The 504756-nt window shown below is 35.5% G+C and overlaps 1 protein-coding gene, 5 long non-coding RNA genes and 1 pseudogene across 7 annotated transcripts; 5 read left to right on the top strand and 2 right to left on the bottom strand.

Moving 5' to 3' along the window:
* The first annotated feature begins 1604 nt into the window (after positions 1-1604).
* On the top strand, positions 1605-71189 carry LOC103672223. The gene is made up of 4 exons (XR_571133.2): positions 1605-1842; positions 24604-24791; positions 45108-45189; positions 68627-71189. It is a non-coding gene; the product is annotated as an uncharacterized LOC103672223 (long non-coding RNA).
* Positions 59009-74799, bottom strand: LOC121100687. The gene is made up of 3 exons (XR_005832388.1): positions 74678-74799; positions 65389-65441; positions 59009-59759 (listed from the first exon to the last, which is right to left on the bottom strand). It is a non-coding gene; the product is annotated as an uncharacterized LOC121100687 (long non-coding RNA).
* An 896-nt stretch (positions 74800-75695) lies between these two features.
* On the top strand, positions 75696-78156 carry LOC121100643 (annotated as a pseudogene).
* A 7243-nt stretch (positions 78157-85399) lies between these two features.
* ST8SIA4 (ST8 alpha-N-acetyl-neuraminide alpha-2,8-sialyltransferase 4) lies at positions 85400-175387 on the bottom strand. Its single transcript, XM_008700900.2, is given in 7 exon segments — positions 85400-86945; positions 133644-133937; positions 158486-158743; positions 168497-168628; positions 174921-175111; positions 175113-175199; positions 175201-175387. Coding segments are annotated over 7 exon segments (1365 nt in total). The 5' UTR covers positions 175321-175387; the 3' UTR covers positions 85400-86662.
* Positions 87309-104328, top strand: LOC103672225. Its single transcript, XR_571135.2, has 3 exons — positions 87309-89196; positions 103069-103192; positions 103907-104328. It is a non-coding gene; the product is annotated as an uncharacterized LOC103672225 (long non-coding RNA).
* On the top strand, positions 118763-168590 carry LOC103672224. Its single transcript, XR_571134.2, has 6 exons — positions 118763-120893; positions 129739-129952; positions 137134-137220; positions 157697-157759; positions 167355-167453; positions 168508-168590. It is a non-coding gene; the product is annotated as an uncharacterized LOC103672224 (long non-coding RNA).
* LOC103672227 lies at positions 172678-363939 on the top strand. 2 transcript variants are annotated; one of them, XR_005832387.1, is made up of 5 exons: positions 172678-173188; positions 197436-197536; positions 198462-198549; positions 309205-309262; positions 363494-363939. It is a non-coding gene; the product is annotated as an uncharacterized LOC103672227 (long non-coding RNA). The 2 variants fall into 2 exon arrangements; XR_005832386.1 differs by lacking the exons at positions 309205-309262; positions 363494-363939 and adding exons at positions 207465-207579; positions 256838-257407.
* Positions 363940-504756: the final 140817 nt, after the last annotated feature.

Genomic DNA, 504756 nt, shown 5'->3' with positions numbered 1-504756 from the left:
CTAGTTCTTATGTTCCATAGATGAGAGAAATCATATGATAGTTGTCTTTCTCTGCTTGACTTATTTCACTTAGCATTATCTCCTCCAGTGCCATCCATGTTGTAGCAAATGTTGAGAACTCGTTCTTTCTGATAGCTGAGTAATATTCCATTGTATATATGGACCACAACTTCTTAATCCAGTCATCTGTTGAAGGGCATCTCGGCTCCTTCCACGATTTAGCTATTGTGGACAATGCTGCTATGAACATTGGGGTGCATATGGCCCTTCTCTTCACTACGTCTGTATCTTTGGGGTAAATACCCAGTAGTGCAATGGCTGGATCATAGGGTAGCTCAATTTTTAACTTTTTAAGAGACCTCCACACTGTTTTCCAGAGTGGCTGTACCAACTTGCATTCCCACCAACAATGTAGGAGGGATCCCCTTTCTCCACATCCTCTCCAACAATTGTTGTTTCTTGCCTTGTCTATTTTTGCCATTCTAACTGGCGTAAGGTGGTATCTCAGTGTGGTTTTGATTTGAATTTCCTTGATGGCTAATGATTTTGAACATTTTTTCATGTGTCTGTTAGCCATTTGTATGTCTTCATTGGAAAAGTGTCTGTTCATATCTTCTGCCCATTTTTTGATTTGTTTATTTGTTTCTCGTGTATTGAGTTTGAGAAGTTCTTTGTAGATCTTGGATACCAGTCCTTTATCTGTAGTGTCATTTGCAAATATATTCTCCCATTCCGTGGGCTGCCTCTTAGTTTTTCTGACTGTTTCCTTGGCTGTGCAGAAACTTTTAATCTTGATGAAGTCCCACAAGTTCATTTTATCTTTTGTTTCTCTTGCCTTTGGGGATGTATCATGAAAAAGGTTGCTTTGGCCGATGTCGTAGAGGTTGCTGCCTATGTTCTTCTCTAGAATTTTGATGGATTCCTGTCTCACATCGAGGTCTTTCATCCATTTGGAGTTTATTTTTGTGTATGGTGTGAGAGAGTGGTCAAGTTTCATTCTTTTGCATGTAGCTGTCCAATTTTCCCAGCACCATTTATTGAAGAGACTGTCTTTTTCCCACCAGATGTTTTTTCCTGCTTTATCAAATATTAGTTGCCCAAAGAGCTGAGGGTCCATTTCTGGGCTCTCTATTCTGTTCCATTGGTCTCTGTGTCTGTTTTTGTGCCAGTACCACGCTGTCTTTGTGACCACAGCTTTGTAGTACAGCTCGAAATCCGGCATTGTGATGCCCCCAGCTTTGTTTTTCCTTTTCAACGTTTCCTTGGAGATTCAGGGCCTTTTCTGGTTCCATACAAATTTAAGGACTGTTTGTTCCAGTTCTTTGAAAAATGTCCTCGGTATTTTGATCGGGATAGCATTGAAAGCGTAGATTGCTCTGGGTAGCATGGACATTTTAACTATGTTAATTCTTCCGATCCATGAGCATGGAATATCTTTCCATCTTTTTATGTCTTCCTCAATGTCTTTCAAGAGTGATTTATAGTTTCTAGAATATAGGTCCTTTACGTCTCTGGTTAAGTTAATTCCAAGGTAACGTATGGTTATTGGTGCTATTGTAAATGGGATGGATTCCCTAATTTCTCTTTCTTCGATCTCGTTATTCGTGTACAGAAATGCAACTGATTTCTGAGCATTGATTTTGTATCCCGCCACGTTACTGAATACAAACAGGTCTCTTAATTCTTACTACAGATAATGCTTTATTCCACCTGTGAAAATAGTACTATAGGTCACAGACTAATTCACAAGACTTTATTTTCTTTTAATTTTAACAGAGCAGCATCTGGTCTTCTGGCAGAAAATTCAAACCATTTTGTTGGCAGCTACAGAATTATCCCTTGGTGAGTCTGTTAATGGGATGTTTGAGTTTACATGCACTCTTAACCACCATTACCCTGTGGTATATATTCTTCTTTCCAGGTATTTTCTATGTTGACTACACATATTGGATTTTTTAAAATTAGTTTTACTACTGAAAAAAAAAACCCTAAGGAATTATATTTTATTGGTAGCTCATCTAAGTTATTTTATTCCAGTTGTATATACTCTTTTATCTTAACATTGACTTTTTTGATTTGCAATTTTTCTTCTACGACTTTACACCTCCATTTCTTCTCATACTATTTAGCTTTTCCCTGTTGGTTATATTTCTTAAGTTTTCCTTCTATAATATTTGTAATTTGACTGTATAGTGCAATTCTCCATGAAATTTTCAGAAAAAAAATAGTAAGAAAAAGTGTTAAACAGAGATAATGTGGGCTCTTAATGGAAGATTGTTTTCTGGATTATTATTGTTATTATCATACACATTAATTTTTTCCATATCTATTAAAGACATGAAATTATTTCATTAATGAAAGATCTTATGTGGAAGTACAATAAGCCAGCATAGAGAAAATAAATGAAAACGGGGAAGTTCCTAAACCTGAGTTGGGGCCTTGTAAGAAAAGGATATGTAAATAAAATGATGACTTTTCAGAGTCTTGTTGTGTGACCCAATTCCACTTTTGGATGTTTTGGGGCCTTCCATTACAATTGTTGCTTGTCTCATTCACACTAATTGGACTGGACAGATATGATTATGACTCATACATGAGAGCTAAATAGAAGGAATAAAATATATAACTATAGCAATACTTTAAAAAAGTATTTAACAACAATAATAATAGTACATTCATTAATTCACAACAAGCTATGAGGAGATAATCCTTTTGTGTTTCTTGCATTTCTTTGCTTCTTGAGAGAAGAGGTTATAATTGTCTTTTTGTTCTTAATTACCTTCTAAAAAAAGTCTGTGTATGGTGTTCCATACACAAACTTGGAAAATAGATATTATGTCTCCCTCTTGAGCAAAGGGCTGGCTTGTGTTTTGTCCAGATCATGTCTTCCTATAGGACAAAGTTTGGGTTTGCTTGGATTGGGTTAAAAAATATTGGAGTTTCTTATACCTGTAACACAAATCCACGATATGTGCAGCATCCACCAGGCTTCTCCATGTCACCTGATGAGACTTTAGTGGAAAATAAAAATGGCATGTGCCATGGATAATTAAGTTCTTTGTCTCTGACCCAGGAGTTTCTTCTCTTACACCAACATCCATAAAACAGACAGGATAATTTGTTGCAAGTACATTTATTTTCAGAACTTTCAAGTTTTTGACACATCCTGTAAAATAAAGTAGGTTCTATTACTACATACATTTTTAAATGAGTAAACTAAGGCACAGTGAGCTGAAGTAGCTTTTCCAAGGTCATACATGGAGCAAAGAGGAGAGCTAGGATTCAGATTGAGACAGGGAGCTCCAGAACCCATGCTTTCGAACATGTCACTACATTGCTGGTCATATTTACTTCTAGTTTCTCTCGTGGTATGTGATTCTAGGTAACCTGACTGTAGATATACTTAACAGATGGTAGTGACTGTGAGATGAATTTTGACCTGAAACCTCATTATACAGAAGTCTTAAAATATTCTTCCCAAGGAATGACAAAGTTCAATTTTCAACTGTTTTCTTTAAAAATCAATTCTACTCTTCAAGCCTCTTCTTGAGCATCTTACAAGTAACTCATATCTACTCTGCAATGATCCAATATCCAATATTATTAATTCTAAGGAACATTTGATGTCCTCCTCTAAGTAATAACACTTTCTCATTATTCCTTATTTTTATGAACCCCTTCTCTGAAAAACTTCCTTCCTTCTTAGAAATTTCTCTTACTGGTGTACCACTTTCTACAGGGACATTTATGGATTTTGCCTTCCCCACCTTGGTTACACCTTCTTTGTATAACTGTTCATTACCTTGACTTTCTGGTCATGTAATTTGAATAAATCTTACCTTCCTCTCCCCCTTCAGGAAGGGGCATATATCATCCACAACTCGCCAGTTAGACTCCCGTATTGCCTTCCCCACAGTTACTGGTTCAGAAGTACAAGAGTGAACCAAGCTTCATCAGTCAAAGATAGTGGGCATCAATCTTGAGGTTTTGCTTGAACTACTGGCAGAAAAGCCAAACTCTGGTTGAGTTTTCTAGATTTTGAAAGTAAGCCTATGTCTGCCAGTGGCCATTTTGGTGTTGAGGAAATTTCCTTCCTGAGAATAAAGACAACACAGATCAAAGCAGGGCCAAGATATAGGAGGCGAAATTTTTCTGACAATAGTGTTTGAGTGCCTGGATCCAGCTATGCTATGCTTTAACCTAGAAATATAACTGGACATTTTAGTTTTGTCATGCAAAAATGCTCTCTCCACACATTTTTCCCCGTTAACACACTTTGATTTGGAACGTGGCTACTTACAACATTCTTCAAATTTTTGTGCAATTCTAGTTTCCTTTTTTTCTAAAATTACATATTTTCACTTGATTTATAATTTATCTCACTTTAGAAGGTTACAGATATGTGATTTTTTTTGACTTTTTGATTTTAAAATATCTCTAAAGATTGTATCTCCTTGGAACAAGAAAACCAACATAATTTTTTTATGCATAACTATTTAATATCCAATCATACATGGGTTACAATAATATAAAATGTATCACAAATAAATAAATGATACAACAATAATTATTCAGGACAGTAAACTGATTGAAGAATAATCCCTGCCTGAAATATGAATGAATGTAATAAAATCCCATATTTACTCAGCATTTAACACTGCTTTAAATAATACAGTCCTGATGTTACCGTTTTGAAAACAATATATTAGGTAAATTTATGGTATACTCAGTTTTGCATTAACAAATATGCTGCATGAACATATCAATATATTGCTTATAGGCTTGTTTCTCTTATTCAATCCCACATGGAAGATAAAAATCATAATACTTTTCTGCTTATCAATCCATATTTTCCCCCCCCCCCCCTGGTAACCGGAAGTACTCATGAAGGTGATGTGCTTCTCATTTATCTTGAAAAATTACCTCTCACATTTGGATAGCATAGCATCCTTGGATCCTTCAAAAAGTAACAAAGAGTTTCAAAAAAACCATATACATTCTCTCTTTTAGCTCATATGACTCTTCAGCAAGATAAATGGGAAAGACACTAAGACCTCCATTTTGCATACAAGATAAATGAGACAAGTATTTCAATGAAGTCTAGAATACAGATCTTTAGTTGCTTAGTCCAGCATACCTGTAACTGCAACACAAATGAAAAATAGTTTGAAGTTGGTAGATCAAGTAGAAATATCCTCACCTAAGCATTAAATCTAATGCATTTCATGTATATTACCATATCTTTAAGGTATACAGCCTAGGAGAGGGTCAGAGCTGTCATAGTCCATTACAGGGTAGAAAATAAAAATGCAGAAGACTCATTGATTCATTGAATCTTCAAATATAGGGAATATATTGCAATATGCCAGGCACTGTTTGGGGATAAAGTCTCAGTGGTAAATAAGTCTGACTCTGTTTTGAAAGATGATCTTCTTTTTTATTTTTCTACCTTTATTATATCAACTGGAAAAGGATCTCTTCTCATATTTGATTATTCCTGGTATACCTGGTATATAAACCTAACTCGAAGGCCTAGTTCACTAGGAAATCAAAGGGACCCTATAGGGCCTTGGATGTGAACATTAATACGTTCTTGAGTAAAGTAAAACTATAAAAAAAAGAGTGTATGATCTTGTCTGAGTACAAAATCATATCAGAAACAACCAAACATACATACAAACACACAAAACAGCATTTTCAACTCTGGCAGCTGCCCAGGTGAGCACACAGTTAATCTCTCCCATGAAAGAATATTCACCCTAACCTTTGAAGATGTGCTGCTTTTTGAAGAGGCTGCTTTTTGAAGGTGGGGTAGGCACAATCTTTCTGCTTACTACATGAATAGGAACAGAGTATACATACACATAGCAACATAGTCAACCCAAATGTCAGTGTTCAAGTACAAAGAGTTGCTGCAACCTCAGGCACCCCACCTTCCAAGTGTGCCAGTTATGTTCACCCTCCCTGCTCTGCTCTGAGAAGGAGAGGCACCACGGGGATCAAAATTAAAACACTTAATTACTTTATGCTTTAAATGCAAACTATCTGTGGAAAACAGCAGGCCAATCTTTTTTCCTATCCACTCAACAGAAGGCTCTTTGGTCCCTGGACAACTCCACTAATCATTTGTATTTAAATACTTTTCAGCCGTCTTGCATTCTCCCTACAAACATCTTTACCCTCTTTTGGAAAGGCCTATGCACTTGCTTACTATTTAACCACTTATCTCTTGAAGTAAATGCCTGAGAATTAAAGCTCCCTAGAGCTGGCTGATGAGCGTTCACATAGAGTAAATGTTGTAACACATCTGGAAATAAAGGCTAAGGGGAAAAGGAGGCTAGAACGAGTTTCCAAAGGTACTTCTTGGAATTTGCAGAATTGCCATTATAAAATGAAGTGTTTTCAGTGGAATCAAATTTATATTTCATTAATAACATTAAAATCCTCAGGAAATCTTGTTCATCTATCCCAATGTCATTAGCAGAGAATGGCATTAGGATAGATGTCTTAAAATAGACCATGATAACTGTAGAAAAACAACTGAGAAAATCCTCCAAATATATTATAGATATTAAATTTGCAAGTTTCAATTGCTCCTTATTCTTTTATCTTTTTTTTTTTGTTTAAAGTTAGCACACTGTTTGTTTTCTGAGCATTTCAACATTTATTTTGTAAGTTCTTTTATACTTACAGCAATGATTTGAGTCAGGAAATAGCAATTATCTCAGTTTTGCAAATAAGGAAAATGCACAGACGTTATCTTGGCCCTCATTTGAGGTCACACAATTAATTAGTGCAGAACTTAAACTAGAATACAGATTTTTAAATGCCCTAGCCTAATACTTTTTCATTAGAGTGAGTGGCTTCTTGAATATTTATTTATATAGTCATTATAAAAATATATATTAAGTGCAAATATGTAAAATTGACTTCCTGGGCTTGGGGAAAGACTGTTAGGTAATTTGAAAAGAGTCCTATGGGGAAGGAAATTTGTTCAGATTATAAAAAGTATATATGTAAAAATTGAGACACATTAACTACATATCATAATCACTAGTCGCAGTATGTACGTGGGAGAAGTCCAGGGTAGTTGGAAAGGCAAGACAAAAATGGAATGGTGAGGAAATGGGGGAGTCAATGTGCTCCTTCAGAACTCCTGAACTTAACTTTCTTTTCCAAATTGTCTCTGATCACTGTAATTTGTGATGACAAGGGTCAGCAAAAAAGCATCAAAGATCACAGTACAAAGGTGAAGTGATTCACCCTGCTTTTAAAATCTTAGTATAGAACTCTGAAATCTTCTAATTAAAGCACCAAGATAGGCATCTACTCGACCTTTACTTTGACATCTTTAAATTTAAAGCAATTCAACTCACTCCCACACTCAGGTTAATTTTCACTAGAAGAAATGATTTTGACAGTTTCAGAAAGTCAGATTAAGCTCATATAAGGAAAAAAAGAGTAAAATTTTCTTCTTTTACTAATAGATGTATCCTCCAAGATAAGAGTTCCTGAAAGTTCTAGGACTTGCCAGGATGTGCCAGAGAATAACATGCAGCCAGGAGTTCAGAATTAGGCATGGAGTCCGAAGTATGCGTGTAGCCCATCTCCACCAAAGCCTAGCCACTCTGTGAACTGTCCATAGGATCTTGAGAGAAATACTTGAACATCTCTGAAAGGTGGTTCCTTTTATAAAGTTAGGGATTTATGATGTTGGTAGTGGGCTGAATGGCGGCCTCCTAAAAGATATGTCCTTGGGCTAATCCCCAGAATCGGTGAATGATACCTTATTTAGGAAAAGGGTCTTTTCAAATGTAATTTACCTAAGGATCTTGAGATGAGATCTCCCAGGTCTATCTGGGTCAACTCTAAAGCTAATGACAAGTACCCTTATAAGAGACATGAAGAGGAGAGGCACACAATATAGGGGCAGATTGTGTGACAATGAAAAGAAAGACCGGAGTGATAAGTTTACAAGCCAAGGGACACCATAAGCTGGAAGAGGCAAGGAGTAGATTGTCCCCTAGACCCTTTGGAGGGAGTAAGACCCTGCTGTCATCTTGATGTTGGACCTCTGGCCTCTAGAAGTGTAAGAAAATAAATTTCTGTTTTTAGTCAATGAGTTTATGGTAATTTGCTATAATAACCACAGGGAACTAATATAACATTAAATGAAATACTTGCAAAGAATGTATTTAGCATATGACGTAGAACATAAAATGTTTTTTGGTAAATGGAAGTTGTTATGCAAAGCCTGAGAAGTATATAAAGCCTAGAACCACTGCCAAAGAATGTGTGCACTTGGAGGTTTCCTCCTATTGAGCACTTTACCTTTGTCAAGAATACATCATATAGTTTCTCCAGCTAGCTATAACAAAAGTAGATATTACAATTTCTTTTGGCAGACAAGAAATCTAAGACTCAGAAAAGTGAAATGGCTTGCCCAAGTTCTTATAAAAAGGAGGAGCATCAAGATTAACTCAGGCCTATCTATGGGAAAAGCGTTTACTATCTTTTTTCCATGCCGGTTTTGCAAGATACATTGTGCTGGAGTGGTGAAGGGATTTGGGGGAGATATTGAGCTAAGGACAACAGTTCTGGGTAATGAGTTTGTCAGCCTTACTGGTGATGGCAAGGTGGAAAAATCAAGGAATGAAACAATGGAATAGGTAATGGGAGGCGTAGATAAAAGTGAGAGAGTTAGAAAGAGACCAAATGTGAAATTTGCAAACATTTCCTAGACTAACTGTAATGTTGTTCATTGGAGGCAGGAAATGGGTGCAAGTAAATTGTATAGGATGTTAAATGTTTCAACACTGCCCCAGGCAGAATTCTAAGATGGCCTTCGAGATTCCTGTCCCTTGGTGTACATGCCTGTTATAAGCCCACCCTGGAATATGGGTGGGAACTGTGAATATCACAGGATGTCATTCCTGTGATTACTGTACTTTATGTGGCAAAGATAAACGGATTTTGCAGAAGGTCCCAAATCAGTTGATTTGTAGTTTATCAAAAGAGAGATTATCCTTGGTACACCCAATTAATTAGATAAAAGACCTTAAATGAGCAACCAGGTCCTTGCTGAGGTTAGAAAGAGATTTTGTTGCTGCTCTTGAAGAAGCAAACAGCCATGGTGTGAATTGCCTTTGGAGAAGGCCACATGGCATGGGATTGCGAGTGGCTTCTATGAGCTGAAGTCTCCCCAGCCAACAGTCAGCTATAAAACATGTACCCCAATCCTACAATGATAAAGGGGTAAATTTTGCCAACAATGCGAATAAGCCTAGAAGTAAATCCCTTCCTAATCAAGCTTACTGATATGGATGTACTTTATGAGAACTTGAGTGGGGAGGACTCAGTTTAGCTGTGCCTCGACTTCTGACATATAGCAACTGTGAGAGAGTAAACGTGTGTGATTTCAAGGCAGTAAATGTGTGGTAATTTATAACACAGCAGTAAAAAACTGATACATCTCTCAAAAATAATTTTTTTGGTTTAAATACATAATTTATATGAAAATAAATCAGCACTATGCTACAAACTAGTCTAAACCTTGCAGGGTTTACTGATAGTGCTGGACACGGGTTTTGCCACTCTCTGTTTTGTTCTCAGAAAATGTTCATCCCCTGATTTCACACCCTCACTATACATCCTTTCACCCACTGAACATATTATTAACACCATCAACTATGAGCCATGAAATCTGAATGCCACCTTTATACACACATATGCATATATATACACACAAACATATACAGGCACATACATGAATACACATACCTATCTGCGCACACACAGAGAGACATACGTGAACTCAACCCATTGCACTACATCTACACACACACAAACATGCTGTCATTGCAGCCTGACAACATGTGTTATGCCTTTTTTACCTGCATGAAAGCCATGTCAGTCCTTATTTTATTCCTGTTTCTCTTCAGTACTTAAAACACACTTATGGCCAAATGTACTCCTGCAGTTGTATAGTAATGTACTTTTAACATTTTTATCACATCATAAAATATCATGGTGATGGTACTTTAATGTTCAACTGCTGCATTATTAATAGGAGAGGTTTTGCCTTTCCAGAAGCATCCTGAATTTGTTGTGATCCACAGTCATTATAGCCCAATAAATATGATGTGGGTCAGATTGGAAATGCAAAGAATTTGGTAAACTCTGAATATAATAGGTGCACTTTGAACCATTTACTGCCACAATTGCAATGATGTTATTTCAAAAGAAGCATCTTAGATCTTGAAAGCAAATCTTTTTAACACCATAAATGGTTACCCTATCTTGCAATAAAAATAACAGATTTATTGGCAAAGGTTATAACTTGATAATTTCATATTTTAATTTTCCAAACTCTGGTGGCTGAATGCAGAATGACATAGTTTGAGCATAGAGTAATGATTTAAAGTTCAGCATGTTAATGTGATCCAGATAGTTTTTTATGGCTCAGATAGATTAATTTGTCAAGGTGGGATCAAAAATCTTTGTTTCTCTGGATGAAATTAATATTTTGATATATTTTTATAAAATGGGCTAAAGTATCACTGAATAAAGATGATAAATTAGTTTTGATTTACAAATTTTTTTTTTATTTTTTTATGGTTTTTTTTTTTTAAGATTTTATTTATTTATTTGACAGAGATAGAGACAGCCAGCGAGAGAGGGAACACAAGCAGGGGGAGTGGGAGAGGAAGAAGCAGGCTCATAGCGGAGGAGCCTGATGTGGGGCTCGATCCTGTAACACCGGGATCACGCCCTGAGCCGAAGGCAGGCGCTTAACCACTGTGCCACCCAGGCGCCCCTACAAATATATTTTAAACAAGAAATTCACAAAGTAATGAAACACAAATACATACATGATGCAAATAAAAGCAATGCAAATAGACTAATAGTAGAAAAATTTTCCTAATCAATACATAAAATAATATTTGGAAATGTTATTAACCCAAGTGTGAATAACTAAAAGCAATCAATCATTTATTATCAACTTAGCAAATATTTTCAAGGATTATAATAATAAGTTTTGTCATGGAAATAATGAAATGGGCAAGCTATCTGAAAGTGTGTATCAGTATAATTAAAAAACCTGGAAAATACATATACCTTTGATCTAGTTATTCCAATTTTTCACCTGTAATTATAATCCCCAGGAGACAGTGCAGCAAAGTTACAAAATCTTAAAAGAAAAAAAAAAAAAAAAAAAAACAATGGGACAATTCAAGCCAATTTATTAAAAAAATTAATGATGATAATCTATTTTAAATAGGGCATAGTTCAATGCATACTATGTCATTCTTGACAAAGATAATTAATTGGTAATATATATGCATATGTATATTTAAATGTAAACACTCATGATGACATTTTGCTACATGATATTATGTTCAGTTCAGTTCTATGTTATTCCATTTTAAAAATTCATCTTCATTTTTTCTAAGTATAAATATAATACATGTTCCCTGTAGAAAACTGAATATACAGCTCCAAAGAGAAAAAGTACAAAATGAAAAGATAAAACTTGTTCTTTTAATTTTAAATGACCTTTGCACTATGAAATTCATAAATATTTTTCTACGGATTTGGAAATATATTTTTTTTAATTCTAACATTGGGTATATTATATAAAAATGACTCTTGGATGTTTTTATTTGATTTTTTAATTTATTTTTTTTATTTTAATGTTTTTTTATTATATTATGTTAATCACCATACAGTACATCTCCGGTTTCCAATGTAAAGTTCGATGATTCATTAGTTGCGTATAACACCCAGTGCACCATGCAATACGTGCCCTCCTTACTACCCATCACCAGTCTGTCCCATTCCCCCACCCCCCTCCCCTCCGAGGCCCTCAGTTTGTTTCTCATAGTCCATAGTCTCTCATGTTTCATTCCCCCTTCTGATTACCCCCCCTTTCTTTATCCCTTTCTTCCCCTACCGATCTTCCTAGTTCTTATATTCCATAGATGAGAGAAATCATATGATAGTTGTCTTTCTCTGCTTGACTTATTTCACTTAGCATTATCTCCTCCAGTGCCGTCCATGTTGCAGCAAATGTTGAGAACTCGTTCTTTCTGATAGATGAGTAATATTCCATTGTATAGATAGACCACAACTTCTTAATCCAGTCATCTGTTGAAGGGCATCTCGGCTCCTTCCACGATTTAGCTATTGTGGACATCGCTGCTATGAACATTAGGGTGCATATGGCCCTTCTCTTTACTACGTCTGTATCTTTGGGGTAAACACCCAGTAGTGCAATGGCTGGATCATAGGGTAGCTCAATTTTTAACTTTTTAAGGGACCTCCACACTGTTTTCCAGAGTGGCTGTACCAACTTGCATTCCCACCAACAATGTAGGAGGGATCCCCTTTCTCCACATCCTCTCCAACAATTGTTGTTTCTTGCCTTGTCTATTTTTGCCATTCTAACTGGCGTAAGGTGGTATCTCAGTGTGGTTTTGATTTGAATTTCCCTGATGGCTAATGATTTTGAACATTTTTTCATGTGTCTGTTAGCCATTTGTATGTCTTCATTGGAAAAGTGTCTGTTCATATCTTCTGCCCATTTTTTGATTTGTTTATTTGTTTCTCGTGTATTGAGTTTGAGAAGTTCTTTGTAGATCTTGGATACCAGTCCTTTATCTGTAGTGTCCTTTGCAAATATCTTCTCCCATTCCGTGGGCTGCCTCTTAGTTTTTCTGACTGTTTCCTTGGCTGTGCAGAAACTTTTAATCTTGATGAAGTCCCATAAATTCATTTTATCTTTTGTTTCTCTTGCCTTTGGGGATGTGTCATGAAAAAGGTTGCTTTGGCCGATGTCGTAGAGGTTGCTGCCTATGTTCTCCTCTAGAATTTTGATGGATTCCTGTCTCACATCGAGGTCTTTCATCCATTTGGAGTTTATCTTTGTGTATGGTGTGAGAGAGTGGTCAAGTTTCATTCTTTTGCATGTAGCTGTCCAATTTTCCCAGCACCATTTATTGAAGAGACTGTCTTTTTCCCACCGGATGTTTTTTCCTGCTTTATCAAATATTAGTTGCCCAAAGAGCCGAGGGTCCATTTCTGGGCTCTCTATTCTGTTCCATTGGTCTATGTGTCTGTTTTTGTGCCAGTACCATGCTGTCTTTGTGATCACAGCTTTGTAGTACAGCTCGAAATCCGGCATTGTGATGCCCCCAGCTTTGTTTTTCCTTTTCAACAGTTCCTTGGAGATTCGGGGCCTTTTCTGTTTCCATACAAATTTAAGGACTGTTTGTTCCAGTTCTTTGAAAAATGTCCTTGGTATTTTGATCGGGATAGCATTGAAAGTGTAGATTGCTCTGGGTAGCATGGACATTTTAACTATGTTAATTCTTCCGATCCATGAGCATGGAATATCTTTCCATCTTTTTATGTCTTCCTCAATGTCTTTCAAGAGTGATTTATAGTTTCTAGAATATAGGTCCTTTACGTCTCTGGTTAAGTTAATTCCAAGGTAACGTATGGTTTTTGGTGCTATTGTAAATGGGATGGATTCCCTAATTTCTCTTTCTTCGGTCTCGTTATTCGTGTATAGAAATGCAACTGATTTCTGAGCATTTATTTTGTATCCTGCCACGTTACTGAATTGCTCTATAACTTCTAATAGTTTGGGAGTGGATTCTTTTGGGTTTTCCATATAGAGTATCATGTCATCTGCAAAGAGAGACATTTTGACTTCTTCTTTGCCAATTTGGATACCTTTTATCCCTTTTTGTTGTCTGATTGCTGTTGCAAGGACTTCTAGTACTATGTTGAATAATAGTGGCGAGAGTGGGCATCCTTGTCGTGTTCCTGATCTTAAGGGAAAGGCTTCCAGCTTTTCCCCATTGAGAATGATATTTGCTGTAGGCTTTTCATAGATGGCTTTTAAGAGATTGAGAAATGTGCCTTCTATTCCTACACTCTGAAGGGTTTTAATCAGGAAAGGATGCTGTATTTTGTCAAATGCCTTTTCTGCATCAATTGAGAGGATCATATGGTTCCTGAGTCTTTTCTTGTTGATATGATGTATCACGCTAATCAATTTGTGAATGTTGAACCATGCTTGCATCCGAGGTATGAATCCCACTTGGTCATGACGGATAATCCTTTTAATGTACTGTTGGATTCTATTAGCCAGGATCTTGTTGAGGATTTTGGTGTCTATATTCATTAGGGAAATTCGTCTGTAATTCTCCTTTTTGATGAGGTCTTTGCCTGGTTTGGGGATCAAGGTAATATTGGCCTCATAGAACGAGTTTGGTAGCTTTCCTTCTGTTTCTATTTTTTGAAATAGCTTTAGGAGAATAGGTATTATTTCTTCTTTGAATGTTTGGTAGAATTCCCCAGGAAAACCATCCGGGCCTGGAGTTTTGTTATTTGGAAGGTTGTTTATCACTGACTCAATTTCTTCATAATTAATTGGCCTGTTTAAGAAATCAATTTCTTCCTGTTTCAATCTTGGTAGTTTATAGGTTTCCAGGAAGGATTCCATCTCTTCCAGATTGCTTAGTTTATTGGCATATAGCTGTTGATAAAAATTTCTAATAATCCTTCCAATTTCAATGGTGTTCGTCGTGACCTCTCCTTTTTCATTCATAATTTTAATAATCTGGGTCCTTTCTCTTTTCTTTTGGATAAGTCTTGCCAGTGGTCTGTCAATTTTATTGATTCTCTCAAAGAACCAGCTTCTAGTCCTGTTGATCTGCTCTACTGTACTTCTGGTTTCTGCTTGATTGATTTCAGCTCTAATTTTGGTCAACTGCTTCCTCGTGCGTGGATTAGGCCTGTCCCTCTGTTGCTGTTCCAGCTTCTTGAGGTGAGAATATAAAAACTGCATTTTAGATTTTTCTATTCTTTTGAGTGAGGCTTGGATGGCTATGTATTTCCCCCTTAGGACTGCCTTTGCAGTATCCCATAGGTTTTGGACTGTTGTATTTTCATTCTCATTGGTCTCCATAAATTGTTTAATTTGATTTTTGATTTCCTGGTTTATCGAGTCATTCCTGAGCAGGATGGTTCTTAGTCTCCAAGTGTTTGAGTTTCTTCCAAATTTTTCCTTGTGGTTGAGTTCCAATTTCAGAGCGTTGTGGTCTGAGAATATGCAGGGGATAATTTCAATCTTTTGGTATCGGTTGAGACCTGTTTTGTGTCCCAGAACATGGTCTATTCTTGAGAATGTTCCATGGGCATTAGAATAGAATGAGTATTCTTTGGTTCTGGGGTGTAGTGTTCTATATATATCTATGAGGTCCAACTCGTCGAGTATGGCATTCAAAGCCTTTGATTCTTTGCTTAGTTTTTGCCAGGGTGTTCTGTCTATTTCTGATAGTGGAGTGTTGAGGTCCCCTACTATTAATGTATTTTTATTTATATGTCTCTTTATTCTGGTTAAGAGTTGGCTTGTGTATCTTGCTGCTCCCCTGTTGGGGGCATATATATTTATAATTGTCATATCCACTTGTTGAATACTTCCCTTAAGAATAATATAGTGCCCTTCTGCATCTCTAACTATAGTCTGTAGTTTAAAATCCAATTTATCTGATATGAGAATTGCTACCCCAGCTTTCTTTTGAGGTCCATTTGCGTGAAAGATGGTACTCCATCCCCTTACTCTCAGTCTGAATGCATCTTTGGGTTCGAAATGAGTCTCTTGTAGACAGCAAATGGATGGGTCATTTCTTTTTATCCAATCTGCAACCCTGTGGCGTTTTATGGGAAGGTTCAAACCATTCACATTAAGACTGAGTACTGAGAGATACGATTTTAATGATGCCATGTTGCCAGTAAAGTCTTTGTTTGTATTGGCTGTGACTTTCTGTTCTGTATCACTCTTGGGGCCTTTTTACTTTTATAGAACCCCCCGTAATATCTCCTGTAGGGCTGGTTTCGTGGTTACAAAATTGGTTAGTGACTGGCGATTCTGAAATGTCTTTATTTCTCCATCAATTCTGAATGACAGCCTTGCTGGATAAAGGATCCTTGGCTGCATGTTTTTCTCTGAAAGAGCTTTAAATATGCTCCCCCAACCCTTTCTCTCATTCCAGGTCTGTGTAGACAGGTCTGACGTAATTCTGATGCTTTTGCCTTGGTACGTGAGAAATTTCTAATTCTGATAACTTTGCCTTGGTACGTGAGAAATTTCTTTGCCCTGGCCGCTTTCAATACTGTATCCTTGGATCTAATATTTGCGAATTGCACTATGACGTGACATGGCGTAGGTTTGTCGTGGTTGAGCTTGGGAGGGGTCCTCTCTGCCTCTTGGACACGAATGTTTGTTTCCCTTGCTAGATTAGGGAAGTTTTCAGCTGCAATTTGTTCAAATATCTCTTCTAGACCCACTCGGGGATGCCGATGATTCTGACATTGGAATGTTTCATTGAGTCAGTAATCTCCTGTAACCTACATTCTTGAGCGTGGATTCTTTTGAACCAAGTTTCTATTTTAGCTTTCTCTTCTACTATCCCATCCTCCAATTCGCTGATACGTCTTCTGCCTCATTCACCCTGGCCGTCAGAGCCTCTAGTTTTGACTGCATTTGGCTCATAGAATTTTTAATTTCTGCCAGATTCGCTCTCATTTCCACCCTTAGAGATTCTATATTCTCATTAACATTTTCGTTAATACTTTTTTGAAGTCTACACATCATCTTGACCATTGTTACTCTGAATTCCATTTCTGATAATTTGGTTATATCCATATCCATTAGTTCTCTGCCACAGAAGTGGCATTGTCTTTTCTTTGCTGGGGGGGATTTCTCCTTCTCGTCATTCTGATGAGGAGAGGTTGCGGGGTTGTCCAGAGCCCAGATTATTGACCAGGACCCAGGCCATGCGCCCTTGTTTTATAGGGACCTTAGGGATGTGGGCTTCTTGATTTTTCAGCCTGCCTTCTTGGGGGGAGGGCTGCCGCGCCGATACTCAGACTACCCTGTTTGGGTAGAGTCTCTGTGTCCCCTGCGAGAAAGGATGGGGATGGGCACACTGTGAGCTGGTATTTCCAGGCTTTTGTTCTCTGGTGGCTTTCCCTGGCGGTTTGCTGTGCCTCTTCTGAGAGTCAGAGCAGCAGTGGCCGAATCTCAGCCTCTGTCTCAGAACAGAGGGATCGTGGACCATTCTCCACTGATGTTCTGGCCACTTTAACTCTGTTACTGTTGGTGCTGCTCAACCCAACCCTGCAGTGTCCCGGGATGTCTGCCCCACACCCGGCATCCCAGCCCTCGCTTCCAGGGCCGGCACGTCTCTGTCCTTTGTGTTTCTAGTACCTCCAGCCACCAGCTGCCCCCGCTCACTCTGAAGCTCAGGCCCTCAGTCTGGTGGTGCGCACTCCCAGCTCATGTTCTCAGTCTGCTGTCTCGCGGGTGCCGGTCCGTGAGTCCGCCCGCTCCCCTGTGCAGGTGGCTACCGCTTCCCAGCGCCCGATCGCGGCGTCTCCCTCCCCCTTCCGTTTATCTTCCGATATCTGTGCGCGGTTTCACGGCTCCCCGCTTCAAACCTCAATCCTCAGCCCTGGAGAAGTTCATTTGTAGAGATCCAGATGTATCTTCTTGCGTCTCAGCCTGATTCCGTGGATGTTCAGGCTGGTCTGGTACCTATCCAGCTTGCCTCAGGGGACCGGCTGAAAAAGGGGTCCCCTACTCCTCCGCCATCTTAACTCCTCCTGGATGTTTTTAAATAATATCCCATAGTCTCTGTAGATAGAAAACATTTTGAAATCCTGTTTCTTTGCCTCCTCAGGTAAATATTTGACTAGTGAATAAATATAGGCATTTTTAGCTATGATTTAGTGACTCCTTTTCAAACTTTTCAAAGGATTATAGCTGTGGCTAGTATTTAATGATAGATTGAAAGTAGAATTAAATATCATGTTTCTATATATCTCCAGCACCCTCATCACATATTAAATTTGAGGTGAGAGTTATTTTTTTCTGAATTTTAGCTTTTTCTGATCTCTCAGCTGTCGTTATCATTATACTTATAGGAAGAGAATTTGAGAATTCCATTCAAAATTGACCTTGATCAATTAATCTTTCACAAAAGAGGCAAGAATATGCAATGGAAAGGGTCTCTTTAGCAAATGGTATTGGGAAAAATGGACACCAACATGCAAAAGAATGAAACTGTACCACTTTCTTAGACCATACACAAAAATAAACCCAAAATGGATTAGGGACCTAAATGTGAGACCTGAGACCATAAAAATTCTAGAAGAAAGCACAGGCAGTAATTTCCCTGACATCAGCTGTAGCAACATTTTTCTAGACATGTCTCCCGAGGCAAGGGAAATAAAAGTAACAATAAACTATTGGGACTACATCAAAATAACAAGTTTCTACACTGCAAAGGAAAACAATCAACAAAAAACAACCTACTGAATATTATTAGCAAATGACATATCCAATAAAGGGTTAGTATGCAAAATATATAAAAAATTTATAAAACTCAATACTCAAAAAAACAAATAACCCATTTTAAAAATGGGCAGAAGACATAAACAGACATTTCTCCAAAGAAGACATACAGGTGGCCAATGTGTACATGAAAAGATGCTCAAATCACTGATCATCAGGGAAATGCAAATCAAAACTGCAATGAGATATCACCTCACACCTGTCAGAATGGCTAAAGTCGCAAACACAAAAACAAGTGTTGGCAAGGATGTGGAGAAAAGGAACACTCATGCATTGTTGGTGGGAATACAAACTGGTGCAGCCACTCTGGAAAACAGTGTGGAAGTGCCTCAAAACATTAAAAAGTGGAACTACTATGACTTAGTAATTGCACTACTGGATATTTACCCAAAGAATATGAAAACACCAATTCAAAAGGATATATGCACCCCTATGTTTATTGCTGCATTATTTACAATAGCCAAATTATGGAAGCAGCCCAAGTATCCATTGATAGATGAATGGATAAAGAGATGTGGTATGTGTATATAAACATATACACATATTTACATATTTATATACACATATACATACAATGAAATATTAGCCATAAAAAAGAATGAAATCTTGCCATTTGCAGTAACATGGATGGAGCTAGAGAGTATAATGCAAAGAGAAATAAGTCAGTGACAGACAAATACCATATGATTTCACTCATATGTGGAATTTAAGAAACAAAATAAATGAACAAAGGAAAAACAGAGAGAGAAAATTCAAAAAAAGAAAAAAAAAACACTCTTAACTATATAAAAGTAACTGTGGTTACCAGACTGATGCATGAGGGAATGGGTGAAATGGTGATGGGGATTTAGAGTATGCTTATCATGATGAGCAGTGAGTAATGTATAGAATTGTTGAATCACTATATTGTACACCTGAAACTAATACAACACTGTATTTAATTATATTGGAATTAAAATAAAAACTTAATAAAAAATTGACCTTGAGAGGTTTCCAGCATAAAATTAGTTCTCCTTCCTCCCTTCTTCCCTCCTTTCTCCTTTCCCCGAGCAATATTCCTTGCCCACTATTGTGTTAGAGGCTGCTGCTGGTCATTTCCCTAAACCTGTGTTCTTTCTTTATTTATTGTTCCCTAAACCTGTGTTCTTTCTTTGTCGTATCACTTACTATAATTTATTGTAATACTTGTTTGGAGTATTTTAACTCCTTGATTCTAAGCTTTGGGGGAACAGATACAAAGCTATCTTGCTCACAATTATATCCCTTATGTCTATCACAGTGTTTGGTACATTGTATATGTCGAATACATACTGGTTGAATACATAAAAAAAGGAAGAGGAAGGGAAGGAAAGAGAAAAAGGGAACCAAGAAAGGAAACAGAAGAGAATTATTATTATCCATTCATCTATCAGTGGACACTTGGGCTGCTTCCATAATTTGGCTATTGTAATAATGCAGCAATAAACATAAAAAAGCATATATACTGAATTTTTTTTTCTTTTTTTATACTTTGTAATGTTTCTCCTCTTTTTATTCATTTTTAATGTTTTGGCCCTATTAGTCAACTCAAATCAGTATACATTTGATTTTAACCTTCTGCCAATGTACTTTATCAAAGGGCCAATACTTATTCAAAGTTTAATGACTTATTTTTGGTTATAATCTTATGGAACGATATGAATTTATAAACTTTTGGAGTTAGTATTTGCCCTTTACTTTGGCTTGTAGGGAAATCAATCCAATAAAAGTCAGCAAAAAGATACAAAGAAACTGCCAAAATGTTTGGAGTATTATATAATTACTTTGGGTATTGTTTTTAAAAACCTGAATATTAAGTTCTGCATGCATATGGAACATACACAAATTTATGCTACTTTCAGTAGAGACCATTTAATTAAAGAAGAATGAAAACAATTTAAAAACTTATTCTAAATTCATTTGGTAATGTGAGGATATAATACACATGAAGTCACTAGACTCATAAATTCATAAATAAAGGAAGTAAATTAGAAAATAGCACGGCTAATTTGATATAAAACACCAAGTCAATGGGGCATCTAAAAGTGTCATTCAAAGTTGGAATATAGTTAAGAAAATGAGCTTTAAGATCTCATTAGGAGCTGAGCCCAATAAAATCTCATAAGTTTTTCAGTGCTTAGGATGAGTATTGGAAATTTGTTTATATTAGTTCAAATTGGTCCTGAGTATCTCATTTTCTTGTTATTACGTATTCTCAATTATCTGAGAATTTAAATGCAGGAAAAGAAATAGTAAAGAATGCTAAAGGTGGAAGTGGGTCGTAATTTCATAAATACTATCATACATTGTTTCTGAAAACCAAATAATTTTTGAGCATCTCAAAGGCAAAAATCTACAGTTTATATCAAAATTTGAAGAAGAGGAAACTCAATTTAGTTTGCTCCAAAAATCAAGCCTGATTTTTCAAGAGAAGCAAATTTATTTTTCAAAATACCAAATATACCACACACACACACAAACACAACACCCCCCTACACAAAAAATATGGGACATCATATTTTAGAAAATCAGAATATGTCCTAAATTATGTTTTTCTTTTAACAAATTGTTTGATCATAGTAGGAATTTTCAGGAAGGGATTTATCTTGGATTTATGAAGTTTACCAGTTCTAATTTTTGTGCTATTATAATGTACATGGGATACTGAACTGTAATAGCTCAATTTAGAGAACATGAGTTAATACCTTACCTAGAAATAGTGTACTAAATACAAGGTGGAAATAGTCAAATTAATCGGTGTTCCTAATACTCCTATCTCATTTGTATCCTTTGGTAAAATTCACAGAACCTGGTAACTTGATTAAAAATGCAAAAGGGATGGAAAGGTACATAGAGGCATGTTACAATCTATAATTTTTTTTACCCCAAAATTGCACAACGTTAGGTATCATTTCCACATGTGGAAAAGAATGTATAGCGTAGAGAAAACAAATCAGAAAAGGAGGTAAAGAAAATAGGAATTGGGAGGTTATATTGGGATAATACCCCATATTATTTGCTATCAAATATATTTCCAGAGCTTCCCTCCAAAGGCAGTCACAAATGGGTTTCTATGCTCTAAGTGAATTGATATTTCCAGTATAGTAATTTGGAGTCTGAGCGCAGCCATCATAGAACAAGGGATAATTAAATAATCCGATGGCTTAGAATCTGTGCACTGATGGGAGAAGGAAGGGACAGGAGGAAGAAAGATTAGAAACTCAAATTGATGTGATGCCATGTGGTCCAATTACCCCTACATGGGAAGTGCAAGGGAAATAGAGCTTTTGGGTTTTATTTGGATGGAGGAGTAGCAAACTAAGGCAATTTCAGTTTATAATTTTGCTCAATTAAAAGAAAAAATACAGTGTGTTATTTTACTAATTTGTTATTTAAATGATGGTGTATCCATTTCATTTAATAATATTAAAAATCTACTTTGTCTACATGGATTATAACCTTAAACTTGAGGATTGAGGAAGTTTGATCTACTGCCATCAGAGCTGGTACAACCGTGGCCAAGCACTGGTTAAAGGTTAAAGACTGAAAAATGGAAAGTGAAGTTTCATTTTCCAATCTCTTTCCAAACTCCAGTTTCTACCTAATAAGATATATCCCTAAGGCATGATAGGAAAAGCAGCAACTTATTCTTTAGATAAAAAGAGAAGACTTGCTATTTGGAGATTTCAGTGTATCTCCTTTCATAATAATTTAGTGCACTTACAACAAATTGAAGTAATTAGATTTTAAGACTTTAATTTGTCAGCCATAGCAATTTATAATTCTTAGTAGCAAGGTTCCAGTCATTGATATATATCAAAAGTATCCTTTTAGTATCAGGGGAAGGGGCTGATGTTCTTGGTAAGAGTAATTTTGCCATAATGGAGAGATCAAATTACAAAGATAACCTTGAGTTAAAGGTGATTCAGCAGGACAGTGGAACTGATGTCCCTATAAAAGGACATGTTAGGCAGTTACACTGGTTATACTTTTGTTGAACAATTGGTTAGCTTTATAGTTTGGAAAAAGAGATAGTTATCAATTTTATTTTGGTGAACAAGATTTGGTCCTGAATTCACTACTTCACTTTGTAGTTGTAGACTTGACCCAAAGTTGAGTAAGCCTTTTATCTGATAAACATAAAATGTTAGGTGTATCTTTGTGGCTAATGAACCAATCATCTCACAAATTGTTGAAGGTTAAATTTCACTGTAATTTAGCTTTTGATAGTTTTGAGCAATTATAAACTTCCCCCCATTTTTCTGACACACAGTAGATCCATCAGTGAAATATGGCCATTGTCTTATACTGAACTATGACAATACAATGTATCTTCCAACCCAGACAAGTTTGAAAGTAAACAAGATACTATTAACAATTTATACTAGGATATAAGACATAAGCCCAAACCATGTTAGACCCATAATTAGGGCATCAAAATTATGAACTGTTTTCCATGAAAATATTTTATGGTGGGGTAGGAATAATCAAATTTTCGGTGACGGTGAGGTTAGTTTTACTTTGGTTTTCAAATGAAACTCAATTTATGAAACAAATAGCATCTTGAAAAATGTTCCTAGGTTTTAATTTATAAGCATCATATTTGTTTTCTGTGGATTTCAATTCTTCAAATTCATTCCAGTTTTTTATTTAAAAACCTTACACATTTAATTAGTGACTGTATATTGAGATTTTATGTGATACTAATATATATTTTATATTTAATATCCAATAAAGAATAGAAAAATTGCCAACAAATCCATCATTTGGAATATCAGTTGATGATGTTGAGGGCATTAAGTTGAGTAGATACTGAATGTTAACATTTAGCTATGTGGGTTAAATTGTGTAGAATTTTTTTGGAAGGGACATAAGTTTATAATAAACCAAGTTTTAAATTCTTCTTTAATATAACAATTTATGTCAAATCACTCAAAAATTTTAATGGAGTTATGCTTTAAAAGAAACAGTGTCTTGCTGTCTAGTCAGTTTTTCTCCAGGAAGGATGATAAAGTTACTAGATTACAGAAATAGAGCTACGCCATTTAGACTGATTAGACAATATTAGGGAGTTAACTTGACTTTTCAGACCTACCTACACAAAGTTCTCTGTTGGTGGTTCTGTGATATTATTCTCCTAAACAAGATGGAGTTTTAACTTACATTTCTATTTCTTATGGTGTCTTGTGCATACAAAACCCTTTTAAATATATGTGGACTGGAAAGTGATTATTTTTTTATGTCTTACCTCTTGAACCAAATTCCAAATTCTAACAGAAATCACTTGACTAGAAATGAAAGGGAATTCTTCAGTAGCTGTTGGCCATTTTATAGTTATTTTTTCTCATTCATATTAGATTCAAGCTCTTTTATGTAATTATCCAATCAATTTTAATGCAGAGAGATTTCTAGATAGACATTCATGGATGAAATCTAGAGCTCCAAAATCATGCTTTATCAAAATGTACTGATTAAAAGTTCCCCTATGTCTTTTTTTTTCTCTCCAGAAGAAGATGCCAATCACCTGGTAAGATCAAAGAGCAGGAACAGAAATAATTTTTTTAAGAAAGAGGAGATTCTGATAATCATGAAATATTGGATAGTTTATGATTAAACATTATATTTTAAAATCTAAAAGAAGGCTATATCTGAAACTAATATTACATTGTTTTGGGTTGTTTTTTTTTTTAAGATTTTATATATTTGAGAGAGAGAGAGAGAGAGCAAGTGAGAGAGAGCATGAGCAGGGGGCAGGGTAGAGGGAAAGGAAGAAGCAGACTCCCTGCTGAACAGGGAGCCAGATGTGGGACTTGATTCCAGGACCCTGAGATCATGACCTGAGCCGAAGTCAGACACTTAACTGACTGAGCCACCCAGGTGCCCTACACTGGAACTTAAATAAAAACTTTAAAAAATAAATTTATAATGCGAAAAAATCTTAAAGAAGGCAAAAGTCAAATTCTCAAAACTAGTACTTAAGATCTAATGAGTATCAGAACCAAGAAAGTTATATACAATGAGAATGTACAGAAATGGCCCAGATCACAGTTGAAAATGCAATCGTTCGTATTTATTAAATGTGTGCCATGTGTATTATCTTAAAACTTATTTTAATAGGAATGCTTCAGGATATTTTTATCCTTATTTTACCCATGTAGAAACGGAGGTTCAAAAAGTCAAAGGATTTTCCCAGTAACTCAACTATTAGATGACAGAGAGGAGGTTCCAGCCAAGACCATGCAGATTTCTGCCCAACTCAGCAGCCTTGGAGACCTAGGAACTAGCTTCCTCATCTACTGACTCTACTGCCCCATTGTAGAGATGAAGAAATTGAGCAACACTAAAGGTGAGGCCAGGATTCTCATTTCTGTATAACTCCAAACTCTGTTTCCTACCATGTCATATTACATGATAAAAGCACACCTGGTTTTTTTTTTTAATTAAAAGTATTCAAGGGTAGATAATAATGTTTCAGTTTTGACAGTGGAAGAAAACACTTTTTGGAAATTTGAGGGGTATAAATTATCCAATGAAGCTAGTGGTTTCTCTAGCGGTTTCTCTAGTGGTTTCTCTTCAAATTCTAATGGGAACGGTGACATATGAAACATTATTTAAAACTTAGTAAGGAATACAAAAGGTTAACATGCAATTGTGTGCATCCCTCTGCCTGTGGCTTTTTTTGTTGTTGTGTCAAAGGACCATCGTCAAGTGTTCTGACACAAATCTTCTGAGTAAAATGATTCCTAACAGTTTTTTATATTTAGAAAAAAATGTGGGGAACCTGGGTGGCTCAGTCAGTTAAGCATCTGACTCTTGATTCTGGTTCAGGTCCTGATCTCAAGCCCCCTGTGGGCTCCACACCCAGTGTGGACTCTGCTTGAGATTCTCTCTCTCCCTCTACCCCTCCCCCTGCTTGTGTGTGCACATGCTCTCTCTCTCTTTCTCTCTCTCGATAAATAAATAAATAAAATCTTTAAAAAAAAAGACTTAAAGTGAACAAACTATTAAACTAATGAAAATTGTAATGTTGAGAAAAATTTCAAAGGGGATAATGATGGTAAAATTTAACATCAGCTGTTCTGTGTGAAATCTAGACATCAGACTTGAGGTCCTCAAAATTTCCAGGCCATGTTTTTTTGGAGAAGGCTATGAATCTCCTAATACTGTGTCCTAGGTTTTCCTTCTTACTTTTTTCTTTTTTTCATACTTGAGTAGAATATGGAGGTAATATTAGTAGTGGCTTACATGTTCAATTTTTTTTTTTTTTTTTGGTGGTGGTGGTTTGTTTTTATTTTTATTTTACTTTTTAATTAAAACTTTATTTATTTTAGAGAAATTTAAGTTTCATAGCAGAATGGACGGGAGGGTACTGAGGTTTCTCCTGCTCATTTTTAAAGTATAGTGTGTAACTGCCTCATCCTCTGGGCCTCTCAACAGAAAACCATGGTTTACATAGGTTGTTACCTGCCTAAATTCACAGAGCTCTTCAGTGGGTCCGATATTGCTTACTGCAGTAGTGTTTGGTAAATGCTTAACAACTGGTTCTCAGGTAAAAAAAAGGGGGGGAAGGCCCTAATCTGTACCTGTTAATTTTTTGGTGTAAATACTCCCCTCATGGCCAATTTCAGTCTACCACTCTGATGTCATTGAATATGGACTGGGGAGGAAAGGCTCATAATGTGCTCTTGTGAGCCAGCATTGTGATCCACTCAGAGAAACCTAAACCAAGGATCAACAACTTTTTTCTCTAAAGTACCAAATAGTAAATATTTTAAGCTTTGCTGGCCATGCGATGTCTGTTACAACTACTTAAATCCACCAATATAGTACAAAAGTAGTCATAGGCTAAATGTAAGTGAATACATGTAACTGTAAGTGTGTTTAGTGATACTGAATTTCAAATTTTAGATGATTTGCAGATGTCACAAAAACTTATTCTTCTTTTGATTTTTTTTCAGCCATTTAAAAATGTAAAAAGCATTTTTAGCTTGCAAGATATGGAAATATAAAAACAGTGCAGTCTCCAGATTCCTGGTCTAGACTGTAGATAATTGGTTAAATTGAAGGAAACTAAGCAGAGTGGCATTCCTAACTAGTCCAGACATACACGTGCCTATAGTCTCCTATGTCCTACTTGAATCTTTTCAACTTTGGGTCATCAGTTCCATGGGCCTTTTGGCTCTCAGAAGTCACCAGCTCCAAGACACCTGCTTCTTCGTATGCTTTCTTTTTCTTCTTCGTCTCCATGGACATTTCTTGTGCTGAGCTCTGTGGCTGTCAACATGAAGTTTACTGCATACATTGGTTTTAAAAATTTTAGAAACCAGAAAAAATGCACTTTATATACTAAATATAAACACATAAAGACACACATGAAATAACTGAAACAGGCATTTCATGAATCAGATTTTACCCATATCATTTGCAATTACTGTTATCTTTTCTATTCTGTTCATTTCCACTCCATTCCATTCTATTTTTAAAACTTGCTTCCAGAGACTCATTAGTGGGTCAACATCTACAATTTGTAAAACCCTGATTTAATTAAAATGATGGACACAAAGTTGTGAATATTCTATAAACTAGCTTACCCCTACGGTCCCCTACACACACACACACACACACACACACACACACACACAAACTGTGCTATTTTCAGTTGCTAAGAGGAGCCATTAGCCAAATGAATCCTAAGTTGTGGAAAGTGTGTGAAAGGTTTTTCCAAGCAGGGATTTCTAAGACTCTGTTGCTGCTCAAGGAATTGTTTGTTGGGTCACTTCTTTCTCTTGTCAGTGACCCAGCACTCCCTCTCCACAAACAAATGTGCATCCTATGGACTTATAATGACACTTCTTTTGGCAATGCAGCTATGATATGCAATACTCTATCCTGATTTGTAGGGGAATCCAGCCCAATATTTCTAAATTTGCATATGTTTTATATTTATTACTTAGGTTTTTGTGATTTTTTTTCCTGTTTCTATACTCTTGTCCAATAGAATTATATATTTAGTTATAGAAAAGGCAGTGTATGGATTAATCAGTCTACCAACATTGTATTATTATTTTATGTTTTATTGAAAGCATACATTTTTATCCTTCTACTGATTACTGAGCATACCCATAAAGCAAAACCAAATCAACATAAATCCAGCCTGAAAACGTTATGTCAAACCATACATTGTACCAAAACATTCTATGACTCCATAAGACACCCCCTTTCCAGTATGTTATATCTTTCCCTGATGGCAGGCATTAGGGAAATGTAACTTCTGACTCAACCTGGGAGCTAACTTGAGGAAGCTGTTTATAGTCTGATGAAAGTTTTAAATCACCTTAGAGAAAATGATTCTGACTCGGAACTAGGAAGTTCCTGTTCAAATCACACCTTAGCGTAAGAACTATGTGGCCATTGGCATATTTATGAAAATAGGTCGAGTTTCTTACTCTGTAAAGTCAAAATATTACTACTCTACTTAGCTCATAGGCAGTCACTTGTGAGGCAGTGATTAGCTAATACATGTAAGTTTCCTTGTAAATTTGAAAGCATCCCAAAACAGAATAAATCCTCTATTCATGAAGAACTGTTAAATCATTTTTGTTACTTCTAATTTCACTGTGATGGGGAAGCCACATCTAGCCTTTCCTCCTTCCTCTGCAGTTCTGTGATATGACAGAGGCTCTGTGTACTTCTCCATAAGGAGCTGCATTTGGTTGCAGCAGACAGCGTGTGCACGTGTCTGTATTCCGAAGGCATCATTTAGTACTTGCGGTGGCTCAGAGCACAGGACTTTGACAGTTGGTGGAGACAGAAATTTCAGCAATAGTAATAAGTCGAATATATAGGCAAAATTTTTAACATTATCATGACTTACTGCTAGAAGACGCTGAATAAATGCATTAGACACACATCAGCTCTTTTAATTACCATTTTAAAGCTTCACTAGTTCTTTTATCCTTTATGTTTAATAAGCTATTATAACTGTTTCATATTATCTTCAAATTAAACTTTTCTTCCATTAAAAAATGAAACCTTTAAAAATGATTGAAATATTTTAGTGCATAGTTGAAAACTGTTTCAAAGTGAAAAAGTCACAGATAATTCTCCTTCGCTTTTCTTTTATATATGTATGTACATAATAATAGAAGAAACTCTTCAACAAAACCTGTATTTTATAAGGCAAAAACTTGAGACCTGCCATGGGGAGGGGAAAATGAAGTCCTATACCTTCCTAGGAGATCTGGGTAAAGGCTATGAGTTAATAACAGCTGTAATGTATTTTATGACACACACAGTAGTATCAGCCTCCAGATCCCTTGAATATAAAATATGAATTTATTGCCTTGTTTTATTATTTTATTTTCTGATACTCAGATGACTGTGTTAAGTAAATTATGCTAACTCAATTTATGGCACATTATCCACAGTGATTCATGCAGTATCTCTCTTGTTTTACTCATTTATTCATTCCCCTTTTCCCCCCATGCTCCACTTCTATTCCCATTTATCTAATACTCGTTGTACTAATACCACTAAATGTTTAATGTGTATTTGACGTTACATATTTTGGCAAATGTGTATCACTTTTTGTATATGTATTTTTAATGTACTTAAGTGGTATTGTGCTCTATATGATAATCTCTATCATTTCTTCACTTTTATCTTTAAATACTATGCTTTAAGAACATTCATGTTTCTTTGTGTGCTTCTAATCCATCATTTCAACACTCAGTATTTCATGCGCAATATTCTGTGTTGTGCACCAACTTGTTTTCTTTTCTACCCTTCTAGTAGAATGCCACAAGCTCTCTATTACCACAAATATTGCTAATGTCAATGCACACATCTCTCTGATGACTTCTGTGAGAATTTCTTAGAATTATACACCAAGGAGTAGAATTCCTGGACTCTACCAAACTCATTTGTTTTATTAGGAAATGGCAGAATCTCTCCAGAATGACTGTAACGATCTTCATTCTCAGCAACAACAGAAGGAAACTCATATAGCTCTTATCTATGCCAGTGGTTTGTATTATCTAGCTTTTTAATTTCTTGGCCATTTAATAGGTATAATATAGTAGCTCATTGCTTTACATATATAATTCTCTGTTCACTATTAATAATTATAAACTCTTCCTTATGTTTCTTAGGTTTTTTTTTTTTTAATTTCCTCCTCTGTTTTTACTTATTCTTACTTGTTCTTTTTTATGTGTCAATTTCAATTCCTTTGTCAATTTTTCTATGAGGGATGACTTGTTGGTTTGGGGGGAATTCTAGTGTTTGTTTCTCTGTCACAGTAGACTTCAAATATCTTTTCCTATTCTATTTTACATGCACTAATTTTATTCAGAATCCATTTTGAACACATATTCTTAATTTTATGTAATGTAAACAAATGTGGTTTATTGCCTTAAGGTTTATGTCTTTGAAATTTTAAGAAATCCTTCTTTTTTATGAAGACACTTTCCAACATTTCCTACTAAGGTTTTATAGTGTTCCATTTAACACTTAGTGTTTAATTTTTTTGGAATCCTCTTTTGATGTAGTAAGCTCTCTCTTCTGTTCCACTGCACTATTTTCTGTTTCAGTCTGAGATCATACCATATTTATTATTGTGGCTTTGTAATCCATCTAATTATCTGGTTGGTCAATTTTATGGATGGTAGGGGATCATAAGGTCATTTGGTCCACATTTCCATCAGATGCCCGGATCTTCTACAGCATCCCTGATGGATCATCCTCAGCCTCTGTTTAGCAACTCTGTTGATACTTCTCCAAGTACTTCCTCCTACTGTTGAGTAGGTGCCTTTACACATGGTCTTTATACTTTGAAATGAAACCTATTCTACTGTAACTCCTACGCTTCCACCATAGCTAGTTCCTCTGGGGAAAACAAAAGATTTACTTCATCTAGTACATGACAATTCTGTAGCTATCATTGTCATCTTCAAAGACATTTTTTTCCCTCTAGGTTTAATGTCCTCAACTACTTTGTCCTCATGAGCTTTGATATTCAGAAACATCTCAATTCTAGCTATCCTCCTCAGTGCACAATCCATTTGATCTTTGATCCTTTTAAAACACTGTATATGTAACTAGAAAATAATTCAGATGTGGTCTGGGAAACATACAGTATAATGAAATTATTGTCTGTCTTCATGTGTACTCTTTCTGGGTGCCCCTTCCACGGCTAATATAACTCTTAAAAAATTAGCACATCTTAAGGAACAAATAAAAAGAACACTCAAGTCTACTAACTACTACCACTGGTATGAATCTCAATCTCTTTAAACAGAGAAAAAAATAAATCAGTATTTTTTGTGCACTTAAATTTATGATTTTCAAAATCTTCCTCCCAAGAGCAAATTCTCAGAGACCTTTGACTTGCTATTTGTCAAGATAAGCACCAAGACTGGTCATTTCTATGGTTACACTTCACAAAACTGCCATTAAGTACAGTACATCTGCTATTTTAACTTATTTCACAGGAGATCTAGTTTCCTTGGACCACTCCAAGTTAAATTGGCCATAATAATGCTCTGACATGTCTCTTTCCTATTTTTAGGCAATATTTCCTCACACATCATTCGTCTCTCAGTATGGAAATATCTAGGAAAATATTAGAAGGATGATTTGCCCCCCTCTAGGCAAGAAGGGAGAAAAACTTAAGAACCAATGACAAGTTCCATGTGAGGAGAACCCAAAATGTGACAAATCCTGTCAACTCTATGACACAGTACTGCAGGCCTGTCAGCTCACTTTCAGTGTCCTTTTAAAGGATTAGTTGCATAGCATCCTCATGCAAATTCCAGCTGTGTGTCCTGAAATCCAGGGAAAAGGCCCGGTGACATCATGGTAGGTGGTGTTCATTGAAGTTCATTGCAATGAATTCTCTTAGTTCTTTTTCCCATACATTCTTGCCTACATTCTGAAAAATAAATGCTTTTGCTGCTTTGAGCTTCAACATATTTCCCTAAGCATTTCTAGCCTATTTTGACAGGCTGTCTTTAGGTTGTGTTGGACACTCTAAGCAACTTGGCTGAACGCATTTAGAATCAGCTTACAAATCTGTGGAGCTTTGTCTGATTATATACTAGCATAATTTATCTCATCCTTCAAAATCTAAGTCGAAGGTTATTTCTTCAGTGACATTTTCCTCTACTAGAATTAATGCTTTGCCTTTTTATGCTTTCTTCAAAGACAGTTCACAACATGATTATAGTATTTATTCATTTATTGAGAAAATATTTGAGTGTCTATTAGAAATCAAACTCTGTGTTGGGTTCTAAGGGTACATAGTTGAACAAAAGTTAACTCCTTGCTTTAAAGAAAATTACAACCCAGGTGTGGAGATAAACACGTACACATGCTTGCATAGCAGGAAAATGTATGACCATAGCAAATAAATTTAACAAAAACTTTGTTTCCAAATAATAATAATAATAAAATACAAAATAAAAGATAAACATATGATTTCAACACAGTGTGGTACCTATAAGGATAAAGATATGTGCAAGAGATGGAGTTTTTATAGAAAAGTGACCAAATTGCCTTGGAATTGAGTCAGTTAAGGTTAGCTAAATGAGACGTTTGACTTGGGTCTTAAAGAAAAAGGAATTCACTTGCAGTTCCGTTTGTTTGGTATGTGTTAGCTTTCTCCACCAAAATGTTGTGCTCCTTGGACTAGAAAACATGAGTTCTTTATTTCTGAATTACTACAGCCTGGCAAGGAAACAGATATATAGCAAGTGGTCAAAATTATTGGATATAGGTGTGTGTTCTTGAGCTAGGGACTATATCTATTCTAACCATAAATGCTGAATAGCTTACCTTCAGTAAAACATCCCTCCTAGTTAACCATATAAATAAATTAAAACAGCTGGGGGAAAAAAAAACATTAAACTGCAAAAAGGGGAAAGTAAGGAAAATGCTGGGGGGGACTTATTAATTAGAATCAAGACCTATAGTAGGGCCCTTTTCCTACTTGTCTGTCCCTGCTCTCCCTGATTATTGTTCCTCGGGAGGACCCAAATCACACAGAATTCATGCAAGCTTTCCATGAAGGCTTTGCTTTCCTGGGCAGTGAGAATTAAACATGCAAACTTGCTTTTTCCTTCATCACAGCCTGCCCTTTTTTTTCCCACAGAAGCTTTCCCATGTGTTCTGTAATAGCTAATCCATCTGAGAGACTAACACCATTAATTTATTACCCACACAAAGTATCTGGGTTTAAAGCAGGCATCTACCACATGTACTCCAAATAGTGGCCTCACTATTTTCAGATGTCATGGCAGTTCAGTGGGGACAAAATTGTGGAACAGGAGGACTTCTTGATGCAACTGAAATTTCTTTAAAGCTTAGTGTGACATTTATTCATTCAAAGAAACATTATTTCTAGTGTTCAAGGGAAAAGGAGGGAGAAATATGGCAATAAATGTGTTTCTAATGCGAAAACAACCAGTTTTGTCCTCTCTACTTCATCTTTAAATACACTCCAACATAACCATGCATTCTTCTAAGAGTTTGGTCTTTTTCATTATTAGTTTTCAAAAACAGTTACTTTCATACTGACTCACAAGTCACTCTAATAATTATTGACCTCAAAAATAATGGCCATATTCTAGATGCTGTGCTAATAATTTCAGTCATCTCCTTTCCTAAATATAAAACTCCTAAGGTGTATATGGATTCTCCCTGTATTACAGATAAGTAAACTGAAGTTCATTAAGTTGATCATATTAGAAGCAGAAGGCTGAAACTAAGTCTACCTAAGTCTGAACTCTTGGCTTATTTTATTAAATCACTCTACCCCCCCAATATATATTTATAAAGGTGTGGCATAGATTAAAGAGATTCTATACAATCATGAACCAGACATAGGAAAAGTGTAATTTTCATGCTATTTAGAGGCAGGAGAAAGAAAGCCAATAGTTAAGGAGAACTTTAGACTCTTGCCAGTCTTAGTGTGTGGGGAGGAAGTTTGTGAAGAAGAAGGCACTATTCATAAAGACAAGTTGTTGTAGCAATCAGGAACGATTTTGGATACAGTTTGAAGATGACCCTAGATAGAGGAGAGCAGTCCCTGAGATCAGAGAGGAGGTTAGGGAAATGTATGTACAGAAGTAAATTAGGAGGGGTCAGTTGGTAGGATATCCAGCTAAAGCTGTGTTCTTTTGACCATATTAGGCATGTTAGATGAGCCAAGCTGTTTTGGTTTTTGAGCAGTGATGGGTGACCAGTTGAGAGCAATGAATAAAACATATTACAGTGATGATTTGAGTTAGATCTTCTTCTCTAAACACCAGTATAGCTCTTAGACCATAACAAACAGGGTCCTTCCTATGACTTTGGATTATATTTCTGGAAATTTCTAAATCTTCCAGTGCTGGAACATGGTAGGGGAGGGGGAAGAGGTTGGAGGATAAAAGTAGGCAGTGCAATTCTGTTATTTGTGCAGATACCCAGAGCCTGATCTGAAATACACGTGGACTCTGAATCTATTTCTTCCCTTTAAGGTGCTTTCCAACTCTCCACAACCATATCATGTCAGTAGGGTTCAACACATGCCTCAAGAGTTTAAGATTTGTGCATATGAGGTCATATAACTCCTTTTTTTTTTCATTCTCATATACAATTTTATTTTTAATATATTCTAATGACTACCATTCTCAGAAAAATGTCTCTCTCTCTCTCTCTCTCTTTTTTTTTTTTTTGATATAAAGTTCGAACCAGATAAGGGCCCCTGGAAAGTGGATCACTCTTCTCTAGTACATTTTTTTTTCACCAAATTACTTGAGATAAGAGACCAGAATGGTGCTAAAATGCTGATTTAGGATGAATCCCATTTACCTTACACCAAGGATAAAGACACTTTACATGAGCAATTGAACAGAAGACAAACGTCTAAGTACCACTTCTCTGTCCATCATTCTAAATCTTCATTATTTACTAAATCATTATTTTTCCTATGGGCTGTTAATTTTGTAATACATTTTAAAGTCAAATTGCTGGTAAATTCCTAGATTCTGGGAGAAAAAAAAAGATTTACCTGGCTAAGACTCTGTCGAGGACTAAAATGAAATGCTGGTGCAGTGAGTACAGCTGCAGAACTCAGAAGGTGGGGGCTGGGGACCATCCTTCTGGGCCAGCAACTGTTCATTAACACACTGTAATGGAGCAGGAGTGAAACTTGGCTGTACCACAATAAGAGAAGCACTACTGTGGCATCTCAAAGGTTTTTTCCCTTAAAAAGATGGTTTAATTGAAATTTGAGTTGAGCAAAACACTTTTGATGTTGCCCTGAAATATATTTCAACCCATGACTACTTGTTTTTATGTATTTTTAATGTTATTAGTATAATTTATTTATTTATTTATTTTTAAAGATTTTATTTATTTATTCGACAGAGATAGAGACAGCCAGCGAGAGAGGGAACACAAGCAGGGGGAGTGGGAGAGGAAGAAGCAGGCTCATAGTGGAAGAGCCTGACGTGGGGCTCGATCCCATAACACCGGGATCACGCCCTGAGCCGAAGGCAGACGCTTAACCACTGTGCCACCCAGGCGCCCCTAGTATAATTTATTATACGTGTCTAGAATGTATGCTAACAAGATTTAGAGTGCTTTGATTTTTTTCTCCTGACCGGGGTGGGGGTAGTGTGGGAAAGGCTTGAATAGAAGATTGAAGCAGAAAAAATAAATCTGCGAAGGCAAGGGTGATGCAGTGTGCAATGACCAGCATCAGAAACCTCAAAGGTGCTTCAGCAAGGCTGCCTCCAGCCCAAAGTGGTGGTGTGCATCTTAGGGACTTTCCATGAGTTCTGTGCTTTAAGCTCATTCATGTGACCCAAATATAAAGGCCACAGTGTGTTCTGTAAGACTATCTCAAGGACATGGAGTTTGAATCATTAATACAGATCCACCCAAACCACAGACTCTTTCAGCCTGAAAAGTACATAGAGCCCATTTCTGCTAACATTGTTCTAGTTTATTATTAGTTACTTCTGTTAATCTCTTACTGTGCCTAAATTAAATTAAACTTTATCATAGATATGTATGTATAGGGAAAAAGCCTAGTATATATAGGCTTCAGTCCTATCCACAGTTTCATGTACCCAGTAGGTGTCTTGGGATGTATCCCCTGTGGATAATGGTGGGGGAGACTACTGTACATTGAAAGGATTACACACCATGACCAAGAAGGATTTGTTCCAGGGATTCAAGAATGGTTTGATACTGCAATTGTGGTGCCGCACATTAACAAAATGAAGGAGAAAATCGTATGATCATCTCAATATATGCAAAAAAGAAGCATTTGACAAAATTCAACATCCATTTATGATAAAAACCATCAACAAAGTGAGTATAGAGGAAACATAACTCAGTATAATAAAGGCCATATACACCAGACACAGAGCGGCCATCATACTCAATGGTGAAAGGTGAAATGGTGAAAGTCTCCTCTAAAATGAGGAAAAAGATAAGGATGCCCACTCTCACTGCTTTTATTTAACATAGTATTAGAAATCCCAGCCAGAGAAATTAGGCAAGAAAAAGAAATGCAAATCATCTGAATTGGAAAGGAAGAAGTAAAATTGTTACTACTTGCTGATGACGTGGTATGATATATAGAAAACCCTGAAGACTTCATCAAAAACCTGTTAGAACTAATGAATGAATGCAAAGTTACAGGATACAGAATCAATACACAAAAATCTGTTGCATTTCTATATACTAATAATGAACTATCAGAAAGAGAAATAAAGAAAGTATTTCCATTTACAATTGAGTCAAAAAGAAAAAATAAATACCTGGAATGAATTCAGCTAAGAAAGTGAAAGACCTTAGATACTGCAAAGACATTAATGAAATAAATTGAAGAAGACACAAATAAATATATAACAAATAAATAGATATTTCATCTCACGAACTGGAAGAATTGATATTGTCAAAGTATCCAAACTATCCCAAGCAACCTACAAATTCAATGCAATCCCTATCAAAATTGCTATGGCAGAATGCCTAGGTGGCTCAGTTGGTTAAACATCTGCCTTCAGCTCAGGTCATGATCCCGGGGTCCTAGGATCAGGATCAAGTCCCGCATTGGGCTCCTTGCTCAGTGGGGAGCCTGCTTCTCCCTCTGCCTGTTTCTCCATCTGCCAGACACTCACCCTACTTGTGCATGCTCTCTCTCTCTGACAAATAAATACATAAAATCTTTTTAAAAAATGCTATGGCATTTTTCACATAAATAGAACAAACAATCCTAAAATTTGTATGGAACCACAAAACACCCTGCATAGTCAAAGCCATCTTGAGAAAGAAGAACAAAACTGGAGGCATCACACTACCTGATTTAAATCTACATAGCAAAGCTCTAATAATTGAAACATGGTATTGGCACAAAAACAGACACATAGATCAATGGAATAGAATAGAGAATCTAGAAATAAACCCATGCATATATGGTCAATTAATTTATGACAGAGGAGCCAAAAATATACAATGGGGAAAGGACAGTGTCTTTAATACAAGGTGTTGGGAAAACAGGACAGCCATACGCAAAGGAATGAAAATGGACCACTATCTTATAGCACACATAAAAATTAACTCAGAATGTATTAAAAACTTGAATGTATGACCTGAAACCATTAAATTTCTAGAGAAGAAAATGGGCAATAAGTTCCTTGACATAGGTCTTAATGATTTTTTTTTAATCTGAAAGCAAAAGCAACAAAAGCAAAAATATGTAATGGGACTACATCATATTGAAAACCTTCTACACAGCAAAGGAAATCACCAACCAAATTAAAAGGCAACATACTGAATGGTAGAAAATATTTGAAAAATCATGTATCTGATAAGGAGTTAACACCTAAAAGATATGAAGAACTCATATAACTCAATGGGGAAAAAAAAGATTAAAAAAATGGACAGAAGATGTGAATAGACATTTTTCCAAAGAGGACATACAGATGGCCAACAGGTAATTGAAACCTTTAAGCATCTGGGAAACGCAAATCAAAACTACAATGAGATATGACTTCATCCTGTTAGAATGACTTTTACAAAAAAGAGGAGATACAACAAGTGTTTTTGAGGCTGTGAAGAGAAAAGAACCTTCATGCACTGTTGATGGGAATGTAAATTGGTGCAGTGAAAAAGTGTGGAGATTCCTTAAAAAATTAAAAATAGAAATACCATGTAATCCAGCAATTCCACTTCTGGGTATTTATTGAAAGAAAACCAAAACAATAACTAGAAAAGATATATGCACCCCCATGTTCATTGTAGCATTATTTACAATAGCCAAGATATGGAAACAACTTGAGTGTCCACTGATAAGTGAAAACTGAATGGATAAAGAAATACATATATACATGCATATAATTCATATAATAGTATATAGTAATACATGCAATATGTAATTACATGTATATAAAATAAATACATAAGAATACATATAATATGTAATAATATATGTGTATAATGGAACATTATTCAGCCATAAAAAAGTATGAAATCTTGCCATTTGCAACAACATGCTGGAACTTAAGGGCATTATGTTAAGTGAAGTAAGTCAGACAGAGAGAGGCAATACCATATGATCTCTTTCATATGTGGGATCTAAAGTAAAGCAAAACAAAACAAAAACCAAGCTCATAGATACGGAGAACAGACAGGTCATTGTCAAAAGGAGAGGGGGTTGGAGACTGATTTTTTTTTAAATTTTTATTTTAAATTGTTTAAATAATAATAATAAAGAATAACACGAAAGTCTTTATAAGTGGTTATAGAATTACTGAGTGTATATATATATATATATATATATATATATATATATAACCAGCTTTAGGCATTAGTTTTATTTGCCTAGCTCCTGTAAGCACTTAAATTTGTACCGACTAGGTCAAAAAAAAGGTCATCTAGGTAAAGAAGTCAAAGTGATGTGAAGTACAAGTAAAGTAGTTGAGGGAGAATACTTAGTGCTCTAATACATGGAGAGCTACATGTTGAATCACTAAGGTGCAGTGGAGAGTTGAATTTATGGGTAATTTAGTTGTACTGATACAAAATTCTAAGAAATGTTGAATTTCTAAGAAAGGGAATTGATGGGTTGAACTATTAATGATATCAAGCTTTACATATGTTGCCTGGTCTTAATGATCTTAACCAAAGAGGTATTTTTTCTAATGCATCAGGAGTTATCATTGTCATCTAGCAACATGATCAAAAAATGATTTCAGATGCACAGGTAAACAAAATTGTGTTGTAACTAGAATTGTATACTAGAAGGAATTGGACATGTATTGGCCTGTGGGAGAGGGGTAAAGGCTCCATAATTTTTTAGGTAAATTAGTCGATTCAATTAAATATCACTTCAAGGCCTTTCTTTTGAGACCAACTTCTTTATCTTTAACCTGACCTTCTCCTTGAGTGTTTGTGTTTAAATTGTTTATTGATACCATGCTTGATAAAGGTCATAGTCAGTAATATGCCCTATTTCATATTTTATATTATGCAGGCCTTAAGTTTCTGACCAAACCCCAAAGGAATGAATGTTAGTCACAGAGTTTGGCATTAGGAAAATAATTGAATTTGTTTGGCTCTACAGTATAAAATGATTTCAAGGACAAAGAGGACTAATAGTCTGAAAGGCCAAGTCAGAAAGAGGAAGAGTGTTTTGAGAATATTTGTTATTTTCCCCCACAGAAAGCCATACTTCTATAGATGGTTATGGGAAATACATAGGCAAAAGATCTTAAGCCAAACAAAGAAAACTCTTCATAGTTTTCTCTTAATTTTCTGGGTATTTTAGAGAAATTCGTTTCAACAGGGTGGGAAAGAACAAGGAAAATTGGAATGACTGGAATGGACTGGATGTACCATTTTTTCATTTTCATTTTGCAAGTAGTGTAGCATTACTTCAGGATAAAGTCAAGTTGGGACTGTGTGGCTTTATGGGAAAATAGTTATGGTTACAAACTTAAACCAGGTTAAAATCAAAGAATCATTTGATTTTTCAGAATATCACAAACTTGAGCAATTTTTACCAGCTTCTAAAATGTTTTGAGCATGTACTATGCTCCAAGCACTATTCTAAGCACCTTAGATGTGCTGTCTTAATCTGTTCAATGACCCAGTGACGGAGGTACAATTATATCTTTTTTATGGAGAACCTGAGGTCTGGAGTCTAAATAGCTTGCCCAAGACTGCACAGCTAGCGGAGGGCATAGGATTTGAACCCAGGATTTGAATCTCAGACCCAGGTGCCTTCCTCACTGGGTTTCTGACCGCTAAGCCTGGAACTTAACCTTTTGCCTTTGCCGCATCTAGAATGCCCGAGAAACACTTCCCTTCTCAAAAGTCTATAATTAATATTGCAAGAGTCTTAAAGGTACGTCTAAAGTGGGGAATGAAATCTGCTCCTCACTTTTTGTTTTACCATTGGAGAAATAGGGCCCACACGCACAGTCTCATGCTGAGGTCAGTGTCACGGAAGGAGCGAGGGCTCAGGACCTACGTCATGTTTCAGGAATCCTAGGGCTCTCTGTACTAGATCAACTGATATTTCTTGATTGTTTATTGTTTTCTGGGCACCGTGCCAATTTTATTTGCTTCATCTCATTGCATTTCCTCTCAAAATATTTTGCAACTCCTCAAACCTTCTGCACTTTAATGCTTCTTTGGAAATCTTCTCTTCATCAAACAGTAAGAGCCACATTTTTAGACCTATCTTTTTCAGAGCAGTCATCAGAGTGGGTGCATCGCAAACGTAGGTGGACTGAGTGAGAAGTCACCGGGAGGAGACAGACAAGTCACCGGGAGGAGACAGGCACGTTGACATACACATCTTTTCTCTTCCTTTGCTCTGAGCAGCTGACAGTAATTTACCTGAGATTCAACGTGATCCTCCCTGTTTCAGTCCACTTTCTTGCCTTTTTCCCACTACACCCTCATTTTTCCCCAAATGATAAAATTTGTCCAGGGTAACTTTTCCTTGCTTTAAACATGTCTCAATATACCCTTAATAAAACAGTCAACACAGAGCCCTAATGGTCTTAATTTGGCTGTGCTGTTTCTATTCTTACAATAAGTGTTCCACTCCCCATATAGAATAGAAACTCTCTAAAAAATTATGATAGCTTTATATATTTTATAAATATGTTATAAAATTGAAAAGCCTAGATAGACTCATAGGTATTCTTTGCTAGCAAGGTATCTATTTGTACTATTGACTTTTCCTTGACTTGCTTGTACCTTGAGGAATAATAGTCTGGAGGCTAGGACTGAAATGCCTTTATTATTATTAACTGAAAAGCAGAATGAATGCACTTTGACCTTAAAATATAAAGCAATAACAGCAATGTGAAGAAGGCATATTGTCATTGTTAGTGGAAAATTATATTGATGTAGGTATTAAAAGGTAATATACGTTTTTTTCCACGAGATTTTATTAAAGATCAACCTTTTGAAAACAATCCTAAAAGCACCCTTTGGACTTTCTTTGTTATTCTCTTTGTTACCTTTACAAGGTTCTTTCAGAAAGTACCAATTTTATTTTAAAGTTTTAATCAATATTTCACACAGTGAAATCTTTTTCTTTGACACAATGAGTTATCAAAGCATTTTTTCTTCCCGAGGCAGCGGCTTTGAGCTGTAACTGACAATAGATCTTGTGGATACTGTCTGTGTCAAGATTAGATCAGACGCCATGGGGATTCCTTTTCATGTTTGTAACTCTTAAATCAGCATAAGCAATACACAAATTCCTCCATTCTAAAGGAATTTTTCCTCAGTGGAATGACTATTGCTGATCGTATTTGATTTTCATTACTTCAAAAACAAAATAGAACTGTATAGCTGGAAATCCTACCTGAATATATACTTATCTGGCACGTTCATTTTCTCCAAAAACTATAGTAAAATTTTCTCCTTAATATATTATCTACAGTTTAAATGGCATATGCAATTAGATCTTTCAAGTAAAATATTAGTCCTCTTTCAATACAAACTCCTTTCTTATACTGAAAAAAAGAAAAAGAAGATGAATTGCCATCTATTCCTGACCCTCTCTCTCTCTCTCTCTCTCTCTCTCTATATATATATATATATGTTTTCTAGTTATGTTTAATTATAGTTATAGTTTCTAAGTATATTTGTGCCAAGAGACGGGTCATTCTCCATTAAGACTCTGAGAAAGGTTATGGTATACTGGTTGAGTGGAGTCTGACATCAGACTTCCGTGCGCTTGAATCCTGCCTCCGCCACTTACTAGCTGTGTGACAGCAAGTTACTTAAATTCTCTGAGTCTCATTTTCCTTACTTGTAACAGTGCCTGGCTCACTGGCCAGGTAGAAGGATTTAATGATATAATCCACCTAAGAACTTCACCCTGTTCTTGATACATAATGGATATTTCATACATATTAGTATCATTATTATTTATGTAGTAAAAGAAAGGAAGAATTTATTTTCACTACATTGCCCCCCCCCCATTTTTTTATGCCTTTGAGTATTTTATTAGGCTTTTTTTTTTTTTTTTTTTGCAATAAAGTCTAAGAGGTAAAATAATGTCATTTCCTGAGAGTAGAAAGCAATCGGGGTGTAACTAATATGGCCTTCTGGGGGTAACATTTTAAACATGGATTTTCTTAAGCAGTCAATATTCTTTTAATATTAGATAGCTTCAGATTTTTATGATTTCAGTGTTCTGTGACCAGCCAACCAGAAGGATTCTTAAAGAAAAATGCCAAACCTGGTAGGTTCCAAGAAAAACGTACAGTTGGGCTATGAGGGAAATTTGCTTCCGATTCAGCTAATACAGCATTAGGCTCTGTTAGGGAGGTAATGGCTGTCTTGATTATTGATGACCATCTGGATGCTTCCCTGCTTCAGAAGAATTGGATAAGTAGAAGATGAAGTCATTTTCTAAAGCTTGGCCCACTGCCCTGCACTCTCTTCACTCTGACCGTTCAGACAGTGGGCGCATAATAGCAAGAAAGGAATTGTGATACTGACATGAAAAATGGGGTTAATGAACCACGAAGATGAATAATACAAACAAAACCATTTTAGCAAAGTAGAGTTTGAATCTTTTGCTCCATAAACAATGAGTGTACACTCCAGAAATTAGCCGGCTTTTAAAATTTTAATTAATTTGAAATGTTAAGTGGATCATAGGTATCTACTTACTTCCCTGTTGAAGGCTGCAGGGAAGTTAATCATCAACAGAACTTCTGGGAAAGGGAATGTTTCTGCATCCAGGAAATCTCACAGGTGGGAAATTTTCATATATGATGTTCGTACTTTTAAGTAACATCTAAAACATTCCTTCACATAATCCTTTAATTAAGACATTCTATGCCATAATTTTCTGCACAAACAATTCTTCAGAAAACATTCAGGAGAACTACTGATATTCTAACTACATGAATGATAAAAAAATATTTTTAAAAGTATATGATATAATTATTTGGAGAATTAAATGTTTATGGAGAAGGACTGAAAGGGTATTTCGAGTAAGACCCTTCTTCCCCTTGGCTAGAGTTATTCTCAGAATTTCTGTTCTATGGGAATTATCATATCCAAATCACACTTTTGTCTTCTGAATGAAGGTATTTCTTTAAGGATGTGCAAGTGTATTCGAGTAACTCTCTTTGCCGAGCAAAGGCCCTTACAACAATGGCTTATGCATTGCCTCCCCCAGGCAAAAACAGTCAGGTAGGTTATTCCAGATCAGCTCCTCTCACAGAGAAATTTCCTATTTGATCCTAAACAAATTATCTAAAAAGAAGCTTCCAAGCCAGTGGTAATCAGAAATTAATTAAAACAAAAAGAGAACGTTTAGTAATGCCATTAAAAACCTGAAAGTGGACAAAACAAAACAAAACAAAAAAGTGGACGAAACCAAAGAAACAGCTGTCTTACCTTTTGCCCTCATGTCTAGCTGGAGAGGGTGTTTGTGTGTTTCTAGTTTATACAGCCTTGGGTGAGCGAGGTGATACACTTTCATGGGGACCGCAGGCTAGTTCACGCCACAAGGGCAGGTACCCACAAAGGTGAAGAGTTGCCCTCGCTCTGTGATGCTAAAATGTGACTGCCGTTCTCCATCTGCACATCCTCTGTCTCCCCATGGTGCCTGTTCTCAGAGAAATATTTCGAAAGCTTGGAGGTAACCGCTTATTATAGAGCTGTCCTGGAATAAACGGAGAAGCTTTTTATCCGCCTCACTGACAAGCATATCACATTCTCTTAGTCTAGGAATAACTATCTTTCAACCACAGTCCATCAGCTCCTAAAAATGAAAAAAAAAAAAAAAAAAGAAAGAAAAAAGAAAAACCTATCTATGGATCTAGCTCATGTTATGAATCATGTTGGTAAAAGAATCTCTATCTTTGGTCCAAAAGGCTATTTTTTAAATATTTAGAATAAACTAAGCGAGACCATAAATGTGTAAAATTATCGAATATTCTTTTTTGAGAGAGTATTATAATTTTATCTTTAAAAGAAGGGAAACCTTTGGAAATCAGGCTGAATCAGATATAGAGAAATTCTCTGTGGATGGTTTGTAGGGCTTTCTGTCCTAGAACACATGTATTGAAGCACATGAACTACTTCTCTGTGTATACGTACAGGGATATTTCTGTTGGTGTCGGGTATGATGGATTGCTATATTTTGCAAAGTCATGCTTTGTTTTTTTATAAAATAAATCACATTTCAAAAAGCCAGTGACTCTTCTTTTTTCACATATGCCGACATTATGTGGAAACGTTACATTAAAGGAATTTTATATATTAAATACTATTTAGTAATATTAGAAGATTCAAGTGTACAATATGTGTAACTTGGTATCTTCCTTTTCTCAATATTTTTGAAGATATGTGTACCCCTGTGTGTTTATGCTAATTCCCTGATGATAAAATATTTGAGAAGCTATAAAAAATGCTAATGTCTATGTAAACAGTGACTTTCAATTGGTTTGGAGATTTGGAATTTTAATTCGTCTATGTGAAAACTGTGGTTGGAGTGCATTGCGCCTTCTCTGGGTTCCTGCTTCACTGGACAGCTGTCCTAATAATAGTCTAGCAGGGAACAGACCGCTTCGTGCTTGTCCACTTTCAGGCTTTTAATGGCATTTATAAACATATGCTATGTTGCCATTCTGTTCTCTCTGAGGGGACCAGACTCTGACTTTCTTGTTCATCAGTTTATACCCTAGAGACCCACATGGTTCCTGGCACATAGTGGGTGCTCAAAGCCTAATTTTGAGTGAATGAGAGAAAGAATGAGTGTCCTCCCATCAGCTGATCCCTGAGAGGCTTATGTGTCCCCCAGCGTGTGAAGAGATCACTAAAATGAATTTCTTGCTGGCCTTGCAGGAGTTACATCTCCCGGCCTCAGTTCCTTGACTGGCATCCAACATGGCCCTGATCATCTGTCTCCTCTCATCTTCTCAGCTGACACATTTTTGTACCTCCTTTAGCATGGCCCATCTTTTTTCAGCCTTCCTGCTTCCAAATACTCTATGATTTCTGAAGTCTACATTCTATGATTAACACTCATATAATCAACAATCGCTGTCTAATCAAAGAAAGTTATCTTCACTTGTTTCCCTTAACTGACAATGGGTCTACCCTTAAACCATCATTTCCCTTCCAGATGGAGGACAACAACATCTCACACCACACCTTCCTCAGTGTTGGAGCAAGGATTTGACATTCTCCTCATTTTCTACTTTCAGGTAAGAATTCCTCCATTCTCATGGAAAAACCTTGCTTCTGTGGTTATAGACATCCTGGAAAAGATTATGTAAGCATAGTAATGGTGCAAATCTCAGCACGATTGTTTTTTTCTTTTCTTTGGTAATTTTCTTCATTGTTTGAATTTTTACTAATATGCATGTATTATTTTACCCCCCAAAGCTATTTTTTCCTCTTATTTTTACCAGCTTATTGAGATGGAAATATACATATGACATTGTGTAAGTTTAAGGTGCACATGTTGAATCAATACGCATACATCGAAAAATGATTTATACCATAGTGTTAAGTGACACCTTCATCATGCCATAAAGTTACCATTTCTTTTTTGTGGTGAGAACAGTTAAGATGCACTCTTTTACCAACTTTCAAGTATATAATATAGTAACTATAATCACCGTATTGTACATTAGATCTTCAGACCTTATTCATCTTATAACCAGAAATTTGTACTCTTTGACCAATATCTCATTTCCCTAACCGCCAGCTGCTAGTAACCACTACTCTACTCTGTGTTTGTGTGAGTTCAGCTTCTTTAGATTCTACATAGAAGTGAAAACATTCAATATTTACCTATTTTTGTCTGACTTACTTCACTTAGCATAATGTCCTCAAGTTTCATACATGTTGTCACAAGTGGCAGGATTTCCTTCTTTCTCATGGCTGAATAATATTCCACTGTATATATACATATCATATCTTTTGTATCCATTTGTTTCTTGGTGGACACTTCAGTTGTTTCCATATCTTGGCTATCGTGAATAATGCTTTAGTGAACATTAGAATGCAGATATCTCTTTGAGATCCTGTAGTCATTTTTTTTTTGCAGAGATACACCCAGAAGTGGGATTGTTGGATCATATGGTAGTTTTATTTTTAGTTTCCTGAGGAACTTCTGTTCTGTTTTCCACAGTGGCTGCATCAATTTACATTCCCACCACCAGTGCGCAAGTGTTGCCTTTTCTCTAAATCCTCACCAACACTTATATCTTGTCTTTTTTTATGGCAGCCATTTTACCAGGTGTGAGGTGATAATCTCATTGTGGTTTTGATTTGCATTTCCCTGATTAGTGATATGGAGCACCTTTTCATGTATCTGTCGACCATTTGTATCTTTTTTTTGGAATGATGTCTGTTCTGTTCCTCTCTTCATTATTTAATTGAATGGTTTGGCCTCTCTCTTTTTCTGTTGAGTTATGTGAGTTCTTTATACATGTTAGATATTAACCCCTTATCGGATATGATTTGCAAACATTTTTTTCCCATTCCGTAGGTTGCCTTTTAATCTTGTTGATGGAGGGGCACCTGGGTGGCTCAGTCGGTTAAGCATCTGCCTTTGGCTCGAGCCAAGCATTGAGCTTCCTGCACAGTGGGGAGTCTGCTTCTCCCTCTGCCCTTCCTTGTGCTCTCTTTGTCTCTCTGTCTGTCTCAAATAAAAAAATAAAATCTTTTTTAAAAAAATCACAATTTTGTTGATGGTTTCTTTTGCTGTGCAGAAACTTTTTAGTTTGATGTAGTCCCACATACTAATTTTTGTTTTTGTTGCTTATGCTTTTGGTAACGTATCCCAAAAAATTGCTGCCAAGACCAATGTCAGGGAGCTTTTTCCCTATGTTTTCTTCTGGGAGTATTACAGTTTCAGATTTTATGTTTAAGTCTTTAATTTCTTCTGAGTTAATTTTTGTGAGTGTTTTAAGATTGGGGTCCAGTTTCATTCTTTTTCATGTTGTTATCCAGTTTTCCCACCACCATTTATTGAAGAGACTGTCCTTTCCCTATTGAGTATTTTTGGCTCCTTGTCAAATATTAGTTGGCCATATATGAGCAGGTTTACTTTTGGGCTCTCTGTTCCACTCGTCTGTGGGTCTGTTTTTATGGCAGTATTATAATGTTTTGATTACTATAGTTCTGTAGTATAGTTTGAAGTCAGGAAGTATGATGACTTCAGCTTAGTTGTTTTCTCTTGGAGCTGCTTTGCTGTGGCTTTCTTATGGCTGGACAATCCCCCTACCCTCCAGGTGTGGACACTTCAGTGGAGGCCAGTGACAGATTAGGGCTGGGGGTGTGCAGGTGCACAGCTGGGGGTGGGTAGCTACAGGGTAGTGTGGTGGTGTAGACCAGTGACAGAAGATAGGGCCTGATCTGAGCCCACAAGCAGCTGAGAACTGCCTCTTCTCCTGTGGCTGCATGTAACTGCACAGCTGGAGTGCACTTCGGCAAGTGGGGGGAAACCACGGTGTTCTAGACTGGCTTCTTGCGTCCTTGCAGTCACAGAGGTCTGAGCTAGCTTCCGGTGTGGTTCTTGGGCTTCAGTGGGAACAAATAAGAGGAAGTAGGGGACTGGTGTCAACAAATGTAAATATCTGTGGAGCAGAAGCTGATGAAATCATTAGGGTACCTTCAGCAGCTATGCTGGCCTTTGGTTTCTTCCTCAGTGGCAAAAGTTTCTGGGTTTATCTATAGAACAAGTCACTGTGAACCTCACCCACTCACACTGCATAGCTGCTGTTGGTAGCCCTGCTTTTCTTTCTTATTTCTAGCTGTTTTTATAGGTCTCAGCTTAGCTGATCTGGGTGGAATGAAACCAAACTGGGATCTTTGTATGGTGCTTCAAAAGGCTGGAGAAGATGGTAGCTCACCCGTTGTTTCTTTCTTGGCAAGGAGAACTCATTCTATCTTGGAAGTGCCCTCTTGGCACTGAGCAATGCCAGCTTGGGGAATAAGATGATGCTGCAAGATGAGGCTGTCTTTCTTCTCTTCTTATGCGTTTATTCTCAGATTTTTGTTTCACTGGATTTCTGAGATTTCTTAAGTGGACTCCAGAGCTTCCCCAAAGCTGATTTTGTTCATAGATAGCTGTCTAGTTGTTGGTCTTTGTTGGAAGATGGAGGATAGGGTCTCCTACATCTGTCAATTTGGTAATATGACTCTCAAAAAAGCGATTTTTAGGGGCGCCTGGGTGGCTCAGTCGTTAAGCGTCTGCCTTCGGCTCAGGGCGTGATCCTGGCATTCTGGGATCGAGCCCCACGTCAGGGTCTTCTGCTGGGAGCCTGCTTCTTCCTCTCCCACTCCCCCTGCTTGTGTTCCCTCTCTCGCTGGCTGTCTCTCTCTGTCAAATGAATAAATAAAATCTTAAAAAAAAAAAAAGCTATTTTTAAATAAAAGAGCTTCCAGTTCATGTCTAGCTTAAGCTATTTTATTATACCATCTTCTACAATGTCACTACCTTGCCTTGCCACCAGCAACCACAATTCTTGAAGACTCTAGAATCTGGATTTCCATCTTCCTTCCTACTTCTATTTCTAACATTATAGCAGATGACTTAAGTAGCCACATGGCAGATCCAATCAATATTCTAGCTTTACAAACCCTTAATCTCACCCTCAGTGATATTCATCTCCCTTTTACTCCAGTCGAACATTTTCTAAGGCCAAAGATCTCACGTCAACTTCATCTGAAATTGTAAATTCAACTATAGCATGACTTCGTACAATCTTCTATCTTCCTCACTCAGTATTCATTGTTAGACCTGATATTTGATACCATCAGAACATCCTAATCTTTTATCTTTCTCCTCTGACTAGCTCTTCCTACTGCAAGAAATCTGGAGGCAGATCACCTAAATTAGGGTCCCAGATCTTCAGATAGTCTTCTATCATCATAATTATTAGTAGAATTATGTTTCTATAGCTACATTCAACTTGTAGTTTCCCAACATTTTCAATTATTTTACCCTATTTTCTCCATCATAGTACCTGGGAACCCTTAATCCTGGATCAGCCCCAACTAAGCTATTTAAAGGTGCTAAAGGAATTGCACTGGATCAGTCGTAGATGAGTGTCAGTAGGAATTATCATCTCTACATTACCTAGGACCCAGCAATGGCAAGAAACCCTACTCTGCTTTCTCTGACATTGCTTTCAGCAATTATTTCAAAACTCCTCTCCTTTTTATAAACCATAATCCTGCAATATCTGAATCATGTCAAATATGTTTTGTATATGTTTATGCACCTGTTTGTGTGTGGATTTCTATGTGTGTGGTTCAGTATGTACACTTGTAAGCTTATCCTTGTGTGTGTTGCTATGAAATTACCTTGAACTTTAGACAGAAATAGAAGCTATCAACTTACTGTCATCAAGCTTTCTAAACCTGGCAGTATCCATAGTTTTTCTTTCATTCTGTCACACTAGGAGAGTTTATCCTACTGCTAAGATGAATCCCTCCATTTGAGCACAGAATCTTATCACTTTCTTTCCCTCGGGAGCCCTATCTTAACACAAAGTTCCTAAGGAATTCTATTTCTTTAGGCAATTAACAGGTATTGTATAGAAAACATGCTCCTTGATCAAATTGGTTTGGGGAAATACCAGAAATCACAAAATCAAACAGATCTGACACAAAATTCATTACAGGCTCTATTAAAAGGCCATCATATATAATGAATGTCCCAAAGGGCATGTAATGTAGCATTACCCAGACTTAGGATGTGAATCAAGGAACATTATCACAAGAATATTACCATTCCACCCTTGCTCTTTAGCTTTTCCACTTCTGTTGCCAGGTGGTATGTCCTAGTTTTCTTATCCAAAAGAACAAATGGGTGTGCCAACTCTTCTGCTCTCTTGGCAATCTTCTCTCTTTCCACTTACAGTCAAATTCCACAAAAGAGGTGGGACTCTCACTGTTACCAAACCTTCCCTAATTCGCCTTTATCTCCACTGCTCAGGTCCCCACAGACACTGCCACACCATGGTTAGGAGCTTCTGATGTTTCTTTCCCAACTTTTTAAAAATATTCCTTCCTCTAGAATTTTTTGCCTGCCTTCCACTCCTCAATAACGTTTGGCAATTCTTCTTTCTGTTTTTAAACTTGTATGAGAATGTTCCTTGAGGTTTTGTTGCAAGTGATCTTCTCTCCTCCAATTAGATGCTTCCTATTTATTTGGATCCCTCATTATTTCCCAAGGCTTCATACAGCATCATATGTACAGATTTCCTAATTTGTATCTTTAACACAGGTCTTTCTCCTGAGCTCTAGATCCTTATATATAGCTACCTACTAAATACTCCCACTTGAATGACACCCTACTGTTCAATAACTTCAAAATTTAAATCATTGTTTCTTGCTCCATCCAAATCAGTTTTCTTCTAGTTTTCCTATGAAAAACTTATTAGGGCTCAATATGGAGGGTATTAATTCCTCCACCTGCCTTAATCGATTTCAAATTCCTGTTGAATCTATCTCTAATTTATTTTTCACATCCATTACTCCTCTCAACTCTTACTACCAATCCCCTAGTTCAAACCACTGTCACCATGAGGTAGATTTCTAAATGCTCTAAACTTGACTCATCCTCCCTGGGTTTGGCTCTCTTTGATTTATTCTTAACTTCACTATCCTGATTAAAATCCTAAATGACTTCCCATTGTTATTGCAAAATAGTGGCCACAAGATCCTGGAAATTAATCTTCTGTTCCTTATTATTAAAATGTATATGGTCTATTAGACACTAACAATTGTCTGAATAGAGAAAATTTCACAGAGACTAATTATTTTCATCATAAAGAACAAAGAAATCCAAGACATACTTTTGTTCTTTTAAATGTTTTTAAATTAAATACGTGTTTAGCCAAGATGCGGTACTAGAGCAAAGATGGTAATATAATAATACTCTCTTGTAAGATAATGGGAGTTATATGAGTTCTAGTTGTTGTGGAGAATCATTTCATAAAGGAGAGGACCTCTTTCCTCTTTCCCTTGCACAAGTGAATAGCATTCATAGGTGTCACTGTTTTTCTAAGGATACATAGGAGACAAATGGAGAAAACAGAATCTCTGGAGTGTCTGGCTACCCAATTGCATATAATGACAGCCATGGTCACAGTCTGGACCAAATGCAGAAAGATATATGGGCTTTAATTGGTTGAAAACCTAGCCAGTTATTTATTGAGTAGATGGCAGCTTGAACTCTTGGTCATTATATATTAGCAATAATTCTATTGATTAACATCCTCCGTTTCAGCTTGATCACAAGTTTTAAAACTTTCAATGACTAAGTGGTAGTCATATAGAAATATACTTAATATTGTGGTATTTATCAGAATTACAATGTTTCTCTCTGGATGGACTCATTAGTTTTATTTTATTTTTTTATAATAATATTTTTTATTATATTATGTTAGTCACCATACAGGACATCCCTGGTTTTTGATGTAAAGTTCCATGATTCATTAGACTCATTAGTTTTAAGTGAAGGTTTTTAAATCCCTGGATGAACTCTTAGTGGAGGCAAGACTCACTTCCAGCTTCCTTGGTTTCATTCATTAACTTGCAAAATTTTTATTCTTTTTTTTTTTTAGTTTATTTTATATTTCTCATCAGAAAGAGATCCAGAAGTAGAAAAGGAAATTATACTTTAAGTTCTACCTCCACCTCACCTGCTCTGTTATGGTTCCCTGGTGACGTCCTCAAAACAGGCAGTCAGACCTCCTGCTCTACCACCATACGTTATAGTTCTCTTGTTTTTGTTTTATTTTTCTTTAGTCGCAGGGCTGAAATTATTTACTGATCTGATTTCTTCATTAGAATATGATTTTCATGAGGAGATATTTTCTTCACAGTTGTATCTCCAGAACCTAGTACAGAAAATGATCAGCATAGACACCAAGTAAAGCTTCTGAATTAAATAATTATGCAGAAGTGTTGCCATCTCTAATATTAAAATGTCACTTATTTATTAATGTTTTCTTGGACTACTGCCATTTTCTTTTTGGAGGTTGAAACTTTATAAATTTACCAAGTTAGGTGAACTTGTGGCTGTTTTTTTCTAGTGTTAAAAATAATCCATAGTGTTCATTCATCCAAATCCCCACATATACTCAAAGAGCACCTATGCTGTAGCAAGCACTGTGCTAGGTACAGGGGATCGGTGGTGAAAATGACTGATAAAAGTCCTCCTCCTGTGTAACTTACCTCTTGGTGGAGAATAAATAATAAACAAATAAATTTAAAAGCATACAGTCTCAGCCAATGGTAAGGTAGGAAGAAAAATCAAGCCAGGCAATATAATACAGAAAGTACTGTTTCATATTAGGATGACCATGAAAAGTGTTCTTTGATGGGGTAGAGAGGCTATTAATGAAGTTGTTCAGAAATAGGTGAATACATAGGGAAAACAGATGCATGAGCCAACTTTGAACAGATTGGGAGAAATGCCCTTGATACAACTTTCATTTTGTAATTTCTTAGCACATTAGTGGATAAGCATACAGAATGCCCCTTTCCACCAAAAAAAAAAAAAAAATACAGACACAAACGATGGATGTTACATTATTTTCTTTAATATAAAAACATAGACTTTTATAAGAATAGGTCTATGGGCTAGTGTAATTATTTATGCAGCCTTTCAATAGTCTCTGCACATTTAGTACAGAAAATATAATGCCCTCCCTGGCAAAATGTTATTACATTTCAAGAATCCTCTCCTACCACCACTAACAAAAACCTTGCATGATTTGCTATGATCAGTTATAATTCTCATTAAAAAACATATCTCCATGTTCTAAAATGACAGGGTATGTTTGAATGTTTGATTCACCAAAAATGGTACATATTAATTCACAGGTAGTAACTCTAAGCTACTTTTTAGCTTTTGTATTCAAACAGCATAAGTGTCCTTGGACGAAATAACGGAGAAACCAGAAAAACAAATAAGAAACTCTAATACGCAGAGAAAAATAACATTGTTTGATTTTTTTCCTTGACGTAGATTATAATTCGGCTTTAGAGAGCCCCATTAATAAGGTATTTTTGCAGACATTTAGAAAGGTGGTTTCCTGTAAATCGTTGGGGAAAAAATAAGTTCTGTAACTAGAGCTTCTATCCAGGCATTTTGTCACCTATATGCCTAGGGAAGCAAGAACTGATTAGGGTTCCTTGAAATGGGTCATTAGTTAGGCAGAAGGCATATGTCTAGGAAAGTCATTTACTATTTTTTTCTGGTAGAATGTTTTCTTAATGCATGGAACAACCTAGGCAACACAATGAGAACAATTTTGACTTTCATTTTATAAAAAGGGGGGAAAAAAGACTTTAAGAGCTGTCATTTAAAAAAAAAAATTAAGCCCATGGTTATTCAGAAATAGTCCCTACCTTAATTATTAAATACAAAGAGAAATCCATTAGCTAACAAAGAGATGGGATAAATCCAAACTGATTACTTCACAAACACAATTTACCTTAAATCCCGAAAGAACAAAGGCAATTTTGTTAGATGAGCTACCTTTCTCTCAGGATTATTTTTTTAATTGCCTCTGGTTTGACAGATAAATAGGGTCAAATAACAAAAAAAAAAAAAAAAAACTGATGGATTTGTTTATTAGACCTTCTCAAAACCATTAAAACAATAATAAATATTTAAAATAGAAACTGAATCATCTTAGTTATATTAAAGTTCATTGCATGTCTCTTGTGGGAAAGTGTTTACTAGGTTCCCAGGACATATTTATTTAATTTTTTAAACTTTTATGTGAAAATACTTTCAGCATAGTTCCAGTCAACTCAGTTCAAGCCAGAGCAATAAGCCTATATTAAGTACTTACTCTTTACAAAGCACCGCGCTAGATAAAAAGCGAGGTATGAAGATGCTAAGGCTTGACAGCTGGCCTCGGAGGGATCACAATGTAGTGTGGGAGAAAGAAGTTGAAAGCAATTAACCATAAAGTAAGACATAATGTATTAAGTGCTGTAATACAGATACTACGTGACAGGAGAGAAGAGCAAAAGGAAGAATTAATTCTGGCTAGGGAAGGAAAAAGATTCCTGAAGGGGGTTTTGTGCTAATGCTTTTTGAAAAAAAAAATTCTGATTTTGGTGGGTGAAGGAAACATGAAGACATAACAGTTAGTTAGTGGGTGCAGGGAGGCCTGAGCACAGACCGTTCTGGAGGTTAGAACGCCAGGAGAGAGCGAGGAAGCACAGGGGTGGAGTCTGGAAGGGGAGGTTGAAGTTAGCTCCTGTAGGACATGGGATGCAAGCCGAAGGAGTCTGGACTCTACCTTCTCAGCAGTGGAAATCCATAAAGCCTCCTTGGCCAGGTAGTGCGGCAATCTGATGTTTGATTGAGAAGTTATGTTTGGTGACAAAGAAAGTAATAGATGGCAGAGGCAGGAAATCCAGGTTAAAGAGATCATGTAACAAAATCATGAGGTAGCAAGAGAAAGCGTAGAGGTGAACCACAGCCGTGGCATAGAAAATGTAAAGGAAGGAATAAATTGTGGGAAAGAATCAGTGGGATGTGATCTGGTGGCATGCAGGGGGTGAGGGAGAAACAAGGGTCAGAAATGACTTTGGGTCTGGAAGGATAATGATGCATTGAAGCAAGAGGCAGACTGAGAAGGTTTGGGAAAATCAAGCAAAAATAGGTATTTTTTAACTATAGGAAGCACTTAACATTTTTCTGAAAGTTGTAATGTTCGTGATTTAAGAGATCATGCAGCTAGCTCATCAATCCAGTGCTTCTTGATTGTGGCTGAACCTTAGAATCAGATGGGGGCAGCATCTTTACAATCCTGCTATCTGCACCCCACCGTGAGAGGTTTGGATTTAAGTGGTCTGACCATTCTTTTATTACTTTTTAAAATCCCCGCAAGTGATATGAATATAGAGCCAGGTTTAAAACCTCTGAAATAATCTGTACCCTTCAATTTAAAGTTTATCCTGATATTCAAAGAGATTTCAGCCCTTTCACTTTTTGGCAGGTTACGCTCCTGGTTCTTCTCCCCTCTTATCTGGCAATTTTTTAATACATTTGTCCAATGAGTCCAACCAGTAATGTACTAGGTATTACTTAAGAAATTGGGAGTATAAAAATGACTGGAACATGACAGCTGCTTATGTTAAATGCCTTGGCAACGATCGTATTTCACAGCTTCACTGTCCCATCTTCATGCTTTTTTTTTTTTTAAGATTTTATTTATTTATTTGACAGAGATAGAGACAGCCAGCGAGAGAGGGAACACAAGCAGGGGGAGTGGGAGAGGAAGAAGCAGGCTCATAGCGGAGGAGCCTGATGTGGGGCCCGATCCCATAACGCCGGAATCACGCCCTGAGCCGAAGGCAGACGCTTTAACCGCTGTGCCGCCCAGGCGCCCCCCATCTTCATGCTTAACTCTGAAGTCAGGCCCCTAGTTCAGATCTCTCCCCATTCTCTGTACTGTGTTTCCGATTGGCTTTCTAGATGTCTCATGCTGAATGCCCTGCTGTTGCCACAAACTCAGTGTTGCCGGGTTGAAATTTACTCTCCCTCTAAATCATCATTACTAGTTCTAGAACTACATAATGAGCATCGAGTACTCATCTTGGTCATGCAAACCCATTCTTTACTTCCAGAGTCCTCTTTTCCTGGCACCTGTGATGTGGGAATCTTACGTAGGCTATCCATGGTTCCACGTAGGGCACAGATTGTTAACAATTAACATTTCCTGAGGTTGCTCACCGGAAGCAAGATGCTTCATCCAGGACCACTTTCATCATTTTTTTTTTCTTTATTTCTCGTTCCACCACACATACGAAGACACCTAACCCAGCAGGATTTTTCTCTCGTCTGGAGGGTAAGGTATCCTCCTCTTCCCTAATTTGGTATATCTCCTTCAAAGGGACAGTTTCTAACATGATTTTTTTCCTCAAACACTAGCAATACTAAACTTCCGTTTGGGGGTACACAAAAGCCAGAGACTGGCAATTTCTCTCTCTCAAACCACATCCTATGATGATGAACTCACTGCTTTGTATGGGACATGAAGGTGGAAATAATAGCAAGGAAAAAATTCTGCCAAGAATATTGCACTCCTCCCAGTTGTATCTGCACTTCTTGTGCTTTACTTTCTCATTAATAAAACAAGGGTAGTTGTACCTATATGTCATAGAGATTATAAAGATTAAAGAAGAAAAATGAATAAACAGCACCTATTAGCTATTATCATTGCTACTCTAATGCCAAAGACTTCACCTTTAATATCTAGTTAATGGATGGCTGTTTGTCACAAAAAGAATCAGGCACAGAATACGAATGTTAAGGAAGACACAACGGTTCCGCGTAGAGTCCCCGCAAGGATCGTCATCGTAACCCATCTCCCGCAATATTGTGAATGGTTGCAGGGGCACAGGTGGTTCTTGGCAACTAGATGTCATAAAGCAATCCTGGAGGACTTGTCCGATGTCTTGATTAATTGCCGTTTTTGAAGCAGAAGCAAGAGCATCACAAAACCGTGAACAAACACCAGACTTCCAAATAAGCTCGCATCCAGCACGGCTCCATGCCAGCCAAGGTACTCAGCTGTGAACTGGCGGTACTTAACTTGCCTTCTAAAGTCATCGAAGAGCTTAGCGGACCAGCAAATGATAACAATAAACAGCTACCCATGCATGAAACAAGAAATCAGAATTTTCTACTTGTATGCATGCTTAAGCCAGGAGAGATGCCAGTCAGTGAGTTTAAAAAAAGGGGGGGGGTTGCTGAAGCAACTGCAAGATGGCATTTAGAATCTCCTTCAAGACATAGGGAAATATGCCCAGTGCTTTACATAGTGGAGAGAGCTATGGCTCTGAGAGACTCCAGGAAATGAGCTTCCTGCAATAAGCAGGGCAATTAACCTAAAGCAGATTCTGGCTGCTAAGTGGGGTAGAAATGCCTTTGTTTGGTCAGGCAGAGACTTCCCCGGTGTGCTCCTATTGGGATATTTCACACAAACTTGAGTTGCGTGGTTCAACAGCTCCCCTTGGCAGAAAGGATTCTAAAGGCCTCCCTGATGTTGTTCTGAGTGCAGAGCTAGGTTGAGAGAACCTAGAGGATGTATAAGGAGTAGCTTTGGAAGAGAGGAACATGTCTCACCTGGGGAGAGTAGGGTGTGGCTCTTAGCGTCTCCAGATGTTCACAGAGGGCTCACAGTTCAATTGTTCACTGAAAGTGAAAAATGAAATCATGTAGTTTTAGCCCTTGATTAAAGAGAAGATAATGTTTTGTTAGAAAAGTCAGCTGCCGAGATTCGTTCTGAACGTGGCTGTGGCTGCTGCTGGAAGGTTTTGATTTGGCTAATCACAGAGGTCTTTCCTGAATACTAACGAAGGATTCCAAGCAGAACAAATTCATTCCTGATGAAGTCTTGCAGCTGACAACGTGGAATAATTTGAATCACAGACCTGTAAAATTTGATCAGGATGAAATTAAATGACTCTCCTGAAGCGATTTGGCAAGTCTATTTTCACCAAGGCATTGCAGTGAAAGTGGGTAGCCGATGAAGGGCCATTTTCATCTGCCAACAGGGATTCTGAGGGTCAAACCATGGAGAATATGCTTGCTTGCCTTAGGCAAACGTAAAAATAAGGTATAACACTCATGCTTTCTCCCTATTGCCATGTATGGCTCCATCATTTACAAGTATCCAGAACTTTTTAGATCCATTTATGCTAAGACCACTTCTTGGGTGATGATACTTTTACATTTATTGCCATTCGTGTGAAATATAATTTCTCCTTATTTCTCTTACACTTTATATCTCATGCAGTTTAAAGAGTACAAAGTACATGGAGAGAAAATTGGAAGCTAGTATAAAAACATCAGCCCCAACCTTGAACTTCAGTGACACCAAGACAGAATTTTTTTAATGGCCTTGACAAAATATGCACTTCTGTTGTCATAGCTTACGAGACAGACAATAATATCAGCGTGGCGTTCAGAGATCAGGCCGAGGTAAGGGGATGGAGCCAGACAGGGAACAGAGACTCCACAAGTTCCAGTCTAGTGGCTGTGAATTCTACCATAGAAAAGCAGTAATTTGTACCATGATGATAAAAGAGTTTCTTTTGTGTTTGCAAGAATATGTTAGAAATCAATAGTAGAACATTTCACCACAAAAAGGTGAACATATGAAAAGTTTTTTTTTTCTAGTGTTATGGCCTGTGTCTTAGACAAAAGACATGATGAAGGAAGTTTCAGAGAATTATTGTTTGCAAAGGAAAGGAAGATGAAAAAAAAAAAAAAAGGAGTATCCAAGAGGGATAATATAACAAAAAATTACAGAGTTTCAGAGAAATTAGGTGAATAGAAGATGTAACAGGGCTGTAATATGAAAGTGATCCAAGAAAGTTCAACATAAAAATTACCTGACAGGGGCGCCTGGGCGGTTCAGTCAGTGAAACCTCCGATTCTTGGTTTTCAGCTCAGGTCATGGGCTCATGCGTCGTGGTATCAAGCCCCACCTCAGGCTCCATGCTTAGCAGGGAGTCAGCTTGAAGATTCTCTCCCACTGCCCCTCCCCTCACTCATGCGTGCTGTCTCTCTCTCTCTCTCTAAAATAAATAAATCTTTTAAAAAAATTACCAGTCAGAATGGTTAAAATTCTGTTTATAGCAGCATTATCATCAATAGCCAAATTATGGAAAGAGCCCAATGTCTATCAACTGATGAATGGATAAAGAAGCTGTGAGATATATATATATATATATATATATATATATATATATAGAATATTCTATAAATAGAATATTACTCAGCCATCAAAAGAATGAAATCTTGACATTTGCAACGACGTGGATGGAGCTAGAGAGTATTACGTTAAGCAAAACAAGTCAGTCAGAGAAAGACAAATACTACAAGATTTCACTCATATGTGGAATTTAAGAAACAAAACAGATGAACATAGGGCAAGGGGGAAAGAAAAGAGAGGGAAGCAAACCATAAGAGACTCTTCACCATAGAGAACAAACTGAGGGTTGCTGGAGGGGAGGTGGGAGGGAGATGGGCTAAATGTGTGATGTGTGTTGAACACTGGGTGTTACATGTAAATGATGAATCACTAAATTCTACACCTGAAATCCATATTACCCTATATGTTAACTCACTAGAATTTAAATAAAGATTTGAAAAAGGAAAAAGTACTGCTTTTTTACAACAACTATATTTTTTGATTAATCTCAAAATTTGCAAAGTTCTTTTTAACAAACGAAATATTATTGCAGAGCCAGGAGTCAAATGCTTGGCTTCTCACAGCAATGAACAGGCTCTCACTTCAAGTCACTCCTGCAGTAGCATCTCTTCTGTATGTTCCCTGAGGCGCGCAGAGTGACAATGTGGGCTAAGGTAGACGCCAAAGGGTGATGAAGCCTGAGGAGTTGATAGAGTAGTCCCCCTTATTTGCGGGATTTACATTCCAAGACCCCCAGTGAATGCCTGAACCTTCTTACACAATGTTTTTTTTCCTATATATACATACCTATGATAAAGTTTAATTTATAAATTAGGCATAGTAAGAGATTAACAGCAATAACTAGTAATAAAACAATTACAACAATATACTATAATAAAGGTTATGTGAACGTGTTGTCTCACACAAAATATTGTACCGTGCTCACCCTTCTTCTTGTGGTGATATGAGACTACAAGTGATGAGGTGAAGCAAGGTGAATGACGTAGTTACTGTGACGTAGCTTGGGGCTACTATTTGATCTGATGATCTGCTTTCACACGGTGGTTGACCCAGGGTCAGAGAGACTGCAGAAAGAGAAACCACAGATAAAGGGGGACTGCGGTAGTTACTTACAAATGTGTGTGAGGATGGGCATGCTTAATGTTTGAAACATTCCCTAAATGCAAAGATAATTCTTTTGAAGCTGAGCTTTGCTCTTCTAAAATACGTAATCCATTCATCTGTTGAAGGGCATCTCGTACAATGGAATATTACTCAGCCATCAGAAAGAACGATTACCCAGCATTTGCAGCCACATGGACAGGACTGGAGGAGATAATGCCAAGTGAAATAAGTCAAGCAGAGAAAGACAATTATCATATGGTTTCACTCATTTATGGAACATAAGAAATAGCAGGAAGATCGGTAGGAAAAGGAAGGGAAGAATGAAGCGGGGGGTAAACAGAAGGGGGAATGAACCATGAGAGACTATGGACTCTGGGAAACAAACTGAGGGCTTCAGAGGGGAGGGGGGTGGGGGAATGGGATAGGCTGGTGATGGGTAGTAAGGAGGGCACGTATTGCATGGTGCACTGGGTGTTATACACAAACAATGAATCATGGAACACTCCATCAAAAACTAAGGATGTACTGTATGGTGACTAACACAACATAATAAAAATTATTAATAAATTAATTTAAAAAATAAAATACTGCAAAAATTCCCAGGGTGGAACAAAATCCACTTTTTTGTTTTTGTTTTTAATTAGGCAAAATTTATTCAGAGATAAGCATGGAAATGAGGAAATTAGGTCAACTCATATGACATATTTTCTTTTTGCATTCTTACCTTTGTTATTATTATTATTTTTTTTTTAGATGTAGTGGCCTGGGTAATGGAGTACAGGCTTTTCCCTGCCACAACTCTACCCTATGGCTTAAATTATTTTTTTTAAAAACCTCTGCTTGCATGTAATTATATATATATATATATATAATATTATATTATATACACACACACACATAAACACACCTATATAAACATGTATACATATTTATACATATATGCATGTATATATAAAAAACCATGTATATATATACATCTTTATATATATATATATGTATGTTTATGTATGTACATGGTTGTAAATATAATACTCATATAGGAGAGCTGAATGAGAAAGAGTTTTTTTTTGAGCTGCATAGTACCAGAATACAAAAAGGGAACTTTGTCTCTGAATCTTATGTCAGCATTGATTTAAGGGAGAGAAGAATGCTTTTTGTAACTTGGGAAGCAACTTTTTACATGTGGTTACACTTAACAAATCACAGTTTTTCTTTGCTATAAATTATTTAAAAATAAATTGTGGAAAAATGCTCTGAAAATGAAACTCTTCTTTTAGGCAAACTGGAAAACATTCCAAGTGCTATTCATGTAAAATGATAGACCCGTTTTGTCTCTGATTTACTGGAACAAATAGGACGAGTCACTTGATGTCCCTTTAGCCTTAGAATATTCAGCTGGAAATGGAGATACTAATCTTGATGTAATTCAGAGAATTGTTAACGTCAATTACGGACATCATATAGATTTATAACACATTTACATATGTACATTGTAGTGGCAAAAATAAAAAGAAAATATTTTGTCTGATATTCTCATGTTGAATCTAGAAACAAAGAAATATTGATTTTTAGAAAAATTTTGGATTCTTCAGTAAACAACCAGTGAATATTTTGAGAAATATCTAAGGATTTTACGGATTCCTGGCAAATTGACTGTAGCCTCCATCACTACCTTCAATTGTGGTAAAATTGCCAGTCTCCTGGGGGCATGTCTCTTCTCCTTGGTGTCTCTTAGAACTGTTCACAGGCCCTTTCTTCAAACTTTCTTCCTTCAATTCCTGTGAAGTTGTACTTAGTGTTTTCTCCCACTGACTCATGCTTTCTTCATTTCCTGTTTCAGCTCCTCTTCTCCCTTCTGCTACATAAATGAGGCCCTCTGCCAAGTTTCCATTGTCTTTCTATATAATTTCTCCCCCATTGTTTTCATATGCTCCTAGGGCTTCAAATATTACAACCAAGTTGAAAAAGTTTTAACCCATTTCTTCAGCGGCAGACCTCTCTTATGGTTCTAGTTCCAAGGTCAGCTCCCCATCCATGAACTCCTGTATGCATCCTGTGTAGTATTTCTGGCATCCAGAACTTTCTGATTATGCAGGGCTTGTGGAATATCCCTTTCTTGGTGCATTTCCTTCCATATTCTCCTCTTGAATACCAATCACCTCTTAGCTCCAGATCAATGCATTCAATATACTCAACAGATTCCTTAATAGCTTCATGTTAATGTCAAAAAGCTATAGCAATTCAACTTATCATGCACAGAACTCTTGATTTACTACTCTTCCAATCTGATCCTTTTCTCATTTTCTTTGCCTTGATGAATTGGATTATCCTTCATCTTGTTTCCAAACCAGAAACAGGGCACTTATCCTTGACTCACCCCCATATGCAATATAGTCAAATCCTCACTGTTGATTTATTCAAAGGTGCGATTGTCTTTTCCTATGCTACTCTCCTTGTTTCCTCCACGTAAGCACTTTTCGTCTCTACTGTTTTCTTCACTACAGCTAGAATCAAGAGTCATTTCCTTTTTCTTCATTTATCTGAAATTGTAACCGTTCTTAAAATCTCACCTTAAAGCCCAGTTTTTCTTCAAACTCTTTCATAATTCCCCCCTAGCCCTCCAATCTTATTTTAGTTGTTAATGTAGCAATGTGAATGGCAAGTCATGGGCTTCGATTATACCCATCTCACATACGTGAAATCTAAGGCTCAAAGAGAGAAAGGCCCAAAGTCACCTAATTAGTTGGTAACAGAGCAGGGTTTTGAAATCAGGTTATGTGACTTAAAATTCATTCTTATCTGCAATAAGACTTCTGTCAGTATTGTCGTTTCTCTAACATATTAGTGTCACTACTATGGCACTTATCTTGTATTTCCATTCTTTCCTATTCCTACTTGGTGTAGAAACTTCTTGAGATTAGAACTGTTGCTTGATTCATTCACTTAACAAATGTTTTTGTCTATTTTTTACCTGACAAAACATGAAGACCTAGGCATACAGTGTGACTTGCCAGCTTTAGCAAATAAATACCTGTTTCCAGCGTAAATTATACTGTTTCAGCAAATCCTAATAATTATTAACAAACTATGAATACACGCTATTTTAATTTTAACACTATTAATAATCTTCAGGAGGTATAAGACTTTATGAGTCTGGTTATTTAAAACATAACATATCCATTCATGATATTTGGGTTTTGGAAGATATAAGCATTTGCTTTCAAAGGAATATCCTTGTATATCCAGAGGGGCAGCCAACTTTTATACACCCTTTAAATATTAGATAAAGTTCAAAATGGGTGGTGTGTTTAACAGTATAGAAATTCACAGACTGAGTTCAGAAGTGATTATGTACATACGTGCTTATATTTGAGAGGTAATAGGCATAGGTTTCCTGAGATTAATAAAAGGTAGTGGAGTCAGTGGCTCAAATGTTCAATAAAAACCACAACTGTTTAACTTGGGGAAAATGAAGGTATGCCATTGCCTCCTAGATATTCTAAATGACCTAAGCTCCTCCTGAACTTTGTCCATGGACAGCTGGGGCACAGCAGATGGTGTCAATCTAGGCACCAGGCTCAAGCAGGCAGTATATATTAGTCCCAAGTAGTTGGTAGATCTGAAACTGTGAATCTATCTATGAAGTTCAGCATATCCTTGATGGCTAAACATTTTATGCCTCAAGAGCAGATATTATGAGGGAAAAAAAAAAGTCAGTATGTCCAAAGCAGTTGGTATGCTTATGTTGTCAGTCTGTCATTAGTGGTCAATCTGTCCAGAGTGAGCTACATGCCTGGGCCATATATATGCATCATTAATGTATCTAAATTGGTCAGTGCCTTTGGGAGATATGTTTGCCTGGAATTGTCAGTAATTCTGGCTTGGCCAGCTGTTATTGATGCCTTTATGTTTCTTTCATACTTTATTTTGTTTTTTGGGGGGAGAGGTGGTTCAAAGAAGTCCATCTTCTGATTGAAAGTGAGTGTCAAGATGGAGGTTAGGGTGAGTGGACCCACTGGTGTCTGTGGGGAGTCTGGCTCTAGCCACATAAGCAATGTCCCTCAGATGTGGACAGTCCCCCTAAGAAATTGCTCAAGTCCCATGGCAAAAGGAATCTGTACCATTATAACCAGTCTCAGTCCCAGGACATCTAAAGGTTGGAATGGAAAGCCAGGGCCACCACAGGGATCAGGACCCAGGCTGAGTTCCTCATAACCTGGTTAGCAGTGTTCCTTCTTTATCATCATCATCTCCGATTTTTTGCTGACTCTCAACCTCATACAATCCTTTGTCTCTCTGAGTGACGTGTGCCTTTTGCAGCCCCAGCTACTGTCCTTCCTTTGGGCTATTTTGTAATAAGGCCTGTCTGAGTAAGCACAGCTAGCTCGTGAGCTCATGTAAGCTCAGAAGTGAGGTTTCCTGTCTTTGAGTTCCAGCTTCACTCGTCACTAATGTAGCCTAAGAGTCCTCATCAGTAAAATGAGATGATATTAACACTAAAGACAACTAATGGCTAAATAAAGTTGTTTATGTAAGCACTTGGCAGTATACGTGGCACAGAGTAAGCTTTCTGTAAATGGAAGAAATTATATTCTTCCTATTATCTTCAAAAATAACTTAGGGATGATTTAAAAGTTTTATTTGGGTATGGTTTTCACAGAAAAAAGGGGAGGGGTTGTGTTAATTGCCTATCATTAGCTCAAAAAAAAAAAAAAAAACCCACCAAAAAACCCCTACAGGTTTATTATGTATTATAGAAGATGGAAAGTGAGAGTGATATTTAAACAGAGTTTTAAGTATTATAGGAGATGGAAATGAGAGTCATATTTAAACTGAGTGTTAAGTGATGAACAAGAGTATGTCAAATCGAACGGACGGGGGTTGATGTGTAGAAAGAGAATAAACAGTATGAGGAATTGAGAGTCAGTTTGGCTCTGTTTAGGAATAAATCTTAGAGATTGGTGCATGGATTTCTAAGGGAGATGGGAAAGTTACTCTGGGTTTGGTAATGTAGGGTTTTGCAAAGGAAGTTAAGGAGTCTTGAATTTGTCAGAAGGTTGATGGCATTACGATGTCATTACGAAGAAGGGGTGTATAATTGGCTCTGCCTTTGAATCATCTTCTGTGTGCAGATGGAGCAAGTAGCGGCAGGGAGACCAGTGCAAAGGAACTTTTAGTGGTATTGTAGTACCTCAGACTATTACAGTGGCAAAGGAATTGGAGAGAAATCTCTGTATTCAAGAGATATTCAGCATTATGACTAATGACATTTGATTATTTGTAGGGACTGAGGAAAATAGATGAATACATTTTGGCCTCTAGTAACTGGGTGGATGATGACACCATTTGTTAAGATAGAAAACATCAGAAGAGGAAAATGGGTAGAAATGGGTGAAAATGTTTAGCTTTAAGTATGTTAAACTCACCAATAAGCAGCTGTCTATCTGAATCTGGAGGCAGGGGCTAAGTCTGGGCTGAAAGCTCAGCTGAATGATGCTGGTGTAAAGAGGCCACTGCAGCGGTTGGGGTAGAGGAGGTGACTGCAGAGGGGAGAGCAATGGAGGGAGGAGAGCTGGGCCTGTAGCTCACCTGCATTCAGTGCCTTGCACAGTGCATCTCCATGTGGGTGATATTCAGCAAGTCTAAAATCGATTAAGATTTGGAAAAAAAAAATGAGTAATATCCTCTCATTTCAAGCATCTTCATCATGCAGAGGTAGATTTCTGCAAATTAATTTTTTAAGTTTTTATTTAAATTCCAGTTATTTAACATGCAGTGTAATATTAATTTCAGGTGTACAATATAGTGATTCAACACGTCCATACAACACCTGGTGCTCATAACAAGTGCCGTCCTTAATCCCATCACCTTTCTCTTTCTCCCACCCACCTCCCCTCTAGTAACCATCAGTTTGTTCTCCATAGTTAGGAGTTTGTTTCTTTTGCCTTCCTCTCTTGTTTTCCCTTTGCTTGTTTGGTTTTTTTTTCTTAAATTCCACATATGAAAGAAACCATATGTTATTTGTCTTTCTCTGACTGACTTATTTCACTTAGCATAACCCATCTTTGTTGTTGCATCTATGTTGTTGCAATATAGATCCATCTATGTTGTTGCAAATGATAAGATTCCATTCTTTTTTATGGCTGAGTAGTATTCCATTGTGTATATACACCACAACTTCTGTATCTATTCATCAGTCAATGGACATTTGGGCTGTTTCCATAATTTGGCTATTGTAGATAATACTACTATGTCTATTGGGATGCATGTATCCCTTTGAATTAGTGTTTTTGAATTCTTTGGGTAGATACCTAGTAGTGCAATTGCTAGATTATAGGATAGTTCTATTTTTAACTTTTTGAGGAACCTCCATACTGTTTTCCATAGCGACTGCAGCAGTTTGCATTCCCACCCACAATGCAAGAGGGTTCCCCTTTCTCCATAGCCTCACCAACAAGTTTTGTTTCTCATGTTGTTGTTTTAAGCCATTCTGAAAGGTGCAAGGTGATATCTCATTGTAGTTTGATTTATATATCCCTGATGATGTGTGGGGTTGAGCCACTCTTTATGTGTCTGTTGGCCACCTGTATGTCTTCTTTGGGAAAATGTCTATTCATATCTTCTGTTCAATTTTAATTAGATTATTCATTTTTGGGGTGTTGAGTTTTATAAGTTCTTTATATATGTTGGATACTAACCCTTTATCCAGTATGTCATTTGCAAATATCCTCTCCCATTCTGTAGGTTTCCTTTTAGTTTTATTGATTGTTTCCTTCACTGAACAGAAGTTTTTTTTATTTTGGTGAAGTCCCAGTAGTTTATTTTTGCCTCAGGAGACACATCTAGAAAGAAATTGCTACCGCTAATGTCAAAGAGGTTACTGTCTGTGTTCATGTATAGGATATTGTGGTTTCGGGTCTCACATTTAGGTCTTTAATCCATTTTGAATTTTTTTTGTGTATGTTTTAAGAAAGTGGTCTAGTTTCATATTCCCATGTTGCTGTCCAGTTTTCCAAACACCATTTGTTGAAGATACTGTCTTTTTCCCATTGGATATTCTTTCCTGCTTTGTCAAAGATTAGTTGACCATATAATTGTGGGTCCATGTCTGGGTTTTCTATTCTGTTCTATTGATCTATGTGTCCACTTTTGTGCCAGTAGGATACTGTCTTGATCACTACAGCTTTGTGATATAACTTAAAGTCTGGAACTGTGATGCCTCCAGCTTTGCTTTTCTTTTTCAAGTTTGCTTTGACTATTCGAGGTCTTTTGGGGTCTCCATACAAATGTTAGGAGTGTTTGTTCTAGCTCTGTGAAAAATGCTGGTGGTATTTTGATACGATTGCATTAAATGTGTAGGTTGCTTTGGGTAGTATAGATATTTTTTTTTTTTTTGAGATTTTATTTATTTATGTGACAGAGAGACAGCCAGCGAGAGAGGGAACACAGCAGGGGAGTGGGAGAGGAAGAAGCAGGCTCCCAGCAGAGGAGCCCGATGTGGGACTCGATCCTGGAATACCGGGATCATGCCCTGAGCCGAAGGCAGACGCTTAATGACTGCGCTACCCAGGCACCCCAGTATAGATATTTTTAACAAAATTTGTTCTTCAAATCCCTGAGCATAGAATGTCTTTCCATTTCTTTGTGTCATCTTCAATTTCTTTTTTCAGTATTTTATGTTCAGAGTACAGCTCTTTCACCTCTTTGGTTAGGTTTATTTACATGTATCTTATTATTTCTGGTGCAAGTATAAATGGAATTGATTCCTTATTTTCTCTTGCCGTTGCTTCATTATTGGCATATAGAAATGCAACAGATTTCTGTACATTGATATAGTGTCCTCTGACTTTACTGAATTCATTCATCAGTTCTAGCAGGTTTTTTTTGGTATATCTTTAGGGTTTTCTATATAGAGCCTCATGTCATCTGCAAATAGTGAAAATTTGAGTTCTTCCTTGCTGATTTTTCATGCTGTCTGATTGTTATGGCTAAGACTTCCAGTACTGTGTTGAGTAGCAGTGGTGAGAGCAGACATCACTGCCTTCTTCCTGACCACAGAGGAAAAGCTCTGTTTTTCCCCATTGAAGATGGTATTAGCTCTGGGTTTTCCATATATAGCCTTTATTATATTGAGATACATTCCCTCTAAACCTACTTTGCTGACATGTTGTATAAGTGAATGTTGTACTTTGTGAAGTGATTTTTCTGCATCCATTGAAATGATCAAAGGTTCTTTTCTTTTATTAATATGGTGTATGATGCTGATTGATTTGCAAATATTGAACAACACTTGGCACCCAGGAACAAATCCCACTTGATTGTGGTGAATGATTCTTTTAATGTATTGTTGGATTCAGTTTGCTAATATTTTATTGAGAATTTTTGCATCCATGTTCATCAGGGATCTTGGCCTGTAGTTCTCTTTTTTAGTGGAGTCATCCAGTTTTGGTATCAGGGTAATGCTGGCCTCATAGAATGAATATGACTTTTTCCTTCCTTTTCTATTTTTTGGAATAATTTGAGAAGAATAGCTATTAACTCTTCTTTAAATGTTTGGTAGAATTCGCCTATGAAACCACTCAGCCCTGGACTTTCTTGGGAGATTTTTGATTACTGATTCAATTTCTTTGTTGGTTATCAATCTGTTCAAATTTTCTATTTTTCCTTGTTTCAGGTTCAGTAGCTTATATGTTTGTAAGAGTATATCCATTTCTTCCAGAGTGTCCAATTTGTTGGTATATAGTTTTTCATAATATTCTCTTATCTATGTGGCCCATTGATTATCCCTTCAGAATCACACCCTTCCCCTGTGATTATCTCCTTTCAGACCTAACTCAAGGTAGAGGAAGGACCTCCTTCGAGAACTCATCCATCCCTAGAGCATTACTGAACAGTGTGCTCAGGGACACTCTGCGTCCGGAAGGCGGCTTCTCCTCACTGAATCACCGACTCGCGATCTCTCCGCTTCTCCGGGACACTGAAGCATAGCTGTGAAACAGTAGGTGACATTCTGCGGCTTACTGTGTTTCCACACAAGGCTGCTCTTGATCTCGTTGTCACTTCACATGAAGAGACTCAGACGGAGAATAAGGTGACTTTTGCCGTCTTCTCAGAAATGAGCAAAGACGCTCTCTGGGAGAGTCTGATCTTGAATTTTCTAACTTGACTGAGCAATATTTCATCTGGTTGCAAAGCTACCCCATGCTACACACTTCCAGTTGCCTTTAGACTTGCTAAATGCATTTAGAGGCTGAGAACGAGCAGTAGGAAAAATGTGGTAGATGAAATAAAGTCTTTTTCACACTGCCCCTTTTATTACTGTGTTATAAAAACCCAGGCTCAAAATAGATTGAGGTAGATTTATCTTTTAATGAAAATCGCCGGGAGGCTGGAAGTCAAATATTCTTATCTTTTTCTCCGGTCTCCAGAGCAGGACTTGTTTGCAGGGGCTGACCTTGCGGTACAGTCCTAGAGGGAGCTACAATCATATTGCGGACTGACTTCCTTCAGAGGGGACTTTTAAAAGAGACAATGGAGCTAGCATGCCTCCTTTCTGGCTCCGCGGTCCGGGGTTGTGCGGGTCAGCTTTTCCGGAGAGCAAAGGGCGGAAGAGTTCAGGAGCAATTGTGTCCAGCAGCCAGGAGCAAGTTCTTAGGACACTGTTAGGGAGCTGGCCCCAGCCGCGCCGGAGGCCTCCTGAGCCAGTGAGAGGCTCCGCGGGCTCCTGAACTGCAGGTCTGAGGCTGGCCGGGTCCCTCCCACTGAGTTCTTTTCACGCGTTCCCGCTGCGGGGGCGCCTCGCAGAGCAGCTGCGGACTAACCGCTGGCCTCCGGCCTCCGGCCTCCGCAGCGGGCCGCGGTGCAGGGCCCCCTGACTCCGGGGCGGGGCGGGGCTCTCACAAACCCGGGTAGTCTGAGGATGAGTTTACCAACAGGTTTTTGGTCTTAGCTTTTCATCTTCCATATACCAGTAGGGAGATACGGTGTGTGTGCTTCTTTTTGTTTTCACTTCCTTCTTGCATGAATTTCAAAGTTCATCACAGAGAAGAGGTTGCGTGTTGGTGTTGGGAGAAATGAAAGCAGAGGTAATAAGAAAAAGTAGGCAAAAGAATGGCATTTAGAGGAAGAGTGTGATCAGTCAGCATTTCAACAAATATCTGTTAAAAAAATCACTCTGGGGAAATACAGTAATGAGAATTTAATGTCAAAATGATTGTAATTTTATGCCTAAATACACTCAACATGACAAAGAATTCTCTTAATCTTAATTAGGACTAGGTGGGTGCATTTTAATTTTTTTCAATAAACTACATAGCTCCTGGAACTAATTGCCTTCTAAGAGCAATAGATAATAGAAAAACACGACTGTATGGTATGTTCTGGAGAACATAAATAGCTTCCCACCGACTTCTCAACTCCCTGAACTGAAACAGCATCTCGATCTAGCTGGAAGTAATTAAAATTCCATCTATCTATCTATCTAAATGGAAGGTTTTACATTTTATGTAATCACTGTACAGTCGCCTTACTATGAATGAGTTCTATGTGCAAATGGCAAAGCAAGCTTGAAGAACTGATTTGGTTAAGTACCTTTAAATGTATTACTCCCGAGTAAAAGTCTCAATGAAATTGTATGCTGCTTAACATTTTAAGGAGTTTTGTAAATTGGTGAAACAAATATATCTTCTATATAGATACGCTTGCCTAAGACTTATCTAGTGTAGTAAAATCCACTCCTACCCTACTGTGATTTTTAATGAGTCACAGAACTACCTGGCATCGAGCCAGGGATGGCTAAACAAGCTTGATTAAATTTATTTTTATTTTTCACTTTTTAAAAATAGTTATTTAATTGAGAGGGGGGTGGAGGTGCACACAGGGGGAGGGACAGAGGGAGAGGGACTTTCCAGCAGTCTCCCTGCTGAGTTCAGAGCCACACATGGGGCTTGATCACAGGACCCTGAGATCATGACCTGAGCTGAAACCAAGAGTCAGATGCTCAACTGACTGAGGCACCCAGGCGCCCTGTTTAAATTTAAACTCTTCTCCACTCACCTGAAATTGGCAGAGCCTCCCTCAAAACCTACTGGAACCTCCCTGAAACTAACCGTTGTGTTAAGAAAGGAGGTTTCTTGGTGGGAAAAAGAAATGAAAAAAAAAAAAAAGTTTTCATGTCTTCCTCTTATTTTAGTTTTCCCTAAGATACACACCAACTTAAACTCAATTGGACCATGAAAATTATGTTCATAACTGGATCTGATATTTGCTGAAAACATATGAAGATCTTTTCCTAGTGAAACTTAAAATTCAGAATAACAAAATTGAAATTAGAAAAGAAACATAACCAAAACCATCAGTGTGGGCCCAGGTTTTTATACATCTACAAGGGGGTGTGAAATGCACACTGTTCCCCAATCTGAGAAGCACAGAAGGCCTACTTATGTATGTACTTATTTATTTTTATTCTTTTTTAATTTTGTTAGATTTTATTTATTTGAGAGAGAGAGAAAGTAAGATAGAGTGCACGAGTCGGGGAGGGCAGAGGGAGAGGGAGAAGCAGATTCCCTGCTGAGCTGGGAGCCTGACGTGGGGCTCCATCCCAGGACCCCGAGATCATGACCTGAGCTGAAGGCAGACGCTTAACCGACTGAGCCACCCAGGAGCCCCTAGAAGGCCCATTTAAAAAAGTTAGAAGACTCCTATGTGTTAGAGACCCTGAGAAGTGCGTATCTGATATTATGAATGAAGAAATTGCTGCTAAGGTGAGTAACTTTATTTTGTCTTATTTGCATAGCGAAGTTCTACATCTGAGAAGGTCTCTATCTACTGTTTGTTGTTGTTTCGTTTGATGAAGTGTCCTATGATGAGCCAAATTTACTAGTGTGCTATGAGGCTGTTGAAAATGTTTGGCCGAGAGGAGGCACTTGACAACCCCATACTAAGAGTGAACAAGTGAATGAATGATAACTTGGATTAATTTATCATTATGAGAAATTTAGGAAAATATGAAGGGTGAGCTCAACATTTTAAAATTTGCAGCTTTAGATGCTTTTTAAAAATTAATATCCAATGTTACACTGAATTCCTATATATGAAGTCATGAATTTTAGTCACAAATAATGGGTTTGTTGAATTAGACATAGGATATTTTCCCACTTCAGTCTCTTGTTCAGCAATCAAAATTATGGACCTGAATATCACGATAACTCTAAATCTTCAAATATTTTAAAAATGTTTCTTTCCCTCAAAAACTATTTTTCGAGCACCTGCTATGTGGCAGTTTTAAATGCTGAGAATAGAGACGTGAATAACAGAAGCAAGACTCCCTGCCTTTTCAAAGCTAATATTCTACTAAAGGCAAGTAGACAGTAAAAAGTAAGTAACATATAGATATCAGATAGTGATGAGTGTTGGGGGTCAAAACTAAAGATAGAAAGGGAGATAGGTATACATTTAATATAATGTAGTTAAGGAAAGGCTCACTGAGAATGTGGCTTTGGGGAAGAGAATAGAAGATGAAGAGGAAGTGAGCCATGGAGGTATCCAGGGGTGGAGGGAACACTAGGAAGAGGGTTCAGTAGGACAAAGGCTCTGAGGCAGAAACATAAATGATATGTCAGGAAAATAGCGAGGAAGCCACTGTGGCTGGAGTGCGTGAAGGGGGGCAGTAGTAGCATGTGAGTGGCTCAGTGCTGCGGGTCACGCAGGGCCACTGTTGGGACCGGCTCTATGTCTGAGTGAGACGGGAAGGGGTGGGAATTTCCACTACGTGGATGCATAAAGTTTATTTTAGCGTCAAAATTCATTTGAATGTCCATCCTTTGGAGCAGGATTTCAAAACAAGGCTAATCCTCATGACTTCCACTTTCTCCCTGAGTCAGAAATGAGTATTTTATTGTTTTTGTCACATTACTGCCCCTACTGTCAAGCGTCTAGGAGTGTGAACATTTGATACAGGGCACTGGGATTCAAGCAGCATAGATCCGGTCTAAACTGGACCCAGAGACCGAGATATATCCCGCATCCTGACGATCATCCTGAAAATCCCAAGGAAGCCTCCTCAGGGAGGTGTGCTCATTGCAGGGGCAGAGGACAGAAGAGAGTGGGAGTCAATGTCCCCGGGGCCAGACTCTCTTCTTAGAGCCAGAGGTAGGGCTCAACACCTGGTGTGTGAGTGTTCAGGAAGGTCTGGAGGCCAGCGGAAGGGAGCCCTTGCCTGGCAGCCACAGCTCAGAACAGGAAGATCGGCACTTCCTGCCCACTGAGCCCTGGAGGGCTGGGCATAGAACAAGGCATTGCCAGGGGCGCCTGTGTCCTGGCACAGCTACAAGGTCAGTGTGGCCTGACCGGTTTTGTGCCTCCAAAGGAGTCCACAACACCGCCCCTTCCGATGAAAAGATAGGCATTCTGTGTCACTTGCAGGTGGTTGCTAAGGGTTTTTGTTTTGTTTTGGTTTGGTTTGGTTTACTCATAATTGCAAATAAAGGGGTTTAGATTTAAATAAATGGCGGAGCATCTTCTGTCCTTTCAGACGCAAAGGGCAGGTGTTTGTGGCCTGAGGGCTTTGGCCAATGCTAGATTACTCAACAGGAAGATAGCCACCCTGATGGGACACAGTTGCTTTTTTTAAGAATTTGATAATTGATTTTAAAAATGTATAAATCCATCTTAGAGACTTATTTTACTTTCTTACAATTATTTTACTACACAGTAGGGTTTCTATTTTTGATTATATATGGAAGCACATTTTACCTTTTTAGGGTTAAGTTCTCTAAAGAATGTACTTCTTGCCTGGCTAGAGCTAACTTATGTTTCTTTCTCAAGCTGGAGAGCTGTTCTTTGTGGACAACCTGGTGATATTAATCCGTTATGCTTATCACCAAGATATTTTGAGATCCTGCTGATGAGCATTTGGGGTTGTAGCAATTTGTGGAATAGGGACAAGCTAATGCAGCATGAAGGAAATAGTTAAGCAGCTTCTCTTGAGAATACGAATGAGTCAGAGAGGATCTGGTCAACACTAACTGATGGCTAATAAGTAACTCATTTGCACATCACTGGTACACTTATCATTTATTAAATGTCAGACACTATATTGAGAAGATAATTTCAAACTCCAAAAATTTTCATCATTAAGTACCATCTTTTTGTAAAATCAAATACCTCAATTGTAAGACTCTGTTATTTTATGTGAAATTAAAACAAAACAAATCTTCCAATTGATCTATAAACACAAAAAACGACTTTAGACTTGTTAGAATATTAAAATATGTGTGCCTTAGAATCAACTGCATATAGTCGTTAAATAATTCATCCCACTAAAGGCATCACAGACCTGCTAGGTGTTGGGTACTATGAATGCGCTCTAGACCCAACAGAACTGATACAATGCAACCTCTGTCCCCAAGCTGTCGAGGGTTTTGCAAAGTAGAGAGAATATTAAATAAGTAATAATAATAAAGTTTGGACAATGCTTTGATATGGGAAATATGAATTGATGTTTGAGCTGGGACCCAAATGATCAATTGATGCGAGCCAGCTAATATGTAGTGGGTGTCTAGAAGGGTGTTCTAGCTGAAAGGAGGTGGCCAGAGGAAATAGGAAAAGGATGGTGCTAAAAAAAAATTTAGTGTCGCTAGAACATATGGTTTGGTTCATAAAATTTGAGTGTCAAGAAACGTGATTCAAGAAACAAAAAGATGCAAGTTCCTGAAGGGTTGATAAGCCAAGAGTAATGGAAAACTGCACTGAGATCTGTAATAGCTATCATTTAATACAGTCAGGGTCCTAGTCACCCTGAGTGCATTTTCTCTTTGAAATACCCTGTTTCCTCTGGAGTGAAATGGAATTAAATGTTGGTTGTAAGGAAAATGCTTACCTGGAGGATCAGCCTGTAATTAACAGAACTTTTTGAGTTGAGACATACAGGTGCGCACGTGGAGTACATCTTGACACATGCAGAGAAGCCTCGGCTTTGCATCTGGAAAGCTGGAGGCAGGACGCTGTCTGAAAATGATTCTTTCAACAGACAGAATTTTAAAATTTACATTCACACAACAGAATACCAAATAGTGGTGAAAATGAATCAGAGTGCTATATGCATCGACATCAGTACAGGCCCTACATGTACTAAGAAGAAAAATCCAGTGGTAAGATGATACATCAAGTATGATTCTACTTTTATTTAGTTTAAACCATGCATTATAAACTATATATTATTTAATGATATGAACACATGGTAAAATTATCATGGAAAATCAAGGGTTCTATATTTTGTCATAAACATATGTTAATATATATGTTAAGGTTTGTGTAATTTATTTGTTATAAGAAAATAGTTTTTTATAGTATTTCCAATATCAAGTACCTTCAGTGTATAGTATATCACAAATCCTCACCACTTGAATTATTTCTTATCAGTCATAATCTTAGCATATCTAAGTGTCAAACTCCATGAGGATAGTATTACTCTTTCCAGTTAACAGATAATTTGAAAATTAGAGATTTCAGAGCAAATAAATAAGAGAGTCAGGGTTAAACCGGGCCTTTTGGTCTGTAGCCCGGAGCTCCTTCCTCCATAGACATAACCTGATTATTGACTGTGAAAATTCTCCCACAAACTATTAAAGTAGGGTGGCCTTGAACCGTGCTGTCCAAGTCAATAGTCATTTGCCTATGTTGCTATTGAACACTTTAAAAGCTACAAATGCAATATTTGGGGAGGTCCCTGATTTTTTTTCCCAAACAAGCCCCTGCTTTTGATAAAACAAGCTTCCTTAGTTGAGGGTTTTAGCTTCTTTGAGGCTGAATTGCTCAGATGATTAAGTTTTGGACCTAGTCCTCAGCTTTTTCTTTTCTCCATCCTCAGAGGAAGAATAGATCCGTATGAACTCCTGGGAGTCCCTTTCTCTGTCTTTCCAATTGCCTATTAATTAGCTGTAGCCATTTATTATATTTGTCTAGAGCATCAGTTATGGTGCTTAACAATAGTCATTCCATCCTATTGTCCTTAAAATTGCTATTTCCCTTCCACCTGTTATAAGGCACCGGGATACTATCTGAACTCCCTGAATGACCCAGGAGAGGGCCTGCGTCAGTCTAGGGTACACACATGAGTTATACAAGTAGGTAGTGCAGAATTCTATATCAATTACTTCTGTTGAACTATCGTTTATCCCTCAGCTCACATCTACGGCCTCTAAGGAGGTTCCCTAGGACCAAGTGACAGAGGAAAAATTCATGTCTAAGTCTCAGATAAGTCAGCTTCAGTAGATTCTGAAAATGTACATCTGACTGTACTTTAGCCCAAGCTAAGTGTGGTCCTACAGGACAGTGGTAAGAGGAAACCCTCCCAATGAGTATAGTCTGATTAGTATTTTAGAAAAAAAGAATAATTAATATAAACATTAATATAGAAAGTTTAAAGAATAAATACCTCAATTTAAGATACTGTTCATATTTGAAAATATTATTAATATTTTGTTCTATGGGGAAAAACACTGAATAAATGAAGTATCACCCTTTGGTTATGGATTGGAATTAATGAAGGGTACTAGCCTATGCAAGCAGTATGCTAGAAGGACCATATTAAATACCTTGTGCACTACCTCATTTCTTCTCTGCCTCACGACTCATTCTAGTCATTGATTTAGCAAACAATGTTGTACAGACTGTGCCTAGTATCACACATGACTTGCTTCTTGCATATTACTTGAGTGTTTTTCTGGCACATGCTTTGGGACATCTCTGGGAGCTAGCTGAGAGTTCACATGTGCAACCCACAAGTTTATCACTCATGGCGAAACTCTCAATGAGGGGAGGGTCTGATGGGTAATTGCTTCTTCTTTATGTTCCTTGAATCTGGAGATCCTTCTGATAAATTTCCTCAGATAGTCCAGGTGGGACTGAGCACTCAGTCTCCACAGAAATTGTCAATTTGAAAACATTTCCTTTAAATAGGCTTTCTCTTCTTTCCTGTTACACTTTCCCTATGTCTTTGTCCATTCAATCCACTGTAACAAAATATAATAGACTAGGTGGCTGATGAACAGCAAACGGCTATTTCTCACAGTTCGGGAGGGTGTGATGTCCAAGAATAAAGCACCAGCAGATTTGGTGTCTGCTGAGGACCTGCTTCCTGGGTCAAAGACAGCCATCTTCTTGCCATGTCTTCACATGGTGTAGAAGGTCAGGGAGCATTCTGGGGCTCTTCTTCTATAACTACACTAATCCCGTTCATGATGACTCCACCCTCATGAACGAATCACTTCCCAAATTCCCCACCTCCAAATACTGTCACACTGAGGATTAGGTTTCAACATACGAATTTTAGAGGGACACAGACATTCAGTTTATGGCACCCTGGTTCCTCAATTTCTACTCTCTAGGAACATTTGTCCAATACGCTGTTTGCATTAAAACCCTTTTGATCTGGTTTTCAAGGGAACCTATACTATGAATATGACATGAATATGCATATTTTTTCTATGAATAGATTCCTTAAACTTATTATTCCCATGTATCCATACACCTGTCAGTTTACAAAGCATCAGAGTAGGTAAAATCTCTAGAGGTGTAGAGAGAGACAGAAGACTGAAGAGAGCTCCGCCACCGCCACCGCCAGCCCTGTGGGCACTGCAACCATGGCGCCTTACAGTGCCGTCTCCTTGCCTGTTCGAGGGCGACGAGACGCCATGCGCATGCTGCTGGCTGACCAGGGCCAGAGCTGGAAGGAAGACAAGGTGACCAAGGAGACCTGGCTGCAGGGCACACTCAAGGCCTCCTGTCCACCCAGGAAGCTTCCTGAGTTCCAGGACGGAGACCTTACCCTGTACCAGTTCAGTGCCATCCTGCAATACCTGGGCCACTCCCTTGGGCTCTATGGGAAGGACCAGTGGGAGTCCACCCTGGTGGATGTGGTGAATGACCACGTGGAGAATCTCTGCTGCAAATACCTCATCCTTACCTACGTCAACCACAAGGCAGGCAAGGAGGGGTATATGAAAGCACGACCGGGGCACCTGAAGCCTTTTGAGATCCTGCTGTCCTAGACCGGGAGGGGCAGGTCTTAATCGTAGGCAGCTCGGTCTCCTTCTTGGACTACACCTTGCTGAACTGGCTGCTGATTCACCAGGTCATGGCCCCCGGCTGCCTGGACTCCTTCCCCCTGCTCTCTGCCTGTGTGGCGTGCCTCAGCCCCGGGCCCAAGCTCAAGTCCTTCCTGGCCTTCCCCTAGCGTATGAAGCTCCCCACCAACTACAACAGGAAGCAGTGAGGGCATTGTCATTTTCTGCAGGAGGCGGGACCTGCGGGCCTTGCTTTCTCGAGGACAAATAAAATTTCAAGCACGGAAATAAAGAAGAAGGAGAAGGAGAAAAAGAAGATTGAAGAAAAATCCTCAGAAACACATTTTAGATAAGGACACAAAAGCAGAGGCCCACAGGGGAGAGTGAGGGTATGGTCATTGAATGAGAAGTAATATTAGAAAGCTTACATTCTATGTTTTGGGAAGTTTGGGCAGGTGGATTTTCAAATTCTGGGACCAACACCAAATCAAACTTTAAAGTCATGATAATTTGGAGCCATGTATCAAAGTGATAGAAGTAAGTCATTGTTAGAAGTCATTACTTGGAGGCAAGTACAAGACTTTTCTTATGGTGTATTCCATCAAGCTGGAAACAAAGTAAATATTAACACAGAGATATTTGGAAGTGGAGGGTGATTTCAATAGGTCTGCAGTTACTTTGCCTTGGTAGGTGTTTGGTTTAGGGTGGACTTCAGTTTTGTTTAAACTTGTAATTCAACAATGATACTATACTGGTCAGGAGTCATGGGTGGAAATTATCTAATTTGCATAAGCAGGAATTGAGTATTTCAGTTTTTTAGATAATGGTTTTTCAGACCCTACTGTTCGGGTTATTAAAATATATATATAATGAGAAGGGCAGCTGGTTTCTGTTCTTTAGTTCTTTGTTGGTGGACTATTGCTTGTCTTGATTTTACCGCCTGAGTATAAACCATGCTTGAAGTGGCCTGTGTCCTTTGTGTTGCCCCTTTATGCTCCCTGAGCTCTCTGGGCACTCTAGAAATAGAATACTTGTTACCAAAGGATGTGATTACTTATTTTCTTGTATGTCTCTTCCAGGTAAACCTCATGTTTAGTAGAATGCCTTGTAAGTAGTATTACTTTATAAAAGTACTTTTTAAAGTATTTTTCATTTTACATACCATCAGGATTTGCAAATATATACATATTAAATGAGTTTATAAACTCACATAAGAAAAACATACCATCAGTGTCTACAAAATTAAATAAAATTACCCCATAAATGAATGCCTAGTATATTGATAAAAAGCAGGACTAAGAACTATGAATATAGACAATTATTATAAACCCACAAGATTACAGCAATGACCATAGAAAAACTGAGACTACTTATTTTTCTTTCACTAAGTCTATGTTTTACCTTTGAAGAGCTCAGCAAATAAGGACATAAAGTAAAATAAAGGCCTATATATATTTTTTTTTAAATTTGACTTACTAACAGAGGCTTCAGAAACATTTCTATATGTATGTACACGGTAAATACCAAACAGTTGAGCTTGCATCTACCCTGTTATTGTTCTGTATCTGAAAAACAAATGATCTATTTGAACACAATGACCTTACACCCAATCATGGAGATCAACTCACACAGACTCCACAGCACAACAACTCCAGTACAGCGATCTTTCCTGGAAAACATCTGCTACCAGCTGAGTGTGTTTACGTTTCGGCAGCCCTGGCAGATGTGCTCATAGACAGCCCATCTGTGTGGTGTTGGGAGGCTAGAGGTAAGGAACCTGCTCTGGACGAACAGCAGAGAGAGAGCTTACACTGAGTTGTTCTAGAAAATGCAAACTAGCACCTCATTGTACTTTTTTTTTCTTCCTGTGCTGTTGATGCCTAATAGCAAACTAATTAGTTTGCATTGCCCAGAATGAGCAATAAAGTTATGTTTGGGACTGCTCTTAAACATGTAGCTGTGGTCTGATTAGTATTTTAGAAAAAAAGAATAATTAATATAATATAGAAAGTTTAAAGAATAAATAAGTACGTCAATTTAAAATATTTTTCTTATTTGAAAATATTATTAATATTTTGGTCTATGGGGAAAAACACTGAATAAATGAAGTATCACCCTTTCTACCTGAAGCTCATACGTGTTCTCTTCTCTGCATTGTTATATTCTGAAGTAGTGTTCAAAGTGTGTTGTTAGAACATATTCCACACTTAATAGAAGTTACATACAAAATCATCTATGTCTTTTGTCTTTTTTTTTAAGATTTTATTTATTTGTCAGAGAGAGAGAGAGGGAGAGAGCACAAGCAGGGGGAGTGGCAGGCAGAGGGAGAAGCAGGCTCCCCGCTGAGCAAGGACCTGATGCGGGACTTGATCCCAGGACTCTGGGATCGTGACCTGAGCAGAAGGCAAATATTTAACCAACTAAACCACCCAGGTGCCCCTATTTATGTCTTTTTAAATAGAAATTTCTTTCTTGTAAGATTTCTCAGCTCTTTTAATGTGTTGATGTACTTTCAGAATCTCCAAGGTAGAGATATACAGAATTCTCATTCAATGAGCATATTTTTGTGGAACATATCCTGGACTCATATCCTCTTGTGTTTACTTGAGAAATTCCACTTTGGTGATTGAGTCAGAAATCAGCAATCTGGAAGGAAAAAAGTTAAAAAACAAAAAGAGAAAAAGAGAGATTTATATTGGCATTCAATTATGTCACATAATTTGTTTATTGAGATTCCAGAAATTAAGGAACTAAGTGAGATATATCTCTTAAGAATGGATCAAACAATAATTTTATTCTTATATCCAAGATTTTTTCTTTCTTTCATGGGCTCATGCATGATGAAACTGGTTTATAGGGGAGATCATTAAGCTGCCCCCTTAATTTGGAGATTAGGTTATTTCCATTCTCATAAAGAGAAGGAAACTAGTAAAAAAATGTTTTAAAAACATATAAAATGCATGAACTTTTCTATCTGCAGAAATTCAACCTTAAGATATTGAAGTAGTTGCTAAAAGAGATGAATGAAACACCCAAATTCAATCACATGTTTGTATAGGAATCGCATAATTAAGAGTTTTAAATAACCGGAATGTAAGAGATTTTGTGATACATAAAGTCGGATTCTAACAAGAGTGTAATTGAAACTTTCATGAAAAAAAATGTAGGAAGAGTTTGAGCAAGAAATGGTAAACATGTGCAGCACAGCTAGGAGAGAGCTGCTGACCTGGAAGGCACAGATCTTGTCATTAGAGATGATTGCTCTGTTTGGAGACAGGGATGGTCCCAAAGTCTAAGTTATCTACCCCTCCTATATACTGACATATACTTATGATCTGTACTCATTAAATAATTTTTTTTTGTTTCAAGTTTTTATTTAAATTCTAGCTAGTTAACGTATAGGGTAATACTGGTTTTAGGACTAGAATTCAGTGATTCATCACTGAAGTATAACACCCAGTGCTCAACAGAAGTGCCCTCCTTAATACCCACCACCCATCTAGCCCATCCCCCACCCAGACTCCCCTCCAGTAACCCTCAGTTCGTTCTCTATCGTTCAATTTCTTAAGGTTTGTTTCTCTCTCTCCTTTTTCCCCCTTCCCATATGTTCATGTTTTGTTTCTTAAATTCCACATATGAGTGAAATCATATGGTATTTGTCTTTCTCTGACTTGTCTCACTTAGGGTTGTGCTCATTAAATAATAATTTATTTGCAAATTTAGTTTCACCGGGAACCTCCTGTCAGTTAAAAAGAGGCAGCATCAGAGTGTGACAGTTGGGAAGGTAGACACTGAAGTCGTCCTAGTTGGTTTCAAATCCTGGTTCTTTCACTTCTGAGCTACGTCACCCTTAGCAAGTCACCTAACCTTTCAGTCTCATCTGTAAAACTGAGATGTTGCCATATTCATTTCACAGGCTCATTTTGAGGTCTGATTTTATCCCAAGAATCAACAGGGATTGCCCATTGTATACGGATCCTTGAAAAGAAAAGGGAATTATGTAAATACAAATAGGACCTACATTCATTAGACATTGTTAATGGTTCACTCTTGGTCTCTAGCAAATAGTTTAAAATTGCAGAATGCTAAGTGACCTCATGAAAACAGACATATTAGTTTCCGGAGAAAATAGTGGAGAGTCTGAAAATATAGATGTGGCAGTTAGAGAAAGCCATGGAAGAAGATGTAAATATGCAGGTTTTCAGAATCATCTCCTGGAATGTGAACTGCAAACAGTAGTAAGTAAACATAACAGCAGCTGAAATCACAAGTCAAGGGCAGCCACAAGAATGCGCAGTGTGTAAGGAGCCATCGACCTCTCCAACCAGGAAACTGGATCGACCCGCCGGCAGCAGTCAGTGGGAATATAAATTGGATACAAATGTAACTGGTGTAACACTCCATTCCCTCAACCACAAACAGAATGTACCACACCGAAAATTGTTAAAGATTTCCTGAGGTTCGTGGGGCTTTGGATATTGTTCATGTTTCTGTGCATATGCTGTAAAAATGAACGATTTGCCAAATTGCCATTGTCTGGGCTGAGGGACAGGGAAGACAAAAGCACTAGCTAAAGCTTCTTTAAAACCGTCCTCTTACATACGAAGTGAAAGTGAGGGCTTGGATGTAAGAGGTAAGAGAAAACTTGAAAAAAAAGGGGAGATTTAATTTATTTTACAATTTTACAAATGATAAAACAATAACACCCAATTGCTATACATAAACAATAGGAAACAGTGTTGAACAGAATGAACTTGACACAATAAGTCCCATCTTTCAGCTCCACAAATAATATAAGAAATACTCAGTAGCAATTATCCTGTGCAGCAGTGCTAGCTCTGTAAACTCTTTTTTCTTTTTCCTGCTATATACATTTATTTGAAACACTTGTGCTTTTGCCTACACAAAGAAACAGTATTTATTAAAAGGTGCTACTTAAATGAGAGACACAGGGCCTGGGAGCCACTGAAAACCATAATTCAAATACATTGCCAGCTTGAAAACTTTTTTTAATTTTTATTTTTTCTCTCTTTTTTCTTTTTTTTTTTTACTTTTTTTTTTTTAAGAGTTGGCCATACTAGACCGTTATTGAAACTCTAAGTATGAACAATAGAATTCAGTTATAAAGTAGATCCCTCTTAAAGCAGGTTAGTAACTGAAGTCTCAAAAGAACTTCTTTATTCTAAAGTGTTCTTATCTCCAGAGTGCTTAACAGTACAGCCTCTGAAGATGTTAGCATGACACAAATCTAGTGTGTGTATATTACAGACTCTGTGTGGGAAACACAGACACACATATATAACATTGTATATATGCATCACACATGTCTATTTGTACTATATAGAGATATCTATAGCACATATATAATAAAATATCTATTTCTAGGTGGGCTTTATTTGGATTTTCTTTCATCAAATATGAACAATAACCCTCTTTCACTCAATTTTTAAAACATTGGTATATTGATAAGGTCTAATGGGGAAACTTTCAAACTTGTAGAGGTAACAACTAACTATACATAACTCTTCCTATACCTCTTCCACAATTATAGATACTCCCAACAATAAGCACATGAAAACAACTCTTATGAACCAAATATCACGTTGTGTGCATTATGACTAACTGGCTCAATTAGAAATAAATTACTTTGTTCACCCTTTTCCTGTGCAGAAGCTTAATAACTAGTTGGTATGTACACTACCCATAGCATTACTTAAATAAATTGCTTATGTAAGCATAAATGTAGAAATTCCCATTAGCAATTGATATACATTTTATATGATATACAATACATAAAGACATTTGAATGCCCAGCACCTTCTTTCAGACAGAAAAACTTCCACAGTAATTTCATCAGTCCTGGGGGCTGAATCACTAGATTTGCCCAGAAAATCTGTTACTGATTCTTTTTTTTTTTTTTTTATTCCAGCAACTTAGTATTAAATATAGAACAGGCTGGGTAATAATGATGAAAATGTTTCCATGGCCTATTCATGTCAACAGCACAGTAACAACCACATTCTCTAAAGGACAAGAATATTTCACAATCAGCTGCCTGAGCATTGCCAGGTCCAGGGGTAAATCGTGAAACAGAAACAAAAAATTAAAGCTGCGAACATATGATAGTCTCAAAAGAAAAAAATGCAGATGTTTCAAGTATGCAGTCATAATTTGATTTGATCATGATCCCTTTTGGCCCCTTATTGGTTAAACGGAATTCTTATTATTCTTGCTATTAGCCTTCAGTGATCTCCTTGCCTCACCCCTGTAAGAAGGCCACAGTAGCTTGTGAAGGTGGTAGGGTGGATGGAAAGGTATACAATAGGGAGTGAAATGGTCTTGTACAGTTTGTTTTCTTTGAACACTAAATGCCTTTAATTGAATTCATTCTTGAGTATTGAAAGTTCCCTGAGATGAACAAAAGTAGTCTCAGTCGATACTGAAGCCCTTTTTATATGCTGAACATTTTCAGAACTGGGCAATTTATTTAGAGAACACAAAAGTGTAGGGTAACTAAGCAATGTGAAGCTAAAAGGCACTACTCAATGCATCTAGGAGATAAACATTAATGCGCGAAACAGTGAGTGGCTGCGATGCTTTTGCTGTGGCCTTAACATTGTTTAAACACATTTGTTGATAATGCAGTAAAAATGGCAAGGTTCCTTGCTGCTGCTTTTTAAGACATACTTTGAATGAGTTCTGAGATGGATTTTACCTATCAGGATTACTTGCAACTTCGAATTGTCTATTGAATTAAAATTAAAGGCTAGTCAAACAACTTACCCACAAATGGTAAAAATTAAGGTTCTATGAATCACCTACTTTGGATTTGTTACACAAATCAGACTTTTCAACTTTACATTCAAAATATGTGACTAATTCTTTTAAGATTTCCGATAAGAGGTTAATAATAAAAGTGCATCATGTTCTGTCCATTTTTAGCTCTGCATCTCCTTTATGCATTCTATTTTGTTTTCTTAGAGACACATGAATTCTAAAAATTAATATTCTGAAACCCAAGGTTCTCTTATATTTTTAAAAATAATACCACATATTATTAATATAATAAGAACTGTCCTCCTGTGAACATCCTTTGATAACATATATATGTATGTATATATATGTGTGTGTGTATAGATATATAGATATATACATAAATTATATATATATACATATATATGTATATATATATAATCTCCATGCTGTTTCTTTTTTTTTTTTCAGACTGTCTTCCCTAAGAAACAAAACATACATATTCCCCACGCTATTTCTTCTTTCCTCAAACTCTCTTCCCTAAGAAACAAGAAGTCATCTAAGTGTTTCAGGCCAAGAGTAGAAGTGGGAACATAGTACTTCTGCTTTCTAAACAATTTAGCATTAGGATTACCTACCAGTGTAGTATAAATTAACAGAAAACTGGCCTATTGGCCAATTCTATCACATGTTAAAACTTTTTGAATCATTTTCTTAATAATTTCATGTGCTTCTTTGAAAACACATTAATGTGATAATGTGAATAAATTTAACCACAGAAAAAATATTGGTCAATTTAATTCACTTGAAGTGCAAAATACTGACACACAGTTTCATTATTAAACCTCTTAAAATTAATCATCTGTTATGGAGACAACATTCTATTAATCATGTTATTTCTGCACTAAGAAAATTTAACAGTGACATAAAGAGAATGCCAATCTTTCCATTTGAAGAATAAGGGGAATATCAAAGAACTGGAAGTCTTATTTCAGCCCTATTAGTCTAACATTTTTCTAACGGGCAAAATGCTTCCAGGAAATTATTGTGAAATGTAAAAGCTATGGAAGTCTTCCTTCAAATAAAAATAAAGTTTGAGTTTGAAAACTTTAATATCTCTAAAGATGACTTTCATATTAGTAGCATAATAATATATTAATATATTATTTTCATGAAAGGAGAATGGTTTGTTGTGTAGAAACATCAGCACAATCTTTGGTACCAAAGTACTTGCTTTTCTGCTAATTTTACCATCTCAGATGACATAGAACATCTTTCCTTTAGAATGGCTCAAGATCACTGAGTGGTACAGTTTAGCTGGTACCTTCTACACCACTGGAAAAAAATCTGGAGGTTAAGAGTTGTGCAAAATAAAACTCTTTTACAAAGTCATCATGTGATTGCTCTTTAAAAATATAAGAACTTTAAAAATGATTCCTTGAAGGCTATTTATCTCATTCATATTTATCTCAGAAAGGATTTCTAAGCACCCAATACCCAAACCAAAAGAGATTCCAGAAGACAAAAACAAAAACATAATGTTCATGATCAGACTCAGAGTCCTGACTGAAGGCATTTACTTGAGTTGTTTCATCTTATGGATTTCACTGCTCAAACTATTTCCATCTCGATTTCTGCTGACAAGGATGGTTTAATCCCCAGGGCTGAGTTGTGTTCCTGGGTGACTCTTTTAATGTGCTTGGCATTGCCGTGGCAGCCCAACAGTGATGAACATATTTGCCTCATTAACTAATGACAAGTGCATTGTTGGATCTTGTAAACACTACTGATTATACATTCAAACTGTGTTCTTAGTGGAAGTGGCACTTACTAGGACCCTTGAAGTCAAAATATGTGTTTTTTTAGAGCACTTTGCAGGTATTTCATCAGCTGGTAGCGGATTTCTCATAATTGTCCTTTATCACCTTGCAGATACTTGGTGGATGCTGAAACTCAGTCTTGTTTTGGATCCCATGTTCAATCTTAGGAAGCATCTTCAGAAAAGAAGTGCGTATTCAGTTTGTTGGTATGTTTTCAAATGTGCTTTATTGCTTTACACACTTTCCTGTTGTTAGTTTCAGAGCTCCTCTATTATGTAGCACATTCAATGTTTTGAATTCTAATGGCATTCTGTGAGGACTGGCATTGGAAAAGTACCTATATTTTAAGTCATCATAGTAATGATATTTGACGGCTTTTCCATTCAAATCCTTAGGGAATGGCCAGAATCCATACAGGTGAATTTCATCACAGAATCTTGTGGCAAGTGTATACATGAGGAGACCCGTGCTGGGTCTTTTGATGGGAACTTTGTTTGTCAGCCAGTAACTGGAAAAGAAAAAGACACAGAAGAGAAGAATTTAGAAAAACATACAACATACCCTACAGCAAAGTATATACTATGTGGAATCAAAGTAAATTAAAATTGAAAAGTATCTTTATGAATAACATTCGAAAGATTGCTGAAGAAATAACTTCTTTCTCAAGCACTTAGGAAATTTAATATATTTTATTTTCCCTTATCCTTTATTTCCTTGCTTATTTCTGAGGTCATATAAATAGCCAGGGGACCTAGAAAGTGTAAATATTAGTGTGGACTATCATATTCAAAATGAATTAGCAGCAAACATTTATAATAATATACAGAATAGAATCTTATCAGAAAGTGTTAAATATGACTGTAAAGGACACAGTAATTGGGCAGAGATTAGCTAATTCTCCTTGAAAAAGAGAATTTAAAACTTTGCCCATAGGTTTTTCAAAATCTCTGATATTTCAATTAAAAATCTAAACAAATATTTTGCTTGCCTTATACTAACTGACTTATTTAATTTCAATTGTCCAAAACCCATTTTACAAAAGCTAATTAAAAATATTGCCTCAACCCACAGAAAAGCAGCATAAAAGAAATAACATAAAAACATAAACAATTCACCACTTATTCATTTTGTCGAACAGGTAAAATAAATTTAATGGTGATAAGTATTTTATACTCTTCATTTTCAAAGCCAATAAAATATTCCAAAATGTTCAGATCCATCATTGTTGCCAAATTTTGTTCACCTGAAAAGCATGCAAACTCACAAGTCAATCATCACCCCTGGCGAGGAAGGGGGTTTCCAAGACTTCATGGCATACTCATTATCTTATGTGGAAACAGCTAAAAGAGGAAGGGTGTAGATTTTCTTTAACTTTCAAAGTTGTCCAATTACAAATAGAATAAAGTTAATATTTAAAAAAAAAACTTTTGTTTTTACTCTTGTCTCTTATTTGGGGAAATATATACCATGTCTGCCACTCAGATGTAAGGTGGCATATTCTATTAGATTCTGGTCATTGCTGTATTTATATATTTGCCTTAGATTTTATACAACATTCTCTTCTTTGTCTTTTTTTTTTTTTTTTTTTTTTTGGTAATTTATGAAGCTTTCCAGGGGACACCAAATGCACCTAGACTATTGAATGTTGACCAAGAAATACTGGACTTTGAAACATTCCTACATCCAAATAGGGAAAATACACTTATCCACGATCATTCCTCTTTTTCTCCTGCATCATTTTTTCTCCCTCCTTTGAACTGGGATTGACCTTTCACATTTTTAAATTTTCTAGTTGGGTGAAGGCCTTGTGGTGAATGTTTTGAACAATATGAAATGCCCTGTAGATCTTTTGTTATCAAAAGTGTTTAAAGGAAGCCTATTTTCAGTAAAGAAGATTCATAAGGAATTTTCAGAGATTATTATTTAAGAATTTTTTCACAACACAAAGGTAGTTAATGAACAAAAACCAGAGCGCATGCATTGTTCGCATCATGAAGAAACCATAGATATTTGTTCTGTGCAAGGAGCTTACACTACAGTCTGAAGATTTTGAAGAAACTGTGATACAGCCGAAAGCTCTCTCAGCTTTGAGGAAGCAGATGTTCTAACACAAAATGATTATTATTGGAAAATTTTGTGAATGTGATCTGTATGTGATTACAAATGACAGTTGATGAAGTTGGTTTTAAAAAATACACGTATCTATAAATTTTTAAAGCGGCTGAGGCTAATTCAGACTCAACAAATGATTGTTTCTATCGGGAAATGTCAATGATTGGGAATAGTCTGGCAATACGAAGGTCGTGCTCAATTACCTTATTTCTAAAGTGAGAAAAAAAACTGTCAGGAAATAATATAATGCTATATTATTTGTAGGGGACTCCAATGTCATATGTAACTTCAAGAACACATTATAAATAAACTGTTTCCATTTTCCGGAGGGATTTCCTGGATAGCCACTCAACTATGATCAATCATAGACAAAATACCAAAGCAACTTTTGTAAGTCATACAAATAAGCAGTTATAATATTAGAAAAAAAATGCCAAAGGCAAAATTATTGGCCTAAATATTTTAAAATAGTGTCAGAGATATACATTCACTCAATATTTTTTGATCCAGGGCACCATATGCGATACCATAAGCAGAAAATCAGTGACGGCGTCTTCTCACCCTCAAGTACCTGACATCTGAAAGCAGAGCAGGCAAATGAGCATAATGGAGACATCAGCACATCCGGAAGAAAACAAGAGAAAAAGGTAATTCTTGGGACAATTCTCAAGCATGTGATGTGACTTCAGTGAGGATTTTTCAGAGGAAATAAATTGGTGACTTTTGGAATAGGAAAGATATACCTAGGATATTAATTGATATTAATAAAAATTGTGTTTTGAAAACTAAACTCAGATCGTGAAGCCTCCTATTTGAAAATAATGGGTAGAGAGGCTTTAGAAACTTGTTATTTTAATCTATGCAGTTCAAACACTGGTGCTAATAAATGTTGCTTTAGAAATCCTAAAGCTTTCTGATGTTTGGCTTGTTAACAATTTGAATAATTTCAAAGAAAAAATGAACTACCCATTTTCAGGACATTTTTGGAGAAAAAGCACAAAATAAATGCCGTTTATCAAACAGATCTTTTTTTTTTTTTAAGATTTTTTATTTATTTATTTATTGGATAGAGATAGAGACAGCCAGTGAGAGAGGGAACACAAGCAGGGGGAGTGGGAGAGGAAGAAGCAGGCTCATAGCAGAAGAGCCTGATATGGGGCTCGATCCCATAACGCCGGGATCACGCCCTGAGCCGAAGGCAGACGCTTAACCACTGTGCCACCCAGGCGCCCCTATCAAACAGATCTTAATAAATGGTATCAACACGTAACAGATAAATTGAAACAAAACCTTAAAGCAGGTTGAGAACTAAGGCCACAGCTAATAACATTCCGTAAAATTAAAAAGACACAGGAACTGATCCGAATATAGTCAGTAAGAATTTCCTATGTGCTTATTATAAATCTAATGTTGGGCTTGAAATTGTATAGGCCAACATAAATTACCGATACTCAGTATTTGCCCAGGAACATGTTTCATGTGTGAAAAGGACAAAAATGGATATTCCTTTTAAATTCTATTAGCACAGTCAGATAGTATCTGCCAACTTTACAAGCCAAAACCCAGAGAACAATTTTAAAATCCATATCTGGAAATACCTACTTATGTACAAGCTGACATTTAAAAACCACAAATTTCTTATGTAGAGTTAATCAAAACAGAATGTTAACTTAAGTTTTTAATCCTAATTAGGAAAAAAGAGAATTGAAAATAATACATATATAAAATAATGAACTATTTATATTCTCATTAAGTATAAGCTGTTCTAATTTTCATCTCAAAATCGTTTCTGTTGTAGTTTAAAATTGGCAGTTTTCAATTCAGCAAATAATCTAGTTTCCATATATGTATTTCTTTTTATAGAAATTGATTTTTTAAATCATAAAATCAATGTGGGCTCCCTGTAGAAAATTTGAAGAAAAAAGAAATGAATGAGGAAGAAAAATATTACTTATAATCCAACCACATAGAGCTAATTACTGTTACAATGGGCTACATCCTCTTGTTTCCCTGGCTGTTTTGGATCTCAGTATACATTATAATCATTCATACATAGAATGTTTTTCACCAGCTAGTCTAAGTTTTATTTCAAATATTATTAATTTCCTCCCTCCCTTTCTCTCTGCTTCAGTGTTGTAATACTCTGTCTTATTGTGTGAAACAAACTCACCCCGAGTTTTATGTGTAAACTGAACATTTCTAACTTTTTATAGATGCAGTAGCCTCCATAGGTCTACTTCCCAGCAGGGAAGCTCTGTTCTTGCCAAGCAAGTCATCTTACCTCCCCTTCCTCCAACGTATCTGTCCCATTTCTTATTTCAAACCTACTCAACATTTGCAGTGTTTACCCACCAAATCAGTGTTGCAAGATAGGAGTGTGAATCTGTGATACGATGCTCGAGTCCTTGGAAACGCTGCTTCACTTCCTTGGACCTTGGTTAGTATTATTTAACACATAAGGTTGTTATGATAATGCAAAAGAGACAGTAAGTGTGAAGGTCATTGCACGAGCTTGACACCCGGTAAGTAATATTAATCGAATTTTAACATATCCCACAACAACCCGTTCCTCAGTCCCACTCACACATCCCACTTCTCTCCTGGTGCCTTGTATAACTACATATTGCCCAGAGAACTGTGGTCATGCCATTTAACCTCAATGGGCATGTTTCTTGAGAAACAAAACATCTGATTGTATGGCTTTGGGGGGTTTCCTCTATCTATAAGATTCTGTGGCTGTTTCAAATCATCTCTCTCCATGGAACTACACACTGCTTGAAACTGCATGAAACACTCTTGGTTCTTCTCCGCTACCCCTTCCTCATTCTGTTCTCGTCAACTTTTTTCAGGTTTTAATATACTAAAAGGCAAAGAAAGTACTTAATATCGTAGTTTTGATATTAAAGCCCGCAGTAGGTAGATTTTATCTCATAATAAAATTAGGTAATAATCACCTGATAAGCCAAAATATATTATTTCAAGCAACCAACATTTTCAAAATACAAGAAAAAAACTTATCTTCAACAGCATTCGGCATTTGATATACTTACGACAGTTCACACCCAACATTTTGGCAAGCAAGGAACATTAATTTGCATTTATATTTAAGCAAAGAAGTCTACAAATTTAGAAGTAGTATTTTTTTCTCCTCAAGATACTATTCTTCTAAAAATCGAACATGAAAATTTCTAGAATAATATAAAATATAAAATATTCTAGAATATGGAATCCCATTGTGCCAGTTTTAATATTATATTACATGCAAAGTTTCCACTTACGAACCCAGCGATTCTTTTATCTGGAATGGGATGTGGAGTACATAGCCTACGGTGCTTGTGCATACTACTTCTCGTCTCCTATTTATCTTCCCACAACTGAGTTGTGCTTGTCCTGCAGGAAGATTCTCATAAGGATAAATAATATGGCTTCTGGGTCTGAAATGTCTACAGAAGTTTGAGATATTATAAAAGAATTAGCTTTCCATAATTCATCTTTGCAGAAGATGGGTTCATCTCCCCAGTTCTATACTCCATGCTGCAAAATTAATTTTTTATGATACCTGAGTATTATACACAAGCTTTCGGATATTCTGTCCTTCATATTTGTTAACATGTTGGTTCATTCTTAGAAAAAGGACATGTGGCACAGGCTGTATAATATAAAACTTAAACAGTCATCCCATTGCGTATTGAAATGGAATATCTCTGCTGTTTTGTTTTCAACTGTTCACACAATCCTTCCACTGTATTCTGCAGTATGCTCCATCACATGAATTTACTTTTTAAAGTGCAGAAAACTTAATTTTGTTTTAAAACTGTTTTGGTAACTAATGATGTACTATATGTTGGCTAAATGTTGAATTTAAATTAAAAAAATAAAAATGAATGAAAATATAGAAAGAAAACAATAAAATGTGGCCAAATGGAAAAAAAATGAAAAATAAATAAAACTGTTTTGGTAAAGTTCATAACACTTCTAATTAAGATTATGAAATAGCTTATCTTTCTATAACAGTAGGGTTGGTGATAATTTCTTTAAAAAAAAAAAAAAAAGAACTTCCAGCACTGTACTCACAGAGAATAATTCAGTCCACCATGAATTAATCCTTATAGTGTCCCATTAAAGCAAAAAGCGATGGATCTTAGATCTCCCTCTCATGTATTGAAACAAAAGGGTAGAGAGGCATATTTCATGTTCTTTGGCAAGCTAGGAGTAAACCCAGGAGTAAAAACATAAGCAATGTCATACAAGGTGGCAATGATAATACTAATTTGAGTGTTTATAAAGGACCAGAGACCATGTTAAAAGCTCTACCTATGTTGTTTTTCTCGTTTAATCCTCATCACACCCCTGTGAATGGATGCTAGTTCAGGGAGGGGGACATTGAGGCTTGGGCAGGTTAAATAACCAGTTTAAGGTCATGGAAGACTGTAGGTGACAGGACCAGGTTTTAAGCCCACACCTAGCTGGCTATGGTGATTTCAATTTCAACTGAAAAGGAACGGGATTGTTTAGCTTCTCAAGAGAATACAGCCTAGAATAGTAATTTCCTGGGTACATTTTCAACATAGGGTTCATATGGGAAAAAACATAGTTCTGTACAGTTTTTTGGCAATTAACAATCTGGTGTCAATGGTGATGTGTTTTAGACATGGATCTTTTTTGGCTTTTTTGTTTCTTTCAAAGGTAAATAAGAGCTGACCCACTTTTCCCATTAATACTCTCAAAAGTATTCCAAGTCAGATGATTTTGTAGTTTCAATATATAACTTACTTAACCACATTGCAAATGTCAAAGGCAGTGAGATTGTATCAAAGGGTAGGGATTTCCATGCAGATATGAATAAGTTTCTTAAAGTACTTGGAAGTGTTATTAAAATGAAAGCAGGAGTTTGTAACCTCAAGGGGTCAATTTGTCAATATTTTTTCTAGGTGTCCTTTGCATGCAGAGCTCTATATGATTATATTGACCTTCAAAAGTCTGATTCATCAGAGGCATAGAGTTCTTATGGAATGGAGACGAGAGTAGGAATACTAAGTTAGGTCCCAAAATCTCTATATTCTATTTGTGTTATGTCTATGACAGGAACCAGGCTCTGACCTTAACTCTGAATTTCAGCCTTCTCTTTATCTCGCTGCATGCATAGCCTGGTTGAGCACAGATAGTATTACCAAACTCAAGATCTATCTATACCATGTTGGTTTTGCCAAGTGTCTTGTATTTTATTAGTGAACATATAACTCTTGTTATTGTTGTGTTAGTAATTCTATTTCATATTTACAAAGTATTTTCACATGCTCCTCATAAAATCCTGTTATAGATGATGCTGTAGGATGTATTATCATTTCTACTTCACAGTAAATCCAGTGGAAAGTTCAAGAAGTAAATGATGTGTCTGAGTTTGCTCAGCCACTGTGCTGCACACTGGTGTGCTGGTAACTGTTTAATAGCAGACACTAACTAGAGGAGAAGGGATTGCTGATCTGTAGCCTTTGCCAATTTCTGTGATGTAAATACTCCCATCAGGGCTGAGTTCAAGCTACGGACCTGACATCAGTGAACAGTGAATAGGGAAGAGATGGTACAGTCCACTCTTGGCTGCCAGCACCAGCTCGCTCCCGTACTCCACAAGCTGTAGAACACACCGAAAATATTCTTCCTGACCTGTAGCCCTGTAATGTTTGCACGAGGAAATTCAACATTAAAGAAACTTGCCTTAGAAAAATTTCCAGGTAATTGTTTATATACACCTCATTTGTAAACAAAGAAGATGGGGGTATAATTTGCTTCTTACAATATAACAGAGAAGGTTAACATTATTATACAATGAAAACAGAAAGAGATGAATGAGTCTTCTATTTTTATCTCTCAAATAAGATATTTAAGCACAGTGTTGGATACACAGCAGATACTTAATGAGTGCGTATTTTATTTATTCTTGCTGGAGTTTTAGAGATTTTTAGTGTTAATAAAATGGAACATACTCATGGTTTGGCATTCTCTGAGTGACAGTATTTAATAGGACAAGCACTGGAAAAGCTGGAGTTTTGACTCTGCTTTACCTTAAGCTAAATATATGATCTTGGGCAAACCACTTAAACTTATTCAGCTTTAGTTTACTCAACAATAAAATGAGATTTTGAATATGGTTCCTACTACATCTAAAACTCTCATTTTTAAAAGGTCGCAAGTAATCTGAATTAAGATTGAGGAGCATGAGAGTTCCTCCATTTGCAGCTGGAGTCTTATGTTTTGCTGTGGTAATTAACTACTCCTACTTTTATAATGTGTGATCTGACATCACAAGCAGCATATCCCTTCAATAATGTTATAGAGCTGTTGGATAAAATCATCCCTGCTAATAAATTTAACATCATGTCCAGTTTCCTATAATACTTGTATCTAGAAGTCAGAAAATTTTCTCTACTTACAAATTCATAATATAAAATGATTTTTGATTATTTAAAAATTATAAAATTATCCATCATAATTTCAAAGATAAAACTAATGGAAGGAAATAAAGTCAAAGAAAATGGAATCTTGCTGAGATGTGAGAAAAATTAAAAACAGAGGGGATCCTTTAGACTTTACTTACCATGAATGGAATTTAAATGGATCACTCCAAAAGTATATTACATGTTGGTTAGATTTTGGTGAAAGAGAATTAAAAAAATAATTATAGATGAATTCTATATTGTATCTGTTAAAGATGGGGGTGCCTAACTAGCTCAGTTGGAGGAGCGTGCAACTCTTGATTTCAGGGTTTTGAGTTTGAGCCCCACATTGGGTGTAAAGATTACTTAAAAATAAAATCTTAAAAAAAAGATATTAAATATAATATCTTTGGGGACTTCTCAAAGATTATACTTAAAAACTTGAACGGATGCATGGGGGCTAGGGCAAAAAAAAAAAAAAAAGTAGATGTAAAGCCACAGGTTTTAATGGCCTTTTTTTTTTCACCCAATTGAACTCTGAAAGACAACTGAAATTTACAACCTGAACTGCCAGAATGAGGAAGTGGTGACGTCCAAAAGGTGAAATACTGGAAACAAAAGGGAGATGGTCTTTTGAAACATGATGATGGAATTAAATAAGGTTAATGCTAACGTGCCTTGTGTCTGATCCCCCTGATGAGATCAGATTGCTTTCAAAAGGTCAAAAATTATGGAAACCTTGCATTTTTCCTATTAAGATTAAAAGAAAACAATTAAACCATTTATCAGAAGATGTGGAGTCCTACAAGAAAAGAAGTAATTAAAAGCAAGTGGGGGTAGGTAATCCTAAAGCTTAGCAAAAATGGGTTAGATACTGAAAGATGAAAATGAGAGCAGTATTTTATCCATGCAAATTTTTTCATTCATAAACATTATTCCAAGAAGGCACTTAGAGATTCTATTTCCACATTCCCAGACAACATAAAGACAGCTTCCCAATAAAAGTCCCTTTTACTATGATAAAATCTTAAACAACTCTTCTAATGGTCTGATGACCTTATTTTAGCTTGATGTGGACAATTTACAAATGGGTATGCCCAGTTTCCATCAATAAGTCAGGTTACATTAACCTTCCAAATAGGAATTGTGCTAAAATCTATTTCAAGAGGAGTAAAGACCAACAAATGTGATCTATAATCCATTCAATAATGTAAAATGCTTGCTAGCAAAGTATACAAACTAAACATAAGCCAAAGATCAGACTTCTTCTCAAAGCCCAGGAAGGAACAGAATCAAGATAGCTAAAAGCAAGTTCAAAGTAGTTCTTTGTAGCCTTCCCAGCAAGTATCAAAATAATAGCATTTGGGGAGGTTAGTCAAACTTAGATCATTATTTTCTATATTTATTCCTGTCATAAAGTGTGCAATACTGAAGGGACTGCCCATTTAGACAATTGCCTTGTCCTTGGCATAAACTTATCACTCAATAAACGGCTTTCTTTGAGTGTATACGTTGATAAAGGGGCTTCCAGCCGAGGGAAAAGCCCCCATGAAGAAATATTGCCAGGACAATGCCACTGATGCAGGCTTTGGGATTTAAATTATACTCCAAAGCTACTTGTCATTAGAAACACTACTGCTATAATTCTGCCCCCAAGATTAATTAGGGGAAATTTTATATTTTTATCCCTGAAACTTTGAAGGACTATGTGTTACATAATATTTTCATTAAGTCAAATATTAATAAATACTGGGGTATTTTTCCCTCCAGATGTCAGTCTCTATTTGATGAAACTCCAATCTAATGCAATCAATGGTAATTTTCCTCCTTTTCCTCTCCTTCAGCCTCACTTAATGCCAGTCCCTTCAATGTATTTTTAGGTAGAATCATTTAATTTATAAATCACATTTATAAAATAGTTGCTAAACGGAAGCCCATTATTCTTCTGAAGAAATGAAGCAATGAAATACAGCTATAAAGACAGCTACATTAGGTAATATGCTATTCTTTGCAATAGAAAAGAATAAAAGTGAAAACTGTACTATAAAATCAGGCTATCATGTAACAAACTGCACCTTGATTGAGATGTGCCCCTATTATGATGTTTGTCATAATATTCAGTTAAAATGCAATGTTGAAAGAATGAGTTGACCCCTTCGTCATACCATATAAAAAAGAAAAAAAAAAAAGAGCTCAAAATGGATCACAGACCTCAACCTAAGAGTTAAAACTCGAAATCTCTCAGAAGGAAATACAGGAGTAAAGTACCCTCACCTTAGGCAAAGTTTTTACTAGACAGCAACAAAAGAAAAATTTAATTGGCCATAATCAAAATTAAAAATTTTTGTGTTCCAAAAGATGCCATTAAAAGTGAATAAACTCACAGAAAGGAAGAGAATATCTGCGAACCGCATATCTGATAAGGGACCCGCATCAAAATACATTAAAAAACTCCTACAACTCAATAATAAAAATATTTTTAAAAACCCAATTTTAAAAATGAGCAAAGGCATAGGCATTTTTCCAAAGTGGATATACAAATTACCAATATGCACATGAAAAGATGGTCAACATAATTGGCTATCAGGGAAATGTGAGTCAAAACCACAATGAGACACTTTTTCACACCAACTAGAATGGTTATAATAAAAAAGACAAATAATAAGTGTTGTTGAGGCTATTATGGAATTGGACATTCATATATTATTGCTGGTACCTATGCATGAGAGTAAAGTGCTACACACCCGTTGGAAAACAGTCTGCCAAGTTCCTCAAAAGGTAAAACATGAAGTTACTATATTTGTAGCAATCACACTCCTAGGTAGAAGATTCTCTCCTCAACCAAATTTAGTTAGGCTCCTCTGAGCTCTCATCTCAACTAGGCATCTACTTTGGCCTTCTGTGTCCATCCTCGTTGAGTCTAGTTTTTAGCAAGAATCCTGCCTAGTTTAAGTTTTAGTGAGAATTCCTCCACCCTTGGTATCTAACTGTATCTCAGTTTCCTCATATCTGTTTATCTGTGTTTCAGTTTCCTGATCTGTACATTTGAGGCAAAACATCTTACCTTCTGGAATATTGGAGGAATTGAATGATCTGATACAGATAACAGTTCACTGTAAATTATGAATTTTATATACAAGTTCAATTTAATACACCATGCTGCTGGAATCATATTAGGAAGGTCAGTCACATTACCTATGCACATGCCTATAGAACATTCACTCAACTAGTGAATATGAGTTTAGTTTAGTTCTTGTTTTTGTTTGAAGAACTCAATGGATTATATTGCCTACATTATACAACTAGGGCCAAATCATCTAGCAAAACAAAACAAAGCAAACAAACAAAAAACCCAACAGTTCCTTCTTTTAAACTTGATAAATTTTAAAAAGCAAGGAGAAATGATCATAAGGTTTCATCCAGAATGTGAACTATGCAATTCACATAAGTTTAGAGGTACTGCCTAAGACAACCATTTATTTTATATGATTTGTTTTCTTTTAGTTATACTGATATAATAGAAATTCAGGAATGAGAGTCACAAAACTTTTTTCCTGACTCTCTGAATGAGAATATAAGTTGATAGAGATAGTTAGTTCAGACTTCATAACAATAAACTTATCAAGAGGGTGAAACATAACTTTCTTTAAAATGGAAATGTAATCGAAATGGCTCTTTGTTTTTGTTGTTGTTCAAGAGGAATATTTCCATAATAAAGAATCCCAAATCACTTATCTGATGATTGATTCTACTTGAGGAAAAAAAAAATTGAAGACAGGCAGCCTGTGGGAGTTGTGCACAAAGCGTGTGTACAGTATTCTTGACCATCTGTTTCTCTTTGTGTTAGTACATTCATGTAATATTGTTTTGAATGCTGACTCAAATTTCATTTATAAACTTCCTTGATGCACAAAACATGATAGAATACAGAAAGCAAGGGATGAAATCTGGGGAATATACAGGTTCAGAAAAGGAGTATACACCACTGGAAAGTGAATTACATTTTTTAAATAATAATTTCTTATTATGTTATGTTAGTCGCCATACCGTACATCCTTAGTTTTTGATGTAGTGTTCCATGATTCAGTATTTGCGTAAAACACCCAGTGCTCCATGCAATATGTGCCCTCCTTAATACCCATCACCGGCCTATCCCAATCCCCCTCCCCCCTCCCCTCTGAAGCCCTCAGTTTGTTTCCCAGAGTCCATAGTTGGAGAGTAAATTACATTTAAATTTTGGAATAAAAGTGATTAAGTTTAAAATATTAAAAAGTTCACACCGAATCTCTAATGCTCTTGCGTCTCAGTTGCTATCTTAATATTCATACTTTCAAATAAAGGGGATAAATGAAATGCAACACCAAAAAGCTGTAAATCATTAAAATTCGTGCACTCTGTAAGAGCTGTCTAGAGGGTGCTTCATTTTGTACTGGCGTGAAAATAAGCCTTTTCGTCTTTGGCTTATCATTGTGTATAAAAGCAAACTCAGGAACTTAAGGACTAAGCTATAAATCCTAAGAACATTAAGTTATAGAATCTAAGAGAAAAAAAAAAGGAGCCAACAAAGTCCATCCTGTAGAGTTCCTTAATTAAGTAAGAAAATATACCTAATGAGTTCCTTGAAATGGCTGTCTACATTAGAGACCAGATAAGATCCTTAACTAGCTTATTAAAACCAGAGATTATTCACTGAAGAAGGAGGAACAGGTGGATTTCTGGAGTGGTGTGGAAGTAAAAGAAGCATAATAAATATTATAACTGTTTTGATTGGGTTTAACTCATACTATTTATTTTGAAATTCCAAATATAAAGAAAGGCATAAGATTTCTGGTTTTCAAAAGGGGGCAAGGTTTGAAAAAGCTTTGAGAATGGTCTATGAATTCTACCTAAAAATATTTTATAATATTAACATTAAACTTTACAAGTCAATAATGTTGAAATGTAGTAATAAGCACAGAAATAAAAAGTACATTGATGGCTGTCTTTAACAATTCACATTTTGGTTATCATATTCTGTCTGTAGCATATGGAGTTTCCAAAATCTTTTTTATCTTTTTTTCTTTTATTTGAGTTTCCAAATTCTTAAGTGTTTAAGAATTCAGAGTTAGCTAATCCAGACCAATTGCCAGTTACTTTGGTCTCACAGACTTTAATTTAAGAAAGCCAAAAATACTATGACAGTTTTTCCCACGGCAAGAATTATCAGGTCAGAGACAGGCTCTGAATGTGCAGGACAGTGATTGAACTCTAGACATTGAGTGGTCTTTCAGGTCTGGCAACTGGTTAGGGTAAGGAAAATAATTCATATTGTTTACAAGTAGAATATCCCTATATAAATAAAGGTGCATCATATGGGTATAAAGATGGACCTGTCTTAGGTAGATATTTTATCATCTTTTTTTTTTTAAACAAAAGGGGTTATTTAATTTATATCTTGTAGAGTGTTTTCCTTAAAACTGAATTGCCAGTAAGGTTCATTTTATGTTGACTATATGAAGGTCAAAGATATAATTGTAATCTGTATAATTTATGTAAAATATAATTTGGCAGAGTAAACAAATCCTTGCCAGAGAGTAGTTTATTTTCTTCTCTCAACATTTAATCAGCACTTCTACATTTCTCAAACTAGTTTTCGGAAGAGTTTTTGACCGTAGATAAACACAGGCAACCTGATATTTCTGCCATCTTTTCACAAGTTGATGGAAATTGGGTTGGTTTGGAATGACCTAAACTATTTTTTATATGTGGTGCTCTAGAGGAAAGAAATGGGAAGTGCACAGCAGTGCTACGTGATGATCTTCCAGTTTTTATCGTCACACATTTTGGCCAGTTTCCCTGTTCCCTGTCTCTTGTCCATACTTAAGAGCTGACTGCATAGTCCGCTGTGGGAAAACATTGCTCCTTTTCAAAGAGAAGTTCCACATAAGTTTCAATTTCCAGTTGATTCATCAAAACAAAGCTGGTTCAGAAAGGGGAAAAATTACAAATTGCTTACATCTGTTCAACCTAAAACATTATTCATAATCTGCCAGGGATGATGGCTGAGCCATCTGGGGAATATGATAGGTGTTTGGGGAAAAACATATCTGTCACAGTGCAATGGAGAAATGACATGTGGGAGAGTCTCAAGGTTACCTCATGGTTCAGTGATGACTTTCAGGTACTCTGCAATAGACAAGTTCTGAATTTCTATACATACAAACTAGAAACATTAATCTACTCAACAATTTTACCCAGTAAGCATGAACATACTTGTTAAATAAATGGATGAGTTATTGGAATCAAGAGTTTCTGGGATAAACATGTGAAACAAATTATTACAGGTTATGATTAGGAAATAGGATATTTCATTCCAATTACAAAAGTGAATCTTGGGCTACCTGGCTGGCTCAGTTGGAAAAGCATGTGACTCGATCTCAGGATCATGAGTTTGAGCCCCACACTGGGTGTAGAGATTACTTAAATACATTTTTAAAAAGTGATTCTCTATATATTATATACTAAATATGGCCGTATCATACATTATAGTTATATGTTACATATATTTACATGTATAATTATATATGATACACTAATATGTAGAAATACACATGTAAATAATCTTATACAATACATACGTACATATATCTCTAGTTTGCTATGCAAATGTATATACACGTAAACATCCCATAGGTATGTTACAATTACCTAAATGTCAGAATACATAGTTGACAGTATTGCCTTAAAATAAAAATAGTTTGAGATAGCAAGACTTTTATGACTGTAGTGTTAGTTGAATCAAATATTTCTCACATTTCCTTTCGCTTTTAGAAGTCTGTTGGCTGACAATGAAGATCTGTGTGATCCCTAATAAAACTCGGCCTAAGATGAGGCAATTTTGTAATGAGACTTATTTCAGCCAGTTTTATCAAGATATACCAAATTCAATCAATCATGAATTTGTTACTTGACCCTGTTTCCTACTTTTCAGAAACTTTTAATAGGAAATTACAAGAAAAGAAATTCGATCTAGAATTGATTTACTCCCACCTATTTGGGCACACCTGGGGGACCATGTACATTAATTCCTTATTAGGAAAACACTTATATAATCACTAATCTTACTCACTGCGCTTCTCTCGACATTAATGGAACAAATTTGAAGTTTTTAAATTTTATTATAAATTTTGGTGTTAATGCTATAAATTTATAAAAATGTTGAAAACGGTAAGTTCAAGGAATAAATACGAAATAATTCTTTAAAATCTGGGTTACAGAACTGTCTCTTTTGCAAACATTTCATTGAAATATCTTGGGGGATCTATAGCAATTTTTATCCTTATTGATGAAAGAGAAGGACAACAATGCATAATTTAAATGTGTATAATTCGCAAATATTCCCTGCCTCTCTCAAATACAGACCAATAGAAATACTGAAACAGTTTGCCCCCAGAAAATGCTTAGCAATCAAAGAGGAGAAGAGGTACGGGGGTCATTTCCACTCCTCTGCTTATTAAGTGTGGATGATCCCGTTGAAAAAGTCACATTCAGTGTGAGTGGAGCTTTCCATTTGTATTCATTCCACCTTGGAAACAGTTTGAATGTTTTTCTCTGGAGACTTACGCATTTCAGTGACAGCTGCATTGCCACAATATGCCGAAGTAGCTCATCTTGACAGGTCATATCCTGGATTTCACATTCTGAATGGCAGCTGGGATGCCAGAGAGTTTCTCACAGTGGGTGGGCCCTGTATTTAATCAGGCCCTCCCTGGCTTCGGAGACAAGCTGCACGTGTGGTTACAAGCCACTCTAACATGTCCGGGATGTACCTTTGTGGCTCTGGTTGCTCCCTAAATAGCAGTGACATTCGTGGGGGCGATCTCTGTGACTCTAGGAAACAGTGTGAAGTGCCTTTTAAGATCCCAGATGTCCTGTGTCCCGTTGTAGCACTTTCCCTGATGCCATGGGCGGCATCAGTGCCATGCACACCGTTATAAACACCGGGTAAATGGTTCAAATCTCAAACTGAATCTCTATCTACGTCCATTTATCTATGTATATACAGATCTATAAACTGATGTAAAAATCAAACACCTTAACTTACAGTTGTGGGACATCTCACCATTCAGAGCAAAGCTGTGATCGTAACAACAAGACATGAGTCCGTCCACTCCCATTCACCGGAAAGTGAATTGCCTGTCCTGCGTAAGCCCTTCATTTCCTTCCCCAGGTGAGTTTACACTTGGTGAGTTCATTACCCACTGGGGCCTGCATAAACCAGCCACTGTGCAACCCTAATGAGCTGATCGGTGATAGATTAATAAGTCCTGACGTGAGGAGTATTTCCCTCAGTTTTTCAGAGTCTCTTGTTTGTGCAAGGCAAGCAGATTTCAGGGCATTCACCCAGAGCACCCGAGAAAGCAATCCTCTGCTACTCCTTCTGTAAGCTTGAAGCTCCACTTTTCACTCCCTGAGATCTCAAAAAGTAGGACTTCTTTGAAAACCTCTCTGAAAGCGGCTTATAATAGAATTTTAAAAAAATGTGTTAGATGGGAATATAGGTCGAGCTTAAGATTTCTAAGCACATCTTTGCAAAAAGATGTCTCTCAAGCCAAAAGCCTAGACCATGCTTGTACATTTTCTCACTTGCAAGACTCTGGAGACATCTAAGGCCATGTTTCAGGATTAAATCTGCAGTTTGCCTGTCAAAAATCGAGATAGAAAGCTCTAGAATTCTAATACAGGAGGATCAGCAGTTTGCATGGGGTGTGGGAGATCCTTAGTCCATAGATGTTGATTCAAGTCAAAAAAGGGAAGGCCTTCAGTTAATAATCCTCCCTAATCAAACAAAGGAGTTCAGCTTTTTCAAAGACCCAGATTCCTGGGAAATGTCTTAGAAAGTCTGAGACTGAGAATTTTCATTTGCTTAATTTACTACATTCAGGAAAAGGACAAAGCCCTGTCAAGTGGCCTACTATGAAATGCCGACGAATCCTGACACAGACAATATTTGAGCCCAAACACAAGGCAGTGATCCTCCAATGGACGATGTGGGAATAGGGATTTGTAGGTACAGGACTATTCCCATGTCACAGTACTTTCTCCATGAAATGTGACTGACTCCTATACATAGAAATACCAGTGGACGCTCGCCACAGCCCTGCCATGCTCCATCTTCGTGGGATAATTACCAAAAGGATCCCAGTGAGCAAAAGAACCAGGTGAGCCCCTGAGAGCTTTGCGACCAAGGACTCTTTCCCAGCACTGTCTTTCTCTCTTCAAAGCAATTATCTTTAGGCCTGATGCCTTCTCCTTTGTCTTTTTTCCTCTCACGGATTAAAAATTCAACCTTAATCCTTTTTCAAACATGAGCACACGTATATCTCTTATATCCATTTTCCCCGACTCCTTCCAACGATTGCCCAAATGCTTTAGTTAATCTTTTCATTTACTTGACAGTTTTTTCTTTGCCTTAATTCTATTTTAGAGTAATAAAGGAAAGGTTGGAAAACAAAGGATATTGACAGTGATAGATCTATAACAGGGAAAGGAAAGTCATAAGTAAAACAGAAAGTGGACATAATAAATTACTTGCATCCTTAACCTTTAAGATGCTTGAACATATCCTTCAGAGTTACCACAATATTTCTACCTAGCAACATGTAGTCCTCCGATTTTTCTAAAGTACAATGGAACAAAATAAAGAGATATAAAGTTGTCTATTATGTATGCTGTACTATTAAGAGTGCGATGGTGACACTTTTGTAATCTTATTGACCATGAATGTGGAACAATGAAGATAAAGCCCCTTATCTTGTGCAGCCTAGTCAAGAGTTTAGCCCTTTATAAAAATTATTAAAATGTTGTATAACATTTCCAAGGGACAAACAAGTGAAAGACAACAGAGTTTAACAAGATGCATCACTGGGATGCATCCCACTACTATGCAGTAGTTATGGGCACACTGGAGCCAGGTGTGGTTCGAGGCCCAGGGCTATCACTTACTGGGTGAGCTGTACAAGATGTTGAACCTGGTTGTGTCTCACTTCATCATCAGTTAAATGGGGATAATATTTACCTTACAGGATTGTTATGGAGATTACATAAATTAACATTTGTAGAGCGATGCAAATAACACCTGGCACCTATCACTACACTATTTATTATTGAATAAAAAGTCAATAAAAGTATTAGCTTATTATCATTTGCTCAGGGAGGTCTTCCCTATTCTTCACCCATTTTTCCTTTGTACTACTTAGCCAATTCTAATACAAATAATTTGTCTAATTATTCAGTGTTTCCCCTGCTACAGTGCAAACTCTGTGTCAGTCAAGGTGGTATTTACCAACCTATCCCTACCAACTAACACTAGGTCTGACACATAGAAATTGATCAACATATATTTATTACAAAAGTCCCCAGTTAATAAAATCTACAAATACAACAGCCAATAAGAAACTAAATTTTTTATAGCTCGATCCATTTCTAAGTTGAAAACTATGCATATGCAGCAAGTATCTATATAAAACAAAGATTTTATTTTTCTGAATTCAGGATATCCTTTCAAACTCAGTAGACCTATTTTATGTCTTGTACTATCTCTGGATGATAATATATTGTAATAATGCTTGTGAGTTTAGGCAAGCAGTTGAGGACACTTTGTCCAGAATAACATGGCAAATCATTGTTGTGTTATTTAAACAAAGATATCCTTTTGAATGTTTGCATTACATTTGTCCGTGTGTGTGCGTGTGTTTGTACAGACATGCAAAAAGTGTGTGCAAATGCAACCAATATTAATTTCAAAAAAGTAGACAAATGATTTCTTTTGTTTTCAGACCAATGATTCCTACAGATGATTAAGTGGTCATATCTATTTATATAGCCATACTTGCATATGACTTCTAATATAAATATTTTGTTATGTTTACTTAAGTTGTTACTTTATTATATTACTTAGGTTAACTCTAAGTACAATGTTTTTTTTTTTAAAGATTTTATTTATTTGAGATAGAGTGAGAGAGAGAGAGTACACAAGTGGGGCAGGGAGAGTGCACAAGTGGGGCAGGTCAGAGGGAGAGGGAGAAGCAGGCTCCCCGCTGAGTAGGGAGCCCAATGGGATGCTGGGCTTGATCCCAGGACCCTGGGATCTCGACCTGAGCAGAAGGCAGACGCTAACCGACTGAGCCACCCAGGCGCCCCTAAGTACAGTGTTTTAATAACAAATTGCTAATATACAGTAAGACCAACACATTAGTTCTTAAAATTTAGATCCATAGTTTCTCAAAATAAATCCTACTGTGAATACGTATAGGACTTGCTTTAAGTTTCCATGGACCATAATATGAGTTGAAACTGCAGTTGCTGGGTTTTACCAGCGGATCGCTATTTACAGTATACAGTTATATTCGTCTATATAAATTAACTTTGAAAAGACTTCTCTCTCTTGTTCATTTAATGCTCCAGTCCTCCAGCAACCACTGGGTTTTGAGGGTTTACTATTCACCAAGTACATTGCTGAGAAACAAGTACAGAACAGGACGGACACAGTTTACCATCCCGGAGAAGGTGAAATCTCCACCTTATAACTGAACACCCAGTGAACTGTTTATAAGCCAAGTAAGGGGATGTGTACTATGTCCTGGCGGTGCCAGATTAGGAAAAGTTCCAAAATGTGGCCATAACAATACATGGGTTCTATCTTATGACATAAAGTACTTCCCAATTCTACAACTTCCTACCTGGATTTTTTAACTAGTTCTTACTTTCTGAGCCTCAACTGTTTTAATCTTTAAGGAGATCTATTGACTTTTTATGACGATTAAATGAGAAGATAAATGTTCAATCAATGGAGCTATCGGTATTGTCATTTCATTTTCCCCACTCAGAGACACACAGATCTCCAGCGTATCTGCTCATCTCCATCCTGCTGCATCACGTTGACTCTTCCTCGTTCTCCATTATTTCTGCTCTATCACTTAAGCTTCCACTGGAGTGGGAATCCAGTTCTTAGCTAGAGCAAGTGCTCTGAGATGAGTGAGTTCTGGTCATCTCGGGGGGGAGGGGGCAAAACAAATCATTTTATTTTTTGAAATTCTTCTCATCTGACTCTTGATTTAACCTTCCTACAATTTTTTTTTTCCTCTTAGAGTGGCGGATGCATGAGTGACCTAGAAATTGAGACATGACAGGAATCTATATATGCAAGTGAAAAATATTCGAGTCTCTCAGAATCTGGAACCATAACTTTGTTTAAAATACTGATTCTGGCAAAGACTTAGAATTTATCTATGAATTCTAAACAGAATCTGTTTTCATTTAAACACTATTTTTGTCTAAGTAGATACTGAGTATCAATGACAAAGACTTCATATTTGGATAAATTAAATGTGCTGTGTTCATTTATACTTAAAGGAAGAGCTCTGATATGAATCAGTCCATGCTTCAGGTTTTATCTTTTTTTTCTCCCCCCCCTTTTTTTTCTTAACTCTATGGCAGCTAGTTTTTACTTTCGGGGCTCTGTCGGGGACCACAGGTTTTGCAATTACACCTAAAATGTGGTACTGCGTATCTGGGACATATGCCTGAGGGAAGCCTTCCCAATTCTTAAAAAATATTGAGGATATTTCAGTATCACAGATGTTTCCTTATTGAAGATATTTCAGTATCACAGATGTTTCATTTTCAAACATGCTTTGGACCACAGCAACTGTAATAATAAGACGAAAGATCTGCTATTCTCATCAATGAAGTGAAAGAAAGTGCTCTTATTTTCGAACTGTGACTCTCAGTTAATATAGGTTAGTGCACTAACATGCATTGCAGCATCCTGAAAATTACATATACTTTTGGCTAACTCCCACATCTTTCTGTTTCCTTCTCTTCTTGCTTTCATCAGCCTGCTTTACATCATCATTAATTTGCACACAGTTGAACGAATTAGCATCTAAAATATTCTTAAAGTTTCCAGTTACCCAATATGACACTAATTTTAAGTACAGCTCCGATCTTGTCATTTCTTGCTTACAAGCTTCTGATTGTCCACTTTCAAAAGAATAAAGCTCCTTCCTACGTCATTGAAGACTTTCTAGAATCTTATACAGTCAACTCTTTAGATAATCCTCTCACTGTATTTACTCAGTTCTCTATTTTCTACTCTAATGATTTTGTTTATTCTCTCCTCCTTGGGTCAAACAAGTTTCATTTACCCTGCTACTCTACCACCTTCCATTAGGGAAATCTAATCCACTATTCAGGACCCCAAATGTCTCCTTTTAATGAAATATCTCATGATTTACCCTGATGAAAATAATTTTCCCTTTATAGCACATTGTTGTATTCATTCACCCTGTATTTAGTTAGGTGTTGCTACCATGCCGTGAATCTAAAGGTTACAAGGTAAATTCTTTGCTCTCATATCATTCAGATGTCTGCTCAGTTGTATTTGTCTTAGGTTTTATGTACACTTACTGGTTAACATATCATCTTGTAGGCAAAAGTGAGAACCCATGGAGGGAGAGATTAAATTAATTGATCTTTATGTCCCTGGGTCCTAGCAGAGAACTTTGCATGTAGAGAAAGACAACGAATCTTTGTCAAAGTGAAGTGAATTCCTAGTCTGTCATGGAATTCTGATTCATGATAAATGACACAGGCTGATTTATATTTTTTTGACTATTTTAAGTCTGGTTTTCCTGGGCTCCAAAAGGAATGCCTAGTATAATAAATTAAAATTTTACTTTAATATATGTCCATTGTCAAATGCAGTATGGAATTGAGAGGAAGAGTACAGATTATGGAATCAAGTTCCTTGGCTTTGATTCTGGCTTCCCTTTTTACTACTTGTGTAGACTTGAGCATGTTACTTAACTAGTTACTTCCTCGGTTTCTTCACATGGAAAATGGAAGTAATAATGGAACTAAGCCACAGTGCTGTTTACCTAGAGAAAATCACTTGTAACAATGATTGGCACATAGTGAGTGTTACATGAGTGTCAGCTAATATTATATAGTGAAAAGACTGCAAAAAGGCATCTGTCTTTATATACGCCATTTTCTCTACCTGAGACACTCTCTCCCTATTCCCGGCATGAACTAAAACATCAGTTTCTCCAGTAGGTCTTTTTCTTTTAATCAACTTCCCATTGTCACTTCTGGAAGTTACCCCCCGCCCCACACACACAGTGTTGCTTTCCCCCCATCCGCGCACTTGTTTTATCATACTGCAATTTCTGGTACGGATGTAAACATCCAAGTAAAGGTGAGGAATTGTGTCTATTTAATCCAGGTTTGCACCCTGGACCTAGCAAAGTACCTGGCACCTAGCATATGTTCAATACAAACTGAATGAGTAAATGAAAGAATTATAGAAAACTGAAGTTTAGGAAATCATATTAATGATGTGAACACAATATAATAAAGGAGATGACTATGAAACAATCTAAATATACATACATAATGTATCTGAGTATATACTATTGAGGTCTATTTTTAATAGAATTAGAAAAATAAAAATGAAAGAAGAATAAAAGGAAATAAAACATGAAATCCTATCGTGACAAAAGGAGCAATTGTTAGTTTGTGGGGCATGGAAAGAGTAGAACAGCTTAGGACTTAGCACTTATTAAAACTTTACTTGGATATTAAATACAGTAACTTCATGGTTATCTATCTCACATTTAAAAAAAAAAGGTCCTTATTTGTGACAATCTTGTAATGGTATCTAATGGGGACATAGTCACTGGAAAAAAATATTGTGTTACTTATTTTAATTTGACGGTTTTGAATTTCTGAATGCTTAAAAATATTTTTTTCTGCCTTTTTTATTTTGTTCTCATCTCAAGTTGTCACTCTTAATGAAATTGACTCATCCTCCTTACATCAATTTTTTTTTCAAAGCCATAAAACAAGAGAGAAATGGGAAGAAGTCTTCCAATTTATATTCTTGCATTTATAGCTGTAGCGCTTTTACATCCCAGACATGACACTAATTTGGTCTTTTCAATTCGTACACGAAGTTCTCAATCCAAATTCTAAAGAGAACCGTAGGTTCAGCTTTTTTTGCAACCGGTCATTTCATTAACTCAACAAAGTGACCTTTCTCTCTTAGTTATGTGGTATAATAAGAAATATATTTAGTCTTTGTCTCCAGTTCCTGGCACAGAACTCCTAAAACCCTGGAGTCTCCTGAGTGATAGGAGTGTCTTTTGTTATTCATAAAGAGTCCCTTTCAAAGAGTTCCTTTCACTTACACCTGAGTTCATACTAATATGGTAACTTTATGTGGGGCCACTGAGGCTGGCGGGTAAAAAGGCCAATAATTAGAGGATGGAAACTTTCAGCCCCACCTCTGGCCTCCAGAAAGGTGGTTAGGACTGAAGATTAATTATAGAAACTCTTGAACAAGGAAAGTCAGAGAGCTTTCTGGTTGGTGTACACACCATGATGCTGGAAGCACCTAGCCATGCCCTTTTTCTCACTCTCCCACCTCAATCATACCTTGCCATATGTATCTCTTCCATTTGGCATTTCCTGAGTTGTATCCCTTATGATAAGCTGGTAATAGTAAGCAAAGTACTTTCCTAAGTTGTGTGAGTTCTAGTAAATTATCAAAGCTGAGGAAGAGGTTGTGGGAACCCTCGATTGATAGCCAGTTTGTCAGAAATGCAGGTGGCTGGGAACCTGGGATTGTGTCTGAAGTGGAGGTAGGCATATGGGACTAGACCTTTAACTTGTGGGATCTAATGCTAACTCCAGGTAGATTGTGTCAAAATAGAATTGAACCGTTGAACAACCAGTTGATGTTCACAGAATTGGAGAATTGGTTGTTGGTATCAGAAAACACTCCAGAGATTACCATGTGGGGAGTTAGTTATTCCTGGAAATGTTGGATATCCTGACAGCCAAGCACGGTGTGCTATTCTGAAAGAGAATCGATATTTGTTTTTCAAACATAACTAAATTATGTGGGAAAATGCATAGGAAAATACATGGGGAAAAGCTTTAATTTTCTTAAATCCCTTTTTTCCCCATCCCAACAAATGTAGCCACCTGAAATTGGAACACGTACAGAGTTATAGAAAGTAAACACTGGCTGATTTGCTTTCTGTAGTATTGGTATTACTGGTAGTTGAAATAAGTTTCATATTCATTCATACCAAATTTGTCATCACAATTATACTTGTCACTTGTGAAAAGTTTAAAATGAAGTTTAACATGGAAAAAGTTGTGTTGGATACTATATCCGCCAATTAGTATTTAAGAAATAGTAAAAGACAATAGAAATTTACCAACAACTGATACAGAGCTGATAAATCTTCAGGTTTGGAATGGAGGTATTTCTCCTTTTGGGGATTCATTAGACATATTCATCCATTATTACTATTCACCAGAATGGAAAGATAAACATCAGTGGAATGTAGGTATTTAATACTATTAATTTGGTTATGCCCTTTTTAGCTGGCATTACATTAATTTCAAATCTTAAAATTAAATTACTAAAAAGTAAAATATGACTGAAGATCCACTACTCCATTTTATAATTTTCTAGAGTATTTTTCTGAGATTAGCTGTGTTACATTAACTAATTTTAAAAAACCCAGAGAAGTAGAAATATTCTAAAATGTAATAAAGAAGGTTAACATGCTTTTCTCAGTTAAATATATAGTACATCTTACTGAATGTCACCTGGGATTAAACAACTTCTAGTTTTCTATGGCAAGTGTGAAACCCCATGTTGACTTTCACTTGTCAAACCAAAGTGATCGTTCCATATATTTGAGGGGGTCAAATAATTTTTAGAAATAAAAACTAATTTAGCCAATCAACTTGAACTACTCATAATTAGAAGAAAACACCCTAGAAAAGTAATTTATCATCTCCAGATTCTATTTTTACCTAGATTTGGCAGAAATAATGCTGATGCTTAGAAAATAATAAAATCCATCAGAGAAAACTGCTCTGTGCTAACATTTAAATGAAATACTTTGGAGACTTTCTTTCCAATTCCAGGTAAAAATACTCCCATGCCAGTTATTATCACTATTGACTTTACTCATAGACGCTCTAAAGAAGTCTAGGGAATTTTCTCGTTAGTGCCGAAACACACACAGACACACACACACAGACACACACACACACACACAAACCATAAAGCTGAGGGAAATATGAAACTATTCTGATTATTAGCTCTACTTTCCACTTGTAAAATCTGAGTCATCATAAACATCAGAGGTGCCTTGGAGAGTCAGCGTTGAATCGGCTTACAAAGAAAGAAAAAAAGACAAATGACAGATGATGGATAGATAGCTCGGTCAATAGGTCGCTAGCAAGCTGGCTAGCTAGATTCCTGCAGCTTTATTTTCCCTACCACCCTTTTTCTCTTTAAATTTTGTGAAAACACATTAAATAATTAGCCAATAAATATCTTAGTCTTATGCATCCATTTCCTCTCTTACATTCTTGAGGACAGTTTTAGAGTCCTAAAACACAGACTATTTTACTTTCTCTTACTGTATTTTTCGTACACTCACCCCAAACTCAAAGTCCTAACCTTCTCCAGACAATTGAGTAAAAGAGATAATTTATTATATATTATGGGTGAAAAACTGTAAATAATAATAGAGGACAGAATTCAACAACTGTTCCAAGTGATTTTCCCAGTGCAACGCGCGCACACACACACACACACACACACACGTTCTTCCATTTTGCCAGTCTTTTCTCAGTCAATAAATAAAGTAAGTAAGGGTCCCAGGTCCTGTGAGTAGCAGCAACCTTTCACTAGTATTTGAATGTTTATACCCAAATCTTATCTTTCCTCACTTTCCCTAAATTAAATGTTACATTCGCCTGTTTCCTTATTCCTTCTTTCAACCGGAGAAGAAAATTAATGGACACAAATGGCACAGATTCACCATCTGTAACAGTTAATAATTCTGTGGCTCTGGGCAAGCCATCTTCTTGCAAGACGGGTAAAATATTTCAGATGTGATGGTTGCAGTAGAACCATGTTCAACTATGGGAAGGAGTTTAAGAGATTTAAGATGAAACATCCACTATTTTATTTTGCCAAAACAGCTCTATAAAATCAGTTTTTTTGACAAAATCATTGTCTTCAATTATAAGATTAAAACTGCTAGAAAATAGAGTAATGTGAACAATGTACGATCTCAAGTATTGTAAAAGGTTCTGATTCTCTTGCTGCTGAGAAACTTATTTTTTATGGAATGAAGCCAAAACAGTATTTCAGTTTTTTTAACTTAAAACATGTCTGAAATTGATCCCTGAGAGTTATAATAACATATCACAAGTGAAATGAATATTTTTTCTAAAAACCTGAACTGCTACTTTGCACACATATTTTTTTTTCTATTTAGAAATGAATCTTACTCTGTATTGATAATTACTTCAACAAAATACTGCACTAGGGTACTGGAATTAGATGTAGAATTGGATGCACGTTAACTGGGACACACATGCACATATACAAATATATATATATTTGTTATAATATTTTGTATACATACATATATATTTATTATAATGTTTTAATCATGTATTATCAAGTATTGAAACTTGTTTTCTGTATAAAACTTTTACCAAAAATTATTTTTTCTTCCTATATATTTAGTTATTACTATAGGAAACAACTTAATATATTTTACTTTCTCAGATAAGTAAGTTACTATCACTTTTCCTAACAACATTTGGTTTTTTGGTTAAATAGTTGGGAGATCAAAATTTTCCATAATGTTTCTTACCTACAAGAATCAATAGCAAACTACCAAGTTTCTAGAATAACATGGAAACATTTTTCCTGAAAAAAAGGTTTTAGGCATTTATAATAGAGAAATCAGAATATAAGACATTTGCCATAAGTATTCTTAATAAGATAAGGAGTTCTTATATTTTGGAAAAATGATGAATGTATAGGTCAATAATAATATATTTAAAGTAAATATTTATTTCTGACAGACGTCATAAAATCCAAAAGCTATTCAAAAGCGTTTAGCCAGGCCAAACTCAATAGCAGGGCAAAGAATTTGAGTGATTTTTCTGTAGTCAGTAACATTCAGAGACTCCACTTTAGGGATTATTATATAAAATATCCATAGTGTATGCTTATTTTGATTAGTACAGTAAATGAAAAATATGAATTATATAAAAGTTATTGATTTTGCTTTTATATATGTCACTGATGTCAGTGCATTTTCATTAGCCAATCCAAACTGTGAAAAGATGTAATAAAAAGAAAATATTCTAATAAATGAGATAGACATTTCTGATAGAGTTACCAGTGTAATAGAAAAGATCTTATTTAATAATCCTCTATGTTAATGGCTTGCATTTCTCTGTAAGATACCTAAGAATCTCCTTGAATCACACATTTAGTCTGGTGGGCTGGAACTGGCTCTTATTGATTCACAAAGGCCATTGATTCACAAAGATTATGTTAAATCTTCTTGAATTTTATAAGGTGGTTGACATCTCCTCAGTAGCTTGAAATTGGACATGGTGTCAGTATTTACATTATGGAAATCAGCAACTGCTATAATCGAGGTTTGTTTGTTTTCCCTGAGAGCCGATTCTTAAACAGTTATTAGCCACACTGCTTGAAATGAATCTGTCGGTGAAATACTGTGTAATTTTCTACAACTATTTCACAATCAATTTCTTAAACTACTGAAAAGAGCAGGACATTTGGTGTCAAACGATGTATGGTTGAGGCCAAGTTGCTTAGAGTCTGCGGACATCACTTAAACCTGCCCAAATATGCTTTAGTGTCATTATGTTTAATGAGATTTTTTTATTCAAAGACATGCAAAGTCTTCTCCAGTTCTAAGACTGTCTGAATCAATTACCATCCATGTTTATACCTCATTCTCCTCCCAAAATGTAGAATAATGAAACTAATGGTCAAGAGCTGGAAAAAGCAGAACCAGGATGAGTGAATCAGGCTGACTGTCAGAACAGACAAGACCAAGGGTTATGTAGCTTCTGAAGAACTGGCTAACAATGCCCAGACTATTGCACACAGAACAACTGAGCTGTGGCTCATAGCTAGCATGAATAAAGGCTGTCAGATCTTCTTATTTTTTAAAGAACCAAAAAAAAAAAAAATGAAATTTTTGTGTGAAAGCTAATGGTTATTAAATGTTGGCAACAAATTTCATTTTTAAGTGTCTGTGTTGTTACACACAGGTCAGTAGACTGGAAATCAAAATTTATTTTGTTAGTCATCAAATTGTTAGTCATCAGTTTGCTACCCGCATTCTATAATCAGGAAGAGGAACAGAAATAACAATAGGGTGTTTCTACAAGAGAAGTGAAAGAAATTAGGGATTTTAATAAAGACCAAGGTTATATTACAGATACTGCTGCTAACAAATAAGTGCCAAATGAACACTACAAAACATTATTTTAAAAATCTGTGTTGTCCTGAAGTGATATCTAAGTTAGACTTTTCTCACTCCAGTCCAAACATTAGTGACTGAGGGAGTTAGTAACAGGGAGCACCAGAGAAAAAGAATCCATTAAATTAAACATTGAATTAAAGTCAAAGTACTACAAGTCACTGGTTATGTATCTAGAAGGCAATTTGTTTAATGTAAACTTAAAATAAAGGCTTAATATGAAAAATTTGAGTCCAGAGACTCAAGTATAAATCGTCAACATTGTAGTTACTTAGAATATATTCTCTGGCACTTTTCTCAGGTATATCTTTATGCATATTTACTTTGTATAGGATAATAAATATGCACAATAGAAAAGATTATCACTAGGTAATTTCAGCAAATCGTGAAACAGCAACGCTCTGATCCTAACACGGTGTTGTCCACACTGAACTTCCCAGAAAAATTATTTAAACCATCTTGACAAAGCTTTCTCTAAAAACATATTATATAGTCCTCTAAACTTTCACCAACTTAAAATTTGCAAGAATTGATACTTAGTTTTGATACAGATTTCACTTGTTCTCTAGCCAAATACATATTTTAAAGTTCTTTAATGTGTTTCAAATTTTATTTAAAATAAGATAATTCAAATTTAGATGGCATGAGCTTCACAAATAATATGGCACACGATCAATCAATTTTCTAGAAGAGATTTGATTTTGCTCTGCAGATGTCAGCTGAAAGCCTAAGCAGATAAATGAACTTAAATATAATGAAATGCTCAGAGCTCAGCTATAGGATTCATGTTATCTCTTTTTGAGTTGAAAAAAAAAAATGGGATTCTATTTTAGAATTACTTAAAACTTGTGTTTGAAGTTGCAATATAAATCCTTAGCTAGATAGACAGTTTATTTAGGTGTTTCCTCTTCTTGTTTATGAAAAATAATCTTTTTATCTCTGGCCAGGAAACACAAGCCAGAAACAGCTCAAGATCTGTGATAAGTTATATAAATAGGAATGCATTCACTTTCTGAATATAACTTTGGCAAAGAGTACAAGGCTATATAAATTAATAGGTATTATTATATTGGAAATAATACATCAAAAAGGAATTACAAAATGGCACAAAAACGGTCATAATCATATAAAGCTACACTCTTTTATGGAGATATTGGTGGAAAGTGAGCTGCTCCTAGAATCAGTGATTCCGTCTCTGCCACTGAGTATCTCATTAGATGGGACTCTGGGTGTTAATACCTGCTCTGTAAAAGGAAAGGTTTAACTAGTTTATATCAAAGGATCACTAAATCAATACATATTAATTAGCTATGGATAATATATTTACATACTTTTTTTTCTCCAAGCTTTTATTTAAATTCCAGCTAGTTAACATATAGTGTAATATTAGTTTCAGGTGTACAACTTAGTGATTCAACACTTCCATGCAACACCTGGTGCTCATCGCAAGCACCCTCTCTTAATCCCCATTACCTATTTGCCCCTCCCCCACTCACCTCCCTGTCCATGAACTAATGAATGGATAAAGAAGATGTGGTATATATCTATATATACACAATGGAATATATTTATATATTTTTTATGATAATCATACCATTTAAATATTTTCACTACACCTAAAATTTGTTTTTAAATATTCCTAGTCCTTTACTTTTATGTTATTATGGTTTTATTAGTGACACACAGAAAAATTGTCTGATGCATGAAATAAGAATTTTCAATGATTTTCAAATGGCTTTAGGTTTTTCTAAGCAGTTATGAATTTCCTCATACTTTTTCCCAACATTTTCAAATATTTTCTACTTATTTTAGGGAGGATCATAGTGTTATTTCTAAAGAAATCCAAAGCAGAAGGTACAACTGTTTGGTGAAAATATATAAATATATGGCAAATACAGAGTTTCCTTTAGGGTAAAAGACAGGGGATTTTCAAAGAAACTACAAAACATGTTTCAGTGTGTTACTGTAATGGAATAAAGCACACGTTATGGAGATGTTTCGTAACATCATCATCAAATCAGTTTGGTTAGAAAGTCCCCAATCAAACCTAAGTGTTAAAAGGTCCAGAACATTGAGGAGGGATGTCAAATTCCCCAAGCAGTTCATTTCATCATGAGTCACAATGCTTGGGCAATGCAAAGTTATTTCATAACACTGTAACTACCACAGAGGAAACGTCATGCTTCCATCAGCTCCTGACCAGTCAGGGCACTATCCTATTGAATAGTTTATCTGTCTTTGGGTCTCTTTGCGGTGGATCAGCCTCATTTGCTCTTGTAACATTCTTCTGCTGGGTTACTTAAGGATATAAGAAAACCAATCTCCAAAGTTTTCCTATTACATAGATCCAAAAAATAAAACAAAATGAAGATCGATTCTCCAGTGCGTCACCTTTTTCTTTCACAATTGCTGCTTCTTGTTCTATTCTCCAGTAAATCCCTGCCCTCCACATAATCTATTTGCCATCACAATATGCCTCTTCATTGTCATATTCAGTGTCTCACACACTGTGAGAAATCCAAGGACCTACTTCCTGTGCACACCAAGTTAAATGAGAAAAATGGATTAAGGGAAACGTCAAATCCACCATATACATGGTGGAGAAAGAAGAGAGATTCATAAATCTATTTGAACATAATTTTGTTCTGTCACTCTGAATTATTTCTAAACAGGTTACTCATTTCAGTAGCTGTATAACTGTTTCCTTTTATCAACTTCCATCCTTTTCTAGAATAAATTTTGGCATGTAGAAGCATTGTTCTGATCCTGAAGCTTTTTGTAAACCAGACTCTGATTAACATTTTTTTTTCTTAATCAAGTCATAGGTATTGGAGTCATTATATTTAGGTCTTTCAAAAAAGGACTGTTTTTTGGTAGATAATGCTGATACACCTTAAAAATAGGCAGTACTGTGAATTCTTGATTTATACTCTCAGTCGACCTTTAATCCTGCTTGGAAACTCTTTTGTGTATCTCTACTCACTGACCTCACTCACATATCCCATTGCAGGTATTCCAAGCATTTGCCAAATTCCCTGGGCTAACATCCCCAATTACCTTGCCCTTCCTTACATAAAGGTGGACCTCTGGACTACAGAGGTGGCATTTCCACCCCTTAAGGAAGCCCCTGCTTTGTTGTCTTCTTCACAGCCCCAGACCTAGCCCAGCCCCTGGCACAGGATGAACTCTATAAATGTTGCCAGAGAAGTGAATGTGCAGAAACACACTTATTCATTTTTGCCAAATGTGGAATTATGTGATTTAAAGTACTTTGCTGCTTCAATAAAAACTTTTTTAATGAAAAATTCTGTATTTGGTTTTTATTCTGTCTAATAGGAGTGCCATGTGTATTACTACAATATTTGTATGAAACATATTCTGTGTTAATTATTTTCTGTAAAATAATCAGCTTACTAATTTTGAAACTGACAGCAATTTTGTTGTAGGCATCTGGTCTAGAGAAAAAAGAAACAGAGAAAATTTTGCCAGCTGAAGAAACTACAAAATGTGTTTAGCAGCACTGATTCTTTCTAGTAGTGACTTTTATTAATGGGAATCTGCTGATGGATTGATTACAACACATACGGATTCTACAAAGTATCAAGTTCTTTTATTTTTTTTTTTAATGATGACTATTAAGCAAAAACAAAGAGTTTTAGGAAGATGCCTACAACCTACCCCAACATTGTTTCTTTAATTTTTATTGTTTTAAAATGATACTAACATTTAGAAGACTGTACAATTTTCTCAAGCACTACTGAAAAAAATATATTTTAATGTAAGATCAGCTTGTCACATTGTAAAAATTTATACATGGCTATAAAATAATTTCTGCAGGAAGTTTACAGAGTTCTATTGAGAAGAATAAGATAAATGGGATAAAACGTAAAGTCATAACTTTAGCTGCAGGTAATAATTTTACTTTAAGTAAGAGCCACTGGGCGAAAGGAAAAGAAAAAAAGGAGTTGCTATTAAACCGAGTTATCAAAAACAGTGTAATATAGAATCCCTTGTATTTTAGATTATGGAAAGAATATCTGGATATCACATGATTGTTTTAGCTATTTAATTTTGTCCAAGTTTTTAACTGGCACAAATATCATTGGATATCTGAAACAAGGAAGTTCTAAATCTGAACTCAGTTATTTGGTACTGCAGCTTAATTAATTTTGGCAAATTTCTCTGAAATGTTACAAAGGCCAAGGAAACTCAATCTATGTAATTCATTCAACAGAATCTATATCATCCAAGCACCCAAGAATTCCTAATTCCTTTATTATACTATCACTTTATGATGTTATTTTATACAGAAGGACAATTGGATGCTTCTACTGCTTTTACTATCCCTAGAGTGACATCAAAGGGCAATATTTCCTTCATGAGTGTGTTTCAAATGAGGGATGAGAGAATGGGACAAGCAACATGAACCATACTTTTATTATGACAACAATTTGGTGTTGACAATGAAAATGTATACTGCCTGAAAGAAAACCAATTTATTCTTGGAAAGAAATTAATGATGAGGTAGCAACCGCCAGCCCATTCTCTCTCTGTAACGCATTCTGTTTGACAACCAACATGGTCATTGGATGACGGTTTGGGGGACAAAAGAGGAGGCAGGATAGAATCAAGTGACTGTAAATGAGTTCTTCATAAAAAGCATTTGACTGATATTCTGTCCAGAAAAACTTAATCAGTAAATAGAGCTAAGTAATCCCATTGCTGAGGTAATGAGGTCTGGTACAAACTCACGTGAAAACAAGAAAGCAGCAGGCATTTACCCACTAACAGAGCAGTGACTTGTCACTGGCAAGTTTTTGGTGCTGACCTTAATTGCAATGCCCAACTTCATGATCCAGCTGGATAAAGATGCAGAGTAAGGAGCAACAGGAGGACAGAAATCACCAGGACTGCTGCACCCACATCTTTTCCACTTCTTATTCCCCCAATTTCCCAAGTCTATTCATTGGGCCTTTATGATTAATTACTTCCTTTATTCCCAACAAATTATTTGCCATTCGGTAAGAATTAGCTCTCAGTTTTATATACCTTACTGTTTCAGTTACTTTATCCTCTCTCCTGAAATTTAGGTGGTTATGTCTTATCAAAACTAAAATTGTTCAAACTATATAGAAGTAAGGTCTTTTAAGGAATGAGAAAGCCTTCATGGCACATTTAAAAATTCTACTATCTAGGCGGGACTCTAAGGTACTGACAAGGAGTAACAATGGTGCATTAGAACACTAAAGTTTTCTTATTGTTGTTGTTGTTTGACTTCTTTTTTTTTTTTAGTAAGTTTTTAATTTTAATTTCAGTATAGTTAATATACAATACTATATTTGTTTTAGGTGTACAACATACAGAAGGCTGAAGTTCTTAAGATATGGTAGAAATGATCTTCTCTCAAGAACTGAGAAAATACTTCAGGATTTTACTTTCATTTAGACCCCTGAAGTGACAGCACCAGTCTCCCCCAATTGGAGGAAATAAGTGTGACAATGAACACTGAAAAGAAGCGTAAGAATTTACAACTTATATAATGTGATTTGATTGGTTCTCAAACTATTGAACACTATTTCCCACATATGTCAACAAATATATTGTGTTGAAATATAGTCTTCAGAAAATCATATTGAACCACAAGCCCTATCTTGAAGGTAGAGCACATTCATTTATTAATGCATAAAAGGAACATCATTCAGCATATTAGTGGGGGACAGAGAATAGCCCTTGGCTGTTTGGGATGTGCGTTGGTGAGGGCAAGCTGGTAGAATTATCAGACTGACAGCTGCAGTGTGGTTTCCCTTCCTACCACTGAATACTGGTTTTTACTAGGGGTCTATAATTTTGCTCTTTCTCTTGTCTCTCTGAATGTTTTCCTTGGCTTATTTCATCTATGGATTGTGAAAATGTAAATGTCTTATTTACGAGAAGTCAATCCCAGGTATATGGCTCCAACTGTGAACCTGTAGAAAATAGAATTTCTAGCCTGCTCCAACATGCTTTCCAACTTTTGGTTTTTATATAACCCATAACTAAAAGGAATTGTTAAAAGGACTTTTAAAATATTTTATATAGTCAAAGCCCTTATTCTGGTACAGTATGCTTACTCACTCCCCAGATTTTTAAATGATTTGGGGTAAGGCTGTTGAGAAGAGAGAAAAAGGAGAGATGACCTTCTCCTTGATCTCTTGCCAGAAGGGATCACGGTATGCTGTCACATGGGCCTTTGAAATATGTGACAGACTCTGTCAATAACTTATTTCCTACATGAAAATTCTAGTATCCAAGTCCCAAGTCTTTTGCCTTATGCTCTTCTCATATATTACTGGTATCTTGGTACCAGCTGGCATTTCAGATATCTAAGCCATAATTTGGAAATTGTAGCCTGAGACTGCGATCATCTAAGCAACCATATTAGGAGACAGAGTTAGTTGATTGACTATGATCAATCCTATGGAAACACCCAATCGAAAGTATTCTCTTCAAGCTAAACCACATCTAAGTTATTCTATGGAAGTAAGAAACGACAAAATTTTTTTAAAGCTTTATGGAGTAGTTGATTCAATAACCTTTCTTGGCAAACTCAGTATCTAGTCATGCTTACTGCTTAAAATTTCATTATTATATATTTGCTTTTTATTTTAAATTCAGAATTATTTTAGTGTATATAAAAAATCTCCAAATGTAATAAATTCCCAGTCACCTGAACTTATATTAGAATAGCTTTATGCAGATTAATTCAATACATAGTTTGCATATTGATCAGTGTTCCTCTTTTTTTTTTTTTTTTTTCCTGAGAGGTCAGAGAAACAAGGGAATTTCTAAGGTTATTTATATACTTTCTACCACTTGTTACAGGATTGGGTCTTGAAAGTAGAAAGGCAATAAACAGCCAAAAGCATGTAATGAATATAACTTGTGAAATTTATGAATTTTTCCCGTAGCTCTTAAATATAGCAGTATAAACATTTGTTCTGAATACTAAATTTCAGTCTTGGAATCAAAAAAATGATGAAAATCAATTTATTTCCTTGGCTAAAGCATTTAAAATAGCCATTTTTCCTCTAGGAAACACTATAATAAATTAACATTTTAAAAAATCATATACATGTATTTATACAGATTTTGAAAGATAATGCTCAAGATAGGAAATAACTGTAAGTTACTAAGTTACCAAATTATGGAACTAAGGCAACTTTCTCAGGTGGCCAGGATGAATTTATAGATGTTCATTCTGGATGTTCCCAAGTGTCTCACTTCATTATTATGGTTCATTTATTTTTAAATCAGAACTTAGTCTTACATTTTCATTCTAACAATACCTTAGGCAGGTACAATCTAGTAAGCATTGATTTACAATTCTGTGGGTACTGGGTGCAAGTTGGTTCTTGATCTATACCAGCTGATTAATTAAGTTGCTGGGAAGGTAAGATATCTCTATTGAGATTCAAGCCTTCCTTATTGGCATGGTTATCCTCTGTTTCCACATAAGCTAAATGGTAAAAAGGATTTCCAGTGGTACCCAGACTGATAAAAAAAATTGTTTCCTCTGTCCAGCTTGCTGCCCTGCTTCTTTGATTGCTCTAAAGAACTAACCCTGAATCAGACTTCGAAGTCTTTCTTCAATACAACTTTGCCCTTTTTCATGACTCCATTCTCTATATCTTTGCACCTGTGCCCCAGCCTCCACCATAATGAATACAGGCCTTTCATCCTTTTCCTTAGTTTTACAAAGAGATAGATAAATCAGTCTTTGCACTTATGAGATTGACAACATAGAGAACCAAATGAACAGTAATAATACTTTCTGATTACTGTTCTATTAGAGACCTAAATCCTTTATAAAGAGAATAGAGAAAAGATACCCATGTCAATCTCTGAGAAAGGGACAGGAGTGAGGAATTGTGTCCAACTGGAACTTACCTTTAAACTGAGACTTGAAAAACGAATAAAATTGATTCAGAAGGAGAAAAGAACAAAATGCATACCAACAGAAAAAAAAATTAGGATATGTCACTGTCACTGATTGCCATGAAGGCTTCCCCACTGGTCAAAAGCCATTCTAGATACTTTGCAGAACTTATTAGTCTCAGTGAGAAAGAACCAAGAATTGGGAAGTAGGTTGACCAAGGGCAGCCGCCTATCAGCTGTGCTTCCAATAGCTTCTTTTTTGAGCCATACACCTGTGAATGATTTCTCAGATATTTGCCCTTTATATGTTCACATTCCACAATGAAATATAAATGACAGGAGCTGCTAGGAAATAATACTGTGACACAAGGGTAACTGGATTATGATTTCAGGAAACACTGCAGCACCAGAAGGTAAATATCAGCATCCCCAGCAAGGGAAGAAATACTCCATCATGGAAATATCATGAAGTTTAAAATACCTAAATGCAGTAGTCTAGCTACCCAAAAACATTAAAGAAAGATGCGTGTTTTTTTAAAGAAATATTACAGCTGTGTTGCTCATTGGTCAAAACAGAAACAATTTGGAAATGTTTTTGGCATAAGACTAAATTTAAAACAAGTAAGCCGTTTGTAGAAAGAATTTGGAGTGAATGTCATGATCTTCAAAGTTGTATTTTTTAATTACTTTTCCTTGTGTGACTTTGACTTGGTCCAATATTCCAAAACAATCCATTTGAATAACAATGATGAACCAAAGGTCTATTTTAGTCTCTACTTTTATTGAAGGCTCTATTGGGAGCCTGGTCTAATTCAAATTCTGCAAGCTCATGCAATTCACAAGAATTTAACCTGCAGAGGGTTACCTTAATTTTATATAGCCTTTTATCCTCACACTCATTTAAAATTGAAAGATTTTCATATCTGAAAGATGAGTGCAGTAACTAACATCCAAGAAATGGTAATTTTGTGTTAGTCTTAAAACTGGAAAAAAAAAGTTGATGCTCAAAGATGTGTGAAGACACAATCTGTTTATTTGTTAAGAACCATATTAAAAATCATACATTGTTATATATACAATGGAATACTACGCAGACATGAAAAGGATGAGATTGTGCCGTTTGCAACAACATGGATGGACCTGGAGAGTATTATGCTAAATGAAATAAGCCAGACTAGCAAAGATAAACATCATATGATTTCACTTATATGCAACATCTAAGAAAAACATCTAAGAAAAACAATGAATGAACAAACAAAAAGTAGAATCAGACCTATAAACAGAAAGAACAAACTCATGGCTGCCAGAGAGGAAGGGAGTGGGTGGATGGACAGAATGGGTGAAGGGGAGTGGCAAATACAGGCATCCCATTATGGAATGAATAAGCCACAGGAACAAATGGCACAGCATAGTGAATGATACTGTAATAGTGTTGTGTGGTGACAGGTGGGAGCTACATTTCTGGTGAGCATTGCATAACTACAGAGAAGTAGAATTGCTATGTTGTACATGGAAACTAATGTAACTGTGTATCAACTATATTCAAATAAAAAAAATCAAGGCAAAAAAATCATACATTTAACAAAGCAACTAATGTGTGCTTTTGTTTTAATAGAAAGATATACTTTGAGATGCCTGGCCTGCTCAGTTGGTTAGCATCTGACTCTTGATTTCAGCTCACATCAAGATTTCAGGGTCCTGGGATCCAGCCCCCAGGTTGGGATCCACACACTGTGAGCACAGAGCCTGCCTGTCTCTCTCTGTCCCCCTCTGCCCCTCCCCATCTAGCCCTCCCTGCATTAGCACTCTTTCTCTCTCTAAAATAAATAAAAATAAGTAAATAAAAAGATAGATATACTCGACTAATGAAATATTTAGAACAGAATGACAACCACACAGATAAGAGGTGAACTAGAGATGTCACTTGATTTGATTTCTGCAAGGCTTGTTATTCCTTCCTACATTTAAATCTACAAGCTAGAAATTATAGCCTTGATTATTAAATTGTGAATGAAGTACTCACAACCTGCTAGTTTAAGGGGTTGCGTGCCAAAAGAAAAGCCTATCCCAAAAGAAAAGCCTCACTGATCCAGCAAAAGCCTGCGAAACTTAAGAGGGTATATTAAGTGATATTCCATTGTTAAACATAATTTTATTTAATGACAAAAATGAAGAAATAAGTATATTGTTCATGAAATATGCAAATTAATTAGAATATCATCTTATATTCTGAGTAAGAGGAAATAATTCAAAAGTTTTTTAGTCACTTACAGTAACAATGGAAAAGAATACTTATCCTCCCAACACAAGATGAAATTACTAAGAATAAATTGAAGATAACACAATAAATACCAACAAAATAAATAGAAAGTGGGAAACTCCTGCTATATATTAAACAATGGCAAAACCAAATGAATTTTCGAAAATCTAAGTGATGACAAGTTGAACATGAATCAACACGAATCATCATCATAAGCAAAGCCAGTGTATTATCGGTACTGTGTTTGACAGGCAAAACGTCTAGCAAAGCAATTTGCATGGTATACTATTAGTGTATCATATGTTATATGCTTACTTATAATAGTGTATTATATTGTATATTACATACTTTGTAAGTGTATATAAAATATTAATACTATATTTAATGTTGTTATATGTTGTGTGTATGTACAGCATTTGTGTATTACTTTAATTTTTCCTGTATACAACATACAAACACCACTCCAGAAATAATTGTACATTATTTGCATTTATAGAAAGAGCTATGCTTTCTTAAAAGTTTAGTAATTTTAGAAATTTAAAGAAAGAATAAACTCAATAGGCTAAATGGCTCCCTAACAAACATATATACCTTTACCTTCCCTATCATCTACCTACCTACCTACCTACCTACCTACCTACCTACCTATGTGTATATGTGTGTATACGTGTTTGTGTGTGTGTGCATGTGTGTGTATCTTTTACCAGCAAAAGGAAACTTTCAGATGAGGGTGTGTTAGCTTAATTATGGTCTTGAAAAATATAAAGAATATTTAAATTCCAAAAGAAGTGACTTTGAAGCAGGAGTACTTTAGTAAGCTACCTCAATGATCACGATGATCAAAGTTTAAATGAAGCTTTTTGTTTAAGTTAAGACATCCTGAGGATGTTTGTAAAAATTAAGTACAAATCTGTATCATGGTGCTTTGAATATTCACTTGAGTAAGAACAATTAAAGTACAAAAACCAATGAACCTCCAGCACCAAAAAGAGTCTAAATGATTATTTATGTTAATACCCACTTTTTAAAGGATACAAATTTGAGCCTGAAGGATGTAAATAGTCTATCCATAGACAGAACTGAAATTTTATTTTGACCTACCTTGTATATCAAATTCCTAAAAAATTCTTAAAAATTCTCTAAGCCAGTGTTCTCAGTTTGGATCAATGTAGAGACAAGTTTTAAAGAGATTAAGAACATTTTCTCAGAACCTGCAAAATAGATCTGTGAACTCCAATTTGAGAAACACTGTTATAGACCATTTCCAATGAAAATTCTTAATTCCAAGCAAATTTAAAGCAGTCATGTAGTCATTTTACCTCACACTTGTACATTTCTTTTGTAGTTGTTAAATTATCCTTTAAGTAAGAAACATTCGGAAGATTTGTCAAATATAAGGATAGCATATGTATTCCCCACTAAAAGATAAAGAACAAAAGTCATAAGTAGAACTCATAAAAAAATTTAAAAAATCTACATGAACTGAATGTATCTTTCTCTTAAAAATCATTTTGGTGAAGATGTTGTTTTACAGAATTGTTGGATAACTTTAGAATTGCTAACACATAGAGCATTACGTACTTTTATTAATCTCAATAATGACCAGCGAATCCTTAATCTAAGTGTTAATCTTGATTAATACAAAGTGTTTATCAATTTAACGAGAGTATAGTTCCTATTGTATGAATATTGATATTAAAACAATTAGGGTGCAATGACAAAATAGGACAGATACATTACTTTAATTATAGTAGAATTAAAATAATAAAACTAATGGATCATATAAATTTATAAAATAATTAAGACTTGAATATTTAATTTTTGGCTTAAATATTTTAATGCTTCATAATAATCATCAGGGGGCAAAGGATTCAAATGTCAAGTGTTTGAATGTATTTTCTAGAATAATTGCAAGCAAATCTAAAGTTTAAATCAATTATGCTCTTAAATATAAACATCTGAATACAGGTAAAAGAATTAAGATATAATAGAGATGAGAACTAAAAGAGCAAACTTCCTAAAGTACCAACATAAAAAAAAAAAACCACCAAGAGGCAGAAGACTACATATGATTCTAATGAAGAAACAGCAATTTATGTATAACATGTTTATGCATATAAAACGTCATTTTAAAATACATTTATTTATCTATCTAATCACTTCCCTTGAAGAATTCTTAAGAAATTATCTATCACTTAGTAGTGGAACTGAGGATCTACTTTTTGCATGTTGATTTTTTTCTCACCATGTTAAAAAATAAGAAAATCAAGTATAACCATTCCAGTCAATAAAACAACACTTGGCTATTATGAATCAAATCATAGTAATTATAAAAATGGGGTTTTTTCAGCTAAGACTAAAGATTTTATAAAACTATATTTTGAGGGGCGCCTGGGTGGCTCAGTTGGTTAAGCATCCAACTCTTGGTTTCGGCTCAGGTCATGATCTCAGGGTTGTGAGATTGGGCACCATATCGGGCTCAATGCTCAGCGCAGAATCCACTTGAGATTCTCTCTCTCCTTCTGCCTCTGTTCACCCCCCCCACGTGCATTCACCTTCTCTCTCTCTCTAAAATAATAAATAAATAAAATTCTAAAAAAATATTTTGATATGTCTTATAATTTAAAATTGTATCTTAAACTATGCCATTGGGTTAGATGTTTGCTTCAGGATATTGTAGGTTGTCCGTTGATAATTTTATTATAAGTGTAAAAAGAACTTTGATTTTTTTTATATCTTGTAGTCAGTTTTAAAGTTTAAACAGTCAGTGTAAAGTTTCAAACTCCCCTCTTCATTCTTAAAGTCTTATGAAAATTACAAAATAATTAAAATATGTAATCATGTGTAGCTTCTGAAGAAATACCAATGAAAAGTTTGCAACCCCAAACCACATTAATACATTCACGTAGTCTCTTAAGTTTGTAAATATATCTTTTATTTGTCCCCATTAGGTTACCCTTTCACTATTTTGTAATACTGTTTTAAAATTAGAATCTACCTATATTTTTTCCTCCTATTTTATTTAATATGGCTTGGGAAGAATGACCATTCATTAAAACATAATCTAAGACTTTTTAATTTTGCTACTGATGGCTATATTTTTAGAGCTTTAAAAAAAATCCTACACTTAAATAGATGTTTAAAGTTAGTAAGCCATCACAATTTTCAGAAAGGAAAAAAGTTTAAATCATGAAGCTTGGCAATATGAAAACTATCTAAATGATTCTCACTGTGTTCAAGAACCTTTTGCTTTGCAAATCACTTAAACTTTCTACCTGTAATTGCAGTACTTGGAAGGCCCTTCACATTTTAACACAGTGATTATATGCACACTAAACTATGTGTACTAGGTGCTCAAACCTTTTATTAGAGACAACAACCTCCAATAATCAACAGAGGCTATGAAAATCTCTAAACTATTTTCCTGAATTTTATTAACCACAGTGTTTCAGAGAGATGTAAAACAGATACTTAAAGAACAGATCTTTGGGGAGTTTGCTCTTGTTTTCATATCATGTGAATCTCTGTCTCATCAGCATTCATACTTCCTTATTTTCTTTCAGAGTTTCAGTAGCTTTGCAGAGTGCAAACATTACGTGGAAATGCTACATTACATGCATTAATGTGTTCGTTTCATTAATTCCATAAACGAAATTACTTTTCACATATACCACATGTACAAATTTCCAATGTATTTGGAAGTGAAAGGCAACTAACTCTAGAGCTACTTTTTATATCCTAGGTCACGGTTTTTAGAATTCAATCACTTGTCACTTGAGGGGGAGAGTGTAGATATGTAAGCAGTAAAGTAGCAAGGTAAATTCCTCCTGGAGAATTCAAAATAAGTCTTGTTAAAAATAGCTAAAGCACAGTAATCGAAAGAAAGTATACCATTAACTTTATCAGTGGTCAGAAGTTTGTTTCACCTTGTTACTCTTTGGAATAAAATGCTTAAGAATTTGTGAAGCAGTTTATAATGATTATGGAAGGAAAGTGGATAAGGCGAAACATAAAAGGAGAGTATTGATGAACTAGTTATTAAAAGGCTCTGCACTTTCTCTATTTAGGAAAGTCTATAAAAAGCGTGTATGAATTCACAGTTGTTAATCATGTACAACTCTATCTGGATTCTAATTTATTGGGCTCCATTTGAACCATACCGTTTATTTTGTGTTTTGGTATTGATAGTGAATGAAGAAACATAAAATACAACTTAGGGAACAAAAGTACCAATTCCAACGCTTATATGAAGAGGCAAAAGACCAGAAAGTCAACACAATATTGATGGAGAAGAAGAAAGTCAGAGGACTGATACCACCTGACTTCAAGACTTGCTATAAAGCTAGCATTAGCAAGACAACATGATGTTGGTGAAGAATAGACAAATAGATCAACAGAACAGGTAAAGAGCCCAGAAATAGATACACATAAATATAGTCAACTGATGTTTGAGAAAGAAGCAAATGTAATATAATGGAGCAAAGATAGTCTCTCTCTCTCTCTCTCTTTTTTAAGAGTCTCCCAGTGCCATCTTATGCCAGAGGTTGCTAGGAGAACCCGACTATGCATGTGCCGAAACCTTGCTTCTGTTCTCTGATGTGGTCCCTCACAGGTGCCCCAGAGACATTCTTTTCAACAGATGGTGCCAGAACAACTAGACAATCATATAAAGAAAAGAAACTAGACAGAGATCTTGTATCTGTCACAGAAATTAACTCAAAATAGATGATAGATCGAAATGTGAAATGCAAATCTATACAACTCTTAGAAGATAGGGCGCCTGGGTGGCTCAGTGAGTTAGGTGTCTTCCTTTGGCTCGGGTCCTGGGATTGAGTCCTGCATTGGGTTCCTTGCTCAGTGGGGAGCCTGCTTCTTCCTCTCCTCCCTGCTTGTGCACTCTGTCACTATCTCTGTCTCTCTCGAATAAATAAATAAAATCCTAAAAAAAAAAAAAATAACATAGAAGAACATCTAGATAACTTTGGGTTTGGCATTGACTTTTTAGATATATCACCAAAGGCATGACCCATGAAAGAAATAATAGATAAGCTGGACTTCATTAAAAATAAAAAGTTATGCTCTGGAAAAAAGACACTTTCAAGAGAATGAGAACGCAAGCCACAGACGGGGAGAAAATATTTGCAAAAGACATATATGACAAAGGAGTGTTATCCAAGATATACAAAAACCTCTTAAAGCTCAGCATCAAGAAAACCTACAACCTGACTAAAAAATGCGCCGAACACCTCAACACACATCTCACTGAAGAAGAGATGAAGATGGCGAATATGCAAACTACAAGATGCCCTACATCCTATGTCATCAGAGAAGGGCAAACTAAAACAGCAATGAAATATCACTACATAACTATTAGAATGGCCCCAATCCAGAACACTGACAGCACCAGCTGCTGAGGATGTGGAGCAACAGGAACTCTTGTCCCGCTATAAAATGGTACAACCACCTTGGGAAGCAGTTTGGCAATTTCTTACAAAACTAAACATACTCCTATCATAAATCCAGCAATCATACTCCATAGTACTAACCCAGATGAGCTGAAAACTATGTCTACCCCAAAATCCACACACAGATGTGTATAACAGCTGTATTCATAATTGCCAAAATTTGGAGGCAACGAGTGACTGAATAAATAAACTGGTACATCCAGACAATGGGATAGTATTCAGTACTAAAGAGAATGAGTATCAAGCCATGAAAAGACATGGAGGAATTTAAGTGCTTATTGCTAAGTGCAAGAAGCCAATCTGAAAAGGCCACATGCCGTATGCTTCCTCCTACATGACATTCGAGAAAAGGCAAAACAATAGAGACAGTAAAAAAACAAACAGTTCTTGCCATGAGTTAGTGGGGAGGTACGGATGAATAGGCTGAACACAGAGGACTTTTAGGAACGCGAAACTACTCTGTACCATACTCTCGTGGTGCATACATGTTGTTATACATCTGTCAAAGCCCACAGAATGTACAAACTAAGAGTGAGCTGTAAACTACGGACTTTGGGTGATAATGTGTCAATGCAGGTCCATCAGTTGTAACCAAGGTATAGCTGTGGTGCAAGATGTTGATAACGGGGCTCTGCATGTGTGGAGGGGCAGGGAGTATATGGCAAGTCTCTGTCCCTCACTCTCAATTTTGCTGTGAACCTAAAACTGCTCTAAAAATAGTTTATTAAAAATAGTACTAAATCAGAGTAATCTTAAATTTTAGTAGTTTCCTATAATCGATGAGCACTTACTATAAAATACTCGTTTTTGAATCTTAACAAGCTATCACTGACGTGTGTAGGTATATGTTCAGAGTGTGTCTGTGTGTAAGGTAAGACAACAAGACAGAGCGTTATCTTTAAAATTTTCTCACACTCAAACGATACTCAACATTAACATGTGGAGTCAATAATAAGATGTGTTCTTAGCACAATGCTTTATAAAGTTATCCTGTTAAAAACACATTTTTTTCCCTTTGGAGTCAGATTGTAATTACCAGGAATCTTTGCAATTAAAAAAAAATTACTTATCCTCCAAATGAATGTATTTTATCTTACTTTGTTGAAGCTTCATGTCAAACATCAAAAGAATGACTGTTGAATAACCATGATCTAATTATAAGAATGCAATTTAATTGTGTGCAGAATAACACAATCCAAGACACTGTCCTGAGTCTTAACCAAGGAAATGGTAAATCCCAGAAGGAAAGTATCATGATAACAAAACAAAACAAAACGAAAACACCTTAGGCCAGTCCTAATTACAGTATATGAAGCAAACTATTTTTAACTCTGAGTGTGGAAACCCTTTTTTCTTTTAGAACTTCCAGTCATTCTACTTTATTGGTCCCTTGAACTTGCCCTTCCTTCCCATGGCCACTGATTCTGCCCTACATTTTTATCATCTTATGAGCAATGAATCAAAAAGTCTAATTGGTCTTCACACCTCTAGCACCTCTTCTTGCCATGCAGAGTCAGCTGTTATAAGATTTACTTTCCTAAATTCACACATACAACTGTGCTTTATGCAAACTAAAATTGATACTTTTCCTAACCACATCACAAGTTATTTTTCCAACTTCGTATTCCAATGCTCCACAAGGGACTCCCTCATTTCATAAGTTTATCATGTGCTTAATTATTTCCTTGTCTCAGTTCAATCTAATAATGCAATAATATTCCCTTCTGTTTGGTTTTTTCTGTCGCCATCACTACTTCAAGTCTAGTTTAAATGTTAGATTTTTAAGTCTTCTTTGCTAACCCGAGGAACAAATTCTACACTCCTGAAAATATACCCCTTTACCAGGCATTTATGTCCTAGGTAGTTGTGTATGGATCTGTTTCCACTGTAAAACCTATGTATTCCTTTAAAGTAGTGATCAGCCTTCTTCATTTTTCTGTCCAATATCTGACAGTAGATATTCAATAAAATACATTATTGCTTATCTTGGTATTACATATTTCACACATTTATACATATGCATGACTGAATTTGGCCTTTTGGTCACTTGCCACTTTTAAATAAAAGTCTATCTCTTAGGTTTTACAGCTAAGCTCGTATTAATAAAAGGTAATTGTTGACTTAATTCATAAAAATGGCATCTGTGAACTTGTGGGGGGAGCATGAAGGCATATCATCTCGGTCAGCCTTCTCTATCTCTGGTAGGCCTCTTAACTACAGATGGGACCTAATTGCTCCTTAAATACATCTAACATTTATGCTTACACAATATTACCCAATAGTCATTTAGCACTTCTGCTGGTAGTTTTCTTATCCCAAATTCATCAACTTTACTATGAATCCTTACTACTCTTTAACACAGGAAAACATAAAAACCAGTAGTTTGTTCATGAGCAGACATAAATAAGTACCAAGTTTAAATATTTGCTTTTTCAAGAAAGAGAGTGAGCTAAAATAATATGGTACATAAACAAAATTCAAGTTGGTGAACAGAGTAGCTATTATAGAGAAAGTGGAAACATATATCCATTGGGAGATTTTACTGAGGCTCCCCCTCCTGTCTAGGGAAAATGTGTAGTTATATGTTCCATTGTGCCAAGGACAGACTGGTCCTTTGCAGACACTTACCCTCTGACAGCATGAATAAGTCTCAATGATGGATAGGCAGTTCGCACTTTCAGTCTATTCTTAAGGATTAATGCATTAACCCACTCCACGTGCTTCTCTCCTCCTTTGACCATGAAAGCAGGGATCCAAAGGACACTGTCATTCAGCATGGAAAGTCTATGCACAAATTTTTCTCTGTCACTCTCATTCCGAAAGCCTCCAAATGCTCTTTGTACAACTGATGGATTCATGGTAATAAAATCTGATTTAGTTCCCACATCTGCAGCAAACTCCACCACAGGGGCTAGATTACACCTGAAGAGGAAAAAAATTAATGGACAAATGAAAAATAAATATGAAACATTCACTCCTAAAATGGGGTGCATAAAAAAGAGAATGGGGAACAAGCATTTTCTTCTCACCAGGTTGGGGGAAAAAAAATAATCTGCCTGGTAAAATTATATTTCAGTAAGTTACGACATACTCAGGAATATTGTCTTCAATAATGATGTGCTCTCCTGGTATAGGGCTCAAACTGTCATTTACATTAATTCAATCTGTTGTCTAAGAATACTCTTTGCTGTTTGTTATCTTCATAAAACCACATGATATGAATTCCTAATAGGCGAATATATGATGGTAAATTCACAAAAGCTCAGTTGCCATGCAGTAGGCAATCGAAACCACATACTCTTCTATACGTAAGTAAAACATATTAGACTTGATGTTCCAATCTGCATTACTTGTCAAGCTTAAGTCATTTTAACAATTTTATAAACATAACCAAGTGAAGGTGGCTTTTCTGTATCCAGAGGTCAAGTGAAAGTATAATTCCTTATAGTATTTTCCACAAACATATTTGCAATTGCCCTCTACCACCCTAAACAGGAACGAAAAGTTAGAAAAGTGGAATTGTCACATTTAATATGTCTTTTTGAGATATTAAATAATTCAGAAAAGCCCTTACTACCAAATCTCTTTCTGTTCTTTTTGAGCACATCTTCAAAATGCCTATTTTCCCTGATAACACGCCACATATGCTTTGTGCTTTGTGGAGGAGGGACAGAATCTGATGTCCTGTTCTTTCCACTGAAGCTCCAGGGCCTCAAGTGCTTGCACCTGATTTCATTCTTATACTGAAAGGGAGCTTTGAAAAGCACCTTGCATTTTTTCTTCAACAAATTTGTGATGCTTCTTTGATTCTATCACACAGACCTTTGGATACTCAATTTAAAAGATAGCTTAAAAATATTTTAATTTCCTTAAAGAAAAGGCAAGTTTTAATTAGTTAATAAGTGAAAATTCTGATTTGTAACAAACGAGTTTGCTACTTTAGAAAAAATCATTTAAATCTATTGAATCTACCCCTTAATGAAAACACACATATATACACACACACGATTTATTTTTCTTTCCTTATATCAGCCTCTAAAGAAAAGGGGAAATAAACTGATTTCTTCTTTTTGTATTTTTGCAGGTTTGACTGCGTTACGAAAGTTTCTCGCAATATTCTTCCTTGTGTTCTTTGCCACTTTAATTAAATTCTCGAACAAGTTAGATTTAATTAGAAAGTGAAATGTGTGCTCTGCTGTTAAAAATACTGGCTTGTATATCTTTCCTTATCTCTCTTAATTAATAGATCTTATTACTTTGTAGATCTCTGACAACACTTAGCCACCACAACAAACATCTCATACAATTAAGCAAAGTCTATGTTATTTAGGACGAGCTCCTCAGAGAAAACAAAACAAAACAAGTAACACATCATATTATTTAGAAACAATTTTTTCAAGTTATATATATTTAATTATACCCACTATGTCATATGATATAGTATTTGTCTCTACACATGATCTGTGTACTATATGAGATTAGATATTATTCATTCCCATCACAGTAAGAGTACTATGAATGGGACTGCTTTGGAAAATAGCTACATGTGAACAGAAGCCAAAATGAACATCTTACTGGGGAATTCATGGAAGATTGAGGACATGATAATTTTTCAAGTCCAAAACTGTGCTCCATGCCAACTTTAAAAATAATCTAAAATTCTAACCAAGTTAATTATAAGATGAATTTGGATACTGTGGGGAAAACGAATTCTGAACATCACTATTACAGACACTTCTCCTTCCTCAGGTAAAAATAGCAACACTTGTTAATGTTACAGTTAACATGATATATCTTTCCACTAAAACAATTTCTCAGCAATTCTTTTCAGAGAATTTCTACAATAGAAAAATAACATCTATACTTCATTTTCTCTGTAACTGTAAAAATAATCACAGCCAACCTAGTTAAACCAACAAAAATAACATTCTACTACATTATCTTTTCAGGAGGAAAAAAAAATCACTTACATTACGCTTTTCATTACTTTTTCTTATTACTTATTTAAAAACGCCTCTACCCCATGTTGGCTAACACTTTTTAGGATTTTAGGATTGACTTTTAGGATTGACTCAGCATGCTCCTTTAGCATAACTGTCTGGCCACGTGTCTTTTAAGAACTAACAAGAGATTCATCAGTGGAATTGGGTGTTGAAAGACAGGTACTTTCCACTAGGAAGCAAAAGTAAACTAAGAGCATAAGAATATTTCTGGAGAACAGTATTGATCTAAGAGACAAACCAACGTATATGATGCAAAGAATCGTAAATGATTGTAGTGCTATCTAAAAGAACACCACGAGATCAAAGAGTAATTGACTCACATGAGCTTTACTGTAGAGTTTTTATGACCTAAGCATAGCCCAAACAAGCTTTGTGAGGGTTGGAAATAGAGGTACTGAAAATAGCATGACAGAGGGACACATCATAAAATATAATGTGTGCTAGCTGTAGGAGTCTAGTATATTCATTTTCCTTGGCATAATTATGTCTAATTTTTCACTGGAAGGAAAGATTAACATTGTGTCCACATGTGGTCAGTGAATTAACTACTCTGTAGTTGAGTCAGATATTTGTCATATAATTAGCTGAATGCCACATAATCAGGGCAAGCATTAAGAAACCCAAAATAACCAACCAGCTGTGTCACACTCCAGCAATTCAGTAGACTTTTTGTGATCTTCGTAGCGTTTCTAGTAGCAATACTGCTGATTGAGCAAGATTATGAATAGATTTGCAATCAAACATTCTTCATCTTTCTCTCTAAAAATCTTCTTAGGGATTATAATACTCGAAAGTACCCCGAATGTGTAGCAAGCATTTATGAATTAACATATTATTTCACGTGTTATTCTTAATCCTATAAAATTGATGAGTGGCCAATTTTTAAATGATGGATTTCTGTGAGTGAAAACTACAGAGTACATAAGAATATTTAATATACTCAACCTCTATTTCTTTAGCCAAATTAAATTTTTGTACAGTCCAACTATTTCTGACTTATCAAAAACATGAAAACATATATTCAGAATTAGGTATGTAGGCCAAACCCCTGTTTACTCTAAGCTGTCCAATTTTAAATTTATTTGTGTTTATTTTCCATCATTAAAACCCTGCAGGAATGTACTCCAAACCTCTGAAATTTCTTCTGTGATTGCACACCAGATGGGATCGCCTCTCAACATTCCTTTTACGCAGAACTGAAGGTACTTTCATTTCTTTCAAGGCTATATAAAATGTTTTAAATTAATTATAATTCATTTAATTTTTTAAGGAAAATTTCATGTATAACACTTACTTCATGTATAACACCTGAGGATCACAGAATTCCCTAGGAAGATGTCTCTCTTAGGTGTGTCAATATACTCTGCCTTTCCCTTAAGGATTAGCTCAATAGTCTAAAGCAACTAGGAGGTCCCCCTTTCAACAACTCAGCAGATATGTCTTGAGAGTTCATTGTGCAAATACTATATACTATATACTACGCTCCGAACTCTTTTTCCAACCATTTACTATTTGTGCTATTTTACAATGATATAATCTGGCCAAAAAATAATCTTGACCATTATTTGTCTGTAATATCAATAAGATAATGCTCATTCATTTAGCCATTCATTTATTCATCCCATGATGTGTGTTATACACTTATGCTAGCTATAGAACTAGTCAGCTGAGATACTAAGGTAAGACAGTGTGCACTGTGACATAGGAGGTTGTTAATTACTTCTTTACACATATAACATAGATTAAATGAAAAGAAAACAATAATGAGTGGATTACAGACCAAACTCTATTCTTTTTCACCATTTAATGTTTAAACAAGTTCCAAACACCTGATTAACACCTTTTTCTCTTTTGGCCAATCCCATTGTACGTGTATTTCTCTGTACTAACACTGAAATCTCTCAATGCAAGCCATCATTACCAAGAGAACCACATACATCAACAGACCATGAAATGGGAGATAGCCTCTTTTCCCCGCCACGGGGGAAGTGGTTCCTATCTGCTCCCTTCCTGCTTTTGAGCTTGAAGAGCCAAGAGAACAAAGAATCTCTGATACCTGCTTTTTTTTTTTTTTTATTCAGGTTTTGTGGTTAACCTCTCCAAATGGCTAGGGGAAGCTAAAACATGCACCCTATTAGTCTTTCTGACTTTCTCGAGTGAGGGTAGTAGGCCCTAAATAGACCTGAAACCAATACTTTTTGCAATACTTGGAGGTAAGGAGTCATATTATCTCCACTTCGGAGATAAGAAACCAAGGTCAAAGTGGTTAAGAAACATGTCCAAGGACATAATGCATATTAAAGAAAAGCACAGCTGTTTTAGAATGACTGTAGGACAGGGGTTTTAATCGACACTATTTATACATGTGATTTCTTTCAGAACCAGAAGAAATATCAATAGGCTCATCCTTCACCCCAACATTCCTGTAGGAGAAAGAGTGCAGTTTACCAGGACTTAAGCATATTATACAAGTCCACTCCGCCATGATGTTCCCCAAATCCTGAGCAGTTATGAAATAAAGGGTTTTAAGTATCTAAACCACAAAAATAATACTTTTACATCAGATCTCTTGAAGGAGAGGATTTCAAAATGCCAGTAAAAGGATTAAATACAGAATTGATGTGACTTTTTGAAATACCTAGCATAGGATTAACAGTTAATTTGTATGTGGCATACCATTATGCAGTAAACAAAGTGTAAGAAATAGAGATGAAGTATCATGTTGAAGGTCTGCATTGCAGTGTGGTGGATGACCGCAGAAATACACAAACGCACGTACACATATCACAGTTTATGTTTGCTGATCAGGTAACAATTAATGAAATCCTCAACTTGGCAGAAATAAAAACAAATGACACTTATGTCATGAAAATAACTAAGTGACAAAACAGAAGAGGAAATTTTTTCACAAACCCAGATTTATTTACATTACTGGCAAAGGTGGGAAGAACAGTGCCATATTGTTTCTAGGGAAATCACAGAATAAAAAAAAAAATTTCAAACTCATTCTAAAAGACAAAGATGAATACTGAGAATTATGTTAGGCTATGTCATTCCCACACTTCTGCCAAAACCGAAATGGAGTCATTGGACAAAGTGGCTACAACTACACAGATATTATCTAATAAGTTAGTTTTTTGGGGTGAGGGGTGGGGAAGATATGCTAATGAATGGATATGCTGTGCTTACATCAAATAAAATACATACGCATCTAATATGTATCCAATTTTAGTTTAAAATTTAAGAATAAAAGGTATTCAGCTTAGTTTCTGCCCTCGGCCATTGTTTATATGTGGTATCGTAGCTATGTGGAAATTGGTGCTCACATCCCAATCTGTGTGACCTAAGGCAAGTGACTGAAACTCTCTGAGATTCAACTTTTCTATAAATGAGGCTATTAACACTGCCTGAAATGCTATTGAGGAAATTAAATGAAACACAGTATTCGAATTTCCTCTCAGAATTGCTTGCTTAGAGTTGGTAATAAATACTAGCTAAAGGTAATCATTTTGTATACACCCTTTCCTTTTGCAACCTGTTGTGAGAGACAAAAGGAAAGCATGCAGACAAATTAAAGAGCATGTCAGAAAAAACTTATTGAGCAACAGTGTGGGGGAGGGGGAAAATTTACTTATAGCACACCTAACAAATCATTTTGTCAGGAATTTAGCCATTGCCACCCCCCCTCAAAAAAAACTAACTGGGATTTGAATGGTTGATTCAATGATTGATTAAGAACATCTTGAATATTAGACAAAACAAGTCTAATTTCATAGGCAATATGAAAAATATAGAAGCTCATAGACATGGCCAAGTGTAGGCCAAGTCCTACAATTAGGACTTTGACACAATTCTTATATAAGGTAATAAAGTTCTTTTATTATGACAGTAAGAATATTAGCTAAGTTTTATTGAGTACTCCTCATGTGCCAGAAATTGTTATATTTGCTTTGCATATCATATGCAATTCTCAAGGTAATCCCATGAAACAGGCACTATCACTATGTTTCTCCATTGATGAAGAAACTGAGTTGGGGTAAGCTATATACATTTACAAAGCTTGTAAGGAGTAAAGGCAGGTTTTAAGCTCTTGATATTGTGCATCAATTAATTCCTGTGAATGAAAAGGAAGAACTAGACAGACAAATTTAGTTAGATATCTTGGTCACAAGTTCAGTTGCATTTAAATGTGATACACTTGTGTCTATCATCTCAGTGACTTCATTGATTCCTATGTCTGTTCTGAAGGTCTGGTTGGCTAAAGAAGTGAGGAGGTTACCTCCTTCCTCACTCTCCTGTAGACACTCTTCCCCAAAGGTGGGGGTTGGATGGGAGAAGACAATAGTCCCAGCATGTGGAGGTTACTCCTTGGCAGCGAGGATATACAAGGAGCTGTGCTGCTCTGAAAAACCTCCAAAGCAAGTAAACATGAAAAGGAATTTGAAGGGGGTAAAAAAAAAAAAAAAAAGAAAGAAAAAGGTTAATTCTGAGATTTCCTACCAGCAGAGTATGGAAGAAATGTGAGGTAATTCAAAGTAGATGAACATAGACTAAAGAAAGAAAGGGAGGGAGGGAGGGAGGGAGGAAGAAATGAAGGAAGAAAGAAAAAAGGAAGGAAGAAAAGAAGGCAGCAGACAGATGGTACCATTTAAAAGCACAAGACTAAAATTCAAAATGAGACCCTATAGTAAAATTCGCGGACTACATCTTTTCTCTAAAATAAGGAAATTGTCCTAGGTGAGAATGAGAAGTAAAGTCTACAGATTGAGTTTAATTTTGAAATAAATACACTGAACTGTTGAGGTGTTCCTTTTCTTTCTCCACTGAAGCCTTATTTCTCATAAAAAAGTGTTCTCATTATGAAAAACTACATATGAACAAGTGGTATTGCTGAAAGGACAAATCTCCTCAATCCTTCTTAAAATAATGAGAGGATACTGTTATGATCTCAAAGTAATATAGAGAGTACTGGAGGCGATTAGTAACTTTAACAAATTTAAATGTAATATAAAATACAAATATCTCAGGGCACCTGGGTGACTCAGTGGGGTAAGCATTTGCCTTCAGTTCAGGTCATGATCTCAGTGTCCTGGGATGAGCCCCTCCTTGGTATTCCCTGCTTAGCAGGGAGTCTGCTTCTCCCTCTTTCCCTGCCCCTTCTTCCCCCACCCTGCTCATGCTCTCTCTGCCTCAAATAAACAAATAAAATCTTAAAAACAAACAAACAAATATCTCCTCTTATATTAAGCACTGGTTTAAAAATAAGGCCTAAAAATGCAGGCTTATTCCAAGACTTCAGCTCTGGACAATATTTTGACTTGCTAGGCCTCAACCTAGACTGCCACAGTTAACTCTAGCATATGAATAGACAAGAGTCTGGGAAACCAGGAAGGGTGGTGAGAGTCAGAGCTTTTCCCTCTGACATTTTTAATCAATCTCAAACTTGACATTTATCATTCTTCTTCTTGGAGCCTTCTTAATTTTGAGTAGTATGAATACTTACAAGTAAGTCATCACCTATTTTTCAAGAAAGGATAAAAAATAGAAGGAAGGATAAACAATAGGAGAAGTAAAAGGGAAAAGTAAGACATTGGAAGGGCAATGACTAAAAAACATTTTTCTCAATTAAGAATAAACTCTCACAGCCTCTGGTTGTCAATGCATGGTTTGTGTGCACTACACAATACAGAAGGAGAGGGTTTTGATAGCTGTTCTCTATCTCAGGCTTGACAGATACTTATTTTTATTTTATTGTTCTCTTTTTCACAAAAGTAAATATGGACTATATATAGGGTAGCAAGACTAATAGTTACTTGAATTATTGTAAATGTTGTTTCTTGAAATTGCATACAGAATGAATATACTAAGCATCCTGTCTAAATGTTTCCTTTGTAATTAAAAAAAAATAATCATTTTTATTTCTCTGAAGAGGGTATAAGGAGAAAATGATGGCAGTTGTTGAGAAATTTCCTGTTCATTGTCTTGGGTAAGAAAAAAAAAATCATGACTGGGATATTTAAGACAAGGGGGTGGGAAACCAAGCAAGAATTCTTAGAGTATATTCTCAGATACTCTTGTCATAATCAAGGGAACTGGACCACTCCACTGATCAGTGTTTGCTGAGCAGTCACTACTGTTTTGAGGAAAGAACTGATTCAGCATGAAATTTATGTCCTTAAAAATTATGTTGTGCATTAAAAAGAGGGAAACAGGATTCATGAAATATTATGGCTGATATTTTAATCTCTGATGCCAGAAAACCAAGGCAGAAAAACCATTAACTTTTTCTCTTTGCCATTCATAGTATTAATAAACAATATATATTCTGGTCATTACAGTGGCTTGGGAAACACATCTGAGTTTTTGAACTTTTAGTGATTACACTATCAAACATGTCACAGCACCATAGCTTTGACATTTAATTTTCTCATTTAAGAAAATAAAAAATAAAAATATTTTGATTTATCATTATAAATTATGAATATATTTTTTCTTTTCATTTTTTTGAAAGTATGACCAAAGGTTAAAAAATGATTTCTAACTTAGCATATATGATTTTTTCAACACTTGGTCCTGGAAAGACAATGGGTATAATGCTCAGAGTATTTAGGCATTCTGGTACCAACTGTATTCAGAAATGTTGTCAAATTATTAGTGAATAAAAATGATGTTTTATTTTCTGATATAACAGTAGGCCAAGGCAACTTCATGTTCACTAAGTCATATTTATTCTAAGTGGAATTTTCTCATACTCTATTTTAGTAGAAAGTCACATTTTTGACTTGGCTGAAAGGCCTTGATCTCCATAATTCTTTTATTCTCTGTATCTGCTTCAGAAAGTTCCTCTCAGAAAATCTCTCCTGAATATTTTCTCTCTTTTCTATTCCTAACTGATATTGTCTCAACTTAGCTTAGGTATCACCATGTTTCTCTGAACTACTGTTGCAACAACTTATTAATTAATTATTTTTCAAACTATTAGCTAGACCCACTGGTGGATCATGAATCATATTTGGGGTCATGGATCAGCAATTTTTAAAGAATGTGAAAGAACAAAATGGATTATAATCGAAAACAACAGTGTTTCTGGCACATAATTTTATGAAAGTTTGTTGAAGTTGTGTGTGTGTGTGTGTGTGTGTGTGGTGTACATAGTAATAGCAATGGAAGCAGTAAGAGTATATGTGACATTAAGTTGTACTTCTTACTATGCATCTTTATTATAAACAGAATTGGAAAACATTGCTCTAACCAGTTCTTTAACACAAAGACTTCAAATTTATTATTCTGCTTCAAGGATGTTATCACTTTGTTAAATTGCACATTGGATCACATTGCTATCCCAATCAAAAAGTCTTTACTGGTATCAGTCCAGAGTTTTCATAACTTGTCCCTATCCTTATTTTCAGAATTTTCTTTCTACAAGCCCACTGTCTATCTTAGATCTGAGTGGCTTCAGTCAACTCCATGTAGTCTATGTCTTCTCTGTCTATGTCCCTTTATTTATGATGGGGTCTCTGCCTGAAATAACCTCCCTCTCCAAGACACTCTAGCCTCTAATCCAAAAGTCCTATTTGTTCTTAAAACTCAAAGGTTCATATCTATTGCAATGTTTTACATGATTTCTTTGGCAGAACTAATCGCTTCCACTGCACTGTTCTAAAATATTTACTAGTATCTTTATTCTACCACATATAAAAGCTATCATATTTACTTGCTTGTATAGGGTTGATATCTTTACTGAAATTAGGAGAGCCACCATAATAATAATGAGAGTTACTCTGTTTATTTCATGTATGTGAACTGAGAACGTGTGTACAGGTATTTGATCTCTCAGTCTTCTAAGAACACTGCTTATGCTCTAAACCAGGTCCTGAACACACACAGTGCAGAGTCAGAGGTTAACGCGACTCTGGAAAATGGACAATTTTGCTTGGACATTTCCCCCTTTAATGGGGACAGGCTCTTCTGGGCTTGTGATGATACATACCAAAGAATCTAGACTGGGCTCTCAGGGTGTCAGTTTGTGAGCTCTGTGCCAAATCTTCTGATACCTGTACAAATACCTCAATTTTCATTTTTAACGTGTTAGTTGTGTTAAACATGTTAAAGTTGTCTCGGTAGAAATATGATATAGTGTGTGTTTTGAAAGTTGAGCTAAGGAAAACAAAAGGTGCCGTACTAATAAATATGTGTTAAGCTGAAAACTGGGTTTTAACTCAAAAGGTTTCACTGTCAGAAGCTGTGCTAATTAAAAGAGACGAATATTGAAAAAAGATCATTTTAAGTTGGAATTATTTAACCTAAAACAAGAAATGTGATCTGTTCCACTGACGTACCTATTTTAGGTGACTGGTGTTTCCTGTAAGCACAGCCATTGTCATTCAAAACAAGTTAGGAAGACTGGAGAAGTTCTAAAGGCATAATATTTTTTTCATTCTGATTTTTTAAAATAACTCTAAGTCAGAATTTACTCCAGAGTTAGTACATAGGGATAAGTGGAAACAAGAAACTACAGTATTTAGCATTCTTCCAATTGTTAGGATTCCTCCCCCTTTATTTTATTAAAGTATAACAAGTTTCAGTTTGTGGTTTGTAAAAATGAAACTCCCAGTTCTCCCTTAACCAAATAGTGTTCTGCTTTTTAACGAACACTATGTAAAATACTGAGACAAGCTTAAAAGTCTATTATGCATTAAAATTGCCGAAGACTTAGAAATAGCTTCATCAGGTAACTAAAGAATAGATCAGAAATACCGTAAATATAAAAGTTACCAAATTAAGCATTCCAATTATTAATAGTTTTCTTAAGTTACATATAGAAGGTCATTCCTGGGAATTTGAAAAATTGAAGTGAAAGGCAAAGCATACTTATATACATGCTAAAAAAACTAAAGATTATTATTAATGATCTTGATCATTGAAACTAAAAAGCACAAAAAGCACATCCACACAATACTTTGATAAGAAGATATGCACAAAGAATAAGGACAAGGATACCCATAAAGGGAATTATTGTTCCTGTTCCAAACAGAACTGTCTTAAAACTTAGTTTCATTCATTTTTATAATTAATTCCCTCTGTCTCACTGGCTGCAATGCTTTGTTCTTAGCGCTATGATTACAGCAACTGTAGCTATTTTCTTACTCCCCTCTAGGTCTATCTCCTCCATCAGACTGCAAATTCCAAACAGAATAGACCATGTAATGTATCTTTATTTCCCTAATATCTACTGCAGTCCCTCAGGATTTGGCATCTAGTGGCTGCGTGGTAATTATTTGTTGAATAAAACAATACTTGTTGAAATCATGTGACAACAAATTAATGGAACTACTGTTTTTAACTTTTAAACTTCAAATAACTGCTTTTATTTTTTTAATAATCATATTTAAGAGTCATACATTTACGCCAAAGATGACACTAGTACTCAAAAAATAATTATGGGACTCTAATTTTGAACTTCTTTCCTGAACACATTATGAGTCATGGTAAAAAAATCATTCTCAGTCTTTATTAGGTCACCATGCTTTTGACTCAAGACCATGTTGTTCAGTCTGATCATCCATATAATTCATTAAATATAATAAGAGCTATCAGTTACTACTTTTCATCACATACCATTGATATCTAAGTTATTAGAATTTTAAAGAACATTCATATAAGTGAGTTATCTGTAAACATGTTTTACAAATAAGGGGGAAAAAACCTTCAGTTTACACCTCTTCAAGTTGGGATTTAAACCCAACTTTGAATCTAAAACACTGCATTCAACAGACGGTAGCCACACTTGTAGTGAATATAGCATAATGTATAAACTTGTTGAATCACTATGTCGAACACCTGAAATTAATGTAGCATTATGTGTCAACTATACACCAAATAAATAAATAAATAAAATAATAGGTAGGTCCAATATAAAATGAAGTAAATAAAACAAAACAACATGAATCCAAAATTTACTGCACAATACCAAAGTTTCAAATGATTTTGATATCCAAAATACATATTCTCTCTCTCTCAAACACACACACATACACACACACATTATGCTTGTCACTAATGAGAAAATACTCAAATCTACAGACTACAAAACTCTATTAACTTGAGATTTTATGTATTGTTTAAAAAATACATATACATATATATGTATTTCATGCTCAAATTCACTCAGGTAGTATTACTAAAACATGAGTCCAACTCTTCAAATTCCCAGTATATCACCTTTCCCATCTATATTCCAGATTCTTAACATATTTCTTTTATTTTTTTAAAGTAAAATCAGTTTTGTTCCCAATTTAAAAACAGTATTTGTGTTCACTGAGTGGGGAAATGCATACACATACAAACACACACACTATCATTACCAAAAACAGAAGTTAAGGTAATTCGAACATAAAACACTTTTAAGTCTCCCTCTAAAAGATAATCACTGTTAACATTTGGTACCATATTGACTGCGAATATTCTAAAAAAATATTTCCAGTAACGGCATAAGTCAATATACTGAAAAGATTGTATTCTGTGGTTCCAAGAATTTCGGTGGATGCCAGTAAAGTAGATATGGGAAGTGGAAGGTCTTATCTCTTAGAAAAATGTCAGGGTCCTTTCCCCAAAACTATACTAAATGATGTTGATGTAAAACAACTTCTCTCCCTTTTGATAATTCTTGTATTTACAGGTTCTTCTTTATTTACTCTCTATGTACCATGCCTTCCCAAGGCCCTGACCTCATCACATTTACAAAAATCCACATGAATCATTAAAACTTAGTTTTGTTTTTCCTTTGCTAAGAAATGATACTCTTCTCCTGATTTTGAGGCTTAACATTTGCTTGCATACATCAAGAGGAGAGGCAACACTCCTCGACCAAAGGAAACAAAAGCCAGATTAAGGATGCAATATTAAGTAGAAAATGTTATTTCTACAAATTGACTGATGAGAAGGAAATTTATTCACAAAACATGGCAACCAGAAGGAAAAAAATTGAAACGACAGTGCAAGTTGACAGGACCTATTCCAAAGGTGTCTACTGAATCATAAGAAAATAGAGTCATAGAGTTTCAGAGCCAGAAAGAAATTTATGAGACCATCTACTTCAACTGCCTCGTTTGGCATATTGGGAACCTGAAACCCCAAGTGATTTACATTACTTGTTCAAAGTCACACAGCTATATTTAGTGCCAATGTCAGCAGGAGGATCCAGGTTTCGGAACTCTCAAATAAGTATTATTTCAATTATACTTCATGGGAGAAAACATAACTGCTTAGCAACAATGACCATTTAACTGCAAATATTTACATCTTCTGTGTACCTAGGTCACAGATATAATTTTCACGCCATGAATATACTACAAATATATTAATCCTAAGCCATCAGAAGGAAGAAGGATTTACACTTATTGAATAAATAATTTGTACTTGGGTTTATACTAGTCAGTTTAACACATCTCATTTTATTTCTATACCCACAAAAAAATAGAAGGTAAGGATTATTTTCTTCATATTAAATGTGAAGAAACTATGGCTTGGAGAAGTAAATAAATCACTTAAGATTGAATATATATATTAAATGGAAAAGCTGGAACTTGAAATCAGAGCTACCTAATTTAAAGATTTATCTCACTTCAGGTGTTGAAAGAAAGGGTCTCAGTCTCCCCCTCGCTTATCTGGCCTTAGAATATTTCGGCATTGTTTTGGCACACAATAAGTAGATATTTTTCTAAAGATTTTATTCATTTATTTGAGAGAGGAGGAGAGTGGGAGGAGAGGCAGAAGGAGAGGGAGAATCTCAAGTAGACTCCACCCTCAGCGGCACAGGGCTTAATCCCAGGACCCCAAGATCATGACTTGAGCCAAAATCAAGAGTCGGACACTTAACTGACTGAGCCACTTGGGTCCCCCAATAAGTAAATGTTAAAGGAAGAGAATTTCCCACAAGATGATCTGTAAATCACAACTGGAGAAACTGCTCAACACTATAAAGTCAGTGTTTATTTTATTTTGTATTTCTTGACTTTTAATTGTTTTTTCCGATTTTATTAAGATATAGTTGACACATAATATCGTGTAGGTTGAAGGTATACAACACGATGATTTGGTATATATAGATATAGATAGATACAGATATAGATATACAGATACATAATATATGTATATATTATTTTACAAGGATTGTTAACAAGGATTATTAACATATCCATCACCTCACATAGTTACTATTATCTGTGTGTGTGTTTTTATTAGTTGTTTTTTTATCCTACTTTGAAGAATGGCTGGTGCCGTGTGGAAATATCAGACATTATAATGGTATTCCTATTCTGTTTTACATGCTAAGTCATCAGAATTTGAAATGTACCCTAATAAATACAATCTCTCACTGGTCTTCATATTTCAGAGTAAACATACAACTAAAAACCTCTTGATCTAATACAGCACAAACTATTATTTCTAATTGAAAAATACAAGTGTTTCTGATCTTTATTTAAAAATAAAATATTAAACTTTGAGAAGGAGAGGAAAAAGCTCTATTGTTGCTTCCTTCCCTAACTTACTGTGTATACTCGGAAAGTCACTCCAACTCTCCGTTCTATGAAAAAATAGTTTGTTAACCTAAGCCTAACTCACTCAGAGGAACCAGTGGGAATCAGGTTTCTTCAAGATTCATTTTCTGTCATCCAAAAAATGTCACATTTTAAAATGTAGCACATTCGTGTTTATTATCATTTGCCTTTTCCATCTATTATACAATTCATATAATTCCTTTATTTTCTTAATTTGTCTTTTACTCTATCCCTGCTGTCACTATCTTACTTTGCCCCTCATTATCTCCACCTTTAAACTGCTTTCAGTAGTACCATTTTTATCCCTCTCTAATTTATCGATCACCTAGAAATCTTACTGAAATTTAAATTTCATGATGTCATTCCTCCACTGAGTGGCTTTATGAACTACCTGCAAAATGAAGCCAATATCATTAGCAAGGTACCATGGATCCTGTGTTACCTATCTCTTAGCCCCCTTCTCCAGGCCTCATCTGCTTCTATTGACCCATGCAACCATTCTCTTCCAGCATGCTGAAACCATCTGCAGGCCTGGAAAAGCCACTTTCTTCCATGCTCAGGGCCCTTTGTGCATAACAGATCCAGTTTGGACTTGGTCGTGCTCTCTTTTCCCTCCTATCTATATTTACCTTCTCAGTCAACTCAAGTGCTGCTTTTCTCAGGAAATCATCCTTGAGCATCTAGCTTATGTCTCCTGTCTGCCTCATTACCAGTGCTTCCTTCTCTGTATAACTCTAATAAAGCAATTTGCACATTATTAGTCATTACTTTATCTCCTTCACTAGACCATGATCATCTCAAACTTAGAGACTTGCTTTTCATTTTTGTATCTCCAATTCCTGATAAGTAGGTGGACAAAGGAGTTAATGAATAAATTGTAAGAAAGATCAAAGCTATGCTATTTATCACTTGAAGCAATAGGTACTGAAAAGTTTTTATTTAATTTTGGAATAGATATTTTGGGCCTATATCTATTTACAGAGGAGTTTGTTGAAAAATAACAAATACTTTAAATCCAAAACCGAAGACCTTATTTAGAAAGAATCTGTGGAAGGACTGATTAACTGCCCATTTTCTAATGCACAATTGATGTCAGGAAATTAATCTCCACAACATTTTACATTAATATGAATCATAGCATCTAAGCTTGGTTTATCATCTTGCTCTGATGGATTTCATCACATTTTGCCACCTCTAGTATCTTCCTTATTGTGTGCTCTTCCTCTTTTTTATCTTTGATTTTTTTTATCTTTTTCATTTTATCATAGTCCTTTTATCTGTTAATGTGCTTATGCTTCTATGCCTCTAAGTATATTCCCCTTCTGCTTAGAATAACAATAAAACCCCAACAAGAACAAACAAACCAACAAACTCTAAGAGCCTTTCTTGGACTATAGGATACTATGTAAATCCTTAACAGGGTTTAATGATCCTTCATCATGTAATTCCAACATACCTTGACATTTCCTCTTCCACATTGTTTCTTATTATGAACCTAATAGTAGAGTGGTCCCAAACTCTATCTATCCCAAGACCATGGAAATTATTTGTCTTTATGCTTACTGGTCTCTTTGCCTTAAATTCCTCTTTTGCATTTGTTGAATGACAAATCATCTAGATGATTTACTTAGGGTTTTTTGTCATGCTTAATAAAATGCCTTGATACATAAGCAATTGTCTGTGTTTGGACAGATTCCTAGAACTGGAAATAGTGAATAAAGGAATACACTATTTGTGAGGTTTGGTAGACATTATCAACCCGATTTTTGGAATAGTTGTTATCAATTTACATTTTTGAAAGCATTTCATAGGAGTGCCAATATCAACACAACTTTGCACTTAATTTTAAGAGTTTTGAAAATCCTTGCTAGATTGATAGATGAGAAATTGTATCTGTTTAAAATAATGCGTTTTTAGAGAATGGGGTAAGCATTTTAAGACAATGTTTTAAAATTTAAAAGTTCATCACTGTAAAAAAATTATCTCTTCTAGATAAAATCTTGTTATCCAAGGAATTATATGGTTGGGGGAAAAAAGTTAGAGCTTCACTTCAGATCACAATCCATAATAACGTCCATATTTGGTTTTAAGTTAAATTTTAAAAATCATAAAAAATCATAAATAATTATAATAAAATGGGAATTCTGATTTTTTACTTAGAACATAAATTTTATGATTAAAATCAATAGAAATCACAAAGGTAATTAGTTTTATATAAGCTATAAAATTTCATAAATCCAAAATATGAATAAAATATTAAGTAAAAATATGGTAGAAATTAAATGGAGTGAATATTGCATATGTAGTAGAACTATCCCTAAAATATTAAGTGGTTATTTTAATTAAAACAAATTTTTAAAAATCTTTCTAATGCCTTGGACCTGGCTCACTACCAGAAACTTAACTGTTTGTAGTTAACACACTTAAGGACAAACATATCTCTGCGAGCGTAGAGCAGAAAGAATTAAGGCCATTTTCATGAACACACAGAAAAGCAGAAATATTTTTTCTTTCCCAGAAAAGAGCCTATTTTGCTATAAGAATTAGCATTCATAGAAGGTAGAGAGGATGATTTAAAGTTTGCCATAAATTACCCACTAATGGAGAATCAAGAATTGATTGAGTTATAAAAATGCATTGTATCAGTCAAGGGAAGTCAATTCCTCCATCTTTTTCTTTTTTGAAACGTACTACCCCTTCTCTTAGGAAGCTAGATCATTATAAAGTAAAAAATTTTTATCTTATTGCTTTAGTTTCCTGAAGAAGTATATATCTTCACTACAATTATTCCTAATATTATACACTCAGATTTTACAGACACTCCTATCTGAGAAGTGTTCCTGTCTCTTTGCATTCCATATTTTCTTTATGTTATTCAGTGTTAACTGTGTACATATTTGATTAAATTTGGGGAAAGTGTATCTTCTTATTTATTTCAGACAATGAGAATTTGCATTTCTAGTCAATGGCCATTGCTATAGGAAATGCAGTGACAAATTTAATTTTTTACTACAACATTTAAATTAGACAAGATGTGCTTTAGTATCATTCACCACTAAGCTTTACAGTTTATGCATTTCTTTATTATATTTCCCAACTGATACTTAGACTAACATTTTGAAATAATAGGCCTATATTATTATCATCATTGGGCAGTGGACATAATGATGTTTAGATAGGTGTCCAATATTATGCTTCTATTAATTATCAGGAACCCAGCTTTTTGACCCCCCAATATCTAGGGCATTTCACTATATGACTCTTCAGATTTCGGTATTTTCTTTTTAATTGTAAGGATAAATGACCTTTACTTATATATGACTCCTCTTACATATTAATTTTGAAATAGAGTGTACAATAATACATGAACACAAACCACATTTTTCTTAAGTCCTATGTTAACTCTTAAATGCCGTAAATAAACAGCATATACCTCAACATAACAATTTTGGCGTTAGATCCTGAAGATACAGGCTAAATAAATTAAACATATTGGGAATTCCAGCTTGCCTAGAGCTTAGTGTCCATGTATACTGAGATGTTCAATACATTTCCAACCTTAATACACATTAAGAATCACCTGAGCACTGTGATCAAATGCACATTTTTAAATTTTTTTTAAATGTTTTTTTATTATGTTAGTCACCATACAGTACATCCCTGGTTCCTGATGTAAAGTTCGATGATTCATTAGTTGCATATAACACCCAGTGCACCATGCAATATGTGCCCTCCTTACTACCCATCACCAGTCTATCCCATTCCCCCCACCCCCCTCCCCTCTGAAGCCCTCAGTTTGGTTCTCAGAGTCCATAGTCTAATGCACATTCTGATTCAGCAGGTCTGGTACAAGTTCTGAGATTCTGTATTTCTAACAAGCTTCCACGTGATGACAACATTGGAGTTTAGAACTATAATTTGAATAGCCAGATTTACTTATATAAATATATGTACAAATAAAGGTAGATAGATAATTTTAATTGACCTCTCATTGCTAGCTTTATATTTTTAGAAAAAAAAAATATGAACCAAGAGGAAATTAGGAAGGAGTTGGTTAAGCATGGCAGAAACTAAGGATGATGACCAACAAAGGAGAAACCAAGCAAATAGAAGATAGTGATCTAGGTTGGAGGGAAGACGGCACAATATAAAACAGAGAAGAAAGAGGTACGAAGAAAGGAATAAATGAACAAAATTAAATTCGGAATTCCAACTAGCCTGAACAGAAAAAGTGTTTTACAGCTCTTAGTTAACCATTTCTGAATCACTTAAGTCAAACTCGCGATTCCTAGTATCTCTGTTAAGCGCAGTGAGGAGTGGCATATGATGGTCAAAAAATAACAGTCGACGGTTGCAACTGTTAATTAACTCTGCCCGCAGAGGCTTCCACATTATGTCAAAGGTAGCACAGAGCGGGACCCTATTTACTTTGATCAGACTGGACATAGTCCTTCTTCTATAAAAAACCAGTAGGGATGGGTGAGAAGATTACGGAACATGCAATGAGGGTTTGTTCTCCACCATCTGTCAGTATCAATATGAAGAAATACCTGAATTTTTTTGTCATTAGAAAACCATTATTGCTAAGCTCATAAAATTCTTGAGTACAGACAGCACAAATATTAGAACGTACTGTTTTGTAAATTCACATGGGAGTAAATTATCTGAAAAAATTGAAAAATAATTTCAGGAAAATTTAATAGCACTTTAAATATTGTTTTTTTCAAAATCCAAAACAATTTTCACTGCTTAATGTAAGATACACACTGTTAAAATTTACAACCACACAGTTAAAAAATAGATTTTTTAAAGCTACCTTTAAACAGATTGTGTCAAAGTAGCTTTCTAAACCTATTTTCCTTTGTCTATGATATATATAAATGATATATACTGTCTTCTAAACTCCAGATTCTTAAAATTTTACAGCATACTTTTAGATATGTAAATGTGGAATAAACAGGCATAGACTTTGTAGAGCAATTCTATCACTCTGTGGGCCCTGTGAGTAGGGAAATTGTAACAGTTTAGGTAAAAAGATATAGTTTATACAATAATCTCAGTTTCTAAATTAGAAAACTAAACCACAGAAAGGCATACAACTTCATCGAGTATCATCTACAATGAACACTGCTTGGAGTCTTGAACTCTATACTGGACCATGCTTTTCCTGTGCAGCACTGATTCTCTCTCCAACATTTAGCCTATGTCAAGCCTCCCAAATATAAAATATAGAAATTAATATCAATAGGATAATTTCTCTAATGCTTACCATTTTTTGACTTAGTGATGAAGATTCTAGTGATACCATTATTCCTCTTCATGTGATATTAAAAAGAGCTATTGAAATTAAATTTGGCTCAGAGAAAGTACTATTCAGACATCCCACAGATTGTATGTAAACTCTAAATGTGGGTCCAACTATCCTACAATGCAACTCTAGTAGAAGTCACCATGCTCTTTAGAGTGACTTGAATATTATTCCACACTTTGTAAAGTGACTGAGTTTGATGGCTTAGCTAATTTTATAATGTATGTAGCTGTTTGGTATGTTCTGGTTAGTGTATGTCGGGCTGTCAGTTCACGGCACTATACTAATGCCTTGGAATGCTCTATAATATCTTCTTATAATGTATTGTGTGTGACATCTAAAGGTTAGTTACCTATCTAGAGTTCTTCTGGAATATTTCAAAGACTTCATGTAAAATTCTGAGTTTGAACAGTCTCATTCAGTACAGTGAGCATACCTTACATTCCCTTTCAAATATTTGATATCATTCTGCATAATTGGAAATAATAGAGCTGGCCACAGACAAATATTTTACATTTACCATGTGTCTTTAGAGACTTCTCGTTTCAGTGATTATTCCTGACCCCACACAGACAGGCCGCCTGCAAGAAGCAATGTAAAGATAATCATTCTGTAATTGTGCTCCACTCATGACTGGCCCATGGTTGGCACTCATAAAGGTTCGTTGTATGAATAAACTAATGTAGTAAGTTACTAATACTTTTGAGAAAATGATTTAATGTTTATCTTTTAACATATTTTCATTTTAAATGACAATAACAGGGGCGCCTGGGTGGCACAGCGGTTAAGCGTCTGCCTTTGGCTTAGGGCGTGATCCCAGCGTTATGGGATCGAGCCCCACATCAGGCTTCTCCGCTATGAGCCTGCTTCTTCCTCTCCCACTCCCCCTGCTTGTGTTCCCTCTCTCGCTGGCTGTCTCTATCTCTGTCGAATAAATAAATAAAATCTTAAAAAAAAAATGACAATAACAATAATACCAAACGAATGTGTTTCAATGAGTAGAACTGTAGTTAATGTGGTACTTGGATGGGAGAAGAATTTGAGAGAATCTTTTGTGGAGGCCTCTAAATTTCCTGGTTCTATAAATACTGGTAAAAAGGAACGTTTCACAATTTTAAGATCACATATATTTTTCCTTCTTTGGGCTACATACATCATTAAAATGATGTTAGAAGTGTAACAGTAGCCAACTGAATATTTGGAATGTTTTTCTATCAATGAATAAAACAAAGCTATTATTAGGCCTAAAATTGTACTTTTTTTTTCTTTTCTTAAAAATGCCAGAGATACAGATTTTATTGGAAGAGAAGAAAAGCTTATCCCAGACGGGAAAAGAGAATATTGGAGATAAAATTATACATCCCACAGAACATTCTTTCTGTAGAGATCCTGGCCTGTGCCAACTCTGTGAATGCAGAGGCACGTAAAAGGAAGTCATAGTTTCCTCTGGTTTCAAGGTAGCAGATTCAGAGAATTCAAAATGCCTATATCCAGAGAAGTAGGTCTAAAGAATATTAAAATAATATTCCTTTCCTGCCACTTGTGACAACGTGGATTGAGCTTGAGGGTATTATGCTGAGTGAAGTCAGAAAAACACAAATACTATATGGCATCACTTGTGGAATCTGTTATTTAAGTACATTTTCCTGTTATTTAAGAATATATAAATACACACACACATATGCATACATACACATAGATTTTACAAATAAATTCAGTATTTAGTCAGTCATTAGGGAATCAAAACTAGGCTTTAACTTATTTTTCTTTTTCTTTCTTTTTTCTTTCTTTCTTCTTCTTCTTTTTTTTTTTTTTTTTTTTTTGTTACTTTAAACATCATATTGACCAGGGCTTTTATTTTGTGTAATATCCCACTGAAACCAGTATTTAATTTAATTTAATTTAATTTAATTTAATTTATTAATTGATGATACAAACTGCCACTAAAGGAGTACCTCTTTTAGGAGAGGAAATGCATGACAATGTGTGTGTGTGTGTGTGTGTGTGTGTGTGTGTGTGTGTGTGTGTTTGATATGGATGGGAAACTATTGCAAGGAATGAGGCTCTGATTGAGTCTTAAAGAAAAAGTCCTTCATGGTGTTCTAGGGTGAAAGAGACACGTGCACAATAGTGAATGGCCAAACATACTTGGGGAAGGAAGGAAAAGGTAGTTAGCACATAGATGATGAGACAGAACTCCATGAAAAAGACAAGAGCTTTAGGAAGGATTGAAGTTTGGTATAATGATATGTCACTGAAAACTACTGTGTCCATGAGACTCCAATGAATGAGCTCCCCAAATAGCAATTATACAACCGACATGGTTTTCCTGCAGAGATTATTTGTTTCTAATCATAAGTGGACTCTTGCTAAAGTTTTCCTTGTAAAATCAGAAACCTTATCCTAAACTAAAACAGAAACACTTCCCTAGTACATACTTTAATCTAGAATATTCCAACTTTAATTTTTGGAAGCTAATAAAAAATAGGAGGAAAAGAAAACAAAAATAATTATGGTGATAATTTTCATGTCTTCATTAAGATGATTATCTTCAGTTTTTATACTTCTTGGTAACTCCATAATACAGTTATAAACTTAAAGGACTGGTCATTATTTTGTTCTTGTTAAATAAGTTTTAAAAATAATCATAGTTTAGAAAAGGATAAATAACCTCTTGAAGTTCTATTCCTAAAAACACTTCACCATTTGCAAATGCTCAAGTAAGTGACCACGAGTAAGTGACTTACAACAGGCAGATAATAGAGTTCTGGAGATATAATGCACAATATAGTGATTATAGTTAATAATACTGTATTATAGACTCAACGTTGCTAAAATAGTAGGTCTCAGTCGTTCTTACTACAAGAAAGAAGTGGTAATTATGTGAACTGACAGAAGTGTTAAGACTACAGTCTTAATTTCAGAATCAGAAGTGTGGGGGAACCTAATAAGTAACATAGATTCCAGGGTTAAAGCTTAGAGGGATGTAAGAACAAGGTCAGTCACGTGTATACCCTGTATAGAAAATTCTCTTCACATTGCAACAATTTCCACTTCTGCTGTAAAATCTTTACTTCTTCATTTTTCCTGACCTCTGATTTTTAGTCTCTTCAGAAATTCTAGAAGCCTTAGTTTTTCTTCACAACCATACTTCACATAGACTTCAATGTTTGGAGCTCATTACCTCCATTTCCATTGTCATTCCCTAATTGAATATTTTTACCTTCTCTTTGGACACAATTTTGTTTGTATATCTACATGTTGACAGAGTTCCCCCTGACTCAGTCCAATCAATTTAAGAGTTCAGGGTTTTAAAGGCGCAACTGATATACAATCAATCTCTGATACTGGATCCAATTGAGAAAACATAAGATAATAAAGTAAAATGTTTGTAGTTATATTCATTATTATGAAATGCATTCAGCTGACAGTGTTCTATTATAATTTTTCATGGCTATTACTGTTTTATGAAAAATTTTTGTCTATTTATGATTAATACTTATATAATTAATTATATTTATTTTTAAGACTATATTTCAAAAAAGTTCTTACAAGATCTATACTTTTACAGGCTGAATTCCAGCATAACCTCAAGACTTCAGGTTATCAACATAGCAAATCGGTATACTGTCCTATCTATCTTTACATTGAGCTATTTCATATTTCAACATACATACTTCATTCATTCAGCAAATTTTCCTGAAGAACTAAAACAAGCCAAAAAATATGTCCAGATGCATGAATTGGAAATGAAAAACCAGTATCTATGATGTCATCACAATCCCATTTCTATTGCTGTGTTTCTTTCAGTTAATCTAAAGTTAACCAAAGACATGACTCATCAAACATCTGCTGACCATCAGTGGAAAACAGGTATGTTTAATTATGTGAGAAAACTCAAAAACTAAAATACACTAACATACACACATACCACATATTAAGAATAATGCAGGCAATTTGGTGTAAGATAGCAAATGTAAACTTGTTTATATACTTTATAAAAACTTGCTTTATAAACCTGCTATATTCTTAGAATCTGCTAAATAATTGTCATTAAAAGGGTAAAATTACTTACATCTATTACATCATTACATAGAAAAGTTCATAATCTATGAATAAATTAATAAAATTTATTGTATATAAAAAGGGTTACAAATATAATCAAGTGGATTAAATGAATTACTCCATTCACTAATGTAAAAATTAACTACTAATTAACTAATAATTAACTATTAACTATATTAGTGAACGAATTAATTAAAATTAAATTAATGGACATAAAGAAAAACTATTAATAAAAGTCATTTTCCTGTGTATTAAATCTGATAGAACTGTCATTTGGAAAAAAAAAAAAAGCTGGTGTGAAGCTTACTGCTACAATAAGATCACCTTTCCTTTAAATGATACAGTAATTTTAATTTTATATCCCGGGGTAAATGTAAATTTGGATACTACACAGAAAAACACATCATAAAACGTATTTGAGCTTTCAATAATCCTTAATAGTAATATTAGACTTACACATTTCTGTCAGCCTTCTATACATCAGTAAAACATCTTCGAAGAAATTATAATCTTTAGGAACAGAAGAAAGCTCACCTTATTACAAAATTGTGATTGTCAATCTCCTTTCCACATTCGCTATCTAGCAGAATGCCAGAATTTCCAACAACTGCACAGGTCTTAAATCTGCGATTTTTCATTGGTGAAACTTCAGGTAGGAGACTGTGAAGATCCTGAGAAATATTTAGTGTCCGGCGCCTGTCTAGCACATAGTGTATGACATCACCAGGCTTAAAACTGCTCTTGACCACTGAGACATCTCTTTCCGCATCTAGGAAACGAAGAATGTTCTTCCTATATTGAAATACAAGAAAGTTTTTCATTAATGACAACATATCCAAGAACTGGTGATATCATGTACAAAGTAACATACGATAAAATGTAAATTGGTACATTACTAATCTTAAATTGTCAGGTGGTAATTAAACCAACCAATTAAGTAGATTCTATTGATACTGAATTTGTTTTTAAAAATTCATTTGCATATAGTTTCTCAATGATTTGATAAATAAATATAATATATATATATATATATATATATATACACACATATATATTTATAGAGTGAAAAAAGAAAATGACAACTTAGTTTATTCTGGTGCAGCCACTGTGGAAAACAGTATGGAGGTTCCTCAAAAAGTTAAAAATAGAACTATCCTACAGCCCAGCAACTGCACTACTAGGTATTTACCCAAAGGATACAAAAATACTGATTCAAAGGGGCACATACACCCCAATGTTTATAGCAGCACTGTCAGCAATAGGCAAATAATGGAAAGAGCCCAAATGTCCATCAACTGATGAATAGATAAAAAATGAATAAAAAAGATGTGATATAGATAGATAGATAGATAGATACTGAGCCATCAAAAAGAATGAAATCTTGCCATTTGCAACAATGCGGATGAAATTAGAGTATATTATGCTAAGCAAAATCAGTCAGAGAAAGACAAATACTGTATGATTTCACTCATATATGGAATTTAAGAAACAAAACAGATGAATATAGGGGATGGGAAAAAAAAAAAAACAGAGAGAGGGGCAAGCCCACAAGAGATTCTTAACTATAGAGAACAAACTGAGGGTTGCTGGAGGGAAGGTGGGCAGGGAGATGGGCTAAGTGGATGATGGGTATTAAGGAGGGTGCGTATGGTGAGCACTGGGTGTTACATGTAAGTGATGAATCACTAAATTCTACTCCTGAAACCAATATTACACTATAAGTTAAGTAACTAGAATTTAAATAAGAACTTGAAGAAAAAAAATAAGAAAAATTAGTTTATTAAATAAAATGAAAATACTATGACTTGACTGCATAACTAGATATTCTGCTAGCTTTAATTATTTCTCTATAGCCATTTTGTTTAATGTTGTCTAGTTAAGGTAAATAGAAATAAGCTAAAATGGTTTGGAATTATATCTTATTTAACTCTATTAAAAGGATTAAGCTTTGCAATAAATTCATACACATTAATCCAAATCATGTGTATATTACAATTATTTGAAGAAGAGTTAAAACTATACTATATGAAAGTTTCCTTTGAAGCTTAAGAATCCAGGAAGAAAAATGGGTATGTTAGAGGAAAAAATGTTTAGATAGAACACACTAGGCCCAGCAGAGATGGCTAATTGTTCCTTAATGTTCTTCCTGTCTTCCTTTTAGTACTTCAATCTTCTAAGTTTTACTCAGGCACATGAATCCTCAGCTGCAAATTTCCAAGTGTACAAGCCCAAGTGCAGCTGGGTTTGGTCATGTGAGTTAGTTTTCTTACATGGGATATGAGTGGATCATGTGCATGGCTATACAAGAGAGAAATAAACTTCCAACTTGTTTGATCCACTGTATTTTAAGACACCACTTTTTTTTTATGGAAGCTTAGCCTATCTCATACATAATAAAGAAACTGATAACAGATGTGAGATGCTGTATAAACAAATATGTAAATGCTAAGTTAGATGACGGAAAATGAAGAAAAAAAAAGATATAGCTGGCTGGAAAGCTAGCAACCTAGGCATGATACAGCAAAACATCTGATAAAATGATTGTCTACGTTAATTTGGAAGTCAAATCCTATACCTAATAAGCCGTTGCTCTTGGAGAAATGGTTAAAAAATGTTTGCATGTTGTTTTATGTTAGTTGCTCCTTCTGGCAAGGCACTAAAAGAAGCAAAGTTAGGCATGAAATAGCCAAGTTACAAGCTCAGAAGGAAAAGGAATATCTCTGGTAGTGACCTGTATATAAACTGTGTGAAAGTCTAGTAATTGGGACCTCCAAAATGTTTCTAATACCCCGGTTAGCAAGAGATACAACTATAGATCAGAGCCATCCCAGGAGCAAGAGTCATTGTCTTCCCACCTAAGTTTATAGATTCAAATGAGTTAGGAGGGAAATTGAGGGAAAGGAGGGATAGGCTAGAATGGAGGTGAGTCAGAGGCTGAGGAACTGTTCAGAAGAAATCTTTGGGTGAAGTTATTTGTATCGGTAATTAAGTACAAGGAAATGGCCCAGGAGCCTACTAAGTTTTTGAGGGAATTATATAGCCAAAGAAACTATGAGCCTGCCTACAGAAATCTGAGATCACCTCATCCTCAAGCTACCAAACTTATGCTAGAAGCAATCTGAGAAAGCTCTCTCCAGCCTGAAGATTAGATATTATTTACTGAAGTGCTCTTATTGTAAGCTTGTATTTTCAAAGTGCTAAAAACAACACCATTATTATAACATTTAAGATATGACAGGCATGTTTTCCTTTACTGCTGTTACTGGTTAAGCTCTATCACATTCATAAATTTTATTAATCAGCACAATATGACCTACTCCCATTACTCCACCAAAAGGGCAATTCTCCCAATCACACTTACAAGCCAGAAGCATGACTAGCAAGAAGGGATGGAAAATAACTCAAACCTTTCTTTTCATTTTATTTTGGTTTGCTTTAAATAGGTCCCAGTTTAATGTGTAGTCTTATTAGAAAACCAGTTGACTGAAAACTTTGGCCAAGTTTGATACACAAGGGATATAGATGTCCATTAACTCTCTGGAAAAGAAGATACTCTTTGAATTTTTTTCTTCAATCAGAATATGAGGTTCATAAGTAGAATTTATATAGGAAAACTTGTATAAATGCCCTACAAATGAAATTTAGAAATTAATAGTAATGATATCAGGCACCATAACAGTTCATCTTAACAAAGTACAGATTATATATGAAGACAATTCCCAGGGAAATCAGCAACTTTCAAGTGTATGAACTGCAGAAAACTGAGAAGTCTTTCCTTAGGTTAAGCACATATAATTCTTCACAAAAGTTAACTAGCACCAAGAACAGCAATCCATAGAAACTTTTGTACATACTTATTAACTACCATTTGTTTGTTTGGGGAAAAAATTCAGTAATGCCTGACACCTGTATTTCAAAAAAAAATCTCATTTCCTGTGGAAATGACAAGGCTGGCTCTAAAATAAAAACTGCACGGATGTGGTCAAATCGCCAAACTAACTGGTATTGTCATTTTCCTTTGAACATAGTTTAAAGGTGGTGTTATAGATACTTGAAGATGTAACTCATAAGCAGTGAAATGTTTGCAAGTGTGAAGTGAATAGACCAGAGATCCATATTTGAAAGAAGACTCTTTAACTTGGAAAACCAAAAGGGAAAATCCCTTTATTCATGAAACAAGTTAACACTTATAAGCTTGTCAACTGATAGTACAAGGGACTTTCCAATAACACCACCTTTGCTGTGTTATAGAAATTTAGCAGCAAAGTATTTTAAACATAGGTGTTTTACATTCCTGAGTATAATAGAACATCTTTAATTTGTTCACTCTTAGGGAAAATTGATGTAAAAAAAAAAGTGAACAGTAAGAGTTCAGCGAAATTTTAAGGGCACCTGGGTAGCTCAGTTGGTTAATCTTCTGCCTTCGGCTCAGGTCCTGGAATTGAGCCCTGTGTAGGGCTCCCTGCTCAGTGGGGAGCCTGCTTCTCCCTCTTCCTCTGCCCCTCCCTGGGCTCATGCTCTCCCTTTCTCTCTCTCTCCAATAACTAAATAAAATCTTAAAAAAAAAAAGTTCAGTGAAATTTCAAAAGATACCACATTGCCTAACTCTTGAGGTAAACAACATAATTATTAAATGCAGATAATACTATGTGTTCTTCCAATACTATTTTATAGGCTCAACAATTGTTTATTCCATTAGAGCAGTATTTGCGTTTTTAAACTGACAGAAGGGTGAAAGGAAACCTTGAATGTCTCCAGTATGTTCTTTTTCTTATATTGAACTAAACTTTTAGTTTCCATCTTAGGGCTTACAGCTATGCATTGAAAGTTATTTGAGCTAAGATTCCTGGTGTAGGATTCAAAAAAAACTGAAAATAATTGCTATGAGTGAGCAATATTGTGGCTTCAATGCTTAGTATTTTTTTGGGGGGGGGGAACAATAAGGAAAGGTTAGGGTTTTTTTTTTTTTCTCCCTAGCAAGCTGTAGGCATTTTTTATCTTATTTTTTATGTTTTTAAGATTTTTATTTTTATTTTTTTTTTGAAGATTTTATTTATTTATTTGACAGACAGCCAGCGAGAGAGGGAACACAAGCAGGGGGAGTGGGAGAAGAAGCAGCTCTGCTGGGAGCCTGATGCGAGGCTTGATCCCAGGACCCTGGGATCATGCCCTGAGCCGAAGGCAGAAGCTTAATGACTGAGCCACCCAGGCGCCCCTGTTTTCAGATTTTTATTTACTAATTTGAGAGAGAGAGAGAGAGAGAGAGAGAGAGAGAGAAAGCATACACACAAGCATGGAGGGTAGGGGAAGAGGGAGAGGGACAAGCAGAGTTCTTGGTGAGCACAGAGCCCAACTTGGGCTAGATCCTAGGGACCCTGGGATCATGACCTGAGCCCAAGGCAGACACTTAACCAACTGAGCCACCCAGGTACCGCTAGGCATTTTTTAGATTTTGGAGTATGTAATGGACTATAAAAAGTTCTGTGGATTTGCTAAGTCTAGTTGTTATTCATACTGTAAATATATGAAAAAAAGAAAACTAGCCCTTAAATATAATTAACTAAATGTCATTGGAAGCATGAAAATCTCTTACAGTGAACTAAACAATATTTTCAGTATCACCAAGAAGAACATATATGCTTTTGCTTAGATAATTGACATAAATGAAGAGAGCAGATTAAACAAAATCATTTCAAAATGAGAGACAGAAATTCAGTTTAACTTCTAGGTTCCAAAGAAACATGAATCAACAAAAGCTAAAGCTTAATATGCAGGCTGTCTCAATACTAGCTTTCCTGATACGTGGTCAAGTCATTACCAGATATTTAAAGCAAGGGGTTATGTTTTCCGTGTGTGACTGAAAAGAGCAACAACAACAAAAAAGAACCCTTATAGGTCTTTAACTGTCATTTTGTGGGCATCATGTAACTTTTGAAACCCTATTAATAAGCAAAAACCTAAATCCAGCAACTGTTTTAATGTTAAAGATAACTGAAAGAATCTGAAAATATGTTTCACTTTCAGGAAGACTAAAAATCTTAGTCATAAAGACTATTTTTTGTTAGGCAATGCTGGTTTAAACTGAAAGGCTGGTTGAGACTGTTCAACTGACAGGAATAGATTCTATACAGAAACTTTTCAACTGAATTTTCAACTAGAACTTCCCTTTCAACATCACACATCACTTGAAATAGCAGCTGCAGAGTTCCAGAGAATTAATTTACTAAACATTGTTTTCACTTGTGAAATGTTAAATATAGCTAACCTATCACCAGGTGCCACTCTTTCTTCTCTGTAGGTTTCTTGTCAACAACAAGCATACGTGCTGTGGCAACTAAAATTTAATCTAAATGACACTGTTGACTCCATCAGTGAGCATTGTTAAGACAAATCTTACAGCTGGAATGCAACACAAGTTGAGAAGCAAATTAGGTTATGATACATATATTAGGAATCAGTTTTTGCAAACTTTGGGCTTTAGACAAAAATCACGGAATCAATGCAATTGTTACTAATGTGGTTTACTAAAAAGAAATTTAAAAAGGTTTAAGAAGTGCCGAGTGTTTCATTATGCCTCCAAAAAAGCAGAGAGAACACACAATCTTTTGTCTCAAAGATTATTTTCACAAGGCAGCATTCTTCAAAGCACTGAAAGAACATAACCTGTAGCTTGTTAGGGCTTCTGCGCTTAGGGTCCCAGCTGTTATAGAGAGATATTCTAGTATCAAAGAAAAATCCTACACAGCCAAATGAAAAGGCAAAATGGTCTCAAAATGCTTGAAGAAAAGCATCTTTTAGTTTAAATTACACCTCAGATGGCCATTTGATTATTTGACCCAGCATTTAGTAATATTGGATGAATACTATATTTGATTATTTCGGAGCAAAAAACCTCTCCACTGTGTGTACTCCATTAGGCTGCATTTTTAGTATTAAAATAGAGTCCTCCAAGAAATTTGTTTCATGATAAGAACTTTGGTTCTTGTTAGATAGGCCTAGCTTTGAAGCTTCACTGTGCCACTAACCAGTTGTGTGACCCAAGATGTGCTCCTCTGGCTACTTACTGAACAAAGTAAGTAGAAGAACTGTATGTGGACCTTTCTCTTAAGTAAATCAGTGAATACAACAGCAAGTTCTTTTTGGTAGGTAAGCATATATAAATTTGCAGTTATGTTTAGTTAACCTGCAAGTTTGATCTGTTTAAAAACCTTGACATGTGATAATGCTGACTTGAAATAGTCTAGTTATGATGTGTCTTGATGAGTAGCTGAGCTCACACATCTCTATGCATCCACATCTGGTATTGTAATTCTTTAGGTTTCTATTCAACCTATGAAGAATGAGGGGGGAAAAGAAAAGAAACAACCCGACGATGGGGAAAAAAGGGTCAAGTCACAAGTGTTGAACATGACCAAATACTCTCTGGGTAAATGTTTATAGATTTACTCACAAACATCTGATGCATCTTAAATATGTAATTTCTTAGTCTACAATAACAAAGAACAAACTACTACCAATAGAATCAAGTCCTTAACCAAGGTAATTATTTTAATTGTGAAGTTATCTGTGGAGTGGATAAACTCTTCTAAATCTTGATGAATTTTCAAAGCACACTGAAGGTGGAACCATCTCCCTCAAAAAACTCCCCAGAGGTACGGTTGTTTGATGAACACATATGAATCAATTCTTGATGTGTTTATGAAAGTAGCAGAGTATATATAGGGCTGAAAAAATTAATAAGAAAAACATCATTTCTACAAATATAGGGAAAAACAACTTATCATCAGTGACTGCTTCACATGTTAATGCAAATAGATAAATAATTTATTAGGAATGTCACAAGAGCATTATAAGTTTAATGAGATTTTTAAAATGAGAAAGATTTGTAAGCATGGTTTAATCATGTAAGATCAAAAATAATTAGTTGTAATATCTTAATCAGAACTTCAAAGTAGAATTTTAAAAACACTTGAAAAATATGCCCACACCCACTCACAGAGACCAAGTAATGTGGTTCTTCATAAATGTTATAGATGTGGGGAAGAAATAAAGAAAGATAATAATCCAAATTAGTTTATGGTTAGTTTCCAGTATGACTTAAGAAAAACAAGAGCTAAGCTAACAATCAGACATTTTCATATTCTAAATTTTTTATTACGGGTGTCAAGCTGATTAATACTCACAAGTCACTAATGCTATAGGCAATTATAATTTTTATGAACTGTTTTCATTTTGTACAATAGTGGTTTTACAAATTATAATTTCCTTGTAAGGAAGTGACAACTTTGTATCTATTATTCAATATTTGCTCCATGTTTTATTGTTTACTTGTTCATCTGTTAGGGAGAATCATACGAAAAGAGTACTAACATTTCATACATATTATCAGCTGTTATAATTGAAAACAGATCACCTTCACAGATACGAATGCAATCTTCATTAATTTGTAAAATTGCAATAATGATTTTCTTGGCTCAATTTATGTTTAATACCCTTAGCTTAAATATCTTAAAAATAGCAAAATGTACCTCTGTAGCCTCATTTTTGTATAGATACTGGGAAGGCATGGCCATATATATTAATTAAACTATTGTTAACTACTTTTTTTAATTTACTTATTAGACTTTACCTTATCTGATATAATATTTAGATATATTAATTAAACTATTACAATTCCTTATTTTACTTTACTTTCTTCCATTACTTTCCTTTACCTGATCTGTATAGCCTTACCTAATTGGCTCCCTTCTTGCCAAATCTTTCAGTCTGAAAGTTCCTTCTGAGACATCCTTATAGAGCAAGTATTTCCTTTTTAAATCACCCATATGTCTCTCTTTCCAATCTACCTCCAAGAAATACGAATCCTTGTTCTTTCTAAACTAAACCACACCTATATTTATGACCTCATGTACTCCCATTTTCTGTAGCTTTTCCTTCATAAGTATTTCTTTTAGGGTTTCTAAATTCAAATGTGTATATAGGGAAGTGAGATAGTGAGGAAGATAATATGTATCAAGAAAGAAGGGAACCCCAGGTGGAAAAACGTGAAGCTGAAGAGATCATGGCTACAACTGGCCTCCGCCAACTAGTTCTCAGGGGGCATACAGGTCCAGAGTTGTCAAATTTTTCATTTTCTCAAGAGTATGAAAATCTGTACTTTTATAAGGAATCTCCTAATTTTAATATTGGTTTTAAGGGTTTTTATTTACCCAGTTGAAATAAATCTGACTTGCTGACCATATTCTACCCAGAACACACCAATTTATAAGCTCTGTCATCAGACCCTACTCATTTCCTCATTCTTGTACTCTGCCTACAAATACACAAAATTTCCCATAACTAAAAGCAACCAAGCACATACCATTTGATATTGCCATGGTCTGATTCCTATTTCCTGTTCCAGTCACTTTCAAAGCTTCAAAACGAACGATTCCTGTATTTCCCTGGCACCCATCTTTTTGAAAATTTTCCAGAAAATCTTCCAAGTGTATTTCAGCATGTGGTGAGTATATTTGCCACAATACATTTTATGATTTGCTATGCATACTCTAAAGATGAGGGTTAGCCGACTCTTCCTTCAAGTTGCCCATGAGCTACACTACATGTCAGTATGATCCAAGAAGTGAGTTGATAGAAACTCAGACACCAGATCAATGACTTATCCTCGTAACCACTTACAAAATCTGTGTAATAATGTTCGTTCATTGAATAATTAGCATTTTGACAATATGAAATTGCAATGATTTTATTATGTAAAGGATAGTTCTTGAAATTTTTAAAGAGTTTGATTTACTGAAATGTTCTGATTTAAACATACCAACCAATATAGCAATGTAGTTGTAGGGAAACATGATGCATTTGCTCCCTCCATGCTCAGGAAGGTCTGGCCCTAACCTTCTTATTAGTTGTAAGATTATACTAGAACAAAATAAGATAAAATAGATATATGCAGGCATTGAGTTTGATTTCAAGAGCTTGTTTCAGGCAAAAATGCCAAAATCTTACAAAGAATGAACCAGTGCTCTAGAAAACTTATTTTCTGACTTTTGCCAATTTAGGATATAATTATTGAGACTTTTATTACAGGAACTCACATAGAAATATCCATTTATAGGGTAAATCAAATTTATTTATAATAGCAAAATAGGAGTTGAATAGGCTCTATTTTCATCCAGTGTGAAAAGAACCAAGATAGGTATGAAGACTTAATAAGGAAGTTAAAGATAATTTTCAAAATATATGTCCATCCTAAGTAATAGAATAAAAGTCTATTAAATGTTAGTATTCTGTTGAAGATTTTATTCCATTAGAATAAAGACAGTATATTCAAAACTCACATATTCATCCTTAAACTTCTGACTGCATAATGATTTCTGTTTTATGGTTTCTTATCCTTCATTGATCAACATTAAGTAGAGCTGGTTCACTCTTTTATTAAAGTCTTCACACTTAAACTATAAATCAAGCATTCAATGTAAGTTTGCCAAGCCCAATGTATTTGAGAACATGATGTGAAATTTATTATGGCTTATTAAAGAAACTCACCTTATTTCCAGGACCAAAGAGGAATTGATTTTCCAACCTTCTACAGAGTGCTGGAAGATTGAAGAGCCAGCCTTTCGAATGATTTTATCAGAACTATTGACAAGGGATCGACTCAAACACAGTTCACCATCTCTGAAACAAAACAAAAAATGCCAGCTCTGTGAAAGCAAGAAGTTTATCTAAGTAGCATAATACATAATTTGATTTGGATTACTGGTGACAATTTGTCGATTCAACTTATTCTTCATGATAGAAGAAGTATGAGATTGCTGAAAGGTATTACAAGAAATAAGAGAATATGATTTTATCAGGATAATCGTTACACTTATTGTCTTTGAAATAAAGACATTTTTCATATGAAGAAAAGGCCTTTGTGGTGTTTAAAGGAAAATAAAAGTCTTCAAACTCGATCCTCCCTCCCTGTTGTGTTTAGACAATAGGGACAGGAAGTTTGGCCACTTCTCCTGCATCTGTATAATTGTGACTCCCAAGATTGTCATTTTATTTTTACAACAGAAAGAGATTTTGTTTTGGAGTAAGAAGACTTTGGAATATCTGGTGATCTGGGCATGCTGGTGATTCTTTCACTTGCTAACCTATATGTCCTTGTATAATATTCTCTTTCTAGGCTACAGCGGCCTTGCCTTATCATGAAAATTGCAGTAACATTATCTACCATGCAATGACTTTGTGAGAATTCAGTGGGAGTCTGCATGTGAAGTAATTTAGAAAGCACTATTGAAGTGCTAATTTCTAAAATTACATTGAGTCTAGAATCATCCCAACAATGAGACACTTTCCTGATGGTGGTGGTGGGGAGACAGAGACTGTAATGAGGAGAAAGAGAACTCATTCAGTAGCCAATTTTAATGGTATTTTCTATTGCATCACACACACAAAGTCAACTGTGTTACTCCTTTCAGTCAATATTGTCAGGCAAGTATATAGGTGGCATGGTGGTTCTGGTCATAGTGATGACAGTGAGAGATACCTATGATAGCATTTGTATCATTAGGACAGTTATAGCGGAACCAGTTTATTGTTCTATAGACTCTTTTCTTAGTACCTTATAGCTATAAACCCAGACTAAGAGAAACAAAATGCTACCTGTTTATAGTATAGCCCTTTCAGTATCTGCATTTATTTCTTCACATGTTACCTCTTACTTTTTTAAAATCTCAAAAATAGAGTTAAAAAGTAATATGACTATTTGCTCAGTCACAAAGTCTAAAACTGTGGTTATTATGTAGGCAATCCTCTCCTACTATCAATGGAAACATTGCCTGTGTAACAGCTGTTAGATGAATTCTGTAATTAGAGCCTTATAGTTTGGTATTTTGGTTTGCATTCTTTTTTAAACATGTAGTTCCAATTTGAAGCAACTCAAAGCATCACATACAGCTACTCCCTGTGAAATTTAGAACTCTATAAAAATCAATATTTTAAACTATCCTACTGATGAAAATGATACACTTGCATGCCTATGAATGACCAATAATAATCATTTTACAGAGGTCATTTAGGATGCTAGGATACATAGGGTGCAATTTACTACTCAGTAGCCCCGAAGTCAATTTTTATATTACATGTTTAATGATAATAACTATATATGAATAAGAACATGGATATATACGAAGAACCTTCACACTTTTGGAGATATGCCTTCAAGAATAGGGATACAAACTCTCACCATTTCTAAGGGTAGGAATTTTTTTCCTATATTCATCTTGTTAATTGGATTGTTAATATCATATTTTTCTAACCACAGATTGGCATAATTATAACAATTATTTTTGCCACCAATGAACTTTCCTAGGAGAAGTAAAAATATACATGGGTTGGCATTTTTAAGTGTCTGTGGAAGACTGTTTCACTGACATGTAGCTAAAGGTACACTTTGCATGGCAAAATATTGCTGTGATGTACTTAGTTGTATGGAGGCTTTTCAGAACCTCCAAGACTTAAAAAAAATGCTTTAAAAGTTTAAATCAGTTTTATATTAATGAAATACTACCACATTACTCTGCTCTTTGAACTGTTTTCATTCAACTGATGATAAACCAAAATTCAGTTTCATTCCTGGAAAGAACTTTGAATGAAAATAGCAAGTCCCACTTCTTGAAGTAGATGGAATTCCTATCTAAGAAGGCTAGGCTTAGTGCACTCTGAGTCTCTGGAGCAAATTTCTTTGTATAAAGTTAAATGGGTCCCAAGGGATGTTTCCATTTGGTACCTTGGTAGTATTCTGTCTTAGAAAGGCTTTTCCTTCAATGCAAGGCATGAAGGATGTTGCCACCCACTACTAGTTTTTCATTCCAGATCAAACACAATTACTAAACAGCTGCACTGAAAACATTTCTTGCATAGGGCTATATACAGGAAGATCCAACATATACTGCTAAAGAGAAAATCACAAAACACATCAGCGAAATAATGCAGCATAAAGCAATATATTTTATAAAGTATTCCTGCTTATGTTGAGCTAAGAAAACCTACTTACAATGATAGTAGTGACAGAAACTAATCATTAGTTATGTTACTAGTTTTTACAAATATTTTTCTTTTTGAAATATGAGTTGCCAGGCATCAGTACAACTTATTCTATTAATTCTTCAGTACATAACAAATATAATTACTTTTGTTTCTTGAGATTAGGTCCCAAAAGTCCTGTGTTCAACCCTACTGAAAACTCTTCATAACTTGGCTTTGGAATGAATGTGTTCCCCATGGACTAGGTTAAATTTCCTCCTTAATATAAAATTATAAAAGTCATTCAAAAGAAAAGAACTTGCATCAAACTAAGCCTGAATACCAACAGGAGGCAATTTTGTGTTTTCATTCTCTAGTGTCAAACAACTAAAAATAAAGATGAGATGTACCAAGATGTCCTACTTTAACCTACTGCTCACAGTTTTTAGTAGAATTCCAGATGAAACATACATAGTGCAGATCGTGGGTTTCCTGATTTATAAGATTGTGTTCTACCCTAGCACCAACTGCAACGAACTTTGCTGACAATGGCAATATTCTGTGAATGCTTATCTCCACTGTCAATCTTATCATAAGTTTCAGAATATGGACAATTATTTAGTGAGAAAAAAGTACACAGTAAAATTAAAAAGGAAATCTCTAGATGATAAGAAAGTTAGTCTCATTAGTAGTCAACCAGGAGCACAGTATGTGACAAGTTTTATGGAGTCACAATCAAAACAAATACTCGTGTGATATTGAAGTTTATGCCACACTTTCAAATACATTATCTTATTAAACAAGCACACCCACATACTTTTATCTGTAGGACCCTTAAGTTAACACAATTATACCGAAGGAGCACACAGGATCGGTGAAATCATGGGCCAATTGTGAGGCAAGTGCCATTTTTCCCATTATGAAAAAAAAAAAAATCAGTCAAGAATAAACCACTTTATAGCCCCATGCCTTTTGAGTTAAACTTTATTAACTAGTAGTCATACCAGGCAATTAATACGGTTGCATGAAAGGTTAAATTTCCAATAATTACTTGACCCATTCTCAAATAATCCCTTATAAACACCATGCTTTTTAGTATTCCTCTGGAGATACGAGAATGTGGATGGTGGGCAGGAAAGTTGTGCTGGTGTTCTCTTTTCTTCTGAGTGGAATGACTGTTTAATATTTTATATAAGAACAACGCTGCACTGACTCCAGACGGGACCTCCAGTTAAGAGAGGGCGAGATGGAATAAAGAAACTGCCTGCCTATTGCAAATGGTAGCAGGAAAATTAAATATGAGGGGGTTTGGGGGGCGGGGGTTCTAAGGTCCAAGGAGTGTGGAAGGCCCTTAACTGAACGTACTGCCCACTTTCAAGTCATGCAGTGCCTCCCAAAGGTCAGAGATTGCCTGTTACCTCACTTTTGAATATCAGACCAGAGCTCTGGGGCCAAATCTCCACTCTACTCATCTCAAAACTAGACCCTCTGAAAGGCTTGGGGTAGAAACAGAGTCAAAGAGATCATTAGGTCGCTTGATGAGTCAACTCCTCCACCAGAAGCACTATTTGCAAGTTGAAACGAAATCACGAACTAGTATCACAAGCTTTTCCCCCGAACGTTTCATCTTGAGGGAAAACGGAAAGAGCGCTCAGGGGGGGACTAGCCGCGCCCGCATTGTGCGGGCAGCCAAGTCCCCCGTGGCAGGGCAGAGCGGCCGCGGGCGTCGCGGCGCGGCAGCTGCAGGGCGCGAGGAGAAGCGCGGCGCCCGCAGGCGGCTCTCAGCCTTTCCCCCGCACCGCCGTAATTGCGGCTTTTAATTAAGGAGGAGGAGCCCAGTTGCCGACTGAGCCGTAGAAGTGATTTTTTTTTTTTTTTAAGAGGGGACCTGATTCCTGAAAAAAAGGCTCTAACCTGTCTCCTCATTCTTCCACCTTCGCTGCCAGCTCTCGCGGAGGAGGGGAGATAGCCGGTGCGTGCGTGCCTCGCTTCCTGTTTCATTAACTCACGCGCCAGCCTCACGCTTTCTCAGAGGAGCCGGGGAGCGACCGCAGCTCAGCCCCAAGAGGGGGCGAGCGAAACCCAGCCGGGCTAGCCCAGCCGCGGCGCCCGTACCTGCCCCGCTCCTCGTCGGCGCAGCGCCCAGCGCGGTGCCCGGCGGCCCGCGGCGTCCAGGAAAGGGCCACAGGAGGAATGTTGCCCGGGAAATGTGGAGCGTCCCAGGTCGGTCATTTTCCTGAGAGGGACACGGGGTGCGCGCCCCCTTCCTGGCGGCGGTTTAGGGAGGACGGGAGAGGGCTCCTGGACAGCCGGGGCGCCTCCTGCCGCCTCACTGGCCCGCCCACTCCTGCTCCTCAGCTAGCCGAGGGCCCGAACCCTCAGAGTTCTGGCGAGGCTTGGCGGCTTTGTCTGGGCTCGCGCTTGTGTTCGGAGCCCACCGGCCCGGAAGGGAACAAAGAGCCTCGACCCCCACGCCCAGCCTCCGCCTCTCCCCCACGCGCCGCTTTATCACCTTCCCGGAGACCCCTTTGTCTGCCTGGGAAGCACAGGTCTGCCGTGGATGCCCATGCCCACGCCCCCACCCAAAGTCCTGCTTTGCTGACAATTGAGCTAGGCTGCGTTTTCAACCCACCCACTCCCTGTGTAAACGACCTCATATAGTTCAGCTTTTTTTTTTTCTTTTCCAGAATAGACCATTTGTAGATTTGTCGATCCATAACGACCATCCAGCTCATTCTTCATTAGCTTTTTCATTCCCTTCCAGTCCCTTTCGACTGTACTTCTATCTTAGTTTTCTATAAAACAGCAAATTCTTTCTGTAAGTATAAGCCTCTGTCTTGCTCACTTAAATACTCATTACTTAGGGAGGAGCAGAAATATTAAATGGAGTGCCATAAGTTTGTGTGTGTGTGTGTGCATGCGTGCACGTTTTAGCAGTCCTTACATGCACACACGCGCGCGCGCGAACACACACACACACACACACACACACACTGGCAAGGGCTCTATCTTCGTTTTAATAAATGTCAGGGAACATAAAAACCAGGCTGGCATCTGCCAGCGTGGTTTCCGATAGCGGACGCCTCCGGATAAGGGAGGATTTCCGAAACAGGACTTTGAACAGAGTTGACAACCAGGTTCACATCCTCAGAAAACGCTTCCAAGCTATGTAAGCAACACAAAGTTGCAGCCACCTCCTGGGTAAACTTCAAAGCAACAGAGGCCAGGGGAAGGGAGGAAGGAAGTGCGATATTTAGAGAACTTACTGGGCTGGGGGAAGCTTCTGAACTCATTTAGACAAACTGAAGACAGCAGAAATATAGTCTGTGTGAAGCTACAGTACCCAGTTTCCAAAACTGTAACCATGACGCCCATGCGTTTTACCCACAGAAGAGCAAACAGGGAAGAATCCTTGGTTGTATTGGAGTTTCTAATCCAAATGATACACAGATCTACCCAACGCCAAAGAAGAGGAAAGAAACAGAGGAGACACATTTCCTGCTTTCTGGGCTTTAACTTCAGCGTTTCAGGAAGCCAGCTCTCTCTACTATCTCCTTAGAGCGATAGGGCAGAGAAAGAAGGGACAACCACATGGGGAATGAAGACATCTCTCCTGAGTTCTGCCCAGGGCTTAAAAGGACAAGGGCACACGTTCTTTGTTGACACTTCTGCAGTGACTTCTCCTTGGGCGTGCGAGCCCTGGCGCCAGCACAACTGTCACTACCACCACACAGGGCAAGTTGAACTCATACTGGGAACACGCAGTGGAGAAGCACACACACCTCAACAACAGCCTTTGTTATTTAATTCATGAGACTAAACACACAAAAGCTCATCCGAACACACATACTATCCCAACCCTCACTCTACCGTCTATATTCCCATTTCATTTATGGCTTGACTTTTTTGGTTTGGTTTGGTTTGGTTATATCCTTAAATGAAGCTTTGCATTTACCCGATGAGTTGCGTCTCCTGGTGCTCCTCAGTTCTTGCTATTTCTTTTGTCTTATAAAAGATCAGGAGCAGACTTATCGTGCAGATCGTCCACCTCTTCCTAATGGAGCGCATCTTGGGTGCCCGGGAAAGTCCTGGTTGCCCCAGCTCCCTCACCTTCTCTTGATATAAAGGCTCCGTTTTGGGGAGATACAGTCGCGGGGGGAAATCTGTAAAATTCGAGGAGAGCGTGGAGCCGGGTTCTCAGGAGCAGGTCGCAAGGGTCCTCTGCGGCCGAGCTCCCGCTGGTCCTTGAGCGCTGCCCAGCGCTCTCCCTCCTGGTTCGCGCCAGCCCTGCCCGGGTCGCTCCGCGCCGCCTCCCTGGGGCTCAGGTTTCTTTTCAGATGAGACACCTTGTGCATTGGAGGTGGCGGCCGCTTCTGCAGCTGGGTTCGGGGGCGTCACTGGCCCTTCCCTTTTCCTAGCAGGGAAATGATGAGCAAAACCAGCCAATCACCAGACTGAGGGGGCGGAGGCTGCGGTTGCCTTGCGTTGCTGTCGGCGGCTTGGAGAGTAACGTCGCCGGCGCTGCTTGCACAGTGCTGGGAGAGGAAGCTTACAAGCTCACAGTCGTGTACACACACACACACACACACACACACACACACACACACACACACTCGCGCGCACGCACGCACGCAGCAGCACTCGCACACCCCGGGGAGAACGCAGCGCGCCAGAACGAAGTCAGGTCGCCCTCCTGGGAAACCAAAGCATCGGCTCTCTGGACGAGCGCGGAGATAGTCTGTCCTTATCAGCGTGGAGAGGACACCTCAGCTGGGGACAGATTAGAGACGCATCTTGCTCGAGAGATGCTTCGTTTTCGTTTTCGTATAGAGCGCGCGGGGGGCGGGGGCGCAGAAGGGGTAGCTTCTTCCTAGCGCCTTTGGTAAACATACACACTCGGACATACACACGCCAACGCGCATACACACGCCCTCCCAAGTAGAGTGAATCCGGGCAGGGAGGGGGAAGAAGGAGGAGGACGTTTTGTATTCAGTGCACAGCTCAATCTGGAAAGTACAAATACACACATGAACCAATTAGTCGATCGCCCACTCAGGGTGGGTGGTAGATGACCACCCCGATTTAGGATCTAGCAGGAAACAAGTGATGACAGAGGTGTCAGGCGCTTTGTGGATATTTATGTGACTCTTTTTCATTGCCATTTGGAAACTCCTCACGCAGGAGTCAAGGAAACTCCAATCCTCCTTAAACTTCACTGCGGAGAAACAGAATTCTGAGAAAAAACAGCCACCAAGGACATCCTTTTTAAATACAAGTACAAGACACAGGAGAAAGAAAGAAAAAAAGGTAGGAAGATAAGAAGAAAGGAAAGAAGGAAGGGCAAGTTCTTCCTCAAAAGTCTCAGTGATTAACCTCAGGGTTTCACCCTCTCCTCACCTCCTACTGTTTTTCTTATTCCTGTTGTATTGTGTGGCAGGGGCACTTTCAAGCCCTGGTTAACCCTCAGTCTGAGTACTTCCTTCACTGTTCTTTGGTCTTGCCCTCACCAAGAGAGAAGCTTGCTGCTCCGGTTGTTCCCATGCCTTGGTTTGGCTGGTGGGAATGGGTCGGGAGGCACCCCTAGTGTGGGATCTTGTCTGGAAGCCAGGAATTTCTCCCATCTGTAAGGGAAGGTTCCAAGTTCTCGCTTTCTCTCGTCTCCACCCCTTTCCCATAGTTCTGGCAGTGTCTCTCAATTGAATTACTTGTTCCTTCAGGTTATGCAGAGGCTCCAGCTGCCATCCACTCTTGGCCCCTGGGGTTTATACCTCCCCAAGCCCGGAAATGATGAGGCCCACCACCGATCATTGGACAGAGCTGAGCAAAAAGGGGAATTCTGAGTTACTAGTCCCCTGATGGCTTAAGATAACAACTGTTATAACCAGCACCTTTGCTTAAAATCCTGAAGTCCCTGCCAATGTTTGCCATTCCTTGCCTAAGGTTTAAGAAGTGAAGAGCCTCTCAGTTCTCAAGCCTCATCTTTGCAGCAGAGTGAACTAGGGGGTTGGGTCTAAAATGCTCAAAGGAGCAAGTAATTATGAGCCTTTATTGACACTACAAGTGGCCCGCCGGGAGCCTTTGGAGTTTATTGATGTCTAGGCAAATCCCGCTAGCATCTCTATCACACTGACTTCTCGACTAGCAGAAACTGCTAGAATGAAACAGCTTCTTATTTAAGTTAAAAGGGAATTGGGGCAGGGAGAGGGTGGGCAATGCATGGTTAGAATTCTTTAGGTTGATTAATTAGGTACTTTAGGTTAACATTTGATTTTTAAACAGTAAACAAAATATTTTGAATTCTAAATAAAACCCTTGCGGATGGGGATGAAGTAATACGCATCACTTAATTAAATTCATACACCATATTTTGAGCAATTAATATGGTCCAGGCAATATGTGAGGACATGGGAACAGATGAATAAAATATAGCATCTAACTGGGGAGGAAGTTTACTCACTGTGGGACGGGATTTGGGGGGCAGGGGACAGATTGTAAAAGAATTAAGTTGCAATGTGGCACCGTCAACTAACACCAGCATTTTAAGTATGTGTCTCCTATCTGGGTACATTACAGGGTAGAAGCACATGGAATGTTTAAGTTGTTTGGAGCAAGGAAAGTGATCTTCCTGAGAGAGGACACACATCAACTGGAATTTGCAAACCTAAGGGGCAAGCCAGGCAAAGGGAGGGTAAAACACTGTAATCAGAGGAAAGATTATGTGCACTTCAGAGAGGAATAAAATGCTGGTGCTTTGGGGGAACTTTGAAGTAGTTCAGTATTGTTAGAACACAAAGTGGGAAATAGTAGGAATAGTAGATAATAGTAGGACATAAGTTTTTAGTGTGATAATAATATTCTATAGCTTCACAATGGCAAACTGTCTTGTCTAGTGGGGAAGTCGCAAAAAAAATCTTCAAGAGGAAAGTAGGTTTAATTCATGTATTAAACTTCAAGTTAAATTAGGGGAAACTGTTCATCTGGCCCAAACAGACCAAAACAAACGTACCAACAGCAAAACAAAAGCACACCAAGAACTAGTTATGGGGATACATAAGAAATTTAAATATTGATAAGAGGGAAAAAAAAAACTCTCCAGCTGTAAAATGCTGCTATTTCCGTATTCATTAAGCGTAACACCTTCTATATTGAGGTGAACACTTCTGAATGACTGAAAATGGTTTAGTGAGACTCAAGAGATTCCCCTTTCCCATAGTTGAACAATTTTGAGTTTAGAGTGTAATATAGTATCATTTGTTTAATATGATTAGATTCATGAAATATGCATCCATAACACTTTGCCAGGTTAAAAAAGAAAAAAAAAACAAAAAACAAAAAACATATAGGCCAACGCTTAGGCCAAACAGAGGATAGTCTGATTCTTCTCAATATGCAATTAGGTACAAGAACCATAAACCTAAATATTGAGTAAGAAGTCTTATCAACGTAAGAGTCTTTTGGACTCAACTCCTTCCATTAGTATACCGCTTTTGATGATCCTAGATCATCAAGAAATTAAAGTTGTTTCTAAATTTCCATTCTATCTTTGGACTATAAGTTCTTCAATAAAGAGAACACATTTGTCTTTATTCAGCACAATTCTGCAATTACACAGTACCCGATGAATAAATAATGTAAGTAATGGCAGCTGGTTTTAAAATGCTACTTTATCCTTTAACTTCATGTAAATCATGCTTTAATTGCTGGCCGTGCTCTCTACTTTAGCTGGAAAGAAATGGGTAGACACTTGCAATATCATAGCATAATGGCCCATGACATTTTTTAATCAGTTATTGTTTTAGAATAGTTTAGGTTTACAACAATATTGAGCAGGAAGTATAAAGACTTCCCTTATACCCTCTCCTCCAAACATGCACAGCATCCCCCACTATCAACATCCCACACTAGAGCAGTACACTTGTTAAAATCAATGAAACTACATTTTTTAATAATAATTTTTATTATGTTATGTTAGTCACCATACAGTACATCCTTAGTTTTTGATGTAGTGTTCCATGATTCATTATTTGCGTATAACACCCAGTGCTCCATACAATATGTGGCCTCCTTAATACCCGTAACTGGCCTATCCCAATCCCCCACCCCCCTCCCCTCTGAAGCCCTCAGTTTGTTTCCCAGAGTCTATAGTCTTTCGTGGTTCATTCCCCCTTCTGTTTACCCCCCCTTCATTCTTCCCTTCCTTCTCCTACCGATCTCCCTAATATTTCTTATGTTCCATAAATGAGTGAAACCATATGATAATTGTCTTTCTCTGCTTGACTTATTTCACTTAGCATAATCTCTTCCAGTCCCGCCCATGTTGCTGCAAATGTTGGGTAATCGTTTTTTCTGATGGCTGGGTAATATTCCTCAATGAAACTACATTGACGTATCATTGTCATCCACAGTTCATACTCTACATTAAGGTTCATTCTTGGTATTGTACATTCTATGGGCATTGACAGATGTGTAATGACCTATGTGCACCATTATAGTACCGTACAGTTTCCCTGCCCTAAAAATCCTCTGTGTCCTGGCTATTCATGACTGTCCCACCCTCCAGCCCCAGACAATCACTGATCTTTACTGTCTCTGTAGCTTTGCCTTTTCCAGAGGTCATATAGTTGGAATTATACATAATGTGGCTCTTTCCCATTGGCTTCTTTTACTTAGCAATATGCTTTAAAGAGTCCTCCATATTTTTTCATGGCTTGAAAGCTCTTTTTTTTTTTTTTTTTAACATCAGTAAAATTCCATTGTCTAGATATATCACAGTTTATTTGAGTACTTGCTGAAGGACATCTTGGTTGCTTCCAAGTTTGGGAAATTATGAGTAAAGCTGCTATAAACATCCATGTGCAGTTTGGGTAAATACCAAGGAGCACAGTTGCTGGTAAGGTAGATGGTAAGACTATGGTTAGCTTTGTAAGAAGCTCTATAAGGAACTTGTTTTTACTGCTGAATTGTCTTCCAAGTGGCTGTAATATTTTCCATCCCACCAGCAATGAATGAGAATTTGTGTTGCTCCACATCTTCATCAGTATTTGGTGTTTTCAATGTTTTGGATTTGGGGCATTCTAATAGGTGTATAGTGGTATCTGCTTGTTGTTTTAATTTGTGTTTTCCTGATGATGTATGATGTGGAACATCTTTTCATATGCTTATTTGCCATCTGTATATCTTCTTTGGCAAGATGTCTGTTCAGATCTTTTGTCCTTTTTAAAATAGGGTTGTTTTTACAGTTGAATTTAAGAGTTCTTTGTATATTTTGGATAACTGTCCATTATCACATATTTCTCTTTGCAAATATTTTCTTCCACTTCATGGCTTGTCTTCTCATTTTCTCGACAGTCTTTCATAGGACAGAAATTTTAAATTTTGATTAAGTCCAGTTTATCAATTATTTCCTACACTGATCATGCTTTTAATGTTGCATCTATAAAGTCATCGTCAAACTTAAGGTCATCTAGATTTTTTTCGTGTGTTATCTTCTGGGAGTTTAATAGTTTCCCATTTTATACTTAGGTCTATTATCTTTTGAGTTAATTTTTGTAAAGAGTGTGGGGTATATGTCTAATTTTTTTTTTGCATGTGAATGTCTGGTTGTTACAGCACCATTTGCTAAAAGACTATCTTTTCTGCATTGTGTTTCCTTTGCTTTTTTGTCAAAGATCAGTTGAATATTCTTGTGTCTATTTCTGAGTATTTTATCTGTTCCATTGATCTATTTATCTATTCTTTTACCAATATCACATTTTCTTGATTATTATAGCTTTATAGTAAGTCTTGAAGTCTCATAACGTCAGTCCTCTGTTTTGTTGTCCTGCAATTGCGTTGGCTATTGTGAGTCTTTTGTTTCCCAATATAAACTTTAGAATCACTTTGTCAATATCCTCAAAATAACTTGCTGGGATTTTGATTGGAATTGCATTAAATCTGGAGAGCAATTTGGGAAGAATTGATATCTTTTTTTTTTAAAGATTTTATTTATTTATTTGACAGAGATAGAGACAGCCAGCGAGAGAGAGAGAACACAAGCAGGGGGAGTGGGAGAGGAAGAAGCAGGCTCATAGTGGAGGAGCCTGATGTAGGGCTCGATCCCATAATGCCAGGATCACGCCCTGAGCAGAAGGCAGACGCTTAACCGCCATGCCACCCAGGCACCTCTAGGAAGAATTGATATCTTAACTGTATTGAGTCTTCCTATCCGTGAACATGGATTATCCCTTCATTTATTTAGTTCTTCTTTGGTTCATTTCTTTTCTCATTCTTTGACTCAGAATTTGGCATATTTCTGCACATATCTAGTTAGATTTATACTGATTTCATTTTTTTTTTTTTAAGATTGTATTTATTTATGTGACAGAGAGACAGCCAGCGAGAGTGGGAACACAGCAGGGGGAGTAGAAGAGGAAGAAGCAGGCTCCCAGTGGAGGAGCCCGATGTGGAACTCGATCCTGGAACTCCAGGATCACGCCCTGAGCCGAAGGCAGACGCTTAACGACTGCGCTACCCAGGTGCCCCGTTTTTCTAAATGCTAATATAATTTTTTTTTTCATTTCAGATTTCAAGTGTTCCTTGCTAGTAGTGCCTATGACAGTTTAGTAATGGGAATGTTGGTTCATTAGTCAATAATCTCCAGAGAAATTGAACCACTAACATGTGTGTCTATACAGAGAGAAAGATACTATTTTAGGGAACTGATCATGTGATTGTGGAGGTTGACAGTTCCTAAAACTATAAAGTAAGCTGGTAGGCTTGAGACCTGAGAAGAAGGAAGAGTTGATGTTGCAGCTTAAGTCTGAGGACATCTGGAGGCAGACATCCCTTCTGCTTGGGGAAACTCAGTCGGTTTTTTCTTAAGGCCTTCAGTTTATTGAATGGGGACCACCCATATTATGGAGGATAATCTGGTTTACTCATACTGATTTAAATGTTGCTAAAACAACAACAACAATGACAACTAAAACACCTCATGGTAGCATCAAGATCTAGACTGGTCTTTGACCAAATATCTGGATACCGTGACCTAATCAAGTTGGTATATAAAATCATCATAGGTGGGGTGGTTGAAGTTCTTGTTAATGACCTTAAAATATAGTGAGAATTATGCATGCAAAGCCTTTTACCTATGAATCAATGAGCAAGAAAAGCAAGAAGCATATTAATAAGGAAATTCAGCTTTTCACCACTAGACAGCTCAATCTCTTTTATTTTTTTCTAGACAAAATATCTAGCTTAAAAAAATTATTCTGAATTAATTTCTTTTACCTATTTAAATATCCACAAAAGCTTCACAGATGTTTTTCTGTATGTGTATTCATCGTCCTTCTGTTTTCATCCTTAATAACCAAATATAATAAGCTTACAACAGAAGGGTGACCTTGACTTTAAGTGCAAGATAAAATCATGAATCTAGTATAATTTCTGGAACAAGATAAATCCCATCATTACCAGTCAATTTTTCCCCTTTATCTAACCCATGGTACTTATATTATCCTTTGCATTTAGTACTTAATCTCTATTTAAACACAAATGTCTGTAGAAGAGACCATTCTTAAGTATTGTTAGTAAAATATTCTTTAATTTGTAATATTCATTTGAAATGTTCTGTGAGACATCTTTTAACTGCTCTTAATTAAATATACCCTAATTTGGAATGGGTGCTTCATATGCTCACAGTCCACATTTTAATTTTTTATAGACTCTTAACTCCTTTAGTTCTATAATCTCTTAAATTATAGACTCTTAACCCTTTAGTTCTATAATCCTAGCTGTTGCTGTTTTATTTCGTATTGCACAGACCCCCGAAATGTTAAAATAAACAGATACACTATCCTATACATGTTTTGGGAAATCTTTGTTGATCTACATTATTATCTAGAAATATTTTTTCTGTGTTCTCCTTTTACTGTGTTTCTATGCTCAGTGGTGATGGGAGGAACTGAATGGTAGTAAGAGAGTAACTTCTGGGCTAAATATTACCCCAAACAGATTTCCTATTGAATAGTGATCACTTACTTGATAATTTTCTATGTTGCTATCTGGAGAGTTTGTTATTTAGGCTTGTAATTTCTTTAATCTTTGTGAACTTTCTAAATGTCTCCCCTGTATCTGAATTAGATACAATTTCTTCCTCCTATCTTACTATCTTTCTTTTCTCCTATTGCCCAATGCAATCGCCCACTTAATTTTCTCTTTAATTTAATTTCCACCTTCCTTTTATATTATTTTCAATTCATCATAATAAAAGCAAAAGAGAAAGAGTAGTATGAATTGTTAAAGGTTAAAAATTATTTTTATATGTCTGTCGTTATATATATATAAATATACATATATGTCTTTACATATATGTATATATATATGTGTATATATATATATATACACATCTCTGTAATTGTTTTTCTAGTTATAATAGTATACAGTGAGTATCTCTGGAAAATATTGTTTCAATGTACAGAATTATAACATGGGACAGTCCTATGTAAATCAAATTTTGTGATGTGATATTTTAAATGATTCATTAATGTTTATTATTTTAAAAATTCTAAAGAAAAATGCTATTGAAGTTATTATTAACTGGTAAACTGGTAAACATTATTAACTGGTAAAGCCCATAGAAGACTTTTGTTTTCTTGCAAAATTAATTAAAATTAAATACACACAAACACGTACACACACAATGAGTTGCCAGTATTTTAAATTTATTTTCAAAAATATCCTAAGACTTGTAAATACCAGACTCACCTACTCTGGTGGTAACAATTCGGTGGGATTAAATAGGAGCTGTTTCATCTCTCCCTCTAATTTTTGTTTATTCCAGAATTTTTTATTAACTTATTTTACCTACTTGGTCTCTACATGTATTTGAGCTTTTAATACTTCAAGTAAATAATTCTATTCAAGGATATACATATCATGATCTACCTGTTTAACGGATTGAAATTTTGATAATCTTGGCTTTTGTAAAGTAAATAGTTGAGCAAATAACTAAACAAAACCCTTATGAACTAAAATTTTGATTGCTGAGTCTAGCAATGCCTGCCTACTCTGTCAGCAGGAGAAAGTTGCTGTGGGAGAATGAATCAATAGATACTTATTGGAGGGAGCCTGTGGGAATAAAGGAATAATAATGAATCTAGTTCACATCTGACCTGTACTTCATAATATAAATAATTAATCTGTCTTCTGCATTACCACAATCCTATTTCCAACATTCCACCAGAAAACTTTATGTAAATACCTATGGATAGCATAGGTATTGTAGCTAAGCACATGTTCACAAATACATAGCTTAGGCAATTGTGATAGCTTATATTGGTTATGATTGTGCTCCTATCATTAGAAAAACAAAGAAATACATTTTAAAATTCTACTGGGAAGATCCAAAATGTCTGGGAATTTTACACCTTTTTTTATGACCTGAATGCATAACTATTTACCTTTGACCTCATGTGTTAAATGAAGATATGAAGAAGAAAGTAGATTGGATTTATTCACCTATAATTTTTTTGACAGAGAAGTGAACTTATAGGGAACTCTCAGGGATGAATAGATTATTATACCATTTCTTTGTTTTTTTAAATAACATTTCTGATGTGTAGAATTCCTTTGGAGACTAACCTAGAATGCATGAAGATTTTGAATGTGTGTCCTTGGTATTTTAGATACCTGTCATATGTCCGTTGAGGTGAGCAGAGGTGTTTGGGCGGTTGATGATTCTTATCCATGGATGTCGAGGTCCCTCTGAAGATGCAGTTACCCACAGGAAGCATCAAACTAGCCTTATATCGTTGGTTCTTTATTGACAAGCGGTAGAACAAGTACAAAAACATACTTCAAACAATGAGTTGATTCAACTACCCACTTAATATCATGGTACACCTATTCACAACCTATAATCAAAGGGGTTAAAGAGGGAGACTTTGGAAACCATGTATTACTATTAATCTTCTTACTTTACAGATTTAAAAAAATAAGTTAGCATGTTTTCAAGTAATTTGCATATAGTATTGATTTGTAGAGGAGGAAGACTTTTCTTCCCTTCTAGATTCTTTGCCTGTTCTAATAATTAAAGACATAAGACAGATTAACAGGAGAAAAACAAATTGAATTTATACATACAGAAGCTCATAAAAATATGAGACTCAAAGAAATGGCCAAAGCAGGTAGCTTTTATACTTTTTAGGCACAAAAAAATAAATAAATAAATAAATTTGTGATGAATTGACAAGACAAAGAATTTTGAGTTTAGGATAATAAATTAGTGAGGAAATAACAAGATTTGTTTATACAGCCTGCTAGGCCTTGATATCACTAACTCTGATGATAGATTGCCTTCTAACTTCTGATACAGGCAGGGTACCTTTCACATGGGCGATTCACTTCTTGCTTTCTGGGGAACAAAGGAGGTTAGAGTGTCCTTCTTATACCTGCTATTTCTTAGGTAACTTTAATTTAAAATAATCAATATGCTAAAGTAGTATATTTTGGGGTGGCATATTTTCTCCCTTTCAGATTCATTTACTCATTAGTCAAAAAACATTCCTTGAGTACATATTGTTTGCCAGGTATTATATTTGACCCTGAAGATACAGCAGAGTACAGAACAGACAAATGTCTTCTTGAGGTGTTTAATTTCTGTAAGTAGAAAGATATGATAAAAGGAAAGAAAAGGAAAAACATGGAGGTAATTACATATTGTGATTAGTGCTGTGAAGGAGTAACACGGCAATGTATTGAGGTAGTAAAGAATCTGTTCTTTGAATTAGATGGTCAGAGAAGGGCTCTCTGAGGAAGTGACATTTGAAATGAGATTTGCAGAATAAGAGGGAGCTCTGAACTTGGTAAGAGCATTATAGGCTGAGAGAATAGCAGGTACAAAGGCCAAGAAGTAGAGAATGGCTAGGCAGAAATGTCAGAAAATAAAGAATACAATGGAAGCCATTATATCGTACATAATAAATTAAGCAAAATAGAAGATACTATATAAGAAGGTATTTGCTGAAAGCATATTTCTGAATTATTTATACCAAAGCCTGGAAAAGCAAAATTATTTAGGACATGTAGCATTCCTTTTAGGTAGTGCTACTTGTCTTTTTGAGGCTTGAGCTCATGAATTTAAACAGAAACATGTCAGTGTGGTTATATGACTATTTCCATCTGAGTTGAGTTATCCAGGCTTTAGACAACAGAACCTATATATTTGAGTTCAATGAGGGTTGAGGTTTTGCCAGACAAGTGTGGCAGAGGGAGAGAAAATAAAAGTTGTAAGTACTTAAAAATTAATGAAAGTTGGGGCGCCTGGGTGGCACAGCGGTTAAGCGTCTGCCTTCGGCTCAGGGCGTGATCCCGGCGTTCTGGGATCGAGCCCCACATCAGGCTCCTCCGCTGGGAGCCTGCTTCTTCCTCTCCCACTCCCCCTGCTTGTGTTCCCTCTCTCGCTGGCTGTCTCTATCTCTGTCGAATAAATAAATAAAATCTTAAAAAAAAATTAATGAAAGTAGTGATGAACTAAGATGATACTCTAAGATGGAAGAAAGGAAAGTGAAAACATAAGGGGAGAGATGCATTACGATGAAGTCTATAACCTAATGGGATAAAATTTCAATGCAATGAAGTAGATTTAAGGGGCCACCAGAGAAACTAAGCTGAACAGGTGATAGATGGTACTCAGAGAGATACTTACAAACTGGGTTTCAGGGGAAAATAAGCTAATGGTGGTGCAAGATACAAAATTTTTATGGGAATGGGAGACTAATGGGAGACTGAATTGAGGTGAAACCAAATTTTACTAGAGATGAGAAAAACAAGAAGAGGGGAAAAACTAGGGTGCTGGATGAATTGTCTATATGATTATTGGAAGTCACTAAGAATGATGGGAGTGAGTGTGGATTACATGAGTTGAACAGGCATTTAGGTTACTGGGAGTGAATAGGTGTTCTGTAGATGACAGGAGGAGGCAGGTGAAGGTAACACTGATGACATACATGGAAAGGTTGTTTGTATATGTAATGGGGAACCAAAAGGGACATCTTTCCTTTACTGGCAATGACCTACCTGACATGTCAAAGAAAAATAGCTTTCACTTGTGAGTGCTTGCTAGAGAAGGAGTGATCTCTTTTCAAAAACTCGGAAGTGATCATTAGGTGATGAGATGGCCAACTAGTTACTTCGTCCTAAATTGTTATAACCAAAAGGCAAAGAAATCATTTTTTTAGTAGTTCTGGATTGCATATGCCTTCTTACTTAAGTTTTTTTTCTTATTTTATATAAATGTGAATTTCAAATAACTTTAATCTTATTTTTATTTTTGTTTAAACAGTGAATTTTTCACTCTTACTTGACAACATTTAAAATGGATTCAAATTAGTAATTCAGGTTTGCTGTTGAAGTATTTCATTTTGATTATTTCCTAATCCACTATGTGAATTTTATTAGTTAGCTTTATTAATAATAAATGACCATCCCCAAATCACAGTTTACAGTAACACACATATATTTCTTTTTCATGATAGATGTCAGTGGCTATGAGGCAACTTCTATGGCTCTGCCACAGGCCTTCTCATTCCAGATTCCAGCCTCAAAAAGTGGGCCTTATTTGGGACATCCAAAAATTTAACAACAAAAGTAAGATCTACCAGTGGAAGGTAGCACTGATACCTTACACAAGATTAAAAGTTATAATAGACACATAGCTCATTAGAAGACTAACCCTTAGGGGATAAATCCACACTGGGCAGATAGGTATGTGTCTGCCAAGGGTAGAAATCCAAATGCTGGCAGTCTGCAGGGTCCAAAGGGATAGGAGATTTAAAGACAGATTAAATGTCAAGAATTTTTCAGTAAAAATCATAGAAAATAAAAATAGCTGAAGTAATAGGCATAGTGCTGTTAGAAAAGAAAGGTTAGCTAGTCCATATTCCTAAAACCCTCACAAAGTAACAATTCTATGGTAAAATTTTCATGATCCAGTGTCTAGCCACCAAATTTACTGACTCAAATATATGATGTTGTTCCATGCGTCAAAGGGCGGGCTCACATTATTTATAGCTAATAGCTTGTTTTATTCATCTCAGCCTGGGGATGGTTTTGCCAGTGGACTAAATGTATTTGAAGGCTGATGGCCAAAGCTCTCTTTTCATAGGACTGTGGTTGGGTAGGAGCTTCCAAACTTACATCTTAGGTTTCTTTTCTGTACTATTTCTGGTTTAATTTTAACCCTTTCTGATTGGCATGTTTATTCTTTAGTATTCTTAATCCAAAATCAGGTTACATTTAAGTATTCACAGCTATGTAGCTATTCTGTCTCCTTCGTATAACATTGTGTCTGTTTTTTAATTTTAAAATTTCACTCTCAGGAAGCAACCATTGCTACATCCATTCTAACATTTGAGAGGGTGTACCTCATTGTAATTCCAGAGAACAGACATGACATACACATGAATCTGAGTCTTAGAGAAAATTTTCCCTTAATTATATCACTTGAAAAAATTAGTAATTTTACGTTTGAAAGACTGACATCAAAACTCTGGAATATCAAGCCAACAACCCAAAATAGCTGTTAAGGGGAGAAAGAACTAAACAAAGGAACGATTAGCTATGAGAATAGGTGTTCACAAAACATAACAATGAGTTTAGTTACTCTCTCTCATTGTCTGTCGGACTTTAGCGAGAATCATTCTAATTTTATTGATATAATTTACAGTCAGTGAGATGTATTCTTAAGGGGACAATTTGATGAGTTTGGTAAAATCCATAAGCAATAATAGGCACTCTGGTCAGAGCATAGAACATTCCATCAGCCTAGAAATGCCGTCTGTACTTCTCTCCAAACTCCATCTACCATATGCAGTGATTCTTTATCATGTATCTTACCATAGATTAGTTTATCTTGTTCTTAAATTCCATAAGAATGGATTTATGTAGTACCTACTCCTTCGTGACTTGGTTTTAAGAGTTTTCAATGTTTTGTTTGTTGATAATTTGCATATCATATACCCTTTTTCTTCTTTTACTTTCGACTTATCTTTGCCTTTATACTTAGGGAGAATTTATTGGCAGCATATAATTAAGCCTTGATTTTTTTTAAAATCGAGTCTTACAATTTTTTCATTTTAATTGGAGTGTTTAGTCTATTTTGTGTTTTTTGAAGTCTTTAATTTTAACCAATATTTAATACACTTTGGTTTAGATATACTAATTTGATATTACATTTATACTTGATCCATTTTTTTGTTCTTTTCTTTCTTTTCCTGTCTTTTGGATTATTCCAATTTTTTTTTACCAATTTATTTTATTTTATTTACATATTTAGGCACATTTCTATTATTATAGAGTATGTTAGAATGTTCATTTTTTTGAAATATAACTGGCATATAATACTACACTAGTTTCAGTTGTATGACATAGTGATTTGACAATTCTATACATTACTCAGTGTTCCCCCTGAGCATGGGCACATTATTACAATATGATTGAGTATATTCTCTATGCTGTACTTTTTATCTCCATGAAGGAGATTATGAGTTAGAATGTTCATTCTTAAAACATATAATTAATATTACGACACTTAATGTAAAATGTAAGAAAATTGCAAGTATATACTTCTATTTATTACCTCTGTTGCTTTTGTCATATAGTTTCCCTTTGCACATATCATAAACTGCACAATACAATGTTATTGTTTTTGCTTCAATTCATAGACTTTTAAAAAATTTCAGATAGCACAAACTAAAAATATTTGTTTATATTTATCCATATATTTACCATCTTCTTGGTTTTCTTTCTTTATTATTTCATGCAAAGATGAATTTCCATGTGACATCTCTTTTCTTCTCCTGACACCCGTCCTTTAATATCCTTTGTAATTCAGGTCTGCTGGCAACATGTTCTTCTTTTCACCCAACTTTTGGAAGGACACTTTTGCTTGATATAGAACACCTATGGGATAATATTTATTGTTCTTGTTCCAGCATTTTGCAGATGTTGTTTCATTGTATTTATTTCTCTCTCTCTCTCTCCCTCCCTTCTTTTTATGAGAAGACAGCCGTGAATCTTCTGTTAGTTCCTCCATAAGTATGTGCCTTTTAATCTGGCTTTCTTCAGCATTCTGCTTCTTATCTTTAATTTCCAACACTCTGACTATTATGTGCGTAGGAGTCGTTTAAAAAGCTTTCTGGATCATAGGTTGATGTTTTTCACAAAGTTTGGGAAAGTTTTGGCCATCATTCTTGACCTCTTTTTCTGGCCCATTTTCTTCTTTCCGCTTCTATGAAACACCAATGACAATGACATGTATCATACTACTTGCTATTTTAACACTGGCCACTGAGGCTTTTTTTTTATTTTCCTTCCAACTTTTTTTTTTTCCCTCTTTATTCTTTAGGTTTGGTCATTTCTATTGGACTGTGTTCGAATTCACTAACATTTTCTTATGCTATATCTAATCTCCCACTAAGCTTGCTCATTAAATTTTTCATTTCAGATATTTATATTTTTGTGTTTCCATTTGATACACTTTTATAGATTTTTGTTTCGATTCTGAGAGTCCCCATCTGCTCATCCATCATGTCCAATTTTCCCTGTAACACCTTTGTCATATTTGTTATAGCTGTTTTAAAGTCTTTTTGATAATTTCTATATCTGGCTTATATTAGGTTATGTTTCTGTGCACCCTTTTTTGCTTGATTGTGGGTCACATGTTTTGCATGTCTCATTTTTTTTTTTATTATTATAGACTGGCTATTGGGAATAGATAACATATTATAGGAAGTGTTGGATATGTTATAACTCCAAAGTCTTCCATCCTTACATGACCTCTAGTGTCTCTATAGCTCTCATCCTGCAGCAGTTACTCCCTATTAGGTCTTATTAAGACTTCCTGTGGGGGCACCTGGGTGGCTCAGTAGGTTAAGTGTCAGACTCTTGATTTCGGCTCAGGTCATGATCTCACGGTCATGGAGTGTCAGTGAGTGTGGAGCCTGCCTGAGATTCTCTCTTCTTCCTCTTCCCCTCCCCACTCCCTCTCTCTCTCCCTAACAAACAAACAAACAAACAAATGACTCCCTGTGTACATGTGCAGCCCTGCCTTCAAGCAGTAGTGTGTGGGAAACTCCATGTGAAATTCTGGGGCTCCTGCTCTGCATATTTCTACCTCTTTTGTTACTTATCTGAAAATTCCAGCCAATTTATGGGTCTAGAACACAAGTATCTTCTCTGCAGTTCAGCAAACTGTATCCTTTTTGGTTTTTAACTTCCTGCATTTCAATCCAGAACATGGAGTATGTTCAGAAATTAATGTGAACATGAGGCTTGCTTCAAGCATTTCCCTTTTCTTAGAGATCACATATGTGCTAGTTCATTTCATTCAAGAAGCAGAAGCCAAGGCAGGATTAGACATGCAAAATATATACTGGAGGAAGGGATTATGAGGAATACCAGGGGGCAGCCAGAGGAGGCAGGGAGAATCATCAAATTTATGCAAGTCTTACCCCTGTGAAGGAAGAGGGAAGGGAGGAGGGCTGTGTAGGAAATGAAATCTCAGCCTTTAGTACAATTCTATGAGAGTTTTGGTCAAGTATATGGAGAATCCTTGAAACAAAGTTGCCCATTAGAGGGCATGAGTATTTCTGCCCTAAATATTCATTAGTCAGAAGTAGCCTATAGGAAGTGTGGCCTTGGCAGGAATGGGGTGGTAAGTTCATAGTGTAGCACCCGGGGTTTTCTATCATTTATGCTTTCTGCAGCAGGTCATGTCAGCAGTACATTTTCATGGCTACTTGCCACTACCCATCCCTGCCTAGTCTCTGCCCCAGATTCATTTCTCTACCCTAGTTTAAGAAGCAGTTCTTCTAGGATTCTCATGGGTCTCTCCGTCTAAGAGGAAACTTAAAAGGCAGTGGTTAGTTAAGCAAATACAGCCCCCATCACTGCAGATGGTCACAGGGCTGTATCCTATATTTATTGTCTGTCTCCTCCTCTAGCCCTCAGCTATCACCATTGAAGGTCTTGGTGGCTTACTTAGTGGTTTGACCCAAACCTTCATTCATGAGTGTTCTGACTCCTTGGTAATCATTATCTTTCTCGGGCAAGGTTGCTCCATGTGTCTCTTCAAATTACATTAGAAGAAAGGAGTAATAGGAAATGTCCAAGAAAGTCACATTGAATTCCACATTTATTCCTTCTGCCTCCAACATGTATATCATCACACCTGCAAAGATGTTCTCACCCACTGGGACATTCCAGGTTACCGCTGGTGAGATTATTAGGAGTCCCACCTTCCTTTCAAGATTGCATCCTCTCTGCCTGCTGGGTAGCAAGTCAGTCAGTTCCAAATCTTGATCTTACCGCCTGTTTTTTAGATTAATCCTGGTACTATTTGTATTATTTCACATTGTTTGAAAGGTGACCATTTTCCTAACTCTCTGGGAGTACCCATAAAAGCCACTCTAATTTTTCCTCTCATTATGGCAATTGCACCCACTTTGCTTCTGATGGTTAGATGTTGCCTTTGGCCTCTATATTTTCTAGATTCTATCATCTTCCTTACCTTCTGAGAACACAGTTCTGTAACAGAATTTATTACTATGAGCCCTACCAACAGAAGACAGGTGCCATTCAGTGTCTCAAGGATGATGCTGTTTCTCTTACCAGTGCATTACTACTGCTTTTGTAGTTGGGGTGTATTCCAGGCTTTCCCTTGGAATGCAGTTAACTGGTAGGTTTTCTAGCCTTATATAGTATATCCAGTAGCTTGGCCATTTTTGTGAAATTTTTAAATTCCTCTTTTTCTTGTCTGCTATGATAGTTTTGGCTTTTCTACTCTAATTATTATTGGCTGTCATTTACTCTAAACTTCCAGGAATCATCTTGACAGTGTATTAGCATTATTTTCTGAAGTCTTTGTCAAGGTCTCAAATTCTTTATAATGGGATAGTTCCTTCTTATCAATTACACAAATCATTATCCAACTCATGTTCTACCTTTTTGATATAAGACCCTCAGGATTCAGCCCCAATCATGTTCTTCTAGCTCCTTCAAGTGTATAATGACTAGGTCCTACAGAACCCACTAGAAGTTTATTGGGAAGTGCCCTCAAGTTCCCTTGGGGGTATAGTCCCTTATTTTCCTTGGCATGCTTCACACTTTCCTAGCTTAGAGGCTAAATGGGGAGCTATATCCAGGTGCTGAGGGGTGTTCATGATGTCCTATGAAGCAGTGATCATTGCATCATTTTCAAGCAATGGAGGCATGCTAGTCTTTTCTCAGAAGAAACGGGCCTTTTCTTCAAGCCCAGAGGATTCAAGGGATCTTGAGTTAAGGTTTATGAGTTCATCAACCCAGATGTCCCCAGCTCAGGCCTCGTGGTCTCACTCCCTTCAACTAAGAATCTATCACTGACACTGCCTTTGTTGGAAAGACTGACAATTCAGCCTTCTCTAGAAAGCTCTCTGCTACTATTATAATTAATTTCTGGGCCAAAGTCTCAGGTTTTTTTTTTTTTTTTCCCTGCCTCCAGCTGCAGGAGATAAGAGCCTCTTTATAAGCTGCCAAGGAGGCGCTCTGAATTTTACACTTCACCTTCAATTGGTGATTAATCACCCACAGCCTTTTATTGGTCTTCTCTGATGCATCAAAGTCACTCAGTAAGAGACATCTGATGCAATTTCCTTCTAATACTTCCCTGAGCTACTCAAAAACCTGAGATGCTGCCCTTGTGAGTGCATTCATTTGGACCAGCATACCAAACCAGTTCACCACAGGGGAGTTTTAACAAATGCTCTGCTATAATTGAAGAGCTCCACCTACTGCCAGTTATAGAGTTCTCCTTGCCCGCTTGTTGGCAGAGCATTCAGCTTCAGAGTCCCACATTAAAACCTGTCTACTTAGACTACTACTGATACTGATTGTCTTAAGTCAGGATGTATGGAAAACATACTGAAATGGAGATTTGCCTGTGAGAAGTGTTTTGGTCTGTACCCTCAATATCAACATTTTGTATGAGTAAAGGCACTAGAATTGGTTAAAGAGAGAAAGAGAACTTCAAAGCAGTTACAAGGATGAACTTACATGGTTTCATGGGAAGCAGTGGAGTTGGAATGGCCCTTTAGAGTGGCCTTGCCTTGAGACAAAGGAGCTATGACTTTACACTTCTGTGTTGACAATGGGTAGATTTCTACTTTGGGATGGGATATGACTTGAGTGTAGATGCTCTCTTTAGCTAAAAAAAATTTCTAGAGAGAGACTCAGCTATTGGCATTCTCAAAATGTGGGAGAATGAGTGTCTCAGTCCTTAAGGGTTTAAGTAGCACGTTGTATTATAAACTACCAAAGGTGATTGAGAATGACATTGTGTTGGTTTGTCACTCCTTCTTGATTTTGCATTTGTAACAATTTTGTGACTTTTTTCCTTCCTGTTGTTACTATAATTTCTCAGAGTCTTAAGTAAGTTGGTTCAGGTTTCATTAGCTTTTATTCTGTACTGTCATTAATATTCACACAAGTGACGTTATTTAAAGTTACATGTGTTAGAGTTTTGTTATTTAACATTTCTATAAGAACAAGAATATATTTCTTTCAAGAAACTCAGGATTTTTAGCAAAGACAGCTTTTTCTGATGCTTGCTAAGGCTAACCTCAGCAAGCCCAATATCTTTGTAGGCTTTAGAAAAATGGGATATTTAAATAATTCTTGGAGGCTTAAAGGAAAATAAAAAGAAGTGAAGAAAAAATAAATACCACCTACAGTTTTAAGTGGATTTTGTTCATCTTGCAGATTGAAGCAGCCCATTGTTAATTTTGGAAATCCTTCACAATATTTAACTTTGACATCACCTTTAATGCTACTGAGATTTACTGTCTAAATGAAACAATCAAAATAAGAGACAGTGATATAAGTGGCAAGCACCTCTGCTCTATTTTCTCTTTGCAGTGGGGTAATAAAGCTCAGGTCCATTGATCCGGGCACCACTGTATGGGAGCATCCCATGGCTCATAGCACAAAATCCCAAAGATAATAAGTGCAGAATCACACTCTAATACAATAGTAAAAGCCCAATAGTAAGGTAATGTTTAACATTATGGTTTGAAGAAAGATTATTTTTTTGTGAGAGATTGCACATTCAAACATATTGAATGCTCAATGTGGCATGTATTTGGATGGGCAATGAAAGATTCATATAAATGTTCATGAATGATCACACGGTTGCACATAATGTTCAGCAACAGTTACCTAAATGTTTTCATATTGCCATGGGAAAATTCATATAGAAAGCCTGAAAGGACACATTCGAATGTATGATTAATGAAAATAGATCTAATTGATACTATTCTACCATAATCTACTCACTCTAATGTTTACATAGGTATTGTTTCCAAATATAAAAATAAAATGTGGTATGAGAGCTGTAAAGATATTTGGCAGGTTATTTGAAAGAATGAAGATATAAAAATGCAAATGAATTAGGAGCCATTTTATCATTTTTTCATAGATTGAAGACAGACAGTGTTTGAGTGAGTGTTTTAAAAGCTTGTGAAAATAGGGGTGGCTCGATTAACTTTGAGCGCTTGGAAGAGTGCTATGTTTGACACAAAAGGTACAAGATTCTTCTTCTTTATTTCCCATTTCACCCAGTATGACTGCATAGCTGAACCAAAATATTCCTAGTCACTGGATAAAGTTTTGAGGGTGGAAAATAAGAATCAAAGGAGTATAGGAATTGTATACATTCTAAGTATCCATGGAGAAGAAGAAAGACAGATAGCTGGGGAGAACTCCTCACAAATTACTTTGACTCTTACCTTGGGACCAATAGGAGAGGTTTAGAAAAAGCAAAAAAAAAAAAAAAAAAAAAAAAAAAAAAAAAAATCAATCTGATTCCTGTAGATTAGGAGTCAGAATAGGAACACCTTTACCAAAGTTGAATTATTGCTGTGTGTAATATTGCTTTCTCTTTAGGAATGTTAACACCAAACGCTAAGGTTGAAAAATCTCTTACCCTTGTGTGATTCAAACTGCTTATTAATTGTCACACTAATTGTAGAGTTTTCACACATGATTCTTTAAAGTATCTGAAAGTCATTAGTACTCCTGAGTTTCCACAGCTATCCTATGTGCCACTGATGTGCAAGGCATTTGGGACAATAGTAAACATTCTAGAGATTTAATAATAGAATACAAAAAACAAAAAATACTACTGTTTTCTTTTACATCAAATTTTCAGTGTTTCCCCTTCTAATGCTTTTCTATAACCTCCCCCTGCTCCTCTTTATTACATCCTATAAAGTGAGTATGTCCTTGTTAGTCTTTCAGACATTCATTTTAAGTTGCCTATTTTTTTGTCAATAAGGCTTAAGGGATTAATGTAAATGCTATTGCAATGGTTAATTTTATGTGTCAATTTGGAAGCTGTTTGTGGATGAAATTAACATTTAAATTGATGAATTTTGGGTAAATCAGATTGCTCTCTATAAAGTAGGTGGGCCTCATGAAATCAGTTGAAGGCCTAAATAGAACAAAAAGATTAACCTCCCTGAGAAGGAAGGAATTCTTTAGCAAACTGCCTTTGGACTTCTGCACCATTGACTCTTCTCTGTCTTGAGCCTGGTGGTTCACACTACAGATTTTGGCCTCACCAGTGTCCATAATTGTATGAGCCAATTTTTTATAATAAATCTCTCTCTGTCTCTTTCCCTCTCTCTTTCTCTCCCTCCTTCTGTCTCTCTATATGTATAGCTTATTAGTTCTGCTTCTCTGGAGAACCCTAATATAGCTATCATATACAATTTGGCTATTCAAATTTTAAAAAAGTTTTTTAAAAATTTTTTTCAGAAAGTTAACGATTATTAAATTGTTAGCTTCTCTCCATGGTTATATCTGGGTCCTTAAATTCTCTCTGCTTTGATAGCAGAGCTTACTTAATGGAGAGATTATATCACTAACTGCATTGCCAGGGCAGCTTTACGACTACACACGAGCTATCTTTCTCAAGAAAGTGACAGTGAAAGCAGGTTTTTTAATATTTGAAATCCCAAAATACAGCATTAGCAAATGGAGAAGGAAGAAAGGTGGAATTTATAAGGACTATAAATATTAATATCACCTCTTTTTAGGAAAAAAGAGACAATATTAGGTATAGAGGCTGATAATCAGGGCAACAACTCCTAAAGTCACTATTAAAACTTGATTTTTCTTTCAAATTTCCCACTAACTACTTCTCTAGCTGGTAGAATCAATGAGAATATGCAATGAAATTTTAAACTTTAATTTTTTTTTTTTACATAGTTGTGGTTTTAATTCTCCAAACAAGCAACATGCATGCTTACTATATAGGAGCATTTTTGGCTATACAGTGTTGCTAAGGTATACTTTCAAAGTAAGACTCTGCCATCAGAACACGCTGGAAAACTTACAGAGTCCTTTAAGTTTTTGTGGATTTTAGAGAAGAACGGTAATCTATCTATTTTTTTTTCAGGATTTTCCAGAAGTGTTCCTCAAAGGAAAAAAAAAAAGCGCATAGTTAGTGAGTGTCTTGATGAAAAGTTTCTTCATAAAAACTACAACAGAGGACTTCAGGTAAGATCTTACTTCCCTCCATAAACAACTAGAAATTCAACAAAACATTTGTTTTCAGATACTGGGTGGCAGATAGCACAAGTCTGTGAGAGAAGAGAAATGAGAATTATCTGCTCTCAATCACTCTGGCTTTCTCCCTACAGGCAATTTTTGAAATCCTAGAGCAGGGAAGGCGAAACAAAAGACCTAGTTTGAAGTTTGGAGAAGCTATGGTGGCTAGACTATTGGAATCAGATTACCAGTGAGGAGAGAGTTACACAGAGAAAGCTCTGGAAATCTGCATAAGGATCCTTTGGAGTCTTAGGCTGAATACCAATCTACCAGTGTAAAGTTAAACTCCATGAGAGCAGGCAAAGAAAAATTTCAGAGGAAGGAATAATTGTCAAGTAACTGTAAGCCAAACAATTGCTCTATCTTAAACAGGGCCATGGATTCTTCTGAAATCCAGCAATCACAGTGAAGAAACCTCATTACACGCATAGGGCATTTAGAAGAGATGCAAGGCCATGCTTTAGTAATTGGGCTGAACTACTCTTCTAGAATAGATTACTGTAGACTGAGGTCAGCAAACTAAGAACCAAATCTGACTCTCTGCCTGATTTTGTAAATAAAGTTTTATTGGAACACAGCTCTTCTCATTCATTTACATATTATTTATGGACGTTTTCATGTTACAACAACAGAGTTGATTAGTTGAGATAGAGACCATTCAGCCTGCAAAACTTAAAATAGATGCTGTCTGGCCTTTGTATTACAGAAACTTTGTTGATTCCTCCTCTAAACTCTCCCTGAACGATAGGATTTTCATGCAAGTCAACAGCCTGTCAAAACAAAGTCCAACATCGTCAAAAGTCAGATAAAAAATTCAATAATCAACAGTTTAAAGTTTCCAATGCCTGTCATCCAATCAAAACATTTTTTTTAGGTTTCAACTAAGATGGCACCATGGGGAGATCCAGAATGCCCTTCTACAGACACATGGGTGGATGAGAAAACACAAACATCAAAAACAGGTAGGAAAGACTGAAGACACATTCTTTGGTAAGGAACTCCCAACCTTACTTAGCCTAGGGTCTGCGAGACCTAGGAGACTACAGCAAACAAAGGAAGAGTTGCTAATGAGCACGGAGGCACTCCCAGCAGACATACTCCTACCCTTCCACCAGCTCAGTGTGGAGGGAACAAGCAAAATGGCCCATCTCCCAGTCTTTCCCTGGAAGGGTTACATCTGCACACTTTGAAAGCACTGCCTAAGTTGTCTTCTAAGTTATCAAGAGATACAGATACTATTTTGTTCCTATTTTTATTTTTAGACTTCAGAGCTTTTGTGATTTTTATTGTCACATATGTCCCATAGTGATTTTAATGAAATTTGGGAGATGGAGAATGAGGTACCCTTAGAACTTGCCTCATAAGTGAGAAATTTACTACGTGTATTTTTGACCTTTGTTTTATTGGAATCATCATTGTCCTAAATTTAATGTCTACAGTGCTATATTCATCCTACTAAGTGGGGTTCTCAAGTTAATTAATAAGTTCAGATTTCCTCCCATCTTCCCATGGTATGTTGGGAAGATAATCTATATGCTTTGGCTAAATATTATTACACAGTTTTACTTTAATTTACTTTACATGTTTAATACACTTATATAATTAATTGTGTTCAGTTTTTATTTTAATATAACATTCTTTTTATGATTTTATTTATTTATGTATTTATCTATTTTTTATCATGGTAAGTGTACCCTTTAATCTCCTTCCCCTATTTCCCTTATCTCCCAACCCACATCCCTTCTGATAACCATAGGCTGTTCTCTATAGTTAAAAGTCTCTTTCTTGGTTTGTCTCTCTCTTTTTTTCCTTTGCTCATATTTTTGGTTTCTAAAATTCACATATGAGTGAGATCATATGGTATTTGTCTTTCTCTGAATGATTTATTTTGCTTAGCATTATACTCTCTAATTCCATGTTGTTGCAAATAGCAATTTCATTCTTTTTTATGGCCGAATATTATTCCATTGTATATATACACCACATCTTTGTTATCCATCCATCGATGGACACTTGGGCTATTTCTGTATTTTGTCCATTGTATATAGTGCTGCAATAAACATAGGGTGTATGTAGCCCTTCATATTAGTGTTTTTGTATTCTTTGGGTAAATATCCAGTAGTGCGATTACTAGATTGTAGGGTAGTTCTATTTTTAACTTTTTAAGAAAACTCCATATCGTTTTCCACAGTGGCTGCACCAGTTTGCATTCTATCAACGGTACGAGAGAGTTCCTTTTGCTCCATATACCCCCCAACACTTGTTACTTCTTGTGTTTTTGATTTTAGCCATTCTGACAAGTGTAAGGTGATATCTTATTGTAGTTTTGATTTGCATTTCCCTGATAAATGATGTTAAGCATACGTCTGTTGGCCATATGTCTTCTTTGAAGAAATGTCTCTTTATGTCTTCTGCCCATTTTTCATTTGAATTATTTGGTTTTTGGCTGTTGAGTTTTATAAGTTCTTTATGTATTTTGGATATTAACACTTTATTGGATATGTCATTTGCAAATAATCTCCCATTTCATAGGTTGTCTTTTAGTTTTGTTGATTGCTTCCTTTGCTGTACAGAAACTTTCTATTTTGACCTAGTCTCCATAGTTCATTTTTACTTTTATTTCCCTTGCCTCAGGAAACATATCTAGAAAAACTTTGTTATGACTGATGTCAGAGAGATTACTGCCTGTGCTATCTTCAAGGATTTTTTATGGTTTCAGGCCTCACATTTAGGTCTTTAATCCATTTTGAGTTTATTTTTGTGTATGCTGTAAGAAAGTGTTCCATTTTCATGCTTCTGCATGTTGCTGTCCAGTTTTTCCAACACTCTTTGTTGAAGAGACTGTCTCTTTCCCATTGGATATTCTTTCTGGCTTTGTCAAAAACTAATTGACCATATAATTGTAGGTTCACTTCTGAGTTTTCGGGTCTATTACATTGATCTATATGTCTATTTTTATGCCATACGATACTATTTTAATTACTACTGCTTTGTAATATAACTTGAAATCTGTAATTATGATACCTCCAGTTTCGTTTTTCTTTTTCAGGATTGCTTTGGCTATCCAAGGTCTTTTGTGGTTCCATACAAATTTTAGGATTGTTCATTCTAGTTCTGTAAAAAATGCTGTTGGTATTTTGATAGGGATTGCATTAAATCTGTAGTTTTAAATGGGTAGTTAATATAACACTCTAATTTTCACTGGATTACATGAGTCAGGTACTCTTACTTGAAAATTTTACTACTTATATTTAAACTTTTGCCATTATTTTTTCAACACTATGCTGTCTTTAAAAAGTTCATGACACCTAACTGGAATATGTACATTAAATGACCCCAGGTCTTGGTATAAAAGACATTTTTGAATCAAGTTCTGGCATTTTGTTTGAGTTTTAACAATGCAAATTCTAACATTGTACTACAGTTCTGAGATGTACTAAAAAATAAGAGACATAAGGCTAATTGTACCAGGTGGTGCATTTCATTTGTAATGACAAAGCTTATTACTACACAAAATGAGTTTACTGTAAGTGAATGTTAAGAATTCCTATCTAGTACATCACCAATTTCTCTAATTATCCCCGTTAATGTGCCTTCAGTAGCAATACAGAGTGCTGACAAGCTACCCAGAATTAAATATTTAATTAATACTGTGCATTTCTTATTAAAGGAGGTATTTAAATAAGGCACAAGGAACTTTATATCCAATAATCTTCAGTTATGTGAATGAATATTAAAGAGCATATTCTCTCTTAGGGAAGTTGATAGTAATTGCTGAGTTTCTTTAATAATAAAAATTGGATTCAACAAAATATAAACAACACAAATAATCATATGTTTAAGAGGCTCAACATTTTAGTGTGTTAATTACCTTCAAAGATATATTCTGCCTCAAAGCTTTCTTACATGCTGAGGAACATATTGAGGAATTATAAACATGTCGTGTAAAATATGTTGTCATATATCCTCCAGTAACTGGGTTTCAGGAAAGCCTGCCCAAGGCTTAAGAAAAAATTAAAGAGCTTAAAGTGTTATCTGTCAGTATCAAAAACAATAGTTCATTGTTTAAATGAATTATGGTAACCTAGTGAAATACAGAAATTAAAATGCATACGTATAATAAAATAATGTGTAACCAGTAGAATAGTATTTTATAAGAATATTTGAAGTTAGTAAAATACTTATGATACTTTAAATAAAATCTAGTTGTTATAGAATAATGTGTACTTTGTGATAAAAATAGTATAAATGAATGTAATATGAGTGTGTATATATATATATATATATATATATATGCATATATAGTATGTGTAGAAAATGAGAGAATGAAAGAGAGAGAGACTGACTCCTTAGCACCTTGAAAGAATTATAACCAAGTGGTAACAAGCATCATTGGGGTAGTGGGGTTTTGCGTTCTTATTTTTCTTTTTATGCCTTAAAAATATTTTTAAATTTTCATTATGAATATATATGACAACTATAATAAGACAATGACAATTGCAAAAATTTTTCATTAATGATCATAAAGAAAATATATTTATTAATTATTTAATACAAACCATACTAATAATTGCTTATTTCAACAGAAAAAAAATCTTTGTTTTTTTCCCTAAAATCAGGCAAAAATATAAACCAGTTAGTACTATATCTCCTAGATCTTATAATAAGATATTATTATATGTTATAATTATGATACCTGCTCCATTTTATACCCATTCTTCTATCTACCTCCAAGAAAGGAATCTTGTAATTTCTTTATATCTCATCCCATATGTTAATCTCATAAATGAGTATGCAGTTTGTGGTAAATGCTAGATATGCCCCCAGGAAACACTCATTCCTTAGAAACCAGGAGTGTTGCATGATAATGACTGGTAGCTGAATTGCTTCTCCCAGAAATGCTTTCTTTGAAGGGAGTTGAGCCCCCCAAGGCTCCATGATCCCTCCCCAGGAGTGGTCAGCATCCTACTATGGCTGATGTGGAGCAACAGAGGGCTAGCTGCTGTGCCCTGATTTAGGAATTCTCTGAAACACCATCCCCATCTTAGATCAACTGTGGGTTTGTCTGATGCTTGTGTTCCTACGGTATCCAATTCTTCCTTCTTGTCTTTCCAATCCTGCTTCATGTGCACCCTCGTAGATAATGTCCTGAGAATATGGCTCTGTGCACTTCCTGCATGCACATCGTTGTCTCTGGGCTTATTTTGCAGGGAACACCTCGAACTGATTATACAAAATTGCTTCCAGTGAATATTTACTGGAATTACACAGGAAATGTTAAGGACCTATATATGAAGGAGCCTATTTTCAGTCAAATTCCACATGACAGAACTCTCTTTCTCTTGCCTTCATAGTTAACATGGCAAAGGACCCTAAAGTAAGTAGGGCATTTCAGGATAGAGGGAGCTGTAGCCTAAGCAGACAGACAGACACTATTTCTGTGGAAAACAAGTAAAGCTGTCAGTCAGCATATTGCAGAACATCTCAGAGAGAAGCAAAGTCTCTGTGGAAATAAATTGATGTAGTTTCTACTTAAAGTGAACTGTGTTTTGTTTTTTTTAATTTCAAAGGTTAAGTATTTAGTGGTAATGGCTCATAAAATCATTGTCAGAAGGAAAAGGATCAGCAGAGTTGGGATAATTTAATTGAATTCAATTAAAGAAATACTTACTAAATTCATACTATATTTTTCTAGCACTGTTCTGATGCCGGGAACAGAACAGCAAAACACATAGAGTAAAAAAAAAAAAAGAAAAAATCTACTTCATTACTGATGATAAGCATTAAGGAGAAAAATAAAACCAGGGAAAGGAATACATAAAGCTGGGTGGAGTCTGAGATTTAAATAGGATGAAGAGGGAAGCAGTAGGTCTTTGACTTAATACCTGAATGAGTTGATAGAGTGAGCCATGATGTTATCTACGGGAAGAAAATGAAAGATCAATTTTAGAAAAGATTATAATAGAGACTTTATGGGGAGTGACATGGGTTAACATTTCCTCACTTTCTTAATGAGGTGAAATGCAGAGCTCCTTACCTATCTATTCCTTCCCCACTTCTTACTGTTCAAACCCCTCACTGTTTGAACTCCTTAGCCAGGCCTGTCTCACATCCCCACAGTTCTTGAAGCCTGCTAACGAAATTTAAATATTATTCAGTCTTTAAAAAGAAGGAAATCCTGTTATTTTTGATAGTGTGAATGAACTTGGAGGACATTATGTTAAGTGAAAAAAAAAAACAGACACAAAAAGACAAATGTTACATGATATCACTTATGTGGGAACAAAAAAATTTGAACTTAGAGAGTAGAAATTTAGTTGCCAGGGGCAAGGAGGTGGGAGAAATGAAGAGATATTGGTCATAAGGTACACACTTTTACTTATAAGATAGATAAATTCTAGAGATCTAATGTGCAGTGCGGAAGGTATAGTTAATAATCAATTGTATACATGAAATTTGCTAAAAGGTTAGGTCTTCAGAGTTCTCACACTCCCCCCCCCCACACACACATACTTTATTTCCAGGATTTCAGATTTCTCAATAAAGCTTTTTCTTCATAGCAGTCTGTTTTAAGAAATTCTTCTAGACACAGTTCTATAATTTCCTGTGCTATTTCTGCAACATACTTATCTACTAACATTCAAAATTCAGGTATCCTAAATGGATAAAACCAGATATGAACTATACTTTATATATGCCATCTTAATTCTGCTTGTTTCTGCCTGAGTCTCTTACATCTCCACAATTTACTTTCCTTCCTAATGCATCCTTCACTATCTTATTCCCTCTTTCATCTATTTCTTTGGGTGATTTTTGCATCCTTAGTGAATGCCATCCTTGACACTTTCTTTCATAAGACTCAGGTTGGCTCGTGGCCCAGGAGTCAGCAAGTTGTACTGGGTTTTCTAATACACTTCAAAAGCCCTGAATTGCATTCTGACATCAAAGAGCCATAGAATGATAGAATGACAGCCATAGATTGTACTTTGAGAAATCATCTAGTTTAATCCCTCTTCTTCTAAAAGGTTAATAATTGCAGTCTAGGTAGTAGCTATTGTATTCATTTTCTTTTTGTCCTTTTCCTTTCACTCAAGCCAACATGGATGGCATTTCCCCCATCTCACAAGTTACCATATTCCAATATTTAAATTCTCACAGAGAACTGTTTCTTTTTCTTCTTCTTTTAGGAAATACACATTTCCTTAGTATTTTCTCTTGCTCAAGCATTCTCAAAACATGAAAAACAATTTGTTAGTACTGCGGTCATATAATGGTACTAACTTTATATTGTAAGATGGTCATTATTGTATTGAGGTGTCTCCACTGGTAGAGTAGGTAAAAAGTTCATGGTCTGTGAACACAAATTGCCAAAGTAAAATTTTATTTTTTGTAAATATACTTAGGTAGTGGGTCCTAATTTCTGCTTTTATTAGAAAGTTAATGCCAACTTAAGGTAAAAGCACTTCTGTCTCTCTCTGTCTCTGCCCCTCCCTCTGTCTATTCCACTGGTTAGGTAATCAGTCAATTCAGTATTTTGCCTTCTCCTCCATTGTTTTCCCCTTCTATCTTCTGGGTTTGGAAGGTGAGTGAGGTGGGCAGGGACTTACATGCCAACAGTTGAATCATCTTTATGTTTGCTCTGTAGTTTCACCGGGTGATTGCTGTTACCTTTATTTCACAGGGAGGCCTCTTTAGACCTACTTTTCTACTCAGCCTCAAGTCCGGGGGATGCAGAATACTTGGAAATATTCTCTCATGCTATTTCAGATTCAAAAGAAGGTGTTGGTGGTATACACAGAATGAGGGTTTCTTTTATTTCTTTATTTTTGCTTTACTTGCTTTTGTCTTAGTTTTGTTTCCTCGAGTTTCTCATGATACAGAAGACACAGCTTTTCTTGACCCCCGACACCTACTTCCTCAAGAGCCCTGAAGGATAGGGGAAGGTGCAGGTTTGCATCTTGTATGAACATCCACTTTGATCCTCAATCTTTTGCTATGTATCATGCTATTTTCTCTTTTTGGAGTTGGAAAAAATGACATTTTATCCTTCAGGCTATAATTTATAGTAAAACCTTCTGTGGTAAGTCATCCAGATCTGAGAGGGATGTGAGTGCTGGCTAAGGTTCTGTTCTTGTGGACTTCACGTGGCTCTGCAGTCTGGTCCTGAGAGCTCTAAGCCATCCTGAGTGTCTGCTATAGGACTTCTCCCACAGTCTTGCTCTTCCCTCAAAGTACTGTCTCTTCCCGTTTGCCCAAAGTCACCAAACTTACAACCTGAAATGATTCTTTCAGAATTAGTATTTCTTCTCCACTCAGGCATTTTGTTCTGTCTAGCTATTCAGACTTTTAGATAGAGACTATACCTCACAAAGACTCAGGATAATTTATCTTTATGTATAGGGTTTTTGTTTTGTTTTGTTTTGTTTTGTGGTGAAGTTATATTTTGTATAACTTTTGAAACCTAGAGGGGTTCCCTTTACATGTCCTAATGTACATCTCATAATGAATTATAGTAGCACAAACTCAGGGGTACAAAAATGTCATAGTCTTTATTTCTATATAACAGAAATAGTAGTTGCATGACTACTAAACCTTTATTTTCCCCAGAAAGAAGAAACCTAATCTAGTAATTTCTAAACACACACTATCATTTTGGAAATTAAAAAAAAATTTTTTTTAGAGAGAGAGTGAGAGAGAATGGGGGTGAGGGGCAGAGGGACAGGGAGAGAGAATCTTAAGCAAGGTCCACGCCCAGCATGGAGCCTGATGTAGGGCTTGATCTCACGACCCTGAGATCATGACCTGAGACGAAATCAAGAGTTGGTCGCTTAACCGACTGAGCCACCCAAATGCCCGTTATTTTGGAAATTAAACCCAATCTCGGAAACTTAAGTTTAAACAAAAAAAAAAGAAATTTTCTCTTTGTTTTATTATATGAAAAACTAACTTTTTGTCATATCTCTTTATTTGCCAGCTTTGAATACATTTATTTACAATGAATGATAGGACTTAATGTATACTATATTAAGTATATACTATGTAATATGTACTATTTCTCTCTATCTCTGTCTCTCTCAGTCTCTCTACCCTGAGTATGGGTGCATGGCTGTGTATGATACAAGGTAGAATTCTGAAGCTACAATCACTCTGGTTCAGTCTAGAGTGGTGCTGATGTCCGCTCAGTGCAGTGTCGTAGTCCAAAGTAATTTCCAAAAACTCATGTTCTTAATTTGTATTTATCAATTATGAAGAAGGAAAAACAATGCTCAGTGTGTATATGCACCATTGCTGTCATTCCAAAGCTGCTCTTGGTCCTTCTTCTTTACTCTTCTTTACCTCTCAAAAGAAAGAAACTCTAGCAACCCCATCCCTAGCCTTCAAGCCTCACAGAGAGGCCATCAGGTTCTGTAGCCTGTGTGCTTAGTATAACATCATACTGTTGGTGTACACATTTCAGCCTGTATTTATAACATACTGAAGCCCAGACTAGTGTTTTTTAATGAAGAAAATCCAACTAACGAAATGCATTTTCTCTTCCCACAAAGTGAGAATGAGACTATTCTAGTTTTCAAAGTCAAACTTTAATTTTGAAATAAAATAGCATATGGTTTGTAAACAGATTACTAAATAATGACCATGGCTGGTCATTTATTTTGGATTTTTTTATTCCAAAAAAATTCTGAATTGTTTATCTTACTTTCCTATATGTGACGTCTTACGGTGGTATATCATCTCACTAATGACTCTGATCAAATTGTGAATTTTAGTGAAAGGTTTGCATATCACCTTTATCCAGCAGGTAAATAACTGAAAGAGAAAGATGGTATAACAATTTTGGCATAGCAAATACAAAATAATTTATCTTAACTCATTTCAGTTGTTACACTCTTCAGTTAGACTGGTGTCAGCAACTGGCCTCTGTTGCAGCAAGACCCTGGAAGATTTTCTCTGATTGTTACCAATGGATTTTCTTGTGAACATTGCCCAAAAAAGTGAGTTTGTGTGTGTTTGTGTGTGTGTGTGTGTGTGTGTGTGTGTTTCTCCTCCATCGGTATTGATAGCCACTGGTGTTTTCCTTATTTATTACATCATTTATAGGACTGTTCTAAATCTCTCAGTATTACTTCACATATATTTGCTAGACTGGGCATTTTGCCTATTTATTTTCATTTTTATTACTTGTTACAGCATCCAGAATCCCAGAATGTATTGAGAGAGTATCCTTACATATCATTAATTATTCTTGTACTTTAGTTTAATGTTAATTTTTATTTAAAAATATTGCTGGGGCAAAAAAAAATATTGCTGGGTATATCTCGATGCTGTAGGACTACTTTAAAAATAGTTGCAATTATCTTTTACGTTTTTAACTTTTTTTTTAAAAGTTTCCTACTTAGGGGCGCCTGGGTGGCTCAGTCGTTAAGCATCTGCGTTCGGCTCAGGTCATGATCCCAGGGTCCTGGGATCGAGCCCCCATCAGGCTCCTCTGCTGGGAGCCTGCTTCTTCCTCTCCCACTTCCCAGCTTTGTTCCCTCTCGCTGGCTGTCTCTCTATGTGTCAAATAAATAAATAAATAAAATCTTAAAAAAATACAATACAATGCAATATAATAAAAATAAAAAGTTCCCTATTTAAAACAAACTTTGCTGCATCCCATGCATTTTGACTCCTCTCATTCTCATCTAGCAACTCTGCTAGGTCTGCCTGACAGTGTGACCAGACTCTTGTCTCTCAGATGTCTGAGCCAATGACATTCTCGTACTATACTGTTTATGATCCATCTGGGCAAGGAGGTAGAAGAATGTACCCTGAGAGATATTTCCCCTGCCATCACTGTGTGACAGCAGCCCTATCTGTTCCCATCCTGGCCACCTACCCCTGCCAAGATAGTGCTCTTTTTCTTGCCTGCTGATTCCTTTGCACAGGATTCCAAAGTGACAAAGTAGGAACCATAGTTTATGGAAATCTTGCTGTAACTATGCAAAAAGTGTTCTCCCTCTAGAAATAACACCTTCTGTATTCCTAAAGGCAAAAGGGTCAGGGAAGGAAGCACGGAGTGAATCATCGGGAGTGATACTAAGCAGGGTGTGGAGGCAGGATTTTGGCCTTCATGATTCATTCCCTAGTGGTATTATACCTGTGACTGTTACTAGGCAGAAAGGGAGTTAAAGTTGCAGATGGAATTAAGGTTGCTAACCTTAAATTATAGAGATTATCCTAGATAATCTTGGTGGGTTTTATAAGGTCCCAAAGTCCTTATAAGGAAAAGAGGAAGGTGGAATAGTCAGTCAAAAAGGTGTGATGGTGGAAGAGGTGAGAGATCATTGAAGCATGAGAGACTCAACCCACTGTAGCTGGTTTTGAAGATGGAGGAAGGGGACCACCAGCTAAGGAATGCAGGTGGCATCCAAACCCTGGAAATGTCTCAGCTCACAGCCAGCGAGGAAAAGAACTTCAGCCCTGCAATGACAAGGGACTGAAATCTGACAACAATCTAAATAAGCAAGGAAACATATTATTCCCTAGGTCTTCCAGAAAGGAATACAACCCTATTGACATGTTGTTATTTTCCTGGTGAAAACTTTATCATACATCCGACCTACAAAACTCCCAAGTTGATAAATTTGTGGGTTTTGTTTGAGTCTCTGTTGGCATATTTAAAAAGAAAAATTATCATTATATACTTTTTTAAAAAAAGATACGGAAGCAGTCTCTATATAGACATAAGCTAAGTGCAGAGCATCCTTCAATGAGCATTTAAACAAAGTGTCCTTCAATAAGTATTTAAATATGCACAACCCTAAGCTAAATACAAAGATTTTATAATTATAATTCTAACACAGCCAACAAAGAAAATAAACTCAAATGAAAACAAAACACAAAAACTAAAAATTTTGTGTTCAAATGTTATTTTCATGTCATGATTTTTATAAAGGAAAACATTATATAGCTGTTTAAAAGGCCATGCAGATAAATATAAATATAAATATAAATATAAATATAAATATAAATATATTGCCTTAGGAAGAACTAACAGCTGGTCTGACAAATGTGTGGACTCTTCATTTTTTGGTTTGAGTTGATATGGCTAACATACTTAGGCTAACATACTTAGAATTAATGATCACTTGGTGTTGATAGTACTTAGTTTTTTTTTTTTTAATTTCTTTCTGTATTGTTTGAAGGTTTTACAGTCATTACTATTTTATAATAAAATGAAAAGTCAGTGTTCTGTGTATCTACCACAAAAAGTGACAGAGCCATGCATACTACTTAGGAGGGCTCTGTAGGGTTGTATATTGCCTCGTTGAGTCACTTTGGTGAATCTTGCTATAACAAGCATATCTGATGAGTTTTAGAGGCACAAAATTCTTAATTCCTAAGAGACAGATCGATTTGACAGAATTGTTGGCAAATCTACACTGAAAATGTAACCACAGGGTGAGTGTGGAAATAGAGCAAATCAAAATAATGGTATAATCTTAATGGCTAGTGCCACTGAGCCGTGATGGTTTGATGGTTCCTTCGTCACTGAAAGGATACACCTATTTTCTGACAGACATGGTACTCAGGATACCAATTCTACCAGAAGACCATAGAGACAAACTGTCACACAGTGCTCCTAGATTCAAAACACATTTCTCATTCTTTCTTCATACAGAGTACAACAAAGTTATTTAATTTCAGTTATTATTCATCCCATGTATAATGTACACAATTATTGCCAGGTTTATTTACTTTCAATTTACAAATTGTCTCTTAGAATGGGTAACATCTATGGGTAGATGATGTTTTTCTTTAATAAGCTAAACTCTATTACTGATATTCTTTATTTTAGTGAATGCCTATTATTGCAAATTTTATATAGACTAAACATCAATATTTAATTTATTTACATTTAATTAATTTATTATGGTCCTTACATAGAGTATTGACTTAATAAAATTTTTTAGTTCATGGCTTGTCATTATCATAAATACATAAAATGCTACATTTTTATTGTGTTTAATTATTTTTCCTCTTTTTCCCTCTTCCCCAATAATATTATCTTCCATATCACACAGGAGAAATCTTGCTAATATATTTAAAATATATCTTTAGATAAGAATATACTTGAAAAATAGTTTGCTTTGCAATTTTATTTACATCAATCAAATTATGCTAAATAGTTTTCTCATTTTTTATACTCAGTGTTATGTTTTTAAGCATAATACTAGATAGCATCACTGCATATGGACATAATACATTTTATTATTAATTCCCTTTATGATGACAGCTCTGTTTTCTCCAACTTTTGCCACCACAGACAAACAAAGAACATACTCAGGAACCCTTTGGGGATTGTATCTTAAAGCTAAGCCTTGAGATACATAATTTCATAAAAAGAAAATCCAGAAATCTCTCTAGAACCGTTGTACTGATAAATGGTCTTACTGGTGGTTCAGTGTTTCCATTTTTCTATAGTCCACTAGCACTTGTTATTATTCAATAATTTCATACATGTACTTATCATTGATAATTTCTTCATATACTTGTTAGCTTATGTTGTCTTTGGTTAATGAGAAATCCTTTTTTATAAAGTAATACTTTTACTTCTATGGCTAATACTTTCGGGGAATTTTTAAGAAATGATTAATATGAAGGAAAGTCATAAGTTTTGAGCAACAAACAGGTCAGTACATATTTAGTCATCATTTGACCTGAATCTCACCACCACACACAATCTTACACTATGATAATTTTGACGGTCACCCTCTTGTATATGGAATGAATATGTGTTTGGTTTGTTTAAATGTAAGTCTGTATGGTTTCTCTCCATACATTTCAAAAAATACAGCATATTCAAAGGAAATAAAAACATTTCCAAAAATTATTTTATTTTGGGTAGGTGTCTAGATCATGATACATTTGCCTAGGACAAAAATTAGTAAACAAGATGGGGTTTTGGAATAACAGGTGAAAACTGATAAACCAGAATAGGTGGTCATGCTACCTTGAATAACATTAAAAATCTTTCCGACTGCATATGTGATTGCTTTTCTGAGATGTGTTTGTTTCCGAGCACTGTCTATGAAGTGTGGAGGGTCAGTGGAAGAAGTTAGCTAAAGGCACTCCGGTCAGATCCCGTCTATCTGAGGGCCAGCATATGCTGGGCTCAACCGTGTCTGCATCAGTATTGCTCAATAAGCATCTCATGATTCCGAAGGATGTGAACTTATTGATTATTCATTACTGAGAAGGGATATCCAGGCTTCTCTTACTTATCTAAGCTTTTTGTGGCCTTATTTCTCAGGTTATTGCCAGTAGAGATGATATAAATCAGTAGATAATTCTTCTTGGCCTTTCCTAACCAACACAGCAGTTTTTGAATTCCAGTGACAGAGATAAATACGGAGGTGGAAAGGGAGGCTTCAGTGTTGTGAATTGTGAATGTAGCTACTTTGCCCTGCTCAGTTTGGATTTGCTGTTTTGTACCATTTAGTGCAAAACGCTTGCTGTTAAAAAAAAAAAAATCTGAGAAAGTCATTAGAGAAAGATCGTTCAGGGATTCTGGGCACATGCATGCAACTGGCTGAGCTGCAAACTGTCCTTTTTAGGGAAAACATAGACAAATAAGTCATAAGAATAGTTTTTTTTTTTTTTTAATTTCTATCATTTGCCAATGAGTTATAACTTGTAAAACATCCCAATATATCAATTCTAGGTAACCCTTTCCTGGTTTTTGTTTTAATAAATAAATAAGCAAGCAAGCAAATATATCTGTACTCATTTGCAGTTATTGACTTACAATTCAGCAGACTCTTTTAAGTCACTGAATTACTTTTAATAAATAGCACCATTACTTGACTAAATGATCACCAGGGGTCTACAAGACTTGATATAAATTCTCTAAAGAATAGTTCACACTAATGTCATTGTTAAATCCATTTTCTCTCTCTCTTTCTCCCCCCCTTTCTCTTTCTCTTTCTCTTTCTCTTTCTTTCTTTCTCTCTTTCTTTCTCCTTCACCCTGCCTCCACCTCCCTCCCTCTCCTCCTGCGCCTCACCCCTCAGACTGGCTGAGAAGAGAAACAAATCACATAAAAGCATTTAACACACCCAGAAATTATATGATGTTAAAGGAATCAACATTATTTCAAGATCACTGTATTTTAATAAATCAAATAGTATTCTCTCAAAAAAAAAAAAAAAACATACAGCTTCAAACTTTGTTAATAGTACAGTTGGGCCCTGGAGAATAAGTTCTACAATTACACAGTGAGGTTAGAAATACTTAGATGATAAAGATAAAAAGTGCTTAAATGTTTTCTGCATTCAAACAATTTCTAGCTTACTTTCAGCTTTATATATAATTAATAAGCCATTTTAAAACCTTTTTGGATGAAGGCAGCATGGCTAAACACATAAGCAAGAAGGTACTTAATATTTTTATGAAATTGCAATGAATTTTACTATACTGTTTACACTTAAAAGATCTTTACAGTCATTCTCCAAGTTTCTAAACAAAGTGTGCTAACTTGACAATTAAGTTGGTTAATCAAAACTGTCAACTAATTAGAACTTTAGGATGTGTTTGGTACAAAATGGTGTTTTAAATTATTAGGATAATTAGTCAAATTAATTCTACAACTTTAGAAATCTGCGGTTCATGCTATACTACAAAAAAACAGCCTTAATGATATATAGTGTATAGTCTTACAAAATGTCAAATGGAAGGAATGTTCAGTTTGTTCTTATTGCACTAATATTTAATATAATTTTATATTTTAGCATGACAGTTTAAATTCAATTATTACAAATTTTAATGGTTGTTGGATCACTCCATGTACTTTTATTGATTTTTATATGTAAATTCAAAGTTTAGATGAATATTAATATTTTCCTTTTATTATCTAAATTTATCCTTCAATTTTTTTTACAATGTCATTGTACTTTTACTCAAAATTTTATTTCATAGGATGACTTTGACTCCAAAGTTTCACTTTATACCTTTATTAAGAAAAAAAAAAACATTTTGCATTGATTTATTTTTGTACAGTACCCTTTTCAAAGAAAGGAGATTAGTATTATATTCCTTAATTTACAAGCTTCCTGCTCTCCACTCCCAAATACCACTACCAAGAGTGCTCTGCCAAGAAATTACTGGGGTGCCTGAGTGGCTCAGTCGATTTAAGTGTCTGCCTCTGGCTCTGGTCATGATCCCAGGGTCCTGGGATCGAGTCCCGCATTGGACTCCTTGCTCAGCGGGACTCTTGCTTCTCCCTTCTACCTCTCCTCCCTGCTCATGCTCTCTGTCTCTCTCAAATAAATATATAAAATCTTTAGAAAAAAAAAAAAGAAATCACTTCAGCACAACGATTCTACAAAGGCAGAAAACAATTGTACCAATGCCCTGTATATAATGTGTATCATGCTGTGCACTTCTTTTATAGAGCAAGGCAATGGCATTGAAAAATGTTAGTGATTATATGAAGAACCACAAAAAATTAGTATTCAAACTAGGAGTCTTAATATGGTCATCAGTGTTTTTCATGTGGGATGCTTTAGTAGAAAAGGGAGATAATATTTAAAAAAAAAACTGTGAGCTTACTATGGTTAGTTTATTAATCAAGCGTCCCATTCAAATATATTTTTGAATGTGGAATGTGCTCCAGAGACCTTAGGCCCAACATTGGATGTGTCCTCTCTGCTTCTTATGTGATTATTCTCTACTTTAGTGAATTTGTAACTTATCTGTCTATAATGAAAAAATGAATACTGCCTGTTAAAAATGAAAGTTTAAAAACATCCACTATGCCCATCCTACCATTGGTTGATCTAAAACTAAAAGTAAATACTAAGTTGTTAAAAGAAAAATATAACAGTACAAAATAACTTATCCAATATACACATGCCACAGATAAAAAATCTTTGATATGAAAATAATCATTTTCAGGGTTTGTATGCTTAGGCCATTGATCTTTAATTGTTCATGACTGGCTCACTTATGGACAACATATTACATGTGCATGGGGTATTACAACGTCCTGTGGAAGTACTTTTTATTTGGGTAGGCATTCACTCCACCAAACCTGCAAAGAAATTGTTGGTCCTCGTAGGATTTTTTTCTAAAGAATTAAGAAAAATGATTAGTGCATGTAGAGATTAGTGCAGATAAAAAGGCAAACCTATAGTACCATTCTATGTCTAAGAAGACAGAATTTTCACCGAACAAAAGGTAAAAACCTTTCATTTATAGTAAAAATATAATTAATCTATTAGATAACTGAAAATAGGATTATTTGGGCTTAGCAGATATTAACTCAAAGAGACTGTTTAACAACTGAGCATAAATACAAATGTAATTCATGATAGCTAGGGCTGGCTGACCTTTGTGGACACATTAAAAATCGTTAAGTTTCAAAGCCACAAGACAGATTCTGGAAGAGTCAAGTCATTGTCATTCCCTTCTCCATCTAAAAAGTTCAGTGTCCAGCTAACGAACAAAATGAAAATATATACAACCATATTATCTAGGAAATGTTATTTAACATACCTTTTAAATGCTATAAAAATGCATTGCTTTCAAATGTCATTTTTTATTTTGAGAGAGAGAGACAACAATATTCAATTTACTTTATAATTAAAGATCATGATTGGAACTGTAACCAAGATGTTAAAAATGGGCTCTGACTTTTTTAAGTAAAAAATAAGTGATATTAAAATAAACCATTCATATTTTGACCATTACTCTTTTATCCTACACTTAAAACCCATATTTACAAATAAGAGTTATAAAGTTAAAGAAAAAAAGTGACTGAAGAAAACAGAAAATGGGAAAAGGTAGTATTGCAGATATTTTGGCATTTGATAGCATCTTTACTCTCTCTGTAAGAGTTCTCTGGATGCCTTCTCCTTTTCTCCAGCAGTATTTCACATAACACTTAAGTATTACAAACTTACAATGAGCAAGACTAACAGTAACTGCTGCAAAACTTGCCTTCTTCAAACTCAGGTCCAAAATTTGGTGTGGTCAGTATGACCTCCAGAACAGGCAGATGGCCTCACGTTTTACAAGGAATTAAACAGGTGGATTAAACTGTTACAACGACAGGATGCTCTTGTTAAAATTTTTTATTTTGAAATAATTATAGACAAAACAATTTGCAACAACACCACAGAGAGCTTCACACCATTCACCCAGCTTCCCCCAATATAACATCTATTAAATGATAAACTGAGGCATATTAAACTTTTCAAGAGTTTACTTGAGCAAACATCCATTTGAATTGGGCAGTGCCAAACTGAAAGTCGTTAGACGCTCTTTCACTGGGGGCTAGGGGAAAGGTTTTTATAGAGGAGTTGGGGAAGCAGAGTAAGGAAATTATTTGATTGGTTACAGCTTAAACAATTAGCTTATTTTGGAAAGACTAGTTGGCTGTTTGTGATTGGTTGTTCTCAAATTTTGTTTTCTTTGGTCCAAGTGCATTGACTCTAGGTTTTGGATTTCTTACATAGGCTACCAAGGCATCAGAACTACCTCAGGCTAAAGACCTCCTTGTTTAATTATTTTAACTCATCGCAGAGAACTATAGAACATTATCAACATCAGAAAATGAACAATGTCACACTACTCTTAACTAGACAGCAGATCTTAATAGAATTATACCATTTTTTACATGCACACATTTGTGTGTCACTGTGTGTGTTTCTTTGAAGTACTTTCACAGATACAGATTTACCACCACAATCAAGATACAGAACTGTTCTATTACCAGACAGGAACTCCAGATTTGCCTACACCCAGGTCTTAGTGATCTTCGTCTAGAGTTTTCTTCTAAAAGTTATGTCCATTATCCATTTTGAATTTTTTTTTTGAGACTTGAGGTTTATTTTTTGCCATGTAGGTAGCTATTTATTTCATCATATATTTCCCCATTGAATTATCTTGCAGATACTTGCTGAAAATTATTTTATTTTATTTTTTAAGATTTTATTTGAGAGAGTGGGGGAGGGAGAGAAATAGAGAGTGTGTGGGGGGAGGAGCAGAGGGAGAAGGACAAGCAGACTCTATGCTGAACTCGGAGCCCGACATGGGACTGGATCCCAGAACCCTGAGAACACAACCTGAGCCGAAATCAAGAGTCAGACACTTAACTAACAGAGCCACCCAGGTGCCCCGAATATTAGTTTATTTTAATTTAAATATGTACGTCTATTTTGAGGCTCTTCCATTCCATTAATCTATATGACTATCATTAGGCTACTAGCACACTGTCTTGATTATTATAGTTTTACCTTGAAATCAAGTAGTTTGTACAAATATTTTATACCTTTTCAGTTGTTCTGGGTATACTGTATCCTTTGCATTTACTTATACATTTTATTTTATTTTATTTTATTTTATTTATTTTATTTTTTTAAAGATTTTATTTATTTATTCGACAGAGATAGAGACAGCCAGCGAGAGAGGGAACACAAGCAGGGGAAGTGGGAGAGGAAGAAGCAGGCTCATAGCGGAGGAGCCTGATGTGGGGCTCCATCCCATAACGCCGGGATCACGCCCTGAGCCGAAGGCAGATGCTTAACCGCTGTGCCACCCAGGCGCCCCTACTTATACATTTTAGATTCAACTTGGCAGTTTTTATAGAGTGCCTGCCAGGATTTCGATTGGAATTATATTAAATCTTTTGAAAAATTTGGAGAGGATTAACATCTTAAATTCTACAGTCCATGAGCATATTATGTCTTTCCATTAATTTACTTATTTAGAACTGTGTGTGCACAATCAACTTTTACTAACTAGTACTTCAGTGATTTATTGGTTTTACTTCTGTTATTTTAAAACTTTTGACAATATTGTTGCCTTTATTCAGATTTAAGATGGAAAATATTTGTTATTTTACCAGTAAGTATGATGTTATATCTAGATATTTCTGTGATGCCCTTAATCACAATAAGAGAATTCCTTATTATTTCTAATGTGAGATTTTAATTTTCTTTTTATGAATTGGTATTGAATTTTTTTCAAATTATTTTTGGGCATCTACTAAGGTATAGTTTTGATCAAAATTTTGAAATCATTTCTTTATAATTTTCTTTTATGCTATTTATATAGTGAATTGCATTAATTTATTTTCAAATGTCATACCAACCTTGTATTTTTAGGATAACGTCACTTGGTTCTGGTTTTTATATTGATTATACTTTACTAGATTCAACTAGATGAAATTTTTTTAACGATATTTCCATTTGTGTTCTTGAAGGATACTGACATGTAGTTGTTTTTCCTTGTAATGTATTTAATTGGTTATGCTATTGGGGTGATGCTGGCCTTATAAAATGAGTTAGCAAGCTGCATGCATGCATACTTAATCTAAGCTTCCATGCGACAACTTGTGCTTCTCTCCTGGGTAACTTAAAGTCATAGAGCTAACTCGTGCTGGAACTTGAAAGAAATATGCTATCAAGCAATTAATATACTCCTGTGTTAGGGACTGATGGAGATCAGGGACAATTTATACCTTTTTATCATCATTTAACTGATTGGTATTTTTTTTGAAACCACATTCTTATTTCTTTTGCCATATTTGAAATCCAACATGGGCATATATAGGCATAGAATAATAAACAGTTAAATTTTTTTTATTTAGGTGAAAAGCCCAAGGAAGGCTAGTTAGCAAACAATGTAAATTTGGGATTTTTGCTAGCCAATTGGTATTTTGCATCTAGTTTATTTCATGTATTCCTGCTTCCTGCTGTTGAGTCTTAGCATGCACCCAGGTTTTAGTTATGTGACCGGTAGAGTATAAAATAGCTCTTTGAAATACACTATGGATCCCCTTAAATTAAGATATTTCACATTTATCTGATGGTTTAAACTCTGAACATGAAGTTGTCTTTCTTGTGTGACTAAGAAAGAAGGGCACTGTGCCTGGAAGTCTAAGACCTCTCTAATGTTTGCTTGTGAGTTGTTTCTCCCATTTACCATGTCTGTTATTTTTTTTTAATTGAAGTATAGTTGACATAAAATGTTATATCAGTTTAGGTGTACAACACAGTGATTTAACAACTCTATATATAATACAGTGTTAACCATGATAAGTCTAGTTTCCAAATGTCACCATAAGACATTATTACAATATTATTATGTTCCCTATGCTGTACTTTTCGTCCCCTTGACTTATTTATTTTATAACTAGAAGTTTATAACTCTTAATCCCATTCACTTATTTGGCCTACCCCCCATCCCTTAGCATGTTTTACCTTTATTAAAACATTACATGAGTGTACCATGTGCAGCCCCATGAGTCTTTTCAATTATCCAGTGCTGTGTAATTACTGAGGAAGTAGTCCTTCCTCTTCTAGTAGCTGAAATAATTTGTTTAAGATTGGTATTATTTCCGAAAATTTACCAGGAAAACCATCTGAGCCTGAAGATTTCTCTGCAGGAAGGTTTTTATACTATGTATTATTATTTTTAAAAAATAGATGTGGTATTCTTCTTGTTTTCTGTTTCTTCTTGTGTCTGTTTTGGTAATTTGTGTTTTTCAAGAAATTTTAAGATTTTGTGAAATTTGTTAGAATGAAATTATCATATTTCCTTAAAATTTTAGTGTTTATAGAATCTATAGTGATGTCTCTTCATTCAGTCATTCATTATATTGTTTATTTATCTTCTTGATTAACCTAGTTAGAAATATATCAATTTTATAGCTATTTAAAAAAAAAACAACACTAGTCTCTGAATTTTCTCTTCTTTTTTGTATTTTCTTTCTTTCTTTCTTTCTTTCTTTCTTTCTTTCTTTCTTTCTTTCTTTCTTTCCCCTTACTCCTTTCCTTTCCTTTCCTTTCCTTTCCTTTCCTTTCCTTTCCTTTCCTTTCCTTTCCTGATGAGTTCCTTATAATTTCTTTCCTGCTCTTCTTTATTTGACTTCTTGAGGTGGATGCATACCACTTAATTGCCTATATGTGTAGATTCCTTAAGTTTCTCATATACATAACCACCCCATCTCCAGTTCTCTGCCCTGCAGTCTCCAGCTGCTTCATTCTCTTGAAATTCTATTATCTTTTTCCTCAACTCAGCAATACTCAAAAGCTTTGCTTGGGATTATCCTCTTTGTACCATGGTCTAGAACGGTAGTCAAGCAGAAAGCTGGGGGTGATAAAGAGTTTCCTTCTTCTGCCTCTTTTTCTTCTTCTCCTCCTCCTCCTCCCCCACCCCCTCCTTCTTCTGCTTCTTAAGAGCTTCCTTCTATTATTTCCTCCCTCTGATGTACAATGTCTGAGAATATTGTTTTATATCTTTTGTCTTCTTGTTGTTGCTTGTGTGGGGAAATTAGCCACAATGAATCTGTCCGTAGCTGGAGATCACTCTAAATAATACTTGAGAAATCATGAAGATTGAGTGTTGCCAAAAGAGAAGACAGGACAAATGCCTATACCTTATATGTGGATTTTAGGTATATCTCAGAAACTATACATTTCTTAGCTTTATTTTAAATCACATGCAAACACTTCAGTTTGGCATACTAACCTGATAGTTAATATAGAAAAAGAAGATGATTATTTGGATTATTTCTCTAAGAATAAACCAGACCAAAGTAATTCATTTAATTTTGTACTGGGGTTACTAGATTTGTTAGGTAGATTTAGATACAGATAAAGATACAGATATAGCTGTAGATATCTTGATAAATAATATCATGGTTTGTTTGAGGCCATGATGGAACTACACAGGACACATGGCATATTTTTACTAGATTTACATCTTAAAGTAAGAGTTGAAAACCACCAAAGGGGGAAGCTGATGATTTTTAAATGTTTTAAAACATCAGAACTCTTCTATGTTGTGTAGGCAAGCTAATAGTCATGGTGAATTTGGGGTATTTTTGAGAGGTTTAGATTTTCTGTTTTAAGTGCAGGCACAATTCCCTTTTGTATTAACAGTTTCCTTTCATTGGAATTTTCCATTTTGGGAGCAAGTTAAAAATGCCATGAGAATAAAATATCACTTTTATTTATATATAAAATATTCATAACTCTTCTTCAATGATAATAGCATATAAGAAAGAGAGCATTTTAAATTGAAGAATTACTCACAGTGGCCATTTTCCAAACAGGTCCCGAGTTAAATAACTCTTGATTATTTTTGAACTATTCATATTATCAAACTTTTTTGAGTCCTCTGAAAACATGATGGAAAAAAAATGGCACTTAGAAGCCCATGTTCTGCCCATTTATTTCTGGTTGGAAGTGTGAATGACAATAACGCAGTGGATGAATGACCACAAATGAAGAGCGGTGAGATATCTTTTAGGATTTATTTATGAAAGTATTCAATCTTAGGACATTGTGAAGTCATCAAAATGAATGAGCAAGTTTTTTAGCATAGGTTTATAATATATGTACATATACCTATATTTGTATTTATGTAATTTTTATAATTTACATATATAACATGCGGCATATACAACATTACTAAAAATAGGTGATAAACAGTTACTTCAAAAAGAATGTGTACTTGTGAGGCTTAAATAACAAAAGTTGCTGTTTTCAGCAACTACTATATACAGATACTGTGGTAGGCACTTCATGGACATTATCACTAATTGTCACAATAACTCTTCAAACTAGATGATACCACTTTTAGAGAAGCAGCTCACTTAGCTTGGACACCTTACTCATGACAAAGCCAGGATTTGCATTTGGATCTCCTAGACTCTAGCTTGGATGTCTATATCCTTTTCCCTCCACATGCTACAGGTGTAACATAGGCTTGCATAAATTTTGACTTCTTTTTTCACTAAACTCTCCACATTTTCACAGTATGCTTCACAGAACCCTGGTGGCTGTCATTGAGTTCAAAGGATTTTCGACTCATATTTCATTTGAATAAAGGAAACCATAACATAAACACTGCTTCTATCAGAAGTTTAATGCCACTTTTTAACTCGAGCATGGTTACATTCCCCAGATTTTTATCAGAACTCTTGATTTTCTCTTTAAATGTGGCCAACTCAGTCATATAATACTCAGTTCATGCTCAGATTACTCTATTGTATCAAATCTGTTCCCTCTTATTAAAATCACTGCAATTTTCTTTTGTCTGCTAAAGAATCTTATAACAATATTTTGAAATTTAATGAACTCTAAAGGTTATCATCATGTCCTGAATATTTTCTCTCCTTTCTCATTTTAAAATTATCATAGTAATATTGAATTCTCAAGAACTACAAGTTAGGATCCTGACGGATTATACTGCTGTGGATCATTATTTCAAGTTTCACCAACATTTTCCTGTTTTAAAAACACTGGATTCATTTTGAAAATAAGATTTTTTAATAAAAATATTGACTTTGGGACTGTAATCTCTAGTCATTGTCTTTGAATTTTCTGGATTTAAATCAAACATATTTAGGTATCATTATCAAACTATTATCCAATATTATGGTAAAGAAAACACAGACTTTAAACCATCTACAAACCGTTCTCTATATTTTACATTTCGGTGGATAAATGACTTTTGTGGTTATGCATAGAAATCTCTTTTCTGGAACTATATTTCACTATGAGTTCCTGCAGTTACTAATATGACCATTGGTGGATTAAAAAACAGAGGTAATTTTTCTTTTCCTGCAATGATCAACCATGGTTATAACATTTTAGCATTATTCCACATTATTCCACCTGATAGTTAAAACAATTAAAACTTTACTGTATTTGGACTGGAGATGATGATATTTATTTTTCTTTCTAAGCCATTTTGGTATAGTGCATGATTTTATAAATAGCTGCTTTTATTACCAATAAGTTAGTTATACCCTGTATAATATGAGGATGAGGATTCTTATAAACCCATCTCTGATTCTTTATTGAAAAAAAAGTTAATTTGTCGATATTCTTTCAAACTGGTTTACAGGAATAAAGGAGCTGTTTCTTAAACCTTCATACTTAGGCTCTACCTTTGCTTCAGGTTTCATAAAGTTCTTATGTAAATATATGCTGGTATGGGGTGCCTGGGTGGCTGAGTTGGTTAAGTGACTGACTCTTCGTTTCAGATCAGGTCAGGATCTCATGGGTCATGGGATTGAGCCCTACATCACATCCATGCTCTCTCTGGTGAATCTGCTTGGAAATTCTCTCCCTCTGCCCCTTCCCCTGTACTCTCTCTCTCAAAGTAAATAAATAAATCTTTAAAATAAAAAAATAAATATATGCTGGTAAAAAGAACATTTTTAAATCAAGCCTCAAATAAATTGGAAATTCTAATAGACGTTATTAGTTGTATCATATCACTGAACCTGCACTGGCTTTGTAGGCTTTTCTTATTCTGACATAATTTACAAAGAAGGATCAAATTAGATGCCTGTACTTTTTCTAAACAATAACAACAAAACAATCCCAATAACAATACGCTTTGTTGGAGCCCCTGGGTGGCTCAATCGGTTAAGCCTCTGCCTTCACCTCAGGTCATGATCCCAGGGACCTGGAATCGAGTCCCACATCAGGCTCCTTGCTCAGTGGGGAGCCTGATTCTTCCTCTGCCTGCCATTCCCCCTGCTTGTGCTTGCTCTCGCTCTCTCTCTGACAAATTAAAGCAAACAAACAAAAACAACTTTAAAAAAACCAAAAAACCAGAAACAAAAAACAATACGCTTTGTTAAAAACTTTTTTTAAAATTTCTAAATGCCAGGAATTGTGCTCAGTCCTTTATATACACATAACTCATTTAATTCTCAGAAGTCTATCTCAATGCCTGTAATTATTTTGCATTCAGAAGAGAATATTGGAGATTATAGAAGTTATGTTATTTGCCAAAGTTTACACAGGCAAAAGAGAGAGCTAAGAATCAATCTTGAAGATATTTAACCCCAAAGTCCATGTTCTTACCCACTGGGTTATAATACAATGACCACAACTAAGTATCAGAAAATGCCTGGTGGCTACCTCTTGGTTATTTGAAGTACTGTAATTGAAATAAAATAAATTAAGTAAATGTTTAAAAGTATTTCCCTAACCATTTTTTAATTTAATACCTTTATATATTCAAATGTGATTACCACTGTAGTGTTAACTAACACCTCCATCAACATCACATAGTTATCATTATTCTCCTATCCTTTCTTTTAACTATATTTAATTGTATTTTTGCTTAACTTGCAATTAGTGTGCGTTGATTCAGTCTCATTTATGCAAATGATTTGAAAAATAATTAAAATTAACATTTTTCTCATATACATAGTTTGAAACACACATTAATTATTTTTAAAAACTTCAAAGCCAAAAACAGAAACAAAATTTCCAATGATACTGATTGATAACTTATTTGATACAGTTTAAAAAAGCATGAAAATATTCCATGTCAAACTTGAATATATAATATCTGTTTGAAACCTCCCAAACATTAGATATCAGAGAAATGTTAATATTACCCTTAAAATTGTTAAGTATTTATAGTATGCATAATTGTTTACTGAGCTCTCTAATATTTTTCTTTCATAATAAGTTAATTAGTATATTGTTTCTGTTGCAACAACTGCAACCAACTCTGGTCAATTTAAACAGAAAAAAATAGTCGTTTGAATGATTATAGGATTGTCCACACAATTAAAGGTAGAATGCGGAAGCTAAATAAGCAGGCAGCCAAAACAATGACTTTGGGAATTTGGAAGTTGGTACAAGTGGGTAATATCTTTATGGTACTGTCAGAGGGTTAAGTTATTGTCAAATATTTTAAGACCTTGTTCAAAATATAATTTCCAAGATGAAAATGTCTGATCGGTGCATTTGGATCCTGTGTCCATTAGTTGGCCATGAAGAGATACGTTGTATTTTGGTCGTCAGCACCAATGAGACTGTATGTGCAGGGTTAGGATAATTCCACAAAAGAAATCCAAGTTGCTGTTATCATGGATATTAGGTAGAGAAATCAATAAATAGATATCCATTAGACTAGAATCACCAATAATTTCTGCTCATCACTAATTATTTAATAAGTAAATAACTCCCATATTCAAAATATGATTTCATCTAGTTCTAAAACCTTCTTTTTTTCCTGCAAGAATATGTTTTGGTTCTTAAATTTCCAATGGTAATTGTTATCAGCCATTTAGATTTAACTACATATAATCCAAGATTTGTAACTCTAGCATGGTTACAGTCTTTTCTCTTTTTACCTGATTCCCTTTCTCTGTAGTGAGGTCTTCTTTTTGGATTATATAAATTTTAACTATAGTACTTTTTCAAGTATTTTCCTAAGATTAGATATATGGGTAACACAGTCTTAGTTTTTTAACTTGGATAGTTGAACAGTAGTTTGGCTGAGTATAGGATCAAGCTGTAATCCTATCTTCTTAGTAGTTTTGGCCAAGTGTTGTTTTGTCTTATAGTCCCCAGTGTTGCAGATGAGAAATATTATTTCAAGCTGTTTCTTTTCCTTTATAAATTACTTTTTCTTTCTGCTGGGTATCTTGTGAAATTTTCTTCACACAACTTGACTTTTCTTCCTATTTTGTACCAATCATTTAAATGGACTCCAAAATTATATAGCTTATACATGATCAAGTAGCCAAAAAATGAGACACCTTCTAGAATAAAAAGATAATTATTGTTACATTCCCAGATAACAACTATAGTAGTGCTGCAAAATGGAGAGGGTACTAAAATATTGCTGAATTGTAAATAACAAATTCAGATGAAAGTTATTGTATTTCCCAATTCCAATGTATCATTCCCTTTTAAAACGCTATTCAACTAACTGAACCTCAGCTTTCTCTCAAAAATAAATATGCTATATTTAAATATCTGAAGTGCACTAAAGAATTGGATGTCTTCTTACTTTTTTGTTGGCATATGCTAAGATCAATTTCTCCCGTGTTTGAGCATGCAACAAAAAGAACCTTGAACTAAACACACAGTATATAAACCACTCTCAGATTCTCTTTGCTATACAGTCCTAATGTTATTTTCACCCAATTATTTCAGCAAACTAAATTGAACATCTAATAGGGTGCCAAAATTTATGCTATACTTGTGTTTGCTGTTCTCTAGGACTATGAAAGTCATCGAAGAAAATATGTAACATATTGTGCTCAGTAAGGGCCATTCCAGCTCAGCATTGCCATCCACTTCTGTGTTCTCCTAGATGTAATTGGGTATATAAAATTAACAACTACATTTCACAGAGTCCTTTGTGTCGAGGGTTCTGATTGTTTATATAGCTTCTACCAAGGAGATTTATTTTTTTAGAGTTGGATGTTGAAAGTGTGAGACCAAAAATATTCCCATGTCAGCTGGCACACAGGTTGGATATAAGAGTTGGACAGTGGCCAATTTCCATGTTCCAGAGTTGAGTCACCAACTCCATGAGCGTCTGGTAGTTGTGGCTGCAGTCTAATACACTAGCAGTTTCTTCCTTATGGTTTACTACTGCACTGATATTAAAACCAAATGCCCCCTACTTCTCCTTCAGCATGTCCAGTGATATTGTTATGACTCAAATATTGTTACTAAATAATTTCTTTTTGAAACACCTAAGATAGCTTCTGTTTCTTGAGCTGAATCCTGAAAGATATATATCGTATATATCACAGAAATAATGTGTGTGTGTGTGTGTGTGTGTGTGTGTGTGTGTGTGTAGAGAGAGAGAGAGTTAGCCAAACCTGGAATTATATCCTTGATTTACTACGTACTTCCCATTTGAGCTTGCTGAGCCTCAATTTCCTCAAATTACAATGTTTGTAATATGTTTATTATGCTATATTATTGGAAGGATGAAATAGTGGAATATATGGAAAATACATGCGCCAAATAACAGCAGTAAATAAGCTGTGACAGACAGAAGGGGAACAGTTATTGCCATGATACGAGAATTGAAATTATGGAATCCTTTGATCAGTATTTTTGTTTCCATAAAAATTATTTTTTGTTAGATATTTTATTCAGTGTTCTGACACTTGGTAAATGGATGCACTGAAAAACAATAAAAAAAGGAAAACAGATGTGTGATTTTCATGAGTTCCAAGATATCATTATGACAGGTAATAAATAAACTAAACACAGTAAGCAGGAAAATGTACTTAGATAGTAAATACAATTATTTATATGTGTGAACAAATGGCTTGTGTTGTTAGAAAGTAAACCACATTCAACTTAGATGTAATAATTGAAATGAATATGTATTGAATTCATGAAAATTAAGCTAGTTTTACGAAAATGCTTTCATTTTAGTAAGACAGAAGCTAATCAAGACAGAGGTACTATTCTGAGTAAATGAAAATAAATTAGTTTAAATAGTCAGGTTTTTTTTTTGCTAAATATACTGTTAATTTGAAAAATCTCAAGATTTTGTCTTAACTTGAACAAATTTATCCATTTTTATCCACTATTTCCTTCTATGTGTATAATTTACATTTCCTTCATTTTCTTTGAAGAGTTTGAAAGAAAATCAACATGAATTAAATTTCTTTGAATTGATTTTACTACAAATATACTTTACAAAAACATTTACTTATTCTTTTAAACATTTGTATTTTTTTGAAAGACCAATTAAGTGAAAATAAGGTAATTTAAAAATTCATTTGATGCTATTGAGAGAACATATGAATATATTTTCCTAAATTACACTAAATGATTATTTTATGGTGATTTTGAACAAGGTAATTTTTAAAACATTAGGTTCTTTTATGATCTACCATATTTATAACTAGAAAAGCATAGAATAAAGGAAAATGCATAGTTTCAATCAATAGCTAATGTTAAGTGAACTTATTCCCCCAATAAATACTTCTAAGTATTGAGATTTTAATAATTTATGAAAGTTGTACACACTTGGCATTTGACTTATAATTTAGTTCACAGTTTAAGATTTATAAAATTTGAAGATTTTTAGTTCTTTTAATTCTATTAATATGTCTGATTTTTTCATTTGTAGTTCCACACAGATAATATCTCAAAACCTTTGATGTTAATCTCAACTTTCCACACTTTTTGTATATTTTCAACAGTTAAAATTTAATAATCAAAATTCTAGATTTTATCTGTTGATCGGTGTTTATAATTAAAATATCATTTAACATTATTATGCTTTGAAAGATGAATGAAGAATCACAGTAAAAAAATAAACACCTAAAATTTTAACTAATATTATACTATGGAAAGTCAGATAGTAGGGAATGTGGACATTATCTCTGTAATGAAAAAGAAAAGACAGTGGACCTTGGGGCTCAATTTGTGGTTATGTATAACACAAGCACGTGTGTGTGTGTGTGGAGGAGGGCGTATATGAACAAACTGTTTCAATTTGACAGATAACTTTAAAAATAGTTATTTGGTCTCTGTTAACTCAGCAACTGATTAAAGTTTCAGTCATCTTATTTTGGTAAACTAGCAGTCACTCCGTGTCACAGTGATGATAGTATAGTATTTACCATGAAAGCTTGGCATGTTCACTTTGAGGAGTCTACAACAAGAGGTACTACATCACTACATCCTCACATCGTTTAGTCACTTATAACTGCTCATCTTTTACCTTATGCAGATCTTCAGCTTAAATTGTAGAAAACATAAAATAAAAAAAATCAAGAAATTGTTGGAAATAGCCCGTCTGAAAAGGGGTTTAGGAATAACTTGCAAATATTCTTTACATAGCAGATGTTAGGCAATGTAGGCTCTCTTGTCAGATAGTTTGGGTATGTATATCTGTTTTGTCAACTATTACTTTCTTAAAGATTTTATCGTTCACCTTTCTGTGATTATATGTATACTGCCTTTCTTCATCATTTTCATCTAATTACCCCGAGAGAGGGAGAAGTGACACATGCTATTTTTTTCTAGATGATCCTTGTACAAAGTTAAATAGAAATTGCCTTAGATGGGGCACCTGAGTGGCTCAGTTGGTTAAGTGTCTGCCCAAGTCATGATCGCAGGGTCTTGGGATCAAGCCCTGCATCAGGCTCCCTGCTCAGCTGGGAGTCTGCTTCTCCCTCTCCCTCTGCTGCTCCCCCTGCTTGTGTGTGCTCGCTCATTCTCTCTCTCTCTCTCTGTCAAATAAATTCATAAAAATCTTAAAAAAAAAAAAGAAAGAAAGAAATTGCCTTAGAGTAAGAAAAAAGATTTCTCAAAATTTATCTTATGAGGTGGTTAAGGTAGCTTCCCCAAACTACTGGCCTCAGAATTATGACCCACATACATTTCTAGAGAGGTTGGCACCACATGGGATTTGGTGAACATGTTTTCATCTTGAGGTTTGTAGGAAGATGAAGAACAAGTCAAGAATAAAAAGGGAATAAGATGCTTTATAGTGGGAAACCTTAGATGTGAAGAAACACACAGGCCACTAATTATCAAAAGAAACAACTTTCTCTCAGCTGATCAAAATTTTATTAACAGATAGAGCTTAATAAAAATCATAAAAGCTCAGAACCTCTTTTAACTCACATTTTCCAGAATTTTTTTTCTGAGCAAAACAAAAAAGAGTACGGTTTATCTTACATATTTTATTCCTATCCTTGGTCAAGAAAGAAAATAAGAGGTAGGGTGGGGTAAAGAGAGAGAGAATAAACAGAAGAATGAATAAGAAAATCTCTACATGAATAAATGCATTATGAGAAAACTGTGTAGATACCATAAGTTTTTGATATATGAAAATATTAGAAATATTAGTTTCTTTTGTTCTAGCATTCTTTTTAAAGAAGAAATTTGTATGAAAACAAGGAATGTGTTTCAAGATATTTATAGCTGGTTTTGTTACACCTTGTATTATATACAGTTCTTCTCTTATGAGAAATCCTTTTTAATAAAATGTTAAAATTAGTAACATTATGTAACTCAGGAGATATTGAGTCTTCTCTAAATATTCTTCGTGTTATCCTATTAAATGAAAATCGAATTGAGTATTTTATAGTACATGTGTTGCAGTGTGGAGCACAAATGCATGTTAATTGAGTGAATATCTGCTTTTATTCACTTTGTTTTCTTTCTCTGCTAAGAATCATTACTTTGGTCATAGCTTTGCTTGAGTTTTTTTTTTTTTTTTTTGGCAGTTTAACATGTGAAGTCATATTAACTATGCGCAGTTACAACTGAGCATGTAAAGATGGTTTCACATTACTATCAATGGCATTGGAGACATAAGTACAGATAGTTTGGCTCCTACCCTTGTAAATGTGCATATATTTTCAAGAAATAACATATCTATTGCTTGATTGCTCTTTTATTTAAATTGTGATCTTTACTTAAGGAAAAATAATTCAAGCTTATTAAAAAGAACATATAAAATGGAGAAAAATATAAGGATAAACAAATAATTTAAAAACAGAAGGCTATGATCAACTTTAAGTAAATATTTGCTTATGATAAGAGTGTTATTTGGCTATCATTTTGAAGGCTTTGCAAATTTCATGAGCTAGCTAGTGGAAAAAGGCTCCTTTTTTGCTCAAATGTTTCAAATAGAAAACATATATAGAATGTCAACAGAAAATAGACACAGAAACAAATTCATTGCATTCATTGGCTCAGTAGCATCATATTACTTTAGGAAAGACAGCAAATAAGACAATTAATTAAAGAAGGCTCTTAATCATTATTTGTCCTGAAGAAGTGAATAGCAGAAGTATGGAAAACACTTAAAGGAATGTATAAGTCAGCTTCCAATAGAAACACACACACACACACACACAAACACACACACACACATACACCACTGTAGGTATTTTAATCAGAGAGTATTTACTATAGCAAATTGATTACATAGGTGATGGAGAATATAAGTCACACACAAAAATGTTGAAACGATTCAGAGATGAGCAATAGCAAGAAATTAAGACTACTCTTGGGCTAGAGGGACACAAGGGGACGACGTTATCCCAAGTACCCAGATGGTTGGGCTAAAAGGAGGTTAGAAATACAGTGTAGGAGGTTATCTGGTAAAGAAACTTGGGTCACACAAGGAGGTTTGTTATAGCAGTCACTGGAAACCATGGGTGAGAAGAAGCCATTGATCCAAATAACAGAGGTTGGGGGTGGGGGTGATATCAGTCTGGTTTTCTTTTCTCTGATCTCTTATCAAGGTTCCCAATGGCTGCATGTAGTCGAAAGCCATAAACCACTTGGCAAGGGAATCTGGTAAATGGAGTCTGAAGAATAAAGGAAGAAGATGGAACTAAGGGAAGAAGGCAAATTACTATTAAGAATTAACACCACGCTACATACATATAAGTTTTGTAAGCATTTCTTATCCAGCTGTATTTTTGATGGGACAATTTTTATTTGATTATCATAGTTTAAAAGCATATTGAAGTGTGGGAAAATAGAGTAGACATATTTTTTCCTATTTCTTCCAAAAAGCATGGTTCTCTAAACAAAAAAAAAAAAACACTGAAAGAAGGAACTGGGACCATCATGAAGGAAGAAATAAAATAGTAAGCAAAAATATAGGTAAACAATAGATTTATATTATAGTCTGACTTCTCCAAATTACATTGGAAGGTTAAGAGCTATAACTGTTATGGTTCTAAATGCCATTGGGGAAATACAGATTTAAAAAATGAGATATCACTACACATCCATCAGAAAAGCTAAAATTAAAAAAACAAAACAAAACATAACAAAAAACCCACCAAATGTTGTCAAGGATTCAGAAACCTGGATATAGTGCCAGTGGAAATGGGAATGTAAAATGGCACAACCATTCTGGAAAACAGTTTAGCATTTTCTTTAAACAAACAAACAAACATACAAAAAATGAAACCTCCAACTTTCAAGATCTAGGAATTGTAGTTCTGGACATTTATTGAAGAGCAATCAGTCACACATTAAAAAAAGCTATAGAGGATTGTTCATAGCAGCTTTATTTTCAATAGCCCAAACAGGAAACAACAAAGATGTCTTTCGATGGGCTAATCTGTTGTGCATTTGTATCACTGAACACTACTCACCAATTCAAAGGACCCTGGACAGTGATTTATTTCTTCAGTACAGCCTTGTCACTATGGTTAATGATACACAAAATAACCTGAATGAATCTCCAAAGATTTACTCTGAGTGACAAAATCTAAGCACCCAAAGTTACATACCCTCTATTCCACTTATATAATGTTATGCAATGTTACTGATACAACAAAATTATAGAAAAAGGGAACAGATTAGTGGTTGCCAAGGGTTGAGAAGGGGTGAAGGTGAGAGGGAAGTGAATGTAGCTAGAAAGAGGTAACCTGAGGGACCCTTAGGTGATGTAAATATTCCAGATGTGGATAGTATCAATGTTAATATTCTGATTATGATATTTTACAATAGTTTTGGAAGATGAGAATTTTGGGGAAACTGGGTCAAGCATATATGGGATCTATTAGTATTTCTTAAGACTGCATGTGGCTCAATTATCTCTAAATAACAAATTTAATTTTAAAATATTTTGAATAATAAAGGGAAAGAAATAATTATTTCTGAATCATGAGTTATAAACAGGTAATTAAATTAATCATACATATTTTAATATTACTTTTACTATTGCAATCAGGAATTCTTTCCAAATTGCATTCTCAGAAAAATAATTATGATGAGACATGAACATAATTCTTTCTATTATATTTCCTTTTTTTGGTCCTCCCCCCATGTAACAGAACATAGAATCAGTGATAAGAATATTAACGGAATCATAATTAGACTTGGCTAAGCCACGTGAAGTATGGGTTGAACATTAATCAGTGGAAGAGATTATTTTTTGAAAACTGTTACTTTGCAGTAGGCTATATAAATTTGTTAAATGTCAAAATCACTGTAATGGCTTCGGAATGTACAACCCGGCTAAGCGGAACTACATTTCCCAGAGTCTATTTCTTGTATATTTTCATTTGGGGGTTGCACACAGAGACATCTTGGCTGGATTTGGAGGACAGAGGGAGCAGTAGCTATTTCATTTTATTTTAGAGTGTCCATCTATCTGCTCACACCTGCACACACACATCTTGTGTATTTGCTGATTCACTTTGTTGATACGAAGCAGCAGTGGGCCTGCAATTATTTATCTTACCTAGATCCTCTTTCAGTTTCTCTAACTACCGGGCCAGGTGTGTGTTCAGTTTTATGGTAAAGGACCCTGGACAGTGATTTCTTCAGAACAGCCTTGTCGCTATGGTTAAAGGCAATAGTAGGGGCATCCTTGTTGAGTGCCAGCTACTGCCTGTAGGTTCCAGCCTACTCAGTAATCTTTCCTTACTGCCTGTCTGGTGCATTTTAAGTTTCATTATCTGATGCTGAGAGAATAGCTTTACAAACACTTCTTAACTAACCTCCACAACTATACAAACTATTTCTCTGTAACGAATGCCTGTGATATCTCTTAATGGTCTCTTGGTGAACCCTGACATGATAAAGCAATTTTAAGTAATCATTACCTTTCTATAAATTTTGTTTAGAGAGGTACAAGTATATATTTGATATGTCATCATTTATTGAGACATATGGCACTACTAATATGAAGAATGCTTTATCCCAAGATAATTTAAATATACTAAAGGGCTACAAAATAAGCACTTAAGGAGTTGGAAATATCTGTAGTACAAATTTAATTTGGAAATCATTCTGTAATTTCATTATTCATATATGCAATGATTTTGTTTTAACATATGAGCTAAATTTAATGAAAAGAATAATTTAGTACTTGCGATATAATAAGATGTTGATTGTGGTTTAAATATATAAACCATTACAGTATTAAAAATATGCCAAATCTATATTTATGAAATACATTGGGAGTTAAACTCAAAAATATTAATTTTGGAAAGCTTACAGGCAGGACTTCAAAGGAAGACTTACTTGCTTCATAGGAGTTTTGAAATTCCAAAATAGACATTGACTATCCCTAACTTCCTTTTACCCTGCTAAGTCACCGTCTGATATTTTGGATTGTAAATCATCTGAGCATCACAACAATGCATAGTTTGAATATGGAAAAAATTAAAGTGGAATTTTGCAAGAGTTGCATATTTGGTGCATCAATAATTCTCTCTAAAACCAAAATTGTAAACCTGTCACCTTCACACCGTGTGGGAGGCTGTGACTTTTTTGTATCTTCACATGAAGTTTGGACTGAATTTCAAATGATCAGTAACGCATCATACATAGTCAAATATTAACTTTACTCGACGTTGCATAGCTGTGAGCAAATGGACTTGTACTACAGACTCTGCTTCATTTTGTGATGAGAAGAAGGTTCACATTTTGATTATATTTTTTCAGTAATATTTGATTGACCAAAGGAACAGCCAGTGTTTTATTTCAAGCTTCCTTGAAGGACAGACCCATGACTTATCCATATCTGACCAAACTATTCAGAACATGGGCCACAATACATGGGACCCTCTAAAGTGCTCTTGTATGATACATTTTTTCTTTTCTTCTAAAATGTCATAACCTCCTGTTTCTCCACTCTCAAAACATCCACTTTTAAATTTTTAAATCAAATATATCTTAAGAAGATGTATCCTCTTTTAAGACAATAACACCTGTGGTAGCAGGGCCCTACATCTGTCATCTTTGAATCTTTAGTAACCAACAAGGTGGTTGACGCTACGGACTTAAAAGTAGTTGTGCAGTGATAGTATATAAATGAACAAATGAGATTCGTCACTTCTCTGATTTGCCAGAAATTACCTTCTCCTCTGAAATCTCTGTTAACTCCTGTGTGTTATATATTTTTTGTGAACCACCTAACTCTTTTAGGAAATTTCATTCACTGACTGATGAGGCTGTAGGCATCAAATAAAATGGATGAGCATTTACATTTAGCAGTTCAAGGACCCTCTCCAAGATCAACATCCTAAATCCTTTCATGAACCTCTTTTTTTCTGATTGTTTATTCTGTTCTGTTATCCTTAGGTCTGCCACTCTCCCAGCCTAGATTCATAGTTGTTCCTGGTTATTTCACTGGGAATACTCAGTAAAGAAGACCGACTAAACTTATTATCAGTGAGCTGTATTCTGGTAGAATATACTAGAAAAATGTGGCCTAATTACACACAGCTAGTAGTAAATTGGACTATATCAATACAAAAGAACTAGAAATAATGTAAGGAGCTCAGTAGCACAAATAATTTTTAGACAGACAAGCAATTATTACATTGAAAAGGCACAAATTTTATATATAAAAAAACTGATAGATTGGACTTTGGTAAATTTTATTGCTGGTAATGCTTTAAAAAAGCCGAGACAGTATTTAATTTGCATAAGTTACCTGGCGATTGTTCAGTTGCAGATACTGATTCAGTAGGTCTGAGGTGGCAGTCTGCATTTCTCAAAGTCTTCTAGGTGACGCTGATGCTAATATTCTGACTACTTTTATAGTATCAAGATCCTAATACACTGATTTTCTTTTAATGTAGTCAAATAACAACACAAAAATCTTTTATTTTGTCTATCCCTAATTTACTTTTAAACCTATATATAGAGAGAATATATATCCATGTATGCCTATCTAATACATATATTATCTAACATAATAAAACTATATATATTTAATATGAAATTATATATTATATTACTCTAATATATATTATTATTTATTAATAAATAATATTTTAAATATTAATATTAATTAATAATATATCATTCTAATCCAATTCCTACAAAATAATTACAGATCATTTTTTAAAAGATTTATTTATTTATTTGAGGTGGGGAGGGGCGGAGGGATAGGGAAAATCTCCAGCAGACTCGCCACTCACCACGGAGCCCATTATGGGGCTCGATCTTAAGACCTTGAGATCATGACCTGAGCCAAAATCAAAAGTTGAATGCTTAACAGACTGAGCCACCCAGGTGCCCTTACAGATCATTTTAATGCTAATAGAAATCATACAAACAACCCCACATTCAATATTAGATTCAATTTTAGATTTATGTTTGTTTATTCAGTTTTCATTTATAACATATTTAGTTTCTTTAGAATGCTTTTTTCATGTTTTTAGGATATATTTTCAAATAGAGTATGCTGGAGTATAAAATTACAGATAAGATATTCTTCCATCAGTTTACCCGTTAAAGGTCTTGTATAAAACCACAGGAGAAATGTATTGGAAATGTATTTATAATAATCAGCTGAGTGTAGCAGTGATGTAACTGTATGAAAATGTTAATAGCTTAGAGTTCTTTAGACTATCTTCTCTTCAGTTATTCATTCATTCTGGTGATTTTTCTTCCTATTGTGGTGTCCCCAGAAAATCAGATGGTACTAATTCCTGGCTCAGCAAGAAACCGGAGCTCCACCTAGGGGTAGAGTCCCAGGTTGAGATCTAGAAAGGGAGTGTTGCAGCCTCTAACAACTTTAAGCAATAGACAGGAATTGGTCAGGGAATGTAAACTTATATATGAAAAATCATGTTTTGCCATTTTACTTTCTATTCCTCTGCTTTGAAAACAAAACAGATGATCAATATTGCAATACATTGTTTAAAACAGCTACTCTGTTGTTCCCTTGTGATGAGCACTGGGTGTTGGATGTAAGTGTTGAATCACTAAATTGTACACCTGAAACTAATAATATACTGTATGTTGACTTACTAGAATTTAAATAAAAATTTCAAAAAATTATCTGTGTAAACTTTTCACGAAGTAAACAGTTTTTCAAAATAATTTAAATAATATACCAGATATGGATAGTTAGGTTACAATTCCGCATTATTAACAATGATAAATTTATAAAATTCTAGGGCCATCCAGTTTACTAACCTTTTCAAAATCCTACCGAAGGTCATGTATCATGAGATTTAAATTTCGGAGCCAGGAGCTATTTGCTTAACCTATGGTGATACTACTTACAATTCATATCTTTACTAGCTTGTCTTGAGGAAACGAGTTGTGTAAACTCTCTTTCTTTTTGTAGAATTGATCTAGAATGCTGTATATTTCTCGGTAGAATTAAATAATCTCTTATGGTCAGTTAATAACTTAAGGTTCTTTTAAATAATAGTACCTACTTTGTTTTACACATACAGTTTATCTGCAAAACATAATCAGAACCACATTTTCTCCAAGTCATGTAAATTTTCTAAGGTGCTTGGCAACACTCTGCACCCTGTGGAGTACTCACCACCTTTCATTTGATGTTGCTGATGAGGCCTAAAATATAATCCCTTAAAATACCTACTGTTGAAATGTAGCAATACTGAAAAAAAAAAAAATCAGAGAGTTAAGTGTCTTTGATTCTGTTAGTTGCGTGTAAGGAATAACAACAAAATAGCTGGCCTAGAAATCCCAAGAGTAGGCTTCTTATTCCTGCTTTTAACTACATAGAAAATTTCAATGAATGATTCACATACTGACATGTTGTATCTTTCTCTTGGAAGACCTATTCCTCATTAGTATATTATACAACTCAAGTATCAGGAGTCAGGAAACCTGCTCAATCTTCCTTACTTCATATTTTACAAACTCATTTCACAAAGGAATCTACAATTTTTTGCACCTATTAATGTTCTTAAAAAAGAGTGTATTTTGTGAACAATTTTAAACGCTGCAGTAAAACAGAAGCACATGAGAGCCATTACATAATGAAGAGATGAATCATTGCAAAGGAGTAGGAAATAAAGATGACTTGGGAGAGCTACTTTAAACAATATCACATAGCTCCAGATCCCCAGGAAATAAGAGCAAAGTACAGAACAGATTATAAAAAAGTGATTAAGAATACAGGGTGAAGAGGATTATCATTCAATGCTTTTATTTCACCACTAATTCTCATGGTAGAGATACAGGCATTTCTAGACTCTACCTTTAAGGGCCAAAACCACACAACTAATTCTAGGCTATTGTGTCTGTGACACAGAAAAGAAAATCTGAGAAGAAAAATGCAAAACCCCTCTAACTTCTTTAAACAAATCCAGAATTAGGTAATTTAATATTGCTTGAAATTTTTAACTTTAGGTATGACGCATGAATGATAATGCAGTTCAAATGTCTATTTGTAATGCTCTATTTATGTGGTGTGACCGTAAATATAGCTTTTTGATACTTTTCAAAAATAAAAAAAAATTTGACTATATATTACCATTGAAAAATAATATTTTTAAGCCATTCTTCAATGTGAATATCTTGTGCTGTATTTCCAAAAAATGTATAAATTTAGAATGGTACAATATCACTAAAGTTCTAAATCTTTACAGGTGCAATTTTCAGCACATAACAGCACATTTTCCTAATGTACAACTCTATGTATTTTTGAAAATATAGACTCATATTTGACTTAGCTCAAATAGAATCATTTCTTTTTATAGTTTTTATAAAAATATTTTATACCATAGAGTTCTTTTCAAGTAAATGATATCTATCATCTTATGCTAGTCAAGCATATTCTTTTAGGAAACTATAGAACAGCTGGAAAATTTTGTGAAAAATCAAACCATTTGAAAATATTTTAATGAGAATGATTATTTGTGTGGTCCTCTGAAGAATGTTAAAGAAAATTTCTCCTTTCATCCTCCTGAATCTTTGTCATGTAACTTACCAGACCTCCCCTTGCCCACTATACCTTCTTTCCAAGCTTGACCTTGTTTTATTTTTTTTTTCTTTTTCAAATTTCTTTTTAAATTCCGGTCAGTTAACATACACTGTAATATTAGTTTCATATGTAGAATTTAGGGATTCATCACTTACATACAACACCCAGTACTTACCACAAGTGCCCTTCTTAATACCCATCACCCATTTAACCTTGTTTTAGACTTTGAGCTGACAAAGGAGTTGCCAAGAGGAAAACCACCTTCATCAACCACCGTCATATTGGTCAAAAGTCTTAGTAGAATTCTCTAACATATGTCCAAAAACATATTCAAAAACCTCAGAGACTCGGGGCTCTCACACCTTTACCACCTTTCCACTCTTGCCACAAACACAAATATTTAAGTTTCTTTGTTTAACTTAATTACCATTTCCATTCAGATTTTTATGGGCTCTGAAGAAGGGATGATGAGGGAGGGTAGGGAAATGGGAGTGTCTAACATTAGTGACCTTAAAATGGCTAAGCTTCAATTCCTGCTTTTTTCAGTTCTTTGTTTATATCCTGAACAGTCAACTGACTACCCAAAATAGCTGTTTTCCTGAGACAAAGATCAGGGCAGCTCCGTGAATCACAATAGTTGATGACAAAACAGCACGCAGTTCTACCTGCTAATTTGTCCTATTTTATTTTATTTTATTTTATTTTTTTAGCTTCAACTGACAGTTTCATTTTCAGTTATCTTGTCTTTCAGGTTCTTGTTTTTTCTTTCTCAAATATACCCCAAATCTGAAGACTTTAACAGTATTTTTCTTCAGTTATATGATTGTTCCCATATGTATTTTTGCTTACTTAGGTAAAATGACAAACGGATAATATGATTTAAGTGCATTAATAAAATGAATGTTTTGAATAGATCATAATGTGAAAAGCATCCTAGGGTTCAGTGCTAAGCTATGCTTTATGTGAGCAATTAAAGAGAACCATGTTAATAATGACAAATTATATTAAATGTATAAGCTTTCTGTCCCTACCTTCATTAAAAATTAATGTTAAATCCTGGAAAGTAAAACATTTTCTTATTAATTGAAATATCCTTATTTTAGAATCTGAGGAAATACAATTCTTTATATATGGTCAAGTACAAGACAGTCACCCATTTTACTAGGAAATTTAATAGAACAATGAAAAGAAAATGAGGATTGGACCTGAAAACCATTGATTTGAGTTTTAGTTCTACCACTTACCAGCTATGGGATTTCATTGAAGAGATCTACTCTCCACGAACATGGATTTTGTTCAAGTACAAAAAGGAATAATATGCCAGTAATACTTTCCCTACATACATTCATAAAGTGCATTTAATAGATGTATATACACTAAGTAAACTTTGAAATGGTATGCCATTGTTCTTTATCAGAATTATAAAACTTATGGGAATGTAGTTAGGCTCGAAATAGAAGTTGATGGATAGAAGGAGATAATTTTGAAATCTCAGAGCAGAAAGAGAATGGAGTAGACTTGCAACTCTCTCATATAGGAAAGTTTAGTTTGGCATTGGTTAAGGGACTTAGCACTAAGTCTTCAATCATGTCCAAGCTGTTTGTCAGACTTAGCACTAGGTCTTCAATCATGGCCAACCTGTTAATCACACCTAGATAACAATGTCCTGTGTGGTAGAATAATAAGGGATTTATGTATCTGTCTTTCTGATGGTCTGGTTTTGTACGGGCCATTGATTATTTATTTTACAATGTTTTTCAGCCTTGTAAAACTTGCTTCAATAAATTTCCGGGTTTGTTTCATAAATTTGTCTGAAGACAGTTAACAGTGCTGACCAATTAGTCAAGTATGATAGAATAAGAACACAGTATTGTCAGGACATCCAATCTCTCCTTAATGTTTCATTTTTGCTTTGCCAAAGGGTTAGCTGGAGGAAGCTTGCTTTGATCTCAGGATTACTATTTTAACCCTTAGAAAGACACTAAAACATCATCAGTATATTTGTTCAGAAAAGGTAAATCATAAATCAATGTCCTGGTGCACTTTTTTGTTTGCCTCAGATTTTGCAAGGTCTCTTTGACCTAGAAGCAGAATATGTCTGAGATTTCCATCCTACTCACCTCTCATGGTCAGTTAGCACACAATACTGATAATAAAGAACTATAGCATTGCTGACCGGATTGGTACACATGGTCACCTCGTTTTTCAAATAGCTGATTGGTTATGACAAACACTTTTTAAACCTTCTATATTACGTACTTCTCATACTTTCTTCAAAATGTGTGATCTCTTTTGGCATATGTGTATTAAATAGGGAGATTTAAATTTATCATACACTTACTTATAGGCTTACGTGGTGGTGTTTTTGTTAGGAAAATCTACAGAGAAAATTATAGATACGGTCATAACTATGACCTGCTTATGGCCTGAGAGTGAAGTTACATCTGTGTAATTTTTCATTAACATAAAAATGCCAAATTATTGCAAAATCAATTCTCCTCAGATTTTAAAAACTTAATATAGATATTTTTTAAGCATCATCAAACTGTAATTGTGGTGCTAAAATGTGTTTTTGTATAGAGCTGGCACTGTATACAACTTGCTTTTTTGGTAATGATTTAAATTTCATTGGCCAACTGGGGAATAGAATAAAATTCTTGAGTTCGAAACAGTTTGATTTATGCCATTCAATTCACAATAGCTCTATGCTTTATGTCAATTTTGCCATCTGGATTTTCTGTTTATAATCAATCAAAAACTCATTGTTTTGGTCATCTACTCTTGTTCGTATAAATAAAACTAAAAGAGGGAAAGTATATTAATTAAAAAATTACAAAAAGAAACACCATGAAATCTATAAATACATGCACACAAGCAATGATATTGCTTCACAAGTTGACGGATCTAGAGATGTCATCAAAAATGTATTACTTATTACTAATCTTCTGAGAATGACTGAGTCTAAAACTCAGGCAAATTCAATTTTGCTTATACTACCCAATGGAATTCCAACAACATGACCTTTCTCTCAAATGTGCAAAGAAGAAGGATTCCATGTTGCCAAATATTCTATAATTCTAAGCTTTTACAAATGTAGTAAGTTGCTATCTCGTAGCAGTTGGACGATACTTAACATAGCCTAAGCTCTAAAATCTAAGTACAACAGAGAAACCATGCTCTTGTTTCCAGTGTATTGTGCCCTGTAGATGTTATAATCACTATGGAAAAGTAGGTTCAAATTCCCACAAACGTTCCCATCAAAATACCAGAAATATCATGGCTTTTGTTTAAACCTGAGCATCCAGGACTCACTATGGAAGGAAGGCAGTGTGTGACGCCCTTGGTGTTCATGGTTCCATCTCCCGGCTTTTGGGTGGGAAAGGAGGAAAGGAAATGAGTAGTGGGAGAAAATAGGAAAGACCAAGGGAAAACAAGAAATAACTTAAATAATAATGATTTCTGGCATATTTTTCTCACTTTCTCTAGACGCAGTTGCCATTATATCATCTTGTGGTTGGAAGCAACCTTGACATGCATCCGATCCCAGTACATCAAAGTCTTTACATATTATGTATTTTTATTTTATTTTATTTATTTATTTTTATTTTTTGAGAGAGAGAGAGCACAAACATGAGCAGGGGAAGGGGCAGAAAGAGAGGGAGAGAGAGAGAATCTTAAAGACTCAACGCTCAGCACAGAGCCTGTCTTGGGGCCAGATGCAGGGCTCCATGCAAGGCTCAATCTCAAGGCCAAAACCAAGAATCCAATGCTTAACCACTGAGCCACCCAGGAGCCCCTGCATATTATGTATTTTTATTAAAGCTGTCAGATGTGGTTGGAAGGAAAGCACACTGGAAGCAGAGTAATAATAGCTCACGTGTAGTATCTGAGGCCATGCAAATGTCGCCTAATATTTCTGAATTTTACTTACCACATTGGTAAAACAATAAGAGAAAGGTATAAATACGTATAGTTACCCAGACTGTTTTGAAGGAGCCAGTGAAAATATTTTGAAATCCCAAAGTACTATCTAAATATGAAATGCAATGATTATTTCCCTTCACTTGCAGCAGAACTAAGAATTAAAACATCAGGATGTCAACTATAAATTTAGTTATCTAAAGCAAGAAGCTTTATTGCTTTTTTAGATTCAGAAGAGACCTAGAGAAAGAAAGGACACTATCAAAAGGAAATGATGAAAATAACAAACATTGCTTACGCAGACATTCACAAAGAGAAAGCAGGTTAAATAATAATAGGATATTCCACCCAATTACTGCAGCTATGTGGGGGCTGGGGAATAGCTCATTCAGGATGAAAGAAAGATAAAAATATATTTTGAAAAACAGTGAACTTGGAGGTTGAAGTTACAAAATGTTCTAACTGCTGGAAATAAAGAACCAATACTGTGCCTAACATTGAACATTAAAATGAAAACAGAATTTTTCAGAAACATAAATAATGTCCTTGGAAAAAAATAATGTCATGATGTATCAATACACATTTATACCATAATGTTCTCTTTCTTGGTGGAAAATAAGCCCCAAAACTGGATGTTCTTAGAGTGACAAGGGGTTTTGCTGCAGACCTGAACAGACATTTTGAGACTTTACTGGAGCAGAGAGGAGAGAAAGCAGCCTTGACATGGTTAAGAATGGCTATGTGAAGCCTGTTGATGAAAAGAATAGATAAAATTAAGTATAATATTTATTCAAATCAAATATTTTACTACTACAGTACAGACAGTAAAAGGACAAGTTAGGACTTTGAAAAATGTTTGAAAAATATTTTATACAAAGCAATATTTAGAGGGCAACTAAGATTAGCAATAAGCTACGCCAAACACTGGAATTTACACTGTTTTTTTTCTTTTTCTTAATCAAAATATAATTGATATGTAACATTGTGTACATTTAAGGTGTAAATATGTTGATTTATATATTGCAATATGATTACCTCTAGAACACTCACCAATACCTCTGTCATGTCATGTAATTATCATTTCTTTTTTGTGGTGAAACATATTTCTCTGCTACACCTACATTCTTAAATTTCCATAACTACATTATTTTTTTCAAGTTTTTATCATTATTTCAAGAATTACCGTTTTACAGTTATGTTTTCTGATCATTAATCCTGATTGGCAACTCAGTACCTCTGAAAATTATTTTTGCTGTTGTCAGCTCACTGTGACTCAGTTCAGGCGATCGGACTGTTCATAAAGATTTTTACCTTCGTCCAATGTTGCCTTCAACTTCTAACTCAGTAACCTTGGTTATATAATTCACTCTTTTTGATGTCACTCTCCTTTTCTGTATAATAGGGGAAATGGTCATATATACTATAAATTTGTTATAATAATTGTACATATGTTATACAACATATGGCACCTACAAATCATTGCATTTTTATTAAAATTAGAGGTGAGTAGAAATATTAATAAAATGGAATAAAAAGGTATTAAAAGTAGGTTATACTCTGGCAAGATAACAATGAATTCTTGTTACTTTTTAATGATGATAATAATTTTTCACATTTCCTTTGTTTTTCTTTTAAGATTTTAGTTATTTACTTGAGACAGAGAGAGTGAGTGAGACAGAGCAAAAGCTGGGGGAGGGGCAGAAAGAGAGGGAGGAGCAGACACAAACTCCACACTGAGCAGGGAGTCTGATGGCAAGACTCAGTCCCAGGACCCTGGGATCATGACTTAAGCTGAAGGCAGATGCTTAACCAACTGAACCATTCAGGTGCCCTTTCACAGTTCCTATGTAGACATTTTACTTTTGCAATCACATAAAAAATTAAAAATATATTTGTTATTAAAATTCAAATTCACAACTGCTTTTATAAACAGCCCTTTTTTGCAAATATTTCAATGTATTGATATGAGGATCACTTCTTGTAAACATAAATCAATGTTGGGTAAGGGAGATATATAGTTTCTGGGAGGTGATAGATCCTTTATCAATTTTGTTAACTTTTCAATATCAAAACAAATTTATGTAATAAATTCAGTTTAAATTACAGCTTTAGGTAATGTTTGAAATTGTTTTGAACAGTGGTGGTAAGGAAAAAATTATGATTGAATATTGGCAAAGTGAGTGAACAAAATTAGAGAATAAATAAACCATGTAGAGCCAAATATCAGGCCACGTTTTCTCTTAAGACTTGAAAGTGCTCATCATTCAGATATTTAGAGGCTATATCATATAAGAAACAGAAGTGGTTTTTATTTTTAATTTGAAATGTAATGCCATTAAAGAAATGATCAGTAATTTATAGGAAGGATGCCCATTTGGGGTAGTTAATAAGGAAATATTTTGTTTTTAAGCAAACATCAAGGGAAAATGAGCTGCCTATCTTTCAAAGCAGTGGTGAATTATCTGCTTATTGAAAGTTACATGATAATTGTTTTCCTTTTTCTTCTTTATTTTTTTTTCTTTTAGAATGAATAGAAAGATTTGGAATGACTATTCAAATGAACCTCTATGTCTTTACTTTAGCTGTAGTACTTAATAACCCATCTAGAGGATTTAGTTCCAAATAGCCTTCACTAAAATCATTCCGTACCAACTATTTAGCTATTGTAAAACTAGGAAACTTTCTTTGATTATACTAAAATTTAAGACAAGTTCCAGTGACATGAGGGATATTTTATGGTAAACCTCTTTTATACCATATGCTGTGTTAGAAGGAATCCACCATCTTGCTACCCAAAATAAATGGTCATTAATTAAAAGAGTATTATTTTGTCAAAGTTTAAGAAAATGAATATTAGGAAGTTTTTAAGGGAAAAATGTTCAAATGCCATATCATTCTAACACAAATCTGAAGCCATCCCTGCCAAATATTTTTAATACTTAAAATAAGATTTTGTTTGTTTCTAATAGCTTAAAACTTGGAATATATATGTCTTAGAATTACAAAACAAGTTATGGTTACACTGACATGATTAATCTAATGATATTAAAGTGTCACTTCAACATCTTATAGCACTGAACATGCAAATCTGAACCTTGTTGCATTTATTGTGTGGAAAAGAATCTAAGGGCAATGCAAGCACTTATTGGTAGGAAACATTGCAAAGCCAGCCCTGCCACCTTCTGTTCTTAATGTTTCCTATCTGGTTTCAAAGTCAAATCAGTAGATTTAAATCACTAATTTAAATATGTCATAGTATTAATCCCTTAACCAAACACCAGTAACTTTATTTCTAGAATACTATTAACCTTAACTTCCCTATGTTCATTAATTCATATGTACAGAATAATGTATTTCATTGACCCATTTTTATTTTTTCAAGAAGTTCATATATAGACCACATAGGATACTTTTGAAGTTTGCATGTGTATTTATTATGTTATTGAGTCCTAAATAACTTACAAAATTAAAAGCTTTGCTTTTACAGTGTATGCAAGCTATGATGGGAAATGGAATTCTTACCATATAAAATGAAATTTCAGGAAATTTTATTAGCAGAGAGAATTGTGAGTCTGGATGCAATGACATAAGGAGAATGAAAGATGAAAATTTTAGACTCTAAATACACCAAAGAAAAAATTGATGATCAGAGGGAACACTTTTTAAAGTGCCATAAAGCCTATTTTTAATTTGCTAAATTAAATGTCTTATGTCTAAAGACAACATTTCAGATCAATTCTCACAGGCACATTATTGAGAAAAAAATACAACAACCTGAAGAGATTCCAGATTGCTCCTACAAAGTAAAACAAGATCTAAACCCACACCTACAAGGACATTCTTATTCTTGTAAATTTTTGATGCTGTGTAAAATATTTTTAAAAATCATTAAAATTGATGTTGACAGATGTATTATTAACTCTGCTACCATTCTTTTTTTTTTTTTTAAGATTTTATTTATTTATTCGACAGAGATAGAGACAGCCAGCGAGAGAGGGAACACAAGCAGGGGGAGTGGGAGAGGAAGAAGCAGGCTCCCAGCGGAGGAGCCTGATGTGGGGCCCGATCCCATAACGCCAGGATCACGCCCTGAGCCTAAGGCAGACGCCTAACCACTGTGCCACCCAGCCGCCCCTCTGCTACCATTCTTACGTTATTGCCAATACCATGCAACAGAAATTTAGATGCGGGACAGAAATTAGCCTGAAATTTCATGACAATTTATTTTAGGGCAAAAGGAGTAAAGCCCTTTAACCATTGGTGAGCTCTGTCAAATGTAAAATCCACATTTTTCTTATAGGAACTTCTCCATTTTGCATTATTTTTTTCTTATTTAATGTTGGAAATGACACCACTTGAAGTATTGCTTTGTGGTAGAGGCCAAATATTGCGTATATAACTATCTGGCAAACCCCTCCTCTAAATATGTAATAAACATGGGCATATACTGACATTAGTTAGGTTTTTCATAATGTCCACACCATAACTGTGACAACTCCTACTCCTTTTCACTCTAGATGCATCAGCCTCTTATCTCTTCCTCAATTACTACGGTTAACTCCTACCTGAGGGATTTTTCTTTAATTCTTCCCTATGCCTGATATTCTTTCTATCTCTATATGTATAAAACATACATAGTTTAATTTGTCCCTTTAAACCTTCAAGTGGATAACAGAGATAGTATGTCATCAGGGATGCCATTCCGGTTTGAAAAGAGAGAAAGATAGTTGTTTTAGATGCATTCTTGTTTTGGACTATAAGGGCAGTACGACAAGCTTGGCATCCCCAAAATATTCTCAAAGCGTAAAAAAGGGAAATGTTGACTAGAGAGGGTTGTCGTCATGATGTTCGATACTATGATTCGTGTGTGTGTGTGTGTGTGTGTGTGTGTGTGTGTGTTAACTGGTGTTTTGGGCATACTTACCCAAGTCTAGTACATGAGTACCTCTTCTCTCTCTCTTTTTCACCAATGACATTATCTCTCTGGGCGCTAAAGAAAAACAGAAAAACCGCTTCCTGTAACTGTTACCATGAAGGCCAGGCTACAAACTGGGATTTTCCGAATGGGTCGCTTTCTCTATTGCTGGCTGCACCAAACTTCGTTGACTAATCTGGCAGATGCTACTAGAGAAGAAAGTCTCCACCATTACTCATGTTCTGCTGCAGTTTTCTGACTGGTTGAAGTTGAACATCCTTAAGGATTTGTTCAGTTATTTAAAAAATCTATGATTAAAATTTTAAAATACTTTGATAGATTGCCTGAGTTAGATAAGGACAAAAAATGAGTTCTCATGAAAGTGCCCATGTCTGTGTAATGGACTGATCATCAGTGATATTTCTTCTACTTGTACCTGGACATTTGAACCAGTATTTTGTGCCCTCTGAAGGCATTGACTTATTTTTTTACAAAGATATATTTAAATCTCATAAAAGTCTTCAAAGAAGATCTGGCATTTCTCAACTAAATATTTGAGATCGGTTTGCTGATGACTTGATAGTTGATGACAAGGCCATATAGGTTTTGACACCTGGAGTAACATATTTCTTCTCTGATATGAATAAGGTGTTTCTTACCCTGGTACTGTCATTTCCCCTGAAATATCTCAGTGTTATGCTGCTTTGATATATAAATATCAGCACCATGTATCTGATGCTGAGTATTTTAAAATCAGATTTCTATAGTCTTTTTCTGTGTTCTACCCTACATAATGGGTTGTCTTTATTTTTGGTCAATTTGTAAGTGTCTAAAGTCTGACACTTGAAATATTCAAAGCAGCCGCATTAATGGAGATTTTTGTACAAACACAAACACATTAATACAGCAGGAAAGCAGGGTTTAAGCCAGTTTATTGCATGGAAGACATCATTTTCCTGAAAACAAATGGTGTGTTCAGCAGCATCATAGTGACAGTATAAACAGCTGAAAGAGAATTATTGCTAAGAGTTCCACTTTACTTATTAATGATTGAAAGGAAATTCACTGTGATGCCATCAAGAAATGTAAGGTTTTGAATTTTTGTCTTCCTGAAAGAAACAGCTACAAAAAGCAAAAACGAGCATTCATGTTATCAGTTGTATTTATTTTAATTAGAAAAATAAATTGTGGCAATTTAAAAATAATTTGTATTTCATTTTATTCATAAGTTTTTCAACTTAGGAAAAAGTCCTTTTCTGTAGATACAAAGTCAAATATTTGTACTTTTTATTTCTCAGCTACACAATGGAAGAAAGGCTAAAAAAAAATCATTTTCCTGGTCATATGCTATTTTGTTCTCTATCCAACTGGAAGTGAAATGTCTTGGCAGGAGATAAGATGTCAAAAAATGTGCTAGAGTTAAAGAAAATGCATAGAATAGTAGTTTTCTCTGGCTTCTGTGAATATAATGTTCAAAGTAGAGAAGTTAGCAGGTTTATTTATTATCCTTCCTTATTTTTAGCCCATGGGGCTTGAAACAAAATTATTCTCAAGTTTGTTTCTTACTATTTCTATTTTAAAATGGAATATTTCTAAATTTCTCCAGGGTATTTTGTCTCAGTTTTTCATTCTATTCAACTACAATCCTTGAACATGGAGTATTTAGAAAAATGTGAGTGTGTACATGCTTATAATAACATGCATGCATGTATGCACACTCAATAAGCTGAGTGAAGGAAGAGTTGTTCAACCAACTTGGACCATAGTTTGGAGATTATTATACCAGAGCCTTGCAAAGGTTAAGCTATATTTCAGGTAATACAGAGTAACTTTATATTTATTTGAAATCCAGGAGATGATATATATATAGTTATGCATAGTTACATATATTGTTATAACTATGTAGTTATGTATAACATTTTCCATCTATCACTCTACTAAGTATAAATTTGCTTTCTTATAATTAAGGACACCAGGCTTTTTGAGAAGCATCCGAAGGTGTAATGTTTGTTAATCAGTTCCTTTCTAAGGGAGTTACAGATTAATTGGACCTAGCTCTCTAGGTAAATGAAATAAATCTTGAGTTTTAAACAACAATGACAGATGCATGAAATAATCTATTTTGACATATAGTTCTCCTGAGAATCTTTCAAATTCAAAGTCCTTTGTGTAGAGGTTAGTTAACTTTCTTGTGTGCAATGTCAACCCAGAAGACATTATCCAATTTGTTTTTCTTCCATAGTTTTCCTTCCTCCAGTTTCATCATCTGTGTGGAAGCTTTTCAAATTTGACAGCAAAGCAGACTTATTTCAAATTTAGATGGTGTGATACAGAGGCACTGAGATCAACACCTCAGGAATCAGTAGCTTAGGACAGCTGTCCAGGAAACTAGGGGAGAAAATGAATTCTGTGATCAACCATGTATGAGAAAATTGGGAGGGGGCGGTTAAATAGTTATTTTTATTTCCTATAGAAATATTTGTTGTAATTTCCATGATAAATACTTTTTGAATTTTTAATGTGTCTCATATAACATCTTCTTCCCCACCCCAGAATGCCTATAGACATATTGAAAAAATAGTTCTATGGCTACTAGTAATACAGAGTCTTCCCTGTTGTTTTCTGTTGAGGAAACATTTACCTAATCACAGAACCCATTATTTTCACCAAACACAAACCTTTTCAGTGCTTAGATAAACTTCTGTTATATTTCCTCTATTACATATCAGGGCATTAAGCTCAATATCCTGAGAGACATGATGAAACGCATTTAATCCATCCATGACTCAAGAACATTTCTAGTCTGTGTTTTTTGTTAGCTGCAGTGTTGTTAGTGAGCTAAGTACATGTATTAAGACAATTTCAGTAAATATAAATTTTCAACATATATAGCATCTGGTATTTAGACATAAACAGATGGTTCAAGTACAGATGTTTTCAGATATTGGCTACTATTCCATTGTAGATCATAAATCATGGTTACACTAAAGGCTCTTAAGCTAAAGAAGATGGATGTAAAGTTTTCTTGCCAATCAGGATGGGCTTTAATGGCAGGAAAAAAAAAACCCAATAACTAAATCTCTGTTTATTTAACTAGCTATTTTTCCCATACCATTTTGATTACACTCAAAGGTGTATAAAGGGCAAATTAGCAAATCAAATATATCCCTATATAAGATGTACACATAAAAGATGATGTGAATACCCATAATAAACGTAACTAATACTTATTCTAACTTTTTATATGCCAGTCTGTAACTTCTCTAAATTACAGATACAGATATATAGATCTGTATTCCAGAGTTCACTGTGCTATGAAGAGATAGACTATGTAATGTGACTTCCAAAAAAAAAAAAAAAGCTTATATGTCATAGTTTGCATGTTTAATTACATGTCTATCTGACTGCCCTTGTAGACATCAGACCAAAGGATGGACTGATGGATGGCAGAGATGTTCTGATGGTAGACAAGCATCTGGCATAGGAATGTTTTAAAGTTTTTTAAGACCTTCAGTTTTACAAGGGAATCACACATGATTTATGTGACCTTAGTTTTCAATTTTCAAAGTATCCTTGTAATCTCAATGTTGTTCCCTGTCTCACATTTCTAACCATTATAGCCTCAAATATCTTAATGACAGTTTAAGGATGTGGTAATACCAGATCTTACAAAAGTTTTTATGAATACAAAGTCAAAGAGAGCACTCTAGGTCTTTTGCAGCAATCATGTCCGCAAGCTAAGTGTCAGTACATCCTTAGCAATCCCCCTACTTTCCTATGAGCATTGGCACTTCTATGAACTTATACCCACCACAGTAGAAAAGTTTTTGTGGCAATGCATATTCTGGGCTGTAGGTTTGATGTAAAGACCAGCTGCCTAAACCCCCAGCAAGTTTATGCCTGCATTAATAATTTCACAAATTTTGGAAGTACATGGTTGGGGAAACTATGAATTTTTGGGGGACTGGGAAGAAGGGTTAACAAAAGTGGCAAACTAGCAGTCACTAGTTCAAAACAAGGTCACAGGCTGGGGCATCTGGGTGGCTTAGTCAGTTAAGTGTCCGACTCTTGGATTTGGCTCAGGTCCTGATCTCATGGCTTGTGAGACTGAACACTGTGTTGGGCTCCCCACTCAGTGGAAGTCTGCTTGGACATTCTCTCCCTCTGCCCCTTCCCCTGCATGCTCGCTCTGTCTCTCTCTCTTTCACTCAAGTAAATAAATAAATAAATCTGAAGAGAAAAAAAAAAGTCACTGGCAAGTTTCCTTGGATGTCATAATAACTTAAAAAGCATTAATTTGGAGGCTTTTGAATAAAAATCTAGATTATTGGCTTGTTGTAAAGAACATCTGGACACATAGGTATGCTTTCCCATGGTTGGAGATAAGTAATCTTTGCCCCCTTTGGCATTTATTCCCCTGTCACCCATTTTCCCCACCGGCTAATGCAATACCTGACCCAGGTCAGTCAGTTAGGTGATCTGCCTATCTCTGTGGGTGTTTAAGGATAGTGACAGTGTTCTCATTATTGCATTAGGTGCAACTCCACCCTCAGGTCTACCCCCTGAGTCTTGGCCTAGCATATGTGGCATCTCATTTTGAACTCACTTTCTCTTCCTTCCCTTATAAACTATTGTCTCAGTCTATAAATGATAATATCACCAAAACCTGCATGTAACTTCAGATGATAAAGTGCACACCAGTAATAGTCATAATACTTTTTAACATATTACAGTTGAACTATTTGCTCCTCTCTCTCATTGTTCAAACCATTGACAACTTCCACTGAAGAGGCGCTGGCAGAATATAGAGTATTGTCCTAATGGGTTATTTGCATTTATTTTGCTTTAGTTCATAGAAATTCTTATGTTTTCATCAGCAAGAAATCACAACATGAAGATGTGGTTTCACTGATGCAGATATTAAAAGGCGTAAATGGAAAATTGGCATCTAGCTGAATAGACTGGCTCCAACATTAAGCATATCATGCTGCCCAATACGACATGTCTGTACCAGAGAAGGAGTTGATGAATTCATCAACACAATAGACTGGAAAAAAACCATTGTGTTAATTGGCCGCATAAGGGAAAATCAATGCCTTGTTATTCCCCACCATATCCTTGGACCCATGATCTTCATGTTGGTGGAATAAGAAATCACTTCACATGCATTGCCACATACCACACACAGAGCAGCATTTTCGTTCCTTCTTACCTCAAACGGACACACCATCTGTCCTGCACTGTGGATCCTGAAAGCCTTCTTTCTGAGAAGCAAAAAAGAAAAACCCAACATTTCAAGAAAAAATGGGGAGGCTGTGCACTTAATCCACAGATTCCAGACATTCAGTGTTAGCACTTGATGGCATTATTTTCTTACATCCTCTCTCCCCTCATATAGATCAATGTCTTTAAGTAGCTCTTTCACAAACACTTTCATGCTTATTTTATTACCTAGATAAAAATCCCAGGCAGGCAAAGAAGCAACAGTATAAAGTAAACTGTGAGTAACTCGTTTTTACTAAATTATGTTGAGAGACCCCATATAGGTAGGTATGTGAGTATGACTGGCTCTCAGTAAATACTTTAAGGAGGTGACTATCTATCAATCAATCAATTGATTGATATATCACACCAATTTGCTGTATCTTTGGGGGAAAACGCATAGCTGGCCTTCAACAAAGAAGTATAAGGCCAATCATACATATATTCATGCATTGCCACATACCACACACAGAGCAGCATTTTCGTTCCTTATTACCTCAAACGGACACACCATCTGTCCTGCACTGTGGATCCTGAAAGCCTTCTTTCTGAGAAGCAAAAAAGAAAAACCCAATATTTCAAGAAAATATATATATTTTATATATATAATTATATATATATATAATATATATTATATGTTTTCCCCAGGGTAATAGCATTACACAGAGGGCATCTGGCTCTAGAATCAGAAGAGTTAGTCTCACTGTTCACTTGCCATAGATTTTGGGTTGTTTCCATTTTAATCGAGGACAAGTTAATGGCATTTTACAGAGCTATAATAATAAGGATATGCAAATAAGTGCCTGCATAAATCTCTAAATAATAATAAATGATAGTAATTAGTATTTAGCTAATACCTTACTGTATGAGTCCCTAAATATTTTTATAGCACTTGATCCCTATATCTACCCAAGATTCCTACTATGCTGAAACTGAATCAAACTGGTTCTCTATGGAGCATTTTACATTGATCTGTCTACCATGAAAGAAATGTATAGGTCAGCTTTTATTGTGCTAAGTAAACCCCCAGCCTATAAAGTAAATGAGTTGGTGTTAAGAAAATGCTAGCCTCCTGTTTTATCCTATGTAAGATACAAGAATGAAAATAAGAACAAGAATAAATAAGAATAAAAAATACTTATGAAGTCAGAGTGCCTGCCCTCTGCCAGCAATTGTATGTATGTATTATCTATAATCCTCAAAAACACTGTCAAGTAAATTTATATCTTTGCCCAAAGACATATCAAAAGTAATTGCTGGTGCAGAGCACAAGGTCAAATTTGTCACTCTCCAGTGCCTTTCTATAGACTTTGTGCTATACATCTATCTCTCTAGTTTTGGAGACACAATGACTTAACTGAAGAGAAAATACTGAAGAGGATGTCATATCAAGTAGCAGAAGGCATTTAAGAATGTTCTCATACACATCGCCAAGTGATCCTCTGCTTGGACAACACAAAGGACTGGGATAACATGCTTTTTACCAATAAGTAAACCATGCAAGTATTTGAAGCAAGTGTTTGAATAATTCTAGAAAGAAACACACCATCATCTTTTGTACTGGAATGATTTACACTAGCTTTCCCAAATGCCCTAATAAATATTTATTTCTTACTTTTATCAAGTCTAAAGCAATTTAGATGCCCTTCTTTTTCTTGTAGCTTGTATGCCGTTAGCAGGGAAAGCTAGAAATAGAAGATGCATGCTAGTTTTTAGTTGACACAAGTCACTTCCTCTCGCAGTCTATTGGCCAGCTCTAGTTAAATGAACCAACCTAATTGCCAGAGAGGCAGGACATTTTGATCTGCATGTGGATATTTTTGTGTATTATATACTTTATTCCATACTTTGGTTTCTGTTCATGTTTTTATTTCACAAGGAATTGTCTTTATACCAAATTCTGTAAATAACTGAACCATTCGTTATTTTAAAGCTGAAAGCTATTTACTGTCACTATAGATGCTAAACTTTGTGTATTGTCCTTACAAATGGGAAACCTTGGACCTTAGATCTTACTCACAGGCTGTATTTTTTCCTAAGTTATCAAACCATCTGCAACACAATGCAAATCACTATGATGCATTGAGGCAGCAACATAACATGATGTTTCCTGGGATTCAGAATGATAATGGCATTATCTCCTTATTGTCAATACAACTACATTATAGAAAGCGTTCAGTTCTTCCACATCATTGTTTCTAATAAGATACCTTAGCTTTGAAAAGTGAGACCTGAATGACCCAAGCTTTTATTGATTAAAATTTCTTACCAGGATTGAATTCAGACTATAGCAAATAAATTCAACTATATTACATATATATGATATAACCTCGCCTAAGAAAGTGCAGAAAAAGTATTTGATCTAAGTAATTTTGGGTAACAGTTTTACTTGGATACTTTAAGGAAAATGACTAAAGGACTGTACATCACACTGTACTGTAGTTGGTAAATGTGTTTCCTGTAAGATGTAGGCTAACATTTGGAAACCAATGTGTGTGTATACTAGGGTAGAGCAAATAAGTAAAATGTAGATAATGGGAGCCAGATTTCTTCCCGTCAGAGAAAGAAGCTAGAAAGGGAGAGAGAGAGGGAGAAAGAACAGAGTAAGCCTAGAATAAACCCTATGGGGCTAGATGAGAATTAGAGTTATCAGTGTGACTGCTTGGGTTTTTTGTTTGTTTTTGTTTTTTAACTTTTTAAAAAAGATTTTATTTATTTATTTGAGAGAGGGAGAGGAGCAAGGGTAGGGACAGAGGGAGAGGGAGAAGCAGACTCCCCACTAAGCAGGGAGCGTGACATGGGGCTTGATCCCGGAACTCTGGGGTCATGACCTGAGCAGAAGGCAGATGCTTAACTGAGTGAACCACCCAAGCACCCCGTGAGCTTTTGTTTTTATAAATATAGACTATGCATATAGGTAGAGGAGAAATAAAATAGATATGTGTATATATACAGATTAGTATAGCCCACCCCATGTTGGAATTGGGTCAGGGAACCCAAAAGAGGCCCATTCTAATGACCTCTGAAAATATCTCCAAATCAGGTCACATTGTGAAGAATGGGGGTTAGGACTTCAACATATGAGTTTGGGGGGAACACAATTCAACTCGTGACACCTATTCATGTGCATTACACCATCAAAGATTTTCCCTCATCCTCAGCTTATGGGTGTGTATGTGTGTGTGTGTTTGTGTTATTTAGGTTATTTCAGGAGAGGATAAGCGAGCACAAAGTCAAGCTGGGACAGAAAATGTATGGTTCTCACGTAGTTTCCTTCTAAACAGTTGCTGTTAAGAATACCAGCCTGAAAATTTAGTTAAAAAAAAAAATCTCTGAAAACTTACAAAATGCATTAAACTGGAAGGCAACAGAAGTCTTTCTATGGGAGCATAATTCTGTTTGATTAGATCTTACCAAAGACAAACTTAGCAAAAAAATCTACCACTTTCCATTCTGGCAGTGACTCAGCATACTATCATTTATAATAAAGGCAAATTGCCTACTAATTCCATATATTATACACGGTCATACAAATCCAAAGGCAAAGTTTGTCTTCCTGTTTCCTTATAATAAAAATTCATTTCCATCTGCGCCCCAGCAAGGCAGAATTTCCACTGATTTTTTATGCTAAGTTTTGACAGCACTTATACTAGGGATCAATGGATAATATAACACAGTGCCATATGATCGTCATATATCTCACAGATAGAAATATCAATTTCAGTGGAAGGGAAATGGAGAACACTTGAAAACATGCCGAAAAGGAAATACACATATGCAAAAACATATTGGATACTACTGTATTTAAAATATTCTGCACATCTGTTATTAATCTTCCTCTGCTATGTAAAAAATAATTATATTAGCTACTGAAAAATCAGGAAAAAATAGAGTCAGAATCCTGAGGGATGTTGTAATATTCCATAAATATTCAGGCCAGCTGGGCTAGTTTCACAGGCTTTGAGAAAGGCAAAACTTTATAATGCTTACAGTGGGTTTGGTGCTGTTTGCCTGAGAAGTGACCTATTAGTGGGGGGAGTTAAATAAAAGTGCAAACAACAAAGGATATAATCCATTTATAATCCTAAAGCCAGGGCTTCTGTATGCTAATATTTCCAAGGAACTTGGCAAAGAATCAACAAACTAATAGCTCCCTGCTCCCAAAGTATCTGAGCTATTATAGAAGACATATCTCAGGATCATGGAAATGTCCTTAGTGCAGTTCCTAAGAGATAAATGTTTAATATTAAGAAAAATAAGCTATGTTCTGGTGGGAAATAAAACCCCAATAAGAAATCCTAATTTCTGAATTTTTTTTTCAATTTTGGAGTACTAGTATGCTGATAGAAATAACTGATGGAAAAGCACTGTATGTTATATGTTGCTTTTCTTGATGGACTCTCTTAACTCCAGAATTCCAAGTCAGATTTGTATGCTTTTCAAGACACTTATAATATTAAAGATAATATCTTTAAACCCTGAAATCACTTAAATGTGTAACCTGATCCTTTGTGCACACAGAATGACACGCTGAATGTGTTTTGCAGTATGCAGTTTTGCAGGTGCAAGTTCATTGGGAATTTCTGCTAGCGGAACAAAAATCACAAAATCATGGTTCTACAAATATCCTCAAATTTAAAATTGCTCAATTTAGACTTTTCTCTTTTTCTTTAAAGCAGCTTGTTGCTTCTGGGAAGATTATACACCTCATGGATGTCATTTGTAAAGAAGCTTCATAATCATATCTGTCTTCCTTCCTTTTTCCCTTGACCAAATTCAATCAGGCTCTTCTGAGCTCTTTTACAACTAGGCCTCAATTTTTGGACTTCTGTGTTTACCTCTGTATTGTCAAATTTTAGCAAAAATGCTGCTGAATCAGTTTAACCAGAATTGTCCGCCTTGGAAACCTGACCATCCTTGATATCTAATCAGATTCTTCATCCTCCACCATCCCCCAGGGGTATCTGATCACCATGGCCTGCCTTAGCAAGAATCCTGTTTGGTCTGTTTAGCTGGAATCCCTCCCTTATCCCTGATGTTTCCTCTTAATTAATTTTCTATACAACTGTACACCCCACCCCCAGTCCTTTGCTATAAATTCCCACTTTTCTTTGTTGTATTCAGTATTGAGCTCCATCTCTCTCCACCACTGCGAAGCCACATTACATTGGTCCCCACACCTACCCCTGAATAAAGTCTACCTTATCATCTTTAAGAAGTGTCATGAATAAATTTTTCTTTAATACTTCCTCCTTTCCTTCCTTTCATCTAGCCTTCTTTCAGTCTTTACTTCCTTCTGATCTTGTTCTTTTTTTTCCTTCCTTCTTTCCTTTTTTTTTGTAATAATAAAAAAAATGTTTATTAAAAGTTGATTTGCCATGCACTATGTGTTGCTCTGTGAGACATGTTTCTTTGGGGGATGAAACATTTCTAAAATGATGTAATAGATATAGCAGATCACAGAACTAGTATGGTGAAAGAACTCAAATGAGGGCGATGGACTGGACTGGACTCACATAATAGGGCCAGAATTCAATTAACATTATCTAAAAATATTAATTCAAAGAAAGGAGTATGTGTAAATTCACAAATTGATCCCCAGATTATTCATTCAGTATGACAATACATGTAAAAATTCCTGGTTTATTTGTGTACAATTTAGTCTAATTTCAAGGTTAAATGCTTTTCTAGAAAATTAAATAACATTCATCAAAATTTATAAATGCTTTCCTGTGATGTTATAATAACTTAGAAACTTAAAGAAGGAGGAGACTTCAGGAGTCATGTATCTAGTCATAACTTTGGTAGTCAAACAAGGAAATCAATTATTTTATACATTCATAAAGCAATTACTATTTGATGTGCAAGATATAAGGTACAAAGTGTGGTATAGATATGAAACCATGTAATTATGCAGAGGTGATATATCACACTGTATTAGGTAGGGACAATAAAACAAAAACAATGAAGGTCATTTCCAGCATAACACAGTATATGATGATTATTAAATAGTAATAGGAATAATTCAAAGGAAAAGGAGGTCTCTATGGGTCAAGCTCTCAGGGAAGCAGAAGTAGGGATTGAGTTAGAGAGTTTGAAGCTTTGCTAAGATTTTGTTCAGAATCTAAGTTCAAACATATTTTAAGCAAGTGAAGAATATTCTTTTTTTTTTTTTAGGAATATTCTTACATTGTGCCGTAAACTATAAAATACCAAGTTACCCGACCCCTCCATCACCACCATCATACATTAGCATGTGCATAATAGTATATGTGGAATAACAATATATACATTAGTCTCTGCCCCCACTCCTTCCTGACACAGAGGACACTAGGAGCATCTTCTGTTCTAATGAGGTGACTAGATGGGCTTGTTATACAAAGAATGGATATCTTCCCCTATTATCCAGTCCCCTCCACTAAAGCCATAGAAACTAAAACAAAGATATTTTGCCCTCATTGGTCTATCATCTCTATCATCTTATATCAATAAATTGCTTTCTCAAAGCAATCTATAGTGTTTAGGTTTTGTCACACTTTTCTGTGAGAAATGTGTACTATATTCATACAGAATTTATTATTATACCTTAAGTTGGTTCAGTGTAGGCTACATGGTAAGAAAATGAACCTTAGTAGTATTAAACATATGCTGAATTATTTTTAGAATATATATATATAAATTTTTATTTTATTAATTTGAGAATAATCATCCACTTGTAATGCTTTTATTTCGTTAAATATCTTTTTATTCTAAGCAGCACTGTAAGATACTCTTTTTTTTATGATGACTTTAAGAACAGAATATGTCACTAGACAAAAAAATGTACTTTCATATAGCAGACCAGTATGCTTTTTTTTTTTTTAATATGGACTGTATAGTTTCCTGTCACCGACAAAAATCTATATTGGACAGGTACCAAGTATTTAATAAATACTTGATGAGCAAAACTAAATATCCCTTAAATAAGACTCATCAAATAAATTTTTAAAAGCTGCTTTTTTTCCAGTGACTGCTTATTTATCTGTTGAATAATAAAGTAAAACCATTTAACAAAATATATTAAGAGATGAACAGTGGGGGTTGCAATTAAAGTTCATTATCTGCTACATGGCGCTGTCATATTTCTTTGACTCTATGTTTTGATTTCTTTCAGTTCTGTAACCAAAGATACAAACTTTCATCTTCAATCTCTCAATCACTCCCATTTATCTCCCCACATTTCACCTTGAAGCCAAATTTAATAACTAAGCTTTAAAACCTGAAAGATGGGGCAAGGCCTTATCTTTAGCAACATGAATAATGTCCAATTCTCAAAAAAGAAAATGCCCTCAACTTCTAGAGCAAGATTAAATTATATATTTACTCTGGGATCTGGGCAGAGAAAAAGTCAATGGGCTATTCCAAATCATCTTTATTAGCCATGCTATAAAGATGTCATCGAGGACCATGTATTATTGATGCCTTTATTGTTTTCTTTTCATACTGTGATCAATAACAGTAGTATAAAATTTCCCACCAGTTACTTGGTCATCTTGTAGCCCTATGGGATAACATAGAAAACTCAAGAAGATTTGCAACTGAAACATTATTTACAGGAATGCATCCTTTAGATGCTGAGCTAATACAGTACTCTTCTTGATTTACTAATGAGATAAAGTCAGTGAAAGAGTAAGAGCAAATATGCACTCAGAGTATATTTCCATAGCTTTCCTTTTCCCTTGGCTCATCATTTTATTACTGAATTGGATGGCAAAAACTAAATAGCCTTTAAGCCTGCATCAGCATTTCTATAGCTACTCAAAATATATGTTGTCCTGCTATTATTTTATTTTACATCATAACCTTTTTTAGTTTCTGAAATAAATTTGAGATTATATCAGTTCTGACCATTCAAAGCAGGTGAATCTTCCCAGAAGAATAGAGTGCCCTAGAAACATGAGGGTCAAATCACAGAGCACACAGATAAGCAAGAGTTTCCCGGACCTGTCATAATTTATTACTTTGAAAAGTATTGTGTTCTCATTAAGACTCTTTTGGTTACCTATTAGAGAAACACAGTGAAGCTGGTTTAAAACAAAACCGTGGGAGTTCTTAGATTAGCAGACAGCTATCTTCTGGAATACAAGTTCAAGGATGAGTCTTTCCTCCAGATAGACCGAATGTAGATGAAAAGAATTCAGAAATATTAGATGAATTTTCTCTCTGCTTTTTGGCATTTTTCTTTTTTTTTTTAATTATTTTTTATGATGTTCAACCAACATAAGATACATCATTAATTTTTGATGTAGTGTTCAATGATCATTAGTTGTGTATAATACCCCGTGCTCATCACCACACGTGCCCTCCTTAATACCCATCACCCTGTTACTTCATCCCCACACCCCCCTCCCTTCTGTAACCCTCAGTTTGTTTCCTGGAGTCCAGAGTCTCTCATGGTTAGTCTCCCTCTCTGATTTCTTCCCATTCAGTTTTCCCTCCCTTCCCCTGTGGTCCTCCACACTATTCCTTATGTTCCACATATGAGTGAAACCATATGATAATTGTCTTTCTCTGCTTGATTATTTCACTTAGCATAACCTCCTCCAGCTCTATCCATGTCGAAGCGAATGGTGGGTATTCATCTTTTCTGATGGCAGAGTAATATTCCATTGTATATATGAACCACATCTTTTTTATCCACTCATCTGTTGAAGGGCATCTTGGCTCCTTCCACAGTTTGGCTATTGTGGACTTTGCTGCTATGAACATTGGGGTGCAGGTGTCCATTCTTTTCACTACGTCTGTATCTTTGGGGTAAATACCTAGTAGTGCAATTGCTGGGTCGTAGGGTAGCTCTATTTTTAACATCTTGAACAACCTCCATACTGTTTTCCAGAGTGTCTATACAAGCTTGCATTCCCACCAACAGTGTAAGAGAGTTCCCCTTTCTCCACATTCTCACCAAAACTTGTATTTTTCTTTCTATACATTATGGTTGCACACTGAGTTCTCCTGTTTCTTGGTAATCTTAACAATATTTTGCCACTACAACACTAAACAACAGGTTTATATACCTTATAAACACACACACACACACACACACACACACACATATATATATATATATTTAGATACACACGCATGTATGTGTGTGTGTGTGTGTGTGTGAAATATATAAATATACCTTAGTTCCAAACATGAATTAGAGACCAACTGGCTGTTACCAGTGTTTAAATGTTGCAATGCAAATGCTCTCTATTATGAATATATCTGCCTTTTCAAAATCATCAGGTTTGGGGCCTCTGGGCGATTCACTTGGTTAAGCTTCTAACTTCAGCTCAGGTCATGATCTTGGGGTCCTGGGATGGAGCTCTGCATTGGACTCCTCCTCAGGGGGGGTCTGCTTGTCCCTCTCCCTCTGCTCCTCCCCCTGCTCCTGCTCTCTCACTCTCTCTCTCAAATAAATAAATAAAATCTTTTAAAAAAATCATCATATTTAACTTATCTGAAAGTAACTTATTTAGCATGTTTACTTTTTATGATATTCAGGAATTTGGTATTTTGATTTATGTAACTTTTGAATAGTAAGACAGTTGTAAAGAAAATGAGACAGAAATATTTGAATTGTTTCTAGCTTGATAGGAAATGTCCTTGAAAATGTGTGTATTTAATATGCCTACATGTATTTGTGTATTCATTTATATTTTTTCATATATCTTGCATATTCTGACTTTGTTTACTCAGAAAAATATAAAAATAAAATGTATAAAATGCATGATATTGGCCATGTAAATGAAATTCCAACTATGAACAACTGGCTTAAGGAAAAAAAAGGTGAAGGTATATGGAGTTTATTTTGGTGAAAATATGAGATCCATTCATCTCTCCAGAAGCAGTATTAAAATATCCTTTGTTAACATGATGTTTATTTGTTATATTGACTACTATGTAAACTAAAATGAGTATAATTCTATATATTTGATCAAAGATATAGTCATTCCCCCAACACTAGCATAATTCATATAATTTTAAAATGGTGTGTAATAAATACCTTGGAGTCTCAAGGAAAATGTATGAACAAATAGTATCAATAAAGAGAAAGCAAACCAAAAAAAAAAAAATTGGGGCCTTAAAAGTTGGATTAGCTGAAATGAAATAATCATTACTAGAGGATTTCAATAGCCAGTTTGAGCAGACAGAAGAAAGAATCAGTGACTTGATGATGATGAATTGCAATTATCTTGTCTTAGGAACAGAAAGTAAAAATAAAAATAATGAACTAAGATTTGTGAGATACCATCAGTGAACCAACAGTAGCATAATCAGAACCCCAGAAGGAGAGGAGAAGAGAGAAAGAGTAGGGTAGAAAGAATACTTGAAAAAATGACTAAAAAACATACTGAATTTGATCGAAGACATGTATCTGTTCTTTCAAGAAACTAAATGAAACCCAACAAAGAGTCAATACAATGAAATCCATACCTAGGTACATTATAATCAAATTGTTCACAGTCAAGGACAAAAGGGGAATCTTGAAAGCAGTGTGAGAACAGTGACTCATCATGTACAGGGAAACCTTAATAAGATTAACAGCAGATTTCTCATCAGAAGCCATGGAAGCTACAAGAGAGTGGGATGGCATTTTTAAAGTGTTGAAAGAAAAGGAGAAAAGAAGAACCTGTCAAAAATTGTGAATGTGGCCAATTACCCTTCAAACATGAAGAAAAGAGTAAGATATCCCCAGATGAAAACAAACAAATAAAAACAGCTAAAGGAAGTCATTGCAAGTAGACCTGCCCTACAAGAAATGCTAAAATGAGTCCTTCAGGCTGACATGAAAGGATACTGGATAATAACTTGAAACCATATAAAGAAATAAAGAACTCTGGTAACGGTAACCACATAATAAATATAAAGTCTGGTATTATTGTATTGTTGGTTTATAACTGGTTTTTTTAAATGTTCTACATCATTTAAAAGATAAATACATAAACTAATTGCTATAAATCTATGATGTGAAAGTAATGTATAGAGATGAAATTTGTCACAGCAACAGTGTAAGGAGGTGTGTGGAAAAGGACATGGATAAACATTAAATATGTATTTCTAAGTGAAATAAGATAATCTGAAAAGCCTTCTGTAGGACTCCAACTATGTAAACCCTGAAAAAGGCAAAACTATTGAGAAAGTAAAAAGATCAGTGGTTGCTGGGCATTAGGGAGGAGAGAGGGATGAATAAGTGGAGCACAGAACATCTTTTTGTAGTAGAACTATTCTGCATAGTACTATAATGTTGGATACATGTCATTATACATTTATCAAAACCCAGAGAATATACGATACCAAAAGAGAACTCGAATGTAAACGATGAATTCTGGGTGATGGTGATGTGTCAGTGTAGACTGAAAAATTGTTACAAGACTACCATTCTGGTGGGGGATTTTGATAATGGGAGAGCCTGTGTACATGTGGGCAATAGGGATTATGGGAAATCTCTACACGCTTTGCTCAATTTTGGTGTGAACTGAACTTAAAACTAAAATGCAAGGTGTATTTAAAAATATGCTACATAAAGCCAAAAATGTTTGGAAAAGTTGGGCTAAAACTACAGAGACAATTACTATATTTAATGAGAGTTTTTTCACTTTTTTTTGGTAGCAAAAAGTGAGGGATTTCACGGAGGCCAAGGTAGAAGAGAAGAAACCATGCAGAGCAAATAGAAATCTCACATGGAAAGAGATGATGTCTTATACTCACCCCAGGGCAACAAAGTGAAAGCATTAATGCAGCTTCCCTGGTTTCAAGTCTGAAAGCCAAGCATAGATACCCTATGGTGAGAGAAATGAAACAATCTTGTCTCGCACTGCTGTGAGCCTTCTTTCTGTAACACCAACATCAGGTTGTAATTACAAGTCCACTAGGTTGGTTGACTTTGAAAATAGGGCCCTTCTTCCATGGTAAGACAACACTGTTTCCACTGAGTCTATCTTGGGAATAGCCTATTCTCAATAAGCACCACAGTAACATGAGCCCTATCCTTGTATCCGAGAAATCAAATCATTTCTAAGTGGCTGCTAACAAGCCAGTAATATATATTTTTGTGTGTGTCTCTGTGTGTGTGTGTGTCCAATATCATGTCAGAGTGGTGGGATTTGAGGGTATAACTTTTGGTGTTTACCCAGTGATTTCCTTTCTAGATATAAGTGCTTCCTGGGTCATTATAACAGCAGTATGCTTAAGAAAATGTAAAATTATATAAGGAAAAAGCTGACAGTTATCTTTCTCTTAGATTTACACAGCTGGTTCTTAGAGTAGCAGTGGACCTCTTGCATCAATTTGAAAGTTGATTTCAATCAACCTTGATTGCCCAGTCTGGACCATTAAGTGCATAAGCTGATTTCAGAAAAATGAAATATGATGGATGTGGAAATCAGTGTAGGGAAGCTAAAGAACAACAGGAAGAAATCAAGGGACCTGAAGTAAACAAACCCATTTACAACTGTTTGCTAATTAGCTTTTTTTTCCCCCTTTAAATTCAGCAGTTTTGTTGATTGTTCTTTTCTTCTTTACAGAATCTCAATTTAGAGAATCTGAAATGCAGTGCGTCCTAAGAACTATGTAATAGTAAAGGAATTCATAGCATTCCTAGTAACATTCCCCAAGTTAATGCAAGTTCTGCATACACGGGGAAGTAAGAAGTGGGAGTTCAGGGAAACCCAAGTGTCTCAAACCCACAGAAATGGATACAGGAGGAGGGGAGGGACACTTAGACATTTGGGGAGCTGATGAAATTTTGTTCACTTTAGTATAATGCTTTAATTTTCCTCATAATCTGGAATCTGAATATCCTTTTTAATTCCAGTCAAGTGTCATTTCTACTTACACACTCACTGTTTTCTTCAAACAATGGGGTACAACTGTTTAGAGATCCCTGAAACCCATCACCCTTTTATTAACAACCAATAACAGCAAACATAGAAATGGAAGGCAGTAGTTTAGAATTTCTTAAGTGAGTTTACAGTGAGATTAACTGTACATGTTATGCTGGTTATCCTACGTATTTTCCCCTATTCTCAAAAAAGTTTAAAACAGCAACAGAAAAAGAGTGAAGGTCCATAAATTAGGTAAAGCCCAGAAAGACAGGGAGGAAGATGTTTACAAAGGGAAGTAGTTCACGTGGCAATCTTCCTATCGCCAATGAAACAGAAAACTATCTAGAATTTAAAATATACAGAAGTAGAAGACACAATCCTTTTTTTTCTTTTTCTTCCATCAAAGAGCTTGAAAACTATTTAGTGGTTTACAAGAAGTCATTTTCGGTACTTTTATTTCTGCAGTTACAGGCTGTTATATCCTTCTGGATATTTCCCTCACTTCATTAGAAGAGGCAGAGATTCTTTATTTCCATGCTAATATGCTGTTCTTAATATCCTGTTTATACTCCTCAGATCCATAAATGTCCTCAGCCTTTCATTCCTTATTTCAGTAATATGGAGTATATGTATTTAACTAAAGCCATACTTTAATCTTTATGTCGCACAATTATAACACAGTTTTGGTTTAATGAATTATAAAATCTTGAATACCATAAGGTATAGGCAGGCATATTTTTGCAAAATGTATCTGTGAATCTTCTCTGAACATTCAAAATATGGATTCAAAAATTGCAGTGGGATTGCAGCTCTACTGAAATGAACTCAGATATACACAGAAAAAGAAAATTTTCTTTTTCAAGAGATGAGCTGATCTCTTTTATAAGCCATCACAGAGCTCTATTAGTAGAGAAATATGTCTTTACCATTTTAAATAATCTTTTGATTAAAATATTCTTCTTTCATTAAAATGATTCTTTTGGATAACTGGAGATGTAGTTAATCCTTCAGAGTTTATCACTTCCATTTCTCCAAAATGACAGAGACGTATATGAAGTGAATCACAGGACTAGTGATTGGTCCTGACTGTCCCCTGGGAACTTAAGTAGAGGGGATGCGCATCAAAACCTGTACACCTGGCCTCTCCACATTACCATGGCTTCCTTAAAACTTCGTGGCTGGATACAAAGTTTAAATATTCTAAGAGGGAAAGGGCAAGGTGAAAGTGGCTCTGCCTTTTTGAAACCAGCTTTGAAATTCATATACCATAATTTATATGACCTTGATTAATTAGGAAGAAGTCCTGATGTCCAGGCCATATTTAAAAGAAGGGGAATTAGAATCTACCTTTTGATGGAGAGAAGTACCAATGAGTTTGCAGGCATATTTTTAAGTTGCTATAATCTGCCATCCATTTCTATTCTTCCCACATGTCAAATACACTAACCCCTCTCCCAAGACCCCAAGAAAGTCTCATTTATTATGTAATCATATTTAGCTGAAAGTTCAACATTTTATTATCTAAATTATGTCGAGATGTAGAGTCTTTTCAGATACAGGTCCTTCAGTACAGCCCCTCCAGAACAATTCCATTGTGTCTGAAAACCTGGGGACTAGAGAGAAAATGACTTGGTCCTCTGCAGTACCACTGCCCCCTGCCACCCACGCATACATGGTGAGACTGGCCTAGGATAGCTATTAAAGACCATCCCATTCAAACAAGGGAACACATAAAGATTATACACGTAAAACAAATACAAAATCCAGCCAAGACCATGCTGCCAGCTTTTTGATTAGGACTCAACTCTATGGCCTAGGAATGATTCTGGATGGCTCTTGGATATACCTTCAAGGTTCTTGATTCTACTGTCTTGAGTTCTCATTTGTCTCCCATTAGAAATGATGGGTATTTGCAGCTGAGTAGTCTTCTCAGCATGTGCCATGCCAATACTAGTTCAAAGGTCAATACACTTTATTTTGTTTTGCCTCTGTCTTAGTTCAAGCTGACAATGTTGTGCCAATATGTTGTCTTAAAGTTCTTTTGCCGGTTTTCTGTGAGTATTAATAGCATTTGTTCCACTAGACAAAAACTACACTCACAAATTTCAAGATAAGTCCATCCCTATTGTTAAAAAATAAACCAAGGTGCACTCAAATGTTAAGAGTTTATTTGATCAAATATGGATTTGAATTGGGCAGTGTCCAACACAAAGTGGTTAGGAGTGCTCCACTGACAAAAGCTAGAGACAAGATTACTATAGAGAACATACAGAGGCAAAGCAAAGCAATTATTTGATTATTATAATTTAAGCAGTCACTTTATTTGAAAGAGTCTCCTTGGCTGTGATAGGTTGGTCTTAGTTTTCACTTTCTTGGATTTGAGAGTATTAACTCTGACTTAGGTTTGTTTATATAGGCTACCAAGACAGTATAGCTACCTGTCTAAGGGTCTCCTTGTTTAATTACTTTAACACTGTCTTTGGCTTAAGGTTTTGAGGAGATGTTCTATTATGTAATGAAGAACATCAGTGTGGCATGACATTAAGATATTAAGAGGGACCATTGTCTGTTTGAAATACCACAATAAATATATCCATGATCTTAACAAAGGGTTTTATAGTCATGCCCTGAGTAGCATCTGGAGACTATATTTTCTTGATAATGCCCTGAATTTGATCTCAGCTCAAAAAACATTTTTAATTTTTTAGAATCATTTGCTAACTGCAGAGTGTGTGGATGACAAATGGCTTTATTGTCAAACCAAACCCTGAAATTTCTGTTGCCTTTATACTAAAAAAAAAATTTCTTTATACTGTCTTCTTTTATGTTTTAATATGAGCAACTAGAAGAAGCCAGATGGCAACTTTAACACTCTGTCTGGAATATTCTTAATTAGATCATCAAGTTCATTTTTTTTTTATTTTTCATGTTAACAAAGGTGACAATATCATTAAACTTTCCACCTTCCGATAACATTTTTCTCACTTTCCTTTCATCTCCTACCAACATTCTTCTGCAGTGCCACCAAACTTCTGCTTACAGTCTCAGTGACTCTCAGTGTCCTTCCAACTTCTCCCATCACCTGGGCCTAAGCCACTCTCTCTAAATGTTTTACTATCATATGTAGCACTACTCCTGGTACCTAAGTTCATTCCAGATATGTATTTCTGTGAAACACACTAGTGCAATATTTAGTGTTTGGAGGAATTTTTTATTTTTAAATCACAGACCTTCAATTTGAGCAGGGCTTTGGGGGTACTGCTTATTTTTGTTTCACTCAGTGTTATAATGGAATTACTAGATGCTGGAAGCTGCAAGTAGGAATGATCCGAAGGTTGATTTGTCACATACCCCTGGTCGACATTGGCTGTAAATTGTTAACTTAGCTTGTACTACTGGGTAATATGACATGTGGCCTCTCTGTGTGGCTTGGGTACCTCACAATATGATTGTTGGGTTGCCAGGATGAATGTCCCTAAAGAGAGAATCAGGCCTTTCCTAACCTAGCATCAAAAGTCAGGCAGCTTCTCTTCTGTTAATTCTACTTATTAGCAGAGGTTCACATAAGCTGGCCTATATGTAAGTGGAAGAAAAAAAAAATCCATTATGTGATGGACAAATATCAAGGAATTTGCAGGCGTGTTTTAAAACCAGACTCCTATTTGTGACTATAATATAATTCTCTCTTTTATACTTCCAATCCTGGTTCTTGCTGTACTAAGTAGCATATAGCATTTAGAAAATACTTCTTCCCATTAAATCTTACTTTTGAGACTTCAGATATCTCTTTTTATGTAGTTAAATTTCAAATTTGACCCGTTCTCTCTTTTTATATTTCTGCCCTAACAACTGTAGCACACCCCCTCAAGAAGATAAGCAGACGATACTCAGAGTGATGATCACGTAACAGCAATGAAAAGGATAAAGACACATCAGTATGTTTCATTGTGTTGCTCCTATTACAATTCGAGCACAACTCTCAAAAATATGACAGAGAGAGAAAAAGCAGGTGTAGATAAATGAATGTCAGAATCTCTGGATGGTTATTTTCCCAGACTCTATGGTTTCCACGTAAGTGGAGAGTTGGAATACTAGTTTAAATCCCAGAAATTGATTTTAAGAACCGCTTTTAAGATAGTGTAAAAATGACAGTGTGAAGCAGGTAAAGGAATGGGTATGTAGGTCTTTGAAACCCAAGAGAAAGTTCAGTGCAGTGCATATAATAAAGGTGTCAAGGCAATTTTATGGGAGAAGGAAAGTTTTTTCGACAAATGTTGCTGGACCAACTGGATAGCCCATATTGTCAAAGTGGACTTCGATCTCCGTTTTCAAGTCACACGTGCACACGCAATGATGGCACATAAAATATAGATCTAAATGTAAAAGCTAAAATCATAAGGCCTCTTAAAAAATATGTGACTATATTTATGAAATTATGTTCAGGCTTTCTTAAGACAGTGAAAGCATTAACCATAAATAAAAATAATTAGATTTTATTAACACTAAAAACAAGTGGATATTCATGATGAGTATAACTAACAATATAGTTTTGTATATTTGAAAGTTGCTAAGAGTATAGATCTTAAAAGTTACCATAGGGAAAAAATTGTAATTTCATGACGTGATGGAGGTTAACTAAATTTATGGCAATGATTATTTCACAACATACATCAAATCATTATATTGTAAACCTTAAACATATGCAGTGTTATATGTTAGTTATATCAATAAAACCGGAAAAAAACCTGAAAAAACAATGTAAAAATTAAAACTGGTTATTAAATGACTGCATTAATAAAATGCAAACTTAGGACATATTTATAATCCATATATGTAACAACGAACTTGTATTCAGAATGTATGTTGTTGATCACAGTGTGGGCTTTCTACCCCAGCACTGGTTCCTATGGATTTCTGCTCCTGGTTCTCTGCTCTAGTAAGTGATAATTCTCAGTATCGGCCAATCTTTCTCCAATTTTGAGCCCAGTGGTTTTGCCTGTGACCTCACTTCTCTGATGGATCTAAGAAGAATTGTTGATTTTCCAGTTTCTTTAGCTTTTTACTTTTTAAGTGGAATGACAACTTCTAAGCTCTTTGCATGCCAGGCCAAAAGCTCTTATTTATTAGATATAATTTTTACCGCTGCTTCTAAAAACAAAAACCAAACCAAACCAAAACAAAAACCTCTTGTCCTTTCTGCCCTTCCTGCACAGCGAACAATTATTATTTTGTTTTCCAGTGACAAAGAGGATTTTTGTTTTCATTTGTGAAGATTGGTTTATTTCTCTTGACTAAAACCACTGAGTTACTTAATGTCATCAATAACCAAAGAGTATGTTTATAACAAATAAAAAAATAAAAGTATATATCACCACAAAATAATTCTGTGATATAAAGTATCAAAGTTTAACTTTAATAAAATTATTGATAGTAATCTCAGTATATATTCTTTTTTTTTTTTTTTAAGATTTTATTTATTTATTCGACAGAGATAGAGACAGCCAGCGAGAGAGGGAACACAAGCAGGGGGAGTGGGAGAGGAAGAAGCAGGCTCCTAGTGGAGGAGCCTGATGTGGGGCTCGATCCCAGAATGCCGGGATCACGCCCTGAGCCGAAGGCAAACGCTTAACCGCTGTGCCACCCAGGCGCCCTCAGTATATATTCTGGCAGATGGTAATATTGGTCATAAAATCATGCAACTCTTTTAAAGACCCATCACTATTTTCCCATCAAATAATCTCCTTGGACAATTCTAAGCAGTCTGAAAAGTATTCACTCTGGCCTCTCTATGTCATTTCATCCCTCTGCCCTCCCTGCTTGGCCCGGTATGCCCTTGTTCCTCGGTAAAGGCTGGATTTTTTTTCCCTTCTTAGTATCCATCCAGATGCATTTCTTCTCAGGCTATCCCCAGGACAGACCCTGGCAAAATTCTACTACCCTTAAATAGGTTATAACCTGCTCATCATTCAAAGCACACTTTTTCCAATAAAATATCTTGGACCAATCAAAAGATACAGTTGCTTCTGTGCCAACATACCCTTGCATTCTTAAATTTTTATACATGTTGTAATGTGTTCCTAAATATTAAAATAAGTCCCATTTGTACAGTACTGTAGGTTTTATGTAGTGCTTTCAAATGCATTTTCTAATGTATTTCTCACAGTTAATCTGTAGTTTCTTTTGGAATTTCCACATCAACAGATAAGGTTATTTATCCTTATCACTTTCCAGAGAGGGACATGACTATGCCAAATACAGCTAAGTAAATTCTTCCAAGGTCAGAAGCAGAATAAAAGCCAAGAGTTATTTTACTGCCATTTGCAACTTATACTAGCCTCATTGAGCTATTCACTTATGAATGCTTTATGCTTTCCATATTTCTCTGTCTTTGTACCTGTCACAACTTCAGATGTATATACAGTCCTCGTTGGTATCTATTTATATTCAATATGTAGCTCAAGTATCCCCTGCCTCAGGCTTTCTGAGCCCTGTTCCCTCTGTCTGGATGTGAGAGTCCTTCCAACACCTAGTTTTGACAATGTGTGTATTATCTCTCTCTCTCTCTCTCTCTCTCTCTCTCTCTCATCTATCCATCCATCCATCCATCCATCCACATCCATGTATGTTTAGCTCACATCTATATCTATATTCACCTTTTTACTTTTCTGTCCTTCTGAGCATAGTTCAATTCTATGAGAAATGGAACTGTATCCTAGTCAGTTTTGTATCCTTCTTGCCTTCTTTAGTGCTTAATGAGTAATGTGTACTTAATAAATATTTGTTGAAGAAACAATAAATGAATAGCTGCTAGAACTCTCATTTATATACTCTACTTTTTCTCCTATTTCTTTTATAATGACAAAGAAAATTCCTTTTATGTAAATTATGGAATTTAAAATGGAGTATGTCATTTTCTCTTTACCTATTGTATTTTAAATATCATAATAGATACCACTATTTCTCATATTGGGTTCAATAATCTTTCTCTTGACCATCTGTTATTGAATGAATTTTATAGCTACACTTCACTGTTTCTTTTTCAGTTATTGTAGTGCTTCCATTTTCATTCCCAGTAAGGTCTCCAAAAAGGGACAGATATATTTAGATGGACATATTATACTTTTCAATTGTCATAGTCCATTCCTTTATTCCAATAGCCAAATAGCCTCCAACTCTGTATTTTGACAATTTCAATTCCACAGAATATCCCTGGCTTCATCCATTATTTCTTTAGAAGCTTTTGTAAAACCGGAGCACATCAGGAGGATTAGACATTTTAGGTTATTTCAGCTATTTTACATTGAACAAAAAACATGTTCATCAAATTAAATGGACATTGTCAGAGGCATAATGGAGCAATAGGAGGCTATGCAGAAAAAAATAAGTCTAACTAAAATCTCATAAGGAAAGAAATATTTTATAAAAGTTTGTCCTGCTCATTTATAAGTAGGAAAGAAGATGCAGATGTTTTATCCCAGTGTATGACAGCTATTTTAACTTTCTAAATCTCAACTACTTTATACAACTGATTTCATGAGGCTACTCTACATTTATTTTTGGTATTGAATAATATTCAACAATTTTTTATTGCTGGAATATACTGTAAGCCTACTTGAATATTGAAAAGAACTTGTGGTATAGAAATAACATTCTCCCGTTCTTATTTTAATGTATTCTATCTGATTAGATCATTGTCTATTTCAGATTAGATTTATGTTGTTTCATCTTTTTAGAGACATGATTTCAGTTTCTATTCATCTCTCTCCGTATGCATTGTTTATTAAGAAAATATGTTCATAAACATGTAGAATTGCAAACATTTATTAGACTTACTGATATCAAATATGTAGCGTACATGAATGTCTTTTTTGTCTTTTGCATAACAGATCTTCCCCTGGGATTAGATGATGTTATTAAGATCTCTCTTTATTCCTAATTCAAAAGACTAAGTTGAAATAATTGAAGTAAAAATTGCTAGGCATTAATCAGAACTGAATGAGTATATAAGAATTATAGGATCAAAATCGCTAGGAATGTGTCTTGAATCAGAATTTTAACAAATGCCACAGGGGAAATTTGTGTATAGAGATTTGAAATTTTGAGGGCCATGAATGTAAAGGATGTGTAAAGGAGGCAACATGATGACAAATAGAGGCCATAACATGAATGAGGGAAATTCTTGTAGTTAAAATTAGAGAGTCAATATAGGTACATAACTAAATCAGAAAAAAAAAATAGGAAAGGAACTTATAAATGCAAAATTATGATTTATTCAGTGACTTTTTAACATCTCTTGTAGTGTAAGCCACTCTGGCATGACAGTAGCTTTATGTAGCAAACAGCCTTACTCCAACACGACATATTTAAATAATTTTCTTCACAATACTGTTGAGGACCTCGGCCAGAGGGCAGAGGGAAGAAGAGATATGTTAAGGAAATGTGAAAGTGATAAAAATAAAAGGTAATCTGAGGTGTGTAAGGGAAATATCCGATAGGAGGGGAGAGAAATCCAAGCATTACTGCTTGAAAACAAGATATCTATTTCTATTTCTATTATTTCTGTTTCTATCTCTCTGTCTGTATCATCTGTATCATCTGGTGGAAAGCAAACATTGAGGGACTGAGAGAAGGGATTTAAATGCTCTTTATAGGGTTGATGACATATTATTTGATCAGTGGGGTCCTACAGTTGGGAATAGTAACTAAGTTGTGAAAATTGTTTTAGTATCATGTCACTTAAAAAAATAGAGTTTTTTCAAAAATAAATAAATTTTAAAAAATGAAGTAATGAAGTTTTTTTCCCACTGTATTAAACTCTAATGCAAAGCCTGTTTGATTCAACCTGTGTTTATTAAGTCGTTATTAGATCTGAATTTTCTAACCAATTGGGCAATAGGGAAAGTAGGTAAAAGCAATAAGATAGTTCCCTAGCAGCAAATGGCTGGATACAGCTCTAGTCCATACAGGACATACCTTACACTAGTGCATATAGAATATTAAACATTGCCTTCTTTTAACATCATTTTAAGGTATATTTTGTTCTTTATTTTCCTTTTTTTTTTAACTTTATTTATTTGTCAGAGAGAGTGCAAGCAGTGGGGGGGGGGGGGGGGGTTGCAAGCAGAAGGAGAGGGAGAAGCAGGGTACCCGCTGAGCAAGGAGCCTGAGATGCAAGACCATGACCTGAGCCAAAGGCAGACACTTAAACAACTGAACCACCCAGGCATCCCTCTTTTCCTTTATATTTTTAAGTGAGAATATACTCCTACTACATTGTTCTGCTGTTACCTGTGTTTGGTGCCATGTTGATATGGAAAGACTTGACTCTAACATGTTGACAAAAAAGGAGAAAAACAAACCCGTTTATGGGGCCCCTAACTTTTCAATAGTGGTTAATGATTAATCAAGTTCAGGAGACTCAAAACAAATCAGGTATCACTACTGGATATAGCACTCTAAGCCTTTTTCTAGGTGTTAATGGGTTAATAACATCATGTCTGGGTAATGCAGCATTAATAAATTGATGAAAACTAAAATCATTTAATGTGCTTAAAGATGAACATATTAGGGGCACCTGGGTGGCACAGCGGTTAAGCGTCTGCCTTCGGCTCAGGGCGTGATCCCAGCGTTATGGGATCGAGCCCCACATCAGGCTCTTCCGCTGTGAGCCTGCTTCTTCCTCTCCCACTCCCCCTGCTTGTGTTCCCTCTCTCACTGGCTGTCTCTATCTCTGTCAAATAAATAAATAAAATCTTTAAAAAAAAAAAAAGGTGAACGTATTAGTATAACAAAGCACCTTGTACACATATAATGTAACATATTCCTGCCTTCTCAAACTTTTATTATAAATGTGCCCAAAGAAACAAACAAACAAAAAACTGAGAAAATGTTTAATTTTATTAATTGTGTGTTCCTATGTTTTTACGCATAACATTACCTATAGTTTCTTTCCATCATCTGGGTATGCTCAAGGAACTGAGGAATAACACAAGGTAATAACTTTCATCAGAACTGACTGAATTCTTTAGAACTTAAACAACAAACATGCTGATTTATTTTAAGTTTGGAAAATTATTCAGAGATAAAATCCTGGATCAAATATCATTTATATTTAGGTTATCTTATTTAAAAATACAAAATATTGCATCTGACATTTCCTATGTTGACAACTTTTTTAAAAATAATCATACCAGATAGCTGACAAATGTAATTTTAAGATTCAACATTATTCTGTCTCCAGAATGAGAAAACATGCATAACAACTTCACTTTTAATCTTGGGAAAAAAGGATAAGTACGTGGTTATGAACTAACATTTCCCATTAAATTAATGGCTTTACCTAATTCTTATGTCTGCTGAATGGAGCTCATTAAACTTTATGCTCTTTTATATTCATTACAGGAATTTTGTGTTATTTTTCCTCATGATCCTCCAATAAATCATTTGATAGGTGAGGAAGCTTAACTTAATTTCCCAAAGATAAAAATCTCTTCAAATCATTAGTCTAATATTATCTTGAAAATACTATCTGCTAGAGCCTAGAGGATTCACATGGACATAAGGTGATGTTGGGCTGCCATTACAAAACACTATAGACTGGGCAGCTTAAACAACAGAAATTTCCTTTCTCTCAGTTCTGAAGGTTGGGAGTCTGAGATCAGGGAATGAGCATGGTTCCATTCTGGCGAGAGGTCTCTTCCTGGCTTGCAGATAGCCACCTTTTTGCTGTGTGCTCATATGTCCTTACCTTCATGTGTGTGTTTGCAGAAACAGCGAGAGAGCAAACTCTTTGGTGTCCCTTCTTATAAAGATACTAATTGTATCAGATCAGAGCTCCATGGGGAGCTCTGTTCACACAGGGTGAGGAGTGCTTAGAGCTTCAACATGTGAATTTTCAGATGGACACAATTCAGTCTATAATGAGTAACCTCCTCATATGCACCATAGAATAACTGATATCACTAAGAAATCACCTGAGCGATCCCATTCGATTGATTCAACAAGTAGCTACTGTTCCAGTTCCTGCTTAGGGGCCAGGTATGAAGTCATGAACAAAGGAGGATTAACTGTTGCTCTCTTGTACTTGGTATGATACATGCTTAAAAAGGAAAAGTTCTGATGTGAAAAGATCCTGGGATGAGGGAAGGCTTCTCAGAAATCATTTTAGGTAAGACTTAGGATGACTTGAAGGATGCTTACAATGCCCTGCTGGACATTTGGTCCAGCAGCTGGGCCATGGAGTTTCTGAGCCAGGACCTCAACCAAAGCCAAGCTGAAGTGCCATCTACAGGGGCCCTGTCACCTGCGCAACAACCTGGAGCTGCTGGTATTTGCTTGTTTACCTGGCGTCTGCCGTGCTCCTGGAGATCCCCTACACGGCTGCATTGAATTATGGGGGGACACAAACATTCATCTCTAGCAGCTCTCTATTTGAAACTCCATCTAATCTCTATAGGAAAGAAATACTGGATACTGGGATATGCTCTAAATTTCCTTAGTTTGGAGAATTGAATTTATCATCTTTGAGTAAATGATAAACACCAAACTTTTAGCTGTTTAGGTGGGGGGAAATAGATAGGGTTGATGACATATTATTTGATCAGTGGGGTCCTACAGTTGGGAATAGTAACTAAGTTGTGAAAATTGTTTTAGTATCATGTCACTTAAAAAAATAGAGTTTTTTCAAAAATAAATAAATTTTAAATAATGAAGTAATGAAGTTTTTTTAGATAGATAATTGTGTGGGGGAAAAAACGACTGTAAAAGCTTTACAGTGCTTGCCCATGACTCTGAAATAAAGAAAGTATTTTTTAAAAAGTGTATATATGTATATATATATGTATATACATATATATATATACACAAAATATTGATGACATTTGATATTTTATTTACTTTTCTTTAACCAGGTATCAGAACAAATTGGCATCCCAAAGCTGCTATCAGGAAGAGCTTCATTGCTCCTATAATCAAATATTATGAATAGTGGAGGGTTCCAACAGTATATATTCATAATTTACTTATAATTCTGGCAAGAACTAACAATTATGAATGGAATTCACATTTCTATTTCATGAAAAACTTTCATGAAAACTTTATTATGTTTAACATCATTTATTTATTTGTTAAAATGAATTGATTAAAATAATTGGTTTGCTATTCACCTTTTAAAGAATAGGGGGCAATTATAAAATGGCTACATGCAGTAAATGGTCAAGACCTCCTTTAATTTCTTTCCATCACCCATTTGATAGTGAAGAATTGACATCTGCTCATTTTTAGCCTGGACTCTACTATTTTGTGCAATAAGTTTCAGACACCTCAAATCTGCCATTAGAAGCTTGGGATAATGATTGAGGTTGCTATTTGGAGATAAATAATTAAAGCAAGTTAACAAAGGATCTTTTTAAGATGCTGTGGTTCTTATTTCCAGAGGGCCTTAGACTGTGAGTTCCAACAATAACCTCTTACCTACTATATCTTCATTCATTTTACCTGTTTCCAAGATTTTCTCCCCAGAGGATAAATTAAAATTATGTGATTTGAAACAGTCTGGAATAGCAGGACAGTTCTCTTTCAGTAACTTTCCATTCATTTGAAGAAGGGATTCATAGTGGATTTATAATCTACTCTTGAAGTGTGGATACTGAAGCTCACTCAACATTGAAAATAATAGTTCAAGTATGTTACAGGCACACACACACACAAAAAAAAAACCAAAACAAAACAAAAAACAAGAAATGAAGTTTGTCTAAACACAGTAAATTAAATTTAACAAATTTAAAGTAAATTAACAAATAGAGTTTCAAAAGATGAGTAATTCAAGAGCAGTCAGTTCTAAGATAATGCTTTGTTTTGAAAATGGAATTTGTTCCAATGCAATTGATATATTGGGAACAATTTAAGCAAACTTTGTGTTTGTTTATCTGTGATTGTCTTCGTGGGAAACATGAGATAGACCCAGAAAACTGCAACAAGCTGAGTTCAACTGCATAGTAATCCACAAAAATATACATCTACCAGCTACTTCCGTTCAGCAGATGTTATGACCCCACCCACCCACAGCTGGTATTAACAACCTTCAGCCCGCTTTCGGATGACTCTACTTCCACCACTTCATGATAACTCAGGAGCTTCAACCCTTTTGAGTCCCTCTTTCACAACTAAACCTCAGGTCTTTTTCAAGGTGAAGTGACATATATATTGGAGCATTTATGTAGTACTTAATGGTTTAATATATATGAAACTGTGCCACCACTTTTAAGTCCCCATTCCACCCGCCCTGGAACCCCAGTTTATTTTGTTGCTTGATTTTTCATAACCAGTAATTTTTAGGCATACATATGTAGAGTTATAGGAAAATGGACTGTAGTATATTTAATGAATTAGTCCAAAGTGCACTATTTTGCTAGAAAAAGAATAAAAAAGGAGAAATAGAATTTCTGGCTATCTCAGGGTCTCTTAAGAACAAAAGATTAATTAGCATTATTAAAAATAGCTCTAATATGTATTAAGTCCTTGAGCCATACACTTTTCTGTAAATGGGGTATGCTTTAGTAAAAAATTAACTTATTAAAGTCTATTTTAAAAAATGTAAAATAGGCCCAATTATCTGATATTTATGAATTCTTTTTTCCGTTTTTTTCTGAGTTAAATTTAAAATAAATTAAATTTGGGGCAGCTGGGTGGCTTAGTCAGTTAAGCATCCGTCTTGTGATTTCGACTCAGGTCATGATCAGGGTTGTGAGATCGAGCCCCACGTTGGGCTCTGCACTGAGCATGGAGCCTGTTTAAGATTCTCTCTCTCCCTCTCCCTGAACTCCTCCCCTCCCTACGCATGAGCACACTATCTCTCTCACCCTTTCAATAAAATAAAATTAAATGTAAAATAAATTAAATATATATTAATAAAAATAAGATGTTTAAAAATATTTTATTTACCTAAAATTTTTTATCCCTTAACGACTAAATAAATGTTTCTATGAAAATGCATACTTAAGTCCATTAGTTTCACATATGTCATTGTGTCTTTTGGGTTGGTGTGATATTTGTGTTTAATATTTTTGTTTCAGACATCAACAACTACATAATAAACCATTAAATTAGTGGCTTGGGACAACACTTGGTTATTTCTCATGATTCTCAGTATTAGTTGGATGATTCTTCTGCTGTTTTACCTATATATATCAGAGGGTCAGATTAGCTGAAAAGTTTCTGATGGCGTCATGAACCTGTCTAGCAGTTGTTGCTGATTATCAGATGGTGAAGATTGGTTCTCCTCTATGTGGTCTGTCATTATGCAGTAGGCCAGCCAGTTTCCTTACACAGCACTCTCAGGGTAGCATTCCAAGAGATCAAACAGAGAAGCTACAAGTTATCTCTTAAGGCCTATGCCCAGAAAGTATGACTTCACTTCTGACATTCAGTTATTGAAGCAAGTCAAAAGACCATTCCAGATTCAAGGGGAAGTTAGGTGAACACTTCCTGACAGAAATGTGGCAAAGTCACATTGTAAAGTATCACAAGAGGAACTTTTTCAAACATCTTTGAAAATAATCTACCACAAAATGTATTTTGAAATGTGTGACTGAATAAAATTGTGTGAACCTTTAAAAACAGAAACAGAAGGTAAGGATTGCTATAGTTAAAAGGAGTTATAAATTGATTGGTTAATATAAACAAAACAAAAATATAAGTAGCTGATCCAAACTGGAATTTGTACAAACTATGATGTGAAAGAACCAATTACCCAGTGACAAAATCAATTCAAGTAGAACATCATGACATTAGGGGAGGCATGCTGGGAAAATGATGCATATCTAGCAATAATAAATGTCTTCTGTTGAATTATATGGAAGGGGAATAAAAAGTTCCTTCAGAAAAGTACAGCAGTTCCTGCTAAAAAGATTTTGTGAAAATCAGCCACCATGATAAGAATGATCCTCGAAAGTTCCCATATACTGAGATTATCTAAATAAGTGCAAAATGATGTAAACAAATGCCCAAGAGAGTTTTGGTAGAAAGATAGAAATCCCTCAGCTGGGATAGTTTAAAATGAATTTCACAGAATTTCCACTGTCTTAAAGAATATGTAAAGTATTGGTTTGTGACACAAAGTCTAACAGTGTTAATTTCAGACAGTTTCAGTCAGAACTTCTGTGTCTTTTTTCCTCCAATTATTTCAGTTTTCTCTCTTTTATATATTAATCTTATCATGAGGCTGTCTTCCCTTATGGTCACAACCGGGTGCTCGCAGCCATCAGAGCTATATGCCTCTTGAACACACTTGATGAACATCTTAGTCAACCTGGGCTGCTAGAATAAAATACTATAGACTGGGTGGCTTAACAGACATTTATTTATCACAATTATGAAGTCTGGGAAGTCCCAGGCCAAGCTGCTGGTAGATTTGATTCTTGTGAGGGCCCTTTTCTGGTTTGCAGATGGTGGCCGTCTAACTGTGTGTTCACATGACATCTTTCTGTGTGCGTGTAAAGAGAGTTGTGTTCTCCTGGCCTCATCTAAACCTCATCACCTCCCAAAGTCTCTGCCTCTAAATGCCATCACATTGAGGGTTATACTGACATCAGTAAACTTTACAAATATCATGAAGCTCAGATACAGGCTTTAAAAATGCCCATAATGTTTCTATTCCACTGTACAACTATATTTACTGTAATACTTATATAAATACACACGTATACCTAAATAACTACTATAAAATTAATTTTCTTTTCTTGTTTTTCTTCCTTTCTTGAGCCAATCTACTTGAACATAAAACAAAGGGCGAAATTGGTCTCAATGGCAATTTTATCTTCAGCATTAATAATTTTTAAAACTTATAATTCTTCATAACTCATATTGAGCTTAACTTCTTTCAGATCTCTCTTATTTCCTTATTTAAGTTGAATTATAAGGCACTTAGTGACTTTGGTCTTTAACTAGTCATTGTTGCAGATCCTTGATATGCTTACTGTAGTCCAGTGGTAGAGTCTCCATTGTGTTAAATGAGATATAGGCTAAATATTTGATAATTGATCTATTCACAGGTAACCAAGTTCTTGGGAACTGATTTAGGATTAATCAATCTCAAAAAATATATAACAATGTAAAATTGACCCTTGAACAATATGAGTATGAACTGTGCAGGTCCATTTACATGGGTTGTTTTGTTTTGTTTGTTTGTTTTTAGAGTACAATACCGTAAATGTATTTCTCTTTCTTATTTTCTTAAAAATAGTTTCTTTATTATTGTAAGAATACAGTACGTAATACATATACAAAATATGTGTTAATTTGACTGCTTATGTTATCAGTAAATTTCCAGTCAACAGTAGCCTATTATTAGTTAAGTTTCTGGAGAGTTAGAAGTTATACCTAGATTTTTAACTGCATGGTGGGTTGGTGCCCCTAACACCCAGGTTGTTCAGGTGTCAACTGCAAAAGAAAAAAATGGATTTTTTTTTACATGTTAATGAAAGGTAATTTTAAAAATATGATTAAGGGACGTATTCTCTTTTCCAACAATCAGTCCATTCCCTCTGCATAGTATAGTCTCTGTAAGTTTTGCTTGCTTTAATGAGATTTGTGTATCTTTTCTGTAAAGCTGGAATTATTTTTGCTTTTCATAACAATTTTTTGGATCTTTGAGAACACCTTGGCATTCCTTACTCAGCTAATATAAAAGCAACCGATCCCATTCTCCAGATTCAGGAATGAGTCCTTGACATAGGCTTGGAAAATAAATTTAAAAAAATTTTAACTCTTATAAAATATTTATAGAGTGCCTCTAATGTGACAAGCAGTGTTTTATGATGCTGGGAATACAGTGATATAGTAAGACAAAGAGAGCATTTGAGCTCACTAAGATTACATTGTGTTATAATACATGTGTACTTTACTCTTGTTCTGCTACCTCCAATCCTAGCCATAGAGTTCAAGAATGGACTTTAGTTGAAGTTAGGAAAGTGAGATGAAGCCCTGGGATTTCTGATGCAAATATGGGAAAATTAAATGACCTCAGCCATTCAACTCAGTTTTTATATGGCAGAAAAACAACAAAAACAAAAATAAAAACAAAAAACAAGCAAAACAAAAGCTGTGTTCTTGCTGCTACATATTAAGAGGCTGCCTGAAAGGTGCCAATTAGAGAACACTCAACTGGATCCAGCTGTTCCTGAAACCTGTCCCTCAGATTTTCTGAGACGTTGTATCCTTTTTTTAAACCAAAAAAAAAAAAAAAAAAGCTTGAATTAAATTTCTTTTATGTGGAACTCACAGTGTGGTGAGCATAAAATCAGAGCAAAAGGATTTAGTGGGGTAATTTTAATGTAGAGTGACAGCAAGCTGCAACAACCAAATGTCCTCAAAGTCCCATTTGCTGCAAAGGACTGTACACAGCCTCTCTCTGCACAGGGCTGGAAGTACTCACTCAGCCTCCTTTATGCTTCTTTCCCTGACCAAACCCTTTCAATTTCTCAATAACTCAAATCTTTCTTTAGATATGTGAATGATATCATAGTAAGTTTCAGGTTAAAGTCTTATATTCTAATAATCTTGTAACTACGCTCTAGTCCACATTCTACTTCTTAGTTTAATTCCCATAAAATCAAACTTATACATTTGTTTCCAGAGTTCTTAGGCCCTTCGGAGGGATGCCATTTCTTATAGCTCTTATACAAACTTAGCCCCCTTTTTTACTTGATTCGGAGACCCTTGTTTAAAATAAATGTTTATAAAAAATGAGCAGAAATTCATATGTGGATACCAAGAAGCATAAAGAGGAATTCCTAGTGAGGAGTATCCATAGGATATCTGAAAAGTTGGAATAACTAGTAAAAGAGAAATCTTAAGAGATGTTTGTGGGTAGTTTTGTTTCTGTTTTTATTGTTTTTTTTTTTTTCTTTAAATGGCTGTGGGAGTGGGGAAAAAAATCCTTCTCCGTTCCATGTACATTTTTAAGAACAGTACTCTACTGAGGATTGTTTTTTCTTTATTGAGCCATGGAAATATATCTCTCCTAGTGGAAATGATAAGGTAGATATTTCTGAATTCAATTACTAGGTTAGGTGAATATATATATATATATATATTTTACATACATATATATAATTATTTCCCTTTGCTTTTACAAAGTGATCATAGTCTCTGTTCTCAGGGGGAAAAATATTTTATGGATTGAAGAATGAAAGCAATTTTATTACACAGTGTAGAATTTAATTATATTGAAAATAAAGATAATTTAATTAAGTTTGATTCTCATTATTGACTTCAATTAAAATGTGAAAATTGAAAGGCTATGTATCATTAATAGATAAAAATGAACTAAAACTGTAAAAATTCCTTTTTATGAATTAATGCATAGTCTTCCAAAAAACAGTGCACTTTGGTTATCTAGTTATTCTATAAGAATATGACTAGTCAAGATTGATGTGCCAGGTAGTCTTTCTCTTGAATGTACAAAATTGAGTATTGGGAGCTCCATATCTTGCTGTTGCATTATATATATCATACATATTGTTAACCCTTTATATTAATATTAATATATTATATGCATTATATGTCAGTATCAAAATATGCCTATCAGCAAATATGTTTTAGAAAATTCCAAATTATAAAGGTTTAAAGGACTACTGGGCATTTTTTAAATAAAGATTTTGTTTATGTATCAAAGAGAGAGAAAGAGCACAAGCAGGGAGAGGGACAGGCAGAGGGAGAAGCAGGCTCCCTGCTGAGCAAGGAGCTGGATGAGGGACTCCATCCCAGGACCCTGGGATCATGACCTGAGCTGAAGGCAGATGCTTAACCAACTGAGACACCTAGGCATCCCTCCACTGGGCATTTTTAAAAAAAAACAGATTCATATGGGCAGATTTTCATTTTGATTTTGTCTTAGACATACACAAAAGCAAACATATTAACACTTTTGCAAATCCTTTTAGTAGTTAGGAAAGATGCACTTCTTGGTAATCACCCTTCAGAAATAGGTCCAATCAAAGAAATCTTCATGACATTTGTAAACAGTGAAAACTCTTCTATCTTTTGTTAGATTTTGTCTTATCCTGAGTAATTTCCTCCTAATTTTGTCTAACTTAAATCACTAAAACATCTTCAGCACTTGATGAATTGCAGGAATAAGTGTCTCTGCTTAGAGTTTATATTTATAATACGATTTAAAAATAAGTTTATTCTTGCTAAATTTAATTCATTTCTATCCTTTTTTGTTCCTCTGTCTTGTTTTTCACATCTGTTTCTTTCTTCTGTTTCTGTTTTTCTTCATATTTGGTTTGAAAATTCAAGTCTGTACTTGAAATTGATGGAATGAATACATATATTTACACTAGCTTCCTTTCAATATCAATACAAATAACAATAAAGGGACACATTAAAGAGATAAATCCAGAAAGAAAAAAAAAATAGAGGAGGAGTTGTTAGCAGTAAATATTGGAAGATGGATTGCCGAAGAATTACTGGTGACTAACTAGGGAGCGTAAAACAGAGGGTTAGTTTCAGGAGACAGCATAAAACTTTGAGGGCAGCCTTGTCATATCAAAAGAATGAAATTGCAGGAAAGTATGTGTTAAATGCTCAAGCATTTGACTTTAACATTTGACTGTTCCAACACAGTTAAAGAATCCTGGCAGTTTATCTATGCAAGAAATGTGCGGATTCCTCCATGGAGGCTCTAACCACTAAAAGAAAGGGCACCAACATTAGAGGACCCTCCCATGAACTAATTAGCCTGTTCAAATAAGCATATGGTTCTCTGTGCAACCTCTTATGCCCCCACCACTGTGCATGGAGAATCCAAGACAACACTTGAGTACTATAATCTTATGAGCACAAATCCAGGATCACCAAATATTTGAGGAAAACTTCCAACACAACCAACCAAGGAGAGACCAAAACAAACAGTAAAAAGGTAAAACTGAGAGGGGTCATAGGGTATCCAGGGAGAAGGAAAAAAATTAAGAAATAATTAGTTATTTTCTCAGGAAGATAGAAAAAGATATTGCATCCATTAAACAAGAATTAGCTAGCTAGTATGAGGGGGAAAAGGACAATCTGCGAACATGGAATACATTTTGTAAATTAATGTGAAAAAGTTACTCAAAGGTTGGAGAAAAGCTCTTAGAAAATAGAAAAGGAAGGAAAGGAACACAATAGAGGAAAGGGTAGCAAAAGAAAATTAGTCACAAAGTCTAGTACCCTAGGAGTGGCAATTCTGGAAAGAATAGATAAAATGGAAGGAAAGAATTAATGAAAGAAAAAATCAAGAAAGTTTTACAGATTTGAAGGACATACATTTCTAGATTAGAAAAATCCATTCAATCCATCATAATGTGTGAAAAGAGATCCGTATCAAATCATGACACTGACACTACTGAACACAGAAGGATATCCTAAAATTTTTCAGCAAGAGTGAGAAAAGTAGTCATATATACAATACTTTGAATTGGTCAACCTCATATCTGCAACATAAAGGATTTGTGTTCTGTGTAGATTGAATTCTCTTAAGAAATGGTTGCCTTCCCCAAGGTTACACTTTTTTTTTTTTTCTTGTTTCCTTCTAGGAGTTTTATTAGTTTAGGTGGTACATTTAGGCTAACATCTGTTTGAAGCTGATGTTTGCATACAGTATGAGATAAGGATAGAGATTTTGTTTCAGATGCTGTGTTTTATCTTCTGTCAGATAAGTAGTCCATATTCTTGAAGGAATTGGTCTATTTTATTTACATTTTTTACTTTATATTCCTTTATTATTGTGATCGGAAAGATTGTTCCATGTCCTCACCAGAAATTGGTATGCCCAGCGTTTTTACTTTTAGCCATTCAATTAGGAGTATAGTGATATCTCACTAAGGTTTTAATTTGTTACACCCTAATAATGAATATGTTTGGCATCTTCTCATATGATTATTTACTGTCTGTTCATCTTGTTTGGTGAGGAGTCTTTTTAAATCTTTCATCCATTTTAAATGGGTTGATTGTTTTATTATTATTGAGCTTTAAATGCTACTTTTTATATTTTTGCTACAAGTCCTTTATCAGATACATGTTTTTCAAATACTTTCTCCCGTTCTGGAGCTTGTCTTTTCACTCTATTAACAGTGTCTATCAGAGCACAAGTTTTAAATTTTAATAAAGTCCAATTCATTGTTTTTTTCTCTCATGGAACATACTTCTAATGTTGCATTTGTAAATGCATTGCCAAATCTAAGATCACCTAGACAGGCCAAAAAAAAAAAAAAAAAAAATCCATAGGCAAAAAACAGAAAGCTATTCACATGAAAGCATGGGTCATTTCTTTTAGAGGTTAGAGCTAAGAACCTTAAAGAATAGTTTCCTGGCCATAGAACTGGATCTGAATCAAAAACCTGCTCTTTAGAGTCATTATGGACCAGCAATTGCTACGTATCTTTTATTACCTAACTTTTTTGGTGGAAATGCATATTTTGTTGTTCTTATATTTGGTCAGCACTATATTTGGGATTTCTAGAAGGTTGTCTCTTAAATTTACTGGCCTTTAGAGCAAGATAATATCTGAGGAGCTTCATTTCTGTGTTTAGACCTGATTTAGATGATGAGATCATAGACTTCAACCTTGAGCTGACGCCATAATGGGATGGTATTTGGGGCATATTGGAAAGAAAGTAAATCATTTAGGGGCTGTATCTCAGTCTACAATAACAACTGTTGGTTTGTTGAGCTCTAAGGAGACATGCTTCCTGGTCTTCACATAATGGTGTAAACTGTCCCTCTGAATATGGACTGGCCCTATGAATTGTTTAAGCTTCATTTACCAGTTTCTGAACTAAGTCTTAAGAAAGAAGGTCTGGCAGCTTCTGCTTTTGCTTGCAGTTGGAAACCAGACAACATGTAATGAGTATAATCACCATAGAAACACTATGCTGTGAAAAGCTCATTTACACACACTGATAGGCCTTATGCAAAAGAATTGAAGCCCAGACTGTCCTGAGTGAGGTCTCACCCATCACCCTGAACCACCTTGCCAACTGTATAAGTGAACTTATTTTGGGAGTGGATCTTCTAACTCCATTTGAGCCATCCCTGTTGGTGCCAAGTGGAGCAAAGATAAGATATTTTCATGGAACCCTGACGAATTTACATAATTGTGAACAATTGAAATGGTTGTTTTCAACCACTGAGCATTGGGATGGTTTGTTACACAGCACAAAACCACCAAAACACTATTTTTAATTCTTTTTCTGTTCTATGTCCATTCATTTGTTTGGTGCCTGATAGAAAAAATTTCAGACTACCTACTTCTCACTAAAACATCATGTACAACCAGATATCCTATCACTCATTTATGACTAACAGATTATCTTACTCTGACACAGACATACACACATGTCAATAAAGAAAAAAATAGAGACAATTATATACCTGATATTTAAAAATAAAATTTGTTAATGCAGTAGCAAATAGGTAATGATATAGTTAGAATGCTAAGATGTGATATTTTTAAGAAATAAGAAATGACATTCTGAAGAATATACAAGTGACAAACATAATCAGTTTTGCTACTTAACAGTCAACACTTGTATTTATGCATAGTGGTTTGTTGGGAATAATTTGTCACCAGTATTTTCGAAAACAAAGCATCACATTACAGATTCATAGAGTTGACAGGGGTCTTTGAGAGTCCTCATACATTTCTACACTTTTTTGAAGAACTATATATAACCTTCCCACCCTCTGCCAATCCAAGCAATTAAAATCTTTCAATAACCCCACTATGTAAAAGCTTACTGAATATTAATTTACAATGATCTTGTAAATTATTAATGGGAATTTTGGCATATATTTATCATATGTAATAAAATTATCCAACTATTTATGAATTTGGCAATATTCCTTTTCATGGCAAGACTTACTAAAATGAGGAATTTAATTCTGTGGTGACTTTTCTCTTTATTTGCTCAATTCTGATCTTAAATTTCTTAGATTATTTATTATTAGATTCTTTAGGCCTGTTAGGTTACAAAAGATAGAATCATCCACTTAAATTGCATACATATGGTGAATATTAGTTGAACATTTGTAGAACACATTGACAAAAAGTCAGCTCCTTTGTGTCCACTAACTGAATGCACGGATGATGTCTCATTTAAACTGAAGCTCTAGATATCTCAGAAGCAAGTATTTTTGGATCTTCTCTATGGTAATGTAGAAATTTCTATTAATGTCACCCAACAAATCTCTGCCTATATCTGTATCCAAATGTGCTATTTTGTACTTTTTCTTTACACACTGGTAAGAACACGTTGCATAAATATACAAGCTGGAAAACTTTTAAAAAGAAAAAAAAGAGCTATGTAGCCACCACTAAGATTAAGAACAAAAATAGGGGCTGCTTGAATCACCTGTTGTATCCCCTTCTCAACACTAATACACCCCAAGAGATGACTATCCTAATCTCTAATACTGTTATGGACTGTGAAACGTCCCAAAGTAGAATCATCCATTAAGTATTCTTTTTGTTCTTTTCTTAGACTCAGCATTATGTTTGTGAGACTCATCAATATTGTTTTATGTAGTTGTAACTTACTCCTTTCCACTGCTGCATAGCATTCCATTTTGTGAATACACCAAAGGTGTTTTTCTTTCTATTGTTGATAGATGCTGGATAATGTATACTTTTGTACCTATTAATAGTGCTGCTATTAGTAATTTGATATGTGATTTTTTTTTATAATAAGTGCTTTTTTTTCTTGAACATATACCAAGGAATGAAATTGCTGGTTATACAACATGATATCTCTATAGAGTATAGTTTTCTTTATTGTAGGTTTTTGTACTTGATATTGTAAGTACTCCAACTTTGTCGTCCTTCCTCAAGACTGCCTTGACCGTTTTTTGTCTTTCATGTTTCCATGTACACTTTAACTTGTCAATTTCCATGAAAACATATGCTGAGATCTAGATTAGAATTGCATTGGATCTGAATATCAAGGTAGAAACAAGTTAATATCACCATAATACTAAATCTTTCAACTTATGAATTTGGTATATTACTCCCTTTATTTAGTTCTTCCCTGTTTTTTCTCAATAATATTTTGTAGCTTTTAAATATAAATATTGTACACATTTTTGCTAAACTTAGAGGAAGACAGTATTTTCCAATTATGTGGAGTTTTATTTTAATTTTATTTTTCTTGTAGATATATGGAAGTAAATTAATGGTTGATTCATGAACCTGCTAAATTAATTCTTAAGTTTTATTATTGTATATATACTTTTCTATTTACCACATTCAAAATCTCTTCAGAAAGTAAGAAGTTTTTCCTCCTTTCTAATCATAATGCTTTTATTCTTTTGTTTCCCTTATTTTCCCTCCTAGCAAGGAGATCTCTCATGAGACTCTCCAATTTAATGCAAAATAGAAAGATTTTTGTCTTCTTTTCCATCTCAGCGTTCATCATTTTACCAGTAAATATAAAGTAGCTTGAGGTTTTCTGTTGTCAAATTAAGGAAATTTCCTTATATTACTGGTTTGTAAAATTTTTACCATAAATCTATTTGAAATTTTTAAATACTACTTTTTAATTTATCAATTTGATTATTTTTGTTTTTCTTCTCTTGCATTAATCTGTTGAGTTATATTGTTTTAGTTTTTTATGTGTAACAAACTTGTCATTTTTAGGATAAGTCCAATTTAGTCTTCGTGTAATATAATTTTTTATTTATCAGTGGGATTGATTTGATAATATTTCCATGTGATACTTATATTTATGTTGCTGAGTGTCTTCTTTGTTATATCTTCATCTTACTTAAAGATCAAGATTATGCTGAATTCATAAAATTATTTGGGAAATATTCACTCTAAATTCCTGTAAGAGTTTTTAGTGACTTTGATATGTTTAAACATTTGAAAGAATCATGGGTAAAACCATCAGGGCCTAAAATTTTTTTCTCAGAGAATATTTTAATAAATGGATTGGATTTTTAGAGATTAAAATAACTCTCCTAGATCAAATTATTATAGCATAGTTTTCCCAGATTTGCTTTTTGTCCAAATTGTCAAAATTATTGAAGTAAGTAGTCCTTAATTAAAGTCCTTTTTAAAAAATACATTGTTAGAGTATCTGTAGTGATGTACTTTATTTTGGTCCTGATATTGGTAATTCTTGTTTTCTTCTTGTGGTTTTTAGAAGTTTTGCCAGATGTTTGTCAATTTTATTTTTCTGACTGCTTATTTTTCTTTCCCCTTTCTGCTTAGATTCTTAAATCATACGTTGTATTAGTTTGCTGGGACTAATGTAACAAAATGCCACAGACTGGGTGGCTTACACAACAAAAGATGTATTTTGTCTCACTTCTGGATGCTAATAATCTGAGATCAAGGCCAATTTTGTTTCTCCTGATGCCTCTCTCCTTGGCTTGCAGATGGTTGCCTTTTGCTCTGTCCTCATATGTCCTTTTCTCTGGACACACACATCTCTGCTGTCTCTTTGTATGTTCTAATCTCCTTTTTTTAGAGAGACACTAGTCAGATTGGATTAGAGCCCATCCTAATGGCTTAATTTTTATGTAATTGTCTTTTTAAAGGCACTATCTCTAAATACAGTCACTTTCTAAGATACTGGGAGTTAGGGCTGTAACATTCGAATTCAGAACACAAGGACACAGTTTAGTATCTAGCACATATATATGTTAAATCTTCAGTATGGAGGCACCTGAGTGGCTCAGTCGGTTAAGTGTCTGCCTTCTGCTCAGGTCATGATCCCAGGGTCCTGGGATCAAGCCCTACATCAGGCTTCTTACTCAGTGGGGAGCCTGCTTCTCCCTCTTCCTCTGCCTGCCATTCCTCCTGCTTATGCTCTCTCCATCAAATAAGTAAATAAAATCTTAAAAAAAAAAAAACAAGATCTTCAGTCTGTCCACATGCCTCTTCCTTATGCCTTTTTCTCTAGTTTCCACTCTTCCTGTTAGATATTTTCTATTTTTTCTTCAGTTACCAAATCCTTATTTTTTTATATTTAACACACATTTATTTATTTATTTAAGATTTTATTTATTAATTTAACAGAGAGAGAGACAGCCAGCGAGAGAGGGAACACAGGCAGGGGGAGTGGAAAGGAAGAAGCAGGCTGCCAATGGAGGAGCCTGATGTGGGGCTTGATCCCAGGACTCTGGGATCATGCCCTGAGCCAAAGGCAGACGCTTAACGACTGAGCCCCCCAGGCGCCCCTTAACACACATTTAAAAATAGCTTTATTAAGATGGAATTTATATTAAATATAGTAAGAGTACAAGGTGATGAGTTTTGACAAATGTATACACCTTATAACTACCACCTCAGTCAAAATATGGAGCATTTCCATTAGCACAAAAAATTTCATTTTCCCCTCACATTTTTTGTTCACAAATATATTTCTCTCCCCCATGCCAAATACCCCTTCACCAAGTTACCACTACAATCTCATCCAATCATTTCTCAGACTCCACATACAGAAATGGTAACCTATGGCAAGTGTGTTGTGATGTGTTCTTGGTCCAGTGACCTATGAACCAAAAAGATGTCATATGGCCCCACACTGCCAGTTTATATTGGCAACAGGTGAACACAATAAGATAAACACAATAAACACTCTCAATCAAAATGTGAGAAATAGAGGTATACGGAAACCACGGCTTCCTAGAAATTCCCAAATCCCATTTAGCAATATAGACAGAATCTTTAATGCCAAGGATGAAGCTGAGTTCCATTCCGTGGAAGTAGCTCTCAAGTGTATTATTTTTCTCAGCTCTTGCTTCTGCCCTCCAGGAGGTACTTTCTTTTATATTACCTTCTTAGACCACACTTGAAGATGATATTGCAGGAATCACCTATTTGGAGAGCTGGACAACTTTCTTAACTTGCTACCTTCCGTAGAGGTCTAGAGGTTTTTGTTTTGTTTTGTTTTACACCCCTTTCGTCTTTGTTTTTGTTTGTTTTATAACCATAGATGCTTTTACTCTAAACTGCAACACTTTTGTCAATTCGACTTTCTCATTATGTGGTATTTCAATATTTTTTATTTCAATTAATTCTGTGTCAAAAGCCATCCACACAATTTTTTTTTCTACAATCTCTCTCTCTCTTTTCCCCTCCCTACTTTCTGTATGTAATTATAGGTAATTTGGGTACACAGACTGTCAGTTTTATTTGTAGAGTCTCTTTGAAAAGCCTAAAGAATTGATGAAGTGGCAAAATAATTTTTTCAAAGGTTTTAACAATAAGGTTAAAGCATTCACATAACTTGGCTTTTGCCCTGAGGATTCCTCTTTATGGTAGTACATTTCATCTTTGTCCCAAAGCTGTCTTCATGACAAGTTTAATTGGTGAGAAGCATTTTCATTTTTTAATGCTGAAATTTCAGGAGTGAATAAACTTTCTATTTTATATTAATTACATTTACAAACAGAGTTCATTTTTTTAATACTCTACACAATCAGATAATGAAAGTCAACTCCCACCCAATAGTTTGCCTCAAAATGTATTTGTCTGTTAGCACAAGTTTATTGAATGCATTTTTAATCCTTTCAAGTTGTTACAGGTAATATTTTCACCAAATGTTTCACCACTATGGAATGTATCCAACGTCAAAGAGGTACCAAATATGAATAACCATTTTGCAGTCTCTTATAACAGTTTCCTTGTTACCTTCCACTCAGTTGCAAAGCTAATATTTTTTTGTTATTGTAGTAACTCATTTGTAGGTGCCAAATCCTGCTCTAAGAACTTGTTGTTGCAGGATGCCTGGGTGGCTCAGTCAGTTAAGGGTCTGCCTTAGGCTCAGGTCATGATTCCAGAGTCCTGGCAATGAGCCCCACATTGGGCTCCCTGCTCATTCTGTTTCTCCCTCTGCCCCTCACCCTGCTCTCATGCTCTCTCTCCTGCTCTCTCTCTCTCTCTCAAATAAATGAATAAAATCTTTTTTTAAAACAATTTGTTGTTGCAAAAATAGCCTGGGAAATAAACAATTTCAAATATCGCAATGACAAACAAGTATTTCTATTTCACTCACTGTGGGATCTGCAGAAGACCAGTAGGTCAGTCAGTCAAGACTGGGATCAGGTGGGATTCTATGCTTTGGTCTGACATCATTTGGACTTGGCTTAGTGTTGACTTGAGTTTGGAACTGCTCCTCAAGAATTCTTATAACTCAATAGTAAAATACAAACAATTTAAATACAAAATGAGCAAAATATGAACAGACACATAACCAACAATGATGATATACACGTGGTTATATATACAAGTGGTTATATACAAATGGTTAATAGGCATATGAAAAGATGCTCACTATCATTAGTCATCAGGTACGACAAATTGAAATCACAATGAGATATTACTAACACTATAATGGCTAACATTTAAAAAGCCTGACCAAGTGATAGTGGAATTCTCATATACTGCCGGTATAAATATAAAAATGAACAACTCCTTTAGCAAACAGTTTGGAAGTTTCTTATAGTTAAATATTCACTTAACTCTTTAAACTAGCAGTTCTATGATGTGTGTTCTAGACCTTGCTTACACTGGCCTTACAACAGTTTTCTGTGCTCATCTCTTCTCATTTTGCCTTCAGGGTGTATTGTTTGTAGTGTGAAATCAGTCACAATGGAAATATTTGCACTATGACAATCAGCAAAATTACAATCTAAGTTTTCTCCTCCCACAGCCCTCCAGAAAGCTGGTTATTAGACATTTATTGTCATGCCTCTACAGCAATTCCACTCCTAGGCATTTGACTGAGAAATTAAAACATATCCACAAAGACTGCACACAAATATTTATAGCTGCATTACTAATAATATCCAAATAGCAAAGAACCTAAATGTCCATCAAGAGGTAAATGGATGAACAAAATGTGGCATAGTATTCTGCCATAATAAATGGCGCAGTGAAATGGCTTAGTACTTAGCAGTAATAAATAATGGCTGCAGGTACATGCAATGACACAGATGAAGCCTTATATCATTACCCAAAATAGAAAAGCCAGACACTAAGACCACATATTCTATGTGTCTACTTATATGGCATTCTGGAAAAATCCAAATTATAGGAATAGAAATCAGAGTAATGGTTACTAAGGTCTAGGGTTGTGGGGGAAAAAAAGTGACTGCAAAGCATCTTCAAAACTTTTTCAGGTGAATTAAATGTTCTCTATCTTGATTTTAGTAGAGTTTATAAGCCTCTGTATATTTGTAAAACTCATCAAACTCTACTCTTCAAATGATGAATTTTGTTACAAGATTATATTCAGATTAAGAAAATATTTTAAAAATTGAGCACACTCTAATCTTGGAAATCTAATTAATGAATTTGTATTCCATACCTTAGACAATTCTAATTTCTATACCGGTGAAAGGAAATTGTAAACAGAAGAAATTATCTAGGCAATTTATAATAGGGAATTGAAGAAATAAAAATCAACTATTTAGTTAAAAATTTAAATGCTATCTAAAAATACAATCATTTCTGAATATGCTTCTTATATACAGAAAATATTTTCATTCTGGGTGTCCTTCCTATGGATATGTGTGAGTATACGCAAATGGCCTCTTGATTTGACTTTTGCCAAAACAGGATTCTGTAATAGAAGGAAAAACTTTGACTATTAAAATGTATCTTTAAGGAGTCCTACATGTTAATAGGGAGTTAATTTTAGAAAGAACTTTTATTTTTTCTTCACATGAAACTAGATTCAACGTCATAAAATCAAGAAAGGTTCAGTCAGTATTTGTAGAGTAAATCATGTACCTAATATCAGCTTTTATTTTTATTTTTTTAAAGATGTTATTTATTTATTTATTTAAGAGAGAGAGAGCATACGTGAGAGCATGAGCAGGAGTGATGGGGAGGGGCAGATGGAGAGGGAAAGGCAGAGAATCTCAAACAGATTCCCCACTAAGCGCAGAGCTCCATACCACATGGGGCTCAGTCTCATGAGAGTGATCATAACCTGAGCTGAAACCAAGAGCTGGAAGCTTAACCAACTGAGCTACCCAGGTGCCCCCTACTATCAGCTTTTAAAACTTATTCCTGGATTCATATCCTCTTTATTAAGTATACAAAAAGTCATCTAAAAGATTACTACCCGACAGAAAATACTTCCAATAACATATTTTTTTAAGATTTTATTTATTTATTTGACAGAGAGAGAGAGAGAGAGACAGAGAGAGAGGGAACACAAGCAGGGGGAGTGGGAGAGGAAGAAGCAGGCTCCCAGTGGAGCAGGGAGCCCAATGCAGGGCTCGATCCCAGGACTCTGGGATCACGCCCTGAGCCAAAGGCAGATGCTTAACAACTGAGCCACCCAGGCACCCTCCAATAACATATTTTTGAAAGTAGTTCTTACATTTCTTATATCAGAGGCATAAAGAAATTCCCCAAACCATGATGGATAATTGCTCAGTCCACTATCAAATGATCAACTACATACAATCATTAATACAGAATCAGCACAGTGGTTTACTTACTTTCCCAATGATGACTATTGCAAATCTAAGTATTAAGCAAAATTATTTTTTTAGAAAAATATAACTATTATATATGAAATTGTTATTATCGCCATTTATATAGTTTTATTATTGGAAATGTACTATCAGAATAGGACCTCAAGTTAGTGATCCAATTTATGCAGAATTTGATATGGTCTAAATAAAACATATTCTAAAATAAAAATATAATAACAGTCTTACAAGAATCTAATCTAAAAGTTTCTCTTAGTCTGTGATGCTACTTGTATTCTGTAGATACTGAATTCCTTCAGTTTTTATATAACCGTTTAACTTGGCTACGGTGCTAGTTGTCTAGATTAATCTGTAAATTAACAAGAACTAAATATGTGAAAGAAATGTAAAATGCCTCCTTCTCAGACAATGGGAAAGTGGCACTATAGGATGGAATCATCAAACCAAAACCGAACAGGGGTGGAACTTACTAGGTAAGCTAAACATCAACACCATTTTTGTCCCAAAGAACTTTTGCAAAATCTATCATTTTTTAATGTAAACATTTCTATTCACGTATTTTATACGCAAAGACAAGTTAAATATATTTTTGAAATGGATAGTTTGTTGAATATCCACAAAGTCAACAGACCCGTGTAACCAAAATCCAGATCAAGAAACACTACATTACTAAAACATGAGAAACCCTCTCCCTCCCTGTATCAGTCATCACCCAGCTCATCCTTCAAAGGGCAACCTGTGTCTTGAATTCTAACACCATACATTAGTTTGAGTTATGCTATTGTTAAAATTTATGTAAAAAATAATTCGGTAAGCCCTTTTTTTGTGTGTCTGGCTTATTTTATTAGATGATACTTTTGCCATATATATTTATAGATTTGTTCATTCTCCTTGCTGAAGAGTATTCAGCTTTATAGCCATACCACCGTTCCTTTATCTGTTCTACTGTAAAGATACTCAGGTTGTTTTGTTTTCACACCCTGGGAATAATGTTGGTATGAGGATTATTGTGTAGACCTTTGGGTAGAAATGAATACATTCATGTGTGTATAAGTGGAATAGATGTTCTTAGTATTGCATATATTTACTTTTAGTAGGCAGCGTCAAACAGTTTTCCACAATGTTTGCATGAGTTTTACTCCTACTAGCAATGCATGAGGGTTTGAGCTGTCCACACTGGGTATTGCCTTTTTCATAATGGTGACTTTTCTAAATAATTCCACTTTAGAGAGGGATTTACTTCTCATGATGTGAAGGTGGGGAAAAGGGAAAAGAGATGGTGGTTATTATCAGGGAATTTTGGAGCATACATAAAAGGAAAGATTAACACGCATTCTTGTATTCACTTGTTTTACTAACATCTCTTGTGCACCAACTATGTATCATAAACTGTTTTGGGAGCTGAAGAAATATTAGTAAAGATAATAGACAAAATATTTGCACTGTGGTGGCTTATATTCTTGTGGAAGAGTCCAAATAAAAAAAGTAAGCCAAATTAATATGTACCTACCTACCTATATACATATAAACATACGAGCTTACAGATATTGTATAATTCCTAGAATAGTAAAATACATAGAAAGTAGAACAGAGCTTATCAGGGGATAAGGGAGGGGGCAACGGGGAGTTAATTGTTTAATGGGTGTAGAGTTTCGGTTTGGAATGATTAAAAAGTTCTTGAGATACATAGCGGTAATGGTCACACAACAGTGTGAAAATATTTAATATAACTTAATGTATACACTTAAGAATGGTAAATTTTATGTTGTTTATATTTTACCATATTTAGAAAAAATAACGGCAGCTTTAAAATTTAGCTGTAGGATACATCTTCTCCATACCAAGAAGAATCTTCATGGGTCAAAGAGCTGCATTTATCAAATGTATACAATGTGCCAAATGTTAGATTAAGTGCTGTGGTAACTAACTTAACTCTGAACAACCCTATGAGAAGTGTGCTATTCTCACTTTTTTATTACAATTGAGAAAACTGAAGAACAGAGGAGGAAAATTGACTTTCCCAAGTTCATGCTACAAATAAATGATGGACCAGGATTTGAACTTGGGTATTATAATTCTTCTCTAAGCCATTGCATTATATTGTTCCACTCCCCGTCCAAACCACAGTGCCATTTACTCACACAATCTTGCAAGTATCCACAGGCCCAACATATTCTGAGTCACAGATCAGTTCTGAAACTAGTCTCAAAAAGATTGGGGTTTCATTACATTCTTAGCCTCTTCTAAAATTTATTCTTAGTGCATCCTTTATCCCATTTCCCATCTTCTGTCTATATTACCATTAAACACTAACATTCTGACTGCACCCAACAAGTCCCTCTGTATATTGTTTCCAACCTATAGCTAACATATCACTAACTAGTAGGTAAGGCAGACTAGTACTGTGAGTAGAATGAGACACATTACACAGTCCAAACTATAGGCCAAGAGAGTGCGTGCCTCCTATATAGTACATATGATAGATTTCACGAAGGTATTAGGCATTAAAATGCACAGAATTTGAAGCCCAGCAGACCAACAGCTGCTTCTGTTTATTCACGTTACCTCTGGCAAGCTTTGTAATCACCTATTCCCAAACCCCAAGAACCCGATTCTGGAATGACAATAACACTTACTCAAGAGTTCTGTAAATCATTGAGTGTAGTTCTTGACATCTACTGCTAGGAACTCTACAGATGATAGCGAAAACAACTATTAAAAAATGCTATGCATTTCTCAAGTATCCTCCTATTTTGTACGGATTATTGGTTGGCACATAGGAGCTAAGTAAATGTTGTGGTTTAACTCTGTGAATCTCACTAGCTCACAGTGAAATGACTACTGCTTCTATCCAGCCAGAAGTGACAGGCTGATTTTTCAGTCTGTCATCACCTAAGATCAGCTTGAGGTACTTAACATTTGCGTATCATGAATGTATGAACTAAAAATAGTTGAATCTGCTGGAACAAAAGATGACAAAATACAGTTGCAGTAATTACAAATTCATGGCAGTTGTATGATTCCTAAAAAATGCCGAGACAATTTTGCTGCTGACACTAGAGAGGGTACTTGGGGACTAGAGGAGTAATACGTGAGACAAAAGAGGATTTTTCTTGATATAAAATTGTCTTAAATTTGGATATTTTACATTTGCTTTTTATTTGAATAGAAACTGGAACTTTTTAAGAAAAACAAATATAGAGAGATTCATTAACATTTTTATCTAAAAACAGTTTGGGAATATAATCCAGTGTCCTCTTTTGGCTGTTATTTTTGCTAAGAACAAGTGAATTATCTATTCCTTTTGTAAAGCTTAAATTGCTTTTTAATCACAAGAGCATTTCAAATAAAGTGAATTATTTTTCTTATTATAAAAGCAATATATGTTCATTGTTGGAAAAGAGAAAAGAGTAAGGAATAATAAAAAATCAAACATAATCCCATTATCTGGTGGCAACAGCTATTAATACGTGTGTTCCCTTTGATATTTTTTCTTTTTATAAGTTCTAACGTTTTAGCATCAACTAATAGAATCATATTGTTTGTATTCTGATTTCCATATAATACTATAATGTAAACAATTGTCTAGACCATTATTTTTTAATGTGATTTTTCATAGCTGCATGAAATTCCACTGTATAAAAGTGCCATAATTTAATATGGTAATGCCAGAATTTCACCTTCATTGCCATTATAAATAAAACTGTAATAGTCAGAAGTTTTATTTTTGAGCAACAAAAAGCCAATTCAAATTGCCTTAGGCAATAAGTAGACCCAACATATTTGATTTGAGAGGTATTAGTATATCTCATATAGTTCAAGGATGACTTCTCCCAGTAAACCATAGGAACTGTACAGAACTGGCAGGGTCTCATGAGTCACTGGAACCAGATTTTAATTCCTCTAAGGTTTATCTCTCACTCCCAGTGATATGACTTATAGTGTGAAATATGTGTTTCGTCTTTGTCCCTGTTTTTGGCACAGAGCTCCTAAAACCCTTGGAATTTCCTAAGCGGAGAGAGCTATAAAGGTGTTTTGTTATGTTAATGAGCGAGTTTTGGACCCACCCAAGTGTGGAGGCTGGTTGCCAAGAGAAGAACCTACCAGGTGATTAGAGGGTGGGACCTTTCCGCTCCACCTCCAGAATCTGGAGAGGGTACTGAGAAATCACGAACACGTAGAAGCAGAAGAAAAACAAATGTAAACATGCAAAAAAAAAAAATACCTATTTAAATCAATACAGTTTTTAACCTAAAAGTTCATTTAAAGATTATAATGTTTAAATTTAGTGTTTGGTGGGAGTTCACACTGATATTCATTACCATTTCCCTGAGTGGATAACTGTCTTCTATTTCACTTGACATCTGTTTCATTACGTGTGAACAATGATCTCTCGAGGAAAGAGCCCAAATCCAAAATATCATATACAGAGTTATAAAATTGGGATTATCAAAAAATGAAAAAGACATTTCCTTGACAAGAGTATAGGCAATATTGCCAAACTGAATACACTTTACTGAGAAATGACGAAGTTGGTGTTTCATTTCCTATTTCCTTTCATACCCTTATGCTTTTGTCCTTTTCTGGACTTTTTTTTTTTTTTTTGGTAGATAAATGCTCACATATATTTCTATTAAGACATTGCTAGGGAGACTCCTTCTCCCTCTGCCTGTTGCTCCCCCTGTTGGTGTGCTCTCTCTCTCTCTCTGACAAATAAAAAAGTAAAGTTTAAAAAGAAAAAGAAAAAGAAAGAAAGATATTGCCATCTTTCTTCAAATCATTATGGACCCTTTTTTTTTCTCCTATTGGCTTTCTTTTTTGCCACATTTTCCTTTTCTTTTCTTTTCTTTTCTTTTCTTTCTTTTTATTCATTTTTTATTATTAACATACAATGTATTATTTGTTTCAGGGGTACAGGTCTGTGACTCAGTCTTACATGACACAAAGCGCTCACCACAACACATACCCTCCCCAGTGTCCATCACCCTGCCACCCCATTGCCCCACCCCCTCCTTTCCAGCAACCCTGTTTGTTTCCTAAGGTTAAGTCTCTTATGGTTTGTCTCCCTCTCTGGTTTCATCTTGTTTCATTTTTGTCTCTCTTCCCCTATACTCTCTCACAAATATGGTTCTTTGATTCGCTTTTGCTTCTCTTGTTGGCTTTCAGATTATAAAGAGCTTGCTTTTTGTCTACCTGTTTTGCTGCTGATGCTGCCCTTCCGTTGCTTACTCATCCTTTCCCTTTCCTGGTCCATTCCTTAGACTCAGTGTTTGACCTTTTCACCCAGTAGCTTCAGTGATACAGAAAATGTATATGTAAATGTCTTTCTCAGGATATCATTTATGCCAAGAGAGGGACCATGCACTTGAATCTTACAAAAGGACTGGTTTCCCAGGGATGCTGATGGGGTTTTGGAGTATAGGTGAGGTTCAGTGCAGTGATCAGGAATGACCAAAATGGTGGTTTATTTAAAGCACCGGAACAGGACCAGTGGGCAGAAAGAGGGGCTGCCCCAGGTTGTGAGGTGTGGCTGATTATATACTATAGGGTTGGGGGAGGTGAGGAAAAAGGGAGGTTTGAAAGAGCTTTCATATGTTAAACAAGATACCTGAGGCCTTGCCAGAGGTCAAGTTAAGGTGGTTTTCCTTCTAGTAAGACATTAACAGTAGGATAGTTGGGAGCTTCCTGGAGGAACTTTACACTTTGTTCACTTCAAGTATTTGTCAATGGGCTGCAGATTATAAGGACATTTAATTGTATCTACATTCTGTTCTGGAAGTTAGGGCATTGATAGGAATGCTTTGCTCTTGTAAATTGCTAAGGCTTTTGTAAACTGAGGGAGACTTCTGTTTTGTAGAACTGTAATCTCTATAAATTAACTATTTGTTTTTCCTTTAGAGCAGCCAGGAGTGCCTGAGGAATGTCACATATATCCCATGGGGTGGGGATGGGGGGTGTCAGCGTCTTCCTGTCCTCAGCTAGCCTTCTGCCCCCTCATCAGTGCTGCTCAGAGAGATGTCCCTCAAACATGTGATCAAGCAGACTATATGTGATATTGTTTGTTTCTTGCCTTTGAAGACCGTTGTTCACCATCGATGATTCAAATAGCAGGAAACATAAAAGTTTACTTTTATGTTAGGGGTATAGAATCATAACTTTTTAACTTTTCAATGCGGTTACTGCCCCTAAACAAAAAAGTGGGGAGTATTCCCAGATTCAGCTGCTAGAATCGTAAGTAAAATGTAGTACAGGCATAGGGACAGTTGGAATCACATTCATTATATTTAAACATTTTATTTTATTTCTGTTGCAGTTCCTAAGGTGAGAAAAATTGAAAGGAGGCATTCGAGGGGAAAGGACTTACATTTGATAATTTTGGTTTTCTTGTACTGTGTTCCCAAGGATAGGTAACATTTTGCAAAAAAGTAAGCTAAGTCAATACCAAAATGAAGGGAAGGCTGAAAAGAAGCTAAACTTACTCACCTCTTATGGGAGATCATACAGAGAGACGTCATGAAAGAATTTTCGAATCTGAGAGGAATCCAATGACCAATAGATTCAATGCTTTGATTTTGCATATGAGGAAAACAAGACTCAGAGTTGTTAAATAATAATTGGAAATGTTACATTTAACTGCTGCCGTATCCAAATTTGATCGTCCATAGTTACCTTTATCCTGGCTTGTGTATAGAACCGATTCCTGAGGGGCGCCTGGGTGGCTCAGTCGTTAAGTGTCTGCCTTTGGCTCAGGGCATGATCCCGGCAGTCTGGGATCAAGCCCCATGTCAGGCTCCTCAGCTGGGAGCCTGCTTCTTCCTCTCCCACTGCCCCTGCTTGTGTTCCTTCTCTCGATGGCTGTCTCTCTTTGTCAAATAAATAAATAAATAAATAAATAAATAAATAAATAAAATCTTAAAAAAAAAAAGAATAGATTCCTGAAAGGCCCTCAGAGCTGCCAGTGGTTTCATATGCCAATGGTTGCATGTTAGAAGCACGTCAGGATCTATGATCAGCCAGCCCTACTCCCTGCAACTGTTGCTGTGCAGTGAGACCGATGTATCAATGTATGTCAAAAACTCTCTGTTTCCTTAGAATTAAATCAGAGTTAAGGTTCTTTAGTCAAAGGACCTGAAGCCTTTTTATACCAAAACTGTCATCAATTTAGAATTAGTGGTCTGTTAGCTCAAGGTTGATAGTGTTTCATAATTTTTGTAATCTTTAATATACAATATTTTTGGTATGTAGAAACCACTCATTCATCTAGATTTACTGGATTTTACTTTTTAGAATCTCCCTCTAAAATCAACTATCCGTTTGGCTCATTTATTTACATCAGATTATTGTACACCGGATGAAATTCAAAATATTTATCAGCTGATAAAATTCTATGGTGAGGCAGGAAGAAGCAATCCCACACAAACAGCTTTCTGCCTCTATTCATAAGCAACACGGCTTTTTCTTAGATTACAAAGATATATCAAAACAATTTGCCAATAAAGTGTACCTGAATGATATAATGTTGGCATATGGCCAAATTGTATGGAGAAACTAAATTTGGTTGAGGAAATTATTACTTCCCAACCTTGAAACCTTTACAGACCGTTGAACACTAAAATAGGGCAATATTTCTTTAAAATAGCTAACAACAGTAGGTAAAGTTAAATAATATATCCTCCATCGGCTCAAGGAAAAATAAGTCTACTTTGTCAATTCGCCTCAAGGAAATAGTTTAATTATGTTTCTACTATACCTGTCTTTTTAAAGCTTATCATAACTGGAAGAAACTAGCTATAAAACCCCAAACTAAGTATCTTCTTGGAGTCCTAAAATATATAAACATGAATATAAGGATCAGTGAGATATCTTTGCTGATTCACATTCTTTCCCAAAAAGCACAAAATAGTGCCCTTATATCCCAAACTTTGTTAAACTTTGGTAAAATCAAGATCTATTTTCAAGCAATCAGATGCACAGGTCTTGTGTTCAGTTCGATGAGATTAACCATTCCATAGCCCCATCTAACTACCATGCAAAGCAAAACAAACCATTTGCATCACTCCAGAATTTTCTTCAAAGTACCTTTATAGTTACTTTCCCCACCCTGGTATACCCAGTAGTGGTGTAGAGGAGGATTACTCAGTGCAGGCCCAGGCCAGTAGGCCCCAAAAGGTGGGAAGTTACTGACAATAGTGAGAGATAACCAGAAGCCCCTCTGCAAGCAAGAAATAATCAGCTGTTTCTGCTTCTGTAGCAGGCTTCCCGCAACAGGCTCCCTGCCCTAACTGATGTTCCCCCTAAAGCAACCCCGCCCAATTTAAACCCACCCACCAGCGGTCAGCACAGCCCTTGGTACCTGACCCCCTGCGCTCCCCTATAAAAGCTCCGTAACCCTGCTGCCCGGGGCTCAGAATTTCGGGTTGCGAGCTTGTCTGGGTCCACCGGCATAAAATAAACCTGAGTTCTCCTACTTCTCCAAGTGTTACTTGGTTTGTCGCCGGTCTGATTATTTTCCTGCAACATTTCAAACTTTCTAACCTCTATCACCAATAATTAATTTTACTTGTTTTCTCATGTTTGACTTCTTTCATTCAAATTTATGCTTTATAGTTTGAGGTTCAGTAATCAGAAACTCATTCTTTTCTATTGCTCAGTAGTATTTCATTGTGTGGCTGAACCACATGTATTTATCTGTTCTCCTGTTAATGGACAATTGTTTTGTTCTGTTCTGGCTTCGCTTGTTTTTGCAGTTGCTAGTTTTTACAAATATTGCTGCTACCGATATGCTTGTACAAGTCTTTTCATGAGTATGTATTTTCACGGAGCTTAATTGCAGAGTACAGTGTAGATATATGCCCTTCTCCAAAGTGTAGTGTCCTTTCACATTCTCCTCTGCCATCTGTGAGGATTCCATTTGCTTTACATCCTCACTAACACTTGGTTTTGCAAATCTTTTTGATTTAAGCCCTTATGCATGGTGTCACAACAGGGAATGTGACTATGTGTCATCTTCATTCAAGCATTTTTGTGTAGTTATTTCCCTGCAGTTTTGTTTGTTGGAACTGGAACACATTGGAATGTAACATACTTAGCACATAAATTGTTACTTAAATACAAATAATGACTTCTGGTAGGAGAGAATGAAATATTTTTGTGCACAGCTATTGTTTTCAAAATTTCTTAAACTAAATGAGTGGGATATGAATATTTGACTTCATCATGTGGATGTGTTTTTCTCTTCTAGTTGTCTGCAGCTCTTATTTAGTTACTGCAACAGTTATCATGAACTGGAGTGTTAAAACAAGCCTACATTTTCAGAACTGAAATATGTATTTTGAAATATTTCTTTGCTCTTACCACACAGGACACTAATTCACAAATAATAATGACTGAAGCAAATTACTGTCAAAACCTGTTCAGCTCCCTTCGCAGATACAATTTTGCTCTTAGCAGAATTCACAAGTGTGCTATAAAAGACTTTCCCTCTGTGCACTGATATTTCTTTACTCCACCTTCTGTCTCTGACTGTAATATTTTCTTAATGACCTCAATTGGGGAATACTTGCTTTGGAAAGTTGTTTTTCTCTGTATGCTCAGTGGGTTCTGTATTTAACATTGTATCCTTTCCCACTGGTTCCAGAATCTACTTACACATTTTCTTTTTACCCAGTTCTCTAGGGTATAGGCCAATTCCAGGTCATACCCTTTGTCTAGTCACTCTTCCTGTGAATAAATCCTGGGTCACAGATTTTCCATTCTTGCTTGACTGAGAGGTGTAATGTGCAGGGGTTTTTTTGGTTTTTCTTTTGGGTTTTCTTTTCTTTCTTTCTTTCTTCCTTTTTTCTTTCTTTCTTTCTTTCTTTCTTTCTTTCTTTCTTTCTTTCTTTCTTTTTTTCTTTCTTTCTTTCTTTCTTTCTCTTTTTTTCTTTCTTTCTTTTTTTCCTGAAGCCTGGGTTCTGTGTTCTTCTGTTTACCCAAGTCATGAATGGCAAGCAAGGTGACCTTGATATGTCTTAATCAGAGCACCATTCCCCATCTAGAGATTTTCTACATGTAGCTGAGGATGCTTCTTGCTAAAAATGATTTTGCTAATCACTGTACTCACTGTATAAGAGACTGGGAATCATTGTGACTACTATGGACCACTTAAACCAATGTTCAACAGAGACTACCCTCATTCAGATGACACAGGAAAACTCTTGAAGTTCACAATGCTGTCAGTTCCTATAGGAGTTACCCCTTAGGACTTATTCTCACTTTGTAAGTATGATGACAGGAATAGATTCATGTCCTCTTTCCATGACAATTTACTTCCTTTTCTTTTATTGAAATATACACATTTGAAAATGCACAAATGCAGAAAATGCACCTAGCTGATGATTTAAGTCACTTCTGTTTAACTTTGCACTTTACTGCATCACCCTAATACAAATGTTTGGCTTTTCTTCAAAGTCTAACAGTTTTTTGTTTTAATTACGGTTTTACTTCACTTCTCAGGGGAAATTCCTGGGCCTTTTTATGGTTACATATTATTTTAAATTTACTTCAAGTTAGAATAATCTGAGTAGACTATAGTCACAGCTATTTTTCTAAAGTTTTTTTTCAAAATGATTTGAAAATGTCTGTATTAGAGAGATCAAAACCTTGAGTGAATATTTATCCATTTTCATAGTTACTTTTTAAGTACATCAAAGTACTGAATGACATGTGAAAAACACTAAGCAGAATTCATCATTATTATCTTTCTGTTTTATGAATAAATTAGCAAGGGAATTATTCAAATTAAGTTTCATGAATTAATATCAAAGAACTAGTCTGTTCCTAACAATAGGTTAATAAATTGCAGAGTGAGTTACAGAAACGTTGCTTTTAAATAACTGGTATCATCTGATATAGATATAGTTTATTCTCTGCATATATTTCCTTAAAAATCTAGTGAATCAAATAGAACAGTTTTGTTTGTATTATTTTGTATCATATAATGAATCATTTTTTTCAATAATTTTCAAATGTACACAATCATATAAATAAATATGAATAAATTATGGGTTACCATCAGTTGGCAAAATAAAATATGTTAAATGTTGTAAAAGGTAGACAATATAGTTAATATTACTGAAAGCATAACACAAAAATCCATTACTCTAAAAGCTGTAATTTATAAGATACTTGAAGAAATATAATTTTTCAATGTAATTGTATTTGTCAGTGAATATCACATGCCTTATTTATCTGTTAATATAATCTCCTAAAGTACTTGGATGATTTTTATTGTCATAAATAGTTTAATAAACTTAATCTAAACATATTTATAGAACTCAGTTGCAAGGTAAAACTTTTTAAGTACATGGAGTAAATCCCAATATCAACCAGACTTTACTCTTCTAATCCAATTTCCTACTAAAATACTGAACTGATACTGCTTTACTATTTATGCCATTTTAATTCTTTCTTAAAGTTGCTTTGGTTCCCAGCAGTATTCCTAAAGGGACATTAGATCTGGTGTTTTGAGCCTGTCCATTTCTTCCCACATATTTATAACTGAAATACAGAACAAAGTCTACAACTGAGGATTACTCTGGTAGATCAGTGTCTAAGAACCTCAACTTGATTGCTGAGGTATGAAAGAAAACAATGTATTAGGAATGGTACATTGGAGATGTCCCTAGACTTGCTTTTGCTGCTAAAGGAGCCTCAGAGCACTTAGGAAAGGCTGCTGCCCCCAAACATTTAGGCTTAAATGACTATTATTTCAATGCATTTTGCTAAAATATTCCATAGTGACTGAGCCAGATTTCCATCCTAAAATGTAAATTGGAATGTAAATAGCAAAATTAATCAATTAACTAGTTAACTAATTACATTTTAAAAATTAATACAGTGGGGTCCAAATTGTGTTGTTGAAATTTGTTGTTAAATATAATTTGTGCCATGGGGTGCCTGGATGGTTAAGTGTCCAAGGCTCTTGGTTTTGGCTCAGGTCATGATCTTAGGGTCTTGGGATGGAGTCCCATTGGGCTCTTCATTGAGCTTGGACTGTGCTTAAGATTCCTTCCCTCTCCCACCACCTCTGCCTCTTCTCCCACCCCCCACCTCTGCTCCTGTGTCCGCACATGAGCATACTCTCTCTTTCAAATAAGTAAATATATATATGTTTATATTGTATGCCCTGAGTATTATCCAGGATGATTTACCCTGCTTTCCTTGGACAATCTGCTCATATAGATATGGAGATATAGACATTCCCCCGTGGTCACAATAGAGCCAGTATAAAACCAAAAAAGAAATATTAGATGTTGAGCCTGTAAGATTCAAAATATTAAGCTCTAGACATTTAAAAAATGAAGAAAGAAGGTAGAAATTATTAAGTTAACTCTGATTTGACAGTTGTAATAACTCCAAAATTACTTATAAATCTTCTTTCTATATTTTTCTTGTTTTAACTAAAGTTTTATAAATTGTGATTACTGCAACCGATACAAACTGCTAAAATGAATAAATTAAATTATTCTTATAATCAGAGTACTTTGGGGTAAAAAAACTTCAACATTTTGAGGGTTTGTATATTATTTGATGGACTTTTAACTTATTTTAAAAATTTCCTCAACATTTTAACACAAAATTTGTCATTTTGATGATACTCAAAAGGAAAAAATAATCAACATGACATTCTGAAAGACAACTAATTAAATGTTAATTAATAATAAATATTAACTGAGTACCTACTAATCTCACCTCTAGTTTTAGCCCTTTGGCTTCAGCTAGTGGAGAGTATAGTGGGAATTAGATGTAACTTGCTCATTCTTTAACTTAAGTTTTTAACTCATTTACCAAATAATGCTATTTTTCTTCCAGATAAATTACTCAAACCATATTTTTTGAACTACATTTAGTCATAAGGGTAAGCATGAACTGATATGTGATAGAAATGCAGACAATATGAGGCAACACAAAAAAATCCTCAAAAATGAAAGTATATTTTAGGACGTTCATGCTACCTTCTCTCTAAATTCACTTAATACAATGGACATCTCTGTATTTTCATTTCTCAACTATTTCAGGGTATAGGTTTAATATATACCTGACCTACTAGATAAACACCTGTAAAAATGTGAATTTTTGTGTTTTATTCAATGAATATGACATTAAAAGATTAGGAGTGAGCAAAAAACATCTTGCCAATCTAAAATGATAATGCTCACTTTGGTGATGAAAATTTGAGGTTACTTGAGCTCAGAAAAACAGCACTTTTACCTCAAAAAAAATTCATGGAAGTGTTCTTTACTCTAAGCAGAGATAACATGCATGGTTTCATTCAAGCTTTTCAATATTTTCTGTAATTTGAGTAAATACATGTCTAATAAAAGATGTGTGTGTAAATATGGAATTTAATTTCATATTGCACCGCTTGATTGACTTTGAGTGTTCATGTGATCACCTGCTCAGGAATTTCTGGTTAGCTCATTTGAGAGCTTTTGACCTATGAAACTTATTAAAGAAAAATTCGATCATGTGGCCCAAAGTGGCAGATTTAATTAATGTTCTTATAATGATCATTGGCTTAATCACATTTATAATTTAATTTTAAGAAGTCTTATGTCAGCTTTCATCAAGGTGTTTAGAGTTATAACACAAGGATAGTCATTCATGCAGTGTTTGGTGAGTAATCTTTAACAAGCTCACTTTTTTCTTTTCCTTTTCCTTTTCAGATTTCCATTAGACATTAGGGATTTCTTTGAAGAACAAAAAGCAAACATCACTGTAAAGGTAATAATGAGAAATACATGTATTCTTTATTTTTGCACCCATGTTTTATGTCAAACAAATGTATCCTTGATGAATAAGGGAATGCATAAATGAACTTCCATGTACACCTAAATATATATTTAATTAATCAAAAAACCAAATATATAGGAAATTTTAGTGTCATTCATCAAGCACATACCAAGTGTTAGATACTCTGTATCTAACTATACAGATAGTCTGTATTATGCTCTGTATCTAAGCACCTATGCTTAGTATACATTATGTTTAAGTCTCACAGCAATTCTTCAAGGTTAATGAGAAATTTCTCATTACATCTAAGAAAACTGCTCAAGCAATTAATGGAAACTTGTTTGAACCCACAGAGTGAACATGGAGAAGAGGCCTGATTAAACCCAAGTCTTTTGACCCCAAATCCCATTTATCATCTTATGTTAATTTGGTATCAGGTGATCAATGTTAAAGGCAACTGATTAAGTTTTATGTGTTTTATTTTTTTAATTGGAACAAGATTTCCAAGGTCCAGTATGTGTTCACAGAAATTGTAAATTGATTTTGCATAATGACCTAGGGACTGTACCTCAGCACTCTTTTCCTTAGCAGCATGAAAATTATGCGTATCTACTGTGACCCTCAAAATTGCTAGTGTTTCATTTGGCTATAAGTCACCAAATGAAGAGTCCTGTTCTTCGTCTTTTTTTTTTTTTTTTAAGTTCCATCTACACTACATAAAACTAATACCCTCCCCCCAGTTGGCCTTGATAAGGGAACAAATATATTAACAAATGCATTTTCCCTTTTTCCACCTTCTAAACTTTCTACTCATTTTCTTCTGATTTGAACTTTGCAGACAGGGTTTGAGCTTTTTGTAATGCAGGACTGGGAGAAAAACGTGAAGAGAAATAAGAAAAAGTGCTAGTGTAGTCTATAGAGAAAAGCTGAGTGAGCAAAAGAGGAGCTGGAAACTGTTAGCATAGACAAGTTGTGCGGGTGGGTGAAGTAGGATGGAGTGAGATTAAAGTGTTGAGATGTTTGTGAGAACACAGTCTGGAACATAGATTTATTAGACATTGGGCTGGAAAGCCTTAAATATATGGAAGGCGAAACAGAATTAGTGAGTTGAGAAAAAAGGATTTTTATAGATGGAGCCATGGAGTGAGTTTTTGGCTCTGTGGGTCACAGGGCCCATGCTGTTTGTTTGTTTTGCCAAGGAATCATTCATTTTCCTGGTGGCAATGCTTACTCTGTCTTTGCATATCTGAACTTGTCAACTATCACTGAGAGAGCTGTTTAACAACAAGTCTGCTTTGTAGCATAGCATCTCTGTCAGGGAGCAGAGGATGCCTACATCTCAAACCTCAAAAGAGAATGAGGTTATCATTACTGCCAATTGTCTAGCATATAAAGGAAGGAAACAAGTTACTACTTCACAGACAGAGGAAAAAGCAGTGATTAAGTTTGTTTGACTGCCCTAAAAATCAATGCTATGGGTGGAGAGTCATTGAAATTTTTGAATCACTGCTTAAATTTCTACCTGTAGAAGGAGATTGACCTCATCAGCAAAGAACTGAAATACCTTTGCAGTTCAGATCTGATTATCTGATATTCAGATAATATTTGTTAAAATTAGGAAATTAAATATTCCTCTGCTCAGAGCACTTTGGAGTCAAAAAAGTTTTTCAGCATTTTGAAAATGTATATTTGATTGAATGGACTGTTAATTTTTTAAATTTCCTGTAACATTTTAACAAACAATGTTCTCAGAGAATGATGCCCAATATGAGAAGATAATATGGCATTTTGAAAGTCAACTAATTAAACAATAAATTAATAATATGTATTAATTTTATTGAATTAAGTGACTATATTGAGTATTTCTTTTCTCTAGGAGATCCAAACATTTTATTTACTGACTCGTGTAAAAAAAAAAAAAAAAAAACTTATTAGCTAATGAATATCATGGCAAAGAGAAAGGAATCTCTTCTGTTTTCCACTTTTAAAAATTGCCCTAAAATAACCCTTTTAGTCCTTACCATATTTTGTTAGCTCATTTAAAATCAGTCATTAACTTAGGGGGCCTTGTATCAGAATTATAGCCTTAGACAGTACACCTGACATAGAGCAGCTGGAGAACAGCACCACTGTCCTAGGAATAATTCAAGCAGTCAGGGTTGCAAAATACCAGAGATGTAACACTTGCTTTGTCTTATCCAATGTGATCTATTCATTCCATCATATAAATGATGACCAAAACATAACATTCAGTTCTTTTCAAAGAAGACATACAGAAATAGATGTTGAACCCCTCAATAAAATGGGGGAATCATATTAGCCTCATTCTCAAGACTGGTAAGAGTAAAATATAATAAAACCTTTCATAAAACACTTGGAGAAGCATACACCTTGTGGAAATAGTTGATAGCAATAATTCTCTTTTTGGCGAAAGTAATACAAAGTGTGGAGAACAGAACCATGATTTTAGTGCATTAAAGTAACGTGAACACTGTGGTTCACTGGATGTCCTATATTCAGCAAATTAATTGGAACAAACTACTTCAGGAAAAAAATAGTATACTGAAAATTATTTTATTTCCTTTTAGTTCTGCTTCAAAGACACACACTGATAAAAAGGTGTTCCAAAAGCAAGGTGGTTAATTACAGGGGTTGTTCTGCTCTGAGATCACATTTAAAACTGCAATTACTCTAAAAGCAAGATGGATAGTTACTTCAGTTGCCCAGTTCTAAAGCTACATCAACAGGAAGGTTTTATGAGTATTAAATGGATTGTAACTTCACTGTTTTCTCTAATTATTTTGTTTATTTGGTAAAGGAAGGTAATAGTCATAAAATTGAATGTGTAATCACATTGGCTCAACTGACAAATTGCTTCTAAACCATTCTGCAGACTAAAACAATTTTACAAATGTACTTGGTCCTAAAAAAATGATGTCTTTATTGTATTTGTGACTTCAGTACCATTCTAAAGCAAAAGAAGGTTGTCGTCTTAAAAAAAAAGAGGGGAGGTGGGGAAAATATTACTATAGCAAGTCCGTTATCAAGGAGATTATTACGTTCTGTGACAGACCACACGGAACTCATGAAGTAGTCCATCATACTTGAATGGGAAATTTCTCTCACCTAACTGGAAGCGTAATAAGATATTTACCAAAAAAAATCAGAATTCCGGAATGTTTTCCTTTTGACATGCAACATGTTAGCATATGGAGAAAATATGTCACCTTATGAAAAAGTCAGTAATCTGTCTCTCATATCATAAAAACTGAGAAAAACGTCAAATAGAGCAGACACTTCTACATCATTGAGAAGGTGTCTAACCACAGCTTACACTCCACCATTCTTGATTATTTTACTACATTTTACCATTCATTGTAACCTTTAGGTTTCTTTCTGCTTTTGTTTTTTTTTAACATCTCTTGTATCTGGTGGAAACGTGACGTTGAATGGTTTGCTACTGCGCTTACTTGGCCACACCATGGTCAGTGACATCGTGTCAATAGCTTGAAATCTGCCGTGGTGGAGTCTTTACATGACAAAAATGAACAAATGGTACAAATCAGGGCTTCATTTATTGCATTGCTGGTTGTTCAGAATGACAATAATGAGACAATAATGCACACTCAACTGTGTCATGTCTATATTCATTGTAAATCACACAAAATTTTAAGAAAATGTTCTTCCAGTGTTCAAAAACTATCATTTAATTCAGCAAAGAAGTTGTTCATATTATTGACAAGAGTGAAGTTCTGACATATGTTTTTTTGTTACACTTTGTCTTATAACATAAAAATATCAACAAACATTTATGTTGGAATCATCATTTGCAATCATAATTTGGCTGCAGATAACAACAGTTTGGCAAAAAGCAATGATAGTATTTAGTGAGAATAAATATGCTATCTGCAATTTATTGTTTTACATAGTGCAGTATTAAAATTTAGTATTATTTAAAAATTGTATTCTACATTTTTTATATCAGTACAATATATAAAATAATTTGTATATATATAATTTTTGGAAGAATATCGTTAAACATTTACCAGCATGTTGTTGATTCTTAATAATTACATAAGATGGAAAAAGACAAAAATCTCAGTTAAAAGACAGAGATGGTCAGCATTTACTAAAAAAAAATGCAGAGCCTACTATATGCTTCTTATAAGAGATTCATCCTACACCTGGGGATACAAAAATATTAAAAGTAGAAATACGTTTTTTAAAAATTTATAATAAGCAGACCTTAATCAAAGTAGTATCAGACAGAATAGACTTGAATGCAGGTATTATTTGAGAAAAAGGGAAACTTCATAATATGAAAATAGTCCACCATCTTGAATTTAAATACAAAATTAATTTGCAACAAATAACATACTCAAAATATTTTTGGAAACTGGCAAAATTAATCTAAATTTTTTTTAATTAAAAAAATTTAAACAAAAAAAAAAAACCTAGGAAATTCTCAAAAGTAAGAGACTGTTTTAAGACAGTGTTCTCAAAACTTTTATAAAAAAGGCAGAAAAATCAGTAAGGATATGAGATTTGCACAGTAAAAAAGGAGGAATTGATGCAATAGCTAGAGAACAGTGAATTTATCAGTAACACAAAAAACCTTATTTAAGTACATATGTGACTTTTACCATCATTTACTATAGGCTTAAGCCACAAAGCAAGCCTTTTCAAAACTGAAAATATCAAAGGTGGATCTTTTCCCTCCAGGCCCACCTCAGTTCTGCCAAGAAAGAATTCAGAGCCAAACTCTCAAGTAAGAATTTAATAGCAGTTCTTTATTTTTTTTACTATTTTTTTTATTATGTTAGTCACTATACAGTACATCATTAATTTTTGATGTAGTGTTCCATGATTCATTGTTTGGGTATAACACCCAGTGCTCCATGCAATACGTGCCCTCCTTAATACCCATCACGGGGCTAACCCACCGCCTCACCCCCTTCTCTCAGATTGTTTCCCAGAGTCCATAGCAGTTAAAGAGAAAAGACAGGGATGCAGTCAGGCCCTGAGGTGGCAACTGCACCAGAGTTAAGGCTATGTTCTCCTTTTATCTGTATTTAGCTTGAAGGTTCACAATTGGGGCGGTCTTTGTGTGAGGGTTCTCCAATCACCTGGCAGTCTCTTCCCCTAGGTTGGGAGGGGGAGGTTAAGGCCATGTATGATCTTTAGCGGAAATTTCCTAGCAGCCATCCCTCTCAAGGGGGAACCAAACCACAGTGTAAATGTATTACAATGAAACCGTAGGTTACTTTAGGGCAGTGGATATAGGGAAGAGCGCGTGCCTCTGCCCCAGGGCTCCCCTGCTCCCCCAGCTGTTTGAAACTTCCCCTTTGCAGCCCTGGGGAGATGGGGGGTGTGGTTGGCGAGTCCTTGATTTTTCTCTTTTTTAATAGTTGGAAAATCCTGTTCATATCTAGCTAACTGCCTACTCTGTCAGAAGTGTATATATAGAACATGTCCTTTGATACCAATGGAATTATGTATATGTTTATAAGAGATTTTTAGGAAATCATCAAATACTGGGAAATATAGAAAAAAAAGCGGTTACATATAACCCGAGTCCAAGAGAATATGGAAATGAGTTTTGTGACCTCCTCTGTCAAATACTGTGCTGGAAAGAGACAGATAAGTTAACAAACAGGCTTTTATGACAGAATACCATAGACTGAGTGGCTTATAAACAAGAGAGATTTATTTCTCACAGTTCTGGATGCTGGAAGTCCAAGATGATGGCACTGGCAGATTCAGTGTCTAGTGAGAGCTGCTTCCTCATTAGATGGCCATCTACTTACTGTAACTTCCCATTGTGGGAGGGACTAGCTAGCCCTCTGGGGTCTCTTGTAGGGATATTAATGTCATGGGCAGAGTCCTAATGATTGAGGCCTCTTGGTCTCATCACTTCCCAAAGGCCCCACCTCCAAATACTGTTACAGGATTTCCTCTGCTTTGGTGCCTGTGGTTCTTGGTCAGACAGCTTCAAAGAATGAAGAGTGGTGGGCAGCAAAGCAGCAAAGTTTATGGAGCGACAGTAAAGTGATAGTACAAAGCTCCCAAAGAGGGAGGGGACCTGAGGGGTTGCCACCAGAGTTTCTAAGTCTAGGGGTTTTTATGGGCTTGTTGGCAGGGCTGTTTTAATCTGATGAACCCTCCCTGTGCCTGTCTCCCAGTCAGGTTTTTGTCATCTAACTGTCACATGGGAAAGGGTGGAGAGCTACTCCTGGGGTGGTGTAAAATCCTTTTAAGAGAGGTTTCTTCTTAGGGTGGGGGGGACCCCATTGTCCCTGCCTGCTTTTCTTCCAACTATCTTTCATCAATACTATCACTTTGGGTTAGGATTTCAGCCCATGAATTTTGGGCAGACACAAACATTCAGATCATAGCACACCCCTGCCTCCAAAGACGTGGATACCCTCCCCTGTTACCAACATCCCTCCCTGATGTGGTGTATTTGTCACAACTGATGAGCCTATATTTATACATCATTATCACCCAGAGTCCAAATGATAACTAAAGATGAAAAAATGACCAAATATATCCCTATGTGGGATATTAAGGAAATTCAAAAAGAGGTCTGTAGATTTATATACACTATAAACACTCACACATTTATATTGCATGTATGTAAGTATATGCATATATATTATGGACTTTTTTGTATACGGACAAAATTATAACATTTAAGTGTTGTCACATTTTTTAAAAGTCAAGTGAAAATAACAGGTATAGTTTAATCTAATTTTGTCAAAAATTACAAAACAAAAACATGTGAAACAACGTAAAGACAAGAATGTAGTACTTTATGTATGAACATAAAGAAATATGTAAGTGCAGATGCATCCACTATTGATAATCCTTTAAATTCAGCACATAGCGACATCCGTAAACCTTCCCTAGAAGCGAAGGCATCATTTAAATATTAAAACAACCCCTGTCATTTGCTTACAATAATAAAAGAATTTTTACTTGGCACAACATAATTATATAGAAAAATAAAAAACAGGTACTGAAAACATGTGACAAAACTCAGGTACAACAGTCATCTAAAACATTTATCAAGTTCTTATATTATTATATATTTTATCATATGTTAAAATGCAAAAATATTGAAAAATAATCTCACAGAATGTCTCAGATCCCTATAACCAATTTGTTCACGTCCTCTATTCTGCTTACCTATTTGTGAGAAAAAAGAAACATTTTAAATACAAATTCTTTTATGTAGAACATAGCTTCCTCCTTTTTGTTAACTGCTGGTAAAATTCTAGAAAAAAGTCTGTCCAGTTTATAGAGAAGTCTCAGAAAGTTATTCATGAAACTCTTTGTTTTTTGTTTTAAAAAAGTGCCCCAAAGTGTCTTTAATGTCATCTGTCCAAACTCTGTACATTTTAACACCTTGTATTAATAAAAGGATCTTATTCTATCATCTAGGACCCCACTAAATCTATTTCGGTGATCTCTGCCCCCAAGGAACCTTTAGAACTCAGGAGATAGAAGGTGGACTAGAAGGGAGAAGTTAGTATTTTACGTATCTCTGGTCAGCTGTCTTTGAGGTGTTAGAACCACCAGTGTCAGGAGAGTAGTGAAGGGAATTGGAGCCAGTACCCTTGCTGGACTGGCAAATTGTTAATCCTCTGGCTGCTTTCTGGCTGACACTGATTGGCTTTCAAAAAGCTGCAGGCTGGATTTTGAATGTTCTCTCTCGCGGGTGTATTTGTGAGTACTTTGAAAGGCCTATGTGGGACTGTGCTCTGCACCATTTCTTATTGTAGAAGATCCTGCTTGAACTCATCTTCTCCATGCCTATCTCAGTCCTGTCCAAATAGAAATCTCTCTCCAAAATCTGGCCTCCTCTCTTCTAGCCATTCCACTCTATTCATTGGTTCTAGCACCTTTCACAGAGATTCTCGAAAGAAGTGGCGGAGTCCAAAGACTAGAATTTCTCAAGTTGGATTTTGGCTACCGACCACATTTTCTTTCAACATTGGGCCTTAGTCACAATTCTCATATCATTGGGGAAAAATAGTCCCCAGGACATAAACTGTGATTGGTATTAACACTTCCAAATTCTTCTAACTGCATGTAGTAATTTTCCTCATTTTAACTAGTTCCAAGATCACATATTGCCTGATGTTCTCCTACTGAACTACTCTACATCATACATAGAATGCATGAAAAGATTATTTCTTAACAAAGACACTTCTAATCATGCAACACACTCAGCTCTTTGATTTGTGCATTATTAAATACATTTTGAAAGAATAGTTTTCCTTTTAGCTTTTTCTTTTTTGTGTGTGTGACTGATACTTCTTCATCTCCCCCATCTCTTTTAATGCCTTAACGTCTCTTAACATCTTAAATTCTCTCTTAACATAGTTAGTGTGTATTCATTAATAAAAATTTACATAGTTCATTCAATGTACCATGTACTGACTTAGAAAATAAGAAATCAACAATGAGCAAGACAGGTACTCTTTCTATTTTTAAAGTATTTCTTTCCTACAATTCTAGATACTGTTAAATTAACTTGGTGTTAGCATTATCTCAGAGAGTGCTGGTATTGGATAGGAAATGATAATGAAAGATTTTCAGCAAAGCATTAAAATGAGAAATTTACAGCCAATATCATCCTTAATGTCCAAGGATAAATGCAAATATAACTTCACTAATTGTATCTCTCACACCATTACTATTAAAAATGGTCTCTTGCTATTTAATTTTGAGCAAAAAGGAAAATCTGAGCTCTCGTTAAAAATTAGCATTTTCTGTTCTATGATCTATATGTACCAGATCAGATGTTTATCTCCCTTGCCTTTTGTAAACATAAATTAATGAAGATGATTCCTGAAGAACTTGGACTTGCAGAAATGCTAAATCATTATCATAATGCTGTGCTGTAAATAAAATTCAGAAACAAGGCCAAATGATACTATATTACATCCTTAATAAGAAGAGGGTGCAGTGACAAAAGAACAAGTGCAAGAGGAGAGTTTCCTAAATAATGCTGGTACTGTGGACAATTGTGGAACACATAGAAGTGTGTTAGTCTGAACATAAAGCAATCAAGAATTATGCTGAACAGAGTCTGACAGACTGGAATCTTTATCCTCTTATAACTTTTCAGAACTGAGCATTGTTTTAGGTATTGAAGTCCCAGAACCCTTATTTTAAAATAGGAATTATTATGCCTATCTCATGTAATTCAATCAGATCCTCTGAGGCTCCAATGCACAAATTTATGTAGAGCTCCATGTACTATAAAAAATACTGCAGTGCAAAGTATTATTGTCAAGTGTCGATATTTTCTCTCATTTATTAAATGAACAACATGAGCTAAACGTTTATGTGTTTGAATTATTTAGAGTATCAGTTGGATACAACTGATGTAGTAAGAATCACTTAATTTTAAGTAAGAATTTACATTTAAATGTTCTGTAAAATGTAAAGGAAACATAATAATGTTTTAATCACTGCAGAACAACCATGTGGAAGTCAGGAGGGACTTAGCTCCTGCCACATCTTGAAAATTTCTAAGAGCCAGTAATTTTTTTTTCTTGCTAACATTCCTAATCAACGTGTCTACTTAAAGACAATATTGGATTCATTAACTCACCAATAGTTCCATGATTATCATCATATCAAGTCTATGACCTTAATTTTTGGTTATGTTTACAACAACATTAGTAGACATAGCAAATAAACTAAGCAAGCAAACAAACAAACAAAATCTCTTTAAATGAGAATGGAGTAAATTCTTACCATTAAACAACCAACATCATTTGAGGTTTTCAGAAAGGGAAGGCAGCCCACCATAATAAGGCAGGAAAATGTACAGAATACCAGTTTTCTTTGGTTGAAGGGTGAGTGTTACTTGAAAATTTTTTGTTGATGTTTTAACCACATAGCAGATTTTAGGGTACTTTGAAAAACAGTGCACACAGTGCATCGTATATTCATAAATTTCCATTAAAATTATTTCGTTGGGACATAGTACAGATGAGTAGAAAAAATTTGCAAGTCTTTTGCCCTCTCAGCCTTACTTTCCACATGCTGGCACTCTTCCACACAAATTTCTATGGCACAGACATAATGTCTAAAAAAAATAAATTTAATCAAAATTTAATTTTACGAAAATGTGTACATTATATGCCAGTCATTCATTGTCTAGGCAGTGCTAATCTACCAATGACCAAGGAAAGGAAAAGTTTTTTCTCCTGTAACATAAACTATGTTAAATTTTATAGAAAACTTCACATGAATAAGCAAAATAAACTTTTAAAGTACTAAATGCAAAGGAACAAAATAATGTGGGAAGGAAGATAGGAATAATCAAGCGTAAGAGAAAAACGATACTTAGAGAATGCTTAATGGAAGAGGTGACATTTGAGTGACAACTTGAAAGAAGTTTGTAGCCAAGTCATGCTAATATCTAGAGAAAGAAAATTATACTCAAAGGAAAATAGCAAGTGCCAAGCTCTGAGGTAGGAGTTTGCCTGGCCTGTTTATCGACCAGCAAGCAGACCACTATGGCTTGATCAGAATGAGAAGAGAGAATAATGGAAGATGAGGTCAAAAGATAGCAGAGCTTACAAGAAATATTGCTTATAGATCATTTCACGGATATTACTTTTACTCTTAGAGATATGGGGAACCATTGAATGTATTTAGCCAAGAAATCTCAGAATCTGACATAGTTTAGCAGACTCACTCTGGCTGTATACTGTGCAGAGGCTATAGGGATGGTAAATAAAGGCAATTTAGAACTCTATTAGAATAACTCAGCAGAGAGGTTTTACAAGCTTGGACTAGACGGACTGCAGGAAGACAAAAACCAAGAGAATGTCCTGACTTTAAAGCTGAAGTGAAGGAAATACTTCCAGCAACAGTTGTGACAAACCATCTCGAATACTGTTGAGGAGTCAAAGATGAAGATGGAGTATTGACAGTTAGGGGTATCATCGTATCAATTAACTGTGACATTGACAAGGACAAAGGTCTTACAGAGTCAATATTTCCAGAAGTCAACTGAGTAGTTTAAAAATCATAGAATTAGCCACTGCTTTCTTTATGCATTACGTTTCATCAAAAATTTTTAGAATCAGGTTTTTCATTAAAATTATCTCAAAGTAATTTCTAAAACCATAATTTTAAAGCAGATTTTGTATCAAAATAGCTCAGAAATCTGATTTTTTCATCTAAATTAGCTCATATACTTAAGCTTTTTGAAAATGAATTTTTAATCCTTGATTTTTCACCAAAATGTCCAGAACCTTCTTTTTTCTCATTAAAATCATCTTAAATATAGTATTTTTTAATGTAAGATTTATAAACAATTTTTATTCAAGAACAACTCAAGACACTAACTCAAGTCATAAAAACTTTGGTTGATGTCTTCTTTTTTATTTCCACCTTAGAACTCAGGCACAATTTACATTTTCATGGATTGACATGCATGAAGTCATTTAATATACTTTTGTGATTTTGCCACGGGTGGGTTTAAGTTCACTGGCATACTAGCATAATCTAGAATGGCAAAATTTGGACTTGATAGCAACTAAAGGTAAATTAGCGCATCTATTGACAGTATCATCATAACCGTATTCGCAAAGAGACAGAGAAGTAGCTAAAGACTATGGTCACCTATGTGATGGAAAGAGATTAGCTAATAAATGCAGCCATGATTGGCTCAGTGTAAAAATTTTAGAGTTAAGGGGGTCAGAGAAACAGGGAATATCCTTTAGACTGGGAAAATAAATAATTTCTCATTTTTCTCATTACTAAAGTGGATGCCCAGAAGCTGGTGGGACTCATTAATTTTGATAGAATCAATTCCCTGTTTAAGAGAAAGGCTGGTTCCTATTACCAATTCATCAAAACTTAATTTTTAATGGTGCACTAAGCAAAAATTAGCATTAAAAGACTAGTCGGGTTTATGGCCTATGCTGCATCCCAGTCCCTCAGATTACCTTAGATAGCACGCAGGATGGAGTCATTAGCAAAACTAGAATGCTGCTACTTGGAGAGACCTCTGGAGTTTGGTATAGAAGTGCTGCCTTCCAAATCACTTGAGACAATTGCTACTTGTTATTGAATTTTGGTTGAATAAGTTTCATTATGGAAAGACATCCAATCTTCTTAAAACCAGGAATACCTATCATGTCTTGAGTAACAGAAATTTTTGAGGAGAAAAAGAAACTCCACAGAGGTCATCAACAAACAAGCTATGGCAAGTTCACTAGCATGCAGCAGAGGGAACCTCAGGGTAAACTCTGTACAGGGGCACATTGCTTCAGTCACCATGATGGCAACAATTGAGCCCTCTGGGACTTTCCTGCTTATCTAAACCCTATAAATCTTCCTCATCCAAGAGGAAGCACACTGCTGAATTCACTGCCAAGAGTTTCTGTACTGAGCATGATGTTTGGAAATGGTATGATAACGCCATGACAGAACAAGGTAAAAGAAAATCTGCACAATGGGCAGATCTGAGCAGCATTTATGTAGTGGTGGAGGGCTTAATAACACCCACTTGGGAGTCATTAGGTAGTTTTGACCCTTGGGCCTTAGCCAATGGCCTTGTAGTAGAGTGAGGCAAAAGGGCCCTATGTAATCAGAGACTAGAAAGCACCCCTTTAGAAACTACTCAGAAAGTCTCTGTGAGAATTTAGAGAAGTAATTGAAATGAGTGGTGCAGATGCCCACTAAAGACCCAGTTACTAGCTCAGAAGAGGATTTGAATGCTAAGGTAAATTCCTTAAATCAGATTCTTAGAAGTAGCCACCCGAGTTTATAAAGTGAGTGGGTCTCTGAGTTTCCCGGCCATGAATAGATGTACTGAATGATAGCATATTCCCCCCACCACACACAATAAATCCACAAACATAGAATGAAAGTGTACCCATTGCCAACAGAAAGAAGTTACCTGACTTGTGCCAACATGTCATCAAAGGGGATATAAGGATGGCAAATAACCATATGAAACCATGTTTAATATTAGTCCTTAAATAAATGCAAATGAAAACCAAGAAAAGATACTACTATACAACTACCAGAATAGCTAAAATGAAAAACGCTAACAATATAAGGTACTGACAAGGATACTGAGCAACAGGAATGTCATAATTGGTAGGAGTTTTGCAAAATGGCACAATCACACACACACAGACTGGAGCTTTCTTATAAAGTTAAACTTAAATGTACTGTATGACACAGCAGTCTTACTTCTGGGTATTTATCCAATACAAATGAAAACTTCTGTTTATACAAACACCAGTACACAAATATTTATAGCAGCTCTATTCATAATTACCAAAGATTGGGAATGATCCAGATGTAATTCAGGGGTAAATGGATAAACAAACAGTAAAATATCCATACAATGGAATCACTTCTCATAAATAGAAAGGAACAAACTATTCATACGAGCAACAACTTGGATGAATTTCAAAAGCAACTAGGCTGAGTGAGTGAAGCCAATCCCAAAAGGTTATACTATATGATTTCATTAATATGATATTCTGGAAAAGACAAAGCTTACTATTACCAGTTGTTGGGGTAGGAGTAGGAGTAGGTGTGACTAAAAGGGGCAGCAGGAGGCAGTTTTTTAAAGTAATAACAACTGTTCTGTAGCCTGAGGCGGCTGGTGATTACACAATTCTGTACTTGTATTAAAATTCACAGAGCTATATACCAAAAAAGATTAAATTTTAATTTATGTTTATTTAAAAGCAATAATAATCCCAGTAGTCTTTTGAGCATTATTAGTCTAATTATTTTGCATAAAATATTACATAAGTGCTTTAAAGTAAATTATTAAAAGATAATTTTGTTGCAAGGAGATACTGAGGTCAGAAGGTGAACTAGTGAAAAAAGGTGAGCTTGCAGGCATGCCTGTAACCCCTGCCTCCCTCTGCCTAGAGATTTCCTTGAAAACATGCTTGTAGCCAAACCTCTTGGGGAACCCATAAGTGATATTTACCAACTGAAAAATAATAAGGAATCTTTTACCTAAGAAATACCTTTGGAGGGATTTATCTGATCTGACTAGTGTGCACAGAATGCATAAAACTGAAATTAATTGACTTGTGGGCATGTTGGTTAGAAACTTTCATGTATGCTGAGCATTTAATAGGAAAATGGTAGGGAGATATTCCAAAACTAAAGTGTCTCTTTGTGAAAACAATATTTTGCATGTATCACTTAAATATTGTATGTTAAATCAGATCCAGAATGCATCTGAATGCAAAGCAGAAAGAGTCTTTGGAGTCATTTGTTGACAGTTTTGGCCCTCTTTCCCAAGAAAAGAAGGCTTTACAAGTCTCAAGATGGCCCGTTTACTTTGAAATGCTAATAAAGCTTGGTACCTGCTAATATTTATGAGTGGTATGATTCTGGCTCAGCAATTCAATACTTGGTGTTTCCTCAGACTAGGAAAAATCCTTCACCAAATGTCTTTGCCTTCCTATTTTGTTTTGTTTTTGTTTTTATTTGAAGTTTAATTACACAGTGTAAAATGCACAAATCCCAAGTGTACCTTTGAAATGCATACGGCCACATAAGCATCACCAAAATGATAGAACATTTTTATCTGCCTAAGAAGTTCCCTTCTAACTATATAGATTTAATTTGCATTTCTCAAAAAATGACCAATGTTAAACACCTTGTAATAATTGCAGAGCAATTTGCATTTACTTTGAATTGTTGATTCATCTCTTTTGTTCCTTTTCCCTCTTGCGTTATTATTTTTGCATCTCAAATTTTAGGAGATCTTTATTATTTAGGCTTTTTATTACTTTATTTTTCCCAGTGTTTTATCATCTTTTGTTTTTGTTTATGACATTTTTTGTTCATGAAACTTTTCTTTTTATTACATAGTAAACTTATTTGCATTTTCTGTCATTGAGTTGGGTTCAGTGTGGTAATTTTTCCACTCTTGTCTTTTAGCTTTTTTATAATTTTCCATTTAAATATTTGATCAATTTGCATTCCCAGATGTGTTAGTTATTTTACATATTTACACTAGGATGTTAAATTGACTTATAGAAGGTACAAATATATTTTGCATTTTTCATGAAAACTCGATTTTCCACTCCAGAGCAAAAAAACGTTATTACATCCTTGAGTTTTATAATGAAAATGAGTGATAGAAGAAAATTTTTTGCTTACAATTAAAATTGACTCTAGAATAGATTGTGGGGCCTTAGAGATTATATATGATATAATCTTTTCAAACAAAACTACCCACCCCAACATTGACTGAAGACGATAAGCCTGAGTGAACTTTTCCAATTCTTCCTTTAATGAATCAAACTGTATTTCCCTGCAGTTCTCATTTTTTGATCCTGGTTTTTGTTTTTTTCCCATAATGTTATAAGAATAATTCTATCATTTAAGTGACAAACTAACAAAAATTTCAAGTCAGCTGGTAAATATCTCTTTTCAAAGGTAATCTCTCTCAATGAATTCAGTGACTTATCATAAGATATTATTTCTAGTCCCTCACCATCGTGATTATTCTAACCTTGGACATTCTAGTTTTCCAATGTGCCTTTTTAAATATGTTGCTATATCTAAGCCTAATTAAGTGTAACAATTACTTTTATTGTACTTCAATTGATTAACATTGCCTAAAAGTTTATTTGCATTTCTCATACTGTGGCCTTTTTTGTTGTAGCTGATCTACTGTCTTTTCTTTACGGATTATAGTTTATTCAGAACTTCTACAATATGCTTTTTAAAGAACACACATGACTTTTAGTTATCCGGCAAACTCATTTAAACAATTTCTTGGTTTCTGTGTGCTAGAGTATGGTCCCCTATGGTCTATGCTCCAATCTCAGGGCTTTAACTCTTTTTTTTTTTTTTGTAAAAATATTAGCAGCTTTAATAAATAAATGTACTCCTACTCTTGAATCAGAATGTGATTTCTTTCAAGTGCTTATTTCAATATCTGCCTTTGGAACAATACAGAATAATTCTACTAATTTTCCATCCTACTATCCATTAAGTATTTAAAAGTAGCTTTCCAGATATAATTTGCATTTAAGCATTAAAGTCAGATAAAATAGTAGGCTAAAACCTGCCAAAATGAGGATCTTAGTTTTTCTACTTGCTTCAGAAAATCCATGCTTGTCATGGTATTACATTTAGATTCCAGATCATCTTTTGTTATACTCATATGTTTATTTATAGTTGACCAAATAATTTTAACTGACTTAATAATTACTGATTAGAAGTTAAGATAAGTAATTTCACGTTTATGACATTTTGCTTAAGACAGCTAGAAATAACTCTTGTTATTTTCTATCTACAGTCTTCTAAATATTAGCCTATTTCTGTTCATTATTCTCTTTAATTTCCTTGATAAAGCAATATCCTAAATAAATAAACAATATCCTAAAAACAGTATGAAGACAAAGAAACAAGATGACTTTGTCATCAACAAGAGCAGTGATCACTGGTATAGTGGGCATAGTTTTTCTTTGACTCTTGGCTACACAGAGTACATTTATAGATCTTAAAGGTCAATAAATAATACTCCCATAAACATGAGTGGCAGGTGAATGACATGTCATCAGAAACTTGTGTTTAAGAAATAACCATGCATGAACAATTCCATGTTAGCTAGTCAACCTTAATTAAAATGAGCCCTCTATCTAGCTAATTTGTGTCTTGTTTGTTAAGTAAATGGCAGCATTTTTAGCTATAATTTGGATTACTAATTAATTGATACCATCCTCTTCTATGATGGAGGTTTGAATTATCCAGTAACATGAATAGAGTCTTAATTTCATAAAGGGGTTTAGGAAGGAAGTAGTATTATATTAGCTGGTAAGGGGATTTAGATGAATTATGACAGCTTTAGAAAATTAAAAGAAAGTAAAATCTCCATGTCAGATATTTAAGAAGAAAGAACTGAAAATAAAAATGTTTAAAAAGCATAAATACCTTGCCTACCATGGTAGGAACAAACTTTACAGCCCAGCACAATGTCTGACACTGCTGGAACAACAGAAACACAATGGTTAATTAGTTCCTCTAAGAAAATGTACTAGGCTAGACAATCAGTCATTTTCATTATATCAGTCACCACTTCTGATTCTTGAAATTTAAGAATGTCTCAGAATAATCATGGTTAAAGATTACACCAAGAGTATGTACAGAAATGGAAATTAAAATAGTCTACTCAGTGCAATATAACTGTTCAATCCAGACTACTGAAAGCCTTGACAAGTTAGGGAACCACTACCGTCTAAATGTTCATGTCCCCCCCCAAATTCATATGTTGAAATCCTAGCCACAAAAGATAATAGTATTAGGAGATGCTTAGGTGATGAGGGTGGGGTGTTCGTGATTGGGACAAGTGTTCTTATAAAAAGATTCCCTAGTCTTTTCTACCAAGTGAGCACACAGTGAGAAGGCATCTACTATGAACCAGGAAGCAAAGTCTAATTTCTACAAATTTGGTACAGAACATATCCTCATTAAATTACTTTTTGTAAGTATTTCTTGGCTAGAAAATACTAAATTTTAACAAGAGAAGAAATAGTCCTTTCCTTTAGTTAAGTCAGCTACTTATCTTCTTGTTACTGAACAGTACAGTAATGAGGTGTTTGTTGTACCATCTGTATAATAGTGAGCCAGAATATTCTCCCCTTCCAAATTATTATTTTCATTGAAAGAGTATAATATCTTTGCTCCCTGGACTGCAGATGGCTAAAATTTTCAAAACAGATTTTATATTTAATAATGAATGCTTTTTCTTCTGCCTCATGATACCTGTGATCTATGGATGAGTTTTTGAACATTTTTGAATTCAGTTTTCTCACATGTAAAATAAAGAACTTTTTAAATTAAAATGAATATTAAAATGTGTAACAAAGAATATATAAGAAACATAATAAAAATGTAAGATATTTATATAAACTCCATCATTTTCATGATCATAATTTATGTTGAAGTTAATTAATTTTATTTAAATCCCTGGCCCTTTTTACTTTTTAATCAATCAGAGAGTATGTTCAAAAACTGAAATGAATTTGAAGAATTGCTGTTTGTTTGTTTTTTCTATGCTATTCTTTTGCTGAATACAATTGCTATTAGGAGTTTTGATGCCAATAATTTGGAAAATATTATTTATCTTATTCAACGTGCTTGGAGATATCAATCAATTTATTTACATTGTGATTCTTATTTTTATTAGCAATTTAGCAATACTATAAAATATGAAATAATCAAACTATATTAAATATAAATATCTTAGCTTTTGTCCTGTATATTTCAATTATCAGAGAAAAGAAGAAAATTTCAGTAACTAATGTTTTTGAAAAAGCATTTAAATGAGGCCATGTACAATGCACTATACTTATACTCTGTCCTCTTTATTTTTAACAAATATCTTATTGATATGTTTAAGTATTATTCTGCTTTCCCTTTCTTTCCTCTGATCAATATTGTTTACAACATCTGCTTTAGCATATTAGAGTAGACTTGACAGTTGTTTATTTCTTATCTGTCAGATGTTAGAAAGAAAGGAAAAGTGACTTGAGAGTTCCTTCGCTTTGTTAAAATTTTTACAGACACTTTTATCTGTCTTAACAATATCCATCTCTACTTCATCCTTGAAAATAGAATCTTGATAGTTTAGTGTGGCAAAATGCAAAGCAGTCACAGCAATCACACCCTGATTTCTCACTTTCCCCATTAAAGGGTGGATTTGAGGTATGACTTTGCCCTATGAGAACAAATGAAAGCTGTGGTAGTTGTCAGAATCTTTTACTTTTCTTAGAAAAAAGATAAAACACACTAGCATCATTCTCTGTGTGTATTTCTTCCTTTGAGTCTGAACCCTTCTGTAGTGACTGGAGCTGCAGCAGACATCTTGCATTTGGTGGGAAATGGCCAGTTAATCATAGACACCTTGGCCCTACAAATGCTAGCAACCTCCTGCTTCTTGTGTAAGAAATGTATATTGTGGTCTTTATTTTACTTTGTTCTTGATAATGTGAGCCATTAAATATTCTTTTTTTTTTTTTAAGCTTTTATTTATTTTGTCAGAGAGAGAGAGAGCACAAGCAGGGGGAGAAGCAGGCAGAGGGAGAAGCAGGCTCCCTGCTGAGCAAGGAGCCTGATGTGGGCTCGATCCCAGAACTCCAGGATCATGACCTGAGCTGAATGAAGGCAGATGCTTAACTGACTGAACCACCCAGATGTTCCATAGTATTTTACGGTTCTTCCACATAGCCGACCTGCCAATCTTAGAGGGATAGCCTTCTCATGCTTTATACCTCACAGTTGCAAAACTTTCCTTCAGTTTGCAGCATCATGTCTATTTTTAAAGCAAGAAGAAGGGAGGCAGGTTTCATACCAGTTGTTACCTACTCTTTAATAAAAAAAGAAAGAATTCCACATACAACTTTTTCATATTCCTTACTGGGTTGAAGTTGGTTACATAGACAATTGTAGCCCAAAGGAAGTCCGAGAAAGTGGTTACTTAGTTGGGAACTTTGCACTGATGAACATAAGCAAGGTTTGGTCCAGGAAAATGGAAGGGGTGGGAGTTAATACTGAGCACCAGATTAACAGTTTTTTTACCAGAAGTATTTTTTGCCCTTTTGATTGCATCCTCTATCCAAATATTCATTATAGACCTGATTTTATGACATCCAGTTGTTAATTCCTCTTTCCTATTACACAATCCTCTTTAACTATTTCTCAATTTTCCCTTCCTGTGAGAACCAGAACTATTAGCCTAAAGGTCTTAATTTAATTTTTGTTATTTTCTCTATCTCATCTAATATCTCACTGGAACAGTCTCTGTTTTAGATTATTTCTTACCTCCATTTCCAATCTTCAATCTCACTTTTCCTTTTTGTTTTTTTAATAACCTCAAAGGAACTGACTTTTGCCATTTCCATATGAAAATTTTCTCACTTCTCCCCTCAAAAAAAAAAATGCCAGAGTGCATTTGAATATACTAGAAAACTATGAAGTCTAGAAGAGGAAAATATCAAAGTGAGATATGTGCTTTTAAAAAAATCCTAACAAGAAACTGTGAATTTTATCATATTGAAATGTTGGGATTAAACAGAAAATATTGATTATTTCTGAATGCATGAACACAAAAGGAACAGAAAATAATTACTTTTACAATTTCTACAAAAAAGACTTCATCTTCTTAGGGAGAGAATATCATTCAGCGTCTAAATAGGAAAACAGAAATAATTTCCTAGTGTTTAAAACATAAGAAAGTGAACATAGGGATTGGTTGCATGAGTGATGGAAGACCTGAGTGCCCAATAGGGAGCAGGGGATTGACCCAGAAATTAGTACGGCAGGAACCATAGCTCGCTGAAATGGAGGGACAGAAGATCCCAGGAGCTAGATCACTAGATCTAAGGCAAAACCAATGTGGACCTGTCCAGAGAAGGGAACCGCAGAGCAGAATGGAGCTACAGCAGAGATGCTGCCCCAGACAGCCCTTTAATCTCCAATTAAATGCCCACTTTCTCTTCTTCTCCTCCTTTCCCTTCCCTAGTCTTCCACAATGTTCCCCATTTACCAAAACCACCCAAAAGCGGATGCCACCAGAGCCTGTAAAACAGCCTGAAGGGATCTGCACCCCTGAAAAACATGGCAGATGGGGAGGAAGAAGAAAGATCTGTGTGATAACAACCTTAGGCTCAGCTTGAATAACAGCCATTTTCTGCCAGATTCTGAGGTTCAGCTTTTGGAGTTAAATGGGGTAAAAGAACACAATAAACAAACTGAAATAATGAATGGAGATTTTAAAAATATATTTAGATTTTGGAAAAATTCAGATTTAAACTCTCAAAGTTTAACAAATTTTCTAATTATTTCTTAATTAGATGTTTAATAGCATTTGATTCTCTGACTCTTCAAAAGCCCAGGCAACACCAAGAACACATTTTCAAAAATACGTTTGATTTTTTTCTATCCAGAGTATGCTGTGAAATGAATTAGTAACTAATTTTATTTCCTTTAACTTAAATCTTTTATTCAGTAAAGAAAGAAAATTAATATAAGCCCAAGCCAATTTATATAGTCAGTTAGCCAATGATGTTAAATCATTATATTTATATACTAAGCATTTAAAAAATATCTGTTTGTGGGGAATAGTAAGGCCAAGATACTAGAGGCTAGTCAAGAAGTGAATTAAAATTTCTTTCATTGATGAATGAGGAAACATTAGTCTATTTTTCACCCTTGGGTTGTATAATATCATTAAGCTACTGTACCTCAAAATATCCATGTTCTTCAAACTCTATTAACAGAAATTATGTCAATGAAGTAAAGTAACATTTTCTCCCAAAGTCTGTTATATATGAACATGGCTCCTAAGAGTGATCAGTCTACTAACAACTTATTCATCCAAACATCTTGCATTAACATGTTTTGAATTTACACTAAAAAGCAAGAATAAATTGCTGAAAAATATAATAACATTAGCATATTTATAAACTAAGATCTTAAGAATATAATGTAGTGTTTTTTTTTAAAAAAAGAATATAATATAGTGTTTCAAGATTTTCACACTTAAGAGAGACGTCACAAAGACACAGGTAATTCAAAATGGTAATAATACAGTAAATCATGAAAATATTTTAATCTTTCATTGAAATTGTGATTAAATGAGTCTGGAAGCTAGACTATATCCTGAGTTACTTTTATTTTACAGTGAGACCTAGAGGTCCCAGAGCTGACCCTCATTTATATCCTGAGTTACTTTTATTTTTACAGTGAGATCTAGAGGTCCCAGAGCTGACCCTCAACTCAACCAAAGTAACTGCATGAATTTGGAAGAAATTATGTCCCATGAACATGTTTCACAATTCTTTTTTTTTTTTTTTTAATATTTATTTATTTATGAGAGACAGAGAACAGGAGAGGGATGGGAGGAGAGGGAGAGAGAGAATCTCAAGCAGACTCCCTGCTGAACACAGATCCAGTATGGGGCTCAATCTCACATCCCTGAGATCATGACTTGAGCCAAAACCAAGAGTCATGTTAACCAGCACATCCCAAATTCCCATTTCCCATTCTTACTAAAAGAAGTGAACAATGTAGTATTGACAGAATGATTATATTATGGGCTGAATTGTCTTCCCCAACTTATACTTTGAAGTTCTAGCCTGTATATCTCAGAATGTGACTATATTTGAAGACAGAGTCCTTAAAGAGATGATAATGTTACCATGAGGTCATTAGGGTAGGCACTAATCCAAGATGACTGTTGTCCTCAAAAAAGGGATTAGGACAGAGACCTGCATAGAGGAAGTCATGTGAATATACAGAGAAGACAGCCATCTCCAAGCTGAGAAGAAGTGGTCTCAGAAGAAATCAATACTGTTGACATCTTGATTTCAAACTTCCACCATCAGAATTGTGAGAAAAATATTTCTTGTTGCTCATGCCAACCAGTCGCCTGTAATTTTTTTGTTATGGCAACTCAAGAAAACTAATACATATCACAAAAACAAGACATTGTAATAACCCAAGTAAAAAGATAACTATCATGTTCATAATATGTTCTTTGCCCTAAATTCATTTGTGTCCTCAACTTGAATCTGCTAAAATGGTGTTGTCAACCAGGAGAACTTGATTCTGGACCCAATTTTGGCATAACATTCAACTCTGCATTAGCTAAATGCTGTTTGTCGAGAAAGACCATATATATATAAAATATGGAGCAATTATGTAGGTATAAACATTCTTTGGCCTTTAGTTTCAATTTTAAGATTATAAGCTACTGAACATCTCCTTCATCTTTATATTATCATTTTGCTTTGTATTATTTTCAAGGTCTATATTTTGAAGTGAATATCTTATTGAAAGTGACTTTATATCATCTGTGGAACAAAATATGATTATTATTTCTAAAATTCATAATTTGACTTGTTTATAAAAGAATACTTTTTTCCTTTTTAAACTTCATGTATTTATAAATAAAATGCATTTTAAATTCTTTTTAAACAAGGAGATGAGGAGTTTAAAGGTAAATGACATAAATTATAATAAGATTGAAGATGATAGCAACATTAGTTATTATACAGAAAAGGAAACCACAGACATAGAATCATTAAATCACTTGACTTTCAGTCTGTAACCTTGCAAACTTCTTGAACCCCATTTGATGTTATTTTACCCTCCAGCTCAGGAGATATGGCTGAAATGAAACAGCTGTAAAAGCCTGGGGTTTTGAAATCATGTTGCTGAAGCATAGGTTATATATGTATTAAATTTATTTATTTTATTTTATCATTTCCCATAAAAAATTATCTTCCCCAGGCCGACTAGTCAGTTCACTATCTCTACAGAATTCTATGCATATTGCCAACAACCCTGTCTAAATCAGGGTCTTAACTCAAACCACCCCCATCCTCTATCATCTGTCTAATGCTACTCAACCTTCAAGGATTTGCTAAAGCCTTGTTTTTTCCAGAAGCCACCCCAGATCATATTGAGGTCATGTAGATTTTTAACTCCCCTGAGCACTGAGCCCTCAAAGCCTCTGTGGCATAGAATATTACAGGATGGCCTCATTTGGCAATGGAACTTCACCCATGAGATTTTAACTAGACCTGGAATATACAAAAAAAAGTCATTTTACAAAATGTATTTGGTAATGTCTCAGAGTAATGTCAGCAAAATGGTGGTGTAGGAGCTCTAGGCTCCTATGCATTCCCAGAATCATCAAAAAACAAGCATAAACTGTCAAAATCATCTTTTCAAAACTCTGGAAAATAGTCCAAGGTTTACATCAACTAAGTGAACCTGAATCAAGAAACAAGCAACTTGAAAATGTCAAAGAAAACTTTGGGGTGTTTTTACTTGCCCTTCCCATACCACCTCCCTGGTTCAACAACAGTCTTAACGTGGTGGCAGCCAAGGTTCCCAGCATGGGATGTTGGTCTCCAGTTCCAGATGAAACACAGCAAATCTTATTCACAAGTTATTGTGTAAATCAATTCTGACCTTTCTGGGGGATACTTGAAGGACTGACACAAGGTATTTGTCTGTTTTGTTTAACTTAGAACTCAGACTGGAAAATACTACTACTACAAGGTGAACTAACAAACAACAGATTCATGGGACAAAAGATACAAATATTACATTATAACACTCATGTGTAGAATCTAAAAAAGCCAAACTCTTAGTAACAGAAAATATAATGGTGGTCAGCAAGGGCTGGGGGTGGAGGAAATGGAAGATGTTGGTCAAAGAGTACAAACTTACAGTTATACAATGAATAAGTTCTGGGGATCTAATGAACAGCATAATAATTATAGTTAATAATATTGTATAATATACCTGATAGTTACAATGAGAATAGATCTTAAACCTTTTCACCATAAAAAAGGAATTTTAATTATGTGAGGTGATGGAGGTGTAAACTAACACTATGGTGGTAATTATTTTACAATACATAAGTGTATCAAATCAACATGTTGTACACCTTACACTTATATGTAATTTCTAATGTAAATTATATCTCTATAAGGGTGGGGGAGAAAAAGGAAACAACCTCACACACACACACACACACACACACACACACAGAGGAAACAGAAAACTGAACAACAGTGTAATCCAACCAGTCTTAACGACATATATAAAACAGTCCACCAAAATAACAGCAGAATACACTTTCTTTTCAAATGCACACAGAATGTGTGCAGGATAAAGCATATAACACACCAAAAAACAATTTCTACTAAGTTCATTTATTTGTCAGAGAGAGAAAGAGAGAGCACAAGCAGAGGGAGCAGCAGACAGAGGGAGAAGCAGGCTCCCCGCTGAGCAAGGAGCCAGACACGGGGCTCAATCCCAGTATCTTGGGATCATGATCTGAGCTGAAGGCAGACACTTAACTGACTGAGCCACCAAGGCATCCCAATTTCTATTAAGTTAAAAGAGTGTGAAATCATATAATGTATATTCTCTGACCACAATAGAGTGAAGCTAGAAATCAGTTACAAAAGGAAGTTGGACAATTTACATATATAGGTGGATATTGAACAAAATTCTTAAGCAACCTATGGGTCAGTGAAGATCATAAAAGAAATTAGAAAATACTTAGAGATGAATTAAAATGAAGCATGACATAAAAACTTTTTGGGTGTAACATTGGTGGTACTGAGTGGGAAAATTATATCTGCAAAAATACCTGTATAAGAAGTAAGAAAGACCTCAAATTACTAACCTTACTTTACAACTGGGAAGACTAGAAAAAGGAAATTTACACCATGAATCACTACCAAACAAAAAAACAAAAAGCCAAACTAGGAACTAGAAAAGAAACTAAATACAAAGCTATCAAAAAGAAAATTATGAAGATCATAGTGTTAACAAATAAAACTGAGAATATAAAAACAACACAATATATGAACCTAACAGTTGGTTCTTTGAAAAGATGAGCAAAATTGGCAAACCTTCTTTCTGACAAAAAAAAAAAAAAGGAAGGAAGGAGGCACAAATAACTAAATTCTGAAATGAATGTGGTGAGATATTTATACCAACTTTATAGAAATGGAAAGGATTATAAGAGAATAATATGAACAAGGGAATACCAACAAATAAATAATCTAGAGGCAATTTACAAATTCCTAAAAATACACAAATTACCTAAACTGACTCAAAAAGAAATAGAAAATAGAAAATCTCAATAGATCTATAATAAGTAAACCTACAACAAATAGATTGAATAAATAACCAAAACCTGTCTAACAACAACAACAAAAAATTCCAGGATCAGATGCGTTCACTGGTGAATTCTACCAAATATCTAAAGAAGCATTTATACCAATCCTTCTCAAACTTTTCAAAAAACAAAAGATGAAAAGATACTTTGAAACTTGTCCTATGAAGTTAGCAGTACTCTGACACCACAATCAGATAGAAAGTTATTTTAAAAAAAAAGAAAGGAAAAAAAATCACCATATAATATCCCTTTTAATATAGATTCAGAATCCTCAGCAAGATATGAGAAAACCGATTCTAAAAGCATATTAAAAAGGTTATACAACATGATCAAGTGGGATTTAGCTCAGGAAAACAAGGGTAGTTTTATACAAGAAGGTAATACCTATGTAATACATCACATGAATAGAACAAAGGAAAAATGATCATCTCAGCTGATGCAGAAAAAAACCAATGATGAAAGCTAATACCCATTCATGATAAAAAACGCTCAGAAAACTAGGAATAGAAAGAAATTTCCTGAACATGATAAAGGACATTTATGAAAAACCCACAGTAAACATCATACTCAGTGGAGACAGACTAAACTTTCTTCCAAAGATCAGGAACGTGACAAAGATGCTGCTTTCACCACTGCTATTTGGTACTGTACTGAAAGTTCTAGACCACGGAATTGGTCAAGAAAAAGAAAAAAAAATCAGAAAAGAAGAAGTAAACTGTATTCAAAGGTAATATCATCCTATGTATAGAAAATTTTCAAAAGGAAGTTGCTTGAACTTATAAAGAAATTCAACAAAGTTTCATGGTAAATATCAACACACGAAAATCAGTTGTGTTTTTATAATATAGCAATGACAACTTGAAAAATAAATTAGGAAAGCAATTATATTTACGATATCATCTAAAATAATACAATACAAAAATACCTAGGAATATATTTAACCAAGAAAGTGAAAGACTTGTACACTAAAAACTATAGAGCATAGCTGAAAAAAAAGTTAAAGAAGATCTAAATAAATGAAAATATGCGCCATATTTATGAATGGGGAAACAAATTTTATTAAGATATTAATACTACTCAAAACAACTCCCCATCACACTCTCCCTATCACTGTCAAAATTTCAGCACCCTTTTTTGCAGAAATGGAAAAGCTAATGCTCAAATTCATTTAGAATTGCAAGGAATACCATATAGCCAAAAAAAATCTTGAAAAACAAGGACAAAGTTTGGAGACACATACCTACCAATTTCAAAACTTACAACAAATCTACTGTAATAAAAACAGTGTGGTACTGACATAAAGATAAATATAAAAGCCAATGGAATAGAATTGAAAGCCTAGAAATAAGTCCATACATCTATTCCATACTGATTTTTGGTAAGGGTTCCAAGTCCATTCAATGGAGAAAAAAATAGTTTCCCAAAAAGACAGAAAGTGGATTAGAGGTTCCTATGGGCTGGGGGAGGTGGGAATCCTTTAGGTAATAGAAATTATGTATATAAATATATATATGTACACAATAAAATCTATAGTAAAATCTATAATATATAAAATTACATATAATAAAATATATTGCAAGATAAAATAGTAATATATACATGTAAAATATAATAATTGAATGCATATATAATTCCTAATTTCCTGACCCTGTGTGACACTAATTTACAAAGTCAATTGCCTTTGTGACTGCATTCTTTGTTTTCTGGAATTAGTTTTAAAACTAGGCGGCAAATATCCAACTGGTTATTCTCTTTTGTAAGGTATATTAACACACCATTAGACATGAAACACTTACAATTCAACGTAACTTTTTTTAAAGACAGTCCTAACAAGAAATAAGAAATGTTACCATATTGAAAATATTGGTAACAGGTAGAAATGATTGATTATCTCTGAATACAGAAATGAAACAGAACAGGGGCACCTGGGTGGCTCAGCCATTAAGCATCTGCCTTCAGCTCAGGTCATGATCCCAGAGTCCTGGGATCGAGCCCTGCATCAGGCTACCTGCTCGGCAGGAAGCTTGCTTCTCCCTCTCCCACTCCCTTTGCTTGTGCTCCCTCTCTCGCTGTCTCTCTCTGTCAATAAATAAATAAAATATTTTAAAAAAAGAAATGAAAGAGAACAGAAAAGAGTTACTTTTGCTTATACCACTTCATGATATGCTGTGGCTTTCCTTTCCATCTACCCAATATCTAGCCATGCCCTCTGTGTTGTTTGAGGATCCCCTTCATTACCTCATCCCACACTGAATCCCCTTCTCCTTTAAGGAGCTTGTCTCACAACTTGGCTGTTAATTTACATAGCATATTATCTATATGTACATAATGACAGGAAGTTATAAGGTATCCTTACAACCATTTTCTGTCTTTAGTGCTTTACATATAAGAATTCATGTAATCTCCAAGCAACCCTAAGGGGGTAGATAAAATTATTAGCTGCATCTTGTAGTTAAGGATAATAAGTCTCAGGAAGTTTAAGCGTCTTGCTCAAGGTCATAGAGCTATGTCAGGATCCATGTAGCTGTAAATTTTTAAACATTTTCTCAAGCTACTGTATATCTTTAAGAATAAATATACTATACTCTGCTATACTGTACTTACCCATTAATGTCTGTTGTAGGTTAAATTGTGTCCCTTTAAAAATTTTGTTGAAGGGATGCCTATGTGGCTCAGTTGGTTAAGTGTCTGCCTTAGGCTCAGATCATGATCCCAGGGTCATGGGATTGAGCCCCGCATCGGGCTCCCTGCTTGGCAGGAAGCTTGCTTCTCCCTCTCCCACTCCCTTTGCTTGTGTTCCCTCTCTTGCTGTCTCTCTCTGTCAAATAAATAAAAAAAATATTAAAAAAAAAAAAAGAAATAAAAGAGAACAGAAAAGAGTTAGTTTTGCTCAGCGGGGAGCCTGCTTCTCTCTCTGCCTGCCCCTCCCCCTGTTTGTGCTCTCTCTCTCTCTAACAAATAAATGAATAAAAATCTTGAAAAAACTTATTAAAAAATAAAAACAAAAATAAAACATTCGTTGAAGTCTTAACTCCTGGTACCTATGAATGTGATCTTATTAGGAAATAAGATCTTTGCAGGTGTAGTCAAGTTGAGATGAAATCATATTGGATTAGGATGAGCCTTAAACCAATCTGACTAATATCTTTATAAAGAAGAATTGAAGATACACAGAAACAGAGAGAAATGAATGCCATATGAAGATCAAGGCCGAGACTGGATTGATGCATACACAAGCCCAGGAGCTCCACGGATCACTGGCAAACACCAGAAGGTAGGAAGAGGCATGGAAGGATTCTTCTCTAGATTCGTCAAAGGCATCATAGGCCTGCGGATAACTTAATTTCATACATCTGGCCTCCAAACTGTGAAAGAATGAATTTCTGTCGTTTTAAGCCATCCAGTTCGTGGTGCTTTGTCATGGGCACCCTAAAAGACTAATAAACTGTCTTAAAGTCTTTCTTATTAATTAATTTAGAGCTCTAAAATTCTTTTAGATCACACAATTTTTAATTTTTATTTTTTAATTAACAATATTATCTTAAAATTAACAGGAAACCTAATATTAAACAATTAAATAACAAACGAGGAAGCGCCTCTAGGATCTTCCTGCTGACCTCTCTGCTGCCACTGTCTGTGTTGTAGGGCTTCCTAGAGTACGGTTGTGAAAAATAACTGATCCAATTTAATGTTGTAATTTGATCAATGTGGAAACGGAGGCTTAGAGGAATTGTTTTTTCCTAATAGAGCTTCATCCCAGCTGATGATCGCTAACCATCTCACTCCAATATAGATGTCTTTTTCGTTCCTTTACAATTTTCTACACTCTACTGGGCTTCAAATTAAAGACTGACTTCTAAAAATAGATCTTATTAATTTTGTCATCATAAAAATAATACATTTTATCTCATGAAAATTTGTCAAATCAGAACAATAAAAAGAAGAAATTTAAAGCCTAATGAACACTTTATAAAAGTGCCCTGAACATTTGGTGGATTTCCGTATGAGCTCTGCACTCCCAAATTAAACCCTGAGGCCCCTGTTGACTAGTCAGAAAGTGGACTCAGTCAAAAGAATACAATCAATCCAGCAGCCAGAAGGCATTTACGCAGAAATAAAGCTTCCTTTTCTCTTCTTCTTCCATAATCTACAGCACTAGGAAAATTGCCTTTCTGTAGTTCTTCTCAGCTTGCATCCTCTTATGTTCTGTAATCACCAAGCACCTTCATTCTCATCCTTCACCCTCCACCATTCACACACACTTCCCCTCACCACTCACCATGCCTTTTTTCTCCACCTCCCTCATCCTTCAGACTCTTTATTACAAAATCAAGGAAATGGTCTTATAGAAATGAATCTACACAGAATGTGGAAATAGCCTCAGCAGATCTATTTTATCTGATCCTGTCATTTATACACACACACATTTACTACTTTGAATCATATTTCAGTTGGAAGCATTTCTATTAGCATGATGTTTCCTCCTAAAAGTGTGTTTTGTTTATCCCTTTTACACTTTTTCTCATTACAAAATCAAGAAATATTATTATCTATTATACCTTAATTTATAAAAAGAATTAAGCGGGTGCATTTATGCTAGATATGTTTAAATATATATATCATATATCATAACCCATTATGTGTATTTTAAGTAGATAAATGCAATATATACTAGTGTAAAAATCTAAATCATGCAAAAGTCAATAAGCAAAACATCTATGGTCATTTCTTGAATGCAGAGAGCTTGAAGGTGCTTCACTCTCATATTTACAATGAAAAAACAACAAACAAAATTATGACTGGTTTTTAACCTATTATAGAGCTAAGTTTACTGAGAAACCACTGTTCTAAAATCTAATAAGAGACAGCAACCTGAAGGGAGAGAGGAGAGGTGAGCACTGGGTCCTGGAGATATAAATGGGCACTTGCAACAGGAGTTCAGTGTAAAAGACAAATTGTTGAAAGTTGTGTTTGGACCCATGGAATGTTGTGATGTTCCTGGAGTTCACGGATGTTGGAGGGCTCCACATCTGTTGAAGGCAATTATCAGTAAACCTCAATGGATATTCACAAAAAAAGATAAGAATGAGCTGTAAGAAAGTTTCCATTGTAGTGCAACGGAGGAGGGAAACAGCAGTTATACGGGATGGACAAGAACCTCCACTTGGACTCTTCTCCTCTATGTCCACTGTGCAACAAAAGCCTTAATCTGTGGCAGAGGTGGGCAAAATATACCACCACTTTTAGGGCACTGGAGACATCTTATTACATCCAGGGGGAGGGAAGGAGAAATAAGAACACAGCATTCCCCAAATCCAGGACACTATGACTAATACTAAAGTTTAACCAAGGTGACAGAATGCTCCTCAAGCCCCCAGAGCCAAGCTGGCAAACTTTGAATAACAAGTAACAGTTTAAAACCAAAGTTGAAGGATAGGTGAACATGCAAAGACCCTTTCGGAAGCACAGAGAAAAAAAGACCAAGGCTCAGGGTCATGCAAACATTGTTTTGGCGAACCAATCCACTCTCTACAGACATGGTTTATTGGGATGTAAATCCATCATAAGTTTAAGAAGATCTGTACAGGTATTCTCTGCATTATTTTTACAACTCTTCTATTAATCTAAAATTACCTCAAAATTACCTTTGAACTGAACTACAAAAAAAAAAATGAATGAATAGACAAAAATCTACATCTCCTCACCATTCCATGTTTACATATTACAAGGAAAAATATTTAAGAATATATATACATAATTTGAAAGGCCATTAATTATATCATTTAATATTGTGAATTTGTGAACATCAGAATACATCCAGATAAAATACATTTAAGAAGCTTAATTATAGGGGTGCCTGGGTGGCTCAGTTGATTAAGCATCTGACTTCATCTCAGGTCATGATCTTGGAGTCCTAGGACGGAGCCCTGTGTGGAGTCCTGTGTCAGGCCCTGTGTCAAGCCCCGCGTTAGGCTCCATGCTCAGCCCCTCTGCCCTCCCCCACTCATGCTCATTCTCTCTCTCTATCAAATAAATAAATAAAATCTTAATTAATTGTATTGCATTATGTTATGCTGATTAATTTTCTGTTTTTTCTCAATTCCATTCCTTTACTTTTTTCTCTCATCTATATCACAGAAGTGCTGAAATTTAGCAAGCTACATTTCCTAGACTTATGTAATTTGGTTTCAAGTCATATTTGATCTGTGGGAAATTTTCTGTATTCCTGAATAGACACTGATACATATGGTTGAATTATCATTTGCTCAATGAATTCTTTTTAGAATGATAATAAGGGGATTTTCTTGTCCTTTTATCTTCTATAAAGAATGCTGGAATGCACATAATACTTATCTGGTAATTTCTTTAGAATAAATTCTTAAAAAGGAATAATTAGATCATTGAGAATGATCACTTTAGTTTTCAAAAATATATACACGCCATCTTCTTCTGGAAATGTGGAATACATTTTTACTCTCTTAAGCAGTATATGACTGCACGCTGTTGTATCATCGTGAGTAAGATAGACTAAAATAATGGTGGACTGATCTTTAATTAGTGAAAACTGTAGTGCTTTGAAATGTATGACTAAAAGATCTGAAATTTTATTTATTTATTAAATATTTTATTTATTTATTTATTTGACAGAGAGAGAGAGAAAGAGTGCAAGTGCCCAAGTAGGAGGAGCCCAAGCAGCGCCCAAGCAGGGGGAGGGAGAAGCAGGCTTCCTGCTGAGCAAGGAGCCTGATGCAGGACTCGATCCCAGGACCCCGGGATCATGACCTGAGCCGAAGGCAGATGCCCAGCTGACTGAGGCACCCAGGCACCCCAAGATCTGAAATTTTAAAGAAAGATTTTATAAAGACAGAGTTTTTAAAATATAAAATATAAATTCCAGGGAAATAATTCCCATGTTTTGACTCTTCTCTCTCTCTTGCTGGATCATTAATCGTACTTAAGGTGATTAGGCTGATAAGGGGAAGACCAGCTACAGAAGTACAACTTATTCCCTTTAAAAGTTTAGAGTTTCAGTGTGCAGATGTTTGACTCTTCTCAGTGAGGTGCAAGACATGTCAGAGAAGAAGTCTTAAAGAGGACCACAGATATATCTGACTGCAACCGTGCGGGTGAACCAAAGAGAATTGCCCAGCTGAGCCTACACCACTCCCAGATTTATGAGCAAAATAAGTGATGGTGAGTGCTTTGAGTCACTGTTTTGGGGTAGTTTGTTATGGAGCCATAGATAACTGAAAGAGTGAATTTATTTGGAATCATTCCTAAGATTATTACTGCATTTGGGCACATGACCTTTTGTTCCAATTAAGTTAAAAGCCTTGAATCTTAAACTCCTTGAAGTGATGTTTGTGTGGTCTTCTCTCTGTGTTTTATTGAGATGATGTTTCTGTATCTCAGAGCCTTTAGCTTTACTAACATCTAAATTTGTCAAAACTCTTATCTCTCCTCATGAATTCAATGGAATTGCTTAAAGTAATGGAAAACAAGTTTGCATGAATCATCTTTCTGAAGCTTTCATTTTAGTTTTCTGGTAATCTCCTTCATTTGCTTGGGTGTTTTTCACAGAAGAAATTTGAGCTTTGATGTTCAAATCAATACTGTGCTTTCTATATCTAAAACAGCATGAAAAGCTCTAATCAAATGCTTAGATAACTACAGGCTATTATCTCCACTTCTTGGTCACCCTTTTCCTTTCAAAACCATAGACGAAGTTTGCAATATCTAACTACACCAAACCATAGGGCATTCAAGCCCATATTATCAAATTCTATTTTCAGTCTTACTACTGATTCACTGCAAGACACTGGAAAAACTGCTTAAACTTTAAAGTCATGAAATAATACAATGAAAGAATACATTAGAAATATACATCCTTCATTAATGCTGTATGTTTATCCCTCCATTCTTAGTCTGAGTACAATGAAAAATGTTTTTTGAAATGCTTATAAATTAATGTATAGCAACTTCTAAATGTGACATCACCTCAAATCTCAAAAGCTGAAACACAAAAAAGCACTAAGCAAGAAGTTCAGGATTTTTTTTAAAGACAGTCAATTGCTTATAGAAGGAATTGAGAGGTGCCATAAAAAAGGAGGTAAACTTAGCTCTCTTCCTTTCACCTCAGTAGTGACTTGATCTTCAAAATAATCTCCCTTTACGAGATATTTTTCCTGGCTCTTTCCCTCCCTTCTGACATCACAAATTACAGACAAAAAGGGAGAAAGAATACTTAAGTAACAGTGTCAGGAAATGCTAGTAAATTGTCCTTTAACAACTGTGTGTCACGTACTTAGTCAAGTAAAAGCTGAATTAAAATAGGAAACATATTTCATACTTGTCATTATTCTCATCCTCTAAATTGATGTTAATAACATAAGATGCATTAAGACTTTAAACCTTCTTTGATCAACTCATTTACATATTTTATCAAACCACTCCTTAGCCAATTTATTAATTATGCCAATTTTTAACAATGGGCCACCTGAAGACCCAGGGAAATGGAAATAGTATGCAAATTGTTATATCCAAATTGTGCTACTTTAATTTTAAATAAGCACAAAATAATAAAATACCTATAAAATCATGACAATTACTAATTCATTCTCTATAGATGATGCCAAATATAAAATTCTTTAAAAGTCTGGAAAATCATAAATAATCTAGACATCAACCAATTGTGAATTGGTAATTAAATTTTAATACTCAGACTCAAAGAGCTATCTTTTAAAATATGATTAAATAAATAAATATGCATTCACATAGAAGAATATTCATCACATATTAAATGAAAAAAATTTTTCAACGATAATAAATTATACATCTCCCTAGGACAAAGATGGAATAACAGTGACTAGATTTACCCTCCAACACTAAGTAATACTAGAAAGCTGTACAAAATATATGAAAGAGCAGTTTCCAGATATTGGACAACATGCAACAAAAGAGTGTGGTATCTGAGAGGAAGGCTTAAGGCAACCTAGAAAGTATTACTGATGAAAAAAAATCTATATAAATGAATGTCAGGACAGTGTTGAGACTAATGAAAAGAATACAGTAAACCCCTGGACCCAACAATGTAAAATTCACAATATGTATTATCCAATCAAAAGTTACCAGTCATGCAAAAAAGCAGAAAATTAAGACTCATGCAGGAGAAAAATCCATTACTAGAAATAGAACCAAAAATAATAGAGATAATAGAGTTATCAAACAGAGATGTGGGATAAAAATCATTTATTAAATATGTTCCACACTTAGAAGAAGGTAGAGAAAAGGTGCATATGAGGATGAGACATACTGAAGATATATGGAAGAAACTCAAATGAACTTCCATAGATTTAGAATCTATGAAATAAAAAATATACTGAATTGGATTAACAACTGTTGGATACCACAGAAGAGACTAATGATATTGAAGAAAAAACAACAGAAGATATCCAAAATAAAAACACACAGAAAAAATAAGAATTAAAAAAATGAACAAACCCTGTGGATAAGTGGGACAATGTCATGTCATTAAGTATCTGTTTAACAGTCTCAGAAGAGAGATAGGAGAACACAAAATAACTGAAGAAGTATAGGCATTAGTGAAGTTCTCTTCATTTGTCGATGATTTCATGGTCACATAAAAAATCTTAAGGAATCTACAAAAAACCCCAAAAATCTGCTTGAGGGGCCCCTGGGTGGCTTAGTCAGGTAAGCATCTGCCTTCAGCTCAGGTCATGGCCTTGGGGTCCTGGGATCAAGCCCCAAGTCTGGCTCCGCATTCAGCAGAGAGTCTGCTTCTCTCTTTGCCCTCCACACCACCCCACTCTCTGCTTTGCTTACTCACTCTCATTCTCTCTCTCTTTCTCTCTCTCTCGTGCACTTTCTCTCTCAAATAAAATCTTTTAAAAAATCTATGAGAACTGTTAAATGTTTTCATCAGTTTGTAGGATGCAGGCATAAAACAAATACAAATTTAAATTAACAAAAATCGGCACCCAAAACAGTAGCATTTAAAACATGTGGGAGAAGCCCATAAAGAGGAAATAACATGTGGAGTCCGCTGAAAAACGTTCAAATGCAAAGATTATCATAAGCAACATTTTTCATATTATATAAATTCTTAAAATAATCAATTGTTTAAAGCAATATAATAACAATCAATTTTTATAGATTGTCTAAACACAAGAATTTAAACATAGGTAGGATAGAAAAATCAAGTATATTTCTATATACTAGCAATGAACAACTGGAAATTGAAATTAAAAAAATAAACCCGTAAATACTATTGACAGCAGCAGCCATCAAAAACCAAAATATTTAGGGATAAAGCTGACAAAAGATGTAAAAGTCCTGTAAACTAAAAACTGCAAAGCATAGGAAAATTTAAAGAAAAATAAAAGGAGACATATATTGTGTTTAAGGGTTGGAAGACTACATATTATTTAGATGTCAATTATTCCCAAATTGATCCGCAAATTAAATGGAATTCTAATCTGCATCCTCCCATGTATTTGAAAAATTAAATCTGATATAAAAATTTATGTGAAAATGAAAAGGGAATCAAATAGAGCAACTTTGGAAAAGGAAAGCAAACTTGAAGGAATTACACTGCCCAATTTGAGTACTTACTGCAAAGCTACTCTAACCAAAAAAAAAAAAAAAAAAAAAAAAAAGAGGATTATATTGGTGTCTAATTGAACAAATAAGCCAAAGGAACAAGATAGAACAGCTGCAAATAGACACAAACATATCAGTTGATTTTTTACTAAGTTGCAAATGTAATTTAGTGGAGTAAACAGTTTAAAAAAGTTGTTGCCAGGTATGTATAATGAAAAAATTAGTAGGTTCCCAAAATTGCAACATACACAAAAATTAATTCAACATGTATTACAGATTTAAATGCAAAAACCAAGGTTTTTGTGACCTTGGGCTTTGTATAGACACCTTGGATAAGACATCATAAACTCAATTCCATAACAGATTTAAACTGAATACATTTCTATAGTACAAATCAAGTGAATTGAATAGAAGAAAAATTGATTCATTGGATTCCATCAAAGTGAAGAACTCTGCTTGTAAAAGGCACTGTTGAAAATAAAAAGATAAGTGCTAAAGATTATATGTTAATGTCCCCCCAGAATTCATGTGTTGAAATCTAGTCCCCAGTGTGATGGTATTGGAGGTGGAGCCCTTAGGAAGTGATTAGCTCATGAGGAAAGAACCCTCATGAATGGGATTAGTGTCTTTACAAGACACCCCAGAGAGCTACCTTTCTTCCACCATGTGAAGACATGGTGAAAAAATATTTATCTATGGGAACGCCTGGGTGGCTCAGTCATTAAGCATCTGCCTTTGGCTCAGGTCATGATCCCAGTGTCCTGGAATCAAGCCCCACATTGGGCTTCCTGCTCAGAGGGAAGCCTGCTTCTCCCTCTCCCACTCCCCCTGCTTGTGTTCCCTCTCTTGCTGTCTCTCTCTCTGTCAAATAAATAAATAAAATCTTAAAAAAAAAAAAAAAGATGGATATCTATGAAAAAGGAAGTGAGCCCTCATGGTCACCAAATCTGCTGGCACCTTGATCTTGGACTTTCTAACTTTCAGAATTCTGACAAATAAATTTCTGTAGTTCACAAGTCATTCAGTCTATGGTATTTTGTTATACTATCCTGAAAAGACTGAGACAAAAAGTTACAGACTAGAAGAAAATACTTGCAAATCACATATCTCATAAAGAACTTGTATCAAAATATAAAGGAGTCAAATTTCTATAAAAAAAAAGTCCAAATACAGATGGGCAGGTAAAAATGGGAAATAAAGCAAAACTCGGCACTCATTCCAATAATAGCAAAACTTAGAGCATTACATTACTCCTAACACAAAAATCTTCAAGAAAAAAAGGAGACAAAATGACACAATATACAGAAGCACACACATGAATTGTCCGCATGAAAGATAATGCCTCTTGGGGCCCCTGGGTGGCTCAGTCAATTAAGCTTCTGCCTTTGGCTCAGGTCATGGTCTCATGGTCCTGGAATTGAGCCCCAATGCAGGCTACCCCTTGCTCAGTGGGGAGTCTGCTTGTCTCTCTCCCTATGCCCCTTCCCCTGCTCGTGCTCTCTCTTTCTTAAATAAATAAGTAAAATCTTTAAAAAAAAGTAAAGAAAGACAAGGCCTCTGGTCAGAGGGAATCAGATTGTAGAAATCTCATTTCTTTGCCTTTCCATATTATACTAATTCTTTGTTTTTCTCATATCTCCCTTTCAGAAAGACTTTGAAAGTGATCACAATTTTACTGGATATTTAAAGGCAAAATTTAAAAAAAAACTATAGAAAATCATAAGATATGTATAGAATGCATATTCCTTTAAAATTTTAACAGAATCAATTTAAGGTCTTCCACAGATATGGAGTCTTAATTTTATTTCACTACATTTCTTCTGAGTTATTTTATTGCATATCTATTAGCCAGTTTTTCTAAGGGGTTTTAATGAAGCCAATCTTCTCCCTGTAAAGTAGTACATATTAACATTTAGATTTCATCTTTCTAGTAACCATGAGATTTAAAGGTGGCAACCATCATTCCTAGAAATAAGTAATTAACATGAACTCATTCTAATACCCAACAGGGAACATTATTTTTAGAGTTTTTTTAAATGTGTTTTCCTTCCCTTCCAAAATTATTATTATTATTATTATTATTATTATTATTATTATTATTATTTTGTTTCTCTGATAAGGACATTTTAATTTCTGTGCTCCTTTACAGAGCTGACCTTAGCAATACAGTGATGATTAGATACGCTGCTAGACCCACGAATACTCCAATCCCTTCTCATCTTCCTCACCTGCATTTAGCTCTCTCTTCCTCCTCAGTGGAGCAATACACCATTGACATGTCATCTAACATTCATAATTTTGATATTCCTTAAATATAGAGTGAGAATAACACATGTTTAAACGAAGGCTGCATGAAAAAATGAACTGGAATGTCCCTGTAGGATAAGTCTTCATGGGTTGTGATGCATTTTTCTAGGTTGCTGGGGGTACTAGGGGGCAGTATGAGAACACAGAATTCTTGAGAGAGGAAGTGCTACCAAGGGGACTCAGAAGGGAAAAGGTGCAGGCTCTGAAGAAAAGCACCATTGAACATCAAATTTCCCTATCCTTATTCCCACCTTCAAATCCTTCTGTCTTATTCTAATATCAGAAGGAACTGAGCAGGGAGGGACTTGTTAGCAGAATCACAAAGAGACCACTTTAAGACCCATATTATGAAACAGTGAATTCTTTATGTGGTGATGAGACACAGACCCATGCATAGCATTCTAATGGAGCTTTCACAGCAGCTAATGATAATTAGGATTATGGAAAGTTTTTGTTAGTGAAGTAATAATTCATAGGAAGTCCAGCAACAGGCTCATGTATACATGGAATATAGTGTAGGATGAAGGTAGAGTTTCAAAGCTGTGATTTAAAAATGGGCTAGTCAACAAATAATGTGGAGGATAGTGAGTATTTTTTTCAAAAAGTTACAAATTTTTCTTATACCACCTAAAAAAAAAGCATAATTTCTTGCACTTATATAAGAAAATATAAGAAAAATGATGTGAATACAAAAAAATAATGTCATAAATACTAGAAAAATGACATTTTCAAGGAACTAGAAAAAAATAAAAAACTACGTTTTATAATTATGGGATACAAAAAGACTTTTTAAATTAAAAAAAAACAAAAACTTGAAGCCAGACTAAATGTCATCAAAAGGAGAGTGGTGGAACAAAACAAAGTATACATGTACTGCTAGATGCAAGATACAAGATGCTGTTTAATATTTAAGAAGAAAGAAGTGAATTTACCGACATGAAAAGACTTCCAAATTATATTGTCATCAAATGCAATTCACGGAAAATTACATATGATCTAACTCCTCTATTTAAAAAAAAAAAAAGACTCTATTAAGTACAAAACTACAAAAACTGTATGTGGGCTGTGTGTGTTTGTAAATGAATACACTAAGGTTGGTACACGTATAAAGTATGCTCTGTCAGTGGTAATTTCTGAGAAGAATATGATTGTATGAGGGTTCATGGGGCTTTCACTTTATCAAAAGGCTTGATGTTTTTACTAGAACATTGTGTTTATATGTTATTTGATATATAAAATAGTATATAATAATAAAATAATGTGTATTATATATTATAATTATAAATACATTCGAAGCAAAACCAAATTTTTTAAATACCATTTTTTTATAATGATTTTTTATTATATTATGTTAGTCACCATACAGTACATCCCCGGTTTTCGATGTAAGGCTCGATGATTCATTAGTTGTGTATAACACCCAGTGCACCATGCAGTATGTGCCCTCCTTAGTACCCATCACCGGCCTATCCCATTCCCCCACCCCCCTCCCCTCTGTAGCCCTCAGTTTGTTTTTCATAGTCCATAGTCTCTCATGTTTCATTCCCCCTTCTGATTACCCCCCCTTTCTTTATCCCTTTCTTCCCCTACTGATCATCCTAGTTCTTATGTTCCATAGATGAGAGAAATCATATGATAGTTGTCTTTCTCTGCTTGACTTATTTCACTTAGCATTATCTCCTCCAGTGCCGTCCATGTTGTAGCAAATGTTGAGAACTCTGTTTTCTGATAGCTGAGTAATATTCCATTGTATATATGGCCACAACTTCTTAATCCAGTCATCTGTTGAAGGGCATCTCGGCTCCTTCCATGATTTAGCTATTGTGACATTGCTGCTATGAACATTGGGGTGATATGGCCTCTCTCTTCACTATGTCTGTATCTTTGAAAACACCAGTAGTACAATGGCTGGATCATAGGGTAGCTCAATTTTTAACTTTTAAGGGACTGCACACTGTTTTCCAGAGTGGCTGTACCAACTTGCATTCCCACCAACAATGTAGGAGGGATCCCCTTTCTCCACATCCTCTCCAACAATTGTTGTTTCTTGCCTTGTCTATTTTTGCCATTCTAACTGGCATAAGGTGGTATCTCAGTGTGGTTTTGATTTGAATTTCCTTGATGGCTAATGATTTTGAACATTTTTTCATGTGTCTGTTAGCCATTTTATGTCTTCATTGGAAAAGTGTCTTCATATCTTCTGCCATTTTTTGATTTGTTTATTTGTTTCGTGTATTGAGTTTGAGAAGTTTCTTTGTAGATCTTGGATACCAGTCCTTTATCTGTAGTGTCATTTGCAAATATATTCTCCCATTCGTGGCTGCCTCTTAGTTTTTCTGACTGTTTCCTTGGCTGTGCAGAAACTTTTTAATCTTGACGAAGTCCCATAAATTCATTTTATCTTTTGTTTCTCTTGCCTTTGGGGATGTATCATGAAAAAGGTTGCTTGGCTCAATGTCGTAGAGGTTGCTGCCTATGTTCTCTAGAATTTTGATGGATTCCTGTCTCACATCGAGGTCTTTCATCCATTTGGAGTTTATTTTTGTGTATGGTGTGAGATAGTGGTCAAGTTTCATTCTTTTTGCATGTAGCTGTCCAATTTTCCAGCATCATTTATTGAAGAGACTGTCTTTTTCCCACCGGATTTTTTCCTGCTTTATCAAATATTAGTTGCCCAAAGAGCCGAGGATCCATTTCTGGGCTCTCTATTCTGTTCCATTGGTCTATGTGTCTGTTTTTGTGCCAGTACCATGCTGTCTTTGTGATCACAGCTTGTAGTACAGCTCAAAATCTGGCATTGTGATGCCCCAGGTTTGTTTTTCCTTTTCAACAGTTCCTTGAGATTCGGGTCTTTTCTGGTTCCATACAAATTTAAGGACTATTTGTTCCAGTTCTTTGAAAAATGTCATCGGTATTTTGATCGGAATAGCATTGAAAGTGTAGATTGCTCTGGGTAGCATGGACATTTTAACTATGTTAATTCTTCCGATCCATGAGCATGGAATATCTTTTCCATCTTTTATGTCTTCCTCAATGTCTTTTAAGAGTGATTTATAGTTTCTAGAATATAGGTCCTTTACGCCTCCAGTTAAGTTAATTCCAAGGTAACGTATGGTTTTTGGTGCTATTGTAAATGGGATGGATTCTCAATTTCTCTTTCTTTGTTCGCGTCATCGTGTACAGAAATGCAACTGATTTCTGAGCATTGATTTTGTATCCCGCCACGTTACTGAATTGCTCTACAACTTCTAATAGTTTGGGAGTGGCTTCTTTTGGGTTCCATATAGAGTATCATGTCATCTGCGAAGAGAGACATTTTGACTTCTTTCTTTGCCGATTTGAATACCTTTGATCCCTTTTTGTTGTCTGATTGCTTTAGCAAGGACTTCTAGTACTATGTTGAATAATAGTGGCGAGAGGGCATCCTGTCGCTCCTGATCTTAAGGGAAAGGCTTCCAGCTTTTCCCCATTGAGAATAATATTTGCAGTAGGCTTTTCTACAGATGGCTTTCTTATCGAGATTGAGAAACGTATTCTATTCCTACACTCTGAAGGGTTTTAATCAGGAAGGATGCTGTATTTTGTCAAATGCTTTTTCAGCATCGATTGAAAGGACTCATATGGTTCCGAGTCTTTCTTGTTGATATGATGTATCACGCTGATTGATTTTACGAATATTGAACCACGCGCATCCAGGTATGAATCCCACTTGATGCGGGTGGATAATCCTTTTAATGAACTGTTGGACTTATTAGTCAAGTATCTTGTTGAGGATTTTGCATCCATAGCTTCATTAGGGAAATCGGTCTGTAATTCTCCTTTTTGAGGGGTCTTGCCTGGTTTGGGATCAAGGTCATTGGCTTCATAGAATGAGTTTGGTAGCTTTCCCTGTTTCTATTTTTAAATAGCTTTAGGAGAATAGGTATTATTTTTCTTTGAATGTTTGGTAGAATTCCCAGGAAAACCGATTCCGGCCTGAGTTTTGTTATTTGGAAGTTGTTTATCACTGTTTCAATCTCTTCAAGTAATTAATTGGCCTATTTAAGAAATCAATTTCTTCCTGTTTCAATCTTGCAGTTTATAGGTTTCCAGGAAGGATTCCATCTCTTCCAGATTGCTTAGTTTATTGGCATATAGCTGTTGATAAAAATTTCTAATAATCCTTCCAATTTCTAATGGTGCTCGCCGTCGACCTCTCCTTTTTCATTCATAATTTTAATAATCTTGGGTCCTTCTTTCTTTTGATGTCTTCAGTGGTCTGTCTCAATTTTATTATTCTCTCCAAGAACCAGCTTCTAGTCCTGTGATCTCTGCACTACTGTACTTCTGGTTTCGCTTGATTGATTTCAGCTCTAATTTTGGTCAACTGCTTCCTCCGGCGTGATTAGTGCTGTCCCTCTGTTGCTGTTCCAGCTTTCTTGAGGTGAGAATATAAAAACTGCATTTTAGATTTTTCTATTCTTTGAGTGAGGCTTGATGGCTATGTATTTTCCTTAGGACTGCCTTTAGCTTCAAGGTTTTGGACTGTTGTATTTTCATTCTCATTGGTCTCCATAAATTGTTTAATTTGATTTTTGATTTCCTGGTTTATCGAGTCATTCCTGAGCAGGATGATTCTTAGCTCTCCAAGTGTTTGAGTTTCTTCCTTAAATTTTCCTTGTGGTTGAGTTCCAATTTCAGAGCGTGTCGGTCTGAGAATATGCAGGGGATAATTTCAATCTTTTGGTCATCGGGCTGAGAACTGTTTTGTGTCCCAGAACACTGGTCTATTCTTAGATGTTCCATGGGCATTAGAATAGAATGAAGTATTCTTTGGTTCTAGGGTAGTAGTGTTCTGTATATATTTAAGAGGTCCAACTCATCGAGTATGGCATTCAGAGCTTTGATTCTTGTTAGTTTTTGCCAGGATGTTCTGTCTATTTCTGAGAGTGGAGTGTTGAGGTCCCCTACTACTACTGGTATTTTTATTTATATATCTCTTTTATTCTGGTTAAGAGTTGGCTTGTGTATCTTGCTGCTCCCAACTGTTGGGGGCATATATATTTATAATTGTCATATCCACTTGTTGAATACTTCCTTTTAAGAATAATATAGTGCCCTTCTGCGCTCTAACTATAGTCTGTAGTTTAAAAATCCAGTTTATCTGATATGAGAATTGCTGACCCAGCTCTTTTGAGGTCCATTTTGCGTGAAAGATGGTACTCCATCCTTACTCAGTCTGAATACATCTTTGGGTTCGAAATGACTCTTGTAGACAGCAAATGGATGGGTCATTTCTTTTATCCAATCTGCAACCCTGTGGCGTTTTAAGGGAGAATTCTAAGCCATTAATATTAAGACTGAGTACTGAGAGATATGCTTAATGCTGCCATGTTGTCAGTAAAGTCTTTGTTTGTATTGGCTGTGACTTTCTGTTCTGTATCACTTGGGGCCTTTTTACTTTTATAGAAACCCCTTAATACCTCCTGTAGGGCTGGTTTCGTGGGTTACAAAATTGGTTAGTGACTGCTCTCCATTCTGAAATGTCTTTATTTCTCCATCAATTCTGAATGACAGCCTTGCTGGATAAAGGATCCTTGGCTGCATGTTTTCTGAAAGAGCTTTAAAAATGCTCCCAACCCTTTCTCTCATTCCAGGTCTGTGTAGACACAGGTCTGACGTACCTGATGCCTTTGCCTTGGTACGTGAGAAATTTCTTTGCCCTGGCCGCTTTCAATACTGTATCCTTGGATCTAATATTTGCGAAATGCACCATAGACGTGACGTGGCATAGGTTTGTCGTGGGTTGAGCTTGGGAGGGGTCCTCTGCCTCTTGGACACGAATGTTTGTTTCCCTTGCTAGATTAGGGAAGTTTTCAGCTACAATTTGTCTGCAAAATATCTCTTCTAGACTCCTGTTTTTCTCCACCCCCTGGGATGCCGATGATTCTAACATTGGATCGTTTCATTGAGTCAGTGGCCTCCCTTGCAGCCAGCATTCGTGGGCGGATTTTTTAAGACCATCTTCTATTTTCATTTTTTCCTCTATTAACCCATCCTCCACCTTATCAACCCTTCCTCTGCTTCGGTGACCCTGGCCGTCAGAGCCTCTAGTTTTGCCTGCATTTGGCTCATAGAATTTTTACCTCTGTCAAATTCGCCCTCATTTCCGCCCCAGGGATTCTATATATTCCTCAGTAACATTTTCCTTAATACTTTTTTCAAGTCTACTCATCATCTTGACCATTGTTACTCTGAATTCCATTTCTGATAATTTGGTTACATCCATATCTCGTTACTTCTGTGGCAGAGGCCACAGACTCACTGTCTTTCGGGGGCTTCTCCCAATAATTCTGATGAGGAGAGGTTATGTGTTGTCCAGAGCCCAAATTATTGACTGGGTCCCAGGCCGTGCCCTTGTTTATAGGGATCTTAGAGATGTGGGGCTTCTTTTTCTTTAAAGATTTTATTTATTTACTTATCTGAGAGAGGGAGACAGATAGTCAGAAAGAACGGAACAGAAGCAGGGAGTGAGAGAGGAAAGAGCCAGGCTCCCAGCGGAAGAGCCCGATGAGGGACTCCTTTCTGGGAACGCGGGGATCACGCCTGCCGGAGACAGGAGTTTTCAATGTGACTGCGCCACCCAGGCGCTGGTTGTGGGCTTGATTTTTCAGCCTGCCTTCTGTTCGGGAGAGGGCCTGCTGCGCCGATATCAGGCAACCCCTGTTTGGTTAGAGTCTCCGTGTCCCCCTGCGAGGGGGATGGGGATGGGCATGCTGTGAGCCGGTATTTCCAGGCTTTTGTTCTCTGGCGGCTTTCCTGGTAGGCTTCTGCTTTGCCCTCTTCTGATGGGTCAGAGCAGCAGAGGCCGCATTGTCTCAGAACAGAGGACGCGGCCCGCTCTCCACTGGATGTTCTGCTCTGGCCACTTTAACTCTGTTACTGCTGGTGCTGCTCAACCCTGCAGCGCTCCCGGCTCACCGGTCTCAGTCCGCTATTTCGCGGGTGCCGACCACGAGTCCGCCTGTTCCCCCGTGCAGGTGGCCCGCCAGCCGCCAGCCGCCCCCCGCGCGCTCCGGGAAGCTCCCGGTCTCAGTCTGGATCCCGTGAGCACACCGGAATTCCGATGTTCCACGAGATGCCTGGCGGCGCGCGCTCCCGGCTCACCGGTCTCAGTCTGCTGTTTCGCGGGTGCCGACCGCGAGTCCGCCCGCTCCCCCGTGCAGGTGGCCCGCCAGCCGCCAGCCGCCCCCCGCGCGCTCCGGGAGCTCCCGGTCTCAGTCTGGATCCCGTGAGCACACCGGGATTCCGGTGTTCTGGGAGATGCCTATTGGCACGCATTCATGGTTCACCGGTCTCAGTCCGCTCTCTCGCGGGTGCCCTCCGTGAGTCCGCCCGCTCCCCCGTGCAGGTGGCTGCCGCTTCCTGGCGCCCAAACGCGGCGGCTCCCTCCCCCTTCCGTTTATCTTCCGATATCTGTGCACGGTTTACAGCTCCCCTCTTGGTACCTCAATACTCAGCGCTGGAGATGTTCATTTGTAGAGATCCAGATGTATCTTCCTGCGTCTCAGGCTGATTCCGTGGTTATTTAGGCTGGTCTGTTACCTATCCAGCTCGACTCAGGGGACCGGCTGAAAAAGGGGTCCCCTACTCCTCCGCCATCTTAACTCCCTTTAAATACCATTTTTTCTTATCATAATTGCATTTATTTGGGACGGCAGTTGTTTAGCAAAGATGGGGTGAGGTTTTATACTAATTTGACAGTGGAAAAGGGAAAATACTAATGCCAAAGAAATTGGGTACTGTTACTATAGGTATTTAACATTTTGGGTTATTTTTCTTTTATTCTGTAAGTCATAGCCTGTCACGGTGGTTTCTTGAATAGATCTTAAAAGCACTGTACAAAATTGTATGAGAAAATTGCAAATCGTGGTCATATTGCATGAATATTTGACCAATTGGAATTCTTGAGACCTCCATCAATATATGAGCAACATACTGCAAGTGTCCTTGATATAAAAAGAGGATGGGAGAGTCAAGAAAGGTAGACTCATCCTCCAATAGCACACAAAAAATAAGTTAAAGGAATGTGATTTTTAACTTCCACTTTGTGCTAACCTCAGTTCTGATGAGTTTTGAGCATAGAAGATACTTTCAACTGTGTTTGACTTGAAAGTATGACAAATATTTGATTTTGCTATTCCTCTTGCCATATAATAACTATGCCTGAAAGCCATAAAACGTATCCTATTTTAGAGTCTGGGATATCAGTCATAAACTCAAGTTATTAAAACTTAAAGAGATAAAAGTTTCTATATACATTATTATAATACAAAAGGGCAATGATGCCAGAGCCTGGATGGAAGATAAGGCCTATGGTTGGGAACAGGCTTAGAGGGGGCGGTGGCATTGATGTATTTCCTTCTCACTCGGGACAAGCTGCCATCAAAACCTCAGGAAAGTAAATGAGACATGCTGTAACTGTGCAGTTAAGAAAATGTCTAATTTAAAAGTTTTTAAAAGGTGTTCATTTTAACTAATAAAGAAGCGAGGTTGTAGATATTCTTTTTATTTTCTTTTATGATCACACCCGGCTACCTGTTTCCTAGGAGAAGTAAAACTTTGTGAGATATTATCACTTTAGGGAAAGAAATTATCATAGGTTCATAGACTATTTGCTTCAGAAGGAATCTTAGAGCTAAGTTTTCTCATCTCCACATTTTATAGATTAGAAATTTTTTAAGATCTTTTCTTCAAAAGGCAGTAGTTCCCTTTTTCTACCTAACCATTATGGAGAAAGTCTTAGCTAACTTCAAAGGATTGCATCCTTTTCTCGGTGACTCCTGCAGGTGACTCACTACTCAGTCATGAAGCACAGGCAAGCATCAGCCAGGGGATTTTAGGAGCTAGTAAACACACAGATCAGAACGCAATGCACAGTATGGCCCTCGTCCTTTTTCTTCTGGGAACAAGCTATAGAGGATCCAGAAGAAGTAAAACGTCAACAAAAAACATGCAGAGGGAAAAAAAAAAAAAAAAAAAGGAAAGGAGTACTGTCCCCACAAATAATCCTCAATCATCAGTACTCTATTGTTCACTAACAAAGATATATATTACAGAGGAACCTGATATTCTATGTGGCTTTGAATGCCAGGACCATTTTTCTTTTGAAATTTTTGACATAGGTTCTTTTAATGTTGTTGCACCATATATTCTGATAGCTTCTATAGTAACAGGTATTTAAGTTTCAAAAATGGCATTTGAAAAAATCAATACTATAATTAAAGATGCTAGCAGGGAATGCTGGGAATTGTGAGCTATTACACAGCGCTGGATCAAGCGTTGAGCCACTTTACTGATGAGCCACCTGAGCAGCGGTGAGATCCTCTGTTAGGACAAAGCCAGGTTGTGCTAGTCCTGATACGATGAAAGGGGAAAGCGAAAGGTGCTGTGCAGGTTGCCCACAGCTCCATTGCTACCAACCTCCCACACACTGTACAATCACAATCGGTGAGCTAATATTAATATAAAGCAGAAACAGCCTCACATAGAGTGTGAAGGGAAATTTTTTCTAAAAGAAAACATAATGGGACTGTGCGTTGTTGTCAAGGTAGAAACCCCATGGCAGTATGCAATAGAAAAGGTCTAATTAGAAAGTGCAGTCTAACTTTTACTAACTTAAGATGCAGTTCCCAAGGAGGGGGATTAATCTCTAATTTTAGTCAAAGGGCAAATGTACAATTAAGCTAACACAAATGCCTCAGCCAATCATTTAGGAGAATTCTGTTAGCTCCGGACTGCCCGACCTGCCACAGCTTAATAAGAAGTTCCAACTGCACCAAATTGCTGTTTGTCAGGCTGAAAAGAGCACAACCCACTGCAGCTCTACAGACACGTTGAGCTGAACAGACTGTAAGCATAAAGTAAAGTGCAGCACACATAGTTGTTGAAATGAAAACAAACTTTTCTTCATGCGTGGAAAATAGCTCATTTATTTCCAACATAAAAATCCCTCTGTGGCCACTGCTGGAGCAGCCACACACATTGAGGCTTTGGCCACCAAATAAATTTGAAAATAAATAAATATATGAAATCACAGGCTTTACTGAGAAATCTTCTAGGGTAAGGAAGTTCACAGTTATGGGAAATGCTTGTGCCCGAGCACCAGTGTCCTCAGTCTCCCTATATATTAATGGACAAAGGTATTTCTAGTGTATAGATGGGTGATGGGTTGACCTCTGTTGGTTCCCATAGCTTGACCCTGTGAATAAGGAGCATTATCCTTCTTGATGATGAAGCTTGTCTTTTCACTGATGAGGGTTTATTAGCTCCTCTCCACTTGCAAAGGGCTCTTTAGGAAAAGAAAATAATGAGAGAGCTTTGGAAATGAATTCAATCTAAGAAAATGGTCTGGCCTTAGCTACATGTGATGCACTGTTTTCTCTATCAATTTAAATTTCAGTTCAAACATACTCAATTATGTTTATCCAATAATTTTTTACTCCTACAAAATTATAGTTTGTATCAGAGAACAAGGTTTCAGAGAACACAGAAGAAAATAAAACAGACTCTACACTCAAACTTGAGTTTCTTATTGAAAATTAAAAGTTCACAAATAATATCTCAAAGAATATAAGATGATAAAATAGTACAAACAAAATGTTAACAGGGATAAAATAAAAAGACATCAAACCCATCCAATCATGCAGATCTGCCCCAAATAAGTGGAATTATTAGGAAAACTGGTTTATTGCTTAAAACATGCTACTATCATTTGCTTAAAATTTGTCACAAAAATCTACACATCTTTCATGAGTAGAAATGTGAAAGGTAGATTTGCACTTATATATCAGAGACAAGGAATTTCAAAAGGAGGTATTAAAAGTGTCACTGTTGGGGCACCTGGGCAGCTTAGTCGGTTAAGGGGCCAATTCTTGGTCAGCTCAGGTCATGGTCACATGGATCATGATCTCTTGGGTTGGGGGATTGAGCCCCTCATCAGCTCCCTACTCAGCAGGGAGTCTGCTTGAAGATTCTCTTCCTCTGTCTCTCCTCCCATTTGTGTGCGCTCTCTTTCTAAAATGAATAAATAAATCTTTTAGGGGCGCCTGGGTGGCACAGAGGTTAAGCATCTGCCTTTGGCTCAGGGCATGATCCCGGTGTTGTGGGATCGAGCCCCACATCAGGCTTTTCTGCTATGAGCCTGCTTCTTCCTCTCCCACTCCCCCTGCTTGTGTTCCCTCTCTCGCTGGCTGTCTCTATCTCTGTCAAATAAATAAAATCTTTAAAAAAAGAAAAAAAAAAAGAAAGAAAGAAATCTTTTAAAAAAGTAAAAAAAGTGTCACTATTTATAGACAATTTTATCACTTATTTATAAAATCTAAAATATAATGGTGACCACTGACAAGCTACTAGCATTGCTCAGTGATTTCTTTTTTTCTATTTTTTTTAAGATTTTTATTTTTTATTTATGTGTCAGAAAGAGAGAGAAAGAGACAGAGTACAAACATGGGGAGCAGCAGGCAGAGGGAGAAGCAGGCTCCCCGCTGAGCAGAGAGCGCGATGTGGGGCTCAATCCCAGGGCCCTGAGATCTTGACCTGAGCCAAAGGTAGATGCTTAATCAACTGAGCCACCCAGGCATCCCTGCTCAGTGATTTCAACAAGATGGTGGTTTACCAGTCAACATGCTATGTATTAATATCAGAGCTATACTCGAAAAAACCATCTAGATACATAGGCAAAATATTTGGGTTGCTTTTTTGGAAAAATTGTCGGGTAGTATTTAACTAATTTTTCCAATGAGCATGTTAGACTATAAAGTTACTTAATACTCAACTATTCATGAGTGTTTACTGAATGTTTATTCTGTCTTGGTACCTTACTTGGACCTCTTTTAATCAGCCCTAGAAACTTTAGTATCAACACATTGCTAGAGTAACCTCTGTGGTGGCTGACAAGGGAAACCAAAAAAATCTGTCATAAAGGAAATAGGTTGAAAAAACACAGAAAAACAAAGGACCTTGCCAATGATAAAATGGTGGAAAGGGGGCCAATTAAGGTCTCTCATAAACAGTTTGGCAAGATTTAATATTATCTGGGACCTTGAGGGAAAACAGAAACAACCAAATTCAGACTTGTTAAGCCAATAGAAGGCATTGGCTAAGGGAAACCAGTTTACTCCTTTGAAGGAAGCCTCAGAAAAGCCAGGTGTGTTGCCAAGAGCACCTCCCCTGATGGAGGAATTCGAGGCTGAGTACCCCCTGGAGAGTTAGGGGTTAGGACAACATTGCCCTCTAGTGTGTGCAATAGGGGGCGATCAGAGGCGCCATGTTGAATTAATTATTTCTTGGTTTTGTACTAACAGACTCTACTAGCTTTAATAGACACTGGAGCTGAATGCACACATCTATGGGAACGCCTCAAAATTTTGGGCAGAGATTAAGGCTATTGATGGTTATGGGGAACAAATTATCGAGTGGACTAGACTCTACCTACAGATCAGCAGGTGTTATCTCCACTATTTTCTAGGGATTTGGGGTTGCGTAACTTGTGATGATTTATCCTCCCTGTCTCAAACAGCTGAGTCATTACAGGCATACTAGAAGTCCCCAGAGTGGGAGCGAAAGATGGACAAGATCCAAGGGCCAGGTCAGTCAGTAAAATTCCTGGGCGTCATCTGGTTGGGTAAGACAAAGGTGATGCCAGAGGCAGTCACTGATAAAATAAAAGCTTTCTCAGTCAAAGAACAGTAAAGGAATTACAAGCTTTTGCTGGTTTGTTGTGTTACTAGAAACCTTTTATTCCCCATCTAGTGAAAGCTATTAAGACCTTTATATGCTTTGGTTAAGGGAAGCCAATGGGTTAGGGTGCTAATCAATAAGAGGCTTTCTTAAAGATAGAAATGATAGTAAAACAAGTACAGGCTCTGGGGCACAGCTATTAATGCCAGATGTGAGTTGTAAATTAGAATAGATGTAAATGATATCCAGAAAGTTTTGACTGGGGTTTGTGGCAATGACACAATGTGAAATCAATTATAGTTATTTGCATAAATTCAATAAAAATCTGTTCTTGTAACATGACACCATTGGAAACATTAATTATATTACCAAGGCTTTGAGTAGAATGTCCTATTTGAGAAAGGCATGCATAGACTTAGATATGACCTGACAGTTTTAAGCAGGCTCAGATAGTTCAAGGATTTAAGCAGGCTCAGATAGTTTAAGGACCTCAGGAAAAGAGGAAGTAACCCAAATAGGTAGGTATTGCTTGTGAGTCTGATGGGAAGTATTTGGCTTGGCTCTTAGCCTTGAAAGGCTGTTAAAGGCTCAATCTAAAATTCCTTAATTTTTCAAAGGTTAAATCTGCTTATTCTCAGTTGTCCCGGCTCTTTCTTGGGCTGACCTTCAATCCTGGTTTTGTGTCTGTCTGATATCCCGCTATGAGAGCCCTCTGGGTTACACAGGGCTGTGTCTGGTTCATCAACACGGAGAAGGCCCAGGTCACCAAAGCTGGCTATTACTTAGAGGGTTCTGACTTGCCAGGAAGGAGCCCAAAAAAGGTCCTGGTTCCAGCTGTATTCGTACTGCTTTATTGACTTAGGAAATCACTGGACCACTTCTGGCCTCGGCTTCTTTATCAATAAGACAGGCACAACTGATGATCTCTGAGGCATTGGTTCCACAAGTGCCTGGAAGGATGTGTGATGAATGGTTAATATTATATTTTCCTTTTTTTTCTTCTAAAGTCATGTGTATTGAGGTATAATTTAGACACAATAAGAATGCAGAAATCTTGGGGCACCTGGCTGACTCAGTTGGTAGAGTGTGCAACTATTGATCTCGGGATTGAGAGTTGAAGCCCCAAGTTGGGTATAGAGATTACTTAAAAATAAAATCTGGAGAAAAACAAACAAACAAACAAACAAAACAAACAAACAAACAAAAAACAACCAGCAAAGTAGATTTAAAAGAATCTAAATGGCCATTCACTGTTCTTGCTGTACTTAGGTAAATAACGAGGCCAAGTTTGTTAAAACTGAATTTTTACAAACAACTTAGTCTTAATTTTTTTACCTTTGCTAGTAATGAGGATGAGTTTAGGAAAAAGAAATTATTTATTAGTAACACACCTTTATGGATGTTAGATTCTAGTTCTGATTGCCTTTGAATACTTATTGTTTACCTATAAAAGTAGGCTGGCTACTGGATTGTTGTGGTTTCCTTGCATATATGGTTAATTTTCTATTTGATTGCTTGCACACTCTAGGCTTGATTGTGAAAGCCCACCTGCAAGACTGTTAGGTCTGAGGAAAGGACCCCTTTACCAGGTCACTGGCATATCTCATATCGATATTTAATTGCTGTGGTATAGGGATATAAGTCACCTCCCAATATCTGCTTCTAGAGTCATCATAGAAGAATGCTGTGCAAAGATTGTACAGGTCATAAAGATGTTGTGGTTGGAATGCAGGAGTGTTGACAACACTGACTCCATCTTACTCTCACCTCTGATGCATAGGTGTCACCACTTTAGATAACTAGTAACGATGACTGGGGCACAAAAGGCTCCACTTGAGATAACTAGAGGAAATCATCTGGTGTACAGATGGCTTCACTTTAGATAACTACCCTGTGACCACACCACCAGCCCCCTCACTCTATAAAAGCTGTGAGCTGAGGTCTGCAGTGGGTGGGGTGGTTGTTGTCTCGTGCTTTGGATTGTCTGCCCAACTGATTGCCCCTCTTGGTAAGTTACCCTGGATAAAATGGTGTAAGCTCTGTGGAATGGCTTACTTCGGAGGTTTTGTTGTTGGTTTTTGTTTTTGTTTTTTTTTGTATTAAAGTGCCTTCTCAGTCGGGAGGATACATTACTGACCCTCCTCCACCTTCTAACAGGAGGATTGAATAATTTACCAATTCCCTCTTCAGGCTTAGGTCCAGAACAAGCTAGAAAAGGGTCTAAGAACAAAGAATGGTATTGATTTTATTAACAGTCATGCCATGTTTCTTAACTTGCAAATATAATGATTTTGATATGTTCTTTTAGGAGTAATGGCTAGGGACTTGAGGGCAAAATGAAATTGTCTAGTGCTTATTCTCAAATTTAAACTTTAAGAAGTTCTGTTGAATTTGTGGGCTCCAGTTGTTAGAATTTACCCACCTAGCCATTTGGAAAATCTTGGCTTGCCTCTCAAACCTGGCATCAGCTTCATTAAGACTTCGTTGGGCCCTAGATGCTTTTGTATTGATGACATCACATGACTGCATTGATAAAAATATCAATATACTATATTGTAGATTAAAACATTTTTCTAAACTTAAAATTTTATTCTGATTTTAAAAGTACTGAAAATATTTTTTGTGGGCCTCTGGAAGTATTATATACCCTACACAAAGCATCTACAGTGCCTAATGGATAATTCAGTCCTAACTAGAACAGAGATTAGCAGAGTTCCTGTTGTGTGTGTATTTGGTTGTTGAAGTTGTATGTGTGTAGGACATCTTTTATTGATTAACATGGTCTAATAGATGTCTGGCCTTCATTCATTTCTCCCCTGAGAAAATTTTCATTTCTATTACAGAGAGGAGCAAGCAAGAGGATGGAGAGTGAAGAAAAATGATCATTTCCATATTGAACTATCCTGGGAAACAAAATGAAAATCACTTCTTTCCGTGGAAAGCTTTGCAGCAACAGGTAAGCTCCCCTCAAAGGGAGAGTAGTCGATATTTGGCTCTCTTCATTTCTACAGTACTTCACAGTAGGTAAGATATGGTTATCATTTATGTGAAAAATGTATATAAATAACATTTGATAATTGGAGACAAAAGGTTTTCTGTTTTTATTCTAACAGTACCTTCATTCAAATTATTGAATGCTGATTCCTAACATCGGATTTGATACTTTTAGTTGCTTCAGCTCCCATGTCCAATTAGTGTTCACATTCTAAAAGCTTTTTCTTGAACCATAATTTATACCTTCATCACTATTTTTAAACCCTTTAGAATATATTTTTCTCCTAATGAGCTTATTTTGGATTCTGGATACAAGATCAAATATTCTCATAAGATCTATCAAAGGTGTGAGTGTCACTATAGGAGTGATGTTAACTTCATTGTCCTGAGAGCAGATACTCCAGATTACCATGTCCAGTTAGCTGTGTACCTATTTTCTGGGAGAAAGGATCAGTTAAGACCACAGAATTTTTAGTTAAGAAGTGTGTGTGTGTGTGGGGGGGGTGATAACTCATTGTGGTTTTGATTTGCATTTCCCAGATAAATGATATTGAGTATCTTTTCATGTCTCTTGGACATCTTTATATCTTTTTAGAAAAGTGTCTATTCAGGTTCTCTGCCGATTTTTAATCAGATTATTTGTCTGTTTTGGGGGGGTTGAGTTGTATAAGCTTTTTAAAAATATTTTGGTTATTAACCCCTTATTGAATATGTCCTTTGTGAGTATCTTCTCCCATTTAGGGGTTGCCATTTCATTTTGTTGATGGTTTTCTTCACTGTGCAAGAGCTTTTTATTTTGGTGTACTCCCAATAGTTTGTCTTTGTTCTGATTTCTCTTGTCTGAAGAGACCTATCTAGAAAAATGTTGCTATGGCCAATGTCAGAGAAATTACTATGTATGTTCTCTTAGAGCACTTTTATGATTTCAGGTCTCACATTTAGGTCTTTAATCCATCTTGAACTTATTTTTGTGTATGGTGTAAAAAAAAAAATGGTCCAATTTCATTTTTTGGCATGTAGCTGTCCAGTTTTCCCAGTACCATTCATTGAGGAGACGGTCTTTTCCCCCATTCTATAGTCTTGGCTCTTTTCTTGTAAATCAATTGACCATAAAAGTGTAACTTTATTTCTGGGCTCTCTTTTCTGTTCCACTGATCTAAGGGTCTGTTTTTGTGCAGTACCACACATGTTTTGATTGCTACAGGTTTGTAATGTATCTTGAAATCTGGAATTGTGGTACCTCCAGCTTTGTTCTTCCTGAAGATCACTTTGGCTATTTGGGTCTTTTGTGATTCCATACAAATTTTACGTTATTTGTTATACTTCTGTGAAATATGCTTTGGATATTTTGATAGAATTGCATTATATCTGTAGATTGCTTTGGGTGATACAGAAAGATGGGTGAAATAAAAGGGACTAAGAGATACAAACTTCCAGTCATAAAATAATTCACAGATGTGAAAAGTACAACATATGAATACAATCATTAAGGTTGTAATAATGTTTGACAGATGATGACTATACTTACCCATGTAAGCAACGAGTAGTGTATAGAACTGTTGAATCATGTTGTATACCTGAAACTAATAAAAACAGTTAATTCCACTTCAGTAAAAAGTGGAGGAAGGGGCGCCTGGGTGGCACAGCGGTTAAGCATCTGCCTTTGGCTCAGGGCGTGATCCCGGCGTTCTGGGATCGAGCCCCAGGTCAGGCTCCTCCGCTATGAGCCTGCTTCTCCCTCTCCCACTCCCCCTGCTTGTGTTCCCTCTCTCGCTGGCTGTCTCTATCTCTGTCTAATAAATAAATAAAATCTTTAAAAAAAAAAAAGTGGAGGAAATGGAATGTGATCCTAATAGAGATAACAAAGGTAGTGTATGTCCAAAGAGCACGCTGTTGACAGACAGCTTACAGCTTTGTATAGATAATGATTTTCAGTAACCTCTTGATGCAATTCTCAAATAAGAATCAAGTCTCAAGATGAGAAACAGAATGCAGGTCACAAGGGAGTTTTAAAGAAAACATACACATCCCTCTTTGATTATAAGCATTGTGTACAGTCTAGGAAAAAAAAAATCCTGTTTGGACCTTTCTGATCCATTTTCCCTATAATAAAGTTCTTTTCTTATTATCATGAGATCATCTTGATATATTTGTCCTCTGGCATCTATCATCTCTATTATTATTCCTCCAGTAGACAAATCTGTAAATGGGATTTGTTAAAAAAAAAAAATTGGGTGCTGTGGTCAAATCAGGAGTGATTTCAAGTTTATAAGGCAATCTAGCTAGGGCTGCTCAGATGGTGTCTGCCTAAGTTTAGACCTGGTCTCACACCCTAGTAAGGAGATAAACCTTCTGATGTAGCTGAATTAGTAGCATGATGAAGGCTAAAGGGACATAGGGCAGGAAGTCCCCATCGTTTCAGTCTCTGTTTCTCTGTTAGATTATACAGCAAACATGTCTTAGTAGCTACTCCCTTTTTTATTCATTCTGTGGGCCAATATGTTTTTTCCCCTTAATTGTGAATAATTGAGCTTAAGGAGACGTCTCCATCTGAAAGTGTATCTCAGTGTCTTAGGACTCAATATTGTCCCCTGCTTAATAGACATTTCATTATAGTGATTTTATGCTTGAAGTGTATTGTGTTTATTCAGTCATTTATTCAATAGATATTGAATGAGCACATGATCCTCATGGATACCATGATAAACAAGACTGAGGATCCTTCATGAAATAAAAAATAATGGAAATAACCAAATAAAATAATTACATATTCCGAGAGATGGGTGCAACACCACATACATTTTAGTCAATTTACCTACAGAAAATATAATTATAATAAGTCACTTTATATAGCTTGTAATTTTCTAGGCACAGTCTTATTGAATTATTTACAACAACCATGTAACAGATAAGACATCTAAAACTGAGAGGCCAAGTGACTGGCCCAAACACAGCATTAGAAAGCTGCAGTGCTGGACTCAGACCCAGGCTTCCTGAGGCCAGATCTTAATGAGCGTCAAGTACTTGGTCTATTTATTTTTACATATAGATATTTGGACAGCATGAGTTCTCCTTTATATATTAAGATTGTGCTGATGAAATCATTGGGTCAAGAGCACATTTCATGAAATGTGACTCTAAACCAAGCCATTACTGTTGTGGGAAGCCCGCTTTCCATGAAATTACAACATGTTAGAGATCATAGGGAAAAAAAAAAAGGTAAAGAAATGAATGACAAATCATTTTTGAGAAATGCTAATTTACTTCAACCAAGTGATTTATATATTCAAAATCACATTTCTCATTATGAAGAACAATATGCAAAGGAATCATTTTATGAAGCTGAAATGAATCCTTAAAGTCAAATAGGGTGATTTTACTACTGAGATCTCATACAAGTTTTCTTTATTGCTCTGATAGCACAGAAAAATTGGGATCTTTTGGGATTATTGTCCTTATTAAGTTCTTATTATCTTTGACAAATCTCAAAATTCAGCTTCTTACCTGTTAAAAATAACAATCCAGTTCTCGGTGTCTACTCTCAAATCAGCAGAACAAATAATGTGCAAAACCACTACCAAAATAACTTCCTTTTTCCTGCAAGCATTGCAAAATAAAAATAAAAACTTCAATTCCAAATGATAAAATTCTTCAAATTCTAGACGTTGAAAATGTGATTCTGTATACCCTAAACCACAGTTTACCCTCTGGACTATTGCTGCTGAACACTTAATTGTGACCCAAATGAATGTTCTAACATTTTAAAACCATTTTCCTTTGAACAATAACAGCAATAAGATTCAGGTGGCTGGAGAATACTCACAATAGATGGCATCCAATTACGCGGTGGTGCCCTTGAAGGCTTTGTGTTTAGGCAGCAGGGTGGGAGTTATTTATTAGTAAAATGCTATCCATTCTAAAAACAGTTCAGACCACTGCACAGTACACTCACTGTTCTATTTCTGCTTTTTGGAAATAGGTATGTTGAGCATCAGGGCAGTGACAAAGAAAAGCATTAATAAGTAGGCTTTAGGAACCTGGCACCAGTGGACATAAAATAGATATACTGCATCTATGGAACATTATCCCTTATTTCCAACACAGCTCTCATTGTTGGCATCTCCATGAATATTGTATGATTATTGCTTTTCACACAGTTCGTGGAGACAATTGTGTGGCACCACTAAGACATTTGTGTTAGAAAAAAAAAAAACTTGAATTCACAGAGGTAATCAGTGATAAAAGGGCTGGGTGAGAATGGGTGTTTGAGGCAGACCTGTCTAGAAAAGCTATGTCAAGTCACCTTTGGTCATGTGGAAAAGAATACAGTATGCACACAGGAAGCTTTTCAAGGTCTTCCTTTACCAACTTCATTCTTAGTAATTTTTTTCATGTACACATTGAGATCCTCAGGAATAAATTGAAAGAGTCTGCTAGTTTCACCTGGCTTCTCATTCATAGTAATGAATAAAAGCCATACTGTTTTCATTATTTGTCCAGTCTGATTCATATCTTAGAAGAAAATTCCGTGGGAATAGGTACATAGGTAAATTCTTTCTAGTCAGTTATTTTAAAATATATAATATATAGCAACGTTTTATAGTACAAGTATACATATCCATAATTCAAAGTGATACTTTTTCACTTAATAATAATAATAATAATAATAATAATAATAATAATATACAAAATTCTTGTCATGGGTAATTTTAATAAGTTACTTTAAATGTCACATATAACTCCTATAATACAGGAGTTTTTAGAGTAGTATACTTTTGTAAGTTACTAATTATTGGCCATATCAGAGTAATGATTGACAACTCCCATCATCTGAATGCTGATATTTGAGTCAAACATATATTTAGCTCCTTTAACAACATTATTATATAGGAAATATGGGAGATCCTGCAAGTGTTAAGATACTCAGGTTATTTGCCAACATTTTCCCCATGGTCAGTAACTTAAGATGAGCTTTCTTAAAATAATATAGTTTTTTTTTATTTGATACATAGTCAGAATATCAATTAAGGATGTATTAGACATAGAAATCAGTGATAGTACAAAATAATGCTACTGTTCCTTCTTGAAAAGAACATACAGTTCCTTAAGGAGATTACCCATAGATTCATACAATCACAACTAAATATTTATGTGAAATTCAAGTTATAGACAAAAGCAGAGAAAGCAGAGGGAGAGTGTCATGGAGGGTGTAAGGACAGTGGGGGGAGTGTGATGGTGATGGTGACTGTGGCTGTGGTAGCGAACTAAATTCTAAGGAGTGAGTTGAGATGCATGCAAATGGAGAGCAGGGGAATCATGTTGCCAGGGGATCCATGTCACAATCAAGTGCTAAGAGGTAAAAATGAATTTGGCATATATAAAAACAAAAAAAAATAAATATTGTTGTGTATAATGATTGGGGAGTTCAGATTAGAAAACAGGAAGTGAAATTTGGAAAATTAAAGAACAAGTTCAAAGTGATCTTGATTATTAAATGAAGTAGCACAACCTTTACTGTCAAAATATCAGGTTATATCGATGGGAGAGGGAGTATAGGAGAAAGACATGAGGGAAGTGATGTTTTCCTATGGTTTAATCTGGCTGCAAAATGCGGGATGGAGTTGGATGAATGAAGAAACCACTATGGTGGTTAGAATAGAAGTGATAGGGCCTATACCACTGTGGCTTCCGTGTGGATAAAAAGGACATTTTAGATAGAGATTAAGAAAAACATAAAAGGCTTTATGATTGATCAGTTACATAGAAAAAAATTGATACAGAAATATAATATGCAATCATGTTAAGATTCATGACTTGATGTGGTACAGCTTGTCTGGGTTTAAAGATGATGACTTTGGCTTTATTTTGAGTTGGAAGGAGACAGAAAACCAAAGCAGATGGTTCTACTAACCATGTACAGGATGGATTTTTTTCGCAACCATGTTTGTTGCTCATTGTTTATTTTTGAATGACCTACTGCTGAGCATGGGTCCCTAAGGCAACCATTGTTTGTCTAGATTCACCGTTCTTTTTCTTATCATTAATGGAATGATAAATTTCAGTGTATATAAATGTCAGTTCCTTGGGCGAGGGGGGATTAATCCTAAAAGAATACTAGCTATTAAAGTTAATCATGATCTAAGAAAGCGATGGCTTCTATTTGGACACTATTTCAAATGTTGAATTTAAATGGTTTAGGTCTAAAATATGGCAGGGTCCACCATTTAATCTCTGTAGCACTTGCAGCATCACTTGGGGAGGATTTACAAATATGAAATACTGAGTTATTCTATAGTACTTGGGGAAAATTTAGGGGTCAACCTTTATATGCCACAATGTGATTGCAAATGTTAGGATTGTTATTAGGTCTCATAGTAAGTCTTTTACATGTCAGGACTCTACAACATGTTCTCCTTATTTTTTCTTACATAGTTTCTTATAAAAAAATATAAACTCTTTAAAATTAAAAGAATCCAAGCATATGTCTTAGTTGCTTCATAAGCATTGAGTTATATAAATGATTGTGGGTTGGGAAAGACTGTTGCACATCTCAGGTGAAAGAAAACATGAAGTGAGAGAGAAATTAACAAGTAAAGAAAAAAAGTTCTGGCCAGTTGCTGGAGCCTATGGTGAAGAGAAATAGATACTGAGAAGGGGCCCAGGGAATCAGCAATAGAAAAGGTCAGGTGTAGCTACAAGAAGATGAGAGTCTTCCTTTATCTTGTTATTGCCAACAATACTTGTAAGAATCTTTAGGTAGTTGAGTGATGTAGACCATGAAGTTAGGGCATAATGAAGAAAGATATCTGATCAGATTGGAGAAAGAGTGAACTATGTCTAAAATATGAATATAATTAAAAGATGCATGAGAGACTAAAGCTCACCCAGGGAAATGTCGGAAGTAAAACAGAGGCATAGAAGAACAAAACATGAGTTAGGGCTAATATAGAGAAAGATTTGAATAAAATCCACAGTCATGAAAGAAAATGAGGTTCAGTAGGGAAGTACAATGGGGCAAGATGATGTGCATGGTTAAATATCCAGTGGAGGGATTTGTGCTGTGGGAGATAGAATAAGAAAGGCCCAAATGTTTAAGATGTAACTGTGTGTTTAAGTGCTTTATAGGATTAAGTTGTATTTAAGATTATTCTGTTGGTAATAAGTGGGGTATTTGGGAGAATAAGAAGAACTAGGATGTGTGGTTCAGAGCATCATGAAATAATCTGGGAGTAAATCACAGACTTGAATGTCTTAATATTATGTACTTGAAGGCTTACTTTTGCTGCTTAAATTTCCAGATAAAAGATGATAAAGTAGAGACATTGTGAGCTTTGGAACCAGAGACATCTGGATTATATGTCTTTCCCCAACAACTGCTAGCTTTGAGACCTTAAGCAAGTTACTTACTTTACCCGAGTTTAGAGATAATGTAGTATATCTGACCGACTTGTTGAGAACTAAAATAATATCAGGGTGCCTGGGTGGCTCAGTTGGATGAGCTTCAGACTCTTGGTTTCAGAGCCCTGGGATCAAGCCCCGCCTCCAGGGGGAGTCTGCTTGAGATTCGCTCTCCTTCTGCCCCTCCCCCCTGGCTTGTGCACTCATATGTGTGCATTCTCTCTCTCTTTTTCATTCAGATAAATAAATTAACATAGAATAATTATTTTATAGAGACAAAAATACAAGTAGTGCCTGACACATAATTCTCGATAAAAGTGTTTGTGTCTTTACATCTTTTATGCCCTTTTTTGAGCTTTTATATGTATATTTTATCTAATTATACCCCTCATTATTCTTTTCTTTGGCAAAGTACTAAAGTCCATAAACTGCTTGAACAAGAGAATAGCAGAGAAAACAATGACAGCAACAGGGATATATTGTGGAAGCAGGCCATATATAACTGGTCAAAATTTTCTCAAGTGAAAAAATGTATTTACCTCTGCCATTGAAGATTCTAAATTTCTTCTAAAAGTTACTTGGTCAAGAACAATACTTTTTATGTCGTCTTTTAAGAAAATACTACCTCAAGTGTATGATAAAATGTTTGGCATGTTGCATGCAGCATTGTGCTAGACCTTTAATGGATTTTTAAAAAATATCCTTTATGTGAAGATATTTAGCAGAGTACTTTTGTCCTTCATAGATGGCAAAATGCATCTCTTTATCTCTCCATCATTGGTGACCTATAGAACCTTAACTTCTCTCTGTGTTTCTTATATACTAAGAAAACAGCAAGTCCAGAGAAAGTCAAGATACATTTATTTCCTCAGTGTATGGGATAAACTTCCCATATACTTATAAAATGATCCCTGGGCTCAAAGGTTCAACTGTGGTATGTTAGAAAAAAGCATTGTAATAAATGGTTATATAAGTTTTTGGTTTTATGAGGCTATCAAATAGAACAATTCTTAAACTCCCAACACAATCACTCCCAACCTTCTTTCTTATTGTCATTGATAAAGTCATCTTTGTTGAAAACTTAGTCTCTCTCTCTGATACTCTAACTTTGAAGGTATCTTCCATTTTACCAGCTGTATAACCCAAGCCAAGTTAAACTCATCTAGAATACTGAGTACTAATGAGAACTTAAATTTAGTACATCTAAAAATCCTTCCAAAATAGTTATTTTCTTTAAACAAGATAAAAATGAATTGATTTCCCATGACCAAATGTGGAATGATTTTTAGATGTCTACGACCTTCCTTGTTCACAATAGTTTTAATGGATAATAAGAATAATTTCTAAGACCAATTATATTTCAGAATTTAATTCAATTCTGACCACAAATTTGAGTAAATAAGAAGTTTGGGTATTGATTTATGTTCACAAAATGGAAAAAGGGCCCAAAAGTTGAGAGCTATTAAATGTTAGGCTTAGTAGTTTCATTGATGACTTCATTCCCATAGCTAGTATTGAGTGTGGCCTCAGTGTCTCTGTTGTGCTATCTAAACCTTAATATTGGCTGTAATTTTGAAGAGAAAGGCTCATTCTATACAGTTTAGCTCTTTTCAGGCAGAGAAGAGCAAGATGCAAGGGTAGGGTATGATGGACAGCGAAGGAGGAGCTGGAATCCACCATAGTGATTCAGTGATCTTCTGCAATGCCCACATAGCATGTTTTCAGATACAAGTGTTGTGCATCTTGGCCATACTTCAATAAGTACAAAGTATTTAGCCTGCCTTATGCTTGCCCTCCATGTGGCCTGGGCTGTCAGTGTGTCAGCTTGGAGAGAGTTCTTACATATGAAGTATTTGGTAGTTCTTGGGTTTACTCTGTTTGCTGGGTTCTGTTTTCTGTCCATTAAGGACAGACATCTCATTTTAGTTTAGTCTGCCTACAGCTTTGTCCCTATTAGCCAAATTACCTAAATTATAAAATTATGAATGATCATTGTCATGAAGGTTTATGTCATGACTTCAAATTTCCATCCACATTACCTTGGGAATACCATAGTTACCCTAATTAAAGTGTGCATTCTTCTTGAAGGGAATATCTAAAATATATCTGTCCCTTCTCTCCAACTCTTTTAATTAAGAGACTGTTACATCAGATTTCAATTCCTCAAGCCATCTTTAAAAAAATTGGGATATAAATAATGATATGCTCACATGACGTATGCTGGCTCCTTGATCCTGTGATATTCTGTCAAAGTGGCCATGAAAATGTAGGTGTGATATGGGAGGGGAGAAAGTTGAGACTCAAAGAAGTATAGCAACGAATTTTGCTTTTCTAATTTCTGAGCTATTTAATCATGAAAACCAGTGAGAGGCTTTCTTTATTTCATCCAGACCATATTTGCCCTTAACATGATGTCAGACTTCCACATCCACTAAGCTAATTGAAAAAATAAATAAACCAGACACCTGTAAGACATTAAGTGATAAAAGCAATCTATCATAACATCTTGGATAAATCATTTGAAGGTTCCAAAATCTTTCAATCACAATTTACACATTTCTTTTTGTTGGAAAATGGCTGGTCTCCTTATGCTATTACACTATTGGAATTCAGTAGGATTATTTCAGCTAACTTCTCTAGGTAAGCATCTAAGTTCTGTGAGGCATCTCTCATAATTTCATGATATGCAATTGCTTTGATCAGACCCTCCTCTCCGCTGAAGAGTTTCATTATGTTCAAGCCACTTTACATTTGCTTTATCTTAATTGTAATCTTTTAGCCTTTTCAAAGTACTTTATTTATATTACATTTAATATTAAGCCTGAGTAGAGAAACCCCTCCTCAGAACTGCATAGAACAAACTAACTCCCATATTGAATTTTCCCCATTCTAGAATGTAATGGATTGAAGTTACTGGTCATGGAGGTTGATAGCACATAGTTTGGGGTCAAGTAAATCTGAGTTTAAAGCCCAACTCAAACTTAAGACCTAATTTTTGAGGCCCAGGTGTTTCACCTATAATGGACATAATGGCCTTAAATCTAAGCTTTCTTCAAGGGAGCAAATGAAGGAACATACGTAAGGAAGTTGGCATACCTGACATAGGAGCTAATAAATAATAGTCATTACATTTAAATATTCCTTAAGAGCATATGTAGATTCAAATTTCTATTGTCATTCACTGATTTCATGATTTCTGTAAATTAACTTATCCTGGTTTACTAATACATACTTAGTAGGCTGAATTTGTTTTAATACTATAGTTTTTGTGAAGCAATATGGCAATTAATTATAGAATATGGTAAATATTTAAAAATTTTTCTTTTTTATAACTTTTATCTTTTATAGCACTTTGGAGATTACACATATTAGGGCTTTAGTAATGAAAAACTGAAAAAGATGACTGGTTAAAAAATAATCACTTAATATTATAATTAAGAATTTGTAAATTATTTCAATGACATACTTGGGGAAATAAAATGCAGTATTTTTCTCATAAAGAATATTTTCAGTAAACATCAATTCATGTTTAGTGTGTATATGATTCAGATATAAAACGATTCTACCATAAATCATTTTTTTATGTTGTCCTTAGCACTCTTGTGACCATTAGTGGATTGTTAGCATTGATGGGAATTCCTAAGGTGATTTGAAAATATAAACTTAGATAGTGACTTGCTTCCTTTAAGCATGATGGATAAGCAAAAATAACATGTGTTGCCTTTAAAGACATGTTTGAAGTTTTTATATCATTAAAATGGTACAATATTCCTTATTAGGTATACTACTTCTTAAAAAAATAGCATTACTCCATGTATTTTGGATTTATTTGAACATAATTTGGAGAAATGTGTATGAAATATAATTCTTTGCTGCTTTATTTGATATATATAGAAGGACAATAAGGAAAATGTTAAGAATTATGTAATAAATATATGAAAGATAATTCAATGAAGGGTAAACAAAAGTATTAATTTAATTTCCAGTATTGACAAAATGTTAAACAACCCAGAACTTTTACTACTATTACAATTACATGTTGGAAATAATTGCAATTATGTGGGCCAGTTAATTTTATTTGCTTTTTCTTTTATTCTGTATATTTGAACACAAAAGATGCAGTATAAAAAAATTACCATTATTATAGCAGAAAGCAAAGACAATTGGGCACACAATGAGAGTGTATCTGGTAGGCAAAGTGGAAAACAGTACATATCTCTTTGTGAAATGTTGTATTCTAAAATATTTATTAAAATGCATGTAAGATGTTTTTCCTATTAATACACACAAATAACATATATATTCTGATTACAATATTTCCTTTCCACCTTTTAGAGGTATGTTATATATAATAGCACACACTATACTATGTTATATAGGCTATCAAAGCAAATAATTCAATATAACCAATGCAGATTTATAATCTTGGTGAAGACAACAGTGTAGTAGGAAGAGTCCTCTTTTGTACTAAGCTAATACATTAATATGTTTGTATTAGTTATGTGGTAATAGGCATAAAAACCATTTAAATTTATACATGAAAAGACTGGAAAAATAGAGCTTTGAAAGTTCAAAGGAGAAATCAAGGTGACTGTCACAATAAGTAGTTCACTTTTAACACATAAGTTCAATGATATTCAGAAAAGAATTAGAAAAGAAATCCAAAGGTCTCATAAGCATAAAAAAGTCAAAGAAGGTCAATCTTGAAACAGCTGCTGGAGGGGATCAGAGAGATAAAATTTAAACCTCATAATTACTGTTAGAAAATTAAGGGAATAAAAATGGCCAGCATCAAATTGAAAACTTTCAAAGTGGCAGAGAAGATTATTGAGAAATAGCAAGAAAATCCATCCAGACATAGCAACCAGAATTCCTATTCAAAGATGCTTGAAAGGAAAAAGAGTGTTGACCAATATACTATCAGTAAATTCCCTAGAAAGCATTCAGAGTAAGTAGTCAATGACTGTAAGCAGGTAAAAATATTTTTTCCCGAGTCATGGAGAATTAAAAACCTTCAGAAAAAGGAATAAAATTCAAAATTTGAAATCTATCAAGACTCAGGCTGAAGATGAGCTTCTGAATGATAGCTAGCAGATTCAATTGAGGCCATCTCTGATTCTGTGGACAAATGGTCCAGTGACCAAGTCAGTCTGAGAAATTTTAAATTGTGTGGTTCCTGGAGATAGCAATTTGTATTTGCTGTGGACATTCAAGTGTAGAATCTATGGATCAGTGTGAGTTTTTCTGCTTTAAGACTAAATTCCTCCAGAAAATAACCATTTCCATATGGAATATGGAATTCCTCCAGAAAATAACCATTTCCATAAAAACTTATTTATAAGTTTTGTGTGAATCCATTCTGATAGAAATTGAGTAAGTAGATGAGAGAGAATAGAACAATTGCCCTGTTCAGAAGAATTCCAAATAATTTACATATACCATATTCAAGAAGATAGAGCATAACTGCTCATCCTTGGAGTATGGCACGTACCTAGTGACATCCTTTCAAAGAATGCAGTGTGGAATGGGGAAAAGAAGAGTAATTTTACAGTGTAGAAACCTTATAGACATTAACTCAAACAATCTAGGTCAACATCATCAGTGGTAAGTTATGTTGATCATGTGTAACCTTGATAAAATGTGATAAGAATGGTACTTCTTCGTGTTTTTCCTCCAAAAAACCCATACTCATATTTTAATCATGAGGAAAACATCAGGTAAATTCCAACTGAGGGACATTCTATAAAATACCTGACCAGTGCACTTCCTTAAGCTGTCACGATCATCCAAAATGAAAGTATGAGTAAGTGTCACAACCAGGATGAGCCTAGGACGCATGACAACTAAATGTAATGTGGGATCCTGGTGGGGTCCCGGAATAGAAAAAGGATGTGAGTTAAAAACTAAGGAAATCTGAAAAGAGTATGGACAACAGTTACTTAATTAAACAAAAACAAAAACTCTTGTCAGGATGATATTTAAAATTACATGAAAGGTCTTAAACATTTTTAAAAATGATTCACATGTAAGGAATTACCACTTATGAGTTTTAAAATTAGGCTATTGTCAAAAGGTGACATTGTGGTAGAGTAGCACAGCCATTTCTGATTCCACAACTCATGCAGTTGAGATTATTTGCTAATATAATAATAAAGCATATCAGTAGAATCTTAACTCTGTGGAAACAGATTCAAAAATTGAGAGGTCAAAGTACGGTGAATTATAAGCACGAAAATTTTATCACTTGGGATTGTCAGAACAATTTAAACAATGTCAAACATTAATTCACAAATATAGCAGTGGATGCATAAATTTGCTAATATTCTTAAGACTGAACAAGAAAGTGTTGTATTTTTACATACAATGTGTTTAATAGAATTACTTCCAGAAAATAATTCAAGCTACACACACATACAAATAGGTACTATATTTACATATGTTCACACACAAGTATTTTAAACAATTTTATAAACATGATTTCATTAACTATCAGCCACTTAAAGCAAAACTGTACTACTATGGGAATGTTTTATCCTTACCTTTGATGGTGGGTTTCTGTGATAAATACACTATTAGAGTTTACTGTCCCGTATTAGTGGTATTAACTAAGGTGTTAGTGTGGGTCACTAATGGTATTTAAAATGATAGAAGACAATCAGAATTAGAATGTCTTTTCTAAAAGAAAAGTTGATAAAAGATCAAGAGTTTTTCCTTTATAAAATTAACTAGTAGGAAAAACTACTGCATAAGAGAAAGTAGAATCTCAAGAAATGTGCTGGGATAAACACCTATAAATAAACTCTTTAAAACTCAAAATTAGAAATGCCCTTCAGGTACAAAAAAATAGAAAATAATGTTTCAATGAAAAATTTAGTTTTGAAATAAAACTCCATTCAATTATTATAAAAGCAACTGATCAACAACTTTAAAATTATTTATGAGCATGACAGATTAGATATATTGTATACTAAAGAAAGCATTGGCAAAGAAATAATAATTCTAATGTGACTTCCCTGTCAAACCAAAATCACCCTTCAAATGATTTATCGTAATAGCCTTCTAAATGGTCTCCCTATTTGTATGTTTGCCTTCCTAGAATCTATTTTCAATACAGCAGCCAGAGTAATCTTATTAAAATATTAGGTCATTTCATATCTCTTCTGAAAACCATTTGATGTCTACTTACTTCTCTCAGAATGGAGGTCAAAATCCTTACAAAAGTCTAGAAGGCCTAATGGGCATTCATCCTTAATTAGCTCTGTGAAGACTACGCTCCTTCCTAACATTACCCTCCAACTCTGCCCTTTGGCTTTCATACTGAACATCACACTTGAATTTGTTGGGTGTGTTCCTACCTGAGGGACATTTCGCAGTTGCTTTTTTTCTGCATAGAACAGACTTTATCCATATGTCTAAATCACCTTTTTCACCTCCTTCAAGTCCTCAAATACTACCTTCAGAATGAGATCTATGCTCACCTCACTAATTTGCAACTCCAACTCACCCCTTGTATTCCTTTTATTTTTAAATTTTAGTTTTATTTAAATTCAATTAACATAATGTATTATTGATTTCAGAAGTAGAGGTCTGGGATTCATCAGTCTTATATACCACCTCATTACATCACGTGCTCTCCTTAATGTCCATCACCCAGTTACCCTATCCCCCCACACCTCTCCCCTCCAGTGACCTTCAGTTTGTTTCCTATGCTTAAGAGTTTCTGATGGTTTGTCTCTCGGTCTGATTTTGTCTTGTTTTATTTTTTCCTCTCTTCCCCTATGACCCTCTGTTTTGTTTCTTAAATTCCACATATCAGTGAGATCATGTAATAATTGTCTTTCTCTGATTTGACTTATTTTGCTTAGCATAACAGCCTCTAGTTCCATCCACATCATTGCAAATGGCAAGATTTCATTTTTTGATGGCTGAGTAGTATTCCATTGTGTGTGTGTGTATACATATATATGTGTTTTATATATATATATATATATATATATAATATGTATATACATATATAATATGTATTTCATGCTATATAGATATGCTATGTGAGATATATATATATATATATATATATCTCACATCTTCTTTATCCATTCATCTATCGATAGACATCTGGGCTCTTTCCATAGTTTGGCTATTGTGGACATTGCTGCTATAAACAGTGGAATGCAGATATCCCTTCGGATCACTACATTTTTATCTTTGGGGTAAATAGTAGTGCAGTTGCTGGGTCGTAGGGTAGCTCTATTTTCAAGCTTTTGAGGAACCTCCATACTGTCTTCCAGAATGGCTGCTGCATCTTGCATTCCCACCAGGGTGGGAGGGTTTCCCTTTCGCTGCATCCTCACCAACATCTGTCATTTCCTGAGTGGTTAATTTTAGCCATTCTGACAGGTGTGAGGTGGTATCTTCTTGTGGTTTTGATTTGTATTCCCCTGATGACAAGTGATGTTAAGCATTTTTTCATGTATCTGTTGGCTCACCCCTTGTATTCCTAATCCTCTTTACACAGGTCCATCTTTTCCATGGCACTTAACATCTTTTACCGTATTACTCATTTTGTTATCCTAATATTTCTTCTTTGTATTCTACTTCTAGAATATAAGCTTTATGAGAACAGATATGTTGGTGTTTGGGGTCCATTGAAACAAATCCAGAATCTCTCACAGACTAGATGTTCAGTAAATACTTTTTGAATGAACAAATGACAAGATTTTTGTTCTCTGTGGTTCTTTTTAATTATTTTGTTCAGAGATCTAAAATCAGTTATTGAACATTGGAAGGAAATGAAAGGAAGGTAAAAGATGTATTAAAGAAAATGTATCTGAGATCTTAATGAAGTGAACAGCAACCCACCAATGCAAAAAGAACCAAGGAAACTTTACAATGAGGATAAACTTATGTTATTTGTGGCATCACACAGTAAGGAATATTCCAGGTCCTTCATTTCACCTATTTGATTTGAGAGCATGTAGAGAAAATTAAGAGGATTGTTTCTGTAGTCATACTTCCTGGCTTGGAATTCCTGTTTCTTTGTTCTAATACCTATGTGAACAAGATATTTTACTTTTTGCTTCAATTCCATCAGATGAAGAATGGAAATGGAATACCGTTCATCTCATACACTTTTGGGGGCTTTATGAAATTCGTATAGTGATTCCAGCAGTGTCTGTCTTTGTCAGCTTTTGCTATCATTCTAGAATTACTTCATAAAAAGGAATGGAATATTTTCCCTCCATTTGCAGTGGTTATGCCATCATCTTTTGACTTACTGAAGTTCCTCCTACATAGTTTTCTTGATTGGGTATTAGAAAAGTAATCTCTTTATTCTATTAAGTTCAAGACTGTTTTCTATAGCAGTTCTACTTGACAGTTAGTTTAGCTGGATATAAAATACAATTCTTGCTTTGTCCTTTCTTTTCTTGAATGAATTTGCAGATATGCTTTAAAAATTGAAGGCTTTTATTGAGAATTCTGAGACCCAACCTTATATTTTTCTTTTTGCAGGCAAATTAATTTTGTTTTACTGTTTACATTTGAAGTTCTAAAACATAATACGTTATGCCACAGTGTTGACTTTTTACTAACAGTCCATACATTTTTTTCCTGTCACACAGCAGAACTTACTAATAAGCCTAAAAGTGGTCTTTTTATTGCAGAGAAGTTCTCTAAAAAATAAATCTTTAGTATTTGGTTATGTCAGTGTTTTGGTTTTCTTTTTTTGGGCTCAATAATTATGTGTACATACTAAATTTCCTTTAGGATCATTGGATTTTTAAATATTTTTAAACTATAGTTGATTTGTATTTCATACTATTTGATTCCCTATTATGTTCTCTCTGGACTAGCAACAATATGGAATAGAAACATCAATCAGTCAATAAAAATAAACATTAGAAACAGACCTACAAGTGACCCCAGTAATGACGTTTATTAATTATTTTTTAAATAATAAAAATCAGTTTATTAAAAATCATCCTGATTCAACATATTTAAAGCAAAACCTGATGGAATTGAAAGAAGGAAAAAAGAACAATACACAGTATAGGAGATTTTAGCCCTTTTTCAATAAGTAATAAACAGGAAAAAAGCAGTAAGAATATAGAACATAATAAAAATAGATGTAACAAATTTGAAGTAATTACCATACTTGCAAATGGCAGGATTATACATTTTTTCAAGCACAGATTGTAAAATATTGTAAAATATTTTACAAATTGTGTATTTTGGGATAAACAACAGAATTTTAAAATTAGAAATGAACAGGAATCAATGACAAGAAAACCAAATAAAAAGTTGAGTATACAAATACTTGAATGTAATGCAGTATACTTCTGAACATAATTCAAGGAGGAAATCTTAAAGGAAATTAGAAAATATATTTTACTGATAGATAACACATGACAAAAACATGTGGGACACAACTAAAACAACTACGAAGATACTTGGCTTTAAATACATACTAGATTAAAAGAAAGGCTAAAAATAAGCACAAAAGTAAAGTATAAATATACAGGAAATCGATCAAAAAAGTAGCATAATAACAAATCAGTAAAATGGAAAACGTATATGCAATAGATAAAACTCACCAAAGGTTTAAGTTAATTCTTTGGAAATATTAATAAAATTGCTAAACTCCTAGAAAGACTGATGAATAAGAGAACACAAATTTCCAGTATTAGTAATGAAAAAAGTGGACTTCACTACAAATCGTACGTGCCTTAAAACAGTAATAGAGTAATATAATCACAACTTTGTGCCAATGAATTTGCTAACTTAAAGGAAATGGGGAAATTCCTTGAAAAGTAGAATTTATCAAAACAATAGAAAAATCTGAATGTTATAGTCATTAAAGATTTAAGTGCTGTTTCCATTTTTTAAATTATTTTTTCAGTGTTATTGCTGTATAATTTATGTACAAGAAGCTACTACCTTTAAAAGTTTACAACTGAGTGAGCTTTGAGAGGCATATATACCCGTGGATCCCTTGTCAGAATCAAAATGCAAACAGCTCCAGCACCCACAAAGGTTTACCTATGCCCCTTTGCAGCCCATCATTTCCTCTCCTCCTGACCCCAAACCAGAAATGATCTCATTTTCATCACAACAGATGAGTTTTATTTTCTAAAAGTTATATAAAAGGAATCCTATTCTATGTATTTTTCGTGTCTGGGTTATTTCACTCAGCATAATGAGTTTGAGACTCATCCATATTCTATCAGTAGTCTGTTCCTTTCTTTCTGAATTCTTGCTGTATTCAACTGTGGTATACATCACAGTCTTTTTGTATTTATTATTGGTCATTTTGTTGTTTACAGTTTGGGGCTATTATGAACAGAGCTGCTAACAGCAATTGTATAGGAGTCATTTTCTGAAATATGTCCCTTTTTTGGTTACAAATACCTAAGAAAGGAATGGCTGGTATGGTAGATATAAGTTTATTTTCAAAATTCTGTCTAGTTTTCAAAGTGTTCAACATTTGCATCAACGCTAGCCGTGTCTAAGGATTCTACTTGCATTATATCACCAACTGTTGATACTTTAGCCTATTAACTTTAAATCATTTTAATGACTTTGTAGTGATATCTCATTATAGTTTTAATTTTCATTTCCCAATGACAACTGATGATGAAGGTCTTTGTATGTGCTTATTGGCCAGTTGTACATCTTATCCGGTAAGTTTCTGTTCATATCTTCTGTACGTTTTAAAATTAGGCTATTTCTCTTCTTAGTAAGTTATAAGAGTTCTTATATATTCTGGACCCTAGTCCTCTGACAGAATATTTCTCTTGCAGTATTTTTTTCCTAGTCTGTTACTTGCCTTTTTATTTTATGAAATTTTAAAAACCAAGTCCACAGATCATCATAAGTAACATAAGCCCATATTAATGATAATTGAGAGCAATAGTATAGTTAAAATATAGTATAATAAAATAACTGTAAAATAGGCATCTCTATTTGTCAAGACTGAATGTTATTTTAATCAAACGTTTCTATCATCTGGAGATTGAGTGTTCCAGGAAAACTTGAGATGCTGAGATAAAAAAGAAAAAAAAAAAAAAGGAGCATCCACACATCCATAGAATGATAGAAGGGCAGATGATGATTCCGTAGTCACTCAATGTATGAAAAGAATGTCCTTAAACCAGAATTGTCCAAACACTATGAGTTTTAAAATAATAAAATCCACTCATCACATGTTAACATAAAAAAAATACTTCTAAAAATTTAAGACATTTTCTAAAACAAAATAAATTTTTGAGAACAGTACCCTTGTTTTGTATTTTGCCTGGCTTAGAAGAGGAGAGTGGTACTCTCATAATATTTTAAATTTGATCTGTTGAAATACATCATTCCAGTTGAAATATACAATGAAAATCAAGCCTGACTCAGGTATGGAGGATAAATGGTACTTGTTGTAGTAATAATTAATTTTGAGGAAAGAATGGAGGGAAAAGGAAACAGGAGAGTGATAGAGAGGAGAAATAGATTCAAGGACGACCTTGGATTTATCTGTAATAATCTGTATATACATTTTACTTTAAAAATCTGGAGGATATTTTTAAAAAGTTTACAGATAACACTTTGATGATGTCTCAAATATACTCTATTTTAAATTTTCTCAAAATAATGTTTTTAAGTATCACATGGGTAACAGAAAGGTAAAGTAATAATTACCACTTTGGACAGAAGTTCCTTCAAGTTTAAAACAGTCAAAACTTGTGAACAATTTTGAGCTAAGAAACTTTTTTACTTGAGAAACTTTTATTTTTTTTCTGTAACAACTAGGGGGATTGATTGAAATGAATTAAAACAAAAGTAAACTGAATTCTAATGTAACAAAAATCAGATAACTATGATAGCATTAACAAAAGAAGTTTAAGTTCTGAATGTGAAGACACAGAGAGATGAATGTCAAATACTTAAAAATTACAAATATGAAAAAACTAAAAATGAGGCTTTTCTTTGGACGATATACTCAAGAGCAACTGATGAAATTAAATTTTAACCCCACCTGGAAAACTAGCCTGTAGGGAGAACTTGACTGGCTGCAGTGACATGACTAATTCTCCTACTTTGGCATTGATTAGATGTGTGACTTGAATGACCCTTCTAGTGCCTCTAATAGGTTGTGTAGTGATGGGGAAAAATTATTATGATTATGAGTCCTTAACGTTTACTGGCATAAGTTGATCACTGTCAGACCTAAGTAACAAATTAATCCCACAATGTTGTATCAATAACTAATGCACCCCAGAACTACATATTTTTTTTCTCTTTCCCATTTAACAAAACAGAATAACAAGTTCATAGACAAGTTTGCTGAAGTTCACCTACACGCTTCAATAGACCAGAACCAATCCACAAAGTACAAGTGAGCCCTGCTTTCACAAGCTCCTCCTTGCTGCCATGTGTCCTTTGTCCCCATGAGTTGTGTCTGTGTCTCTTCCTTGAAACTGCCCTATTGTGACACCAGGAGAACACTCAGCAATCCACAGGCAAGACACCTTTTGAAATTTTTAGTTTTGGTATCCCTCTTCTTGTTACTTGACAAGCAGAAGGATTTGAGACATTGACTTATTTTGGTGGAGTGTTTAAGTTACCACTTAACACTGTCAATGAAATCTCACATTTGTTAACATTATATGCTTCGCAAGTGCTTTTACCCACATTTTTTTGTTTGCTTTTTTATCACATCTCTGGGGAATGGGGAAGGGAATTTATTTTTTTTTTTTTTTAAGATTTTATTTATTTGTCAGAGAAAGAGAGAGCACAAGCAGGGGGAGCTGCAGGCAGAGTGAGAAGCAGGCTCCATGCTGAGCAAGGAGCCCAGTGTGGGACTGGACCCAAGGACCCTCGCAATCATGACTTGAGTCTAAGGCAGACTCTTAACCACTAAGCCACCCAGGCGTCCCAAGGGGAATTTATTTTAAAGTTGAAGAACTCTAAGACATTTAGAGATGTGGAGAAGCTCTCAAGGAAATATAACAAAAGCAGAGCTTGAATCCAGTTCTTTTGACTCCTCTCTAAATACTGTTTTCGTATTAATACCTTGTTTCTCGTAGTAAGTAATGCTGAGGCGCTTGAAATAATACTTCTTGAGAATAACTTCAGCAGAATGTTGTTCTAAACCATCATTTGCAAATGAGCACATTACTTAAGAATTTGTCTTTTAATAGACAGTCACATACTTGTTAAATCATAATTAATAAAATCTTTATATGAAATTTTCCCTGGTTAGCCTACTGTATGATTTTTGTTTCTTGATTAGACCCAGACTTCTAGAGCTCTCAATTCACACAACATGTTTAAGTTAAACTTAAATGAGAGTAATCCCAGGTACTTGTTTACATCGAAAAATACAGGATTTTTTTTCCCTCATAAATTGATAGCTTTCTGTCTCCTTTGCCCTAGGAATATTATCTACATGCATAGGCATACTAATGGAATCTTATAACTTTAGAGCAAATACCTTGTTTAATATTAGCATCTGTTTAAATTTAGGCATCAATTTAATTATATGCTTTCAAGAAACAATAAATTCCTCTTTCTCTATCTCCATGGGAAATACTCAAGTATTTGTAGGAAGAATACATAGTGGGCCATGGAACTCTGTTGTGTATGCTTGAACCCATCTTCTAGTAGCCATGAAAAAAAGATCAAAATTGAAGGAAAACCATTGTAGATTTGCATTAATTACTTAAAGAATTCTCCTGATAATTGAACATATTAATGGATTCAGAAGAGTAGAGATGCTCTGTTTATTCTTTCCTTATTCATCTCTCATGGTACTGTACTTTTTTTTTTTTTTGAAAGTATATTTTTTTATTTGGGAAAAAAGAAAAGCCCCCCCCCTTAATTTTTTTCCAAGACCCCAAACTACATGCACATACTGAAAGTGCTAAGAAGAAACCCACCATTACCAATGTGTTTTTCAATGTATATGTTTAGTTAACTCCTGTGATTTTAGGAGCTTATTGACTACTTTAAATCAAACCACTTCAGTCATTTAGCGAATAGCCACCTGCCTCACTTACCTGGAATATGTTGCTATTTGTGTTTCAAGAATAAAAAAGTTACTGGATTAACTGAATTATTTAAAAAATTTTTGAGGGTTAGAGGGCATCTGAGCAATTTTAAATTAGTGTGTATTTTTGGTACTTATAACACTGACTCCATAAATTGTCATAGATCTGTCCCTTTAAAATACTCTTTTTATTAACTAAAAATTTTAAGTGATAAAAACTTTGTAATTTCCTAATTGTTACCCAGTACCTCTTTGTAATTTTTCAGAATGACAATATGACTTTGTCAAGATTTTAATCAAACCTGCATGCCTAAGATTCATGTCTGACACCCGCAAGAAAAGGTCATATCTAAATCTGTCCTTGAACTACTACTCCCATACTGTGTATCCTTAAGATGGGAATCACTAAAAGAAATTACTCATTCAGTGCTTGGAATAAGTCCAATCATATTAAAACTGTATGTAGGAAGTTAAAAACATTTCAGGATTTCATTAAATAGTTTAATATTTATGGTAAATAACTTTTATTCTCTGTATATTCATGAAAGGAATAGGATATTTTTAGAAGACTGCCTCTAATTTACATAGTTTATCAAAGTTATATATGTCTGTAATACGTAAACTAATTTTTTTGCTTAGAAGGTTCCATATGAAAATTCATAGTGGAAAGTTGATACATCAATATATTAACATCACTAAAACTAAGAGGAAATTTCAATGAGATAATTAGCTAAATTCTACAGGAAGTAACTTAAAGCTTAGAATAAGTCACTTAAGTCAGTCCTCTAGTTGTTTTAGGTCATTACAGATCTGTTTCTGTGCAATAGGGTTATTTATAAGGATTAGTGTATTTATTTTATGAACATATCATTGCTGTCTATGCCTCTTCTACTAGGGTAGGATCTCCTTCCTATGTTTTGCTCCTTGTTCTCTATTTGACCATGGACTGCGGAGGTCATGGAAGACTTTCCAATAATACTCTATTAAGATATTAGGTATTAAGTTTTTGATTCTGGATTTCAGAAGATTTTAATAACATGTCACCAGGTAATTATAAATTTCATTTCTCATTATATAAATCATGTACTGTGCTGGTGGTGCACAGTATGTTTTAGTGGGAGGCCTAATTTTCCCATGAAGACATTTGCTACATTCAATTAGAATTTTGTTTTGTTTTTAAATGGGCACTCAAGCTTATATCAATTGGTGTATTCAGGGTTTATTTTTGTGTGTCACTGGAAACAGATGTTGCTCTTGAAACAAAGCTCTTGAAATGGAGAAAGGAAAACAGTAATAAAGTGTATATAGTGTCATAAACCCATTCCTGCTTTAAGGTAGGGTAGTGACTGTATAATGTAAGTGTGCTGTGGAAAATTTTAATTTTTTTGGAAGTAGAGAATTTATAGATGTGATTTACCTGTTGATCTTTGTAATAACTTTTTAGAACATTAAATGGTATATATAGATCTGACACTAAAACCTGATGGAATATAGGCTAGCCACATGAATTATTTGCACATTGGTTCTTTTCCTACATAAACCTTGCATCTAGCTCTTAGAAAGTTTGATGAAACAAGTGGCTTGTATCTGAATATGTATCTATCAATAGTCATGCTTGAGAAGTCTAGCAAAAACCCACTTGAGTCCCAAGTGGTGGTTATTATTCCTGTAGCCTGATTATCATGTTGCTTCCTGTCACTCATTTTCATGTAAACTGATGTAGTCCTGGCTTAGTGTTTTGCATTTGTCATTTCCTCTGCCTGGAAAGTTCTTTTTCTAGACCTATCTTGGCTTGCTCTATCATTTCCTTCAGATCTTTGTTCAAATGTTACCTTCTCAGTAAAGTAGTCCCTAACTACCTTTTAAAACATCTCCCTGATATTTCCTATTCTGATTCCCTGGTATATTTTTCTCCATAATATTTGACACGATCCAGTATAGCAGTATAGTCTGTGTGTACATGTGTGTTAAGGTCACCAGATAAAAAAAGGATTTCTGTTAAATCTGAGTTTCAAATATAAGTATTTCCAAATACTGCCTTTCCAAATGCTTAGAATATCACATTTAATGGTGCATTTTAATAAACAATATAGGAACATACGTATAATTAAAAAACAATCTGTGGTACCAACCTTTATGCAATATTTGGGACATTCTTACACTTAAATTTATTTGTTGTTTATCTGAAATTAGAATTTCAACTGACTTTTTAATATTTTTAATCTGGCAACCTGCGTGTGTGTGTGTGTGTGTGTGTGTGTGTGTGTGTTCCCAACCAGAATGTAATCTCTTAGGGAATTTGTGCTGTTCAGTTCACTGCTGTAGAGGTGAACACATAAATACAGGTTCTGAACAGTACATATTTATGAGCAATTTAAGTTGCTTGACTCTTTAAATTCTAATCTGTTAAATTAGGACAACAGTATCTACCTACAGGGATTTGGTGAAGTTTAAAAGAAATAGTTTATGTTTTAAATAGCTTTGCACAATACCTAGCAAGGTAGTATTTTTTTTAATACAGGTTTGTTTTTATTTCCACATTCCACTTGCTAAGAGAATTGTAATAATCGTTTTATGATTATTCATTCTTTTGCATTCATTATCATTACTACTATTCTTAATCACAATAAGGGCCTCCAAATATTCAAGGTGAAGAATTCTCAAAATCTTAAAGTTTTTTTAAAATTACTAAATTTAAATTCAATTTAATTAACATTTACTGTATTATTAGTTTCAGAGGTAGAATTGAGTGATTCATCAGTTGTGTATAACACCCAGTGCTCATTAGTTCAAGTCCCCTCCTTAATATCCATCACCCAGTTACCCCATACCCTCACCTACCTGCTGTCCAGCAACCCTCAGTTTCATTTCCTATAGTTAAGAGCCTCTTATGATTTGTTAAAGTTTTTGATTTAAGAAATGTCATTAACTGTTCTCCCTAGGGTTGAACTCAAGAGGATTCACTTTGCTTCTATTCAGTGTCCATTAAGTCCAGTTGGCATTCAACATGATTTTTCTATTTCTTGATAATGTAAAAAGAACAGATTTTTTTCCCCCTTCCCTCACTTGGGAAGACACAAAAGAAGGTGAACCAAAGAAATCAATAAAGGTTTACACTGAACCTGTAAAATGACACTTTCAAATGTTACATCTCATATTTAAATAGAAGTCTGTTACAGACAGAAGGAGGGTATAGGTAGTGGGAAGTGCTTGAAAAGGAATTGCAAAACTGTTTAAATAGCACCATTTCAAAACTTGCAATTTTCTTGTTTTGGTAAATAAGCCTGATAAGAGGTGAACATATCAAATGTATTTTAATGCATTTAGTTCTGCTTCTGTTCTACAAGACTAGTCTAAGAAGTTGAGTTCTGTATGGGCAGGGTTGGGTCCTCTGGAAAACAGAGTACCATCTCCTCTTCCACTAACAATATAGAGCAACACCCTTTTTAAGTCTAACACAATGTGTCAGACATTGGTACTTGTTTTCAGGTTAGCATTGTGACTTCTTTAGAAATCAGGTCTGTATAGATTTAACCAATAGATGCATTCTTGAAAAGATGGTTGGAAACTAATTTCTTTCTATAACTCATAGTATATTTCATATTTTTCTTAGAAAACTGAACATTTACAGAGATACCTGAGTGAACATTCTAATGAAATTATAAATACTTTGGAGTTACATATAATTACACCCTAACTTAGCTCTTTTATAAATTTGGATATTCACAAAGTTGTTTTATATAGTTGGCAAACACCTAGAACACAGGAGGTAGATGTAAAGTCAGACATTAGTTAGAACTTTATTGTGATTACATCACTGATAAAATTAGATATTTGATGTCTCATATGGTGACACCCACTGTTAATAGTATTCTATTGAGCAAAAGACCTCAAGTAAAAAGGGGTACGCTATTACTAAAATTCTTATTTTCATTTTTACAAGTACACTTAACTATCAGAATCCTCATGGATCCTAATTGGACATCAGAATAAAGATACTCTTGAATTTTCACAAAATTAACTTTTATAATAGATATGCACAAAGAAGTTGTATTTCTGAATTCTTCAGTTACTGTTCTCTGTGGTAGAAACAAAGCACAGAAATTATGAGTGCAGACTTTATTACTGTATTTTTTTTTTTAAGTAAGCTCTCCACTCAATGTGGGGCTTGAACTCACAACGTTGAGATCAAAAGTTTCATGCTCCACCAACTCAGCCAACCAGGCCCCCTCAGCATAGACTGTAAAGTCAGACTCCTGCTTAGCCCCTTAATACTCATGTAATTCTATAAAAGTTACTGATTTTCAAAGCCAAACTTCAATAACTTGATTAATAGGGGACCGTAATACCACCAGAGTCAAAGACTTTTAATGACTATATAGTGACATAATTCATGTAGGGTGCTTAGCACCAAATCTGGTATATTTATAATTCATAAATTATCATTCTAATGTTTCATACTATCTTATGAAGAAATAATTATAGCCACTTTGAATTTGAGGAACTCATGACTCTCTTTGCAGTTACTACTATTATTAACATCATTTTACTAACTAAAGATATTAACTTTTAATGTTACAGACAATTCTTTATTTACCCTACATAGATACACTTAGATATTTTTCATTCTACACATATATACATTTTACATGCCATGCTTGCATTTTTGCGACAAGAACTGTCATAAAATTTAATTATTTTCATATTTTAAAGTAAGAAGGACAAGTAGGATATTTAAAAATTACTTCTATCCATACAGTTTGCACGATGGTAATTTCTAATCTTTATTTGGTAGAAGTCTTTATATTTTGAGTAACTCTACTGTGATTATAAGAGCTGGTGATTTAAGTAACATGTAAATGAACTTAAGTGATATTTGCATACTAAGACTCATTTAATCATAATATTCATAATCAAGTGAAAATCATTTTAGGTAAGTGTAGCTTTAATGAATGTAGTGAATTAGCTTTAATTTGCAAATGAGTACTTTTAAATAATGCTTTTAAAATTTGACTTAATATAGAAAAAACATTGATCATTCTCTTATAATTTTAAAGAAAATAGTGGAAGCTGACAAATTTAATTCAACCATTTTTCTTTGTTTCTGAATGGAAAGTTTTAAAAATATCTTATTAACCTATTGTATAATAAATAACAGTATAATAAATCATAACAGTAGAGTCTGTTAATTAGTCAAACGACTGACTAAGCCCTTTAAAATGATAAAATTCTAAATTCCGGTTAGTCACCATCTCATCTATAAAAGCATATCCAGCTGAAAAATAAATGATGAGTTACTGTACAACTTAAATTTCCTGGAAAATAGATCAAGTGTACATGAATATAATGCTTACTGCTTTCTTGTACTCAGTTTATCAAAAAAATTAAGAGGAACCCAACAGTTCCTAGTTTTTTTGAAATAAAGCAGAAAAAAACCTCAGTTTAATATAATAGTAGCCATCTGTTTATATGTGAGAGTAAATAACATGGTTTAAGAATGTAGGCATCTGAGTCAGAATGTCTCTGTTCCATTCCTGGCACCACAGTTGCTCTATGATGTTGGGTAAATTATTTAACTTCTCTAATACTTTACTCATCTTTAAAATAGCAATAATAATGGTATCTAGCTCATCTATTTATTGAATTATGGTATATCATACTTGGCAATCTTCTAGAGAAAAAAAACAATGAACATTCACTATTACCATGATCACTTTTCTTTGCTAGAAGGAAAAGCATGTCTTTATCAATGTACTGCTTGACATTTTGCCCAGCATTATTGGACTGGTTTAAGAGGAAAGCTATGGGTATGAGAGACTGTCTATAGCAACCAGAAGTGGATAAATAACCTCCTCTGGAGCCTCTCCTGTAAGAATGACATGAATCCTATAGCTTCCAAACATGAGACTGACAGAAAATGTGTTGGGTGTGTCCTCAGATTATGGGTGTTTGGAGTACTTAACATGTATCCCATTAAACTCTTATGTTCTCACCCTCCTCTCATTTTCTCACTATGAAATCTAATTTCTATATATCCTGTTCCATTGTACCCATATTTAGATATTTCTGTAGTGCACTGGTCAACCCATTCTGTAGTTAAACATACCTGCAGGGGGATAACACAGTTTTTGTACTTTGAAGATACTAAATGGGGCTGAAGTACAAACTCACTTGAGGATGACTTACTGCCATGCAAGAAAATTTAGACTGAATGTATTTTCTTTCTTTTTTTTTTTTTTAAAGATTTTATTTATTTGAGAGAGAGAGAGAGACAGCCAGCGACAGAGGGAACACAAGCAGGGGGAGTGGGAGAGGAGGAAACAGGCTACCAGCAGAGGAGCCTGATGTGGGGCTCCATCCCAGAATGCCGGGATCACGCCCTGAGCCAAAGGCAGACGCTTAACCGCTGTGCCACCCAGGTGCCCCAAGGAAGCTTCTTTCTTGAAGCCTTCTTAAGGGGTAACTAGTTACTCCCTCGTTCTACTAACACCCGAGACTCCTTTTGCTTCTCAATACCACTTACAAGCTACTGTCCCTACCTTCATCCTAAACCAAACAACCCATGCCATTGAGTAATAACACTTACTCTCCATCCTTGTTTCAATGATCAAAGAATGGGAAGATACAGAGGTATGGGAGAAATTAAATTCAAAGAGTTGAATTGTAAGCAAAGGATTTCTGTTTTTGGACCACTAGGCATGTACACACATATCTACAAAAGATGAGGATAATAAATATGTGGTAGGAGTTAACTAATAGTCTCTACGTGTTCACGAGTTCAGTTTTCAATGTATTACCAAACTCTGTCCTCATAGTAATCATTATAAAGTCAGTGAAAATTCTACAGAATTAGCCACAGACCTGAAGCCCAAATCTTTTTTTTAGATTTTTAAAAAAGTTTTAAGTAATTTCTACACCCAACATGGGCCTTAAACTTAAAACTGCCAAGATCAAGAGTCAATGTTTTACCAACTGAGCCAGTCAGGTTCCTGTAGAGCTCAAATCTTAATGAGTCACAAGGTTCTCTGGGGCGCCTGGGTGACTCAGTCATTAAGCGTCTGCCTTCGGCTCAGGGCGTGATCCCAGCGGTCTGGGATCGAGCCCCACATTGGGCTTCTCCACTGGGATCCTGCTTCTTCCTCTCCCACTCCCCCTGCTTGTGTTCCCTCTCTCGCTGGCTGTCTCTCTCTGTGTTAAATAAATAAAATCTTTAAAAAAAAAAAAAAAGAGTCACAAGTTTCTCGAAGCATCTCAAATTTTTCTCATATTTTCAATGAAAATGTTTCTATATTTGATCTGAAATATTCATAATAATGGAAGTACAGTCTACAGTGTACATAAAGTCTGAATAAACTTGGACAAGAAATCATGACAATGAGATATATTTTCTTTGAGTGACCCCTCACATCAAAGTCAGCTTTACAAAGACTCATTACTGACCATGTAAAGGAATTGCCACTTAGGAAACAAACAGGCACGTCGCTCTCACACGTGACACAGGCATATACATAGGAGTTTGCTTGAAGCTTCCAGCTTCACAGTCAAATTTGAAATAGAAAATAACTTTGAATTTTAATAGTTATGAAGAAAGATTAGGTTTTAGGTTTATTAATTTAAAGGATATTCTTTGTCAACTTTTAATTTTCTTTTTGCATTAAATTTCATAAAGATTTTTCTTTGGTACAAATGTGATTCTTGAAATAAAAATATCAGATGTGTTTATGTTAAAAATAATGAACAAAGCACGGAAATGCAAAGCAGGAAATGCTGTTATTACTGAAATATTAATAAGGAAAGCATATCCAATTAAATGGGTAAAATTAGTTAAGCCTGCAGCTTAAAGTAAGAGAAAGTGTTTCCCTTAGTTAATATGGATCACATGCATCATTAGTTATATCTCTCAAGCACCACATTTCTAACATAGAACTAACTCTGGGAGCAAAATACTAGCATCTTATTTAAAAAATGTTATCTTAAAAAAAAAATGTTGGCTTAGTTGATAGGTATAGTACATAAAGATTATTTTTCCTTGATTTAACATTTATTGATAAAGCACCAAGATAAATCTCCAAGATGATGGCAAATACCTTTTTCATATCTAAAGGCAGTTATATGTGTACTAAGATGTCAGAAGTATTATTGTACTTGAGGTAAATTTTGTTGTTGCCTAGTTGATTAATAATGCATTGAGTATCTCTCTTGGTTATTTTAGGCATTGCTGGCTTGAAGGCAGAGACGTGGGTTCATGAGCTCAGTTTCTTCAAGTTCTTAAATGTAGTGATCTTTGAAAGTTACACTGTAAATTGCTGTCCCTATCTGTCCTTGATATTCAAAGAAAGTAAGAACTTGCTTTGAATACTGTACAGCAATGTTTTAAAAATGCGGTGCTTTAGTGTAAATAATGAGTCTCTGATTTTCAGAGTTTGAAGAAAACTTAGTGGTTGCACTTAAGGATGGAAATTCCTGATCTCAATGTCCTTTCTACTATCCCTACCACATATAAACCTAGGCAAAAACAAACAGAACAAAACAAAAAAACCCCACCTGTGAGCCTGAATGAGACATAAGCATTTGGGAAGTAGGGAGAAAAGGAGGATAAACCAAAAAGTGTATTTCAATGAATAATAGTGTCAATTTTTATTTTTGTTGTTATGGAAGAGCATACGCAGATGTAAACCACAGCTAGGTCTCTAAAAAGTCAAGTTAAATCTATTCAGTAAATATTTTATTAAATATTTTAATTTGTCTTCCACTGCACTAGACACTTAGAAATTAAAGTTGAGGGATACCTGGGTGGCTCAGTCGGTTAAGGGTCCAACTCGATCTCAGCTCAGGTCTTGATCTCACAGTTGTGAGTTCAAGCCCCATGTTCAGCTCCATACAGGGCCTGGAGGCTACTTGTAAAACCAATACCAAACACAAGAAATTAAAGTTGAAAAAATGAGCTCCTCAAGGAGCTCAGTGTCAAAATAAGTGCAACATGAATAAAATGGTTCTGACAATATAGTGAGTGATATGCTAACAACACAAGCACACTACCATGAGAACACAAATATGATTATGACTAACAGTCCTTGTTGAACAGAGGGAAGACTGCTGAATGAGTGACACAGGAATTGGGCCATGTTTAGTAGTTAAGCATGTAAAGAGACTGTATAAATTGAAAGGTTCAAAAATGGCACAGTGGTCATGAATGTAAAATTTTGACTCCTTAACTATAATTTTTCTCAATAAAATTCAAGTAGTGTTATACGCAATGCCATATCCTAGATTAGATCCCGGAACAGAAAAAGAAACAAAAGTAGAAAAACTGGTGAAATCCAAATAGCAACTGGAGTGTAGATAACAGTAATGTCTTACCAGATTTGTCTTAACTATCTATATTTATGAGAGTCAAAGTCGGTTTCTTGTAGTGCTAACATACTGCTGGCTGTCACACTATAATAGCAGTTTGCAAGAATATTCCTACTGCTTATTATGAACTCAGCATCTGAGAGGTAGATGCCAGCCAAACCCATCTTCCAATTTGAATGGGTTCTATGGGGCCTAGTAATGGAAATACTTGGATGAGTGGAGTTTTCCGAATTCAGTTGGTAGTAAATTCCTCTAAAACATAGAGCTTATAAATGAAAGAAACTTGATTAAGTTTTCACCATATTTGACAAAATCCTGAAAAGGAAACAGCATTACCATTAAAAGATTATGATTCTAAAAGAAACTTTTGTAAGTCACCAATAGTAAAAAACAAATTGCCACAGATCATGTCAGAGGAAAGCTTGAGCTACCTATTTAGTCTGCAGAAAATAGTATTTAAATATTGCTCGCAAGGGCACCTGGGTGGCTCAGTTGATTTAGCATCTGACTTTTGATTTCAGCTCAGGGCATGATCTCAGGGTCATGGGACTGAGCCCTGTGTCATGTTTCATGCTCATCTCCGAGGCTGCTAGGGATTCTCTCTCTCTCCCTCTGCCCTTCCCACCCCTCTGCCCCATCATACTCTCTCTAAATAAGTAAACAAATAAATACAAATATTGTTTGCATATGAAGAGACAATCAAAGAATATACTGTTAAAACACAAAATATTATAGAAATTGGCAGGAAATGTAAATTTTTTCAACTTTGGATTATGTCTATAAGCAAAAATTTATCTAAATTATTTTACATAAGTATCCACATAGCACATTATTTCGAAGTTATTATTTTTGTAATATAGATCTTAAAATGACTGCACCAAACTGTGTAAGCTGGAGGTCACAAAAATTCCTGGACTCATCGCTGTAAGAGGAGTCCTTCAAAATGATAGGAAATTAAAGCAATAAATGAAAAATAAAACAAAACAAAAATACTCATCTAAACTGAACTGTTTGGCTAAGACCCTAGAGAAAACAACAGAAAGATGAAAGAAGCAGTTAGCAACCAACAGTGGTAGAAGAGCTCATAGCCTGAATGAACTGGCATTTATTAGAAAAACAAAAATGCCCATATGTATGAAATGGGCTTTTTGAGGTATACTCTGCATACAGAGAGCAAAGGTGGTCTAGGTCCGATTAAAAACAAAGTCTGTGTTATGTGACTAAATGGCAAAAAAGGAGAAAAATTACATGAGGCTTTTGTTGCTTTTGACTTCTATGTAAAGAGGAGAATTTTCAGAGATTAAATTAGGTGAATATTGGTCCCTTAACCCTGACACATCACATCTAGTGAGGAATGAGGATAACAATGGATGAGATGTTGGAGCTGCTTACAGAATGAACCCACAAAAACACAAACAAAACAATAAGGATTTTATATTCAAACTGGCCTCGGTCTCTTGAGTCTTCAAACCTGTTATAACTATATACTATAAAACTCATAGATTACTTCCTGACCACACCCTGAAAATAGTGCTTAACTGTACAGATGACTCTTTATGAAGGATGCTAAATTCTGGTTCTCTGAGAATAACAATCATTATGGAATAGCTTTTTGTGTGGCTGAGAAACATGACTCATGAAGAGCAGATGGTCATAGTGGTCAACATGCAATTTCTGTAGCCACACTGCTTAGGCTTATATGGAAGTACCACCAATGAATAATGCCAGGACATCAAGAAAGTTACTGTGACTAGATTTCCTCACCTATACAATGGGGACAGTGAAAACACCTATCTCAGGTTGTTGTGATGAGGATTAATTGAGTCAATATTCTCAGAGTAATTAGAATAATGCCGGGAACATAATATAGAACTGTTTTTAATTCAAAATATCATTAAATAATAATCTGTGGGCAGAGCGAGGGAAACTTGGGGGCAGGAATCATTTTGAAAAGCTTAAATTGCCTTTCTACAGGAAAGGACCTGGTCTGAATGCAGTAAAAAACAAAAATGCCTGTATTTACTGCATGCGATTTAACGTTATATATGGAGGAATTTTGAATCTATTTCTCCATATGAGTCTCCTATTCTGCCCTCACATAGGCAACTATTTTAATGCATTGTATGAATAATGAATTATGAATTGGCATGATTGCATGTGCCTGCTATTAATTTGCAAAAATAGTATTGTATCGTAGACCTCATTATGGGTCTCACTTTCTTCGATAACTACCATGCTATGGATTTCCACCAATGTTGCTTTCTATATCTCTAAGCCATTTCCTTTAACCTTTGTAGTGGTATTTCATGGTGTGCCTTCAGTTCATTTTACCCATTTTGCCTTCCAAGTAATAGACATACAGTTTGACTGGCAGACATTTGAAAAAGTATCTTTTGTTAGTAGGGACTTGAAACTGCAAGAACTTCTATGTACTGCTAAAGGAAAGACTAGTATAGGCATAGTGGAAAGTAATCTTTTAGCAATTATTCAGAACAAGCACCTGCTCATTATTTTAACTTTATCAATTATCCCCTTTTGAAAAATACTCTCTGTTATACTGAGAGGTAAGGTATTAAGTGCCACTGTGCTACTGCTTCTTGCTAATGTTGGAGTCAGGTTGGATCTCCACCTAGAATCCATAGGTTAGTATAATGAATGAGGTCTTGGTCCTTTAGTTGGCTATTCTTTTCATTCTATTTTTGGCATCTGGACAAAGACAAATCATTTGTCTGCTCACCAGTGGCTGTAAGCATGTGGTTAAAGCTTTTGAGAGAAAACATCAGGGAGACTTAGAATGACTATAAGCAGAATAATACCCAATATTTTGGAGGGCACCCCAAAGGTATGGTCCCTTATGATCTAAGCCAACTTAAACCAAACAGATTGAGAAAAGGTCCCTTCTGAAGGAGTCATTGTCTTTTTTTTTTTTTTTTAAAGATTTTACTTACTTATTTGACAGAGACAGCCAGCGAGAGAGGGAACACAAGCAGGGGGAGTGGGAGAGGAAGAAGCAGGCTCCTAGCGGAGGAGCCTGCTGTGGGGCTGGATCCTAGAACGCTGGGATCACGCCCTGAGCTGAAGGCAGACGCTTAACGACTGGGCCACCCAGGCGCCCCAGAAGGAGTCATTTTCTTAAGTGGCTTCTTCATGTATTCCATGTAACTATCTCCACTTTCCCATAAGTGTTTAAGCAGTGAACTTGTTTCAGAGGAATGAGGTATTAGAAATCAGAGAGAAGTTTTTGGCAGACAGGAAGACCTGTAGGGTCATCAGCATCTTAGCAAATCTAACACTATCTTTCTGGGACAGGGCAGAGCCCTAAGTGGACAAAAGAATCATATAGACCTTCATGGTGTAAGAATTAAGAAAAAGATGGTCAGACAGAAAAGGAGGAAGGGAAAGAGACATTCTTCACTTGACATCTTGGGAGGAAGCAGTCCATCTTGATGTTGGCTACTTCTCTTCCTAGTCAGTTTGATTTTGAGGTCTCCATCTGCACAGGACCAGATGTCAGATGGAATCTTCTTGGGTTGTGTAATATGCAATAAGGTTTTGACACTTCATAATTTAGTAGCCATGTCAGTGATCAAGAGTACCTGTTAGGGTCTTACACCCTTTCTAATGTAATAGATACATGACAAAAACCTGATTGGATGACAGGCACTTGGAGGGTTCATCAGATTAAAACAACCCACCAACAAGCCCATAAAAACCCCTAGACTTAGAAACTCCGGTGGGCAGTCGGGTCCCCTCCCTCTTTGGGAGCTTTGTGCTAGCACTTTCCTATCATTCAGTAAACTTTGCTTTGCTGCCCATCACTCTTCATCTGGGTCTACTTCTTCATTCTTTGGAGCAGCATTACCAAGAACCACGGGCACCCATGCAGAAGAAATCCTTTAACACTTAGAGGATTCTGGAGGTTGGGCTGTCAAGCTGAGGTAGCTTTTTGCCTCTAGCAGAGTATTAACATTGGAGCAGTTGAACTCCTTGAGGAAGGTCACTCCGACTGCCTCAAGCATTTGTCAATGGATTGCAAGTTGTAAGGAGATTACATTTTTTTCTACATTTCTTTTGGCTTTCTTTTCCATATCATAGATATTCAATAAATATCTATTGTTTAAATTATCTCAGCATAACTTTAAGGTTTCAAGTGACCAAAATGACTTTGGAAATTTTTTATGGAGACCTACCATAAAGTATAATTATTGTTGAAAAGTTCATTTATAAACTTTTGTCTTAGATCTATTTACTCTCATTCTTAATTGTTTACATAACTCATGAAAATTTCATAAGACATTAAACAGCTAACCGTCATCTTAAGTTAAATTTCTTGCTGACAAATTCTGTAACAGAGATAACAACCTATTTGACTTTTTGTAAACCTAGGTAGAATAAAAATATTACATTTATGGTGGTAACTCTAAAGACGCTCCTATTTTAATTAAAACAATAAACTTACACTAGCTTTTACTTATCAAAGGTTATCCTAGGCCATGTGAACTTGAAAAACCTTTGAGTTACTATATTTCTGAAGGCATATTTGATTTATATAAATGTTTAATTTTTTAAGCCAATTAAATAAAGCTCTTTAAAAACTCATTTTGGCAATACCATTCAGAGGCAGAAAAATATTGTACATCTATAACATACATACTGTGAAGCCACATCCCAGCAGGCTCTAAGCCTAGGGTGGTGGTGGTCCAGGGAGGCCAAAAAAAAGATCAAGGGACAGCAACTGAGACATAGGTTTATTGGGGGAAACTTATGTACAGAGAGTCCAGGAGTGGTAGACTGCACAAAGCATTCGCTCCTGAGATCTATGTTCAGGATGTTTTCATAGCATAGCAACTGAATCTAGCAACTATCTGTGGCCCTTCCCCTCCTCTTGTGGCCAGTGTTTCCACAGAGATCAATGGGGATCTCCATTATAAGGGCGATGCGTTGGGTTGACCACCCCCAGCACCTCTGACCTTGAATGCTGAACAACACCTGCAAATTGTGCTCGATGGGAATATGGAGGGAGGATTGGAGCTCTACATTCTCAAGATAACCGGGGCATTCAGGGTGTGCTTGCACAAACTATCCAGCATATACCATAGACATAAATAAATATACGCAAACGTACAGACATATACAGAGATCTTAGAAGCTTTGTTTTTAAAAGTTTAGCCCTAAGATGGTATGACAAAGTAAAAGTCACTAGTTTATGAAAGAATAATTGGATCCAAATTGTGCTTCTGCAAGATGGCGTAAGTTAAGGTTATCTGTTCAGATAGCTTCAAATTTTACTAATATTTGTGTAGAAGACGTTACAGATTTTTTATTTCCTTAGTTTCCAAATAACTTTTTTTCTTTTTTTCCTCCTTGGATAAGAATTACCTCCTAAAGTTTTTATTTCAAAGACATGGCCTAGATAAGAGTTCTTAGAAAAGTCCTGGGAGGGGCGCCTGGGTGGCACAGCGGTTAAGCATCTGCCTTTGGCTCAGGGTGTGATCCCGGCATTATGGGATCAAGCCCCACATCAGGCTCCTCCGCTATGAGCCTGCTTCTTCCTCTCCCACTCCCCCTTCTTGTGTTCCCTCTCTCGCTGGCTGTCTCTATCTCTGTCGAATAAATAAATAAAATCTTAAAAAAAGAAAAAAAGATCTTTCCTAAATCTAGAATTTTACAATACCTGCAAGTCTTTTGAGATGAAAGGGAAGGTTTGGGGATAGATAAGAGATAGTTGGACTTTTCCTATTCTTGTAAATACTCAATTTGTAAAAAAAAAAAGGGGGGGGCAGTTGCTTTTAATTCCTCAAAGATTCTGGTTACAGTTCCAAGGACATGAAAGAGCTGACCCACCCATTTAACTGCTTTATCTGAAGTTTCCTTCTTTAGATCAGAGAGATCTTCAACTAAGATAGAAATCAAAAGATTCTTAAGTTCCTGATTTAGAGTTATTTATCTTTGGAATGTTTTCCTTTCCCTCTAGGTGTGTCATCTTATTTAGCTTAGGGGAGAAAGCCTAAAACAAAACATACCTAGTAGGCTCCGAATTTCAGCATCCAATTTGGCCAGCTTCTGACCATGCAACTACTTTAAAAATCCTTTCACATATTTCGTCAGGTTTTAGCAAGTACAAACCATTATTTGTGACAGTACTGAATGACCCCATTTACAAAAGTAACATCCCCAAAGAGGGTGTAAAAGGTATTCTCTTCCTAAAATCAAAAGCTACTTATAAACATAGCCCCAAAAAACACTTAGACAACTCTGGAGAGAGCTGGCGACAGCCTAACAACCTAGGCACAAATAGAATGTAACCCATGTTTCTGTCCGGCCATAGTTTTGGGGCCCCCAACCTGACAGTTCAGCTGTTTTCATAGACAAAAACTTGACCACCTGTGTGCCCCAGGCAGGCAGACAACCAAGCCAAGTTCTCAGGACACAAAAGGAGACAAACATGAAGGAAATAGCTGTCCCTGGGGAAAAAAAGGATCAACAACAATGGATACCCCCAAAATGAAATTCACAAGAATCCAAATGTGGAACTCAAAGGACAGCATTTAATTCTTGACTGGGCACTATAGAGATTCAGAAGAGCTGACCCTGGTGAGAATTCTTACCCTTTGATGGCTTCTGCCAGTTTTCCCAGGAGCCCATCTGTAGGCTCAGGAGTGAATAGTACTTAAAGTAGAAATTGTAGCACTGAGATCTACCAGAACTTGGTAATGTTTTCCATTAATTTTAATTTTAGTTTGCCTTTTGCTGTTTAAGGGAATAACCAGTAGTATTTTACTAGATAGTCCCCCCTGCCCCTTTGGCACCTCTTCAACCCAAAGAGAGGGACCATTTAGGGAGGGCCTCCTTCAAGGGTAGATATACGGGCATTCAAGTTGGTGTGGAAAGATTTGACAAAACCATTTGAAGATGATCTTTTTCCAGTATCCTGCTTGATTAAGAATGAGACACTGATTTTTGGGATAGTGTTTTGATGATGGACCCCTGGGAAAGTATGACGGGAGAAGCCCAGGTGTTTTAGGTTCTGGTCTTGGAGCTATTACAGCTCTGAAGGCCACTAACTTGGCAGACTTTACTTACAGCGTTGATAGTATCTTCAGAGTGGGAGGCAATTCAGATGGAAGATTAGTAGAATGAGTAGTCAAATAAAGATAGACGGTAGTAATAGGAGTCATGTCAGTGTTGCACTCGTCTTCTTTTTTTTGGCCCTCTTGTGTCTTTAATTTTTCTTTAGCCTTTTGTAATGAATCTTTTGGTTAATCTATTTTGGAATCTTGAAGTCTTTGGAATCTTCTGCATACCAGTTAAAAAAAATCGGTATCCCATTCTGTTTGTTAATTTGAGGACCCATGCTTTCAAGAGCACTTCTTAAATGAATGGCCTTATGTAATTGGAACATTGCCCATAATGGCCATTAAAATTCAAGCTTGTCTTTGTAAGATTTTGCCATTTTTGTAGACATCTACAGCTTCTGGACCACAGTTCTCAGACATAAAATAAGGAGGTCCCCTGAAACTCGAGGACCCCATTTCTTCAGCTAAGCATTGGGTCTCTGTAGAGAGAAAAATGGAGTCTCTCATGTCAAGCAGTAGCTGATGTCAAGCAATGACGCAAGCACTTAAGGTACTGTAGCTAGGAGATATTGCCAGGACCAGTGTCAGCGGACACCTCAGAACTGATAATGCACAGAACTAGCAGAGGTCTGCAGAGACTGAAAGCCAACTAAATCCCTTTAAAAAGGGAAGGATTTTGGCGGCAAACTATCAGACTCTTCAGAACTGACCCCTCTCTGTCTGACCACTTAAAAAAGGCAGCTGCCACCAAAGGCTCTGCCCTATCTTCTAGCAGAACTGAGATCCTTCACTGCTTGAACATAAGAAGCAGCAAGTGCCAGGAGCTGACCTGGACAAGACCGAGGCCTTATCTCAACTGCACACCCACAGACTGACTTTGCAATTCGTTCGTTAACTTCCTGCACCCTCTGTTATCTTGTTTGTTGCGTGGTTTGTCTTCTGTCCTGCTTTGTGTGCTGTATAAGAATCCAAGTTTAATCACATGGTGAATTGTCATTAAATTCAGAATCCTGAACCTACTTTATAATTGTGATTTAACTTTGCTCTATGATTGAATAAAGCTGACATTGTGGAAAGACAGGTTGTGTGTGCACCTTTGTAGCATGCTCATGACAGTCTCTCAGGGCCAAAATAACACCTAATAGGGATATGCAAGGAGTTGAGGATTTTGTGGTGTTTTACAGTGTACTTGTTAGACAGAAATGTTCTTGAGGTTAGTGGGATAGACCCAGTGTCAATTTAACCTGTTCTGTGACCAACTTATCTAACATGGAAGTCTTACAGTTAGACGATGAGCACTCTAATAGTGTTTAAGAGCTCAACTCATGCCTACCAATTATGTGGCTTTCTCTTCTGAGAGTCTCATTAGCCACAGATCTCTTAATCCTTTCATGAGAAGATTTCTTTATAGTGGCAAACACCCTAATGGCTGTTAATAGTCTGACTTGGGCCTACTTAGATTTTGGTATGCCTTGGGCAAAAACCGTCTGATTTTCTTATCTTACATTATCTCCCCAACACCCCTAGCGACTTATGCTGTGGACTGACCTTAAGGCATTGTAAGCCCCTTCACAACTATCATATTGTTTCTTAGATGGAAGGGTATCTATAACTTTCTCTTAAAATAATCTTCCCTAATTCCATCAGATGTGGTTATTTCTGGCTGCCTTTGCACAGTTCCTGAAACCTTTAAGTCTCACCATGAAAATCTGGAATCTCTCACATCCCAGTACCCACCCTGTGGAAATCTAGAGTCTCACACCCCAGAGTTTTCCATGCAGAAGGATTACAAAAAACACACTTGAAGAGCTCAGAGCACAAAATAAGTGGAGCTCAATCCAAGAGAAGCTTACCAGAGATCCCAGAGAGTTGCTAGAGAAGAAGTGAGCCAGAAGACCTCCGTAGGTACACTCAGTTCTATCTAGGAACTGTCCTCAGAAACTTCAGAAGCTGTCTTCAGGTCCCATCTCATCACCAAAAACTGTCAAATGACAAACAATAATACAATTTAGTAATGAGTTTGATGTCCTTTATTCAAAGAAAAACAATCAGTGGATTGGGGGAGTACAGTGCCTCATAAGCAGTGAAGCACTGTTCTCAAGGAATTTGGGGCATGAGTAAATTTTAGAGTGTTGGAAGAGGCAATGCAGAGAAAGGGCATGGTTGGGTAGGAGGTCCTATTTTCTAGGGCAAGGTAATCTAGCTAAGGCTGAATTGTAATGGAGGATAGTCAGAAGAAAGGCAGGTAGGGGCAAGCCACCACCACCCCCAAAGAGGAAACTACCTTTAAAAGGAAAAAGACCCCATCCCCTTATTCTACACCACCCTGAAAGAAGCCCTCCACCCTTTCCCATGAAAACAACTACCTGATAGGTAGATGAACATGCAGGCAAAAACCTGATTGGGTGGCAGGCACTTGGAGGGTTAATCAGATTAAAACCACCTACCAACCACCTCATAAAAACCCCTAGACTTAGAAACTCCAGTGGCAACCCTCTTGGGTCCCCTCCCACTTTGGAAGCTTTATACTATCACTTTACTGCACTCAATAAATTTTGCTTTGCTGCCCATCACTCTTCATCTGGTCCACCTCTTCATTCTACAAAGCAGCGGGACCAAAAACCACAGTCATTGAAGGAAAAGAAAATCCTGAAACAATTGGAGGATTGTGATGAGTATATTTTAGGATTCCTTGACAGGTGTTTCCCATATATGCAGGCATGCAAGTTTAGATTTGGGATGTGGGGTGAGCAATGGAGGCAGCCTCCATTTTGTGGGTTCCAATATGCAAATTAACTTTATCAGCTGTGACTTATTCTACTTTTAATATGGAACATATCCTTAACCTTCCTTTGTTTTTTTAACTTTGATATTTTTGAAGAGTATAGGCTAGTTGTCGTATAGACTGTCTTACACTTTGGGGTTTGATTGACATTTCTTCATGATTAGAATTAGGTTATTCATTTTTGTCAGGAATGACACAGCTGGGGCAAAACTGTATGCAATTCTGGGGAAAAAAGAAGAATGGATGCTTTTTAAGGAGGGAAGGGGTAAGCTGGGAAGGCTATTAAGAACTAAAAGTCCATTGGAGTAAACTGAGTTAGCAATGTGGTAGCTTTTCATTGGCTGAGCTGTTGCCCAGAGGGGATGAGAAAAGCATTTCTTCCCCCACTGAAGTAGTATAATAGTGATGTAGGAAAGAACTTCGGGGTTCAAAGCCAACAGCTAAAGAAGAATTTTTGAGATGTCTTTGTTGCGAAAAGGTGGTTTTATTGAAGCACAGAGATAGGACCCATGGGCATAAAGAGCTGCATTGGGGTGGTGAGGAGTGGCCCATTATATGTTTTCATGTGGGAGGGGGTTAGGGTTAGTGTCTCTAAGGAATTTTTGTAAGCAAGGTTTCCAGGACCTTGAGGGGGCTAGCTACTGTTTGGAAAAGCTCATATATTACCATCTAATAAGACCTTAGTCATGAGACCCTTCAGATGTATATTGGTGGGCCATATGCTTGGGGGATGATTGCCAACATGTATCTTAGGGCTAGAGATAAAGGAAATTTCTAAAGGAATTTTCATATGTTAAAGTAGATTTACAGGATTCTGGGGGTTGGACTAAGATTGCCTTTTGCCCTTAGCAAAGTATTAATAATTGAGGCAGTTGAGTCCCTAGAGGAGTGTCACTCTGCATGTTTCAAGGACTTGTCAATGGGCTGTAGGTAGTAAGGAAATTTAATAATTTCTCTTCTTTCTTTGTTTTCCACATCATTAGTATATATGTGCAAGGTCAAGTCTATGGGAAGTCAAGTCTGTCTCTTCCTGTTAGGTCTACAATTGATCATGAGTGGTAGGGCATGAGAGCTCCCCCTGCTGAAACTTCCCAACTCCATTTTAGTGAGATTTCCCATTACTAATTTTCACAGTCTAAGTAAGCTTTACTATTTTCATCCATAAAATGAACATAAAAATATATTGTAAAGTCTTGTGAAAATAAGAACATGAAAAATTAAATTATGATTAATGTTTACAAATAAATTTTTCTCCTCCTTCCAAACAAATTTATCAGTTATTTCCTAAATACTGAAGAAAGGCAAACCCCCTTACACTGGAACTAACAAATCTAAAAAAATATTATACACACACACACACACACACATATATACACATATACACGTGTGTGTGTGTGTGTGTGTGTGTGTGTGTGTGTGTATAAAATGGGATAATGATTTCATTGATTTATGTTTAACCCATTTAAATTGCAGCACTGCAACTATATGGCAACTTAATACCCAGATTGTTACCCTTATATCTTAATTTTTTAAAAAAACTTGAGTATCCTTAAACTATAATACTTACAGGTTTTATAGATTTTATCTGTAAAGCTATGCTTTATCTATCTATACAAACTATGAGAGAGCTAGACATGTCATTTTAACAATTTTAGAAATTAAAATAGTGGGGAGGTAACACAAGAGACAGAACCACTAAATTTAAATTAAAAAAAAAAATCATTTAAGAAAAACTGTTCCCAGCAATCATTTTCGAAAGTTCTCAGTGCCTAAGAAATTTTGTCCTTGACATTTCTAGGTCATTTTTGTTATGGTAATGAATACATTTGGTCCTCAAATTAAACACACACACACACACACACACACACAATTTTCTTTTATAATAAGATTTGTTTTTATTATGCAAGTTCTTTGTTAATCTTAACTAGGAGATGGCTCTCATTCAAATAACATTGCATCCACATTTAGGAGGGCCTGCTTCACAAAGTACTATCTGATAATGTTTTTCAATCAACAGAGCCCTTGAAACTGTTCAGCTTGTTAGGCATTTGCTATTGAAGAGTGCATCCATCTTTGAAAACAAGATGCAGAGAAATACAGTCCTCATTTTCTCCAGTACTTAGTTTGTTCAAAGGACTGTAGCCATTTCAAGAGGTGCTAAAGATATGCATGCATAAGGCTTGATCATGCTCACAATGAAGAAGTATAATGAGCATTTATGATTTGAATTGAAGCGTTTCAAAAGGATGCAAATTAGTATCTTATCTAAAAGGATAAAAAATACCCCATCAAGTTAAAGAGCAATTTTCCAGACTCTAAGCTTATCATGAACATTTTAAAAACAACCAGTGTTTACTACAATTGCTGAGAGCATACCACATCAGTTCACTTCCCCTGTGGGAGAGTATTTCATATATCAAGGACCCTCACAACTCTTTACAAAGTACTGAAGTGGGTGTGGGGGGATAGTAATAATTGGGAAATGTCATCTGAGAAAACAGGGTATACATTTAACTGTCAAAGTTTGGAGCAAGAACATGTCATTCATACCCATTTTTATTAGTTTTCCATTGTTGTGTATCAAATCACCACAAACTTACTGGCTTATATCAACACCCATCCATTCCGATCCAGTCTGTAGGTGAGAAGTCTGGGCAGGCTTTGCTGGGTTCTCTGCTTAGGCTGTCCCAAGGCCAAAGCCAAGATGTCACTTGGGCAGAGCTCTTATTGGGATGCTCTGGGGAAGAATCCGTTTCCAAGCTCATTCCTGATGATGGCATAATTCAGTTCCTTACAAAGCTGTCGACTGGGACATCTGGGTGGTTCGGTTGGTTAAGCATCTGCCTTCGGCTTGGGTCATGATCCTGGGGTCCTGGGATCAAGTCCCAAGTTGGGCTCCCTGCTTAGTGGGGAGGCTGCTTTTTCCTCTCCCTTTACCTACCACTCCACCTGCCTGTGCTTGTGCATGCTCTCTCTGACTCTCCTCTATCAAATAAATCAAATAAATAAATAAAATCTTAAAAGATTTACCTGCTGCCTATGTATTGATCCCCAAATGTGTACCTCCAGATCTTAAAAACAAAACAAAATTGTAGGCCTGAGGAGGAACAATAGAAAAAGAAGTCACCAAATCCTTCCCTAATAAGACAGTAAAGGGGAGCAAAATATACCACCCCAAATTATTGCCTCTTTAACATATCGCCATTTGTAAGAGTGTCTCCCTCCAGGTTGCAAGAAAAGTAGGATGGCCAAATTTCTAGAAACTGTTATCAATGGAGAAGTCTTGGAATTAAATCTGCATAACACCCGTACCCTTGTTTACTGTGCTTTGCCTGATAACCTTCCATTACTGGCCTCCTCCTCCTCCAACATCTTTCTTTTGTCTTTAGCTGGAGATGGTATTAAAGATGGTGGCTTGGGCCCTTACAGGGAGTTACTCACTTTTCCGAGGTATCTCCCAACAATGCAGGAGGTATACAGTTGTTAAACTTCTGTTGGTTTTTCATCTGTTACTCTGTCTTTTATTACACCAGGATCTCAGCCAAGAATCTAGAAGAGTAGAGGGAGAACTATTTTCTTCCCTTCCATAGAAATTTCTTACTCCTCTCTCATTCTTCCACCCTAACTTTCTTTCCTTTAGACATTTCCCTTTCTCATCTCTAAGAATAATTTAATGAACAACATTCGATCACTTTCCTTAATGTGAACAACAAGATTATAAACCCACATTCCAGTCCAAGTATCTACAGAAAGCTACACTTGGGCGGACATGTATTGACTGCCTCAACAGGAAGGCCTAATGCTCCTATACAGTGTGTCTATTTTTAGTGACACCACCCAAATATCATTTTAGTTGATAAGAACTAAATAATTTCCCACAGTGTTACCATTAGAGCATTTTATGCTACTGTAATAGAGTCACTAGTTAGCATACAAAATCAGGACTGTTTTTTGTCTTTCCTCTAAATTACAGAAGTCATAAAAAATTCTATACTATTTAATATCGTTCTTGCTGTATGTTCTTTATAGATAGAACTATAAAGCCCTGCTAAACTTTTGCAAAGCACACACATTCACAAATCATTAATGACATGTATTTACTCTGTAAGCATTTTTCTTAAAAAGAAACGTTGAGGTTATTTTAGACATTAAAAAATTTTTCCCTTTTGCTACATAATCATAGAAAAGAGTTCTATCAGCATGCCTCTGGTTTTCTACAAATATTCCACATCAGTAACAATTAAGCTTTCCTGCAAATGTAAATAAATTTTTTAAATGATAGTTTCCAAGGAGAATGATTTCAAAATCTTATCCTTTGTCCTCCAAGCTCTAAACCTGGATAGAAGAGGACAGAGGAGCATCATTTTATTTGATTTTTATAAATTATTGTCTAGAATGTACTACTCAAAATGAGTTTCTGTGATAAGAAAATTACTCTAGAATGTAAATCATTGACCTGTTTCTTCCAATGTCCAAGCCATATTCTAGGCATTTTAAAATCATTTTAATATTTCAGGGCAAAGGTACAGTTTTTAGGTCATTACTTCTGCTTATCACAGAACTGTGGTCAGTGGGTCCTCAAAAAATACTAGTTGACTAAAGCAGTTATAATAGTCATATGCTCACATGCAAAGAAATTAAGTAATTCATACATCTACATATATACATTCTAATTATTTTAAAGTGTTTATAAAATGCAGTAGGAATACAAATATTTCTGATTATGTTAAAGTTTAATGTTTTCATAATTTAATAGCTTCATTATACTATTTTGAAGACCTAAAGAAGGAACTTTACCATGGGTTATTAAACAAAATAAAACAAAGAGAAAACCACACATCATACAAGTCTTAATCGAAAGAGAACTACAGACAAGACTGGGGGCGCCTGCGTGGCTCAGTCATTAAGCGTCTGCCTTCGGCTCAGGGCGTGATCCTGGCATTTGGGATCGAGCCCCACATCAGTGTCCTCCTCTAGGAGCCTGCTTCTCCCTCTCCCACTCCCCCTGCTTGTGTTCCATCTCTCGCTGGCTCTCTCTCTCTCTGTGAAATAAATAAAATCTTTAAAAAAAAAAAAAAAAAAAAAAAAAAAAACTACAGGCAAGACTGATAAGAGAGCACCTACTTCCTTTCTTATAAAATGTTATTTCCGATACTGTCTTTTGGACTTAACAGGATAAGCTATAAGGTAACGCTATCTGTCTTAATAAGCGAGAAGTGGAACATTTAAGTATTAGTAATCAAAAGATCATTTCCAGATGGTAAAATGTTCCCTTGGGTCAATTTGGCCTCAGTTATGCAGCTAATTCCTCATCTGTGTTACTTTGAAAAATCAAGTGTGAGAGTGTGTAGGTGTGTGTATGTATCCATTAATATAATAATTTATTTATATAGAATAAATATGTGTGAGTTTGTTTCTCTCCCAACCTGTGACTCCTAGCTTCCAGTCTTCCCACTTTTCTACCCTGATGCAATTTGAACCCAATTACTGAAGCAGGAGAGCAAGGTTCTTGTCTCATAGCATCGAAGAATGAATCTCTCCTACAAAGGAGAGTGAGCAAAGTGATAGTTTTAATCACGCAAGGATACAGGGTAAGAGGAGTCCCTACCAGGTTTCCAGCCAGGGCTTTTCATCTCTGGCCTTTTATTAGGACTTTAGCAGGAAACTTGCCGGGGGTTAGGTCAATGGCCTGGAAGAGACGTGATTCTTATACATTGTGTGTGAGTCTTTGTTTCCGTGACATCTATGATCTATAGTTATGTATTCCTAGGTCTGGTTAATCTTCATAGTGAACTTTTCCTCTGAGGCCTGATCAGTTTTTGTTGTTATTTTATTTTCTGTGGTTACTATGTAATTATTAGAAAAACATTGAAATTGGGATACAATGGACTAAATTTCCCTGATCTCTGTCTTTGTTTTGTCTCAGTATCTGCATACCTGAAATGCCCTCAGAGCCTAGTCAGGGGCATCTATCTCTCCCTGCCTGTACCTTAACCCTTGCCCTACTCACTATATTATTTTAAAGAAAATAAGCCCTGGAAACAGAATTATGGAAGAAATAAAGAATGGCTTACTTTAGAAATAGCATTGTGACCCTCCCCAAAGCCAGCTTGCCCCCAAATATAGAGGCTCTGTTCTATTATCTGCAGTCCTGAGATAGTCAGTCCCTACAGCCAACAGCTGGCAGAACCCCATGGGCATATTATCTGTTTTGGTATGTTTTGTTTTTAATTTCTTTCCCATCTCCTCATAGGTCTGGGGTTAGGAGGGACCACAGTATTTCACATTTCACCCTTAAGAAGTTTTCCACCGTCAACATTAAGGAGTTCATCACCTTTAACACTCTGCAGTGTCTGAGTCAGGAGATTTTTCCTCTTTCTGCTGTGAAGCAAATTTTCTTTTTTACTTCTTCCTCTTTTTTTTTTTTCTTTTCCCCTGAGGTAATTGATACAGTTATGGGTCTCAATCTTCTGAAGAAACCCTGCCTCTGTGCACGAGGTCTTACCTTTATTACTCCATAGTAATTACATGCTTATTGTAACCAGGAAGATGTGGGATCACAAGGTTTTACTGAGTCCAACTCAAATGGAACTCAAATGGAACTTACATTCTGTAAGTCCAATCTCCGTTCCATTTGAGTGGATGGAAAAGAATAAATGAATACCAGATCCTTTGACTACCAGCTAGAAAACATCTGTGGAAGAGTCTGGAGACACTTCTTAAAAGCAGCTCTTCCAGGTCTTTGGCCACTTTTGCAAGCCAGGGCTCTGCCATGCATGCTGCTCCCTGCATGACCCTTCTGGAAGACAACAGCATCAGGGCTGTCAGGCTCATGCTGCCCTGAGTAGTGGATTCAGGTTAGCGCCCATCTTGCCTTGATTCTATCCCTGACCACTCATGGTTAGACTACATTTCTTGCCTCCAGTTCTTCCCTGCAGGATCTCCACCTTGACCAACCCAACATTTCCACATTGAAGAAGGGGAAATCAGAAGCCACGATGCTATACAAATCTATCATCTAGGTGCCATTTAAAATCGAAAGGAATTTTTTTTGAAGAAGGGCATTTTAGACATGTGATTTATAGGGGTGCCTGGGTGGCGCAGTTGTTAAGCGTCTGCCTTCGGCTCAGGGAGTGATCCTGGCGCTCTCGGATCGAGCCCCACATCAGGCTCCTCTGCTGGGAGCCTGTTTCTTCCTCTCCCACTCCCCCTGCTTGTGTTCCCTCTCTCGCTGGCTGTCTCTGTGAAATAAATAAAAAATTTTTAAAAATCTTAAAAAAAAAAGAAATGTGATTTATAGCCACACCAGATTTCTTAATAAGAAAAAATGTTGATTAAAAATAGTCACAGCTTAGAATCACAAAAGGAACGAGGAATGTCTAATATATCTGACAATTTTTAAAGGCAGAGCAGAGAGAGTCAGCAGGAGAAACTGGAGGACTAATCTGACTCTGTTTTTAGAGTACTTTCAACACACTACACACAAAAGACCAATTTAGGAGGTCAGGACTGTGGCATCATGGCATGAGCACTGAAAACAATTTAGGAAATTTTAGGTGGTAAAGGGCTTCAGGCAGACAAAATGCTTTAAAATGGATAGTGTCTGAGAGAAATGTTACTCAGATACATATCTAGTTTTAGGCAATTTCATTGCTAATGACCTAGGAGAAGGAAATGGCATGAGATAACAAAACATACAATTAATAGAAAATTCAGACTTTTGATAAATCCATAAAGTAAAAATACTGAATAGTTTGACTTGATTAGAACATTAGAAAAGAGCTTAGTTATAATTCTTTTAAAGATTTATCTAACACACAAAAACTGTAAAGTAATACAATAAGGATACAAACAGGGAAAGAAAGAAAAATATTGCTTACACATTCAGGCAAAGATATAAATGGAGAGCTGCAACGTTATTAAGAATTAGGATACTAAGACCTTATTTATCATATAGATTGAGAAAAAAATGGAATAAAATATTAAAATGAAACTGGTTAAAATTAGTTAAAATTACATAGAAAATATTTTTGAGCAAGAACACTATTGTCGGGGCGCCTGGGTGGCACAGCGGTTAAGCGTCTGCCTTCAGCTCAGGGTGTGATCCCGGCGTTATGGGATCGAGCCCCACATCAGGCTCCTCCGCTATGAGCCTGTTTCTTCCTCTCCCACTCCCCCTGCTTGTGTTCCCACTCTCGCTGGCTGTCTCTATCTCTATCTTAATCTTTAAAAAAAAAAAAAAAGAACACTATTGTCTACTATCCAAAATGAATTTTACATTATGAACCTATAATTTCTGTGTTATTAAAACTTAATCCATTTCTTTACTTTTTTTTTTTTTCTGATCACAGCAAATCTAATGTCATACACACATGACTTCTCGGCGTCCACCTTTCATACCTCCACGCATGCATACCTAAGGCTTCTAAGTATGCTCCAGAATTTCTGGGTTCTCAGATAGTAAATTAGCACAGAGATGAGTCTAAGCACAATATTACATTCTGTAAGTCCAGTCTCAGGTATCCACATTTTTCCTCTCCTAAATGTGTGTTTTCCAGGTTACTGATGGTGTTTATTATATAAGAGCCCTTTACTAAAGTCTTGCTTCATATGTGCAATTTATTGCAAAGTTTTAGATGTAACCATATTTCTCACAAGCTGTGCCATAAGAATGAATGAGTAAATATGAAAGTGTGAATAGTCTATTATAGTCAAAGTAGTATATATCATCAGAGCATTTGTGTGGCATTGTATTGAAGATTCCTCCAGCTAGGATAGCAGCTATTTTTGAGTGTCTATGATTGTAGGGAAGCAACCTTCTGATACTTTACACAAATTACCTAATTTAATGCTCATACACTCAAAATTATTAGGGAGAAATTATTCCTATTTTAGAGTTATAAATTTGAGGTACAGAGGAGTAACTTTCACAAAATCAGTCTTCAGTAACTTACTTTGTCATAGCCAGAATATGAGCCTTAATTTATCTTTTTAAAAAAAACTTCTACTAGGAAGAGAAGGGCTATATGCACCCCAATGTTCATAGCAGCATTGTCCACAATAGCTAAATCATGGAAGGAACCGAGATGCCCTTCAACAGATGACTGGATTAAGAAGTTGTGGTCCATATATACAGTGGAATATTACTCAGCTATCAGAAAGAACGAATTCTCAACATTTGCTGCAACGTGGACGGCACTGGAGGAGATAATGCTAAGTGAAATAAGTCAAGCAGAGAAAGACAATTATCATATGATTTCTTTCATCTGTGGAACATAAGAACTAGGAAGATCGGTAGGGGAAGAAAGGGATAAAGAAAGGGGGGGGTAATCAGAAGGGGGAATGAAGCATGAGAGACTATGGACTATGAGAAACAAACTGAGGGCTTCAGAGGGGAGGGAGGTGGGGGAATGGGATAGACTGGTGATGGGTAGTAAGGAGGGCACGTATTGCATGGTGCACTGGGTGTTATACGCAACTAATGAATCATTGAACTTTACATCAGAAACCAGGGATGTACTGTATGGTGACTAACATAATTAAAAAAACACTAAAAAAAAAAAAAAACTTCTACTAGGAAGCACTTTGATACCTGTGCACAGTGAAATAATACAGCAGCTAAGTAAATGGCTCACAACACAATTTTACTTAAGGTCAGCTCTCTCTCTATGGGATGTAGTTGAAGACAAGATATTGATCATTACTGACAAATACCTATGTAATGTTCTAATCTTGCTATGCCTCAAAAATAAGAGGGACCCTAGGATATTCTGCAAGAAGGAGAGATACCATTTGTCAGGAGGTCTTAAATGGTATAAAATGTGGCTCTTTAGGGGCTCCTGGGTGGCACAGCGGTTAAGCGTCTGCCTTCAGCTCAGGGCGTGATCCCGGTGTTACGGGATCGAATCCCACATCAGGCTCCTCCGCTATGAGCCTGCTTCTTCCTCTCCCACTCCCCCTGCTTGTGTTCCTTCTCTCACTGGCTGTCTCTATCTCTGTCGAATAAATAAATAAATAAATAAATGTGGCTCCTTAAAACAACGATACAAATCCTTCATGGAGCAGGTTCATTTACATCAAATGGGGGCTTCTAATAGGTTATTACAACATAATATTTAATCCACAGTACCAAGCACTAATTGAAGAAACATATCCACAAACATTTTTACCATTGAAGAAACCAGTTAAAAGAATACTTTGTACCTTAATTTTATTTGTGCATTTCAGGCAGATCAAGAAAAAGCATAGCATAACTCTATGGTTATATTGAATCATATGTTGAGCTATGGGTGCATTCTACAGTGCTTGCATGGCATAATAAGGAATTCCTATATGATGTAAATAGTGGCTGCTTAAATAAAAGAAACAAAGGTATGTCAGCGGCTAAGACAGGGACTAGCAGAGGAAAAAAAAAGAGGAGGGGGTGAAAGGAGAGAAGCGGAAAGGGGAAGGTGTGGGAGGAAGAGAAGGAGGAGGAGGTAAAGAAAAGGGAAAAGGAAAACTCAATCTATTGCTTGCCAGGCAAAGAACTAATACCTAGGAAGAACTTCACATAATATATGTGTCCCGAAAGGAAAGTCAAGAAATACTAAATATTAGAAAAAAGGAGTTCATAATCCTGGTCTTAATTAATCATCTAAAATTAACCCTCCAGATAAGGCAGAATGGATCACTAGTTTGTATATATTCAATTAAAGGAAGTCTCTTTGTTCACTGGAAAGTATTTTCAATTTATAATAATTTCCCAGAAGATGTTACTCAGAACCAATTATAATAAAACACAATTTTCAGGGTTTTAAAAATAAATATATTTTTTAAATTAAAAATTTGTATCACAGTTTTAGATTTATATAAAATTTGTGAAAATTGTAACAGTCCAACAGAAACCAAATCCAGTTTTCCTTATTAGTAAAATCTCACATTAGTACAGGGCATTCGTCATAGCTAATGTACCAATATTAATGCTACTGTTAACTAGACTTTATACTGGATCTAGATCTCCTTAGTTTTTGCCTAACTTCCTTTTCTGTCCCAGGATCCCATCCAGGACACCACACTACATTTAGCAGTCATACCTCCTTAGTCTCCTATTGGCCTTGATAATTTCTCAGCCTTTCCTTGTTTTGAATGAACGACCTCTACAATTTTGGGGGGGTACTAATCTAAAGGTATTTTTTAGAATGGCCTTGAAGTGTAATTTGTCTAATGCTTTTTCACTTGGTAGGACTGTCATTATGTATGTTTGAGAGGGAAGCTGCGCTCCAAATTTTGTTTTTTAATTAGTGTAACCTTAAAGTTCTCTGTGCTACCAAGTTCTATGTTTTGATAAATGCATAATGTTTTTACCAATATGACATCTTACTGAATAATTGCACCCCTGAAATATTAAGTGTACTTCATATATTCAATCCCATACCCAAACACCTGGCCACAACTGATCTCCCCACCGTCTTTGTGGTTTCGCCCTTCCAAAACGTTATGTAATTGGAATCACACAATGAGTAACCTTTTCACATTGGTTTGATTCATTTAGCAAGATGCATTAAAATTTTTTTTTTTTTTAGATTTTATTTATTTGTTTGAGAGGGAGAGAAAAAGCGAGCAAGCACGAGTCGGGGGAAACAGGGAGGGACAGAGAGAAAGAATCTGAAGTCGACTCCACACCCAGCACAGAGCCTGCAGGGGGCTCGATCCCATGACCATTAGATCATGACCTGAGCCCAAAACCAAGAGCCAGACACTTAACGGACTGAGCCACCCAGATGCCCCTCGCTTAGCAAAATGCATTTACATTGACCAAGTCTGCATAGACTGATGCCATTTGCTTTTATCTATGAGTAGTATTCTACAGTTTGTTTATCCACTGAAAGACATCTTTACTGATTCCACATTTTTTGTGATTATAAATAAAGCTATAATAAATATGTATATTCACATGCAGGGTGTTGTAAGGACATAACTTTTCAAACCAGTTTGGTAAATATGTAGGGGAATGATTACTGGATCATATGGTAAAACTATATTTCGCTTGAGAAGAAACTTCCAAACTGTGTGGAAAGTGTATCATTTTTTATTCCTACCAGTACTGAATGAAAGTTTCTGATACTACATATCCTTGGCAGCAACTTGTATTGTCTGTTTTTGGATTTTAAGTATTCAAATATGTGTCTGGTGGTGTCTCACTCTTGTGTAAATTTGCAGTTCCCTAATAAGAAATGATGTCAAACACCTTTTCTAAATGCATACATGCCATCTATATATTTCCTGTGGTGAGGTATCTGGTCAGATAGTTAACCTATTTTTTAACCTGGCTGTTTAAATTATTTTTGGTTGAGTTATGAGTACTGTGTGTACTGTGGACACATGTTCTTTATTAGAGATGCACCTTGAAAATATCTTCTCCCAGTATGTGGCTTTTCCTATTCTAACATTGTCTTTTTTAAAGCAGTGGCTTTTATTAAAGTCCAAGTTACCAATTTTTTTCTTTCGGAAATCCTGCTTTTAGTGTGGTATATAAAAACTTATTGACAAAACAAACCAGTTTTTCTCATGTTTTCTTCTGGAAGTTTTCTATTTTTGCACTTTACTTTTAGGTTTACAATCCCATGTGTCTTAACTTTTGTGTAAAATATAAGGAATATGTATAGATTCCTTTTCTTACATACAGCTGTCCAGTTTTTCCAGTACCATTTATTGCAAAGCTCTTCTTCCTCCATTAAATTGCCTATGTGCCTTTGCAAAAATCAATTAATTTGTGTAGGCTATGTCTGACTGCTCTATTATATTCCACTGACCTATGTGCCTGTTCTGTCACTAATAACATGCTGCCTTGATTACTAAAGCTTTATATCGTCTTGAAGTCATGTAGTGTGAATCCTTTAACTTTGTTTTCCTTCTTCAGAATTGTCTTAACCCTTCTAGGTCTTTTGCCTTTCCACAGACCTTTAGAATCAGTTCATCAGTATCCCCAAAATAAATTGCTAGGACTTTTACTGATATAGTTTTGAAAATATAGATCAAGTTACGAAGAATTTATATCTTAATACGAGGTTTTCTAATAACAAACATGTAATAACATTTTTTAAGATTTATTTATTTATTTTAGAGAGAGAGTGCGATTATGCACACAGGCATGAGTAGGGGGAGGGGCAGAGGGAGAGAATCTTGAAGACTCCCAGCTGAGCTCAGAGCTAGACCTGGGGTTTGATCTCATGACCCATAAAATCAGGACTGGAGCCCCAACCAAGAGTCTGACTCCTTAACTGACTGAGCCTCTTAGGTGCCCAAACATGTAATAACTCTTAATTCACATAGATCCTCTGTGTTTCCTACTTCCTACCATACAGAACCTATACATATTTTATTAGATTTATACATAGTTTACATTTATATTGATGCTATTGTAAATGATTTTTTAAATCACCTAATTTAGTTGGGTATTGCTGATGTATAGGAAATACAGCTTTTGTATGTTGACCTTATATGTTACCTGGGACTGTGCTATAATTGCTTATTAGTTTTAATAGATTTTTGGCAGATTCTTTGATTTTTCTACATAAACTTATCTCTTTCTCTCCAAATAAAGAGAGTCTTATTGCACTGACTAACACTTCTAGTAAAATACTGACTAGAAATGGTGAGAGAAGACATTCATGTCTTGTTCCTGATTTTAGGTGCTGAGTGTCTGGTTTCTTAGCACTGAGGGTCACTGTAGTACTGGTGTTTTATAGATGTTTTCTTTAATCAGGTGAGGAAGTTTCCACTTATGTCTAGTTTGCTGGAAGTTTGCATTATAAATGGGTATTGGCTTTTGTCAAATGCTTTTTTCTAAATCAATTACTCTATTATATGGTTTTTATTCTTTAGCGAGTTAATGTGGTAAATTATACTGATTGATTTTTTTTTTTTGAATGAACATACCTTGCATCCCTGGCATCCCTTGGTGTATAATTTTTTCTTATGTTTTTGGATTCATTTGCAGATATTTTATTTCAATTTTGGGGGGGGTCTCTTTTCATGAGTATATTTGGACAATACTTCCTCCCCCCCACCCGCCCCTTGCAATGTCTTCATCTGGTTTGGTATATAATAAGCCTGACCTCACAGAATGAAGTAGGAAATGTTCCTTCTGTTTCAGTTGTTAGGTGGAATATTCTATAAATGTCAATTAAATCAAGTGGATTGAAAGTACTGTTCAGGTCATCTATATCCTTACTGATTTTCTGCCTGCTGTATAAATCCATTACTGGCAGAAGAGTGTTGAAGTCTCTAACTAGAATAGTGTGTGTTTCAAAATAGAAGTTAAAAAATAGAAGGGAAAATAGCTTTAAAAAAAAACAGCAACTGAAATATCAGAATGTGGAGCAGGGATAAGGAGAGTAAAAACCCATCATCCATCAGGGCTGTCTGTGCTCTGAGTGTTGGGAAAAGCATGTCCATGAATATGAAGTCCCTGGATGGCAGGCTGTGGCAGGCCCACATTTTCCATTCAGGGGAACAGGTTTGGGGGAAGAAACTGCTCAGTTGGGACCATACTTCTAGCCTTCCGCCAGCCTGCATTTACATAGGATTGTGTGACCTGTTCTTGTCCATAGAATTGTAGCAGAAGCGAAACATACATTTCAAACCCTAGTTTGTGAAAGACCTATAAATTCTCATCTTTTCTCTTTTCGTAGCAGACTTGACGTCAAAAACTCAGGGCAATTTTGGAAGTTACTTCTCCAGATGGCACAGATTTTATAGTCTAGGAGCCCCAAAGACTGTGTTGAACAAAACTGCTCCCATGACCAGGAAATTTTCCTTTTTACTGTGTTCAGCCTCTGATTTTAGGATATATTACTCACAGTGCATATTGTTACCATTACAAATACAGTTATCTACTGCCCAGCCCTTCCCACAAGACCTGAAGGGACAGAATTAGGGTAGCGGGCAGCCACAGAAAATGATGGGGAACTTCAAAAACAAAATAAAACTATAACAATAATAAAAAAAAAAAACTTTAAAATGCAGGCTTATTTAGGACTGTCGTTTAAAGAGACAGTAATATTTCTTGCCAGCCAAATGTAATTACAATCCAGTCGTTCATGTGATGTTGTAGCTATTTAGTTAATTTACTCTCAAGCTTTTGGGAAAACTACAGGTGAAAAACTTCCTCACCCAAAGTAAGTAACAAAGAATATTTTCTTATCTAAATGCACAGTGTTTTATTCATATAATACCCGTTAACACAAAATGAGAAAAGGTATACATATAAATTCTTTCTCATTAAAGTAAAATTATACACTTTAGCATTTTTAGTGTTATATTTAAAAAGCATATACCATAAACTGATAACTAAAATTGCCTAAGTTCATTTTCAAGTAATTGGTAAAAATTATCTCCAACACATGCACACACACAGAACACAGCATTTTTCTTCTTTTCTAGCAAATAAAAACAAATGAATGAAGATGATTCTTCATATATCCCTATGATATATTGATAATATATTCATCAGATAAAACACAGAAGATAACAAGGGGGTTGAAACCTGACAAAGTCATTTTCCTTAGTATAGCAAAGCATAATTGATCAAAAATTATAAAAGTGAAATCACAGGTCAAAAATTTTGTCAGAAATGTAAAAAATAACTAAAGGAAGCAAACAGATTTTAGAATACGAGAGGCCTGAATTGCACAGTTCTTTGTGAGTACTGTTATCACTCAGTAACTTCTCTCAAACACTGAATTTCCTTTAGCAATTAGGAGAGAGTAGTTGCCTTTCAACTTTCTATGGCATGCCTGGGTTCAATCTCAGATCTCTAATCCACATTCATGTCATAATATATTAAAACAAACAATTGTCTTGAGAAGTTATATTAATAAGGATGGGTCTATTTTCAGTCTCGTGCTTATGAGTAAATCTCTTTTGAGCAGGCTAGACAAGAACATTATTAGACTGAATTCTACTCCCTTAGCGTTTATCTGTGAGAAGGTTTATAGCTAGAACCTGAAGAAACCTACTTCATTCCAGTAATATATGAGGAAGATAATAATAAGAAAAAGAAAAACAGCAATCGTTAAAATTTATTAAACACTCTACAAATCAGGAATTTTAGTAGCCATTTTATATTCTTTATCTCATCTACAGTAATTTTAAAAATGGGATAGCTGCCTACTATTGTTCCTGTTTAACAGATAAGAAAACTGAAAAATTGAGATATTAAGCAAACTGCCCAAATTATTACAACTCTTAAAATTTGGAGCTGAGAATTGAAGCCATCTGTCTCTAATTTCATGTTCTTTACCATGTTTTGCATTGAGTACGAACCATTCGTTTTCTCTTTTAACGCTCTGACACATTGTGGTTGTACCCTATATTTCAATGTCCTTTTTTAAAATCTCTCTTTTCTTCATTACTCCTTTCAGCGTCTCCTTATGCATGCTGTACTTCTGTATCACTCTTTCTATGATCATAATTTTACATCTAGGTCACATAATTATTGCATACCCAAGGTAAAAAAAGTGTGCGATGGTATTTTTAGGAACCCATGTGATGTTGAGATAAAGACAGTAGGACCACCTCTGTTAACACGTCTTGGTGAATACATGATCAAGAATGGGTAGTAAGGAGGACACATATTACGTGGTGCACTGGGTGTTATACGCAACTAATGAATCATCGAACTTTGCATCAGAAACCAGGGATGTACTGTATGGTGACTAATATAATATAATAAAAAAAAATTTAAAAAAAAGAATGTCAGGAAAGCTAGAATGGAGTCTAAAGATCTGAGTGGATATATCAATTTTAATGGCTGTTTTGAAGAACTACCACAAACTGGGTGGCCAAAAACAACAACTTTTTTTTCTCATAGTTCTGGAAGCCAGAGTTGGAAATCTAAGTGCTCTCAGGGCCATATTGCCTCTGGAGCATCTAGGGGAGGCTTTTCTTGACTAGAACCACTTCCGCTGGTTGTTGGCAACTGTAGGCAACTGCCCTTTCAAAACGCTAGTATGAGAGACAGGGCCATTTAAAATGTGACTTTTAAATTTTATGAGCAAGTAATATTATAGGAAAAGCTACCAAACATTATGGTACATAAATGGGGCTGTGTAAATTATTTAATTGGTATGGTATTTAAACTGGGCTGTTTAAATTATTTTTGGTTGAGTTATAAGAGTACTTTGTGTACTGTGGACACACATTCTTTATGAGATGTGCCTTGAAAAATATCTTCTCCCAGTATGTGGCTTTTCCTATTCTTTTGGAGAGCAGTGGTTTTTATTAAAGTCCAAGTTATCAATTTTTTTCTTTCATAAATACTGAGTGTGATATATAAAAACTTATTAACAAAGCAAATCAGTCTACCAAGAATGTAGATTTTATTTATTTAATCATATTATTTGGATGTATGCATTTTGGGAAAGGGAGAGGCACATTTGAACAAAATGAAATCATTTAACCTGCTGAAATTTAGTGGAAAAGTAAGATGTAGAAGTACTAATTCTAGGACTCCTAGTAACTTAAGTGTATGACCCCGAAACACGTTATTTTAATTTTGTGTCACCAAGTGCCCTAAAATAGAAAATAAATATTAAAAAGTTAAGTCCTGCTAGACCTAGATAAAAGCTTCAATAATATTAACTACTACAACACATGCTATATAAAACTTTAAGCACTACATAATAATATTGGAATCAACTTGAATTTTTAAATTATTTTCCTAAAGATAAGGGTGTTACCTCACCCTGTGTGGATTCCTTTAAGTTAACATTGTGTCAGATTATATGAAAATCCGTGCTTATGAATATAAACTGCTTTTTTTAAGGTAGATAATTTAAAAATAGAATTTTTAGTAAAACTTTCTCCTTTGCAAGGACATTTTTCACAGTGTCTGGTAGCATATCAACGTAAATGCTAAATTTCACATTGTCCAGAGTATATTTTGTACTTTTAAATTGCTGAAAAGCACATTTTTAAATAGTTTTATAGTACATTATATAGCTCTTTAAAAATTGATGGATGCAAATGTATATAAGTAGGCTTTATAATTTCAAAGGCCAGTAACTGCCAAAATTCCCAAATTGTTCTTTCAACTCCATACCTAAAAGAGTTCCTGGCACTTTGATGTCCTTGGAAGCTGTGGAAGCATGTAGAATGTCTTGCTTTGCCTCACTGCTTAGCACATCCACCGCCTCAGTAATACAGGGCTTTCTCTGTTACCCTTAATGCCCATTGGGACAATTTGGCATCATTTTTTACTTTGGAGTCAGACCCTGAATTTAAATCCTGGCTCACCACTTGGTCATTGACCTTGGGCAATTTTTCTATATTTTTCTGTATTTTAGTATTATCATATGAAAATAGAAATGTCACTGATAACTATCCCACGGAGTTGCCATAAAGATTGGATGAGTTAAAAGACTGCTTGGAAGAGTGTGGGGGGCCTTGTAAGTATTTAACAAAAATGACTGAGCAATGATGATGATGACAATGATGATTTTAATCTGTTGTCTAAACTTTTTGTACTATCACACATTGTAGCAAGGAGCTAAAAACTGAAGTTAATATGTATTATTTGCCCGGCTAATGATAGAGGACAGGATCAGGAGAGTAAACAAGCTACTTACTGTCATGTGACAGGAGCTAAGCCAAACATTGGAGATGAAATAAATGGTAGACAAAATATGTGAGAAAAACAATAAGAGCTATCTATATGAACACACGACATGATAATCACTTGTGCATATCCTTTTCTCATCTCTGATCTCTTAGCTATAAAGTATGAATCTTCCAAAATTTGTTGAATTCTGTTGATGTTCATGTATGAGCCACAATTTCTTACTGATGAATTCATTTGTAGGAAACATTTCCATGTTTCCTACACTTTCCTACACTTTCTTACACTTCTACCACCCTGTAATTTTATCTCAACTTCGTCCTAGGTGCCTTAGCAAGTGGATAAATCCTGTAATTTTTATAAAGTTTAGTTCAAGTCAGTATAATGTGAGAATTTCATTCATGAGTCTGAGAACCTTCAGAAGATACTCCTTTCTAAATTAGCACAACCTCGACATAAAAATGATAGGAATTATAATACTGTAATGATTAGGGATTGAACTGTTGTCCTCAAGCTTGGCAGGATCTTCTTGAACTGAAACCTATCTCTTTCAAGAAAAAGATATATATAGTCCAATACTTTGCCTCACATCCCTGGGAATAAAGCAGTAGATCTCCACAAGTTCTTTTAAGCACTACAGTGTGGCAGTATTCACTCTCCCATGAATAGGAGGTAAAGTGTCCTGGCCAAATTCAGCCTCAAAAGCCACTGCAGAAAACACGGCTTTAAAAGTTTGTCAATGAGGCATGGAAGGAATGAGTAGGATACAGTTTTATGGATGGCAGTGCAAGAAGAACAATGACCTCATACCACCAACTGATGATGTCATAGGTGCTGAGATCGGTGAATACAGCTGTTTCCTTCTCTTTCACTGCTCACTAACTGTAGTACAGTCACTACCATTACAAAATCAAAAATCAAAGTGAGAACGCCGCTGTATAATTTAAACATGGAATATGTTAGATTAATGAACTTTTTGCAACAAGCTATATGCTTAATTGAAAACATTAAATACCTAATACCCAGACAGTACTGAATAGGTAAAAGGTATCATTCCAATTTTACAGGTATTGAACATATTAACTAATTTAATGCTCAAAACAACTCTGCGAGGTAGTGCACCTTATCCTCTTTCTACAGATGAAGAAACTGAGGCACAGAGAAATTAAGTTGATTTTTCCACAGGAAGTCAGACTCTAGAATCTGATTACTGACCCTTCATGGTGACTCATGGTTTTTCCTATTCACCCCCCTGCCACAAATTCAAATAGATCTGTAAGTGCAGCAAGAAACGTACATTAAACTGATAAGAAGCCTAGAGGTAACAAGACTCCTGGGGAAACTGAAGTGCTAATGAGTCATCTGTGAATAAACTGTGAATTTCTTTTTTTAGTGTCTTTTTCAATCTGGCATCTTTCACAACCACTAAATAAATTTTCAAAAACAACAAACAGCAAACATAATAAAGCCTGTAGCAAGTGTTTGTTTATTTGCCTTCTAAGCTGTAGCTATAAATTTATACTTATATCCTTGAGCAACTGAATTTTTAATTCCAGCCAACACGGATGATACATTTTCAAAATAGAGACCCCTGCAAATACATTTCTACACTCTTGTAGCAACTTAGTGCTCTCTCCTGCTGCATACCCACTGAGGCACTGCAGCCACTGTCTGGATGGAGAGCCCCTGATAATCACGCTGCAGCATAATACCTTCCCTGATCATGTATGTCTACACAGATATAATAGTACTTCAGTTTTTAAGTGAAATTCTTTTTCCTGCAGACCATACAAAGTTGTGATTTCCAGAAATACTGAAGAACTCATGTGGACAAAAATGAGACACAAATTACGGTCACTACTTAATGAGCTAACAGAGAACATTGTGAGTTTGCTCTGACGACCAGTCCTGTCCTGTCCTGCAATACGGGCATGCATATATATATACTCGATTTTGCCTTTTAGGAAGCGACGACTTAGTCTGATTCATATCTGTTTTTCTTAAAATAGTTACTATAGAGTTTGGCTCAGAGTAATCACCCAATCGTAAGAGCTGAATGACACAAATATCAATAAGAAGAAAAAAATCTTTAAACTGTTAAAACTACTTTGTGTCTAAGTTTTACCAATTCCAAACATATAAACATCTTTTCAAGCCCTTTCATATTCTGAATGAACCAATAAACATCTCAACAAATGATCATCCATGTTCTAAACACCACCTTCAGTGAATCAGACTAGACTTGTCATAGAAACTTACAGAGCATATTACTCTGTTCTTTGGAGTTTGGGCTCTATACTCAGACAGTGCCAGACATTGATATTTATACCTTTGTGAACTAGGTTTAATTATTTAAATGTTCATGTCTATGTTTCCCTCATCTTTAAGGGAAAAATGGCAGTAATACGACCTTCCGGGGTTTGGAGGAAGATTAAGGAAATAAAATCTATAAGCACTGGCACCTTTTAATGTATCAGCAAGTATTAGCTGCTATTATTATTATTATTATTATTATTTTATCAGTTAATTTTAGCTTCATAATAACCCTTGTCATACACTGAGAACTATCCCAGTTTGAATGAGAGAGACATGCTCAGAAAGGCCAACTTAATTGCTGAAATTCTTACTTGTAGTAAGTGGAAGATTCATGATTCTTTTATCAAGTGGTCTTTTAACCAAACTTGATTTAGGAGTTAATAGATCATTTTTCATTCCTGGGGCTCAGCCAATCCTATTTTGGCCATTATTTAATATTTTTAAAGACACATGAAAAGGCTATGGTTAGGTCGGCATTTTCACAAATTGTTATCCCCTGGGATATGTTCATATGCACTCTCCTTCCTCCCTAAATAAGATTAGAAATGTTCAGTTTACACTCACACAGATAAAGAGCTTGGGAGTCATGACTCCCATCCTGTCAACAAGGGAAAAGCTATACAAACTTAAAATCAACAACTCTTCCTAGATCCACGAGAGAATTGAGGTCACAGGGCAAATGTCTCTCCAGAAAACTGGAGTATGCAGGAATCACAGCTCACTGAGAGTAGAGGCTATTGCAGCCAGGGACTGCTAGGAAGATAAACATTAACTGATGAATTTCTGGAGGCTGATAGTGAACTAGCCTCGGAACTAAAAACTAGAGGCCCAGTCTTGGTCGGGGAGTGCCACACACTCAGGAGATTTACCTCTAAGAGCCCCATTAAGTCCTCATGGTGAAGACTGGATTGTCCTTAGGTCAGGGAGGGGACAAGTGACCATTCTGAAGTAAGCCCAGAGCCACCTGTCTCTATAACAAAAGTCTCTTCTGAAAGGAAGCAACTTTACCAGAACTTTATCTGAATTGGGGGAAGAGGAACAGCCAACATGAATCCTTTCTAGGTTTCCTGTATCTCTTAAAAGAAGGGGGGGGAAATGCTAAAAAACAAAACAAAAACAAAACAACCCTATGAGGGCCAAAACCAAGGGACACTTGACCTCTAAAAAAGATAAAATTATAATCATACGATCATAATATTCTTCCTCTCCTAAATGTCTTATCCACATCAACAGGACTCCAATACAATAACAATAGATTACGACTGAAAGAACCAAAAGTCACAGGCTCTAGTTTAGATGGAATTTCTAGGGAAATGCAGAGACAAAGAAGGTAAAATAAAGACAGCAGAAGAAACAGAATCCTGAGACAAACATTAGAACACAGCTTAACTTTAGCCAAATAAACATAAATCCTCACACTAAAAGTCTTTTACTGAGTACCTACTGGCTGATACATCATGTTTGGATTTCAACAAAAAATTAAAAGGCACGCTAAACAGAAAAAAAAAAATACAGCCTAAGCATATAAAGCAAGCATCGGAACTAGACACAGATATGGCAGACACTTTAAAATTATCAGGCAGAAAGTTTTAAATAGCTACAACTACTATGCTAAGGGGTCTAACAGAAAGAGTGGACAACATGTAAGCATAGATGGTTAATGTGAGCTGAGAGATGGAAACTCTAATAATTTTTTTTAGTGGTAGAAATAAAAAAAGAAAAAAAAACACTAACAATTTTTTTTTAAATGCTTCTGATAAGCTTGTTAATAGATTGGACTTCAGTGATGAAAGATTCAGTGAGTTTGAAGCTATGTCAGTGGAAACCTCCCAAACTGAAAAGCAAAGCATAAAGGAATTAAAAATAAAAGGAACAGAATATCCAAGAATTATGTGACAACTACAAAAATGTAACTATATTGAATAGGAATATCTGAATGAAGAGAGAGAAAGGAGCAGACGATATAACCGAGATAATAATGGATGAGAGTTTTCCAAAATTAATGACAAACAATAAAGCACAGGTCCGGGAAGCTCTGAGAAGACCCGGAAGAGTAGATATTAAAATGTACAACTAGGCATATCATATTCCAGCTGCAGAAAACCACAGATAAATACAAAATTTGGGAAGAAGCCAGGAGGTTGGGGGAGTGGGTGAGTAATTTATCTATAGCCAAAGATATAAATTACATTGGGCTTTTCTTTAGAAAACCTGCAAGCAAGAAGAGGGTGGAGGGAAATATTTGAATTGTTGAAAGAAAAAATCCAGCCAAAAAGATTTCCGTATCCAGCATAATTATCTTTCAAAACTGGAGAGAGAGAAAATCTTTCTCAAACAAACAAACAAACAAAAAGGAGGGAATTCATCACCAGTGAAACAATCTCACAAGTAATGTTAAAAGAAATCCTTCAGATGGGGCGCCTGGGTGGCATAGCAGTTAAGCGTCTGCCTTCGGCTCAGGGCGTGATCCCGGCGTTGTGGGATCGAGCCCCACATCAGGCTCCTCTGCTAAGAGCCTGCTTCTTCCTCTCCCACTCCCCCTGCTTGTGTTCCCTCTCTCGCTGGCTGTCTCTGTCTCTGTCGAATAAATAAATAAAATCTTTAAAAAAAAAAAAAAAAGAAATCCTTCAGAAAGAAGAGAAATGATTTGTTGGAAACTCAGATCTATGCTTGGGGACAGAAAAAAACAAAGGAAAAGTGATAGACAGCTACTGTGTCTGATACAGCTTTACGAGATTGAAACAAGGCATATAAGCTGAGGTTTCTTCACCAGGCAGGAGGGAGAGAAGGAAAGCGTGCCTTCAACATCCCCAGCATTTTGGTGTGTTATCTGAGGCCAGTAACTTTCTTGCCTCACCTGGAGCAATGGAACCCTCATAGTTTCATGGGGGCAACTAAGAACAAAGGAAAAGGAGCAGGCAATGCGCTGTGCCCAGCATAGCTCAGTAAATTTAGGAGAAGGCACAGAACTTGAGGCCTCCAAGGAAAGGAGGGAGAAGAATGGAATGTGTCCTAAGTCCTGGCCTGTGGTACAGCAGTAAGAGACCCCAGGGAAAGAAGATTATGAGCACCTGAAAATAAGAGTAAGTGCCCTCTAATAAGGAATCTCTACAGATGAGTCCAGAGAAGACATAGTCCATAGAAGAGGTTTGAGAGGCTCCAGCATCTCTAGCCATGCTGATTAATGAGGGGTTTCTTTGTCAAATCAGTCTATAAAGACCAAGAGAAGTGGCTCTTTCTTCAAACGCAGACACCTATGTAGCACCACAAGGAAAAGAAAAAGTAGGAAATGTGAACAAAACAAATGGACCATGGGAAACAAACTGAGGGTTTCAGAGGGGTGGGGGTAACAGGGTGATGGGTATTGAGGAGGGCATGTGTTATGATGAGCACTGGGTGTTTTACGTAGTTAATGAATCATTGAACACTGCATCAAAAACTAATGATGTACTATACAGTGGCTAACTGAACATAATAAAAAAAATAAAAATAAAATAAAAATAAAAGTAAAAATATATATAGAAAAACTGAATAAAAATTTAAAATTCATGAATAAAAAGTAAGCAAAACAAATCTCCAGTAATGAACCTAAAGAAATGAGAAGTGACATCGTCAACATGGCGCTTGGAATAAGCTAGAAGAAGCAAGGAAGGATCCTTCCCTTGAGGTTTCAATGGAAACAACTCTGTCAACACCTGAAATTCAAGCTTCTAGCATCCCAAACTATGAGAAAATAAATTTCTGTTGTTTTAAGCCATTCAGTTTGTAGTAATTTGTATGGCAGACCTAAAAAGCTGTTATAGTATATTTAATTAACTACAGAAGCAGGAGAATCAATTCCTTCCTCATTCTGTGATGCCAGCCTTATGATAATACCAAATACAAGGAAAGAAAACTGCTGACCAATAATTTCATGAACATAGACCCCCAAATCCTAAATAAGTATTTGCAAGTAAGTCCAAAATTTTAAGAATATAATTAGATACCATGACCAAGTCAGATTTATGCCAGGGAGCAAGGAAGATTCAACAGTCAAAAAAAATCAATCAATGTAATTTACCATATCAACTGGCTAGAGAGAAAAACAATATAATCATGTCAACTGATGCAGAAAGATCACTTAACAAAATTCAACACCCATTCATGACAAAAACTCAGCAGACTAGAAATAAACAGAAATTCATTCCCTTGTTAAATAGTGTACACACTAATGCAAGATGTTAAAACAGAAACTGCAAGGGAGAAACAAAGGTATATATGGAAACCCTATGCTATCTGCTTAGTTTTTCTGTAAACATAAAAATGTTCTAAAAAATAAAGCCTATCAATCACAAAAAAAAGTTAGGGAAAATCTCACCGTGTACCTATTCAAAATGTTTCATTGGACGTTCATTTGTTAAAGACTCTGAGATATCTTTCAATAAACATTTTATTTATCCCAATGTCTCCCCAACTTTTTTTTGACAATGAAACATTTCTCTTAACAGAATGCCCATTCATATCAAGGATATTATTATACCATACACAGGAAATATTGAAACATCATGTTGCTGCTTCACTCACATTCACATATTGCTAGGTGGAACCACCAGCCTCATGAAAAATAAGAAATGATCAGTATTCTTTTTATCTCCACGCAGGCATCTTGCTGAATGAGGTATTTCTGCATGCGGTTATTCTCCAAACATTTACTGACATTCCAGCGTCAGTAGCTGTCCCCAAACCTTTGTAATCATTCCTTTTGCTGCTTTGTCTACATTTTTTCTAGTCTCCAAACTACCACTTTTATTTGCTATTTATTGATTGTCCTGTATTTACTTAGATTTCCATCTCTTTGCAATCTGATAACAGTTTCATCTCATAGTAAATGGAGTAGTATCCATGTCTCTGAAACCCTTCAACTCATTAGCAGTGGTATGAGTTAATTGATAAAACTATTGCATTGAGTGCTGTTTTTCAGGCACACTATTTACTTTCAGCCCTGCCTACAACCTTACCAACAGGGAACTTGTATATCACTTGTATTTCTGTCTAACTCCTAACATCATTCTAGTAATCAATGCAGTATGATTCTCTCTTAATTTCCAGCCCATTGTTTACATGTAAAAGGCCTGTCTGAAATTCATCCGTTTTCTCATATATTTTTCAGTGTCAGAAATTTCTTCCAGTACACTGAGTAAGGCATTCTATCACTTTTGTATACATGACTCATTCTTACGCCAGGAACTTTCTCCTAGGGCAGCCACGTACATTTTGACACAAGCATATATTGACTAGATTTCCTTTCATTTTAGTGTCAAAATTTATTGATCCAGGAGAATTGAGAGGAATTGTAAAATAACTAGCAGAACCATACAGCTTAATCACTTTTAGGATTCAAACCAATCTTAGTTATTATAATTAGAGTACGCTGCTCCCCAGTGAGCATGCTGTCATACTACTCTTGCTGTCAGACTTCATTGAACAGCTTCTCCAACATTTTAAGACTGCATATGAAGTTGATCTTTAACAACTGAGACATTAAAAATAAAAAAAAAAGAAGGAAATAAACAAGAAAAAAAAGTAATCTACCACCCTCATACTAATGAACACATTCAAATTATTTGGGGACTCACCCTGGTGATTGGAAAAAGGAAATTGGCTAACCAAGTATCTGAAATGAGAATATAGAGGGGTGTGTATAATTAAAAGAAATAAGAGCAGCAATACAATTCAACACCACCCAATACACAATATAATTATCCCCAGTCCTATCCTTCATGAGTCCACTTCAAAATTCCACTCTTACATTATTTAGCTTGAGTAAATATGTGTAGGTAATGGCTAATTAAGTTCAGGCAGAAACAATGCTCTTGAAGCAGCCAGTTGTGTAATGGTTTTGTCTTTTCACGTGGGTTCCTCAGTCCAAAAATAAATGCAGACACAGGAGTGGATATAAAGGAAAGAGTACTACACTAAGATCATTGTGGAGCTCATACTTAAATAATAATTTTAAATTTGACCTTTTCTAACAGTTCCAAGATAATGATCTTTTTGTCTAAGAAGGATTTCCTTAGTTTAAGTCACACTGTAAACACTCTTTCTCACCAACCTCATTTGTACAATGAACTTTTATTTATTTAATTTTTTAAAAGATTTTATTTATTTATTTGAGAGAATGCGCACGCAAGAGAGTACATGAGCAGGGACAGAGGGAGAGGAAGAGGGAAAAGCATACTCCCCTGCTGAGCAGGGAGCCCGACATGGGGCTTGATCCCAGGACCCTGGGATCATGACCTAAGCCAAAGGCAGATGCTTAACCAACTGAGTCACCAACACATCATTTGTACAATGAACTTTTAAGAGTGGATCATGCTATTAGTAATTTTCCCAAATATTTCATCACCCTTATTACCGTTAATAATTAACTCCTACTGACTTTTCCCATTTCTGTTTCATTAAACTTCTCTTTCTTTTTATTTTTTGGATTACAGCTGCCACTGTGTTCTAATATTTGAAAAATTTTGAGATAAAGTATCATCTCTTGATAACAGCTATATTCTCTTCCTATCCATTTGAAAAAGACAAATAGATACTGTTGTCATTTTTAAGACTGCTCAACACAACTCAAGAAATGTACAGATGGCTGAATCAAAATAAATAGTAATAGTCAAAGCAGGAACAATAATGTCACAGGAAGTTCATATACTCTGCATGCTTTGTAAGTGTTTTTACATCCATCTTCTCCATCCATCTTTTTTATCCTCAGAGCAACACTGAGAAGTGGAAATATATGAGAACTAAGTAAATTTTTTCATGAATACACATAGCTATTTAGAAGCAAAATAAGCAGTATAAAACAGATCTTTGGGTTTTTTTTCCCGCAATTATAAACACTAGTTCAAAAGTGCATATTAACTTTTTTTATTGGAACCCACAATTTTCCAAAATACAGTAAAAAATTCTGTCACAAATAGGGCTACAAAATTCTAAGAAAAATAAATAGTACCATGCCTACAATATGAACCTACTAGCTCAATTTTAAGAAAACCCACTCAACTACAACTTGGCAGAGGCATGTTTTCAAGTCAGAGAAACTAGATTCATAGATTAAAATTTAGGAAGCAATTTACTCAGTGATTACTGAGATCATTTGATTAATATCTATAATTATGTTTTTTAATGCAATTGTGTTTTGTAATAATGGATCAACTTGATCAATGATTCCTTTCATGTTTCTTTTTGGCATCAGATTTTTAGGAGACTTTATCCTAATACAAACAAAAAGTTATTTCTGTAGTTGGGCTTTCAAAGTAGGTTTATTCTTATCAAATAAAAATTTTCTTTAATTAGAATGGATTTTATATTTAGAATTTCCATAGCAAGAACTACAGCAGAGACAAATATTCATAGAACCGTCCCAGGCGCAAGACAAACATTATCATAATCAAGTGTATATATTAGGCCTGTCAAGGCCCCATTATAGCACCAATAACACAGGTAGCTCTATTGCCAATTACAACTCACGCATGGGAATTTCCTCATTTGCTTAATAGTGGAATGTGGTATTTGACCCTGAGGGAAAGCTGAAACTAAAATGGCCTCTTCCAACTCACCAGAGAGAGTGACAATTCTTCTTTCTGTAAGGGCTGGCTTTACTGCCTATGATCACTCTAGATCCCATTAAAATTTTTGAAGCATATTGGTTATGACTGGGCTAGATGGTGCTAAGAAAATGATCAAAGCCAGTTCCTGGTCCATATTCCTTTTCTCACTCTTGGGTCTCCCTCATCTCTCTAAGATGCCTTCATCAGTCTTCTATAGTTGGATTCATTCCTCTGAAGCTACTTGGATCATAAGTGTCTGTACATTATTTAGAAATTATTATTATTGTAGTAATGTAATCATTACAGAGATTATACTAGGCTTTGTATTTGGTTTTGAAGACTAGAACACTATTTGAAGAGGCCAGAGAAAAGTATTTTGCTTTGACACAGATGCAATAAGAAACTGCCATGGACTCCTGAGGAGGACTGAAAACAGTTTGGGGAAAAAAAACACAACCAAGTAACAAACAAAAAAACAATGCCTGTATTTCGGTCTCACACACTTTTTTTTTTTTTTCCTGAATTCCTTCACCTGTAAAATGACACTAGCAATCTAAATCTTCCCTGCAGTGACTTTGTGAGGTATGACTAATGATGCTTAATCATGCTGAAAAAGAAAAACAAAACTTTATATTTAGAAGTTGTGACAATAAGACAAGTACATCAGCAAAGCCTTTGAACAAAATCACACATTTCCACTTTCATATTCTGGATTATGGCATGTCTCTTCTGAACATGTATAGAATTTCCCAAAACGAAGGCATTTTCTCATGCCCCTAATATGAAGCTTATCTTGTTTTTCAGTTTCACAAAGGGAAAACAACATTCCTTTGCTTCATTAATTTAAAAATAGGACTACAGAAGTTGAATTACCTGACAGATGAGGGAAGAATTACAGGATACTCTGCAGATGTCAATTAGAAATATTTGGCACAATGCTATTTCCTGTTAATGCAAAAGGCTAGAAGTGGAGAAGACCAGAATTAAACTCTAAAGGTTTGAAGAAAGATGGGAAACTTTTAAGTGAAACGCTTGATGGGAAAAACATCTGTGACAAGATTATTTGGCCACTTAAACAATGTAAGGGAAGCACTGTTTACCTGGAAAATGTTAATTTTATTTCATTAGCAGGAAGAGACAAGAGGATGCTTACAACAATAGAATTTATAAGCAAAAAGCAATTTTTGTTCAGGATGAGAGGCCTTTTATCATTCTGATCCAGAACAAAGTCATTTGCACCCTAATAAGATTTTCTCAAGGACTTTCAAGAAGTCAGAATAGCACACATTCATGATGCTTTTTATTTATTTATTTATTTATTTTTATTTTTAAAGATTTTATTTATTTATTTTGACAGAGAGACAGCCAGCGAGAGAGGGAACACAAACAGGGGGAGTGGGAGAGGAAGAAGCAGGCTCATAGCGGAGGAGCCTGATGTGGGGCTCGATCCCAGAACGCCGGGATCACGCCATGAGCCAAAGGCAGACGCTTAAAGACTGCACTACCCAGGCGCCCCTCATGATGCTTTTTAAAAAGTTACCCATCAGATTATTTATATTTTTTCATCTTGGTGGCTCTTTTCGATTTAAAATCTCTCTTACCCCATCTTTTCCTATTTTTCTATGAAAAATGTTAGTTTTGTTAAATTTTATAATCTTTCAGGTGTCATTATTAACTATTTATATTGGCTTATCACCTAATAATCATTATGTACTCAAATAAGCCAACCAGTATAACAAAAAAATATATAAACAATCAATAAACAGAAACTTCTAAGAAGCGATAGATATATGTTTAAAAGTCAGAATTTCCTAACATTCTGCATTGTGAAATTAGGTTGATTTGCAAACATATCTTACTGCATATCACTGTTCTTATTCCATGGTGCCATCTCTCTGTCTCTGTCTCTATCATCTATCTAATCTGCATGTTTCCAGAATGTGAGTCACAGTAAAAAGACTGTAGTGACATTGTATGTGTGGATAGGGGAGAAAAGATCAGATAATGCAGATGTGTGGACTAGTTGGAGAAGGATCATTTATGTCCCTGCAAGGTCACGTACTTGCAGGTGACTTAAAGCATCAGGAAAACCTGAACATCACTCTCGCAACAGTAAGAGGAATGTCGTATGGAGGAGCACAAATATTATGGAGTGTTTTATTTTGAGCTCAGAGGGATAGAGTGAAATACTCTTATCTTCCATTAGATAGCATAGCTCCCACGTACAGAAACAGGCTCAGAAAAATTAATTTCCTACATTATTCCGTCTTCCATATTAGGTTCTTATTTAGCTCTCTTAATTTGAATGTATGTCATATGAGTAGCCTGAAAACCACACATCTTCAGAGTAGTCCATACATTCTCCTTTATAAGGAAGAAAATGTCAACATGTAAAAAGAGAAACTAAAACACAAACCTTCCAAATCAAAAAACTTTAATGTTGAGCAAAATAAATTTAGCTGTTTCCATTAAAAACTCTGTTATTATTATTATTATTATTTCTAAAGGGACACCTGTGTTAATTTCCCAGGGCTGCTGTAAAAAAGTATCATAAATTAGAGGGCATTGAACTCCAGAAATGTATTGTTTCATAGTTCTGGATGGCGTAGAAGTCCACATGAAAAGCCAGCAGGGACATGGTCCTTCTGAAGGCGCTAGGGGAGGAGACTTTCTTGTGTCTTCCAGCTCTGACAGCCTCAGATGTTCCTTGGCTGATAACAGCATGACTCTGATACTCTTATGACATTTTCTCTTTGTCTCTTCACATAATCTCTCTTTTGTGTATGTCTGTTTCTGTGTCCACATTAACCTTTATTATAAGGACATAGTCATATTGGATTAGGGACCACCTTAAGAATCTCATCTTAACTTGATTACCTGCAAAGACCTTACTTCAAAACAAAGTCACAGTCAGAGGTACTGAGCATTAGGACTTCACCATCTTTGGGGAAATGCAATTCAATCCATAAGACTTCCCAAAGCTAGAGGTGTGAGATCACTTTCTTAGAGCCACATCCTACATTCATTTATTTTGCTATTCTTCCAGTTCAATACATACTTGTATACATACATCACCTTTTGAAAAGGTATTCACTGTATTCTTTCACAAAATCATAGAAATATTTACCAATACTCTAATCTTTTCTGGTGGCTTTTCTAATTTATAATCATCCTTCTCCTAAGCATTAAGTTATACATTCCCCTTTGGAAGACTAGTGTGAAGATAGGCAGAAGTTGTGCTGTTGATATGAGTGTGGTCCACATTTCTCCTTAGTCTGGCATTCTTTCAGCCATAGCAAATGCTGACACTGCTGCCAACATCTGTAGTCCCCTCTGCTAACTTACTGAAACAACTAACTCATGTTGGTCCTCTGCGCATTATGGTGACCTCCTCCCTTCTAAATCCCTATTTCCCTACCATCAATACAGATGTTAAAGGAAAATGAAACCAGTCAAATTAATCTATAGTGAGATTTGAATGACTGATAATTCTAAGAATCCATTTATGCATCTCTGTTGAACCCTATATATTTCTTATGAGATTTTCAAAACTGCTTTAGAGAAATTTCAGGGTTAGAAACACTTCTCTTAAACTATATCATTCCATGAATCCCCCTCTCAACAGAACTCATTTTAGAGAGAAAAAAAGGCGAAAAACACAGTGCAGAGATAACTAGAGCCATAATCTAACCCACTAAGGCCTTCTTCAGCTGATTCCAGTCTGGGATGGAGTTATTTTTACCTTTCCAAAAATATAGTCATTATTGTCGCTTACCTTAAAAGGAGACCATTTATGCCCAATATAGAACTAAATAACAACATGGCAAGCTTTATATTAAGAATGTTGTAACAAGAAAAAAATTCTGTAGCTATGTATGTTTGATGGATGTTAACTAGATTTACTGTAGTGATCATTTCACAATATATACAAATATTGAATCATTATGTTGTACACTTGAAACTAAAATAATGTATGTTAATTATGCCTCAATTTAAAAAAAAAAAAAAGGTTGAATTCTTGGCTCTTTACATCTCATAAACCTAAATCACTCAGTCTGATTCATTGTTTTTGTGATTTTTTTTTTTAACCTACTGCTAATCTAGCTTAAGTCCAGGGTCTCCTGATTGATTTTCTGGGATTATTTTGGGAAAGGAAAGAGTAAAATCCAAAAATAGTTAACTTTCTGTTGGTCCTCATACTAAATGCAATCCTTCTAAACTTTTATAATTGCTAGTTACCTTTGATCAGAGGAAGATTAGCTAATCTCTGGAGCCTAGGGAAAATAAAAAGATTTAGGATATAAATGAAAAAGGCAATGCCTTTGAGGGCTGTTTGAAAGATTTTTTTCAAAGATCAGAATACAAAGGGAGATTTTTAAAAAAGATTTTATCTATCTATCATCTATCTATCTATCTATCTATCATCTATCTATCTATCTATCATCTATCTATTTGAGAGAGAGAGAACACATGAGTGAGGGGCAGAGGGAAAGGCGCAGAGAGAGAGGGAGAGAAAGAATCTCAAGCAGATTCTGCACTGAGTACTGAGCTTGACACGGGGCTCAATCTTACAACCCTGAGATCATGACCTGAGCCAAAATTGAAAGTCAAGGCTTAATAGACTGAGCCACCCAGGTGCGCCCAAAAGGAGATGTTTTGAGGACTCAGAAAGAGAATGAAAATTTTTATGGACTGTTCTAGTTGATTTAAATGGCTAAGCAGAGTAATTGTTTCCCCTATGATCTATGTAAGAAAGCTGTTTTCTAATGTTCCAAGGGAAAAATTAAAACAAAATGAAAGAAAAATGTCAGATATTTGGAGAGGTTAGGGAAGCTCTTTTCATGGATTTCAGAAAATCAAGCGAGGCAGGCTTCTGAGTCTTTCCAAAAATAAGCGAAGGTAATTATTGTTAATTAAAATGGTTGCAGAACTCCTTCAATATGGAAAGGCTTCAAATCTTTGTGTCTATAAGCCAGAGCTCACAATGTTTGTACAGGTGCTGATCTTATGTGCCAAGATGATACTGCATGGTTATGATTCCTCACAGCAGAGAGGGTTTTGTGTCCTGTCATCAAGTTCAACTTGTCTTTCAGAGCTTGGATTCAGTGGATGTAGTAGAAATTTACAAAATTTAGAAGACACACAGGAAGCATGTTTTCAGCATCTCATTTTCCTAGAATGGCTAGTTTCTTATAAGACTGGGAATGTTTTGATAAAGAAGTTTTTTAGAAACTCATTAAGCATCAGAGGCCAACCTCACTGGGAGAAATTATTTGAAGCTCATAAAGAAAGGCCACAAATAGCTTTTTAGGCAGAGAGAACATAGGAGTTCGGTGTTTTTTTAAAAGAACACCGGAAGACCAAATGCAGGTTGCCTCAAGTTCAGTAACATGTTAAATATGCTTTAGAGTAGGTTATGATTCATTTCATTAAAACACTAAACTATATCCATTTATGTTCCATCTTTGTAGTTGACGGCTGTGGCAGACAGATTAATGCCCCTCACCGAAAGATGTTTGTGACAAAATCTCCACAACCTGTGAATATGTTAGGTTATATGACAAATGAGAAATAGGTGGCAGTTGTCATTTAGCTTACTAATCAGATGACAAATTAGGGAGATGATCTGGGTGAGATCAATATAATCACAAGCTTCTCTAAAAGTAGAAGAGAGGCAGAATAAGAATCAAAGTAAGAGTACTATGGTGTGAAAAGAACTTGACTGGCCACTGATGACTTTGAAGATGGCAGGGGACCAAGAGTCAAGGATTGTGAGCAGCCTCTAGAAGCTGGAAAAGGCAGGGAAGCAGATTTTTCCTCATAGCCTCCAGAAAGGAATGCAGTCCCGTCAGTACCTTGAGGTTAGCTCAGTAAGCGTTGTATTGGACCTCCAAAATACAGAAGTATAAGATAACAAATTCATGTCATTTGAAGCCACTGAGTGTTTGGTGGTTTGTTAAGGCAGCAATAGAAACTAACGCTATGGCTAATGTGGTGTGATAACTCCTCTAAAATACAGCGTTGAATGCTGCTCAGGGGTCACAGTTTTGTATAATGAAAGGTGGGTCATATATTTCAACAAGTAAAAAGAAATAACAATTTTCATGACTCTTAATCATTTCTGTTGATCAAGAAACACAGAGAACCTTCCCCACAGCACCTACAACATCGTTAGAAACATAGCTGAATAGACTTCTCTTCCTGATAACTTGAAACAAGTAATGTCCCTTTCTCCTGTCATCATCTTTTATTTGTTTCATTTTCTTGAGAGCAGTTGCTAGTTGTCCCTGTCTATCTTTAGTCACATTTCCCAATGCGCCTTGTGCTTTATCAAAAATCATCAAAGATAAGGTGATTGGGTTTACCTACTTAAAAGTTCTAGCTAATTAAAAGCAAAGTAAAAAGTGTTATTGCTCATCTCTGATTAATTCAGACTCCTCCCAGGGTTAAAATAAAGACAAATTATGTAGTATGCAAGTTCCTTTTGATGTAGTTATAGATGTAAATGTTCTGAATATTTAAGATGTTTCCATTTTAACTAAACCTAATGAAGCTAAGAAAGTTAACCTCATAACCCCTAATTAGAAGATTCTCCATTATTAGGTAGTTGTGATTTATATCTTCATATAAGAGTGATGCATTGCTGACATTTTCATATTACTGACTACTGTTGCCTATTGCTAAAAATAGGCACTTTTATGTTTCCCTAGGCAATTCTTTCCAGATCATTAAGAATACCTTCAGAATAACTAAGACATTAAACCTAAACAATTTCTAAAGAAAAGCACTAGCAAGACTTCTTTATCTAAAAACTTCACAATTTAGGCCAATACTGTTTTATTCTAGGGCACTGAAATTTAAGCACACTGGTTTGAATGAAATATTCAGAAAGTTAAAAGTAATAAGCAACAAACATTTTTAAAAGTGTCTTTGTGGATTCTATGTTACACTTATTATACTAACAAAAGCCAAAAATAATTATAATCTCCAATGAAAATAAACATTTAGCCTAGTTTTTAATCAGTGATGATGCAAATTTCTAGAAATATCTATGAAAGCATTTTGACACTATGCTTCAAAGGCATTAAATATATCTATATAATTACTTTAAAATGTTAAGGATGGGGGCGCCTGGGTGGCACAGCGGTTAAGCGTCTGCCTTCGGCTCAGGGCGTGATCCCGGCGTTATGGGATCGAGCCCCACATCGGGCTCCTCTGCTATGAGCCTGCTTCTTCCTCTCCCACTCCCCCTGCTTGTGTTCCCTCTCTCGCTGGCTGTCTCTATCTCTGTCAAATAAATAAATAAAAATCTTTAAAAAAAAAATAAAAAAAATTAAAAAATAAAATGTTAAGGATGATTATCTCTAGGTGGTAAATTATTTCTATATTCTTTCTATTGCTTATCTCTTTTCTGATATTTTTATATTCAACAGTAAGTAATAATATCATTTAGAGATTATCACTTTAAAGAACAACAATGTTCCAAACATTTAAAAAATCTTTATAAACTTTTTTCCTCATTTTTAATAATTTATCTTAAATAAGCTCTGAAAGACATTTAAAATAAGTTTAACTTCCAATAATGATGTATTTTTAACGTTTGTTTCTAATTCTTTTCTCTTTCACTTTTCTTGGATCAAACAGACAATTATTTAATGTGCATTTAATTTTTTTTTTCAAAACAGCCAACTCTTGCAAAATAGCTAGAATCCAGCAGTTTTTTTCAGGTACATTCTCAAGTGCTACAGAGAATTGTAAGATCAAGTCCTAAAAAATTGAATCCTGAATTCATAATGAATAGAATAAGTCACCACATTTAAAAAAATTATCTAGAATGTACATTCCATTTAAGTTAATAGCAAAGCAATTATTTTTAGAATCAGAGTAGAAAAGAAAATTTACCACAAGTTAACAACTGCACACGAAGGCTGAATATCAATTCGCATTAGTTGCTACAACCTGTATATTTTGAAATAACTTTTTAACAATGTAATTTTTCCCATATCATCTCACTTTCTTCTTACTTGCTAAGTGTATAATGGTGCTTTAAGATTTGAATAGCAGTGTTTTTAGGAAAGCATACTTCTTCATAAAGAAAAAAATTTAGCTCTTGCCAAATATTTGACAAGTGGACATATCCTTTATCTAGGTTCTTACAATTAGAGAATAAAATGTATACCTAAATATAATTATCCTATGGAGAAAAGGACATTATGCCTACAGTAGTGTTCATCCCTAGGAATTTAAAAACATTTTTTTTAATTAAATGCCTTCTACATGAGAAAAATAACCGTTATGGTAGCCTGATATGCTCTATGTAAAAAAATGTTTTTGATGTTTGTTGAAGCACAGTAATAACTAAGAACAGTAGCAACAACAAAAAGTTGAAGGGTCATATACATCAACATTCCCATGATTCAATGAACGACCAGTAAAGGAAGGGTAAATCTTGTTAAAGAGTCAGCCATGACCTCTAGAAGCCAAAACACATGGTCTCCTGCACTGCTGCACAGCATAACTAAAAAGATACTTTTGTGTTTATTGAAAACATATTTGATATTCAAGGCCAAACACTGGTGAGTCAAGTGTGTCCTCTTTCCTGAAGAGACTGCCAAGGAGATCTTGAGGTCATTTTGGTCAACATACTCAGTGTGCAAGCAAAGGGCAGATGAGTCCAGGATAAATATTCACTCCACCTGACATACACCATCTCATCTTATTCACTTCACAAAGGAACAAGAGCTTCAGCACAAATGTCAGCAGAATGAAAAGGCACTTGGTCTGAATAAAAACGAAAAGTTAATTAAATTGTTTTCTTTTTTCAATGAAATCCACAAGAATTTTACATTGTTTAAAGATTTAATACTTTGCATTCATTTTATGAAGAACTACTAAATACCAAAGAAATCTACATTTTGATTAATTTTAATTCCCAAGACTTGTGTGAGCTAAAAATTGTGAAGAAAACTGAGATTGTGGAAGAGATAAATCTTCCTTCAACGTCATCACACAACAATTAGGTTTTAGGGTTAGAAGGCAAAGAAAGGCATTACTGACTCTAACCCAAATACTGCTCACTATTACACTGCACTGCCTCATTTACTGAAAACTTTCTTGACTCAAAAATCTTCTACCACATCACTTTTTTTTTTTTTTTTTTTTTTTTTTTTGCTTTTTGATTCGGTGTCTAGTTTTAGGCAGGTGGGAGAAATAGTTAACACAACAGGCCTGGCTTACACAGATCTTGTGTGTCTCTGTAGCCATGGCAACAACCCTTGGTCAAACACCAACCACTACACTGTAAGTTTCTCCTACTGACTGTGTGATATGATGGGTCAAGATGAATCAAACTGTCACCAAATTTAAAGGAGACATTAAGAGTAATGGTATACTTGGTTCTGGATTAGTGTTTGTACCTATAAGAATTCTCAACCCCAAGAATCAAGATGATCTTCTTTGCATGGAGATATCTCACAGGAGAAAATTGTATCTTATGCTATCAGAAAAAGAGGAAGACCCTGGAAGCCTGTGTGTAAATTCTTTTGCATATGTGTCTTTTTCCTACTGTTCCTGTATTATACTTTTGTTATAATAGATTTTAGCCATGATTATGATTTTACGTGAAACTGTGTTAGTTCTTCCAGCAAATAAACAAATGATTTGGGTACCCCCTCCCCAAACAGTCACAGTAGTGACTGAAATATATGGAAAAGGAGCTAACAGATTATATTGGCTAGCTTTTGTTGTATAACACGATACTCCCCCCTCCAATTTATTGGCTTAATTACTAAATAAATATTAGAGAGCCTTGTAAGTGTGGCTGTTTGAGGTTTCCAAAATATCACAAAGGTAGGAAAGCATTTCCAATTCTTGATGTCCGACTTGGTTTCTTTCTTTTTCCCTTTTTTTTTTTCTTTTTCCCTTTTTTTTTTTTTTTTTAAGATTTATTTATTTGAGTAGGGGAGGGAAAGACAGAGCGAGTGAGCGCAAGCAGGGGGAGAGGCAGAGGGACAGGGAGAAAGAGAATCTCAAGCAGACTCCATGCCCAGCGGGGAGCCCCACTTAGGGCTTGATCTCACAATCCTGAGATCATGACCTGAGCCTAACAAAGAGTTGGACACTTAACTGACTGAGCCATCCAGGGCCCCCTCCAACTTGATTTCAATTACATAAAGTCATGTTTGTGAATCTCTTGAATTTCATAAGTTTGATTTTCTGCTTCTGTTTATCAGCATAGACATCGACTGGGATTACACATTCAGAGTTAGAAGACAGTTTTTCCAGGTATAACGAATCACCCGTGAACTTTTTAAATATGAAAATTAAGAGTAATTAATGAAACGTAGTGATGAAAATCTTAGAGTATAACTAACAGTGTGGAAAACAAGTTTCCTGAGGCTCAGTTTCCACTGGGCAGAAAAGATGACCATTGGCCCGCAAAGCAGTTTGAAGCTGAAGGGGCCAGTCCACAAACTGGCATAGGGGAAGTGTATTCTAAGGATGACAAGCTAAAGAGACATTCATTGTGGAGAGATGGCCGAGGACTGCAGAAAATCACAGCCACTGACCACTAGCTCACCAAGGGTGGGTTCTTATAAGAAAGAAAACAGACGGGAACTGTCTTTCAAGCCTCCATAAGACTTATAAAAGTTATTGCAAGATAACCAGTGAATTAGGGAATTGGAGACCAGTTTGTATGTTTTCTATCACAAAACTTCAACTCATTCACGGCTCTTCAGATGTATTTCTCCAAAACAACCACACTATTTTCTATGTGCAGTTTTCACATATACACTTTTCTATCAAGGAGAAAAAGTTTAGAGCTATCTCACAAGACAAGTGTACTCATTAATACATGCATTTCTCAAGGGTTTCAAGCCCTTTATGAGGAAATGTTATAAAAATAACAAATACACCATGTTTTAAGGATTCTTGCCAAAAATGGATGAAGATTTTAAAATAGCTTATGTTTTTCCTATTCTTTCATTTTTTTAAAGGTCATTTTGACTGTTACCAACTGGATTTTCTTATCAGTATAATACTCCTTATGCATCTAAATGGACTCTTAATTAGTTGTTCCATTCATTAACCTCTCTGGTTTTCCCTTGGGAGAGAAGCAAGGTTTATGCGTAAGAACAGTTTAGCACAAACATTAAGCAGCTAGCAGAACATCTCAGTGAGGACAGAAAAGTACCTGAGAACTAATACAACTTATTTATTCATATTCAACTAACTTGTAAGTTTGAACCATTTGGTAATGCATAAGGACCCTACATCAAGTGCATGACAAGACAACTCTTTGGTTAAAAGGAAGTAATTTCTTTTCTGGAAAGAAAAAATGGGACACAGGTGAATATGAGAGAGTAAGGAAGAACAATGGAGGAGGCAGTGAAAGCGGTGAGAAAATAAAAGGAATAAAACTTCTTTCATTCATAAGAAAATATTTTTTTGAAATATATTTTGAAATATATTGAATATAGAAGAAAACGTATTTTCAATATAAATATAAATGTCATTTTTCAGAGCTTAGTAATACTGCTTCTGGTTTTCAGCTTTGGAATATTCTCACCAAAGTCATCCTACTAAACTTTTTAATGTATGTTACATCAGCTGCTATCTTCAAAATCATCTTGTTAGTGATTGTATCAATAGTCTATGATAACCTAGGCATGCCTTATGCACACTTTAATTTAGTGTCAGAGACAGTTAACTTTTGTATTAAAATAATAGTTTGTCTTCTGTTATATTTAGGGACTGTAGAGTATGTTTTGAATCTATTCCTCTCTTTTTTAGTGTTCTGATGTTTGTTTGATTTGGTATAATTTCTAAGATGTGTTGCTTTTAGCCTATGATACTTTATATTCACTTTGAGAAAGAGCACGTTTCCATTAATCAAAAGTCTCTAATATTATCCACAGAAAAATGCTGCCAGATCAAAAAGGAAATAAACTAAAATGTAGATTACGTGGACATCGTCTTAATATATGATTTTCACAACTAGAGTAGTGTTCCTAACCATCAGTAAGCCCATATGATATTAAATTTCAGCAGTATTTGAATCAAGGAATATTCTTTGGGAGAAAACAGAAATCACGATTTAAGTCTCAAACATGTATCTCTGGTAATAGATAAATGATTAAATTGACGGGTCAATAGCTGAAGAAAATACAGTATATACGTACAATAGCATATGATTTAGCCTTAAAAAAAAAGAAGGAAACCCTGCCATATGTGAAAAGATGAATTAACACTGAGGACTTTACCTAAGTTTAATAAGCCAGGCCCCGACAAATACTCCATGATTCCGCTAATGACACTTTATGGAATATCTAAAGTAGTTAAATTCATAGAAGCAGAGAGCAAAATGGTGGTTACCAGTGGCAGGCGGTTGGGGAAAACGAGGAGTTGCTAATCAATGGGTACAAAGTTTCAGTAATGCGAGATGAATAAGCTCTAGGGATCTGGGGTACAACATTGTGCCTCTGGTTAACAATATTGTACGGACATTTAAAAATTTGTTAAGGAGATCGACCTCAAGTTAAGTGTTTTTATCACAATAAAATAAAATTTCAAATTAAAAACCAAAAAAAAAAAAAAAAAACCACCCCAAAAAACCAACAAGCCTAATTACCTATCTGGGCTCTGGGCGTGGGCTGCAAGGCTACAGCAGCTCCAGCAGGACTCGCTTTGCCTTTGCTGCAGAGCCCTGGAGACGCCCTACAAGAGGTGGAGCCAGCATAGCTCTGAGTCCAGGCAGACAGCTGGGCGGCAGGCTGAGTCTCTGTGCTAAGGCCTACAGCTCTCCTGACCACCATAACTGGAGTCCCTCTCAGGCTGCTCCTCCACCAAGGCTGCTTGCCCAAATGGCCAGCAATCCCTGTATGGAAAGATTCCTCCAAACTTTGCTGTAAAAAAGAGCAGAAGGCGAGGGGGGTCAACGCTCAGAGGCGAAGACCCTTTGCTCTTCTTTGCTCCCACTTTTATTGGTCCTTCGGGATCATCACAAATCCTTATCAGTGTTCCTCAATCACAGGATCGTGACCAGGGGTCTTACTGGAACTGGGAGGATCTGTCTACGGGAAAGATCCGATATGCTAATCCGAGTGTTCTAGGAGTTCTGCTAAACATAGCCTAGGGGACAATGCATGTATCTCTTAGATCGCAGGGTGGCTGCTTGGGCTAGGAAAGTTTAGGGAAGGCACTCCCCTCTGCATTAGGCAAGGGGTCACTCAGGCCTTGGCATTCCAAAGGCCTATGCGCTTCTCCGAAATCTTCCCTGCCCTTAGGGGCCTCTGTGTTACATTTTAGCAAGCCAGGTATTCTGCTGATTTCATGCTCTCAGTTAACCCCAACAGCTGCTCTCTTGAGGACGCGCTGTAGCCACTGTCCATGGCTGTGCAGGGTGGGTGTCTGCTCTCCTTTCGCCCCAGCATCACCCCCAGGGGACCCTAGGCCCTCTTGGACCCTCCCTACCTCTTGGTGGGCTGTGTGCTCCTGGCTGTAGGTTAGGAAGTAGGCAAGAGTGGTGACCACAAGGCTGGCGAGCGGCTGCTTCTGGACCAGGGTTCGGTACAGCTGCGTGCTCACTGGCCGTAGCTTAGGCAGAGGACGTCTAGGAGCAGGCAGAGGGCATCCCGGACAAAGCTCTGGGGTACAGACAGACTGCAGGTGGCTGGAGCGGTGAGCATCACCACCATCTGGCTCAGGCTCTGTGTCCAGCCCATCTGGCTCTGGGCTTCCCACTAGATGGTGGAGAAGGGGATCAGTCCTCGGAAGGCGGCTGGAAGTGAAGCGCATGTCTAAGGCTGCAGGCAGGAAGTGCAGGAGGTGGAAGCTCTGGTGGCCGGACAGCCCGCTCTGGCGAGTCACTGAAGGTCAGCCAGGCCAGGGACACACATATGGAGCTCGGCAGGAGCCCTGCAGCCGCTGAAGGAGTTTTTACCCATTCATCCGTGGATAGACACATACATTGTTTCCATGTCTTGGAAATTGTGAGTAATGCTGTAATTAACATGGAAAGAGAGATACACCTTCAAGATCTTCATTTCATTTTGGGGGATGTATATGCCCAGAAGTGAGACTGCAGGATCATACGGTAGCTGTATTTTTAATTTTTGAGGAACTACCATACTATTTTCCATAGGGGCTCTACTTGCCCAACAGAGCACAGGGGTTCCCTTTTCTCCACATCCTCCTCAACATTCGTTACTTTCTGTCTTTTTGACAATAGTGTGAGGTGATCTCTCATTGCAGTTTTGATTTGTATTTCCCTAAGGATGAGTGATGTTGACCATCTTTTCATTTGCCTCTTGGCTGTCTGTATATCTTCTTCGGAAAAATGTCCACTCAAGTCCTCTGCCCACCTTTTAAAATCACTTTGTTTAGATTGTCCAGGCATCACTATACAATAGAATGTCTGTAATGATAAAAATGTTCTTATATCAACACCATCCCACACTGTAGTCACATGTGGCTATCAGCATTTAAAATGTGGTTAGTGTCACCAAGGAACTGAATTTTAAATTCTGATTGATTTAAATTTAACTTTTGTAGCCATGTGTAGCTGGTAGCTACCATATTTGACAGTGTACGTCTAGAGATATTATCTGGAATCTGTTATTATTTAGAGACTGAGGAATATTTATTTTCAAACATGCCTTTTCATGACATCAGTATTTGGAATGGAAATACAATGAATGGAGAATAACTATACTTGTGATGGCTCTGTGATGTGTCAACTTGGCTAAGCTGAACTTTAGCGCCCAGATTGCTTATTCCAGAATGATTCCAGTTAGAGTGAGCTAGAAGCAGTATTTTCTATTAAAAGGTGGAGAATGTAAGGGAGACAATAGCTATTTTGTAACATAGACACACCTTCTTCCAGCTATTCAGTTAAATATAAATGTGGATGCTACTGTGAAAGGGTTTTGGAGATGAAATTACAGCTTTTGATCAGTTGACTAAATTAATCAAAAGGAAGATCTGACTTAATCTTTTGAAAGCTCTTTAAAGGAGATCTTAGCCCTTTCCTGATTTCCGACAATCCAGCCAGTATCTGACATTATAGTTGCTTTCCATTTGCCCAGGATCTTCCTTCCTTCCTGTCTGTCAGTTCATGCTTATGGGGTCTAGCCTACTCCTCACCTTCCCTTCCTGACTGCTTGTCCCATGGACTTCAGTTTGCTTAGCCATACACCCTAAATAATTTTATAAACCAAGTCTTTTAAATAAATCATATTGATAGATGATTTATAGATAATCTGCTATGGGTTCAGATTCTTTATTTGAAGCCTGACTGATAGAATACTCACCTCTTCTACCATTATGGGGATGGTAGGGGAAAAGGGAAGAAAATGCCTGGAGAGATTAAAAATGGCAGAGCTAAGAAAATCAACTATCACTAAAATCTATGTGCAATTATATCAAGTCTTATAAGCATCTTTTTCTGCCTCTTTCACACAGTTCTGGTAGTCAAATTTGTATATGGATTTTGAGAGCCAACCACCTGGTTACTTGGGCACTTAAAAAGTTTATAATTTTTTTCTCTTTTAAATTTTGGGTAGCCTCCATGCCGGACATGGAGCTTGAACTCATGAGCCTGAGATCAACAGTCCCATGCTCTCCCTACTGAGCTAGTCAGGTGACCCCAAAAGATGAGAAGTTATATAAAAGACATTAACTTTTGTAAGAGAGAATGTAGCTCCTCTCCTGCAGTTGCCATTTTACCTCTAAGTAGCAACAAACAACCAAATCCTCTGCTCTTTGCTTACTTGCTTGTTTATGTGAATTGATACAAAAAGTGTAACACATTAGATGCAGTCATCCTTTCAAGCTGGAAAAGCCTATTTCTATATCACATGGAGAATGAAATGCTCAAGTCCCTCTAGCCTCCAGGAAGAACAAATGGTTGAAACATATGCCAGTGTATGCTGCATTAAGGAGGGAGTCACTCACTCACTGATTTAAATAGTACAGTAGAAATGACAAAGTTCAGTTATTTGTTTTTTTCCCCCCTGAAACCTAAAGGATTATTACAATACAAATGTTAAAATGACATTAAAGGATAAACTCAACTAAATCTAAAGAGCTGGACCTATCCCCATTTCCCTGATTAAGCAGTATACCAAACAACAGAAAACAATTAGGGATATGCTTTCAAAGACCCACACTTAGGCTTTCTGGGATATCAGTGATTGGAGGGAAAAAAAAGTGTTAAGATAATAGTGTATTTGGTCAAGTTCCAGAGAATCGATTCTGAGGCACAGTTGGAAGTCAGAGAAAATTATAAAAGCAAAACAACTAAAATAAATGGAATTTGGTGTGATAAAGGAATAGACAATTAGAGAAGCAAAGGAGAGCATTTATGGGTCATCTTGTTCTCACATACTTATTGGCGAGAGTATCAATTAACCATATCTTCTTTGGATGCTAAATCTGAGAAATCCGTTGTACAGATATATCCGCCTATATGTAGAGGTATACGTGTAAAAGGATATTCATTTATAATTAGGAGTACAAGCAAAAGACTAGAAGCAACCTGAGTTATCCGTCTATTCTTCCATATAGGACTGGTTGAAAAAACATGATGATATATCCATACACGATAAAATATAAAATATTATACAGTCATTAAAAAGCATGAGGGTACTCTATATGTCAGTATATATGTCAGTATATTGATATTAAATTATTTTCAAGTTACATTGTTAAGTGAAGACAAAAGTATGTAAAGGAGGCTGTTATTGTGTTACAAGGGGTGATATTTGCAAATGCATAGACTATCTCTTGAAGGATATATTACTATTATACAAGTAGTTATGAGGGAAAGGCAAAATAGAAGACAGGATGGAAAAGAGACTTTTAACTAGATTCCATTCAGTGTAGTGTGTGTGTGTGTGTGTGTGTGTAATTGCAGAAATATTTTAGATAATTAAAAATATCATATCCAATAACCATTTGACTAGAGTATTCTGGGTAGGATTACATGTGGTAGATGTAAATAAATTGAAAGTTTTATGATATTTACAGAGGGGCATGTCACAATGCTGGAAAATTGTGACTAGTGGTAATTCTGCTAATGGACATGAGGCCTCTAGAAGAGTGGGATATTTTCGTGTCTCTGGTGAGGACGACCAAAGCATTGCTGAAAGTTTGCTCTTCCATCCTGATTCCTGCATGTTCAATGGATTGCTTCACTGAGTCAAAGGTTTGCTTAGCTGACAGCTGAGATTTAAAGAAAATCAACAAAAGGCAACAAAGCCCCAAGTGGCCCAGCGCCATCGCCCGCTCATGGTGCTGTTTAGTCACAGTTGGCTCTGTGAACAACTTGGAGAAAAAGCTCCACATTGGCTTTATTCTGCCTTGTTATCAGCCTCCAAACAACACTGAGCAGTGGGTGATGCAGCAATCTTTCCTCCTTGTCACCCATGAGAAAGCTGGGGTTTTAATCTTCTCTCTTTCATGAAGCACTCAAGCGTTTTTTTCTGTTGGCGGCTTGATCTTCTGGTCCTGCTCTCAGCATGGCTTTCTGTTTCATTCTGTACGCAGACTTTGTACCACAAACCAGAAAAGGACTCAACTGGAGAGTCTGACCTGGATATTTGTATTATTCAGTTTCCTAAGTTATACTTCTGTAGGTCTCTTTGCTATTTTATCCTGTGTTCAATCACCTATGGTTAAGGAATTTTTATTAATCTGCGGGAGGGATACAAATATAGCTTTTTCTGAGTTTACATATTCCATCAAACCAAAGAAATTAACTCAGGAGGTCTAGGAAAGACTAAACATTTTACAAATTATTTACAAATCATTTGCCTATGATTTTTTGGAAACACTTCTTTTTTTTTTCTTTCTATTTTTACATTGGCATGCATAATACATTCAACCTCCACTCTTAATATCCCCTTTTTAAGAGCCACAAAGAAGATTTCCAAGTCCACTAATGACAATTAAAGATGAAATTAGGGGCGCCTGGGTAGCGCAGTCGTTAAGCATCTGCCTTCGGCTCAGGGCGTGATCCCGGCGTTCTGGGATCGAGTCCTACATCGGGCTCCTCCACTAGGAGCCTGCTTCTTCCTCTCCCACTCCCCTGCTGTGTTCCCTCTCTCGCTGGCTGTCTCTCTGTCACATAAATAAATAAAATCTTAAAAAAAAAAAGATGAAATTAGGATTCTTATTTCCACGGTCACAAACATTACTCATTGGAATCTCAGTTACGCCTGGTAGGGTGAACTTAAGCTATTTCAAGTAGATGCCATCTACCAGCCCAGTAAATATTTCCTGAAATGTTTTGAATTAGCCTTATTTGTTACTCTCCGAATTATGAGGAAGTATTATATAGGACACATGAGTTCTGAAATGAGTTTCTTCTGAGAAGTTTGTGGACCAGGATGTACAACAAATACGTGGGCTATTCTCTGCTCCACCATAAAGACCAGGTCAGATCCTAAACACCTAACTCTTCTCAGTGTCGTTTATCTTCTTTTAATCTCCACTAAGTCATCACATGACTTAGAGCCATCTCTGTTCATGCTACCTTCTTAACCAAGCCCTTTTTTGATGATTCTAAGCCACCCAGGCGTCTCTTTGTTCTTCATTCTTTCAACTTATTATATTATACTTATGCTTATGTCACACAAGTTAGCCACTCATAGGTAATTATTCATTTCCTGAATTGCTCTCAGTGTTTTCAAAACACTGCTTCCCTTGAGAACGGGACCCATAACTTTGGTTGTGCTGTATCCTTGTGTCCCCAGCACAGTGCTAGTGTTAGAAAACACTCAATAAAGGCCTGTCCATTAATGATGTAGGAATGATTGGACGAATAGTGGCTCCATTTTGTTATACCTAAATGGATCAAGGTTCAAATCCTATTTAAAACATTCAATTTAAGCAATTAAATTAAATAAATTATCTCTTGACCTTCCTGTGAACCTTGTATCAAATCTCTATTTTTGTCAATAGTGACAGACAAGGTTGTGGGAAAATGGCTTTGTGCTCAGTTCTGGGAAATGTTTATCATTTTTATATAATAAAATTCACTTTTCAATGAATAACAGACATTTTAAAAACATCTGCCAAAAGATTGTTTACATGAAACTGTTTCTCCCCCAAGAGAAGCTGCTGTTCAGTTGGAAACTCACATGTCCTACTTGGTCCCCATAGTCAGCATTTCACCTAAATTTATTTACTTGCTTCCTTCAAATGGATGAAGCTGAATTCATAGTCTTCGCAGAAAGCATATTTTAGGTGGATAGTTCTCTTTCTGCTCATATTTTGGTGATTCACATTGCAAAGATTGAAATATGTTCAAAACACTTTAAAAAGAAATATTCTCTGTTGCAAAAAAATGTTGCCCCACTTCTATCGAAGTGACTGCAGCCCAAAATATTGTAGGCGCACACACTTCTACAGTACATTTCGGAAACAACAATACTAGGTTGGTTTTCTAACATACTGATTTTGGGAGCCTGTGTATTATGCATTCTCATAGCAACCTCTATTTCTAATTTTGTTCCATTTATAAGATTTGGATTAATTATTCTTCTGCACGTTTAATTATTTAATGAATATTTTCCTTTCCAAGCTCCATGAAGGCATGATCCATATTTGTTTTTATACTTCTGTATCCTCAGTGCTTAGTACTTGCAAATAATAGGTGCTACATTTATATTTGTTCAAAAATTAATGAACAAAAAATGAAAAAAAACCCCAGACATAATAGATTCTCTGTGGCTTGAAACTTACAAATTAGAATCTCTTAGAGAACTTCTAGTTCTAGTCCCCATGGACTATTAAATATTAAATTTACTCTCCTCTTTTATATATATAAAGAAAAACAACTAGAAAATCTGGACAAAATATACTTAACAGTTCTTTTCAAGCATTGAACAGCACACGATGCAGGGAGGTATTCATTCTCCCTTGAATTCTGGAAAATAGAGTCCAGTCAGGACACAGAGCTTTCTGTGTGGGTTACCAAAGTTCCCGGCATTTGGTGTCAAGATTCTGAAAAGAAGAAAGGTACAGAGAAGAAACACCAAAGATCTGGATAAAAGCTTACCTTGGGTGCTGGGCCGACTTCTCAACTTCTTGTATAGAAAGTGTGTTCCTGGAAGGCCTAGCAGGAAATGGTGCTGAGTGGCTGACAACAGAGAAATATCTCAGAGTGTTGAGGAGTTACTGAAGTTTCAACTCAACAAAAGTAGAGAAAACTTTGTAGACACTCCTGGCTTTTAGGTGAAAGTCCAGAGAGGCCATGGCCTGAGCATAGTTCTGCACCCTGAGCCTAAGGGCCACACTCCAGAAATAAGAACAAAGGTCATCTGGTACTACCCTAACAAAACCCAAAACCAAGCCAATGACAGAACCAAGATGAACTACCAGTAATTTTAGAACAGGTCAAAAAAAAGTTTAATGTTGCTAGAAATAATATCATTTAGAACTCCAGTATCTGGTTATCTATAATGGGCAAAATATGGTATAAAATTTTGAGACCTGTAAACAAGCAGCAAACTAACTGATAAGAGATAAAATAAGCAGGAGAGGCAGACCCAGAGGTGGTCCAGATTTGGAATTAGGAGATGAGGGCCTCAACATGACTGTGAATGATATGTTAAAGATGGGAAAATTTGAAAGGAGAGTATAACTCTCACACAAAAAGAATTGAATGGAAATTTTAGAATTGCAAAATACAGTTAAGAATTCAGTGGGTAGATGCAGTAGTGGCCTGGGCTGAACAGAAAGCATGACTGGTAATTGCCAAGACAAGTGAGGCACAAGGAGGAGACAGAGGATGGAAGAGGACAGATTTGAAGTGAAATATGTGATGTTGCCAAAAGGTCTAACAGCAAATGTGTAGAGAAAATACAAATCATTCAGATAAAAGAAAAACATGTACAGGAAGTTTCCATAGCATCTTTATTAAAAGTGGTCTCAAACTGGAAAACATACAAGTTTCTAAATCTAGAATATATAGTGGCATATTCATAAGATGAAATATTACTCAGCCATAAAAAATAATGGACTACAGATACACAAAACAGTTTTGATAAATCGCAAAAGCATCGTCCTCAGCTAAAGAAGTTATACGCAAAAAAGCGCATATTTATGATTTGATTTATAGGAAGTTCAAAATCAGTGCAAATTAATTTAACGTTAAAGTCAGAGTAATAGTTACCTCTTAGCGGGTACTGACTGGAAAAGGCACTGGGGAACTATCTGAGAAGATAAAAATATTCAGTGTTTGATTTGTAGTGTGTGATTTACTCTAAGTTTATTATGCTTTACATTTTTAAAATGCAGATTACTAGAAAAATATATGGATAAATAATTTAAAACAATGTCATTTAATATGATGTTTGTGCTTATGAAATGGCTATTTGTTTCCCTGTAACATTACGCTGTCCAAGGCCATTTTGCAGGGACAGTTTGTAGAATTAAATTTTTACCTGGGAAACAGAATCTCTATGTTCCTGCTTCAGCCTCACAAGTACTGACTGCAAAACACAAGGGAAATCACTGAGTGCCGTTCTCTAGGAGCTGGCTGGGTAATGGGGAGAGGAAAGCAATGTGAAAGGAAACACGTACGTAAGTGAGACAGAAATGAGCAGGGAAGTATGAGACATAGGAAGCTAGACTGAACTCCTTAAGATAGGGTGGTTAATGAGGGATCTCTGAGGGTTTAGGATTCTAAGGTAAAGAATCCAACAAAACCAGCCATGTGCAGAGTCATATGTTACTTTGTGAAGGAACGTGCAGACTCTACTTTGTCTAAAATAGTTATTCTGCTGATCTGTCATGAAATCACCTTCTTTTTCACTAGGAGACATAAATTGTGCCTATTTCCTCTTTCATTGCTCCCTCTTTTACTCATCCACTCATTCTTTCATTCAAAGATTGAAGTGTGAAGAAATTCAAAAGAGAAAGAAAAATTGGAGATTATCACAAGATTTCACGTGGAGCCCAGCAATCTCCCGTTCTAACACAAGCAATTGATTCTGACATAGGGGGTCCTAATACAGTACATTGAGAAAAATATCTATGCATTTTTTTCATACATGTTATATGCTATAATTAGATTTCTGGATTTTTCTCTTCTGTTCTGGCTTATGAGACACCTAAAATTTAAAGTCACTTTGGCACAGTATTTTTAACTTAAATGTATTTATTTTATTAGTACAACTCTCAGAGTCATGACCTCATTTATAATGTAGCGACACAGCACAATCCTTTTTGTGTTTTTAGGGTACTTTCCATGCAAAAATTCAAACACTTAGAACTTCAGAAATACACCAAGGTAAATGGGCTTAGGTCCACATCAGATAAATAGATTTCACAGACTTTCTTCTTTTTTTCCCTTTCCAGATACTGTTTATTCTTCTGAATTTTATGTTTTCAAATGTGGACTACACGTACAGACACGTGTATGTACTTTTTCTGGCTATTATGGCTTTGCTGTCTCTATCATTGGTGTCATTCCTATAGTTTCAGAATAAGCATTTCAGATTGGAATTGAGTAGGGTTTTAGAGATTACTTTGTCCAATCCACATATTTGAGAAAACTAACAACAGGAGATTTAAAAAAATGAAAAACAAAAAACCCTCAAGAAACAGCAAATCTGGGACACATGGGTGGCTCAGGCCATGATCCCAGGGTCCTGGGATCGAGTCCTGCATCAGCCTGCTTCTCCCTCTGCCTGCTGCTTCCCCTATTTGTGATCTCTCTCTCTGACAAAAACAAAAACAAAAACAAAAAAAAAAAAAAAAAGGAAAGAAGGAAGGAAGGAAGGAAGGAAGGAAGGAAGGAAGGAAGGAAGACAGCAAATCTATGACACAACTAAAGAGCCATATCCTGTAATTCATGACGCAGAGCCCTCTAAATCCAACCCTACTTACCAAGAACAACTTCTGTGTGTTACACAATCAAGTACTTCCTGCTATTTCTAGTTTAGTTTGTTTTTTAATCTTCTCCTATTATGTTTAACCTAGATTATAAATTTTGTTATGACAAATACATACCGTGGCCTAAACTTCCTTTTCAGTCCCCCGTAGAAGCTACTGGCATAGGGCATTACACATAGCAGTGATTCTAAAGGTAGTCAGTACGTTTATTTCTTTCTCCATTGGCACAATGTATAACCATGTTCATAAAAGAGTAAATCCATGTATTTAGAAAGAACAGAGGAAAAGTGGCCTAGGGAAAAGCTAGAACAAGCCAAGCAGGTCACCATGGTAACACCAGGTTCAAAATTGTCATTCTCCACTTGCTGCCATTTCTCATATGTTCAGGATACAGGGCACCATCTAGTGGTTTCATTTACGTTCCTGACATTTCACACCCTCTCAAGCTTCACTTCCAAATAAACCAAAGAAAACATTGCATTTTTAGGGTGCACACTTGCAGTTGTGGAAGAGTCAGAATTCGGTTTGCAAAATGAGTAGGTAGAAGTTTTGTCATTTACTGAATTACTGTTTGCTCTCAGTGCTTTAAAGCTCATTTAGAAAGAGGCACATGTAACATTCAAATCATTATTAATACTGTACAATAATATATAAAATTTTAACTTTATGACATATTCAGAGTTCTATATACATGAAGATATTTATTCTGAAGAGTTTTATTCCCAAATCACTCATTATGACTTATTTTGTCTGAAAAGTAAAGAAAGACCTTTTCTTTTTCCCTGTTGAAATCTAGGCACATCAAACGAAGTACATTTAAGTACATTTGCAAAAGGAACCAAAGTTTTCATTTTATGAATACTTTCTCCGTTCCTCACAGGAAAAACAAAAACAAAACTCAGCCTTACTGAGGTATTAACTAGCTATCCGTGTGTATAAACAGAAAATTATATTACAAGCCCAAATTTGTGTTTCCCAGATATGCATGGAGTAAAAATACGAACCTGTCAAGATTATTTATTTTCCTTTTGACCCTGTAAAAATACTATGCAATTAGTAATTACATTTATTTATATACTTACAGAAAGTATAATAGAGTAGGACTGTTTTATAGTCCTATTTGAAGAATATCAAACTATTTTTAAAAAGTATTTTGGGGGGCTCCTAGGTGGCTCAGTTGGTTAAGTATCTGCCTTTAGCTCAGGTCGTGAACCCAGGATCAGGGTCCCGAGATTGAGTCCCATGTTGGGCTCCCTGCTCCACAGAGAGTCTGCTTCTCCCTCTGCCCATCCCCCCAACTCGTTCTGTCTCTCAAATAAATAAATAAATAAGATATTTTAAAAAAATAGAAATATTTTTGGTATTTTCAAGTCTGTGCACTAAGTCAGTTTTCATAGTATCTAGTATATACTATGCCACATCATTCTGAATACTCTCTCTCACCTGTCTGCTAATACCTAGAGACCCAGACTGTAAAAATGCCAAGAAAAGAATGCAAGGATTATTTATAAAGCTCATATATTAAAAAAAAAAAAGTCAACATTTCAGATAAGCCAATGGGTTTATGGATCATGCCTCTCTCATAGCATTTTCTATGTCTGGAGTGGTTATTCTCTTTCTCATGGTCAAGATGATTCTCAATCATCCCTCATGTGTTACCTCAAGCACCTGCCTGCACGAAATATTTATCAAATCTTAGGCTAACTAGCAACTTGATATGCCGGACCCTCAGTGGTTCTCAATTATTGACTGCAGATTGGAATCATCTTCTGATGCTTCTCTTCATCCTCAGAGACTTATATTTAATTGATCTTGGATGAAGACTTGGTTATGGGAATTTTAAAGATTTCATAGGTGAATCTAATGTAAGCTCTACATTATCTCTTCCCCTTTGTATTGAAATAATCTGTCCTCCATTTCAGTATATGCTCTTTAATGGAAGAATTTCTATCTTAGTTGGCCTATTGTATCACTAACATTTATCATAGTGATAGCATAATATTAGGCACTGAAAAGATATTTATGGGAACCGTGCTGACCAAAGAATTGGTGAACAGTGATAGAATGGTATCTAGGATAGAGGGTTTTTAGGGAAATGTGATGAAAATATATAAGGCCTGGTATTCTGAGAAAGGTATGAATGTGTTGAGGTAAGCGTCAGGAATGTTTATTAGGGCTAGGGAGGAAGCAGGAGTTCCTAGAATAGTTGCATTGGAAAAAAAAAAAAAATCAAGGGCAAGTAGCCCAAAAAGGAAATGATATCACCAGTGTTTCAGGGACTTCTCCTACCTAGTGCTGGTTTCTGTAGGGCTGTGTGGCGCACCTGACTGTGCATTTTTCTGCTTGTGTGTCTTTCCCCACAGGGCACTAAAATGACAGGGAAGAAAGTCAAGAGGTCCAGGAACTTGGGCCCAATAGCTAGCATCCCTTCCCTTACCCCAGCACCTTGGATGGACACAAAACCAAAGGAACAGAATGTTTAGAATGTTCATAATGCTTCATTATGAAGAACAAGGAACTTGAAATCTGGCACTATGTCTTGTAGCGGCGATGCCTGGTCACGTGACAGTTCCGCAGGGCAGGGCTGAGAAAGGATACCATTGAAGCTCATTGTTAAAAGAGGGAAAACAGTTTTGTATTTTTGTTTGAGAGTTTTCTAAATGTAATTAAACCCAACCCCCTTTTATTTAATACCTCATGGAGCTCCAGTCTTGTTAATAGTTGACTGGCTCCCTGAAAATAAACATACAAAAATTGGCTTTGATATCTGTGTTAGCATAGGCGGACCCTCATACCCATCTCTCACCAGGAAAGAAGAGGCATTAAAGCTGTGTTCAGTGTACTTGCGGTTGTATGATTAACAGATACGTCTTAACCACCAAAGTGAGCAGGCAGAGCTGTCCAAAGCTCTCTTTCTGAAACTACTACTCACATGATTTCTAAAAGAAAAATGAAACATCTTTACAAAACGAAATATTAGTAAGAACATTGATCTCAGGATCAAGAGTCCCAGAGAACCAGTTCCAAATTTATACTTGAAAACAATTATTTAAAAATAAGAGCCTTTTGTTTTCATATATTTAAGAAATAAATTGAAGGCAGTTATTTGTAGAGGAACTAATAAGCTATAATCTCAGGGAGGGTAAGTTTAGTTGTTTCTACATATAGGTCTATATTTCTATATTTATATTTACACACGTATAAAAATGTTTATACACACATATGTAAGGAAACACCCAGAGAGATGAAACAATTTTTCCAAGGTCATTTACATAGTACGTTCATTTAAGAATAAGTAATTATTGAGAAGTTACTGACCACCAGTACTTTTAGGAGGTGGTAGTGATCAAGATACAAAGGTACTGGGGCACCTGGGTGGATCAGATGGTTAAGCATCTGCCTTTGGCTCAGGTCATGGTCCCGGGGTCCTGGGATCGAGCCCTCCATTGGGCTCCCTGTTTGGCAGGGAGCCTGCTTCTCCCTCTTCTGCTGCTGTTTCCCCTGCTTGTGCTCTCTCCTTCTGTCATATAAATAAGTAAAATCCTTAAAAAAAAAAAAAAAAGATACAAAGGTACTTGTGCTGAAGCTTACTTTTCAGTGGGAAAAGAAAGCAATATAAATAAGTTTAAAAAAATTACAATGGCAATAAGATCTATATAAAGAATCAAAACATGCCAATTGAAAATTTAAAATACCATGTAAGATAGCATCAAAATGTGAAACTCTTAGGGATACATTTAATAAAATATGTGTAACATTTGTACACCTAAAGCCATGAAAGCATTGCTTTTTAACCAAATTATAAGACCCGAGTAAATGACAATATATACTATGTTCCAAATCAGAAGACTCAATATTGCTAAGATATCAATTCCACCCAACTTGATTTATAGATTTAATAAAATCCCAATCAAAAGTTCCTAAAGTGTTTCATAGAAATGTATACGATTCAAAGATTTATATGGAAGTGTAAAGGGTCTTGAATAGTCAAAACAGTTTTAGAAAGGGACTAAAAAATGACTCATGATATGTAACTTCAAGATTTGCTCTTGGGCTACATTAATAAAGTGAGGGTAAACATATAATCAGTAGGTAGATTTAGAGATCCCAGAAATAGACCTATGCATGTATGGATGACAGTTTTTTTGGCCACAGTGCCAGGGTAACTCAATGGGAAAGGATAGTATTCTCAACATACAGTGTTCCCATATCCACATGGGAACAAAATGAGCCCTGCACATGCAGACCATGTACAATAATGAACATAGAATCAGTTATACAACGCTTCTGAAGATTCTTCCAAATGTACACTTTATCACACAACTCAGCGATACCTCTTAACGAAATGAAATCTTGGGTCATAGAACAATGACTCAAATTTTTGTAACAACCTTAATTGTAATAGCCCAAAACAGGAAACGCCTCCAAAGGTCATCACCTGTGAATGGATGAACAGATTGGTGGTGAACCGTGGATATAAAGCAACAAAAGGAAACTCCAGATTCATTCAAAAAAATGTAGGAACCTATAAAAAATAATCACATACGAAAGAAACCAGACACAGAACGCTACATATGGTTTGATTTCATTTATTCGAAGGCAGATTGTTGATTTGGGGGTGATAGACATGTTCTATATCTTGACTGAGGTGATGTTTACAGGCCTGTATATAGTTGCCAGGATATATGTTGACTAACATCTCCAAAAAAATAACATATTTTTAAAAATGAAAATATTAAAGCCAATAAAAATAATACAAATGCAGAACCTGTTGCTACCTCTATGTCAAGAATCATGCTTAGGGGCGCCTGAGTGGCTCAGTCGTTAAGCATCTGCCTTCGGCTCAGGGCGTGATCCCTGCATTCTAGGTTCGAGCCCCACATCAGGCTCCTCTGCTGGAAGCCTGTTTCTTCCTCTCCCACTCCCCCTGCTTGTGTTCCCTCTCTCTCTGGCTGTCTCTATCTCTGTCAAATAAATAAATAAAATCTTAAAAAAAAAAAAAAAAGAATCATGCTTAAATTCCTCGAGCTCCGTTTAAACTCTCTGGAAGGAATGCATACAGTAAAATTTGGGAGAAAACTACCTCCCCACAGGCAAGAATAGAGAAGCAGAAATAACTGAATCACTTTGCAACAAGAGAAGGAGGGACAGCATCTCTGGTGTGGGCAAAGAGAAAAGGCATATGAGACAAGGGCAGAGAAATAGAGACTAGTTAGTTAAGGCTTTACAGTTCAGGGTCAAGGTTTGAAATTTATTCTAATTTTCAAGGTAGAGAGGGGTGATAAAGAGTGGATTATATAATTTGTATTTTTAAAAAAGTCACTCTGTTTTATAGAAAGTAGGTGGTGTGAGAGCAAGAGAGCCAACACAGAAAGCATCTGGAAGACTGCTGCAGTGGACCAAGGGAGATGTGTCGTATCAGAGTGGTGGGAGTGGTGAATTGCTTAGGAGCTTGGCAAATAGAACTGATGATGGATTGGGTGCAGAGAGTGAGGGACAGAGAAGAATTAAAGATGTTGCTAAACTTTTTGTCCTGAGCTACTGGGTGGATGTAGTTGCTATTTGCTGAGTTGAGAACACAAAAAGCACAGGTTTGGCTTTGTAGTTTGGGGGAAGGGTGTATAGTTGAGAGCTTGGACTTGAACATCCATCTTCTTTTGTAAAAGATCACAGCACTGTATGTGGGAAAAAAAGCCTCTTAATAGCTATCTTTTTTCTGTTGTAACTTAGATACACGTTTGCACCCGGTTTATATTGCTCTTTTCTTTTCTACTCCTTTCTGCATCCACTTAAACTCAGAAATCCCTAGTGACAGAAATCAAAGTATGTAATATATTTTATGATGTAGCATTCTTTTTTTTTTTTTTTGGATGTAGCATTCTTAATAACAAGAAGACAAAATAAATCACAAGGACAAGGGCAAAAAGAGCAGCCTACAATCCCCAAGGGTTAAGTCTGCAAGCAGGTTTGAAAGCCTTTTGAGGGAATTTCTGAAAAAGAGAATGTTTGGTAAAAATATGGTAAAACTGAAAGGAGTAAGAAGAACTGGAAAAGCATTAATTCATTTCTTCACTGATAGTTCTCTGTCAAAACTGTATGTTGAACTACTGTATATTCAAATGTGTGCCCATAAATTCAAGAAAAATAGTATGAGTCCTAGAAAAAAAAATATTCGTACCTTCAGAGAAAGAATCATGTTGTCACTTCTCCAGTACATATCTAGCATGTAACAGGTGGTTAATAATATTTGTGGAACTTAACTATATCCACTTGTTGCATGTGTCAGTGAGGTGCCGTCACTGTCATCTCCATTATTATTGTCATCAACAGCATCATCAAAACCAATATTTATTGGGCACTGAAAGATCTAAGTCACTGATTTTCAAACTGTAAAGTGTTCTCAGTTTCTGCACACAGACTCAGAGACCTTATAGGGGAAAAAGAGACCACTTGGGCTCCAAACCTCTTCCTTCAGGCTCTATGTGGCTAAAAGGGCTACACTTGAATGTTTGCAAACCATGACTGTAGAACAGGGGTCAATAAGGTACCTTCTTTTTTAAAGTTTTTATTTTATTTTCAGTTAGTAAACATACAGTGTTATATTAGTTTCAGGTGTATAATGTTTCAACACTTACATACATCACACAGGTGCTCATCATCACGAGTGCCCTCCTTAATCCCCATCACCTCTTTAACCCATCCTCCCACCCACCTTCTCTCTGGTAACCAACAGTTTGTTCCCTATAGTTGAGTCCGTTCCTTGGTTTATCTCTCTTCCCCGCCCTTTGCTCATTTGTTTCTTAAATTCCACATATGAGTGAAATCATATGGTACTTGTCTTTCTCTGACTATTTCACTTTGCATAATACTCTCTAGCTCCATCCATGTCATTGCAAATGGCAAGATTTCATTCCTTTTTGTGACTGAACAATATTCCATTGTTTATATATACCACATCTTCTTTATCCATCATCAGTCGACGGACATTGGGCTGCTTCCGTAATGTGGTTCTTGTAGATAATGCTACTATAAACAACATAGGGGTACACGTATCACTTTGAATTAGTGTTTTTGTTTTCTTTAGGCAAATACCAAGTAGTGCAATTGCTGGATCTTAGAGTAGTTCTATTTTTAACTTTTTGAGGAACCTCCATACTGTTTTCCACAGTGGCCACATCAGTTTGCATTCCCACCAGCAGTGCAAGAGAGTTCCTCTTTCTCCACATCCTTTCCAATCCTCACCTGTTATTTCTTGTGTTGTTGATTTTAGCCATTCTGATAGGTGTGAGGTGATTTCTCATTGTAGTTTTGATTTGCATTTCCTGATGGCAAGTGATGATAAACATATTCTCATGTGTCTGTGGGCCACCTGCATGTCTTCCTTGGAGAAATGTCTGTTCACGTCTTCTGCTCATTTTTTAATTGGATTATTCATTTTAATTGGATTATTCATTTTGTAGTTCTTTATATATTTTGGATACTAACCCTTTATCAGATATGTCATTTGCGAATATCTTCTCCCATTCCACAGGTTGCCTTTTAGTTTTGTTGATTGTTTCCTTCACTGTGCAGAAGCTTTTTTATTTTGACGTAGTCCCAATAGTTTTTTTTTTTTTTTTTTTGCTTTTGTTTCCCCACCTCAGGAGACATATCTAGAAAAAAGGTTCTTTGACCAATGTCAAAGAAGTTACTGCCTGTGTTCTCTTCTAGGATTTTTATGATTTCATGTCTCACGCTTAGGCCTTTCATCCATTTTGAATTTATTTTTGTGTATGGTGTAATAAAATGGTCCAGTTTAATTCTTTGGCATGTTGTTGTCCAGTTTTCCCAACACCATTTGTTGAAAAGACTGTCCTTTTCCCATTGGATATTCTTTCCTGCTTTGTGGAAGATTAATTAACTATGTAGTTGGGGGTTTATTTCTGGATTTTCTATTGTGTTCCATTGATCTATGTGTCTGTTTTTGTGCCAGTACCATACTGTCTTGATGACTACAGCTTTGTAATATACCATAAGGTCAAGAATTGTGATGCTTCCAGCTTTGCTTTGCTTTTTCTAGGTTTCTTTGGCTCTTTGGGGTCTTTTGTAGTTCCTTACACATTTTAGGATCGTTTGTTCTAGCTCTGTGAAAAATGCTGATGGTATTTTGATAGGCATTGCACTGAATGTGTAGATTGCTTTGGGTAGTATAGACATTTTAACAATATTTGTTCTAATCCATGAGCATGGAATGTGTTTCCATTTCTTTGTGTCCTTTTCAGTTTCTTGAATCAAGGTTCCAGGGTTTTCAGAATACTGGCCTTCCACCTGTCTGGTTAGGTTTATTCCTAGATATATTATTATTTTTTGTGCAATTGTAAATAGGACTGTTTTCCTAATTTCTTTCTGTTGCTTCATTATTGGTGTATAGAAATGCAAGAGATTTCTGTAGATTGATTTTGAGCCCAGGGCTCAGGCTAGCAGGCTTGGAGTAAGCAAGTGTTCAGGAGAACTGGAGGGTGTGGCACACTGCCGCTGGGTTAGGTAGCAAGTGTCTGTGCTGTGCTGCCTCCTGCAGGTTGCTCTGCATTTATGTTGTGGGGCAGGGAAGGGAAATGGTAACTACCAGCTCCCTTGCTTTTAGAGAAGTCCCTATCATGCTCTGAAGGCAGTAGGAACAGATCTGTCTCCCGTTTGCCCCCCATTGTTGTGTAAACTGCCATTTTTATGTTGCCTTTCTGCACAGGCTGCCTTCTCTGTAAGGGCAGCGAGCCAGCTATCAGTCACCCTCCTGACCAGCCCACCAGCAAGTCCGCTGATTTTTAAAGCTCCAGGCTCCAAGTATACAAACCCAAAGAATTCAGCCTGTTTTTCAAAACCAAACGTTATGGGGATCGGTCTTCGTGTGAGCTCCCTGGTGCGAGGGCCTGTTTCTCTTTTCTCTCTGCCTGCTCAGCTCCCTCCTTCCTGCTGGCAGCCTCCCTCTACCTTTCTACTTTCCCAACCTCTCAGACAGAGCTTCTTTGTATTAGTTGCAGAGTTTGCTCTACCAATCTTCAGGTTGCTCTCCAGTTTATTCACCTGGATGTGGACGTTATCTAGTTGCAAACATGGGACAGAGTGTACTTAGGGTCCTCCTACCTCCCACTCCACCATCTTCCCAAGCTCCTGGCTTTTTTTTTTTTTTTTTTCACTTTTGTAAAGGGCCAGAGAACAAATATTTTAAACATTGTAGATCATATAGCTCAAATATGCATGGTAGCACTAAAATAGCCACGGGTGATACATTAACGAATGAAAGTGGCTATTCTTCAAACTATTTACAGAAATCAGATGGCTAGCTGAGCTTGGCCTGTGGGTTGTACTTTGCCAACTCTACATCTAAGGAAATTATTTCATTTTTCTCTAAATTTCTACTTCTCTAGTTTGGCCGCCCGAATCTTGAAGTTGATGTAATTTAGGGTAACTAGGAAATTTGCATGAAAATATGGGCTTTTGTAACACTCATTAATCCCATAGATTTACACTGTCACTTATTACAGCAAGAGCTATAAAGAACACTCAGAAATCAGAATGAATAGTCTTTAAAATTAAGACCTTTTAATATTCCTTTGTATGTGATCACTTCATAATCTCAATCTTAAAAATGAACTGAATTTAAAAAAACAACAAAGAAACTTAGTGGGAGTGTATGTGTATAGGAGAAAGCAAGTGGGAGATGGCTTATGATTGCTTTTACTTTTTTACATGTATATCTGGGGTTTGAGTAACTTCAGAGCAGAAAAGGAAATAGCACAGATACCATGGGATCTAATAGACATCTTTGTGTTCCTTAACCACAAGGACTGGGACTAGTATCCTGGTCAAAGGTAAGGAAAAGAGAAATCATGAAAGGAGGCACTGGGCTGATAAATATTGGCCCAGTGTTTCTCTACCTTGACATTTGGGGTCAGGTAACTCATTGTTAAGGATATATCTCTTGGCTTCATAGAATATTTAGCAGCATCCCTGGCCTTTACCCACTAGATGCCAGTAGCACCCTCTACTTATGACAACCAAATATGTCTGCATATGTTGACAAATGTCCTCTGGGCAGTGACACTGCCCCCAGCTGAGAATCACTGAGCTAGAAGAATCAAAGGAGACCACTTTTCATGCCAGCCTCAGCCAGAAATTATACGTCTGCTTTCTGTCCTTTGCAATCACAAATATCTTCTCCCTTAGCAATAGTATCTTATATTTTAGAAGATAATAAACAATATATATGCATAAAAGGTGACTTTTCTTTGATTCTTTAATTCTAATGTTTATAGTTAGTATTATGAAAAGAAAATTATAGGAACAAATATGTTAAATTATCACTAAAATGATTCTATATGTTTCTGATAGTTTTCATGGACCATTTACAAATATAACTAATTAAAAATAAAATGGTAGAGGGTGTCAGTTTTGCATTTACATACTGACTACTTGGCCTATCAAATGGGAAATTGCATTTAGTAAAATTCCAGTAAAATACTCCCACTTTGCTCTTCACTATTGTTAATTCATATTATTTTAATATTCCATAGTATTTTAAAAAGAAGCATAATGGGAAAACCATAACATAAGCCATATTAAAAGTTGCAAACCAGTATCTGTTCAGGTAATTGGTCTCAAATTCCATAATAATTTCATATCAACTTTTCTGAAATCACTGTATTAGACCTGACTGCAAATCTCACAGACATTTAAACAAATGTTTTAAAAGCCCTTATCTAACAAAAGATGTACTCTGTTTATTGTGTCACAGTATAATATGTTTAGAACAGGGAAGTCCAATTCTATACAATCTTGAGAGATTAAAGTATCATATAAAATATAGTTTGTTGCATACATAATATTACTATAGACTTTCAAAGTTCTGATTTCAATGAATTCTAAACTATTAAATTTTTAATATATTCATATAAAATTCTATGAAATCATTTATACTTATTGAGCATTTAAAATGTATTAGAGCTGGGGCTCCTGACTAGCTTGATTAGTATAGCATCAGACTCTTGATCTTAGGATTGTGAGTTCAAACCCCATGTTGGGTATAGAGATCACTTAAAAAAATAAGTGCATAAATAAATAAAACTTGTTTAAAATGTGTTAGCGCTAAGGACATATGGGTGAATAAGAAATAAAGATTGATACCTAAAGATCTCATTAATTTCAATATTGACTCAAAGCTCAATGCAGAAGTCTAGAATTTAACAGAGGCAGGCTTGCTAGGAAATGTTACTGGCTCTCTGATGCTTAGGTGCAGAGTCCTCAAATGTGCCACAGAGACTGAATACTCCCACTTTGCTCTTCACTATTGAAATACATATTATTTTGTAAAAATGTAAAAACTCTGGAAGCATATATTGCAAACACCTCAACCGTACTCAACAAGGTGGAAGCTACAATACAATACAAGATAGTCAATACAATACAAATCATCAGATATATATTGCTTTTCTGAGCACAAGGCCTTTTGGTACATGCAAATGTGACTGAAACAAACTCTGCCCTAGGCCACTTAACAGACATAATGCCAAGAATATTACATGGAAGTTCATTCAAAGTGTGTATTAGGGACAAGAAATACCATAGAAATGCAAAGAGGGAAGTACCAATCTTATCTAAGGAAACACAGACCTGAGCAGGTTTCATGGAAGAAGTATCTTTCAATGGCATCAGAAACCCTGACATGTTTTAAACGAGAGGCAGAAATATACAGTTGAATCACAAGAACCAAATGGGTTTATTATAACTGGATGGCGGCTGTGTGAGTACAGTCTCAGTGGGTCACAAGACCGGAAAAGCTACTGACTAGTTGGAACCAAATGGTTGAAAGCCTCAGACATCACACTAAAAAGCATGTAATCTCTCTGCAGGAGATGCGAAGCAAAGTCTCTGCACAGTGCATTTCAAATGCCACAAAAGTGTTTATCACTAGCAAGTCCGCTTTTAGGAAATCCTAGTGGAAAGATTTAGCTTAAATGGTGATCTTAGACATATTGTTTATAGTAATACAAAACAAAATAATTTTTAAGCTTACCAGCAGGGATGGATTCAGAAAATTGTGATCCATTTACTAACCAGAATGCAAGCTCTGTGTGTACAGGGTCTTTTTTTCTGATTTGTTACGACAGTATATATCTCTTTTAAAACTAAGACAGCTGTTTAATGAATGTTCATCCAATAGGTAAATAACAATGAATATTCTCAATATGAAATATGCAAGAATTATAATATGCTTCTGAAGAAAAAAGTATGTGCGATAAAATACAAAATAGCCAAAAGTAAAAAAAAAAAAAAAAACCAAGATTTTTCAATACAACGAACTAAATGCTTTATGAAATCACCAAATACATCCACCTGTTAGATGTAGATAATAAAGATATATTTCTAGCATGCATTTTCGTCACTGATTTTATTTTTCAGCATAACATTCAAAATGAGGTTAAAGTGTCACTTTCTTGAATGTATACTCTTTATCTTTTTTCAAATACAGTATTTTCTTTCAAGTATTTTTTTATTTCTGTCTTCTATCTTACTAAACAAGGGAGAAATGAAATTAAGTACTCGAGTATATATTGAATGTATTTTAATACATTCAATGACAATGATGTTGATAGTCCTGGAGCAGAACTCGTTCTTGGCTAATAGGCAACATCATGATATAGTGATGTTTAACTTTCATCAGTATGGTTTCTAAAAGGCAGATCATGAGCATCAGCTTGTGAGAGTGTGAGCTCTCTAGAAGTTGAATGTAAGTTGGTACAAAACTGGGGCAAAACAGCTGATTCAGTCACCTCTAAGCTCTGAATCAATGGAGTAAGAACTTCCTCATGGTGCATGGCAACAATTCACATGCCTCCACCCCTAGAGATATTGAGTTCCTTGATCCACAGTACACCACAAATCTGTGTTTTTAGCAAGAAACTGGGGTGTTCCTGGTGTAGGATACATGAGACTAAGAAACACATAATATGTGAGGAAAGTGTATTATGATTATGCATACATTTTTTAGTTTCTGGTTATCTTAATGCTTTACTTGTATTCCATCTTTCTTGGCATTTCAAGCTTATTGACATGATTCAAAGACTTTTTGAAACTGCATCAAGGACCTCCACTTCCTCAGCTTTGCCTCCTTAATCTCCTTGAAATGAATAGTCTGAATAATCTTTTGCCTTCATACTTATTTTTGGAGAGTTAGTAAATTTGGAGAGTCTAGCACTGGCTTTTTTAGCCTCGGCTACTCGGTAACAACTTATAACTATTCTTTCCATTAGTGTGTCAGTTTCTCTCCATCCCAAGGAAGAGACCATAATGGGGGTTATGGAGGATGTGTTTTCTTGAAACTGAAAAAGCTATGGCAGTTAAAATACAGGTAAAATCCTGTCTTGGCAGGATTCAGATACTATTTCAGGTTCAATGTTAAATAAAGGTTTTCTGTAGCTGGAAGTTTTTATATAATTAGCTGTAGCTCAGCTTATGCTACATTATAATAGAAGTGTTATTTTGCAAGGCAGAAAAAATCAATTGGAGTTTTTTTCTCTGAAGACTGTGTGCTTATATTAATACTTCACCAGATAGGTAATATGCATTTTTTTCCCTGTAGTGTTCTTCACTTAGGAGTGAAATCTTACCAAACAAGTTCATATATTTCAGAAATGAATAATTGAATTCAGAATACTCCTTCAAATAGAATGTTAAATTTTGGATTAGATTAAATACAATAAAACAAATCCATGAGCAAACCAATTTATTTATTGATCATTAATAGATATTTATAATTATCTTGAAATTATATAAGTCAATAAATATTTTACTAGTATATTCTCAGCCAAATGAGTTTAAAAATACTTGGCAATCTGTCAGTGACCAGATACTATGTACTCGTGGACATTCTTTTGTATTTCCTGAAAACAGTGTATCATAAAGGGCCCTTGGAAATTTTTCACATTTATCCACAGTTAACAAAACCAAAGCAAGAGCAGTTAGATGAAGACAATACACTATAAGGACAGAAATATGAAGTTACAGTTATCAGTTATCTGAAGAGTGCTAGTGAGGAAATTTTATTTGTAAAGTAACAGAACTACCCTACCTGCAGTGACTTAATTTCATTTTTCTTTCCTTTCCTTTTTTCTTTTCTTTTCTTTTCTTTTCTTTTCTTTTCTTTTCTTTTCTATTTCTTCTCTTTTCTTTTCTATTTCTTCTCTTTACTTTTCTTTCTTTCTTTCTTTCTTTCTTTCTTTCTTTCTTTCTTTCTTTCTTTCTTTCTTTCTTTCTTTCTCTCTTTCTATTGAGAAGTTCAAGCATAGCTGGGCTATCTCCCTGTATATTTTCTTCACTCAGGGAGGTAATTAACCTAAACTTCCTAAAGGACGTTGGCTGCAGCAGCTCCAACCTACATTTTCGTTTTCCAGCAAAACCTACAGAAAAGAGATTTGGTTTTACCATAAGTTTCTGTGAAATGGTGGACTTGAGAGTAGGTGTTCCAAACTGGATCATGTAGCAGTCTATGAATTAGGGCAATAAGGATGTGCTGTTGACTGAGGACTCACTTATGGTCCCATGCTTGGAGCTCGGGTTAGAATCCATGTCTGTTCTGCAAGGAACACTGGACTCAGTGTGAGGAGGGTGGTTCCCCCACAGTGTGATACACTTTTTGTCAATGATAAAATGAAAACTGGGTAGGCAGAAAACTCAAACGTTCATCACAATGAAAATTGCTCCATATTTGGTTTGAGATTAGATGAAACAGGATTAAGGTACTGCTTGTTATTGATCAGTTTATAAATTCCATGACTTCATCTTTACCCTGCATTCTGTTGCTTGATATTTGGAACAGACAAAGGCAGCTGATTTTGTATAGCAATAAAGGCTGTCTTGTGATGAACAGGTGGGGAAAGTGAGAGAGACTTTTGTCATTCTAACTTCCATTCTCATCTTCTCTTGAATATACAGGATTTTTACTACTTTTTTTTGAAGCATCAGTATTAACCCATACCAGGTCTGCAGTCCTATTTCAGAAGATAATCCCAACATTTCCAGAACTAGTGTCACTGCTTTGTTTTACCCAGCCTGGAAAGAAAACTAGGTTTAATTTGTTTTCAATGAAATGAAATCTCCAATGCAAACTCTTCTCTCTATAATTAAGGAAGCTATTTTATTTTCTTAGCTTTTTATACTTCTCTTCTGATATTTTCTTAACAAATCTACATCTATATTTCAGTTAACATCGGATCTTCCATAAGAGCTAACCAGTAACCTTTGGAGAACAGTTTGTACAAAAAAAAGAAAGGGCAAATAAAAGCTTAGATTTGTTAAATACAGTTAGTTTTTTCCATCATGGAATAACTCATTGTCTTAGTCAGGTGTATTGATAATGGACTTGAGATAAGTTGGAAAATTAGATTGCCATTGAATTCAGGTACTAAAAGAAATGTAATCTCAATATTTACATTTCACCCAGCATGGTAAAGCTGGACAATGATGTAAATCTATCAAATAAATGTGGCTTAAAATTACATGTATTACACAACTAATGAATCATCGAGCCTTACATCGAAAACCGGGGATGTACTGTATGGTGACTAACATAATATAATAAAAAATCATTATTAAAAAAAAAAAGTGAGAAAAATAAAAAAATAAATAAATAAAAAATAAAATTACATGTATTAAAAATTGGCCAAGAACATGTTAAAAGGTCACTAATCTCTTATGACAGTGACCAAAATGATTCCTTATCTTATACATTGAACATATCATTGAATATTAAAATAAAAAGAAAATTGAGAAGTCACCTAGTTTAAACTTTTTCCCTTATAAATGTGTTATTTGAAGATAGAGATTAAATGTCTTGCCCACAGATACATAGCTATAGCCTAACTTGAAAATAAAACAAAGATCTCTTGCTTATAGGCCAATGGTCTATCACCTATTTAAAAATGTATGGACACATAATGCTGTAAGTCCAGATCAACTATAATGTCTTTTGTCAAACTAATTGCTGTGAAACCTGGTTCAATAAGCAATAATATGCAACCTAATAACACTAAGATTTTGATATACGTTGTGTGGATAAAAAGGCCTGAGAAAGTTTTGTTTACAATATAGCTTTGCCATTTGTTGTCATTTTACTATAATAGTAATGAAAGATTAAGTATTCTACCATTAGTTTTAGTTTTAGCATTTGAAAGTGAAGACTACTTTCAATTTCAGAGTATATAGCTTATATACGTGTAGAAATGTATTGCCCTAAATCTTGTCTATTGTTACCTGAGTCACTGATCAACAAAAGCATATTAATTGTATGCTTAGTTTTAAGTGACAGTGAGTAAGAATAGGGGGGAGATGTGATAGTCCTTGTCCAGAAAAATTTAGAAAGTGATCAAGAACAGACTTCAAATGAGACACCATCTGAAAAAGTTACAGAGCATTCTATAATGAATGGGTTAAACATGTTTACTCAAACTAATATATAAACATCTTAAGGAAGGGGAAAAATCAGGTAATTCAATTTTGTTGCATTTATTTATCATTTGTTAATCAATTTGCTTTAGCCTGCTCCTTCCGCTGTATTTTCTAATCCATAAATTACAACGCCATAGATTGCAGCTTAAAAACTGTGAGAAAGCTCCATATGGAAACTTCTTGACACGGTATATAAAAGATCACCACTTGGTACCTTCCAAACGGTTATAAATTATATTTTTTCATATTATGTTACTTACTGCTAACCTGAATGACTTGAACAATCTCCAATGGGTCAAATTGTTCATAGGCCTTCTGAATGCCCTTTCTTCAATCATCCCCCAAATATGTTTGTTTTTGATGACCTTCAGTCTTGAGGATTATTGGTCAGGTAGTTTGTATGATATCCTTCAGTTAGGGTTTGTTTGATATTTTTCTCATAATTAGATAGGGCTTATGTGTTTTGGAGATTAAGACTACAGAATAAATTGTCATTTTCATTACATATCAAGGGTGCATACTAGCAACTTGACTTATTACTGTTGATATTAACTTTGATCACCTGACTGAGGCAGTGTTTGTCAGGTTTCCCTGCTGAAAAAATACTCCTTTCTCCCTCTTTCCACATTGTCTGCTTTGAACACTGCGTGCAGCCCACACATAAGAATTGGGGAGTTCTGTCCTAAAACATTGAGGGGTAGTGATATATCTACATAAACAATGAAGTTATTCTGAATGAGTTACTTGTCTCATCCTCAATTTATTATTTATTCAATCTTTTATTTATAGAAGTATGGAATCCTAGGTATTTATTTTATACTTTGGTCTACAGAGAAGATAAATTTTTTATCTCATTTAAACATGGTAAATACATCACAGATTTATGTGACTTTTGATTTTAAATGAATTTTATAGATATTGCTGCCATTGAAGAAGTTCTTTCTTAAAGTTAACAATAAATCAGATAAATCAATAACAAAAAACTATACATTCAACTTCCAGTCAAGAAGTTTAAAATAAAAGGAGAATATGAAGAACCAGTCACTGATGGTGTTCTTTTTTATAAACTTTATTTTCCAAGGGCTACAGGAAAGACTACTAATTAATGTGCTAGAGATATGTCCACTTTTTTTCTGTGCCATTCTCTTTTCCTCATTGGAATGATATTAAACCTGGTTTTAAGGTTGGAAGGGAAAGAAAAGCAGTCAAATAAATGTGGAGGGCATCCTAATGCAGGGGTACTTGTTTCTCATTTTCAAGACGTAATTTGGGGAAATTCAAGTGCATTTTTTGAGGCTATTGATGCAGAAGGTGTCTGGATGGATGGACTGAAGAGTCAACAGAGTGAACATTTTCTAACTTATGGCTTAGATGTGGCATAAATGGAATCAGAAATTTCCTGCATGTTTTGGAGTAAGATAAAGAAGGCCCAAGAGCACTGGTACAGTGAAAGAGACCAAGGTTGAACTGAGTAGTCCATATAGTAAAAAGACCTCAATAACAAGGCCCATGGTCTTCAGTTTATTGTATAAACAAAATAACCCAAAGGGACAATTAAACCAGAAAAGTTTTGGTAGATCGATGAAGGAGCCCTAATGAATAGAGGAAGGAAGGTAGAAGCTAGATCAGAGCTCATGGCATATAAGCCATTTAAGACCTCAAGTGGAATTTATGTTTGAAGAAGGTGAAGGATAGAGGTACCTGCATGGCTCAGTCAGTGAAGCATCCGACTCTTGCTTTTGGCTCAAGTCATGATCTCAGGGTCATGAGATAGAGCTCCACATTGGGCTCCATGCTCTGCACGGGCTTGGCTTGGTATTCTCTTCTTCTTCCTCTACCCTCCCTCTGACTTGCATACTCTCTCTTTCTCACTCTCTAAAAAATGAGAGAGAGAGAGAAAGATGTTATAAAGAAACCTGCAAGACTATGTATTTATATGTTTATATTAAAGATAAGTAATTAACATATAACAGACTAATATTTGATGTTGAAACTGAGTAACTCTGAAATAGCAAAATTAATAGTTTCCCTTCATCAACACAATTGAGAAATATGAACACTTTAAATACCAAAAAAAATCAAGTTATTTAAATATTTCTGATAAATTAGGGTTTCCATAATTGAAGTTAGATGACCACAAACAAATAGATCCACTGAGATTAAATATACCTCCCAGATGAAGGAATGAGTCAGGTGAAAGATTAACCCTGAGGCCTAAAATTGCAAGGGACTCATGGTTCTGCAGTGGTTGACGCTAGAAACCACTCTTACCTACTTTCATCTTTGACTTTCAGGATAACTAGTGTGTGCATGAACAAACATTCTCACTGAATAGCTATACTGCCCTGGATTTTATTTTTTTCATGCAATGACCTGCCAGAATGTAAAATTGAAGAAGGCTTATTAAGGAATCACCATGACCTAGGAGAATTATGATAGGCGCACATTAGATTGCTAAGTGTCACTAGGTGACTATGTCAGGAAATGGCCAGTATTGGGCTACTAGGGTGACACTGAAGCTCTTCCTTTTGGGACCATGGTAAATGAAGACTGTGGCCCAGAAAAAATGATGATAATTGCATATTCTCTTCCTTATGAAATGCCCATCATTTCCACACAGTATTTAGCAAAACATGCAAAGTAGAGATATAACTAGAAGCGATAGAGATTGGGAGGTTGAGCCACCTGAAAATAATGGGGTTTTGTTCCAGAAGTCTCCCTTGTGATGATCCAACTGCCCTGGTGGCAACTGGCAATAATAGACATATGATTCATTTTCAAATGTGAGACAACCTGGAAGTCCTCTGAGGTATTTCATGATGAGCACCATAAGATATGACAAGACTTTTTGCTAGTTTTGTAGGTTATATGGATGTATTTTGTAATCACAGGCAGATAGGTCTATAGATTTATATTACTTAGATAATAATCTTTGAACATTTGGAACTTTAACAGAATCAGTGAGTTATAGTTACATGCCCTGACCACAAAACTCTATTGAACATTTTTTTTTTCTGACAACCAGCCAACCTTATTATTCTGAAGGTGTTAAAGCTATAAAGAGAGAGTTCAGAAAAGGACATAAATCATAAAACTCCAATAAAACACAACTTTACAAGACAACAATTTTACAAGTTAAACAGATATTCATGAAATGTAAGATTCCAAGTTACTGTTATTTGTGAAACTATGTAATTGTCATGCTGACAATCTTCTTTCTTTTAGGCTATGCCTCACCTACTCTGGCATCTTTTTGTTTTTATTGATATTATTAGCATGGGGATAAAAACTGAATTAGTTGAACGTAACAGCTATGGGGAGTTTATTCTTCTCCTAAGACTATAAAAATATTTATTGTACCCCTATTATGTGATAGGAATATAATGAAATAAGCAGTAATCCCAGTCAGATATATATATTGACCAAATAGTTTTTAAAGAAATGAAAGTTCCAATAGATCAATACTAATACATTTTCTACCATAAGATGTTTTACAAAGAGTGAGTGCTACTCAAGTCAAGTTGAAATGATATATACCTACATATAAATACCAAATGAAATTGGCAATAAGTAATTCATAGACCAATTTCTCTTGGAGATATTTACAACTTACTGGAGAGAGAGAGATACATTTCTATGACTATTGGTTATCAGCATATTTTTCTTTTTTATTGAGATACAATTGACATATTATATAAGTTAAGGGTCTACAATGTGTTGATTCGATAGTGCTCTTGAAACATCTGACTAATGTGTTCCACAAATCAAGTACCTTTTTACAAGTATTCTCAAGTCTTGCTTCTTAAGCTGATTCACACCAGTATGTGGTTAGATTGTTCGCTCCAGGAATAGGAGCCATTTATTCGGGGTCTAAACATGATGCCTAGTGAGTCAGGAATTCCAAAAAATCAAAGAGTTGGTAGTAGTTTAAAAAGAAAACAAATATCCTATTTAGATGAAGGTGAACATTTTGCAACCCAACATTATATGTTGCACTGCCCAGCTATTAATTCCCAGTTTATGAAAATGGAAAAAATTCTGTCTTTACTAAAGTTTAAACTATAGATCTGTTAAATTCAGCATCTGCTTGTGAGTTTTGGTTTTAAGTATATCAAGAATTCCCCTGAATTATTCTACTCCTTCAATTGCCCTCATCTGTGTATATCCAGTATCTGAATTTTTCTATTATATGTCATTTATTTTTTGTACTGTAAAAGGATTTTCCTATACCAAAAAGCAAATGCCCAAGAAGAAAAATATGCTAAAATTATTTAATAATGAAAAAATGGCAGAGACAGAACAAGCTCAAGAGGAAATAGTTTTTGCATATAACCATTCACTGTTGAAATAGGTAGCTGATGGAACTATAGTTTTTAAATGGCAGCCACTCCTAGCTGTCATGTTCAATTATCCAAAGCCTTCTTCGTTTATGGGTGAACATATGACACAATTCTAACAAATACTATTTAAAGGAATGTTTCTGGAAAAGAATCTTATTTACTGTTTTGTTTCAGGTAAAAACAGTAGAAGAAGAGAAAAATTTGCTCATTATTCCTCTTTGTCCTTTCTGCCTTCTTGAGCACATGTGGGAAAACTGGACTCGTGACAGTGTTCTCATGGCTCCTCTGCTGAAATCCTTACTGACATGGTGCTTTGAATTATAATTTTAGTCTCCATAACCCAAAATAATGTCATAAGTTCCATGCCACTTTTATATTGTCATCCACCATGCTATGCATTTTGAAGAGGAAAAAGTCCAGTGGAGGGGGGAAATGTGGCAATGAATATTTTTTTATCCACTTATCTAATTGTATTTCAAAGAATGTTTGTAAGATATGTTATCCTAATTCTCCTTAGTTTATAATATGGCTTTATTATTAGAATTTTTTTCTAAAGCTAACTTCGTTGAAAGCAATGTCAAGTTAATTGTCATGACTTCCAAATTATCACTAGATTTTTTTTTAACTTTGAGTTTGAGAAAAATTGAACAGAGAAAGAAAATAGAGGAAGAAAAGTTCTGTCACCTAAAACAGCAAACTGCTCAATCTAAAAGAGTTTAGGGTAATGGTACCTGGGTGACTCTGTCAGTTAAGCATCTGGCTCTTGATCTCAGCTCAGGTCTTGATCTCAGGGTCTTTTTTTTTTCTAAGATTTTATTTATTCATTTGACAGAAAGAAAGAGAAGTAAGGGGAGCAGCAAGCAGAGGGAGAAGCAGGCTCCCTGCTGAGCAGAGAGCCCAATGCAGGGCTTGATCCCAGGACCCTGAGATGATGACCTGAGCTGAAGGCAAATGCTTAACCCACTGAGACACCCAGGCACCTTATCGATCTCTGAGTCTTGAGTTCATGTCCCACATTAGGCTCTGTGTGGATCTTACTTAAAAAAAAAAAAAAAAATTAAAAGTTTAAGGTAGTGTTTGTCCTTCCCCACTGACTGCATTCTTGCATAGACCCAAGATCTAAACCACACAGAAAACTCAATCAATTGTCTCTGACATTTTGGTATTGATTTATGAAATCACTAGAGAATGATTCGCCCGTTCGTATCAGTATTAAATCTAACTTCGGTGAAACTTCAACTATAAGAAAACTCAGTGTGTGTGTGTGTGTGTGTGTGTGTGTGTGTGCAGATGTGTGAGTTGTACTACAGATAAGGGCATAGGAAAATAATTGACCAGGTACATTTCATTACAGCAATGTATTCCTAATAAGTAACATGTTCTAATTAAGGGGTAAATCAGGAAGTGTGGCTTAGTGTATGGTGATCAGGGATGAGCCAAGATTCAAATTTCAGTACAAGGACAAACAACCATTTGACTCTAGCATGTTTATTGATCTACATTAGTTGACTGTGTAGTACATACAGAAGATTGGACCAGGGACTGTGCACAACTGGCTGCCCCTTTAGTTCATACAAGGATTTTGTCATCACCCACAAGGCCATGAGTGGGCATGGGGCGTACACCATCTCCTTATGAACACCTATCATAAACTAAGGTCCTCGCATTCTAGAACAAGTAACCAGAAGGGGGGAATAAGAGTATTACAGAACAAAGAAAAGGGAAGGTCATTTTGCATATTTTATGAAAATCAGATCAGAAATTTTTTTTTTTTAGTGTGGGGGAGATGGATATAAGAAATGTTTAAAAAGATATTTGATAACTTAGAATAGTATAAAACAGTATCTTCTCTATGAAACATAAGCAAAAAGTCATAGAAAAATTGAGACTAAGATGAAAAAAATGAGGGTGAAATAAGGTATTTCCTCTATAGAAAACCAAATCAATGATACTCAATAGCAAAGCTGCAGTTTTTCCAAAATAAAGAAGAAAAGAATCACTGATGAATTTGATGATAAAGAAAATAAACAGATAGCAACAAAAATAGTGGCAATCTAGTCTTAAACTAAAATAATTACAATCAGAAAAGAAAAACTACGAAGTGAAATATTGTTATTAATCACTTCTCATTATCCCATCCTTGTGTATTTTCAGGCCAACAACCTGGGTTAATCTGATATAATAGGGAAATTCGGGCTTTCATAAGCCAAAATTCATTTACAGGCCAGAACATCAAAGAAACTATAAAACATAATATCTGACATTGTAAATTAGAGACATTTCTATTACTAGGAAGTAAAAGATAAAAAATATCATGGAATATTATCTCCTTCTTTCATAAGACATTTTAAAATCTGTAAACTATAACTAGATAAAATATTTTTTAGTTATATGTACAATATTCAATACCTGGTATGATTATTTTAGAATGATGTCTCTCATTCTATCTAATTTCATATCAATAAAATAGCATTAATTTCTGAAGTATAGGAAACTAGTACTAGAATACATACAAAATAAAAGTTATTAATAGGACCTTCTGTTAAGTCCCTGAACTATCAGCTGTTATACCAACAATGGTAAATTTAAGATTTAAGATTTTAATAAAGGTTTATTTAAAAAATAGTTCCATTAAAGAATCATTTTAAGACTACCAATGTATAAAAAGTTCTTCTCATCATAACCCAAAATACAGTAAACTCTTTCTACTTTCCAATGATCAGGAAGTTCCAGTGAGCCCTCTATCAAAACGGATGTGATATGGTACAATTTTTATCAGAAATAGAAAATAGTAAAAAGTAAATTAGGACACATCTTATGTGCCAAGAGAAAATTTAACCAAATAGGATCAAAATAATAGGTTTCATCTTATCAAATAAAATCCCTGATTTTTAATTTTTTATCATATCAGACATATGGTTAATGTTAATCTATCAGGTAATAATTTTACCACTAAAAATCTAAGTGAACAAACTGATAATTTTGAAGATTAATTTCTATGATTTCTGTGAAACAATCTAAAAACAATCCTTATTGGTTATTATTTCGGGTTATAATTTCAGGTTACAAGTTATATAAGGTAAACTATCTGACTATTGTAAAATTACACTTATCATACCATTTGACTTTTTTTTTGTGAAGGATAATATTTTCAGTTTCTAAACTGGTAAAAGTAGACATGTAATGGGAGATCCCAAATAAATTGGTGGAAATTAAATGGAATGATAAATGCAAAATGCCTAAAATAGTGTTGTAACATAATAAACAACATGTAATTGATATTAAGTCGTGAAGATTAACTTTCAAATATATCCTCGTTTTAACCAAGAACATAAAAAGTCACCTCCTCCAAAGACACAGGGATCCTAGGAGCAATAAAAACCAATTTCCCAGAGACCCTTAATTGTGAGAAAGTTTCCATTACCTCTACCTGTCCAACAGTGAAGAACTAGAATGGTGTTATAAGAATAGTATTTTTTTTTAACTCGTATAGGAGAATAATTGTGTTTTTTACTCAGTTGACTAAAACACTGTTGCAGTTTTCTAGGTAAGAGATGTAGGTAGTTTATCTTTGTCAAAAGAACATTTCTAGTCAACTTGCACAGATCACAAACAGCAGTAGGAAGTAAATGGGAAAACAGAGGCTGGATGATATAGTAGCCAAATCTAGTAGAATGTAAAACGAGAAAAGCATGATGGGCAAGAGAGGAAATGTCAACTAGCACTGAAGAACTGAAACATCTTCTTATGTATCCTGGGATATGCGTTACCTTTGCCAACCTCACGGATAACATAAACTAGATTTGATATTAATGCTTGGTGGTTATCCAAAGTGATACATAGAAAATCAAATTTGGTCATACTTAAATGTAATCTGTTGCTCCTCCTCTTATTCTTATAATTCCAAGCATTTATTTTTTATTATATTAATTGCTTAGAAAGAAAGAGATTAGGTAAATCAACGGCAATATCCGCATAGTGGACATTTAACAAGTTCCTTTCAATTTGTTTACTAATTAAAATAACTGAAATAGTCAATGGCAAAAAATAGTTTTATGACTGGAACATCATGCATGGGACAGTGCTTAAGTGATATAAATTTTAAGCTAGAAGCTCTTTCTTGACTGGAATGGCCAGCAATCCCTGTACCGACAGATGAAAGATTACTCCAAACTTTGCTGTGAAAGAGAGGAGAACGTAAAGCGGTCAACGCTCAAAGACAAGGACACTTTGCGCTTCTTTGCTCTTGCTTTTATTGGTCCTTCAGGATAATCACAAATCCTTATCACTGTTTCTCAAGCACGTGATGTGTGACAAAGTACTGGAACTGGGAGGATCTGTTTACGGGAAGATAGGATATGCTAATCTGCGTGTTCTACGAGTTCTGCTAGACATAACCTAGGGGACAATGCATACATCTTAGATCACAGGGGTATTGTTTGCACTAAGAAAGCTTCAGGAAGGCAACTCCCCGTGGCATTCCTATGGCAGAATAGTCATACAGGCTTCAGCAGGCCTGGACCTTCCAAAGGCCTATGCCCTTTTCTGAAACCTTCGCTGCCCCCAGTGGCCTCTGTGTTACATTTTAGCAAGCCGGGTATTACGGCTGATTTCATGCTCTACATTAACCCCAACACTTTCTGTAGTTTTTCTAGAAAAGGACATCTAAATCTAGTGGTTTTCTAAAGTTTAATGATTAGTTAAGGGAATGACTAGGGTCAGAAACCTTGTGATTCCTATTAAATAAATGTGTGTGTGTGTGTGTGTGTGTGTGTGTTGGTGTAAGTGTGTTTATGAAAGAGAGACAGAGAGCAATTAAATTGTAAAAAAACATAAAACCTTAAGGTCCTAATAGATATATCATGTTTAAATAATTACACAGTTATAAAGATACAATTTCAATATTATAATTCTATTTGGGTGAAATTCTCACTGCATCATGTGTCTCAACAATTAAATATTTACATAAAGTGTTTTAAAATAATTTCCAGGAGAAGTTTTGTAAAGATAAGTTAAATGTAAATGCCTTTTTCTTCTTTTATAATCTATTGGATTGGATTCAAATTAATCCTAAGCAAAACTTTAAAGTATATATCTATCTACAGAAGGATTTCTGGACATTAATAAAAGCCACATACATTATATTTTAAAGAAGTCCTGGCATTTCTTCTCTCTGATTTGTACCAAAATTATCATGGGACTCTTAATGCCAAGAAATTAATTAATTAATTCATTACTCTCAGCAAGCCATACCCTCAGTATGCTCCTAACACAGGGTGTTACCTGAGACTTTTTTTTTTTTAAGATTTTATTTTATTTATTTGACAGAGAGAGAGACAGCCAGCAAGAGAGGGAACACAAGCAGGGGGAGTGGGAGAGGAAGAAGCAGGCTCCCAGCAGAGAAGCCTGATGCGGGGCTTGATCCCAGAACACTGGGATCACACCCTGAGCTGAAGGCAGACGCTCAACAACTGAGCCACCCAGGCACCCCTACCTGAGACTTTCCACCAAACGCAAACGTATCTAGCATTGTAACAACAGAATGCCAATTGTAGCAGTCAATGAATGGATTTTTGTCAATGACCTTATGAGCATAAATATTGTGAATTCAATTAACTTAATGTCCAAGAAACTGGATTGTTGAAGTAATTGTTGAAAGCTAAAGTCCTCCTCTAACCTCGCCCGTCGTATCTACCCTGTCTGATGTCCTGTGTTCTGTAAGTTAGGGATAAAAATGTATTCATCTCAGCTGAGATCTTCTCACACTCTCTTCCCCTTGATTACAATGGGCATTTGGTGCCTGTATCATAAGAGGACATTATTCTAGATAATTTCTAGTTACTTACACTCTGTTCTTCTTTATATATTGTTGTGACTTGCTTTGTTTATTCAGTTTCCTATGGACTAATATCTAATTTCTCCTGAAGCACAACAGGAAAACCAAAGTTTTATTAAAAAAAAAATAGTATCACAAAATGTGGTATCTGGGTGCTCAGTTAGTGCAGCATCTGACTCTTGGTTTCAGCTCAGGTCATGATCTCAGGGTTGTGAGATGGAGCCCTGCGTCCTTGGGCTCTGAGCTCAGCAGGGAGTCTGCTGGAGATTCTCTTCCTCTCCCTCTCCCTCTCCTTCTCCCTCTGCCCTTCCCCCACTCATGTGCAGGCTCTCTTTCTCTCTCAAATAAATAAATAAATAAATCTTGTAAAGAAGTAGTATGGCAAAGATTTTAAAGTGAAAAAGAATGGCTCTCTTGTATGGAAAAAAGGAAGTCTGTTGCTAACAAGGAAGTAAAACATAGACTTTTTATAACCTGATAGTAATTGATCATAGTCTTTAATTTACATATGTCTACCGTACTAGAACTGGCCACTCTATGTGTGGCCATGAACAAGTGTCATTGGCATCACCTGGTAACTTTTTACAAGTGGTGGAATTTCAGGTTCCACCCAAATCCACTAAACAGATTAAAGAAACAAGTTTCCAGAATATTTTACTGCTATTCATGTTTCCAGAGCACCAATTATACTCCATACCCTCTGGTAAATAATACTACTGCATTGTAAATCTTTAAGTCTTCATATGTTCCTAATGCCTTAACATTCCCCCAAAACAGTCTAGGGGCGACCCTCCAGGTGACCAACACACCAATGTGTTCTGTCTGGTCCCTGATGAAAGTTCCCCACTTTGCCCTCCCCTGATTGTGACCTAGTAACATCCAAACGTACCAATGAAATCCCCTCATGCATTTTACTTGTGTATTCCACCCTGACCCTCAATAAAGGCCCTTACCCTGGAGTCCTCACTCACTGTCTTCACTCTCACCTGCTTGGTTGAACCCACTTTGTTGGCTCTTCTCCCATATTGTCCTTGTGTGGTGTGCTGTGCCTTCCTTTTCTAAGGCCTATGAATATAATAGGTCCTTTAATTTCATATTCTTTTCTGAGTGTAATTTCCATGGCCATGTTGGAATGATCCTTCAACACCACAGAAGCAGAATGTACTCCTCCACTTAAACACAAATGGAAATATGATTATTCCTGGTCCTTGAATGCAGAGCTCATGCCCTAATGGGAAAGATAGCAGGTACACTGGGTGATATATGGTGACAAAAATGTAAAGAGTAAAGAGAAATTATATTTGTTCTCTTCTGATGTTCAGAAAACTGGAATAGACCTTAATAGTTGGGCCTTGTCATTTGAGAGAAGGAAAGTATATTTTTCATTACTCCCCAAGATGTCTACCCACAGGGGACAGAGCTGTGAGATCTGTGCTTATAGTAAGACTTTCTTCCCCTGAAGTCCTGAATTCCATCAGAAGGGTCAATGTGAAAAAATGCACATTTGGAATAATTGCACCATTATGGACAGGGATCAGGACTAATCTTAGTGAAGAGATTGATATGAGATACCCTCCACACCTGATGTCCTACATGTTTAGGGGTTAAGAAGAACCAATAAACCACTGCATCTCATTTACAACTGCCCTGCCTATCCCAAAAAATCAGAGCCTTGCTATCACTGTGTACCTTGAGTTCTATAAGACCAATACTGTAATGTTTTAGAATGTCAGTCATCACAAGAGCTGCAGACTACCACATCACCCCTAGTCATCTATGTGCTATAATCCCCATAACCCAAGCACATTCTCTAAGACCTCTTTTTCATCTCTACCCAGTACCCTAAATGCTTCCCTTGTGCCCTCTGGAAGTCATACCCCATAAACAGGTAAAGTCTCCTATGTTGTCCACCTTTATTTTGAGTGTCTCCTTCACCTTTTTACTCTAAAGTAACACTAGCTTTCTACACTGGATACAGTTTTCCCTGCAGCCCTCTCACAACTCTGGGGGCCCTGGGCTTAGAGGCAGAGGATTTGTGGTTCTGGCTCCTCCTTGTTCCTTCTCAAACCTTCCACTCCCCTCCAACCAAAAATCCAAGTTTTAAAACTTGTCAGTGCGTTGTATCACTACTTCCCCTCATTGTGTTGTCACATATAAAAACCCAGCCATCTCCTCCATTTTGCAATAAATATACCTCCTAACTCATTGTCTATAATTTCAGGACTCTTCCTACCTTACTCTTTGGTAGTGAGAAATACAAATTTAGAGAATCTTTCTAACAGCCTAGCCTCTTAATCTTTTGAGCTCTTGTCTTTCAGTGATACTTCCAATTATTTGAGCTCTTAGCTGGCATGGTCAGAAACTAGACCCTGTCATTACCAATATCTGCAAACCCTCCAACATACCAGTTTCATACATCTCATTCGCTCATTACCTCCTGATATTTGACCTCTTTCCTTCCAGCACTACAAATCCTCAGTGTACCTCCTATTCATTGTTCCTATCAAACTTTTTGGAAGTTCCTTCCTTTCTCCCATCTCCTAGTCCTTGAAACTTTCTATCTCTTTGAAAAACTTACCTTATTTCCCGTATCATATCGTCAAGTCTCATGGCTTTAAATATCATCTATGTGTGAATGATGTTCAAGCTCATATTTATAGTCCACTTTTCTCTCTTGAACTCCAGGTTTACACTACAAAGTTAGTCTAAGGAGGGCAGAAATCCTTGCCTATTTTTGACTGTAGGGATATGGTAGTTGATCAAAAAATATGTGATCAATATGTTTAATATGTACAATTATACTAAAATACATCCACACAAGGTAATAAGAAAGTGCACCCCTAATTGAAGTACTTTTATGTTAGAGCATTGCTTGTACCTTGTAAGAGTTTACAAATGCAAAGGTTTAGCTACTCTGTTTTCACAGAATTAAATGAACAAAGGTCATAAATCATTCAGGGTGATTTTGCTATAAGGAAAAAGAACTCAAACAGATACTAGATGACATGATCTGAAAAAATTAGTGACTAATTTACTTGGTATGTCATGTATATTTATATGAATTATTTTAATAACCATATAAAACATAAGTATAATAATTCTTAGGGTAAAAAAGTTAAAATTTTTATTGATAACATATTGATGAAGATGAAATAGGTAGCTAGTATCTTATGTTAAGATTGTTTTTAAAGTATATTGGAAAAGAATAACTCATTTTCTCTTATGCTTATGTGAAGTCTTCATGAGAACTTGGAAAATATAAGGATGTTTGAACTTATGCAATTTTACCCTAACTTAAATGCTTCTGGATAATAATGACTGGTCTGGTCCCACCTTGTTATATGATAGAGATGAGTGCAAGAATATTGGCCAGAATTCACTGCAAGAACCCTATGTTGGCTCATTGTGATTTAGGAAATCACTGAGCTTTGTATCACTTTGAATGGACTGTCATTCTTCCTTCCTAACAGTGCGTGAACAGGAATAATGATTTATAATAAGTGGGCTATTCTTCAATAAAAGATTTCTCAGATGGAGGCTAGGGTAGAGAGCTCTGCCCCACTGAAGCAATCATAACTGTCCTTGGATGTCCTCAACACTCAGCACAGAGTCTCTGTAGAAGGAGCAGAGGAATTACATTTATCAAATTTCAATTTTTTATCTCTTTTCTGTTAAGCAAGGCAGCAAAATATTATTAACCCTCCAGTATTGTTAAGTAGCTTATGGTATAACCATTGAAAGGGAAGTTTCTAGCCTTATATTCTTAAACTTATTTGCATTTGTGCACATTACATACACTTTCTAATTGCAAATTAATAACTTTTCAACATTTCCAGCTTTGCTTTCCTATATATATATACCAACTAAAGAGGCTAAGATGAGCTTTCAGGCCATAACCTGAACAGGTTTTATTTGCCAAAGTAAAATATTACCAAACTTGAAAAATACAAAATGTTAAAAAATATTAATCATACTGTTAGACTTTGTAATATGTAAATTTACTTTTAAACCAAATGTCTCAAGTATTATAATTATAAATTTACAAAATTTTCTTCATTCAGCTTCAGATATATTCAGAATTTTTTTTTTAAAGTTAGAGCTATATTCTTCTCATTTTCTTCTGTAATTTTTGTATTTGTTCAGAAGAATCAGGAATGCAGTTACATTTCTGAAGTTGAACTGATTAGCAAGTGTTAGAGTCAGTATTAGAATGAGAGAGACTGGGTCTAGTGTCATTCTTTTCCTACCTGATCATACAGCCTTCTTTTTTGACACCTTTAGAGGAAACTTCCTGTAATGTTTTTAGAGGAATTAACATGCCAGACTGAGATCAGGGGAAATCTTTGAAGAATTTATCTTAAAATAGCAAGATACTTTCAATTGCTATTTGGTTTACTTGGGTTTTTCCTTGTTACCATATATTTAATTTTTCATTTCCATAAGAATTTAACATCCTATTAATTTTACATAGTATTAATTTTAATTTTGCAGAAATAGTTAATTGTGACTAGTGAAACAAAGCAAAGGCATGTTTTGAAAAATTAATACCCCATCACCCATACTTCCATTAATAATCTCCTGATGTAATGAAGATCAATAACTTTGTGAAACTTTCAAATCTTTCAACGGATCACAAATTATATACAACAAAGGTGATTTTGTCATAGTTTACACATTCCTTTGAACCTGATTTTCTCACTTAGCATTATGAATGGATATTTCTTCATTTAAACAGCTTCAGATAACTGTTATGTCATGCATATATTTCCTTCTCTTCAATTATAGCCCGTACAGTGGAAATTCAGATTTTTTTCAAGATCTTTGCCAGTGTAGTAACTCCTGGAATAAATATTGCTGTACACATAGCTTTGCATGTTGATGGCACTTTTTCGAATATAGAGATTCCACATACTTGTCACTATCAACTGAAAGGATATATACCTTTAATGTTAGTATATACTATCAGATTATTCTTAATAAAAATAGTTACAGGAACATGCATTCCCACCAGCCATATACGTAATTGTGGGTTTTCAACATCCTCAAAATCATGAGTTATGTATTCACTCTTATTCACGCTTATGTTTTTTCTGATCTGATTTTAAAAGCTTTTTTCAATCCTTACTTTTATTTTTCTTACCGCAAGTGAAATATAGTATTTTCTATATCCTTATAACAATGTGTGTTTTTCCCTTTAATGAATTTTCTAATTTGCATTTGTTTTTCTGTTAGATTCTTTAGTCCTATTTATTTATTTATTTATTTACTTAGTTTTGCTTTGTTTAAGAGTTCATTATATACAAGGAATAGCAGCTTATATATATATATATATATATATATGTTGCAAAGTTTTTGCAGTCTATTATTGATCCACTGACTTCATGTTATATGGTGTCTATACAGGTTTAAAAATATTACTTGGGCACTGACCTATTATCCAAAGCCCTCCTTCTAAAATAAATTAGAAAACTGAAAATAGTATGTTGGATAAATGGTTTTGAAATTGGGCACCATGGAGCCATGATCACTTAGGGAATACAAATGAGAGACCTGAGAACACACAAGCTTTCTACCTGGGGCTGGGGGAGGGGGCGGTTGCCTTAAAGAGATCTTGGTATTCTCACCAACTGGGGAGACAGAGGTTGGTCTTTGGGGAAATTGAGGTGACTGGAACTTGTAGGGCAGGCAGCCAGACAGGAGGAAGTTAACCATAGAAAGATATGTAGAAATTTGCACAGAGGGCCTCTTAAATACTGGGCACAATCCTAAACTGTGCATGAGTACAGTTAGATTCTGTCAGGCTAGGCCAGCAACAACCAATGAGAAAAGTAGTCCTTAGGAAGTTATGAGCTAACCAATTCCCATAGCTTTAGCAGGGATTGAAGGTTTTCCAGATTTGAACAGGCCAAGTGAAGATTTCTTATTGAAAACGTGGGCATTCAGTAGAGACCTTAGGTATAGAAGTAAATTGGCCTACGTCCAGCAATGATATTATTAAAAATTAAAGGTGAAATGTACCTTCATGTGTATATTTTTTATATTTTGTTCTGATGTCTTTATCCTTTTATTTTAAAATTTTAATTATTTAATCTCTCTGGATTTACATGGGGATATAGCATGAGTTAGTAAGGTAACAGTTTTTTTCTTTGCTTTTTTTTTTTTCAGAGAAGTAGATATGGACTCCTAGTTATTAAACTATCTTTTTCTCATTATTCTGACGAATAGTCTACTTCTGTTATATAGGGAGTTTTCATATATACTTGCATTATCTATTTATGGATAATTAAATGTGTTTTACAGATTTATTTTTATTTTCCCATGACATTTGAACTTTTAAATTATAGTGATTATTTAGTAAGCTTTACTATTTAGTACAGGATTACCCCACCCATTAGCTGTCATTTTTATTGTTTTCATTTTAAAATATTTCATGGATATTCTTGGGCATGAGTTCAAAAGAAAATGACTATTTCAAAAGGGGAAAAAGAAGAACAAAAGGCACAAGAACAAAATTTCCTTTTAGGATTCTGATCGCAACTGCATATAAATTATAGAATATCTTGAACAACTGAAATATTTATGATTTTCCCAACCAAGAAGCAGAGGATTACTTTTCATTATTTCAGGTCTTATATTGTATGTATGTATTTGTATGTATTATATGTATGTATAGTAATACTATAGACATAAAAACTATATATAAAGTATATGTATATATCTCTTGCTATCCTATATATAATAAAATTTTATAGCCATACATTTATATATATTTTAAATATATTACTATATATATAAATATAATATAAACAGGAATTACAACAGATATTTGGTGTGTTATACATATATGTATGTATAGATAGATACCGATACTTCCTGTTCAATATTGTTAAGTATTATATATTTTTGAAACATTTATGATGGTGCTGATCAGTTAAGTACTGATGTTGATTAACAAAATACCTGAAAATTCAAGTGACTAGGAAAAGAACAACTCACTAATCAGAAAGCCAATAATTTAGATTAGGTCCAGCTGGTTCTTTTGATATCAGTGGCTCTTCTCATGCATCTGCCAACAGCTGCTGGTTGGTTTGTCCTGTCTGTGTCTGGGTGTTTGCTAGCAGTGAGCAGGGGTGCCGTTTTTTACTCTCTTAGAGGTTAGCCTGTTCTCATGAAGGAAGCTGTGAGAAATGAAAACACAAGACTTCTCAAAGCCTAGAATTCAAGTGGCTAATGTTGGTTTCTCATCATACTCATTCGGTGAAAGTAAGTGACACAGGCAGAGCAGTTTCAAGGAGTCAAGAAACAGTGGAGACTATGGCTGATTCTCTTCTTGGGAGATCTGGCAAAGTCACCCTGCAAAGCATGTGCACACAAGGAAAACATTGATTGTGGTCATTGTAGCAATTAATCTACCACAAGAGTTAATATTTGGTCCTTATATTTTTAAATGGCTATTATAAAAACAGGCACATCTTCTATACTTAATTTTTGTAGATATTTTGGAACTTTCAAGGTATTTGACTGTATCATCTAGAAATGCATATAATTTTGTTCAGTATTTTGTAATATTTTTTCCTTTAAATTTTTTCCCCTATCATATCATCCAGAAGTTGCAAAACATATTGAAAATGAGGGCTATAGTAGGTTTCTTTAACTTGTTCCTTAGGAATTCTGTGGATTAAATGAGAAATCTATATTATATGGGTTATACTTGCCTTCTATCTAATTTCCAGGTAACAAATAAAAATTCAACTCCAAAACTAAAAAGATTTACAGATCACTGTGTACATTTTAAGTATAACTACCTCAATATACTGAAATAGTTCTTTTTTGCTTTCGAATGATACTTCAGTAGTGTACTTTATTATTTAGAGTTCTGACAAGAAACAGAAAACACTCTGTATGAGCCAAGAAAGTTTATTTTGAAAATTTAGAGACCACAAGGGATAGTAGGATTAGTGGTAAGCAAACACCTGTGCCGGATTAGGTTTTCTAGTATGTCCATAGTAATATCTGGGGTCCTGTGAACACTTTTAGAATTCCCCAATTAAGAGTTAGGATCTTTTTGCCCTTTTTGCAAAACCAAATAGGACTTTGTGATGCTTCAGTAGGAAGAATGGGGTGGAAGTGATGCTACAAGACTTCCGAGGTAGAATCTAGTCTAGCTTTTTAGACTAAATCTAAAAGACAATAGGGCTTCTGTCTAGTTTCTCTCTCTGTTTTTCTCAGTCACTGTTTTTCTCTCACAAGCAGGACACTGACATTTTCAATCCAGTCACCATAATATGAGGAGGTCCAGGCTATTTGGAGGGCTCCGTGACAGTGTGCCAGTATACAGCTAAAGTTCCACCTGACGACCAGCATTAAATACCAGTTATGAGAATGAACAGGTCTGCAGATAATTCCAGTCCCAGGTTATTCACTATTTCTGAGTCTTTTAATTTTCATCAGAGGCCTGAAACATCGTGAAACAGACACAGCCTGACCGTGCTCCACTCTGGATAGCTGACCCATAGAATCTGTGAACATAGTAAATGGTTATTTTACCTCACTGAGTTTGGAGGTAATTCAAAATGCTAATTAAGGCCAACAGTCAAAGGGAAAGACAGTTACTAGAACCAGAGAAAGGAGAGAGAATTACATAGGGTCCTCCATAGTGAAAGATCAGTGAACTTTTTGGGAAGATAATAGCCAGCTTAAGGCAAACATGCTGGGATAGTCAAAGGAATAAACACCCTGACCTCGTTCTTCACTATCTCTTCTTGCAATTCCTGATGGGGTGCAATAATTTTTGAGCACAGCCAGAAGACAGAGGCCCTCTTGATGTGGTTTATATATCTCAGCTTCCCAGGCAGAAGATGGGATGGAGAAGTGTGTAGAGTGTATCATGAGGCACAAATGAATGATTCCAAGTATATGTACCACAGAGAATTTTCCAAATGACTTTCCCTGAAGCAAAACAATTTAAAAGGTGGGCATAACAGGAGAGACAGATACTATTTGTTGTGAATGGAAAGCTTGCTTCTCTACCGTATTGATATTTACGTTGGTATTCTGAGATCAGGGAATAAGGGACAAACTGAAATGTATTCTTTGAGTTCATGGGAATAAGAAACTCCTCACTAGCAGAAGTACTGAAGTAATTTAAGGCAATCTAATACCAAAAATTACTCTCTCTTCTACTTTAATTTGTTTTTACTAGGAATTTATGAAGAAATTAGGAAAGATAATTAAAATTTATACTGATCTATTAATAAGAGGAGCTGTGTAAACTAGCAAATATGGTTAGGAATTAGAGGTAGTAATATTAGTATGGCCAGCATCAATGCTATTTTATGGACCACATAAAACTATTTCATTAGAAATATTTTTCAATGCTGTTATAAGCTGTGAAATAGTTCAGTAATGGCTCCTAGAAAGAAGAATGTATTCCATAGCTGTCAGCCCATCTTTTGTGTCCTTTTGTTCTTCCCAGAGTTTATAATAGTATGAAGACATCATTCTTACTCAAATATTTGCAACGTAAATAATTCAATATTCTATATTGATTGGTTGAAAAGCAAAGAACAAATATATGTCTTTTGTTCTGACTGGTTTAAAGTGGAAGAAGATAGTAATTATCATTCGCTTGTTATTTTGTTTTTTGTAGCTACAAAATGACATAGCTGGGATTGCCTTTGTATAGTCTTTTATTTTCCTTTCTTCCTCCCCCCACGTCACACAAACATAAATACACATATACACGTAGAAATGGTGATGGTTATTAATTTCAAATCCCATAATAACATGATTTAGTAATTTCTTTAAGTAATACATTATGAGTATAGATTATTTTGTTAAGCCAGGAAGGTACATGGGAAAAGCAAAAGATTCCTTTTCTTATTACACATCTCCAGTTTCTAGCCCCAAAAATATCTGGGGTTTAATTTTTTTTTTTTTGCAAGAACTGGCATATATGTCTATCTATATATCTATCCATCATCTTATTTTCTTTCTTTATACAAGAGACATAATATTATAGCTATTCTACTACAATTTATTTTTTATACCTTAGTAATATTTCTGAGATATATTTTTATATTAGCCAATGTTTTTTAACTAATTTTTTAGAATAACTATATAATATCAATTTGTGTATGTGTCATGATGTAAATCACTAACCCTTTGCTCAACTGGCCATTAATCAGAAATGACCTTTATATAAATACAACATGTATTATAAAATGTAGAATGCAGGCTCATATAACTGATATTGAACATCAAAAACCTAGAACTAAAACAGTGTCCCATTAGAGTTAAAAACCTACAAGTCCTACTATTCTAAAGAATAATAAATTATATAGTTCTCTATTACAAAGAATACTAAGTGATATTTTAAGTGATATTTTATATATGTATATACAGATATATATGTGTGTATATATATGTGTGTGTGTGTGTGTATCTTATGAATATAATACAATATTCACACTTGGTCCTTTGACCAAAATTACCTCATAAACAGTTTCCTTCTGAATTTTCTGAATTAAAAATGTCATAGTTTAATAAGGGTGACTGGGTTGCTCAGTCAGTTAAGTGTTCAAATCTTGATTTGGGCTCAGGTCATGATCTCAGGGTCATGAGATCAAGCCCTGCATCTGGGCTCCATGCTCAGTGAGGAGTCTGCTTGAGATTGTCTCCCTCCTTTGACTCTTCCCACTGCTCATGCCCTCTCTCTCTCTCTAAAGTAAATAAATCTTTTTTAAAAAGTCATAGTTTAATATATATGCTCATACAATATCACTCAATAAAGTCAAGCAATATATAATAAATATAATACCATGAGCAAGGGGAGTTTATTTTAGGAATAAAAAGAAGGTTTTACCTAGGAAAATGAATTTTAATTGCAACTCACCACATTAAGGAGTTCAAGGAGAAAAAAAATGATAATTCCAATAAAAACAGAAAAACTTTCTGACAAAATAAAACAACTATTTATGATTTTAAAAATATAAGGCAAACTCTTAGAAAGCTGAGAAAAGTTCTTCAACTTAATAAAGTGAATCAATGAAAAAACTACAGCTAGTATATCTAATAATGAAGAATCAAGTACTTACACAGTTGACCTTGAACAATATGGTGGTAAGATGTGCTGACTACCCTGCATAGTCAAAAATCCATGTACAACTTTTGACTCCCCCAAAACCTAACTACTAATAGTCTACCATTGCCCAGAAGAAATATTGATGGCGTTAACAATTAACACATATTTTGTATATGTAGTATATATCGTATTCATACAATAATATAAATTAGAGAAAAAAAATTCTATTAAGAAAAATGTAAGAGGGGCATCTGAGTGATTCAGTATGTTAAGCATCTGCCTTTGGCTCAGGTCATGATCTCAGGGTCCTGGGATTGAGCCCCATGCCAGGCTCTCTGCTCAGCAGGGAGCCTGCTTCTCCCTCTCCCTCTGCCTGCTGCTTCCCCTGCTTGTGTTCTCTCTCTCTCAAATAAATAAATAAAATCTTTAAAAAAATTATAAGGGAGAGAAAATACATTTACAGTACTATACTGTATGAATAAAAACATATATGCATCGAAGTGGACCTGTGCAGTTCAAACCTGTGTTGTTCAAGGGTCAACTAAAATATGAGGAATAAGACAGTGTCTTTTCTTATCACTTCTACTAATCATTCTGTTGGGAATGGTAGCCATAGCAATAAGACATTAGTAAGGAATAACAGGCATTAAGATTAGGAAGGAAGAAGAAAAATTGACTTTATTTACAGAGGATATGTTTTGATTATAGACAATCTTGAACAACTTACCAAAATATTTATTAGAACTAATATGTGAATTTAGCAATGCTACAGAATACCAGAATTCCAAGAGACTATTCAAAGATCAATTGTATATCTATATATTGGCAATGAAAAATTGAAAAATGAAATAAAAATACCATTTATGATAAACTCCAAAATACTAAATATTCAGAAATTTTAAAGAAGGAATTTTAATCTAAGTTGGGAAAACATATGGAGGGAGAGGGAACTATGAAATGAACTTTGAAGAATTATGGAACAGGTACTTTATAAGAAGAACATACAGAATAAATGAAGAAATAGAAATTGGAAAGCATAGGATGTGTTCAAAGACGTGCACATAAGCACAAAGACATATGCACAAAAATCAATTTGATAATAGTCTTTAATATAAAACTATTAAGATTCTGGAAGAAAACTTAGTGTCTTTTGCAAATGTAGAATAGGCCAATATTTCTTAGAACACAGAAAGGAAGAGACATAAAAGAAAGGAAAATTGGATACAATGTACATCAATATAATGACATTTTCAGCTCATCAGAAGATGTAATTGGAGGGGCACCTGGGTGGCTCAGTTGGTTAAGCATCTGACTTCAGCTCAGGTCATGATCTCGGGGTCCTGGAATCAAGACCTGCATCAAGCACCCCATTCAGTGGGGAGTCTGCTTCTCTCTCTCCCATTGCCCCTCTCCCCTCCCTGCTTGTGCTTTTTCTCACTGTCTCTCTCAAATATTAAAATCTTAAAAAAAAAAAGAAGAAGATGTAATTGGAAACATATATAGTTAAGACATACTGGGAGAAAAAAAATCTGTAACACATGTACGTGACCAAAGACTTGTATCCATATAAAAAGGTATTACAAATCCATATTTTAAAAAAACCCAATAGAAGAATGGGCAAACTATTGGAACCAACACTTGAGAAGGAAAATGTGTAAGGGTCTAATAAGCACGTGAAAAAGTGCTTCATATCAATCGCCTATAAAATGAAAATTAAATCCACCATGAAATAAAAATAAATGAAAAAAGAAAGTGAAAATATGAAAATATTAAAAGTTGGAGAGGAAATGGAACCAGCAAAACTCTCATGTGTTATTGGGAGAAATATAAATGTGGTATAACCTCTTTGGAAAACTGGCATTTTCTTTAATTAGACATAACACTCTATGATCCAGCAGTTCTGTGCTGAGGTTTTTTAATTTAAGATAAATAAAAATGTCTTCAAGAACCTTGAAAAGAATATTCATAGCAGCTTTATTCATAATAGCAAAACAAACCAACAGAAACCTGAAAATAATCCCAATATTCATCAAGAGGAGAATGGTTTGACACACTGTGTTTGATTATTCCCCAGTAATAAAAAAGGAACCAATAACTGAAGTGTGTAATGACAGGAGGAATCTCAAGAATATTTTGCTGAATGAATGGAGCCAGTCAGCCAAAAGAATATTCAGTACTTTACGATTTCATTAATATAAAATCCAAGATTATGCAAAACTAATCTATGTTAATAGAAATCAGATCAGTTGTCACTTTTAGTTGGGGGAAGGGCATGAGAGAATTTTCTGGTGTGATGGAAACATTATCTGTCTTAATTTGCATTGTCAAAACTTGATTGAAAGTTACACTCAGGAAGTGAGTATTTCAATAAATGTAAATTATATTTCAACCAAAGATAAATTAATAGAGAGAAAATGGGAGGAATTTATAATTGGTGATACAGCACAATCAAAAGATGAAAGAAAATAAGCACTTATAAACACCACCTAAATAGAGCAAAACATTGTTTGCTGAATACTTTTATTTGAACACTTTTAAAATGTCTGTACCAAATTCTTTCTCAAGTTGACTTAGGCTAAATCATTGGGAAAATAATACTTGGTAGAAGCAGTCAAGTCATGTGGGTTTTTGTTTTTCGTGGGTTTTTTTTTTTTTTTTGGCTAAATGAACGTGATTTATTATTTCAAAGCAAATTACTTTATTACCGTGAGTAACAACACTTTTGTAAAGTCATGGTTTGACATACAAAATTTATGTACAAGTGGAGGCTACACTTGACTTTGAATCAAACTAATGTGAATAGGCTGTTAAGTAGAGGAATCCGGTTCAAATGGCCTTGCTTTCTTGCTGTGGACCTCACCACTGCGACCGATCAATGGCCTAGCTCAGTTTATTCTGTTGCCATCAGTAAATATGATTTGTTAGTCACTGTTGTTAAAGGGATTTGAAATCAATGGAAAGCTACATTGCTGCCACCTATACGACCCTAGGCAAATACGCCAACTAATCAACTCAAATTCCGAGGCTGAAAGAGTATAGAACAACCTAGAAGTTGACATACTTTACTCTTTTCTCTCATTTAGTTAACAGATTCTCTGCTTTCTAATGTAATAGATTCAATGTCTTTTTTAAAAAATCAAATAAAAAGAAGCTTTGGTTTATTTAGTTGAAGCTCTAGTTTTGTCTTTTGCTAATCACTAGTGAGTGATACCAGCTGTTTTTCAGAAGAGCTAGGCTTCAGGCAGCATGGCTAGACGGTTTGCCATAGTAGGAGCTAGAATGCTGCAAGCCTCCCCTAGTGTGTAGCTAAGCTTTAATGTCTAAACTAAAAACGCTAAACCTCTGGGACTCTGGCTCACTTTTATCTTAGGTGACTATCTCTGTTTCATCTCTGAGATTGATTTCTATCTTAAAGCTTAAAATATGGGTCAGAAAAATAAGGACTGCACGAAAAGATCTCACACGATAAAATTAGGTTCTTTTTGTCAGTTGGGAAGTAAGAAATAAGATATTGTATGGGCAGCACAGAGGCTATGCCTGTATTCACCCATCTGAAACTATTAGAAAGACTGAAATTCTTCTTTCCTCATTCTTTCTCTTCCTCGTACAATCTAATGAATTATGGCAGTATGTTGTTGGTTTATTTTATCTATAACATAATGCTTAATTTGAACATACCCTAAATTACTGCTCTTTTGAACAATAAAAATTCAGATTCTACTTATAACAAGGGAAGATCCTTTGGGAAGCTGTGACTTACACAGAATGGATATTTGCATTACAAAAGCTCATATGTCAATGCTGGCTTTACCAGTTCAGAGCTATGTGAGCTCAGACAGTTTACTATTTTGAGGTTTAAGTTTCTCATAAGTAATTTATCAGGTAATAATAATAATAAGTAGGATTATATACACACACACACACACACATACGCACACACACTTGTGTATGTATATACACACATACTTGTTGCATAAAGTACTTGCCTTAAGGTTATCTAGGTACAAATAATAATTACTTTGCTCTCACTACATTCTCTCATTCTTTGCCTTCTGAGAGGAAATTGGTACTAGAAACTTCCACTTTATTGTGAGTATAGGGATTTGATTTCATAATGATCACTTTTTAGTTTAGTTCTTTTTTTCATTTCTCCATCTTGTACTTCTGCTTTAAGAGCTTAAAGAGAAATGTAATGAAAAGGAGCGATGTCATCATTATACAGAATTTGTTTTTTTAAGCAGTTAAACTGTAATTCAGATTCTCAGGGGTCAACCTATTATAATGCAGCCAGAGTAGGAAATACATTTGTGCTCTATGTTTCCTACATCCATTCACCATTGGTCAGGAAAAAAAAAATTAGCCTAAAGCCATCCAAACGGGGTGCACCTAAATTCAAATATAGAAAATCGATTACATATTACAATTCATGCACCTTCTAGTCATCTTTTCTGTTACACGAGTCATATTCTCCACCCAGCAATTTGGGCATAGACATGTCACTCCTTTGTTTTCTGAAATGGCGTTGACATTCTTTCTTCACATCAAGTATTGAGTAATGGTGCAAGCGCCTCATTTAATACTGGACTGGGGTAACTAGGTTCTCTGCCAATGAATTTGTTAAAAGAAAATAAAGGAAAAGAAGAAGGAGCACATTAACATAGCAAAGGGATTTGAAGTAGTAAAGACCTGATAAAAGGTCTTACTTCTCTCTTTGCCTTTAACAAATTATTTATTTTCCCTGGGTCTCACTTTTTTCATGTGTGTCTAAGATGGGATGATGATGATGGTGGTGGTGGTGATGGTAAAACTTCTTTCACAAAGTTGTGCTCAGAGTCATTAAATATTACGATGCTCCCTCCTATTGTGTATGTAATCAGAAAATTTTATAAGACACACACTGCAAAACTCTCAGCAGTCAATAATTAATTATATTATAAAATTTCTAAAGCTAACATGACCTTTACATATTATGAACTAGGGAATGTATAACATTCATGTGATTATGAGAAACCAAATATTGTAGTTAAGAGCCAGGCTTTTGGAACAAAGTGGTAAGTTTATAACCAGGTTCTGTCAAGTTATTTAGATTTAATGGAAAAAACATAACTCCTCTGTGCCTTGGTTCCTTTATTTATAATTTTGAGCTTCCAAGATAGTTTTGTTAATTAAGTGAATTAATAAATGCAAAATATATGAATAGTATCTAAGGCACAGTAAGAGGTCAATACATTTAGCTATTGTCAGCTAGTTGCTCAGCTGATAGGAGCGCTATTCAACAAACCTCATTTGTCAACCCTTTCAGGAACCGCCTTAGTTGCAGAGAACTGCCTCAATGTACTCAGTAGACACGATATGAGTGGATAAAGATATTGTGTGCAACCCAGCAACATTAGAAGGCACTGCTCCGCCAAACTGCCAAAAGGTAGGAATTTAGTCTCTGCAATCTTGTCAATATCAACTTTGGGGGATTTCATCACATCTTTGCCAACCCTAAGATCTTAATATAAACCTAAAATTGACAGACAATATGAGCAAAATAGCTTATTCCATATCTTTCTTTCAACCAAAATTTATTAGGAAACTATAAAATTTCAGCTCTTGACTAGGTTCTAGGATATAGGATAGGATGGGATAGTATAGAATAGAATGGAATAGAATGGAACATTCCCTGACATTATGTATATCTCTTAATTCTCTACCTTATTAAATGCCATCATCATTGTCTCTTAAGAATCTGTTCACATGCACTTGCTTAATATTCTTCTTGTGTTTCGCATGCCCCATAGATGAGCTGAAAAGATAGAGAAAATTTTTGTGATGTTAGTCCTTTAAACTTAATAATTTAGAAATGAGATTGTGGAACAAAATTAAGCTATATTTAGAAAATCTAATGTGGTCGACATGGCATGATTGGGTAGTAACTATCCCTATTACTACTCATTCTGGAATTTGGCAATTTGGCTGAATTGACTAGTTTATTCCTGCTTAGAGTGCCAATAATGATGCAATTTTTTAATCTCTCTCATGCGTGGTGATGATTATGATGATGAAATAATAATAACAACAATAATAATAATGCCATAATTTTAAAGCTTGTCTCACTAATCTCTTTCCACAATAACAGGTATATTTTCTTCCCTTACTAATCCGACCCCTGATGGTGTTAATAGGAAGAAAATGGAAACATGATTCTATGTAATTATAAAATGACACTGATGGGTTTTACTATAACTGGGTCTTAAAAATGCTAACATATTCTCTGTATGTCATCTTGAACCACATTCCTTGGAAGAAAGGAATCTGTTTCAGGCTTCTAATGAGGCTGTCAGCTTCAAGCACGTGATTCTTGTTCTTTATCTAAAATTAATAACGTAACTTTATATAATTATATTCTGAAATGAATCCATCTCTTAGCTGCCCCTGTTATATACTGATATACCCAAGAATGATGTGTGTCTGCATGTGTGTGTAATTTTAGAGATTCACTCAGAAAGTGGAAAAATTATTTTGTTACTACCTGTTAGCTATGCCTAAATTGCATTTGTAAAATGTAGGCTCAAAATTAATGATGTATTCTGAATTCAGCAAAATTATCAGTAATATAAATATTAGATATCTGGTGAATATATATGTAGGCATAAATACAGACTTAGACATCAGATAGGTTTTTAGCAGATGTTGATTAAAACAGAGAGTTCGGTCTTCTGTTTATATACTTGCTTCAAAAAGCACTAAAATATTACTTCAAACAACTTCTCTATGTATTTTCTTACCAATGAAAATACAAGAATGTAATGGTAAAAGGTGCCAATACTTCTAACAATATGCCTTTTTAGTTATACCTAATACTATTAAATATTTAATAATTATCCTTCGTACTTAAGGATAGGGCAAGAAAAGTAACTAAGCAATAGAATTACTTAGTAATAACAATAAGTACACAATTTTCTTCATTTACATTTCAAAGAACTCTTTCTAATGATAGCTGGTATCATAACTCCCTGCATTATTTTGGGGGGACTGTGAGTATAGAGGAATGGCAAGTGTCCACAAGGAAGGTAAAATTTTGTCATAGTACAGATGAGATACAAAACAATATATTTAAAAGTTGATGTTAAATAATTGAATAAGTTCTCCACAGTAGCTGTGAGGCCAATAATCTACGAAGGAAGAAAAAGTAAAAACAAGGTTTTTTCATTTTTGTAGCAGGATGGCATATCAGAAAACAGGTTCATTTAAAATAAACTTGTAGGAAAATGGTCAAACCAAGACTGCAGGACCATGCAAGTCAGTTTGGAGCTGTAACAACTATCATTTTGCAAAAATTTACCAGATGTATCTGGTAAGTGCAATAGGGCACACAGATTCTTTAAACATGGTTGCTGTCTTAAAGTACTTACAATCTGGGTGAACAGATAAGACTTGAACAAACAAAACTACAAATCAGAAGAGTTTAAGATAAGTGTCAGGAGCAGGGTGGAAATTTTTTCCATTGAAATTCAAAGGGAAAAAGGACTGGTTAGACCTGCGCATAAAGCATTGAAGCAGTGTCAAAGAAAAAAAGTAATGATGAAATGTTCTGATTTGGGTTGAAGGTAGTATTGTTTCCTTAGAAAATACTAAATTGTTAGTATAGCACTGGGGCCTCTAAGGGTATTATGATACAATCTACAGAATAATTTCAAAGAAATACATTTAAAGTGATAAAAATTTATTACTCTAGAGCAATAAGAACAATAAATTAGAGTTTGTAGCTCCTTAAATATCTTTATAGTATATATTAAGAAGAGCACCTTATATTACACAATGAAAATTCAGACAGAATAGGAGTGGGTGAGTTTTAAAATTTTCCTTTACGTACATTACCAGGTCTCACTGGTTTATTGGAGGGAGAGAGAAAAAGAGAGTAAGAGAGTTTCTGAGTGATACTCCACATTCATTACTTAAATTCAAATTCTAATTATGATTAATTTCATGTACCAGGTTAAAATAAGTAATGGGAAGAAGTCAAGAGCTTAACTCAAAGGTTGTTTCTAAGTGCGTCATAGTGAGATATGGGTCAGACTGCTCTCTTAAGTGTTTTGCTCTGTGAGGTGAGTCACAACGCAGTTTCTTCCTTAATCTGTCTGTGCCATTTCCTACTTATTTACTTCCAGCCCCATAGAGGAGAGAGAGAAGAGATGGATATTCATGGTAGACATCTTTGTATCTAGACTTGGAATTGTTCAATGTTTCTACCCATATCCATTTTGGGTGCTACTTTGATGTAAGGCAGGGAATAGATACTAGAAAATATAGTTCCCTGATGTTTCCAGGAAAGAAAGAAACCATACAGCATTGCCTATTTTTTTTTTTCAGTAGATGTGAGGAGAATGAAGGACTATTTTTATTTTGAACACCCAGCATCCATTTCTCCTTATAACATTACTTTTTGTTTGTGTTTAATGTGAGGGACAGCGTCTACTTCATTTTCTGTCATCCTTGTAGGATAATAAATCAAAGGGTTCTGTTTTGTCTGTCACCATGAAATCCAAAGGCCTGCCAGATATTCTTACTGTTAAATCCCTTCTTGTTTTGTCATGGTATAGTCAGAGGGTGGATGTGGTAACTCTGCCAGTTGATTTCTCTCTCCCATGTATTTTTGAATCATGAGAGAAATGGCTCAAAGTTAAAAGAAAAACTGGAATTCAAATATTTGTTTTAGTGATGATACCTGCAAAATATGGTTAAGTGTCTCTTTGTCTCTAGATATTTGCAATTGCCTGATTTCTGTCTTGGCTGTCATGGTTTTGCTGTTGTTGTTGTTGTTGTTTTAAAGACTTTATTTATTTATTTATTTATTTATTTATTTATTTATTGTTTAGAGGAGAGAGAGCACGTGCACGAGTGGGGGGAGGGGCAGAGGGAGAGGCGGAAAAAGTCTGGAACAGACTCCTACTGAGCACCAAGCCTAACACAGGGCTTGATCTCATGACCCTGACCCTGAGGTCATGACCTGAGCCAAAATCAAGAGTTAGATGCTTAATCGACTGAGCAACCCAGATGCCCCCTGTCATATTTTTTCTAGCCAAAATATCCTGGTACAATAATCCATGATGTGAGCTAATCAGTATTCTGTAATTCCCCCCCCCTTTTTTTTCCCTTCGTTAAACTCTAGTTATTTTCTATTGCTTGCATCAAAAATCCCTAATAGATATATTTCTATTTTTATACAAAATATGCGATTATAATTGCTGTTGCCTACAAGCTAACTAATAACAAATTTTAAAATGATAGTTATCTGGATTATGAAATAAATGTGAAAGAAGTTGGTTTTCATGATTTAATTTAATAGAGAAACACATTCATTTGGCCAAAGGTAAGAAACACTAAATCATCATACGTCAGCATTTTTGCTGACTTGGTTCCTTGAATGGGTTATTAACTCAGATAAAAACATCCATTTACTGAAATGAGTCTTCTTTATTTCTGCTGTTAATATCTTGGTACAGTATCATGATATGCAAACAGAGTTAACATTTTCAACGTTATATAAGTGAGTGTAAAGATTAATGAACATATGATTTAAAGCAAAGAATTACCCTTTGTAATGCATGTAGTATCCTAAAGTCCAGGGGATGGCAAACTTCTTCTGCAACAGGCCATATATTTTCAGCTTTGGTAGCCATATAGCACCATTATGCCTGCTAAACTTTGTGTAAGTGCAAACACTGCCTTTGCCAATACATACGGGAAGGAGTGTGACGATATTCCAATAAAACTTGATTTGCAAAAGCAGACTGCCCTCCAGATTTGGCTTTTAGGCAATAGTTCATAGATCCTTGCCCTAAGTTGTCAAAATCCCCTTTTTAAATTTCCATAATGAAATATGCTTGTAATGGTAATGGAACAGTAATCTTGTCCAAATACTCATCTGGGCAGGTAGTTGAATTGACTAATCATTTCTGCCATCACCACCTACATTAATAACAACAAGTTACTATATTATTAAAACCTTGGCCAAACTAGTCTCAGAAGTGCACCTACCATACACATAATATTGTTGTTCTATACCTCTAATAATTAACTGTAGAAATAATAATCTATTTTTATTTAATTAAAAGTATTATTTGTACTAAATCTAATTGTGTCATAAATGTGTGTAAAATTTAATTTTTCCCTTTCTTTTTTTAATAATAATTTTTATTATGTTATGTTAGTCACCATACAGTATATCCTTAGTTTTTGATGTAATGTTCCATGATTCATTATTTGCGTGTAACACCCAGTGCACCATGCAATATGTGCCCTCCTTAATAACCATCACTGACTTATCCCAATCCCCC

Source organism: Ursus maritimus, unplaced genomic scaffold, assembly GCF_017311325.1.
Source record: "Ursus maritimus isolate PB19 unplaced genomic scaffold, ASM1731132v1 scaffold_5, whole genome shotgun sequence".
NCBI classification, from domain to species: domain Eukaryota; kingdom Metazoa; phylum Chordata; class Mammalia; order Carnivora; family Ursidae; genus Ursus; species Ursus maritimus.
The sequence above is the reverse complement of the archived record's forward strand: the minus strand, read 5'-3'. Positions and strand labels throughout refer to the sequence as shown.